The sequence below is a fragment of the Mesoplodon bidens genome (assembly GCF_964165515.1).
Source record: "Mesoplodon bidens genome assembly, chromosome: 1".
In the NCBI taxonomy this organism is placed as follows: domain Eukaryota; kingdom Metazoa; phylum Chordata; class Mammalia; order Artiodactyla; family Ziphiidae; genus Mesoplodon; species Mesoplodon bidens.
The window spans coordinates 178,070,612-178,647,327 of NC_138176.1; the positions used below are offsets into that span (position 1 = coordinate 178,070,612).

The 576,716-nt window shown below is 49.3% G+C and overlaps 1 long non-coding RNA gene across 1 annotated transcript; it reads right to left on the reverse strand.

The window, feature by feature from the left end:
* Positions 1 to 108,812: 108,812 nt before the first annotated feature.
* Positions 108,813 to 421,562, reverse strand: LOC308625262. The gene is made up of 3 exons (XR_014017072.1): positions 421,513 to 421,562; positions 301,390 to 301,433; positions 108,813 to 108,977 (listed from the first exon to the last, which is right to left on the reverse strand). It is a non-coding gene; the product is annotated as an uncharacterized lncRNA (long non-coding RNA).
* Between the last annotated feature and the right edge of the window lie 155,154 nt (positions 421,563 to 576,716).

Below are 576,716 nucleotides of genomic sequence, written 5' to 3' on the forward strand. Positions count from 1 at the left end.
AGGGGTGCACCAGTTTCCAGGAAGGCTTAGTCAATGGACGGCTTTAGCTTTAGTGTGCCTCACAGCGCTCAAGCCTCTCACGGGGGCATTTCTTTCCAAGGAAGTGCACCGTGTACCAGAAGCCTTCTGAGCACAATCAAGGGATACACGGCTCTGGGACCATCCCTCACTATGCAGGTGAAAGGGCCGGCAACTAATCTGTTCTCTATGGCTAGCGTTCCACAGCTTTGAAACAGCACCAGGAGCACGGTTCTTGGGCCGGCTTTCTTTCCATGCGGGTCTGCCACGTTGAGGACACCTAAGCTGCCCTGAAAGAAACCACCGGGGCTCCAATCCACTTTGGGGTCTCCTGCTCGACGTCTCTCTAAGTGAGGCAGAAAGTAGACTTTAGGTCCAGCCCGAAATAAAGTAGAGATTGACCGTGAGCCTTGCTAGGCATTTGGAACATGCAAAGTCACCTAGGCCTCCTGAGGGCATTTAGAGGATTATGCCATTCAGCACACGCAGAATACACTGCATCCCAAAGGTTCATCAAAGAAGGCCGAATTGTGTTCCAAGGGCCTCCTCTGTCTTGTCAGAGAAGAGAGGTATATGTGCTGGGTGATCCGGTGTATAATTGAGAAGCCTGGAAAAAGGCAGTATTTTCCCGCATTTGAAAGGTACATAGTGGCAGCCTCAAGGCTGACTGAAAGATAGTGCTGTTACCCGTCTTCTAGTCACTGCTAGGAATGCCTCAGGGAAGAAAGTGAGTTTTCTCCTACGAATCCAGGTGGTCGCCAGTGCCTTGCTAGGAGCTCATCCCACGGCTTGCCCTAGCTAAAGTGCGAAGTAAACGTGACCCCCAGGCCTCAAGGTAAGCACGAGCGTTTCCTATCAGCAAAGTTTGCTGTGCGGCCATCTCCATGAACCCTGACTCGATAGAGTGCTTTAACTCCTCTACGGCTCTCCAGAGGCCTCAGAGAGTCGCGTATGAATTCCCTTCTGAGGGTGAGCGTGGGTGCCGTGAGTCCACTTTTGTTTTCCGAGCTACACAGCGCAGAACAGGCTGTTGGGGTCAACCCTTTCTTTGCAGAGGGAAGGGCAATGAACTGATCCTCGCTTGCATAGCTTGATTTCTACCGCTGTAAAGCAGCCCCAGGACAACGTTTTTGCCAGTATTACATTCAACGTGGCTCTCCCTCTGTGGAGGCCATCTGAACTGCACTGAAAGAATCCCTGAGCCTACAGAGCCCCCTGGCAACTCTTACCTGTCATCTCTCTAGTGTGACGCAAGGTCCACTGTAGGTCCAGCCTGACAGAAAGAACAGAAAAACCGGTCAACTTGTGAGACTTTTGGACGATCCAAAGTCACCTAGGCCTGACTAAGTCATTAAGCAGGTAACGCTATGCACGGCATGCAAAAGTCCCCGCCTGCAACGAAGTCTGATCATAGAAAGGCCCCGTGTGGACCAAAGTCTCCAGTAGACAGTCAGTGAGTGCTGGTAAAGGCGCTGTGGGGTCAAGTTGGAAACTGGAGCATGTGAGAGAAGCCCGACTCTCCCCCTTTGGAAAGCAACTTCGATGCAGCTTCCAAGCTGCCTGAACACCACACCACCAGGACACTGTTCACTCCACAGATGCCTCTGAGGAGCAGTGAGCTTTTGCCAAAGAAACCAAACGCTTGCCCTTCCTTCCTGGGAGCTCAGCCCAGAGCATACTGTAGCTAAAGTGCCAACTAAATGGGACCTCTAGTCTCGAGGTAAGGTGCACATTTTCCCTTTACCAGAGGCAGGGGTGCACCAGTTTCCAGGAAGGCTTAGTCAATGGACGGCTTTAGCTTTAGTGTGCCTCACAGCGCTCAAGCCTCTCACGGGGGCATTTCTTTCCAAGGAAGTGCACCGTGTACCAGAAGCCTTCTGAGCACAATCAAGGGATACACGGCTCTGGGACCATCCCTCACTATGCAGGTGAAAGGGCCGGCAACTAATCTGTTCTCTATGGCTAGCGTTCCACAGCTTTGAAACAGCCCCAGGAGCACGGTTCTTGGGCCGGCTTTCTTTCCATGCGGGTCTGCCACGTTGAGGACACCTAAGCTGCCCTGAAAGAAACCACCGGGGCTCCAATCCACTTTGGGGTCTCCTGCTCGACGTCTCTCTAAGTGAGGCAGAAAGTAGACTTTAGGTCCAGCCCGAAATAAAGTAGAGATTGACCGTGAGCCTTGCTAGGCATTTGGAACATGCAAAGTCACCTAGGCCTCCTGAGGGCATTTAGAGGATTATGCCATTCAGCACACGCAGAATACACTGCATTCCAAAGTTTCCTCGCAGAAGGCCGAATTGTGTTCCAAGGGCCTCCTTTGGCTTGTCAGAGAACAGAGGTATATGTGCTGGGTGATCCGGTGTGTAATTGAGAAGCCTGGAAAACGGCAGTATTTTCCCCCATTTGAGAGGTACATAGTGGAGCCTCAAGGCTGACTGAAAGATAGTGCTGTTACCCGTCTTCTAGTCACTGCTAGGAATGCCTCAGGGAAGAAAGTGAGTTTTCTCCTATGAATCCAGGTGGTCGCCTGTGCTTTGCTAGGAGTTCACCCCACCGCTTGCCCTAGCTAAACTGCGAAGTAAACGTGACCCCCAGGCCTCAAGGTAAGCACGAGCGTTTCCTATCAGCAAAGTTTGCTGTGCAGCCATCTCCATGAACCCTGACTCGATAGAGTGCTTTAACTCCTCTACGGCTCTCCAGAGGCCTCAGAGAGTCGCGTATGAATTCCCTTCTGAGGGTGAGCGTGGGTGCCGTGAGTCCCCTTTTGTTTTCCGAGCAACACAGCGCAGAACAGGCTGTTGGGGTCAACCCTTTCTTTGCAGAGGGAAGGGCAATGAACTGATCCTCGCTTGCATAGCTTGATTTCTACCGCTGTAAAGCAGCCCCAGGACAACGTTTTTGCCAGTATTACATTCAACGTGGCTCTCCCTCTGTGGAGGCCCTCTGAACTGCACTGAAAGAATCCCTGAGCCTACAGAGCCGCCTGGCAACTCTTACCTGTCATCTCTCTAGTGTGACGCAAGGTCCATGTAGGTCCAGCCTGACAGAAAGAAGAGAAAAACCGGTCAACTTGTGAGACTTTTGGACGATCCAAAGTCACCTAGGCCTGACTAAGTCATTAAGCAGGTAATGCTATGCACGGCATGCAAAAGTCCCCGCCTGCAACGAAGTGTGATCATAGAAAGGCCCCGTGTGGCCGAAAGTCTCCATTAGACAGTCAGAGATTGCTGATAAAGGCGCTGTGGGGTCAAGTTGGAAAGCAACTTCGATGCAGCTTCCAAGCTGCCTGAACACCACACCACCAGGACACTGTTCACTCCACAGATGCCTCTGAGGAGCAGTGAGCTTTTGCCAAAGAAACCAAACGCTTGCCCTTCCTTCCTGGGAGCTCAGCCCAGAGCATACTGTAGCTAAAGTGCCAACTAAATGGGACCTCTAGTCTCGAGGTAAGGTGCACATTTTCCCTTTACCAGAGGCAGGGGTGCACCAGTTTCCAGGAAGGCTTAGTCAATGGACGGCTTTAGCTTTAGTGTGCCTCACAGCGCTCAAGCCTCTCACGGGGGCATTTCTTTCCAAGGAAGTGCACCGTGTACCAGAAGCCTTCTGAGCACAATCAAGGGATACACGGCTCTGGGACCATCCCTCACTATGCAGGTGAAAGGGCCGGCAACTAATCTGTTCTCTATGGCTAGCGTTCCACAGCTTTGAAACAGCCCCAGGAGCACGGTTCTTGGGCCGGCTTTCTTTCCATGCGGGTCTGCCACGTTGAGGACACCTAAACTACCCTGAAAGAAACCACCGGGGCTCCAATCCACTTTGGGGTCTCCTGCTCGACGTCTCTCTAAGTGAGGCAGAAAGTAGACTTTAGGTCCAGCCCGAAATAAAGTAGAGATTGACCGTGAGCCTTGCTAGGCATTTGGAACATGCAAAGTCACCTAGGCCTCCTGAGGGCATTTAGAGGATTATGCCATTCAGCACATGCAGAACACACTGCATCCCAAAGTTTCCTCGCAGAAGGCCGAATTGTGTTCCAAGGGCCTCCTTTGGCTTGTCAGAGAAGCGATGTATATGTGCTGGGTGATCCGGTGTATAATTGAGAAGCCTGGAAAAAGGCAGTATTTTCCCCCATTTGAAAGGTAGATAGTGGCGGACTCAAGGCTGACTGAAAGACAGTGCTGTTACCCGTCTTCTAGTCACTGCTAGGAATGCCTCAGGGAAGAAAGTGAGTTTTCTCCTACGAATCCAGGTGGTCGCCAGTGCCTTGCTAGGAGCTCATCCCACGGCTTGCCCTAGCTAAAGTGCGAAGTAAACGTGACCCCCAGGCCTCAAGGTAAGCACGAGCGTTTCCTATCAGCAAAGTTTGCTGTGCAGCCATCTCCATGAACCCTGACTCGATAGAGTGCTTTAAATCCTCTACGGCTCTCCAGAGGCCTCAGAGAGTCGCGTATGAATTCCCTTCTGAGGGTGAGCGTGGGTGCCGTGAGTCCCCTTTTGTTTTCCGAGCAACACAGCGCAGAACAGGCTGTTGGGGTCAACCCTTTCTTTGCAGAGGGAAGGGCAATGAAGTGATCCTCGCTTGCATAGCTTGATTTCTACCGCTGTAAAGCAGCCCCAGGACAACGTTTTTGCCAGTATTACATTCAACGTGGCTCTCCCTCTGTGGAGGCCCTCTGAACTGCACTGAAAGAATCCCTGAGCCTACAGTGACCCCTGGCAACTCTTACCTGTCATCTCTCTAGTGTGACGCAAGGTCCACTGTAGGTCCAGCCTGACAGAAAGAACAGAAAAACCGGTCAACTTGTGAGACTTTTGGACGATCCAAAGTCACCTAGGCCTGACTAAGTCATTAAGCAGGTAATGCTATGCACGGCATGCAAAAGTCCCCGCCTGCAACGAAGTGTGATCATAGAAAGGCCCCGTGTGGCCCAAAGTCTCCAGTAGACAGTCAGTGAGTGCTGGTAAAGGCGCTGTGGGGTCAAGTTGGAAACTGGAGCATGTGAGAGAAGCCCGACTCTCCCCCTTTGGAAAGCAACTTCGATGCAGCTTCCAAGCTGCCTGAACACCACACCACCAGGACACTGTTCACTCCACAGATGCCTCTGAGGAGCAGTGAGCTTTTGCCAAAGAAACCAAACGCTTGCCCTTCCTTCCTGGGAGCTCAGCCCAGAGCATACTGTAGCTAAAGTGCCAACTAAATGGGACCTCTAGTCTCGAGGTAAGGTGCACATTTTCCCTTTACCAGAGGCAGGGGTGCACCAGTTTCCAGGAAGGCTTAGTCAATGGACGGCTTTAGCTTTAGTGTGCCTCACAGCGCTCAAGCCTCTCACGGGGGCATTTCTTTCCAAGGAAGTGCACCGTGTACCAGAAGCCTTCTGAGCACAATCAAGGGATACACGGCTCTGGGACCATCCCTCACTATGCAGGTGAAAGGGCCGGCAACTAATCTGTTCTCTATGGCTAGCGTTCCACAGCTTTGAAACAGCCCCAGGAGCACGGTTCTTGGGCCGGCTTTCTTTCCATGCGGGTCTGCCACGTTGAGGACACCTAAGCTGCCCTGAAAGAAACCACCGGGGCTCCAATCCACTTTGGGGTCTCCTGCTCGACGTCTCTCTAAGTGAGGCAGAAAGTAGACTTTAGGTCCAGCCCGAAATAAAGTAGAGATTGACTGTGAGCCTTGCTAGGCATTTGGAACATGCAAAGTCACCTAGGCCTCCTGAGGGCATTTAGAGGATTATGCCATTCAGCACACGCAGAATACACTGCATCCCAAAGGTTCATCGCAGAAGGCCGAATTGTGTTCCAAGGGCCTCCTCTGTCTTGTCAGAGAAGAGAGGTATATGTGCTGGGTGATCCGGTGTATAATTGAGAAGCCTGGAAAAAGGCAGTATTTTCCCGCATTTGAAAGGTACATAGTGGCAGCCTCAAGGCTGACTGAAAGATAGTGCTGTTACCCGTCTTCTAGTCACTGCTAGGAATGCCTCAGGGAAGAAAGTGAGTTTTCTCCTACGAATCCAGGTGGTCGCCAGTGCCTTGCTAGGAGCTCATCCCACGGCTTGCCCTAGCTAAAGTGGGAAGTAAACGTGACCCCCAGGCCTCAAGGTAAGCACGAGCGTTTCCTATCAGCAAAGTTTGCTGTGCAGCCATCTCCATGAACCCTGACTCGATAGAGTGCTTTAACTCCTCTACGGCTCTCCAGAGGCCTCAGAGAGTCGCGTATGAATTCCCTTCTGAGGGTGCGCGTGGGTGCCGGGAGTCCCCTTTTGTTTTCCGAGCAACACAGCGCAGAACAGGCTGTTGGGGTCAACCCTTTCTTTGCAGAGGGAAGGGCAATGAACTGATCCTCGCTTGCATAGCTTGATTTCTACCGCTGTAAAGCAGCCCCAGGACAACGTTTTTGCCAGTATTACATTCAACGTGGCTCTCCCTCTGTGGAGGCCCTCTGAACTGCACTGAAAGAATCCCTGAGCCTACAGAGCCCCCTGGCAACTCTTACCTGTCATCTCTCTAGTGTGACGCAAGGTCCACTGTAGGTCCAGCCTGACAGAAAGAACAGAAAAACCGGTCAACTTGTGAGACTTTTGGACGATCCAAAGTCACCTAGGCCTCACTAAGTCATTAAGCAGCTAATGCTATGCACGGCATGCAAAAGTCCCCGCCTGCAACGAAGTCTGATCATAGAAAGGCCCCGTGTGGCCGAAAGTCTCCATTAGACAGTCAGAGAGTGCTGGTAAAGGCGCTGTGGGGTCAAGTTGGAAACTGGAGCATGTGGGAGAAGCCCGACTCTCCCCCTTTGGAAAGCAACTTCGATGCAGCTTCCAAGCTGCCTGAACACCACACCACCAGGACACTGTTCACTCCACAGATGCCTCTGAGGAGCAGTGAGCTTTTGCCAAAGAAACCAAACGCTTGCCCTTCCTTCCTGGGAGCTCAGCCCAGAGCATACTGTAGCTAAAGTGCCAACTAAATGTGACCTCTAGTCTCGAGGTAAGGTGCACATTTTCCCTTTACCAGAGGCAGGGGTGCACCAGTTTCCAGGAAGGCTTAGTCAATGGACGGCTTTAGCTTTAGTGTGCCTCACAGCGCTCAAGCCTCTCACGGGGGCATTTCTTTCCAAGGAAGTGCACCGTGTACCAGAAGCCTTCTGAGCACAATCAAGGGATACACGGCTCTGGGACCATCCCTCACTATGCAGGTGAAAGGGCCGGCAACTAATCTGTTCTCTATGGCTAGCGTTCCACAGCTTTGAAACAGCCCCAGGAGCACGGTTCTTGGGCCGGCTTTCTTTCCATGCGGGTCTGCCACGTTGAGGACACCTAAGCTGCCCTGAAAGAAACCACCGGGGCTCCAATCCACTTTGGGGTCTCCTGCTCGACGTCTCTCTAAGTGAGGCAGAAAGTAGACTTTAGGTCCAGCCCGAAATAAAGTAGAGATTGACTGTGAGCCTTGCTAGGCATTTGGAACATGCAAAGTCACCTAGGCCTCCTGAGGGCATTTAGAGGATTATGCCATTCAGCACACGCAGAATACACTGCATCCCAAAGGTTCATCGCAGAAGGCCGAATTGTGTTCCAAGGGCCTCCTCTGTCTTGTCAGAGAAGAGAGGTATATGTGCTGGGTGATCCGGTGTATAATTGAGAAGCCTGGAAAAAGGCAGTATTTTCCCCCATTTGAAAGGTACATAGTGGCAGCCTCAAGGCTGACTGAAAGATAGTGCTGTTACCCGTCTTCTAGTCACTGCTAGGAATGCCTCAGGGAAGAAAGTGAGTTTTCTCCTACGAATCCAGGTGGTCGCCAGTGCCTTGCTAGGAGCTCATCCCACGGCTTGCCCTAGCTAAAGTGCGAAGTAAACGTGACCCCCAGGCCTCAAGGTAAGCACGAGCGTTTCCTATCAGCAAAGTTTGCTGTGCAGCCATCTCCATGAACCCTGACACGATAGAGTGCTTTAGCTCCTCTACGGCTCTCCAGAGGCCTCAGAGAGTCGCGTATGAATTCCCTTCTGAGGGTGAGCGTGGGTGCCGTGAGTCCCCTTTTGTTTTCCGAGCAACACAGCGCAGAACAGGCTGTTGGGGTCAACCCTTTCTTTGCAGAGGGAAGGGCAATGAAGTGATCCTCGCTTGCATAGCTTGATTTCTCCCGCTGTAAAGCAGCCCCAGGACAACGTTTTTGCCAGTATTACATTCAACGTGGCTCTCCCTCTGTGGAGGCCCTCTGAACTGCACTGAAAGAATCCCTGAGCCTACAGAGCCCCCTGGCAACTCTTACCTGTCATCTCTCTAGTGTGACGCAAGGTCCACTGTAGGTCCAGCCTGACAGAAAGAACAGAAAAACCGGTCAACTTGTGAGACTTTTGGACGATCCAAAGTCACCTAGGCCTGACTAAGTCATTAAGCAGGTAATGCTATGCACGGCATGCAAAAGTCCCCGCCTGCAACGAAGTGTGATCATAGAAAGGCCCCGTGTGGCCCAAAGTCTCCAGTAGACAGTCAGTGAGTGCTGGTAAAGGCGCTGTGGGGTCAAGTTGGAAACTGGAGCATGTGAGAGAAGCCCGACTCTCCCCCTTTGGAAAGCAACTTCGATGCAGCTTCCAAGCTGCCTGAACACCACACCACCAGGACACTGTTCACTCCACAGATGCCTCTGAGGAGCAGTGAGCTTTTGCCAAAGAAACCAAACGCTTGTGCTTCCTTCCTGGGAGCTCAGCCCAGAGCATACTGTAGCTAAAGTGCCAACTAAATGGGACCTCTAGTCTCGAGGTAAGGTGCACATTTTCCCTTTACCAGAGGCAGGGGTGCACCAGTTTCCAGGAAGGCTTAGTCAATGGACGGCTTTAGCTTTAGTGTGCCTCACAGCGCTCAAGCCTCTCACGGGGGCATTTCTTTCCAAGGAAGTGCACCGTGTACCAGAAGCCTTCTGAGCACAATCAAGGGATACACGGCTCTGGGACCATCCCTCACTATGCAGGTGAAAGGGCCGGCAACTAATCTGTTCTCTATGGCTAGCGTTCCACAGCTTTGAAACAGCCCCAGGAGCACGGTTCTTGGGCCGGCTTTCTTTCCATGCGGGTCTGCCACGTTGAGGACACCTAAGCTGCCCTGAAAGAATCCACCGGGGCTCCAATCCACTTTGGGGTCTCCTGCTCGACATCTCTCTAAGTGAGGCAGAAAGTAGACTTTAGGTCCAGCCCGAAATAAAGTAGAGATTGACCGTGAGCCTTGCTAGGCATTTGGAACATGCTAAGTCACCTAGGCCTCCTGAGGGCATTTAGAGGATTATGCCATTCAGCACATGCAGAACACCCTGCATCCCAAAGTTTCCTCGCAGAAGGCCGAATTGTGTTCCAAGGGCCTCCTTTGGCTTGTCAGAGAAGAGATGTATATGTGCTGGGTGATCCGGTGTATAATTGAGAAGCCTGGAAAAAGGCAGTATTTTCCCCCATTTGAAAGGTAGATAGTGGCGGACTCAAGGCTGACTGAAAGATAGTGCTGTTACCCGTCTTCTAGTCACTGCTAGGAATGCCTCAGGGAAGAAAGTGAGTTTTCTCCTATGAATCCAGGTGGTCGCCTGTGCTTTGCTAGGAGTTCACCCCACGGCTTGCCCTAGCTAAACTGCGAAGTAAACGTGACCCCCTGGCCTCAAGGTAAGCACGAGCATTTCCTATCAGCAAAGTTTGCTGTGCAGCCATCTCCATGAACCCTGACTCGATAGAGTGCTTTAAATCCTCTACGGCTCTCCGGAGGCCTCAGAGAGACGCGTATGAATTCCCTTCTGAGGGAGAGCGTGGGTGCCGTGAGTCCCCTTTTTGTTTTCCGAGCAACACAGCGCAGAACAGGCTGTTGGGGTCAACCCTTTCTATGCAGAGGGAAGGGCAATGAACTGATCCTCGCTTGCATAGCTTGATTTCTAACGCTGTAAAGCAGCCCCAGGACAACGTTTTTGCCAGTATTACATTCAACGTGGCTCTCCCTCTGTGGAGGCCCTCTGAACTGCACTGAAAGAATCCCTGAGCCTACAGTGCCCCCTGGCAACTCTTACCTGTCATCTCTCTATTGTGACGCAAGGTCCACTGTAGGTCCAGCCTGACAGAAAGAACAGAAAAACCGGTCAACTTGTGAGACTTTTGGACGATCCAAAGTCACCTAGGCCTGACTAAGTCATTAAGCAGGTAATGCTATGCACGGCATGCAAAAGTCCCCGCCTGCAACGAAGTGTGATCATAGAAAGGCCCCGTGTGGCCGAAAGTCTCCATTAGACAGTCAGAGAGTGCTGGTAAAGGCGCTGTGGGGTCAAGTTGGAAACTGGAGCATGTGGGAGAAGCCCGACTCTCCCCCTTTGGAAAGCAACTTCGATGCAGCTTCCAAGCTGCCTGAACACCACACCACCAGGACACTGTTCACTCCACAGATGCCTCTGAGGAGCAGTGAGCTTTTGCAAAAGAAACCGAACGCTTGCGCTTCCTTCCTGGGAGCTCAGCCCAGAGCATACTGTAGCTAAAGTGCCAACTAAATGTGACCTCTAGTCTCGAGGTAAGGTGCACATTTTCCCTTTACCCGAGGCAGGGGTGCACCAGTTTCCAGGAAGGCTTAGTCAATGGACGGCTTTAGCTTTAGTGTGCCTCCCAGCGCTCAAGCCTCTCACGGGGGCATTTCTTTCCAAGGAAGTGCACCGTGTACCAGAAGCCTTCTGAGCACAATCAAGGGATACACGGCTCTGGGACCATCCCTCACTATGCAGGTGAAAGGGCCGGCAACTAATCTGTTCTCTATGGCTAGCGTTCCACAGCTTTGAAACAGCCCCAGGAGCACGGTTCTTGGGCCGGCTTTCTTTCCATGCGGGTCTGCCACGTTGAGGACACCTAAGCTGCCCTGAAAGAAACCACCGGGGCTCCAATCCACTTTGGAGTCTCCTGCTCGACGTCTCTCTAAGTGAGGCAGAAAGTAGACTTTAGGTCCAGCCCGAAATAAAGTAGAGATTGACCGTGAGCCTTGCTAGGCATTTGGAACATGCAAAGTCACCTAGGCCTCCTGAGGGCATTTAGAGGATTATGCCATTCAGCACACGCAGAATACACTGCATCCCAAAGGTTCATCGCAGAAGGCCGAATTGTGTTCCAAGGGCCTCCTCTGTCTTGTCAGAGAAGAGAGGTATATGTGCTGGGTGATCCGGTGTATAATTGAGAAGCCTGGAAAAAGGCAGTATTTTCCCGCATTTGAAAGGTACATAGTGGCAGCCTCAAGGCTGACTGAAAGATAGTGCTGTTACCCGTCTTGTAGTCACTGCTAGGAATGCCTCAGGGAAGAAAGTGAGTTTTCTCCTACGAATCCAGGTGGTCGCCAGTGCCTTGCTAGGAGCTCATCCCACGGCTTGCCCTAGCTAAAGTGCGAAGTAAACGTGACCCCCAGGCCTCAAGGTAAGCACGAGCGTTTCCTATCAGCAAAGTTTGCTGTGCAACCATCTCCATGAACCCTGACTCGATAGAGTGCTTTAACTCCTCTACGGCTCTCCAGAGGCCTCAGAGAGTCGCGTATGAATTCTCTTCTGAGGGTGAGCGTGGGTGCCGTGAGTCCCCTTTTGTTTTCCGAGCAACACAGCGCAGAACCGGCTGTTGGGGTCAACCCTGTCTATGCAAAGCGAAGGGCAATAAACTGATCCTCGCTTGCATAGCTTGATTTCTACTGCTGTAAAGCAGCCCCAGGACAACGTTTTTGCCAGTATTACATTCAACGTGGCTCTCCCTCTGTGGAGGCCCTCTGAACTGCACTGAAAGAATCCCTGAGCCTACAGTGCCCCCTGGCAACTCTTACCTGTCATCTCTCTATTGTGACGCAAGGTCCACTGTAGGTCCAGCCTGACAGAAAGAACAGAAAAACCGGTCAACTTGTGAGACTTTTGGACGATCCAAAGTCACCTAGGCCTGACTAAGTCATTAAGCATGTAATGCTATGCACGGCATGCAAAAGTCCCCGCCTGCAACGAAGTCTGATCATAGAAAGGCCCCGTGTGGCCCAATGTCTCCAGTAGAGAGTCAGTGAGTGATGGTAAAGGCGCTGTGGGGTCAAGTTGGAAACCGGAGCATGTGAGAGAAGCCCGACTCTCCCCCTTTGGAAAGCAACTTCGATGCAGCTTCCAAGCTGCCTGAACACCACACCACCAGGACACTGTTCACTCCACAGATGCCTCTGAGGAGCAGTGAGCTTTTGCAAAAGAAACCGAACGCTTGTGCTTCCTTCCTGGGAGCTCAGCCCAGAGCATACTGTAGCTAAAGTGCCAACTAAATGTGACCTCTAGTCTCGAGGTAAGGTGCACATTTTCCCTTTACCAGAGGCAGGGGTGCACCAGTTTCCAGGAAGGCTTAGTCAATGGACGGCTTTAGCTTTAGTGTGCCTCACAGCGCTCAAGCCTCTCACGGGGGCATTTCTTTCCAAGGAAGTGCACCGTGTACCAGAAGCCTTCTGAGCACAATCAAGGGATACACGGCTCTGGGACCATCCCTCACTATGCAGGTGAAAGGGCCGGCAACTAATCTGTTCTCTATGGCTAGCGTTCCACAGCTTTGAAACAGCCCCAGGAGCACGGTTCTTGGGCCGGCTTTCTTTCCATGCGGGTCTGCCACGTTGAGGACACCTAAGCTGCCATGAAATAAACCACCGGGGCTCCAATCCACTTTGGGGTCTCCTGCTCGACGTCTCTCTAAGTGAGGCAGAAAGTAGACTTTAGGTCCAGCCCGAAATAAAGTAGAGATTGACCGTGAGCCTTGCTAGGCATTTGGAACATGCAAAGTCACCTAGGCCTCCTGAGGGCATTTAGAGGATTATGCCATTCAGCACACGCAGAATACACTGCATCCCAAAGGTTCATCGCAGAAGGCCGAATTGTGTTCCAAGGGCCTCCTCTGTCTTGTCAGAGAAGAGAGGTATATGTGCTGGGTGATCCGGTGTATAATTGAGAAGCCTGGAAAAAGGCAGTATTTTCCCGCATTTGAAAGGTACATAGTGGCAGCCTCAAGGCTGACTGAAAGATAGTGCTTTTACCCGTCTTCTAGTCACTGCTAGGAATGCCTCAGGGAAGAAAGTGAGTTTTCTCCTACGAATCCAGGTGGTCGCCAGTGCCTTGCTAGGAGCTCATCCCACGGCTTGCCCTAGCTAAAGTGCAAAGTAAAGGTGACCCCCAGGCCTCAAGGTAAGCACGAGCGTTTCCTATCAGCAAAGTTTGCTGTGCAGCCATCTCCATGAACCCTGACTCGATAGAGTGCTTTAACTCCTCTACGGCTCTCCAGAGGCCTCAGAGAGTCGCGTATGAATTCCCTTCTGAGGGTGAGCGTGGGTGCCGTGAGTCCCCTTTTGTTTTCCGAGCTACACAGCGCAGAACAGGCTGTTGGGGTCAACCCTTTCTTTGCAGAGGGAAGGGCAATGAACTGATCCTCGCTTGCATAGCTTGATTTCTACCGCTGTAAAGCAGCCCCAGGACAACGTTTTTGCCAGTATTACATTCAACTTGGCTCTCCCTCTGTGGAGGCCCTCTGAACTGCACTGAAAGAATCCCTGAGCCTACAGAGCCCCCTGGCAACTCTTACCTGTCATCTCTCTATTGTGACGCAAGGTCCACTGTAGGTCCAGCCTGACAGAAAGAACAGAAAAACCGTCAACTTGTGAGACTTTTGGACGATCCAAAGTCACCTAGGCCTGACTAAGTCATTAAGCAGGTAATGCTATGCACGGTATGCAAAAGTCCCCGCCTGCAATGAAGTGTGATCATAGAAAGGCCCCGTGTGGCCCAAAGTCTCCAGTAGACAGTCAGTGAGTGCTGGTAAAGGCGCTGTGGGGTCAAGTTGGAAACTGGAGCATGTGAGAGAAGCCCGACTCTCCCCCTTTGGAAAGCAACTTCGATGCAGCTTCCAAGCTGCCTGAACACCACACCACCAGGACACTGTTCACTCCACAGATGCCTCTGAGGAGCAGTGAGCTTTTGCCAAAGAAACCAAACGCTTGTGCTTCCTTCCTGGGAGCTCAGCCCAGAGCATACTGTAGCTAAAGTGCCAACTAAATGTGACCTCTAGTCTCGAGGTAAGGTGCACATTTTCCCTTTACCAGAGGCAGGGGTGCACCAGTTTCCAGGAAGGCTTAGTCAATGGACGGCTTTAGCTTTAGTGTGCCTCACAGCGCTCAAGCCTCTCACGGGGGCATTTCTTTCCAAGGAAGTGCACCGTGTACCAGAAGCCTTCTGAGCACAATCAAGGGATACACGGCTCTGGGACCATCCCTCACTATGCAGGTGAAAGGGCCGGCAACTAATCTGTTCTCTATGGCTAGCGTTCCACAGCTTTGAAACAGCCCCAGGAGCACGGTTCTTGGGCCGGCTTTCTTTCCATGCGGGTCTGCCACGTTGAGGACACCTAAGCTGCCCTGAAAGAAACCACCGGGGCTCCAATCCAGTTTGGAGTCTCCTGCTCGACGTCTCTCTAAGTGAGGCAGAAAGTAGACTTTAGGTCCAGCCCGAAATAAAGTAGAGATTGACCGTGAGCCTTGCTAGGCATTTGGAACATGCAAAGTCACCTAGGCCTCCTGAGGGCATTTAGAGGATTATGCCATTCAGCACACGCAGAATACACTGCATCCCAAAGGTTCATCGCAGAAGGCTGAATTGTGTTCCAAGGGCCTCCTCTGTCTTGTCAGAGAAGAGAGGTATATGTGCTGGGTGATCCGGTGTATAATTGAGAAGCCTGGAAAAAGGCAGTATTTTCCCCCATTTGAAAGGTACATAGTGGCAGCCTCAAGGCTGACTGAAAGATAGTGCTGTTAGCCGTCTTCTAGTCACTGCCAGGAATGCCTCAGGGAAGAAAGTGAGTTTTCTCCTACGAATCCAGGTGGTCGTCAGTGCCTTGCTAGGAGCTCATCCCACGGCTTGCCCTAAATAAAGTGCGAAGTAAACGTGACCCCCAGGCCTCAAGGTAAGCACGAGCGTTTCCTATCAGCAAAGTTTGCTGTGCAGCCATCTCCATGAACCCTGACTCGATAGAGTGCTTTAAATCCTCTACGGCTCTCCAGAGGCCTCAGAGAGTCGCGTATGAATTCCCTTCTGAGGGAGAGCGTGGGTGCCGTGAGTCCCCTTTTGTTTTCCGAGCAACACAGCGCAGAACAGGCTGTTGGGGTCAACCCTTTCTTTGCAGAGGGAAGGGCAATGAACTGATCCTCGCTTGCATAGCTTGATTTCTACCGCTGTAAAGCAGCCCCAGGACAACGTTTTTGCCAGTATTACATTCAACGTGGATCTCCCTCTGTGGAGGCCCTCTGAACTGCACTGAAAGAATCCCTGAGCCTACAGAGCCCCCTGGCAACTCTTACCTGTCATCTCTCTAGTGTGACGCAAGGTCCACTGTAGGTCCAGCCTGACAGAAAGAACAGAAAAACCGGTCAACTTGTGAGACTTTTGGACGATCCAAAGTCACCTAGGCCTGACTAAGTCATTAAGCAGGTAATGCTATGCACGGCATGCAAAAGTCCCCGCCTGCAACGAAGTGTGATCATAGAAAGGCCCCGTGTGGCCAAAGTCTCCAGTAGACAGTCAGTGAGTGCTGGTAAAGGCGCTGTGGGGTCAAGTTGGAAACTGGAGCATGTGAGAGAAGCCCGACTCTCCCCCTTTGGAAAGCAACTTCGATGCAGCTTCCAAGCTGCCTGAACAACACTCCACCAGGACACTGTTCACTCCACAGATGCCTCTGAGGAGCAGTGAGCTTTTGCCAAAGAAACCAAACGCTTGCCCTTCCTTCCTGGGAGCTCAGCCCAGAGCATACTGTAGCTAAAGTGCCAACTAAATGTGACCTCTAGTCTCGAGGTAAGGTGCACATTTTCCCTTTACCAGAGGCAGGGGTGCACCAGTTTCCAGGAAGGCTTAGTCAATGGACGGCTTTAGCTTTAGTGTGCCTCACAGCGCTCAAGCCTCTCACGGGGGCATTTCTTTCCAAGGAAGTGCACCGTGTACCAGAAGCCTTCTGAGCACAATCAAGGGATACACGGCTCTGGGACCATCCCTCACTATGCAGGTGAAAGGGCCGGCAACTAATCTGTTCTCTATGGCTAGCGTTCCACAGCTTTGAAACAGCCCCAGGAGCACGGTTCTTGGGCCGGCTTTCTTTCCATGCGGGTCTGCCACGTTGAGGACACCTAAGCTGCCCTGAAAGAAACCACCGGGGCTCCAATCCACTTTGGAGTCTCCTGCTCGACGTCTCTCTAAGTGAGGCAGAAAGTAGACTTTAGGTCCAGCCCGAAATAAAGTAGAGATTGACCGTGAGCCTTGCTAGGCATTTGGAACATGCAAAGTCACCTAGGCCTCCTGAGGGCATTTAGAGGATTATGCCATTCAGCACACGCAGAATACACTGCATTCCAAAGTTTCCTCGCAGAAGGCCGAATTGTGTTCCAAGGGCCTCCTTTGGCTTGTCAGAGAACAGAGGTATATGTGCTGGGTGATCCGGTGTGTAATTGAGAAGCCTGGAAAACGGCAGTATTTTCCCGCATTTGAAAGGTACATAGTGGAGCCTCAAGGCTGACTGAAAGATAGTGCTGTTACCCGTCTTCTAGTCACTGCTAGGAATGCCTCAGGGAAGAAAGTGAGTTTTCTCCTATGAATCCAGGTGGTCGCCTGTGCTTTGCTAGGAGTTCACCCCACCGCTTGCCCTAGCTAAACTGCGAAGTAAACGTGACCCCCAGGCCTCAAGGTAAGCACGAGCGTTTCCTATCAGCAAAGTTTGCTGTGCAGCCATCTCCATGAACCCTGACTCGATAGAGTGCTTTAACTCCTCTACGGCTCTCCAGAGGCCTCAGAGAGTCGCGTATGAATTCCCTTCTGAGGGTGAGCGTGGGTGCCGTGAGTCCCCTTTTGTTTTCCGAGCAACACAGCGCAGAACAGGCTGTTGGGGTCAACCCTTTCTTTGCAGAGGGAAGGGCAATGAACTGATCCTCGCTTGCATAGCTTGATTTCTACCGCTGTAAAGCAGCCCCAGGACAACGTTTTTGCCAGTATTACATTCAACGTGGCTCTCCCTCTGTGGAGGCCCTCTGAACTGCACTGAAAGAATCCCTGAGCCTACAGAGCCCCCTGGCAACTCTTACCTGTCATCTCTCTAGTGTGACGCAAGGTCCATGTAGGTCCAGCCTGACAGAAAGAACAGAAAAACCGGTCAACTTGTGAGACTTTTGGACGATCCAAAGTCACCTAGGCCTGACTAAGTCATTAAGCAGGTAATGCTATGCACGGCATGCAAAAGTCCCCGCCTGCAACGAAGTGTGATCATAGAAAGGCCCCGTGTGGCCGAAAGTCTCCATTAGACAGTCAGAGATTGCTGATAAAGGCGCTGTGGGGTCAAGTTGGAAAGCAACTTCGATGCAGCTTCCAAGCTGCCTGAACACCACACCACCAGGACACTGTTCACTCCACAGATGCCTCTGAGGAGCAGTGAGCTTTTGCCAAAGAAACCAAACGCTTGCCCTTCCTTCCTGGGAGCTCAGCCCAGTGCATACTGTAGCTAAAGTGCCAACTAAATGTGACCTCTAGTCTCGAGGTAAGGTGCACATTTTCCCTTTACCAGAGGCAGGGGTGCACCAGTTTCCAGGAAGGCTTAGTCAATGGACGGCTTTAGCTTTAGTGTGCCTCACAGCGCTCAAGCCTCTCACGGGGGCATTTCTTTCCAAGGAAGTGCACCGTGTACCAGAAGCCTTCTGAGCACAATCAAGGGATACACGGCTCTGGGACCATCCCTCACTATGCAGGTGAAAGGGCCGGCAACTAATCTGTTCTCTATGGCTAGCGTTCCACAGCTTTGAAACAGCCCCAGGAGCACGGTTCTTGGGCCGGCTTTCTTTCCATGCGGGTCTGCCACGTTGAGGACACCTAAGCTGCCCTGAAAGAAACCACCGGGGCTCCAATCCACTTTGGAGTCTCCTGCTCGACGTCTCTCTAAGTGAGGCAGAAAGTAGACTTTAGGTCCAGCCCGAAATAAAGTAGAGATTGACCGTGAGCCTTGCTAGGCATTTGGAACATGCAAAGTCACCTAGGCCTCCTGAGGGCATTTAGAGGATTATGCCATTCAGCACACACAGAATACACTGCATCCCAAAGGTTCATCGCAGAAGGCCGAATTGTGTTCCAAGGGCCTCCTCTGTCTTGTCAGAGAAGAGAGGTATATGTGCTGGGTGATCCGGTGTATAATTGAGAAGCCTGGAAAAAGGCAGTATTTTCCCGCATTTGAAAGGTACATAGTGGCAGCCTCAAGGCTGACTGAAAGATAGTGCTGTTACCCGTCTTCTAGTCACTGCTAGGAATGCCTCAGGGAAGAAAGTGAGTTTTCTCCTACGAATCCAGGTGGTCGCCAGTGCCTTGCTAGGAGCTCATCCCACGGCTTGCCCTAGCTAAAGTGCGAAGTAAACGTGACCCCCAGGCCTCAAGGTAAGCACGAGCGTTTCCTATCAGCAAAGTTTGCTGTGCAGCCATCTCCATGAACCCTGACTCGATAGAGTGCTTTAACTCCTCTACGGCTCTCCAGAGGCCTCAGAGAGTCGCGTATGAATTCCCTTCTGAGGGTGAGCGTGGGTGCCGTGAGTCCACTTTTGTTTTCCGAGCTACACAGCGCAGAACAGGCTGTTGGGGTCAACCCTTTCTTTGCAGAGGGAAGGGCAATGAACTGATCCTCGCTTGCATAGCTTGATTTCTACCGCTGTAAAGCAGCCCCAGGACAACGTTTTTGCCAGTATTACATTCAACGTGGCTCTCCCTCTGTGGAGGCCATCTGAACTGCACTGAAAGAATCCCTGAGCCTACAGAGCCCCCTGGCAACTCTTACCTGTCATCTCTCTAGTGTGACGCAAGGTCCACTGTAGGTCCAGCCTGACAGAAAGAACAGAAAAACCGGTCAACTTGTGAGACTTTTGGACGATCCAAAGTCACCTAGGCCTGACTAAGTCATTAAGCAGGTAATGCTATGCACGGCATGCAAAAGTCCCCGCCTGCAACGAAGTGTGATCATAGAAAGGCCCCGTGTGGCCCAAAGTCTCCTGTAGACAGTCAGTGAGTGCTGGTAAAGGCGCTGTGGGGTCAAGTTGGAAACTGGAGCATGTGAGAGAAGCCCGACTCTCCCCCTTTGGAAAGCAACTTCGATGCAGCTTCCAAGCTGCCTGAACACCACACCACCAGGACACTGTTCACTCCACAGATGCCTCTGAGGAGCAGTGAGCTTTTGCCAAAGAAACCAAACGCTTGCCCTTCCTTCCTGGGAGCTCAGCCCAGAGCATACTGTAGCTAAAGTGCCAACTAAATGGGACCTCTAGTCTCGAGGTAAGGTGCACATTTTCCCTTTACCAGAGGCAGGGGTGCACCAGTTTCCAGGAAGGCTTAGTCAATGGACGGCTTTAGCTTTAGTGTGCCTCACAGCGCTCAAGCCTCTCACGGGGGCATTTCTTTCCAAGGAAGTGCACCGTGTACCAGAAGCCTTCTGAGCACAATCAAGGGATACACGGCTCTGGGACCATCCCTCACTATGCAGGTGAAAGGGCCGGCAACTAATCTGTTCTCTATGGCTAGCGTTCCACAGCTTTGAAACAGCCCCAGGAGCACGGTTCTTGGGCCGGCTTTCTTTCCATGCGGGTCTGCCACGTTGAGGACACCTAAGCTGCCCTGAAAGAAACCACCGGGGCTCCAATCCAATTTGGGGTCTCCTGCTCGACGTCTCTCTAAGTGAGGCAGAAAGTAGACTTTAGGTCCAGCCCGAAATAAAGTAGAGATTGACCGTGAGCCTTGCTAGGCATTTGGAACATGAAAAGTCACCTAGGCCTCCTGAGGGCATTTAGAGGATTATGCCATTCAGCACACGCAGAATACACTGCATTCCAAAGTTTCCTCGCAGAAGGCCGAATTGTGTTCCAAGGGCCTCCTTTGGCTTGTCAGAGAACAGAGTTATATGTGCTGGGTGATCCGGTGTGTAATTGAGAAGCCTGGAAAACGGCAGTATTTTCCCCCATTTGAGAGGTACATAGTGGAGCCTCAAGGCTGACTGAAAGATAGTGCTGTTACCCGTCTTCTAGTCACTGCTAGGAATGCCTCAGGGAAGAAAGTGAGTTTTCTCCTATGAATCCAGGTGGTCGCCTGTGCTTTGCTAGGAGTTCACCCCACCGCTTGCCCTAGCTAAACTGCGAAGTAAACGTGACCCCCAGGCCTCAAGGTAAGCACGAGCGTTTCCTATCAGCAAAGTTTGCTGTGCAGCCATCTCCATGAACCCTGACTCGATAGAGTGCTTTAACTCCTCTACGGCTCTCCAGAGGCCTCAGAGAGTCGCGTATGAATTCCCTTCTGAGGGTGAGCGTGGGTGCCGTGAGTCCCCTTTTGTTTTCCGAGCAACACAGCGCAGAACAGGCTGTTGGGGTCAACCCTTTCTTTGCAGAGGGAAGGGCAATGAACTGATCCTCGCTTGCATAGCTTGATTTCTACCGCTGTAAAGCAGCCCCAGGACAACGTTTTTGCCAGTATTACATTCAACGTGGCTCTCCCTCTGTGGAGGCCCTCTGAACTGCACTGAAAGAATCCCTGAGCCTACAGAGCCCCCTGGCAACTCTTACCTGTCATCTCTCTAGTGTGACGCAAGGTCCATGTAGGTCCAGCCTGACAGAAAGAACAGAAAAACCGGTCAACTTGTGAGACTTTTGGACGATCCAAAGTCACCTAGGCCTGACTAAGTCATTAAGCAGGTAATGCTATGCACGGCATGCAAAAGTCCCCGCCTGCAACGAAGTGTGATCATAGAAAGGCCCCGTGTGGCCGAAAGTCTCCATTAGACAGTCAGAGATTGCTGATAAAGGCGCTGTGGGGTCAAGTTGGAAAGCAACTTCGATGCAGCTTCCAAGCTGCCTGAACACCACACCACCAGGACACTGTTCACTCCACAGATGCCTCTGAGGAGCAGTGAGCTTTTGCCAAAGAAACCAAACGCTTGCCCTTCCTTCCTGGGAGCTCAGCCCAGAGCATACTGTAGCTAAAGTGCCAACTAAATGTGACCTCTAGTCTCGAGGTAAGGTGCACATTTTCCCTTTACCAGAGGCAGGGGTGCACCAGTTTCCAGGAAGGCTTAGTCAATGGACGGCTTTAGCTTTAGTGTGCCTCACAGCGCTCAAGCCTCTCACGGGGGCATTTCTTTCCAAGGAAGTGCACCGTGTACCAGAAGCCTTCTGAACACAATCAAGGGATACACGGCTCTGGGACCATCCCTCACTATGCAGGTGAAAGGGCCGGCAACTAATCTGTTCTCTATGGCTAGCGTTCCACAGCTTTGAAACAGCCCCAGGAGCACGGTTCTTGGGCCGGCTTTCTTTCCATGCGGGTCTGCCACGTTGAGGACACCTAAGCTGCCCTGAAAGAAACCACCGGGGCTCCAATCCACTTTGGGGTCTCCTGCTCGACGTCTCTCTAAGTGAGGCAGAAAGTAGACTTTAGGTCCAGCCCGAAATAAAGTAGAGATTGACCGTGAGCCTTGCTAGGCATTTGGAACATGCAAAGTCACCTAGGCCTCCTGAGGGCATTTAGAGGATTATGCCATTCAGCACACGCAGAATACACTGCATCCCAAAGGTTCATCGCAGAAGGCCGAATTGTGTTCCAAGGGCCTCCTCTGTCTTGTCAGAGAAGAGAGGTATATGTGCTGGGTGATCCGGTGTATAATTGAGAAGCCTGGAAAAAGGCAGTATTTTCCCCCATTTGAAAGGTACATAGTGGCAGCCTCAAGGCTGACTGAAAGATAGTGCTGTTACCCGTCTTCTAGTCACTGCTAGGAATGCCTCAGGGAAGAAAGTGAGTTTTCTCCTACGAATCCAGGTGGTCGCCAGTGCCTTGCTAGGAGCTCATCCCACGGCTTGCCCTAGCTAAAGTGCGAAGTAAACGTGACCCCCAGGCCTCAAGGTAAGCACGAGCGTTTCCTATCAGCAAAGTTTGCTGTGCAGCCATCTCCATGAACCCTGACTCGATAGAGTGCTTTAACTCCTCTACGGCTCTCCAGAGGCCTCAGAGAGTCGCGTATGAATTCCCTTCTGAGGGTGAGCGTGGGTGCCGTGAGTCCCCTTTTGTTTTCCGAGCAACACAGCGCAGAACAGGCTGTTGGGGTCAACCCTTTCTTTGCAGAGGGAAGGGCAATGAACTGATCCTCGCTTGCATAGCTTGATTTCTACCGCTGTAAAGCAGCCCCAGGACAATGTTTTTGCCAGTATTACATTCAACGTGGCTCTCCCTCTGTGGAGGCCCTCTGAACTGCACTGAAAGAATCCCTGAGCCTACAGAGCCCCGTGGCAACTCTTACCTGTCATCTCTCTAGTGTGACGCAAGGTCCACTGTAGGTCCAGCCTGACAGAAAGAACAGAAAAACCGGTCAACTTGTGAGACTCTTGGACGATTCAAAGTCACCTAGGCCTGACTAAGTCATTAAGCAGGTAATGCTATGCACGGCATGCAAAAGTCCCCGCCTGCAACGAAGTCTGATCATAGAAAGGCCCCGTGTGGCCCAAAGTCTCCAGTAGACAGTCAGTGAGTGCTGGTAAAGGCGCTGTGGGGTCAAGTTGGAAACTGGAGCATGTGAGAGAAGCCCGACTCTCCCCCTTTGGAAAGCAACTTCGATGCAGCTTCCAAGCTTCCTGAACACCACACCACCAGGACACTGTTCACTCCACAGATGCCTCTGAGGAGCAGTGAGCTTTTGCCAAAGAAACCAAACGCTTGCCCTTCCTTCCTGGGAGCTCAGCCCAGAGCATACTGTAGCTAAAGTGCCAACTAAATGTGACCTCTAGTCTCGAGGTAAGGTGCACATTTTCCCTTTACCAGAGGCAGGGGTGCACCAGTTTCCAGGAAGGCTTAGTCAATGGACGGCTTTAGCTTTAGTGTGCCTCACAGCGCTCAAGCCTCTCACGGGGGCATTTCTTTCCAAGGAAGTGCACCGTGTACCAGAAACCTTCTGAACACAATCAAGGGATACACGGCTCTGGGACCATCCCTCACTATGCAGGTGAAAGGGCCGGCAACTAATCTGTTCTCTATGGCTAGCGTTCCACAGCTTTGAAACAGCCCCAGGAGCACGGTTCTTGGGCCGGCTTTCTTTCCATGCGGGTCTGCCACGTTGAGGACACCTAAGCTGCCCTGAAAGAAACCACCGGGGCTCCAATCCACTTTGGGGTCTCCTGCTCGACGTCTCTCTAAGTGAGGCAGAAAGTAGACTTTAGGTCCAGCCCGAAATAAAGTAGAGATTGACCGTGAGCCTTGCTAGGCATTTGGAACATGCAAAGTCACCTAGGCCTCCTGAGGGCATTTAGAGGATTATGCCATTCAGCACACGCAGAATACACTGCATCCCAAAGGTTCATCGCAGAAGGCCGAATTGTGTTCCAAGGGCCTCCTCTGTCTTGTCAGAGAAGAGAGGTATATGTGCTGGGTGATCCGGTGTATAATTGAGAAGCCTGGAAAAAGGCAGTATTTTCCCGCATTTGAAAGGTACATAGTGGCAGCCTCAAGGCTGACTGAAAGATAGTGCTGTTACCCGTCTTCTAGTCACTGCTAGGAATGCCTCAGGGAAGAAAGTGAGTTTTCTCCTACGAATCCAGGTGGTCGCCAGTGCCTTGCTAGGAGCTCATCCCACGGCTTGCCCTAGCTAAAGTGCGAAGTAAACGTGACCCCCAGGCCTCAAGGTAAGCACGAGCGTTTCCTATCAGCAAAGTTTGCTGTGCAGCCATCTCCATGAACCCTGACTCGATAGAGTGCTTTAACTCCTCTACGGCTCTCCAGAGGCCTCAGAGAGTCGCGTATGAATTCCCTTCTGAGGGTGAGCGTGGGTGCCGTGAGTCCACTTTTGTTTTCCGAGCTACACAGCGCAGAACAGGCTGTTGGGGTCAACCCTTTCTTTGCAGAGGGAAGGGCAATGAACTGATCCTCGCTTGCATAGCTTGATTTCTACCGCTGTAAAGCAGCCCCAGGACAACGTTTTTGCCAGTATTACATTCAACGTGGCTCTCCCTCTGTGGAGGCCATCTGAACTGCACTGAAAGAATCCCTGAGCCTACAGAGGCCCCTGGCAACTCTTACCTGTCATCTCTCTAGTGTGACGCAAGGTCCACTGTAGGTCCAGCCTGACAGAAAGAACAGAAAAACCGGTCAACTTGTGAGACTTTTGGACGATCCAAAGTCACCTAGGCCTGACTAAGTCATTAAGCAGGTAATGCTATGCACGGCATGCAAAAGTCCCCGCCTGCAACGAAGTGTGATCATAGAAAGGCCCCGTGTGGCCCAAAGTCTCCAGTAGACAGTCAGTGAGTGCTGGTAAAGGCGCTGTGGGGTCAAGTTGGAAACTGGAGCATGTGAGAGAAGCCCGACTCTCCCCCTTTGGAAAGCAACTTCGATGCAGCTTCCAAGCTGCCTGAACACCACACCACCAGGACACTGTTCACTCCACAGATGCCTCTGAGGAGCAGTGAGCTTTTGCCAAAGAAACCAAACGCTTGCCCTTCCTTCCTGGGAGCTCAGCCCAGAGCATACTGTAGCTAAAGAGCCAACTAAATGGGACCTCTAGTCTCGAGGTAAGGTGCACATTTTCCCTTTACCAGAGGCAGGGGTGCACCAGTTTCCAGGAAGGCTTAGTCAATGGACGGCTTTAGCTTTAGTGTGCCTCACAGCGCTCAAGCCTCTCACGGGGGCATTTCTTTCCAAGGAAGTGCACCGTGTACCAGAAGCCTTCTGAGCACAATCAAGGGATACACGGCTCTGGGACCATCCCTCACTATGCAGGTGAAAGGGCCGGCAACTAATCTGTTCTCTATGGCTAGCGTTCCACAGCTTTGAAACAGCCCCAGGAGCACGGTTCTTGGGCCGGCTTTCTTTCCATGCGGGTCTGCCACGTTGAGGACACATAAGCTGCCCTGAAAGAAACCACCGGGACTCCAATCCACTTTGGGGTCTCCTGCTCGACGTCTCTCTAAGTGAGGCAGAAAGTAGACTTTAGGTCCAGCCCGAAATAAAGTAGAGATTGACCGTGAGCCTTGCTAGGCATTTGGAACATGCAAAGTCACCTAGGCCTCCTGAGGGCATTTAGAGGATTATGCCATTCAGCACATGCAGAACACACTGCATCCCAAAGTTTCCTCGCAGAAGGCCGAATTGTGTTCCAAGGGCCTCCTTTGGCTTGTCAGAGAAGCGATGTATATGTGCTGGGTGATCCGGTGTATAATTGAGAAGCCTGGAAAAAGGCAGTATTTTCCCCCATTTGAAAGGTAGATAGTGGCGGACTCAAGGCTGACTGAAAGACAGTGCTGTTACCCGTCTTCTAGTCACTGCTAGGAATGCCTCAGGGAAGAAAGTGAGTTTTCTCCTACGAATCCAGGTGGTCGCCAGTGCCTTGCTAGGAGCTCATCCCACGGCTTGCCCTAGCTAAAGTGCGAAGTAAACGTGACCCCCAGGCCTCAAGGTAAGCACGAGCGTTTCCTATCAGCAAAGTTTGCTGTGCAGCCATCTCCATGAACCCTGACTCGATAGAGTGCTTTAACTCCTCTACGGCTCTCCAGAGGCCTCAGAGAGTCGCGTATGAATTCCCTTCTGAGGGTGAGCGTGGGTGCCGGGAGTCCCCTTTTGTTTTCCGAGCAACACAGCGCAGAACAGGCTGTTGGGGTCAACCCTTTCTTTGCAGAGGGAAGGGCAATGAACTGATCCTCGCTTGCATAGCTTGATTTCTACCGCTGTAAAGCAGCCCCAGGACAACGTTTTTGCCAGTATTACATTCAACGTGGCTCTCCCTCTGTGGAGGCCCTCTGAACTGCACTGAAAGAATCCCTGAGCCTACAGAGCCCCCTGGCAACTCTTACCTGTCATCTCTCTAGTGTGACGCAAGGTCCACTGTAGGTCCAGCCTGACAGAAAGAACAGAAAAACCGGTCAACTTGTGAGACTTTTGGACGATCCAAAGTCACCTAGGCCTGACTAAGTCATTAACTAGCTAATGCTATGCACGGCATGCAAAAGTCCCCGCCTGCAACGAAGTCTGATCATAGAAAGGCCCCGTGTGGCCCAAAGTCTCCAGTAGACAGTCAGAGAGTGCTGGTAAAGGCGCTGTGGGGTCAAGTTGGAAACTGGAGCATGTGGGAGAAGCCCGACTCTCCCCCTTTGGAAAGCAACTTCGATGCAGCTTCCAAGCTGCCTGAACACCACACCACCAGGACACTGTTCACTCCACAGATGCCTCTGAGGAGCAGTGAGCTTTTGCCAAAGAAACCAAACGCTTGCCCTTCCTTCCTGGGAGCTCAGCCCAGAGCATACTGTAGCTAAAGTGCCAACTAAATGTGACCTCTAGTCTCGAGGTAAGGTGCACATTTTCCCTTTACCAGAGGCAGGGGTGCACCAGTTTCCAGGAAGGCTTAGTCAATGGACGGCTTTAGCTTTAGTGTGCCTCACAGCGCTCAAGCCTCTCACGGGGGCATTTCTTTCCAAGGAAGTGCACCGTGTACCAGAAGCCTTCTGAGCACAATCAAGGGATACACGGCTCTGGGACCATCCCTCACTATGCAGGTGAAAGGGCCGGCAACTAATCTGTTCTCTATGGCTAGCGTTCCACAGCTTTGAAACAGCCCCAGGAGCACGGTTCTTGGGCCGGCTTTCTTTCCATGCGGGTCTGCCACGTTGAGGACACCTAAGCTGCCCTGAAAGAAACCACCGGGGCTCCAATCCACTTTGGAGTCTCCTGCTCGACGTCTCTCTAAGTGAGGCAGAAAGTAGACTTTAGGTCCAGCCCGAAATAAAGTAGAGATTGACCGTGAGCCTTGCTAGGCATTTGGAACATGCAAAGTCACCTAGGCCTCCTGAGGGCATTTAGAGGATTATGCCATTCAGCACACGCAGAATACACTGCATCCCAAAGGTTCATCGCAGAAGGCTGAATTGTGTTCCAAGGGCCTCCTCTGTCTTGTCAGAGAAGAGAGGTATATGTGCTGGGTGATCCGGTGTATAATTGAGAAGCCTGGAAAAAGGCAGTATTTTCCCGCATTTGAAAGGTACATAGTGGCAGCCTCAAGGCTGACTGAAAGATAGTGCTGTTACTCGTCTTCTAGTCACTGCTAGGAATGCCTCAGGGAAGAAAGTGAGTTTTCTCCTACGAATCCAGGTGGTCGCCAGTGCCTTGCTAGGAGCTCATCCCACGGCTTGCCCTAGCTAAAGTGCGAAGTAAACGTGACCCCCAGGCCTCAAGGTAAGCACGAGCGTTTCCTATCAGCAAAGTTTGCTGTGCAGCCATCTCCATGAACCCTGACACGATAGAGTGCTTTAGCTCCTCTACGGCTCTCCAGAGGCCTCAGAGAGTCGCGTATGAATTCCCTTCTGAGGGTGAGCGTGGGTGCCGTGAGTCCCCTTTTGTTTTCCGAGCAACACAGCGCAGAACAGGCTGTTGGGGTCAACCCTTTCTTTGCAGAGGGAAGGGCAATGAAGTGATCCTCGCTTGCATAGCTTGATTTCTCCCGCTGTAAAGCAGCCCCAGGACAACGTTTTTGCCAGTATTACATTCAACGTGGCTCTCCCTCTGTGGAGGCCCTCTGAACTGCACTGAAAGAATCCCTGAGCCTACAGAGCCCCCTGGCAACTCTTACCTGTCATCTCTCTATTGTGACGCAAGGTCCACTGTAGGTCCAGCCTGACAGAAAGAACAGAAAAACCGGTCAACTTGTGAGACTTTTGTTCGATCCAAAGTCACCTAGGCCTGACTAAGTCATTAAGCAGGTAATGCTATGCACGGCATGCAAAAGTCCCCGCCTGCAACGAAGTGTGATCATAGAAAGGCCCCGTGTGGCCCAAAGTCTCCAGTAGACAGTCAGTGAGTGCTGGTAAAGGCGCTGTGGGGTCAAGTTGGAAACTGGAGCATGTGAGAGAAGCCCGACTCTCCCCCTTTGGAAAGCAACTTCGATGCAGCTTCCAAGCTGCCTGAACACCACACCACCAGGACACTGTTCACTCCACAGATGCCTCTGAGGAGCAGTGAGCTTTTGCCAAAGAAACCAAACGCTTGCCCTTCCTTCCTGGGAGCTCAGCCCAGAGCATACTGTAGCTAAAGTGCCAACTAAATGGGACCTCTAGTCTCGAGGTAAGGTGCACATTTTCCCTTTACCAGAGGCAGGGGTGCACCAGTTTCCAGGAAGGCTTAGTCAATGGACGGCTTTAGCTTTAGTGTGCCTCACAGCGCTCAAGCCTCTCACGGGGGCATTTCTTTCCAAGGAAGTGCACCGTGTACCAGAAGCCTTCTGAGCACAATCAAGGGATACACGGCTCTGGGACCATCCCTCACTATGCAGGTGAAAGGGCCGGCAACTAATCTGTTCTCTATGGCTAGCGTTCCACAGCTTTGAAACAGCCCCAGGAGCACGGTTCTTGGGCCGGCTTTCTTTCCATGCGGGTCTGCCACGTTGAGGACACCTAAGCTGCCCTGAAAGAATCCACCGGGGCTCCAATCCACTTTGGGGTCTCCTGCACGACATCTCTCTAAGTGAGGCAGAAAGTAGACTTTAGGTCCAGCCCGAAATAAAGTAGAGATTGACCGTGAGCCTTGCTAGGCATTTGGAACATGCTAAGTCACCTAGGCCTCCTGAGGGCATTTAGAGGATTATGCCATTCAGCACATGCAGAACACACTGCATCCCAAAGTTTCCTCGCAGAAGGCCGAATTGTGTTCCAAGGGCCTCCTTTGGCTTGTCAGAGAAGAGATGTATATGTGCTGGGTGATCCGGTGTATAATTGAGAAGCCTGGAAAAAGGCAGTATTTTCCCCCATTTGAAAGGTAGATAGTGGCGGACTCAAGGCTGACTGAAAGACAGTGCTGTTACCCGTCTTCTAGTCACTGCTAGGAATGCCTCAGGGAAGAAAGTGAGTTTTCTCCTATGAATCCAGGTGGTCGCCTGTGCTTTGCTAGGAGTTCACCCCACGGCTTGCCCTAGCTAAACTGCGAAGTAAACGTGACCCCCTGGCCTCAAGGTAAGCACGAGCATTTCCTATCAGCAAAGTTTGCTGTGCAGCCATCTCCATGAACCCTGACTCGATAGAGTGCTTTAAATCCTCTACGGCTCTCCGGAGGCCTCAGAGAGACGCGTATGAATTCCCATCTGAGGGAGAGCGTGGGTGCCGTGAGTCCCCTTTTTGTTTTCCGAGCAACACAGCGCAGAACAGGCTGTTGGGGTCAACCCTTTCTATGCAGAGGGAAGGGCAATGAACTGATCCTCGCTTGCATAGCTTGATTTCTACCGCTGTAAAGCAGCCCCAGGACAACGTTTTTGCCAGTATTACATTCAACGTGGCTCTCCCTCTGTGGAGGCCCTCTGAACTGCACTGAAAGAATCCCTGAGCCTACAGTGACCCCTGGCAACTCTTACCTGTCATCTCTCTAGTGTGACGCAAGGTCCACTGTAGGTCCAGCCTGACAGAAAGAACAGAAAAACCGGTCAACTTGTGAGACTTTTGGACGATCCAAAGTCACCTAGGCCTGACTAAGTCATTAAGCAGGTAATGCTATGCACGGCATGCAAAAGTCCCCGCCTGCAGCGAAGTGTGATCATAGAAAGGCCCCGTGTGGCCGAAAGTCTCCATTAGACAGTCAGAGAGTGCTGGTAAAGGCGCTGTGGGGTCAAGTTGGAAACTGGAGCATGTGGGAGAAGCCCGACTCTCCCCCTTTGGAAAGCAACTTCGATGCAGCTTCCAAGCTGCCTGAACACCACACCACCAGGACACTGTTCACTCCACAGATGCCTCTGAGGAGCAGTGAGCTTTTGCAAAAGAAACCGAACGCTTGCGCTTCCTTCCTGGGAGCTCAGCCCAGAGCATACTGTAGCTAAAGTGCCAACTAAATGTGACCTCTAGTCTCGAGGTAAGGTGCACATTTTCCCTTTACCCGAGGCAGGGGTGCACCAGTTTCCAGGAAGGCTTAGTCAATGGACGGCTTTAGCTTTAGTGTGCCTCCCAGCGCTCAAGCCTCTCACGGGGGCATTTCTTTCCAAGGAAGTGCACCGTGTACCAGAAGCCTTCTGAGCACAATCAAGGGATACACGGCTCTGGGACCATCCCTCACTATGCAGGTGAAAGGGCCGGCAACTAATCTGTTCTCTATGGCTAGCGTTCCACAGCTTTGAAACAGCCCCAGGAGCACGGTTCTTGGGCCGGCTTTCTTTCCATGCGGGTCTGCCACGTTGAGGACACCTAAGCTGCCCTGAAAGAAACCACCGGGGCTCCAATCCACTTTGGAGTCTCCTGCTCGACGTCTCTATAAGTGAGGCAGAAAGTAGACTTTAGGTCCAGCCCGAAATAAAGTAGAGATTGACCGTGAGCCTTGCTAGGCATTTGGAACATGCAAAGTCACCTAGGCCTCCTGAGGGTATTTAGAGGATTATGCCATTCAGCACACGCAGAATACACTGCATCCCAAAGGTTCATCGCAGAAGGCTGAATTGTGTTCCAAGGGCCTCCTCTGTCTTGTCAGAGAAGAGAGGTATATGTGCTGGGTGATCCGGTGTATAATTGAGAAGCCTGGAAAAAGGCAGTATTTTCCCCCATTTGAAAGGTACATAGTGGCAGCCTCAAGGCTGACTGAAAGATAGTGCTGTTACCCGTCTTCTAGTCACTGCTAGGAATGCCTCAGGGAAGAAAGTGAGTTTTCTCCTACGAATCCAGGTGGTCGCCAGTGCCTTGCTAGGAGCTCATCCCACGGCTTGCCCTAGCTAAAGTGCGAAGTAAACGTGACCCCCAGGCCTCAAGGTAAGCACGAGCGTTTCCTATCAGCAAAGTTTGCTGTGCAGCCATCTCCATGAACCCTGACTCGATAGAGTGCTTTAACTCCTCTACGGCTCTCCAGAGGCCTCAGAGAGTCGCGTATGAATTCCCTTCTGAGGGTGAGCGTGGGTGCCGTGAGTCCCCTTTTGTTTTCCGAGCAACACAGCGCAGAACAGGCTGTTGGGGTCAACCCTTTCTTTGCAGAGGGAAGGGCAATGAACTGATCCTCGCTTGCATAGCTTGATTTCTACCGCTGTAAAGCAGCCCCAGGACAACGTTTTTGCCAGTATTACATTCAACGTGGCTCTCCCTCTGTGGAGGCCATCTGAACTGCACTGAAAGAATCCCTGAGCCTACAGAGCCCCCTGGCAACTCTTACCTGTCATCTCTCTAGTGTGACGCAAGGTCCACTGTAGGTCCAGCCTGACAGAAAGAACAGAAAAACCGGTCAACTTGTGAGACTTTTGGACGATCCAAAGTCACCTAGGCCTGACTAAGTCATTAAGCAGGTAATGCTATGCACGGCATGCAAAAGTCCCCGCCTGCAACGAAGTGTGATCATAGAAAGGCCCCGTGTGGCCCAAAGTCTCCAGTAGACAGTCAGTGAGTGCTGGTAAAGGCGCTGTGGGGTCAAGTTGGAAACTGGAGCATGTGAGAGAAGCCCGACTCTCCCCCTTTGGAAAGCAACTTCGATGCAGCTTCCAAGCTGCCTGAACACCACACCACCAGGACACTGTTCACTCCACAGATGCCTCTGAGGAGGAGTGAGCTTTTGCCAAAGAAACCAAACGCTTGCCCTTCCTTCCTGGGAGCTCAGCTCAGAGCATACTGTAGCTAAAGTGCCAACTAAATGTGACCTCTAGTCTCGAGGTAAGGTGCACATTTTCCCTTTACCAGAGGCAGGGGTGCACCAGTTTCCAGGAAGGCTTAGTCAATGGACGGCTTTAGCTTTAGTGTGCCGCACAGCGCTCAAGCCTCTCACGGGGGCATTTCTTTCCAAGGAAGTGCACCGTGTACCAGAAGCCTTCTGAGCACAATCAAGGGATACAGGGCTCTGGGACCATCCCTCACTATGCAGGTGAAAGGGCCGGCAACTAATCTGTTCTCTATGGCTAGCGTTCCACAGCTTTGAAACAGCCCCAGGAGCACGGTTCTTGGGCCGGCTTTCTTTCCATGCGGGTCTGCCACGTTGAGGACACCTAAGCTGCCCTGAAAGAAACCACCGGGGCTCCAATCCACTTTGGGGTCTCCTGCTCGACGTCTCTCTAAGTGAGGCAGAAAGTAGACTTTAGGTCCAGCCCGAAATAAAGTAGAGATTGACTGTGAGCCTTGCTAGGCATTTGGAACATGCAAAGTCACCTAGGCCTCCTGAGGGCATTTAGAGGATTATGCCATTCAGCACACGCAGAATACACTGCATCCCAAAGGTTCATCGCAGAAGGCCGAATTGTGTTCCAAGGGCCTCCTCTTTCTTGTCAGAGAAGAGAGGTATATGTGCTGGGTGATCCGGTGTATAATTGAGAAGCCTGGAAAAAGGCAGTATTTTCCCGCATTTGAAAGGTACATAGTGGCAGCCTCAAGGCTGACTGAAAGATAGTGCTGTTACCCGTCTTCTAGTCACTGCTAGGAATGCCTCAGGGAAGAAAGTGAGTTTTCTCCTACGAATCCAGGTGGTCGCCAGTGCCTTGCTAGGAGCTCATCCCACGGCTTGCCCTAGCTAAAGTGCGAAGTAAACGTGACCCCCAGGCCTCAAGGTAAGCACGAGCGTTTCCTATCAGCAAAGTTTGCTGTGCGGCCATCTCCATGAACCCTGACTCGATAGAGTGCTTTAACTCCTCTACGGCTCTCCAGAGGCCTCAGAGAGTCGCGTATGAATTCCCTTCTGAGGGTGAGCGTGGGTGCCGGGAGTCCCCTTTTGTTTTCCGAGCAACACAGCGCAGAACAGGCTGTTGGGGTCAACCCTTTCTTTGCAGAGGGAAGGGCAATGAACTGATCCTCGCTTGCATAGCTTGATTTCTACCGCTGTAAAGCAGCCCCAGGACAACGTTTTTGCCAGTATTACATTCAACGTGGCTCTCCCTCTGTGGAGGCCCTCTGAACTGCACTGAAAGAATCCCTGAGCCTACAGAGCCCCCTGGCAACTCTTACCTGTCATCTCTCTAGTGTGACGCAAGGTCCACTGTAGGTCCAGCCTGACAGAAAGAACAGAAAAACCGGTCAACTGGTGAGACTTTTGGACGATCCAAAGTCACCTAGGCCTGACTAAGTCATTAAGCAGCTAATGCTATGCACGGCATGCAAAAGTCCCCGCCTGCAACGAAGTCTGATCATAGAAAGGCCCCGTGTGGCCGAAAGTCTCCATTAGACAGTCAGAGAGTGCTGGTAAAGGCGCTGTGGGGTCAAGTTGGAAACTGGAGCATGTGGGAGAAGCCCGACTCTCCCCCTTTGGAAAGCAACTTCGATGCAGCTTCCAAGCTGCCTGAACACCACACCACCAGGACACTGTTCACTCCACAGATGCCTCTGAGGAGCAGTGAGCTTTTGCCAAAGAAACCAAACGCTTGCCCTTCCTTCCTGCGAGCTCAGCCCAGAGCATACTGTAGCTAAAGTGCCAACTAAATGTGACCTCTAGTCTCGAGGTAAGGTGCACATTTTCCCTTTACCAGAGGCAGGGGTGCACCAGTTTCCAGGAAGGCTTAGTCAATGGACGGCTTTAGCTTTAGTGTGCCTCACAGCGCTCAAGCCTCTCACGGGGGCATTTCTTTCCAAGGAAGTGCACCGTGTACCAGAAGCCTTCTGAGCACAATCAAGGGATACACGGCTCTGGGACCATCCCTCACTATGCAGGTGAAAGGGCCGGCAACTAATCTGTTCTCTATGGCTAGCGTTCCACAGCTTTGAAACAGCCCCAGGAGCACGGTTCTTGGGCCGGCTTTCTTTCCATGCGGGTCTGCCACGTTGAGGACACCTAAGCTGCCCTGAAAGAAACCACCGGGGCTCCAATCCACTTTGGGGTCTCCTGCTCGACGTCTCTCTAAGTGAGGCAGAAAGTAGACTTTAGGTCCAGCCCGAAATAAAGTAGAGATTGACCGTGAGCCTTGCTAGGCATTTGGAACATGCAAAGTCACCTAGGCCTCCTGAGGGCATTTAGAGGATTATGCCATTCAGCACACGCAGAATACACTGCATCCCAAAGGTTCATCGCAGAAGGCCGAATTGTGTTCCAAGGGCCTCCTCTGTCTTGTCAGAGAAGAGAGGTATATGTGCTGGGTGATCCGGTGTATAATTGAGAAGCCTGGAAAAAGGCAGTATTTTCCCGCATTTGAAAGGTACATAGTGGCAGCCTCAAGGCTGACTGAAAGATAGTGCTGTTACCCGTCTTCTAGTCACTGCTAGGAATGCCTCAGGGAAGAAAGTGAGTTTTCTCCTACGAATCCAGGTGGTCGCCAGTGCCTTGCTAGGAGCTCATCCCACGGCTTGCCCTAGCTAAAGTGCGAAGTAAACGTGACCCCCAGGCCTCAAGGTAAGCACGAGCGTTTCCTATCAGCAAAGTTTGCTGTGCAGCCATCTCCATGAACCCTGACTCGATAGAGTGCTTTAACTCCTCTACGGCTCTCCAGAGGCCTCAGAGAGTCGCGTATGAATTCCCTTCTGAGGGTGAGCGTGGGTGCCGGGAGTCCCCTTTTGTTTTCCGAGCAACACAGCGCAGAACAGGCTGTTGGGGTCAACCCTTTCTTTGCAGAGGGAAGGGCAATGAACTGATCCTCGCTTGCATAGCTTGATTTCTACCGCTGTAAAGCAGCCCCAGGACAACGTTTTTGCCAGTATTACATTCAACGTGGCTCTCCCTCTGTGGAGGCCCTCTGAACTGCACTGAAAGAATCCCTGAGCCTACAGAGCCCCCTGGCAACTCTTACCTGTCATCTCTCTAGTGTGACGCAAGGTCCACTGTAGGTCCAGCCTGACAGAAAGAACAGAAAAACCGGTCAACTTGTGAGACTTTTGGACGATCCAAAGTCACCTAGGCCTGACTAAGTCATTAAGCAGGTAATGCTATGCACGGCATGCAAAAGTCCCCGCCTGCAACGAAGTGTGATCATAGAAAGGCCCCGTGTGGCCCAAAGTCTCCAGTAGACAGTCAGTGAGTGCTGGTAAAGGCGCTGTGGGGTCAAGTTGGAAACTGGAGCATGTGAGAGAAGCCCGACTCTCCCCCTTTGGAAAGCAACTTCGATGCAGCTTCCAAGCTGCCTGAACACCACACCACCAGGACACTGTTCACTCCACAGATGCCTCTGAGGAGCAGTGAGCTTTTGCCAAAGAAACCAAACGCTTGCCCTTCCTTCCTGGGAGCTCAGCCCAGAGCATACTGTAGCTAAAGTGCCAACTAAATGGGACCTCTAGTCTCGAGGTAAGGTGCACATTTTCCCTTTACCAGAGGCAGGGGTGCACCAGTTTCCAGGAAGGCTTAGTCAATGGACGGCTTTAGCTTTAGTGTGCCTCACAGCGCTCAAGCCTCTCACGGGGGCATTTCTTTCCAAGGAAGTGCACCGTGTACCAGAAGCCTTCTGAGCACAATCAAGGGATACACGGCTCTGGGACCATCCCTCACTATGCAGGTGAAAGGGCCGGCAACTAATCTGTTCTCTATGGCTAGCGTTCCACAGCTTTGAAACAGCCCCAGGAGCACGGTTCTTGGGCCGGCTTTCTTTCCATGCGGGTCTGCCACGTTGAGGACACCTAAGCTGCCCTGAAAGAAACCACCGGGGCTCCAATCCACTTTGGGGTCTCCTGCTCGACGTCTCTCTAAGTGAGGCAGAAAGTAGACTTTAGGTCCAGCCCGAAATAAAGTAGAGATTGACCGTGAGCCTTGCTAGGCATTTGGAACATGCAAAGTCACCTAGGCCTCCTGAGGGCATTTAGAGGATTATGCCATTCAGCACACGCAGAATACACTGCATTCCAAAGTTTCCTCGCAGAAGGCCGAATTGTGTTCCAAGGGCCTCCTTTGGCTTGTCAGAGAACAGAGTTATATGTGCTGGGTGATCCGGTGTGTAATTGAGAAGCCTGGAAAACGGCAGTATTTTCCCCCATTTGAGAGGTACATAGTGGAGCCTCAAGGCTGACTGAAAGATAGTGCTGTTACCCGTCTTCTAGTCACTGCTAGGAATGCCTCAGGGAAGAAAGTGAGTTTTCTCCTATGAATCCAGGTGGTCGCCTGTGCTTTGCTAGGAGTTCACCCCACCGCTTGCCCTAGCTAAACTGCGAAGTAAACGTGACCCCCAGGCCTCAAGGTAAGCACGAGCGTTTCCTATCAGCAAAGTTTGCTGTGCAGCCATCTCCATGAACCCTGACTCGATAGAGTGCTTTAACTCCTCTACGGCTCTCCAGAGGCCTCAGAGAGTCGCGTATGAATTCCCTTCTGAGGGTGAGCGTGGGTGCCGTGAGTCCCCTTTTGTTTTCCGAGCAACACAGCGCAGAACAGGCTGTTGGGGTCAACCCTTTCTTTGCAGAGGGAAGGGCAATGAACTGATCCTCGCTTGCATAGCTTGATTTCTACCGCTGTAAAGCAGCCCCAGGACAACGTTTTTGCCAGTATTACATTCAACGTGGCTCTCCCTCTGTGGAGGCCCTCTGAACTGCACTGAAAGAATCCCTGAGCCTACAGAGCCGCCTGGCAACTCTTACCTGTCATCTCTCTAGTGTGACGCAAGGTCCATGTAGGTCCAGCCTGACAGAAAGAAGAGAAAAACCGGTCAACTTATGAGACTTTTGGACGATCCAAAGTCACCTAGGCCTGACTAAGTCATTAAGCAGGTAATGCTATGCACGGCATGCAAAAGTCCCCGCCTGCAACGAAGTGTGATCATAGAAAGGCCCCGTGTGGCCCAAAGTCTCCATTAGACAGTCAGAGATTGCTGATAAAGGCGCTGTGGGGTCAAGTTGGAAAGCAACTTCGATGCAGCTTCCAAGCTGCCTGAACACCACACCACCAGGACACTGTTCACTCCACAGATGCCTCTGAGGAGCAGTGAGCTTTTGCCAAAGAAACCAAACGCTTGCCCTTCCTTCCTGGGAGCTCAGCCCAGAGCATACTGTAGCTAAAGTGCCAACTAAATGGGACCTCTAGTCTCGAGGTAAGGTGCACATTTTCCCTTTACCAGAGGCAGGGGTGCACCAGTTTCCAGGAAGGCTTAGTCAATGGACGGCTTTAGCTTTAGTGTGCCTCACAGCGCTCAAGCCTCTCACGGGGGCATTTCTTTCCAAGGAAGTGCACCGTGTACCAGAAGCCTTCTGAACACAATCAAGGGATACACGGCTCTGGGACCATCCCTCACTATGCAGGTGAAAGGGCCGGCAACTAATCTGTTCTCTATGGCTAGCGTTCCACAGCTTTGAAACAGCCCCAGGAGCACGGTTCTTGGGCCGGCTTTCTTTCCATGCGGGTCTGCCACGTTGAGGACACCTAAGCTGCCCTGAAAGAAACCACCGGGGCTCCAATCCACTTTGGGGTCTCCTGCTCGACGTCTCTCTAAGTGAGGCAGAAAGTAGACTTTAGGTCCAGCCCGAAATAAAGTAGAGATTGACCGTGAGCCTTGCTAGGCATTTGGAACATGCAAAGTCACCTAGGCCTCCTGAGGGCATTTAGAGGATTATGCCATTCAGCACACGCAGAATACACTGCATTCCAAAGTTTCCTCGCAGAAGGCCGAATTGTGTTCCAAGGGCCTCCTTTGGCTTGTCAGAGAACAGAGGTATATGTGCTGGGTGATCCGGTGTGTAATTGAGAAGCCTGGAAAACGGCAGTATTTTCCCCCATTTGAGAGGTACATAGTGGAGCCTCAAGGCTGACTGAAAGATAGTGCTGTTACCCGTCTTCTAGTCACTGCTAGGAATGCCTCAGGGAAGAAAGTGAGTTTTCTCCTATGAATCCAGGTGGTCGCCTGTGCTTTGCTAGGAGTTCACCCCACCGCTTGCCCTAGCTAAACTGCGAAGTAAACGTGACCCCCAGGCCTCAAGGTAAGCACGAGCGTTTCCTATCAGCAAAGTTTGCTGTGCAGCCATCTCCATGAACCCTGACTCGATAGAGTGCTTTAACTCCTCTACGGCTCTCCAGAGGCCTCAGAGAGTCGCGTATGAATTCCCTTCTGAGGGTGAGCGTGGGTGCCGTGAGTCCCCTTTTGTTTTCCGAGCAACACAGCGCAGAACAGGCTGTTGGGGTCAACCCTTTCTTTGCAGAGGGAAGGGCAATGAACTGATCCTCGCTTGCATAGCTTGATTTCTACCGCTGTAAAGCAGCCCCAGGACAACGTTTTTGCCAGTATTACATTCAACGTGGCTCTCCCTCTGTGGAGGCCCTCTGAACTGCACTGAAAGAATCCCTGAGCCTACAGAGCCGCCTGGCAACTCTTACCTGTCATCTCTCTAGTGTGACGCAAGGTCCATGTAGGTCCAGCCTGACAGAAAGAAGAGAAAAACCGGTCAACTTGTGAGACTTTTGGACGATCCAAAGTCACCTAGGCCTGACTAAGTCATTAAGCAGGTAATGCTATGCACGGCATGCAAAAGTCCCCGCCTGCAACGAAGTGTGATCATAGAAAGGCCCCGTGTGGCCGAAAGTCTCCATTAGACAGTCAGAGATTGCTGATAAAGGCGCTGTGGGGTCAAGTTGGAAAGCAACTTCGATGCAGCTTCCAAGCTGCCTGAACACCACACCACCAGGACACTGTTCACTCCACAGATGCCTCTGAGGAGCAGTGAGCTTTTGCCAAAGAAACCAAACGCTTGCCCTTCCTTCCTGGGAGCTCAGCCCAGAGCATACTGTAGCTAAAGTGCCAACTAAATGTGACCTCTAGTCTCGAGGTAAGGTGCACATTTTCCCTTTACCAGAGGCAGGGGTGCACCAGTTTCCAGGAAGGCTTAGTCAATGGACGGCTTTAGCTTTAGTGTGCCTCACAGCGCTCAAGCCTCTCACGGGGGCATTTCTTTCCAAGGAAGTGCACCGTGTACCAGAAGCCTTCTGAACACAATCAAGGGATACACGGCTCTGGGACCATCCCTCACTATGCAGGTGAAAGGGCCGGCAACTAATCTGTTCTCTATGGCTAGCGTTCCACAGCTTTGAAACAGCCCCAGGAGCACGGTTCTTGGGCCGGCTTTCTTTCCATGCGGGTCTGCCACGTTGAGGACACCTAAGCTGCCCTGAAAGAAACCACCGGGGCTCCAATCCACTTTGGGGTCTCCTGCTCGACGTCTCTCTAAGTGAGGCAGAAAGTAGACTTTAGGTCCAGCCCGAAATAAAGTAGAGATTGACCGTGAGCCTTGCTAGGCATTTGGAACATGCAAAGTCACCTAGGCCTCCTGAGGGCATTTAGAGGATTATGCCATTCAGCACACGCAGAATACACTGCATCCCAAAGGTTCATCGCAGAAGGCCGAATTGTGTTCCAAGGGCCTCCTCTGTCTTGTCAGAGAAGAGAGGTATATGTGCTGGGTGATCCGGTGTATAATTGAGAAGCCTGGAAAAAGGCAGTATTTTCCCGCATTTGAAAGGTACATAGTGGCAGCCTCAAGGCTGACTGAAAGATAGTGCTGTTACCCGTCTTCTAGTCACTGCTAGGAATGCCTCAGGGAAGAAAGTGAGTTTTCTCCTACGAATCCAGGTGGTCGCCAGTGCCTTGCTAGGAGCTCATCCCACGGCTTGCCCTAGCTAAAGTGCGAAGTAAACGTGACCCCCAGGCCTCAAGGTAAGCACGAGCGTTTCCTATCAGCAAAGTTTGCTGTGCAGCCATCTCCATGAACCCTGACTCGATAGAGTGCTTTAACTCCTCTACGGCTCTCCAGAGGCCTCAGAGAGTCGCGTATGAATTCCCTTCTGAGGGTGAGCGTGGGTGCCGTGAGTCCCCTTTTGTTTTCCGAGCTACACAGCGCAGAACAGGCTGTTGGGGTCAACCCTTTCTTTGCAGAGGGAAGGGCAATGAACTGATCCTCGCTTGCATAGCTTGATTTCTACCGCTGTAAAGCAGCCCCAGGACAACGTTTTTGCCAGTATTACATTCAACGTGGCTCTCCCTCTGTGGAGGCCATCTGAACTGCACTGAAAGAATCCCTGAGCCTACAGAGCCCCCTGGCAACTCTTACCTGTCATCTCTCTAGTGTGACGCAAGGTCCACTGTAGGTCCAGCCTGACAGAAAGAACAGAAAAACCGGTCAACTTGTGAGACTTTTGGACGATCCAAAGTCACCTAGGCCTGACTAAGTCATTAAGCAGGTAATGCTATGCACGGCATGCAAAAGTCCCCGCCTGCAACGAAGTCTGATCATAGAAAGGCCCCGTGTGGCCCAAAGTCTCCAGTAGACAGTCAGTGAGTGCTGGTAAAGGCGCTGTGGGGTCAAGTTGGAAACTGGAGCATGTGAGAGAAGCCCGACTCTCCCCCTTTGGAAAGCAACTTCGATGCAGCTTCCAAGCTGCCTGAACACCACACCACCAGGACACTGTTCACTCCACAGATGCCTCTGAGGAGCAGTGAGCTTTTGCCAAAGAAACCAAACGCTTGCCCTTCCTTCCTGGGAGCTCAGCCCAGAGCATACTGTAGCTAAAGTGCCAACTAAATGGGACCTCTAGTCTCGAGGTAAGGTGCACATTTTCCCTTTACCAGAGGCAGGGGTGCACCAGTTTCCAGGAAGGCTTAGTCAATGGACGGCTTTAGCTTTAGTGTGCCTCACAGCGCTCAAGCCTCTCACGGGGGCATTTCTTTCCAAGGAAGTGCACCGTGTACCAGAAGCCTTCTGAGCACAATCAAGGGATACACAGCTCTGGGACCATCCCTCACTATGCAGGTGAAAGGGCCGGCAACTAATCTGTTCTCTATGGCTAGCGTTCCACAGCTTTGAAACAGCCCCAGGAGCACGGTTCTTGGGCCGGCTTTCTTTCCATGCGGGTCTGCCACGTTGAGGACACATAAGCTGCCCTGAAAGAAACCACCGGGGCTCCAATCCACTTTGGGGTCTCCTGCTCGACGTCTCTCTAAGTGAGGCAGAAAGTAGACTTTAGGTCCAGCCCGAAATAAAGTAGAGATTGACCGTGAGCCTTGCTAGGCATTTGGAACATGCAAAGTCACCTAGGCCTCCTGAGGGCATTTAGAGGATTATGCCATTCAGCACATGCAGAACACACTGCATCCCAAAGTTTCCTCGCAGAAGGCCGAATTGTGTTCCAAGGGCCTCCTTTGGCTTGTCAGAGAAGCGATGTATATGTGCTGGGTGATCCGGTGTATAATTGAGAAGCCTGGAAAAAGGCAGTATTTTCCCCCATTTGAAAGGTAGATAGTGGCGGACTCAAGGCTGACTGAAAGACAGTGCTGTTACCCGTCTTCTAGTCACTGCTAGGAATGCCTCAGGGAAGAAAGTGAGTTTTCTCCTACGAATCCAGGTGGTCGCCAGTGCCTTGCTAGGAGCTCATCCCACGGCTTGCCCTAGCTAAAGTGCGAAGTAAACGTGACCCCCAGGCCTCAAGGTAAGCACGAGCGTTTCCTATCAGCAAAGTTTGCTGTGCAGCCATCTCCATGAACCCTGACTCGATAGAGTGCTTTAACTCCTCTACGGCTCTCCAGAGGCCTCAGAGAGTCGCGTATGAATTCCCTTCTGAGGGTGAGCGTGGGTGCCGGGAGTCCCCTTTTGTTTTCCGAGCAACACAGCGCAGAACAGGCTGTTGGGGTCAACCCTTTCTTTGCAGAGGGAAGGGCAATGAACTGATCCTCGCTTGCATAGCTTGATTTCTACCGCTGTAAAGCAGCCCCAGGACAACGTTTTTGCCAGTATTACATTCAACGTGGCTCTCCCTCTGTGGAGGCCCTCTGAACTGCACTGAAAGAATCCCTGAGCCTACAGAGCCCCCTGGCAACTCTTACCTGTCATCTCTCTAGTGTGACGCAAGGTCCACTGTAGGTCCAGCCTGACAGAAAGAACAGAAAAACCGGTCAACTTGTGAGACTTTTGGACGATCCAAAGTCACCTAGGCCTGACTAAGTCATTAACTAGCTAATGCTATGCACGGCATGCAAAAGTCCCCGCCTGCAACGAAGTCTGATCATAGAAAGGCCCCGTGTGGCCCAAAGTCTCCAGTAGACAGTCAGAGAGTGCTGGTAAAGGCGCTGTGGGGTCAAGTTGGAAACTGGAGCATGTGAGAGAAGCCCGACTCTCCCCCTTTGGAAAGCAACTTCGATGCAGCTTCCAAGCTGCCTGAACACCACACCACCAGGACACTGTTCACTCCACAGATGCCTCTGAGGAGCAGTGAGCTTTTGCCAAAGAAACCAAACGCTTGCCCTTCCTTCCTGGGAGCTCAGCCCAGAGCATACTGTAGCTAAATTGCCAACTAAATGTGACCTCTAGTCTCGAGGTAAGGTGCACATTTTCCCTTTACCAGAGGCAGGGGTGCACCAGTTTCCAGGAAGGCTTAGTCAATGGACGGCTTTAGCTTTAGTGTGCCTCACAGCGCTCAAGCCTCTCACGGGGGCATTTCTTTCCAAGGAAGTGCACCGTGTACCAGAAGCCTTCTGAGCACAATCAAGGGATACACGGCTCTGGGACCATCCCTCACTATGCAGGTGAAAGGGCCGGCAACTAATCTGTTCTCTATGGCTAGCGTTCCACAGCTTTGAAACAGCCCCAGGAGCACGGTTCTTGGGCCGGCTTTCTTTCCATGCGGGTCTGCCACGTTGAGGACACCTAAGCTGCCCTGAAAGAAACCACCGGGGCTCCAATCCACTTTGGAGTCTCCTGCTCGACGTCTCTCTAAGTGAGGCAGAAAGTAGACTTTAGGTCCAGCCCGAAATAAAGTAGAGATTGACCGTGAGCCTTGCTAGGCATTTGGAACATGCAAAGTCACCTAGGCCTCCTGAGGGCATTTAGAGGATTATGCCATTCAGCACACGCAGAATACACTGCATCCCAAAGGTTCATCGCAGAAGGCCGAATTGTGTTCCAAGGGCCTCCTCTGTCTTGTCAGAGAAGAGAGGTATATGTGCTGGGTGATCCGGTGTATAATTGAGAAGCCTGGAAAAAGGCAGTATTTTCCCGCATTTGAAAGGTACATAGTGGCAGCCTCAAGGCTGACTGAAAGATAGTGCTGTTACTCGTCTTCTAGTCACTGCTAGGAATGCCTCAGGGAAGAAAGTGAGTTTTCTCCTACGAATCCAGGTGGTCGACAGTGCCTTGCTAGGAGCTCATCCCACGGCTTGCCCTAGCTAAAGTGCGAAGTAAACGTGACCCCCAGGCCTCAAGGTAAGCACGAGCGTTTCCTATCAGCAAAGTTTGCTGTGCAGCCATCTCCATGAACCCTGACTCGATAGAGTGCTTTAACTCCTCTACGGCTCTCCAGAGGCCTCAGAGAGTCGCGTATGAATTCCCTTCTGAGGGTGAGCGTGGGTGCCGTGAGTCCCCTTTTGTTTTCCGAGCAACACAGCGCAGAACAGGCTGTTGGGGTCAACCCTTTCTTTGCAGAGGGAAGGGCAATGAAGTGATCCTCCCTTGCATAGCTTGATTTCTCCCGCTGTAAAGCAGCCCCAGGACAACGTTTTTGCCAGTATTACATTCAACGTGGCTCTCCCTCTGCGGAGGCCCTCTGAACTGCACTGAAAGAATCCCTGAGCCTACAGAGCCCCCTGGCAACTCTTACCTGTCATCTCTCTAGTGTGACGCAAGGTCCACTGTAGGTCCAGCCTGACAGAAAGAACAGAAAAACCGGTCAACTTGTGAGACTTTTGGACGATCCAAAGTCACCTAGGCCTGACTAAGTCATTAAGCAGGTAATGCTATGCACGGCATGCAAAAGTCCCCGCCTGCAACGAAGTGTGATCATAGAAAGGCCCCGTGTGGCCCAAAGTCTCCAGTAGACAGTCAGTGAGTGCTGGTAAAGGCGCTGTGGGGTCAAGTTGGAAACTGGAGCATGTGAGAGAAGCCCGACTCTCCCCCTTTGGAAAGCAACTTCGATGCAGCTTCCAAGCTGCCTGAACACCACACCACCAGGACACTGTTCACTCCACAGATGCCTCTGAGGAGCAGTGAGCTTTTGCCAAAGAAACCAAACGCTTGCCCTTCCTTCCTGGGAGCTCAGCCCAGAGCATACTGTAGCTAAAGTGCCAACTAAATGGGACCTCTAGTCTCGAGGTAAGGTGCACATTTTCCTTTTACCAGAGGCAGGGGTGCACCAGTTTCCAGGAAGGCTTAGTCAATGGACGGCTTTAGCTTTAGTGTGCCTCACAGCGCTCAAGCCTCTCACGGGGGCATTTCTTTCCAAGGAAGTGCACCGTGTACCAGAAGCCTTCTGAGCACAATCAAGGGATACACGGCTCTGGGACCATCCCTCACTATGCAGGTGAAAGGGCCGGCAACTAATCTGTTCTCTATGGCTAGCGTTCCACAGCTTTGAAACAGCCCCAGGAGCACGGTTCTTGGGCCGGCTTTCTTTCCATGCGGGTCTGCCACGTTGAGGACACCTAAGCTGCCCTGAAAGAATCCACCGGGGCTCCAATCCACTTTGGGGTCTCCTGCACGACATCTCTCTAAGTGAGGCAGAAAGTAGACTTTAGGTCCAGCCCGAAATAAAGTAGAGATTGACCGTGAGCCTTGCTAGGCATTTGGAACATGCTAAGTCACCTAGGCCTCCTGAGGGCATTTAGAGGATTATGCCATTCAGCACATGCAGAACACACTGCATCCCAAAGTTTCCTCGCAGAAGGCCGAATTGTGTTCCAAGGGCCTCCTTTGGCTTGTCAGAGAAGCGATGTATATGTGCTGGGTGATCCGGTGTATAATTGAGAAGCCTGGAAAAAGGCAGTATTTTCCCCCATTTGAAAGGTAGATAGTGGCGGACTCAAGGCTGACTGAAAGACAGTGCTGTTACCCGTCTTCTAGTCACTGCTAGGAATGCCTCAGGGAAGAAAGTGAGTTTTCTCCTATGAATCCAGGTGGTCGCCTGTGCTTTGCTAGGAGTTCACCCCACGGCTTGCCCTAGCTAAACTGCGAAGTAAACGTGACCCCCTGGCCTCAAGGTAAGCACGAGCATTTCCTATCAGCAAAGTTTGCTGTGCAGCCATCTCCATGAACCCTGACTCGATAGAGTGCTTTAAATCCTCTACGGCTCTCCGGAGGCCTCAGAGAGACGCGTATGAATTCCCATCTGAGGGAGAGCGTGGGTGCCGTGAGTCCCCTTTTTGTTTTCCGAGCAACACAGCGCAGAACAGGCTGTTGGGGTCAACCCTTTCTATGCAGAGGGAAGGGCAATGAACTGATCCTCGCTTGCATAGCTTGATTTCTACCGCTGTAAAGCAGCCCCAGGACAACGTTTTTGCCAGTATTACATTCAACGTGGCTCTCCCTCTGTGGAGGCCCTCTGAACTGCACTGAAAGAATCCCTGAGCCTACAGTGACCCCTGGCAACTCTTACCTGTCATCTCTCTAGTGTGACGCAAGGTCCACTGTAGGTCCAGCCTGACAGAAAGAACAGAAAAACCGGTCAACTTGTGAGACTTTTGGACGATCCAAAGTCACCTAGGCCTGACTAAGTCATTAAGCAGGTAATGCTATGCACGGCATGCAAAAGTCCCCGCCTGCAACGAAGTGTGATCATAGAAAGGCCCCGTGTGGCCGAAAGTCTCCATTAGACAGTCAGAGAGTGCTGGTAAAGGCGCTGTGGGGTCAAGTTGGAAACTGGAGCATGTGGGAGAAGCCCGACTCTCCCCCTTTGGAAAGCAACTTCGATGCAGCTTCCAAGCTGCCTGAACACCACACCACCAGGACACTGTTCACTCCACAGATGCCTCTGAGGAGCAGTGAGCTTTTGCAAAAGAAACCGAACGCTTGCGCTTCCTTCCTGGGAGCTCAGCCCAGAGCATACTGTAGCTAAAGTGCCAACTAAATGTGACCTCTAGTCTCGAGGTAAGGTGCACATTTTCCCTTTACCCGAGGCAGGGGTGCACCAGTTTCCAGGAAGGCTTAGTCAATGGACGGCTTTAGCTTTAGTGTGCCTCCCAGCGCTCAAGCCTCTCACGGGGGCATTTCTTTCCAAGGAAGTGCACCGTGTACCAGAAGCCTTCTGAGCACAATCAAGGAATACACGGCTCTGGGACCATCCCTCACTATGCAGGTGAAAGGGCCGGCAACTAATCTGTTCTCTATGGCTAGCGTTCCACAGCTTTGAAACAGCCCCAGGAGCACGGTTCTTGGGCCGGCTTTCTTTCCATGCGGGTCTGCCACGTTGAGGACACCTAAGCTGCCCTGAAAGAAACCACCGGGGCTCCAATCCACTTTGGAGTCTCCTGCTCGACGTCTCTCTAAGTGAGGCAGAAAGTAGACTTTAGGTCCAGCCCGAAATAAAGTAGAGATTGACCGTGAGCCTTGCTAGGCATTTGGAACATGCAAAGTCACCTAGGCCTCCTGAGGGTATTTAGAGGATTATGCCATTCAGCACACGCAGAATACACTGCATCCCAAAGGTTCATCGCAGAAGGCTGAATTGTGTTCCAAGGGCCTCCTCTGTCTTGTCAGAGAAGAGAGGTATATGTGCTGGGTGATCCGGTGTATAATTGAGAAGCCTGGAAAAAGGCAGTATTTTCCCGCATTTGAAAGGTACATAGTGGCAGCCTCAAGGCTGACTGAAAGATAGTGCTGTTACCCGTCTTCTAGTCACTGCTAGGAATGCCTCAGGGAAGAAAGTGAGTTTTCTCCTACGAATCCAGGTGGTCGCCAGTGCCTTGCTAGGAGCTCATCCCACGGCTTGCCCTAGCTAAAGTGCGAAGTAAACGTGACCCCCAGGCCTCAAGGTAAGCACGAGCGTTTCCTATCAGCAAAGTTTGCTGTGCAGCCATCTCCATGAACCCTGACTCGATAGAGTGCTTTAACTCCTCTACGGCTCTCCAGAGGCCTCAGAGAGTCGCGTATGAATTCCCTTCTGAGGGTGAGCGTGGGTGCCGTGAGTCCCCTTTTGTTTTCCGAGCAACACAGCGCAGAACAGGCTGTTGGGGTCAACCCTTTCTTTGCAGAGGGAAGGGCAATGAACTGATCCTCGCTTGCATAGCTTGATTTCTACCGCTGTAAAGCAGCCCCAGGACAACGTTTTTGCCAGTATTACATTCAACGTGGCTCTCCCTCTGTGGAGGCCATCTGAACTGCACTGAAAGAATCCCTGAGCCTACAGAGCCCCCTGGCAACTCTTACCTGTCATCTCTCTAGTGTGACGCAAGGTCCACTGTAGGTCCAGCCTGACAGAAAGAACAGAAAAACCGGTCAACTTGTGAGACTTTTGGACGATCCAAAGTCACCTAGGCCTGACTAAGTCATTAAGCAGGTAATGCTATGCACGGCATGCAAAAGTCCCCGCCTGCAACGAAGTGTGATCATAGAAAGGCCCCGTGTGGCCCAAAGTCTCCAGTAGACAGTCAGTGAGTGCTGGTAAAGGCGCTGTGGGGTCAAGTTGGAAACTGGAGCATGTGAGAGAAGCCCGACTCTCCCCCTTTGGAAAGCAACTTCGATGCAGCTTCCAAGCTGCCTGAACACCACACCACCAGGACACTGTTCACTCCACAGATGCCTCTGAGGAGGAGTGAGCTTTTGCCAAAGAAACCAAACGCTTGCCCTTCCTTCCTGGGAGCTCAGCCCAGAGCATACTGTAGCTAAAGTGCCAACTAAATGGGACCTCTAGTCTCGAGGTAAGGTGCACATTTTCCCTTTACCAGAGGCAGGGGTGCACCAGTTTCCAGGAAGGCTTAGTCAATGGACGGCTTTAGCTTTAGTGTGCCTCACAGCGCTCAAGCCTCTCACGGGGGCATTTCTTTCCAAGGAAGTGCACCGTGTACCAGAAGCCTTCTGAGCACAATCAAGGGATACACGGCTCTGGGACCATCCCTCACTATGCAGGTGAAAGGGCCGGCAACTAATCTGTTCTCTATGGCTAGCGTTCCACAGCTTTGAAACAGCCCCAGGAGCACGGTTCTTGGGCCGGCTTTCTTTCCATGCGGGTCTGCCACGTTGAGGACACCTAAGCTGCCCTGAAAGAAACCACCGGGCCTCCAATCCACTTTGGGGTCTCCTGCTCGACGTCTCTCTAAGTGAGGCAGAAAGTAGACTTTAGGTCCAGCCCGAAATAAAGTAGAGATTGACTGTGAGCCTTGCTAGGCATTTGGAACATGCAAAGTCACCTAGGCCTCCTGAGGGCATTTAGAGGATTATGCCATTCAGCACACGCAGAATACACTGCATCCCAAAGGTTCATCGCAGAAGGCCGAATTGTGTTCCAAGGGCCTCCTCTTTCTTGTCAGAGAAGAGAGGTATATGTGCTGGGTGATCCGGTGTATAATTGAGAAGCCTGGAAAAAGGCAGTATTTTCCCGCATTTGAAAGGTACATAGTGGCAGCCTCAAGGCTGACTGAAAGATAGTGCTGTTACCCGTCTTCTAGTCACTGCTAGGAATGCCTCAGGGAAGAAAGTGAGTTTTCTCCTACGAATCCAGGTGGTCGCCAGTGCCTTGCTAGGAGCTCATCCCACGGCTTGCCCTAGCTAAAGTGCGAAGTAAACGTGACCCCCAGGCCTCAAGGTAAGCACGAGCGTTTCCTATCAGCAAAGTTTGCTGTGCAGCCATCTCCATGAACCCTGACTCGATAGAGTGCTTTAACTCCTCTACGGCTCTCCAGAGGCCTCAGAGAGTCGCGTATGAATTCCCTTCTGAGGGTGAGCGTGGGTGCCGGGAGTCCCCTTTTGTTTTCCGAGCAACACAGCGCAGAACAGGCTGTTGGGGTCAACCCTTTCTTTGCAGAGGGAAGGGCAATGAACTGATCCTCGCTTGCATAGCTTGATTTCTACCGCTGTAAAGCAGCCCCAGGACAACGTTTTTGCCAGTATTACATTCAACGTGGCTCTCCCTCTGTGGAGGCCCTCTGAACTGCACTGAAAGAATCCCTGAGCCTACAGAGCCCCCTGGCAACTCTTACTTGTCATCTCTCTAGTGTGACGCAAGGTCCACTGTAGGTCCAGCCTGACAGAAAGAACAGAAAAACCGGTCAACTTGTGAGACTTTTGGACGATCCAAAGTCACCTAGGCCTGACTAAGTCATTAAGCAGCTAATGCTATGCACGGCATGCAAAAGTCCCCGCCTGCAACGAAGTCTGATCATAGAAAGGCCCCGTGTGGCCGAAAGTCTCCATTAGACAGTCAGAGAGTGCTGGTAAAGGCGCTGTGGGGTCAAGTTGGAAACTGGAGCATGTGGGAGAAGCCCGACTCTCCCCCTTTGGAAAGCAACTTCGATGCAGCTTCCAAGCTGCCTGAACACCACACCACCAGGACACTGTTCACTCCACAGATGCCTCTGAGGAGCAGTGAGCTTTTGCCAAAGAAACCAAACGCTTGCCCTTCCTTCCTGGGAGCTCAGCCCAGAGCATACTGTAGCTAAAGTGCCAACTAAATGTGACCTCTAGTCTCGAGGTAAGGTGCACATTTTCCCTTTACCAGAGGCAGGGGTGCACCAGTTTCCAGGAAGGCTTAGTCAATGGACGGCTTTAGCTTTAGTGTGCCTCACAGCGCTCAAGCCTCTCACGGGGGCATTTCTTTCCAAGGAAGTGCACCGTGTACCAGAAGCCTTCTGAACACAATCAAGGGATACACGGCTCTGGGACCATCCCTCACTATGCAGGTGAAAGGGCCGGCAACTAATCTGTTCTCTATGGCTAGCGTTCCACAGCTTTGAAACAGCCCCAGGAGCACGGTTCTTGGGCCGGCTTTCTTTCCATGCGGGTCTGCCACGTTGAGGACACCTAAGCTGCCCTGAAAGAAACCACCGGGGCTCCAATCCACTTTGGGGTCTCCTGCTCGACGTCTCTCTAAGTGAGGCAGAAAGTAGACTTTAGGTCCAGCCCGAAATAAAGTAGAGATTGACCGTGAGCCTTGCTAGGCATTTGGAACATGCAAAGTCACCTAGGCCTCCTGAGGGCATTTAGAGGATTATGCCATTCAGCACACGCAGAATACACTGCATCCCAAAGGTTCATCGCAGAAGGCCGAATTGTGTTCCAAGGGCCTCCTCTGTCTTGTCAGAGAAGAGAGGTATATGTGCTGGGTGATCCGGTGTATAATTGAGAAGCCTGGAAAAAGGCAGTATTTTCCCGCATTTGAAAGGTACATAGTGGCAGCCTCAAGGCTGACTGAAAGATAGTGCTGTTACCCGTCTTCTAGTCACTGCTAGGAATGCCTCAGGGAAGAAAGTGAGTTTTCTCCTACGAATCCAGGTGGTCGCCAGTGCCTTGCTAGGAGCTCATCCCACGGCTTGCCCTAGCTAAAGTGCGAAGTAAACGTGACCCCCAGGCCTCAAGGTAAGCACGAGCGTTTCCTATCAGCAAAGTTTGCTGTGCAGCCATCTCCATGAACCCTGACTCGATAGAGTGCTTTAACTCCTCTACGGCTCTCCAGAGGCCTCAGAGAGTCGCGTATGAATTCCCTTCTGAGGGTGAGCGTGGGTGCCGGGAGTCCCCTTTTGTTTTCCGAGCAACACAGCGCAGAACAGGCTGTTGGGGTCAACCCTTTCTTTGCAGAGGGAAGGGCAATGAACTGATCCTCGCTTGCATAGCTTGATTTCTACCGCTGTAAAGCAGCCCCAGGACAACGTTTTTGCCAGTATTACATTCAACGTGGCTCTCCCTCTGTGGAGGCCCTCTGAACTGCACTGAAAGAATCCCTGAGCCTACAGAGCCCCGTGGCAACTCTTACCTGTCATCTCTCTAGTGTGACGCAAGGTCCACTGTAGGTCCAGCCTGACAGAAAGAACAGAAAAACCGGTCAACTTGTGAGACTCTTGGACGATTCAAAGTCACCTAGGCCTGACTAAGTCATTAAGCAGGTAATGCTATGCACGGCATGCAAAAGTCCCCGCCTGCAACGAAGTGTGATCATAGAAAGGCCCCGTGTGGCCCAAAGTCTCCAGTAGACAGTCAGTGAGTGCTGGTAAAGGCGCTGTGGGGTCAAGTTGGAAACTGGAGCATGTGAGAGAAGCCCGACTCTCCCCCTTTGGAAAGCAACTTCGATGCAGCTTCCAAGCTGCCTGAACACCACACCACCAGGACACTGTTCACTCCACAGATGCCTCTGAGGAGCAGTGAGCTTTTGCCAAAGAAACCAAACGCTTGCCCTTCCTTCCTGGGAGCTCAGCCCAGAGCATACTGTAGCTAAAGTGCCAACTAAATGTGACCTCTAGTCTCGAGGTAAGGTGCACATTTTCCCTTTACCAGAGGCAGGGGTGCACCAGTTTCCAGGAAGGCTTAGTCAATGGACGGCTTTAGCTTTAGTGTGCCTCACAGCGCTCAAGCCTCTCATGGGGGCATTTCTTTCCAAGGAAGTGCACCGTGTACCAGAAGCCTTCTGAACACAATCAAGGGATACACGGCTCTGGGACCATCCCTCACTATGCAGGTGAAAGGGCCGGCAACTAATCTGTTCTCTATGGCTAGCGTTCCACAGCTTTGAAACAGCCCCAGGAGCACGGTTCTTGGGCCGGCTTTCTTTCCATGCGGGTCTGCCACGTTGAGGACACCTAAGCTGCCCTGAAAGAAACCACCGGGGCTCCAATCCACTTTGGGGTCTCCTGCTCGACGTCTCTCTAAGTGAGGCAGAAAGTAGACTTTAGGTCCAGCCCGAAATAAAGTAGAGATTGACCGTGAGCCTTGCTAGGCATTTGGAACATGCAAAGTCACCTAGGCCTCCTGAGGGCATTTAGAGGATTATGCCATTCAGCACACGCAGAATACACTGCATCCCAAAGGTTCATCGCAGAAGGCCGAATTGTGTTCCAAGGGCCTCCTCTGTCTTGTCAGAGAAAAGAGGTATATGTGCTGGGTGATCCGGTGTATAATTGAGAAGCCTGGAAAAAGGCAGTATTTTCCCGCATTTGAAAGGTACATAGTGGCAGCCTCAAGGCTGACTGAAAGATAGTGCTGTTACCCGTCTTCTAGTCACTGCTAGGAATGCCTCAGGGAAGAAAGTGAGTTTTCTCCTACGAATCCAGGTGGTCGCCAGTGCCTTGCTAGGAGCTCATCCCACGGCTTGCCCTAGCTAAAGTGCGAAGTAAACGTGACCCCCAGGCCTCAAGGTAAGCACGAGCGTTTCCTAACAGCAAAGTTTGCTGTGCAGCCATCTCCATGAACCCTGACTCGATAGAGTGCTTTAACTCCTCTACGGCTCTCCAGAGGCCTCAGAGAGTCGCGTATGAATTCCCTTCTGAGGGTGAGCGTGGGTGCCGTGAGTCCACTTTTGTTTTCCGAGCTACACAGCGCAGAACAGGCTGTTGGGGTCAACCCTTTCTTTGCAGAGGGAAGGGCAATGAACTGATCCTCGCTTGCATAGCTTGATTTCTACCGCTGTAAAGCAGCCCCAGGACAACGTTTTTGCCAGTATTACATTCAACGTGGCTCTCCCTCTGTGGAGGCCATCTGAACTGCACTGAAAGAATCCCTGAGCCTACAGAGCCCCCTGGCAACTCTTACCTGTCATCTCTCTAGTGTGACGCAAGGTCCACTGTAGGTCCAGCCTGACAGAAAGAACAGAAAAACCGGTCAACTTGTGAGACTTTTGGACGATCCAAAGTCACCTAGGCCTGACTAAGTCATTAAGCAGGTAATGCTATGCACGGCATGCAAAAGTCCCCGCCTGCAACGAAGTGTGATCATAGAAAGGCCCCGTGTGGCCCAAAGTCTCCAGTAGACAGTCAGTGAGTGCTGGTAAAGGCGCTGTGGGGTCAAGTTGGAAACTGGAGCATGTGAGAGAAGCCCGACTCTCCCCCTTTGGAAAGCAACTTCGATGCAGCTTCCAAGCTGCCTGAACACCACACCACCAGGACACTGTTCACTCCACAGATGCCTCTGAGGAGCAGTGAGCTTTTGCCAAAGAAACCAAACGCTTGCCCTTCCTTCCTGGGAGCTCAGCCCAGAGCATACTGTAGCTAAAGTGCCAACTAAATGGGACCTCTAGTCTCGAGGTAAGGTGCACATTTTCCCTTTACCAGAGGCAGGGGTGCACCAGTTTCCAGGAAGGCTTAGTCAATGGACGGCTTTAGCTTTAGTGTGCCTCACAGCGCTCAAGCCTCTCACGGGGGCATTTCTTTCCAAGGAAGTGCACCGTGTACCAGAAGCCTTCTGAGCACAATCAAGGGATACACGGCTCTGGGACCATCCCTCACTATGCAGGTGAAAGGGCCGGCAACTAATCTGTTCTCTATGGCTAGCGTTCCACAGCTTTGAAACAGCCCCAGGAGCACGGTTCTTGGGCCGGCTTTCTTTCCATGCGGGTCTGCCACGTTGAGGACACCTAAGCTGCCCTGAAAGAAACCACCGGGGCTCCAATCCACTTTGGGGTCTCCTGCTCGACGTCTCTCTAAGTGAGGCAGAAAGTAGACTTTAGGTCCAGCCCGAAATAAAGTAGAGATTGACCGTGAGCCTTGCTAGGCATTTGGAACATGCAAAGTCACCTAGGCCTCCTGAGGGCATTTAGAGGATTATGCCATTCAGCACATGCAGAACACACTGCATCCCAAAGTTTCCTCGCAGAAGGCCGAATTGTGTTCCAAGGGCCTCCTTTGGCTTGTCAGAGAAGCGATGTATATGTGCTGGGTGATCCGGTGTATAATTGAGAAGCCTGGAAAAAGGCAGTATTTTCCCCCATTTGAAAGGTAGATAGTGGCGGACTCAAGGCTGACTGAAAGACAGTGCTGTTACCCGTCTTCTAGTCACTGCTAGGAATGCCTCAGGGAAGAAAGTGAGTTTTCTCCTACGAATCCAGGTGGTCGCCAGTGCCTTGCTAGGAGCTCATCCCACGGCTTGCCCTAGCTAAAGTGCGAAGTAAACGTGACCCCCAGGCCTCAAGGTAAGCACGAGCGTTTCCTATCAGCAAAGTTTGCTGTGCAGCCATCTCCATGAACCCTGACTCGATAGAGTGCTTTAACTCCTCTACGGCTCTCCAGAGGCCTCAGAGAGTCGCGTATGAATTCCCTTCTGAGGGTGAGCGTGGGTGCCGTGAGTCCCCTTTTGTTTTCCGAGCTACACAGCGCAGAACAGGCTGTTGGGGTCAACCCTTTCTTTGCAGAGGGAAGGGCAATGAAGTGATCCTCGCTTGGATAGCTTGATTTCTACCGCTGTAAAGCAGCCCCAGGACAACGTTTTTGCCAGTATTACATTCAACGTGGCTCTCCCTCTGTGGAGGCCCTCTGAACTGCACTGAAAGAATCCCTGAGCCTACAGAGCCCCCTGGCAACTCTTACCTGTCATCTCTCTAGTGTGACGCAAGGTCCACTGTAGGTCCAGCCTGACAGAAAGAACAGAAAAACCGGTCAACTTGTGAGACTTTTGGACGATCCAAAGTCACCTAGGCCTGACTAAGTCATTAAGCAGGTAATGCTATGCACGGCATGCAAAAGTCCCCGCCTGCAACGAAGTGTGATCATAGAAAGGCCCCGTGTGGCCCAAAGTCTCCAGTAGACAGTCAGTGAGTGCTGGTAAAGGCGCTGTGGGGTCAAGTTGGAAACTGGAGCATGTGAGAGAAGCCCGACTCTCCCCCTTTGGAAAGCAACTTCGATGCAGCTTCCAAGCTGCCTGAACACCACACCACCAGGACACTGTTCACTCCACAGATGCCTCTGAGGAGGAGTGAGCTTTTGCCAAAGAAACCAAACGCTTGCCCTTCCTTCCTGGGAGCTCAGCCCAGAGCATACTGTAGCTAAAGTGCCAACTAAATGGGACCTCTAGTCTCGAGGTAAGGTGCACATTTTCCCTTTACCAGAGGCAGGGGTGCACCAGTTTCCAGGAAGGCTTAGTCAATGGACGGCTTTAGCTTTAGTGTGCCTCACAGCGCTCAAGCCTCTCACGGGGGCATTTCTTTCCAAGGAAGTGCACCGTGTACCAGAAGCCTTCTGAGCACAATCAAGGGATACACGGCTCTGGGACCATCCCTCACTATGCAGGTGAAAGGGCCGGCAACTAATCTGTTCTCTATGGCTAGCGTTCCACAGCTTTGAAACAGCCCCAGGAGCACGGTTCTTGGGCCGGCTTTCTTTCCATGCGGGTCTGCCACGTTGAGGACACCTAAGCTGCCCTGAAAGAAACCACCGGGGCTCCAATCCACTTTGGGGTCTCCTGCTCGACGTCTCTCTAAGTGAGGCAGAAAGTAGACTTTAGGTCCAGCCCGAAATAAAGTAGAGATTGACCGTGAGCCTTGCTAGGCATTTGGAACATGCAAAGTCACCTAGGCCTCCTGAGGGCATTTAGAGGATTATGCCATTCAGCACACGCAGAATACACTGCATCCCAAAGGTTCATCGCAGAAGGCCGAATTGTGTTCCAAGGGCCTCCTCTTTCTTGTCAGAGAAGAGAGGTATATGTGCTGGGTGATCCGGTGTATAATTGAGAAGCCTGGAAAAAGGCAGTATTTTCCCGCATTTGAAAGGTACATAGTGGCAGCCTCAAGGCTGACTGAAAGATAGTGCTGTTACCCGTCTTCTAGTCACTGCTAGGAATGCCTCAGGGAAGAAAGTGAGTTTTCTCCTACGAATCCAGGTGGTCGCCAGTGCCTTGCTAGGAGCTCATCCCACGGCTTGCCCTAGCTAAAGTGCGAAGTAAACGTGACCCCCAGGCCTGAAGGTAAGCACGAGCGTTTCCTATCAGCAAAGTTTGCTGTGCAGCCATCTCCATGAACCCTGACTCGATAGAGTGCTTTAACTCCTCTACGGCTCTCCAGAGGCCTCAGAGAGTCGCGTATGAATTCCCTTCTGAGGGTGAGCGTGGGTGCCGTGAGTCCCCTTTTGTTTTCCGAGCAACACAGCGCAGAACAGGCTGTTGGGGTCAACCCTTTCTTTGCAGAGGGAAGGGCAATGAACTGATCCTCGCTTGCATAGCTTGATTTCTACCGCTGTAAAGCAGCCCCAGGACAACGTTTTTGCCAGTATTACATTCAACGTGGCTCTCCCTCTGTGGAGGCCCTCTGAACTGCACTGAAAGAATCCCTGAGCCTACAGAGCCCCCTGGCAACTCTTACCTGTCATCTCTCTAGTGTGACGCAAGGTCCACTGTAGGTCCAGCCTGACAGAAAGAACAGAAAAACCGGTCAACTTGTGAGACTTTTGGACGATCCAAAGTCACCTAGGCCTGACTAAGTCATTAAGCAGCTAATGCTATGCACGGCATGCAAAAGTCCCCGCCTGCAACGAAGTCTGATCATAGAAAGGCCCCGTGTGGCCGAAAGTCTCCATTAGACAGTCAGAGAGTGCTGGTAAAGGCGCTGTGGGGTCAAGTTGGAAACTGGAGCATGTGGGAGAAGCCCGACTCTCCCCCTTTGGAAAGCAACTTCGATGCAGCTTCCAAGCTGCCTGAACACCACACCACCAGGACACTGTTCACTCCACAGATGCCTCTGAGGAGCAGTGAGCTTTTGCCAAAGAAACCAAACGCTTGCCCTTCCTTCCTGCGAGCTCAGCCCAGAGCATACTGTAGCTAAAGTGCCAACTAAATGTGACCTCTAGTCTCGAGGTAAGGTGCACATTTTCCCTTTACCAGAGGCAGGGGTGCACCAGTTTCCAGGAAGGCTTAGTCAATGGACGGCTTTAGCTTTAGTGTGCCTCACAGCGCTCAAGCCTCTCACGGGGGCATTTCTTTCCAAGGAAGTGCACCGTGTACCAGAAGCCTTCTGAGCACAATCAAGGGATACACGGCTCTGGGACCATCCCTCACTATGCAGGTGAAAGGGCCGGCAACTAATCTGTTCTCTATGGCTAGTGTTCCACAGCTTTGAAACAGCCCCAGGAGCACGGTTCTTGGGCCGGCTTTCTTTCCATGCGGGTCTGCCACGTTGAGGACACCTAAGCTGCCCTGAAAGAAACCACCGGGGCTCCAATCCACTTTGGGGTCTCCTGCTCGACGTCTCTCTAAGTGAGGCAGAAAGTAGACTTTAGGTCCAGCCCGAAATAAAGTAGAGATTGACTGTGAGCCTTGCTAGGCATTTGGAACATGCAAAGTCACCTAGGCCTCCTGAGGGCATTTAGAGGATTATGCCATTCAGCACACGCAGAATACACTGCATCCCAAAGGTTCATCGCAGAAGGCCGAATTGTGTTCCAAGGGCCTCCTCTGTCTTGTCAGAGAAGAGAGGTATATGTGCTGGGTGATCCGGTGTATAATTGAGAAGCCTGGAAAAAGGCAGTATTTTCCCGCATTTGAAAGGTACATAGTGGCAGCCTCAAGGCTGACTGAAAGATAGTGCTGTTACCCGTCTTCTAGTCACTGCTAGGAATGCCTCAGGGAAGAAAGTGAGTTTTCTCCTACGAATCCAGGTGGTCGCCAGTGCCTTGCTAGGAGCTCATCCCACGGCTTGCCCTAGCTAAAGTGCGAAGTAAACGTGACCCCCAGGCCTGAAGGTAAGCACGAGCGTTTCCTATCAGCAAAGTTTGCTGTGCAGCCATCTCCATGAACCCTGACTCGATAGAGTGCTTTAACTCCTCTACGGCTCTCCAGAGGCCTCAGAGAGTCGCGTATGAATTCCCTTCTGAGGGTGAGCGTGGGTGCCGGGAGTCCCCTTTTGTTTTCCGAGCAACACAGCGCAGAACAGGCTGTTGGGGTCAACCCTTTCTTTGCAGAGGGAAGGGCAATGAACTGATCCTCGCTTGCATAGCTTGATTTCTACCGCTGTAAAGCAGCCCCAGGACAACGTTTTTGCCAGTATTACATTCAACGTGGCTCTCCCTCTGTGGAGGCCCTCTGAACTGCACTGAAAGAATCCCTGAGCCTACAGAGCCCCCTGGCAACTCTTACCTGTCATCTCTCTTGTGTGACGCAAGGTCCACTGTAGGTCCAGCCTGACAGAAAGAACAGAAAAACCGGTCAACTTGTGAGACTTTTGGACGATCCAAAGTCACCTAGGCCTGACTAAGTCATTAACTAGCTAATGCTATGCACGGCATGCAAAAGTCCCCGCCTGCAACGAAGTCTGATCATAGAAAGGCCCCGTGTGGCCCAAAGTCTCCAGTAGACAGTCAGAGAGTGCTGGTAAAGGCGCTGTGGGGTCAAGTTGGAAACTGGAGCATGTGGGAGAAGCCCGACTCTCCCCCTTTGGAAAGCAACTTCGATGCAGCTTCCAAGCTGCCTGAACACCACACCACCAGGACACTGTTCACTCCACAGATGCCTCTGAGGAGCAGTGAGCTTTTGCCAAAGAAACCAAACGCTTGCCCTTCCTTCCTGGGAGCTCAGCCCAGAGCATACTGTAGCTAAAGTGCCAACTAAATGTGACCTCTAGTCTCGAGGTAAGGTGCACATTTTCCCTTTACCAGAGGCAGGGGTGCACCAGTTTCCAGGAAGGCTTAGTCAATGGACGGCTTTAGCTTTAGTGTGCCTCACAGCGCTCAAGCCTCTCACGGGGGCATTTCTTTCCAAGGAAGTGCACCGTGTACCAGAAGCCTTCTGAGCACAATCAAGGGATACACGGCTCTGAGACCATCCCTCACTATGCAGGTGAAAGGGCCGGCAACTAATCTGTTCTCTATGGCTAGCGTTCCACAGCTTTGAAACAGCCCCAGGAGCACGGTTCTTGGGCCGGCTTTCTTTCCATGCGGGTCTGCCACGTTGAGGACACCTAAGCTGCCCTGAAAGAAACCACCGGGGCTCCAATCCACTTTGGAGTCTCCTGCTCGACGTCTCTCTAAGTGAGGCAGAAAGTAGACTTTAGGTCCAGCCCGAAATAAAGTAGAGATTGACCGTGAGCCTTGCTAGGCATTTGGAACATGCAAAGTCACCTAGGCCTCCTGAGGGCATTTAGAGGATTATGCCATTCAGCACACGCAGAATACACTGCATCCCAAAGGTTCATCGCAGAAGGCCGAATTGTGTTCCAAGGGCCTCCTCTGTCTTGTCAGAGAAGAGAGGTATATGTGCTGGGTGATCCGGTGTATAATTGAGAAGCCTGGAAAAAGGCAGTATTTTCCCGCATTTGAAAGGTACATAGTGGCAGCCTCAAGGCTGACTGAAAGATAGTGCTGTTACTCGTCTTCTAGTCACTGCTAGGAATGCCTCAGGGAAGAAAGTGAGTTTTCTCCTACGAATCCAGGTGGTCGCCAGTGCCTTGCTAGGAGCTCATCCCACGGCTTGCCCTAGCTAAAGTGCGAAGTAAACGTGACCCCCAGGCCTCAAGGTAAGCACGAGCGTTTCCTATCAGCAAAGTTTGCTGTGCAGCCATCTCCATGAACCCTGACACGATAGAGTGCTTTAGCTCCTCTACGGCTCTCCAGAGGCCTCAGAGAGTCGCGTATGAATTCCCTTCTGAGGGTGAGCGTGGGTGCCGTGAGTCCCCTTTTGTTTTCCGAGCAACACAGCGCAGAACAGGCTGTTGGGGTCAACCCTTTCTTTGCAGAGGGAAGGGCAATGAAGTGATCCTCCCTTGCATAGCTTGATTTCTCCCGCTGTAAATCAGCCCCAGGACAACGTTTTTGCCAGTATTACATTCAACGTGGCTCTCCCTCTTCGGAGGCCCTCTGAACTGCACTGAAAGAATCCCTGAGCCTACAGAGCCCCCTGGCAACTCTTACCTGTCATCTCTCTAGTGTGACGCAAGGTCCACTGTAGGTCCAGCCTGACAGAAAGAACAGAAAAACCGGTCAACTTGTGAGACTTTTGGACGATCCAAAGTCACCTAGGCCTGACTAAGTCATTAAGCAGGTAATGCTATGCACGGCATGCAAAAGTCCCCGCCTGCAACGAAGTGTGATCATAGAAAGGCCCCGTGTGGCCCAAAGTCTCCAGTAGACAGTCAGTGAGTGCTGGTAAAGGCGCTGTGGGGTCAAGTTGGAAACTGGAGCATGTGAGAGAAGCCCGACTCTCCCCCTTTGGAAAGCAACTTCGATGCAGCTTCCAAGCTGCCTGAACACCACACCACCAGGACACTGTTCACTCCACAGATGCCTCTGAGGAGCAGTGAGCTTTTGCCAAAGAAACCAAACGCTTGCCCTTCCTTCCTGGGAGCTCAGCCCAGAGCATACTGTAGCTAAAGTGCCAACTAAATGGGACCTCTAGTCTCGAGGTAAGGTGCACATTTTCCCTTTACCAGAGGCAGGGGTGCACCAGTTTCCAGGAAGGCTTAGTCAATGGACGGCTTTAGCTTTAGTGTGCCTCACAGCGCTCAAGCCTCTCACGGGGGCATTTCTTTCCAAGGAAGTGCACCGTGTACCAGAAGCCTTCTGAGCACAATCAAGGGATACACGGCTCTGGGACCATCCCTCACTATGCAGGTGAAAGGGCCGGCAACTAATCTGTTCTCTATGGCTAGCGTTCCACAGCTTTGAAACAGCCCCAGGAGCACGGTTCTTGGGACGGCTTTCTTTCCATGGGGGTCTGCCACGTTGAGGACACCTAAGCTGCCCTGAAAGAATCCACCGGGGCTCCAATCCACTTTGGGGTCTCCTGCTCGACATCTCTCTAAGTGAGGCAGAAAGTAGACTTTAGGTCCAGCCCGAAATAAAGTAGAGATTGACCGTGAGCCTTGCTAGGCATTTGGAACATGCTAAGTCACCTAGGCCTCCTGAGGGCATTTAGAGGATTATGCCATTCAGCACATGCAGAACACACTGCATCCCAAAGTTTCCTCGCAGAAGGCCGAATTGTGTTCCAAGGGCCTCCTTTGGCTTGTCAGAGAAGAGATGTATATGTGCTGGGTGATCCGGTGTATAATTGAGAAGCCTGGAAAAAGGCAGTATTTTCCCCCATTTGAAAGGTAGATAGTGGCGGACTCAAGGCTGACTGAAAGACAGTGCTGTTACCCGTCTTCTAGTCACTGCTAGGAATGCCTCAGGGAAGAAAGTGAGTTTTCTCCTATGAATCCAGGTGGTCGCCTGTGCTTTGCTAGGAGTTCACCCCACGGCTTGCCCTAGCTAAACTGCGAAGTAAACGTGACCCCCTGGCCTCAAGGTAAGCACGAGCATTTCCTATCAGCAAAGTTTGCTGTGCAGCCATCTCCATGAACCCTGACTCGATAGAGTGCTTTAAATCCTCTACGGCTCTCCGGAGGCCTCAGAGAGACGCGTATGAATTCCCTTCTGAGGGAGAGCGTGGGTGCCGTGAGTCCCCTTTTTGTTTTCCGAGCAACACAGCGCAGAACAGGCTGTTGGGGTCAACCCTTTCTATGCAGAGGGAAGGGCAATGAACTGATCCTCGCTTGCATAGCTTGATTTCTACCGCTGTAAAGCAGCCCCAGGACAACGTTTTTGCCAGTATTACATTCAACGTGGCTCTCCCTCTGTGGAGGCCCTCTGAACTGCACTGAAAGAATCCCTGAGCCTACAGTGACCCCTGGCAACTCTTACCTGTCATCTCTCTAGTGTGACGCAAGGTCCACTGTAGGTCCAGCCTGACAGAAAGAACAGAAAAACCGGTCAACTTGTGAGACTTTTGGACGATCCAAAGTCACCTAGGCCTGACTAAGTCATTAAGCAGGTAATGCTATGCACGGCATGCAAAAGTCCCCGCCTGCAAAGAAGTGTGATCATAGAAAGGCCCCGTGTGGCCGAAAGTCTCCATTAGACAGTCAGAGAGTGCTGGTAAAGGCGCTGTGGGGTCAAGTTGGAAACTGGAGCATGTGGGAGAAGCCCGACTCTCCCCCTTTGGAAAGCAACTTCGATGCAGCTTCCAAGCTGCCTGAACACCACACCACCAGGACACTGTTCACTCCACAGATGCCTCTGAGGAGCAGTGAGCTTTTGCAAAAGAAACCGAACGCTTGCGCTTCCTTCCTGGGAGCTCAGCCCAGAGCATACTGTAGCTAAAGTGCCAACTAAATGTGACCTCTAGTCTCGAGGTAAGGTGCACATTTTCCCTTTACCCGAGGCAGGGGTGCACCAGTTTCCAGGAAGGCTTAGTCAATGGACGGCTTTAGCTTTAGTGTGCCTCCCAGCGCTCAAGCCTCTCACGGGGGCATTTCTTTCCAAGGAAGTGCACCGTGTACCAGAAGCCTTCTGAGCACAATCAAGGGATACACGGCTCTGGGACCATCCCTCACTATGCAGGTGAAAGGGCCGGCAACTAATCTGTTCTCTATGGCTAGCGTTCCACAGCTTTGAAACAGCCCCAGGAGCACGGTTCTTGGGCCGGCTTTCTTTCCATGCGGGTCTGCCACGTTGAGGACACCTAAGCTGCCCTGAAAGAAACCACCGGGGCTCCAATCCACTTTGGAGTCTCCTGCTCGACGTCTCTCTAAGTGAGGCAGAAAGTAGACTTTAGGTCCAGCCCGAAATAAAGTAGAGATTGACCGTGAGCCTTGCTAGGCATTTGGAACATGCAAAGTCACCTAGGCCTCCTGAGGGTATTTAGAGGATTATGCCATTCAGCACACGCAGAATACACTGCATCCCAAAGGTTCATCGCAGAAGGCTGAATTGTGTTCCAAGGGCCTCCTCTGTCTTGTTAGAGAAGAGAGGTATATGTGCTGGGTGATCCGGTGTATAATTGAGAAGCCTGGAAAAAGGCAGTATTTTCCCGCATTTGAAAGGTACATAGTGGCAGCCTCAAGGCTGACTGAAAGATAGTGCTGTTACCCGTCTTCTAGTCACTGCTAGGAATGCCTCAGGGAAGAAAGTGAGTTTTCTCCTACGAATCCAGGTGGTCGCCAGTGCCTTGCTAGGAGCTCATCCCACGGCTTGCCCTAGCTAAAGTGCGAAGTAAACGTGACCCCCAGGCCTCAAGGTAAGCACGAGCGTTTCCTATCAGCAAAGTTTGCTGTGCAGCCATCTCCATGAACCCTGACTCGATAGAGTGCTTTAACTCCTCTACGGCTCTCCAGAGGCCTCAGAGAGTCGCGTATGAATTCCCTTCTGAGGGTGAGCGTGGGTGCCGTGAGTCCCCTTTTGTTTTCCGAGCAACACAGCGCAGAACAGGCTGTTGGGGTCAACCCTTTCTTTGCAGAGGGAAGGGCAATGAACTGATCCTCGCTTGCATAGCTTGATTTCTACCGCTGTAAAGCAGCCCCAGGACAACGTTTTTGCCAGTATTACATTCAACGTGGCTCTCCCTCTGTGGAGGCCATCTGAACTGCACTGAAAGAATCCCTGAGCCTACAGAGCCCCCTGGCAACTCTTACCTGTCATCTCTCTAGTGTGACGCAAGGTCCACTGTAGGTCCAGCCTGACAGAAAGAACAGAAAAACCGGTCAACTTGTGAGACTTTTGGACGATCCAAAGTCACCTAGGCCTGACTAAGTCATTAAGCAGGTAATGCTATGCACGGCATGCAAAAGTCCCCGCCTGCAACGAAGTGTGATCATAGAAAGGCCCCGTGTGGCCCAAAGTCTCCAGTAGACAGTCAGTGAGTGCTGGTAAAGGCGCTGTGGGGTCAAGTTGGAAACTGGAGCATGTGAGAGAAGCCCGACTCTCCCCCTTTGGAAAGCAACTTCGATGCAGCTTCCAAGCTGCCTGAACACCACACCACCAGGACACTGTTCACTCCACAGATGCCTCTGAGGAGCAGTGAGCTTTTGCCAAAGAAACCAAACGCTTGCCCTTCCTTCCTGGGAGCTCAGCCCAGAGCATACTGTAGCTAAAGTGCCAACTAAATGTGACCTCTAGTCTCGAGGTAAGGTGCACATTTTCCCTTTACCAGAGGCAGGGGTGCACCAGTTTCCAGGAAGGCTTAGTCAATGGACGGCTTTAGCTTTAGTGTGCCTCACAGCGCTCAAGCCTCTCACGGGGGCATTTCTTTCCAAGGAAGTGCACCGTGTACCAGAAGCCTTCTGAGCACAATCAAGGTATACACGGCTCTGGGACCATCCCTCACTATGCAGGTGAAAGGGCCGGCAACTAATCTGTTCTCTATGGCTAGCGTTCCACAGCTTTGAAACAGCCCCAGGAGCACGGTTCTTGGGCCGGCTTTCTTTCCATGTGGGTCTGCCACGTTGAGGACACCTAAGCTGCCCTGAAAGAAACCACCGGGGCTCCAATCCACTTTGGGGTCTCCTGCTCGACGTCTCTCTAAGTGAGGCAGAAAGTAGACTTTAGGTCCAGCCCGAAATAAAGTAGAGATTGACCGTGAGCCTTGCTAGGCATTTGGAACATGCAAAGTCACCTAGGCCTCCTGAGGGCATTTAGAGGATTATGCCATTCAGCACACGCAGAATACACTGCATCCCAAAGGTTCATCGCAGAAGGCCGAATTGTGTTCCAAGGGCCTCCTCTGTCTTGTCAGAGAAGAGAGGTATATGTGCTGGGTGATCCGGTGTATAATTGAGAAGCCTGGAAAAAGGCAGTATTTTCCCGCATTTGAAAGGTACATAGTGGCAGCCTCAAGGCTGACTGAAAGATAGTGCTGTTACCCGTCTTCTAGTCACTGCTAGGAATGCCTCAGGGAAGAAAGTGAGTTTTCTCCTACGAATCCAGGTGGTCGCCAGTGCCTTGCTAGGAGCTCATCCCACGGCTTGCCCTAGCTAAAGTGCGAAGTAAACGTGACCCCCAGGCCTCAAGGTAAGCACGAGCGTTTCCTATCAGCAAAGTTTGCTGTGCAGCCATCTCCATGAACCCTGACTCGATAGAGTGCTTTAACTCCTCTACGGCTCTCCAGAGGCCTCAGAGAGTCGCGTATGAATTCCCTTCTGAGGGTGAGCGTGGGTGCCAGGAGTCCCCTTTTGTTTTCCGAGCAACACAGCGCAGAACAGGCTGTTGGGGTCAATCCTTTCTTTGCAGAGGGAAGGGCAATGAACTGATCCTCGCTTGCATAGCTTGATTTCTACCGCTGTAAAGCAGCCCCAGGACAACGTTTTTGCCAGTATTACATTCAACGTGGCTCTCCCTCTGTGGAGGCCCTCTGAACTGCACTGAAAGAATCCCTGAGCCTACAGAGCCCCCTGGCAACTCTTACCTGTCATCTCTCTAGTGTGACGCAAGGTCCACTGTAGGTCCAGCCTGACAGAAAGAACAGAAAAACCGGTCAACTTGTGAGACTTTTGGACGATCCAAAGTCACCTAGGCCTGACTAAGTCATTAAGCAGCTAATGCTATGCACGGCATGCAAAAGTCCCCGCCTGCAACGAAGTCTGATCATAGAAAGGCCCCGTGTGGCCGAAAGTCTCCATTAGACAGTCAGAGAGTGCTGGTAAAGGCGCTGTGGGGTCAAGTTGGAAACTGGAGCATGTGGGAGAAGCCCGACTCTCCCCCTTTGGAAAGCAACTTCGATGCAGCTTCCAAGCTGCCTGAACACCACACCACCAGGACACTATTCACTCCACAGATGCCTCTGAGGAGCAGTGAGCTTTTGCCAAAGAAACCAAACGCTTGCCCTTCCTTCCTGGGAGCTCAGCCCAGAGCATACTGTAGCTAAAGTGCCAACTAAATGTGACCTCTAGTCTCGAGGTAAGGTGCACATTTTCCCTTTACCAGAGGCAGGGGTGCACCAGTTTCCAGGAAGGCTTAGTCAATGGACGGCTTTAGCTTTAGTGTGCCTCACAGCGCTCAAGCCTCTCACGGGGGCATTTCTTTCCAAGGAAGTGCACCGTGTACCAGAAGCCTTCTGAGCACAATCAAGGGATACACGGCTCTGGGACCATCCCTCACTATGCAGGTGAAAGGGCCGGCAACTAATCTGTTCTCTATGGCTAGCGTTCCACAGCTTTGAAACAGCCCCAGGAGCACGGTTCTTGGGCCGGCTTTCTTTCCATGCGGGTCTGCCACGTTGAGGACACCTAAGCTGCCCTGAAAGAAACCACCGGGGCTCCAATCCACTTTGGGGTCTCCTGCTCGACGTCTCTCTAAGTGAGGCAGAAAGTAGACTTTAGGTCCAGCCCGAAATAAAGTAGAGATTGACCGTGAGCCTTGCTAGGCATTTGGAACATGCAAAGTCACCTAGGCCTCCTGAGGGCATTTAGAGGATTATGCCATTCAGCACACGCAGAATACACTGCATCCCAAAGGTTCATCGCAGAAGGCCGAATTGTGTTCCAAGGGCCTCCTCTGTCTTGTCAGAGAAGAGAGGTATATGTGCTGGGTGATCCGGTGTATAATTGAGAAGCCTGGAAAAAGGCAGTATTTTCCCGCATTTGAAAGGTACATAGTGGCAGCCTCAAGGCTGACTGAAAGATAGTGCTGTTACCCGTCTTCTAGTCACTGCTAGGAATGCCTCAGGGAAGAAAGTGAGTTTTCTCCTACGAATCCAGGTGGTCGCCAGTGCCTTGCTAGGAGCTCATCCCACGGCTTGCCCTAGCTAAAGTGCGAAGTAAACGTGACCCCCAGGCCTCAAGGTAAGCACGAGCGTTTCCTATCAGCAAAGTTTGCTGTGCAGCCATCTCCATGAACCCTGACACGATAGAGTGCTTTAGCTCCTCTACGGCTCTCCAGAGGCCTCAGAGAGTCGCGTATGAATTCCCTTCTGAGGGTGAGCGTGGGTGCCGTGAGTCCCCTTTTGTTTTCCGAGCAACACAGCGCAGAACAGGCTGTTGGAGTCAACCCTTTCTTTGCAGAGGGAAGGGCAATGAAGTGATCCTCGCTTGCATAGCTTGATTTCTCCCGCTTTAAAGCAGCCCCAGGACAACGTTTTTGCCAGTATTACATTCAACGTGGCTCTCCCTCTGTGGAGGCCCTCTGAACTGCACTGAAAGAATCCCTGAGCCTACAGAGCCCCCTGGCAACTCTTACCTGTCATCTCTCTAGTGTGACGCAAGGTCCACTGTAGGTCCAGCCTGACAGAAAGAACAGAAAAACCGGTCAACTTGTGAGACTTTTGGACGATCCAAAGTCACCTAGGCCTGACTAAGTCATTAAGCAGGTAATGCTATGCACGGCATGCAAAAGTCCCCGCCTGCAACGAAGTGTGATCATAGAAAGGCCCCGTGTGGCCCAAAGTCTCCAGTAGACAGTCAGTGAGTGCTGGTAAAGGCGCTGTGGGGTCAAGTTGGAAACTGGAGCATGTGAGAGAAGCCCGACTCTCCCCCTTTGGAAAGCAACTTCGATGCAGCTTCCAAGCTGCCTGAACACCACACCACCAGGACACTGTTCACTCCACAGATGCCTCTGAGGAGGAGTGAGCTTTTGCCAAAGAAACCAAACGCTTGCCCTTCCTTCCTGGGAGCTCAGCACAGAGCATACTGTAGCTAAAGTGCCAACTAAATGTGACCTCTAGTCTCGAGGTAAGGTGCACATTTTCCCTTTACCAGAGGCAGGGGTGCACCAGTTTCCAGGAAGGCTTAGTCAATGGACGGCTTTAGCTTTAGTGTGCCTCACAGCGCTCAAGCCTCTCACGGGGGCATTTCTTTCCAAGGAAGTGCACCGTGTACCAGAAGCCTTCTGAGCACAATCAAGGGATACACGGCTCTGGGACCATCCCTCACTATGCAGGTGAAAGGGCCGGCAACTAATCTGTTCTCTATGGCTAGCGTTCCACAGCTTTGAAACAGCCCCAGGAGCACGGTTCTTGGGCCGGCTTTCTTTCCATGCGGGTCTGCCACGTTGAGGACACCTAAGCTGCCCTGAAAGAATCCACCGGGGCTCCAATCCACTTTGGGGTCTCCTGCTCGACATCTCTCTAAGTGAGGCAGAAAGTAGACTTTAGGTCCAGCCCGAAATAAAGTAGAGATTGACCGTGAGCCTTGCTAGGCATTTGGAACATGCTAAGTCACCTAGGCCTCCTGAGGGCATTTAGAGGATTATGCCATTCAGCACATGCAGAACACACTGCATCCCAAAGTTTCCTCGCAGAAGGCCGAATTGTGTTCCAAGGGCCTCCTTTGGCTTGTCAGAGAAGAGATGTATATGTGCTGGGTGATCCGGTGTATAATTGAGAAGCCTGGAAAAAGGCAGTATTTTCCCCCATTTGAAAGGTAGATAGTGGCGGACTCAAGGCTGACTGAAAGACAGTGCTGTTACCCGTCTTCTAGTCACTGCTAGGAATGCCTCAGGGAAGAAAGTGAGTTTTCTCCTATGAATCCAGGTGGTCGCCTGTGCTTTGCTAGGAGTTCACCCCACGGCTTGCCCTAGCTAAACTGCGAAGTAAACGTGACCCCCAGGCCTCAAGGTAAGCACGAGCGTTTCCTATCAGCAAAGTTTGCTGTGCAGCCATCTCCATGAACCCTGACTCGATAGAGTGCTTTAAATCCTCTACGGCTCTCCGGAGGCCTCAGAGAGACGCGTATGAATTCCCTTCTGAGGGAGAGCGTGGGTGCCGTGAGTCCCCTTTTTGTTTTCCGAGCAACACAGCGCAGAACAGGCTGCTGGGGTCAACTCTTTCTATGCAGAGGGAAGGGCAATGAACTGATCCTCGCTTGCATAGCTTGATTTCTACCGCTGTAAAGCAGCCCCAGGACAACGTTTTTGCCAGTATTACATTCAACGTGGCTCTCCCTCTGTGGAGGCCCTCTGAACTGCACTGAAAGAATCCCTGAGCCTACAGTGCCCCCTGGCAACTCTTACCTGTCATCTCTCTATTGTGACGCAAGGTCCACTGTAGGTCCAGCCTGACAGAAAGAACAGAAAAACCGGTCAACTTGTGAGACTTTTGGACGATCCAAAGTCACCTAGGCCTGACTAAGTCATTAAGCAGGTAATGCTATGCACGGCATGCAAAAGTCCCCGCCTGCAACGAAGTGTGATCATAGAAAGGCCCCGTGTGGCCGAAAGTCTCCATTAGACAGTCAGAGAGTGCTGGTAAAGGCGCTGTGGGGTCAAGTTGGAAACTGGAGCATGTGGGAGAAGCCCGACTCTCCCCCTTTGGAAAGCAACTTCGATGCAGCTTCCAAGCTGCCTGAACACCACACCACCAGGACACTGTTCACTCCACAGATGCCTCTGAGGAGCAGTGAGCTTTTGCAAAAGAAACCGAACGCTTGCGCTTCCTTCCTGGGAGCTCAGCCCAGAGCATACTGTAGCTAAAGTGCCAACTAAATGTGACCTCTAGTCTCGAGGTAAGGTGCACATTTTCCCTTTACCCGAGGCAGGGGTGCACCAGTTTCCAGGAAGGCTTAGTCAATGGACGGCTTTAGCTTTAGTGTGCCTCCCAGCGCTCAAGCCTCTCACGGGGGCATTTCTTTCCAAGGAAGTGCACCGTGTACCAGAAGCCTTCTGAGCACAATCAAGGGATACACGGCTCTGGGACCATCCCTCACTATGCAGGTGAAAGGGCCGGCAACTAATCTGTTCTCTATGGCTAGCGTTCCACAGCTTTGAAACAGCCCCAGGAGCACGGTTCTTGGGCCGGCTTTCTTTCCATGCGGGTCTGCCACGTTGAGGACACCTAAGCTGCCCTGAAAGAAACCACCGGGGCTCCAATCCACTTTGGAGTCTCCTGCTCGACGTCTCTCTAAGTGAGGCAGAAAGTAGACTTTAGGTCCAGCCCGAAATAAAGTAGAGATTGACCGTGAGCCTTGCTAGGCATTTGGAACATGCAAAGTCACCTAGGCCTCCTGAGGGCATTTAGAGGATTATGCCATTCAGCACACGCAGAATACACTGCATCCCAAAGGTTCATCGCAGAAGGCCGAATTGTGTTCCAAGGGCCTCCTCTGTCTTGTCAGAGAAGAGAGGTATATGTGCTGGGTGATCCGGTGTATAATTGAGAAGCCTGGAAAAAGGCAGTATTTTCCCGCATTTGAAAGGTACATAGTGGCAGCCTCAAGGCTGACTGAAAGATAGTGCTGTTACCCGTCTTCTAGTCACTGCTAGGAATGCCTCAGGGAAGAAAGTGAGTTTTCTCCTACGAATCCAGGTGGTCGCCAGTGCCTTGCTAGGAGCTCATCCCACGGCTTGCCCTAGCTAAAGTGCGAAGTAAACGTTACCCCCAGGCCTCAAGGTAAGCACGAGCGTTTCCTATCAGCAAAGTTTGCTGTGCAGCCATCTCCATGAACCCTGACTCGATAGAGTGCTTTAACTCCTCTACGGCTCTCCAGAGGCCTCAGAGAGTCGCGTATGAATTCCCTTCTGAGGGTGAGCGTGGGTGCCGTGAGTCCACTTTTGTTTTCCGAGCAACACAGCGCAGAACAGGCTGTTGGGGTCAACCCTTTCTTTGCAGAGGGAAGGGCAATGAACTGATCCTCGCTTGCATAGCTTGATTTCTACCGCTGTAAAGCAGCCCCAGGACAATGTTTTTGCCAGTATTACATTCAACGTGGCTCTCCCTCTGTGGAGGCCCTCTGAACTGCACTGAAAGAATCCCTGAGCCTACAGAGCCCCGTGGCAACTCTTACCTGTCATCTCTCTAGTGTGACGCAAGGTCCACTGTAGGTCCAGCCTGACAGAAAGAACAGAAAAACCGGTCAACTTGTGAGACTCTTGGACGATTCAAAGTCACCTAGGCCTGACTAAGTCATTAAGCAGGTAATGCTATGCACGGCATGCAAAAGTCCCCGCCTGCAACGAAGTGTGATCATAGAAAGGCCCCGTGTGGCCCAAAGTCTCCAGTAGACAGTCAGTGAGTGCTGGTAAAGGCGCTGTGGGGTCAAGTTGGAAACTGGAGCATGTGAGAGAAGCCCGACTCTCCCCCTTTGGAAAGCAACTTCGATGCAGCTTCCAAGCTGCCTGAACACCACACCACCAGGACACTGTTCACTCCACAGATGCCTCTGAGGAGCAGTGAGCTTTTGCCAAAGAAACCAAACGCTTGCCCTTCCTTCCTGGGAGCTCAGCCCAGAGCATACTGTAGCTAAAGTGCCAACTAAATGGGACCTCTAGTCTCGAGGTAAGGTGCACATTTTCCCTTTACCAGAGGCAGGGGTGCACCAGTTTCCAGGAAGGCTTAGTCAATGGACGGCTTTAGCTTTAGTGTGCCTCACAGCGCTCAAGCCTCTCACGGGGGCATTTCTTTCCAAGAAAGTGCACCGTGTACCAGAAGCCTTCTGAGCACAATCAAGGGATACACGGCTCTGGGACCATCCCTCACTATGCAGGTGAAAGGGCCGGCAACTAATCTGTTCTCTATGGCTAGCATTCCACAGCTTTGAAACAGCCCCAGGAGCACGGTTCTTGGGCCGGCTTTCTTTCCATGCGGGTCTGCCACGTTGAGGACACCTAAGCTGCCCTGAAAGAATCCACCGGGGCTCCAATCCACTTTGGGGTCTCCTGCTCGACATCTCTCTAAGTGAGGCAGAAAGTAGACTTTAGGTCCAGCCCGAAATAAAGTAGAGATTGACCGTGAGCCTTGCTAGGCATTTGGAACATGCTAAGTCACCTAGGCCTCCTGAGGGCATTTAGAGGATTATGCCATTCAGATCATGCAGAACACACTGCATCCCAAAGTTTCCTCGCAGAAGGCCGAATTGTGTTCCAAGGGCCTCCTTTGGCTTGTCAGAGAAGAGATGTATATGTGCTGGGTGATCCGGTGTATAATTGAGAAGCCTGGAAAAAGGCAGTATTTTCCCCCATTTGAAAGGTAGATAGTGGCGGACTCAAGGCTGACTGAAAGACAGTGCTGTTACCCGTCTTCTAGTCACTGCTAGGAATGCCTCAGGGAAGAAAGTGAGTTTTCTCCTATGAATCCAGGTGGTCGCCTGTGCTTTGCTAGGAGTTCACCCCACGGCTTGCCCTAGCTAAACTGCGAAGTAAACGTGACCCCCTGGCCTCAAGGTAAGCACGAGCGTTTCCTATCAGCAAAGTTTGCTGTGCAGCCATCTCCATGAACCCTGACTCGATAGAGTGCTTTAAATCCTCTACGGCTCTCCGGAGGCCTCAGAGAGACGCGTATGAATTCCCTTCTGAGGGAGAGCGTGGGTGCCGTGAGTCCCCTTTTTGTTTTCCGAGCAACACAGCGCAGAACAGGCTGTTGGGGTCAACCCTTTCTATGCAGAGGGAAGGGCAATGAACTGATCCTCGCTTGCATAGCTTGATTTCTACCACTGTAAAGCAGCCCCAGGACAACGTTTTTGCCAGTATTACATTCAACGTGGCTCTCCCTCTGTGGAGGCCCTCTGAACTGCACTGAAAGAATCCCTGAGCCTACAGTGCCCCCTGGCAACTCTTACCTGTCATCTCTCTATTGTGACGCAAGGTCCACTGTAGGTCCAGCCTGACAGAAAGAACAGAAAAACCGGTCAACTTGTGAGACTTTTGGACGATCCAAAGTCACCTAGGCCTGACTAAGTCATTAAGCAGCTAATGCTATGCACGGCATGCAAAAGTCCCCGCCTGCAACGAAGTGTGATCATAGAAAGGCCCCGTGTGGCCGAAAGCCTCCATTAGACAGTCAGAGAGTGCTGGTAAAGGCGCTGTGGGGTCAAGTTGGAAACTGGAGCATGTGGGAGAAGCCCGACTCTCCCCCTTTGGAAAGCAACTTCGATGCAGCTTCCAAGCTGCCTGAACACCACACCACCAGGACACTGTTCACTCCACAGATGCCTCTGAGGAGCAGTGAGCTTTTGCAAAAGAAACCGAACGCTTGCGCTTCCTTCCTGGGAGCTCAGCCCAGAGCATACTGTAGCTAAAGTGCCAACTAAATGGGACCTCTAGTCTCGAGGTAAGGTGCACATTTTCCCTTTACCAGAGGCAGGGGTGCACCAGTTTCCAGAAGGCTTAGTCAATGGACGGCTTTAGCTTTTGTATGCCTCACAGCGCTCAAGCCTCTCACGGGGGCATTTCTTTCCAGGGAATTGCACCGTGTACCAGAAGCCTTCTGAGCACAATAAAGGGATACACGGCTCTGGGACCAACACTCACTATACAGGTGAAAGGGCCGGCAACTAATCTGTTCTCTATGGCTAGCGTTCCACAGCTTTGAAACAGCCCCAGGAGCACGGTTCTTGGGCCGGCTTTCTTTCCATGCGGGTCTGCCACGTTGAGGACACCTAAGCTGCCCTGAAAGAAACCACCGGGGCTCCAATCCACTTTGGAGTCTCCTGCTCGACGTCTCTCTAAGTGAGGCAGAAAGTAGACTTTAGGTCCTGCCCGAAATAAAGTAGAGATTGACCGTGAGCCTTGCTAGGCATTTGGAACATGCAAAGTCACCTAGGCCTCCTGAGGGCATTTAGAGGATTATGCCATTCAGCACACGCAGAATACACTGCATCCCAAAGGTTCATCGCAGAAGGCCGAATTGTGTTCCAAGGGCCTCCTCTGTCTTGTCAGAGAAGAGAGGTATATGTGCTGGGTGATCCGGTGTATAATTGAGAAGCCTGGAAAAAGGCAGTATTTTCCCGCATTTGAAAGGTACATAGTGGCAGCCTCAAGGCTGACTGAAAGATAGTGCTGTTACCCGTCTTCTAGTCACTGCTAGGAATGCCTCAGGGAAGAAAGTGAGTTTTCTCCTACGAATCCAGGTGGTCGCCAGTGCCTTGCTAGGAGCTCATCCCACGGCTTGCCCTAGCTAAAGTGCGAAGTAAACGTGACCCCCAGGCCTCAAGGTAAGCACGAGCGTTTCCTATCAGCAAAGTTTGCTGTGCAGCCATCTCCATGAACCCTGACTCGATAGAGTGCTTTAACTCCTCTACGGCTCTCCAGAGGCCTCAGAGAGTCGCGTAGAATTCCCTTCTGAGGGTGAGCGTGGGTGCCGTGAGTCCCCTTTTGTTTTCCGAGCAACACAGCGCAGAACAGGCTGTTGGGGTCAACCCTTTCTTTGCAGAGGGAAGGGCAATGAACTGATCCTCGCTTGCATAGCTTGATTTCTACCGCTGTAAAGCAGCCCCAGGACAACGTTTTTGCCAGTATTACATTCAACGTGGCTCTCCCTCTGTGGAGGCCCTCTGAACTGCACTGAAAGAATCCCTGAGCCTACAGAGCCCCCTGGCAACTCTTACCTGTCATCTCTCTAGTGTGACGCAAGGTCCACTGTAGGTCCAGCCTGACAGAAAGAACAGAAAAACCGGTCAACTTGTGAGACTTTTGGACGATCCAAAGTCACCTAGGCCTGACTAAGTCATTAAGCAGGTAATGCTATGCACGGCATGCAAAAGTCCCCGCCTGCAACGAAGTGTGATCATAGAAAGGCCCCGTGTGGCCCAAAGTCTCCAGTAGACAGTCAGTGAGTGCTGGTAAAGGTGCTGTGGGGTCAAGTTGGAAACTGGAGCATGTGAGAGAAGCCCGACTCTCCCCCTTTGGAAAGCAACTTCGATGCAGCTTCCAAGCTGCCTGAACACCACACCACCAGGACACTGTTCACTCCACAGATGCCTCTGAGGAGCAGTGAGCTTTTGCCAAAGAAACCAAACGCTTGCCCTTCCTTCCTGGGAGCTCAGCCCAGAGCATACTGTAGCTAAAGTGCCAACTAAATGTGACCTCTAGTCTCGAGGTAAGGTGCACATTTTCCCTTTACCAGAGGCAGGGGTGCACCAGTTTCCAGGAAGGCTTAGTCAATGGACGGCTTTAGCTTTAGTGTGCCTCACAGCGCTCAAGCCTCTCACGGGGGCATTTCTTTCCAAGGAAGTGCACCGTGTACCAGAAGCCTTCTGAGCACAATCAAGGGATACACGGCTCTGGGACCATCCCTCACTATGCAGGTGAAAGGGCCGGCAACTAATCTGTTCTCTATGGCTAGCGTTCCACAGCTTTGAAACAGCCCCAGGAGCACGGTTCTTGGGCCGGCTTTCTTTCCATGCGGGTCTGCCACGTTGAGGACACCTAAGCTGCCCTGAAAGAAACCACCGGGGCTCCAATCCACTTTGGGGTCTCCTGCTCGACGTCTCTCTAAGTGAGGCAGAAAGTAGACTTTAGGTCCAGCCCGAAATAAAGTAGAGATTGACCGTGAGCCTTGCTAGGCATTTGGAACATGCAAAGTCACCTAGGCCTCCTGAGGGCATTTAGAGGATTATGCCATTCAGCACACGCAGAATACACTGCATCCCAAAGGTTCATCGCAGAAGGCCGAATTGTGTTCCAAGGGCCTCCTCTGTCTTGTCAGAGAAGAGAGGTATATGTGCTGGGTGATCCGGTGTATAATTGAGAAGCCTGGAAAAAGGCAGTATTTTCCCGCATTTGAAAGGTACATAGTGGCAGCCTCAAGGCTGACTGAAAGATTGTGCTGTTACCCGTCTTCTAGTCACTGCTAGGAATGCCTCAGGGAAGAAAGTGAGTTTTCTCCTACGAATCCAGGTGGTCGCCAGTGCCTTGCTAGGAGCTCATCCCACGGCTTGCCCTAGCTAAAGTGCGAAGTAAACGTGACCCCCAGGCCTCAAGGTACGCACGAGCGTTTCCTATCAGCAAAGTTTGCTGTGCAGCCATCTCCATGAACCCTGACTCGATAGAGTGCTTTAACTCCTCTACGGCTCTCCAGAGGCCTCAGAGAGTCGCGTATGAATTCCCTTCTGAGGGTGAGCGTGGGTGCCGTGAGTCCCCTTTTGTTTTCCGAGCAACACAGCGCAGAACAGGCTGTTGGGGTCAACCCTTTCTTTGCAGAGGGAAGGGCAATGAACTGATCCTCGCTTGCATAGCTTGATTTCTACCGCTGTAAAGCAGCCCCAGGACAACGTTTTTGCCAGTATTACATTCAACGTGGCTCTCCCTCTGTGGAGGCCCTCTGAACTGCACTGAAAGAATCCCTGAGCCTACAGAGCCCCCTGGCAACTCTTACCTGTCATCTCTCTAGTGTGACGCAAGGTCCACTGTAGGTCCAGCCTGACAGAAAGAACAGAAAAACCGGTCAACTTGTGAGACTTTTGGACGATCCAAAGTCACCTAGGCCTGACTAAGTCATTAAGCAGCTAATGCTATGCACGGCATGCAAAAGTCCCCGCCTGCAACGAAGTGTGATCATAGAAAGGCCCCGTGTGGCCCAAAGTCTCCAGTAGACAGTCAGTGAGTGCTGGTAAAGGCGCTGTGGGGTCAAGTTGGAAACTGGAGCATGTGAGAGAAGCCCGACTCTCCCCCTTTGGAAAGCAACTTCGATGCAGCTTCCAAGCTGCCTGAACACCACACCACCAGGACACTGTTCACTCCACAGATGCCTCTGAGGAGCAGTGACCTTTTGCCAAAGAAACCAAACGCTTGCCCTTCCTTCCTGGGAGCTCAGCCCAGAGCATACTGTAGCTAAAGTGCCAACTAAATGGGACCTCTAGTCTCGAGGTAAGGTGCACATTTTCCCTTTACCAGAGGCAGGGGTGCACCAGTTTCCAGGAAGGCTTAGTCAATGGACGGCTTTAGCTTTAGTGTGCCTCACAGCACTCAAGCCTCTCACGGGGCATTTCTTTCCAAGGAAGTGCACCGTGTACCAGAAGCCTTCTGAGCACAATCAAGGGATACACGGCTCTGGGACCATCCCTCACTATGCAGGTGAAAGGGCCGGCAACTAATCTGTTCTCTATGGCTAGCGTTCCACAGCTTTGAAACAGCCCCAGGAGCACGGTTCTTGGGCCGGCTTTCTTTCCATGCGGGTCTGCCACGTTGAGGACACCTAAGCTGCCCTGAAAGAAACCACCGGGGCTCCAATCCACTTTGGGGTCTCCTGCTCGACGTCTCTCTAAGTGAGGCAGAAAGTAGACTTTAGGTCCAGCCCGAAATAAAGTAGAGATTGACCGTGAGCCTTGCTAGGCATTTGGAACATGCAAAGTCACCTAGGCCTCCTGAGGGCATTTAGAGGATTATGCCATTCAGCACACGCAGAATACACTGCATCCCAAAGGTTCATCGCAGAAGGCCGAATTGTGTTCCAAGGGCCTCCTTTGGCTTGTCAGAGAAAAGAGGTATATGTGCTGGGTGATCCGGTGTGTAATTGAGAAGCCTGGAAAACGGCAGTATTTTCCCCCATTTGAGAGGTACATAGTGGCAGCCTCAAGGCTGACTGAAAGATAGTGCTGTTACCCGTCTTCTAGTCACTGCTAGGAATGCCTCAGGGAAGAAAGTGAGTTTTCTCCTATGAATCCAGGTGGTCGACTGTGCTTTGCTAGGAGTTCACCCCACGGCTTGCCCTAGCTAAACTGCGAAGTTAACGTGACCCCCTGGCCTCAAGGTAAGCACGAGCGTTTCCTATCAGCAAAGTTTGCTGTGCAGCCATCTCCATGAACCCTGACTCGATAGAGTGCTTTAAATCCTCTACGGCTCTCCGGAGGCCTCAGAGAGACGCGTATGAATTCCCTTCTGAGGGAGAGCGTGGGTGCCGTGAGTCCCCTTTTTGTTTTCCGAGCAACACAGCGCAGAACAGGCTGTTGGGGTCAACCCTTTCTATGCAGAGGGAAGGGCAATGAACTGATCCTCGCTTGCATAGCTTGATTTCTACCGCTGTAAAGCAGCCCCAGGACAACGTTTTTGCCAGTATTACATTCAACGTGGCTCTCCCTCTGTGGAGGCCCTCTGAACTGCACTGAAAGAATCCCTGAGCCTACAGTGCCCCCTGGCAACTCTTACCTGTCATCTCTCTATTGTGACGCAAGGTCCACTGTAGGTCCAGCCTGACAGAAAGAACAGAAAAACCGGTCAACTTGTGAGACTTTTGGACGATCCAAAGTCACCTAGGCCTGACTAAGTCATTAAGCAGGTAATGCTATGCACGGCATGCAAAAGTCCCCGCCTGCAACGAAGTGTGATCATAGAAAGGCCCCGTGTGGCCCAAAGTCTCCAGTAGACAGTCAGTGAGTGCTGGTAAAGGTGCTGTGGGGTCAAGTTGGAAACTGGAGCATGTGAGAGAAGCCCGACTCTCCCCCTTTGGAAAGCAACTTCGATGCAGCTTCCAAGCTGCCTGAACACCACACCACCAGGACACTGTTCACTCCACAGATGCCTCTGAGGAGCAGTGAGCTTTTGCCAAAGAAACCAAACGCTTGCCCTTCCTTCCTGGGAGCTCAGCCCAGAGCATACTGTAGCTAAAGTGCCAACTAAATGTGACCTCTAGTCTCGAGGTAAGGTGCACATTTTCCCTTTACCAGAGGCAGGGGTGCACCAGTTTCCAGGAAGGCTTAGTCAATGGACGGCTTTAGCTTTAGTGTGCCTCACAGCGCTCAAGCCTCTCACGGGGGCATTTCTTTCCAAGGAAGTGCACCGTGTACCAGAAGCCTTCTGAGCACAATCAAGGGATACACGGCTCTGGGACCATCCCTCACTATGCAGGTGAAAGGGCCGGCAACTAATCTGTTCTCTATGGCTAGCGTTCCACAGCTTTGAAACAGCCCCAGGAGCACGGTTCTTGGGCCGGCTTTCTTTCCATGCGGGTCTGCCACGTTGAGGACACCTAAGCTGCCCTGAAAGAAACCACCGGGGCTCCAATCCACTTTGGGGTCTCCTGCTCGACGTCTCTCTAAGTGAGGCAGAAAGTAGACTTTAGGTCCAGCCCGAAATAAAGTAGAGATTGACCGTGAGCCTTGCTAGGCATTTGGAACATGCAAAGTCACCTAGGCCTCCTGAGGGCATTTAGAGGATTATGCCATTCAGCACACGCAGAATACACTGCATCCCAAAGGTTCATCGCAGAAGGCCGAATTGTGTTCCAAGGGCCTCCTTTGGCTTGTCAGAGAAAAGAGGTATATGTGCTGGGTGATCCGGTGTGTAATTGAGAAGCCTGGAAAACGGCAGTATTTTCCCCCATTTGAGAGGTACATAGTGGCAGCCTCAAGGCTGACTGAAAGATAGTGCTGTTACCCGTCTTCTAGTCACTGCTAGGAATGCCTCAGGGAAGAAAGTGAGTTTTCTCCTATGAATCCAGGTGGTCGCCTGTGCTTTGCTAGGAGTTCACCCCACGGCTTGCCCTAGCTAAACTGCGAAGTTAACGTGACCCCCTGGCCTCAAGGTAAGCACGAGCGTTTCCTATCAGCAAAGTTTGCTGTGCAGCCATCTCCATGAACCCTGACTCGATAGAGTGCTTTAAATCCTCTACGGCTCTCCGGAGGCCTCAGAGAGACGCGTATGAATTCCCTTCTGAGGGAGAGCGTGGGTGCCGTGAGTCCCCTTTTTGTTTTCCGAGCAACACAGCGCAGAACAGGCTGTTGGGGTCAACCCTTTCTATGCAGAGGGAAGGGCAATGAACTGATCCTCGCTTGCATAGCTTGATTTCTACCGCTGTAAAGCAGCCCCAGGACAACGTTTTTGCCAGTATTACATTCAACGTGGCTCTCCCTCTGTGGAGGCCCTCTGAACTGCACTGAAAGAATCCCTGAGCCTACAGTGCCCCCTGGCAACTCTTACCTGTCATCTCTCTATTGTGACGCAAGGTCCACTGTAGGTCCAGCCTGACAGAAAGAACAGAAAAACCGGTCAACTTGTGAGACTTTTGGACGATCCAAAGTCACCTAGGCCTGACTAAGTCATTAAGCAGGTAATGCTATGCACGGCATGCAAAAGTCCCCGCCTGCAACGAAGTCTGATCATAGAAAGGCCCCGTGTGGCCCAAAGTCTCCAGTAGACAGTCAGTGAGTGCTGGTAAAGGTGCTGTGGGGTCAAGTTGGAAACTGGAGCATGTGAGAGAAGCCCGACTCTCCCCCTTTGGAAAGCAACTTCGATGCAGCTTCCAAGCTGCCTGAACACCACACCACCAGGACACTGTTCACTCCACAGATGCCTCTGAGGAGCAGTGACCTTTTGCCAAAGAAACCAAACGCTTGTGCTTCCTTCCTGGGAGCTCAGCCCAGAGCATACTGTAGCTAAAGTGCCAACTAAATGTGACCTCTAGTCTCGAGGTAAGGTGCACATTTTCCCTTTACCAGAGGCAGGGGTGCACCAGTTTCCAGGAAGGCTTAGTCAATGGACGGCTTTAGCTTTAGTGTGCCTCACAGCGCTCAAGCCTCTCACGGGGGCATTTCTTTCCAAGGAAGTGCACCGTGTACCAGAAGCCTTCTGAGCACAATCAAGGGATACACGGCTCTGGGACCATCCCTCACTATGCAGGTGAAAGGGCCGGCAACTAATCTGTTCTCTATGGCTAGCGTTCCACAGCTTTGAAACAGCCCCGGGAGCACGGTTCTTGGGCCGGCTTTCTTTCCATGCGGGTCTGCCACGTTGAGGACACCTAAGCTGCCCTGAAAGAAACCACCGGGGCTCCAATCCACTTTGGGGTCTCCTGCTCGACGTCTCTCTAAGTGAGGCAGAAAGTAGACTTTAGGTCCAGCCCGAAATAAAGTAGAGATTGACCGTGAGCCTTGCTAGGCATTTGGAACATGCAAAGTCACCTAGGCCTCCTGAGGGCATTTAGAGGATTATGCCATTCAGCACACGCAGAATACACTGCATCCCAAAGGTTCATCGCAGAAGGCCGAATTGTGTTCCAAGGGCCTCCTCTGTCTTGTCAGAGAAGAGAGGTATATGTGCTGGGTGATCCGGTGTATAATTGAGAAGCCTGGAAAAAGGCAGTATTTTCCCGCATTTGAAAGGTACATAGTGGCAGCCTCAAGGCTGACTGAAAGATAGTGCTGTTACCCGTCTTCTAGTCACTGCTAGGAATGCCTCAGGGAAGAAAGTGAGTTTTCTCCTACGAATCCAGGTGGTCGCCAGTGCCTTGCTAGGAGCTCATCCCACGGCTTGCCCTAGCTAAAGTGCGAAGTAAACGTGACCCCCAGGCCTCAAGGTAAGCACGAGCGTTTCCTATCAGCAAAGTTTGCTGTGCAGCCATCTCCATGAACCCTGACTCGATAGAGTGCTTTAACTCCTCTACGGCTCTCCAGAGGCCTCAGAGAGTCGCGTATGAATTCCCTTCTGAGGGTGAGCGTGGGTGCCGTGAGTCCCCTTTTCTTTTCCGAGCAACACAGCGCAGAACAGGCTGTTGGGGTCAACCCTTTCTTTGCAGAGGGAAGGGCAATGAAGTGATCCTCGCTTGCATAGCTTGATTTCTACCGCTGTAAAGCAGCCCCAGGACAACGTTTTTGCCAGTATTACATTCAACGTGGCTCTCCCTCTGTGGAGGCCCTCTGAACTGCACTGAAAGAATCCCTGAGCCTACAGAGCCCCCTGGCAACTCTTACCTGTCATCTCTCTAGTGTGACGCAAGGTCCACTGTAGGTCCAGCCTGACAGAAAGAACAGAAAAACCGGTCAACTTGTGAGACTTTTGGACGATCCAAAGTCACCTAGGCCTGACTAAGTCATTAAGCAGGTAATGCTATGCACGGCATGCAAAAGTCCCCGCCTGCAACGAAGTGTGATCATAGAAAGGCCCCGTGTGGCCCAAAGTCTCCAGTAGACAGTCAGTGAGTGCTGCTAAAGGCGCTGTGGGGTCAAGTTGGAAACTGGAGCATGTGAGAGAAGCCCGACTCTCCCCCTTTGGAAAGCAACTTCGATGCAGCTTCCAAGCTGCCTGAACACCACACCACCAGGACACTGTTCACTCCACAGATGCCTCTGAGGAGCAGTGAGCTTTTGCCAAAGAAACCAAACGCTTGCCCTTCCTTCCTGGGAGCTCAGCCCAGAGCATACTGTAGCTAAAGTGCCAACTAAATGGGACCTCTAGTCTCGAGGTAAGGTGCACATTTTCCCTTTACCAGAGGCAGGGGTGCACCAGTTTCCAGGAAGGCTTAGTCAATGGTTGGCTTTAGCTTTAGTGTGCCTCACAGCGCTCAAGCCTCTCACGGGGGCATTTCTTTCCAAGGAAGTGCACCGTGTACCAGAAGCCTTCTGAGCACAATCAAGGGATACACGGCTCTGGGACCATCCCTCACTATGCAGGTGAAAGGGCCGGCAACTAATCTGTTCTCTATGGCTAGCGTTCCACAGCTTTGAAACAGCCCCAGGAGCACGGTTCTTGGGCCGGCTTTCTTTCCATGCGGGTCTGCCACGTTGAGGACACCTAAGCTGCCCTGAAAGAAACCACCGGGGCTCCAATCCACTTTGGGGTCTCCTGCTCGACGTCTCTCTAAGTGAGGCAGAAAGTAGACTTTAGGTCCAGCCCGAAATAAAGTAGAGATTGACCGTGAGCCTTGCTAGGCATTTGGAACATGCAAAGTCACCTAGGCCTCCTGAGGGCATTTAGAGGATTATGCCATTCAGCACACGCAGAATACACTGCATCCCAAAGGTTCATCGCAGAAGGCCGAATTGTGTTCCAAGGGCCTCCTTTGGCTTGTCAGAGAAAAGAGGTATATGTGCTGGGTGATCCGGTGTGTAATTGAGAAGCCTGGAAAACGGCAGTATTTTCCCCCATTTGATAGGTACATAGTGGCAGCCTCAAGGCTGACTGAAAGATAGTGCTGTTACCCGTCTTCTAGTCACTGCTAGGAATGCCTCAGGGAAGAAAGTGAGTTTTCTCCTATGAATCCAGGTGGTCACCTGTGCTTTGCTAGGAGTTCACCCCACGGCTTGCCCTAGCTAAACTGCGAAGTTAACGTGACCCCCTGGCCTCAAGGTAAGCACGAGCGTTTCCTATCAGCAAAGTTTGCTGTGCAGCCATCTCCATGAACCCTGACTCGATAGAGTGCTTTAAATCCTCTACGGCTCTCCGGAGGCCTCAGAGAGACGCGTATGAATTCCCTTCTGAGGGAGAGCGTGGGTGCCGTGAGTCCCCTTTTTGTTTTCCGAGCAACACAGCGCAGAACAGGCTGTTGGGGTCAAACCTTTCTATGCAGAGGGAAGGGCAATGAACTGATCCTCGCTTGCATAGCTTGATTTCTACCGCTGTAAAGCAGCCCCAGGACAACGTTTTTGCCAGTATTACATTCAACGTGGCTCTCCCTCTGTGGAGGCCCTCTGAACTGCACTGAAAGAATCCCTGAGCCTACAGTGCCCCCTGGCAACTCTTACCTGTCATCTCTCTATTGTGACGCAAGGTCCACTGTAGGTCCAGCCTGACAGAAAGAACAGAAAAACCGGTCAACTTGTGAGACTTTTGGACGATCCAAAGTCACCTAGGCCTGACTAAGTCATTAAGCAGCTAATGCTATGCACGGCATGCAAAAGTCCCCGCCTGCAACGAAGTCTGATCATAGAAAGGCCCCGTGTGGCCGAAAGTCTCCATTAGACAGTCAGAGAGTGCTGGTAAAGGCGCTGTGGGGTCAAGTTGGAAACTGGAGCATGTGGGAGAAGCCCGACTCTCCCCCTTTGGAAAGCAACTTCGATGCAGCTTCCAAGCTGCCTGAACACCACACCACCAGGACACTGTTCACACCACAGATGCCTCTGAGGAGCAGTGAGCTTTTGCCAAAGAAACCAAACGCTTGTGCTTCCTTCCTGGGAGCTCAGCCCAGAGCATACTGTAGCTAAAGTGCCAACTAAATGTGACCTCTAGTCTCGAGGTAAGGTGCACATTTTCCCTTTACCAGAGGCAGGGGTGCACCAGTTTCCAGGAAGGCTTAGTCAATGGACGGCTTTAGCTTTAGTGTGCCTCACAGCGCTCAAGCCTCTCACGGGGGCGTTTCATTCCAAGGAAGTGCACCGTGTACCAGAAGCCTTCTGAGCACAATCAAGGGATACACGGCTCTGGGACCATCCCTCACTATGCAGGTGAAAGGGCCGGCAACTAATCTGTTCTCTATGGCTAGCGTTCCACAGCTTTGAAACAGCCCCAGGAGCACGGTTCTTGGGCCGGCTTTCTTTCCATGCGGGTCTGCCACGTTGAGGACACCTAAGCTGCCCTGAAAGAAACCACCGGGGCTCCAATCCACTTTGGAGTCTCCTGCTCGACGTCTCTCTAAGTGAGGCAGAAAGTAGACTTTAGCTCCAGCCCGAAATAAAGTAGAGATTGACCGTGAGCCTTGCTAGGCATTTGGAACATGCAAAGTCACCTAGGCCTCCTGAGGGCATTTAGAGGATTATGCCATTCAGCACACGCAGAATACACTGCATCCCAAAGGTTCATCGCAGAAGGCCGAATTGTGTTCCAAGGGCCTCCTCTGTCTTGTCAGAGAAGAGAGGTATATGTGCTGGGTGATCCGGTGTATAATTGAGAAGCCTGGAAAAAGGCAGTATTTTCCCCCATTTGAAAGGTACATAGTGGCAGCCTCAAGGCTGACTGAAAGATAGTGCTGTTACCCGTCTTCTAGTCACTGCTAGGAATGCCTCAGGGAAGAAAGTGAGTTTTCTCCTACGAATCCAGGTGTTCGCCAGTGCCTTGCTAGGAGCTCATCCCACGGCTTGCCCTAGCTAAAGTGCGAAGTAAACGTGACCCCCAGGCCTGAAGGTAAGCACGAGCGTTTCCTATCAGCAAAGTTTGCTGTGCAGCCATCTCCATGAACCCTGACTCGATAGAGTGCTTTAACTCCTCTACGGCTCTCCAGAGGCCTCAGAGAGTCGCGTATGAATTCCCTTCTGAGGGTGAGCGTGGGTGCCGTGAGTCCCCTTTTGTTTTCCGAGCAACACAGCGCAGAACAGGCTGTTGGGGTCAACCCTTTCTTTGCAGAGGGAAGGGCAATGAACTGATCCTCGCTTGCATAGCTTGATTTCTACCGCTGTAAAGCAGCCCCAGGACAACGTTTTTGCCAGTATTACATTCAACGTGGCTCTCCCTCTGTGGAGGCCCTCTGAACTGCACTGAAAGAATCCCTGAGCCTACAGAGCCCCCTGGCAACTCTTACCTGTCATCTCTCTAGTGTGACGCAAGGTCCACTGTAGGTCCAGCCTGACAGAAAGAACAGAAAAACCGGTCAACTTGTGAGACTTTTGGACGATCCAAAGTCACCTAGGCCTGACTAAGTCATTAAGCAGCTAATGCTATGCACGGCATGCAAAAGTCCCCGCCTGCAACGAAGTGTGATCATAGAAAGGCCCCGTGTGGCCCAAAGTCTCCAGTAGACAGTCAGTGAGTGCTGGTAAAGGCGCTCTGGTGTCAAGTTGGAAACTGGAGCATGTGAGAGAAGCCCGACTGTCCCCCTTTGGAAAGCAACTTCGATGCAGCTTCCAAGCTGCCTGAACACCACACCACCAGGACACTGTTCACTCCACAGATGCCTCTGAGGAGCAGTGAGCTTTTGCCAAAGAAACCAAACGCTTGCCCTTCCTTCCTGGGAGCTCAGCCCAGAGCATACTGTAGCTAAAGTGCCAACTAAATGGGACCTCTAGTCTCGAGGTAAGGTGCACATTTTCCCTTTACCAGAGGCAGGGGTGCACCAGTTTCCAGGAAGGCTTAGTCAATGGACGGCTTTAGCTTTAGTGTGCCTCACAGCGCTCAAGCCTCTCACGGGGGCATTTCATTCCAAGGAAGTGCACCGTGTACCAGAAGCCTTCTGAGCACAATCAAGGGATACACGGCTCTGGGACCATCCCTCACTATGCAGGTGAAAGGGCCGGCAACTAATCTGTTCTCTATGGCTAGCGTTCCACAGCTTTGAAACAGCCCCAGGAGCACGGTTCTTGGGCCGGCTTTCTTTCCATGCGGGTCTGCCACGTTGAGGACACCTAAGCTGCCCTGAAAGAAACCACCGGGGCTCCAATCCACTTTGGAGTCTCCTGCTCGACGTCTCTCTAAGTGAGGCAGAAAGTAGACTTTAGCTCCAGCCCGAAATAAAGTAGAGATTGACCGTGAGCCTTGCTAGGCATTTGGAACATGCAAAGTCACCTAGGCCTCCTGAGGGCATTTAGAGGATTATGCCATTCAGCACACGCAGAATACACTGCATCCCAAAGGTTCATCGCAGAAGGCCGAATTGTGTTCCAAGGGCCTCCTCTGTCTTGTCAGAGAAGAGAGGTATATGTGCTGGGTGATCCGGTGTATAATTGAGAAGCCTGGAAAAAGGCAGTATTTTCCCCCATTTGAAAGGTACATAGTGGCAGCCTCAAGGCTGACTGAAAGATAGTGCTGTTACCCGTCTTCTAGTCACTGCTAGGAATGCCTCAGGGAAGAAAGTGAGTTTTCTCCTACGAATCCAGGTGGTCGCCAGTGCCTTGCTAGGAGCTCATCCCACGGCTTGCCCTAGCTAAAGTGCGAAGTAAACGTGACCCCCAGGCCTGAAGGTAAGCACGAGCGTTTCCTATCAGCAAAGTTTGCTGTGCAGCCATCTCCATGAACCCTGACTCGATAGAGTGCTTTAACTCCTCTACGGCTCTCCAGAGGCCTCAGAGAGTCGCGTATGAATTCCCTTCTGAGGGTGAGCGTGGGTGCCGTGAGTCCCCTTTTGTTTTCCGAGCAACACAGCACAGAACAGGCTGTTGGGGTCAACCCTTTCTTTGCAGAGGGAAGGGCAATGAACTGATCCTCGCTTGCATAGCTTGATTTCTACCGCTGTAAAGCAGCCCCAGGACAACGTTTTTGCCAGTATTACATTCAACGTGGCTCTCCCTCTGTGGAGGCCCTCTGAACTGCACTGAAAGAATCCCTGAGCCTACAGAGCCCCCTGGCAACTCTTACCTGTCATCTCTCTAGTGTGACGCAAGGTCCACTGTAGGTCCAGCCTGACAGAAAGAACAGAAAAACCGGTCAACTTGTGAGACTTTTGGACGATCCAAAGTCACCTAGGCCTGACTAAGTCATTAAGCAGGTAATGCTATGCACGGCATGCAAAAGTCCCCGCCTGCAACGAAGTGTGATCATAGAAAGGCCCCGTGTGGCCCAAAGTCTCCAGTAGACAGTCAGTGAGTGCTGGTAAAGGCGCTGTGGGGTCAAGTTGGAAACTGGAGCATGTGAGAGAAGCCCGACTGTCCCCCTTTGGAAAGCAACTTCGATGCAGCTTCCAAGCTGCCTGAACACCACACCACCAGGACACTGTTCACTCCACAGATGCCTCTGAGGAGCAGTGAGCTTTTGCCAAAGAAACCAAACGCTTGCCCTTCCTTCCTGGGAGCTCAGCCCAGAGCATACTGTAGCTAAAGTGCCAACTAAATGGGACCTCTAGTCTCGAGGTAAGGTGCACATTTTCCCTTTACCAGAGGCAGGGGTGCACCAGTTTCCAGGAAGGCTTAGTCAATGGACGGCTTTAGCTTTAGTGTGCCTCACAGCGCTCAAGCCTCTCACGGGGGCATTTCTTTCCAAGGAAGTGCACCGTGTACCAGAAGCCTTCTGAGCACAATCAAGGGATACACGGCTCTGGGACCATCCCTCACTATGCAGGTGAAAGGGCCGGCAACTAATCTGTTCTCTATGGCTAGCGTTCCACAGCTTTGAAACAGCCCCAGGAGCACGGTTCTTGGGCCGGCTTTCTTTCCATGCGGGTCTGCCACGTTGAGGACACCTAAGCTGCCCTGAAAGAAACCACCGGGGCTCCAATCCACTTTGGAGTCTCCTGCTCGACGTCTCTCTAAGTGAGGCAGAAAGTAGACTTTAGGTCCAGCCCGAAATAAAGTAGAGATTGACCGTGAGCCTTGCTAGGCATTTGGAACATGCAAAGTCACCTAGGCCTCCTGAGGGCATTTAGAGGATTATGCCATTCAGCACACGCAGAATACACTGCATCCCAAAGGTTCATCGCAGAAGGCTGAATTGTGTTCCAAGGGCCTCCTCTGTCTTGTCAGAGAAGAGAGGTATATGTGCTGGGTGATCCGGTGTATAATTGAGAAGCCTGGAAAAAGGCAGTATTTTCCCGCATTTGAAAGGTACATAGTGGCAGCCTCAAGGCTGACTGAAAGATAGTGCTGTTACCCGTCTTCTAGTCACTGCCAGGAATGCCTCAGGGAAGAAAGTGAGTTTTCTCCTACGAATCCAGGTGGTCGCCAGTGCCTTGCTAGGAGCTCATCCCACGGCTTGCCCTAGCTAAAGTGCGAAGTAAACGTGACCCCCAGTCCTCAAGGTAAGCACGAGCGTTTCCTATCAGCAAAGTTTGCTGTGCAGCCATCTCCATGAACCCTGACTCGATAGAGTGCTTTAACTCCTCTACGGCTCTCCAGAGGCCTCAGAGAGTCGCGTATGAATTCCCTTCTGAGGGTGAGCGTGGGTGCCGTGAGTCCCCTTTTGTTTTCCGAGCAACACAGCGCAGAACAGGCTGTTGGGGTCAACCCTTTCTTTGCAGAGGGAAGGGCAATGAACTGATCCTCGCTTGCATAGCTTGATTTCTACCGCTGTAAAGCAGCCCCAGGACAACGTTTTTGCCAGTATTACATTCAACGTGGCTCTCCCTCTGTGGAGGCCCTCTGAACTGCACTGAAAGAATCCCTGAGCCTACAGAGCCCCGTGGCAACTCTTACCTGTCATCTCTCTAGTGTGACGCAAGGTCCACTGTAGGTCCAGCCTGACAGAAAGAACAGAAAAACCGGTCAACTTGTGAGACTTTTGGACGATCCAAAGTCACCTAGGCCTGACTAAGTCATTAAGCAGGTAATGCTATGCACGGCATGCAAAAGTCCCCGCCTGCAACGAAGTGTGATCATAGAAAGGCCCCGTGTGGCCCAAAGTCTCCAGTAGACAGTCAGTGAGTGCTGGTAAAGGCGCTGTGGGGTCAAGTTGGAAACTGGAGCATGTGAGAGAAGCCCGACTCTCCCCCTTTGGAAAGCAACTTCGATGCAGCTTCCAAGCTGCCTGAACACCACACCACCAGGACACTGTTCACTCCACAGATGCCTCTGAGGAGCAGTGAGCTTTTGCCAAAGAAACCAAACGCTTGCCCTTCCTTCCTGGGAGCTCAGCCCAGAGCATACTGTAGCTAAAGAGCCAACTAAATGGGACCTCTAGTCTCGAGGTAAGGTGCACATTTTCCCTTTACCAGAGGCAGGGGTGCACCAGTTTCCAGGAAGGCTTAGTCAATGGACGGCTTTAGCTTTAGTGTGCCTCACAGCGCTCAAGCCTCTCACGGGGGCATTTCTTTCCAAGGAAGTGCACCGTGTACCAGAAGCCTTCTGAGCACAATCAAGGGATACACGGCTCTGGGACCATCCCTCACTATGCAGGTGAAAGGGCCGGCAACTAATCTGTTCTCTATGGCTAGCGTTCCACAGCTTTGAAACAGCCCCAGGAGCACGGTTCTTGGGCCGGCTTTCTTTCCATGCGGGTCTGCCACGTTGAGGACACCTAAGCTGCCCTGAAAGAAACCACCGGGGCTCCAATCCACTTTGGGGTCTCCTGCTCGACGTCTCTCTAAGTGAGGCAGAAAGTAGACTTTAGGTCCAGCCCGAAATAAAGTAGAGATTGACCGTGAGCCTTGCTAGGCATTTGGAACATGCAAAGTCACCTAGGCCTCCTGAGGGCATTTAGAGGATTATGCCATTCAGCACACGCAGAATACACTGCATCCCAAAGGTTCATCGCAGAAGGCCGAATTGTGTTCCAAGGGCCTCCTCTGTCTTGTCAGAGAAGAGAGGTATATGTGCTGGGTGATCCGGTGTATAATTGAGAAGCCTGGAAAAAGGCAGTATTTTCCCCCATTTGAAAGGTACATAGTGGCAGCCTCAAGGCTGACTGAAAGATAGTGCTGTTACCCGTCTTCTAGTCACTGCTAGGAATGCCTCAGGGAAGAAAGTGAGTTTTCTCCTACGAATCCAGGTGGTCGCCAGTGCCTTGCTAGGAGCTCATCCCACGGCTTGCCCTAGCTAAAGTGCGAAGTAAACGTGACCCCCAGGCCTCAAGGTAAGCACGAGCGTTTCCTATCAGCAAAGTTTGCTGTGCAGCCATCTCCATGAACCCTGACTCGATAGAGTGCTTTAACTCCTCTACGGCTCTCCAGAGGCCTCAGAGAGTCGCGTATGAATTCCCTTCTGAGGGTGAGCGTGGGTGCCGTGAGTCCCCTTTTGTTTTCCGAGCAACACAGCGCAGAACAGGCTGTTGGGGTCAACCCTTTCTTTGCAGAGGGAAGGGCAATGAAGTAATCCTCGCTTGCATAGCTTGATTTCTACCGCTGTAAAGCAGCCCCAGGACAACGTTTTTGCCAGTATTACATTCAACGTGGCTCTCCCTCTGTGGAGGCCCTCTGAACTGCACTGAAAGAATCCCTGAGCCTACAGAGCCCCCTGGCAACTCTTACCTGTCATCTCTCTAGTGTGACGCAAGGTCCACTGTAGGTCCAGCCTGACAGAAAGAACAGAAAAACCGGTCAACTTGTGAGACTTTTGGACGATCCAAAGTCACCTAGGCCTGACTAAGTCATTAAGCAGGTAATGCTATGCACGGCATGCAAAAGTCCCCGCCTGCAACGAAGTGTGATCATAGAAAGGCCCCGTGTGGCCCAAAGTCTCCAGTAGACAGTCAGTGAGTGCTGGTAAAGGCGCTGTGGGGTCAAGTTGGAAACTGGAGCATGTGAGAGAAGCCCGACTCTCCCCCTTTGGAAAGCAACTTCGATGCAGCTTCCAAGCTGCCTGAACACCACACCACCAGGACACTGTTCACTCCACAGATGCCTCTGAGGAGCAGTGAGCTTTTGCCAAAGAAACCAAACGCTTGCCCTTCCTTCCTGGGAGCTCAGCCCAGAGCATACTGTAGCTAAAAAGCCAACTAAATGGGACCTCTAGTCTCGAGGTAAGGTGCACATTTTCCCTTTACCCGAGGCAGGGGTGCACCAGTTTCCAGGAAGGCTTAGTCAATGGACGGCTTTAGCTTTAGTGTGCCTCACAGCGCTCAAGCCTCTCACGGGGGCATTTCTTTCCAAGGAAGTGCACCGTGTACCAGAAGCCTTCTGAGCACAATCAAGGGATACACGGCTCTGGGACCATCCCTCACTATGCAGGTGAAAGGGCCGGCAACTAATCTGTACTCTATGGCTAGCGTTCCACAGCTTTGAAACAGCCCCAGGAGCACGGTTCTTGGGCCGGCTTTCTTTCCATGCGGGTCTGCCACGTTGAGGACACCTAAGCTGCCCTGAAAGAAACCACCGGGGCTCCAATCCACTTTGGGGTCTCCTGCTCGACGTCTCTCTAAGTGAGGCAGAAAGTAGACTTTAGGTCCAGCCCGAAATAAAGTAGAGATTGACCGTGAGCCTTGCTAGGCATTTGGAACATGCAAAGTCACCTAGGCCTCCTGAGGGCATTTAGAGGATTATGCCATTCAGCACACGCAGAATACACTGCATCCCAAAGGTTCATCGCAGAAGGCCGAATTGTGTTCCAAGGGCCTCCTTTGGCTTGTCAGAGAAAAGAGGTATATGTGCTGGGTGATCCGGTGTGTAATTGAGAAGCCTGGAAAACGGCAGTATTTTCCCCCATTTGAGAGGTACATAGTGGCAGCCTCAAGGCTGACTGAAAGATAGTGCTGTTACCCGTCTTCTAGTCACTGCTAGGAATGCCTCAGGGAAGAAAGTGAGTTTTCTCCTATGAATCCAGGTGGTCGCCTGTGCTTTGCTAGGAGTTCACCCCACGGCTTGCCCTAGCTAAACTGCGAAGTTAACGTGACCCCCTGGCCTCAAGGTAAGCACGAGCGTTTCCTATCAGCAAAGTTTGCTGTGCAGCCATCTCCATGAACCCTGACTCGATAGAGTGCTTTAAATCCTCTACGGCTCTCCGGAGGCCTCAGAGAGACGCGTATGAATTCCCTTGTGAGGGAGAGCGTGGGTGCCGTGTGTCCCCTTTTTGTTTTCCGAGCAACACAGCGCAGAACAGGCTGTTGGGGTCAACCCTTTCTATGCAGAGGGAAGGGCAATGAACTGATCCTCGCTTGCATAGCTTGATTTCTACCGCTGTAAAGCAGCCCCAGGACAACGTTTTTGCCAGTATTACATTCAACGTGGCTCTCCCTCTGTGGAGGCCCTCTGAACTGCACTGAAAGAATCCCTGAGCCTACAGTGCCCCTTGGCAACTCTTACCTGTCATCTGTCTATTGTGACGCAAGGTCCACTGTAGGTCCAGCCTGACAGAAAGAACAGAAAAACCGGTCAACTTGTGAGACTTTTGGACGATCCAAAGTCACCTAGGCCTGACTAAGTCATTAAGCAGCTAATGCTATGCACGGCATGCAAAAGTCCCCGCCTGCAACGAAGTCTGATCATAGAAAGGCCCCGTGTGGCCCAAAGTCTCCATTAGACAGTCAGAGAGTGCTGGTAAAGGCGCTGTGGGGTCAAGTTGGAAACTGGAGCATGTGGGAGAAGCCCGACTCTCCCCCTTTGGAAAGCAACTTCGATGCAGCTTCCAAGCTGCCTGAACACCACACCACCAGGACACTGTTCACTCCACAGATGCCTCTGAGGAGCAGTGAGCTTTTGCCAAAGAAACCAAACGCTTGCCCTTCCTTCCTGGGAGCTCAGCCCAGAGCATACTGTAGCTAAAGAGCCAACTAAATGGGACCTCTAGTCTCGAGGTAAGGTGCACATTTTCCCTTTACCAGAGGCAGGGGTGCACCAGTTTCCAGGAAGGCTTAGTCAATGGACGGCTTTAGCTTTAGTGTGCCTCACAGCGCTCAAGCCTCTCACGGGGGCATTTCTTTCCAAGGAAGTGCACCGTGTACCAGAAGCCTTCTGAGCACAATCAAGGGATACACGGCTCTGGGACCATCCCTCACTATGCAGGTGAAAGGGCCGGCAACTAATCTGTTCTCTATGGCTAGCGTTCCACAGCTTTGAAACAGCCCCAGGAGCACGGTTCTTGGGCCGGCTTTCTTTCCATGCGGGTCTGCCACGTTGAGGACACCTAAGCTGCCCTGAAAGAAACCACCGGGGATCCAATCCACTTTGGAGTCTCCTGCTCGACGTCTCTCTAAGTGAGGCAGAAAGTAGACTTTAGGTCCAGCCCGAAATAAAGTAGAGATTGACCGTGAGCCTTGCTAGGCATTTGGAACATGCAAAGTCACCTAGGCCTCCTGAGGGCATTTAGAGGATTATGCCATTCAGCACATGCAGAACACACTGCATCCAAAAGGTTCATCGCAGAAGGCCGAATTGTGTTCAAAAGGCCTCCTCTGTCTTGTCAGAGAAGAGAGGTATATGTGCTGGGTGATCCGGTGTGTAATTGAGAAGCCTGGAAAACAGCAGTATTTTCCCCCATTTGAGAGGTACATAGTGGCAGCCTCAAGGCTGACTGAAAGATAGTGCTGTTACCCGTCTTCTAGTCACTGCTAGGAATGCCTCAGGGAAGAAAGTGAGTTTTCTCCTATGAATCCAGGTGGTCGCCTGTGCTTTGCTAGGAGTTCACCCCACGGCTTGCCCTAGCTAAACTGCGAAGTTAACGTGACCCCCTGGCCTCAAGGTAAGCACGAGCGTTTCCTATCAGCAAAGTTTGCTGTGCAGCCATCTCCATGAACCCTGACTCGATAGAGTGCTTTAAATCCTCTACGGCTCTCCGGAGGCCTCAGAGAGACGCGTATGAATTCCCTTGTGAGGGAGAGCGTGGGTGCCGTGTGTCCCCTTTTTGTTTTCCGAGCAACACAGCGCAGAACAGGCTGTTGGGGTCAACCCTTTCTATGCAGAGGGAAGGGCAATGAACTGATCCTCGCTTGCATAGCTTGATTTCTACCGCTGTAAAGCAGCCCCAGGACAACGTTTTTGCCAGTATTACATTCAACGTGGCTCTCCCTCTGTGGAGGCCCTCTGAACTGCACTGAAAGAATCCCTGAGCCTACAGTGCCCCCTGGCAACTCTTACCTGTCATCTGTCTATTGTGACGCAAGGTCCACTGTAGGTCCAGCCTGACAGAAAGAACAGAAAAACCGGTCAACTTGTGAGACTTTTGGACGATCCAAAGTCACCTAGGCCTGACTAAGTCATTAAGCAGCTAATGCTATGCACGGCATGCAAAAGTCCCCGCCTGCAACGAAGTCTGATCATAGAAAGGCCCCGTGTGGCCGAAAGTCTCCATTAGACAGTCAGAGAGTGCTGGTAAAGGCGCTGTGGGGTCAAGTTGGAAACTGGAGCATGTGGGAGAAGCCCGACTCTCCCCCTTTGGAAAGCAACTTCGATGCAGCTTCCAAGCTGCCTGAACACCACACCACCAGGACACTGTTCACTCCACAGATGCCTCTGAGGAGCAGTGAGCTTTTGCCAAAGAAACCAAACGCTTGCCCTTCCTTCCTGGGAGCTCAGCCCAGAGCATACTGTAGCTAAAGTGCCAACTAAATTGGACCTCTAGTCTCGAGGTAAGGTGCACATTTTCCCTTTACCAGAGGCAGGGGTGCACCAGTTTCCAGGAAGGCTTAGTCAATGGACGGCTTTAGCTTTAGTGTGCCTCACAGCGCTCAAGCCTCTCACGGGGGCATTTCTTTCCAAGGAAGTGCACCGTGTACCAGAAGCCTTCTGAGCACAATCAAGGGATACACGGCTCTGGGACCATCCCTCACTATGCAGGTGAAAGGGCCGGCAACTAATCTGTTCTCTATGGCTAGCGTTCCACAGCTTTGAAACAGCCCCAGGAGCACGGTTCTTGGGCCGGCTTTCTTTCCATGCGGGTCTGCCACGTTGAGGACACCTAAGCTGCCCTGAAAGAAACCACCGGGGCTCCAATCCACTTTGGAGTCTCCTGCTCGACGTCTCTCTAAGTGAGGCAGAAAGTAGACTTTAGGTCCAGCCCGAAATAAAGTAGAGATTGACCGTGAGCCTTGCTAGGCATTTGGAACATGCAAAGTCACCTAGGCCTCCTGAGGGCATTTAGAGGATTATGCCATTCAGCACACGCAGAATACACTGCATCCCAAAGGTTCATCGCAGAAGGCCGAATTGTGTTCCAAGGGCCTCCTCTGTCTTGTCAGAGAAGAGAGGTATATGTGCTGGGTGATCCGGTGTATAATTGAGAAGCCTGGAAAAAGGCAGTATTTTCCCGCATTTGAAAGGTACATAGTAGCAGCCTCAAGGCTGACTGAAAGATAGTGCTGTTACCCGTCTTCTAGTCACTGCTAGGAATGCCTCAGGGAAAAAAGTGAGTTTTCTCCTACGAATCCAGGTGGTCGCCAGTGCCTTGCTAGGAGCTCATCCCACGGCTTGCCCTAGCTAAAGTGCGAAGTAAACGTGAACCCCAGGCCTCAAGGTAAGCACGAGCGTTTCCTATCAGCAAAGTCTGCTGTGCAGCCATCTCCATGAACCCTGACTCGATAGAGTGCTTTAACTCCTCTACGGCTCTCCAGAGGCCTCAGAGAGTCGCGTATGAATTCCCTTCTGAGGGTGAGCGTGGGTGCCGTGAGTCCCCTTTTGTTTTCCGAGCAACACAGCACAGAACAGGCTGTTGGGGTCAACCCTTTCTTTGCAGAGGGAAGGGCAATGAACTGATCCTCGCTTGCATAGCTTGATTTCTACCGCTGTAAAGCAGCCCCAGGACAACGTTTTTGCCAGTATTACATTCAACGTGGCTCTCCCTCTCTGGAGGCCCTCTGAACTGCACTGAAAGAATCCCTGAGCCTACAGAGCCCCCTGGCAACTCTTACCTGTCATCTCTCTAGTGTGACGCAAGGTCCACTGTAGGTCCAGCCTGACAGAAAGAACAGAATAACCGGCCAACTTGTGAGACTTTTGGACGATCCAAAGTCACCTAGGCCTGACTAAGTCATTAAGCAGGTAATGCTATGCACGGCATGCAAAAGTCCCCGCCTGCAACGAAGTGTGATCATAGAAAGGCCCCGTGTGGCCCAAAGTCTCCAGTAGACAGTCAGTGAGTGCTGGTAAAGGCGCTGTGGGGTCAAGTTGGAAACTGGAGCATGTGAGAGAAGCCCGACTCTCCCCCTTTGGAAAGCAACTTCGATGCAGCTTCCAAGCTGCCTGAACACCACACCACCAGGACACTGTTCACTCCACAGATGCCTCTGAGGAGCAGTGAGCTTTTGCCAAAGAAACCAAACGCTTGCCCTTCCTTCCTGGGAGCTCAGCCCAGAGCATACTGTAGCTAAAGTGCCAACTAAATGGGACCTCTAGTCTCGAGGTAAGGTGCACATTTTCCCTTTACCAGAGGCAGGGGTGCACCAGTTTCCAGGAAGGCTTAGTCAATGGACGGCTTTAGCTTTAGTGTGCCTCACAGCGCTCAAGCCTCTCACGGGGGCATTTCTTTCCAAGGAAGTGCACCGTGTACCAGAAGCCTTCTGAACACAATCAAGGGATACACGGCTCTGGGACCATCCCTCACTATGCAGGTGAAAGGGCCGGCAACTAATCTGTTCTCTATGGCTAGCGTTCCACAGCTTTGAAACAGCCCCAGGAGCACGGTTCTTGGGCCGGCTTTCTTTCCATGCGGGTCTGCCACGTTGAGGACACCTAAGCTGCCCTGAAAGAAACCACCGGGGCTCCAATTCACTTTGGAGTCTCCTGCTCGACGTCTCTCTAAGTGAGGCAGAAAGTAGACTTTAGGTCCAGCCCGAAATAAGGTAGAGATTGACCGTGAGCCTTGCTAGGCATTTGGAACATGCAAAGTCACCTACGCCTCCTGAGGGCATTTAGAGGATTATGCCATTCAGCACACGCAGAATACACTGCATCCCAAAGGTTCATCGCAGAAGGCTGAATTGTGTTCCAAGGGCCTCCTCTGTCTTGTCAGAGAAGAGAGGTATATGTGCTGGGTGATCCGGTGTATAATTGAGAAGCCTGGAAAAAGGCAGTATTTTCCCCCATTTGAAAGGTACATAGTGGCAGCCTCAAGGCTGACTGAAAGATAGTGCTGTTACCCGTCTTCTAGTCACTGCCAGGAATGCCTCAGGGAAGAAAGTGAGTTTTTTCCTACGAATCCAGGTGGTCGCCAGTGCCTTGCTAGGAACTCATCCCACGGCTTGCCCTAGCTAAAGTGCGAAGTAAACGTGACCCCCAGGCCTCAAGGTAAGCACGAGCGTTTCCTATCAGCAAAGTTTGCTGTGCAGCCATCTCCATGAACCCTGACTCGATAGAGTGCTTTAACTCCTTTACGGCTCTCCAGAGGCCTCAGAGAGTCGCGTATGAATTCCCTTCTGAGGGTGAGCGTGGGTGCCGTGAGTCCCCTTTTGTTTTCCGAGCAACACAGCGCAGAACAGGCTGTTGGGGTCAACCCTTTCTTTGCAGAGGGAAGGGCAATGAACTGATCCTCGCTTGCATAGCTTGATTTCTACCGCTGTAAAGCAGCCCCAGGACAACGTTTTTGCCAGTATTACATTCAACGTGGCTCTCCCTCTGTGGAGGCCCTCTGAACTGCACTGAAAGAATCCCTGAGCCTACAGAGCCCCGTGGCAACTCTTACCTGTCATCTCTCTAGTGTGACGCAAGGTCCACTGTAGGTCCAGCCTGACAGAAAGAACAGAAAAACCGGTCAACTTGTGAGACTTTTGGACGATCCAAAGTCACCTAGGCCTGACTAAGTCATTAAGCAGGTAATGCTATGCACGGCATGCAAAAGTCCCCGCCTGCAACGAAGTCTGATCATAGAAAGGCCCCGTGTGGCCCAAAGTCTCCAGTAGACAGTCAGTGAGTGCTGGTAAAGGCGCTGTGGGGTCAAGTTGGAAACTGGAGCATGTGAGAGAAGCCCGACTCTCCCCCTTTGGAAAGCAACTTCGATGCAGCTTCCAAGCTGCCTGAACACCACACCACCAGGACACTGTTCACTCCACAGATGCCTCTGAGGAGCAGTGAGCTTTTGCCAAAGAAACCAAACGCTTGCCCTTCCTTCCTGGGAGCTCAGCCCAGAGCATACTGTAGCTAAAGAGCCAACTAAATGGGACCTCTAGTCTCGAGGTAAGGTGCACATTTTCCCTTTACCAGAGGCAGGGGTGCACCAGTTTCCAGGAAGGCTTAGTCAATGGACGGCTTTAGCTTTAGTGTGCCTCACAGCGCTCAAGCCTCTCACGGGGGCATTTCTTTCCAAGGAAGTGCACCGTGTACCAGAAGCCTTCTGAGCACAATCAAGGGATACACGGCTCTGGGACCATCCCTCACTATGCAGGTGAAAGGGCCGGCAACTAATCTGTTCTCTATGGCTAGCGTTCCACAGCTTTGAAACAGCCCCAGGAGCACGGTTCTTGGGCCGGCTTTCTTTCCATGCGGGTTTGCCACGTTGAGGACCCCTAAGCTGCCCTGAAAGAAACCACCGGGGCTCCAATCCACTTTGGAGTCTCCTGCTCGACGTCTCTCTAAGTGAGGCAGAAAGTAGACTTTAGGTCCAGCCCGAAATAAAGTAGAGATTGACCGTGAGCCTTGCTAGGCATTTGGAACATGCAAAGTCACCTAGGCCTCCTGAGGGCATTTAGAGGATTATGCCATTCAGCACACGCAGAATACACTGCATCCCAAAGGTTCATCGCAGAAGGCCGAATTGTGTTCCAAGGGCCTCCTCTGTCTTGTCAGAGAAGAGAGGTATATGTGCTGGGTGATCCGGTGTATAATTGAGAAGCCTGGAAAAAGGCAGTATTTTCCCCCATTTGAAAGGTACATAGTGGCAGCCTCAAGGCTGACTGAAAGATAGTGCTGTTACCCGTCTTCTAGTCACTGCTAGGAATGCCTCAGGGAAGAAAGTGAGTTTTCTCCTACGAATCCAGGTGGTCGCCAGTGCCTTGCTAGGAGCTCATCCCACGGCTTGCCCTAGCTAAAGTGCGAAGTAAACGTGACCCCCAGGCCTGAAGGTAAGCACGAGCGTTTCCTATCAGCAAAGTTTGCTGTGCAGCCATCTCCATGAACCCTGACTCGATAGAGTGCTTTAACTCCTCTACGGCTCTCCAGAGGCCTCAGAGAGTCGCGTATGAATTCCCTTCTGAGGGTGAGCGTGGGTGCCGTGAGTCCCCTTTTGTTTTCCGAGCAACACAGCACAGAACAGGCTGTTGGGGTCAACCCTTTCTTTGCAGAGGGAAGGGCAATGAACTGATCCTCGCTTGCATAGCTTGATTTCTACCGCTGTAAAGCAGCCCCAGGAAAACGTTTTTGCCAGTATTACATTCAACGTGGCTCTCCCTCTGTGGAGGCCCTCTGAACTGCACTGAAAGAATCCCTGAGCCTACAGTGCCCCCTGGCAACACTTACCTGTCATCTCTCTAGTGTGACGCAAGGTCCACTGTAGGTCCAGCCTGACAGAAAGAACAGAAAAACCGGTCAACTTGTGAGACTTTTGGACGATCCAAAGTCACCTAGGCCTGACTAAGTCATTAAGCAGCTAATGCTATGCACGGCATGCAAAAGTCCCCGCCTGCAACGAAGTGTGATCATAGAAAGGCCCCGTGTGGCCCAAAGTCTCCAGTAGACAGTCAGTGAGTGCTGGTAAAGGCGCTGTGGGGTCAAGTTGGAAACTGGAGCATGTGAGAGAAGCCCGACTCTCCCCCTTTGGAAAGCAACTTCGATGCAGCTTCCAAGCTGCCTGAACACCACACCACCAGGACACTGTTCACTCCACAGATGCCTCTGAGGAGCAGTGAGCTTTTGCCAAAGAAACCAAACGCTTGCCCTTCCTTCCTGGGAGCTCAGCCCAGAGCATACTGTAGCTAAAGTGCCAACTAAATGGGACCTCTAGTCTCGAGGTAAGGTGCACATTTTCCCTTTACCAGAGGCAGCGGTGCACCAGTTTCCAGGAAGGCTTAGTCAATGGACGGCTTTAGCTTTAGTGTGCCTCACAGCGCTCTAGCCTCTCACGGGGGCATTTCTTTCCAAGGAAGTGCACCGTGTACCAGAAGCCTTCTGAGCACAATCAAGGGATACACGGCTCTGGGACCATCCCTCACTATGCAGGTGAAAGGGCCGACAACTAATCTATTCTCTATGGCTAGCGTTCCACAGCTTTGAAACAGCCCCAGGAGCACGGTTCTTGGGCCGGCTTTCTTTCCATGCGGGTCTGCCACGTTGAGGACACCTAAGCTGCCCTGAAAGAAACCACCGGGGCTCCAATCCACTTTGGGGTCTCCTGCTCGACGTCTCTCTAAGTGAGGCAGAAAGTAGACTTTAGGTCCAGCCCGAAATAAAGTAGAGATTGACCGTGAGCCTTGCTGGGCATTTGGAACATGCAAAGTCACCTAGGCCTCCTGAGGGCATTTAGAGGATTATGCCATTCAGCACATGCAGAACACACTGCATCCCAACGTTTCATCGCAGAAGGCCGAATTGTGTTCCAAGGGCCTCCTTTGGCTTGTCAGAGAAGAGAAGTATATGTGCTGGGTGATCCGGTGTATAATTGAGAAGCCTGGAAAAAGGCAGTATTTTCCCCCATTTGAAAGGTACATAGTGGCAGCCTCAAGGTTGACTGAAAGACAGTGCTGTTACCCGTCTTCTAGTCACTGCCAGGAATGCCTCAGGGAAGAAAGTGAGTTTTCTCCTACGAATCCAGGTGGTCGCCAGTGCCTTGCTAGGAGCTCCTCCACGGCTTGCCCTACCTAAAGTGCGAAGTAAACGTGACCCCCAGGCCTCAAGGTAAGCACGAGCGTTTCCTATCAGCAAAGTTTGCTGTGCAGCCATCTCCATGAACCCTGACTCGATAGAGTGCTTTAACTCCTCTACGGCTCTCCAGAGGCCTCAGAGAGTCGTGTATGAATTCCCTTCTGAGGGTGAGCGTGGGTGCCGTGAGTCCCCTTTTGTTTTCCGAGCAACACAGCGCAGAACAGGCTGTTGGGGTCAACCCTTTCTTTGCAGAGGGAAGGGCAATGAACTGATCCTCGCTTGCATAGCTTGATTTCTACCGCTGTAAAGCAGCCCCAGGACAACGTTTTTGCCAGTATTACATTCAACGTGGCTCTCCCTCTGTGGAGGCCCTCTGAACTGCACTGAAAGAATCCCTGAGCCTAGAGAGCCCCCTGGCAACTCTTACCTGTCATCTCTCTATTGTGACGCAAGGTCCACTGTAGGTCCAGCCTGACAGAAAGAACAGAAAAACCGGTCAACTTGAGAGACTTTTGGACGATCCAAAGTCACCTAGGCCTGACTAAGTCATTAAGCAGGTAATGCTATGCACGGCATGCAAAAGTCCCCGCCTGCAACGAAGTGTGATCATAGAAAGGCCCCGTGTGGCCCTAAGTCTCCAGTAGACAGTCAGTGAGTGCTGGTAAAGGCGCTGTAGGGTCAAGTTGGAAACTGGAGCATGTGAGAGAAGCCCGACTCTCCCCCTTTGGAAAGCAACTTCGATTCAGCTTCCAAGCTGCCTGAACACCACACCACCAGGACACTGTTCACTCCACAGATGCCTCTGAGGAGCAGTGAGCTTTTGCAAAAGAAACCAGGCGCTTGCACTTCCTTCCTGGGAGCTCAGCCAAGAGCATACTGTAGCTTAAGTGCCAAATAAATGTGACCTCTAGTCACCAAGTAAGGGGCACATTTGCCCATTACCAGAGGCAAGGTTGCACCAGTTTCTAGGAAGTCTTAGTCAATGGACGGCTTTAGCTTTAGCATGCCTCACAGTGCTCAAGCCTCTCACGGGGGCACTTCTTCCCAAGGAAGTGCACCGTGTGCCAGAAGCCTTCTGAGCACAATCAAGGGATACACGGTTCTAGGACCATCTCTCGCTATGCAGGTGCAAGGGCCGGCAACTAATCTGTTCTCTATGGCTAGCGTTCCACAGCTTTGAAACAGTCCCAGGAGCACGGTTCTTGGGCAGGCTTCCTTTCCATGCGGGTCTGCCATGTTGAGGACCACTAAGCTGCCCTGAAAGGAACCACCGGGGCTCCAATCCACTTTGGGGTCTCCAGCTCGACGTCTGTCTATGTGATGCAGAAAGTAGACTTTAGGTCCAGCCCGAAATAAGGTAGAGATTGACCCTGAGCCTTGCTAGGCATTTGGAACATGCAAAGTCACCTAGGCCTCCTGAGGGCATTTAGAGGATTATGGCATTCAGCACATGCAGAACACACTGCATCCCAACGTTTCATCGCAGAAGGCCCAATTGTGTTCCAAGGGCCTCCTTTTTCTTGTCAGAAAGAGAGGTATATGTGCTGGGTGATCCGGTGTGTAATTGAGAAGCCTGGAAAAAGGCAGTATTTTCCCCCATTTGAAAGGTAGATAGTGGCGGCCTCAAGGCTGACTGAAAGACAGTGCCGTTACCCGTCTTCTACTCACTGCCAGGAATGCCTCAGGGAAGAAAGTGAGTTTTCTCCTACGAATCCAGGTGGTCGCCAGTGCCTTGCTAGGAGCTCATCCCACGGCTTGCCCTAGCTAAAGTGCGAAGTAAACGTGACCCCCAGGCCTCAAGGTAAGCACGAGCGTTTCCTATCAGCAAAGATTGCTGTGCAGCCATCTCCATGAACCCTGACTCGATAGAGTGCTTTAACTCCTCTACGGCTCTCCAGAGGCCTCAGAGAGTCGCGTAAGAATTCTCTTCTGATGGAGAGCGTGGGTGCCGTGAGTCCCTTTTTGTTTTCCGAGCCACACCGCGCAGAACCGGCTGTTGGGGTCCACCCTGTCTATGCAGAGCGAAGGGCAAAGAACTGATCCTCGCTTGCATAGCTTGATTTCTACTGCTGTAAAGCATCCGCAGGACAACGTTTTTGCCAGTATTACATTCAACGTGACTCTCCCTCTGCGGAGGCCCTCTGAACTGCACTGAAAGAATCACTGAGCCTACAGAGTCCCGTGGCAACTCTTACCTGTCATCTCTCTAGTGTGACGCAAGGTACACTGTAGGTCCAGCCTGACAGGAAGAACAGAAAAACCGGTCAACTTGTGAGACATTTGGACGATCCAAAGTCACCTAGGCCTGACTAAGTCATTAAGCGGGTAATGCTATGCACGGCATGCAAAAGACCCCGCCTGCAACGAAGTGTGATCATAGAAAGGCCCCGTGTGGCCGAAAGTCTCCAGTAGACAGTCAGAGAGTGCTGGTAAATGCGCTGTGGGGTCAAGTTGGAAACTGGTGCACATTGGAGAAGCCCGACTCTCCCCCTTTGGAAAGCAACTTCGGTGCAGCTTCCAAGCTGCCTGAACACCACACCAGCAGGATACTGTTCACTCCACAGATGCCTCTGAGGAGCAGTGAGCTTTTGCAAAAGAAACGGGGCACTTGCACTTCCTTCCTGGGAGCACAGCCCAGAGCATACTGTAGCTAAAGTGCCAACTAAATGTGACCTATAGTCACCAAGTAAGGGGCACATTTGCCCATTACCAGAGGCAAGGGTGCACCAGATTCCAGGAAGTATTAGTCAATGGACGGCTTTAGCTTTAGTATGCCTCACAGCGCTCAAGCCTCTCACGGGGGCACTTCTTCCCAAGGAAGTGCACCGTGTGCCAGAAGCCTTCTGAGCACAAACAAGGGATACACGGTTCTGGGACCATCCCTCGCTATGCAGGTGCAAGGGCCGGCAACTTATCTGTTCTCTATGGCTAGTGTTCCACAGCTTTGAAACAGCCCCAGGAGCACGGTTCTTGGGCAGACTTTCTTTCCATGCTGGTCTGCCACGTTGAGGACGCCTAAGCTGCCCTGAAAGAAACCACCAGGGCTCCAATCCACTTTGGGGTCTCCGGCTCGACCGCTCTCTAAGTGAGGCAGAAAGTAGACTTTAGGTCCAGCCCGAAAATGTAGAGATTGACGCTGAGCCTTGCTAGGCATTTGGAACATGCAAAGTCACCTAGGCCTCCAGAGGGCATTTAGAGGATTATGCCATTCAGCACATGCAGAACACACTGCATCCCAACGTTTCATCGCAGAAGGCTGAATTGTGATCCAAGGGCCTCCTTTGGCTTGTCAGAGAAGAGAGGTATATGTGCTGGGTGATCCGGTGTGTAATTGAGAAGCCTGGAAAAAGGCAGTATTTTCCCCCATTTTAAAGGTAGATAGTGGCGGCCTCAAGTCTGACTGAAAGACAGTGCCGTTTTCCGTCTTCTACTCACTGCCAGGAATGCCTCAGGGAAAAAAGTGAGTTTTCTCCTACGAATCCAGGTGGTCCCCAGTGCCTTGCTAGGAGCTCATCCCACGGCTTGCCCTAGCTAAAGTGCGAAGTAAACGTGACCCCAGGCCTCAAGGTAAGCACGAGCATTTCCTATCAGCAACGTGTGCTGTGCAGCCATCTCCATGAACCCTGACTCGATAGAGTGCTTTAACTCCTCTACGGCTCTCCAGAGGCCTCAGAGAGTCACGTATGAATTCTCTTCTGAGGGTGAGCGTGGGTGCCGTGAGTCCCCTTTTTGTTTTCCGAGCCACACCGCGCAGAACCGGCTGTTGGGGTCCACCCTGTCTAAGCAGAACGAAGGGCAATGAACTGATCCTCGCTTGCATAGCTTCATTTCTACCGCTGTAAAGCAGCCCCAGGACAATGTTTTTGCCAGTATTACATTCAACGTGGCTCTCCCTCTGTGGAGGCCCTCTGAACTGCACTGAAAGAATCCCTGAGCCTACAGAGCCCCGTGGCAACTCTTACCTGTCATCTCTCTATTGTGACGCAAGGTACACGGTAGGTCCAGTCTGATTGAAAGAACAGAAAAACCGGTCAACTTGTGAGACATTTGGACGATCCAAAGTCACCTAGGCCTGATTAAGTCATTAAGCGGGTAATGCTATGCACGGCATGCAAAAGACCCCACCTGCAACGAAGTGTGATCATAGAAAGGCCCTGTGTGGCCGAAAGACTCCAGTAGACAATCAGAGAGTGCTGGTAAATGCGCTGTGGGGTCAAGTTGGAAACTGGTGCACGTTGGAGAAGCCCGACTCTCCCCCTTTGGAAAGCAACTTCGGTGCAGCTTCCAAGCTGCCTGAACACCACACCAGCAGGACACTGTTCACTCCACAGATGCCTCTGAGGAGCAGTGAGCTTTTGCAAAAGAAACCGGGCGCTTGCACTTCCTTCTTGGGAGCTCAGCCCAGAGCATACTGTAGCTAAAGTGCCAACTAAACGTGACCTCTAGTCACGAAGTAAGGGGCACATTTGCCCATTACCAGAGGCAAGGGTGCACCAGATTCCAGGAAGTCTTAGTCAATGGACGGCTTTAGCTTTAGCATGCCTCACAGCGCTCAAGCCTCCCACGGGGGCACTTCTTCCCAAGGAAGTGCACCGTGTGCCAGAAGCCTTCTGAGCACAATCAAGGGATACACGGTTCTGGGACCATCCCTCGCTATGCAGGTGCAAGGGCCGGCAACTAATCTGTTCTCTATGGCTAGCGTTCCACAGCTTTGAAACAGCCCCAGGAGCACGGTTCTTGGGCAGGCTTTCTTTCCATGCGGGTCTGCCACGTTGAGGACGCCTAAGCTGCCCTGAAAGAAACCACCGGGGCTCTAATCCACTTTGGGGTCTCCTGCTCGACGTCTCTCTAAGTGAGGCGGAATGTAGACTTTAGGTCCAGCCCGAAATAAAGTAGAGATTGACCCTGAGCCTTGCTAGGCATTTGGAACATGCAAAGTCACCTAGGCCACCTTATGGCATTAAGAGGATTATGCCATTCAGCACATGCAGAACACACTGCATCCCAACGTTTCATCGCAGAAGGCCCAATTGTGTTCCAAGGGCCTCCTTTGGCTTGTCAGAGAAGAGAGGTGCTGGGTGATCCGGTGTGTAACTGAGAAGCCTGGAAAAAGGCAGTATTTTCCCCCATTTGAAAGGTAGATAGTGGCGGCCTCAAGGCTGACTGAAAGACAGTGCCGTTACCCGTCTTCTACTCACTGCCAGGAATGCCTCAGGGAAGAAAGTGAGTTTTCTCCTACGAATCCAGGTGGTCGCCAGTGCCTTGCTAGGAGCGCATCCCACGGCTTGCCCTAGCTTAAGTGCGAAGTAAACGTGACCCCAGGCCTCAAGGTAAGCACGAGCGTTTCTATCAGCAAAGTTTGCTGTGCAGCCATCTCCATGAACCCTGACTCGATAGAGTGCTTTAACTCCTCTACGGCTCTCCAGAGGCCTCAGAGACTCGCGTATGAATTCTCTTCTGAGGAAGAGCGTGGGTGCCGTGTGTCCCCTTTTTGTTTTCCGAGACACACTGCGCAGAACCGGCTGTTGGGGTCAACCCTGTCTACGCAGAGCGAAGGGCAATGAACTGATCCTCGCTTGCATAGCTTGATTTCTACCGCTGTAAAGCAGCCCCAAGACAACGTTTTTGCCAGTAGTACATTCAACATGGCTCTCCCTCTGTGGAGGCCCTCTGAACTGCACTGAAAGAATCCCTGAGCCTACAGAGCCCCGTGGCAACTCTTACCTGTCATCTCTCTATTGTGACGCAAGGTACACTGTAGATCCAGCCTGACAGGAAGAACAGAAAAACCGGTCAACTTGTGAAACATTTGGACGATCCAAAGTCACCTAGGCCTGACTAAGTCATTAAGCGGGTAATGCTATGCACGGCATGCAAAAGACCCCGCCTGAAACGAAGTGTGATCATAGAAAGGCCCCGTGTGGCCGAAAGTCTTAAGTAGACAGTCAGAGAGTTCTGGTAAATGCGCTGTGGGGTCAAGTTGGAAACTGGTGCACGTTGGAGAACCCCGACTCTCCCCCTTTGGAAAGCAACTTCGGTGCAGCTTCCAAGCTGCCTGAACACCACACCAGCAGGACACTGTTCACTCCACAGATGCCTCTGAGGAGCAGTGAGCTTTTGCAAAAGAAACGGGGCACTTGCACTTCCTTCCTGGGAGCTCAGCCCAGAGCATACTGTAGCTAAAGTGCCAACTAAATGTGACCTATAGTCAAGAAGTAAGGGGCACATTTGCCCATTACCAGAGGCAAGAGTGCACCAGATTCCAGGAAGTCTTAGTCAATGGACGGCTTTAGCTGTAGCATGCCTCACAGCGCTCAAGCCTCTCACGGGGGCACTTCTTCCCAAGGAAGTGTACCGTGGGCCAGAAGCCTTCTGAGCACAATCAAGGGATACACGGTTCTGGGACCATCCCTCGCTATGCAGGTGCAAGGGCCGGCAACTTATCTGTTCTCTATGGCTAGTGTTCCACAGCTTTGAAACAGCCGCAGGAGCACGGTTCTTGGGCAGACTTTCTTTCCATGCGGGTCTGCCACGTTGAGGACGCCTAAGCTGCCCTGAAAGAAACCACCGGGGCTCCAATCCACTTTGGGGTCTCCGGCTCGACGTCTCTTTAATTGAGGCAGAAAGTAGACTTTAGGTCCAGCCCGAAAAAAAGTAGAGATTGACCCTGAGCCTTGCTAGGCATTTGGAACATGCAAAGTCACCTAGGCCTCCTGAGGGCATTTGGAGGATTATGCCATTCAGCACATGCAGAACACACTGCATCCCAACGTTTCATCGCAGAAGGCTGAATTGTGTTCCAAGGGCCTCCTTTGGCTTGTCAGAGAAGAGTGGTATATGTGCTGGGTGATCCGGTGTGTAATTGAGAAGCCTGGAAAAAGGCAGTATTTTCCCCCATTTGAAAGGTAGATAGTGGCGGCCTCAAGGCTGACTGAAAGACAGTGCCGTTACCCGTCTTCTACTCACTGCCAGGAATGCCTCAGGGAAGAAAGTGAGTTTTCTCCTACGAATCCAGGTGGTCGCCAGTGCCTTGCTAGGAGCTCATCCCACGGCTTGCCCTAGCTAAAGTGCGAAGTAAACGTGACCCCAGGCCTCAAGGTAAGCACGAGCGTTTCCTATCAGCAAAGTTTGCTGGGCAGCCATCTCCATGAACCCTGACTCGATAGAGTGCTTTAACTCCTCTACGGCTCTCCAGAGGCCTAAGAGAGTCGCGTATGAATTCTCTTCTGAGGGAGAGCGTGGGTGCCGTGAGTCCCCTTTTTGTTTTCCGAGCCACACTGCGCAGAACCGGCTGTTGGGGTCAACCGTGTCTATGCAGAGCGAAGGGCAATGAAGTGATCCTCGCTTGCATAGTTTGATTTCTACCGCTGTAAAACAGCACCAGGACAACGTTTTTGCCAGTATTACATTCAACGTGGCTCTCCCTCTGTGGAGGCACTCTGAACTGCTCTGAAAGAATCCCTGAGCCTACAGAGCCCCGTGGCAACTCTTACCTGTCATCTCTCTATTGTGCCGCAAGGTACACTGTAGGTCCAGTCTGATTGAAAGAACAGAAAAACCGGTCAACTTGTGAGACATTTGGACGATCCAAAGTCACCTAGGCCTGACTAAGTCATTAAGCGGGTAATGCTATGCACGGCATGCAAAAGACCCCGCCTGCAACGAAGTGTGATCATAGAAAGGCCCCGTGTGGCCGAAAGTCTCAAGTAGACAGTCAGAGAGTTCTGGTAAATGCGCTGTGGGGTCAAGTTGGAAACTGGTGCACGTTGGAGAAGCCCGACTCTCCCCCTTTGGAAAGCAACTTTGGTGCAGCTTCCAAGCTGCCTGAACACCACCCAAGCAGGACACTGTTCACTCCACAGATGCCTCTGAGGAGCAGTGAGCTTTTGCAAAAGAAACGGGGCACTTGCACTTCCTTCCTGGGAGCTCAGCCCAGAGCATACTGTAGCTAAAGTGCCAACTCAATGTGACCTATAGTCAAGAAGTAAGGGGCACATTTGCCCATTACCAGAGGCAAGGGTGCACCAGATTCCAGGAAGTCTTAGTCAATGGACGGCTTTAGTTTTAGCATGCCTCACAGCGCTCAAGCCTCTCACGGGGGCACTTCTTCCCAAGGAAGTGCACCGTGCGCCAGAAGCCTTCTGAGCACAATCAAGGGATACACGGTTCTGGGACCATCTCTCGCTATGCAGGTGCAAGGGCCGGCAACTAATCTGTTCTCTATGGCTAGCGTTCCACAGCTTTGAAACAGTCCCAGGAGCACGGTTCTTGGGCAGGCTTCCTTTCCATGCGGGTCTGCCATGTTGAGGACGACTAAGCTGCCCTGAAAGGAACCACCGGGGCTCCAATCCACTTTGGGGTCTCCAGCTCGACGTCTCTCTATGTGAGGCAGAAAGAAGACTTTAGGTCCAGCCCGAAAATGTAGAGATTGACGCTGAGCCTTGCTAGGCATTTGGAACATGCAAAGTCACCTAGGCCTCCTGAGGGCATTTAGAGGATTATGGCATTCAGCACATGCAGAACACACTGCATCCCAACGTTTCATCGCAGAAGGCCCAATTGTGTTCCAAGGGCCTCCTTTGGCTTGTCAGAAAGAGAGGTATATGTGCTGGGTGATCCGGTGTGTAATTGAGAAGCCTGGAAAAAGGCAGTATTTTCCCCCATTTGAAAGGTAGATAGTGGCGGCCTCAAGGCTGACTGAAAGACAGTGCCGTTACCCGTCTTCTACTCACTGCCAGGAATGCCTCAGGGAAGAAAGTGAGTTTTCTCCTACGAATCCAGGTGGTCGCCAGTGCCTTGCTAGGAGCTCATCCCAAGGCTTGCCCTAGCTAAAGTGCGAAGTAAACGTGACCCCCAGGCCTCAAGGTAAGCACGAGCGTTTCCTATCAGCAAAGATTGCTGTGCAGCCATCTCCATGAACCCTGACTCGATAGAGTGCTTTAACTCCTCTACGGCTCTCCAGAGGCCTCAGAGAGTCGCGTAAGAATTCTCTTCTGATGGAGAGCGTGGGTGCTGTGAGTCCCTTTTTGTTTTCCGAGCCACACCGCGCAGAACCGGCTGTTGCGGTCCACCCTGTCTATGCAGAGCGAAGGGCAAAGAACTGATCCTCGCTTGCATAGCTTGATTTCTACTGCTGTAAAGCATCCGCAGGACAACGTTTTTGCCAGTATTACATTCAACGTGGCTCTCCCTCTGTGGAGGCCCTCTGAACTGCACTGAAAGAATCCCTGAGCCTACAGAGTCCCGAGGCAACTCTTACCTGTCATCTCTCTATTGTGACACAAGGTACACTGTAGGTCCAGCCTGACAGGAAGAACAGAAAAACCGGTCAACTTGTGAGAGATTTGGACGATCCAAAGTCACCTAGGCCTGACTAAGTCATTAAGCGGGTAATGCTATGCACGGCATGCAAAAGACCCCGCCTGCAATGAAGTGTGATCATAGAAAGGCCCCGTGTGGCCGAAAGTCTCCAGTAGACAGTCAGAGAGAGCTGGTAAATGCGCTGTGGGGTCAAGTTGGAAACTGGTGCACATTGGAGAAGCCCGACTCTCCCCCTTTGGAAAGCAACTTCGGTGCAGCTTCCAAGCTGCCTGAACACCACACCAGCAGGATACTGTTCACTCCACAGATGCCTCTGAGGAGCAGTGAGCCTTTGCAAAAGAAACGGGGCACTTGCACTTCCTTCCTGGGAGCACAGCCCAGAGCATACTGTAGCTAAAGTGCCAACTAAATGTGACCTATAGTCACCACGTAAGGGGCACATTTGCCCATTACCAGAGGCAAGGGTGCACCAGATTCCAGGAAGTATTAGTCAATGGACGGCTTTAGCTTTAGTATGCCTCACAGCGCTCAAGCCTCTCACGGGGGCACTTCTTCCCAAGGAAGTGCACCGTGTGCCAGAAGCCTTCTGAGCACAATCAAGGGATACACGGTTCTGGGACCATCCCTCGCTATGCAGGTGCAAGGGCCGGCAACTTATCTGTTCTCTATGGCTAGTGTTCCACAGCTTTGAAACAGCCGCAGGAGCACGGTACTTGGGCAGACTTTCTTTCCATGCGGGTCTGCCACGTTGAGGACGCCTAAGCTGCCCTGAAAGAAACCACCGGGGCTCCAATCCACTTTGGGGTCTCCGGCTCGACGTCTCTCTAAGTGAGGCAGAAAGTAGACTTTAGGTCCAGCCCGAAAAAAAGTAGAGATTGACCCTGAGCCTTGCTAGGCATTTGGAACATGCAAAGTCACCTAGGCCTCCTGAGGGCATTTAGAGGATTATGCCATTCAGCACATGCAGAACACACTGCATCCCAACGTTTCATCGCAGAAGGCTGAATTGTGTTCCAAGGGCCTCCTTTGGCTTGTCAGAGAAGAGTGGTATATGTGCTGGGTGATCCGGTGTGTAATTGAGAAGCCTGGAAAAAGGCAGTATTTTCCCCCATTTGAAAGGTAGATAGTGGCGGCCTCAAGGCTGACTGAAAGACAGTGCCGTTACCCGTCTTCTACTCACTGCCAGGAATGCCTCAGGAAAGAAAGTGAGTTTTCTCCTACGAATCCAGGTGGTCGCCAGTGCCTTGCTAGGAGCTCATCCCACGGCTTGCCCTAGCTAAAGTGCGAAGTAAACGTGACCCCAGGCCTCAAGGTAAGCACGAGCGTTTCCTATCAGCAAAGTTTGCTGGGCACCCATCTCCATGAACCCTGACTCGATAGAGTGCTTTAACTCCTCTACGGCTCTCCAGAGGCCTCAGAGAGTCGCGTATGAATTCTCTTCTGAGGGAGAGCGTGGGTGCCGTGAGTCCCCTTTTTGTTTTCCGAGCCACACTGCGCAGAACCGGCTGTTGGGGTCAACCCTGTCTATGCAGAGCGAAGGGCAATGAAGTGATCCTCGCTTGCATAGTTTGATTTCTACCGCTGTAAAGCAGCCCCAGGACAACGTTTTTGCCAGTATTACATTCAACGTGGCTCTCCCTCTGTGGAGGCACTCTGAACTGCTCTGAAAGAATCCCTGAGCCTACAGAGCCCCGTGGCAACTCTTACCTGTCATCTCTCTATTGTGACGCAAGGTACACTGCAGGTCCAGTCTGATTGAAAGAACAGAAAAACCGGTCAACTTGTGAGACATTTGGACGATCCAAAGTCACCTAGGCCTGACTAAGTCATTAAGCGGGTAATGCTATGCACGGCATGCAAAAGACCCCGCCTGCAACGAAGTGTGATCATAGAAAGGCCCCGTGTGGCCGAAAGTCTCAAGTAGACAGTCAGAGAGTTCTGGTAAATGCGCTGTGGGGTCAAGTTGGAAACTGGTGCACGTTGGAGAAGCCCGACTCTCCCCCTTTGGAAAGCAACTTTGGTGCAGCTTCCAAGCTGCCTGAACACCACCCAAGCAGGACACTGTTCACTACACAGATGCCTCTGAGGAGCAGTGAGCTTTTGCAAAAGAAACGGGGCACTTGCACTTCCTTCCTGGGAGCTCAGCCCAGAGCATACTGTAGCTAAAGTGCCAACTAAATGTGACCTATAGTCAAGAAGTAAGGGGCACATTTGCCCATTACCAGAGGCAAGGGTGCACCAGATTCCAGGAAGTCTTAGTCAATGGACGGCTTTAGCTTTAGCATGCCTCACAGCGCTCAAGCCTCTCACGGGGGCACTTCTTCCCAAGGAAGTGCACCGTGCGCCAGAAGCCTTCTGAGCACAATCAAGGGATACACGGTTCTGGGACCATCCCTCGCTATGCAGGTGCAAGGGCCGGCAACTAATCTATTCTCTATGGCTAGCGTTCCACAGCTTTGAAACAGTCCCAGGAGCACGGTTCTTGGGCAGGCTTCCTTTCCATGCGGGTCTGCCATGTTGAGGACGACTAAGCTGCCCTGAAAGGAACCACCGGGGCTCCAATCCACTTTGGGGTCTCCAGCTCGACGTCTCTCTATGTGAGGCAGAAAGTAGACTTTAGGTCCAGCCCGAAATAAGGTAGAGATTGACCCTGAGCCTTGCTAGGCATTTGGAACATGCAAAGTCACCTAGGCCTCCTGAGGGCATTTATAGGATTATGCCATTCAGCACATGCAGAACACACTGCATCCCAACGTTTCATCGCAGAAGGCTGAATTGCGATCCAAGGGCCTCCTTTGGCTTGTCAGAGAAGAGAGGTATATGTGCTGGGTGATCCGGTGTGTAATTGACAAGCCTGGAAAAAGGCAGTATTTTCCCCCATTTGAAAGGTAGATAGTGGCGGCCTCAAGTCTGACTGAAAGACAGTGCCGTTTCCCGTCTTCTACTCACTGCCAGGAATGCCTCAGGGAAGAAAGTGAGTTTTCTCCTACGAATCCAGGTTGTCGCCAGTGCCTTGCTAGGAGCTCATCCCACGGCTTGCCCTAGCTAAAGTGCGAAGTAAACGTGACCCCAGGCCTCAAGGTAAGCACGAGCATTTCCTATCAGCAACGTTTCCTGTGCAGCCATCTCCATGAACCCTCACTCGATAGAGTGCTTTAAATCCTCTACGGCTCTCCAGAGGCCTCAGAGAGACACGTATGAAATCTCTTCTGAGGGAGAGCGTGGGTGCCGTGAGTCCCCTTTTTGTTTTCCGAGCCAAACCGCGCAAAACCGGCTGTTGGGGTCCACCCTGTCTAAGCAGAACGAAGGGCAATGAACTGATCCTCGCTTGCATAGCTTGATTTCTACCGCTGTAAAGCAGCCCCAGGACAACGTTTTTGCCAGTATTACATTCAACGTGGCTCTCCCTCTGTGGAGGCCCTCTGAACTGCACTGAAAGAATCCCTGAGGCTACAGAGCCCCGTGGCAACTCTTACCTGTCATCTCTCTATTGTGACGCAAGGTACACTGTAGGTCCAGCCTGATTGAAAGAACAGAAAAACCGGTCAACTTGTGAGACATTTGGACGATCCAAAGTCACCTAGGCCTGATTAAGTCATTAAGCGGGTAATGCTATGCACGGCATGCAAAAGACCCCACCTGCAACGAAGTGTCATCATAGAAAGGCCCTGTGTGGCCGAAAGCCTCCAGTAGACAGTCAGAGAGTGCTGGTAAATGCGCTGTGGGGTCAAGTTGGAAAGTGGTGCACGTTGGAGAAGCCCGACTCTCCCCCTTTGGAAAGCAACTTCGGTGCAGCTTCCAAGCTGCCTGAACACCACACCAGCAGGACACTGTTCACTCCACAGATGCCTCTGAGGAGCAGTGAGCTTTTGCAAAAGAAACCGGGCGCTTGTACTTCCTTCCTGGGAGCTCAGCCCAGAGCATACTGTAGCTAAAGTGCCAACTAAATGTGACCTCTAGTCACGAAGTAAGGGGCACATTTGCCCATTACCAGAGGCAAGGGTGCACCAGATTCCAGGAAGTCTTAGTCAATGGACGGCTTTAGCTTTAGCATGCCTCACAGCGCTCAAGCCTCTCACGGGGGCACTTCTTCCCAAGGAAGTGCACCGTGTGCCAGAAGCCTTCTGAGCACAATCAAGGGATACACGGTTCTGGGACCATCCCTCGCTATGCAGGTGCAAGGGCCTGCAACTAATCTGTTCTCTATGGCTAGCGTTCCACAGCTTTGAAACAGCCCCAGGAGCACGGTTCTTGGGCAGGCTTTCTTTCCATGCGGGTCTGCCACGTTGAGGACGCCTAAGCTGCCCTGAAAGAAACCACCGGGGCTCCAATCCACTTTGGGTTCTCCTGCTCGACGTCTCTCTAAGTGAGGCGGAATGTAGACTTTAGGTCCAGCCCGAAATAAAGTAGAGATTGACCCTGAGCCTTGCTAGGCATTTGGAACTTGCAAAGTCACCTAGGCCACCTTATGGCATTTAGAGGATTATGCCATTCAGCACATGCAGAACACACTGCATCCCAACGTTTCATCGCAGAAGGCCCAATTGTGTTCCAAGGGCCTCCTTTGGCTTGTCAGAGAAGAGAGGTGCTGGGTGATCCGGTGTGTATCTGAGAAGCCTGGAAAAAGGCATTATTTTCCCCCATTTGAAAGGTAGATAGTGGCGGCCTCAAGGCTGACTGAAAGACAGTGCCGTTACCCGTCTTCTACTCACTGCCAGGAATGCCTCAGGGAAGAAAGTGAGTTTTCTCCTACGAATCCAGGTGGTCGCCAGTGCCTTGCTAGGAGCTCATCCCATGGCTTGCCCTAGCTAAAATGCGAAGTAAACGTGACCCCAGGCCTCAAGGTAAGCACGAGCGTTTCCTATCAGCAAAGTTTGCTGTGCAGCCATCTCCATGAACCCTGACTCGATAGAGTGCTTTAACTCCTCTACGGCTCTCCAGAGGCCTCAGAGAGTCGCGTATGAATTCTCTTCTGAGGAAGAGCGTGGGTGCCGTGTGTCCCCTTTTTGTTTTCCGAGCCACACTGCGCAGAACCGGCTGTTGGGGTCAACACTGTCTACGCAGAGCGAAGGGCAATGAACTGATCCTCGCTTGCATAGCTTGATTTCTACCGCTGTAAAGCAGCCCCAAGACAACATTTTTGCCAGTAGTACATTCAACGTGGCTCTCCCTCTGTGGAGGCCCTCTGAACTGCACTGAAAGAATCCCTGAGCCTACAGAGCCCCGTGGCAACTCTTACCTGTCATCTCTCTATTGTGACGCAAGGTACACTGTAGATCCAGCCTGACAGGAAGAACAGAAAAACCGGTCAACTTGTGAAACATTTGGACGATCCAAAGTCACCTAGGCCTGACTAAGTCATTAAGCGGGTAATGCTATGCACGGCATGCAAAAGTCCCCGCCTGCAACGAAGTGTGATCATAGAAAGGCCCCGTGTGGCCGAAAGTCTCAAGTAGACAGTCAGAGAGTTCTGGTAAATGCGCTGTGGGGTCAAGTTGGAAACTGGTGCACGTTGGAGAAGCCCGACTCTCCCCCTTTGGAAAGCAACTTCGGTGCAGCTTCCAAGCTGCCTGAACACCACACCAGCAGGACACTGTTCACTCCACAGATGCCTCTGAGGAGCAGTGAGCTTTTGCAAAAGAAACGGGGCACTTGCACTTCCTTCCTGGGAGCTCAGCCCAGAGCATACTGTAGCTAAAGTGCCAACTAAATGTGACCTATAGTCAAGAAGTAAGGGGCACATTTGCCCATTACCAGAGGCAAGGGTGCACCAGATTCCAGGAAGTCTTAGTCAATGGACGGCTTTAGCTGTAGCATGCCTCACAGCGCTCAAGCCTCTCACGGGGGCACTTCTTCCCAAGGAAGTGCACCGTGTGCCAGAAGCCTTCTGAGCACAATCAAGGGATACACGGTTCTGGGACCATCCCTCGCTATGCAGGTGCAAGGGCCGGCAACTTATCTGTTCTCTATGGCTAGTGTTCCACAGCTTTGAAACAGCCGCAGGAGCACGGTTCTTGGGCAGACTTTCTTTCCATGCGAGTCTGCCACGTTGAGGATGCCTAAGCTGCCCTGAAAGAAACCACGGGGGCTCCAATCCACTTTGGGGTCTCCGGCTCGACGTCTCTCTATTTGAGGCAGAAAGTAGACTTTAGGTCCAGCCCGAAAAAAAGTAGAGATTGACCCTGAGCCTTGCTAGGCATTTGGAACATGCAAAGTCACCTAGGCCTCCTGAGGGCATTTAGAGGATTATGCCATTCAGCACATGCAGAACACACTGCATCCCAACGTTTCATCGCAGAAGGCCGAATTGTGTTCCAAGGGCCTCCTTTGGCTTGTCAGAGAAGAGAGGTATATGTGCTGGGTGATCCGGTGTATAATTGAGAAGCCTGGAAAAAGGCAGTATTTTCCCCCATTTGAAAGGTAGATAGTGGCGGACTCAAGGCTGACTGAAAGACAGTGCCGTTACCCGTCTTCTACTCACTGCCAGGAATGCCTCAGGAAAGAAAGTGAGTTTTCTCCTACGAATCCAGGTGGTCGCCAGTGCCTTGCTAGGAGCTCATCCCACGGCTTGCCCTAGCTAAAGTGCGAAGTAAACGTGACCCCAGGCCTCAAGGTAAGCACGAGCGTTTCCTATCAGCAAAGTTTGCTGTGCAGCCATCTCCATGAACCCTGACTCGATAGAGTGCTTTAACTCCTCTACGGCTCTCCAGAGGCCTCAGAGAGTCGCGTATGAATTCTCTTCTGAGGAAGAGCGTGGGTGCCGTGTGTCCCCTTTTTGTTTTCCGAGACACACTGCGCAGAACCGGCTGTTGGGGTCAACCCTGTCTACGCAGAGCGAAGGGTAAAGAACTGATCCTCGCTTGCATAGCTTGATTTCTACCGCTGTAAAGCAGCCCCAGGACAACTTTTTTGCCAGTATTACATTCAACGTGGCTCTCCCTCAGTGGAGGCCCTCTGAACTGCACTGAAAGAATCCCTGAGCCTACAGAGCCCCGTGGCAACTCTTACCTGTCATCTCTCTATTGTGCCGCAAGGTACACTGTAGGTCCAGTCTGATTGAAAGAACAGAAAAACCGGTCAACTTGTGAGACATTTGGACGATCCAATGTCACCTAGGCCTGACTAAGTCATTAAGCGGGTAATGCTATGCACGGCAAGCAAAAGGCCCCGCCTGCAACGAAGTGTGATCCTAGAAAGGCCCCGTGTGGCCGAAAGTCTCAAGTAGACAGTCAGAGAGTTCTGGTAAATGCGCTGTGGGGTCAAGTTGGAAACTGGTGCACGTTGGAGAAGCCCGACTCTCCCCCTTTGGAAAGCAACTTTGGTGCAGCTTCCAAGCTGCCTGAACACCACCCAAGCAGGACACTGTTCACTCCACAGATGCCTCTGAGGAGCACTGAGCTTTTGCAAAAGAAACGGGGCACTTGTACTTCCTTCCTGGGAGCTCAGCCCAGAGCATACTCTACCTAAAGTGCCAACTAAATGTGACCTCTAGTCACCAAGTAAGGGGCACATTTGCCCATTACCAGAGGCAAGGTTGCACCAGCTTCCAGGAAGTCTTAGTCAATGGACGGCTTTAGCTTTAGCATGCCTCACAGCGCTCAAGCCTCTCACGGGGGCACTTCTTCCCAAGGAAGTGCACCGTGTGCCAGAAGCCTTCTGAGCACAAACAAGGGATACACGGTTCTGGGACCATCCCTCGTTATGCAGGTGCAAGGGCCGGCAACTTATCTGTTCTCTATGGCTAGTGTTCCACAGCTTTGAAACAGCCGCAGGAGCACGGTTCTTGGGCAGACTTTCTTTCCATGCGGGTCTGCCACGTTGAGGACGCCTAAGCTGCCCTGAAAGAAACCACCGGGGCTCCAATACACTTTGGGGTCTCTGGCTCGACATCTCTCTAATTGAGGCAGAAAGTAGACTTTAGGTCCAGCCCGAAAAAAAGGAGAGATTGACCCTGAGCCTTACTAGGCATTTGGAACATGCAAAGTCACCTAGGCGTCCTGAGGGCATTTACAGGATTATGCCATTCAGCACATGCAGAACACACTGCATCCCAACGTTTCATCGCAGAAGGCTAAATTGTGTTCCAAGGGCCTCCTTTGGCTTGTCAGAGAAGAGAGGTATATGTGCTGGGTGATCCGGTGTGTAATTGAGAATCCTGAAAAAGGCAGTATTTTCCCCCATTTGAAAGGTAGATAGTGGCGGCCTCAAGACTGACTGAAAGACAGTGCCGTTACCCGTCTTCTACTCACTGCCAGGAATGCCTCAGGAAAGAAAGTGAGTTTTCTCCTACGAATCCAGGTGGTCGCCAGTGCCTTGCTAGGAGCTCATCCCACGGCTTGCCCTAGCTAAAGTGCGAAGTAAACGTGACCCCAGGCCTCAAGGTAACACGAGCATTTCCTATCAGCAAAGTTTGCTGTGCAGCCATCTCCATGAACCCTGACTCGATAGAGTGCATTAACTCCTCTACGGCTCTCCAGAGGCCTCAGGGAGTCGCGTATGAATTCTCTTCTGAGGGAGAGCGTGGGTGCCGTGAGTCCCCTTTTTGTTTTCCGAGCCATACCGCGCAGAACCGGCTGTTGGGGTCCACCCTGTCTATGCAGAGCGAAGGGCAATGAACTGATCCTCGCTTGCATACCTTGATTTCTACCACTGTAAAGCAGCCCCAGGACAACGTTTTTGCCAGTATTACATTCAACGTGGCTCTCCCTCTGTGGAGGCCCTCTGAACTGCACTAAAAGAATCCCTGAGCCTACAGAGCCCCATGGCAACTCTTACCTGTCATCTCTCTATTGTGACGCAAGGTACACTGTAGGTCCAGCCTGACAGGAAGAACAGAAAAACCGGTCAACTTGTGAGACATTTGGACGATCCAAAGTCACCTAGGCCTGACTAAATCATTAAGCGGGTAATGCTATGCACGGCATGCAAAAGACCCTGCCTGCAGCGAAGTGTGATCATAGAAAGGCCCCGTGTGGCCGAAAGTCTCCAGTAGACAGTCAGAGAGTGCTGGTAAATGCGCTGTGGGGTCAAGTTGGAAACTGGTGCACGTTGGAGAAGCCCGACTCTCCCCCTTTGGAAAGCAACTTCGGTGCAGCTTCCAAGCTGCCTGAACACCACACCAGCAGGACACTCTTCACTCCACAGATGCCTCTGAGGAGCAGTGAGCTTTTGCAAAAGAAACCGGGCGCTTGCACTTCCTTGCTGGGAGCTCAGCCCAGAGCATACTGTAGCTAAAGTGCCAACTAAATGTGACCTCTAGTCACCAAGTAAGGGGCACATTTGCCCATTACCAGAGGCAAGGGTGCACCAGTTTCCAGGAAGTCTTTGTCAATGGACGGCTTTAGCTTTAGTATGCCTCACACCGCTCAAGCAACTCACGGGGGCACTTCTTCCCAAGGAAGTGCACCGTGTGCCAGAAGCCTTCTGAGCACAATCAAGGGATACACTGTCTGGGACCATCCCTCGCTATGCAGGTGCAAGGGCCGGCAACTAATCTGTTCTCTATGGCTAGCATTCCACAGCTTTGAAACAGTCCCAGGAGCACGGTTCTTGTGCAGGCTTTCTTTCCATGCGGGTCTGTCATGTTGAGGAGGCCTAAGCTGCCCTGAAGGAAACCACCGGTGCTCCAATCCACTTTGGTGTCTCCTGCTCGACGTCTCTCTAAGTGAGGCAGAAAGTAGACTTTAGGTCCAGCCCGAAATAAAGTAGAGACTGACCCTGAGCCTTGCTAGGCTTTTGGAACATGCAAAGTCACCTAGGCCTCCTGAGGGCATTTAGAGGATTATGCCATTCAGCACATGCAGAACACACTGCATTCCAACGTTTCATCGCAGAAGGCCCAATTGTGTTCCAAGGGCCTCCTTTGGCTTGTCAGAGAAGAGAGGTATATGTGCTGGGTGATCCGGTGTGTAATTGAGAAGCCTGGAAAAAGGCAGTATTTTCCCCCATTTGAAAGGTAGATAGTGGCGGCCTCAAGGCTGACTGAAAGACAGTGCCGTTACCCGTCTTCTACTCACTGCCAGGAATGCCTCAGGGAAGAAAGTGAGTTTTCTCCTACGAATCCAGGTGGTCGCCAGTGCCTTGCTAGGAGCTCATCCCACGGCTTGCCCTAGCTAAAGTGCGAAGTAAACGTGACCCCAGGCCTCAAGGTAAGCACGAGCGTTTCCTATCAGCAAAGTTTGCTGTGCAGCCATCTCCATGAACCCTGACTCGATAGAGTGCTTTAACTCCTCTACGGCTCTCCAGAGGCCTCAGAGAGTCGCCTATGAATTCTCTTCTGAGGGAGAGCGTGGGTGCCGTGAGTCCCCTTTTTGTTTTCCGAGCCACACCGCGCAGAACCGGCTGTTGGGGTCCACCATGTCTATGCAGAGCGAAGGGCAATGAACTGATCCTCGCTTGCATAGCTTGATTTCTACCGCTGTAAAGCAGCCCCAGGACAACGTTTTTGCCAATATTACATTCAATGTGGCTCTCCCTCTGTGGAGGCCCTCTGAACTGCACTGAAAGAATCCCTGAGCCTACAGAGCCCCGTGGCAACTCTTACCTGTCATCTCTCTATTGTGACGCAAGGTACACTGTAGGTCCCGCCTGATTGAAAGAACAGAAAAACCGGTCAACTTGTGAGACATTTGGACGATCCAAAGTCACCTAGGCCTGACTAAGTCATTAAGCGGGTAATGCTATGCACGGCATGCAAAAGACCCCGCCTGCAACGAAGTGTGATCATAGAAAGGCCCCGTGTGGCCGAAAGTCTCAAGTAGACAGTCAGAGAGTTCTGGTAAATGCGCTGTGGGGTCAAGTTGGAAACTGGTGCACGTTGGAGAAGCCCGACTCTCCCCCTTTGGAAAGCAACTTTGGTGCAGCTTCCAAGCTGCCTGAACACCACCCAAGCAGGACACTGTTCACTCCACAGATGCCTCTGAGGAGCAGTGAGCTTTTGCAAAAGAAACGGGGCACTTGCACTTCCTTCCTGGGAGCTCAGCCCAGAATATACTCTAGCTAAAGTGCCAACTAAATGTGACCTCTAGTCACCAAGTAAGGCGCACATTTGCCCATTACCAGAGGCAAGGTTGCACCAGTTTCCAGGAAGTCTTAGTCAATGGACGGCTTTAGCTTTAGCATGCCTCACAGCGCTCAAGCCTCTCACGGGTGCACTTCTTCCCAAGGAAGTGCACCGTGTGCCAGAAGCCTTCTGAGCACAATCAAGGGATACACGGTTCTGGGACCATCCCTCGCTATGCAGGTGCAAGGGCCGGCAACTTATCTGTTCTCTATGGCTAGTGTTCCACAGCTTTGAAACAGCCGCAGGAGCACGGTTCTTGGGCAGACTTTCTTTCCATGCGGGTCTGCCACGTTGAGGACGCCTAAGCTGCCCTGAAAGAAACCACGGGGGCTCCAATCCACTTTGGGGTCTCCGGCTCGACATATCTCTAAGTGAGGCAGAAAGTAGAATTTAGGTCCAGCCCGAAAAAAAGTAGAGATTGACCCTGAGCCTTGCTAGGCTTTTGGAACATGCAAAGTCACCTAGGCGTCCTGAGGGCATTTACAGGATTATGCCATTCAGCACATGCAGAACACACTGCATCCCAACGTTTCATCGCAGAAGGCTAAATTGTGTTCCAAGGGCCTCCTTTGGCTTGTCAGAGAGGAGAGGTATATGTGCTGGGTGATCCGGTGTGTAATTGAGAATCCTGAAAAAGGCAGTATTTTCCCCCATTTGAAAGGTAGATAGTGGCGGCCTCAAGGCTGACTGAAAGACAGTGCCGTTACCCGTCTTCTACTCACTGCCAGGAATGCCTCAGGAAAGAAAGTGAGTTTTCTCCTACGAATCCAGGTGGTCGCCAGTGCCTTGCTAGGAGCTCATCCCACGGCTTGCCCTAGCTAAAGTGCGAAGTAAACGTGACCCCAGGCCTCAAGGTAACACGAGCATTTCCTATCAGCAAAGTTTGCTGTGCAGCCATCTCCATGAACTCTGACTCGATAGAGTGCATTAACTCCTCTACGGCTCTCCAGAGGCCTCAGGGAGTCGCGTATGAATTCTCTTCTGAGGGAGAGCGTGGGTGCCGTGAGTCCCCTTTTTGTTTTCCGAGCCACACCGCGCAGAACCGGCTGTTGGGGTCCACCCTGTCTATGCAGAGCGAAGGGCAATGAACTGATCCTCGCTTGCATACCTTGATTTCTACCACTGTAAAGCAGCCCCAGGACAACGTTTTTGCCAGTATTACATTCAACGTGGCTCTCCCTCTGTGGAGGCCCTCTGAACTGCACTAAAAGAATCCCTGATCCTACAGGCCCCATGGCAACTCTTACCTGTCATCTCTCTATTGTGACGCAAGGTACACTGTAGGTCCAGCCTGACAGGAAGAACAGAAAAACCGGTCAACTTGTGAGACATTTGGACGATCCAAAGTCACCTAGGCCTGACTAAGTCATTAAGCGGGTAATGCTATGCACGGCATGCAAAAGACCCTGCCTGCAACGAAGTGTGATCATAGAAAGGCCCCGTGTGGCTGAAAGTCTCCAGTAGACAGTCAGAGAGTGCTGGTAAATGCGCTGTGGGGTCAAGTTGGAAACTGGTGCACGTTGGAGAACCCCGACTCTCCCCCTTTGGAAAGCAACTTCGGTGCAGCTTCCAAGCTGCCTGAACACCACACCAGCAGGACACTGTTCACTCCACAGATGCCTCTGAGGAGCAGTGAGCTTTTGCAAAAGAAACCGGGCGCTTGCACTTCCTTCCTGGGAGCTCAGCCCAGAGCATACTGTAGCTAAAGTGCCAACTAAATGTGACCTCTAGTCACCAAGTAAGGGGCACATTTGCCCATTACCAGAGGCAAGGGTGCACCAGTTTCCAGGAAGTCTTTGTCAATGGACGGCTTTAGCTTTAGTATGCCTCACAGCGCTCAAGCAACTCACGGGGGCACTTCTTCCCAAGGAAGTGCACCGTGTGCCAGAAGCCTTCTGAGCACAATCAAGGGATACACTGTCTGGGACCATCCCTCGCTATGCAGGTGCAAGGGCCGGCAACTAATCTGCTCTCTATGGCTAGCATTCCACAGCTTTGAAACAGTCCCAGGAGCACGGTTCTTGTGCAGGCTTTCTTTCCATGCGGGTCTGTCATGTTGAGGAGGCCTAAGCTGCCCTGAAGGAAACCACCGGTGCTCCAATCCACTTTGGTGTCTCCTGCTCGACGTCTCTCTAAGTGAGGCAGAAAGTAGACTTTAGGTCCAGCCCGAAATAAAGTAGAGACTGACCCTGAGCCTTGCTAGGCTTTTGGAACATGCAAAGTCACCTAGGCCTCCTGAGGGCATTTAGAGGATTATGCCATTCAGCACATGCAGAACACATTGCATCCCAACGTTTCATCGCTGAAGGCCCAATTGTGTTCCAAGGGCCTCCTTTGGCTTGTCAGAGAAGAGAGGTATATGTGCTGGGTGATCCGGTGTGTAATTGAGAAGCCTGGAAAAAGGCAGTATTTTCCCCCATTTGAAAGGTAGATAGTGGCGGCCTCAAGGCTGACTGAAAGACAGTGCCGTTACCCGTCTTCTACTCACTGCCAGGAATGCCTCAGGGAAGAAAGTGAGTTTTCTCCTACGAATCCAGGTGGTCGCCAGTGCCTTGCTAGGAGCTCATCCCACGGCTTGCCCTAGCTAAATTGCGAAGTAAACGTGACCCCAGGCCTCAAGGTAAGCACGAGCGTTTCCTATCAGCAAAGTTTGCTGTGCAGCCATCTCCATGAACCCTGACTCGATAGAGTGCTTTAACTCCTCCACGGCTCTCCAGAGGCCTCAGAGAGTCGCGTATGAATTCTCTTCTGAGGGAGAGCGTGGGTGCCGTGAGTCCCCTTTTTGTTTTCCGAGCCACACCGCGCAGAACCGGCTGTTGGGGTCCACCCTGTCTATGCAGAGCGAAGGGCAATGAACTGATCCTCGCTTGCATAGCTTGATTTCTACCGCTGTAAAGTAGCCCCAGGACAACGTTTTTGCCAGTATTACATTCAACGTGGCTCTGCCTCTGTGGAGGCCCTCTGAACTGCACTAAAAGAATGCCTGAGCCTACAGAGCCCCGTGGCAACTCTTACCTGTCATCTCTCTATTGTGACGCCAGGTACACTGTAGGTCCAGTCAGATTGAAAGAACAGAAAAACCGGTCAACTTGTGAGACATTTGGACGATCCAAAGTCACCTAGGCCTGACTAAGTCATTAAGCGGGTAATGCTATGCACGGCATGCAAAAGACCCCGCCTGCAACGAAGTGTGCTCATAGAAAGGCCCCGTGTGGCCGAAAGTCTCCAGTAGACAGTCAGAGAGTGCTGGTAAATGCGCTGTGGGGTCAAGTTGGAAACTGGTGCACGTTGGAGAAGCCCGACTCTCCTCGTTTGGAAAGCAACTTCGGTGCAGCTTCCAAGCTGCCTGAAAACCACACCAGCAGGACACTGTTCACTCCACAGATGCCTCTGAGGAGCAGTGAGCTTTTGCAAAAGAAACCGGGCGCTTGCACTTCCTTCCTGGGAGCTCAGCCCAGAGCATACTGTAGCTAAAGTGCCAACTAAATGTGACCTCTAGTCACCAAGTAAGGGGCACATTTGCCCATTACCAGAGGCAAGGGTGCACCAGTTTCCAGGAAGTCTTAGTCAATGGACGGCTTTAGCTTTAGTATGCCTCACAGCGCTCAAGCCTCTCACGGGTGCACTTCTTCCCAAGGAAGTGCACCGTGTGCCAGAAGCCTTCTGAGCACAATCAAGGGATACACGGTTCAGGGACCATCCCTCGTTATGCAGGTGCAAGGGCCGGCAACTAATCTGTTCTCTATGGCTATCGTTCCACAGCTTTGAAACAGTCCCAGGAGCACGGTTCTTGGGCAGGCTTTGTTTCCATGCGGGTCTGCCACGTTGAGGACGCCTAAGCTGCCCTGAAAGAAACCACCCGGGCTCCAATCCACTTTGGGGTCTCCTGCTCGACGTCTCTCTAAGTGAGGCAGAAAGTAGACTTTAGGTCCAGCCCGAAATAAAGTAGAGATTGACCCTGAGCCTTGCTAGGCATTTGGAACATGCAAAGTCACCTAGGCCTCCTGAGGGCATTTAGAGGATTATGCCATTCAACACATGCAGAACACACTGCATCCCAACGTTTCATCGCAGAAGGCCCAATTGTGTTCCAAGGGCCTCCTTTGGCTTGTCAGAGAACAGAGGTATATGTGCTGGGTGATCCGGTGTGTAATTGAGAAGCCTGGAAAAAGGCAGTATTTTCCCCCATTTGAAAGGTAGATAGTGGCGGCCTCAAGGCTGACTGAAAGACAGTGCCGTTACCCGTCTTCTACTCACTGCCAGGAATGCCTCAGGGAAGAAAGTGAGTTTTCTCCTACGAATCCAGGTGGTCGCCAGTGCCTTGCTAGGAGCTCATCCCACGGCTTGCCCTAGCTAAAGTGCGAAGTAAACGTGACCCCAGGCCTCAAGGTAAGCACGTGCGTTTCCTATCAGCAAAGTTTGCTGTGCAGTCATCTCCATGAACCCTGACTCGATAGAGTGCTTTAACTCCTCTACGGCTCTCCAGAGGCCTCAGAGAGTCGCGTATGAATTCTCTTCTGAGGGAGAGCGTGGGTGCCGTGAGTCCCCTTTTTGTTTTCCGAGCCACACCGCGCAGAACTGGCTGTTGGGGTCAACCCTGTCTATGCAAAGCGAAGGGCAATGAACTGATCCTCGCTTGCATAGCTTGATTTCTACCGCTGTAAAGCAGCCCCAGGACAACGTTTTTGCCAGTATTACATTCAACGTGGCTCTGCCTCTGTGGAGGCCCTCTGAACTCCACTGAAAGAATCCTTGAGCCTACAGAGCCCCGTGGCAACTCTTACCTGTCATCTCTCTATTGTGACGCAAGGTACACTGTAGGTCCAGCCTGATTGAAAGAACAGAAAAACCGGTCAACTTGTGAGACATTTGGACGATCCAAAGTCACCTAGGCCTGACTAAGTCATTAAGCGGGTAATGCTATGCACGGCATGCAACAGACCCCGCCTGCAACGAAGTGTGATCATAGAAAGGCCCCGTGTGGCCGAAAGTCTCCAGTAGACACTCAGAGAGTGCTGGTAAATGCGCTGTGGGGTCAAGTTGGAAACTGGTGCACGTTGGAGAACCCCGACTCTCCCCCTTTGGAAAGCAACTTCGGTGCAGCTTCCAAGCTGCCTGAACACCACACCAGCAGGACACTCTTCACTCCACAGATGCCACTGAGGAGCAGTGAGCTTTTGCAAAAGAAACCGGGCGCTTGCACTTCCTTCCTGGGAGCTCAGCCCAGAGCATACTGTAGCTAAATTGCCAACTAAATGTGACCTCTAGTCACGAAGTAAGGGGCACATTTGCCCATTACCAGAGGCAAGGATGCACCAGTTTGCAGGAAGTCTTTGTCAATGGACGGCTTTAGCTTTACTATGCCTCACAGCGCACAAGCAACTAACGGGAGCACTTCTTCCAAAGGAAGTGCACCGTGTGCCAGAAGCCTTCTGAGCACAATCAAGGGATACACTGTTCTGGGACCATCCCTCGCTATGCAGGTGCAAGGGCCGGCAACTAATCTGTTCTCTATGGCTAGCGTTCCACAGCTTTGAAACAGTCCCAGTAGCACGGTTCTTGTGCAGGCTTTCTTTCCATGCAGGTCTGCCATGTTGAGGAGGCCTAAGCTGCCATGAAAGAAACCACCGGGGCTCCAATACACTTTGGGGCCTCCTGCTCGACGTCTCTCTAAGTGAGGCAGAAAGTAGACTTTAGGTCCAGCCCGAAATAAAGTAGAGATTGACCCTGAGCCTTGCTAGGCATTTGGAACATGCAAAGTCACCTAGGCCTCCTGGGGCATTTAGAGGATTATGCCATTCAGCACATGCACAACACACTGCATCCCAACGTTTCATCGCAGAAGGCCCAATTGTTTTCCTAGGGCCTCCTTTGGCTTGTCAGAGCAGAGAGGTATATGTGCTGGGTGATCCGGTGTGTAATTGAGAAGCCTGGAAAAAGGCAGTATTTTCCCCCATTTGAAAGGTAGATAGTGGCGGCCTCAAGGCTGACTGAAAGACAGTGCCGTTACCCGTCTTCTACTCACTGCCAGGAATGCCTCAGGGAAGAAAGTGAGTTTTCTCCTACGAATCCAGGTGGTCGCCAGTGCCTTGCTAGGAGCTCATCCCACGGCTTGCCCTAGCTAAAGTGCGAAGTAAACGTGTCCCCAGGCCTCAAGGTAAGCACGAGCGTTTCCTATCAGCAAAGTTTGCTGGGCAGCCATCTCCATGAACCCTGACTCGATAGAGTGCTTTAACTCCTCTACGGCTCTCCAGAGGCCTCAGAGAGTCGCGTATGAATTCTCTTCTGAGGGAGAGCGTGGGTGCCGTGAGTCCCCTTTTTGTTTTCCGAGCCACACCGCACTGAACCGGCTTTTGGGGTCCACCCATTCTATGCAGTGCGAAGGGCAATGAACTGATCCTCGCTTGCATAGCTTGATTTCTACCGCTGTAAAGCAGCCCCAGGACAACGTTTTTGCCAGTATTACATTCAACGTGGCTCTCCCTCTGTGGAGGCCCTCTGAACTGCACTGAAAGAATCCCTGAGCCTACAGAGGCCCGTGACAACGCTTACCTGTCATCTCTCTATTGTGACGCAAGGTACACTGTAGGTCCAGCCTGACAGGAAGAACAGAAAAACCGGTCAACTTGTGAGACATTTGGACGATCCAAAGTCACCTAGGCCTGACTAAGTCATTAAGCGGGTAATGCTATGCACGGCATGCAAAAGACCCCACCTGCAATGAAGTGTGATCATAGAAAGGCCCCGTCTGGCCGAAAGTCTCCAGTAGACAGTCAGAGAGTGCTGGTAAATGCGCTGTGGGGTCAAGTTGGAAACTGGTGCACGTTGGAGAAACCCTACTCTCCCCCTTTGGAAAGCAACTTCGGTGCAGCTTCCAAGCTGCCTGAACACCACACCAGCAGGACACTCTTCACTCCACAGATGCCTCTGAGGAGCAGTGAGCTTTTGCAAAAGAAACCGGGCGCTCGCACTTCCTTCCTGGGAGCTCATCCCAGAGCATACTGTAGCTAAAGTGCCAACTAAATGTGACCTCTAGTCACGAAGTAAGGGGCACATTTGCCCATTACCAGAGGCAAGGTTGCACCAGATTCCAGAAAGTCTTAGTCAATGGACGGCTTTAGCTTTAGTATGCCTCACAGCGCTCAAGCCTCTCACGGTGGCACTTCTTCCCAAGGAAGTGCACCGTGTGCCAGAAGCCTTCTGAGCCCAATCAAGGGATACACGGTTCTGGGACCATCCCACGCTATGCAGGTGCAAGGCCCGGCAACTAATCTGTTCTCTATGGCTAGCGTTCCACAGCTTTGAAACAACCCCAGGAGCACGGTTCTTGGGCAGGCTTTCTTTCCATGCGGGTCTGCCACGTTGAGGACACCTAAGCTGCCCTGAAAGAAAACAACGGGGCTCCAATCCACTTTGGGGTCTCCTGCTCGACGTCTCTCTAAGTGAGGCAGAAAGTAGACTTTAGGTCTAGCCCGAAATAAAGTAGAGATTGACCCTGAGCCTTGCTAGGCATTTGGAACATGCAAAGTCACCTAGGCCTCCTGAGGGCATTTAGAGGGTTATGCCATTCACCACATGCAGAACACACTGCATCCCAACGTTTCATCGCAAAAGGCCCAATTGTGTTCCAAGGGCCTCCTTTGGCTTGTCAGAGAAGAGAGGTATATGTGCTGGGTGATCCGGTGTGTAATTGAGAAGCCTGGAAAAAGGCAGTATTTTCCCCCATTTGAAAGGTAGATAGTGGCGGCCTCAAGGCTGACTGAAAGACAGTGCCGTTACCCGTCTAATACTCACTGCCAGGAATGCCTCAGGGAAGAAAGTGAGTTTTCTCCTACGAATCCAGGTGGTCGCCAGTGCCTTGCTAGGAGCTCATCCCACGGCTTGCCCTAGCTAAAGTGCGAAGTAAACGTGACCCCAGGCCTCAAGGTAAGCACGAGCGTTTCCTATCAGCAAAGTTTGCTGTGCAGCCATCTCCATGAACCCTGACTCGATAGAGTGCTTTAACTCCTCTACGGCTCTCCAGAGGCCTCAGAGAGTCGCGTATGAATTCTCTTCTGAGGGAGAGCGTGGGTGCCGTGAGTCCCCTTTTTGTTTTCCGAGGCACACCGCACAGAACCGGCTGTTGGGGTCCACCCTGTCTATGCAGAGCGAAGGGCAATGAACTGATCCTCGCTTGCATAGCTTGATTTCTACCGCTGTAAAGCAGCCCCAGGACAACGTTTTTGCCAGTATTACATTCAACGTGGCTCTCCCTCTGTGGAGGCCCTCTGAACTGCACTGAAAGAATCCCTGAGCCTACAGCGCCCCGTGGCAACTCTTACCTGTCATCTCTCTATTGTGACGCAAGGTACACTGTAGGTCCAGCCTGATTGAAAGAACAGAAAAACCGGTCAACTTGTGAGACATTTGGACGATCCAAAGTCACCTAGGCCTGACTAAGTCATTAAGCGGGTAATGCTATGCACGGCATGCAAAAGACCCCACCTGCAACGAAGTGTGATCATAGAAAGGCCCCGTGTGGCCGAAAGTCTCCAGTAGATAGTCAGAGAGTGCTGGTAAATGCGCTGTGGGGTCAAGTTGGAAACTGGTGCACGTTGGAGAAACCCTACTCTCCCCCTTTGGAAAGCAACTTCGGTGCAGCTTCCAAGCTGCCTGAACACCACACCAGCAGGACACTCTTCACTCCACAGATGCCTCTGAGGAGCAGTGAGCTTTTGCAAAAGAAACCGGGCGCTCGCACTTCCTTCCTGGGAGCTCAGCCCAGAGCATACTGTAGCTAAAGTGCCAACTAAATGTGACCTCTAGTCATGAAGTAAGCGGCACATTTGCCCATTACCAGAGGCAAGGTTGCACCAGATTCCAGAAAGTCTTAGTCAATGGACGGCTTTAGCTTTAGTATGCCTCACAGCGCTCAAGCCTCTCACGGGTGCACTTCTTCCCAAGGAAGTGCACCGTGTGCCAGAAGCCTTCTGAGCCGAATCAAGGGATACACGGTTCTGGGACCATCCAACACTATGCAGGTGCAAGGCCCGGCAACTAATCTGTTCTCTATGGCTAGCGTTCCACAGCTTTGAAACAGCCCCAGGAGCACGGTTCTTGGGCAGGCTTTCTTTCCATGCGGGTCTGCCACGTTGAGGACACCTAAGCTGCCCTGAAAGCAACCACCGGGGCTCCAATCCACTTTGGGGTCTCCTGCTCGACGTCTCTCTAAGTGAGGCAGAAAGTAGACTTTAGGTCCAGCCCGAAATAAAGTAGAGATTGACCCTGAGCCTTGCTAGGCATTTGGAACATGCAAAGTCACCTAGGCCTCCTGAGGGCATTTAGAGGATTATGCCATTCACCACATGCAGAACACAATGCATCCCAACGTTTCATCGCAGAAGGCCCAATTGTGTTCCAAGGGCCTCCTTTGGCTTGTCAGAGAAGAGAGGTATATGTGCTGGGTGATCCGGTGTGTAATTGAGAAGCCTGGAAAAAGGCAGTATTTTCCCCCATTTGAAAGGTAGATAGTGGCGGCCTCAAGGCTGACTGAAAGACAGTGCCGTTACCCGTCTTCTACTCACTGCCAGGAATGCCTCAGGGAAGAAAGTGAGTTTTCTCCTACGAATCCAGGTGGTCGCCAGTGCCTTGCTAGGAGCTCATCCCACGGCTTGCCCTAGCTAAAGTCCGAAGTAAACGTGACCCCAGGCCTCAAGGTAAGCACGAGCGTTTCCTATCAGCAAAGTTTGCTGTGCAGCCATCTCCATGAACCCTGACTCGATAGAGTGCTTTAACTCCTCTACGGCTCTCCAGAGGCCTCAGAGACTCGCGTATGAATTCTCTTCTGAGGGAGAGCGTGGGTGCCGTGAGTCCGCTTTTTGTTTTCCGAGCCACACCGCAGAGAACCGGCTTTTGGGGTCAACCCATTCTATGCAGAGCGAAGGGCAATGAACTGATCCTCGCTTGCATAGCTTGATTTCTACCGCTGTAAAGCAGCCCCAGGACAACGTTTTTGCCAGTATTACATTCAACGTGGCTCTCCCTCTGTGGAGGCCCTCTGAACTGCACTGAAAGAATCCCTGAGCCTACAGAGCCCCGTGGCAACTCTTACCTGTCATCTCTCTATTGTGACGCAAGGTACACTGTAGGTCCGCCTAACAGGAAGAACAGAAAAACCGGTCAAATTGTGAGATATTTTGACGATCCAAAGTCACCTAGGCCTGACTAAGTCATTAAGCGGGTAATGCTATGCACGGCATGCAAAAGACCCCGCCTGCAATGAAGTGTGATCATAGAAAGGCCCCGTCTGGCCGAAAGTCTCCAGTAGACAGTCAGAGAGTGCTGGAAAATGCGCTGTGGGGTCAAGTTGGAAACTGGTGCACGTTGAAGAACCCCGACTCTCCCCCTTTGGAAAGCAACTTCGGTGCAGCTTCCAAGCTGCCTGAACACCACAACAGCAGGACACTCTTCACTCCACAGATGCCTCTGAGGAGCAGTGAGCTTTTGCAAAAGAAACCGGGCGCTTGCACTTCCTTCCTGGGAGCTCAGCCCAGAGCATACTGTAGCTAAAGTGCCAACTAAATGTGACCTCTAGTCAAGAAGTAAGGGGCACATTTGCTCATTACCAGAGGCAGGGGTGCACCAGTTTCCAGGAAGTCTTAGTCAATGATCGGCTTTAGCTTTAGTATGCCTCACAGCACTCAAGCCTCTCACGGGGCACTTCTTCCCAAGGAAGTGCACCGTGTGCCAGAAGCCTTCTGAGCACAATCAAGGGATACACGGTTCTGGGACCATCCCTCGCTATGCAGGTGCAAGGGCCGGCAACTATTCTGCTCTCTATGGCTAGCGTTCCACAGCTTTGAAACAGCCCCAGGAGCACGGTTCTTGGGCAGGCTTTCTTTCCATGCGGGTCTGCCACGTTGAGGACGCCTAAGCTGCCCTGAAAGAAACCACCGGGGCTCCAATCCACTTTGGGGTCTCCTGCTCGACGTCTCTCTAAGTGAGGCAGAAAGTAGACTTTAGGTCCAGCCCGAAATAAAGTAGAGATTGACACTGAGCCTTGCTAGGCATTTGGAACATGCAAAGTCACCTAGGCCTCCTGAGGGCATTTAGAGGATTATGCCATTCAACACATGCAGAACACACTGCATCCCAACGTTTCATCGCAGAAGGCCCAATTGTGTTCCAAGGGCCTCCTTTGGCTTGTCAGAGAAGAGAGGTATATGTGCTGGGTGATCCGGTGTGTAATTGAGAAGCCTGGAAAAAGGCAGTATTTTCCCCCATTTGAAAGGTAGATAGTGGCGGCCTCAAGGCTGACTGAAAGACAGTGCCGTTACCCGTCTTCTACTCACTGCCAGGAATGCCTCAGGGAAGAAAGTGAGTTTTCTCCTACGAATCCAGGTGGTCGCCAGTGCCTTGCTAGGAGCTCATCCCACGGCTTGCCCTAGCTAAAGTCCGAAGTAAACGTGACCCCAGGCCTCAAGGTAAGCACGAGCGTTTCCTATCAGCAAAGTTTGCTGTGCAGCCATCTCCATGAACCCTGACTCGATAGAGTGCTTTAACTCCTCTACGGCTCTCCAGAGGCCTCAGAGAGTCGCGTATGAATTCTCTTCTGAGGGAGAGCGTTGGTGCCGTGATTCCCCTTTTTGTTTTCCGAGCCACACCGCACAGAACCGGCTGTTGGGGTCCACCCTGTCTATGCAGAGCGAAGGGCAATGAACTGATCCTCGCTTGCATAGCTTGATTTCTACCGCTGTAAAGCAGCCCCAAGACAACGTATTTGCCAGTATTTAATTCAACGTGGCTCTCCCTCTGTGGAGGCCCTCTGAACTGCACTGAAAGAATCCCTGAGCCTACAGAGCCCCGTGGCAACTCTTACCTGTCATCTCTCTATTGTGACGCAAGGTACACTGTAGGTCCAGCCTGACAGGAAGAACAGAAAAACCGGTCAACTTGTGAGACATTTGTACGATCCAAAGTCACCTAGGACTGACTAAGTCATTAAGCGGGTAATGCTATGCACGGCATGCAAAAGACCCCGCCTGCAACGAAGTGTGATCATAGAAAGGCCGCGTGTGGCCGAAAGTCTCCAGTAGACAGTCCGAGAGTGCTGGTAAAAGTGCTGTGGGGTCAAGTTGGAAACTGGTGCACGTTGGAGAAGCCTGACTCTCCCCCTTTGGAAAGCAACTTCGGTGCAGCTTCCAAGCTGCCTGAACACCACACCAGCAGGACACTATTCACTCCACAGATGCCTCTGAGGAGCAGTGAGCTTTTTCAAAAGAAACCAGGCGCTTGCACTTCCTTCCAGGGAGCTCAGCCCAGAGCATACTGTAGCTAAAGTGCCAACTAAATGTGACCTCTAGTCACGAAGTAAGGGGCACATTTGCTCATTACCAGAGGCAGGGGTGCACCAGTTTCTGGAAGTCTTAGTCAATGATCGGCTTTGCTTTAGTATGCCTCACAGCGCTCAAGCCTCTCACGGGGGCACTTCTTCCCAAGGAAGTGCACCGTGTGCCAGAAGCCTTCTGAGCACAATCAAGGGATACACGGTTCAGGGACCATCCCTCGCTATGCAGGTGCAAGGGCCGGCAACTAATCTGTTCTCTATGGCTAGCGTTCCACAGCTTTGAAACAGTCCCAGGAGCACGGTTCTTGGGCAGGCTTTGTTTCCATGCGGGTCTGCCACATTGAGGACGCCTAAGCTGCCCTGAAAGAAACCACCCGGGCTCCAATCCACTTTGGGGTCTCCTGCTCGACGTCTCTCTAAGTGAGGCAGAAAGTAGACTTTACGTCCAGCCCGAAATTAACTAGAGATTGACCCTGAGCCTTGCTAGGCATTTGGAACTTGCAAAGTCACCTAGGCCTTTGAGGGCATTTAGAGGATTATGCCATTCAGCACATGCAGAACACACTGCATCCCAACGTTTCATCGCAAAAGGCCCAATTGTGTTCCAAGGGCCTCCTTTGGCTTGTCAGAGAAGAGAGGTATATGTGCTGGGTGATCCGGTGTGTAATTGAGAAGCCTGGAAAAAGGCAGTATTTTCCCCGATTTGAAATGTAGTTAGTGGCGGCCTCAAGGCTGACTGAAAGACAGTGCCATTACCCGTTTTCTACTCACTGCCAGGAATGCCTCAGGGAAGAAAGTGAGTTTTCTCCTACGAATCCAGGTGGTCGCCAGTGCCTTGCTAGGAGCTCATCCCACGGCTTGCCCTAGCTAAAGTGCGAAGTAAACGTGACCCCAGGCCTCAAGGTAAGCACGAGCGTTTCCTATCAGCAAAGTTTGCTGTGCAGCCATCTCCATGAACCCTGACTCGATAGAGTGCTTTAACTCCTCTACGGCTCTCCAGAGGCCTCAGAGAATCACGGATGAATTCTCTTCTGAGGGAGAGCGTCGGTGCCGTGAGTCCACATTTTGTTTTCCGAGCCACACCGCGCAGAACCGGCTGTTGGGGTCAACCATGTCTATGCAATGCGAAGGGCAATGAACTGATCCTCGCTTGCATAGCTTGATTTCTACCGCTGTAAAGCAGCCCCAGGACAACGTTTTTGCCAGTATTACATTCAACGTGGCTCTCCCTCTGTGGAGGCCCTCTGAACTGCACTGAAAGAATCCCTGAGCCTACAGAGCCCCGTGGCAACTCTTACCTGTCATCTCTCTATTGTGACGCAAGGTACACTGTAGGTCCAGCCTGACAGGAAGAACAGAAAAAGCGGTCAACTTCTGAGACATTTGGACGATCCAAAGTCACCTAGGCCTGACTAAGTCATTAAGCAGGTAAGGCTATGCACGGCATGCAAAAGACCCTGCCTGCAACGAAGTGTGATCATATAAAGGCCCCGTGTGGCTGAAAGTCTCCAGTAGACAGTCAGAGAGTGCTGGTAAATGCGCTGTGGGGTCAAGTTGGAAACTGGTGCACGTTGGAGAAGCCCGACTCTCCCCCTATGGAAAGCAACTTCGGTGCAGCTTCCAAGCTGCCTGAACACCACACCAGCAGGACACTGTTCACTCCACAGATGCCTCTGAGGAGCAGTGAGCTTTTGCAAAAGAAACCGGGCGCTTGCACTTCCTTCCTGGGAGCTCAGCCCAGAGCATACTGTAGCTAAAGTGCCAACTAAATGTGACCGCTAGTCACGAAGTAAGGGGCACATTTTCTCATTACCAGAGGCAGGGGTGCACCAGTTTCCAGGAATTCTTGGTCAATGGACGGCTTTAGCTTTAGTATGCCTCACAGCGCTCAAGCCTCTCACGGGGGCACTTCTTCCCAAGGAAGTGCACTGTGTGCCAGAAGCCTTCTGAGCACAATCAAGGGATACACGGTTCAGGGACCATCCCTCGCTATGCAGGTGCAAGGGCCGGCATATAATCTGTTCTCTATGGCTAGCGTTCCACAGCTTTGAAACAGTCCCAGGAGCCCGGTTCTTGGGCAGGCTTTCTTTCCATGAGGGTCTGCCACGTTGAGGACGCCTAAGCTGCCCTGAAAGAAACCACCCGGGCTCCAATCCACTTTGGGGTCTCCTGCTCGACGTCTCTCTAAGTGAGGCACAAAGTAGATTTTAGGTCCAGCCCGAAATTAAATAGAGATTGACACTGAGCCTTGCTAGGCATTTGGAACATGCAAAGTCACCTAGGCCTCCTGAGGGCATTTAGAGGATTATGCCATTCAGCACATGCAGAACACACTGCATCCCAACGTTTCATCGCAGAAGGCCCAATTGTGTTCCAAGGGCCTCATTTGGCTTGTCAGAGAAGAGAGGTATATGTGCTGGGTGATCCGGTGTGTAATTGAGAAGCCTTGAAAAAGGCAGTATTTTCCCCAATTTGAAAGGTAGATAGAGGCGGCCTCAAGGCTGACTGAAAGACAGTGCCGTTACCCGTCTTCTACTCACTGCCAGGAATGCCTCAGGGAAGAAAGTGAGTTTTCTCCTACGAATCCAGGTGGTCGCCAGTGCCTTGCTAGGAGCTCATCCCACGGCTTGCCCTAGCTAAAGTGCGAAGTAAACGTGACCCCAGGCCTCAAGGTAAGCACGAGCGTTTCCTATCAGCAAAGTTTGCTGTGCAGCCATCTCCAAGAACCCTGACTCGATAGAGTGCTTTAACTCCTCTACGGCTCTCCAGAGGCCTCAGAGAGTCGCGTATGAATTCTCTTCTGAGGGAGAGCGTGGGTGCCGTGAGTCCCCTTTTTGTTTTCCGAGCCACACCGGGCAGAACCGGCTATAGGGGTCCACCCTGTCTAAGCAGTGCGAAGGGCAATGAACTGATCCTCGCTTGCATAGCTTGATTTCTACCGCTGTAAAGCAGCCCCAGGACAACGTTTTTGCCAGTATTACATTCAACGTGCCTCTGCCTCAGTGGAGGCCCTCTGAACTACACTGAAAGGATCCCTGAGCCTACAGAGCCCCGTGGCAACTCTTACCTGTCATCTCTCTATTGTGACGCAAGGTACACTGTAGGTCCAGCCTGACAGAAAGAACAGAAAAACCGGTCAACTTGTGAGACATTTGGACGATCCAAAGTCACCTAGGCCTGACTAAGTCATTAAGCGGGTAATGCCAAGCACGGCATGCAAAACACCCCACCTGCAACGAAGTGTGATCATAGAAAGGTCCCGTGTGGCCGAAAGTCTCCAGTAGACAGTCAGAGAGTGCTGGTAAATGCGCTGTGGGGTCAAGTTGGAAACTGGTGCACGTTGGAGAAGCCCGACTCTCCCCCTTTGGAAAGCAACTTCGGTGCAGCTTCCAAGCTGCCTGAACACCACACCAGCAGGACACTGTTCACTCCACAGATGCCTCTGAGGAGCAGTGAGCTTTTGCAAAAGAAACCGGGCGCTTGCACTTCCTTCCAGGGAGCTCAGCCCAGAGCATACTGTAGCTAAAGTGCCAACTAAATGTGACCTCTAGTCACGAAGTAAGGGGCACATTTGCCCATTACCAGAGGCAAGGGTGCACCAGATTCCACGAAGTCTTAGTCAATGGACGGCTTTAGCTTTAGCATGCCTCACAGCGCTCAAGCCTCTCACGGGGGCACTTCTTCCCAAGGAAGTGCACCGTGTGCCAGAAGACTTCTGAGCACAATCAAGGGATACACGGTTCTGGGACCATCCCTCGCTATGCAGGTGCAAGGGCCGGCAACTAATCTGTTCTCTATGGCTAGCGTTCCACAGCTTTGAAACAGCCCCAGGAGCACGGTTCTTGGGCAGGCTTTCTTTCCATGCGGGTCTGCCACGTTGAGGACGCCTAAGCTGCCCTGAAAGAAACCACCGGGGCTCCAATCCACTTTGGGGTCTCCTGCTCGACGTCTCTCTAAGTGAGGCAGAAAGTAGACTTTAGGTCCAGCCCGAAATAAAGTAGAGATTGACCCTGAGCCTTGCTAGGCATTTGGAACATGCAAAGTCACCTAGGCCTCCTGAGGGCATTTAGAGGATTATGCCATTCAGCACATGCAGAACACACTGCATGCCAACGTTTCATCGCAGAAGGCTGAATTGTGTTCCAAGGGCCTCCGTTGGCTTGTCAGAGAAGAGAGGTGCTGGGTGATCCGGTGTGTAATTGAGAAGCCTGGAAAAAGGCAGTATTTTCCCCCATTTGAAAGGTAGATAGTGGCGGCCTCAAGGCTGACTGAAAGACAGTGCCGTTACCCGTCTTTTACTCACTGCCAGGAATGCCTCAGGGAAGAAAGTGAGTTTTCTCCTACGAATCCAGGTGGTCGCCAGTGCCTTGCTAGGAGCTCATCCCACGGCTTGCCCTAGCTAAAGTGCGAAGTAAACGTGACCCCAGGCCTCAAGGTAAGCACGAGCGTTTCCTATCAGCAAAGTTTGCTGTGCAGTCATCTCCATGAACCCTGACTCGATAGAGTGCTTTAACTCCTCTACGGCTCTCCAGAGGCCTCAGAGAGTCGCGTATGAATTCTCTTCTGAGGGAGAGCGTGGGTGCCGTGAGTCCCCTTTTTGTTTTCCGAGCCACACCGCGCAGAACTGGCTGTTGGGGTCAACCCTGTCTATGCAAAGCGAAGGGCAATGAACTGATCCTCGCTTGCATAGCTTGATTTCTACCGCTGTAAAGCAGCCCCAGGACAACGTTTTTGCCAGTATTACATTCAACGTGGCTCTCCCTCTGTGGAGGCCCTCTGAACTGCACTGAAAGAATCCCTGAGCCTACAGAGCCCCGTGGCAACTCTTACCTGTCATCTCTCTATTGTGACGCAAGGTACACTGTAGGTCCAGCCTGATTGAAAGAACAGAAAAACCGGTCAACTTGTGAGACATTTGGACGATCCAAAGTCACCTAGGCCTGACTAAGTCATTAAGCGGGTAATGCTATGCACGGCATGCAAAAGACCCCGCCTGCAACGAACTGTGATCATAGAAAGGCCCCGTGTGGCCGAAAGTCTCCAGTAGACAGTCAGAGAGTGCTGGTAAATGCGCTGTGGGGTCAAGTTGGAAACTGGTGCACGTTGGAGAAGCCCGACTCTCCCCCTTTGGAAAGCAACTTCGGTGCAGCTTCCAAGCTGCCTGAACACCACACCAGCAGGACACTCTTCACTCCACAGATGCCTCTGAGGAGCAGTGAGCTTTTGCAAAAGAAACCGGGCGCTTGCACTTCCTTCCTGGGAGCTCAGCCCAGAGCATACTGTAGCTAAATTGCCAACTAAATGTGACCTCTAGTCACGAAGTAAGGGGCACATTTGCCCATTACCAGAGGCAAGGATGCACCAGTTTGCAGGAAGTCTTGGTCAATGGACGGCTTTAGCTTTAGTATGCCTCACAGCGCTCAAGCAACTATCGGGGGCACTTCTTCCAAAGGAAGTGCACCGTGTGCCAGAAGCCTTCTGAGCACAATCAAGGGATACACGGTTCTGGGACCATCCCTCGCTATGCAGGTGCAAGGGCCGGCAACTAATCTGTTCTCTATGGCTAGCGTTCCACATCTTTGAAACAGCCCCAGGAGCACGGTTCTTGGGCAGGCTTTCTTTCCATGCGGGTCTGCCACGTTGAGGACGCCTAAGCTGCCCTGAAAGAAACCACCGGGGCTCCAATCCACTTTGGGGTCTCCTGCTCGACGTCTCTCTAAGTGAGGCAGAAAGTAGACTTTAGGTCCAGCCCGAAATAAAGTAGAGATTGACCCTGAGCCTTGCTAGGCATTTGGAACATGCAAAGTCACCTAGGCTTCCTGAGGGCATTTAGAGGATTATGCCATTCAGCACATGCAGAACAAACTGCATCCCAACTTTGCATCGCAGAAGGCCCAATTGTGTTCCAAGGGCCTCCTTTGGCTTGTCAGAGAAGAGAGGTGCTGGGTGACCGGTGTGTAACTGAGAAGCCTGGAAAAAGGCAGTATTTTCCCCCATTTGAAAGGTAGATAGTGGCGGCCTCAAGGCTGACTGAAAGACAGTGCCGTTACCCGTCTTCTACTCACTGCCAGGAATGCCTCAGGGAAGAAAGTGAGTTTTCTCCTACGAATCCAGGTGGTCGCCAGTGCCTTGCTAGGAGCTCATCCCACGGCTTGCCCTAGCTAAAGTGCGAAGTAAACGTGACCCCAGGCCTCAAGGTAAGCACGAGCGTTTCCTATCAGCAAAGTTTGCTGTGCAGCCATCTCCATGAACCCTGACTCGATAGAGTGCTTTAACTCCTCTACGGCTCTCCAGAGGCCTCAGAGAGTCGCGTATGAATTCTCTTCTTAGGGAGAGCGTGGGTGCCGTGAGTCCCCTTTTTGTTTTCCGAGCCACACCGCGCAGAACCGGCTGTTGGGGTCAACCCTGTCTATGCAAAGCGAAGGGCAATAAACTGATCCTCGCTTGCATAGCTTGATTTCTACCGCTGTAAAGCAGCCCCAGGACAACGTTTTTGCCAGTATTACATTCAACGTGGCTCTGCCTCTGTGGAGGCCCTCTGAACTGCACTGAAAGAATCCCTGAGCCTACAGAGCCCCGTGGCAACTCTTACCTGTCATCTCTCTATTGTGACGCAAGGTACACTGTAGGTCCAGCCTGATTGAAAGAACAGAAAAACCGGTCAACTTGTGAGACATTTGGACGATCCAAAGTCACCTAGGCCTGACGAAGTCATTAAGCGGGTAATGCTATGCACGGCATGCAAAAGACCCCGCCTGCAACGAAGTGTGATCATAGAAAGGCCCCGTGTGGCCGAAAGTCTCCAGTAGACAGTCAGAGAGTGCTGGTAAATGCGCTGTGGGGTCAAGTTGGAAACTGGTGCACGTTGGAGAAGCCCGACTCTCCCCCTTTGGAAAGCAACTTCGGTGCAGCTTCCAAGCTGCCTGAACACCACACCAGCAGGACACTGTTCACTCCACAGAGGCCTCTGAGGAGCAGTGAGCTTTTGCAAAAGAAACCGGGCGCTTGCACTTCCTTCCTGGGAGCTCAGCCCAGAGCATACTGTAGCTAAAGTGCCAACTAAATGTGACCTCTAGTCACGCAGTAAGGGGCACATTTGCTCATTACCAGAGGCAGGGGTGCACCAGTTTCCAGGAAGTCTTAGTCAATGATCGGCTTTAGCTTTAGTATGCCTCACAGCGCTCAAGCCTTTCACGGGGGCACTTCTTCCCAAGGAAGTGCACCGTGTGCCAGAAGCCTTCTGAGCACAATCAAGGGATACACGGTTCTGGGACCATCCCTCGCTATGCAGGTGCAAGGGCCGGCAACTAATCTGTTCTCTATGGCTAGCGTTCCACAGCTTTGAAACAGTCCCAGGAGCACGGTTCTTGGGCAGGCTTTCTTTCCATGCAGGTCTGCCACGTTGAGGACGCCTAAGCTGCCCTGAAAGAAACCACCGGGGCTCCAATCCACTTTGGGGTCTCCTGCTCGACGTCTCTCTAAGTGAGGCAGAAAATCGACTTTAGGTCCAGCCCGAAATAAAGTAGAGATTGACCCTGAGCCTTGCTAGGCATTTGGAACATGCAAAGTCACCTAGGCCTCCTGAGGGCATTTAGAAGATTATGCCATTCAGCACATGCAGAACACACTGCATCCCAACGTTTCATCGCAGAAGGCCGAATTGGGTTCCTAGGGCCTCCTTTGGCTTGTCAGAGAAGAGAGGTATATGTGCTGGGTGATCCGGTGTGTAATTGAGAAGCCTGGAAAAAGGCAGTATTTTCCCCCATTTGAAAGGTAGATAGTGGCGGCCTCAAGGCTGACTGAAAGACAGTGCCGTTACCAGTCTTCTACTCACTGCCAGGAATGCCTCAGGGAAGAAAGTGAGTTTTCTCCTACGAATCCAGGTGGTCGCCAGTGCCTTACTAGGAGCTCATCCCACGGCTTGCCCAAGCTAAAGTGCGAAGTAAACGTGACCCCAGGCCTCAAGGTAGCACGAGCGTTTCCTATCAGCAAAGTTTGCTGTGCAGCCATCTCCATGAACCCTGACTCGATAGAGTGCTTTAACTCCTCTACGGCTCTCCAGAGGCCTCAGAGTGTCGCGTATGAATTCTCTTCTGACGGAGAGCGTGGGTGCCGTGAGTCCCTCTTTTTGTTTTCCGAGGCACACCGCGCAGAACCGGCTGTTGGGGTCCACCCTGTCTATGCAGAGCGAAGGGCAATGAACTGATCCTCGCTTGCATAGCTTGATTTCTACCGCTGTAAAGCAGCCCCAGGACAACGTTTTTGCCAGTATTACATTCAACGTGGCTCTCCCTCTGTGGAGGCCCTCTGAACTGCACTGAAAGAATCCCTGAGCCTACAGAGCCCCGTGGCAACTCTTACCTGTCATCTCTCTATTGTGACGCAAGGTACACTGTAGGTCCAGCCTGACAGGAAGAACAGAAAAACCGGTCAACTTGTGAGATATTTGGACGATCCAGAGTCACCTAGGCCTGACTAAGTCATTAAGCGGGTAATGCTATGCACGGCATGCAAAAGACCCCGCCTGCAATGAAGTGTGATCATAGAAAGGCCCCGTCTGGCCGAAAGTCTCCAGTAGACAGTCAGAGAGTGCTGGAAAATGCGCTGTGGGGTCAAGATGGAAACTGGTGCACGTTGAAGAACCCCGACTCTCCCCCTTTGGAAAGCAACTTCGGTGCAGCTTCCAAGCTGCCTGAACACCACACCAGCAGGACACTCTTCACTCCACAGATGCCTCTGAGGAGCAGTGAGCTTTTGCAAAAGAAACCGGGCGCTTGCACTTCCTTCCTGGGAGCTCAGCCCAGAGCATACTGTAGCTAAAGTGCCAACTAAATGTGACCTCTAGTCAAGAAGTAAGGGGCACATTTGCTCATTACCAGAGGCAGGGGTGCACCAGTTTCCAGGAAGTCTTAGTCAATGATCGGCTTTAGCTTTAGTATGCCTCACAGCACTCAAGCCTCTCACGGGGCACTTCTTCCCAAGGAAGTGCACCGTGTGCCAGAAGCCTTCTGAGCACAATCAAGGGATACACGGTTCTGGGACCATCCCTCGCTATGCAGGTGCAAGGGCCGGCAACTATTCTGCTCTCTATGGCTAGCGTTCCACAACTTTGAAACAGCCCCAGGAGCACGGTTCTTGGGCAGGCTTTCTTTCCATGCGGGTCTGCCACGTTGAGGACGCCTAAGCTGCCCTGAAAGAAACCACCGGGGCTCCAATCCACTTTGGGGTCTCCTGCTCGACGTCTCTCTAAGTGAGGCAGAAAGTAGACTTTAGGTCCAGCCCGAAATAAAGTAGAGATTGACCCTGAGCCTTGCTAGGCATTTGGAACATGCAAAGTCACCTAGGCCTCCTGAGGGCATTTAGAGGATTATGCCATTCAACACATGCAGAACACACTGCATCCCAACGTTTCATCGCAGAAGGCCCAATTGTGTTCCAAGGGCCTCCTTTGGCTTGTCAGAGAAGAGAGGTATATGTGCTGGGTGATCCGGTGTGTAATTGAGAAGCCTGGAAAAAGGCAGTATTTTCCCCCATTTGAAAGGTAGATAGTGGCGGCCTCAAGGCTGACTGAAAGACAGTGCCGTTACCCGTCTTCTACTCACTGCCAGGAATGCCTCAGGGAAGAAAGTGAGTTTTCTCCTACGAATCCAGGTGGTCACCAGTGCCTTGCTAGGAGCTCATCCCACGGCTTGCCCTAGCTAAAGTGCGAAGTAAACGTGACCCCAGGCCTCAAGGTAAGCACGAGCGTTTCCTATCAGCAAAGTTTGCTGTGCAGCCATCTCCATGAACCCTGACTCGATAGAGTGCTTTAACTCCTCTACGGCTCTCCAGAGGCCTCAGAGAGTCGCGTATGAATTCTCTTCTGAGGGAGAGCGTTGGTGCCGTGATTCCCCTTTTTGTTTTCCGAGCCACACCGCACAGAACCGGCTGTTGGGGTCCACCCTGTCTATGCAGAGCGAAGGGCAATGAACTGATCCTCGCTTGCATAGCTTGATTTCTACCGCTGTAAAGCAGCCCCAAGACAACGTATTTGCCAGTATTTAATTCAACGTGGCTCTCCCTCTGTGGAGGCCCTCTGAACTGCACTGAAAGAATCCCTGAGCCTACAGAGCCCCGTGGCAACTCTTACCTGTCATCTCTCTATTGTGACGCAAGGTACACTGTAGGTCCAGCCTGACAGGAAGAACAGAAAAACCGTTCAACTTGTGAGACATTTGGACGATCCAAAGTCACCTAGGACTGACTAAGTCATTAAGCGGGTAATGCTATGCACGGCATGCAAAAGACCCCGCCTGCAACGAAGTGTGATCATAGAAAGGCCCCGTGTGGCCGAAAGTCTCCAGTAGACAGTCCGAGAGTGCTGGTAAAAGTGCTGTGGGGTCAAGTTGGAAACTGGTGCACGTTGGAGAAGCCCGACTCTCCCCCTTTGGAAAGCAACTTCGGTGCAGCTTCCAAGCTGCCTGAACACCACACCAGCAGGACACTATTCACTCCACAGATGCCTCTGAGGAGCAGTGAGCTTTTTCAAAAGAAACCAGGCGCTTGCACTTCCTTCCAGGGAGCTCAGCCCAGAGCATACTGTAGCTAAAGTGCCAACTAAATGTGACCTCTAGTCACGAAGTAAGGGGCACATTTGCTCATTACCAGAGGCAGGGGTGCACCAGTTTCCAGGAAGTCTTAGTCAATGATCGGCTTTGCTTTAGTATGCCTCACAGCGCTCAAGCCTCTCACGGGGGCACTTCTTCCCAAGGAAGTGCACCGTGTGCCAGAAGCCTTCTGAGCACAATCAAGGGATACACGGTTCAGGGACCATCCCTCGCTATGCAGGTGCAAGGGCCGGCAACTAATCTGTTCTCTATGGCTAGCGTTCCACAGCTTTGAAACAGTCCCAGGAGCACGGTTCTTGGGCAGGCTTTGTTTCCATGCGGGTCTGCCACGTTGAGGACGCCTAAGCTGCCCTGAAAGAAACCACCCGGGCTCCAATCCACTTTGGGGTCTCCTGCTCGACGTCTCTCTAAGTGAGGCAGAAAGTAGACTTTACGTCCAGCCCGAAATTAAGTAGAGATTGACCCTGAGCCTTGCTAGGCATTTGGAACATGCAAAGTCACCTAGGCCTCCTGAGGGCATTTAGAGGATTATGCCATTCAGCACATGCAGAACACACTGCATCCCAACGTTTCATCGCAAAAGGCCCAATTGTGTTCCAAGGGCCTCCTTTGGCTTGTCAGAGAAGAGAGGTATATGTGCTGGGTGATCCGGTGTGTAATTGAGAAGCCTGGAAAAAGGCAGTATTTTCCCCGATTTGAAATGTAGATAGTGGCGGCCTCAAGGCTGACTGAAAGACAGTGCCATAACCCGTTTTCTACTCACTGCCAGGAATGCCTCAGGGAAGAAAGTGAGTTTTCTCCTACGAATCCAGGTGGTCGCCAGTGCCTTGCTAGGAGCTCATCCCACGGCTTGCCCTAGCTAAAGTGCGAAGTAAACGTGACCCCAGGCCTCAAGGTAAGCACGAGCGTTTCCTATCAGCAAAGTTTGCTGTGCAGCCATCTCCATGAACCCTGACTCGATAGAGTGCTTTAACTCCTCTACGGCTCTCCAGAGGCCTCAGAGAATCACGGATGAATTCTCTTCTGAGGGAGAGCGTCGGTGCCGTGAGTCCACATTTTGTTTTCCGAGCCACACCGCGCAGAACCGGCTGTTGGGGTCAACCATGTCTATGCAATGCGAAGGGCAATGAACTGATCCTCGCTTGCATAGCTTGATTTCTACCGCTGTAAAGCAGCCCCAGGACAACGTTTTTGCCAGTATTACATTCAACGTGGCTCTCCCTCTGTGGAGGCCCTCTGAACTGCACTGAAAGAATCACTGAGCCTACAGAGCCCCGTGGCAACTCTTACCTGTCATCTCTCTATTGTGACGCAAGGTACACTGTAGATCCAGCCTGACAGGAAGAACAGAAAAACCGGTCAACTTGTGAGACATTTGGACGATCCGAAGTCACCTAGGCCTGACTAAGTCATTAAGCGGGTAATACTATGCACGGCATGCCAAAGACCCTGCCTGCAACGAAGTGTGATCATAGAAAGGCCCCGTGTGGCCGAAAGTCTCCAGTAGACAGTCAGAGAGTGCTGGTAAATGCGCTGTGGGGTCAAGTTGGAAACTGGTGCACGTTGGAGAAGCCCGACTCTTCCCCTTTGGAAAGCAACTTCGGTGCAGCTTCCAAGCTGCCTGAACACCACACCAGCAAGACACTGTTCACTGCACAGATGCCCCTGAGGAGCACTGAGCTTTTGCAAAAGAAACCGGGCGCTTGCACTTCCTTCCTGGGAGCTCAGCCCAGAGCACACTGTAACTAAAGTGCCAACTAAATGTGACATCTAGTCACGAAGTAAGGTGCACATTTGCGCATTACCAGAGGCAGGGGTGCACCAGTTTCCAGGAAGTCTTAGTCAATGATCGGCTTTAGCTTTAGTATGCCTCACAGCGCTCAAGCCTCTCACGGGGGCACTTCTTCCCAAGGAAGTGCACCGTGTGCCAGAAGCCTTCTGAGCACAATCAAGGGATACACGGTTCTGGGACCATCCATCGCTATGCAGGTGCAAGGGCCGGCAACTAATCTGTTCTCTATGGCTAGCGTTCCACAGCTTTGAAGCAGTCCCAGAAGCACGGTTCCTGGGCAGGCTTTCTTTCCATGCGGGTGCCACGTTGAGGACGCCTAAGCTGCCCTGAAAGAAACCACCGGGGCTCCAATCCACTTTGGGGTCTCCTGCTCGACGTCTCTCTAAGTGAGGCAGAAAGTAGACTTTAGGTCCAGCCCGAAATAAAGTAGAGATTGACCCTGAGCCTTGCTAGGCATTTGGAACATGCAAAGTCACCTAGGCCTCCTGAGGGCATTTAGAGGATTATGCCATTCAGCACATGCAGAACACACTGCATCCCAACGTTTCATCGCAGAAGGCCGAATTGTGTTCCTAGGGCCTCCTTTGGCTTGTCAGAGAAGAGAGGAATATGTGCTGGGTGATCCGGTGTGTAATTGAGCAGCCTGGAAAAAGGCAGTATTTTCCCCCATTTGAAAGGTAGATAGTGGCGGCCTCAAGGCTGACTGAAAGACAGTGCCCTTACCCGTCTTCTACTCACTGCCAGGAATGCCTCAGGAAAGAAAGTGAGTTTTCTCCTACGAATCCAGGTGGTCGCCAGTGCCTTGCTAGGAGCTCATCCCACGGCTTGCCCTAGCTAAAGTGCGAAGTAAACGTGACCCCAGGCCTCAAGGTAACACGAGCATTTCCTATCAGCAAAGTTTGCTGTGCAGCCATCTCCATGAACTCTGACTCGATAGAGTGCATTAACTCCTCTACGGCTCTCCAGAGGCCTCAGGGAGTCGCGTATGAATTCTCTTCTGAGGGAGAGCGTGGGTGCCGTGAGTCCCCTTTTTGTTTTCCGAGCCACACCGCGCAGAACCGGCTGTTGGGGTCCACCCTGTCTATGCAGAGCGAAGGGCAATGAACTGATCCTCGCTTGCATACCTTGATTTCTACCACTGTAAAGCAGCCCCAGGACAACGTTTTTGCCAGTATTACATTCAACGTGGCTCTCCCTCTGTGGAGGCCCTCTGAACTGCACTAAAAGAATCCCTGATCCTACAGGCCCCATGGCAACTCTTACCTGTCATCTGTCTATTGTGACGCAAGGTACACTGTAGGTCCAGCCTGACAGGAAGAACAGAAAAACCGGTCAACTTGTGAGACATTTGGACGATCCAAAGTCACCTAGGCCTGACTAAGTCATTAAGCGGGTAATGCTATGCACGGCATGCAAAAGACCCTGCCTGCAACGAAGTGTGATCATAGAAAGGCCCCGTGTGGCTGAAAGTCTCCAGTAGACAGTCAGAGAGTGCTGGTAAATGCGCTGTGGGGTCAAGTTGGAAACTGGTGCACGTTGGAGAAGCCCGACTCTCCCCCTTTGGAAAGCAACTTCGGTGCAGCTTCCAAGCTGCCTGAACACCACACCAGCAGGACACTCTTCACTCCACAGATGCCTCTGAGGAGCAGTGAGCTTTTGCAAAAGAAACCGGGCGCTTGCACTTCCTTCCTGGGAGCTCAGCCCAGAGCATACTGTAGCTAAAGTGCCAACTAAATGTGACCTCTAGTCACCAAGTAAGGGGCACATTTGCCCATTACCAGAGGCAAGGGTGCACCAGTTTCCAGGAAGTCTTTGTCAATGGACGGCTTTAGCTTTAGTATGCCTCACAGCGCTCAAGCAACTCACGGGGGCACTTCTTCCCAAGGAAGTGCACCGTGTGCCAGAAGCCTTCTGAGCACAATCAAGGGATACACTGTCTGGGACCATCCCTCGCTATGCAGGTGCAAGGGCCGGCAACTAATCTGCTCTCTATGGCTAGCATTCCACAGCTTTGAAACAGTCCCAGGAGCACGGTTCTTGTGCAGGCTTTCTTTCCATGCGGGTCTGTCATGTTGAGGAGGCCTAAGCTGCCCTGAAGGAAACCACCGGTGCTCCAATCCACTTTGGTGTCTCCTGCTCGACGTCTCTCTAAGTGAGGCAGAAAGTAGACTTTAGGTCCAGCCCGAAATAAAGTAGAGACTGACCCTGAGCCTTGCTAGGCTTTTGGAACATGCAAAGTCACCTAGGCCTCCTGAGGGCATTTAGAGGATTATGCCATTCAGCACATGCAGAACACACTGCATCCCAACGTTTCATCGCAGAAGGCCCAATTGTGTTCCAAGGGCCTCCTTTGGCTTGTCAGAGAAGAGAGGTATATGTGCTGGGTGATCCGGTGTGTAATTGAGAAGCCTGGAAAAAGGCAGTATTTTCCCCCATTTGAAAGGTAGATAGTGGCGGACTCAAGGCTGACTGAAAGACAGTGCCGTTACCCGTCTTCTACTCACTGCCAGGAATGCCTCAGGGAAGAAAGTGAGTTTTCTCCTACGAATCCAGGTGGTCGCCAGTGCCTTGCTAGGAGCTCATCCCACGGCTTGCCCTAGCTAAAGTGCGAAGTAAACGTGACCCCAGGCCTCAAGGTAGCACGAGCGTTTCCTATCAGCAAAGTTTGCTGTGCAGCCATCTCCATGAACCCTGACTCGATAGAGTGCTTTAACTCCTCCACGGCTCTCCAGAGGCCTCAGAGAGTCGCGTATGAATTCTCTTCTGAGGGAGAGCGTGGGTGCCGTGAGTCCCCTTTTTGTTTTCCGAGCCACACCGCCAAGAACCGGCTGTTGGGGTCCACCCTGTCTATGCAGAGCGAAGGGCAATGAACTGATCCTCGCTTGCATAGCTTGATTTCTACCGCTGTAAAGTAGCCCCAGGACAACGTTTTTGCCAGTATTACATTCAACGTGGCTCTGCCTCTGTGGAGGCCCTCTGAACTGCACTAAAAGAATGCCTGAGCCTACAGAGCCCCGTGGCAACTCTTACCTGTCATCTCTCTATTGTGACGCCAGGTACACTGTAGGTCCAGTCAGATTGAAAGAACAGAAAAACCGGTCAACTTGTGAGACATTTGGACGATCCAAAGTCACCTAGGCCTGACTAAGTCATTAAGCGGGTAATGCTATGCACGGCATGCAAAAGACCCCGCCTGCAACGAAGTGTGCTCATAGAAAGGCCCCGTGTGGCTGAAAGTCTCCAGTAGACAGTCAGAGAGTGCTGGTAAATGCGCTGTGGGGTCAAGTTGGAAACTGGTGCACGTTGGAGAAGCCCGACTCTCCTCGTTTGGAAAGCAACTTCGGTGCAGCTTCCAAGCTGCCTGAAAACCACACCAGCAGGACACTGTTCACTCCACAGATGCCTCTGAGGAGCAGTGAGCTTTTGCAAAAGAAACCGGGTGCTTGCACTTCCTTCCTGGGAGCTCAGCCCAGAGCATACTGTAGCTAAAGTGCCAACTAAATGTGACCTCTAGTCACCAAGTAAGGGGCACATTTGCCCATTACCAGAGGCAAGGGTGCACCAGTTTCCAGGAAGTCTTAGTCAATGGACGGCTTTAGCTTTAGTATGCCTCACAGCGCTCAAGCCTCTCATGGGGGCACTTCTTCCCAAGGAAGTGCACCGTGTGCCAGAAGCCTTCTGAGCACAATCAAGGGATACACGGTTCAGGGACCATCCCTCGCTATGCAGGTGCAAGGGCCGGCATATAATCTGTTCTCTATGGCTAGCGTTCCACAGCTTTGAAACAGTCCCAGGAGCCCGGTTCTTGGGCAGGCTTTCTTTCCATGAGGGTCTGCCACGTTGAGGATGCCTAAGCTGCCCTGAAAGAAACCACCCGGGCTCCAATCCACTTTGGGGTCTCCTGCTCGACGTCTCTCTAAGTGAGGCAGAAAGTAGATTTTAGGTCCAGCCCGAAATTAAATAGAGATTGACACTGAGCCTTGCTAGGCATTTGGAACATGCAAAGTCACCTAGGCCTCCTGAGGGCATTTAGAGGATTATGCCATTCAGCACATGCAGAACACACTGCATGCCAACGTTTCATCGCAGAAGGCTGAATTGTGTTCCAATGGCCTCCGTTGGCTTGTCAGAGAAGAGAGGTGCTGGGTGATCCGGTGTGTAATTGAGAAGCCTGGAAAAAGGCAGTATTTTCCCCCATTTGAAAGGTAGATAGTGGCGGCCTCAAGGCTGACTGAAAGACAGTGCCGTTACCCGTCTTCTACTCACTGCCAGGAATGCCTCAGGGAAGAAAGTGAGTTTTCTCCTACGAATCCAGGTGGTCGCCAGTGCCTTGCTAGGAGCTCATCCCACGGCTTGCCCTAGCTAAAGTGCGAAGTAAACATGACCCCAGGCCTCAAGGTAAGCACGAGCGTTTCCTATCAGCAAAGTTTGCTGTGCAGCCATCTCCATGAACCCTGACTCGATAGAGTGCTTTAACTCCTCTACGGCTCTCCAGAGGCCTCATAGAGTCACGTATGAATTCTCTTCTGAGGGAGAGCGTGGGTGCCGTGAGTCCCCTTTTTGTTTTCCGAGCCACACCGGGCAGAACCGGCTATTGGGGTCCACCCTGTCTAAGCAGTGCGAAGGGCAATGAACTGATCCTCGCTTGCATAGCTTGATTTCTACCGCTGTAAAGCAGCCTCAGGACAACGTTTTAGCCAGTATTACATTCAACGTGGCTCTGCCTCAGTGGAGGCCCTCTGAACTACACTGAAAGAATCCCTGAGCCTACAGAGCCCCGTGGCAACTCTTAACCTGTCATCTCTCTATTGTGACGCAAGGTACACTGTAGGTCCAGCCTGACAGAAAGAACAGAAAAACCGGTCAACTTGTGAGACATTTGGACGATCCAAAGTCACCTAGGCCTGACTAAGTCATTAAGCGGGTAATGCTATGCAGGGCATGCAAAAGACCCCGCCTGCAAAGAAGTGTGATCATAGAAAAACCCGTGTGGCCGAAAGTCTCCAGTAGACAGTCAGAGAGTTCTGGTAAATGCGCTGTGGGGTCAAGTTGGAAACTGGTGCACGTTGACGAAGCCCGACTCTCCCTCTTTGGAAAGCAACTTCGGTGCAGCTTCCAAGCTGCCTGAACACCACACCAGCAGGACACTGTTCACTCCACAGATGCCTCTGAGGAGCAGTGAGCTTTTGCAAAAGAAACCGGGCGCTTGCACTTCCTTCCTGGGAGCTCAGCCCAGAGCATACTGTAGCTAAAGTGCCAACTAAATGTGACCTCTAGTCACGAAGTAAGGGGCACATTTGCCCATTACCAGAGGCTAGGGTGCACCTGTTTCCAGGAAGTCTTAGTCAATGGACGGCTTTAGCTTTAGTATGCCTCACAGCGCTCAAGCCTCTCACAGGTGCACTTCTTCCCAAGGAAGTGCACCGTGTGCCAGAAGCCTTCTGAGCACAATCAAGGGATACACGGTTCTGGGAACATCCCTCGCTATGCAGGTGCAAGGGCCGGCAACTATTCTGCTCTCTATGGCTAGCGTTCCACAGCTTTGAAACAGCCCCAGGAGCACGGTTCTTGGGCAGGCTTTCTTTCCATGCAGGTCTGCCATGTTGAGGACGCCTAAGCTGCCCTGAAAGAAACCACCGGGGCTCCAATCCACTTTGGGGTCTCCTGCTCGACGTCTCTCTAAGTGAGGCAGAAAGTAGACTTTAGGTCCAGCCCGAAATAAAGTAGAGATTGACCCTGAGCCTTGCTAGGCATTTGGAACATGCAAAGTCACCTAGGCCTCCTGAGGGCATTTAGAGGATTATGCCATTCAGCACATGCAGAACACACTGCATCCCAACGTTTCATCGCAGAAGGCCCAATTGTGTTCCAAGGGCCTCCTTTGGATTGTCAGAGAAGAGAGGTGCTGGGTGATCCGGTGAGTAACTGAGAAGCCTGGAAAAAGGCAGTATTTTCCCCCATTTGAAAGGTAGATAGTGGCGGCCTCAAGGCTGACTGAAAGACAGTGCCGTTACCCGTCTTCTACTCACTGCCAGGAATGCCTCAGGGAAGAAAGTGAGTTTTCTCCTACGAATCCAGGTGGTCGCCAGTGCCTTGCTAGGAGCTCATCCCACGGCTTGCCCTAGCTAAAGTGCGAAGTAAACGTGTCCCCAGGCCTCAAGGTAAGCACGAGCGTTTCCTATCAGCAAAGTTTGCTGGGCAGCCATCTCCATGAACCCTGACTCGATAGAGTGCTTTAACTCCTCTACGGCTCTCCAGAGGCCTCAGAGAGTCGCGTATGAATTCTCTTCTGAGGGAGAGCGTGGGTGCCGTGAGTCCCCTTTTTGTTTTCCGAGCCACACCGCACTGAACCGGCTTTTGGGGTCCACCCATTCTATGCAGTGCGAAGGGCAATGAACTGATCCTCGCTTGCATAGCTTGATTTCTACCGCTGTAAAGCAGCCCCAGGACAACGTTTTTGCCAGTATTACATTCAACGTGGCTCTCCCTCTGTGGAGGCCCTCTGAACTGCACTGAAAGAATCCCTGAGCCTACAGAGGCCCGTGACAACGCTTACCTGTCATCTCTCTATTGTGACGCAAGGTACACTGTAGGTCCAGCCTGACAGGAAGAACAGAAAAACCGGTCAACTTGTGAGACATTTGGACGATCCAAAGTCACCTAGGCCTGACTAAGTCATTAAGCGGGTAATGCTATGCACGGCATGCAAAAGACCCCACCTGCAATGAAGTGTGATCATAGAAAGGCCCCGTCTGGCCGAAAGACTCCAGTAGACAGTCAGAGAGTGCTGGTAAATGCGCTGTGGGGTCAAGTTGGAAACTGGTGCACGTTGGAGAAACCCTACTCTCCCCCTTTGGAAAGCAACTTCGGTGCAGCTTCCAAGCTGCCTGAACACCACACCAGCAGGACACTCTTCACTCCACAGATGCCTCTGAGGAGCAGTGAGCTTTTGCAAAAGAAACCGGGCGCTCGCACTTCCTTCCTGGGAGCTCAGCCCAGAGCATACTGTAGCTAAAGTGCCAACTAAATGTGACCTCTAGTCACGAAGTAAGGGGCACATTTGCCCATTACCAGAGGCAAGGTTGCACCAGATTCCAGAAAGTCTTAGTCAATGGACGGCTTTAGCTTTAGTATGCCTCACAGCGCTCAAGCCTCTCACGGTGGCACTTCTTCCCAAGGAAATGCACCGTGTGCCAGAAGCCTTCTGAGCCCAATCAAGGGATACACGGTTCTGGGACCATCCCACGCTATGCAGGTGCAAGGCCCGGCAACTAATCTGTTCTCTATGGCTAGCGTTCCACAGCTTTGAAACAACCCCAGGAGCACGGTTCTTGGGCAGGCTTTCTTTCCATGCGGGTCTGCCACGTTGAGGACACCTAAGCTGCCCTGAAAGAAAACAACGGGGCTCCAATCCACTTTGGGGTCTCCTGCTCGACGTCTCTCTAAGTGAGGCAGAAAGTAGACTTTAGGTCTAGCCCGAAATAAAGTAGAGATTGACCCTGAGCCTTGCTAGGCATTTGGAACATGCAAAGTCACCTAGGCCTCCTGAGGGCATTTAGAGGATTATGCCATTCACCACATGCAGAACACACTGCATCCCAACGTTTCATCGCAAAAGGCCCAATTGTGTTCCAAGGGCCTCCTTTGGCTTGTCAGAGAAGAGAGGTATATGTGCTGGGTGATCCGGTGTGTAATTGAGAAGCCTGGAAAAAGGCAGTATTTTCCCCCATTTGAAAGGTAGATAGTGGCGGCCTCAAGGCTGACTGAAAGACAGTGCCGTTACCCGTCTTCTACTCACTGCCAGGAATGCCTCAGGGAAGAAAGTGAGTTTTCTCCTACGAATCCAGGTGGTCGCCAGTGCCTTGCTAGGAGCTCATCCCACGGCTTGCCCTAGCTAAAGTGCGAAGTAAACGTGACCCCAGGCCTCAAGGTAAGCACGAGCGTTTCCTATCAGCAAAGTTTGCTGTGCAGCCATCTCCATGAACCCTGACTCGATAGAGTGCTTTAACTCCTCTACGGCTCTCCAGAGGCCTCAGAGAGTCGCGTATGAATTCTCTTCTGACGGAGAGCGTGGGTGCCGTGAGTCCCCTTTTTGTTTTCCGAGGCACACCGCACAGAACCGGCTGTTGGGGTCAACCCTGTCTATGCAGAGCGAAGGGCAATGAACTGATCCTCGCTTGCATAGCTTGATTTCTACCGCTGTAAAGCAGCCCCAGGACAACGTTTTTGCCAGTATTACATTCAACGTGGCTCTCCCTCTGTGGAGGCCCTCTGAACTGCACTGAAAGAATCCCTGAGCCTACAGAGCCCCGTGGCAACTCTTACCTGTCATCTCTCTATTGTGACGCAAGGTACACTGTAGGTCCAGCCTGATTGAAAGAACAGAAAAACCGGTCAACTTGTGAGACATTTGGACGATCCAAAGTCACCTAGGCCTGACTAAGTCATTAAGCGGGTAATGCTATGCACGGCATGCAAAAGACCCCACCTGCAACGAAGTGTGATCATAGAAAGGCCCCGTGTGGCCGAAAGTCTCCAGTAGATAGTCAGAGAGTGCTGGTAAATGCGCTGTGGGGTCAAGTTGGAAACTGGTGCACGTTGGAGAAACCCTACTCTCCCCCTTTGGAAAGCAACTTCGGTGCAGCTTCCAAGCTGCCTGAACACCACACCAGCAGGACACTCTTCACTCCACAGATGCCTCTGAGGAGCAGTGAGCTTTTGCAAAAGAAACCGGGCGCTCGCACTTCCTTCCTGGGAGCTCAGCCCAGAGCATACTGTAGCTAAAGTGCCAACTAAATGTGACCTCTAGTCATGAAGTAAGGGGCACATTTGCCCATTACCAGAGGCAAGGTTGCACCAGATTCCAGAAAGTCTTAGTCAATGGACGGCTTTAGCTTTAGTATGCCTCACAGCGCTCAAGCCTCTCACGGGTGCACTTCTTCCCAAGGAAGTGCACCGTGTGCCAGAAGCCTTCTGAGCCCAATCAAGGGATACACGGTTCTGGGACCATCCAACACTATGCAGGTGCAAGGCCCGGCAACTAATCTGTTCTCTATGGCTAGCGTTCCACAGCTTTGAAACAGCCCCAGGAGCACGGTTCTTGGGCAGGCTTTCTTTCCATGCGGGTCTGCCACGTTGAGGACACCTAAGCTGCCCTGAAAGCAACCACCGGGGCTCCAATCCACTTTGGGGTCTCCTGCTCGACGTCTCTCTAAGTGAGGCAGAAAGTAGACTTTAGGTCCAGCCCGAAATAAAGTAGAGATTGACCCTGAGCCTTGCTAGGCATTTGGAACATGCAAAGTCACCTAGGCCTCCTGAGGGCATTTAGAGGATTATGCCATTCACCACATGCAGAACACACTGCATCCCAACGTTTCATCGCAGAAGGCCCAATTGTGTTCCAAGGGCCTCCTTTGGCTTGTCAGAGAAGAGAGGTATATGTGCTGGGTGATCCGGTGTGTAATTGAGAAGGCTGGAAAAAGGCAGTATTTTCCCCCATTTGAAAGGTAGATAGTGGCGGCCTCAAGGCTGACTGAAAGACAGTGCCGTTACCCGTCTTCTACTCACTGCCAGGAATGCCTCAGGGAAGAAAGTGAGTTTTCTCCTACGAATCCAGGTGGTCGCCAGTGCCTTGCTAGGAGCTCATCCCACGGCTTGCCCTAGCTAAAGTCCGAAGTAAACGTGACCCCAGGCCTCAAGGTAAGCACGAGCGTTTCCTATCAGCAAAGTTTGCTGTGCAGCCATCTCCATGAACCCTGACTCGATAGAGTGCTTTAACTCCTCTACGGCTCTCCAGAGGCCTCAGAGAGTCGCGTATGAATTCTCTTCTGAGGGAGAGCGTGGGTGCCGTGAGTCCCCTTTTTGTTTTCCGAGCCACACCGCAGAGAACCGGCTTTTGGGGTCAACCCATTCTATGCAGAGCGAAGGGCAATGAACTGATCCTCGCTTGCATAGCTTGATTTCTACCGCTGTAAAGCAGCCCCAGGACAACGTTTTTGCCAGTATTACATTCAACGTGGCTCTCCCTCTGTGGAGGCCCTCTGAACTGCACTGAAAGAATCCCTGAGCCTACAGAGCCCCGTGGCAACTCTTACCTGTCATCTCTCTATTGTGACGCAAGGTACACTGTAGGTCCAGCCTGACAGGAAGAACAGAAAAACCGGTAAACTTGTGAGATATTTTGACGATCCAGAGTCACCTAGGCCTGACTAAGTCATTAAGCGGGTAATGCTATGCACGGCATGCAAAAGACCCCGCCTGCAATGAAGTGTGATCATAGAAAGGCCCCGTCTGGCCGAAAGTCTCCAGTAGACAGTCAGAGAGTGCTGGAAAATGCGCTGTGGGGTCAAGTTGGAAACTGGTGCACGTTGAAGAACCCCGACTCTCCCCCTTTGGAAAGCAACTTCGGTGCAGCTTCCAAGCTGCCTGAACACCACAACAGCAGGACACTCTTCACTCCACAGATGCCTCTGAGGAGCAGTGAGCTTTTGCAAAAGAAACCGGGCGCTTGCACTTCCTTCCTGGGAGCTCAGCCCAGAGCATACTGTAGCTAAAGTGCCAACTAAATGTGACCTCTAGTCAAGAAGTAAGGGGTACATTTGCTCATTACCAGAGGCAGGGGTGCACCAGTTTCCAGGAAGTCTTAGTCAATGATCGGCTTTAGCTTTAGTATGCCTCACAGCACTCAAGCCTCTCACGGGGCACTTCTTCCCAAGGAAGTGCACCGTGTGCCAGAAGCCTTCTGAGCACAATCAAGGGATACACGGTTCTGGGACCATCCCTCGCTATGCAGGTGCAAGGGCCGGCAACTATTCTGCTCTCTATGGCTAGCGTTCCACAACTTTGAAACAGCCCCAGGAGCACGGTTCTTGGGCAGGCTTTCTTTCCATGCGGGTCTGCCACGTTGAGGACGCCTAAGCTGCCCTGAAAGAAACCACCGGGGCTCCAATCCACTTTGGGGTCTCCTGCTCGACGTCTCTCTAAGTGAGGCAGAAAGTAGACTTTAGGTCCAGCCCGAAATAAAGTAGAGATTGACCCTGAGCCTTGCTAGGCATTTGGAACATGCAAAGTCACCTAGGCCTCCTGAGGGCATTTAGAGGATTATGCCATTCAACACATGCAGAACACACTGCATCCCAACGTTTCATCGCAGAAGGCCCAATTGTGTTCCAAGGGCCTCCTTTGGCTTGTCAGAGAAGAGAGGTATATGTGCTGGGTGATCCGGTGTGTAATTGAGAAGCCTGGAAAAAGGCAGTATTTTCCCCCATTTGAAAGGTAGATAGTGGCGGCCTCAAGGCTGACTGAAAGACAGTGCCGTTACCCGTCTTCTACTCACTGCCAGGAATGCCTCAGGGAAGAAAGTGAGTTTTCTCCTACGAATCCAGGTGGTCGCCAGTGCCTTGCTAGGAGCTCATCCCACGGCTTGCCCTAGCTAAAGTGCGAAGTAAACGTGACCCCAGGCCTCAAGGTAAGCACGAGCGTTTCCTATCAGCAAAGTTTGCTGTGCAGCCATCTCCATGAACCCTGACTCGATAGAGTGCTTTAACTCCTCTACGGCTCTCCAGAGGCCTCAGAGAGTCGCGTATGAATTCTCTTCTGAGGGAGAGCGTTGGCGCCGTGATTCCCCTTTTTGTTTTCCGAGCCACACCGCACAGAACCGGCTGTTGGGGTCCACCCTGTCTATGCAGAGCGAAGGGCAATGAACTGATCCTCGCTTGCATAGCTTGATTTCTACCGCTGTAAAGCAGCCCCAAGACAACGTATTTGCCAGTATTTAATTCAACGTGGCTCTCCCTCTGTGGAGGCCCTCTGAACTGCACTGAAAGAATCCCTGAGCCTACAGAGCCCCGTGGCAACTCTTAACCTGTCATCTCTCTATTGTGACGCAAGGTACACTGTAGGTCCAGCCTGACAGGAAGAACAGAAAAACCGGTCAACTTGTGAGACATTTGGACGATCCAAAGTCACCTAGGACTGACTAAGTCATTAAGCGGGTAATGCTATGCACGGCATGCAAAAGACCCCGCCTGCAACGAAGTGTGATCATAGAAAGGCCGCGTGTGGCCGAAAGTCTCCAGTAGACAGTCCGAGAGTGCTGGTAAAAGTGCTGTGGGGTCAAGTTGGAAACTGGTGCACGTTGGAGAAGCCTGACTCTCCCCCTTTGGAAAGCAACTTCGGTGCAGCTTCCAAGCTGCCTGAACACCACACCAGCAGGACACTATTCACTCCACAGATGCCTCTGAGGAGCAGTGAGCTTTTTCAAAAGAAACCAGGCGCTTGCACTTCCTTCCAGGGAGCTCAGCCCAGAGCATACTGTAGCTAAAGTGCCAACTAAATGTGACCTCTAGTCACGAAGTAAGGGGCACATTTGCTCATTACCAGAGGCAGGGGTGCACCAGTTTCTGGAAGTCTTAGTCAATGATCGGCTTTGCTTTAGTATGCCTCACAGCGCTCAAGCCTCTCACGGGGGCACTTCTTCCCAAGGAAGTGCACCGTGTGCCAGAAGCCTTCTGAGCACAATCAAGGGATACACGGTTCAGGGACCATCCCTCGCTATGCAGGTGCAAGGGCCGGCAACTAATCTGTTCTCTATGGCTAGCGTTCCACAGCTTTGAAACAGTCCCAGGAGCACGGTTCTTGGGCAGGCTTTGTTTCCATGCGGGTCTGCCACGTTGAGGACGCCTAAGCTGCCCTTAAAGAAACCACCCGGGCTCCAATCCACTTTGGGGTCTCCTGCTCGACGTCTCTCTAAGTGAGGCAGAAAGTAGACTTTACGTCCAGCCCGAAATTAAGTAGAGATTGACCCTGAGCCTCGCTAGGCATTTGGAACTTGCAAAGTCACCTAGGCCTTTGAGGGCATTTAGAGGATTATGCCATTCAGCACATGCAGAACACACTGCATCCCAACGTTTCATCGCAAAAGGCCCAATTGTGTTCCAAGGGCCTCCTTTGGCTTGTCAGAGAAGAGAGGTATATGTGCTGGGTGATCCGGTGTGTAATTGAGAAGCCTGGAAAAAGGCAGTATTTTCCCCGATTTGAAATGTAGTTAGTGGCGGCCTCAAGGCTGACTGAAAGACAGTGCCATTACCCGTTTTCTACTCACTGCCAGGAATGCCTCAGGGAAGAAAGTGAGTTTTCTCCTACGAATCCAGGTGGTCGCCAGTGCCTTGCTAGGAGCTCATCCCACGGCTTGCCCTAGCTAAAGTGCGAAGTAAACGTGACCCCAGGCCTCAAGGTAAGCACGAGCGTTTCCTATCAGCAAAGTTTGCTGTGCAGCCATCTCCATGAACCCTGACTCGATAGAGTGCTTTAACTCCTCTACGGCTCTCCAGAGGCCTCAGAGAATCACGGATGAATTCTCTTCTGAGGGAGAGCGTCGGTGCCGTGAGTCCACATTTTGTTTTCCGAGCCACACCGCGCAGAACCGGCTGTTGGGGTCAACCATGTCTATGCAATGCGAAGGGCAATGAACTGATCCTCGCTTGCATAGCTTGATTTCTACCGCTGTAAAGCAGCCCCAGGACAACGTTTTTGCCAGTATTACATTCAACGTGGCTCTCCCTCTGTGGAGGCCCTCTGAACTGCACTGAAAGAATCCCTGAGCCTACAGAGCCCCGTGGCAACTCTTACCTGTCATCTCTCTATTGTGACGCAAGGTACACTGTAGGTCCAGCCTGACAGGAAGAACAGAAAAAGCGGTCAACTTCTGAGACATTTGGACGATCCAAAGTCACCTAGGCCTGACTAAGTCATTAAGCAGGTAAGGCTATGCACGGCATGCAAAAGACCCTGCCTGCAACGAAGTGTGATCATATAAAGGCCCCGTGTGGCTGAAAGTCTCCAGTAGACAGTCAGAGAGTGCTGGTAAATGCGCTGTGGGGTCAAGTTGGAAACTGGTGCACGTTGGAGAAGCCCGACTCTCCCCCTATGGAAAGCAACTTCGGTGCAGCTTCCAAGCTGCCTGAACACCACACCAGCAGGACACTGTTCACTCCACAAATGCCTCTGAGGAGCAGTGAGCTTTTGCAAAAGAAACCGGGCGCTTGCACTTCCTTCCTGGGAGCTCAGCCCAGAGCATACTGTAGCTAAAGTGCCAACTAAATGTGACCTCTAGTCAAGAAGTAAGGGGTACATTTGCTCATTACCAGAGGCAGGGGTGCACCAGTTTCCAGGAAGTCTTAGTCAATGATCGGCTTTAGCTTTAGTATGCCTCACAGCACTCAAGCCTCTCACGGGGCACTTCTTCCCAAGGAAGTGCACCGTGTGCCAGAAGCCTTCTGAGCACAATCAAGGGATACACGGTTCTGGGACCATCCCTCGCTATGCAGGTGCAAGGGCCGGCAACTATTCTGCTCTCTATGGCTAGCGTTCCACAACTTTGAAACAGCCCCAGGAGCACGGTTCTTGGGCAGGCTTTCTTTCCATGCGGGTCTGCCACGTTGAGGACGCCTAAGCTGCCCTGAAAGAAACCACCGGGGCTCCAATCCACTTTGGGGTCTCCTGCTCGACGTCTCTCTAAGTGAGGCAGAAAGTAGACTTTAGGTCCAGCCCGAAATAAAGTAGAGATTGACCCTGAGCCTTGCTAGGCATTTGGAACATGCAAAGTCACCTAGGCCTCCTGAGGGCATTTAGAGGATTATGCCATTCAACACATGCAGAACACACTGCATCCCAACGTTTCATCGCAGAAGGCCCAATTGTGTTCCAAGGGCCTCCTTTGGCTTGTCAGAGAAGAGAGGTATATGTGCTGGGTGATCCGGTGTGTAATTGAGAAGCCTGGAAAAAGGCAGTATTTTCCCCCATTTGAAAGGTAGATAGTGGCGGCCTCAAGGCTGACTGAAAGACAGTGCCGTTACCCGTCTTCTACTCACTGCCAGGAATGCCTCAGGGAAGAAAGTGAGTTTTCTCCTACGAATCCAGGTGGTCGCCAGTGCCTTGCTAGGAGCTCATCCCACGGCTTGCCCTAGCTAAAGTGCGAAGTAAACGTGACCCCAGGCCTCAAGGTAAGCACGAGCGTTTCCTATCAGCAAAGTTTGCTGTGCAGCCATCTCCATGAACCCTGACTCGATAGAGTGCTTTAACTCCTCTACGGCTCTCCAGAGGCCTCAGAGAGTCGCGTATGAATTCTCTTCTGAGGGAGAGCGTTGGTGCCGTGATTCCCCTTTTTGTTTTCCGAGCCACACCGCACAGAACCGGCTGTTGGGGTCCACCCTGTCTATGCAGAGCGAAGGGCAATGAACTGATCCTCGCTTGCATAGCTTGATTTCTACCGCTGTAAAGCAGCCCCAAGACAACGTATTTGCCAGTATTTAATTCAACGTGGCTCTCCCTCTGTGGAGGCCCTCTGAACTGCACTGAAAGAATCCCTGAGCCTACAGAGCCCCGTGGCAACTCTTAACCTGTCATCTCTCTATTGTGACGCAAGGTACACTGTAGGTCCAGCCTGACAGGAAGAACAGAAAAACCGGTCAACTTGTGAGACATTTGGACGATCCAAAGTCACCTAGGACTGACTAAGTCATTAAGCGGGTAATGCTATGCACGGCATGCAAAAGACCCCGCCTGCAACGAAGTGTGATCATAGAAAGGCCGCGTGTGGCCGAAAGTCTCCAGTAGACAGTCCGAGAGTGCTGGTAAAAGTGCTGTGGGGTCAAGTTGGAAACTGGTGCACGTTGGAGAAGCCTGACTCTCCCCCTTTGGAAAGCAACTTCGGTGCAGCTTCCAAGCTGCCTGAACACCACACCAGCAGGACACTATTCACTCCACAGATGCCTCTGAGGAGCAGTGAGCTTTTTCAAAAGAAACCAGGCGCTTGCACTTCCTTCCAGGGAGCTCAGCCCAGAGCATACTGTAGCTAAAGTGCCAACTAAATGTGACCTCTAGTCACGAAGTAAGGGGCACATTTGCTCATTACCAGAGGCAGGGGTGCACCAGTTTCTGGAAGTCTTAGTCAATGATCGGCTTTGCTTTAGTATGCCTCACAGCGCTCAAGCCTCTCACGGGGGCACTTCTTCCCAAGGAAGTGCACCGTGTGCCAGAAGCCTTCTGAGCACAATCAAGGGATACACGGTTCAGGGACCATCCCTCGCTATGCAGGTGCAAGGGCCGGCAACTAATCTGTTCTCTATGGCTAGCGTTCCACAGCTTTGAAACAGTCCCAGGAGCACGGTTCTTGGGCAGGCTTTGTTTCCATGCGGGTCTGCCACGTTGAGGACGCCTAAGCTGCCCTTAAAGAAACCACCCGGGCTCCAATCCACTTTGGGGTCTCCTGCTCGACGTCTCTCTAAGTGAGGCAGAAAGTAGACTTTACGTCCAGCCCGAAATTAAGTAGAGATTGACCCTGAGCCTCGCTAGGCATTTGGAACTTGCAAAGTCACCTAGGCCTTTGAGGGCATTTAGAGGATTATGCCATTCAGCACATGCAGAACACACTGCATCCCAACGTTTCATCGCAAAAGGCCCAATTGTGTTCCAAGGGCCTCCTTTGGCTTGTCAGAGAAGAGAGGTATATGTGCTGGGTGATCCGGTGTGTAATTGAGAAGCCTGGAAAAAGGCAGTATTTTCCCCGATTTGAAATGTAGTTAGTGGCGGCCTCAAGGCTGACTGAAAGACAGTGCCATTACCCGTTTTCTACTCACTGCCAGGAATGCCTCAGGGAAGAAAGTGAGTTTTCTCCTACGAATCCAGGTGGTCGCCAGTGCCTTGCTAGGAGCTCATCCCACGGCTTGCCCTAGCTAAAGTGCGAAGTAAACGTGACCCCAGGCCTCAAGGTAAGCACGAGCGTTTCCTATCAGCAAAGTTTGCTGTGCAGCCATCTCCATGAACCCTGACTCGATAGAGTGCTTTAACTCCTCTACGGCTCTCCAGAGGCCTCAGAGAATCACGGATGAATTCTCTTCTGAGGGAGAGCGTCGGTGCCGTGAGTCCACATTTTGTTTTCCGAGCCACACCGCGCAGAACCGGCTGTTGGGGTCAACCATGTCTATGCAATGCGAAGGGCAATGAACTGATCCTCGCTTGCATAGCTTGATTTCTACCGCTGTAAAGCAGCCCCAGGACAACGTTTTTGCCAGTATTACATTCAACGTGGCTCTCCCTCTGTGGAGGCCCTCTGAACTGCACTGAAAGAATCCCTGAGCCTACAGAGCCCCGTGGCAACTCTTACCTGTCATCTCTCTATTGTGACGCAAGGTACACTGTAGGTCCAGCCTGACAGGAAGAACAGAAAAAGCGGTCAACTTCTGAGACATTTGGACGATCCAAAGTCACCTAGGCCTGACTAAGTCATTAAGCAGGTAAGGCTATGCACGGCATGCAAAAGACCCTGCCTGCAACGAAGTGTGATCATATAAAGGCCCCGTGTGGCTGAAAGTCTCCAGTAGACAGTCAGAGAGTGCTGGTAAATGCGCTGTGGGGTCAAGTTGGAAACTGGTGCACGTTGGAGAAGCCCGACTCTCCCCCTATGGAAAGCAACTTCGGTGCAGCTTCCAAGCTGCCTGAACACCACACCAGCAGGACACTGTTCACTCCACAAATGCCTCTGAGGAGCAGTGAGCTTTTGCAAAAGAAACCGGGCGCTTGCACTTCCTTCCTGGGAGCTCAGCCCAGAGCATACTGTAGCTAAAGTGCCAACTAAATGTGACCGCTAGTCACGAAGTAAGGGGCACATTTTCTCATTACCAGAGGCAGGGGTGCACCAGTTTCCAGGAATTCTTGGTCAATGGACGGCTTTAGCTTTAGTATGCCTCACAGCGCTCAAGCCTCTCACGGGGGCACTTCTTCCCAAGGAAGTGCACCGTGTGCCAGAAGCCTTCTGAGCACAATCAAGGGATACACGGTTCAGGGACCATCCCTCGCTATGCAAGTGCAAGGGCCGGCATATAATCTGTTCTCTATGGCTAGCGTTCCACAGCTTTGAAACAGTCCCAGGAGCCCGGTTCTTGGGCAGGCTTTCTTTCCATGAGGGTCTGCCACGTTGAGGACGCCTAAGCTGCCCTGAAAGAAACCACCCGGGCTCCAATCCACTTTGGGGTCTCCTGCTCGACGTCTCTCTAAGTGAGGCACAAAGTAGATTTTAGGTCCAGCCCGAAATTAAATAGAGATTGACACTGAGCCTTGCTAGGCATTTGGAACATGCAAAGTCACCTAGGCCTCCTGAGGGCATTTAGAGGATTATGCCATTCAGCACATGCAGAACACACTGCATCCCAACGTTTCATCGCAGAAGGCCCAATTGTGTTCCAAGGGCCTCCTTTGGCTTGTCAGAGAAGAGAGGTATATGTGCTGGGTGATCCGGTGTGTAATTGAGAAGCCTTGAAAAAGGCAGTATTTTCCCCCATTTGAAAGGTAGATAGAGGCGGCCTCAAGGCTGACTGAAAGACAGTGCCGTTACCCGTCTTCTACTCACTGCCAGGAATGCCTCAGGGAAGAAAGTGAGTTTTCTACTACGAATCCAGGTGGTCGCCAGTGCCTTGCTAGGAGCTCATCCCACGGCTTGCCCTAGCTAAAGTGCGAAGTAAACGTGACCCCAGGCCTCAAGGTAAGCACGAGCGTTTCCTATCAGCAAAGTTTGCTGTGCAGCCATCTCCAAGAACCCTGACTCGATAGAGTGCTTTAACTCCTCTACGGCTCTCCAGAGGCCTCAGAGAGTCGCGTATGAATTCTCTTCTGAGGGAGAGCGTGGGTGCCGTGAGTCCCCTTTTTGTTTTCCGAGCCACACCGGGCAGAACCGGCTATTGGGGTCCACCCTGTCTAAGCAGTGCGAAGGGCAATGAACTGATCCTCGCTTGCATAGCTTGATTTCTACCGCTGTAAAGCAGCCCCAGGACAACGTTTTTGCCAGTATTACATTCAACGTGCCTCTGCCTCAGTGGAGGCCCTCTGAACTACACTGAAAGGATCCCTGAGCCTACAGAGCCCCGTGGCAACTCTTAACCTGTCATCTCTCTATTGTGACGCAAGGTACACTGTAGGTCCAGCCTGACAGAAAGAACAGAAAAACCGGTCAACTTGTGAGACATTTGGACGATCCAAAGTCACCTAGGCCTGACTAAGTCATTAAGCGGGTAATGCCAAGCACGGCATGCAAAACACCCCACCTGCAACGAAGTGTGATCATAGAAAGGTCCCGTGTGGCCGAAAGTCTCCAGTAGACAGTCAGAGAGTGCTGGTAAATGCGCTGTGGGGTCAAGTTGGAAACTGGTGCACGTTGGAGAAGCCCGACTCTCCCCCTTTGGAAAGCAACTTCGGTGCAGCTTCCAAGCTGCCTGAACACCACACCAGCAGGACACTCTTCACTCCACAGATGCCTCTGAGGAGCAGTGAGCTTTTGCAAAAGAAACCGGGCGCTTGCACTTCCTTCCTGGGAGCTCAGCCCAGAGCATACTGTAGCTATAGTGCCAACTAAATGTGACCTCTAGTCACGAAGTAAGGGGCACATTTGCCCATTACCAGAGGCAAGGGTGCACCAGATTCCACGAAGTCTTAGTCAATGGACGGCTTTAGCTTTAGCATGCCTCACAGCGCTCAAGCCTCTCACGGGGGCACTTCTTCCCAAGGAAGTGCACCGTGTGCCAGAAGACTTCTGAGCACAATCAAGGGATACACGGTTCTGGGACCATCCCTCGCTATGCAGGTGCAAGGGCCGGCAACTAATCTGTTCTCTATGGCTAGCGTTCCACAGCTTTGAAACAGCCCCAGGAGCACGGTTCTTGGGCAGGCTTTCTTTCCATGCGGGTCTGCCACGTTGAGGACGCCTAAGCTGCCCTGAAAGAAACCACCGGGGCTCCAATCCACTTTGGGGTCTCCTGCTCGACGTCTCTCTAAGTGAGGCAGAAAGTAGACTTTAGGTCCAGCCCGAAATAAAGTAGAGATTGACCCTGAGCCTTGCTAGGCATTTGGAACATGCAAAGTCACCTAGGCCTCCTGAGGGCATTTAGAGGATTATGCCATTCAGCACATGCAGAACACACTGCATGCCAACGTTTCATCGCAGAAGGCTGAATTATGTTCCAAGGGCCTCCGTTGGCTTGTCAGAGAAGAGAGGTGCTGGGTGATCCGGTGTGTAATTGAGAAGCCTGGAAAAAGGCAGTATTTTCCCCCATTTGAAAGGTAGATAGTGGCGGCCTCAAGGCTGACTGAAAGACAGTGCCGTTACCCGTCTTTTACTCACTGCCAGGAATGCCTCAGGGAAGAAAGTGAGTTTTCTCCTACGAATCCAGGTGGTCGCCAGTGCCTTGCTAGGAGCTCATCCCACGGCTTGCCCTAGCTAAAGTGCGAAGTAAACGTGACCCCAGGCCTCAAGGTAAGCACGAGCGTTTCCTATCAGCAAAGTTTGCTGTGCAGTCATCTCCATGAACCCTGACTCGATAGAGTGCTTTAACTCCTCTACGGCTCTCCAGAGGCCTCAGAGAGTCGCGTATGAATTCTCTGCTGAGGGAGAGCGTGGGTGCCGTGAGTCCCCTTTTTGTTTTCCGAGCCACACCGCGCAGAACTGGCTGTTGGGGTCAACCCTGTCTATGCAAAGCGAAGGGCAATGAACTGATCCTCGCTTGCATAGCTTGATTTCTACCGCTGTAAAGCAGCCCCAGGACAACGTTTTTGCCAGTATTACATTCAACGTGGCTCTCCCTCTGTGGAGGCCCTCTGAACTGCACTGAAAGAATCCCTGAGCCTACAGAGCCCCGTGGCAACTCTTACCTGTCATCTCTCTATTGTGACGCAAGGTACACTGTAGGTCCAGCCTGATTGAAAGAACAGAAAAACCGGTCAACTTGTGAGACATTTGGACGATCCAAAGTCACCTAGGCCTGACTAAGTCATTAAGCGGGTAATGCTATGCACGGCATGCAAAAGACCCCGCCTGCAACGAAGTGTGATCATAGAAAGGCCCCGTGTGGCCGAAAGTCTCCAGTAGACAGTCAGAGAGTGCTGGTAAATGCGCTGTGGGGTCAAGTTGGAAACTGGTGCACGTTGGAGAAGCCCGACTCTCCCCCTTTGGAAAGCAACTTCGGTGCAGCTTCCAAGCTGCCTGAACACCACACCAGCAGGACACTCTTCACTCCACAGATGCCTCTGAGGAGCAGTGAGCTTTTGCAAAAGAAACCGGGCGCTTGCACTTCCTTCCTGGGAGCTCAGCCCAGAGCATACTGTAGCTAAATTGCCAACTAAATGTGACCTCTAGTCACGAAGTAAGGGGCACATTTGCCCATTACCAGAGGCAAGGATGCACCAGTTTGCAGGAAGTCTTGGTCAATGGACGGCTTTAGCTTTAGTATGCCTCACAGCGCTCAAGCAACTATCGGGGGCACTTCTTCCAAAGGAAGTGCACCGTGTGCCAGAAGCCTTCTGAGCACAATCAAGGGATACACGGTTCTGGGACCATCCCTCGCTATGCAGGTGCAAGGGCCGGCAACTAATCTGTTCTCTATGGCTAGCGTTCCACATCTTTGAAACAGCCCCAGGAGCACGGTTCTTGGGCAGGCTTTCTTTCCATGCTGGTCTGCCACGTTGAGGACGCCTAAGCTGCCCTGAAAGAAACCACCGGGGCTCCAATCCACTTTGGGGTCTCCTGCTCGACGTCTCTCTAAGTGAGGCAGAAAGTAGACTTTAGGTCCAGCCCGAAATAAAGTAGAGATTGACCCTGAGCCTTGCTAGGCATTTGGAACATGCAAAGTCACCTAGGCTTCCTGAGGGCATTTAGAGGATTATGCCATTCAGCACATGCAGAACAAACTGCATCCCAACTTTGCATCGCAGAAGGCCCAATTGTGTTCCAAGGGCCTCCTTTGGCTTGTCAGAGAAGAGAGGTGCTGGGTGACCGGTGTGTAACTGAGAAGCCTGGAAAAAGGCAGTATTTTCCCCCATTTGAAAGGTAGATAGTGGCCGCCTCAAGGCTGACTGAAAGACAGTGCCGTTACCCGTCTTCTACTCACTGCCAGGAATGCCTCAGGGAAGAAAGTGAGTTTTCTCCTACGAATCCAGGTGGTCGCCAGTGCCTTGCTAGGAGCTCATCCCACGGCTTGCCCTAGCTAAAGTGCGAAGTAAACGTGACCCCAGGCCTCAAGGTAAGCACGAGCGTTTCCTATCAGCAAAGTTTGCTGTGCAGCCATCTCCATGAACCCTGACTCGATAGAGTGCTTTAACTCCTCTACGGCTCTCCAGAGGCCTCAGAGAGTCGCGTATGAATTCTCTTCTTAGGGAGAGCGTGGGTGCCGTGAGTCCCCTTTTTGTTTTCCGAGCCACACCGCGCAGAACCGGTTGTTGGGGTCAACCCTGTCTATGCAAAGCGAAGGGCAATAAACTGATCCTCGCTTGCATAGCTTGATTTCTACCGCTGTAAAGCAGCCCCAGGACAACGTTTTTGCCAGTATTACATTCAACGTGGCTCTGCCTCTGTGGAGGCCCTCTGAACTGCACTGAAAGAATCCCTGAGCCTACAGAGCCCCGTGGCAACTCTTACCTGTCATCTCTCTATTGTGACGCAAGGTACACTGTAGGTCCAGCCTGATTGAAAGAACAGAAAAACCGGTCAACTTGTGAGACATTTGGACGATCCAAAGTCACCTAGGCCTGACGAAGTCATTAAGCGGGTAATGCTATGCACGGCATGCAAAAGACCCCGCCTGCAACGAAGTGTGATCATAGAAAGGCCCCGTGTGGCCGAAAGTCTCCAGTAGACAGTCAGAGAGTGCTGGTAAATGCGCTGTGGGGTCAAGTTGGAAACTGGTGCACGTTGGAGAAGCCCGACTCTCCCCCTTTGGAAAGCAACTTCGGTGCAGCTTCCAAGCTGCCTGAACACCACACCAGCAGGACACTGTTCACTCCACAGAGGCCTCTGAGGAGCAGTGAGCTTTTGCCAAAGAAACCGGGCGCTTGCACTTCCTTCCTGGGAGCTCAGCCCAGAGCATACTGTAGCTAAAGTGCCAACTAAATGTGACCTCTAGTCACGAAGTAAGGGGCACATTTGCTCATTACCAGAGGCAGGGGTGCACCAGTTTCCAGGAAGTCTTAGTCAATGATCGGCTTTAGCTTTAGTATGCCTCACAGCGCTCAAGCCTTTCACGGGGGCACTTCTTCCCAAGGAAGTGCACCGTGTGCCAGAAGCCTTCTGAGCACAATCAAGGGATACACGGTTCTGGGACCATCCCTCGCTATGCAGGTGCAAGGGCCGGCAACTAATCTGTTCTCTATGGCTAGCGTTCCACAGCTTTGAAACAGTCCCAGGAGCACGGTTCTTGGGCAGGCTTTCTTTCCATGCAGGTCTGCCACGTTGAGGACGCCTAAGCTGTCCTGAAAGAAACCACCGGGGCTCCAATCCACTTTGGGGTCTCCTGCTCGACGTCTCTCTAAGTGAGGCAGAAAATCGACTTTAGGTCCAGCCCGAAATAAAGTAGAGATTGACCCTGAGCCTTGCTAGGCATTTGGAACATGCAAAGTCACCTAGGCCTCCTGAGGGCATTTAGAAGATTATGCCATTCAGCACATGCAGAACACACTGCATCCCAACGTTTCATCGCAGAAGGCCGAATTGGGTTCCTAGGGCCTCCTTTGGCTTGTCAGAGAAGAGAGGTATATGTGCTGGGTGATCCGGTGTGTAATTGAGAAGCCTGGAAAAAGGCAGTATTTTCCCCCATTTGAAAGGTAGATAGTGGCGGCCTCAAGGCTGACTGAAAGACAGTGCCGTTACCAGTCTTCTACTCACTGCCAGGAATGCCTCAGGGAAGAAAGTGAGTTTTCTCCTACGAATCCAGGTGGTCGCCAGTGCCTTACTAGGAGCTCATCCCACGGCTTGCCCAAGCTAAAGTGCGAAGTAAACGTGACCCCAGGCCTCAAGGTAGCACGAGCGTTTCCTATCAGCAAAGTTTGCTGTGCAGCCATTACCATGAACCCTGACTCGATAGAGTGCTTTAACTCCTCTACGGCTCTCCAGAGGCCTCAGAGTGTCGCGTATGAATTCTCTTCTGACGGAGAGCGTGGGTGCCGTGAGTCCCTCTTTTTGTTTTCCGAGGCACACCGCGCAGAACCGGCTGTTGGGGTCCACCCTGTCTATGCAGAGCGAAGGGCAATGAACTGATCCTCGCTTGCATAGCTTGATTTCTACCGCTGTAAAGCAGCCCCAGGACAACGTTTTTGCCAGTATTACATTCAACGTGGCTCTCCCTCTGTGGAGGCCCTCTGAACTGCACTGGAAGAATCCCTGAGCCTACAGAGCCCCGTGGCAACTCTTACCTGTCATCTCTCTATTGTGACGCAAGGTACACTGTAGGTCCAGCCTGACAGGAAGAACAGAAAAACCGGTCAACTTGTGAGATATTTGGACGATCCAGAGTCACCTAGGCCTGACTAAGTCATTAAGCGGGTAATGCTATGCACGGCATGCAAAAGACCCCGCCTGCAATGAAGTGTGATCATAGAAAGGCCCCGTCTGGCCGAAAGTCTCCAGTAGACAGTCAGAGAGTGCTGGAAAATGCGCTGTGGGGTCAAGATGGAAACTGGTGCACGTTGAAGAACCCCGACTCTCCCCCTTTGGAAAGCAACTTCGGTGCAGCTTCCAAGCTGCCTGAACACCACACCAGCAGGACACTCTTCACTCCACAGATGCCTCTGAGGAGCAGTGAGCTTTTGCAAAAGAAACCGGGCGCTTGCACTTCCTTCCTGGGAGCTCAGCCCAGAGCATACTGTAGCTAAAGTGCCAACTAAATGTGACCTCTAGTCAAGAAGTAAGGGGCACATTTGCTCATTACCAGAGGCAGGGGTGCACCAGTTTCCAGGAAGTCTTAGTCAATGATCGGCTTTAGCTTTAGTATGCCTCACAGCACTCAAGCCTCTCACGGGGCACTTCTTCCCAAGGAAGTGCACCGTGTGCCAGAAGCCTTCTGAGCACAATCAAGGGATACACGGTTCTGGGACCATCCCTCGCTATGCAGGTGCAAGGGCCGGCAACTATTCTGCTCTCTATGGCTAGCGTTCCACAACTTTGAAACAGCCCCAGGAGCACGGTTCTTGGGCAGGCTTTCTTTCCATGCGGGTCTGCCACGTTGAGGACGCCTAAGCTGCCCTGAAAGAAACCACCGGGGCTCCAATCCACTTTGGGGTCTCCTGCTCGACGTCTCTCTAAGTGAGGCAGAAAGTAGACTTTAGGTCCAGCCCGAAATAAAGTAGAGATTGACCCTGAGCCTTGCTAGGCATTTGGAACATGCAAAGTCACCTAGGCCTCCTGAGGGCATTTAGAGGATTATGCCATTCAACACATGCAGAACACACTGCATCCCAACGTTTCATCGCAGAAGGCCCAATTGAGTTCCAAGGGCCTCCTTTGGCTTGTCAGAGAAGAGAGGTATATGTGCTGGGTGATCCGGTGAGTAACTGAGAAGCCTGGAAAAAGGCAGTATTTTCCCCCATTTGAAAGGTAGATAGTGGCGGCCTCAAGGCTGACTGAAAGACAGTGCCGTTACCCGTCTTCTACTCACTGCCAGGAATGCCTCAGGGAAGAAAGTGAGTTTTCTCCTACGAATCCAGGTGGTCGCCAGTGCCTTGCTAGGAGCTCATCCCACGGCTTGCCCTAGCTAAAGTGCGAAGTAAACGTGACCCCAGGCCTCAAGGTAAGCACGAGCGTTTCCTATCAGCAAAGTTTGCTGTGCAGCCATCTCCATGAACCCTGACTCGATAGAGTGCTTTAACTCCTCTACGGCTCTCCAGAGGCCTCAGAGTGTCGCGTATGAATTCTCTTCTGACGGAGAGCGTGGGTGCCGTGAGTCCCTCTTTTTGTTTTCCGAGGCACACCGCGCAGAACCGGCTGTTGGGGTCCACCCTGTCTATGCAGAGCGAAGGGCAATGAACTGATCCTCGCTTGCATAGCTTGATTTCTACCGCTGTAAAGCAGCCCCAGGACAACGTTTTTGCCAGTATTACATTCAACGTGGCTCTCCCTCTGTGGAGGCCCTCTGAACTGCACTGAAAGAATCCCTGAGCCTACAGAGCCCCGTGGCAACTCTTACCTGTCATCTCTCTATTGTGACGCAAGGTACACTGTAGGTCCAGCCTGACAGGAAGAACAGAAAAACCGGTCAACTTGTGAGATATTTGGACGATCCAGAGTCACCTAGGCCTGACTAAGTCATTAAGCGGGTAATGCTATGCACGGCATGCAAAAGACCCCGCCTGCAATGAAGTGTGATCATAGAAAGGCCCCGTCTGGCCGAAAGTCTCCAGTAGACAGTCAGAGAGTGCTGGAAAATGCGCTGTGGGGTCAAGATGGAAACTGGTGCACGTTGAAGAACCCCGACTCTCCCCCTTTGGAAAGCAACTTCGGTGCAGCTTCCAAGCTGCCTGAACACCACACCAGCAGGACACTCTTCACTCCACAGATGCCTCTGAGGAGCAGTGAGCTTTTGCAAAAGAAACCGGGCGCTTGCACTTCCTTCCTGGGAGCTCAGCCCAGAGCATACTGTAGCTAAAGTGCCAACTAAATGTGACCTCTAGTCAAGAAGTAAGGGGCACATTTGCTCATTACCAGAGGCAGGGGTGCACCAGTTTCCAGGAAGTCTTAGTCAATGATCGGCTTTAGCTTTAGTATGCCTCACAGCACTCAAGCCTCTCACGGGGCACTTCTTCCCAAGGAAGTGCACCGTGTGCCAGAAGCCTTCTGAGCACAATCAAGGGATACACGGTTCTGGGACCATCCCTCGCTATGCAGGTGCAAGGGCCGGCAACTATTCTGCTCTCTATGGCTAGCGTTCCACAACTTTGAAACAGCCCCAGGAGCACGGTTCTTGGGCAGGCTTTCTTTCCATGCGGGTCTGCCACGTTGAGGACGCCTAAGCTGCCCTGAAAGAAACCACCGGGGCTCCAATCCACTTTGGGGTCTCCTGCTCGACGTCTCTCTAAGTGAGGCAGAAAGTAGACTTTAGGTCCAGCCCGAAATAAAGTAGAGATTGACCCTGAGCCTTGCTAGGCATTTGGAACATGCAAAGTCACCTAGGCCTCCTGAGGGCATTTAGAGGATTATGCCATTCAACACATGCAGAACACACTGCATCCCAACGTTTCATCGCAGAAGGCCCAATTGAGTTCCAAGGGCCTCCTTTGGCTTGTCAGAGAAGAGAGGTATATGTGCTGGGTGATCCGGTGTGTAATTGAGAAGCCTGGAAAAAGGCAGTATTTTCCCCCATTTGAAAGGTAGATAGTGGCGGCCTCAAGGCTGACTGAAAGACAGTGCCGTTACCCGTCTTCTACTCACTGCCAGGAATGCCTCAGGGAAGAAAGTGAGTTTTCTCCTACGAATCCAGGTGGTCGCCAGTGCCTTGCTAGGAGCTCATCCCACGGCTTGCCCTAGCTAAAGTGCGAAGTAAACGTGACCCCAGGCCTCAAGGTAAGCACGAGCGTTTCCTATCAGCAAAGTTTGCTGTGCAGCCATCTCCATGAACCCTGACTCGATAGAGTGCTTTAACTCCTCTACGGCTCTCCAGAGGCCTCAGAGAGTCGCGTATGAATTCTCTTCTGAGGGAGAGCGTTGGTGCCGTGATTCCCCTTTTTGTTTTCCGAGCCACACCGCACAGAACCGGCTGTTGGGGTCCACCCTGTCTATGCAGAGCGAAGGGCAATGAACTGATCCTCGCTTGCATAGCTTGATTTCTACCGCTGTAAAGCAGCCCCAAGACAACGTATTTGCCAGTATTTAATTCAACGTGGCTCTCCCTCTGTGGAGGCCCTCTGAACTGCACTGAAAGAATCCCTGAGCCTACAGAGCCCCGTGGCAACTCTTACCTGTCATCTCTCTATTGTGACGCAAGGTACACTGTAGGTCCAGCCTGACAGGAAGAACAGAAAAACCGTTCAACTTGTGAGACATTTGGACGATCCAAAGTCACCTAGGACTGACTAAGTCATTAAGCGGGTAATGCTATGCACGGCATGCAAAAGACCCCGCCTGCAACGAAGTGTGATCATAGAAAGGCCCCGTGTGGCCGAAAGTCTCCAGTAGACAGTCCGAGAGTGCTGGTAAAAGTGCTGTGGGGTCAAGTTGGAAACTGGTGCACGTTGGAGAAGCCCGACTCTCCCCCTTTGGAAAGCAACTTCGGTGCAGCTTCCAAGCTGCCTGAACACCACACCAGCAGGACACTATTCACTCCACAGATGCCTCTGAGGAGCAGTGAGCTTTTTCAAAAGAAACCAGGCGCTTGCACTTCCTTCCAGGGAGCTCAGCCCAGAGCATACTGTAGCTAAAGTGCCAACTAAATGTGACCTCTAGTCACGAAGTAAGGGGCACATTTGCTCATTACCAGAGGCAGGGGTGCACCAGTTTCCAGGAAGTCTTAGTCAATGATCGGCTTTGCTTTAGTATGCCTCACAGCGCTCAAGCCTCTCACGGGGGCACTTCTTCCCAAGGAAGTGCACCGTGTGCCAGAAGCCTTCTGAGCACAATCAAGGGATACACGGTTCAGGGACCATCCCTCGCTATGCAGGTGCAAGGGCCGGCAACTAATCTGTTCTCTATGGCTAGCGTTCCACAGCTTTGAAACAGTCCCAGGAGCACGGTTCTTGGGCAGGCTTTGTTTCCATGCGGGTCTGCCACGTTGAGGACGCCTAAGCTGCCCTGAAAGAAACCACCCGGGCTCCAATCCACTTTGGGGTCTCCTGCTCGACGTCTCTCAAAGTGAGGCAGAAAGTAGACTTTACGTCCAGCCCGAAATTAAGTAGAGATTGACCCTGAGCCTTGCTAGGCATTTGGAACATGCAAAGTCACCTAGGCCTCCTGAGGGCATTTAGAGGATTATGCCATTCAGCACATGCAGAACACACTGCATCCCAACGTTTCATCGCAAAAGGCCCAATTGTGTTCCAAGGGCCTCCTTTGGCTTGTCAGAGAAGAGAGGTATATGTGCTGGGTGATCCGGTGTGTAATTGAGAAGCCTGGAAAAAGGCAGTATTTTCCCCGATTTGAAATGTAGATAGTGGCGGCCTCAAGGCTGACTGAAAGACAGTGCCATAACCCGTTTTCTACTCACTGCCAGGAATGCCTCAGGGAAGAAAGTGAGTTTTCTCCTACGAATCCAGGTGGTCGCCAGTGCCTTGCTAGGAGCTCATCCCACGGCTTGCCCTAGCTAAAGTGCGAAGTAAACGTGACCCCAGGCCTCAAGGTAAGCACGAGCGTTTCCTATCAGCAAAGTTTGCTGTGCAGCCATCTCCATGAACCCTGACTCGATAGAGTGCTTTAACTCCTCTACGGCTCTCCAGAGGCCTCAGAGAATCACGGATGAATTCTCTTCTGAGGGAGAGCGTCGGTGCCGTGAGTCCACATTTTGTTTTCCGAGCCACACCGCGCAGAACCGGCTGTTGGGGTCAACCATGTCTATGCAATGCGAAGGGCAATGAACTGATCCTCGCTTGCATAGCTTGATTTCTACCGCTGTAAAGCAGCCCCAGGACAACGTTTTTGCCAGTATTACATTCAACGTGGCTCTCCCTCTGTGGAGGCCCTCTGAACTGCACTGAAAGAATCCCTGAGCCTACAGAGCCCCGTGGCAACTCTTACCTGTCATCTCTCTATTGTGACGCAAGGTACACTGTAGATCCAGCCTGACAGGAAGAACAGAAAAACCGGTCAACTTGTGAGACATTTGGACGATCCGAAGTCACCTAGGCCTGACTAAGTCATTAAGCGGGTAATGCTATGCACGGCATGCAAAAGACCCCGCCTGCAATGAAGTGTGATCATAGAAAGGCCCCGTGTGGCCGAAAGTCTCCAGTAGACAGTCAGAGAGAGCTGGTAAATGCGCTGTGGGGTCAAGTTGGAAACTGGTGCACATTGGAGAAGCCCGACTCTCCCCCTTTGGAAAGCAACTTCGGTGCAGCTTCCAAGCTGCCTGAACACCACACCAGCAAGACACTGTTCACTGCACAGATGCCCCTGAGGAGCACTGAGCTTTTGCAAAAGAAACCGGGCGCTTGCACTTCCTTCCTGGGAGCTCAGCCCAGAGCACACTGTAACTAAAGTGCCAACTAAATGTGACATCTAGTCACGAAGTAAGGTGCACATTTGCGCATTACCAGAGGCAGGGGTGCACCAGTTTCCAGGAAGTCTTAGTCAATGATCGGCTTTAGCTTTAGTATGCCTCACAGCGCTCAAGCCTCTCACGGGGGCACTTCTTCCCAAGGAAGTGCACCGTGTGCCAGAAGCCTTCTGAGCACAATCAAGGGATACACGGTTCTGGGACCATCCATCGCTATGCAGGTGCAAGGGCCGGCAACTAATCTGTTCTCTATGGCTAGCGTTCCACAGCTTTGAAGCAGTCCCAGAAGCACGGTTCCTGGGCAGGCTTTCTTTCCATGCGGGTGCCACGTTGAGGACGCCTAAGCTGCCCTGAAAGAAACCACCGGGGCTCCAATCCACTTTGGGGTCTCCTGCTCGACGTCTCTCTAAGTGAGGCAGAAAGTAGACTTTAGGTCCAGCCCGAAATAAAGTAGAGATTGACCCTGAGCCTTGCTAGGCATTTGGAACATGCAAAGTCACCTAGGCCTCCTGAGGGCATTTAGAGGATTATGCCATTCAGCACATGCAGAACACACTGCATCCCAACGTTTCATCGCAGAAGGCCCAATTGTGTTCCTAGGGCCTCCTTTGGCTTGTCAGAGAAGAGAGGAATATGTGCTGGGTGATCCGGTGTGTAATTGAGCAGCCTGGAAAAAGGCAGTATTTTCCCCCATTTGAAAGGTAGATAGTGGCGGCCTCAAGGCTGACTGAAAGACAGTGCCGTTACCCGTCTTCTACTCACTGCCAGGAATGCCTCAGGGAAGAAAGTGAGTTTTCTCCTACGAATCCAGGTGGTCGCCAGTGCCTTGCTAGGAGCTCATCCCACGGCTTGCCCTAGCTAAAGTGCGAAGTAAACGTGACCCCCAGGCCTCAAGGTAAGCACGAGCGTTTCCTATCAGCAAAGTTTGCTGTGCAGCCATCTCCATGAACCCTGACTCGATAGAGTGCTTTAACTCCTCTACGGCTCTCCAGAGGCCTCAGAGAGTCGCGTATGAATTCTCTTCTGAGGGAGAGCGTGGGTGCCGTGAGTCCCCTTTTTGTTTTCCGAGCCACACCGCGCAGAACCGGCTGTTGGGGTCCACCCTGTCTATGCAGAGCGAAGGGCAATGAACTGATCCTCGCTTGCATAGCTTGATTTCTACCGCTGTAAAGCAGCCCCAGGACAACGTTTTTGCCAGTATTACATTCAACGTGGCTCTCCCTCTGTGGAGGCCCTCTGAACTGCACTGAAAGAATCCCTGAGCCTACAGAGCCCCGTGGCAACTCTTACCTGTCATCTCTCTATTGTGACGCAAGGTACACTGTAGGTCCAGCCTGACAGGAAGAACAGAAAAAGCGGTCAACTTCTGAGACATTTGGACGATCCAAAGTCACCTAGGCCTGACTAAGTCATTAAGCAGGTAAGGCTATGCACGGCATGCAAAAGACCCTGCCTGCAACGAAGTGTGATCATATAAAGGCCCCGTGTGGCTGAAAGTCTCCAGTAGACAGTCAGAGAGTGCTGGTAAATGCGCTGTGGGGTCAAGTTGGAAACTGGTGCACGTTGGAGAAGCCCGACTCTCCCCCTATGGAAAGCAACTTCGGTGCAGCTTCCAAGCTGCCTGAACACCACACCAGCAGGACACTGTTCACTCCACAGATGCCTCTGAGGAGCAGTGAGCTTTTGCAAAAGAAACCGGGCGCTTGCACTTCCTTCCTGGGAGCTCAGCCCAGAGCATACTGTAGCTAAAGTGCCAACTAAATGTGACCGCTAGTCACGAAGTAAGGGGCACATTTTCTCATTACCAGAGGCAGGGGTGCACCAGTTTCCAGGAATTCTTGGTCAATGGACGGCTTTAGCTTTAGTATGCCTCACAGCGCTCAAGCCTCTCACGGGGGCACTTCTTCCCAAGGAAGTGCACCGTGTGCCAGAAGCCTTCTGAGCACAATCAAGGGATACACGGTTCAGGGACCATCCGTCGCTATGCAAGTGCAAGGGCCGGCATATAATCTGTTCTCTATGGCTAGCGTTCCACAGCTTTGAAACAGTCCCAGGAGCCCGGTTCTTGGGCAGGCTTTCTTTCCATGAGGGTCTGCCACGTTGAGGACGCCTAAGCTGCCCTGAAAGAAACCACCCGGGCTCCAATCCACTTTGGGGTCTCCTGCACGACGTCTCTCTAAGTGAGGCAGAAAGTAGATTTTAGGTCCAGCCCGAAATTAAATAGAGATTGACACTGAGCCTTGCTAGGCATTTGGAACATGCAAAGTCACCTAGGCCTCCTGAGGGCATTTAGAGGATTATGCCATTCAGCACATGCAGAACACACTGCATCCCAACGTTTCATCGCAGAAGGCCCAATTGTGTTCCAAGGGCCTCCTTTGGCTTGTCAGAGAAGAGAGGTATATGTGCTGGGTGATCCGGTGTGTAATTGAGAAGCCTTGAAAAAGGCAGTATTTTCCCCCATTTGAAAGGTAGATAGAGGCGGCCTCAAGGCTGACTGAAAGACAGTGCCGTTACTCGTCTTCTACTCACTGCCAGGAATGCCTCAGGGAAGAAAGTGAGTTTTCTACTACGAATCCAGGTGGTCGCCAGTGCCTTGCTAGGAGCTCATCCCACAACTTGCCCTAGCTAAAGTGCGAAGTAAACGTGACCCCAGGCCTCAAGGTAAGCACGAGCGTTTCCTATCAGCAAAGTTTGCTGTGCAGCCATCTCCAAGAACCCTGACTCGATAGAGTGCTTTAACTCCTCTACGGCTCTCCAGAGGCCTCAGAGAGTCGCGTATGAATTCTCTTCTGAGGGAGAGCGTGGGTGCCGTGAGTCCCCTTTTTGTTTTCCGAGCCACACCGGGCAGAACCGGCTATTGGGGTCCACCCTGTCTAAGCAGTGCGAAGGGCAATGAACTGATCCTCGCTTGCATAGCTTGATTTCTACCGCTGTAAAGCAGCCCCAGGACAACGTTTTTGCCATTATTACATTCAACGTGCCTCTGCCTCAGTGGAGGCCCTCTGAACTACACTGAAAGGATCCCTGAGCCTACAGAGCCCCGTGGCAACTCTTAACCTGTCATCTCTCTATTGTGACGCAAGGTACACTGTAGGTCCAGCCTGACAGAAAGAACAGAAAAACCGGTCAACTTGTGAGACATTTGGACGATCCAAAGTCACCTAGGCCTGACTAAGTCATTAAGCGGGTAATGCCAAGCACGGCATGCAAAACACCCCACCTGCAACGAAGTGTGATCATAGAAAGGTCCCGTGTGGCCGAAAGTCTCCAGTAGACAGTCAGAGAGTGCTGGTAAATGCGCTGTGGGGTCAAGTTGGAAACTGGTGCACGTTGGAGAAGCCCGACTCTCCCCCTTTGGAAAGCAACTTCGGTGCAGCTTCCAAGCTGCCTGAACACCACACCAGCAGGACACTGTTCACTCCACAGATGCCTCTGAGGAGCAGTGAGCTTTTGCAAAAGAAACCGGGCGCTTGCACTTCCTTCCTGGGAGCTCAGCCCAGAGCATACTGTAGCTAAAGTGCCAACTAAATGTGACCTCTAGTCACGAAGTAAGGGGCACATTTGCCCATTACCAGAGGCAAGGGTGCACCAGAATCCAGGAAGTCTTAGTCAATGGACGGCTTTAGCTTTAGCATGCCTCACAGCGCTCAAGCCTCTCACGGGGGCACTTCTTCCCAAGGAAGTGCACCGTGTGCCAGAAGACTTCTGAGCACAATCAAGGGATACACGGTTCTGGGACCATCCCTCGCTATGCAGGTGCAAGGGCCGGCAACTAATCTGTTCTCTATGGCTAGCGTTCCACAGCTTTGAAACAGCCCCAGGAGCACGGTTCTTGGGCAGGCTTTCTTTCCATGCGGGTCTGCCACGTTGAGGACGCCTAAGCTGCCCTGAAAGAAACCACCGGGGCTCCAATCCACTTTGGGGTCTCCTGCTCGACGTCTCTCTAAGTGAGGCAGAAAGTAGACTTTAGGTCCAGCCCGAAATAAAGTAGAGATTGACCCTGAGCCTTGCTAGGCATTTGGAACATGCAAAGTCACCTAGGCCTCCTGAGGGCATTTAGAGGATTATGCCATTCAGCACATGCAGAACACACTGCATGCCAACGTTTCATCGCAGAAGGCTGAATTGTGTTCCAAGGGCCTCCGTTGGCTTGTCAGAGAAGAGAGGTGCTGGGTGATCCGGTGTGTAATTGAGAAGCCTGGAAAAAGGCAGTATTTTCCCCCATTTGAAAGGTAGATAGTGGCGGCCTCAAGGCTGACTGAAACACAGTGCCGTTACCCGTCTTCTACTCACTGCCAGGAATGCCTCAGGGAAGAAAGTGAGTTTTCTCCTACGAATCCAGGTGGTCGCCAGTGCCTTGCTAGGAGCTCATCCCACGGCTTGCCCTAGCTAAAGTGCGAAGTAAACGTGACCCCAGGCCTCAAGGTAAGCACGAGCGTTTCCTATCAGCAAAGTTTGCTGTGCAGTCATCTCCATGAACCCTGACTCGATAGAGTGCTTTAACTCCTCTACGGCTCTCCAGAGGCCTCAGAGAGTTGCGTATGAATTCTCTTCTGAGGGAGAGCGTGGGTGCCGTGAGTCCCCTTTTTGTTTTCCGAGCCACACCGCGCAGAACTGGCTGTTGGGGTCAACCCTGTCTATGCAAAGCGAAGGGCAATGAACTGATCCTCGCTTGCATAGCTTGATTTCTACCGCTGTAAAGCAGCCCCAGGACAACGTTTTTGCCAGTATTACATTCAACGTGGCTCTCCCTCTGCGGAGGCCCTCTGAACTCCACTGAAAGAATCCCTGAGCCTACAGAGCCCCGTGGCAACTCTTACCTGTCATCTCTCTATTGTGACGCAAGGTACACTGTAGGTCCAGCCTGATTGAAAGAACAGAAAAACCGGTCAACTTGTGAGACATTTGGACGATCCAAAGTCACCTAGGCCTGACTAAGTCATTAAGCGGGTAATGCTATGCACGGCATGCAAAAGACCCCGCCTGCAACGAAGTGTGATCATAGAAAGGCCCCGTGTGGCCGAAAGTCTCCAGGAGACAGTCAGAGAGTGCTGGTAAATGCGCTGTGGGGTCAAGTTGGAAACTGGTGCACGTTGGAGAAGCCCGACTCTCCCCCTTTGGAAAGCAACTTCGGTGCAGATTCCAAGCTGCCTGAACACCACACCAGCAGGACACTCTTCACTCCACAGATGCCTCTGAGGAGCAGTGAGCTTTTGCAAAAGAAACCGGGCGCTTGCACTTCCTTCCTGGGAGCTCAGCCCAGAGCATACTGTAGCTAAATTGCCAACTAAATGTGACCTCTAGTCACGAAGTAAGGGGCACATTTGCCCATTACCAGAGGCAAGGATGCACCAGTTTGCAGGAAGTCTTGGTCAATGGACGGCTTTAGCTTTAGTATGCCTCACAGCGCTCAAGCAACTAACGGGGGCACTTCTTCCAAAGGAAGTGCACCGTGTGCCAGAAGCCTTCTGAGCACAATCAAGGGATACACTGTTCTGGGACCATCCCTCGCTATGCAGGTGCAAGGGCCGGCAACTAATCTGTTCTCTATGGCTAGCGTTCCACATCTTTGAAACAGCCCCAGGAGCACGGTTCTTGGGCAGGCTTTCTTTCCATGCTGGTCTGCCACGTTGAGGACGCCTAAGCTGCCCTGAAAGAAACCACCGGGGCTCCAATCCACTTTGGGGTCTCCTGCTCGACGTCTCTCTAAGTGAGGCAGAAAGTAGACTTTAGGTCCAGCCCGAAATAAAGTAGAGATTGACCCTGAGCCTTGCTAGGCATTTGGAACATGCAAAGTCACCTAGGCTTCCTGAGGGCATTTAGAGGATTATGCCATTCAGCACATGCAGAACAAACTGCATCCCAACGTTGCATCGCAGAAGGCCCAATTGTGTTCCAAGGGCCTCCTTTGGCTTGTCAGAGAAGAGAGGTGCTGGGTGACCGGTGTGTAACTGAGAAGCCTGGAAAAAGGCAGTATTTTCCCCCATTTGAAAGGTAGATAGTGGCGGCCTCAAGGCTGACTGAAAGACAGTGCCGTTACCCGTCTTCTACTCACTGCCAGGAATGCCTCAGGGAAGAAAGTGAGTTTTCTCCTACGAATCCAGGTGGTCGCCAGTGCCTTGCTAGGAGCTCATCCCACGGCTTGCCCTAGCTAAAGTGCGAAGTAAACGTGACCCCAGGCCTCAAGGTAAGCACGAGCGTTTCCTATCAGCAAAGTTTGCTGTGCAGCCATCTCCATGAACCCTGACTCGATAGAGTGCTTTAACTCCTCTACGGCTCTCCAGAGGCCTCAGAGAGTCGCGTATGAATTCTCTTCTTAGGGAGAGCGTGGGTGCCGTGAGTCCCCTTTTTGTTTTCCGAGCCACACCGCGCAGAACCGGCTGTTGGGGTCAACCCTGTCTATGCAAAGCGAAGGGCAATAAACTGATCCTCGCTTGCATAGCTTGATTTCTACCGCTGTAAAGCAGCCCCAGGACAACGTTTTTGCCAGTATTACATTCAACGTGGCTCTGCCTCTGTGGAGGCCCTCTGAACTGCACTGAAAGAATCCCTGAGCCTACAGAGCCCCGTGGCAACTCTTACCTGTCATCTCTCTATTGTGACGCAAGGTACACTGTAGGTCCAGCCTGATTGAAAGAACAGAAAAACCGGTCAAATTGTGAGACATTTGGACGATCCAAAGTCACCTAGGCCTGACGAAGTCATTAAGCGGGTAATGCTATGCACGGCATGCAAAAGACCCCGCCTGCAACGAAGTGTGATCATAGAAAGGCCCCGTGTGGCCGAAAGTCTCCAGTAGACAGTCAGAGAGTGCTGGAAAATGCGCTGTGGGGTCAAGTTGGAAACTGGTGCACGTTGGAGAAGCCCGACTCTCCCCCTTTGGAAAGCAACTTCGGTGCAGCTTCCAAGCTGCCTGAACACCACACCAGCAGGACACTGTTCACTCCACAGAGGCCTCTGAGGAGCAGTGAGCTTTTGCAAAAGAAACCAGGCGCTTGCACTTCCTTCCTGGGAGCTCAGCCCAGAGCATACTGTAGCTAAAGTGCCAACTAAATGTGACCTCTAGTCACGAAGTAAGGGGCACATTTGCTCATTACCAGAGGCAGGGGTGCACCAGTTTCCAGGAAGTCTTAGTCAATGATCGGCTTTAGCTTTAGTATGCCTCACAGCGCTCAAGCCTTTCACGGGGGCACTTCTTCCCAAGGAAGTGCACCGTGTGCCAGAAGCCTTCTGAGCACAATCAAGGGATACACGGTTCTGGGACCATCCCTCGCTATGCAGGTGCAAGGGCCGGCAACTAATCTGTTCTCTATGGCTAGCGTTCCACAGCTTTGAAACAGTCCCAGGAGCACGGTTCTTGGGCAGGCTTTCTTTCCATGCGGGTCTGCCACGTTGAGGACGCCTAAGCTGCCCTGAAAGAAACCACCGGGGCTCTAATCCACTTTGGGGTCTCCTGCTCGACGTCTCTCTAAGTGAGGCAGAAAGTAGACTTTAGGTCCAGCCCGAAATAAAATAGAGATTGACCCTGAGCCTTGCTAGGCATTTGGAACATGCAAAGTCACCTAGGCCTCCTGAGGGCATTTAGAGGATTATGCCATTCAGCACATGCAGAACACACTGCATCCCAACGTTTCATCGCAGAAGGCCCAATTGTGTTCCAAGGGCCTCCTTTGGCTTGTCAGAGAAGAGAGGTATATGTGCTGGGTGATCCGGTGTGTAATTGAGAAGCCTGGAAAAAGGCAGTATTTTCCCCCATTTGAAAGGTAGATAGTGGCGGCCTCAAGGCTGACTGAAAGACAGTGCCGTTACCCGTCTTCTACTCACTGCCAGGAATGCCTCAGGGAAGAAAGTGAGTTTTCTCCTACGAATCCAGGTGGTCGCCAGTGCCTTGCTAGGAGCTCATCCCACGGCTTGCCCTAGCTAAAGTGCGAAGTAAACGTGACCCCAGGCCTCAAGGTAAGCACGAGCGTTTCCTATCAGCAAAGTTTGCTGTGCAGCCATCACCATAAACCCTGACTCGATAGAGTGCTTTAACTCCTCTACGGCTCTCCAGAGGCCTCAGAGAGTCGCGTATGAATTCTCTTCTGAGGGAGCGCGTGGGTGCCGTGAGTCACCTTTTTGTTTTCCGAGCCACACCGCGCAGAACCGGCTGTTGGGGTCAACCCTGTCTATGCAGAGCGAAGGACAATGAACTGATCCTCGCTTGCATAGCTTGATTTCTACCGCTGTAAAGCAGCCCCAGGACAACGTTTTTGCCAGTATTACATTCAACGTGGCTCTCCCTCTGTGGAGGCCCTCTGAACTGCACTGAAAGAATCCCTGAGCCTACAGAGCCCCGTGGCAACGCTTACCTGTCATCTCTCTATTGTGACGCAAGGTACACTGTAGGTCCCGCCTGATTGAAAGAACAGAAAAACCGGTCAACTTGTGAGACATTTGGAGGATCCAAAGTCACCTAGGCCTGACTAAGTCATTAAGCGGGTAATGCTATGCACGGCATGCAAAAGACCCCGCCTGCAACGAAGTGTGATCATAGAAAGGCCCCGTGTGGCCGAAAGTCTCCAGTAGACAGTCAGAGAGTGCTGGTAAATGCGCTGTGGGGTCAAGTTGGAAACTGGTGCACGTTGGAGAAGCCCGACTCTCCCCCTTTGGAAAGCAACTTCGGTGCAGCTTCCAAGCTGCCTGAACACCACACCAGCAGGACACTCTTCACTCCACAGATGCCTCTGAGGAGCAGTGAGCTTTTCCAAAAGAAACCGGGCGCTTGCACTTCCTTCCTGGGAGCTCAGCCCAGAGCATACTGTAGCTAAAGTGCCAACTAAATGTGACCTCTAGTCACGAAGTAAGGGGCACATTTGCTCATTACCAGAGGCAGGGGTGCACCAGTTTCCAGGAAGTCTTAGTCAATGATCGGCTTTAGCTTTAGTATGCCTCACAGCGCTCAAGCCTCTCATAGGTGCACTTCTTCCCAAGGAAGTGCACCGTGTGCCAGAAGCCTTCTGAGCACAATCAAGGGATACACGGTTCTGGGAACATCCCTCGCTATGCAGGTGCAAGGGCCGGCAACTATTCTGCTCTCTATGGCTAGCGTTCCACAGCTTTGAAACAGCCCCAGGAGCACGGTTCTTGGGCAGGCTTTCTTTCCATGCAGGTCTGCCATGTTGAGGACGCCTAAGCTGCCCTGAAAGAAACCACCGGGGCTCCAATCCACTTGGGGTCTCCTGCTCGACGTCTCTCTAAGTGAGGCAGAAAGTAGACTTTAGGTCCAGCCTGAAATAAAGTAGAGATTGACCCTGAGCCTTGCTAGGCATTTGGAACATGCAAAGTCACCTAGGCCTCCTGAGGGCATTTAGAGGATTATGCCATTCAGCACATGCAGAACACACTGCATCCCAACGTTTCATCGCAGAAGGCCCAATTGTGTTCCAAGGGCCTCCTTTGGATTGTCAGAGAAGAGAGGTGCTGGGTGATCCGGTGAGTAACTGAGAAGCCTGGAAAAAGGCAGTATTTTCCCCCATTTGAAAGGTAGATAGTGGCGGCCTCAAGGCTGACTGAAAGACAGTGCCGTTACCCGTCTTCTACTCACTGCCAGGAATGCCTCAGGGAAGAAAGTGAGTTTTCTCCTACGAATCCAGGTGGTCGCCAGTGCCTTGCTAGGAGCTCATCCCACGGCTTGCCCTAGCTAAAGTGCGAAGTAAACGTGACCCCAGGCCTCAAGGTAAGCACGAGCGTTTCCTATCAGCAAATTTTGCTGGGCAGACATCTCCATGAACCCTGACTCGATAGAGTGCTTTAACTCCTCTACGGATCTCCAGAGGCCTCAGAGAGTCGCGTATGAATTCTCTTCTGAGGGAGAGCGTGGGTGCCGTGAGTCCCCTTTTTGTTATCCGAGCCACACCGCACTGAACCGGCTTTTGGGGTCCACCCATTCTATGCAGTGCGAAGGGCCATGAACTGATCCTCGCTTGCATAGCTTGATTTCTACCGCTGTAAAGCAGCCCCAGGACAACGTTTTTGCCAGTATTACATTCAACGAGGCTCTCGCTCTGTGGAGGCCCTCTGAGCTGCACTGAAAGAATCCCTGAGCCTACAGAGCCCCGTGGCAACGCTTACCTGTCATCTCTCTATTGTGACGCAAGGTACACTGTAGGTCCAGCCTGACAGGAAGAACAGAAAAACCGGTCAACTTGTGAGACATTTGGACGATCCAAAGTCACCTAGGCCTGACTAAGTCATTAAGCGGGTAATGCTATGCACGGCATGCAAAAGACCCCGCCTGCAACGAAGTGTGATCATAGAAAGGCCCCGTGTGGCCGAAAGTCTCCAGTAGACAGTCAGAGAGTGCTGGTAAATGCGCTGTGGGGTCAAGTTGGAAACTGGTGCACGTTGGAGAAGCCCGACGCTCCCCCTTTGGAAAGCAACTTCGGTGCAGCTTCCAAGCTGCCTGAACACCACACCAGCAGGACACTCTTCACTCCACAGATGCCTCTGAGGAGCAGTGAGCTTTTGCAAAAGAAACCGGGCGCTCGCACTGCCTTCCTGGGAGCTCAGCCCAGAGCATACTGTAGCTAAAGTGCCAACTAAATGTGACCTCTAGTCACGAAGTAAGGGGCACATTTGCCCATTACCAGAGGCAAGGATGCAGCAGATTCCAGGAAGTCTTAGTCAATGGACGGCATTAGCTTTAGTATGCCTCACAGCGCTCAAGCCTCTCACGGGGGCACTTCTTCCCAAGGAAGTGCACCGTGTGCCAGAAGCCTTCTGAGCACAGTCAAGGGATACACGTTTCTGGGACCATCCCTCGCTATGCAGGTGCAAGGCCCGGCAACTAATCTGTTCTCTATGGCTAGCGTTCCACAGCTTTGAAACAGCCCCAGGAGCACGGTTCTTGTGCAGGCTTTCTTTCCATGCGGGTCTGCCACGTTGAGGACGCCTAAGCTGCCCTGAAAGAAACCACCGGGGCTCCAATCCACTTTGGGGTCTCCTGCTCGACGTCTCTCTAAGTGAGGCAGAAAGTAGACTTTAGGTCCAGCCCGAAATAAAGTAGAGATTGACCCTGAGCCTTGCTAGGCATTTGGAACATGCAAAGTCACCTAGGCCTCCTGAGGGCATTTAGAGGATTATGCCATTCAGCACATGCAGAACACACTGCATCCCAACGTTTCATTGCAGAAGGCCCAATTGTGTTCCAAGGGCCTCCTTTGGCTTGTCAGAGAAGAGAGGTATATGTGCTGGGTGATCCGGTGTGTAATTGAGAAGCCTGGAAAAAGGCAGTATTTTCCCCCATTTGAAAGGTAGATAGTGGCGGCCTCAAGGCTGACTGAAAGACAGTGCCGTTACCCGTCTTCTACTCACTGCCAGGAATGCCTCAGGGAAGAAAGTGAGTTTTCTCCTACGAATCCAGGTGGTCGCCAGTGCCTTGCTAGGAGCTCATCCCACGGCTTGCCCTAGCTAAAGTGCGAAGTAAACGTGACCCCAGGCCTCAAGGTAAGCACGAGCGTTTCCTATCAGCAAAGTTTGCTGTGCAGCCATCTCCATGAACCCTGACTCGATAGAGTGCTTTAACTCCTCTACGGCTCTCCAGAGGCCTCAGAGAGTCGCGTATGAATTCTCTTCTGACGGAGAGCGTGGATGCCGTGAGTCCCCTTTTTGTTTTCCGAGGCACACCGCGCAGAACCGGCTGTTGGGGTCAACCCTGTCTATGCAGAGCGAAGGGCAATGAACTTGTCCTCGCTTGCATAGCTTGATTTCTACCGCTGTAAAGCAGCCCCAAGACAACGTATTTGCCAGTATTTAATTCAACGTGGCTCTCCCTCTGTGGAGGCCCTCTGAACTGCACTGAAAGAATCCCTGAGCCTACAGAGCCCCGTGGCAACTCTTACCTGTCATCTCTCTATTGTGACGCAAGGTACACTGTAGATCCAGCCTGACAGGAAGAACAGAAAAACCGGTCAACTTGTGAGACATTTGGACGATCCAAAGTCACCTAGGACTGACTAAGTCATTAAGCGGGTAATGCTATGCACGGCATGCAAAAGACCCCGCCTGCAACGAAGTGTGATCATAGAAAGGCCCCGTGTGGCCGAAAGTCTCCAGTAGACAGTCAGTGAGTGCTGGTAAATGCGCTGTGGGGTCAAGTTGGAAACTGGTGCACGTTGGAGAAGCCCGACTCTCCCCCTATGGAAAGCAACTTCGGTGCAGCTTCCAAGCTGCCTGAACACCACACCAGCAGGACACTGTTCACTCCACAGATGCCTCTGAGGAGCAGTGAGCTTTTGCAAAAGAAACCGGGCGCTTGCACTTCCTTCCTGGGAGCTCAGCCCAGAGCATACTGTAGCTAAAGTGCCAACTAAATGTGACCGCTAGTCACGAAGTAAGGGGCACATTTTCTCATCACCAGAGGCAGGGGTGCACCAGTTTCCAGGAATTCTTGGTCAATGGACGGCTTTAGCTTTAGTATGCCTCACAGCGCTCAAGCCTCTCACGGGGGCACTTCTTCCCAAGGAAGTGCACCGTGTGCCAGAAGCCTTCTGAGCACAATCAAGGGATACACGGTTCAGGGACCATCCCTCGCTATGCAGGTGCAAGGGCCGGCATATAATCTGTTCTCTATGGCTAGCGTTCCACAGCTTTGAAACAGTCCCAGGAGCCCGGTTCTTGGGCAGGCTTTCTTTCCATGAGGGTCTGCCACGTTGAGGACGCCTAAGCTGCCCTGAAAGAAACCACCCGGGCTCCAATCCACTTTGGGGTCTTCTGCTCGACGTCTCTCTAAGTGAGGCAGAAAGTAGATTTTAGGTCCAGCCCGAAATTAAATAGAGATTGACACTGAGCCTTGCTAGGCATTTGGAACATGCAAAGTCACCTAGGCCTCCTGAGGGCATTTAGAGGATTATGCCATTCAGCACATGCAGAACACACTGCATCCCAACGTTTCATCGCAGAAGGCCCAATTGTGTTCCAAGGGCCTCCTTTGGCTTGTCAGAGAAGAGAGGTATATGTGCTGGGTGATCCGGTGTGTAATTGAGAAGCCTTGAAAAAGGCAGTATTTTCCCCAATTTGAAAGGTAGATAGAGGCGGCCTCAAGGCTGACTGAAAGACAGTGCCGTTACCCGTCTTCTACTCACTGCCAGGAATGCCTCAGGGAAGAAAGTGAGTTTTCTCCTACGAATCCAGGTGGTCGCCAGTGCCTTGCTAGGAGCTCATCCCACGGCTTGCCCTAGCTAAAGTGCGAAGTAAACGTGACCCCAGGCCTCAAGGTAAGCACGAGCGTTTCCTATCAGCAAAGTTTGCTGTGCAGCCATCTCCAAGAACCCTGACTCGATAGAGTGCTTTAACTCATCTACGGCTCTCCAGAGGCCTCAGAGAGTCGCGTATGAATTCTCTTCTGAGGGAGAGCGTGGGTGCCGTGAGTCCCCTTTTTGTTTTCCGAGCCACACCGGGCAGAACCGGCTATTGGGGTCCACCCTGTCTAAGCAGTGCGAAGGGCAATGAACTGATCCTCGCTTGCATAGCTTGATTTCTACCGCTGTAAAGCAGCCCCAGGACAACGTTTTTGCCAGTATTACATTCAACGTGCCTCTGCCTCAGTGGAGGCCCTCTGAACTACACTGAAAGGATCCCTGAGCCTACAGAGCCCCGTGGCAACTCTTAACCTGTCATCTCTCTATTGTGACGCAAGGTACACTGTAGGTCCAGCCTGACAGAAAGAACAGAAAAACCGGTCAACTTGTGAGACATTTGGACGATCCAAAGTCACCTAGGCCTGACTAAGTCATTAAGCGGGTAATGCCAAGCACGGCATGCAAAACACCCCACCTGCAACGAAGTGTGATCATAGAAAGGTCCCGTGTGGCCGAAAGTCTCCAGTAGACAGTCAGAGAGTGCTGGTAAATGCGCTGTGGGGTCAAGTTGGAAACTGGTGCACGTTGGAGAAGCCCGACTCTCCCCCTTTGGAAAGCAACTTCGGTGCAGCTTCCAAGCTGCCTGAACACCACACCAGCAGGACACTGTTCACTCCACAGATGCCTCTGAGGAGCAGTGAGCTTTTGCAAAAGAAACCGGGCGCTTGCACTTCCTTCCTGGGAGCTCAGCCCAGAGCATACTGTAGCTAAAGTGCCAACTAAATGTGACCTCTAGTCACGAAGTAAGGGGCACATTTGCCCATTACCAGAGGCAAGGGTGCACCAGATTCCACGAAGTCTTAGTCAATGGACGGCTTTAGCTTTAGCATGCCTCACAGCGCTCAAGCCTCTCACGGGGGCACTTCTTCCCAAGGAAGTGCACCGTGTGCCAGAAGCCTTCTGAGCACAATCAAGGGATACACGGTTCTGGGACCATCCCTCGCTATGCAGGTGCAAGGGCCGGCAACTAATCTGTTCTCTATGGCTAGCGTTCCACAGCTTTGAAACAGCCCCAGGAGCACGGTTCTTGGGCAGGCTTTCTTTCCATGCGGGTCTGCCACGTTGAGGACGCCTAAGCTGCCCTGAAAGAAACCACCGGGGCTCCAATCCACTTTGGGGTCTCCTGCTCGACGTCTCTCTAAGTGAGGCAGAAAGTAGACTTTAGGTCCAGCCCGAAATAAAGTAGAGATTGACCCTGAGCCTTGCTAGGCATTTGGAACATGCAAAGTCACCTAGGCCTCCTGAGGGCATTTAGAGGATTATGCCATTCAGCACATGCAGAACACACTGCATGCCAACGTTTCATCGCAGAAGGCTGAATTGTGTTCCAAGGGCCTCCGTTGGCTTGTCAGAGAAGAGAGGTGCTGGGTGATCCGGTGTGTAATTGAGAAGCCTGGAAAAAGGCAGTATTTTCCCCCATTTGAAAGGTAGATAGTGGCGGCCTCAAGGCTGACTGAAAGACAGTGCCGTTACCCGTCTTCTACTCACTGCCAGGAATGCCTCAGGGAAGAAAGTGAGTTTTCTCCTACGAATCCAGGTGGTCGCCAGTGCCTTGCTAGGAGCTCATCCCACGGCTTGCCCTAGCTAAAGTGTGAAGTAAACGTGACCCCAGGCCTCAAGGTAAGCACGAGCGTTTCCTATCAGCAAAGTTTGCTGTGCAGTCATCTCCATGAACCCTGACTCGATAGAGTGCTTTAACTCCTCTACGGCTCTCCAGAGGCCTCAGAGAGTCGCGTATGAATTCTCTTCTGAGGGAGAGCGTGGGTGCCGTGAGTCCCCTTTTTGTTTTCCGAGCCACACCGCGCAGAACTGGCTGTTGGGGTCAACCCTGTCTATGCAAAGCGAAGGGCAATGAACTGATCCTCGCTTGCATAGCTTGATTTCTACCGCTGTAAAGCAGCCCCAGGACAACGTTTTTGCCAGTATTACATTCAACGTGGCTCTGCCTCTGTGGAGGCCCTCTGAACTCCACTGAAGAATCCCTGAGCCTACAGAGCCCCGTGGCAACGCTTACCTGTCATCTCTCTATTGTGACGCAAGGTACACTGTAGGTCCAGCCTGATTGAAAGAACAGAAAAACCGGTCAACTTGTGAGACATTTGGACGATCCAAAGTCACCTAGGCCTGACTAAGTCATTAAGCGGGTAATGCTATGCACGGCATGCAAAAGACCACGCCTGCAACGAAGTGTGATCATAGAAAGGCCCCGTGTGGCCGAAAGTCTCCAGTAGACAGTCAGAGAGTGCTGGTAAATGCGCTGTGGGGTCAAGTTGGAAACTGGTGCACGTTGGAGAAGCCCGACTCTCCCCCTTTGGAAAGCAACTTCGGTGCAGCTTCCAAGCTGCCTGAACACCACACCAGCAGGACACTCTTCACTCCACAGATGCCTCTGAGGAGCAGTGAGCTTTTGCAAAAGAAACCGGGCGCTTGCACTTCCTTCCTGGGAGCTCAGCCCAGAGCATACTGTAGCTAAATTGCCAACTAAATGTGACCTCTAGTCACGAAGTAAGGGGCACATTTGCCCATTACCAGAGGCAAGGATGCACCAGTTTGCAGGAAGTCTTGGTCAATGGACGGCTTTAGCTTTAGTATGCCTCACAGCGCTCAAGCAACTATCGGGGGCACTTCTTCCAAAGGAAGTGCACCGTGTGCCAGAAGCCTTCTGAGCACAATCAAGGGATACACGGTTCTGGGACCATCCCTCGCTATGCAGGTGCAAGGGCCGGCAACTAATCTGTTCTCTATGGCTAGCGTTCCACATCTTTGAAACAGCCCCAGGAGCACGGTTCTTGGGCAGGCTTTCTTTCCATGCGGGTCTGCCACGTTGAGGACGCCTAAGCTGCCCTGAAAGAAACCACCGGGGCTCCAATCCACTTTGGGGTCTCCTGCTCGACGTCTCTCTAAGTGAGGCAGAAAGTAGACTTTAGGTCCAGCCCGAAATAAAGTAGAGATTGACCCTGAGCCTTGCTAGGCATTTGGAACATGCAAAGTCACCTAGGCTTCCTGAGGGCATTTAGAGGATTATGCCATTCAGCACATGCAGAACAAACTGCATCCCAACTTTGCATCGCAGAAGGCCCAATTGTGTTCCAAGGGCCTCCTTTGGCTTGTCAGAGAAGAGAGGTGCTGGGTGACCGGTGTGTAACTGAGAAGCCTGGAAAAAGGCAGTATTTTCCCCCATTTGAAAGGTAGATAGTGGCGGCCTCAAGGCTGACTGAAAGACAGTGCCGTTACCCGTCTTCTACTCACTGCCAGGAATGCCTCAGGGAAGAAAGTGAGTTTTCTCCTACGAATCCAGGTGGTCGCCAGTGCCTTGCTAGGAGCTCATCCCACGGCTTGCCCTAGCTAAAGTGCGAAGTAAACGTGACCCCAGGCCTCAAGGTAAGCACGAGCGTTTCCTATCAGCAAAGTTTGCTGTGCAGCCATCTCCATGAACCCTGACTCGATAGAGTGCTTTAACTCCTCTACGGCTCTCCAGAGGCCTCAGAGAGTCGCGTATGAATTCTCTTCTTAGGGAGAGCGTGGGTGCCGTGAGTCCCCTTTTTGTTTCCGAGCCACACCGCGCAGAACCGGCTTTTGGGGTCAACCCTGTCTATGCAAAGCGAAGGGCAATAAACTGATCCTCGCTTGCATAGCTTGATTTCTACCGCTGTAAAGCAGCCCCAGGACAACGTTTTTGCCAGTATTACATTCAACGTGGCTCTGCCTCTGTGGAGGCCCTCTGAACTGCACTGAAAGAATCCCTGAGCCTACAGAGCCCCGTGGCAACTCTTACCTGTCATCTCTCTATTGTGACGCAAGGTACACTGTAGGTCCAGCCTGATTGAAAGAACAGAAAAACCGGTCAAATTGTGAGACATTTGGACGATCCAAAGTCACCTAGGCCTGACGAAGTCATTAAGCGGGTAATGCTATGCACGGCATGCAAAAGACCCCGCCTGCAACGAAGTGTGATCATAGAAAGGCCCCGTGTGGCCGAAAGTCTCCAGTAGACAGTCAGAGAGTGCTGGTAAATGCGCTGTGGGGTCAAGTTGGAAACTGGTGCACGTTGGAGAAGCCCGACTCTCCCCCTTTGGAAAGCAACTTCGGTGCAGCTTCCAAGCTGCCTGAACACCACACCAGCAGGACACTGTTCACTCCACAGATGCCTCTGAGGAGCAGTGAGCTTTTGCAAAAGAAACCGGGCGCTTGCACTTCCTTCCTGGGAGCTCAGCCCAGAGCATACTGTAGCTAAAGTGCCAACTAAATGTGACCTCTAGTCACGAAGTAAGGGGCACATTTGCTCATTACCAGAGGCAGGGGTGCACCAGTTTCCAGGAAGTCTTAGTCAATGATCGGCTTTAGCTTTAGTATGCCTCACAGCGCTCAAGCCTTTCACGGGGGCACTTCTTCCCAAGGAACTGCACCGTGTGCCAGAAGCCTTCTGAGCACAATCAAGGGATACACGGTTCTGGGACCATCCCTCGCTATGCAGGTGCAAGGGCCGGCATATAATCTGTTCTCTATGGCTAGCGTTCCACAGCTTTGAAACAGTCCCAGGAGCACGGTTCTTGGGCAGGCTTTCTTTCCATGCAGGTCTGCCACGTTGAGGACGCCTAAGCTGCCCTGAAAGAAACCACCGGGGCTCCAATCCACTTTGGGGTCTCCTGCTCGACGTCTCTCTAAGTGAGGCAGAAAATAGACTTTAGGTCCAGCCCGAAATAAAGTAGAGATTGACCCTGAGCCTTGCTAGGCATTTGGAACATGCAAAGTCACCTAGGCCTCCTGAGGGCATTTAGAAGATTATGCCATTCAGCACATGCAGAACACACTGCATCCCAACGTTTCATCGCAGAAGGCCGAATTGGGTTCCTAGGGCCTCCTTTGGCTTGTCAGAGAAGAGAGGTATATGTGCTGGGTGATCCGGTGTGTAATTGAGAAGCCTGGAAAAAGGCAGTATTTTCCCCCATTTGAAAGGTAGATAGTGGCGGCCTCAAGGCTGACTGAAAGACAGTGCCGTTACCCGTCTTCTACTCACTGCCAGGAATGCCTCAGGGAAGAAAGTGAGTTTTCTCCTACGAATCCAGGTGGTCGCCAGTGCCTTACTAGGAGCTCATCCCACGGCTTGCCCAAGCTAAAGTGCGAAGTAAACGTGACCCCAGGCCTCAAGGTAGCACGAGCGTTTCCTATCAGCAAAGTTTGCTGTGCAGCCATCTCCATGAACCCTGACTCGATAGAGTGCTTTAACTCCTCTACGGCTCTCCAGAGGCCTCAGAGTGTCGCGTATGAATTCTCTTCTGACGGAGAGCGTGGGTGCCGTGAGTCCCTCTTTTTGTTTTCCGAGGCACACCGCGCAGAACCGGCTGTTGGGGTCCACCCTGTCTATGCAGAGCGAAGGGCAATGAACTGATCCTCGCTTGCATAGCTTGATTTCTACCGCTGTAAAGCAGCCCCAGGACAACGTTTTTGCCAGTATTACATTCAACGTGGCTCTCCCTCTGTGGAGGCCCTCTGAACTGCACTGAAAGAATCCCTGAGCCTACAGAGCCCCGTGGCAACTCTTACCTGTCATCTCTCTATTGTGACGCAAGGTACACTGTAGGTCCAGCCTGACAGGAAGAACAGAAAAACCGGTCAACTTGTGAGATATTTGGACGATCCAGAGTCACCTAGGCCTGACTAAGTCATTAAGCGGGTAATGCTATGCACGGCATGCAAAAGACCCCGCCTGCAATGAAGTGTGATCATAGAAAGGCCCCGTCTGGCCGAAAGTCTCCAGTAGACAGTCAGAGAGTGCTGGAAAATGCGCTGTGGGGTCAAGATGGAAGCTGGTGCACGTTGAAGAAGCCCGACTCTCCCCCTTTGGAAAGCAACTTCGGTGCAGCTTCCAAGCTGCCTGAACACCACACCAGCAGGACACTCTTCACTCCACAGATGCCTCTGAGGAGCAGTGAGCTTTTGCAAAAGAAACCGGGCGCTTGCACTTCCTTCCTGGGAGCTCAGCCCAGAGCATACTGTAGCTAAAGTGCCAACTCAATGTGACCTCTAGTCAAGAAGTAAGGGGCACATTTGCTCATTACCAGAGGCAGGGGTGCACCAGTTTCCAGGAAGTCTTAGTCAATGATCGGCTTTAGCTTTAGTATGCCTCACAGCACTCAAGCCTCTCACGGGGCACTTCTTCCCAAGGAAGTGCACCGTGTGCCAGAAGCCTTCTGAGCACAATCAAGGGATACACGGTTCTGGGACCATCCCTCGCTATGCAGGTGCAAGGGCCGGCAACTATTCTGCTCTCTATGGCTAGCGTTCCACAACTTTGAAACAGCCCCAGGAGCACGGTTCTTGGGCAGGCTTTCTTTCCATGCGGGTCTGCCACGTTGAGGACGCCTAAGCTGCCCTGAAAGAAACCACCGGGGCTCCAATCCACTTTGGGGTCTCCTGCTCGACGTCTCTCTAAGTGAGGCAGAAAGTAGACTTTAGGTCCAGCCCGAAATAAAGTAGAGATTGACCCTGAGCCTTGCTAGGCATTTGGAACATGCAAAGTCACCTAGGCCTCCTGAGGGCATTTAGAGGATTATGCCATTCAACACATGCAGAACACACTGCATCCCAACGTTTCATCGCAGAAGGCCCAATTGTGTTCCAAGGGCCTCCTTTGGCTTGTCAGAGAAGAGAGGTATATGTGCTGGGTGATCCGGTGTGTAATTGAGAAGCCTGGAAAAAGGCAGTATTTTCCCCCATTTGAAAGGTAGATAGTGGCGGCCTCAAGGCTGACTGAAAGACAGTGCCGTTACCCGTCTTCTACTCACTGCCAGGAATGCCTCAGGGAAGAAAGTGAGTTTTCTCCTACGAATCCAGGTGGTCGCCAGTGCCTTGCTAGGAGCTCATCCCACGGCTTGCCCTAGCTAAAGTGCGAAGTAAACGTGACCCCAGGCCTCAAGGTAAGCACGAGCGTTTCCTATCAGCAAAGTTTGCTGTGCAGCCATCTCCATGAACCCTGACTCGATAGAGTGCTTTAACTCCTCTACGGCTCTCCAGAGGCCTCAGAGAGTCGCGTATGAATTCTCTTCTGAGGGAGAGCGTTGGTGCCGTGATTCCCCTTTTTGTTTTCCGAGCCACACCGCACAGAACCGGCTGTTGGGGTCCACCCTGTCTATGCAGAGCGAAGGGCAATGAACTGATCCTCGCTTGCATAGCTTGATTTCTACCGCTGTAAAGCAGCCCCAAGACAACGTATTTGCCAGTATTTTATTCAACGTGGCTCTCCCTCTGTGGAGGCCCTCTGAACTGCACTGAAAGAATCCCTGAGCCTACAGAGCCCCGTGGCAACTCTTACCTGTCATCTCTCTATTGTGACGCAAGGTACACTGTAGGTCCAGCCTGACAGGAAGAACAGAAAAACCGTTCAACTTGTGAGACATTTGGACGATCCAAAGTCACCTAGGACTGACTAAGTCATTAAGCGGGTAATGCTATGCACGGCATGCAAAAGACCCCGCCTGCAACGAAGTGTGATCATAGAAAGGCCCCGTGTGGCCGAAAGTCTCCAGTAGACAGTCCGAGAGTGCTGGTAAAAGTGCTGTGGGGTCAAGTTGGAAACTGGTGCACGTTGGAGAAGCCCGACTCTCCCCCTTTGGAAAGCAACTTCGGTGCAGCTTCCAAGCTGCCTGAACACCACACCAGCAGGACACTATTCACTCCACAGATGCCTCTGAGGAGCAGTGAGCTTTTTCAAAAGAAACCAGGCGCTTGCACTTCCTTCCAGGGAGCTCAGCCCAGAGCATACTGTAGCTAAAGTGCCAACTAAATGTGACCTCTAGTCACGAAGTAAGGGGCACATTTGCTCATTACCAGAGGCAGGGGTGCACCAGGTTCCAGGAAGTCTTAGTCAATGATCGGCTTTGCTTTAGTATGCCTCACAGCGCTCAAGCCTCTCACGGGGGCACTTCTTCCCAAGGAAGTGCACCGTGTGCCAGAAGCCTTCTGAGCACAATCAAGGGATACACGGTTCAGGGACCATCCCTCGCTATGCAGGTGCAAGGGCCGGCAACTAATCTGTTCTCTATGGCTAGCGTTCCACAGCTTTGAAACAGTCCCAGGAGCACGGTTCTTGGGCAGGCTTTGTTTCCATGCGGGTCTGCCACGTTGAGGACGCCTAAGCTGCCCTGAAAGAAACCACCCGGGCTCCAATCCACTTTGGGGTCTCCTGCTCGACGTCTCTCAAAGTGAGGCAGAAAGTAGACTTTACGTCCAGCCCGAAATTAAGTAGAGATTGACCCTGAGCCTTGCTAGGCATTTGGAACATGCAAAGTCACCTAGGCCTCCTGAGGGCATTTAGAGGATTATGCCATTCAGCACATGCAGAACACACTGCATCCCAACGTTTCATCGCAAAAGGCCCAATTGTGTTCCAAGGGCCTCCTTTGGCTTGTCAGAGAAGAGAGGTATATGTGCTGGGTGATCCGGTGTGTAATTGAGAAGCCTGGAAAAAGGCAGTATTTTCCCCGATTTGAAATGTAGATAGTGGCGGCCTCAAGGCTGACTGAAAGACAGTGCCATAACCCGTTTTCTACTCACTGCCAGGAATGCCTCAGGGAAGAAAGTGAGTTTTCTCCTACGAATCCAGGTGGTCGCCAGTGCCTTGCTAGGAGCTCATCCCACGGCTTGCCCTAGCTAAAGTGCGAAGTAAACGTGACCCCAGGCCTCAAGGTAAGCACGAGCGTTTCCTATCAGCAAAGTTTGCTGTGCAGCCATCTCCATGAACCCTGACTCGATAGAGTGCTTTAACTCCTCTACGGCTCTCCAGAGGCCTCAGAGAGTCGCGTATGAATTCTCTTCTGAGGGAGAGCGTTGGTGCCGTGATTCCCCTTTTTGTTTTCCGAGCCACACCGCACAGAACCGGCTGTTGGGGTCCACCCTGTCTATGCAGAGCGAAGGGCAATGAACTGATCCTCGCTTGCATAGCTTGATTTCTACCGCTGTAAAGCAGCCCCAAGACAACGTATTTGCCAGTATTTTATTCAACGTGGCTCTCCCTCTGTGGAGGCCCTCTGAACTGCACTGAAAGAATCCCTGAGCCTACAGAGCCCCGTGGCAACTCTTACCTGTCATCTCTCTATTGTGACGCAAGGTACACTGTAGGTCCAGCCTGACAGGAAGAACAGAAAAACCGTTCAACTTGTGAGACATTTGGACGATCCAAAGTCACCTAGGACTGACTAAGTCATTAAGCGGGTAATGCTATGCACGGCATGCAAAAGACCCCGCCTGCAACGAAGTGTGATCATAGAAAGGCCCCGTGTGGCCGAAAGTCTCCAGTAGACAGTCCGAGAGTGCTGGTAAAAGTGCTGTGGGGTCAAGTTGGAAACTGGTGCACGTTGGAGAAGCCCGACTCTCCCCCTTTGGAAAGCAACTTCGGTGCAGCTTCCAAGCTGCCTGAACACCACACCAGCAGGACACTATTCACTCCACAGATGCCTCTGAGGAGCAGTGAGCTTTTTCAAAAGAAACCAGGCGCTTGCACTTCCTTCCAGGGAGCTCAGTCCAGAGCATACTGTAGCTAAAGTGCCAACTAAATGTGACCTCTAGTCACGAAGTAAGGGGCACATTTGCTCATTACCAGAGGCAGGGGTGCACCAGTTTCCAGGAAGTCTTAGTCAATGATCGGCTTTGCTTTAGTATGCCTCACAGCGCTCAAGCCTCTCACGGGGGCACTTCTTCCCAAGGAAGTGCACCGTGTGCCAGAAGCCTTCTGAGCACAATCAAGGGATACACGGTTCAGGGACCATCCCTCGCTATGCAGGTGCAAGGGCCGGCAACTAATCTGTTCTCTATGGCTAGCGTTCCACAGCTTTGAAACAGTCCCAGGAGCACGGTTCTTGGGCAGGCTTTGTTTCCATGCGGGTCTGCCACGTTGAGGACGCCTAAGCTGCCCTGAAAGAAACCACCCGGGCTCCAATCCACTTTGGGGTCTCCTGCTCGACGTCTCTCTAAGTGAGGCAGAAAGTAGACTTTACGTCCAGCCCGAAATTAAGTAGAGATTGACCCTGAGCCTTGCTAGGCATTTGGAACATGCAAAGTCACCTAGGCCTCCTGAGGGCATTTAGAGGATTATGCCATTCAGCACATGCAGAACACACTGCATCCCAACGTTTCATCGCAAAAGGCCCAATTGTGTTCCAAGGGCCTCCTTTGGCTTGTCAGAGAAGAGAGGTATATGTGCTGGGTGATCCGGTGTGTAATTGAGAAGCCTGGAAAAAGGCAGTATTTTCCCCGATTTGAAATGTAGATAGTGGCGGCCTCAAGGCTGACTGAAAGACAGTGCCATAACCCGTTTTCTACTCACTGCCAGGAATGCCTCAGGGAAGAAAGTGAGTTTTCTCCTACGAATCCAGGTGGTCGCCAGTGCCTTGCTAGGAGCTCATCCCACGGCTTGCCCTAGCTAAAGTGCGAAGTAAACGTGACCCCAGGCCTCAAGGTAAGCACGAGCGTTTCCTATCAGCAAAGTTTGCTGTGCAGCCATCTCCATGAACCCTGACTCGATAGAGTGCTTTAACTCCTCTACGGCTCTCCAGAGGCCTCAGAGAATCACGGATGAATTCTCTTCTGAGGGAGAGCGTCGGTGCCGTGAGTCCACATTTTGTTTTCCGAGCCACACCGCGCAGAACCGGCTGTTGGGGTCAACCATGTCTATGCAATGCGAAGGGCAATGAACTGATCCTCGCTTGCATAGCTTGATTTCTACCGCTGTAAAGCAGCCCCAGGACAACGTTTTTGCCAGTATTACATTCAACGTGGCTCTCCCTCTGTGGAGGCCCTCTGAACTGCACTGAAAGAATCCCTGAGCCTACAGAGCCCCGTGGCAACTCTTACCTGTCATCTCTCTATTGTGACGCAAGGTACAATGTAGATCCAGCCTGACAGGAAGAACAGAAAAACCGGTCAACTTGTGAGACATTTGGACGATCCGAAGTCACCTAGGCCTGACTAAGTCATTAAGCGGGTAATGCTATGCACGGCATGCCAAAGACCCTGCCTGCAACGAAGTGTGATCATAGAAAGGCCCCGTGTGGCCGAAAGTCTCCAGTAGACAGTCAGAGAGTGCTGGTAAATGCGCTGTGGGGTCAAGTTGGAAACTGGTGCACGTTGGAGAAGCCCGACTCTTCCCCTTTGGAAAGCAACTTCGGTGCAGCTTCCAAGCTGCCTGAACACCACACCAGCAAGACACTGTTCACTGCACAGATGCCCCTGAGGAGCACTGAGCTTTTGCAAAAGAAACCGGGCGCTTGCACTTCCTTCCTGGGAGCTCAGCCCAGAGCACACTGTAACTAAAGTGCCAACTAAATGTGACATCTAGTCACGAAGTAAGGTGCACATTTGCGCATTACCAGAGGCAGGGGTGCACCAGTTTCCAGGAAGTCTTAGTCAATGATCGGCTTTAGATTTAGTATGCCTCACAGCGCTCAAGCCTCTCACGGGGGCACTTCTTCCCAAGGAAGTGCACCGTGTGCCAGAAGCCTTCTGAGCACAATCAAGGGATACACGGTTCTGGGACCATCCATCGCTATGCAGGTGCAAGGGCCGGCAACTAATCTGTTCTCTATGGCTAGCGTTCCACAGCTTTGAAGCAGTCCCAGAAGCACGGTTCCTGGGCAGGCTTTCTTTCCATGCGGGTGCCACGTTGAGGACGCCTAAGCTGCCCTGAAAGAAACCACAGGGGCTCCAATCCACTTTGGGGTCTCCTGCTCGACGTCTCTCTAAGTGAGGCAGAAAGTAGACTTTAGGTCCAGCCCGAAATAAAGTAGAGATTGACCCTGAGCCTTGCTAGGCATTTGGAACATGCAAAGTCACCTAGGCCTCCTGAGGGCATTTAGAGGATTATGCCATTCAGCACATGCAGAACACACTGCATCCCAACGTTTCATCGCAGAAGGCCGAATTGTGTTCCTAGGGCCTCCTTTGGCTTGTCAGAGAAGAGAGGAATATGTGCTGGGTGATCCGGTGTGTAATTGAGCAGCCTGGAAAAAGGCAGTATTTTCCCCCATTTGAAAGGTAGATAGTGGCGGCCTCAAGGCTGACTGAAAGACAGTGCCGTTACCCGTCTTCTACTCACTGCCAGGAATGCCTCAGGGAAGAAAGTGAGTTTTCTCCTACGAATCCAGGTGGTCGCCAGTGCCTTGCTAGGAGCTCATCCCACGGCTTGCCCTAGCTAAAGTGCGAAGTAAACGTGACCCCAGGCCTCAAGGTAAGCACGAGCGTTTCCTATCAGCAAAGTTTGCTGTGCAGCCATCTCCATGAACCCTGACTCGATAGAGTGCTTTAACTCCTCTACGGCTCTCCAGAGGCCTCAGAGAGTCGCGTATGAATTCTCTTCTGAGGGAGAGCGTGGGTGCCGTGAGTCCCCTTTTTGTTTTCCGAGCCACACCGCGCAGAACCGGCTGTTGGGGTCCACCCTGTCTATGCAGAGCGAAGGGCAATGAACTGATCCTCGCTTGCATAGCTTGATTTCTACCGCTGTAAAGCAGCCCCAGGACAACGTTTTTGCCAGTATTACATTCAACGTGGCTCTCCCTCTGTGGAGGCCCTCTGAACTGCACTGAAAGAATCCCTGAGCCTACAGAGCCCCGTGGCAACTCTTACCAGTCATCTCTCTATTGTGACGCAAGGTACACTGTAGGTCCAGCCTGACAGGAAGAACAGAAAAAGCGGTCAACTTCTGAGACATTTGGACGATCCAAAGTCACCTAGGCCTGACTAAGTCATTAAGCAGGTAAGGCTATGCACGGCATGCAAAAGACCCTGCCTGCAACGAAGTGTGATCATATAAAGGCCCCGTGTGGCTGAAAGTCTCCAGTAGACAGTCAGAGAGTGCTGGTAAATGCGCTGTGGGGTCAAGTTGGAAACTGGTGCACGTTGGAGAAGCCCGACTCTCCCCCTATGGAAAGCAACTTCGGTGCAGCTTCCAAGCTGCCTGAACACCACACCAGCAAGACACTGTTCACTCCACAGATGCCTCTGAGGAGCAGTGAGCTTTTGCAAAAGAAACCGGGCGCTTGCACTTCCTTCCTGGGAGCTCAGCCCAGAGCATACTGTAGCTAAAGTGCCAACTAAATGTGACCGCTAGTCACGAAGTAAGGGGCACATTTTCTCATTACCAGAGGCAGGGGTGCACCAGTTTCCAGGAATTCTTGGTCAATGGACGGCTTTAGCTTTAGTATGCCTCACAGCGCTCAAGCCTCTCACGGGGGCACTTCTTCCCAAGGAAGTGCACCGTGTGCCAGAAGCCTTCTGAGCACAATCAAGGGATACACGGTTCAGGGACCATCCCTCGCTATGCAGGTGCAAGGGCCGGCATATAATCTGTTCTCTATGGCTAGCGTTCCACAGCTTTGAAACAGTCCCAGGAGCCCGGTTCTTGGGCAGGCTTTCTTTCCATGAGGGTCTGCCACGTTGAGGACGCCTAAGCTGCCCTGAAAGAAACCACCCGGGCTCCAATCCACTTTGGGGTCTCCTGCACGACGTCTCTCTAAGTGAGGCAGAAAGTAGATTTTAGGTCCAGCCCGAAATTAAATAGAGATTGACACTGAGCCTTGCTAGGCATTTGGAACATGCAAAGTCACCTAGGCCTCCTGAGGGCATTTAGAGGATTATGCCATTCAGCACATGCAGAACACACTGCATCCCAACGTTTCATCGCAGAAGGCCCAATTGTGTTCCAAGGGCCTCCTTTGGCTTGTCAGAGAAGAGAGGTATATGTGCTGGGTGGTCCGGTGTGTAATTGAGAAGCCTTGAAAAAGGCAGTATTTTCCCCCATTTGAAAGGTAGATAGAGGCGGCCTCAAGGCTGACTGAAAGACAGTGCCGTTACTCGTCTTCTACTCACTGCCAGGAATGCCTCAGGGAAGAAAGTGAGTTTTCTACTACGAATCCAGGTGGTCGCCAGTGCCTTGCTAGGAGCTCATCCCACAACTTGCCCTAGCTAAAGTGCGAAGTAAACGTGACCCCAGGCCTCAAGGTAAGCACGAGCGTTTCCTATCAGCAAAGTTTGCTGTGCAGCCATCTCCAAGAACCCTGACTCGATAGAGTGCTTTAACTCCTCTACGGCTCTCCAGAGGCCTCAGAGAGTCGCGTATGAATTCTCTTCTGAGGGAGAGCGTGGGTGCCGTGAGTCCCCTTTTTGTTTTCCGAGCCACACCGGGCAGAACCGGCTATTGGGGTCCACCCTGTCTAAGCAGTGCGAAGGGCAATGAACTGATCCTCGCTTGCATAGCTTGATTTCTACCGCTGTAAAGCAGCCCCAGGACAACGTTTTTGCCAGTATTACATTCAACGTGCCTCTGCCTCAGTGGAGGCCCTCTGAACTACACTGAAAGGATCCCTGAGCCTACAGAGCCCCGTGGCAACTCTTAACCTGTCATCTCTCTAATGTGACGCAAGGTACACTTTAGGTCCAGCCTGACAGAAAGAACAGAAAAACCGGTCAACTTGTGAGACATTTGGACGATCCAAAGTCACCTAGGCCTGACTAAGTCATTAAGCGGGTAATGCCAAGCACGGCATGCAAAACAGCCCACCTGCAACGAAGTGTGATCATAGAAAGGTCCCGTGTGGCCGAAAGTCTCCAGTAGACAGTCAGAGAGTGCTGGTAAATGCGCTGTGGGGTCAAGTTGGAAACTGGTGCACGTTGGAGAAGCCCGACTCTCCCCCTTTGGAAAGCAACTTCGGTGCAGCTTCCAAGCTGCCTGAACACCACACCAGCAGGACACTCTTCACTCCACAGATGCCTCTGAGGAGCAGTGAGCTTTTGCAAAAGAAACCGGGCGCTTGCACTTCCTTCCTGGGAGCTCAGCCCAGAGCATACTGTAGCTAAAGTGCCAACTAAATGTGACCTCTAGTCACGAAGTAAGGGGCACATTTGCCCTTTACCAGAGGCAAGGGTGCACCAGATTCCAGGAAGTCTTAGTCAATGGACGGCTTTAGCTTTAGCATGCCTCACAGCGCTCAAGCCTCTCACGGGGGCACTTCTTCCCAAGGAAGTGCACCGTGTGCCAGAAGCCTTCTGAGCACAATCAAGGGATACACGGTTCTGGGACCATCCCTCGCTATGCAGGTGCAAGGGCCGGCAACTAATCTGTTCTCTATGGCTAGCGTTCCACAGCTTTGAAACAGCCCCAGGAGCACGGTTCTTGGGCAGGCTTTCTTTCCATGCGGGTCTGCCACGTTGAGGACGCCTAAGGTGCCCTGAAAGAAACCAGCGGGGCTCCAATCCACTTTGGGGTCTCCTGCTCGACGTCTCTCTAAGTGAGGCAGAAAGTAGACTTTAGGTCCAGCCCGAAAAAAAGTAGAGATTGACCCTGAGCCTTGCTAGGCATTTGGAACATGCAAAGTCACCTAGGCCTCCTGAGGGCATTTAGAGGATTATGCCATTCAGCACATGCAGAACACACTGCATCCCAACGTTTCATCGCAGAAGGCTGAATTGTGTTCCAAGCGCCTCCGTTGGCTTGTCAGAGAAGAGAGGTGCTGGGTGATCCGGTGTGTAATTGAGAAGCCTGGAAAAAGGCAGTATTTTCCCCCATTTGAAAGGTAGATAGTGGCGGCCTCAAGGCTGACTGAAAGACAGTGCCGTTACCCGTCTTCTACTCACTGCCAGGAATGCCTCAGGGAAGAAAGTGAGTTTTCTCCTACGAATCCAGGTGGTCGCCAGTGCCTTGCTAGGAGCTCATCCCACGGCTTGCCCTAGCTAAAGTGCGAAGTAAACGTGACCCCAGGCCTCCAGGTAAGCACGAGCGTTTCCTATCAGCAAAGTTTGCTGTGCAGCCATCTCCATGAACCCTGACTCGATAGAGTGCTTTAACTCCTCTACGGCTCTCCAGAGGCCTCAGAGTGTCGCGTATGAATTCTCTTCTGAGGGAGAGCGTGGGTGCCGTGAGTCCCCTTTTTGTTTTCCGAGCCACACCGCGCAGAACTGGCTGTTGGGGTCAACCCTGTCTATGCAAAGCGAAGGGCAATGAACTGATCCTCGCTTGCATAGCTTGATTTCTACCGCTGTAAAGCAGCCCCAGGACAACGTTTATGCCAGTATTACATTCAACGTGGCTCTCCCTCTGTGGAGGCCCTCTGAACTCCACTGAAAGAATCCCTGAGCCTACAGAGCCCCGTGGCAACTCTTACCTTCATCTCTCTATTGTGACGCAAGGTACACTGTAGGTCCAGCCTGATTGAAAGAACAGAAAAACCGGTCAACTTGTGAGACATTTGGACGATCCAGAGTCACCTAGGCCTGACTAAGTCATTAAGCGGGTAATGCTATGCACGGCATGCAAAAGACCCCGCCTGCAACGAAGTGTGATAATAGAAATGCCCCGTGTGGCCGAAAGTCTCCAGGAGACAGTCAGAGAGTGCTGGTAAATGCGCTCTGGGGTCAAGTTGGAAACTGGTGCACGTTGGAGAAGCCCGACTCTCCCCCTTTGGAAAGCAACTTCGGTGCAGCTTCCAAGCTGCCTGAACACCACACCAGCAGGACACTCTTCACTCCACAGATGCCTCTGAGGAGCAGTGAGCTTTTGCAAAAGAAACCGGGCGCTTGCACTTCCTTCCTGGGAGCTCAGCCCAGAGCATACTGTAGCTAAATTGCCAACTAAATGTGACCTCTAGTCACGAAGTAAGGGGCACATTTGCCCATTACCAGAGGCAAGGATGCACCAGTTTGCAGGAAGTCTTGGTCAATGGACGGCTTTAGCTTTAGTATGCCTCACAGCGCTCAAGCAACTAACGGGGGCACTTCTTCCAAAGGAAGTGCACCGTGTGCCAGAAGCCTTCTGAGCACAATCAAGGGATACACTGTTCTGGGACCATCCCTCGCTATGCAGGTGCAAGGGCCGGCAACTAATCTGTTCTCTATGGCTAGCGTTCCACATCTTTGAAACAGCCCCAGGAGCACGGTCCTTGGGCAGGCTTTCTTTCCATGCTGGTCTGCCACGTTGAAGACGCCTAAGCTGCCCTGAAAGAAACCACCGGGGCTCCAATCCACTTTGGGGTCTCCTGCTCGACGTCTCTCTAAGTGAGGCAGAAAGTAGACTTTAGGTCCAGCCCGAAATAAAGTAGAGATTGACCCTGAGCCTTGCTAGGCATTTGGAACATGCAAAGTCACCTAGGCCTCCTGAGGGCATTTAGAGGATTATGCCATTCAGCACATGCAGAACAAACTGCATCCCAACGTTGCATCGCAGAAGGCCCAATTGTGTTCCAAGGGCCTCCTTTGGCTTGTCAGAGAAGAGAGGTGCTGGGTGACCGGTGTGTAACTGGGAAGCCTGGAAAAAGGCAGTATTTTCCCCCATTTGAAAGGTAGATAGTGGCGGCCTCAAGGCTGACTGAAAGACAGTGCCGTTACCCGTCTTCTACTCACTGCCAGGAATGCCTCAGGGAAGAAAGTGAGTTTTCTCCTACGAATCCAGGTGGTCGCCAGTGCCTTGCTAGGAGCTCATCCCACGGCTTGCCCTAGCTAAAGTGCGAAGTAAACGTGACCCCAGGCCTCAAGGTAAGCACGAGCGTTTCCTATCAGCAAAGTTTGCTGTGCAGCCATCTCCATGAACCCTGACTCGATAGAGTGCTTTAACTCCTCTACGGCTCTCCAGAGGCCTCAGAGAGTCGCGTATGAATTCTCTTCTTAGGGAGAGCGTGGGTGCCGTGAGTCCCCTTTTTGTTTTCCGAGCCACACCGCGCAGAACCGGCTGTTGGGGTCAACCCTGTCTATGCAAAGCGAAGGGCAATAAACTGATCCTCGCTTGCATAGCTTGATTTCTACCGCTGTAAAGCAGCCCCAGGACAACGTTTTTGCCAGTATTACATTCAACGTGGCTCTCCCTCTGTGGAGGCCCTCTGAACTGCACTGAAAGAATCCCTGAGCCTACAGAGCCCCGTGGCAACTCTTACCTGTCATCTCTCTATTGTGACGCAAGGTACACTGTAGGTCCAGCCTGATTGAAAGAACAGAAAAACCGGTCAACTTGTGAGACATTTGGACGATCCAAAGTCACCTAGGCCTGACGAAGTCATTAAGCGGGTAATGCTATGCACGGCATGCAAAAGACCCCGCCTGCAACGAAGTGTGATCATAGAAAGGCCCCGTGTGGCCGAAAGTCTCCAGGAGACAGTCAGAGAGTGCTGGTAAATGCGCTGTGGGGTCAAGTTGGAAACTGGTGCACGTTGGAGAAGCCCGACTCTCCCCCTTTGGAAAGCAACTTCGGTGCAGCTTCCAAGCTGCCTGAACACCACACCAGCAGGACACTGTTCACTCCACAGAGGCCTCTGAGGAGCAGTGAGCTTTTGCAAAAGAAACCGGGCGCTTGCACTTCCTTCCTGGGAGCTCAGCCCAGAGCATACTGTAGCTAAAGTGCCAACTAAATGTGACCTCTAGTCACGAAGTAAGGGGCACATTTGCTCATTACCAGAGGCAGGGGTGCACCAGTTTCCAGGAAGTCTTAGTCAATGATCGGCTTTAGCTTTAGTATGCCTCACAGCGCTCAAGCCTTTCACGGGGGCACTTCTTCCCAAGGAAGTGCACCGTGTGCCAGAAGCCTTCTGAGCACAATCAAGGGATACACGGTTCTGGGACCATCCCTCGCTATGCAGGTGCAAGGGCCGGCAACTAATCTGTTCTCTATGGCTAGCGTTCCACAGCTTTGAAACAGTCCCAGGAGCACGGTTCTTGGGCAGGCTTTCTTTCCATGCAGGTCTGCCACGTTGAGGAGGCCTAAGCTGCCCTGAAAGAAACCACCGGGGCTCCAATCCACTTTGGGGTCTCCTGCTCGACGTCTCTCTAAGTGAGGCAGAAAGTAGACTTTAGGTCCAGCCCGAAATAAAGTAGAGATTGACCCTGAGCCTTGCTAGGCATTTGGAACATGCAAAGTCACCTAGGCCTCCTGAGGGCATTTAGAAGATTATGCCATTCAGCACATGCAGAACACACTGCATCCCAACGTTTCATCGCAGAAGGCCGAATTGGGTTCCTAGGGCCTCCTTTGGCTTGTCAGAGAAGAGAGGTATATGTGCTGGGTGATCCGGTGTGTAATTGAGAAGCCTGGAAAAAGGCAGTATTTTCCCCCATTTGAAAGGTAGATAGTGGTGGCCTCAAGGCTGACTGAAAGACAGTGCCGTTACCCGTCTTCTACTCACTGCCAGGAATGCCTCAGGGAAGAAAGTGAGTTTTCTCCTACGAATCCGGGTGGTCGCCAGTGCCTTACTAGGAGCTCATCCCACGGCTTGCCCAAGCTAAAGTGCGAAGTAAACGTGACCCCAGGCCTCAAGGTAGCACGAGCGTTTCCTATCAGCAAAGTTTGCTGTGCAGCCATCTCCATGAACCCTGACTCGATAGAGTGCTTTAACTCCTCTACGGCTCTCCAGAGGCCTCAGAGTGTCGCGTATGAATTCTCTTCTGACGGAGAGCGTGGGTGCCGTGAGTCCCTCTTTTTGTTTTCCGAGGCACACCGCGCAGAACCGGCTGTTGGGGTCCACCCTGTCTATGCAGAGCGAAGGGCAATGAACTGATCCTCGCTTGCATAGCTTGATTTCTACCGCTGTAAAGCAGCCCCAGGACAACGTTTTTGCCAGTATTACATTCAACGTGGCTCTCCCTCTGTGGAGGCCCTCTGAACTGCACTGAAAGAATCCCTGAGCCTACAGAGCCCCGTGGCAACTCTTACCTGTCATCTCTCTATTGTGACGCAAGGTACACTGTAGGTCCAGCCTGACAGGAAGAACAGAAAAACCGGTCAACTTGTGAGATATTTGGACGATCCAGAGTCACCTAGGCCTGACTAAGTCATTAAGCGGGTAATGCTATGCACGGCATGCAAAAGACCCCGCCTGCAATGAAGTGTGATCATAGAAAGGCCCCGTCTGGCCGAAAGTCTCCAGTAGACAGTCAGAGAGTGCTGGAAAATGCGCTGTGGGGTCAAGATGGAAACTGGTGCACGTTGAAGAACCCCGACTCTCCCCCTTTGGAAAGCAACTTCGGTGCAGCTTCCAAGCTGCCTGAACACCACACCAGCAGGACACTCTTCACTCCACAGATGCCTCTGAGGAGCAGTGAGCTTTTGCAAAAGAAACCGGGCGCTTGCACTTCCTTCCTGGGAGCTCAGCCCAGAGCATACTGTAGCTAAAGTGCCAACTAAATGTGACCTCTAGTCAAGAAGTAAGGGGCACATTTGCTCATTACCAGAGGCAGGGGTGCACCAGTTTCCAGGAAGTCTTAGTCAATGATCGGCTTTAGCTTTAGTATGCCTCACAGCACTCAAGCCTCTCACGGGGCACTTCTTCCCAAGGAAGTGCACCGTGTGCCAGAAGCCGTCTGAGCACAATCAAGGGATACACGGTTCTGGGACCATCCCTCGCTATGCAGGTGCAAGGGCCGGCAACTATTCTGCTCTCTATGGCTAGCGTTCCACAACTTTGAAACAGCCCCAGGAGCACGGTTCTTGGGCAGGCTTTCTTTCCATGCGGGTCTGCCACGTTGAGGACGCCTAAGCTGCCCTGAAAAAACCACCGGGGCTCCAATCCACTTTGGGGTCTCCTGCTCGACGTCTCTCTAAGTGAGGCAGAAAGTAGACTTTAGGTCCAGCCCGAAATAAAGTAGAGATTGACCCTGAGCCTTGCTAGGCATTTGGAACATGCAAAGTCACCTAGGCCTCCTGAGGGCATTTAGAGGATTATGCCATTCAACACATGCAGAACACACTGCATCCCAACGTTTCATCGCAGAAGGCCCAATTGTGTTCCAAGGGCCTCCTTTGGCTTGTCAGAGAACAGAGGTATATGTGCTGGGTGATCCGGTGTGTAATTGAGAAGCCTGGAAAAAGGCAGTATTTTCCCCCATTTGAAAGGTAGATAGTGGCGGCCTCAAGGCTGACTGAAAGACAGTGCCGTTACCCGTCTTCTACTCACTGCCAGGAATGCCTCAGGGAAGAAAGTGAGTTTTCTCCTACGAATCCAGGTGGTCGCCAGTGCCTTGCTAGGAGCTCATCCCACGGCTTGCCCTAGCTAAAGTGCGAAGTAAACGTGACCCCAGGCCTCAAGGTAAGCACGAGCGTTTCCTATCAGCAAAGTTTGCTGTGCAGCCATCTCCATGAACCCTGACTCGATAGAGTGCTTTAACTCCTCTACGGCTCTCCAGAGGCCTCAGAGAGTCGCGTATGAATTCTCTTCTTAGGGAGAGCGTGGGTGCCGTGAGTCCCCTTTTTGTTTTCCGAGCCACACCGCGCAGAACCGGCTGTTGGGGTCAACCCTGTCTATGCAAAGCGAAGGGCAATAAACTGATCCTCGCTTGCATAGCTTGATTTCTACCGCTGTAAAGCAGCCCCAGGACAACGTTTTTGCCAGTATTACATTCAACGTGGCTCTCCCTCTGTGGAGGCCCTCTGAACTGCACTGAAAGAATCCCTGAGCCTACAGAGCCCCGTGGCAACTCTTACCTGTCATCTCTCTATTGTGACGCAAGGTACACTGTAGGTCCAGCCTGATTGAAAGAACAGAAAAACCGGTCAACTTGTGAGACATTTGGACGATCCAAAGTCACCTAGGCCTGACGAAGTCATTAAGCGGGTAATGCTATGCACGGCATGCAAAAGACCCCGCCTGCAACGAAGTGTGATCATAGAAAGGCCCCGTGTGGCCGAAAGTCTCCAGGAGACAGTCAGAGAGTGCTGGTAAATGCGCTGTGGGGTCAAGTTGGAAACTGGTGCACGTTGGAGAAGCCCGACTCTCCCCCTTTGGAAAGCAACTTCGGTGCAGCTTCCAAGCTGCCTGAACACCACACCAGCAGGACACTGTTCACTCCACAGAGGCCTCTGAGGAGCAGTGAGCTTTTGCAAAAGAAACCGGGCGCTTGCACTTCCTTCCTGGGAGCTCAGCCCAGAGCATACTGTAGCTAAAGTGCCAACTAAATGTGACCTCTAGTCACGAAGTAAGGGGCACATTTGCTCATTACCAGAGGCAGGGGTGCACCAGTTTCCAGGAAGTCTTAGTCAATGATCGGCTTTAGCTTTAGTATGCCTCACAGCGCTCAAGCCTTTCACGGGGGCACTTCTTCCCAAGGAAGTGCACCGTGTGCCAGAAGCCTTCTGAGCACAATCAAGGGATACACGGTTCTGGGACCATCCCTCGCTATGCAGGTGCAAGGGCCGGCAACTAATCTGTTCTCTATGGCTAGCGTTCCACAGCTTTGAAACAGTCCCAGGAGCACGGTTCTTGGGCAGGCTTTCTTTCCATGCAGGTCTGCCACGTTGAGGAGGCCTAAGCTGCCCTGAAAGAAACCACCGGGGCTCCAATCCACTTTGGGGTCTCCTGCTCGACGTCTCTCTAAGTGAGGCAGAAAGTAGACTTTAGGTCCAGCCCGAAATAAAGTAGAGATTGACCCTGAGCCTTGCTAGGCATTTGGAACATGCAAAGTCACCTAGGCCTCCTGAGGGCATTTAGAAGATTATGCCATTCAGCACATGCAGAACACACTGCATCCCAACGTTTCATCGCAGAAGGCCGAATTGGGTTCCTAGGGCCTCCTTTGGCTTGTCAGAGAAGAGAGGTATATGTGCTGGGTGATCCGGTGTGTAATTGAGAAGCCTGGAAAAAGGCAGTATTTTCCCCCATTTGAAAGGTAGATAGTGGTGGCCTCAAGGCTGACTGAAAGACAGTGCCGTTACCCGTCTTCTACTCACTGCCAGGAATGCCTCAGGGAAGAAAGTGAGTTTTCTCCTACGAATCCGGGTGGTCGCCAGTGCCTTACTAGGAGCTCATCCCACGGCTTGCCCAAGCTAAAGTGCGAAGTAAACGTGACCCCAGGCCTCAAGGTAGCACGAGCGTTTCCTATCAGCAAAGTTTGCTGTGCAGCCATCTCCATGAACCCTGACTCGATAGAGTGCTTTAACTCCTCTACGGCTCTCCAGAGGCCTCAGAGTGTCGCGTATGAATTCTCTTCTGACGGAGAGCGTGGGTGCCGTGAGTCCCTCTTTTTGTTTTCCGAGGCACACCGCGCAGAACCGGCTGTTGGGGTCCACCCTGTCTATCCAGAGCGAAGGGCAATGAACTGATCCTCGCTTGCATAGCTTGATTTCTACCGCTGTAAAGCAGCCCCAGGACAACGTTTTTGCCAGTATTACATTCAACGTGGCTCTCCCTCTGTGGAGGCCCTCTGAACTGCACTGAAAGAATCCCTGAGCCTACAGAGCCCCGTGGCAACTCTTACCTGTCATCTCTCTATTGTGACGCAAGGTACACTGTAGGTCCAGCCTGACAGGAAGAACAGAAAAACCGGTCAACTTGTGAGATATTTGGACGATCCAGAGTCACCTAGGCCTGACTAAGTCATTAAGCGGGTAATGCTATGCACGGCATGCAAAAGACCCCGCCTGCAATGAAGTGTGATCATAGAAAGGCCCCGTCTGGCCGAAAGTCTCCAGTAGACAGTCAGAGAGTGCTGGAAAATGCGCTGTGGGGTCAAGATGGAAACTGGTGCACGTTGAAGAACCCCGACTCTCCCCCTTTGGAAAGCAACTTCGGTGCAGCTTCCAAGCTGCCTGAACACCACACCAGCAGGACACTCTTCACTCCACAGATGCCTCTGAGGAGCAGTGAGCTTTTGCAAAAGAAACCGGGCGCTTGCACTTCCTTCCTGGGAGCTCAGCCCAGAGCATACTGTAGCTAAAGTGCCAACTAAATGTGACCTCTAGTCAAGAAGTAAGGGGCACATTTGCTCATTACCAGAGGCAGGGGTGCACCAGTTTCCAGGAAGTCTTAGTCAATGATCGGCTTTAGCTTTAGTATGCCTCACAGCACTCAAGCCTCTCACGGGGCACTTCTTCCCAAGGAAGTGCACCGTGTGCCAGAAGCCGTCTGAGCACAATCAAGGGATACACGGTTCTGGGACCATCCCTCGCTATGCAGGTGCAAGGGCCGGCAACTATTCTGCTCTCTATGGCTAGCGTTCCACAACTTTGAAACAGCCCCAGGAGCACGGTTCTTGGGCAGGCTTTCTTTCCATGCGGGTCTGCCACGTTGAGGACGCCTAAGCTGCCCTGAAAAAACCACCGGGGCTCCAATCCACTTTGGGGTCTCCTGCTCGACGTCTCTCTAAGTGAGGCAGAAAGTAGACTTTAGGTCCAGCCCGAAATAAAGTAGAGATTGACCCTGAGCCTTGCTAGGCATTTGGAACATGCAAAGTCACCTAGGCCTCCTGAGGGCATTTAGAGGATTATGCCATTCAACACATGCAGAACACACTGCATCCCAACGTTTCATCGCAGAAGGCCCAATTGTGTTCCAAGGGCCTCCTTTGGCTTGTCAGAGAACAGAGGTATATGTGCTGGGTGATCCGGTGTGTAATTGAGAAGCCTGGAAAAAGGCAGTATTTTCCCCCATTTGAAAGGTAGATAGTGGCGGCCTCAAGGCTGACTGAAAGACAGTGCCGTTACCCGTCTTCTACTCACTGCCAGGAATGCCTCAGGGAAGAAAGTGAGTTTTCTCCTACGAATCCAGGTGGTCGCCAGTGCCTTGCTAGGAGCTCATCCCACGGCTTGCCCTAGCTAAAGTGCGAAGTAAACGTGACCCCAGGCCTCAAGGTAAGCACGAGCGTTTCCTATCAGCAAAGTTTGCTGTGCAGCTATCTCCATGAACCCTGACTCGATAGAGTGCTTTAACTCCTCTACGGCTCTCCAGAGGCCTCAGAGAGTCGCGTATGAATTCTCTTCTGAGGGAGAGCGTTGGTGCCGTGATTCCCCTTTTTGTTTTCCGAGCCACACCGCACAGAACCGGCTGTTGGGGTCCACCCTGTCTATGCAGAGCGAAGGGCAATGAACTGATCCTCGCTTGCATAGCTTGATTTCTACCGCTGTAAAGCAGCCCCAAGACAACGTATTTGCCAGTATTTAATTCAACGTGGCTCTCCCTCTGTGGAGGCCCTCTGAACTGCACTGAAAGAATCCCTGAGCCTACAGAGCCCCGTGGCAACTCTTACCTGTCATCTCTCTATTGTGACGCAAGGTACACTGTAGGTCCAGCCTGACAGGAAGAACAGGAAAAGCGGTCAACTTCTGAGACATTTGGACGATCCAAAGTCACCTAGGCCTGACTAAGTCATTAAGCAGGTAAGGCTATGCACGGCATGCAAAAGACCCTGCCTGCAACGAAGTGTGATCATATAAAGGCCCCGTGTGGCTGAAAGTCTCCAGTAGACAGTCAGAGAGTGCTGGTAAATGCGCTGTGGGGTCAAGTTGGAAACTGGTGCACGTTGGAGAAGCCCGACTCTCCCCCTATGGAAAGCAACTTCGGTGCAGCTTCCAAGCGGCCTGAACACCACACCAGCAGGACACTGTTCACTCCACAGAGGCCTCTGAGGAGCAGTGAGCTTTTGCAAAAGAAACCGGGCGCTTGCACTTCCTTCCTGGGAGCTCAGCCCAGAGCATACTGTAGCTAAAGTGCCAACTAAATGTGACCGCTAGTCACGAAGTAAGGGGCACATTTTCTCATTACCAGAGGCAGGGGTGCACCAGTTTCCAGGAATTCTTGGTCAATGGACGGCTTTAGCTTTAGTATGCCTCACAGCGCTCAAGCCTCTCACGGGGGCACTTCTTCCCAAGGAAGTGCACCGTGTGCCAGAAGCCTTCTGAGCACAATCAAGGGATACACGGTTCAGGGACCATCCGTCGCTATGCAGGTGCAAGGGCCGGCATATAATCTGTTCTCTATGGCTAGCGTTCCACAGCTTTGAAACAGTCCCAGGAGCCCGGTTCTTGGGCAGGCTTTCTTTCCATGAGGGTCTGCCACGTTGAGGACGCCTAAGCTGCCCTGAAAGAAACCACCCGGGCTCCAATCCACTTTGGGGTCTCCTGCTCGACGTCTCTCTAAGTGAGGCAGAAAGTAGATTTTAGGTCCAGCCCGAAATTAAATAGAGATTGACACTGAGCCTTGCTAGGCATTTGGAACATGCAAAGTCACCTAGGCCTCCTGAGGGCATTTAGAGGATTATGCCATTCAGCACATGCAGAACACACTGCATCCCAACGTTTCATCGCAGAAGGCACAATTGTGTTCCAAGGGCCTCCTTTGGCTTGTCAGAGAAGAGAGGTATATGTGCTGGGTGATCCGGTGTGTAATTGAGAAGCCTTGAAAAAGGCAGTATTTTCCCCCATTTGAAAGGTAGATAGAGGCGGCCTCAAGGCTGACTGAAAGACAGTGCCGTTACCCGTCTTCTACTCACTGCCAGGAATGCCTCAGGGAAGAAAGTGAGTTTTCTACTACGAATCCAGGTGGTCGCCAGTGCCTTGCTAGGAGCTCATCCCACGGCTTGCCCTAGCTAAAGTGCGAAGTAAACGTGACCCCAGGCCTCAAGGTAAGCACGAGCGTTTCCTATCAGCAAAGTTTGCTGTGCAGCCATCTCCAAGAACCCTGACTCGATAGAGTGCTTTAACTCCTCTACGGCTCTCCAGAGGCCTCAGAGAGTCGCGTATGAATTCTCTTCTGAGGGAGAGCGTGGGTGCCGTGAGTCCCCTTTTTGTTTTCCGAGCCTCACCGGGCAGAACCGGCTATTGGGGTCCACCCTGTCTAAGCAGTGCGAAGGGCAATGAACTGATCCTCGCTTGCATAGCTTGATTTCTACCGCTGTAAAGCAGCCCCAGGACAACGTTTTTGCCAGTATTACATTCAACGTGCCTCTGCCTCAGTGGAGGCCCTCTGAACTACACTGAAAGGATCCCTGAACCTACAGAGCCCCGTGGCAACTCTTAACCTGTCATCTCTCTACTGTGACGCAAGGTACACTGTAGGTCCAGCCTGACAGAAAGAACAGAAAAACCGGTCAACTTGTGAGACATTTGGACGATCCAAAGTCACCTAGGCCTGACTAAGTCATTAAGCGGGTAATGCCAAGCACGGCATGCAAAACACCCCACCTGCAACGAAGTGTGATCATAGAAAGGTCCCGTGTGGCCGAAAGTCTCCAGTAGACAGTCAGAGAGTGCTGGTAAATGCGCTGTGGGGTCAAGTTGGAAACTGGTGCACGTTGGAGAAGCCCGACTCTCCCCCTTTGGAAAGCAACTTCGGTGCAGCTTCCAAGCTGCCTGAACACCACACCAGCAGGACACTGTTCACTCCACAGATGCCTCTGAGGAGCAGTGAGCTTTTGCAAAAGAAACCGGGCGCTTGCACTTCCTTCCTGGGAGCTCAGCCCAGAGCATACTGTAGCTAAAGTGCCAACTAAATGTGACCTCTAGTCACGAAGTAAGGGGCACATTTGCCCATTACCAGAGGCAAGGGTGCACCAGAATCCAGGAAGTCTTAGTCAATGGACGGCTTTAGCTTTAGCATGCCTCACAGCGCTCAAGCCTCTCACGGGGGCACTTCTTCCCATGGAAGTGCACCATGTGCCAGAAGACTTCTGAGCACAATCAAGGGATACACGGTTCTGGGACCATCCCTCGCTATGCAGGTGCAAGGGCCGGCAACTAATCTGTTCTCTATGGCTAGCGTTCCACATCTTTGAAACAGCCCCAGGAGCACGGTTCTTGGGCAGGCTTTCTTTCCATGCGGGTCTGCCACGTTGAGGACGCCTAAGCTGCCCTGAAAGAAACCAGCGGGGCTCCAATCCACTTTGGGGTCTCCTGCTCGACGTCTCTCTAAGTGAGGCAGAAAGTAGACTTTAGGTCCAGCCCGAAAAAAAGTAGAGATTGACCCTGAGCCTTGCTAGGCATTTGGAACATGCAAAGTCACCTAGGCCTCCTGAGGGCATTTAGAGGATTATGCCATTCAGCACATGCAGAACACACTGCATGCCAACGTTTCATCGCAGAAGGCTGAATTGTGTTCCAAGGGCCTCCGTTGGCTTGTCAGAGAAGAGAGGTGCTGGGTGATCCGGTGTGTAATTGAGAAGCCTGGAAAAAGGCAGTATTTTCCCCCATTTGAAAGGTAGATAGTGGCGGCCTCAAGGCTGACTGAAAGACAGTGCCGTTACCCGTCTTCTACTCACTGCCAGGAATGCCTCAGGGAAGAAAGTGAGTTTTCTCCTACGAATCCAGGTGGTCGCCAGTGCCTTGCTAGGAGCTCATCCCACGGCTTGCCCTAGCTAAAGTGCGAAGTAAACGTGACCCCAGGCCTCAAGGTAAGCACGAGCGTTTCCTATCAGCAAAGTTTGCTGTGCAGTCATCTCCATGAACCCTGACTCGATAGAGTGCTTTAACTCCTCTACGGCTCTCCAGAGGCCTCAGAGAGTCGCGTATGAATTCTCTTCTGAGGGAGAGCGTGGGTGCCGTGAGTCCCCTTTTTGTTTTCCGAGCCACACCGCGCAGAACTGGCTGTTGGGGTGAACCCTGTCTATGCAAAGCGAAGGGCAATGAACTGATCCTCGCTTGCATAGCTTGATTTCTACCGCTGTAATGCAGCCCCAGGACAACGTTTTTGCCAGTATTACATTCAACGTGGCTCTCCCTCTGTGGAGGCCCTCTGAACTCCACTGAAAGAATCCCTGAGCCTACAGAGCCCCGTGGCAACTCTTACCTGTCATCTCTCTATTGTGACGCAAGGTACACTGTAGGTCCAGCCTGATTGAAAGAACAGAAAAACCGGTCAACTTGTGAGACATTTGGACGATCCAAAGTCACCTAGGCCTGACTAAGTCATTAAGCGGGTAATGCTATGCACGGCATGCAAAAGACCCCGCCTGCAACGAAGTGTGATCATAGAAAGGCCCCGTGTGGCCGAAAGTCTCCAGGAGACAGTCAGAGAGTGCTGGTAAATGCGCTGTGGGGTCAAGTTGGAAACTGGTGCACGTTGGAGAAGCCCGACTCTCCCCCTTTGGAAAGCAACTTCGGTGCAGCTTCCAAGCTGCCTGAACACCACACCAGCAGGACACTCTTCACTCCACAGATGCCTCTGAGGAGCAGTGAGCTTTTGCAAAAGAAACCGGGCGCTTGCACTTCCTTCCTGGGAGCTCAGCCCAGAGCATACTGTAGCTAAATTGCCAACTAAATGTGACCTCTAGTCACGAAGTAAGGGGCACATTTGCCCATTACCAGAGGCAAGGATGCACCAGTTTACAGGAAGTCTTGGTCAATGGACGGCTTTAGCTTTAGTATGCCTCACAGCGCTCAAGCAACTAACGGGGGCACTTCTTCCAAAGGAAGTGCACCGTGTGCCAGAAGCCTTCTGAGCACAATCAAGGGATACACTGTTCTGGGACCATCCCTCGCTATGCAGGTGCAAGGGCCGGCAACTAATCTGTTCTCTATGGCTAGCGTTCCACATCTTTGAAACAGCCCCAGGAGCACGGTTCTTGGGCAGGCTTTCTTTCCATGCTGGTCTGCCACGTTGAGGACGCCTAAGCTGCCCTGAAAGAAACCACCGGGGCTCCAATCCACTTTGGGGTCTCCTGCTCGACGTCTCTCTAAGTGAGGCAGAAAGTAGACTTTAGGTCCAGCCCGAAATAAAGTAGAGATTGACCCTGAGCCTTGCTAGGCATTTGGAACATGCAAAGTCACCTAGGCTTCCTGAGGGCATTTAGAGGATTATGCCATTCAGCACATGCAGAACAAACTGCATCCCAACGTTGCATCGCAGAAGGCCCAATTGTGTTCCAAGGGCCTCCTTTGGCTTGTCAGAGAAGAGAGGTGCTGGGTGACCGGTGTGTAACTGAGAAGCCTGGAAAAAGGCAGTATTTTCCCCCATTTGAAAGGTAGATAGTGGCGGCCTCAAGGCTGACTGAAAGACAGTGCCGTTACCCGTCTTCTACTCACTGCCAGGAATGCCTCAGGGAAGAAAGTGAGTTTTCTCCTACGAATCCAGGTGGTCGCCAGTGCCTTGCTAGGAGCTCATCCCACGGCTTGCCCTAGCTAAAGTGCGAAGTAAACGTGACCCCAGGCCTCAAGGTAAGCACGAGCGTTTCCTATCAGCAAAGTTTGCTGTGCAGCCATCTCCATGAACCCTGACTCGATAGAGTGCTTTAACTCCTCTACGGCTCTCCAGAGGCCTCAGAGAGTCGCGTATGAATTCTCTTCTTAGGGAGAGCGTGGGTGCCGTGAGTCCCCTTTTTGTTTTCCGAGCCACACCGCGCAGAACCGGCTGTTGGGGTCAACCCTGTCTATGCAAAGCGAAGGGCAATAAACTGATCCTCGCTTGCATAGCTTGATTTCTACCGCTGTAAAGCAGCCCCAGGACAACGTTTTTGCCAGTATTACATTCAACGTGGCTCTCCCTCTGTGGAGGCCCTCTGAACTGCACTGAAAGAATCCCTGAGCCTACAGAGCCCCGTGGCAACTCTTACCTGTCATCTCTCTATTGTGACGCAAGGTACACTGTAGGTCCAGCCTGATTGAAAGAACAGAAAAACCGGTCAAATTGTGAGACATTTGGACGATCCAAAGTCACCTAGGCCTGACGAAGTCATTAAGCGGGTAATGCTATGCACGGCATGCAAAAGACCCCGCCTGCAACGAAGTGTGATCATAGAAAGGCCCCGTGTGGCCGAAAGTCTCCAGTAGACAGTCAGAGAGTGCTGGTAAATGCGCTGTGGGGTCAAGTTGGAAACTGGTGCACGTTGCAGAAGCCCGACTCTCCCCCTTTGGAAAGCAACTTCGGTGCAGCTTCCAAGCTGCCTGAACACCACACCAGCAGGACACTGTTCACTCCACAGAGGCCTCTGAGGAGCAGTGAGCTTTTGCAAAAGAAACCGGGCGCTTGCACTTCCTTCCTGGGAGCTCAGCCCAGAGCATACTGTAGCTAAAGTGCCAACTAAATGTGACCTCTAGTCACGAAGTAAGGGGCACATTTGCTCATTACCAGAGGCAGGGGTGCACCAGTTTCCAGGAAGTCTTAGTCAATGATCGGCTTTAGCTTTAGTATGCCTCACAGCGCTCAAGCCTTTCACGGGGGCACTTCTTCCCAAGGAAGTGCACCGTGTGCCAGAAGCCTTCTGAGCACAATCAAGGGATACACGGTTCTGGGACCATCCCTCGCTATGCAGGTGCAAGGGCCGGCAACTAATCTGTTCTCTATGGCTAGCGTTCCACAGCTTTGAAACAGTCCCAGGAGCACGGTTCTTGGGCAGGCTTTCTTTCCATGCGGGTCTGCCACGTTGAGGACGCCTAAGCTGCCCTGAAAGAAACCACCGGGGCTCTAATCCACTTTGGGGTCTCTTGCTCGACGTCTCTCTAAGTGAGGCAGAAAGTAGACTTTAGGTCCAGCCCGAAATAAAATAGAGATTGACCCTGAGCCTTGCTAGGCATTTGGAACATGCAAAGTCACCTAGGCCTCCTGAGGGCATTTAGAGGATTATGCCATTCAGCACATGCAGAACACACTGCATCCCAACGTTTCATCGCAGAAGGCCCAATTGTGTTCCAAGGGCCTCCTTTGGCTTGTCAGAGAAGAGAGGTATATGTGCTGGGTGATCCGGTGTGTAATTGAGAAGCCTGGAAAAAGGCAGTATTTTCCCCCATTTGAAAGGTAGATAGTGGCGGCCTCAAGGCTGACTGAAAGACAGTGCCGTTACCCGTCTTCTACTCACTGCCAGGAATGCCTCAGGGAAGAAAGTGAGTTTTCTCCTACGAATCCAGGTGGTCGCCAGTGCCTTGCTAGGAGCTCATCCCACGGCTTGCCCTAGCTAAAGTGCGAAGTAAACGTGACCCCAGGCCTCAAGGTAAGCACGAGCGTTTCCTATCAGCAAAGTTTGCTGTGCAGCCATCTCCATAAACCCTGACTCGATAGAGTGCTTTAACTCCTCTACGGCTCGCCAGAGGCCTCAGAGAGTCGCGTATGAATTCTCTTCTGAGGGAGAGCGTGGGTGCCGTGAGTCACCTTTTTGTTTTCCGAGCCACACCGCGCAGAACCGGCTGTTGGGGTCAACCCTCTCTATGCAGAGCGAAGGACAATGAACTGATCCTCGCTTGCATAGCTTGATTTCTACCGCTGTAAAGCAGCCCCAGGACAACGTTTTTGCCAGTATTACATTCAACGTGGCTCTCCCTCTGTGGAGGCCCTCTGAACTGCACTGAAAGAATCCCTGAGCCTACAGAGCCCCGTGGCAACGCTTACCTGTCATCTCTCTATTGTGACGCAAGGTACACTGTAGGTCCCGCCTGATTGAAAGAACAGAAAAACCGGTCAACTTGTGAGACATTTGGACGATCCAAAGTCACCTAGGCCTGACTAAGTCATTAAGCGGGTAATGCTATGCACGGCATGCAAAAGACCCCGCCTGCAACGAAGTGTGATCATAGAAAGGCCCCGTGTGGCCGAAAGTCTCCAGTAGACAGTCAGAGAGTGCTGGTAAATGCGCTGTGGGGTCAAGTTGGAAACTGGTGCACGTTGGAGAAGCCCGACTCTCCCCCTTTGGAAAGCAACTTCGGTGCAGCTTCCAAGCTGCCTGAACACCACACCAGCAGGACACTCTTCACTCCACAGATGCCTCTGAGGAGCAGTGAGCTTTTGCAAAAGAAACCGGGCGCTTGCACTTCCTTCCTGGGAGCTCAGCCCAGAGCATACTGTAGCTAAAGTGCCAACTAAATGTGACCTCTAGTCACGAAGTAAGGGGCACATTTGCTCATTACCAGAGGCAGGGGTGCACCAGTTTCCAGGAAGTCTTAGTCAATGATCGGCTTTAGCTTTAGTATGCCTCACAGCGCTCAAGCCTCTCATAGGTGCACTTCTTCCCAAGGAAGTGCACCGTGTGCCAGAAGCCTTCTGAGAACAATCAAGGGATACACGGTTCTGGGAACATCCCTCGCTATGCAGGTGCAAGGGCCGGCAACTATTCTGCTCTCTATGGCTAGCGTTCCACAGCTTTGAAACAGCCCCAGGAGCACGGTTCTTGGGCAGGCTTTCTTTCCATGCAGGTCTGCCATGTTGAGGACGCCTAAGCTGCCCTGAAAGAAACCACCGGGGCTCCAATCCACTTGGGGTCTCCTGCTCGACGTCTCTCTAAGTGAGGCAGAAAGTAGACTTTAGGTCCAGCCTGAAATAAAGTAGAGATTGACCCTGAGCCTTGCTAGGCATTTGGAACATGCAAAGTCACCTAGGCCTCCTGAGGGCATTTAGAGGATTATGCCATTCAGCACATGCAGAACACACTGCATCCCAACGTTTCATCGCAGAAGGCCCAATTGTGTTCCAAGGGCCTCCTTTGGATTGTCAGAGAAGAGAGGTGCTGGGTGATCCGGTGAGTAACTGAGAAGCCTGGAAAAAGGCAGTATTTTCCCCCATTTGAAAGGTAGATAGTGGCGGCCTCAAGGCTGACTGAAAGACAGTGCCGTTACCCGTCTTCTACTCACTGCCAGGAATGCCTCAGGGAAGAAAGTGAGTTTTCTCCTACGAATCCAGGTGGTCGCCAGTGCCTTGCTAGGAGCTCATCCCACGGCTTGCCCTAGCTAAAGTGCGAAGTAAACGTGACCCCAGGCCTCAAGGTAAGCACGAGCGTTTCCTATCAGCAAAGTTTGCTGGGCAGACATCTCCATGAACCCTGACTCGATAGAGTGCTTTAACTCCTCTACGGATCTCCAGAGGCCTCAGAGAGTCGCGTATGAATTCTCTTCTGAGGGAGTGCGTGGGTGCCGTGAGTCCCCTTTTTGTTATCCGAGCCACACCGCACTGAACCGGCTTTTGGGGTCCACCCATTCTATGCAGTGCGAAGGGCAATGAACTGATCCTCGCTTGCATAGCTTGATTTCTACCGCTGTAAAGCAGCCCCAGGACAACGTTTTTGCCAGTATTACATTCAACGTGGCTCTCGCTCTGTGGAGGCCCTCTGAGCTGCACTGAAAGAATCCCTGAGCCTACAGAGCCCCGTGGCAACGCTTACCTGTCATCTCTCTATTGTGACGCAAGGTACACTGTAGGTCCAGCCTGACAGGAAGAACAGAAAAACCGGTCAACTTGTGAGACATTTGGACGATCCAAAGTCACCTAGGCCTGACTAAGTCATTAAGCGGGTAATGCTATGCACGGCATGCAAAAGACCCCGCCTGCAACGAAGTGTGATCATAGAAAGGACCCGTGTGGCCGAAAGTCTCCAGTAGACAGTCAGAGAGTGCTGGTAAATGCGCTGTGGGGTCAAGTTGGAAACTGGTGCACGTTGGAGAAGCCCGACGCTCCCCCTTTGGAAAGCAACTTCGGTGCAGCTTCCAAGCTGCCTGAACACCACACCAGCAGGACACTCTTCACTCCACAGATGCCTCTGAGGAGCAGTGAGCTTTTGCAAAAGAAACCGGGCGCTCGCACTGCCTTCCTGGGAGCTCAGCCCAGAGCATACTGTAGCTAAAGTGCCAACTAAATGTGACCTCTAGTCACGAAGTAAGGGGCACATTTGCCCATTACCAGAGGCAAGGATGCACCAGATTCCAGGAAGTCTTAGTCAATGGACGGCATTAGCTTTAGTATGCCTCACAGCGCTCAAGACTCTCACGGGGGCACTTCTTCCCAAGGAAGTGCACCGTGTGCCAGAAGCCTTCTGAGCACAGTCAAGGGATACACGTTTCTGGGACCATCCCTCGCTATGCAGGTGCAAGGCCCGGCAACTAATCTGTTCTCTATGGCTAGCGTTCCACAGCTTTGAAACAGCCCCAGGAGCACGGTTCTTGGGCAGGCTTTCTTTCCATGCGGGTCTGCCACGTTGAGGACGCCTAAGCTGCCCTGAAAGAAACCACCGGGGCTCCAATCCACTTTGGGGTCTCCTGCTCGACGTCTCTCTAAGTGAGGCAGAAAGTAGACTTTAGGTCCAGCCCGAAATAAAGTAGAGATTGACCCTGAGCCTTGCTAGGCATTTGGAACATGCAAAGTCACCTAGGCCTCCTGAGGGCATTTAGAGGATTATGCCATTCAGCACATGCAGAACACACTGCATCCCAACGTTTCATTGCAGAAGGCCCAATTGTGTTCCAAGGGCCTCCTTTGGATTGTCAGAGAAGAGAGGTGCTGGGTGATCCGGTGAGTAACTGAGAAGCCTGGAAAAAGGCAGTATTTTCCCCCATTTGAAAGGTAGATAGTGGCGGCCTCAAGGCTGACTGAAAGACAGTGCCGTTACCCGTCTTCTACTCACTGCCAGGAATGCCTCAGGGAAGAAAGTGAGTTTTCTCCTACGAATCCAGGTGGTCGCCAGTGCCTTGCTAGGAGCTCATCCCACGGCTTGCCCTAGCTAAAGTGCGAAGTAAACGTGACCCCAGGCCTCAAGGTAAGCACGAGCGTTTCCTATCAGCAAAGTTTGCTGGGCAGCCATCTCCATGAACCCTGACTCGATAGAGTGCTTTAACTCCTCTACGGCTCTCCAGAGGCCTCAGAGAGTCGCGTATGAATTCTCTTCTGAGGGAGAGCGTGGGTGCCGTGAGTCCCCTTTTTGTTTTCCGAGCCACACCGCACTGAACCGGCTTTTGGGGTCCACCCATTCTATGCAGTGCGAAGGGCAATGAACTGATCCTCGCTTGCATAGCTTGATTTCTACCGCTGTAAAGCAGCCCCAGGACAACGTTTTTGCCAGTATTACATTCAACGTGGCTCTGCCTCTGTGGAGGCCCTCTGAACTGCACTGAAAGAATCCCTGAGCCTACAGAGCACCGTGGCAACGCTTACCTGTCATCTCTCTATTGTGACGCAAGGTACACTGTAGGTCCAGCCTGACAGGAAGAACAGAAAAATCGGTCAACTTGTGAGACATTTGGACGATCCAAAGTCACCTAGGCCTGACTAAGTCATTAAGCGGGTAATGCTATGCACGGCATGCAAAAGACCCCACCTGCAACGAAGTGTGATCATAGAAAGGCCCCGTGTGGCCGAAAGTCTCCAGTAGACAGTCAGAGAGTGCTGGTAAATGCGCTGTGGGGTCAAGTTGGAAACTGGTGCACGTTGGAGAAACCCTACTCTCCCCCTTTGGAAAGCAACTTCGGTGCAGCTTCCAAGCTGCCTGAACACCACACCAGCAGGACACTCTTCACTCCACAGATGCCTCTTAGGAGCAGTGAGCTTTTGCAAAAGAAACCGGGCGCTCGCACTTCCTTCCTGGGAGCTCAGCCCAGAGCATACTGTAGCTAAAGTGCCAACTAAATGTGACCTCTAGTCACGAAGTAAGGGGCACATTTGCCCATTACCAGAGGCAGGGCTGCACCAGTTTCCAGGAAGTCTTAGTCAATGGACGGCTTTAGCTTTAGTATGCCTCACAGCGCTCAAGCCTCTCACGGGGGCACTTCTTCCCAAGGAAGTGCACCGTGTGCCAGAAGCCTTCTGAGCACAATCAAGGGATACACGGTTCTGGGAACATCCCTCGCTATGCAGGTGCAAGGGCCGGCAACTATTCTGCTCTCTATGGCTAGCGTTCCACAGCTTTGAAACAGCCCCAGGAGCACGGTTCTTGGGCAGGCTTTCTTTCCATGCGGGTCTGCCACGTTGAGGACGCCTAAGCTGCCCTGAAAGAAACCACCGGGGCTCCAATCCACTTTGGGGTCTCCTGCTCGACGTTTCTCTATGTGAGGCAGAAAGTAGACTTTAGGTCCAGCCCGAAATAAAGTAGAGATTGACCCTGAGCCTTGCTAGGCATTTGGAACATGCAAAGTCACCTAGGCCTCCTGAGGGCATTTAGAGGATTATGCCATTCAGCACATGCAGAACACACTGCATCCCAACGTTTCATCGCAGAAGGCCCAATTGTGTTCCAAGGGCCTCCTTTGGATTGTCAGAGAAGAGAGGTGCTGGGTGATCCGGTGAGTAACTGAGAAGCCTGGAAAAAGGCAGTATTTTCCCCCATTTGAAAGGTAGATAGTGGCGGCCTCAAGGCTGACTGAAAGACAGTGCCGTTACCCGTCTTCTACTCACTGCCAGGAATGCCTCAGGGAAGAAAGTGAGTTTTCTCCTACGAATCCAGGTGGTCGCCAGTGCCTTGCTAGGAGCTCATCCCACGGCTTGCCCTAGCTAAAGTGCGAAGTAAACGTGACCCCAGGCCTCAAGGTAAGCACGAGCGTTTCCTATCAGCAAAGTTTGCTGGGCAGCCATCTCCATGAACCCTGACTCGATAGAGTGCTTTAACTCCTCTACGGCTCTCCAGAGGCCTCAGAGAGTCGCGTATGAATTCTCTTCTGAGGGAGAGCGTGGGTGCCGTGAGTCCCCTTTTTGTTTTCCGAGCCACACCGGGCAGAACCGGCTATTGGGGTCCACCCTGTCTAAGCAGTGCGAAGGGCAATGAACTGATCCTCGCTTGCATAGCTTGATTTCTACCGCTGTAAAGCAGCCCCAGGACAACGTTTTTGCCAGTATTACATTCAACGTGCCTCTGCCTCAGTGGAGGCCCTCTGAACTACACTGAAAGGATCCCTGAGCCTACAGAGCCCCGTGGCAACTCTTAACCTGTCATCTCTCTAATGTGACGCAAGGTACACTTTAGGTCCAGCCTGACAGAAAGAACAGAAAAACCGGTCAACTTGTGAGACATTTGGACGATCCAAAGTCACCTAGGCCTGACTAAGTCATTAAGCGGGTAATGCCAAGCACGGCATGCAAAACAGCCCACCTGCAACGAAGTGTGATCATAGAAAGGTCCCGTGTGGCCGAAAGTCTCCAGTAGACAGTCAGAGAGTGCTGGTAAATGCGCTGTGGGGTCAAGTTGGAAACTGGTGCACGTTGGAGAAGCCCGACTCTCCCCCTTTGGAAAGCAACTTCGGTGCAGCTTCCAAGCTGCCTGAACACCACACCAGCAGGACACTCTTCACTCCACAGATGCCTCTGAGGAGCAGTGAGCTTTTGCAAAAGAAACCGGGCGCTTGCACTTCCTTCCTGGGAGCTCAGCCCAGAGCATACTGTAGCTAAAGTGCCAACTAAATGTGACCTCTAGTCACGAAGTAAGGGGCACATTTGCCCATTACCAGAGGCAGGGGTGCACCAGTTTCCAGGAAGTCTTAGTCAATGGACGGCTTTAGCTTTAGTATGCCTCACAGCGCTCAAGCCTCTCACGGGGGCACTTCTTCCCAAGGAAGTGCACCGTGTGCCAGAAGCCTTCTGAGAACAATCAAGGGATACACGGTTCTGGGAACATCCCTCGCTATGCAGGTGCAAGGGCCGGCAACTATTCTGCTCTCTATGGCTAGCGTTCCACAGCTTTGAAACAGCCCCAGGAGCACGGTTCTTGGGCAGGCTTTCTTTCCATGCGGGTCTGCCACGTTGAGGACGCCTAAGCTGCCCTGAAAGAAACCACCGGGGCTCCAATCCACTTTGGGGTCTCCTGCTCGACGTTTCTCTATGTGAGGCAGAAAGTAGACTTTAGGTCCAGCCCGAAATAAAGTAGAGATTGACCCTGAGCCTTGCTAGGCATTTGGAACATGCAAAGTCACCTAGGCCTCCTGAGGGCATTTAGAGGATTATGCCATTCAGCACATGCAGAACACACTGCATCCCAACGTTTCATCGCAGAAGGCCCAATTGTGTTCCAAGGGCCTCCTTTGGCTTGTCAGAGAAGAGAGGTGCTGGGTGATCCGGTGAGTAACTGAGAAGCCTGGAAAGAGGCAGTATTTTCCCCCATTTGAAAGGTAGATAGTGGCGGCCTCAAGGCTGACTGAAAGACAGTGCCGTTACCCGTCTTCTACTCACTGCCAGGAATGCCTCAGGGAAGAAAGTGAGTTTTCTCCTACGAATCCAGGTGGTCGCCAGTGCCTTGCTAGGAGCTCATCCCACGGCTTGCCCTAGCTAAAGTGCGAAGTAAGCGTGACCCCAGGCCTCAAGGTAAGCACGAGCGTTTCCTATCAGCAAAGTTTGCTGTGCAGCCATCTCCATGAACCCTGACTCGATAGAGTGCTTTAACTCCTCTACGGCTCTCCAGAGGCCTCAGAGAGTCGCGTATGAATTCTCTTCTGACGGAGAGCGTGGGTGCCGTGAGTCCCCTTTTTGTTTTCCGAGGCACACCGCGCAGAACCGGCTGTTGGGGTCCATCCTGTCTATGCAGAGCGAAGGGCAATGCACTGATCCTCGCTTGCATAGCTTGATTTCTACCGCTGTAAAGCTGCCCCAGGACAACGTTTTTGCCAGTATTACATTCAACGTGGCTCTCCCTCTGTGGAGGCCCTCTGAACTGCACTGAAAGAATCCCTGAGCCTACAGAGCCCCGTGGCAACTCTTACCTGTCATCTCTCTATTGTGACGCAAGGTCCACTGTAGGTCCAGCCTGACAGAAAGAACAGAAAAACCGGTCAACTTGTGAGACATTTGGACGATCCAAAGTCACCTAGGACTGACTAAGTCATTAAGCGGGTAATGCTATGCACGGCATGCAAAAGACCCCGCCTGCAACGAAGTGTGATCATAGAAAGGCCCCGTGTGGCCGAAAGTCTCCAGTAGACAGTCAGAGAGTGCTGGTAAATGCGCTGAGGGTTCAAGTTTGAAACTGGTGCACGTTGGAGAACCCCGACTCTCCCCCTTTGGAAAGCAACTTCGGTGCAGCTTCCAAGCTGCCTGAACACCACACCAGCAGGACACTCTTCACTCCACAGATGCCTCTGAGGAGCAGTGAGCTTTTGCAAAAGAAACCGGGCGCTTGCACTTCCTTCCAGGGAGCTCAGCCCAGAGCATACTGTAGCTAAAGTGCCAACTAAATGTGACCTCTAGTCACGAAGTAAGGGGCACATTTGCCCATTACCAGAGGCAAGGGTGCACCAGTTTCCAGGAAGTCTTAGTCAATGGACGGCTTTAGCTTTAGTATGCCTCACAGTGCTCAAGCCTCTCACGTGGGCACTTCTTCCCAAGGAAGTGCACCGTGTGCCAGAAGCCTTCTGAGCACAATCAAGGGATACACGGTTCTGGGAACATCCCTCGCTATGCAGGTGCAAGGTCCGGCAACTAATCTGTTCTCTATGGCTAGCGTTCCACAGCTTTGAAACAGCCCCAGGAGCACGGTTCTTGGGCAGGCTTTCTTTCCATGCGGGTCTGCCACGTTGAGGACGCCTAAGCTGCCCTGAAAGAAACCACCGGGGCTCCAATCCACTTTGGGGTCTCCTGCTCGACGTCTCTCTAAGTGAGGCAGAAAGTAGACTTTAGGTCCAGCCCGAAATAAAGTAGAGATTGACCCTGAGCCTTGCTAGGCATTTGGAACATGCAAAGTCACCTAGGCCTCCTGAGGGCATTTAGAGGATTATGCCATTCAGCACATGCAGAACACACTGCATCCCAACGTTTCATCGCAGAAGGCCCAATTGTGTTCCAAGGCCCTCCTTTGGCTTGTCAGGGAACAGAGGTGCTGGGTGATCCGGTGTGTAACTGAGAAGCCTGGGAAAAGGCAGTATTTTCCCCCATTTGAAAGGTAGATAGTGGCGGCCTCAAGGCTGACTGAAAGACAGTGCCGTTACCCGTCTTCTACTCACTGCCAGGAATGCCTCAGGGCAGAAAGTGAGTTTTCTCCTACGAATCCAGGTGGTCGCCAGTGCCTTGCTAGGAGCTCATCCCACGGCTTGCCCTAGCTAAAGTGCGAAGTAAACGTGACCCCAGGCCTCAAGGTAAGCACGAGCGTTTCCTATCAGCAAAATTTGCTGGGCAGCCATCTCCATGAACCCTGACTCGATAGAGTGCTTTAACTCCTCTACGGCTCTCCAGAGGCCTCAGAGAGTCGCGTATGAATTCTCTTTTAGGGAGAGCGTGGGTGCCGTGAGTCCCCTTTTTGTTTTCCGAGCCACACCGCGCAGAACCGGCTGTTGTGGTCAACCCTGTCTATGCAGAGCGAAGGGCAATGAACTGATCCTCGCTTGCATAGCTTGATTTCTACTGCTGTAAAGCAGCCCCAGGACAACGTTTTTGCCAGTATTACATTCAACGTGGCTCTCCCTCTGTGGAGGCCCTCTGAACTGCACTGAAAGAATCCCTGAGCCTACAGAGCCCCGTGGCAACTCTTACCTGTCATCTCTCTATTGTGACGCAAGGTACACTGTAGGTCCAGCCTGATTGAAAGAACAGAAAAACCGGTCAACTTGTGAGACATTTGGACGATCCAAAGTCACCTAGGCCTGACTAAGTCATTAAGCGGGTAATGCTATGCACGGCATGCAAAAGACCCCGCCTGCAACGAAGTGTGATCATAGAAATGCCCCGTGTGGCCGAAAGTCTCCAGTAGACAGTCAGAGAGTGCTGGTAAATGCGCTGTGGGGTCAAGTTGGAAACTGGTGCACGTTGGAGAAGCCCGACTCTCCCCGTTTGGAAAGCAACTTCGGTGCAGCTTCCAAGCTGCCTGAACACCACACCAGTAGGACACTTTTCAGTCCACAGATGCCTCTGAGGAGCAGTGAGCTTTTGCAAAAGAAACCGGGCGCTTGCACTTCCTTCCTGGGAGCTCAGCCCAGAGCATACTGTAGCTAAAGTGCCAACTAAATGTGACCTCTAGTCACGAAGTAAGGGGCACATTTGCCCATTACCAGAGGCAAGGATGCACCAGTTTGCAGGAAGTCTTGGTCAATGGACGGCTTTAGCTTTAGTATGCCTCACAGCGCTCAAGCAACTCACGGGGGCACTTCTTCCCAAGGAAGTGCACCGTGTGCCAGAAGCCTTCTGAGCACAATCAAGGGATACACGGTTCTGGGACCATCCCTCGCTATGCAGGTGCAAGGGCCGGCAACTAATCTGTTCTCTATGGCTATCGTTCCACAGCTTTGAAACAGTCCCAGGAGCACGGTTCTTGGGCAGGATTTCTTTCCATGCGGGTCTGCCATGTTGAGGAGTCCTAAGCTGCCCTGAAAGAAACCACCGGGGCTCCAATCCACTTTGGGGTCTCCTGCTCGACGTCTCTCTAAGTGAGGCAGAAAGTAGACTTTAGGTCCAGCCCGAAATAAAGTAGAGATTGACCCTGAGCCTTGCTAGGCTTTTGGAACATGCAAAGTCACCTAGGCCTCCTGAGGGCTTTTAGAGGATTATGCCATTCACCACAGGCAGAACACACTGCATCCCAACGTTTCATCGCAGAAGGCCCAATTGTGTTCCAAGGGCCTCCTTTGGCTTGTCAGAGAAGAGAGTTATATGTGCTGGGTAATCCGGTGTGTAATTGAGAAGCCTGGAAAAAGGCAGTATTTTCCCCCATTTGAAAGGTAGATAGTGGCGGCCTCAAGGCTGACTGAAAGACAGTGCCGTTACCCGTCTTCTACTCACTGCCAGGAATGCCTCAGGGAAGAAAGTGAGTTTTCTCCTACGAATCCAGGTGGTCGCCAGTGCCTTGCTAGGAGCTCATCCCACGGCTTGCCCTAGCTAAAGTGCGAAGTAAACGTGACCCCAGGCCTCAAGGTAAGCACGAGCGTTTCCTATCAGCAAAGTTTGCTGTGCAGCCATCTCCATGAACCCTGACTCGATAGAGTGCTTTAACTCCTCTACGGCTCTCCAGAGGCCTCAGAGAGTCGCGTATGAATTCTCTTCTGAGGCAGAGCGTGGGTGCCGTGAGTCCCCTTTTTGTTTTCCGAGCCACACCGCGCAGAACCGGCTGTTGGGGTCCACCCTGTCTATGCAGAGCGAAGGGTAAAGAACTGATCCTCGCTTGCATAGCTTGATTTCTAATGCTGTAAAGCAACCCCAGGACAACGTTTTTGCCAGTATTACATTCAACGTGGCTCTCCCTCTGTGGAGGCCCTCTGAACTGCAGTGAAAGAATCCCTGAGCCTACAGAGCCCCGTGGCAACTCTTACCTGTCATCTCTCTATTGTGACGCAAGGTACACTGTAGGTCCACCCTGACAGGAAGAACAGAAAAACCGGTCAACTTGTGAGACATTTGGACGATCCAAAGTCACCTAGGCTTGACTAAGTCATTAAGCGGGTAATGCTATGCACGGCATGCAAAAGACCCCGCCTGCAACGAAGTGTGATCATAGAAAGGCCCCGTGTGGCCGAAAGTCTCCAGTAGACAGTCAGAGAGTGCTGGTAAATGCGCTGTGGGGTCAAGTTGGAAACTGGTGCACGTTGGAGAAGCCCGAATCTTCCCCTTTGGAAAGCAACTTCGGTGCAGCTTCCAAGCTGCCTGAACACCACACCAGCAAGACACTGTTCACTGCTAAGATGCCCCTGAGGAGCACTGAGCTTTTGCAAAAGAAACCGGGCGCTTGCACTTCCTTCCTGGGAGCTCAGCCCAGAGCACACTGTAACTAAAGTGCCAACTAAATGTGACATCTAGTCACGAAGTAATGTGCACATTTGCGCATTACCAGAGGCAGGGGTGCACCAGTTTCCAGGAAGTCTTAGTCAATGATCGGCTTTAGCTTTAGTATGCCTCACAGCGCTCAAGCCTCTCACGGGGGCACTTCTTCCCAAGGAAGTGCACCGTGTGCCAGAAGCCTTCTGAGCACAATCAAGGGATACACGGTTCTGGGACCATCCATCGCTATGCAGGTGCAAGGGCCGGCAACTAATCTGTTCTCTATGGCTAGCGTTCCACAGCTTTGAAGCAGTCCCAGAAGCACGGTTCCTGGGCAGGCTTTCTTTCCATGCGGGTGCCACGTTGAGGACGCCTAAGCTGCCCTGAAAGAAACCACCGGGGCTCCAATCCACTTTGGGGTCTCCTGCTCGACGTCTCTCTAAGTGAGGCAGAAAGTAGACTTTAGCTCCAGCCCGAAATGTAGTAGAGATTGACCCTGAGCCTTGCTAGGCATTTGGAACATGCAAAGTCACCTAGGCCTCCTGAGGGCATTTAGAGGATTATGCCATTCAGCACATGCAGAACACACTGCATCCCAACGTTTCATCGCAGAAGGCCGAATTGTGTTCCTAGGGCCTCCTTTGGCTTGTCAGAGAAGAGAGGTATATGTGCTGGGTGATCCGGTGTGTAATTGAGCAGCCTGGAAAAAGGCAGTATTTTCCCCCATTTGAAAGGTAGATAGTCGCGGCCTCAAGGCTGACTGAAAGACAGTGCCATTACCCGTCTTCTACTCACTGCCAGGAATGCCTCAGGGAAGAAAGTGAGTTTTCTCCTACGAATCCAGGTGGTCGCCAGTGCCTTGCTAGGAGCTCATCCCACGGCTTGCCCTAGCTAAAGTGCGAAGTAAACGTGACCCCAGGCCTCAAGGTAAGCACGAGCGTTTCCTATCAGCAAAGTTTGCTGTGCAGCCATCTCCAAGAACCCTGACTCGATAGAGTGCTTTAACTCCTCTACGGCTCTCCAGAGGCCTCAGAGAGTCGCGTATGAATTCTCTTCTGAGGGAGAGCGTGGGTGCCGTGAGTCCCCTTTTTGTTTTCCGAGCCACACCGGGCAGAACCGGCTATTGGGGTCCACCCTGTCTAAGCAGTGCGAAGGGCAATGAACTGATCCTCGCTTGCATAGCTTGATTTCTACCGGTGTAAAGCAGCCCCAGGACAACGTTTTTGCCAGTATTACATTCAACGTGCCTCTGCCTCAGTGGAGGCCCTCTGAACTGCACTGAAAGAATCCCTGAGCCTACAGAGCCCAGTGGCAACTCTTAACCTGTCATCTCTCTATTATGACGCAAGGTACACTGTAGGTCCAGCCTGACAGAAAGAACAGAAAAACCGGTCAACTTGTGAGACATTTGGACGATCCAAAGTCACCTAGACCTCACTAAGTCATTAAGCGGGTAATGCCAAGCACGGCATGCAAAACACCACACCTGCAACGATGTGTGATCATAGAAAGGCCCCGTGTGGCCGAAAGTCTCCAGTAGACAGTCAGAGAGTGCTGGTAAATGCGCTGTGGGGTCAAGTTGGAAACTGGTGCACGTTGGAGAAGCCCGACTCTCCCCCTTTGGAAAGCAACTTCGGTGCAGCTTCCAAGCTGCCTGAACACCACACCAGCAGGACACTGTTCACTCCACAGATGCCTCTGAGGAGCAGTGAGCTTTTGCAAAAGAAACCGGGCGCTTGCACTTCATTCCTGGGAGCTCAGCCCAGAGCATACTGTAGCTAAAGTGCAACTAAATGTGACCTCTAGTCACGAAGTAAGGGGCACATTTGCCCATTACCAGAGGCAAGGGTGCACCAGATTCCAAGAAGTCTTAATCAATGGACGGCTTTAGCTTTAGCATGCCTCACAGCGCTCAAGCCTCTCACGGGGGCACTTCTTCCCAAGGAAGTGCACCGTGTGCCAGAAGCCTTCTGAGCACAATCAAGGGATACACGGTTCTGGGACCATCCCTCGCTATGCAGGTGCAAGGGCCGGCAACTAATCTGTTCTCTATGGCTAGCGTTCCACAGCTTTGAAACAGCCCCAGGAGCACGGTTCTTGGGCAGGCTTTCTTTCCATGCGGGTCTGCCACGTTGAGGACGCCTAAGCTGCCCTGAAAGAAACCAGCGGGGCTCCAATCCACTTTGGGGTCTCCTGCTCGACATCTCTCTAAGTGAGGCAGAAAGTAGACTTTAGGTCCAGCCCGAAAAAAAGTAGAGATTGACCCTGAGCCTTGCTAGGCATTTGGAACATGCAAAGTCACCTAGGCCTCCTGAGGGCATTTAGAGGATTATGCCATTCAGCACATGCAGAACACACTGCATGCCAACGTTTCATCGCAGAAGGCTGAATTGTGTTCCAAGGGCCTCCGTTGGCTTGTCAGAGAAGAGAGGTGCTGGGTGATCCGGTGTGTAATTGAGAAGCCTGGAAAAAGGCAGTATTTTCCCCCATTTGAAAGGTAGATAGTGGCGGCCTCAAGGCTGACTGAAAGACAGTGCCGTTACCCGTCTTCTACTCACTGCCAGGAATGCCTCAGGGAAGAAAGTGAGTTTTCTCCTACGAATCCAGGTGGTCGCCAGTGCCTTGCTAGGAGCTCATCCCACGGCTTGCCCTAGCTAAAGTGCGAAGTAAACGTGACCCCAGGCCTCAAGGTAAGCACGTGCGTTTCCTATCAGCAAAGTTTGCTGTGCAGTCATCTCCATGAACCCTGACTCGATAGAGTGCTTTAACTCCTCTACGGCTCTCCAGAGGCCTCAGAGAGTCGCGTATGAATTCTCTTCTGAGGGAGAGCGTGGGTGCCGTGAGTCCCCTTTTTGTTTTCCGAGCCACACCGGGCAGAACCGGCTATTGGGGTCCACCCTGTCTAAGCAGTGCGAAGGGCAATGAACTGATCCTCGCTTGCATAGCTTGATTTCTACCGCTGTAAAGCAGCCCCAGGACAACGTTTTAGCCAGTATTACATTCAACGTGGCTCTGCCTCAGTGGAGGCCCTCTGAACTGCACTGAAAGAATCCCTGAGCCTACAGAGCCCCGTGGCAACTCTTAACCTGTCATCTCTCTATTGTGACGCAAGGTACACTGTAGGTCCAGCCTGACAGAAAGAACAGAAAAACCGGTCAACTTGTGATACATTTGGACGATCCAAAGTGAGCTAGGCCTGGCTAAGTCATTAAGCGGGTAATGCTATGCACGGCATGCAAAAGACCCCGCCTGCAAAGAAGTGTGATCATAGAAAAACCCGTGTGGCCGAAAGTCTCCAGTAGACAGTCAGAGAGTTCTGGTAAATGCGCTGTGGGGTCAAGTTGGAAACTGGTGCACGTTGACGAAGCCCGACTCTCCCTCTTTGGAAAGCAACTTCGGTGCAGCTTCCAAGCTGCCTGAACACCACACCACCAGGACACTGTTCACTCCACAGATGCCTCTGAGGAGCAGTGAGCTTTTGCAAAAGAAACCGGGCGCTTGCACTTCCTTCCTGGGAGCTCAGCCCAGAGTATACTGTAGCTAAAGTGCCAACTAAATGTGACCTCTAGTCACGAAGTAAGGGGCACATTTGCCCATTACCAGAGGCAGGGGTGCACCAGTTTCCAGGAAGTCTTAGTCAATGGACGGCTTTAGCTTTAGTATGCCTCACAGCGCTCAAGCCTCTCACGGGGGCACTTCTTCCCAAGGAAGTGCACCGTGTGCCAGAAGCCTTCTGAGCACAATCAAGGGATACACGGTTCTGGGAACATCCCTCGCTATGCAGGTGCAAGGGCCGGCAACTATTCTGCTCTCTATGGCTAGCGTTCCACAGCTTTGAAACAGCCCCAGGAGCACGGTTCTTGGGCAGGCTTTCTTTCCATGCGGGTCTGCCACGTTGAGGACGCCTAAGCTGCCCTGAAAGAAACCACCGTGGCTCCAATCCACTTTGGGGTCTCCTGCTCGACGTTTCTCTATGTGAGGCAGAAAGTAGACTTTAGGTCCAGCCCGAAATAAAGTAGAGATTGACCCTGAGCCTTGCTAGGCATTTGGAACATGCAAAGTCACCTAGGCCTCCTGAGGGCATTTAGAGGATTATGCCATTCAGCACATGCAGAACACACTGCATCCCAACGTTTCATCGCAGAAGGCCCAATTGTGTTCCAAGGGCCTCCTTTGGATTGTCAGAGAAGAGAGGTGCTGGGTGATCCGGTGAGTAACTGAGAAGCCTGGAAAAAGGCAGTATTTTCCCCCATTTGAAAGGTAGATAGTGGCGGCCTCAAGGCTGACTGAAAGACAGTGCCGTTACCCGTCTTCTACTCACTGCCAGGAATGCCTCAGGGAAGAAAGTGAGTTTTCTCCTACGAATCCAGGTGGTCGCCAGTGCCTTGCTAGGAGCTCATCCCACGGCTTGCCCTAGCTAAAGTGCGAAGTAAACGTGACCCCAGGCCTCAAGGTAAGCACGAGCGTTTCCTATCAGCAAAGTTTGCTGGGCAGCCATCTCCATGAACCCTGACTCGATAGAGTGCTTTAACTCCTCTACGGCTCTCCAGAGGCCTCAGAGAGTCGCGTATGAATTCTCTTCTGAGGGAGAGCGTGGGTGCCGTGAGTCCCCTTTTTGTTTTCCGAGCCACACCGGGCAGAACCGGCTATTGGGGTCCACCCTGTCTAAGCAGTGCGAAGGGCAATGAACTGATCCTCGCTTGCATAGCTTGATTTCTACCGCTGTAAAGCAGCCCCAGGACAACGTTTTTGCCAGTATTACATTCAACGTGCCTCTGCCTCAGTGGAGGCCCTCTGAACTACACTGAAAGGATCCCTGAGCCTACAGAGCCCCGTGGCAACTCTTAACCTGTCATCTCTCTAATGTGACGCAAGGTACACTTTAGGTCCAGCCTGACAGAAAGAACAGAAAAACCGGTCAACTTGTGAGACATTTGGACGATCCAAAGTCACCTAGGCCTGACTAAGTCATTAAGCGGGTAATGCCAAGCACGGCATGCAAAACAGCCCACCTGCAACGAAGTGTGATCATAGAAAGGTCCCGTGTGGCCGAAAGTCTCCAGTAGACAGTCAGAGAGTGCTGGTAAATGCGCTGTGGGGTCAAGTTGGAAACTGGTGCACGTTGGAGAAGCCCGACTCTCCCCCTTTGGAAAGCAACTTCGGTGCAGCTTCCAAGCTGCCTGAACACCACACCAGCAGGACACTCTTCACTCCACAGATGCCTCTGAGGAGCAGTGAGCTTTTGCAAAAGAAACCGGGCGCTTGCACTTCCTTCCTGGGAGCTCAGCCCAGAGCATACTGTAGCTAAAGTGCCAACTAAATGTGACCTCTAGTCACGAAGTAAGGGGCACATTTGCCCATTACCAGAGGCAGGGGTGCACCAGTTTCCAGGAAGTCTTAGTCAATGGACGGCTTTAGCTTTAGTATGCCTCACAGCGCTCAAGCCTCTCACGGGGGCACTTCTTCCCAAGGAAGTGCACCGTGTGCCAGAAGCCTTCTGAGCACAATCAAGGGATACACGGTTCTGGGAACATCCCTCGCTATGCAGGTGCAAGGGCCGGCAACTATTCTGCTCTCTATGGCTAGCGTTCCACAGCTTTGAAACAGCCCCAGGAGCACGGTTCTTGGGCAGGCTTTCTTTCCATGCGGGTCTGCCACGTTGAGGACGCCTAAGCTGCCCTGAAAGAAACCACCGGGGCTCCAATCCACTTTGGGGTCTCCTGCTCGACGTTTCTCTATGTGAGGCAGAAAGTAGACTTTAGGTCCAGCCCGAAATAAAGTAGAGATTGACCCTGAGCCTTGCTAGGCATTTGGAACATGCAAAGTCACCTAGGCCTCCTGAGGGCATTTAGAGGATTATGCCATTCAGCACATGCAGAACACACTGCATCCCAACGTTTCATCGCAGAAGGCCCAATTGTGTTCCAAGGGCCTCCTTTGGCTTGTCAGAGAAGAGAGGTGCTGGGTGATCCGGTGAGTAACTGAGAAGCCTGGAAAAAGGCAGTATTTTCCCCCATTTGAAAGGTAGATAGTGGCGGCCTCAAGGCTGACTGAAAGACAGTGCCGTTACCCGTCTTCTACTCACTGCCAGGAATGCCTCAGGGAAGAAAGTGAGTTTTCTCCTACGAATCCAGGTGGTCGCCAGTGCCTTGCTAGGAGCTCATCCCACGGCTTGCCCTAGCTAAAGTGCGAAGTAAGCGTGACCCCAGGCCTCAAGGTAAGCACGAGCGTTTCCTATCAGCAAAGTTTGCTGTGCAGCCATCTCCATGAACCCTGACTCGATAGAGTGCTTTAACTCCTCTACGGCTCTCCAGAGGCCTCAGAGAGTCGCGTATGAATTCTCTTCTGACGGAGAGCGTGGGTGCCGTGAGTCCCCTTTTTGTTTTCCGAGGCACACCGCGCAGAACCGGCTGTTGGGGTCCATCCTGTCTATGCAGAGCGAAGGGCAATGCACTGATCCTCGCTTGCATAGCTTGATTTCTACCGCTGTAAAGCTGCCCCAGGACAACGTTTTTGCCAGTATTACATTCAACGTGGCTCTCCCTCTGTGGAGGCCCTCTGAACTGCACTGAAAGAATCCCTGAGCCTACAGAGCCCCGTGGCAACTCTTACCTGTCATCTCTCTATTGTGACGCAAGGTCCACTGTAGGTCCAGCCTGACAGAAAGAACAGAAAAACCGGTCAACTTGTGAGACATTTGGACGATCCAAAGTCACCTAGGACTGACTAAGTCATTAAGCGGGTAATGCTATGCACGGCATGCAAAAGACCCCGCCTGCAACGAAGTGTGATCATAGAAAGGCCCCGTGTGGCCGAAAGTCTCCAGTAGACAGTCAGAGAGTGCTGGTAAATGCGCTGAGGGTTCAAGTTTGAAACTGGTGCACGTTGGAGAACCCCGACTCTCCCCCTTTGGAAAGCAACTTCGGTGCAGCTTCCAAGCTGCCTGAACACCACACCAGCAGGACACTCTTCACTCCACAGATGCCTCTGAGGAGCAGTGAGCTTTTGCAAAAGAAACCGGGCGCTTGCACTTCCTTCCAGGGAGCTCAGCCCAGAGCATACTGTAGCTAAAGTGCCAACTAAATGTGACCTCTAGTCACGAAGTAAGGGGCACATTTGCCCATTACCAGAGGCAAGGGTGCACCAGTTTCCAGGAAGTCTTAGTCAATGGACGGCTTTAGCTTTAGTATGCCTCACAGTGCTCAAGCCTCTCACGTGGGCACTTCTTCCCAAGGAAGTGCACCGTGTGCCAGAAGCCTTCTGAGCACAATCAAGGGATACACGGTTCTGGGAACATCCCTCGCTATGCAGGTGCAAGGTCCGGCAACTAATCTGTTCTCTATGGCTAGCGTTCCACAGCTTTGAAACAGCCCCAGGAGCACGGTTCTTGGGCAGGCTTTCTTTCCATGCGGGTCTGCCACGTTGAGGACGCCTAAGCTGCCCTGAAAGAAACCACCGGGGCTCCAATCCACTTTGGGGTCTCCTGCTCGACGTCTCTCTAAGTGAGGCAGAAAGTAGACTTTAGGTCCAGCCCGAAATAAAGTAGAGATTGACCCTGAGCCTTGCTAGGCATTTGGAACATGCAAAGTCACCTAGGCCTCCTGAGGGCATTTAGAGGATTATGCCATTCAGCACATGCAGAACACACTGCATCCCAACGTTTCATCGCAGAAGGCCCAATTGTGTTCCAAGGCCCTCCTTTGGCTTGTCAGGGAACAGAGGTGCTGGGTGATCCGGTGTGTAACTGAGAAGCCTGGGAAAAGGCAGTATTTTCCCCCATTTGAAAGGTAGATAGTGGCGGCCTCAAGGCTGACTGAAAGACAGTGCCGTTACCCGTCTTCTACTCACTGCCAGGAATGCCTCAGGGCAGAAAGTGAGTTTTCTCCTACGAATCCAGGTGGTCGCCAGTGCCTTGCTAGGAGCTCATCCCACGGCTTGCCCTAGCTAAAGTGCGAAGTAAACGTGACCCCAGGCCTCAAGGTAAGCACGAGCGTTTCCTATCAGCAAAATTTGCTGGGCAGCCATCTCCATGAACCCTGACTCGATAGAGTGCTTTAACTCCTCTACGGCTCTCCAGAGGCCTCAGAGAGTCGCGTATGAATTCTCTTTTAGGGAGAGCGTGGGTGCCGTGAGTCCCCTTTTTGTTTTCCGAGCCACACCGCGCAGAACCGGCTGTTGTGGTCAACCCTGTCTATGCAGAGCGAAGGGCAATGAACTGATCCTCGCTTGCATAGCTTGATTTCTACTGCTGTAAAGCAGCCCCAGGACAACGTTTTTGCCAGTATTACATTCAACGTGGCTCTCCCTCTGTGGAGGCCCTCTGAACTGCACTGAAAGAATCCCTGAGCCTACAGAGCCCCGTGGCAACTCTTACCTGTCATCTCTCTATTGTGACGCAAGGTACACTGTAGGTCCAGCCTGATTGAAAGAACAGAAAAACCGGTCAACTTGTGAGACATTTGGACGATCCAAAGTCACCTAGGCCTGACTAAGTCATTAAGCGGGTAATGCTATGCACGGCATGCAAAAGACCCCGCCTGCAACGAAGTGTGATCATAGAAATGCCCCGTGTGGCCGAAAGTCTCCAGTAGACAGTCAGAGAGTGCTGGTAAATGCGCTGTGGGGTCAAGTTGGAAACTGGTGCACGTTGGAGAAGCCCGACTCTCCCCGTTTGGAAAGCAACTTCGGTGCAGCTTCCAAGCTGCCTGAACACCACACCAGTAGGACACTTTTCAGTCCACAGATGCCTCTGAGGAGCAGTGAGCTTTTGCAAAAGAAACCGGGCGCTTGCACTTCCTTCCTGGGAGCTCAGCCCAGAGCATACTGTAGCTAAAGTGCCAACTAAATGTGACCTCTAGTCACGAAGTAAGGGGCACATTTGCCCATTACCAGAGGCAAGGATGCACCAGTTTGCAGGAAGTCTTGGTCAATGGACGGCTTTAGCTTTAGTATGCCTCACAGCGCTCAAGCAACTCACGGGGGCACTTCTTCCCAAGGAAGTGCACCGTGTGCCAGAAGCCTTCTGAGCACAATCAAGGGATACACGGTTCTGGGACCATCCCTCGCTATGCAGGTGCAAGGGCCGGCAACTAATCTGTTCTCTATGGCTATCGTTCCACAGCTTTGAAACAGTCCCAGGAGCACGGTTCTTGGGCAGGATTTCTTTCCATGCGGGTCTGCCATGTTGAGGAGTCCTAAGCTGCCCTGAAAGAAACCACCGGGGCTCCAATCCACTTTGGGGTCTCCTGCTCGACGTCTCTCTAAGTGAGGCAGAAAGTAGACTTTAGGTCCAGCCCGAAATAAAGTAGAGATTGACCCTGAGCCTTGCTAGGCTTTTGGAACATGCAAAGTCACCTAGGCCTCCTGAGGGCTTTTAGAGGATTATGCCATTCACCACAGGCAGAACACACTGCATCCCAACGTTTCATCGCAGAAGGCCCAATTGTGTTCCAAGGGCCTCCTTTGGCTTGTCAGAGAAGAGAGTTATATGTGCTGGGTAATCCGGTGTGTAATTGAGAAGCCTGGAAAAAGGCAGTATTTTCCCCCATTTGAAAGGTAGATAGTGGCGGCCTCAAGGCTGACTGAAAGACAGTGCCGTTACCCGTCTTCTACTCACTGCCAGGAATGCCTCAGGGAAGAAAGTGAGTTTTCTCCTACGAATCCAGGTGGTCGCCAGTGCCTTGCTAGGAGCTCATCCCACGGCTTGCCCTAGCTAAAGTGCGAAGTAAACGTGACCCCAGGCCTCAAGGTAAGCACGAGCGTTTCCTATCAGCAAAGTTTGCTGTGCAGCCATCTCCATGAACCCTGACTCGATAGAGTGCTTTAACTCCTCTACGGCTCTCCAGAGGCCTCAGAGAGTCGCGTATGAATTCTCTTCTGAGGCAGAGCGTGGGTGCCGTGAGTCCCCTTTTTGTTTTCCGAGCCACACCGCGCAGAACCGGCTGTTGGGGTCCACCCTGTCTATGCAGAGCGAAGGGTAAAGAACTGATCCTCGCTTGCATAGCTTGATTTCTAATGCTGTAAAGCAACCCCAGGACAACGTTTTTGCCAGTATTACATTCAACGTGGCTCTCCCTCTGTGGAGGCCCTCTGAACTGCAGTGAAAGAATCCCTGAGCCTACAGAGCCCCGTGGCAACTCTTACCTGTCATCTCTCTATTGTGACGCAAGGTACACTGTAGGTCCACCCTGACAGGAAGAACAGAAAAACCGGTCAACTTGTGAGACATTTGGACGATCCAAAGTCACCTAGGCTTGACTAAGTCATTAAGCGGGTAATGCTATGCACGGCATGCAAAAGACCCCGCCTGCAACGAAGTGTGATCATAGAAAGGCCCCGTGTGGCCGAAAGTCTCCAGTAGACAGTCAGAGAGTGCTGGTAAATGCGCTGTGGGGTCAAGTTGGAAACTGGTGCACGTTGGAGAAGCCCGAATCTTCCCCTTTGGAAAGCAACTTCGGTGCAGCTTCCAAGCTGCCTGAACACCACACCAGCAAGACACTGTTCACTGCTAAGATGCCCCTGAGGAGCACTGAGCTTTTGCAAAAGAAACCGGGCGCTTGCACTTCCTTCCTGGGAGCTCAGCCCAGAGCACACTGTAACTAAAGTGCCAACTAAATGTGACATCTAGTCACGAAGTAATGTGCACATTTGCGCATTACCAGAGGCAGGGGTGCACCAGTTTCCAGGAAGTCTTAGTCAATGATCGGCTTTAGCTTTAGTATGCCTCACAGCGCTCAAGCCTCTCACGGGGGCACTTCTTCCCAAGGAAGTGCACCGTGTGCCAGAAGCCTTCTGAGCACAATCAAGGGATACACGGTTCTGGGACCATCCATCGCTATGCAGGTGCAAGGGCCGGCAACTAATCTGTTCTCTATGGCTAGCGTTCCACAGCTTTGAAGCAGTCCCAGAAGCACGGTTCCTGGGCAGGCTTTCTTTCCATGCGGGTGCCACGTTGAGGACGCCTAAGCTGCCCTGAAAGAAACCACCGGGGCTCCAATCCACTTTGGGGTCTCCTGCTCGACGTCTCTCTAAGTGAGGCAGAAAGTAGACTTTAGCTCCAGCCCGAAATGTAGTAGAGATTGACCCTGAGCCTTGCTAGGCATTTGGAACATGCAAAGTCACCTAGGCCTCCTGAGGGCATTTAGAGGATTATGCCATTCAGCACATGCAGAACACACTGCATCCCAACGTTTCATCGCAGAAGGCCGAATTGTGTTCCTAGGGCCTCCTTTGGCTTGTCAGAGAAGAGAGGTATATGTGCTGGGTGATCCGGTGTGTAATTGAGCAGCCTGGAAAAAGGCAGTATTTTCCCCCATTTGAAAGGTAGATAGTCGCGGCCTCAAGGCTGACTGAAAGACAGTGCCATTACCCGTCTTCTACTCACTGCCAGGAATGCCTCAGGGAAGAAAGTGAGTTTTCTCCTACGAATCCAGGTGGTCGCCAGTGCCTTGCTAGGAGCTCATCCCACGGCTTGCCCTAGCTAAAGTGCGAAGTAAACGTGACCCCAGGCCTCAAGGTAAGCACGAGCGTTTCCTATCAGCAAAGTTTGCTGTGCAGCCATCTCCAAGAACCCTGACTCGATAGAGTGCTTTAACTCCTCTACGGCTCTCCAGAGGCCTCAGAGAGTCGCGTATGAATTCTCTTCTGAGGGAGAGCGTGGGTGCCGTGAGTCCCCTTTTTGTTTTCCGAGCCACACCGGGCAGAACCGGCTATTGGGGTCCACCCTGTCTAAGCAGTGCGAAGGGCAATGAACTGATCCTCGCTTGCATAGCTTGATTTCTACCGGTGTAAAGCAGCCCCAGGACAACGTTTTTGCCAGTATTACATTCAACGTGCCTCTGCCTCAGTGGAGGCCCTCTGAACTGCACTGAAAGAATCCCTGAGCCTACAGAGCCCAGTGGCAACTCTTAACCTGTCATCTCTCTATTATGACGCAAGGTACACTGTAGGTCCAGCCTGACAGAAAGAACAGAAAAACCGGTCAACTTGTGAGACATTTGGACGATCCAAAGTCACCTAGACCTCACTAAGTCATTAAGCGGGTAATGCCAAGCACGGCATGCAAAACACCACACCTGCAACGATGTGTGATCATAGAAAGGCCCCGTGTGGCCGAAAGTCTCCAGTAGACAGTCAGAGAGTGCTGGTAAATGCGCTGTGGGGTCAAGTTGGAAACTGGTGCACGTTGGAGAAGCCCGACTCTCCCCCTTTGGAAAGCAACTTCGGTGCAGCTTCCAAGCTGCCTGAACACCACACCAGCAGGACACTGTTCACTCCACAGATGCCTCTGAGGAGCAGTGAGCTTTTGCAAAAGAAACCGGGCGCTTGCACTTCATTCCTGGGAGCTCAGCCCAGAGCATACTGTAGCTAAAGTGCAACTAAATGTGACCTCTAGTCACGAAGTAAGGGGCACATTTGCCCATTACCAGAGGCAAGGGTGCACCAGATTCCAAGAAGTCTTAATCAATGGACGGCTTTAGCTTTAGCATGCCTCACAGCGCTCAAGCCTCTCACGGGGGCACTTCTTCCCAAGGAAGTGCACCGTGTGCCAGAAGCCTTCTGAGCACAATCAAGGGATACACGGTTCTGGGACCATCCCTCGCTATGCAGGTGCAAGGGCCGGCAACTAATCTGTTCTCTATGGCTAGCGTTCCACAGCTTTGAAACAGCCCCAGGAGCACGGTTCTTGGGCAGGCTTTCTTTCCATGCGGGTCTGCCACGTTGAGGACGCCTAAGCTGCCCTGAAAGAAACCAGCGGGGCTCCAATCCACTTTGGGGTCTCCTGCTCGACATCTCTCTAAGTGAGGCAGAAAGTAGACTTTAGGTCCAGCCCGAAAAAAAGTAGAGATTGACCCTGAGCCTTGCTAGGCATTTGGAACATGCAAAGTCACCTAGGCCTCCTGAGGGCATTTAGAGGATTATGCCATTCAGCACATGCAGAACACACTGCATGCCAACGTTTCATCGCAGAAGGCTGAATTGTGTTCCAAGGGCCTCCGTTGGCTTGTCAGAGAAGAGAGGTGCTGGGTGATCCGGTGTGTAATTGAGAAGCCTGGAAAAAGGCAGTATTTTCCCCCATTTGAAAGGTAGATAGTGGCGGCCTCAAGGCTGACTGAAAGACAGTGCCGTTACCCGTCTTCTACTCACTGCCAGGAATGCCTCAGGGAAGAAAGTGAGTTTTCTCCTACGAATCCAGGTGGTCGCCAGTGCCTTGCTAGGAGCTCATCCCACGGCTTGCCCTAGCTAAAGTGCGAAGTAAACGTGACCCCAGGCCTCAAGGTAAGCACGTGCGTTTCCTATCAGCAAAGTTTGCTGTGCAGTCATCTCCATGAACCCTGACTCGATAGAGTGCTTTAACTCCTCTACGGCTCTCCAGAGGCCTCAGAGAGTCGCGTATGAATTCTCTTCTGAGGGAGAGCGTGGGTGCCGTGAGTCCCCTTTTTGTTTTCCGAGCCACACCGGGCAGAACCGGCTATTGGGGTCCACCCTGTCTAAGCAGTGCGAAGGGCAATGAACTGATCCTCGCTTGCATAGCTTGATTTCTACCGCTGTAAAGCAGCCCCAGGACAACGTTTTAGCCAGTATTACATTCAACGTGGCTCTGCCTCAGTGGAGGCCCTCTGAACTGCACTGAAAGAATCCCTGAGCCTACAGAGCCCCGTGGCAACTCTTAACCTGTCATCTCTCTATTGTGACGCAAGGTACACTGTAGGTCCAGCCTGACAGAAAGAACAGAAAAACCGGTCAACTTGTGATACATTTGGACGATCCAAAGTGAGCTAGGCCTGGCTAAGTCATTAAGCGGGTAATGCTATGCACGGCATGCAAAAGACCCCGCCTGCAAAGAAGTGTGATCATAGAAAAACCCGTGTGGCCGAAAGTCTCCAGTAGACAGTCAGAGAGTTCTGGTAAATGCGCTGTGGGGTCAAGTTGGAAACTGGTGCACGTTGACGAAGCCCGACTCTCCCTCTTTGGAAAGCAACTTCGGTGCAGCTTCCAAGCTGCCTGAACACCACACCACCAGGACACTGTTCACTCCACAGATGCCTCTGAGGAGCAGTGAGCTTTTGCAAAAGAAACCGGGCGCTTGCACTTCCTTCCTGGGAGCTCAGCCCAGAGTATACTGTAGCTAAAGTGCCAACTAAATGTGACCTCTAGTCACGAAGTAAGGGGCACATTTGCCCATTACCAGAGGCTAGGGTGCACCTGTTTCCAGGAAGTCTTAGTCAATGGACGGCTTTAGCTTTAGTATGCCTCACAGCGCTCAAGCCCCTCATGGGGGCACTTCTTCCCAAGGAAGTGCACCGTGTGCCAGAAGCCTTCTGAGCACAATCTAGGGATACACGGTTCTGGGACCATCCCTCGCTATGCAGGTGCAAGGGCCGAAAACTAATCTGTTCTCTATGGCTAGCGTTCCACAGCTTTGAAACAGCCCCAGGAGCACGGTTCTTGGGCAGGCTTTCTTTCCATGCGGGTCTGCCACGTTGAGGACGCCTAAGCTGCCCTGAAAGAAACCACCCGGGCTCCAATCCACTTTGGGGTCTCCTGCCCGACGTCTCTCTAAGTGAGGCAGAAAGTAGATTTTAGGTCCAGCCCGAAATTAAATAGAGATTGACCCTGAGCCTTGCTAGGCATTTGGAACATGCAAAGTCACCTAGGCCTCCTGAGGGCATTTAGAGGATTATGCCATTCAGCACATGCAGAACACACTGCATCCCAACGTTTCATCGCAGAAGGCCCAATTGTGTTCCAAGGGCCTCCTTTGGCTTGTCAGAGAAGAGAGGTATATGTGCTGGGTGATCCGGTGTGTAATTGAGAAGCCTGGAAAAAGGCAGTATTTTCCCCCATTTGAAAGGTAGATAGTGGCGGCCTCAAGGCTGACTGAAAGACAGTGCCGTTACCCGTCTTCTACTCACTGCCAGGAATGCCTCAGGGAAGAAAGTGAGTTTTCTCCTACGAATCCAGGTGGTCGCCAGTGCCTTGCTAGGAGCTCATCCCACGGCTTGCCCTAGCTAAAGTGCAAAGTAAACGTGACCCCAGGCCTCAAGGTAAGCACGAGCGTTTCCTATCAGCAAAGTTTGCTGTGCAGCCATCTCCATGAACCCTGACTCGATAGAGTGCTTCAACTCCTGTACGGCTCTCCAGAGGCCTCAGAGAGTCGCGTATGAATTCTCTTCTGACGGAGAGCGTGGGTGCCGGGAGTCCCCTTTTTGTTTTCCGAGCCACGCCGCGCAGAACCGGCTGTTGGGGTCCACCCTGTCTATGCAGAGCGAAGGGCAATGAACTGATCCTCGCTTGCATAGCTTGATTTCTACCGCTGTAAAGCAGCCGCAGGACAACGTTTTTGCCAGTATTACATTCAACGTGGCTCTCCCTCTGTGGAGGCCCTCTGAACTGCACTGAAAGAATCCCTGAGCCTACAGAGCCCCGTGGCAACTCTTTCCTGTCATCTCCCTATTGTGACGCAAGGTACACTGTAGGTCCAGCCTGACAGGAAGAACAGAAAAACCGGTCAACTTGTGAGGCATTTGGACGATCCAAAGTCACCTAGGACTGACTAAGTCTTTAAGCGGGTAATGCTATGCACGGCATGCAAAAGACCCCGCCTGCAACGAAGTGTGATCATAGAAAGGCCCCGTGTGGCCGAAAGTCTCCAGTAGACAGTCAGAGAGTGCTGGTAAATGCGCTGTGGGGTCAAGTTGGAAACTGGTGCACGTTGGAGAAGCCCGACTCTCCCCCTTTGGAAAGCAACTTCGGTGCAGCTTCCAAGCTGCCTGAACACCACACCACCAGGACACTGTTCACTCCACAGATGCCTCTGAGGAGCAGTGAGCTTTTGCAAAAGAAACCGGGCGCTTGCACTTCCTTCCAGGGAGCTCAGCCCAGAGAATACTTTAACTGAAATGCCAACTAAATGTGACCTCTAGTCACGAAGTAAGGGGCACATTTGCTCATTACCAGAGGCAGGGGTCCACCAGTTTCCAGGAAGTCTTAGTCAATGATCGGCTTTAGCTTTAGTATGCCTCTCAGCACTCAAGCCTCTCACGGGGACACTTCTTCCCAAGGAAGTGCACCGTGTGCCAGAAGCCTTCAGAGCACAATCAAGGGATACACGGTTCTGGGACCATCCCTCGCTATGCAGGTGCAAGGGCCGGCAACTAATCTGTTCTCTATGGCTAGCGTTCCACAGCTTTGAAACAGCCCCAGGAGCACGGTTCTTGGGCAGGCTTTCTTTCCATGCGGGTCTGCCACGTTGAGGACACCTAAGCTGCCCTGAAAGAAACCACCGGGGCTCCAATCCACTTTGGGGTCTCCTGCTCGACGTCTCTCTAAGTGAGGCAGAAAGTAGACTTTAGCTCCAGCCCGAAATAAAGTAGAGATTGACCCTGAGCCTTGCTAGGCATTTGCAACATGCAAAGTCACCTGGGCCTCCTGAGGACATTTAGAGGATTATGCCATTCAGCACATGCAGAACACACTGCATCCCAACGTTTCATCGCAGAAGGCCCAATTGTGTTCCAAGGGCCTCCTTTGGCTTGTCAGGGAAGAGAGGTGCTGGGTGATCCGGTGTGTAACTGAGAAGCCTGGGAAAAGGCAGTATTTTCCCCCATTTGAAAGGTAGATAGTGGCGGCCTCAAGGCTGACTGAAAGACAGTGCCATTACCCGTCTTCTACTCACTGCCAGGAATGCCTCAGGGAAGAAAGTGAGTTTTCTCCTACGAATCCAGGTGGTCGCCAGTGCCTTGCTAGGAGCTCATCCCACGGCTTGCCCAAGCTAAAGTGCGAAGTAAACGTGACCCCAGGCCTCAAGGTAGCACGAGCGTTTCCTATCAGCAAAGTTTGCTGTGCAGCCATCTCCATGAACCCTGACTCGATAGAGTGCTTTAACTCCTCTACGGCTCTCCAGAGGCCTCAGAGTGTCACGTATGAATTCTCTTCTGACGGAGAGCGTGGGTGCCGTGAGTCCCTCTTTTTGTTTTCCGAGGCACACCGCGCAGAACCGGCTGTTGGGGTCCACCCTGTCTATGCAGAGCGAAGGGCAATGAACTGATCCTCGCTTGCATAGCTTGATTTCTACCGCTGTAAAGCAGCCCCAGGACAACGTTTTTGCCAGTATTACATTCAACGTGGCTCTCCCTCTGTGGAGGCCCTCTGAACTGCACTGAAAGAATCCCTGAGCCTACAGAGCCCCGTGGCAACTCTTACCTGTCATCTCTCTATTGTGACGCAAGGTACACTGTAGGTCCAGCCTGACAGGAAGAACAGAAAAACCGGTCAACTTGTGAGATATTTGGACGATCCAGAGTCACCTAGGCCTGACTAAGTCATTAAGCGGGTAATGCTATGCACGGCATGCAAAAGACCCCGCCTGCAATGAAGTGTGATCATAGAAAGGCCCCGTCTGGCCGAAAGTCTCCAGTAGACAGTCAGAGAGTGCTGGAAAATGCGCTGTGGGGTCAAGATGGAAACTGGTGCACATTGAAGAACCCCGACTCTCCCCCTTTGGAAAGCAACTTCGGTGCAGCTTCCAAGCTGCCTGAACACCACACCAGCAGGACACTCTTCACTCCACAGATGCCTCTGAGGAGCAGTGAGCTTTTGCAAAAGAAACCGGGCACTTGCACTTCCTTCCTGGGAGCTCAGCCCAGAGCATACTGTAGCTAAAGTGCCAACTAAATGTGACCTCTAGTCAAGAAGTAAGGGGCACATTTGCTCATTACCAGAGGCAGGGGTGCACCAGTTTCCAGGAAGTCTTAGTCAATGATCGGCTTTAGCTTTCGTATGCCTCACAGCACTCAAGCCTCTCACGGGGCACTTCTTCCCAAGGAAGTGCACCGTGTGCCAGAAGCCTTCTGAGCACAATCAAGGGATACACGGTTCTGGGACCATCCCTCGCTATGCAGGTGCAAGGGCCTGCAACTATTCTGCTCTCTATGGCTAGCGTTCCACAACTTTGAAACAGCCCCAGGAGCACGGTTCTTGGGCAGGCTTTCTTTCCATGCGGGTCTGCCACGTTGAGGACGCCTAAGCTGCCCTGAAAGAAACCACCGGGGCTCCAATCTTCTTTGGGGTCTCCTGCTCGACGTCTCTCTAAGTGAGGCAGAAAGTAGACTTTAGGTCCAGCCCGAAATAAAGTAGAGATTGACCCTGAGCCTTGCTAGGCATTTGGAACATGCAAAGTCACCTAGGCCTCCTGAGGGCATTTAGAGGATTATGCCATTCAACACATGCAGAACACACTGCATCCCAACGTTTCATCGCAGAAGGCCCAATTGTGTTCCAAGGGCCTCCTTTGGCTTGTCAGAGAAGAGAGGTATATGTGCTGGGTGATCCGGTGTGTAATTGAGAAGCCTGGAAAAAGGCAGTATTTTCCCCCATTTGAAAGGTAGATAGTGGCGGCCTCAAGGCTGACTGAAAGACAGTGCCGTTACCCGTCTTCTACTCACTGCCAGGAATGCCTCAGGGAAGAAAGTGAGTTTTCTCCTACGAATCCAGGTGGTCGCCAGTGCCTTGCTAGGAGCTCATCCCACGGCTTGCCCTAGCTAAAGTGCGAAGTAAACGTGACCCCAGGCCTCAAGGTAAGCACGAGCGTTTCCTATCAGCAAAGTTTGCTGTGCAGCCATCTCCATGAACCCTGACTCGATAGAGTGCTTTAACTCCTCTACGGCTCTCAAGAGGCCTCAGAGAGTCGCGTATGAATTCTCTTCTGAGGGAGAGCGTTGGTGCCGTGAGTCCCATTTTTGTTTTACGAGCCACACCGCACAGAACCGGCTGTTGGTGTCCACCCTGTCTATGCAGAGCGAAGGGCAATGAACTGATCCTCGCTTGCATAGCTTGATTTCTACCGCTGTAAAGCAGCCCCAAGACAACGTATTTGCCAGTATTTAATTCAACGTGGCTCTCCCTCTGTGGAGGCCATCTGAACTGCACTGAAAGAATCCCTGAGCCTACAGAGCCCCGTGGCAACTCTTACCTGTCATCTCTCTATTGTGACGCAAGGTACACTGTAGGTCCAGCCTGACAGGAAGAACAGAAAAACCGGTCAACTTGTGAGACATTTGGACGATCCAAAGTCACCTAGGACTGACTAAGTCATTAAGCGGGTAATGCTATGCACGGCATGCAAAAGACCCCGCCTGCAACGAAGTGTGATCATAGAAAGGCCCCGTGTGGCCGAAAGTCTCCAGTAGACAGTCCGAGAGTGCTGGTAAAAGTGCTGTGGGGTCAAGTTGGAAACTGGTGCACGTTGGAGAAGCCCGACTCTCCCCCTTTGGAAAGCAACTTCGGTGCAGCTTCCAAGCTGCCTGAACACCACACCAGCAGGACACTATTCACTCCACAGATGCCTCTGAGGAGCAGTGAGCTTTTGCAAAAGAAACCGGGCGCTCGCACTTCCTTCCTGGGAGCTCAGCCCAGAGCATACTGTAGCTAAAGTGCCAACTAAATGTGACCTCTAGTCATGAAGTAAGGGGCACATTTGCCCATTACCAGAGGCAAGGTTGCACCAGATTCCAGAAAGTCTTAGTCAATGGACGGCTTTAGCTTTAGTATGCCTCACAGCGCTCAAGCCTCTCACGGGGGCACTTCTTCCCAAGGAAGTGCACCGTGTGCCAGAAGCCTTCTGAGCACAATCAAGGGATACACGGTTCTGGGAACATCCCTCGCTATGCAGGTGCAAGGGCCGGCAACTATTCTGCTCTCTATGGCTAGCGTTCCACAGCTTTGAAACAGCCCCAGGAGCACGGTTCTTGGGCAGGCTTTCTTTCCATGCGGGTCTGCCACGTTGAGGACGCCTAAGCTGCCCTGAAAGAAACCACCGGGACTCCAATCCACTTTGGGGTCTCCTGCTCGACGTTTCTCTATGTGAGGCAGAAAGTAGACTTTAGGTCCAGCCCGAAATAAAGTAGAGATTGACCCTGAGCCTTGCTAGGCATTTGGAACATGCAAAGTCACCTAGGCTTCCTGAGGGCATTTAGAGGATTATGCCATTCAGCACATGCAGAACACACTGCATCCCAACGTTTCATCGCAGAAGGCCCAATTGTGTTCCAAGGGCCTCCTTTGGCTTGTCAGAGAAGAGAGGTGCTGGGTGATCCGGTGAGTAACTGAGAAGCCTGGAAAAAGGCAGTATTTTCCCCCATTTGAAAGGTAGATAGTGGCGGCCTCAAGGCTGACTGAAAGACAGTGCCGTTACCCGTCTTCTACTCACTGCCAGGAATGCCTCAGGGAAGAAAGTGAGTTTTCTCCTACGAATCCAGGTGGTCGCCAGTGCCTTGCTAGGAGCTCATCCCACGGCTTGCCCTAGCTAAAGTGCGAAGTAAACGTGACCCCAGGCCTCAAGGTAAGCACGAGCGTTTCCTATCAGCAAAGTTTGCTGTGCAGCCATCTCCATGAACCCTGACTCGATAGAGTGCTTTAACTCCTCTACGGCTCTCCAGAGGCCTCAGAGAATCACGGATGAATTCTCTTCTGAGGGAGAGCGTCGGTGCCGTGAGTCCACATTTTGTTTTCCGAGCCACACCGCGCAGAACCGGCTGTTGGGGTCAACCATGTCTATGCAATGCGAAGGGCAATGAACTGATCCTCGCTTGCATAGCTTGATTTCTACCGCTGTAAAGCAGCCCCAGGACAACGTTTTTGCCAGTATTACATTCAACGTGGCTCTCCCTCTGTGGAGGCCCTCTGAACTGCACTGAAAGAATCCCTGAGCCTACAGAGCCCCGTGGCAACTCTTACCTGTCATCTCTCTATTGTGACGCAAGGTACACTGTAGGTCCAACCTGACAGGAAGAACAGAAAAAGCGGTCAACTTCTGAGACATTTGGACGATCCAAAGTCACCTAGGCCTGACTAAGTCATTAAGCAGGTAAGGCTATGCACGGCATGCAAAAGACCCTGCCTGCAACGAAGTGTGATCATATAAAGGCCCCGTGTGGCTGAAAGTCTCCAGTAGACAGTCAGAGAGTGCTGGTAAATGCGCTGTGGGGTCAAGTTGGAAACTGGTGCACGTTGGAGTAGCCCGACTCTCCCCCTTTGGAAAGCAACTTCGGTGCAGTTTCCAAGCTGCCTGAACACCACACCAGCAGGACACTGTTCACTCCACAGATGCCTCTGAGGAGCAGTGAGCTTTTGCAAAAGAAACCGGGCGCTTGCACTTCCTTCCTGGGAGCTCAGCCCAGAGCATACTGTAGCTAAAGTGCCAACTAAATGTGACCGCTAGTCACGAAGTAAGGGGCACATTTTCTCATTACCAGAGGCAGGGGTGCACCAGTTTCCAGGAATTCTTGGTCAATGGACGGCTTTAGCTTTAGTATGCCTCACAGCGCTCAAGCCTCTCACGGGGGCACTTCTTCCCAAGGAAGTGCACCGTGTGCCAGAAGCCTTCTGAGCACAATCAAGGGATACACGGTTCTGGGACCATCCCTCGCTATGCAGGTGCAAGGGCCGGCAACTAATCTGTTCTCTATGGCTAGCGTTCCACAGCTTTGAAACAGCCCCAGGAGCACGGTTCTTGGGCAGGCTTTCTTTCCATGCGGGTCTGCCACGTTGAGGACGCCTAAGCTGCCCTGAAAGAAACCAGCGGGGCTCCAATCCACTTTGGGGTCTCCTGCTCGACGTCTCTCTAAGTGAGGCAGAAAGTAGACTTTAGGTCCAGCCCGAAAAAAAGTAGAGATTGACCCTAAGCCTTGCTAGGCATTTGGAACATGCAAAGTCACCTAGGCCTCCTGAGGGCATTTAGAGGATTATGCCTTTCAGCACATGCAGAACACACTGCATGCCAACGTTTCATCGCAGAAGGCTGAATTGTGTTCCAAGGGCCTCCGTTGGCTTGTCAGAGAAGAGAGGTGCTGGGTGATCCGGTGTGTAATTGAGAAGCCTGGAAAAAGGCAGTATTTTCCCCCATTTGAAAGGTAGATAGTGGCGGCCTCAAGGCTGACTGAAAGACAGTGCCGTTACCCGTCTTCTACTCACTGCCAGGAATGCCTCAGGGAAGAAAGTGAGTTTTCTCCTACGAATCCAGGTGGTCGCCAGTGCCTTGCTAGGAGCTCATCCCACGGCTTGCCCTAGCTAAAGTGCGAAGTAAACGTGACCCCAGGCCTCAAGGTAAGCACGAGCGTTTCCTATCAGCAAAGTTTGCTGTGCAGTCATCTCCATGAACCCTGACTCGATAGAGTGCTTTAACTCCTCTACGGCTCTCCAGAGGCCTCAGAGAGTCGCGTATGAATTCTCTTCTGAGGGAGAGCGTGGGTGCCGTGAGTCCCCTTTTTGTTTTCCGAGCCACACCACGCAGAACTGGCTGTTGGGGTCAACCCTGTCTATGCAAAGCGAAGGGCAATAAACTGATCCTCGCTTGCATAGCTTGATTTCTACCGCTGTAAAGCAGCCCCAGGACAACGTTTTACCAGTATTACATTCAACGTGGCTCTGCCTCTGTGGAGGCCCTCTGAACTCCACTGAAAGAATCCCTGAGCCTACAGAGCCCCGTGGCAACTCTTACCTGTCATCTCTCTATTGTGACGCAAGGTACACTGTAGGTCCAGCCTGATTGAAAGAACAGAAAAACCGGTCAACTTGTGAGACATTTGGACGATCCAAAGTCACCTAGGCCTGACTAAGTCATTAAGCGGGTAATGCTATGCACGGCATGCAAAAGACCACGCCTGCAACGAAGTGTGATCATAGAAAGGCCCCGTGTGGCCGAAAGTCTCCAGTAGACAGTCAGAGAGTGCTGGTAAATGCGCTCTGGGGTCAAGTTGGAAACTGGTGCACGTTGGAGAAGCCCGACTCTCCCCCTTTGGAAAGCAACTTCGGTGCAGCTTCCAAGCTGCCTGAACACCACACCAGCAGGACACTCTTCACTCCACAGATGCCTCTGAGGAGCAGTGAGCTTTTGCAAAAGAAACCGGGCGCTTGCACTTCCTTCCTGGGAGCTCAGCCCAGAGCATACTCTAGCTAAATTGCCAACTAAATGTGACCTCTAGTCACGAAGTAAGGGGCACATTTGCCCATTACCAGAGGCAAGGATGCACCAGTTTGCAGGAAGTCTTGGTCAATGGACGGCTTTAGCTTTAGTATGCCTCACAGCGCTCAAGCAACTAACGGGGGCACTTCTTCCAAAGGAAGTGCACCGTGTGCAGAAGCCTTCTGAGCACAATCAAGGGATACACTGTTCTGGGACCATCCCTCGCTATGCAGGTGCAAGGGCCGGCAACTAATCTGTTCTCTATGGCTAGCGTTCCACAGCTTTGAAACAGCCCCAGGAGCACGGTTCTTGGGCAGGCTTTCTTTCCATGCTGGTCTGCCACGTTGAGGACGCCTAAGCTGCCCTGAAAGAAACCACCGGGGCTCCAATCCACTTTGGGGTCTCCTGCTCGACGTCTCTCTAAGTGAGGCAGAAAGTAGACTTTAGGTCCAGCCCGAAATAAAGTAGAGATTGACCCTGAGCCTTGCTAGGCATTTGGAACATGCAAAGTCACCTAGGCTTCCTGAGGGCATTTAGAGGATTATGCCATTCAGCACATGCAGAACAAACTGCATCCCAACGTTGCATCGCAGAAGGCCCAATTGTGTTCCAAGGGCCTCCTTTGGCTTGTCAGAGAAGAGAGGTGCTGGGTGACCGGTGTGTAACTGAGAATCCTGGAAAAAGGCAGTATTTTCCCCCATTTGAAAGGTAGATAGTGGCGGCCTCAAGGCTGACTGAAAGACAGTGCCGTTACCCGTCTTCTACTCACTGCCAGGAATGCCTCAGGGAAGAAAGTGAGTTTTCTCCTACGAATCCAGGTGGTCGCCAGTGCCTTGCTAGGAGCTCATCCCACGGCTTGCCCTAGCTAAAGTGCGAAGTAAACGTGACCCCAGGCCTCAAGGTAAGCACGAGCGTTTCCTATCAGCAAAGTTTGCTGTGCAGCCATCTCCATGAACCCTGACTCGATAGAGTGCTTTAACTCCTCTACGGCTCTCCAGAGGCCTCAGAGAGTCGCGTATGAATTCTCTTCTTAGGGAGAGCGTGGGTGCCGTGAGTCCCCTTTTTGTTTTCCGAGCCACACCGCGCAGAACCGGCTGTTGGGGTCAACCCTGTCTATGCAAAGCGAAGGGCAATAAACTGATCCTCGCTTGCATAGCTTGATTTCTACCGCTGTAAAGCAGCCCCAGGACAACGTTTTTGCCAGTATTACATTCAACGTGGCTCTCCCTCTGTGGAGGCCCTCTGAACTGCACTGAAAGAATCCCTGAGCCTACAGAGCCCCGTGGCAACTCTTACCTGTCATCTCTCTATTGTGACGCAAGGTACACTGTAGGTCCAGCCTGATTGAAAGAACAGAAAAACCGGTCAAATTGTGAGACATTTGGACGATCCAAAGTCACCTAGGCCTGACGAAGTCATTAAGCGGGTAATGCTATGCACGGAATGCAAAAGACCCCGCCTGCAACGAAGTGTGATCATAGAAAGGCCCCGTGTGGCCGAAAGTCTCCAGTAGACAGTCAGAGAGTGCTGGTAAATGCGCTGTGGGGTCAAGTTGGAAACTGGTGCACGTTGGAGAAGCCCGACTCTCCCCCTTTGGAAAGCAACTTCGGTGCAGCTTCCAAGCTGCCTGAACACCACACCAGCAGGACACTGTTCACTCCACAGAGGCCTCTGAGGAGCAGTGAGCTTTTGCAAAAGAAACCGGGCGCTTGCACTTCCTTCCTGGGAGCTCAGCCCAGAGCATACTGTAGCTAAAGTGCCAACTAAATGTGACCTCTAGTCACGAAGTAAGGGGCACATTTGCTCATTACCAGAGGCAGGGGTGCACCAGTTTCCAGGAAGTCTTAGTCAATGATCGGCTTTAGCTTTAGTATGCCTCACAGCGCTCAAGCCTTTCACGGGGGCACTTCTTCCCAAGGAAGTGCACCGTGTGCCAGAAGCCTTCTGAGCACAATCAAGGGATACACGGTTCTGGGACCATCCCTCGCTATGCAGGTGCAAGGGCCGGCAACTAATCTGTTCTCTATGGCTAGCGTTCCACAGCTTTGAAACAGTCCCAGGAGCACGGTTCTTGGGCAGGCTTTCTTTCCATGCGGGTCTGCCACGTTGAGGACGCCTAAGCTGCCCTGAAAGAAACCACCGGGGCTCTAATCCACTTTGGGGTCTCCTGCTCGACGTCTCTCTAAGTGAGGCAGAAAGTAGACTTTAGGTCCAGCCCGAAATAAAATAGAGATTGACCCTGAGCCTTGCTAGGCATTTGGAACATGCAAAGTCACCTAGGCCTCCTGAGGGCATTTAGAGGATTATGCCATTCAGCACATGCAGAACACACTGCATCCCAACGTTTCATCGCAGAAGGCCCAATTGTGTTCCAAGGGCCTCCTTTGGCTTGTCAGAGAAGAGAGGTATATGTGCTGGGTGATCCGGTGTGTAATTGAGAAGCCTGGAAAAAGGCAGTATTTTCCCCCATTTGAAAGGTAGATAGTGGCGGCCTCAAGGCTGACTGAAAGACAGTGCCGTTACCCGTCTTCTACTCACTGCCAGGAATACCTCAGGGAAGAAAGTGAGTTTTCTCCTACGAATCCAGGTGGTCGCCAGTGCCTTGCTAGGAGCTCATCCCACGGCTTGCCCTAGCTAAAGTGCGAAGTAAACGTGACCCCAGGCCTCAAGGTAAGCACGAGCGTTTCCTATCAGCAAAGTTTGCTGTGCAGCCATCTCCATAAACCCTGACTCGATAGAGTGCTTTAACTCCTCTACGGCTCTCCAGAGGCCTCAGAGAGTCGCGTATGAATTCTCTTCTGAGGGAGAGCGTGGGTGCCGTGAGTCACCTTTTTGTTTTCCGAGCCACACCGCGCAGAACCGGCTGTTGGGGTCAACCCTCTCTATGCAGAGCGAAGGACAATGAACTGATCCTCGCTTGCATAGCTTGATTTCTACCGCTGTAAAGCAGCCCCAGGACAACGTTTTTGCCAGTATTACATTCAACGTGGCTCTCCCTCTGTGGAGGCCCTCTGAACTGCACTGAAAGAATCCCTGAGCCTACAGAGCCCCGTGGCAACGCTTACCTGTCATCTCTCTATTGTGACGCAAGGTACACTGTAGGTCCCGCCTGATTGAAAGAACAGAAAAACCGGTCAACTTGTGAGACATTTGGACGATCCAAAGTCACCTAGGCCTGACTAAGTCATTAAGCGGGTAATGCTATGCACGGCATGCAAAAGACCCCGCCTGCAACGAAGTGTGATCATAGAAAGGCCCCGTGTGGCCGAAAGTCTCCAGTAGACAGTCAGAGAGTGCTGGTAAATGCGCTGTGGGGTCAAGTTGGAAACTGGTGCACGTTGGAGAAGCCCGACTCTCCCCCTTTGGAAAGCAACTTCGGTGCAGCTTCCAAGCTGCCTGAACACCACACCAGCAGGACACTCTTCACTCCACAGATGCCTCTGAGGAGCAGTGAGCTTTTGCAAAAGAAACCGGGCGCTTGCACTTCCTTCCTGGGAGCTCAGCCCAGAGCATACTGTAGCTAAAGTGCCAACTAAATGTGACCTCTAGTCACGAAGTAAGGGGCACATTTGCTCATTACCAGAGGCAGGGGTGCACCAGTTTCCAGGAAGTCTTAGTCAATGATCGGTTTTAGCTTTAGTATGCCTCACAGCGCTCAAGCCTCTCATAGGTGCACTTCTTCCCAAGGAAGTGCACCGTGTGCCAGAAGCCTTCTGAGCACAATCAAGGGATACACGGTTCTGGGAACATCCCTCGCTATGCAGGTGCAAGGGCCGGCAACTATTCTGCTCTCTATGGCTAGCGTTCCACAGCTTTGAAACAGCCCCAGGAGCACGGTTCTTGGGCAGGCTTTCTTTCCATGCAGGTCTGCCATGTTGAGGACGCCTAAGCTGCCCTGAAAGAAACCACCGGGGCTCCAATCCACTTGGGGTCTCCTGCTCGACGTCTCTCTAAGTGAGGCAGAAAGTAGACTTTAGGTCCAGCCTGAAATAAAGTAGAGATTGACCGTGAGCCTTGCTAGGCATTTGGAACATGCAAAGTCACCTAGGCCTCCTGAGGGCATTTAGAGGATTATGCCATTCAGCACATGCAGAACACACTGCATCCCAACGTTTCATCGCAGAAGGCCCAATTGTGTTCCAAGGGCCTCCTTTGGATTGTCAGAGAAGAGAGGTGCTGGGTGATCCGGTGAGTAACTGAGAAGCCTGGAAAAAGGCAGTATTTTCCCCCATTTGAAAGGTAGATAGTGGCGGCCTCAAGGCTGACTGAAAGACAGTGCCGTTACCCGTCTTCTACTCACTGCCAGGAATGCCTCAGGGAAGAAAGTGAGTTTTCTCCTACGAATCCAGGTGGTCGCCAGTGCCTTGCTAGGAGCTCATCCCACGGCTTGCCCTAGCTAAAGTGCGAAGTAAACGTGACCCCAGGCCTCAAGGTAAGCACGAGCGTTTCCTATCAGCAAAGTTTGCTGGGCAGACATCTCCATGAACCCTGACTCGATAGAGTGCTTTAACTCCTCTACGGATCTCCAGAGGCCTCAGAGAGTCGCGTATGAATTCTCTTCTGAGGGAGAGCGTGGGTGCCGTGAGTCCCCTTTTTGTTATCCGAGCCACACCTCACTGAACCGGCTTTTGGGGTCCACCCATTCTATGCAGTGCGAAGGGCAATGAACTGATCCTCGCTTGCATAGCTTGATTTCTACCGCTGTAAAGCAGCCCCAGGACAACGTTTTTGCCAGTATTACATTCAACGTGGCTCTCGCTCTGTGGAGGCCCTCTGAGCTGCACTGAAAGAATCCCTGAGCCTACAGAGCCCCGTGGCAACGCTTACCTGTCATCTCTCTATTGTGACGCAAGGTACACTGTAGGTCCAGCCTGACAGGAAGAACAGAAAAACCGGTCAACTTGTGAGACATTTGGACGATCCAAAGTCACCTAGGCCTGACGAAGTCATTAAGCGGGTAATGCTATGCACGGCATGCAAAAGACCCCGCCTGCAACGAAGTGTGATCATAGAAAGGCCCCGTGTGGCCGAAAGTCTCCAGTAGACAGTCAGAGAGTGCTGGTAAATGCGCTGTGGGGTCAAGTTGGAAACTGGTGCACGTTGGAGAAACCCTACTCTCCCCCTTTGGAAAGCAACTTCGGTGCAGCTTCCAAGCTGCCTGAACACCACACCAGCAGGACACTCTTCACTCCACAGATGCCTCTTAGGAGCAGTGAGCTTTTGCAAAAGAAACCGGGCGCTCGCACTTCCTTCCTGGGAGCTCAGCCCAGAGCATACTGTAGCTAAAGTGCCAACTAAATGTGACCTCTAGTCACGAAGTAAGGGGCACATTTGCCCATTACCAGAGGCAGGGGTGCACCAGTTTCCAGGAAGTCTTAGTCAATGGACGGCTTTAGCTTTAGTATGCCTCACAGCGCTCAAGCCTCTCACGGGGGCACTTCTTCCCAAGGAAGTGCACCGTGTGCCAGAAGCCTTCTGAGCACAATCAAGGGATACACGGTTCTGGGAACATCCCTCGCTATGCAGGTGCAAGGGCCGGCAACTATTCTGCTCTCTATGGCTAGCGTTCCACAGCTTTGAAACAGCCCCAGGAGCACGGTTCTTGGGCAGGCTTTCTTTCCATGCGGGTCTGCCACGTTGAGGACGCCTAAGCTGCCCTGAAAGAAACCACCGGGACTCCAATCCACTTTGGGGTCTCCTGCTCGACGTTTCTCTATGTGAGGCAGAAAGTAGACTTTAGGTCCAGCCCGAAATAAAGTAGAGATTGACCCTGAGCCTTGCTAGGCATTTGGAACATGCAAAGTCACCTAGGCTTCCTGAGGGCATTTAGAGGATTATGCCATTCAGCACATGCAGAACACACTGCATCCCAACGTTTCATCGCAGAAGGCCCAATTGTGTTCCAAGGGCCTCCTTTGGCTTGTCAGAGAAGAGAGGTGCTGGGTGATCCGGTGAGTAACTGAGAAGCCTGGAAAAAGGCAGTATTTTCCCCCATTTGAAAGGTAGATAGTGGCGGCCTCAAGGCTGACTGAAAGACAGTGCCGTTACCCGTCTTCTACTCACTGCCAGGAATGCCTCAGGGAAGAAAGTGAGTTTTCTCCTACGAATCCAGGTGGTCGCCAGTGCCTTGCTAGGAGCTCATCCCACGGCTTGCCCTAGCTAAAGTGCGAAGTAAACGTGACCCCAGGCCTCAAGGTAAGCACGAGCGTTTCCTATCAGCAAAGTTTGCTGTGCAGCCATCTCCATGAACCCTGACTCGATAGAGTGCTTTAACTCCTCTACGGCTCTCCAGAGGCCTCAGAGAATCACGGATGAATTCTCTTCTGAGGGAGAGCGTCGGTGCCGTGAGTCCACATTTTGTTTTCCGAGCCACACCGCGCAGAACCGGCTGTTGGGGTCAACCATGTCTATGCAATGCGAAGGGCAATGAACTGATCCTCGCTTGCATAGCTTGATTTCTACCGCTGTAAAGCAGCCCCAGGACAACGTTTTTGCCAGTATTACATTCAACGTGGCTCTCCCTCTGTGGAGGCCCTCTGAACTGCACTGAAAGAATCCCTGAGCCTACAGAGCCCCGTGGCAACTCTTACCTGTCATCTCTCTATTGTGACGCAAGGTACACTGTAGGTCCAGCCTGACAGGAAGAACAGAAAAAGCGGTCAACTTCTGAGACATTTGGACGATCCAAAGTCACCTAGGCCTGACTAAGTCATTAAGCAGGTAAGGCTATGCACGGCATGCAAAAGACCCTGCCTGCAACGAAGTGTGATCATATAAAGGCCCCGTGTGGCTGAAAGTCTCCAGTAGACAGTCAGAGAGTGCTGGTAAATGCGCTGTGGGGTCAAGTTGGAAACTGGTGCACGTTGGAGTAGCCCGACTCTCCCCCTTTGGAAAGCAACTTCGGTGCAGTTTCCAAGCTGCCTGAACACCACACCAGCAGGACACTGTTCACTCCACAGATGCCTCTGAGGAGCAGTGAGCTTTTGCAAAAGAAACCGGGCGCTTGCACTTCCTTCCTGGGAGCTCAGCCCAGAGCATACTGTAGCTAAAGTGCCAACTAAATGTGACCGCTAGTCACGAAGTAAGGGGCACATTTTCTCATTACCAGAGGCAGGGGTGCACCAGTTTCCAGGAATTCTTGGTCAATGGACGGCTTTAGCTTTAGTATGCCTCACAGCGCTCAAGCCTCTCACGGGGGCACTTCTTCCCAAGGAAGTGCACCGTGTGCCAGAAGCCTTCTGAGCACAATCAAGGGATACACGGTTCTGGGACCATCCCTCGCTATGCAGGTGCAAGGGCCGGCAACTAATCTGTTCTCTATGGCTAGCGTTCCACAGCTTTGAAACAGCCCCAGGAGCACGGTTCTTGGGCAGGCTTTCTTTCCATGCGGGTCTGCCACGTTGAGGACGCCTAAGCTGCCCTGAAAGAAACCAGCGGGGCTCCAATCCACTTTGGGGTCTCCTGCTCGACGTCTCTCTAAGTGAGGCAGAAAGTAGACTTTAGGTCCAGCCCGAAAAAAAGTAGAGATTGACCCTGAGCCTTGCTAGGCATTTGGAACATGCAAAGTCACCTAGGCCTCCTGAGGGCATTTAGAGGATTATGCCTTTCAGCACATGCAGAACACACTGCATGCCAACGTTTCATCGCAGAAGGCTGAATTGTGTTCCAAGGGCCTCCGTTGGCTTGTCAGAGAAGAGAGGTGCTGGGTGATCCGGTGTGTAATTGAGAAGCCTGGAAAAAGGCAGTATTTTCCCCCATTTGAAAGGTAGATAGTGGCGGCCTCAAGGCTGACTGAAAGACAGTGCCGTTACCCGTCTTCTACTCACTGCCAGGAATGCCTCAGGGAAGAAAGTGAGTTTTCTCCTACGAATCCAGGTGGTCGCCAGTGCCTTGCTAGGAGCTCATCCCACGGCTTGCCCTAGCTAAAGTGCGAAGTAAACGTGACCCCAGGCCTCAAGGTAAGCACGAGCGTTTCCTATCAGCAAAGTTTGCTGTGCAGTCATCTCCATGAACCCTGACTCGATAGAGTGCTTTAACTCCTCTACGGCTCTCCAGAGGCCTCAGAGAGTCGCGTATGAATTCTCTTCTGAGGGAGAGCGTGGGTGCCGTGAGTCCCCTTTTTGTTTTCCGAGCCACACCACGCAGAACTGGCTGTTGGGGTCAACCCTGTCTATGCAAAGCGAAGGGCAATAAACTGATCCTCGCTTGCATAGCTTGATTTCTACCGCTGTAAAGCAGCCCCAGGACAACGTTTTACCAGTATTACATTCAACGTGGCTCTGCCTCTGTGGAGGCCCTCTGAACTGCACTGAAAGAATCCCTGAGCCTACAGAGCCCCGTGGCAACTCTTACCTGTCATCTCTCTATTGTGACGCAAGGTACACTGTAGGTCCAGCCTGATTGAAAGAACAGAAAAACCGGTCAACTTGTGAGACATTTGGACGATCCAAAGTCACCTAGGCCTGACTAAGTCATTAAGCGGGTAATGCTATGCACGGCATGCAAAAGACCACGCCTGCAACGAAGTGTGATCATAGAAAGGCCCCGTGTGGCCGAAAGTCTCCAGTAGACAGTCAGAGAGTGCTGGTAAATGAGCTCTGGGGTCAAGTTGGAAACTGGTGCACGTTGGAGAAGCCCGACTCTCCCCCTTTGGAAAGCAACTTCGGTGCAGCTTCCAAGCTGCCTGAACACCACACCAGCAGGACACTCTTCATTCCACAGATGCCTCTGAGGAGCAGTGAGCTTTTGCAAAAGAAACCGGGCGCTTGCACTTCCTTCCTGGGAGCTCAGCCCAGAGCATACTCTAGCTAAATTGCCAACTAAATGTGACCTCTAGTCACGAAGTAAGGGGCACATTTGCCCATTACCAGAGGCAAGGATGCACCAGTTTGCAGGAAGTCTTGGTCAATGGACGGCTTTAGCTTTAGTATGCCTCACAGCGCTCAAGCAACTAACGGGGGCACTTCTTCCAAAGGAAGTGCACCGTGTGCAGAAGCCTTCTGAGCACAATCAAGGGATACACTGTTCTGGGACCATCCCTCGCTATGCAGGTGCAAGGGCCGGCAACTAATCTGTTCTCTATGGCTAGCGTTCCACAGCTTTGAAACAGCCCCAGGAGCACGGTTCTTGGGCAGGCTTTCTTTCCATGCTGGTCTGCCACGTTGAGGACGCCTAAGCTGCCCTGAAAGAAACCACCGGGGCTCCAATCCACTTTGGGGTCTCCTGCTCGACGTCTCTCTAAGTGAGGCAGAAAGTAGACTTTAGGTCCAGCCCGAAATAAAGTAGAGATTGACCCTGAGCCTTGCTAGGCATTTGGAACATGCAAAGTCACCTAGGCTTCCTGAGGGCATTTAGAGGATTATGCCATTCAGCACATGCAGAACAAACTGCATCCCAACGTTGCATCGCAGAAGGCCCAATTGTGTTCCAAGGGCCTCCTTTGGCTTGTCAGAGAAGAGAGGTGCTGGGTGACCGGTGTGTAACTGAGAAGCCTGGAAAAAGGCAGTATTTTCCCCCATTTGAAAGGTAGATAGTGGCGGCCTCAAGGCTGACTGAAAGACAGTGCCGTTACCCGTCTTCTACTCACTGCCAGGAATGCCTCAGGGAAGAAAGTGAGTTTTCTCCTACGAATCCAGGTGGTCGCCAGTGCCTTGCTAGGAGCTCATCCCACGGCTTGCCCTAGCTAAAGTGCGAAGTAAACGTGACCCCAGGCCTCAAGGTAAGCACGAGCGTTTCCTATCAGCAAAGTTTGCTGTGCAGCCATCTCCATGAACCCTGACTCGATAGAGTGCTTTAACTCCTCTACGGCTCTCCAGAGGCCTCAGAGAGTCGCGTATGAATTCTCTTCTTAGGGAGAGCGTGGGTGCCGTGAGTCCCCTTTTTGTTTTCCGAGCCACACCGCGCAGAACCGGCTGTTGGGGTCAACCCTGTCTATGCAAAGCGAAGGGCAATAAACTGATCCTCGCTTGCATAGCTTGATTTCTACCGCTGTAAAGCAGCCCCAGGACAACGTTTTTGCCAGTATTACATTCAACGTGGCTCTCCCTCTGTGGAGGCCCTCTGAACTGCACTGAAAGAATCCCTGAGCCTACAGAGCCCCGTGGCAACTCTTACCTGTCATCTCTCTATTGTGACGCAAGGTACACTGTAGGTCCAGCCTGATTGAAAGAACAGAAAAACCGGTCAAATTGTGAGACATTTGGACGATCCAAAGTCACCTAGGCCTGACGAAGTCATTAAGCGGGTAATGCTATGCACGGCATGCAAAAGACCCCGCCTGCAACGAAGTGTGATCATAGAAAGGCCCCGTGTGGCTGAAAGTCTCCAGTAGACAGTCAGAGAGTGCTGGTAAATGCGCTGTGGGGTCAAGTTGGAAACTGGTGCACGTTGGAGAAGCCCGACTCTCCCCCTTTGGAAAGCAACTTCGGTGCAGCTTCCAAGCTGCCTGAACACCACACCAGCAGGACACTGTTCACTCCACAGAGGCCTCTGAGGAGCAGTGAGCTTTTGCAAAAGAAACCGGGCGCTTGCACTTCCTTCCTGGGAGCTCAGCCCAGAGCATACTGTAGCTAAAGTGCCAACTAAATGTGACCTCTAGTCACGAAGTAAGGGGCACATTTGCTCATTACCAGAGGCAGGGGTGCACCAGTTTCCAGGAAGTCTTAGTCAATGATCGGCTTTAGCTTTAGTATGCCTCACAGCGCTCAAGCCTTTCACGGGGGCACTTCTTCCCAAGGAAGTGCACCGTGTGCCAGAAGCCTTCTGAGCACAATCAAGGGATACACGGTTCTGGGACCATCCCTCGCTATGCAGGTGCAAGGGCCGGCAACTAATCTGTTCTCTATGGCTAGCGTTCCACAGCTTTGAAACAGTCCCAGGAGCACGGTTCTTGGGCAGGCTTTCTTTCCATGCGGGTCTGCCACGTTGAGGACGCCTAAGCTGCCCTGAAAGAAACCACCGGGGCTCTAATCCACTTTGGGGTCTCCTGCTCGACGTCTCTCTAAGTGAGGCAGAAAGTAGACTTTAGGTCCAGCCCGAAATAAAATAGAGATTGACCCTGAGCCTTGCTAGGCATTTGGAACATGCAAAGTCACCTAGGCCTCCTGAGGGCATTTAGAGGATTATGCCATTCAGCACATGCAGAACACACTGCATCCCAACGTTTCATCGCAGAAGGCCCAATTGTGTTCCAAGGGCCTCCTTTGGCTTGTCAGAGAAGAGAGGTATATGTGCTGGGTGATCCGGTGTGTAATTGAGAAGCCTGGAAAAAGGCAGTATTTTCCCCCATTTGAAAGGTAGATAGTGGCGGCCTCAAGGCTGACTGAAAGACAGTGCCGTTACCCGTCTTCTACTCACTGCCAGGAATGCCTCAGGGAAGAAAGTGAGTTTTCTCCTACGAATCCAGGTGGTCGCCAGTGCCTTGCTAGGAGCTCATCCCACGGCTTGCCCTAGCTAAAGTGCGAAGTAAACGTGACCCCAGGCCTCAAGGTAAGCACGAGCGTTTCCTATCAGCAAAGTTTGCTGTGCAGCCATCTCCATAAACCCTGACTCGATAGAGTGCTTTAACTCCTCTACGGCTCTCCAGAGGCCTCAGAGAGTCGCGTATGAATTCTCTTCTGAGGGAGAGCGTGGGTGCCGTGAGTCACCTTTTTGTTTTCCGAGCCACACCGCGCAGAACCGGCTGTTGGGGTCAACCCTCTCTATGCAGAGCGAAGGACAATGAACTGATCCTCGCTTGCATAGCTTGATTTCTACCGCTGTAAAGCAGCCCCAGGACAACGTTTTTGCCAGTATTACATTCAACGTGGCTCTCCCTCTGTGGAGGCCCTCTGAACTGCACTGAAAGAATCCCTGAGCCTACAGAGCCCCGTGGCAACGCTTACCTGTCATCTCTCTATTGTGACGCAAGGTACACTGTAGGTCCCGCCTGATTGAAAGAACAGAAAAACCGGTCAACTTGTGAGACATTTGGACGATCCAAAGTCACCTAGGCCTGACTAAGTCATTAAGCGGGTAATGCTATGCACGGCATGCAAAAGACCCCGCCTGCAACGAAGTGTGATCATAGAAAGGCCCCGTGTGGCCGAAAGTCTCCAGTAGACAGTCAGAGAGTGCTGGTAAATGCGCTGTGGGGTCAAGTTGGAAACTGGTGCACGTTGGAGAAGCCCGACTCTCCCCCTTTGGAAAGCAACTTCGGTGCAGCTTCCAAGCTGCCTGAACACCACACCAGCAGGACACTCTTCACTCCACAGATGCCTCTGAGGAGCAGTGAGCTTTTGCAAAAGAAACCGGGCGCTTGCACTTCCTTCCTGGGAGCTCAGCCCAGAGCATACTGTAGCTAAAGTGCCAACTAAATGTGACCTCTAGTCACGAAGTAAGGGGCACATTTGCTCATTACCAGAGGCAGGGGTGCACCAGTTTCCAGGAAGTCTTAGTCAATGATCGGTTTTAGCTTTAGTATGCCTCACAGCGCTCAAGCCTCTCATAGGTGCACTTCTTCCCAAGGAAGTGCACCGTGTGCCAGAAGCCTTCTGAGCACAATCAAGGGATACACGGTTCTGGGAACATCCCTCGCTATGCAGGTGCAAGGGCCGGCAACTATTCTGCTCTCTATGGCTAGCGTTCCACAGCTTTGAAACAGCCCCAGGAGCACGGTTCTTGGGCAGGCTTTCTTTCCATGCAGGTCTGCCATGTTGAGGACGCCTAAGCTGCCCTGAAAGAAACCACCGGGGCTCCAATCCACTTGGGGTCTCCTGCTCGACGTCTCTCTAAGTGAGGCAGAAAGTAGACTTTAGGTCCAGCCTGAAATAAAGTAGAGATTGACCCTGAGCCATGCTAGGCATTTGGAACATGCAAAGTCACCTAGGCCTCCTGAGGGCATTTAGAGGATTATGCCATTCAGCACATGCAGAACACACTGCATCCCAACGTTTCATCGCAGAAGGCCCAATTGTGTTCCAAGGGCCTCCTTTGGATTGTCAGAGAAGAGAGGTGCTGGGTGATCCGGTGAGTAACTGAGAAGCCTGGAAAAAGGCAGTATTTTCCCCCATTTGAAAGGTAGATAGTGGCGGCCTCAAGGCTGACTGAAAGACAGTGCCGTTACCCGTCTTCTACTCACTGCCAGGAATGCCTCAGGGAAGAAAGTGAGTTTTCTCCTACGAATCCAGGTGGTCGCCAGTGCCTTGCTAGGAGCTCATCCCACGGCTTGCCCTAGCTAAAGTGCGAAGTAAACGTGACCCCAGGCCTCAAGGTAAGCACGAGCGTTTCCTATCAGCAAAGTTTGCTGGGCAGACATCTCCATGAACCCTGACTCGATAGAGTGCTTTAACTCCTCTACGGATCTCCAGAGGCCTCAGAGAGTCGCGTATGAATTCTCTTCTGAGGGAGAGCGTGGGTGCCGTGAGTCCCCTTTTTGTTATCCGAGCCACACCGCACTGAACCGGCTTTTGGGGTCCACCCATTCTATGCAGTGCGAAGGGCAATGAACTGATCCTCGCTTGCATAGCTTGATTTCTACCGCTGTAAAGCAGCCCCAGGACAACGTTTTTGCCAGTATTACATTCAACGTGGCTCTCGCTCTGTGGAGGCCCTCTGAGCTGCACTGAAAGAATCCCTGAGCCTACAGAGCCCCGTGGCAACGCTTACCTGTCATCTCTCTATTGTGACGCAAGGTACACTGTAGGTCCAGCCTGACAGGAAGAACAGAAAAACCGGTCAACTTGTGAGACATTTGGACGATCCAAAGTCACCTAGGCCTGACTAAGTCATTAAGCGGGTAATGCTATGCACGGCATGCAAAAGACCCCGCCTGCAACGAAGTGTGATCATAGAAAGGCCCCGTGTGGCCGAAAGTCTCCAGTAGACAGTCAGAGAGTGCTGGTAAATGCGCTGTGGGGTCAAGTTGGAAACTGGTGCACGTTGGAGAAGCCCGACGCTCCCCCTTTGGAAAGCAACTTCGGTGCAGCTTCCAAGCTGCCTGAACACCACACCAGCAGGACACTCTTCACTCCACAGATGCCTCTGAGGAGCAGTGAGCTTTTGCAAAAGAAACCGGGCGCTCGCACTGCCTTCCTGGGAGCTCAGCCCAGAGCATACTGTAGCTAAAGTGCCAACTAAATGTGACCTCTAGTCACGAAGTAAGGGGCACATTTGCCCATTACCAGAGGCAAGGATGCACCAGATTCCAGGAAGTCTTAGTCAATGGACGGCATTAGCTTTAGTATGCCTCACAGCGCTCAAGACTCTCACGGGGGCACTTCTTCCCAAGGAAGTGCACCGTGTGCCAGAAGCCTTCTGAGCACAGTCAAGGGATACACGTTTCTGGGACCATCCCTCGCTATGCAGGTGCAAGGCCCGGCAACTAATCTGTTCTCTATGGCTAGCGTTCCACAGCTTTGAAACAGCCCCAGGAGCACGGTTCTTGGGCAGGCTTTCTTTCCATGCGGGTCTGCCACGTTGAGGACGCCTAAGCTGCCCTGAAAGAAACCACCGGGGCTCCAATCCACTTTGGGGTCTCCTGCTCGACGTCTCTCTAAGTGAGGCAGAAAGTAGACTTTAGGTCCAGCCCGAAATAAAGTAGAGATTGACCCTGAGCCTTGCTAGGCATTTGGAACATGCAAAGTCACCTAGGCCTCCTGAGGGCATTTAGAGGATTATGCCATTCAGCACATGCAGAACACACTGCATCCCAACGTTTCATTGCAGAAGGCCCAATTGTGTTCCAAGGGCCTCCTTTGGCTTGTCAGAGAAGAGAGGTATATGTGCTGGGTGATCCGGTGTGTAATTGAGAAGCCTGGAAAAAGGCAGTATTTTCCCCCATTTGAAAGGTAGATAGTGGCGGCCTCAAGGCTGACTGAAAGACAGTGCCGTTACCCGTCTTCTACTCACTGCCAGGAATGCCTCAGGGAAGAAAGTGAGTTTTCTCCTACGAATCCAGGTGGTCGCCAGTGCCTTGCTAGGAGCTCATCCCACGGCTTGCCCTAGCTAAAGTGCGAAGTAAACGTGACCCCAGGCCTCAAGGTAAGCACGAGCGTTTCCTATCAGCAAAGTTTGCTGTGCAGCCATCTCCATGAACCCTGACTCGATAGAGTGCTTTAACTCCTCTACGGCTCTCCAGAGGCCTCAGAGAGTCGCGTATGAATTCTCTTCTGACGGAGAGCGTGGATGCCGTGAGTCCCCTTTTTGTTTTCCGAGGCACACCGCGCAGAACCGGCTGTTGGGGTCCACCCTGTCTATGCAGAGCGAAGGGCAATGAACTGATCCTCGCTTGCATAGCTTGATTTCTACCGCTGTAAAGCAGCCCCAGGACAACGTTTTTGCCAGTATTACATTCAACGTGGCTCTCCCTCTGTGGAGGCCCTCTGAACTGCACTGAAAGAATCCCTGAGCCTACAGAGCCCCGTGGCAACTCTTACCTGTCATCTCTCTATTGTGACGCAAGGTACACTGTAGGTCCAGCCTGATTGAAAGAACAGAAAAACCGGTCAACTTGTGAGACATTTGGACGATCCAAAGTCACCTAGGCCTGACGAAGTCATTAAGCGGGTAATGCTATGCACGGCATGCAAAAGACCCCGCCTGCAACGAAGTGTGATCATAGAAAGGCCCCGTGTGGCCGAAAGTCTCCAGTAGACAGTCAGAGAGTGCTGGTAAATGCGCAGTGGGGTCAAGTTGGAAACTGGTGCACGTTGGAGAAGCCCGACTCTCCCCCTTTGGAAAGCAACTTCGGTGCAGCTTCCAAGCTGCCTGAACACCACACCAGCAGGACACTGTTCACTCCACAGATGCCTCTGAGGAGCAGTGAGCTTTTGCAAAAGAAACCGGGCGCTTGCACTTCCTTCCTGGAAGCTCAGCCCAGAGCATACTGTAGCTAAAGTGCCAACTAAATGTGACCTCTAGTCACGAATTAAGGGGCACATTTGCTCATTACCAGAGGCAGGGGTGCACCAGTTTCCAGGAAGTCTTAGTCAATGATCGGCTTTAGCTTTAGTATGCCTCACAGCGCTCAAGCCTCTCACGGGTGCACTTCTTCCCAAGGAAGTGCACCGTGTGCCAGAAGCCTTCTGAGCACAATCAAGGGATACACGGTTCTGGGAACATCCCTCGCTATGCAGGTGCAAGGGCCGGCAACTATTCTGCTCTCTATGGCTAGCGTTCCACAGCTTTGAAACAGCCCCAGGAGCACGGTTCTTGGGCAGGCTTTCTTTCCATGCAGGTCTGCCATGTTGAGGACGCCTAAGCTGCCCTGAAAGAAACCACCGGGGCTCCAATCCACTTGGGGTCTCCTGCACGACGTCTCTCTAAGTGAGGCAGAAAGTAGACTTTAGGTCCAGCCCGAAATAAAGTAGAGATTGACCCTGAGCCTTGCTAGGCATTTGGAACATGCAAAGTCACCTAGGCCTCCTGAGGGCATTTAGAGGATTATGCCATTCAGCACATGCAGAACACACTGCATCCCAACGTTTCATCGCAGAAGGCCCAATTGTGTTCCAAGGGCCTCCTTTGGATTGTCAGAGAAGAGAGGTGCTGGGTGATCCGGTGAGTAACTGAGAAGCCTGGAAAAAGGCAGTATTTTCCCCCATTTGAAAGGTAGATAGTGGTGGCCTCAAGGCTGACTGAAAGACAGTGCCGTTACCCGTCTTCTACTCACTGCCAGGAATGCCTCAGGGAAGAAAGTGAGTTTTCTCCTACGAATCCAGGTGGTCGCCAGTGCCTTGCTAGGAGCTCATCCCACGGCTTGCCCTAGCTAAAGTGCGAAGTAAACGTGACCCCAGGCCTCAAGGTAAGCACGAGCGTTTCCTATCAGCAAAGTTTGCTGGGCAGCCATCTCCATGAACCCTGACTCGATAGAGTGCTTTAACTCCTCTACGGCTCTCCAGAGGCCTCAGAGAGTCGCGTATGAATTCTCTTCTGAGGGAGAGCGTGGGTGCCGTGAGTCCCCTTTTTGTTTTCCGAGCCACACCGCACTGAACCGGCTTTTGGGGTCCACCCATTCTATGCAGTGCGAAGGGCAATGAACTGATCCTCGCTTGCATAGCTTGATTTCTACCGCTGTAAAGCAGCCCCAGGACAACGTTTTTGCCAGTATTACATTCAACGTGGCTCTCCCTCTGTGGAGGCCCTCTGAACTGCACTTTAAGAATCCCTGAGCCTACAGAGCACCGTGGCAACGCTTACCTGTCATCTCTCTATTGTGACGCAAGGTACACTGTAGGTCCAGCCTGACAGGAAGAACAGAAAAATCGGTCAACTTGTGAGACATTTGGACGATCCAAAGTCACCTAGGCCTGACTAAGTCATTAAGCGGGTAATGCTATGCACGGCATGCAAAAGACCCCACCTGCAACGAAGTGTGATCATAGAAAGGCCCCGGGTGGCCGAAAGTCTCCAGTAGACAGTCAGAGAGTGCTGGTAAATGCGCTGTGGGGTCAAGTTGGAAACTGGTGCACGTTGGAGAAACCCTACTCTCCCCCTTTGGAAAGCAACTTCGGTGCAGCTTCCAAGCTGCCTGAACACCACACCAGCAGGACACTCTTCACTCCACAGATGCCTCTTAGGAGCAGTGAGCTTTTGCAAAAGAAACCGGGCGCTCGCACTTCCTTCCTGGGAGCTCAGCCCAGAGCATACTGTAGCTAAAGTGCCAACTAAATGTGACCTCTAGTCACGAAGTAAGGGGCACATTTGCCCATTACCAGAGGCAGTGGTGCACCAGTTTCCAGGAAGTCTTAGTCAATGGACGGCTTTAGCTTTAGTATGCCTCACAGCGCTCAAGCCTCTCACGGGGGCACTTCTTCCCAAGGAAGTGCACCGTGTGCCAGAAGCCTTCTGAGCACAATCAAGGGATACACGGTTCTGGGAACATCCCTCGCTATGCAGGTGCAAGGGCCGGCAACTATTCTGCTCTCTATGGCTAGCGTTCCACAGCTTTGAAACAGCCCCAGGAGCACGGTTCTTGGGCAGGCTTTCTTTCCATGCGGGTCTGCCACGTTGAGGACGCCTAAGCTGCCCTGAAAGAAACCACCGGGACTCCAATCCACTTTGGGGTCTCCTGCTCGACGTTTCTCTATGTGAGGCAGAAAGTAGACTTTAGGTCCAGCCCGAAATAAAGTAGAGATTGACCCTGAGCCTTGCTAGGCATTTGGAACATGCAAAGTCACCTAGGCCTCCTGAGGGCATTTAGAGGATTATGCCATTCAGCACATGCAGAACACACTGCATCCCAACGTTTCATCGCAGAAGGCCCAATTGTGTTCCAAGGGCCTCCTTTGGCTTGTCAGAGAAGAGAGGTGCTGGGTGATCCGGTGAGTAACTGAGAAGCCTGGAAAAAGGCAGTATTTTCCCCCATTTGAAAGGTAGATAGTGGCGGCCTCAAGGCTGACTGAAAGACAGTGCCGTTACCCGTCTTCTACTCACTGCCAGGAATGCCTCAGGGAAGAAAGTGAGTTTTCTCCTACGAATCCAGGTGGTCGCCAGTGCCTTGCTAGGAGCTCATCCCACGGCTTGCCCTAGCTAAAGTGCGAAGTAAACGTGACCCCAGGCCTCAAGGTAAGCACGAGCGTTTCCTATCAGCAAAGTTTGCTGTGCAGCCATCTCCATGAACCCTGACTCGATAGAGTGCTTTAACTCCTCTACGGCTCTCCAGAGGCCTCAGAGAATCACGGATGAATTCTCTTCTGAGGGAGAGCGTCGGTGCCGTGAGTCCACATTTTGTTTTCCGAGCCACACCGCGCAGAACCGGCTGTTGGGGTCAACCATGTCTATGCAATGCGAAGGGCAATGAACTGATCCTCGCTTGCATAGCTTGATTTCTACCGCTGTAAAGCAGCCCCAGGACAACGTTTTTGCCAGTATTACATTCAACGTGGCTCTCCCTCTGTGGAGGCCCTCTGAACTGCACTGAAAGAATCCCTGAGCCTACAGAGCCCCGTGGCAACTCTTACCTGTCATCTCTCTATTGTGACGCAAGGTACACTGTAGGTCCAGCCTGACAGGAAGAACAGAAAAAGCGGTCAACTCCTGAGACATTTGGACGATCCAAAGTCACCTAGGCCTGACTAAGTCATTAAGCAGGTAAGGCTATGCACGGCATGCAAAAGACCCTGCCTGCAACGAAGTGTGATCATATAAAGGCCCCGTGTGGCTGAAAGTCTCCAGTAGACAGTCAGAGAGTGCTGGTAAATGCGCTGTGGGGTCAAGTTGGAAACTGGTGCACGTTGGAGTAGCCCGACTCTCCCCCTTTGGAAAGCAACTTCGGTGCAGTTTCCAAGCTGCCTGAACACCACACCAGCAGGACACTGTTCACTCCACAGATGCCTCTGAGGAGCAGTGAGCTTTTGCAAAAGAAACCGGGCGCTTGCACTTCCTTCCTGGGAGCTCAGCCCAGAGCATACTGTAGCTAAAGTGCCAACTAAATGTGACCGCTAGTCACGAAGTAAGGGGCACATTTTCTCATTACCAGAGGCAGGGGTGCACCAGTTTCCAGGAATTCTTGGTCAATGGACGGCTTTAGCTTTAGTATGCCTCACAGCGCTCAAGCCTCTCACGGGGGCACTTCTTCCCAAGGAAGTGCACCGTGTGCCAGAAGCCTTCTGAGCACAATCAAGGGATACACGGTTCTGGGACCATCCCTCGCTATGCAGGTGCAAGGGCCGGCAACTAATCTGTTCTCTATGGCTAGCGTTCCACAGCTTTGAAACAGCCCCAGGAGCACGGTTCTTGGGCAGGCTTTCTTTCCATGCGGGTCTGCCACGTTGAGGACGCCTAAGCTGCCCTGAAAGAAACCAGCGGGGCTCCAATCCACTTTGGGGTCTCCTGCTCGACGTCTCTCTAAGTGAGGCAGAAAGTAGACTTTAGGTCCAGCCCGAAAAAAAGTAGAGATTGACCCTGAGCCTTGCTAGGCATTTGGAACATGCAAAGTCACCTAGGCCTCCTGAGGGCATTTAGAGGATTATGCCTTTCAGCACATGCAGAACACACTGCATGCCAACGTTTCATCGCAGAAGGCTGAATTGTGTTCCAAGGGCCTCCGTTGGCTTGTCAGAGAAGAGAGGTGCTGGGTGATCCGGTGTGTAATTGAGAAGCCTGGAAAAAGGCAGTATTTTCCCCCATTTGAAAGGTAGATAGTGGCGGCCTCAAGGCTGACTGAAAGACAGTGCCGTTACCCGTCTTCTACTCACTGCCAGGAATGCCTCAGGGAAGAAAGTGAGTTTTCTCCTACGAATCCAGGTGGTCGCCAGTGCCTTGCTAGGAGCTCATCCCACGGCTTGCCCTAGCTAAAGTGCGAAGTAAACGTGACCCCAGGCCTCAAGGTAAGCACGAGCGTTTCCTATCAGCAAAGTTTGCTGTGCAGTCATCTCCATGAACCCTGACTCGATAGAGTGCTTTAACTCCTCTACGGCTCTCCAGAGGCCTCAGAGAGTCGCGTATGAATTCTCTTCTGAGGGAGAGCGTGGGTGCCGTGAGTCCCCTTTTTGTTTTCCGAGCCACACCGCGCAGAACTGGCTGTTGGGGTCAACCCTGTCTATGCAAAGCGAAGGGCAATGAACTGATCCTCGCTTGCATAGCTTGATTTCTACCGCTGTAAAGCAGCCCCAGGACAACGTTTTTGCCAGTATTACATTGAACGTGGCTCTGCCTCTGTGGAGGCCCTCTGAACTCCACTGAAAGAATCCCTGAGCCTACAGAGCCCCGTGGCAACTCTTACCTGTCATCTCTCTATTGTGACGCAAGGTACACTGTAGGTCCAGCCTGATTGAAAGAACAGAAAAACCGGTCAACTTGTGAGACATTTGGACGATCCAAAGTCACCTAGGCCTGACTAAGTCATTAAGCGGGTAATGCTATGCACGGCATGCAAAAGACCCCGCCTGCAACGAAGTGTGATCATAGAAAGGCCCCGTGTGGCCGAAAGTCTCCAGTAGACAGTCAGAGAGTGCTGGTAAATGCGCTGTGGGGTCAAGTTGGAAACTGGTGCACGTTGGAGAAGCCCGACTCTCCCCCTTTGGAAAGCAACTTCGGTGCAGCTTCCAAGCTGCCTGAACACCACACCAGCAGGACACTCTTCACTCCACAGATGCCTCTGAGGAGCAGTGAGCTTTTGCAAAAGAAACCGGGCGCTTGCACTTCCTTCCTGGGAGCTCAGCCCAGAGCATACTCTAGCTAAATTGCCAACTAAATGTGACCTCTAGTCACGAAGTAAGGGGCACATTTGCCCATTACCAGAGGCAAGGATGCACCAGTTTGCAGGAAGTCTTGGTCAATGGACGGCTTTAGCTTTAGTATGCCTCACAGCGCTCAAGCAACTAACGGGGGCACTTCTTCCAAAGGAAGTGCACCGTGTGCCAGAAGCCTTCTGAGCACAATCAAGGGATACACTGTTCTGGGACCATCCCTCGCTATGCAGGTGCAAGGGCCGGCAACTAATCTGTTCTCTATGGCTAGCGTTCCACAGCTTTGAAACAGCCCCAGGAGCACGGTTCTTGGGCAGGCTTTCTTTCCATGCTGGTCTGCCACGTTGAGGACGCCTAAGCTGCCCTGAAAGAAACCACCGGGGCTCCAATCCACTTGGGGTCTCCTGCTCGACGTCTCTCTAAGTGAGGCAGAAAGTAGACTTTAGGTCCAGCCTGAAATAAAGTAGAGATTGACCCTGAGCCTTGCTAGGCATTTGGAACATGCAAAGTCACCTAGGCCTCCTGAGGGCATTTAGAGGATTATGCCATTCAGCACATGCAGAACACACTGCATCCCAACGTTTCATCGCAGAAGGCCCAATTGTGTTCCAAGGGCCTCCTTTGGATTGTCAGAGAAGAGAGGTGCTGGGTGATCCGGTGAGTAACTGAGAAGCCTGGAAAAAGGCAGTATTTTCCCCCATTTGAAAGGTAGATAGTGGCGGCCTCAAGGCTGACTGAAAGACAGTGCCGTTACCCGTCTTCTACTCACTGCCAGGAATGCCTCAGGGAAGAAAGTGAGTTTTCTCCTACGAATCCAGGTGGTCGCCAGTGCCTTGCTAGGAGCTCATCCCACGGCTTGCCCTAGCTAAAGTGCGAAGTAAACGTGACCCCAGGCCTCAAGGTAAGCACGAGCGTTTCCTATCAGCAAAGTTTGCTGGGCAGACATCTCCATGAACCCTGACTCGATAGAGTGCTTTAACTCCTCTACGGATCTCCAGAGGCCTCAGAGAGTCGCGTATGAATTCTCTTCTGAGGGAGAGCGTGGGTGCCGTGAGTCCCCTTTTTGTTATCCGAGCCACACCGCACTGAACCGGCTTTTGGGGTCCACCCATTCTATGCAGTGCGAAGGGCAATGAACTGATCCTCGCTTGCATAGCTTGATTTCTACCGCTGTAAAGCAGCCCCAGGACAACGTTTTTGCCAGTATTACATTCAACGTGGCTCTCGCTCTGTGGAGGCCCTCTGAGCTGCACTGAAAGAATCCCTGAGCCTACAGAGCCCCGTGGCAACGCTTACCTGTCATCTCTCTATTGTGACGCAAGGTACACTGTAGGTCCAGCCTGACAGGAAGAACAGAAAAACCGGTCAACTTGTGAGACATTTGGACGATCCAAAGTCACCTAGGCCTGACTAAGTCATTAAGCGGGTAATGCTATGCACGGCATGCAAAAGACCCCGCCTGCAACGAAGTGTGATCATAGAAAGGCCCCGTGTGGCCGAAAGTCTCCAGTAGACAGTCAGAGAGTGCTGGTAAATGCGCTGTGGGGTCAAGTTGGAAACTGGTGCACGTTGGAGAAGCCCGACGCTCCCCCTTTGGAAAGCAACTTCGGTGCAGCTTCCAAGCTGCCTGAACACCACACCAGCAGGACACTCTTCACTCCACAGATGCCTCTGAGGAGCAGTGAGCTTTTGCAAAAGAAACCGGGCGCTCGCACTGCCTTCCTGGGAGCTCAGCCCAGAGCATACTTTAGCTAAAGTGCCAACTAAATGTGACCTCTAGTCACGAAGTAAGGGGCACATTTGCCCATTACCAGAGGCAAGGATGCACCAGATTCCAGGAAGTCTTAGTCAATGGACGGCATTAGCTTTAGTATGCCTCACAGCGCTCAAGACTCTCACGGGGGCACTTCTTCCCAAGGAAGTGCACCGTGTGCCAGAAGCCTTCTGAGCACAGTCAAGGGATACACGTTTCTGGGACCATCCCTCGCTATGCAGGTGCAAGGCCCGGCAACTAATCTGTTCTCTATGGCTAGCGTTCCACAGCTTTGAAACAGCCCCAGGAGCACGGTTCTTGGGCAGGCTTTCTTTCCATGCGGGTCTGCCACGTTGAGGACGCCTAAGCTGCCCTGAAAGAAACCACCGGGGCTCCAATCCACTTTGGGGTCTCCTGCTCGACGTCTCTCTAAGTGAGGCAGAAAGTAGACTTTAGGTCCAGCCCGAAATAAAGTAGAGATTGACCCTGAGCCTTGCTAGGCATTTGGAACATGCAAAGTCACCTAGGCCTCCTGAGGGCATTTAGAGGATTATGCCATTCAGCACATGCAGAACACACTGCATCCCAACGTTTCATTGCAGAAGGCCCAATTGTGTTCCAAGGGCCTCCTTTGGCTTGTCAGAGAAGAGAGGTATATGTGCTGGGTGATCCGGTGTGTAATTGAGAAGCCTGGAAAAAGGCAGTATTTTCCCCCATTTGAAAGGTAGATAGTGGCGGCCTCAAGGCTGACTGAAAGACAGTGCCGTTACCCGTCTTCTACTCACTGCCAGGAATGCCTCAGGGAAGAAAGTGAGTTTTCTCCTACGAATCCAGGTGGTCGCCAGTGCCTTGCTAGGAGCTCATCCCACGGCTTGCCCTAGCTAAAGTGCGAAGTAAACGTGACCCCAGGCCTCAAGGTAAGCACGAGCGTTTCCTATCAGCAAAGTTTGCTGTGCAGCCATCTCCATGAACCCTGACTCGATAGAGTGCTTTAACTCCTCTACGGCTCTCCAGAGGCCTCAGAGAGTCGCGTATGAATTCTCTTCTGACGGAGAGCGTGGATGCCGTGAGTCCCCTTTTTGTTTTCCGAGGCACACCGCGCAGAACCGGCTGTTGGGGTCCACCGTGTCTATGCAGAGCGAAGGGCAATGAACTGATCCTCGCTTGCATAGCTTGATTTCTACCGCTGTAAAGCAGCCCCAGGACAACGTTTTTGCCAGTATTACATTCAACGTGGCTCTCCCTCTGTGGAGGCCCTCTGAACTGCACTGAAAGAATCCCTGAGCCTACAGAGCCCCGTGGCAACTCTTACCTGTCATCTCTCTATTGTGACGCAAGGTACACTGTAGGTCCAGCCTGATTGAAAGAACAGAAAAACCGGTCAACTTGTGAGACATTTGGACGATCCAAAGTCACCTAGGCCTGACGAAGTCATTAAGCGGGTAATGCTATGCACGGCATGCAAAAGACCCCGCCTGCAACGAAGTGTGATCATAGAAAGGCCCCGTGTGGCCGAAAGTCTCCAGTAGACAGTCAGAGAGTGCTGGTAAATGCGCAGTGGGGTCAAGTTGGAAACTGGTGCACGTTGGAGAAGCCCGACTCTCCCCCTTTGGAAAGCAACTTCGGTGCAGCTTCCAAGCTGCCTGAACACCACACCAGCAGGACACTGTTCACTCCACAGATGCCTCTGAGGAGCAGTGAGCTTTTGCAAAAGAAACCGGGCGCTTGCACTTCCTTCCTGGAAGCTCAGCCCAGAGCATACTGTAGCTAAAGTGCCAACTAAATGTGACCTCTAGTCACGAATTAAGGGGCACATTTGCTCATTACCAGAGGCAGGGGTGCACCAGTTTCCAGGAAGTCTTAGTCAATGATCGGCTTTAGCTTTAGTATGCCTCACAGCGCTCAAGCCTCTCACGGGTGCACTTCTTCCCAAGGAAGTGCACCGTGTGCCAGAAGCCTTCTGAGCACAATCAAGGGATACACGGTTCTGGGAACATCCCTCGCTATGCAGGTGCAAGGGCCGGCAACTATTCTGCTCTCTATGGCTAGCGTTCCACAGCTTTGAAACAGCCCCAGGAGCACGGTTCTTGGGCAGGCTTTCTTTCCATGCAGGTCTGCCATGTTGAGGACGCCTAAGCTGCCCTGAAAGAAACCACCGGGGCTCCAATCCACTTGGGGTCTCCTGCACGACGTCTCTCTAAGTGAGGCAGAAAGTAGACTTTAGGTCCAGCCCGAAATAAAGTAGAGATTGACCCTGAGCCTTGCTAGGCATTTGGAACATGCAAAGTCACCTAGGCCTCCTGAGGGCATTTAGAGGATTATGCCATTCAGCACATGCAGAACACACTGCATCCCAACGTTTCATCGCAGAAGGCCCAATTGTGTTCCAAGGGCCTCCTTTGGATTGTCAGAGAAGAGAGGTGCTGGGTGATCCGGTGAGTAACTGAGAAGCCTGGAAAAAGGCAGTATTTTCCCCCATTTGAAAGGTAGATAGTGGCGGCCTCAAGGCTGACTGAAAGACAGTGCCGTTACCCGTCTTCTACTCACTGCCAGGAATGCCTCAGGGAAGAAAGTGAGTTTTCTCCTACGAATCCAGGTGGTCGCCAGTGCCTTGCTAGGAGCTCATCCCACGGCTTGCCCTAGCTAAAGTGCGAAGTAAACGTGACCCCAGGCCTCAAGGTAAGCACGAGCGTTTCCTATCAGCAAAGTTTGCTGGGCAGCCATCTCCATGAACCCTGACTCGATAGAGTGCTTTAACTCCTCTACGGCTCTCCAGAGGCCTCAGAGAGTCGCGTATGAATTCTCTTCTGAGGGAGAGCGTGGGTGCCGTGAGTCCCCTTTTTGTTTTCCGAGCCACACCGCACTGAACCGGCTTTTGGGGTCCACCCATTCTATGCAGTGCGAAGGGCAATGAACTGATCCTCGCTTGCATAGCTTGATTTCTACCGCTGTAAAGCAGCCCCAGGACAACGTTTTTGCCAGTATTACATTCAACGTGGCTCTCCCTCTGTGGAGGCCCTCTGAACTGCACTGAAAGAATCCCTGAGCCTACAGAGCCCCGTGGCAACGCTTACCTGTCATCTCTCTATTGTGACGCAAGGTACACTGTAGGTCCAGCCTGACAGGAAGAACAGAAAAACCGGTCAACTTGTGAGACATTTGGACGATCCAAAGTCACCTAGGCCTGACTAAGTCATTAAGCGGGTAATGCTATGCACGGCATGCAAAAGACCCCGCCTGCAACGAAGTGTGATCATAGAAAGGCCCCGTGTGGCCGAAAGTCTCCAGTAGACAGTCAGAGAGTGCTGGTAAATGCGCAGTGGGGTCAAGTTGGAAACTGGTGCACGTTGGAGAAGCCCGACTCTCCCCCTTTGGAAAGCAACTTCGGTGCAGCTTCCAAGCTGCCTGAACACCACACCAGCAGGACACTGTTCACTCCACAGATGCCTCTGAGGAGCAGTGAGCTTTTGCAAAAGAAACCGGGCGCTTGCACTTCCTTCCTGGAAGCTCAGCCCAGAGCATACTGTAGCTAAAGTGCCAACTAAATGTGACCTCTAGTCACGAATTAAGGGGCACATTTGCTCATTACCAGAGGCAGGGGTGCACCAGTTTCCAGGAAGTCTTAGTCAATGATCGGCTTTAGCTTTAGTATGCCTCACAGCGCTCAAGCCTCTCACGGGTGCACTTCTTCCCAAGGAAGTGCACCGTGTGCCAGAAGCCTTCTGAGCACAATCAAGGGATACACGGTTCTGGGAACATCCCTCGCTATGCAGGTGCAAGGGCCGGCAACTATTCTGCTCTCTATGGCTAGCGTTCCACAGCTTTGAAACAGCCCCAGGAGCACGGTTCTTGGGCAGGCTTTCTTTCCATGCAGGTCTGCCATGTTGAGGACGCCTAAGCTGCCCTGAAAGAAACCACCGGGGCTCCAATCCACTTGGGGTCTCCTGCACGACGTCTCTCTAAGTGAGGCAGAAAGTAGACTTTAGGTCCAGCCCGAAATAAAGTAGAGATTGACCCTGAGCCTTGCTAGGCATTTGGAACATGCAAAGTCACCTAGGCCTCCTGAGGGCATTTAGAGGATTATGCCATTCAGCACATGCAGAACACACTGCATCCCAACGTTTCATCGCAGAAGGCCCAATTGTGTTCCAAGGGCCTCCTTTGGATTGTCAGAGAAGAGAGGTGCTGGGTGATCCGGTGAGTAACTGAGAAGCCTGGAAAAAGGCAGTATTTTCCCCCATTTGAAAGGTAGATAGTGGCGGCCTCAAGGCTGACTGAAAGACAGTGCCGTTACCCGTCTTCTACTCACTGCCAGGAATGCCTCAGGGAAGAAAGTGAGTTTTCTCCTACGAATCCAGGTGGTCGCCAGTGCCTTGCTAGGAGCTCATCCCACGGCTTGCCCTAGCTAAAGTGCGAAGTAAACGTGACCCCAGGCCTCAAGGTAAGCACGAGCGTTTCCTATCAGCAAAGTTTGCTGGGCAGCCATCTCCATGAACCCTGACTCGATAGAGTGCTTTAACTCCTCTACGGCTCTCCAGAGGCCTCAGAGAGTCGCGTATGAATTCTCTTCTGAGGGAGAGCGTGGGTGCCGTGAGTCCCCTTTTTGTTTTCCGAGCCACACCGCACTGAACCGGCTTTTGGGGTCCACCCATTCTATGCAGTGCGAAGGGCAATGAACTGATCCTCGCTTGCATAGCTTGATTTCTACCGCTGTAAAGCAGCCCCAGGACAACGTTTTTGCCAGTATTACATTCAACGTGGCTCTCCCTCTGTGGAGGCCCTCTGAACTGCACTGAAAGAATCCCTGAGCCTACAGAGCACCGTGGCAACGCTTACCTGTCATCTCTCTATTGTGACGCAAGGTACACTGTAGGTCCAGCCTGACAGGAAGAACAGAAAAATCGGTCAACTTGTGAGACATTTGGACGATCCAAAGTCACCTAGGCCTGACTAAGTCATTAAGCGGGTAATGCTATGCACGGCATGCAAAAGACCCCACCTGCAACGAAGTGTGATCATAGAAAGGCCCCGGGTGGCCGAAAGTCTCCAGTAGACAGTCAGAGAGTGCTGGTAAATGCGCTGTGGGGTCAAGTTGGAAACTGGTGCACGTTGGAGAAACCCTACTCTCCCCCTTTGGAAAGCAACTTCGGTGCAGCTTCCAAGCTGCCTGAACACCACACCAGCAGGACACTCTTCACTCCACAGATGCCTCTTAGGAGCAGAGAGCTTTTGCAAAAGAAACCGGGCGCTCGCACTTCCTTCCTGGGAGCTCAGCCCAGAGCATACTGTAGCTAAAGTGCCAACTAAATGTGACCTCTAGTCACGAAGTAAGGGGCACATTTGCCCATTACCAGAGGCAGGGGTGCACCAGTTTCCAGGAAGTCTTAGTCAACGGACGGCTTTAGCTTTAGTATGCCTCACAGCGCTCAAGCCTCTCACGGGGGCACTTCTTCCCAAGGAAGTGCACCGTGTGCCAGAAGCCTTCTGAGCACAATCAAGGGATACACGGTTCTGGGAACATCCCTCGCTATGCAGGTGCAAGGGCCGGCAACTATTCTGCTCTCTATGGCTAGCGTTCCACAGCTTTGAAACAGCCCCAGGAGCACGGTTCTTGGGCAGGCTTTCTTTCCATGCGGGTCTGCCACGTTGAGGACGCCTAAGCTGCCCTGAAAGAAACCACCGGGACTCCAATCCACTTTGGGGTCTCCTGCTCGACGTTTCTCTATGTGAGGCAGAAAGTAGACTTTAGGTCCAGCCCGAAATAAAGTAGAGATTGACCCTGAGCCTTGCTAGGCATTTGGAACATGCAAAGTCACCTAGGCTTCCTGAGGGCATTTAGAGGATTATGCCATTCAGCACATGCAGAACACACTGCATCCCAACGTTTCATCGCAGAAGGCCCAATTGTGTTCCAAGGGCCTCCTTTGGCTTGTCAGAGAAGAGAGGTGCTGGGTGATCCGGTGAGTAACTGAGAAGCCTGGAAAAAGGCAGTATTTTCCCCCATTTGAAAGGTAGATAGTGGCGGCCTCAAGGCTGACTGAAAGACAGTGCCGTTACCCGTCTTCTACTCACTGCCAGGAATGCCTCAGGGAAGAAAGTGAGTTTTCTCCTACGAATCCAGGTGGTCGCCAGTGCCTTGCTAGGAGCTCATCCCACGGCTTGCCCTAGCTAAAGTGCGAAGTAAACGTGACCCCAGGCCTCAAGGTAAGCACGAGCGTTTCCTATCAGCAAAGTTTGCTGTGCAGCCATCTCCATGAACCCTGACTCGATAGAGTGCTTTAACTCCTCTACGGCTCTCCAGAGGCCTCAGAGAATCACGGATGAATTCTCTTCTGAGGGAGAGCGTCGGTGCCGTGAGTCCACATTTTGTTTTCCGAGCCACACCGCGCAGAACCGGCTGTTGGGGTCAACCATGTCTATGCAATGCGAAGGGCAATGAACTGATCCTCGCTTGCATAGCTTGATTTCTACCGCTGTAAAGCAGCCCCAGGACAACGTTTTTGCCAGTATTACATTCAACGTGGCTCTCCCTCTGTGGAGGCCCTCTGAACTGCACTGAAAGAATCCCTGAGCCTACAGAGCCCCGTGGCAACTCTTACCTGTCATCTCTCTATTGTGACGCAAGGTACACTGTAGGTCCAGCCTGACAGGAAGAACAGAAAAAGCGGTCAACTTCTGAGACATTTGGACGATCCAAAGTCACCTAGGCCTGACTAAGTCATTAAGCAGGTAAGGCTATGCACGGCATGCAAAAGACCCTGCCTGCAACGAAGTGTGATCATATAAAGGCCCCGTGTGGCTGAAAGTCTCCAGTAGACAGTCAGAGAGTGCTGGTAAATGCGCTGTGGGGTCAAGTTGGAAACTGGTGCACGTTGGAGTAGCCCGACTCTCCCCCTTTGGAAAGCAACTTCGGTGCAGTTTCCAAGCTGCCTGAACACCACACCAGCAGGACACTGTTCACTCCACAGATGCCTCTGAGGAGCAGTGAGCTTTTGCAAAAGAAACCGGGCGCTTGCACTTCCTTCCTGGGAGCTCAGCCCAGAGCATACTGTAGCTAAAGTGCCAACTAAATGTGACCGCTAGTCACGAAGTAAGGGGCACATTTTCTCATTACCAGAGGCAGGGGTGCACCAGTTTCCAGGAATTCTTGGTCAATGGACGGCTTTAGCTTTAGTATGCCTCACAGCGCTCAAGCCTCTCACGGGGGCACTTCTTCCCAAGGAAGTGCACCGTGTGCCAGAAGCCTTCTGAGCACAATCAAGGGATACACGGTTCTGGGACCATCCCTCGCTATGCAGGTGCAAGGGCCGGCAACTAATCTGTTCTCTATGGCTAGCGTTCCACAGCTTTGAAACAGCCCCAGGAGCACGGTTCTTGGGCAGGCTTTCTTTCCATGCGGGTCTGCCACGTTGAGGACGCCTAAGCTGCCCTGAAAGAAACCAGCGGGGCTCCAATCCACTTTGGGGTCTCCTGCTCGACGTCTCTCTAAGTGAGGCAGAAAGTAGACTTTAGGTCCAGCCCGAAAAAAAGTAGAGATTGACCCTGAGCCTTGCTAGGCATTTGGAACATGCAAAGTCACCTAGGCCTCCTGAGGGCATTTATAGGATTATGCCATTCAGCACATGCAGAACACACTGCATGCCAACGTTTCATCGCAGAAGGCTGAATTGTGTTCCAAGGGCCTCCGTTGGCTTGTCAGAGAAGAGAGGTGCTGGGTGATCCGGTGTGTAATTGAGAAGCCTGGAAAAAGGCAGTATTTTCCCCCATTTGAAAGGTAGATAGTGGCGGCCTCAAGGCTGACTGAAAGACAGTGCCGTTACCCGTCTTCTACTCACTGCCAGGAATGCCTCAGGGAAGAAAGTGAGTTTTCTCCTACGAATCCAGGTGGTCGCCAGTGCCTTGCTAGGAGCTCATCCCACGGCTTGCCCTAGCTAAAGTGCGAAGTAAACGTGACCCCAGGCCTCAAGGTAAGCACGAGCGTTTCCTATCAGCAAAGTTTGCTGGGCAGCCATCTCCATGAACCCTGACTCGATAGAGTGCTTTAACTCCTCTACGGCTCTCCAGAGGCCTCAGAGAGTCGCGTATGAATTCTCTTCTGAGGGAGAGCGTGGGTGCCGTGAGTCCCCTTTTTGTTTTCCGAGCCACACCGCACTGAACCGGCTTTTGGGGTCCACCCATTCTATGCAGTGCGAAGGGCAATGAACTGATCCTCGCTTGCATAGCTTGATTTCTACCGCTGTAAAGCAGCCCCAGGACAACGTTTTTGCCAGTATTACATTCAACGTGGCTCTCCCTCTGTGGAGGCCCTCTGAACTGCACTGAAAGAATCCCTGAGCCTACAGAGCACCGTGGCAACGCTTACCTGTCATCTCTCTATTGTGACGCAAGGTACACTGTAGGTCCAGCCTGACAGGAAGAACAGAAAAATCGGTCAACTTGTGAGACATTTGGACGATCCAAAGTCACCTAGGCCTGACTAAGTCATTAAGCGGGTAATGCTATGCACGGCATGCAAAAGACCCCACCTGCAACGAAGTGTGATCATAGAAAGGCCCCGGGTGGCCGAAAGTCTCCAGTAGACAGTCAGAGAGTGCTGGTAAATGCGCTGTGGGGTCAAGTTGGAAACTGGTGCACGTTGGAGAAACCCTACTCTCCCCCTTTGGAAAGCAACTTCGGTGCAGCTTCCAAGCTGCCTGAACACCACACCAGCAGGACACTCTTCACTCCACAGATGCCTCTTAGGAGCAGTGAGCTTTTGCAAAAGAAACCGGGCGCTCGCACTTCCTTCCTGGGAGCTCAGCCCAGAGCATACTGTAGCTAAAGTGCCAACTAAATGTGACCTCTAGTCACGAAGTAAGGGGCACATTTGCCCATTACCAGAGGCAGGGGTGCACCAGTTTCCAGGAAGTCTTAGTCAACGGACGGCTTTAGCTTTAGTATGCCTCACAGCGCTCAAGCCTCTCACGGGGGCACTTCTTCCCAAGGAAGTGCACCGTGTGCCAGAAGCCTTCTGAGCACAATCAAGGGATACACGGTTCTGGGAACATCCCTCGCTATGCAGGTGCAAGGGCCGGCAACTATTCTGCTCTCTATGGCTAGCGTTCCACAGCTTTGAAACAGCCCCAGGAGCACGGTTCTTGGGCAGGCTTTCTTTCCATGCGGGTCTGCCACGTTGAGGACGCCTAAGCTGCCCTGAAAGAAACCACCGGGACTCCAATCCACTTTGGGGTCTCCTGCTCGACGTTTCTCTATGTGAGGCAGAAAGTAGACTTTAGGTCCAGCCCGAAATAAAGTAGAGATTGACCCTGAGCCTTGCTAGGCATTTGGAACATGCAAAGTCACCTAGGCTTCCTGAGGGCATTTAGAGGATTATGCCATTCAGCACATGCAGAACACACTGCATCCCAACGTTTCATCGCAGAAGGCCCAATTGTGTTCCAAGGGCCTCCTTTGGCTTGTCAGAGAAGAGAGGTGCTGGGTGATCCGGTGAGTAACTGAGAAGCCTGGAAAAAGGCAGTATTTTCCCCCATTTGAAAGGTAGATAGTGGCGGCCTCAAGGCTGACTGAAAGACAGTGCCGTTACCCGTCTTCTACTCACTGCCAGGAATGCCTCAGGGAAGAAAGTGAGTTTTCTCCTACGAATCCAGGTGGTCGCCAGTGCCTTGCTAGGAGCTCATCCCACGGCTTGCCCTAGCTAAAGTGCGAAGTAAACGTGACCCCAGGCCTCAAGGTAAGCACGAGCGTTTCCTATCAGCAAAGTTTGCTGTGCAGCCATCTCCATGAACCCTGACTCGATAGAGTGCTTTAACTCCTCTACGGCTCTCCAGAGGCCTCAGAGAATCACGGATGAATTCTCTTCTGAGGGAGAGCGTCGGTGCCGTGAGTCCACATTTTGTTTTCCGAGCCACACCGCGCAGAACCGGCTGTTGGGGTCAACCATGTCTATGCAATGCGAAGGGCAATGAACTGATCCTCGCTTGCATAGCTTGATTTCTACCGCTGTAAAGCAGCCCCAGGACAACGTTTTTGCCAGTATTACATTCAACGTGGCTCTCCCTCTGTGGAGGCCCTCTGAACTGCACTGAAAGAATCCCTGAGCCTACAGAGCCCCGTGGCAACTCTTACCTGTCATCTCTCTATTGTGACGCAAGGTACACTGTAGGTCCAGCCTGACAGGAAGAACAGAAAAAGCGGTCAACTTCTGAGACATTTGGACGATCCAAAGTCACCTAGGCCTGACTAAGTCATTAAGCAGGTAAGGCTATGCACGGCATGCAAAAGACCCTGCCTGCAACGAAGTGTGATCATATAAAGGCCCCGTGTGGCTGAAAGTCTCCAGTAGACAGTCAGAGAGTGCTGGTAAATGCGCTGTGGGGTCAAGTTGGAAACTGGTGCACGTTGGAGTAGCCCGACTCTCCCCCTTTGGAAAGCAACTTCGGTGCAGTTTCCAAGCTGCCTGAACACCACACCAGCAGGACACTGTTCACTCCACAGATGCCTCTGAGGAGCAGTGAGCTTTTGCAAAAGAAACCGGGCGCTTGCACTTCCTTCCTGGGAGCTCAGCCCAGAGCATACTGTAGCTAAAGTGCCAACTAAATGTGACCGCTAGTCACGAAGTAAGGGGCACATTTTCTCATTACCAGAGGCAGGGGTGCACCAGTTTCCAGGAATTCTTGGTCAATGGACGGCTTTAGCTTTAGTATGCCTCACAGCGCTCAAGCCTCTCACGGGGGCACTTCTTCCCAAGGAAGTGCACCGTGTGCCAGAAGCCTTCTGAGCACAATCAAGGGATACACGGTTCTGGGACCATCCCTCGCTATGCAGGTGCAAGGGCCGGCAACTAATCTGTTCTCTATGGCTAGCGTTCCACAGCTTTGAAACAGCCCCAGGAGCACGGTTCTTGGGCAGGCTTTCTTTCCATGCGGGTCTGCCACGTTGAGGACGCCTAAGCTGCCCTGAAAGAAACCAGCGGGGCTCCAATCCACTTTGGGGTCTCCTGCTCGACGTCTCTCTAAGTGAGGCAGAAAGTAGACTTTAGGTCCAGCCCGAAAAAAAGTAGAGATTGACCCTGAGCCTTGCTAGGCATTTGGAACATGCAAAGTCACCTAGGCCTCCTGAGGGCATTTAGAGGATTATGCCATTCAGCACATGCAGAACACACTGCATCCCAACGTTTCATCGCAGAAGGCTGAATTGTGTTCCAAGGGCCTCCGTTGGCTTGTCAGAGAAGAGAGGTGCTGGGTGATCCGGTGTGTAATTGAGAAGCCTGGAAAAAGGCAGTATTTTCCCCCATTTGAAAGGTAGATAGTGGCGGCCTCAAGGCTGACTGAAAGACAGTGCCGTTACCCGTCTTCTACTCACTGCCAGGAATGCCTCAGGGAAGAAAGTGAGTTTTCTCCTACGAATCCAGGTGGTCGCCAGTGCCTTGCTAGGAGCTCATCCCACGGCTTGCCCTAGCTAAAGTGCGAAGTAAACGTGACCCCAGGCCTCAAGGTAAGCACGAGCGTTTCCTATCAGCAAAGTTTGCTGGGCAGCCATCTCCATGAACCCTGACTCGATAGAGTGCTTTAACTCCTCTACGGCTCTCCAGAGGCCTCAGAGAGTCGCGTATGAATTCTCTTCTGAGGGAGAGCGTGGGTGCCGTGAGTCCCCTTTTTGTTTTCCGAGCCACACCGCACTGAACCGGCTTTTGGGGTCCACCCATTCTATGCAGTGCGAAGGGCAATGAACTGATCCTCGCTTGCATAGCTTGATTTCTACCGCTGTAAAGCAGCCCCAGGACAACGTTTTTGCCAGTATTACATTCAACGTGGCTCTCCCTCTGTGGAGGCCCTCTGAACTGCACTGAAAGAATCCCTGAGCCTACAGAGCACCGTGGCAACGCTTACCTGTCATCTCTCTATTGTGACGCAAGGTACACTGTAGGTCCAGCCTGACAGGAAGAACAGAAAAATCGGTCAACTTGTGAGACATTTGGACGATCCAAAGTCACCTAGGCCTGACTAAGTCATTAAGCGGGTAATGCTATGCACGGCATGCAAAAGACCCCACCTGCAACGAAGTGTGATCATAGAAAGGCCCCGGGTGGCCGAAAGTCTCCAGTAGACAGTCAGAGAGTGCTGGTAAATGCGCTGTGGGGTCAAGTTGGAAACTGGTGCACGTTGGAGAAACCCTACTCTCCCCCTTTGGAAAGCAACTTCGGTGCAGCTTCCAAGCTGCCTGAACACCACACCAGCAGGACACTCTTCACTCCACAGATGCCTCTTAGGAGCAGTGAGCTTTTGCAAAAGAAACCGGGCGCTCGCACTTCCTTCCTGGGAGCTCAGCCCAGAGCATACTGTAGCTAAAGTGCCAACTAAATGTGACCTCTAGTCACGAAGTAAGGGGCACATTTGCCCATTACCAGAGGCAGGGGTGCACCAGTTTCCAGGAAGTCTTAGTCAACGGACGGCTTTAGCTTTAGTATGCCTCACAGCGCTCAAGCCTCTCACGGGGGCACTTCTTCCCAAGGAAGTGCACCGTGTGCCAGAAGCCTTCTGAGCACAATCAAGGGATACACGGTTCTGGGAACATCCCTCGCTATGCAGGTGCAAGGGCCGGCAACTAATCTGTTCTCTATGGCTAGCGTTCCACAGCTTTGAAACAGCCCCAGGAGCACGGTTCTTGGGCAGGCTTTCTTTCCATGCGGGTCTGCCACGTTGAGGACGCCTAAGCTGCCCTGAAAGAAACCAGCGGGGCTCCAATCCACTTTGGGGTCTCCTGCTCGACGTCTCTCTAAGTGAGGCAGAAAGTAGACTTTAGGTCCAGCCCGAAAAAAAGTAGAGATTGACCCTGAGCCTTGCTAGGCATTTGGAACATGCAAAGTCACCTAGGCCTCCTGAGGGCATTTATAGGATTATGCCATTCAGCACATGCAGAACACACTGCATGCCAACGTTTCATCGCAGAAGGCTGAATTGTGTTCCAAGGGCCTCCGTTGGTTTGTCAGAGAAGAGAGGTGCTGGGTGATCCGGTGTGTAATTGAGAAGCCTGGAAAAAGGCAGTATTTTCCCCCATTTGAAAGGTAGATAGTGGCGGCCTCAAGGCTGACTGAAAGACAGTGCCGTTACCCGTCTTCTACTCACTGCCAGGAATGCCTCAGGGAAGAAAGTGAGTTTTCTCCTACGAATCCAGGTGGTCGCCAGTGCCTTGCTAGGAGCTCATCCCACGGCTTGCCCTAGCTAAAGTGCGAAGTAAACGTGACCCCAGGCCTCAAGGTAAGCACGAGCGTTTCCTATCAGCAAAGTTTGCTGTGCAGTCATCTCCATGAACCCTGACTCGATAGAGTGCTTTAACTCCTCTACGGCTCTCCAGAGGCCTCAGAGAGTCGCGTATGAATTCTCTTCTGAGGGAGAGCGTGGGTGCCGTGAGTCCCCTTTTTGTTTTCCGAGCCACACCGCGCAGAACTGGCTGTTGGGGTCAACCCTGTCTATGCAAAGCGAAGGGCAATGAACTGATCCTCGCTTGCATAGCTTGATTTCTACCGCTGTAAAGCAGCCCCAGGACAACGTTTTTGCCAGTATTACATTCAACGTGGCTCTGCCTCTGTGGAGGCCCTCTGAACTCCACTGAAAGAATCCCTGAGCCTACAGAGCCCCGTGGCAACTCTTACCTGTCATCTCTCTATTGTGACGCAAGGTACACTGTAGGTCCAGCCTGATTGAAAGAACAGAAAAACCGGTCAACTTGTGAGACATTTGGACGATCCAAAGTCACCTAGGCCTGACTAAGTCATTAAGCGGGTAATGCTATGCACGGCATGCAAAAGACCCCGCCTGCAACGAAGTGTGATCATAGAAAGGCCCCGTGTGGCCGAAAGTCTCCAGTAGACAGTCAGAGAGTGCTGGTAAATGCGCTGTGGGGTCAAGTTGGAAACTGGTGCACGTTGGAGAAGCCCGACTCTCCCCCTTTGGAAAGCAACTTCGGTGCAGCTTCCAAGCTGCCTGAACACCACACCAGCAGGACACTCTTCACTCCACAGATGCCTCTGAGGAGCAGTGAGCTTTTGCAAAAGAAACCGGGCGCTTGCACTTCCTTCCTGGGAGCTCAGCCCAGAGCATACTCTAGCTAAATTGCCAACTAAATGTGACCTCTAGTCACGAAGTAAGGGGCACATTTGCCCATTACCAGAGGCAAGGATGCACCAGTTTGCAGGAAGTCTTGGTCAATGGACGGCTTTAGCTTTAGTATGCCTCACAGCGCTCAAGCAACTAACGGGGGCACTTCTTCCAAAGGAAGTGCACCGTGTGCCAGAAGCCTTCTGAGCACAATCAAGGGATACACTGTTCTGGGACCATCCCTCGCTATGCAGGTGCAAGGGCCGGCAACTAATCTGTTCTCTATGGCTAGCGTTCCACATCTTTGAAACAGCCCCAGGAGCACGGTTCTTGGGCAGGCTATCTTTCCATGCTGGTCTGCCACGTTGAGGACGCCTAAGCTGCACTGAAAGAAACCACCGGGGCTCCAATCCACTTTGGGGTCTCCTGCTCGACGTCTCTCTAAGTGAGGCAGAAAGTAGACTTTAGGTCCAGCCCGAAATAAAGTAGAGATTGACCCTGAGCCTTGCTAGGCATTTGGAACATGCAAAGTCACCTAGGCTTCCTGAGGGCATTTAGAGGATTATGCCATTCAGGACATGCAGAACAAACTGCATCCCAACGTTGCATCGCAGAAGGCCCAATTGTGTTCCAAGGGCCTCCTTTGGCTTGTCAGAGAAGAGAGGTGCTGGGTGACCGGTGTGTAACTGAGAAGCCTGGAAAAAGGCAGTATTTTCCCCCATTTGAAAGGTAGATAGTGGCGGCCTCAAGGCTGACTGAAAGACAGTGCCGTTACCCGTCTTCTACTCACTGCCAGGAATGCCTCAGGGAAGAAAGTGAGTTTTCTCCTACGAATCCAGGTGGTCGCCAGTGCCTTGCTAGGAGCTCATCCCACGGCTTGCCCTAGCTAAAGTGCGAAGTAAACGTGACCCCAGGCCTCAAGGTAAGCACGAGCGTTTCCTATCAGCAAAGTTTGCTGGGCAGCCATCTCCATGAACCCTGACTCGATAGAGTGCTTTAACTCCTCTACGGCTCTCCAGAGGCCTCAGAGAGTCGCGTATGAATTCTCTTCTGACGGAGAGCGTGGGTGCCGTGAGTCCCCTTTTTGTTTTCCGAGCCACACCGCGCAGAACCGGCTGTTGGGGTCAACCCTGTCTATGCAAAGCGAAGGGCAATAAACTGATCCTCGCTTGCATAGCTTGATTTCTACCGCTGTAAAGCAGCCCCAGGACAACGTTTTTGCCAGTATTACATTCAACGTGGCTCTCCCTCTGTGGAGGCCCTCTGAACTGCACTGAAAGAATCCCTGAGCCTACAGAGCCCCGTGGCAACTCTTACCTGTCATCTCTCTATTGTGACGCAAGGTACACTGTAGGTCCAGCCTGATAGAAAGAACAGAAAAACCGGTCAAATTGTGAGACATTTGGACGATCCAAAGTCACCTAGGCCTGACGAAGTCATTAAGCGGGTAATGCTATGCACGGCATGCAAAAGACCCCGCCTGCAACGAAGTGTGATCATAGAAAGGCCCCGTGTGGCCGAAAGTCTCCAGTGGACAGTGAGAGAGTGATGGTAAATGCGCTGTGGGGTCAAGTTGGAAACTGGTGCACGTTGGAGAAGCCCGACTCTCCCCCTTTGGAAAGCAACTTCGGTGCAGCTTCCAAGCTGCCTGAACACCACACCAGCAGGACACTGTTCACTCCACAGAGGCCTCTGAGGAGCAGTGAGCTTTTGCAAAAGAAACCGGGCGCTTGCACTTCCTTCCTGGGAGCTCAGCCCAGAGCATACTGTAGCTAAAGTGCCAACTAAATGTGACCTCTAGTCAGGAAGTAAGGGGCACATTTGCTCATTACCAGAGGCAGGGGTGCACCAGTTTCCAGGAAGTCTTAGTCAATGATCGGCTTTAGCTTTAGTATGCCTCACAGCGCTCAAGCCTTTCACGGGGGCACTTCTTCCCAAGGAAGTGCACCGTGTGCCAGAAGCCTTCTGAGCACAATCAAGGGATACACGGTTCTGGGACCATCCCTCGCTATGCAGGTGCAAGGGCCGGCAACTAATCTGTTCTCTATGGCTAGCGTTCCACAGCTTTGAAACAGTCCCAGGAGCACGGTTCTTGGGCAGGCTTTCTTTCCATGCGGGTCTGCCACGTTGAGGACGCCTAAGCTGCCCTGAAAGAAACCACCGGGGCTCTAATCCACTTTGGGGTCTCCTGCTCGACGTCTCTCTAAGTGAGGCAGAAAGTAGACTTTAGGTCCAGCCCGAAATAAAATAGAGATTGACCCTGAGCCTTGCTAGGCATTTGGAACATGCAAAGTCACCTAGGCCTCCTGAGGGCATTTAGAGGATTATGCCATTCAGCACATGCAGAACACACTGCATCCCAACGTTTCATCGCAGAAGGCCCAATTGTGTTCCAAGGGCCTCCTTTGGCTTGTCAGAGAAGAGAGGTATATGTGCTGGGTGATCCGGTGTGTAATTGAGAAGCCTGGAAAAAGGCAGTATTTTCCCCCATTTGAAAGGTAGATAGTGGCGGCCTCAAGGCTGACTGAAAGACAGTGCCGTTACCCGTCTTCTACTCACTGCCAGGAATGCCTCAGGGAAGAAAGTGAGTTTTCTCCTACGAATCCAGGTGGTCGCCAGTGCCTTGCTAGGAGCTCATCCCACGGCTTGCCCTCGCTAAAGTGCGAAGTAAACGTGACCCCAGGCCTCAAGGTAAGCACGAGCGTTTCCTATCAGCAAAGTTTGCTGTGCAGCCATCTCCATAAACCCTGACTCGATAGAGTGCTTTAACTCCTCTACGGCTCTCAAGAGGCCTCAGAGAGTCGCGTATGAATTCTCTTCTGAGGGAGAGCGTGGGTGCCGTGAGTCCCCTTTTTGTTTTCCGAGCCACACCGCGCAGAACGGGCTGTTGGGGTCAACCCTGTCTATGCAGAGCGAAGGACAATGAACTGATCCTCGCTTGCATAGCTTGATTTCTACCGCTGTAAAGCAGCCCCAGGACAACGTTTTTGCCAGTATTACATTCAACGTGGCTCTCCCTCTGTGGAGGCCCTCTGAACTGCACTGAAAGAATCCCTGAGCCTACAGAGCCCCGTGGCAACGCTTACCTGTCATCTCTCTATTGTGACGCAAGGTACACTGTAGGTCCAGCCTGATTGAAAGAACAGAAAAACCGGTCAACTTGTGAGACATTTGGACGATCCAAAGTCACCTAGGCCTGACTAAGTCATTAAGCGGGTAATGCTATGCACGGCATGCAAAAGACCCCGCCTGCAACGAAGTGTGATCATAGAAAGGCCCCGTGTGGCCGAAAGTCTCCAGTAGACAGTCAGAGACTGCTGGTAAATGCGCTGTGGGGTCAAGTTGGAAACTGGTGCACGTTGGAGAAGCCCGACTCTCCCCCTTTGGAAAGCAACTTCGGTGCAGCTTCCAAGCTGCCTGAACACCACACCAGCAGGACACTCTTCACTCCACAGATGCCTCTGAGGAGCAGTGAGCTTTTGCAAAAGAAACCGGGCGCTTGCACTTCCTTCCTGGGAGCTCAGCCCAGAGCATACTGTAGCTAAAGTGCCAACTAAATGTGACCTCTAGTCACGAAGTAAGGGGCACATTTGCTCATTACCAGAGGCAGGGGTGCACCAGTTTGCAGGAAGTCTTGGTCAATGATCGGCTTTAGCTTTAGTATGCCTCACAGCGCTCAAGCCTCTCATAGGTGCACTTCTTCCCAAGGAAGTGCACCGTGTGCCAGAAGCCTTCTGAGCACAATCAAGGGATACACGGTTCTGGGAACATCCCTCGCTATGCAGGTGCAAGGGCCGGCAACTATTCTGCTCTCTATGGCTAGCGTTCCACAGCTTTGAAACAGCCCCAGGAGCACGGTTCTTGGGCAGGCTTTCTTTCCATGCAGGTCTGCCATGTTGAGGACGCCTAAGCTGCCCTGAAAGAAACCACCGGGGCTCCAATCCACTTGGGGTCTCCTGCTCGACGTCTCTCTAAGTGAGGCAGAAAGTAGACTTTAGGTCCAGCCCGAAATAAAGTAGAGATTGACCCTGAGCCTTGCTAGGCATTTGGAACATGCAAAGTCACCTAGGCCTCCTGAGGGCATTTAGAGGATTATGCCATTCAGCACATGCAGAACACACTGCATCCCAACGTTTCATCGCAGAAGGCCCAATTGTGTTCCAAGGGCCTCCTTTGGATTGTCAGAGAAGAGAGGTGCTGGGTGATCCGGTGAGTAACTGAGAAGCCTGGAAAAAGGCAGTATTTTCCCCCATTTGAAAGGTAGATAGTGGCGGCCTCAAGGCTGACTGAAAGACAGTGCCGTTACCCGTCTTCTACTCACTGCCAGGAATGCCTCAGGGAAGAAAGTGAGTTTTCTCCTACGAATCCAGGTGGTCGCCAGTGCCTTGCTAGGAGCTCATCCCACGGCTTGCCCTAGCTAAAGTGCGAAGTAAACGTGACCCCAGGCCTCAAGGTAAGCACGAGCGTTTCCTATCAGCAAAGTTTGCTGGGCAGACATCTCCATGAACCCTGACTCGATAGAGTGCTTTAACTCCTCTACGGATCTCCAGAGGCCTCAGAGAGTCGCGTATGAATTCTCTTCTGAGGGAGAGCGTGGGTGCCGTGAGTCCCCTTTTTGTTATCCGAGCCACACCGCACTGAACCGGCTTTTGGGGTCCACCCATTCTATGCAGTGCGAAGGGGAATGAACTGATCCTCGCTTGCATAGCTTGATTTCTACCGCTGTAAAGCAGCCCCAGGACAACGTTTTTGCCAGTATTACATTCAACGTGGCTCTCGCTCTGTGGAGGCCCTCTGAACTGCACTGAAAGAATCCCTGAGCCTACAGAGCCCCGTGGCAACGCTTACCTGTCATCTCTCTATTGTGACGCAAGGTACACTGTAGGTCCAGCCTGACAGGAAGAACAGAAAAACCGGTCAACTTGTGAGACATTTGGACGATCCAAAGTCACCTAGGCCTGACTAAGTCATTAAGCGGGTAATGCTATGCACGGCATGCAAAAGACCCCGCCTGCAACGAAGTGTGATCATAGAAAGGCCCCGTGTGGCCGAAAGTCTCCAGTAGACAGTCAGAGAGTGCTGGTAAATGCACTGTGGGGTCAAGTTGGAAACTGGTGCACGTTGGAGAAGCCCGACGCTCCCCCTTTGGAAAGCAACTTCGGTGCAGCTTCCAAGCTGCCTGAACACCACACCAGCAGGACACTCTTCACTCCACAGATGCCTCTGAGGAGCAGTGAGCTTTTGCAAAAGAAACCGGGCGCTCGCACTGCCTTCCTGGGAGCTCAGCCCAGAGCATACTGTAGCTAAAGTGCCAACTAAATGTGACCTCTAGTCACGAAGTAAGGGGCACATTTGCCCATTACCAGAGGCAAGGATGCACCAGATTCCAGGAAGTCTTAGTCAATGGACGGCATTAGCTTTAGTATGCCTCACAGCGCTCAAGCCTCTCACGGGGGCACTTCTTCCCAAGGAAGTGCACCGTGTGCCAGAAGCCTTCTGAGCACAGTCAAGGGATACACGTTTCTGGGACCATCCCTCGCTATGCAGGTGCAAGGCCCGGCAACTAATCTGTTCTCTATGGCTAGCGTTCCACAGCTTTGAAACAGCCCCAGGAGCACGGTTCTTGGGCAGGCTTTCTTTCCATGCGGGTCTGCCACGTTGAGGACGCCTAAGCTGCCCTGAAAGAAACCACCGGGGCTCCAATCCACTTTGGGGTCTCCTGCTCGACGTCTCTCTAAGTGAGGCAGAAAGTAGACTTTAGGTCCAGCCCGAAATAAAGTAGAGATTGACCCTGAGCCTTGCTAGGCATTTGGAACATGCAAAGTCACCTAGGCCTCCTGAGGGCATTTAGAGGATTATGCCATTCAGCACATGCAGAACACACTGCATCCCAACGTTTCATCGCAGAAGGCCCAATTGTGTTCCAAGGGCCTCCTTTGGATTGTCAGAGAAGAGAGGTGCTGGGTGATCCGGTGAGTAACTGAGAAGCCTGGAAAAAGGCAGTATTTTCCCCCATTTGAAAGGTAGATAGTGGCGGCCTCAAGGCTGACTGAAAGACAGTGCCGTTACCCGTCTTCTACTCACTGCCAGGAATGCCTCAGGGAAGAAAGTGAGTTTTCTCCTACGAATCCAGGTGGTCGCCAGTGCCTTGCTAGGAGCTCATCCCACGGCTTGCCCTAGCTAAAGTGCGAAGTAAACGTGACCCCAGGCCTCAAGGTAAGCACGAGCGTTTCCTATCAGCAAAGTTTGCTGGGCAGCCATCTCCATGAACCCTGACTCGATAGAGTGCTTTAACTCCTCTACGGCTCTCCAGAGGCCTCAGAGAGTCGCGTATGAATTCTCTTCTGAGGGAGAGCGTGGGTGCCGTGAGTCCCCTTTTTGTTTTCCGAGCCACACCGCACTGAACCGGCTTTTGGGGTCCACCCATTCTATGCAGTGCGAAGGGCAATGAACTGATCCTCGCTTGCATAGCTTGATTTCTACCGCTGTAAAGCAGCCCCAGGACAACGTTTTTGCCAGTATTACATTCAACGTGGCTCTGCCTCTGTGGAGGCCCTCTGAACTGCACTGAAAGAATCCCTGAGCCTACAGAGCACCGTGGCAACGCTTACCTGTCATCTCTCTATTGTGACGCAAGGTACACTGTAGGTCCAGCCTGACAGGAAGAACAGAAAAATCGGTCAACTTGTGAGACATTTGGACGATCCAAAGTCACCTAGGCCTGACTAAGTCATTAAGCGGGTAATGCTATGCACGGCATGCAAAAGACCCCACCTGCAACGAAGTGTGATCATAGAAAGGCCCCGTGTGGCCGAAAGTCTCCAGTAGACAGTCAGAGAGTGCTGGTAAATGCGCTGTGGGGTCAAGTTGGAAACTGGTGCACGTTGGAGAAACCCTACTCTCCCCCTTTGGAAAGCAACTTCGGTGCAGCTTCCAAGCTGCCTGAACACCACACCAGCAGGACACTCTTCACTCCACAGATGCCTCTTAGGAGCAGTGAGCTTTTGCAAAAGAAACCGGGCGCTCGCACTTCCTTCCTGGGAGCTCAGCCCAGAGCATACTGTAGCTAAAGTGCCAACTAAATGTGACCTCTAGTCACGAAGTAAGGGGCACATTTGCCCATTACCAGAGGCAGGGGTGCACCAGTTTCCAGGAAGTCTTAGTCAATGGACGGCTTTAGCTTTAGTATGCCTCACAGCGCTCAAGCCTCTCACGGGGGCACTTCTTCCCAAGGAAGTGCACCGTGTGCCAGAAGCCTTCTGAGCACAATCAAGGGATACACGGTTCTGGGAACATCCCTCGCTATGCAGGTGCAAGGGCCGGCAACTATTCTGCTCTCTATGGCTAGCGTTCCACAGCTTTGAAACAGCCCCAGGAGCACGGTTCTTGGGCAGGCTTTCTTTCCATGCGGGTCTGCCACGTTGAGGACGCCTAAGCTGCCCTGAAATAAACCACCGGGGCTCCAATCCACTTTGGGGTCTCCTGCTCGACGTTTCTCTATGTGAGGCAGAAAGTAGACTTTAGGTCCAGCCCGAAATAAAGTAGAGATTGACCCTGAGCCTTGCTAGGCATTTGGAACATGCAAAGTCACCTAGGCTTCCTGAGGGCATTTAGAGGATTATGCCATTCAGCACATGCAGAACACACTGCATCCCAACGTTTCATCGCAGAAGGCCCAATTGTGTTCCAAGGGCCTCCTTTGGCTTGTCAGAGAAGAGAGGTGCTGGGTGATCCGGTGAGTAACTGAGAAGCCTGGAAAAAGGCAGTATTTTCCCCCATTTGAAAGGTAGATAGTGGCGGCCTCAAGGCTGACTGAAAGACAGTGCCGTTACCCGTCTTCTACTCACTGCCAGGAATGCCTCAGGGAAGAAAGTGAGTTTTCTCCTACGAATCCAGGTGGTCGCCAGTGCCTTGCTAGGAGCTCATCCCACGGCTTGCCCTAGCTAAAGTGCGAAGTAAGCGTGACCCCAGGCCTCAAGGTAAGCACGAGCGTTTCCTATCAGCAAAGTTTGCTGTGCAGCCATCTCCATGAACCCTGACTCGATAGAGTGCTTTAACTCCTCTACGGCTCTCCAGAGGCCTCAGAGAGTCGCGTATGAATTCTCTTCTGACGGAGAGCGTGGGTGCCGTGAGTCCCCTTTTTGTTTTCCGAGGCACACCGCGCAGAACCGGCTGTTGGGGTCCACCCTGTCTATGCAGAGCGAAGGGCAATGCACTGATCCTCGCTTGCATAGCTTGATTTCTACCGCTGTAAAGCAGCCCCAGGACAACGTTTTTGCCAGTATTACATTCAACGTGGCTCTCCCTCTGTGGAGGCCCTCTGAACTGCACTGAAAGAATCCCTGAGCCTACAGAGCCCCGTGGCAACTCTTACCTGTCATCTCTCTATTGTGACGCAAGGTACACTGTAGGTCCAGCCTGACAGGAAGAACAGAAAAACCGTTCAACTTGTGAGACATTTGGACGATCCAAAGTCACCTAGGCCTGACTAAGTCATTAAGCGGGTAATGCTATGCACGGCATGCAAAAGACCCCGCCTGCAACGAAGTGTGATCATAGAAAGGCCCCGTGTGGCCGAAAGTCTCCAGTAGACAGTCAGAGAGTGCTGGTAAATGCGCTGTGGGGTCAAGTTTGAAACTGGTGCACGTTGGAGAACCCCGACTCTCCCCCTTTGGAAAGCAACTTCGGTGCAGCTTCCAAGCTGCCTGAACACCACACCAGCAGGACACTCTTCACTCCACAGATGCCTCTGAGGAGCAGTGAGCTTTTGCAAAAGAAACCGGGCGCTTGCACTTCCTTCCAGGGAGCTCAGCCCAGAGAATACTTTAACTGAAATGCCAACTAAATGTGACCTCTAGTCACGAAGTAAGGGGCACATTTGCTCATTACCAGAGGCAGGGGTCCACCAGTTTCCAGGAAGTCTTAGTCAATGATCGGCTTTAGCTTTAGTATGCCTCTCAGCACTCAAGCCTCTCACGGGGACACTTCTTCCCAAGGAAGTGCACCGTGTGCCAGAAGCCTTCAGAGCACAATCAAGGGATACACGGTTCTGGGACCATCCCTCGCTATGCAGGTGCAAGGGCCGGCAACTAATCTGTTCTCTATGGCTAGCGTTCCACAGCTTTGAAACAGCCCAGGAGCACGGTTCTTGGGCAGGCTTTCTTTCCATGCGGGTCTGCCACGTTGAGGACACCTAAGCTGCCCTGAAAGAAACCACCGGGGCTCCAATCCACTTTGGGGTCTCCTGCTCGACGTCTCTCTAAGTGAGGCAGAAAGTAGACTTTAGCTCCAGCCCGAAATAAAGTAGAGATTGACCCTGAGCCTTGCTAGGCATTTGCAACATGCAAAGTCACCTGGGCCTCCTGAGGGCATTTAGAGGATTATGCCATTCAGCACATGCAGAACACACTGCATCCCAACGTTTCATCGCAGAAGGCCCAATTGTGTTCCAAAGGCCTCCTTTGGCTTGTCAGAGAAGAGAGGTATATGTGCTGGGTGATCCGGTGTGTAATTGAGAAGCCTGGAAAAAGGCAGTATTTTCCCCCATTTGAAAGGTAGATAGTGGCGGCCTCAAGGCTGACTGAAAGACAGTGCCGTTACCCGTCTTCTACTCACTGCCAGGAATGCCTCAGGGAAGAAAGTGAGTTTTCTCCTACGAATCCAGGTGGTCGCCAGTGCCTTGCTAGGAGCTCATCCCACGGCTTGCCCTAGCTAAAGTGCGAAGTAAACGTGACCCCAGGCCTCAAGGTAAGCACGAGCGTTTCCTATCAGCAAAGTTTGCTGTGCAGCCATCTCCATGAACCCTGACTCGATAGAGTGCTTTAACTCCTCTACGGCTCTCCAGAGGCCTCAGAGAGTCGCGTATGAATTCTCTTCTGACAGAGAGCGTGGGTGCCGTGAGTCCCCTTTTTGTTTTCCGAGGCACACCGCGCAGAACCGGCTGTTGGGGTCCACCCTGTCTATGCAGAGCGAAGGGCAATGAACTGATCCTCGCTTGCATAGCTTGATTCCTACCGCTGTAAAGCAGCCCCAGGACAACGTTTTTGCCAGTATTACATTCAACGTGGCTCTCCCTCTGTGGAGGCCCTCTGAACTGCACTGAAAGAATCCCTGAGCCTACAGAGCCCCGTGGCAACTCTTACCTGTCATCTCTCTATTGTGACGCAAGGTACACTGTAGGTCCAGCCTGTTTGAAAGAACAGAAAAACCGGTCAACTTGTGAGACATTTGGACGATCCAAAGTCACCTAGGCCTGACTAAGTCATTAAGCGGGTAATGCTATGCACGGCATGCAAAAGACCCCGCGTGCAACGAAGTGTGATCATAGAAAGGCCCCGTGTGGCCGAAAGTCTCCAGTAGACAGTCAGAGAGTGCTGGTAAATGCGCTGTGGGGTCAAGTTGGAGACTGGTGCACGTTGGAGAAGCCCGACTCTCCCCCTTTGGAAAGCAACTTCGGTGCAGCTTCCAAGCTGCCTGAACACCACACCAGCAGGACACTGTTCACTCCACAGATGCCTCTGAGGAGCAGTGAGCTTTTGCAAAAGAAACCGGGCGCTTGCACTTCCTTCCTGGGAGCTCAGCCCAGAGCATACTGTAGCTAAAGTGCCAACTAAATGTGACCTCTAGTCACGAAGTAAGGGGCACATTTGCCCATTACCAGAGGCAAGGGTGCACCAGTTTCCAGGAAGTCTTAGTCAATGGACGGCTTTAGCTTTAGTATGCCTCACAGCGCTCAAGCCTCTCACGGGGGCACTTCTTCCCAAGGAAGTGCACCGTGTGCCAGAAGCCTTCTGAGCACAATCAAGGGATACACGGTTCTGGGAACTTCCCTCGCTATGCAGGTGCAAGGGCCGGCAACTATTCTGCTCTCTATGGCTAGCGTTCCACAGCTTTGAAACAGCCCCAGGAGCACGGTTCTTGGGCAGGCTTTCTTTCCATGCGGGTCTGCCACGTTGAGGACGCCTAAGCTGCCCTGAAAGAAACCACCGGGGCTCCAATCCACTTTGGGGTCTCCTGCTCGACGTCTCTCTAAGTGAGGCAGAAAGTAGACTTTAGGTCCAGCCCGAAATAAAGTAGAGATTGACCCTGAGCCTTGCTAGGCATTTGGAACATGCAAAGTCACCTAGGCTTCCTGAGGGCATTTAGAGTATTATGCCATTCAGCACATGCAGAACACACTGCATCCCAACGTTTCATCGCAGAAGGCCCAATTGTGTTCCAAGGGCCTCCTTTGGCTTGTCAGGGAAGAGAGGTGCTGGGTGATCCGGTGTGTAACTGAGAAGCCTGGGAAAAGGCAGTATTTTCCCCCATTTGAAAGGTAGATAGTGGCGGCCTCAAGGCTGACTGAAAGACAGTGCCGTTACCCGTCTTCTACTCACTGCCAGGAATGCCTCAGGGAAGAAAGTGAGTTTTCTCCTACGAATCCAGGTGGTCGCCAGTGCCTTGCTAGGAGCTCATCCCACGGCTTGCCCAAGCTAAAGTGCGAAGTAAACGTGACCCCAGGCCTCAAGGTAGCACGTGCGTTTCCTATAAGCAAAGTTTGCTGTGCAGCCATCTCCATGAACCCTGACTCGATAGAGTGCTTTAACTCCTCTACGGCTCTTCAGAGGCCTCAGAGTGTCGCGTATGAATTCTCTTCTGACGGAGAGCGTGGGTGCCGTGAGTCCCTCTTTTTGTTTTCCGAGCCACACCGCGCAGAACCGGCTGTTGGGGTCCACCCTGTCTATGCAGAGCGAAGGGCAATGAACTGATCCTCGCTTGCATAGCTTGATTCCTACCGCTGTAAAGCAGCCCCAGGACAACGTTTTTGCCAGTATTACATTCAACGTGGCTCTCCCTCTGTGGAGGCCCTCTGAACTGCACTGAAAGAATCCCTGAGCCTACAGAGCCCCGTGGCAACTCTTACCTGTCATCTCTCTATTGTGACGCAAGGTACACTGTAGGTCCAGCCTGACAGGAAGAACAGAAAAACCGGTCAACTTGTGAGACATTTGGACGATCCAAAGTCACCTAGGCCTGACTAAGTCATTAAGCGGGTAATGCTATGCACGGCATGCAAAAGACCCCGCCTGCAAAGAAGTGTGATCATAGAAAAACCCGTGTGGCCGAAAGTCTCCAGTAGACAGTCAGAGAGTTCTGGAAAATGCGCTGTGGGGTCAAGTTGGAAACTGGTGCACGTTGGAGAAGCCCGACTCTCCCCCTTTGGAAAGCAACTTCGGTGCAGCTTCCAAGCTGCGTGAACACCACACCAGCAGGACACTGTTCACTCCACAGATGCCTCTGAGGAGCAGTGAGCTTTTGCAAAAGAAACCGGGCGCTTGCACTTCCTTCCTGGGAGCTCAGCCCAGAGCATACTGTAGCTAAAGTGCCAACTAAATGTGACCTCTAGTCACGAAGTAAGGGGCACATTTGCCCATTACCAGAGGCTAGGGTGCACCTGTTTCCAGGAAGTCTTAGTCAATGGACGGCTTTAGCTTTAGTATGCCTAACAGCGCTCAAGCCCCTCATGGGGGCACTTATTCCCAAGGAAGTGCACCGTGTGCCAGAAGCCTTCTGAGCACAATCAAGGGATACACGGTTCTGGGACCATCCCTCGCTATGCAGGTGCAAGGGCCGGCAACTAATCTGTTCTCTATGGCTAGCGTTCCACAGCTTTGAAACAGTCCCAGGAGCACGGTTCTTGGGCAGTCTTTCTTTCAATGCGGGTCTGCCACGTTGAGGACGCCTAAGCTGCCCTGAAAGAAACCACCGGGGCTCTAATCCACTTTGGGGTCTCCTGCTCGACGTCTCTCTAAGTGAGGCAGAAAGTAGACTTTAGGTCCAGCCCGAAATAAAGTAGAGATTGACCCTGAGCCTTGCTAGGCATTTGGAACATGCAAAGTCACCTAGGCCTCCTGAGGGCATTTAGAGGATTATGCCATTCAGCACATGCAGAACACACTGCATCCCAACGTTTCATCGCAGAAGGCCCAATTGTGTTCCAAGGGCCTCCTTTGGCTTGTCAGAGAAGAGAGGTATATGTGCTGGGTGATCCGGTGTGTAATTGAGAAGCCTGGAAAAAGGCAGTATTTTCCCCCATTTGAAAGGTAGATAGTGGCGGCCTCAAGGCTGACTGAAAGACAGTGCCGTTACCCGTCTTCTACTCACTGCCAGGAATGCCTCAGGGAAGAAAGTGAGTTTTCTCCTACGAATCCAGGTGGTCGCCAGTGCCTTGCTAGGAGCTCATCCCACGGCTTGCCCTAGCTAAAGTGCAAGGTAAACGTGACCCCAGGCCTCAAGGTAAGCAAGAGCGTTTCCTATCAGCAAAGTTTGCTGTGCAGCCATCTCCATGAACCCTGACTCGATAGAGTGCTTCAACTCCTGTACGGCTCTCCAGAGGCCTCAGAGAGTCGCGTATGAATTCTCTTCTGACGGAGAGCGTGGGTGCCGTGAGTCCCCTTTTTGTTTTCCGAGCCACACCGCGCAGAACCGGCTGTTGGGGTCCACCCTGTCTATGCAGAGCGAAGGGCAATGAACTGATCCTCGCTTGCATAGCTTGATTTCTACCGCTGTAAAGCAGCCCCAGGACAACGTTTTTGCCAGTATTACATTCAACGTGGCTCTCCCTCTGTGGAGGCCCTCTGAACTGCACTGAAAGAATCCCTGAGCCTACAGAGCCCCGTGGCAACTCTTTCCTGTCATCTCCCTATTGTGACGCAAGGTACACTGTAGGTCCAGCCTGACAGGAAGAACAGAAAAACCGGTCAACTTGTGAGGCATTTGGACGATCCAAAGTCACCTAGGACTGACTAAGTCTTTAAGCGGGTAATGCTATGCACGGCATGCAAAAGACCCCGCCTGCAACGAAGTGTGATCATAGAAAGGCCCCGTGTGGCCGAAAGTCTCCAGTAGACAGTCAGAGAGTGCTGGTAAATGCGCTGTGGGGTCAAGTTGGAAACTGGTGCACGTTGGAGAAGCCCGACTCTCCCCCTTTGGAAAGCAACTTCGGTGCAGCTTCCAAGCTGCCTGAACACCACACCACCAGGACACTGTTCACTCCACAGATGCCTCTGAGGAGCAGTGAGCTTTTGCAAAAGAAACCGGGCGCTTGCACTTCCTTCCAGGGAGCTCAGCCCAGAGATTACTTTAACTGAAATGCCAACTAAATGTGACATCTAGTCACGAAGTAAGGGGCACATTTGCTCATTACCAGAGGCAGGGGTCCACCAGTTTCCAGGAAGTCTTAGTCAATGATCGGCTTTAGCTTTAGTATGCCTCTCAGCACTCAAGCCTCTCACGGGGACACTTCTTCCCAAGGAAGTGCACCGTGTGCCAGAAGCCTTCAGAGCACAATCAAGGGATACACGGTTCTGGGACCATCCCTCGCTATGCAGGTGCAAGGGCCGGCAACTAATCTGTTCTCTATGGCTAGCGTTCCACAGCTTTGAAACAGCCCCAGGAGCACGGTTCTTGGGCAGGCTTTCTTTCCATGCGGGTCTGCCACGTTGAGGACACCTAAGCTGCCCTGAAAGAAACCACCGGGGCTCCAATCCACTTTGGGGTCTCCTGCTCGACGTCTCTCTAAGTGAGGCAGAAAGTAGACTTTAGCTCCAGCCCGAAATAAAGTAGAGATTGACCCTGAGCCTTGCTAGGCATTTGCAACATGCAAAGTCACCTGGGCCTCCTGAGGGCATTTAGAGGATTATGCCATTCAGCACATGCAGAACACACTGCATCCCAACGTTTCATCGCAGAAGGCCCAATTGTGTTCCAAGGGCCTCCTTTGGCTTGTCAGAGAAGAGAGGTATATGTGCTGGGTGATCCGGTGTGTAATTGAGAAGCCTGGAAAAAGGCAGTATTTTCCCCCATTTGAAAGGTAGATAGTGGCGGCCTCAAGGCTGACTGAAAGACAGTGCCGTTACCCGTCTTCTACTCACTGCCAGGAATGCCTCAGGGAAGAAAGTGAGTTTTCTCCTACGAATCCAGGTGGTCGCCAGTGCCTTGCTAGGAGCTCATCCCACGGCTTGCCCTAGCTAAAGTGCGAAGTAAACGTGACCCCAGGCCTCAAGGTAAGCACGAGCGTTTCCTATCAGCAAAGTTTGCTGTGCAGCCATCTCCATGAACCCTGACTCGATAGAGTGCTTTAACTCCTCTACGGCTCTCCAGAGGCCTCAGAGAGTCGCGTATGAATTCTCTTCTGACGGAGAGCGTGGGTGCCGTGAGTCCCCTTTTTGTTTTCCGAGGCACACCGTGCAGAACCGGCTGTTGGGGTCCACCCTGTCTATGCAGAGCGAAGGGCAATGAACTGATCCTCGCTTGCATAGCTTGATTTCTACCGCTGTAAAGCAGCCCCAGGACAACGTTTTTGCCAGTATTACATTCAACGTGGCTCTCCCTCTGTGGAGGCCCTCTGAACTGCACTGAAAGAATCCCTGAGCCTACAGAGCCCCGTGGCAACTCTTACCTGTCATCTCTCTATTGTGACGCAAGGTACACTGTAGGTCCCGCCTGATTGAAAGAACAGAAAAACCGGTCAACTTGTGAGACATTTGGACGATCCAAAGTCACCTAGGCCTGACTAAGTCATTAAGCGGGTAATGCTATGCACGGCATGCAAAAGACCCCGCCTGCAAAGAAGTGTGATCATAGAAAAACCCGTGTGGCCGAAAGTCTCCAGTAGACAGTCAGAGAGTTCTGGAAAATGCGCTGTGGGGTCAAGTTGGAAACTGGTGCACGTTGGAGAAGCCCGACTCTCCCCCTTTGGAAAGCAACTTCGGTGCAGCTTCCAAGCTGCGTGAACACCACACCAGCAGGACACTGTTCACTCCACAGATGCCTCTGAGGAGCAGTGAGCTTTTGCAAAAGAAACCGGGCGCTTGCACTTCCTTCCTGGGAGCTCAGCCCAGAGCATACTGTAGCTAAAGTGCCAACTAAATGTGACCTCTAGTCACGAAGTAAGGGGCACATTTGCCCATTACCAGAGGCTAGGGTGCACCTGTTTCCAGGAAGTCTTAGTCAATGGACGGCTTTAGCTTTAGTATGCCTAACAGCGCTCAAGCCCCTCATGGGGGCACTTATTCCCAAGGAAGTGCACCGTGTGCCAGAAGCCTTCTGAGCACAATCAAGGGATACACGGTTCTGGGACCATCCCTCGCTATGCAGGTGCAAGGGCCGGCAACTAATCTGTTCTCTATGGCTAGCGTTCCACAGCTTTGAAACAGTCCCAGGAGCACGGTTCTTGGGCAGTCTTTCTTTCAATGCGGGTCTGCCACGTTGAGGACGCCTAAGCTGCCCTGAAAGAAACCACCGGGGCTCTAATCCACTTTGGGGTCTCCTGCTCGACGTCTCTCTAAGTGAGGCAGAAAGTAGACTTTAGGTCCAGCCCGAAATAAAGTAGAGATTGACCCTGAGCCTTGCTAGGCATTTGGAACATGCAAAGTCACCTAGGCCTCCTGAGGGCATTTAGAGGATTATGCCATTCAGCACATGCAGAACACACTGCATCCCAACGTTTCATCGCAGAAGGCCCAATTGTGTTCCAAGGGCCTCCTTTGGCTTGTCAGAGAAGAGAGGTATATGTGCTGGGTGATCCGGTGTGTAATTGAGAAGCCTGGAAAAAGGCAGTATTTTCCCCCATTTGAAAGGTAGATAGTGGCGGCCTCAAGGCTGACTGAAAGACAGTGCCGTTACCCGTCTTCTACTCACTGCCAGGAATGCCTCAGGGAAGAAAGTGAGTTTTCTCCTACGAATCCAGGTGGTCGCCAGTGCCTTGCTAGGAGCTCATCCCACGGCTTGCCCTAGCTAAAGTGCAAGGTAAACGTGACCCCAGGCCTCAAGGTAAGCAAGAGCGTTTCCTATCAGCAAAGTTTGCTGTGCAGCCATCTCCATGAACCCTGACTCGATAGAGTGCTTCAACTCCTGTACGGCTCTCCAGAGGCCTCAGAGAGTCGCGTATGAATTCTCTTCTGACGGAGAGCGTGGGTGCCGTGAGTCCCCTTTTTGTTTTCCGAGCCACACCGCGCAGAACCGGCTGTTGGGGTCCACCCTGTCTATGCAGAGCGAAGGGCAATGAACTGATCCTCGCTTGCATAGCTTGATTTCTACCGCTGTAAAGCAGCCCCAGGACAACGTTTTTGCCAGTATTACATTCAACGTGGCTCTCCCTCTGTGGAGGCCCTCTGAACTGCACTGAAAGAATCCCTGAGCCTACAGAGCCCCGTGGCAACTCTTTCCTGTCATCTCCCTATTGTGACGCAAGGTACACTGTAGGTCCAGCCTGACAGGAAGAACAGAAAAACCGGTCAACTTGTGAGGCATTTGGACGATCCAAAGTCACCTAGGACTGACTAAGTCTTTAAGCGGGTAATGCTATGCACGGCATGCAAAAGACCCCGCCTGCAACGAAGTGTGATCATAGAAAGGCCCCGTGTGGCCGAAAGTCTCCAGTAGACAGTCAGAGAGTGCTGGTAAATGCGCTGTGGGGTCAAGTTGGAAACTGGTGCACGTTGGAGAAGCCCGACTCTCCCCCTTTGGAAAGCAACTTCGGTGCAGCTTCCAAGCTGCCTGAACACCACACCACCAGGACACTGTTCACTCCACAGATGCCTCTGAGGAGCAGTGAGCTTTTGCAAAAGAAACCGGGCGCTTGCACTTCCTTCCAGGGAGCTCAGCCCAGAGATTACTTTAACTGAAATGCCAACTAAATGTGACATCTAGTCACGAAGTAAGGGGCACATTTGCTCATTACCAGAGGCAGGGGTCCACCAGTTTCCAGGAAGTCTTAGTCAATGATCGGCTTTAGCTTTAGTATGCCTCTCAGCACTCAAGCCTCTCACGGGGACACTTCTTCCCAAGGAAGTGCACCGTGTGCCAGAAGCCTTCAGAGCACAATCAAGGGATACACGGTTCTGGGACCATCCCTCGCTATGCAGGTGCAAGGGCCGGCAACTAATCTGTTCTCTATGGCTAGCGTTCCACAGCTTTGAAACAGCCCCAGGAGCACGGTTCTTGGGCAGGCTTTCTTTCCATGCGGGTCTGCCACGTTGAGGACACCTAAGCTGCCCTGAAAGAAACCACCGGGGCTCCAATCCACTTTGGGGTCTCCTGCTCGACGTCTCTCTAAGTGAGGCAGAAAGTAGACTTTAGCTCCAGCCCGAAATAAAGTAGAGATTGACCCTGAGCCTTGCTAGGCATTTGCAACATGCAAAGTCACCTGGGCCTCCTGAGGGCATTTAGAGGATTATGCCATTCAGCACATGCAGAACACACTGCATCCCAACGTTTCATCGCAGAAGGCCCAATTGTGTTCCAAGGGCCTCCTTTGGCTTGTCAGAGAAGAGAGGTATATGTGCTGGGTGATCCGGTGTGTAATTGAGAAGCCTGGAAAAAGGCAGTATTTTCCCCCATTTGAAAGGTAGATAGTGGCGGCCTCAAGGCTGACTGAAAGACAGTGCCGTTACCCGTCTTCTACTCACTGCCAGGAATGCCTCAGGGAAGAAAGTGAGTTTTCTCCTACGAATCCAGGTGGTCGCCAGTGCCTTGCTAGGAGCTCATCCCACGGCTTGCCCTAGCTAAAGTGCGAAGTAAACGTGACCCCAGGCCTCAAGGTAAGCACGAGCGTTTCCTATCAGCAAAGTTTGCTGTGCAGCCATCTCCATGAACCCTGACTCGATAGAGTGCTTTAACTCCTCTACGGCTCTCCAGAGGCCTCAGAGAGTCGCGTATGAATTCTCTTCTGACGGAGAGCGTGGGTGCCGTGAGTCCCCTTTTTGTTTTCCGAGGCACACCGCGCAGAACCGGCTGTTGGGGTCCACCCTGTCTATGCAGAGCGAAGGGCAATGAACTGATCCTCGCTTGCATAGCTTGATTTCTACCGCTGTAAAGCAGCCCCAGGACAACGTTTTTGCCAGTATTACATTCAACGTGGCTCTCCCTCTGTGGAGGCCCTCTGAACTGCACTGAAAGAATCCCTGAGCCTACAGAGCCCCGTGGCAACTCTTACCTGTCATCTCTCTATTGTGACGCAAGGTACACTGTAGGTCCCGCCTGATTGAAAGAACAGAAAAACCGGTCAACTTGTGAGACATTTGGACGATCCAAAGTCACCTAGGCCTGACTAAGTCATTAAGCGGGTAATGCTATGCACGGCATGCAAAAGACCCCGCCTGCAAAGAAGTGTGATCATAGAAAAACCCGTGTGGCCGAAAGTCTCCAGTAGACAGTCAGAGAGTTCTGGTAAATGCGCTGTGGGGTCAAGTTGGAAACTGGTGCACGTTGACGAAGCCCGACTCTCCCTCTTTGGAAAGCAACTTCGGTGCAGCTTCCAAGCTGCCTGAACACCACACCAGCAGGACACTGTTCACTCCACAGATGCCTATGAGGAGCAGTGAGCTTTTGCAAAAGAAACCGGGCGCTTGCACTTCCTTCCCGGGAGCTCACCCCAGAGCATACTGTAGCTAAAGTGCCAACTAAATGTGACCTCTAGTCACGAAGTAAGGGGCACATTTGCCCATTACCAGAGGCTAGGGTGCACCTGTTTCCAGGAAGTCTTAGTCAATGGACGGCTTTAGCTTTAGTATGCCTAACAGCGCTCAAGCCCCTCATGGGGGCACTTCTTCCCAAGGAAGTGCACCGTGTGCCAGAAGCCTTCTGAGCACAATCTAGGGATACACGGTTCACGGACCATCCCTCGCTATGCAGGTGCAAGGGCCGGCAACTAATCTGTTCTCTATGGCTAGCGTTCCACAGCTTTGAAACAGCCCCAGGAGCACGGTTCTTGGGCAGGCTTTCTTTCCATGCGGGTCTGCCACGTTGAGGACGCCTAAGCTGCCCTGAAAGAAACCACCCGGGCTCCAATCCACTTTGGGGTCTCCTGCACGACGTCTCTCTAAGTGAGGCAGAAAGTAGATTTTAGGTCCAGCCCGAAATTAAATAGAGATTGACCCTGAGCCTTGCTAGGCATTTGGAACATGCAAAGTCACCTAGGGCTCCTGAGGGCCTTTAGAGGATTATGCCATTCAGCACATGCAGAACACACTGCATCCCAACGTTTCATCGCAGAAGGCCCAATTGTGTTCCAAGGGCCTCCTTTGGCTTGTCAGAGAAGAGAGGTATATGTGCTGGGTGATCCGGTGTGTAATTGAGAAGCCTGGAAAAAGGCAGTATTTTCCCCCATTTGAAAGGTAGATAGTGGCGGCCTCAAGGCTGACTGAAAGACAGTGCCGTTACCCGTCTTCTACTCACTGCCAGGAATGCCTCAGGGAAGAAAGTGAGTTTTCTCCTACGAATCCAGGTGGTCGCCAGTGCCTTGCTAGGAGCTCATCCCACGGCTTGCCCTAGCTAAAGTGCAAGGTAAACGTGACCCCAGGCCTCAAGGTAAGCAAGAGCGTTTCCTATCAGCAAAGTTTGCTGTGCAGCCATCTCCATGAACCCTGACTCGATAGAGTGCTTCAACTCCTGTACGGCTCTCCAGAGGCCTCAGAGAGTCGCGTATGAATTCTCTTCTGACGGAGAGCGTGGGTGCCGTGAGTCCCCTTTTTGTTTTCCGAGCCACACCGCGCAGAACCGGCTGTTGGGGTCCACCCTGTCTATGCAGAGCGAAGGGCAATGAACTGATCCTCGCTTGCATAGCTTGATTTCTACCGCTGTAAAGCAGCCCCAGGACAACGTTTTTGCCAGTATTACATTCAACGTGGCTCTCCCTCTGTGGAGGCCCTCTGAACTGCACTGAAAGAATCCCTGAGCCTACAGAGCCCCGTGGCAACTCTTTCCTGTCATCTCCCTATTGTGACGCAAGGTACCTTGTAGGTCCAGCCTGACAGGAAGAACAGAAAAACCGGTCAACTTGTGAGGCATTTGGACGATCCAAAGTCACCTAGGACTGACTAAGTCTTTAAGCGGGTAATGCTATGCACGGCATGCAAAAGACCCCGCCTGCAACGAAGTGTGATCATAGAAAGGCCCCGTGTGGCCGAAAGTCTCCAGTAGACAGTCAGAGAGTGCTGGTAAATGCGCTGTGGGGTCAAGTTGGAAACTGGTGCACGTTGGAGAAGCCCGACTCTCCCCCTTTGGAAAGCAACTTCGGTGCAGCTTCCAAGCTGCCTGAACACCACACCACCAGGACACTGTTCACTCCACAGATGCCTCTGAGGAGCAGTGAGCTTTTGCAAAAGAAACCGGGCGCTTGCACTTCCTTCCAGGGAGCTCAGCCCAGAGATTACTTTAACTGAAATGCCAACTAAATGTGACATCTAGTCACGAAGTAAGGGGCACATTTGCTCATTACCAGAGGCAGGGGTCCACCAGTTTCCAGGAAGTCTTAGTCAATGATCGGCTTTAGCTTTAGTATGCCTCTCAGCACTCAAGCCTCTCACGGGGACACTTCTTCCCAAGGAAGTGCACCGTGTGCCAGAAGCCTTCAGAGCACAATCAAGGGATACACGGTTCTGGGACCATCCCTCGCTATGCAGGTGCAAGGGCCGGCAACTAATCTGTTCTCTATGGCTAGCGTTCCACAGCTTTGAAACAGCCCCAGGAGCACGGTTCTTGGGCAGGCTTTCTTTCCATGCGGGTCTGCCACGTTGAGGACACCTAAGCTGCCCTGAAAGAAACCACCGGGGCTCCAATCCACTTTGGGGTCTCCTGCTCGACGTCTCTCTAAGTGAGGCAGAAAGTAGACTTTAGCTCCAGCCCGAAATAAAGTAGAGATTGACCCTGAGCCTTGCTAGGCATTTGCAACATGCAAAGTCACCTGGGCCTCCTGAGGGCATTTAGAGGATTATGCCATTCAGCACATGCAGAACACACTGCATCCCAACGTTTCATCGCAGAAGGCCCAATTGTGTTCCAAGGGCCTCCTTTGGCTTGTCAGAGAAGAGAGGTATATGTGCTGGGTGATCCGGTGTGTAATTGAGAAGCCTGGAAAAAGGCAGTATTTTCCCCCATTTGAAAGGTAGATAGTGGCGGCCTCAAGGCTGACTGAAAGACAGTGCCGTTACCCGTCTTCTACTCACTGCCAGGAATGCCTCAGGGAAGAAAGTGAGTTTTCTCCTACGAATCCAGGTGGTCGCCAGTGCCTTGCTAGGAGCTCATCCCACGGCTTGCCCTAGCTAAAGTGCGAAGTAAACGTGACCCCAGGCCTCAAGGTAAGCACGAGCGTTTCCTATCAGCAAAGTTTGCTGTGCAGCCATCTCCATGAACCCTGACTCGATAGAGTGCTTTAACTCCTCTACGGCTCTCCAGAGGCCTCAGAGAGTCGCGTATGAATTCTCTTCTGACGGAGAGCGTGGGTGCCGTGAGTCCCCTTTTTGTTTTCCGAGGCACACCGCGCAGAACCGGCTGTTGGGGTCCACCCTGTCTATGCAGAGCGAAGGGCAATGAACTGATCCTCGCTTGCATAGCTTGATTTCTACCGCTGTAAAGCAGCCCCAGGACAACGTTTTTGCCAGTATTACATTCAACGTGGCTCTCCCTCTGTGGAGGCCCTCTGAACTGCACTGAAAGAATCCCTGAGCCTACAGAGCCCCGTGGCAACTCTTACCTGTCATCTCTCTATTGTGACGCAAGGTACACTGTAGGTCCCGCCTGATTGAAAGAACAGAAAAACCGGTCAACTTGTGAGACATTTGGACGATCCAAAGTCACCTAGGCCTGACTAAGTCATTAAGCGGGTAATGCTATGCACGGCATGCAAAAGACCCCGCCTGCAAAGAAGTGTGATCATAGAAAAACCCGTGTGGCCGAAAGTCTCCAGTAGACAGTCAGAGAGTTCTGGTAAATGCGCTGTGGGGTCAAGTTGGAAACTGGTGCACGTTGACGAAGCCCGACTCTCCCTCTTTGGAAAGCAACTTCGGTGCAGCTTCCAAGCTGCCTGAACACCACACCAGCAGGACACTGTTCACTCCACAGATGCCTATGAGGAGCAGTGAGCTTTTGCAAAAGAAACCGGGCGCTTGCACTTCCTTCCCGGGAGCTCACCCCAGAGCATACTGTAGCTAAAGTGCCAACTAAATGTGACCTCTAGTCACGAAGTAAGGGGCACATTTGCCCATTACCAGAGGCTAGGGTGCACCTGTTTCCAGGAAGTCTTAGTCAATGGACGGCTTTAGCTTTAGTATGCCTAACAGCGCTCAAGCCCCTCATGGGGGCACTTCTTCCCAAGGAAGTGCACCGTGTGCCAGAAGCCTTCTGAGCACAATCTAGGGATACACGGTTCACGGACCATCCCTCGCTATGCAGGTGCAAGGGCCGGCAACTAATCTGTTCTCTATGGCTAGCGTTCCACAGCTTTGAAACAGCCCCAGGAGCACGGTTCTTGGGCAGGCTTTCTTTCCATGCGGGTCTGCCACGTTGAGGACGCCTAAGCTGCCCTGAAAGAAACCACCCGGGCTCCAATCCACTTTGGGGTCTCCTGCACGACGTCTCTCTAAGTGAGGCAGAAAGTAGATTTTAGGTCCAGCCCGAAATTAAATAGAGATTGACCCTGAGCCTTGCTAGGCATTTGGAACATGCAAAGTCACCTAGGGCTCCTGAGGGCCTTTAGAGGATTATGCCATTCAGCACATGCAGAACACACTGCATCCCAACGTTTCATCGCAGAAGGCCCAATTGTGTTCCAAGGGCCTCCTTGGCTGGTCAGAGAAGAGAGGTGCTGGGTGATCCGGTGTTTAACTGAGAAGCCTGGAAAAAGGCAGTATTTTCCCCCATTTGAAAGGTAGATAGTGGCGGCCTCAAGGCTGACTGAAAGACAGTGCCGTTACCCGTCTTCTACTCACTGCCAGGAATGCCTCAGGGAAGAAAGTGAGTTTTCTCCTACGAATCCAGGTCGTCGCCAGTGCCTTGCTAGGAGCTCATCCCACGGCTTGCCCTAGCTAAAGTGCGATGAAAACGTGACCCCAGGCCTCAAGGTAAGCACGAGCGTTTCCTATCAGCAAAGTTTGCTGTGCAGTCATCTCCATGAACCCTGACTCGATAGAGTGCTTTAACTCCTCTACGGCTCTCCAGAGGCCTCAGAGAGTCACGTATGAATTCTCTTCTGACGGAGAGCGTGGGTGCCGTGAGTCCCCTTTTTGTTTTCCGAGCCACACCGCGCAGAACCGGCTGTTGGGGTCAACCCTGTCTATGCAGAGCGAAGGGCAATGAACTGATCCTCGCTTGCATAGCTTGATTTCTACCGCTGTAAAGCAGCCCCAGGACAACGTTTTTGCCAGTATTACATTCAACGTGGCTCTCCCTCTGTGGAGGCCCTCTGAACTGCACTGAAAGAATCCCTGAGCCTACAGAGCCCCGTGGCAACTCTTACCTGTCATCCCTCTATTGTGACGCAAGGTACACTGTAGGTCCAGCCTGACAGGAAGAACAGAAAAACCGGTCAACTTGTGAGACATTTGGACGATCCAAAGTCACCTAGGCCTGACTAAGTCATTAAGCGGGTAATGCTATGCACGGCATGCAAAACACCCCGCCTGCAACGAAGTGTGATCATAGAAAGGCCCCGTGTGGCCGAAAGTAACCAGTAGACAGTCCGAGAGTGCTGGTAAAAGTGCTGTGGGGTCAAGTTGGAAACTGGTGCACGTTGGAGAAGCCCGACTCTCCCCCTTTGGAAAGCAACTTCGGTGCAGCTTCCAAGCTGCCTGAACACCACACTAGCAGGACACTCTTCACTCCACAGATGCCTCTGAGGAGCAGTGAGCTTTTCCAAAAGAAACCGGGCGCTTGCACTTCCTTCCAGGGAGCTCAGCCCAGAGCATACTGTAGCTAAAGTGCCAACTAAATGTGACCTCTAGTCACGAAGTAAGGGGCACATTTGCTCATTACCAGAGGCAGGGGTGCACCAGTTTCCAGGAAGTCTTAGTCAATGATCGGCTTTAGCTTTAGTATGCCTCACAGCGCTCAAGCCTCTCACGGGGACACTTCTTCCAAAGGAAGTGCACCGTGTGCCAGAAGCCTTCTGAGCACAATCAAGGGATACACGGTTCTGGGAACATCCCTCGCTATGCAGGTGCAAGGGCCGGCAACTATTCTGCTCTCTATGGCTAGCGTTCCACAGCTTTGAAACAGCCCCAGGAGCACGGTTCTTGGGCAGGCTTTCTTTCCATGAGGGTCTGCCACGTTGAGGACGCCTAAGCTGCCCTGAAAGAAACCACCGGGGCTCCAATCCACTTTGGGGTCTCCTGCTCGACGTTTCTCTATGTGAGGCAGAAAGTAGACTTTAGGTCCAGCCCGAAATAAAGTAGAGATTGACCCTGAGCCTTGCTAGGCATTTGGAACATGCAAAGTCACCTAGGCTTCCTGAGGGCATTTAGAGGATTATGCCATTCAGCACATGCAGAACACACTGCATCCCAACGTTTCATCGCAGAAGGCCCAATTGTGTTCCAAGGGCCTCCTTTGGCTTGTCAGAGAAGAGAGGTGCTGGGTGATCCGGTGAGTAACTGAGAAGCCTGGAAAAAGGCAGTATTTTCCCCCATTTGAAAGGTAGATAGTGGCGGCCTCAAGGCTGACTGAAAGACAGTGCCGTTACCCGTCTTCTACTCACTGCCAGGAATGCCTCAGGGAAGAAAGTGAGTTTTCTCCTACGAATCCAGGTGGTCGCCAGTGCCTTGCTAGGAGCTCATCCCACGGCTTGCCCTAGCTAAAGTGCGAAGTAAACGTGACCCCAGGCCTCAAGGTAAGCACGAGCGTTTCCTATCAGCAAAGTTTGCTGGGCAGCCATCGCCATGAACCCTGACTCGATAGAGTGCTTTAACTCCTCTACGGCTCTCCAGAGGCCTCAGAGAGTCGCGTATGAATTCTCTTCTGAGGGAGAGCGTGGGTGCCGTGAGTCCCCTTTTTGTTTTCCGAGCCACACCGCACTGAACCGGCTTTTGGGGTCCACCCATTCTATGCAGTGCGAAGGGCAATGAACTGATCCTCGCTTGCATAGCTTGATTTCTACCGCTGTAAAGCAGCCCCAGGACAACGTTTTTGCCAGTATTACATTCAACGTGGCTCTCCCTCTGTGGAGGCCCTCTGAACTGCACTGAAAGAATCCCTGAGCCTACAGAGCCCCGTGGCAACGCTTACCTGTCATCTCTCTATTGTGACGCAAGGTACACTGTAGGTCCCGCCTGACAGGAAGAACAGAAAAACCGGTCAACTTGTGAGACATTTGGACGATCCAAAGTCACCTAGGCCTGACTAAGTCTTTAAGCGGGTAATGCTATGCACGGCATGCAAAAGACCCCACCTGCAACGAAGTGTGATCATAGAAAGGCCCCGTGTGGCCGAAAGTCTCCAGTAGACAGTCAGAGAGTGCTGGTAAATGCGCTGTGGGGTCAAGTTGGAAACTGGTGCACGTTGGAGAAACCCTACTCTCCCCCTTTGGAAAGCAACTTCGGTGCAGCTTCCAAGCTGCCTGAACACCACACCAGCAGGACACTGTTCACTCCACAGATGCCTCTTAGGAGCAGTGAGCTTTTGCAAAAGAAACCGGGCGCTCGCACTTCCTTCCTGGGAGCTCAGCCCAGAGCATACTGTAGCTAAAGTGCCAACTAAATGTGACCTCTAGTCACGAAGTAAGGGGCACATTTGCCCATTACCAGAGGCAAGGTTGCACCAGATTCCAGAAAGTCTTAGTCAATGGACGGCTTTAGCTTTAGTATGCCTCACAGCACTCAAGCCTCTCACGGGGGCACTTCTTCCCAAGGAAGTGCACCGTGTGCCAGAAGCCTTCTGAGCCCAATCAAGGGATACACGGTTCTGGGACCATCCCACGCTATGCAGGTGCAAGACCCGGCAACTAATCTGTTCTCTATGGCTAGCGTTCCACAGCTTTGAAACAGCCCCAGGAGCACGGTTCTTGGGCAGGCTGTCTTTCCATGCGGGTCTGCCACGTTGAGGACGCCTAAGCTGCCCTGAAAGAAACCACCAGGGCTCCAATCCACTTTGGGGTCTCCTGCTCGACGTCTCTCTAAGTGAGGCAGAAAGTAGACTTTAGGTCCAGCCCGAAATAAAGTAGAGTTTGACCCTGAGCCTTGCTAGGCATTTGGAACATGCAAAGTCACCTAGGCCTCCTGAGGGCATTTAGAGGATTATGCCATTCAGCACATGCAGAACACACTGCATCCCAACGTTTCATCGCAGAAGGCCCAATTGTGTTCCAAGGGCCTCCTTTGGCTTGTCAGAGAAGAGAGGTATATGTGCTGGGTGATCCGGTGTGTAATTGAGAAGCCTGGAAAAAGGCAGTATTTTCCCCCATTTGAAAGGTAGATAGTGGCGGCCTCAAGGCTGACTGAAAGACAGTGCCGTTACCCGTCTTCTACTCACTGCCAGGAATGCCTCAGGGAAGAAAGTGAGTTTTCTCCTACGAATCCAGGTGGTCGCCAGTGCCTTGCTAGGAGCTCATCCCACGGCTTGCCCTAGCTAAAGTGCGAAGTAAACGTGACCCCAGGCCTCAAGGTAAGCACGAGCGTTTCCTATCAGCAAAGTTTGCTGTGCAGCCATCTCCATGAACCCTGACTCGATAGAGTGCTTTAACTCCTCTACGGCTCTCCAGAGGCCTCAGAGAGTCGCGTATGAATTCTCTTGTGAGGGAGAGCGTGGGTGCCGTGAGTCCCCTTTTTGTTTTCCGAGCCACACCGCACAGAATCGGCTTTTGGGGTCAACCCATTCTATGCAGAGCGAAGGGCAAGGAACTGATCCTCGCTTGCATAGCTTGATTTCTACCGCTGTAAAGCAGCCCCAGGACAACGTTTTTGCCAGTATTACATTCAACGTGGCTCTCCCTCTGTGGAGGCCCTCTGAACTGCACTGAAAGAATCCCTGAGCATACAGAGCCCCGTGGCAGCTCTTACCTGTCATCTCTCTATTGTGACGCAAGGTACACTGTAGGTCCGCCTGACAGGAAGAACAGAAAAACCGGTCAACTTGTGAGACATTTGGACGATCCAAAGTCACCTAGGCCTGACTAAGTCATTAAGCGGGTAATGCTATGCACGGCATGCAAAAGACCCCGCCTGCAACGAAGTGTGATCATAGAAAGGCCCCGTGTGGCCGAAAGTCTCCAGTAGACAGTCAGAGAGTGCTGGAAAATGCGCTGTGGGGTCAAGTTGGAAACTGGTGCACGTTGGAGAAGCCCGACTCTCCCCCTTTGGAAAGCAACTTCGGTGCAGCTTCCAAGCTGCCTGAACACCACACCAGCAGGACACTCTTCACTCCACAGATGCCTCTGAGGAGCAGTGAGCTTTTGCAAAAGAAACCTGGCGCTCGCACTTCCTTCCTGGGAGCTCAGCCCAGAGCATACTGTAGCTAAAGTGCCAACTAAATGTGACCTCTAGTCACGAAGTAAGGGGCACATTTGCTCATTACCAGAGGCAGGGGTGCACCAGTTTCCAGGAAGTCTTAGTCAATGATCGGCTTTAGCTTTAGTATGCCTCACAGCGCTCAAGCCTCTCACAGGTGCACTTCTTCCCAAGGAAGTGCACCGTGTGCCAGAAGCCTTCTGAGCACAATCAAGGGATACACGGTTCTGGGAACATCCCTCGCTATGCAGGTGCAAGGGCCGGCAACTATTCTGCTCTCTATGGCTAGCGTTCCACAGCTTTGAAACAGCCCCAGGAGCACGGTTCTTGGGCAGGCTTTCTTTCCATGCAGGTCTGCCATGTTGAGGACGCCTAAGCTGCCCTGAAAGAAACCACCGGGGCTCCAATCCACTTTGGGGTCTCCTGCTCGACGTCTCTCTAAGTGAGGCAGAAAGTAGACTTTAGGTCCAGCCCGAAATAAAGTAGAGATTGACCCTGAGCCTTGCTAGGCATTTGGAACATGCAATGTCACCTAGGCCTCCTGAGGGCATTTAGAAGATTATGCCATTCAGCACATGCAGAACACACTGCATCTCAACGTTTCATTGCAGAAGGCCGAATTGGGTTCGTAGGGCCTCCTTTGGCTTGTCAGAGAAGAGAGGTATATGTGCTGGGTGATCCGGTGTGTAATTGAGAAGCCTAGAAAAAGGCAGTATTTTCCCCCATTTGAAAGGTAGATAGTGGCGGCCTCAAGGCTGACTGAAAGACAGTGCCGTTACCCGTCTTCTACTCACAGCCAGGAATGCCTCAGGGAAGAAAGTGAGTTTTCTCCTACGAATCCAGGTGGTCGCCAGTGCCTTACTAGGAGCTCATCCCACGGCTTGCCCAAGCTAAAGTGCGAAGTAAACGTGACCCCAGGCCTCAAGGTAGCACGAGCGTTTCCTATCAGCAAAGTTTGCTGTGCAGCCATCTCCATGAACCCTGACTCGATAGAGTGCTTTAACTCCTCTACGGCTCTCCAGAGGCCTCAGAGTGTCGCGTATGAATTCTCTTCTGACGGAGAGCGTGGGTGCCGTGAGTCCCTCTTTTTGTTTTCCGAGCCACACCGCGCAGAACCGGCTGTTGGGGTCCACCATGTCTATGCAGAGCGAAGGGCAATGAACTGATCCTCGCTTGCATAGCTTGATTTCTACCGCTGTAAAGCAGCCCCAGGACAACGTTTTTGCCAGTATTACATTCAACGTGGCTCTCCCTCTGTGGAGGCCCTCTGAACTGCACTGAAAGAATCCCTGAGCCTACAGAGCCCCGTGGCAACTCTTACCTGTCATCTCTCTATTGTGACGCAAGGTACACTGTAGGTCCAGCCTGACAGGAAGAACAGAAAAACCGGTCAACTTGTGAGACATTTGGACGATCCAAAGTCACCTAGGCCTGACTAAGTCATTAAGCGGGTAATGCTATGCACGGCATGCAAAAGACGCCGCCTGCAACCAAGTGTGATCATAGAAAGGCCCCGTGTGGCCGAAAGTCTCCAGTAGACAGTCAGAGAGTGCTGGTAAATGCGCTGTGGGGTCAAGTTGGAAACTGGTGCACGTTGGAGAAGCCCGACTCTCCCCCTTTGGAAAGCAACTTCGGTGCAGCTTCCAAGCTGCCTGAACACCACACCAGCAGGACACTGTTCACTCCACAGATGCCTCTGAGGAGCAGTGACCTTTTGCAAAAGAAACCGGGCGCTTGCACTTCCTTCCTGGGAGCTCAGCCCAGAGCATACTGTAGCTAAAATGCCAACTAAATGTGACCTCTAGTCACGAAGTAAGGGGCACATTTGCCCATTACCAGAGGCAGGGGTGCACCAGTTTCCAGGAAGTCTTAGTCAATGGACGGCTTTAGCTTTAGTATGCCTCACAGCGCTCAAGCCTCTCACGGGGGCACTTCTTCCCAAGGAAGTGCACCGTGTGCCAGAAGCCTTCTGAGCACAATCAAGGGATACACGGTTCTGGGACCATCCCTCGCTATGCAGGTGCAAGGGCCGGCAACTAATCTGTTCTCTATGGCTAGCGTTCCACAGCTTTGAAACAGCCCCAGGAGCACGGTTCTTGGGCAGGCTTTCTTTCCATGCGGGTCTGCCACGTTGAGGACGCCTAAGCTGCCCTGAAAGAAACCACCGGGGCTCCAATCCACTTTGGGGTCTCCTGCTCGACGTCTCTCTAAGTGAGGCAGAAAGTAGACTTTAGGTCCAGCCCGAAAAAAAGTAGAGATTGACCCTGAGCCTTGCTAGGCATTTGGAACATGCAAAGTCACCTAGGCCTCCTGAGGGCATTTAGAGGATTATGCCATTCAGCACATGCAGAACACACTGCATCCCAACGTTTCATCGCAAAAGGCCCCATTGTGTTCCAAGGGCCTCCTTTGGCTTGTCAGAGAAGAGAGGTATATGTGCTGGGTGATCCGGTGTGTAATTGAGAAGCCTGGAAAAAGGCAGTATTTTCCCCCATTTGAAAGGTCAATAGTGGCGGCCTCAAGGCTGACTGAAAGACAGTGCCATTACCCGTTTTCTACTCACTGCCAGGAATGCCTCAGGGAAGAAAGTGAGTTTTCTCCTACGAATCCAGGTGGTCGCCAGTGCCTTGCTAGGAGCTCATCCCACGGCTTGCCCTAGCTAAAGTGCGAAGTAAACGTGACCCCAGGCCTCAAGGTAAGCACGAGCGTTTCCTATCAGCAAAGTTTGCTGTGCAGCCATCTCCATGAACCCTGACTCGATAGAGTGCTTTAACTCCTCTACGGCTCTCCAGAAGCCTCAGAGAATCACGGATGAATTCTCTTCTGAGGGAGAGCGTCGGTGCCGTGAGTCCACATTTTGTTTTCCGAGCCACACCGCGCAGAACCGGCTGTTGGGGTCCACCCTGTCTATGCAATGCGAAGCGCAATGAACTGATCCTCGCTTGCATAGCTTGATTTCTACCGCTGTAAAGCAGCCCCAGGACAACGTTTTTGCCAGTATTACATTCAACGTGGCTCTCCCTCTGTGGAGGCCCTCTGAACTGCACTGAAAGAATCCCTGAGCCTACAGAGCCCCGTGGCAACTCTTACCTGTCATCTCTCTATTGTGACGCAAGGTACACTGTAGATCCAGCCTGACAGGAAGAACAGAAAAACCGGTCAACTTGTGAGACATTTGGACGATCCGAAGTCACCTAGGCCTGACTAAGTCATTAAGCGGGTAATGCCAAGCACGGCATGCAAAAGACCCTGCCTGCAACGAAGTGTGATCATAGAAAGGCCCCGTGTGGCCGAAAGTCTCCAGTAGACAGTCAGAGAGTGCTGGTAAATGCGCTGTGGGGTCAAGTTGGAAACTGGTGCACGTTGGAGAAGCCCGACTCTTCCCCTTTGGAAAGCAACTTCGGTGCAGCTTCCAAGCTGCCTGAACACCACACCAGCAAGACACTGTTCACTGCACAGATGCCCCTGAGGAGCACTGAGCTTTTGCAAAAGAAACCGGGCGCTTGCACTTCCTTCCTGGGAGCTCAGCCCAGAGCACACTGTAACTAAAGTGCCAACTAAATGTGACCTCTAGTCACGAAGTAAGGTGCACATTTGCTCATTACCAGAGGCAGGGGTGCACCAGTTTCCAGGAAGTCTTAGTCAATGATCGGCTTTAGCTTTAGTATGCCTCACAGCGCTCAAGCCTCTCACGGTGGCACTTCTTCCCAAGGAAGTGCACCGTGTGCCAGAAGCCTTCTGAGCACAATCAAGGGTTACACGGTTCTGGGACCATCCATCGCTATGCAGGTGCAAGGGCCGGCAACTAATCTGTTCTCTATGGCTAGCGTTCCACAGCTTTGAAGCAGTCCCAGAAGCACGGTTCCTGGGCAGGCTTTCTTTCCATGCGGGTGCCACGTTGAGGACGCCTAAGCTGCCCTGAAAGAAACCACCGGGGCTCCAATCCACTTTGGGGTCTCCTGCTCGACGTCTCTCTAAGTGAGGCAGAAAGTAGACTTTAGGTCCAGCCCGAAATAAAGTAGAGATTGACCCTGAGCCTTGCTAGGCATTTGGAACATGCAAACTCACCTAGGCCTCCTGAGGGCATTTAGAGGATTATGCCATTCAGCACATGCAGAACACACTGCATCCCAACGTTTCATCGCAGAAGGCTGAATTGTGTTCCAAGGGCCTCCTTTGGCTTGTCAGAGAAGAGAGGTATATGTGCTGGGTGATCCGGTGTGTAATTGAGAAGCCTGGAAAAAGGCAGTATTTTCCCTCATTTGAAAGGTAGATAGAGGCGGCCTCAAGGCTGACTGAAAGACAGTGCCGTTACCCGTCTTCTACTCACTGCCAGGAATGCCTCAGGGAAGAAAGTGAGTTTTCTCCTACGAATCCAGGTGGTCGCCAGTGCCTTGCTAGGAGCTCATCCCACGGCTTGCCCTAGCTAAAGTGCGAAGTAAACGTGACCCCAGGCCTCAAGGTAAGCACGAGCGTTTCCTATCAGCAAAGTTTGCTGTGCAGCCATCTCCAAGAACCCTGACTCGATAGAGTGCCTTAACTCCTCTACGGCTCTCCAGAGGCCTCAGAGAGTCGCGTATGAATTCTCTTCTGAGGGAGAGCGTGGGTGCCGTGAGTCCCCTTTTTGTTTTCCGAGCCACACCGGGCAGAACCGGCTATTGGGGTCCACCCTGTCTAAGCAGGGCGAAGGGCAATGAACTGATCCTCGCTTGCATAGCTTGATTTCTACCGCTGTAAAGCAGCCCCAGGACAACGTTTTTGCCAGTATTACATTCAACGTGGCTCTGCCTCAGTGGAGGCCCTCTGAACTGCACTGAAAGAATCCCTGAGCCTACAGAGCCCCGTGGCAACTCTTAACCTGTCATCTCTCTATTGTGACGCAAGGTACACTGTAGGTCCAGCCTGACAGAAAGAACAGAAAAACCGGTCAACTTGTGAGACATTTGGACGATCCAAAGTCACCTAGGCCTGACTAAGTCATTAAGCGGGTAATGCCAAGCACGGCATGCAAAACACCCCACCTGCAACGAAGTGTGATCATAGAAAGGTCCCGTGTGGCTGAAAGTCTCCAGTAGACAGTCAGAGAGTGCTGGTAAATGCGCTGTGGGGTCAAGTTGGAAACTGGTGCACGTTGGAGAAGCCCGACTCTCCCCCTTTGGAAAGCAACTTCGGTGCAGCTTCCAAGCTGCCTGAACACCACACCAGCAGGACACTGTTCACTCCACAGATGCCTCTGAGGAGCAGTGAGCTTTTGCAAAAGAAACCGGGCGCTTGCACTTCCTTCCTGGGAGCTCAGCCCAGAGCATACTGTAGCTAAAGTGCCAACTAACTGTGACCTCTAGTCACGAAGTAAGGGGCACATTTGCCCATTACCAGAGGCAAGGGTGCACCAGATTCCAGGAAGTCTTAATCAATGGACGGCTTTAGCTTCAGCATGCCTCACAGCGCTCAAGCCTCTCACGGGGGCACTTCTTCCCAAGGAAGTGCACCGTGTGCCAGAAGCCTTCTGAGCACAATCAAGGGATACACGGTTCTGGGACCATCCCTCGCTATGCAGGTGCAAGGGCCGGCAACTAATCTGTTCTCTATGGCTAGCGTTCCACAGCTTTGAAACAGCCCCAGGAGCACGGTTCTTGGGCAGGCTTTCTTTCTATGCGGGTCTGCCACGTTGAGGACGCCTAAGCTGCCCTGAAAGAAACCACCGGGGCTCCAATCCACTTTGGGGTCTCCTGCTCGACGTCTCTCTAAGTGAGGCAGAAAGTAGACTTTAGGTCCAGCGCGAAAAAAAGTAGAGATTGACCCTGAGCCTTGCTAGGCATTTGGAACATGCAAAGTCACCTAGGCCTCCTGAGGGCATTTAGAGGATTATGCCATTCAGCACATGCAGAACACACTGCATGCCAACGTTTCATCGCAGAAGGCTGAATTGTGTTGCAAGGGCCTCCGTTGGCTTGTCAGAGTAGAGAGGTGCTGGGTGATCCGGTGTGTAATTGAGAAGCCTGGAAAAAGGCAGTATTTTCCCCCATTTGAAAGGTAGATAGTGGCGGCCTCAAGGCTGACTGAAAGACAGTGCCGTTACCCGTCTTCTACTCACTGCCAGGAATGCCTCAGGGAAGAAAGTGAGTTTTCTCCTACGAATCCAGGTGGCCGCCAGTGCCTTGCTAGGAGCTCATCCCACGGCTTGCCCTAGCTAAAGTGCGAAGTAAACGTGACCCCAGGCCTCAAGGTAAGCACGAGCGTTTCCTATCAGCAAAGTTTGCTGTGCAGTCATCTCCATGAACCCTGACTCGATAGAGTGCTTTAACTCCTCTACGGCTCTCCAGAGGCCTCAGAGAGTCGCGTATGAATTCTCTTCTGAGGGAGAGCGTGGGTGCCGTGAGTCCCCTTTTTGTTTTCCGAGCCACACCGCGCAGAACTGGCTGTTGGGGTCAACCCTGTCTATGCAAAGCGAAGGGCAATGAACTGATCCTCGCTTGCATAGCTTGATTTCTACCGCTGTAAAGCAGCCCCAGGACAACGTTTTTGCCAGTATTACATTCAACGTGGCTCTGCCTCTGTGGAGGCCCTCTGAACTCCACTGAAAGAATCCCTGAGCCTACAGAGCCCCGTGGCAACTCTTACCTGTCATCTCTCAATTGTGACGCAAGGTACACTGTAGGTCCAGCCTGATTGAAAGAACAGAAAAACCGGTCAACTTGTGAGACATTTGGACGATCCAAAGTCACCTAGGCCTGACTAAGTCATTAAGCGGGTAATGCTATGCACGGCATGCAAAAGACCCCGCCTGCAACCAAGTGTGATCATAGAAAGGCCCCGTGTGGCCGAAAGTCTCCAGTAGACAGTCAGAGAGTGCTGGTAAATGCGCTGTGGGGTCAAGTTGGAAACTGCTGCACGTTGGAGAAGCCCGACTCTCCCCCTTTGGAAAGCAACTTCGGTGCAGCTTCCAAGCTGCCTGAACACCACACCAGCAGGACACTCTTCACTCCACAGATGCCTCTGAGGAGCAGTGAGCTTTTGCAAAAGAAACCGGGCGCTTGCACTTCCTTCCTGGGAGCTCAGCCCAGAGCATACTGTAGCTAAATTGCCAACTAAATGTGACCTCTAGTCACGAAGTAAGGGGCACATTTGCCCATTACCAGAGGCAAGGATGCACCAGTTTGCAGGAAGTCTTGGTCAATGGACGGCTTTAGCTTTAGTATGCCTCACAGCGCTCAAGCAACTAACGGGGGCACTTCTTCCAAAGGAAGTGCACCGTGTGCCAGAAGCCTTCTGAGCACAATCAAGGGATACACTGTTCTGGGACCATCCCTCGCTATGCAGGTGCAAGGGCCGGCAACTAATCTGTTCTCTATGGCTAGCGTTCCACAGCTTTGAAACAGTCCCAGTAGCACGGTTCTTGTGCAGGCTTTCTTTCCATGCGGGTCTGCCATGTTCAGGAGGCCTAAGCTGCCATGAAAGAAACCACCGGGGCTCCAAGACACTTTGGGGCCTCCTGCTCGACGTCTCTCTAAGTGAGGCAGAAAGTAGACTTTAGGTCCAGCCCGAAATAAAGTAGAGATTGACCCTGAGCCTTGCTAGGCATTTGGAACATGCAAAGTCACCTAGGCCTCCTGGGGCATTTAGAGGATTATGCCATTCAGCACATGCAGAACACACTGCATCCCAACGTTTCATCGCAGAAGGCCCAATTGTGTTCCTAGGGCCTCCTTTGGCTTGTCAGAGCAGAGAGGTATATGTGCTGGGTGATCCGGTGTGTAATTGAGAAGCATGGAAAAAGGCAGTATTTTCCCCCATTTGAAAGGTAGATAGTGGCGGCCTCAAGGCTGACTGAAAGACAGTGCCGTTACCCGTCTTCTACTCACTGCCAGGAATGCCTCAGGGAAGAAAGTGAGTTTTCTCCTACGAATCCAGGTGGTCGCCAGTGCCTTACTAGGAGCTCATCCCACGGCTTGCCCTAGCTAAAGTGCGAAGTAAACGTGACCCCAGGCCTCAAGGTAAGCACGAGCGTTTCCTATCAGCAAAGTTTGCTGTGCAGCCATCTCCATGAACCCTGACTCGATAGAGTGCTTTAACTCCTCTACGGCTCTCCAGAGGCCTCAGAGAGTCACGTATGAATTCTCTTCTGAGGGAGAGCGTGGGTGCCGTGAGTCCCCTTTTTGTTTTCCGAGCCACACCGGGCAGAACCGGCTATTGGGGTCCACCCTGTCTAAGCAGTGCGAAGGGCAATGAACTGATCCTCGCTTGCATAGCTTGATTTCTACCGCTGTAAAGCAGCCCCAGGACAACGTTTTAGCCAGTATTACATTCAACGTGGCTCTGCCTCAGTGGAGGCCCTCTGAACTGCACTGAAAGAATCCCTGAGCCTACAGAGCCCCGTGGCAACTCTTAACCTGTCATCTCTCTATTGTGACGCAAGGTACACTGTAGGTCCAGCCTGACAGAAAGAACAGAAAAACCGGTCAACTTGTGATACATTTGGACGATCCAAAGTCAGCTAGGCCTGACTAAGTCATTAAGCGGGTAATGCTATGCAGGGCATGCAAAAGACCCCGCCTGCAAAGAAGTGTGATCATAGAAAAACCCGTGTGGCCGAAAGTCTCCAGTAGACAGTCAGAGAGTTCTGGTAAATGCGCTGTGGGGTCAAGTTGGAAACTGGTGCACGTTGACGAAGCCCGACTCTCCCTCTTTGGAAAGCAACTTCGGTGCAGCTTCCAAGCTGCCTGAACACCACACCAGCAGGACACTGTTCACTCCACAGATGCCTCTGAGGAGCAGTGAGCTTTTGCAAAAGAAACCGGGCGCTTGCACTTCCTTCCTGGGAACTCAGCCCAGAGCATACTGTAGCTAAAGTGCCAACTAAATGTGACCTCTAGTCACGAAGTAAGGGGCACATTTGCTCATTACCAGAGGCAGGGGTGCACCAGTTTCCAGGAAGTCTTAGTCAATGATCGGCTTTAGCTTTAGTATGCCTCACAGCGCTCAAGCCTCTCACGGGGGCACTTCTTCCCAAGGAAGTGCACCGTGTGCCAGAAGCCTTCTGAGCACAATCAAGGGATACACGGTTCTGGGACCATCCCTCGCTATGCAGGTGCAAGGGCCGGCAACTAATCTGTTCTCTATGGCTAGCGTTCCACAGCTTTGAAACAGTCCCAGGAGCACGGTTCTTGGGCAGGCTTTCTTTCCATGCGGGTCTGCCACGTTGAGGACGCCTAAGCTGCCCTGAAAGAAACCACCGGGGCTCCAATCCACTTTGGGGTCTCCTGCTCGACGTCTCTCTAAGTGAGGCAGAAAGTAGACTTTAGGTCCAGCCCGAAATAAAGTAGAGATTGACCCTGAGCCTTGCTAGGCATTTGGAACATGCAAAGTCACCTAGGCCTCCTGAGGGCATTTAGAGGATTATGCCATTCAGCACATGCAGAACACACTGCATCCCAACGTTTCATCGCAGAAGGCCCAATTGTGTTCCAAGGGCCTCCTTTGGCTTGTCAGAGAAGAGAGGTATATGTGCTGGGTGATCCGGTGTGTAATTGAGAAGCCTGGAAAAAGGCAGTATTTTCCCCCATTTGAAAGGTAGATAGTGGCGGCCTCAAGGCTGACTGAAAGACAGTGCCGTTACCCGTCTTCTACTCACTGCCAGGAATGCCTCAGGGAAGAAAGTGAGTTTTCTCCTACGAATCCAGGTGGTCGCCAGTGCCTTGCTAGGAGCTCATCCCACGGCTTGCCCTAGCTAAAGTGCAAAGTAAACGTGACCCCAGGCTTCAAGGTAAGCACGAGCGTTTCCTATCAGCAAAGTTTGCTGTGCAGCCATCTCCATGAACCCTGACTCGATAGAGTGCTTTAACTCCTCTACGGCTCTCCAGAGGCCTCAGAGAGTCGCGTATGAATTCTCTTCTGACGGAGAGCGTGGGTGCCGTGAGTCCCCTTTTTGTTTTCCGAGCCACACCGCGCAGAACCGGCTGTTGGGGTCCACCCTGTCTATGCAGAGCGAAGGGCAATGAACTGATCCTCGCTTGCATAGCTTGATTTCTACCGCTGTAAAGCAGCCCCAGGACAACGTTTTTGCCAGTATTACATTCAACGTGGCTCTCCCTCTGTGGAGGCCCTCTGAACTGCACTGAAAGAATCCCTGAGCCTACAGAGCCCCGTGGCAACTCTTTCCTGTCATCTCTCTATTGTGACGCAAGGTAAACTGTAGGTCCAGCCTGACAGGAAGAACAGAAAAACCGGTCAACTTGTGAGGCATTTGGACGATCCAAAGTCACCTAGGAATGACTAAGTCATTAAGCGGGTAATGCTATGCACGGCATGCAAAAGACCCCGCCTGCAACGAAGTGTGATCATAGAAAGGCCCCGTGTGGCCGAAAGTCTCCAGTAGACAGTCAGAGAGTGCTGGTAAATGCGCTGTGGGGTCAAGTTGGAAACTGGTGCACGTTGGAGAAGCCCGACTCTCCCCCTTTGGAAAGCAACTTCGGTGCAGCTTCCAAGCTGCCTGAACACCACACCAGCAGGACACTGTTCACTCCACAGATGCCTCTGAGGAGCAGTGAGCTTTTGCAAAAGAAACCGGGCGCTTGCACTTCCTTCCTGGGAGCTCAGCCCAGAGCATACTGTAGCTAAAGTGCCAACTAAATGTGACCTCTAGTCACGAAGTATGGGGCACATTTGCCCATTACCAGAGGCAGGGGTGCACCAGTTTCCAGGAAGTCTTAGTCAATGGACGGCTTTAGCTTTAGTATGCCTCACAGCGCTCAAGCCTCTCACGGGGGCACTTCTTCCCCAGGAAGTGCACCGTGTGCCAGAAGCCTTCTGAGCAAAATCAAGGGATACACGGTTCTGGGAACTTCCCTCGCTATGCAGGTGCAAGGGCCGGCAACTATTCTGCTCTCTATGGCTAGCGTTCCACAGCTTTGAAACAGCCCCAGGAGCACGGTTCTTGGGCAGGCTTTCTTTCCATGCGGGTCTGCCACGTTGAGGACACCTAAGCTGCCCTGAAAGAAACCACCGGGGCTCCAATCCACTTTGGGGTCTCCTGCTCGACGTCTCTCTAAGTGAGGCAGAAAGTAGACTTTAGGTCCAGCCCGAAATAAAGTAGAGATTGACCCTGAGCCTTGCTAGGCATTTGGAACATGCAAAGTCACCTAGGCCTCCTGAGGGCATTTAGAGGATTATGCCATTCACCACATGCAGAACACACTGCATCCCAACGTTTCATCGCAGAAGGCCCAATTGTGTTCCAAGGGCCTCCTTTGGCTTGTCAGAGAAGAGAGGTGCTGGGTGATCCGGTGAGTAACTGAGAAGCCTGGAAAAAGGCAGTATTTTCCCCCATTTGAAAGGTAGATAGTGGCGGCCTCAAGGCTGACTGAAAGACAGTGCCGCTACCCGTCTTCTACTCACTGCCAGGAATGCCTCAGGGAAGAAAGTGAGTTTTCTCCTACGAATCCAGGTGGTCGCCAGTGCCTTGCTAGGAGCTCATCACACGGCTTGCCCTAGCTAAAGTGCGAAGTAAACGTGACCCCAGGCCTCAAGGTAAGCACGAGCGTTTCCTATCAGCAAAGTTTGCTGTGCAGCCATCTCCATGAACCCTGACTCGATAGAGTGCTTTAACTCCTCTACGGCTCTCCAGAGGCCTCAGAGAGTCGCGTATGAATTCTCTTCTGAGTGAGAGCGTGGGTTCCGTGAGTCCCCTTTTTGTTTTCCGAGCCAAACCGCGCAGAACCGGCTGTTGTGGTCAACCCTGTCTATGCAGAGCGTAGGGCAATGAACTGATCCTCGCTTGCATAGCTTGATTTCTACCGCTGTAAAGCAGCCCCAGGACAACGTTTTTGCCAGTATTACATTCAACGTGGCTCTCCCTCTGTGGAGGCCCTCTGAACTGCACTGAAAGAATCCCTGAGCCTACAGAGCCCCGTGGCAACTCTTACCTGTCATCTCTCTATTGTGACGCAAGGTACACTGTAGGTCCAGCCTGATTGAAAGAACAGAAAAACCGGTCAACTTGTGAGACATTTGGACGATCCAAAGTCACCTAGGCCTGACTAAGTCATTAAGCGGGTAATGCTATGCACGGCATGCAAAAGACCCCGCCTGCAACGAAGTGTGATCATAGAAAGGCCCCGTGTGGCCGAAAGTCTCCAGTAGACAGTCCGAGAGTGCTGGTAAAAGTGCTGTGGGGTCAAGTTGGAAAGTGGTGCACGTTGGAGAAGCCCGACTCTCCCCCTTTGGAAAGCAACTTCGGTGCAGCTTCCAAGCTGCCTGAACACCACACCAGCAGGACACTCTTCACTCCACAGATGCCTCTGAGGAGCAGTGAGCTTTTGCAAAAGAAACCGGGCGCTTGCACTTCCTTCCAGGGAGCTCAGGCCAGAGCATACTGTAGCTAAAATGCCAACTAAATGTGACCTCTAGTCACGAAGTAAGGGGCACATTTGCTCATTACCAGAGGCAGGGGTGCACCAGTTTCCAGGAAGTCTTAGTCAATGATCGGCTTTAGCTTTAGTATGCCTCTCACCGCTCAAGCCTCTCACGGGGGCACTTCTTCCCAAGGAAGTGCACCGTGTGCCAGAAGCCTTCTGAGCACAATCAAGGGATACACGGTTCTGGGACCATCCCTCGCTATGCAGGTGCAAGGGCCGGCAACTATTCTGCTCTCTATGGCTAGCGTTCCACAACTTTGAAACAGACCCAGGAGCACGGTTCTTGGGCAGGCTTTCTTTCCATGCGGGTCTGCCACGTTGAGGACACCTAAGCTGCCCTGAAAGAAACCACCGGGGCTCCAATCCACTTTGGGGTCTCCTGCTCGACGTCTCTCTAAGTGAGGCAGAAAGTAGACTTTATGTCCAGCCCGAAATAAAGTAGAGATTGACCCTGAGCCTAGCTAGGCGTTTGGAACATGCAAAGTCACCTAGGCCTCCTGAGGGCATTTACAGGATTATGCCATTCAACACATGCAGAACACACTGCATCCCAACGTTTCATCGCAGAAGGCCCAATTGTGTTCCAAGGGCCTCCTTTGGCTTGTCAGAGAAGAGAGGTATATGTGCTGGGTGATCCGGTGTGTAATTGAGAAGCCTGGAAAAAGGCAGTATTTTCCCCCATTTGAAAGGTACATAGTGGCGGCCTCAAGGCTGACTGAAAGACAGTGCCGTTACCCGTCTTCTACTCACTGCCAGGAATGCCTCAGGGAAGAAAGTGAGTTTTCTCCTACGAATCCAGGTGGTCGCCAGTGCCTTGCTAGGAGCTCATCCCACGGCTTGCCCTAGCTAAAGTGCGAAGTAAACGTGACCCCAGGCCTCAAGGTAGGCACGAGCGTTTCCTATCAGCAAAGTTTGCTGTGCAGCCATCTCCATGAACCCTGACTCGATAGAGTGCTTTAACTCCTCTACGGCTCTCCAGAGGCCTCAGAGAGTCGCGTATGAATTCTCTTCTGAGGGAGAGCGTGGGTTCCGTGAGTCCCCTTTTTGTTTTCCGAGCCACACCGCACAGAACCGGCTGTTGGGGTCCACCCTGTCTATGCAGAGCGAAGGGCAAAGAACTGATCCTCGCTTGCATAGCTTGATTTCTACCACTGTAAAGCAGCCCCAAGACAACGTATTTGCCAGTATTTAATTCAACGTGGCTCTCCCTCTGTGGAGGCCCTCTGAACTGCACTGAAAGAATCCCTGAGCCTACAGAGCCCCGTGGCAACTCTTACCTGTCATCTCTCTATTGTGACGCAAGGTACACTGTAGGTCCAGCCTGACAGGAAGAACAGAAAAACCGGTCAACTTGTGAGACATTTGGACGATCCAAAGTCACCTAGGACTGACTAAGTCATTAAGCGGGTAATGCTATGCACGGCATGAAAAGGACCCCGCCTGCAACGAAGTGTGATCATAGAAAGGCCCCGTGTGGCCGAAAGTCTCCAGTAGACAGTCCGAGAGTGCTGGTAAAAGTGCTGTGGGGTCAAGTTGGAAACTGGTGCACGTTGGAGAAGCCCGACTCTCCCCCTTTGGAAAGCAACTTCGGTGCAGCTTCCAAGCTGCCTGAACACCACACCAGCAGGACACTATTCACTCCACAGATGCCTCTGAGGAGCAGTGAGCTTTTTCAAAAGAAACCAGGCGCTTGCACTTCCTTCCAGAGAGCTAAGCCCAGAGCATACTGTAGCTAAAGTGCCAAATAAATGTGACCTCTAGTCACGAAGTAAGGGGCACATTTGCTCATTACCAGAGGCAGGGGTGCACCAGTTTCCAGGAAGTCTTAGTCAATGATCGGCTTTAGCTTTAGTATGCCTCACAGCGCTCAGGCCTCTCACGGGGGCACTTCTTCCCAAGGAAGTGCACCGTGTGCCAGAAGCCTTCTGAGCACAATCAAGGGATACACGGTTCTGGGACCATCCCTCGCTATGCAGGTGCAAGGGCCGGCAACTAATCTGTTCTCTATGGCTAGCGTTCCACAGCTTTGAAACAGCCCCAGGAGCACGGTTCTTGGGCAGGCTTTCTTTCCATGCGGGTCTGCCACGTTGAGGACGCCTAAGCTGCCCTGAAAGAAACCACCGGGGCTCCAATCCACTTTGGGGTCTCCTGCTCGACGTCTCTCTAAGTGAGGCAGAAAGGAGACTTTAGGTCCAGCCCGAAATAAAGTAGAGATTGACCCTGAGCCTTGCTAGGCATTTGGAACATGCAAAGTCACCTAGGCCTCCTGAGGGCATTTAGAGGATTATGCCATTCAGCACATGCAGAACACACTGCATCCCAACGTTTCATCGCAGAAGGCCCAATTGTGTTCCAAGGGCCTCCTTTGGCTTGTCAGAGAAGAGAGGTATATGTGCTGGGTGATCCGGTGTGTAATTGAGAAGCCTAGAAAAAGGCAGTATTTTCCGCCATTTGAAAGGTAGATAGTGGCGGCCTCAAGGCTGACTGAAAGACAGTGCCGTTACCCGTCTTCTATTCACTGCCAGGAATGCCTCAGGGAAGAAAGTGAGTTTTCTCCTACGAATCCAGGTGGTCGCCAGTGCCTTGCTAGGAGCTCATCCCACGGCTTGCCCTAGCTAAAGTGCGAAGTAAACGTGACCCCAGGCCTCAAGGTAAGCACGAGCGTTTCCTATCAGCAAAGTTTGCTGGGCAGCCATCTCCATGAACCCTGACTCGATAGAGTGCTTTAACTCCTCTACGGCTCTCCAGAGGCCTCAGAGAGTCGCGTATGAATTCTCTTCTGACAGAGAGCATGGGTGCCGTGAGTCCCCTTTTTGTTTTCCGAGCCACACCGCGCAGAACCGGCTGTTCGGGTCCACCCTGTCTATGCAGAGCGAAGGGCAATGAACTGATCCTCGCTTGCATAGCTTGATTTCTACTGCTGTAAAGCAGCCCCAGGACAACGTTTTTGCCAGTATTACATTCAACGTGGCTCTCCCTCTGTGGAGGCCCTCTGAACTGCACTGAAAGAATCCCTGAGCCTACCGAGCCCCGTGGCAACTCTTACCTGTCATCTCTCTATTGTGACTCAAGGTACACTGTAGGTCCAGCCTGACAGGAAGAACAGAAAAACCGGTCAACTTGTGAGACATTTGGACGATCCAGAGTCACCTAGGCCTGACTAAGTCATTAAGCGGGTAATGCTATGCACGGCATGCAAAAGACCCCACCTGCAACGAAGTGTGATCATAGAAAGGCCCCGTGTGGCCGAAAGTCTCCAGTAGACAGTCAGAGAGTGCTGGTAAATGCGCTGTGGGGTCAAGTTGGAAACTGGTGCACGTTGGAGAAGCCCGACTCTCCCCCTTTGGAAAGCAACTTCGGTGCAGCTTCCAAGCTGCCTGAACACCACACCAGCAGGACACTGTTCACTCCACAGATGCCTCTGAGGAGCAGTGAGCTTTTGCAAAAGAAACCGGGCGCTTGCACTTCCTTCCTGGGAGCTCAGCCCAGAGCATACTGTAGCTAAAGTGCCAACTAAATGTGACCTCTAGTCACGAAGTAAGGGGCACATTTGCTCATTACCAGAGGCAGGGGTGCACCAGTTTCCAGGAAGTCTTAGTCAATGATCGGCTTTAGCTTTAGTATGCCTCACACCGCTCAAGCCTCTCACGGGGGCACTTCTTCCCAAGGAAGTGCACCGTGTGCCAGAAGCCTTCTGAGCACAATCAAGGGATACACGGTTCTGGGAACATCCCTCGCTATGCAGGTGCAAGGGCCGGCAACTAATCTGTTCTCTATGGCTAGCGTTCCACAGATTTGGAACAGCCCCAGGAGCACGGTTCTTGGGCAGGCTTTCTTTCCATGCGGGTCTGCCACGTTGAGGACGCATAAGCTGCCCTGAAAGAAACCACCGGGGCTCCAATCCACTTTGGGGTCTCCTGCTCGACGTCTCTCTAAGTGAGGCAGAAAGTAGACTTTACGTCCAGCCCGAAATAAAGTAGAGATTGACCCTGAGCCTTGCTAGGCATTTGGAACATGCAAAGTCACCTAGGCCTCCTGAGAGCATTTAGAGGATTATGCCATTCAGCACATGCAGAACACACTGCATCCCAACGTTTCATCGCAGAAGGCCCAATTGTGTTCCAAGGGCCTCCTTTGGCTTGTCAGAGAAGAGAGGTATATGTGCTGGGTGATCCGGCGTGTAATTGAGAAGCCTAGAAAAAGGCAGTATTTTCCCCCATTTGAAAGGTAGATAGTGGCGGCCTCAAGGCTGACTGAAAGACAGTGCCGTTACCCGTCTTCTACTCACTGCCAGGAATGCCTCAGGGAAGAAAGTGAGTTTTCTCCTACGAATCCAGGTGGTCGCCAGTGCCTTGCTAGGAGCTCATCCCACGGCTTGCCCTAGCTAAAGTGCGAAGTAAACGTGACCCCAGGCCTCAAGGTAAGCACGAGCATTTCCTATCAGCAAAGTTTGCTGGGCAGCCATCTCCATGAACCCTGACTCGATAGAGTGCTTTAACTCCTCTACGGCTCTCCAGAGGCCTCAGAGAGTCGCGTATGAATTCTCTTCTGACGGAGAGCGTGGGTGCCGTGAGTCCCCTTTTTGTTTTCCGAGCCACACCGCGCAGAACCGGCTGTTGGGGTCCACCCTGTCTATGCAGAGCGAAGGGCAATGAACTGATCCTCGCTTGCATAGCTTGATTTCTACCGCTGTAAAGCAGCCCCAGGACAACGTTTTTGCCAGTATTACATTCAACGTGGCTCTCCCTCTGTGGAGGCCCTCTGAACTGAACTGAAAGAATCCCTGAGCCTACCGAGCCCCGTGGCAACTCTTACCTGTCATCTCTCTATTGTGACGCAAGGTACACTGTAGGTCCAGCCTGACAGGAAGAACAGAAAAACCGGTCAACTTGTGAGACATTTGGACGATCCAAAGTCACCTAGGCCTGACTAAGTCATTAAGCGGGTAATGCTATGCACGGCATGCAAAAGACCCCACCTGCAACGAAGTGTGATCATAGAAAGGCCCCGTGTGGCCGAAAGTCTCCAGTAGACAGTCAGAGAGTGCTGGTAAATGCGCTGTGGGGTCAAGTTGGAAACTGGTGCACGTTGGAGAAACCCTACTCTCCCCCTTTGGAAAGCAACTTCGGTGCAGCTTCCAAGCTGCCTGAACACCACACCAGCAGGACACTCTTCACTCCACAGATGCCTCTTAGGAGCAGTGAGCTTTTGCAAAAGAAACCGGGCGCTCGCACTTCCTTCCTGGGAGCTCAGCCCAGAGCATACTGTAGCTAAAGTGCCAACTAAATGTGACCTCTAGTCACGAAGTAAGGGGCACATTTGCCCATTACCAGAGGCAAGGTTGCACCAGATTCCAGAAAGTCTTAGTCAATGGACGGCTTTAGCTTTAGTATGCCTCACAGCGCACAAGCCTCTCACGGGTGCACTTCTTCCCAAGGAAGTGCACCGTGTGCCAGAAGCCTTCTGAGCCCAATCAAGGGATACACGGTTCTGGGACCATCCCTCGCTATGCAGGTGCAAGGGCCGGCAACTATTCTGCTCTCTATGGCTAGCGTTCCACAGCTTTGAAACAGCCCCAGGAGCACGGTTCTTGGGCAGGCTTTCTTTCCATGCGGGTCTGCCACGTTGAGGACACCTTAGCTGCCCTGAAAGAAACCACCGGGGCTCCAATCCACTTTGGGGTCTCCTGCTCGACGTCTCTCTAAGTGAGGCAGAAAGTAGACTTTAGGTCCAGCCCGAAATAAAGTAGAGATTGACCCTGAGCCTTGCTAGGCATTTGGAACATGCAAAGTCACCTAGGCCTCCTGAGGGCATTTAGAGGATTATGCCATTCAGCACATGCAGAACACACTGCATCCCAACGTTTCATCGCAGAAGGCCCAATTGTGTTCCAAGGGCCTCCTTTGGCTTGTCAGAGAAGAGAGGTATATGTGCTGGGTGATCCGGTGTGTAATTGAGAAGCCTGGAAAAAGGCAGTATTTTCCCCCATTTGAAAGGTAGATAGTGGCGGCCTCAAGGCTGACTGAAAGACAGTGCCGTTACCCGTCTTCTACTCACTGCCAGGAATGCCTCAGGGAAGAAAGTGAGTTTTCTCCTACGAATCCAGGTGGTCGCCAGTGCCTTGCTAGGAGCTCATCCCACGGCTTGCCCTAGCTAAAGTGCGAAGTAAACGTGACCCCAGGCCTCAAGGTAAGCACGAGCGTTTCCTATCAGCAAAGTTTGCTGTGCAGCCATCTCCATGAACCCTGACTCGATAGAGTGCTTTAACTCCTCTACGGCTCTCCAGAGGCCTCAGAGAGTCGCGTATGAATTCTCTTCTGAGGGAGAGCGTGGGTGCCGTGAGTCCCCTTTTTGTTTTCCGAGCCACACCGCGCAGAACCGGCTTTTGGGGTCAACCCATTCTATGCAGAGCGAAGGGCAATGAACTGATCCTCGCTTGCATAGCTTGATTTCTACCGCTGTAAAGCAGCCCCAGGACAACGTTTTTGCCAGTATTACATTCAACGTGGCTCTCCCTCTGTGGAGGCCCTCTGAACTGCACTGAAAGAATCCCTGAGCCTACAGAGCCCCGTGGCAACTCTTACCTGTCATCTCTCTATTGTGACGCAAGGTACACTGTAGGTCCAGCCTGACAGGAAGAACAGAAAAACCTGTCAACTTGTGAGACATTTGGACGATCCAAAGTCACCTAGGACTGACTAAGTCATTAAGCGGGTAATGCTATGCACGGCATGCAAAAGACCCCGCCTGCAACGAAGTGTGATCATAGAAAGGCCCCGTGTGGCCGAAAGTCTCCAGTAGACAGTAAGAGAGTGCTGGAAAATGCGCTGTTGGGTCAAGTTGGAAACTGGTGCACGTTGGAGAAGCCCGACTCTCCCCCTTTGGAAAGCAACTTCGGTGCAGCTTCCAAGCTGCCTGAACACCACACCAGCAGGACACTGTTCACTCCACAGATGCCTCTGAGGAGCAGTGAGCTTTTGCAAAAGAAACTGGGCGCTTGCACTTCCTCCCTGGGAGCTCAGCCCAGAGCATACTGTAGCTAAAGTGCCAACTAAATGTGACCTCTAGTCACGAAGTAAGGGGCACATTTGCCCATTACCAGAGGCAAGGGTGCACCAGTTTCCAGGAAGTCTTAGACAATGATCGGCTTTAGCTTTAGTATGCCTCACACCGCTCAAGCCTCTCACGGGGGCACTTCTTCCCAAGGAAGTGCACCGTGTGCCAGAAGCCTTCTGGGCACAATCAAGGGATACACGGTTCTGGGACCATCCCTCGCTATGCAGGTGCAAGGGCCGGCAACTAATCTGTTCTCTATGGCTAGCGTTCCACAGCTTTGAAACACTCCCAGTAGCACGGTTCTTGGGCAGGCTTTCTTTCCATGCAGGTCTGCCACGTTGAGGACGCCTAAGCTGCCCTGAAAGAAACCACCGGGGCTCCAATCCATTTTGGGGTCTCCTGCTCGACGTCTCTCTAAGTGAGGCAGAACGTAGACTTTAGGTCCTGCGCGAAATAAAGTAGAGATTGACCCTGAGCCTTGCTAGGCATTTGGAACATGCAAAGTCACCTAGGCCTCCTGAGGGCATTTAGAAGATTATGCCATTCAGCACATGCAGAACACACTGCATCCCAACGTTTCATCGCAGAAGGCCGAATTGGGTTCCTAGGTCCTCCTTTGGCTTGTCAGAGAAGAGAGGTATATGTGCTGGGTGATCCGGTGTGTAATTGAGAAGCCTGGAAAAAGGCAGTATTTTCCCCCATTTGAAAGGTAGATAGTGGCGGCCTCAAGGCTGACTGAAAGACAGTGCCGTTACCCGTCTTCTACTAACTGCCAGGAATGCCTCAGGGAAGAAAGTGAGTTTTCTCCTACGAATCCAGGTGGTCGCCAGTGCCTTACTAGGAGCTCATCCCACGGCTTGCCCAAGCTAAAGTGCGAAGTAAACGTGACCCCAGGCCTCAAGGTAGCACGAGCGTTTCCTATCAGCAAAGTTTGCTGTGCAGCCATCTCCATGAACCCTGACTCGATAGAGTGCTTTAACTCCTCTACGGCTCTCCAGAGGCCTCAGAGAGTCGCGTATGAATTCTCTTCTGACGGAGAGCGTGGGTGCCGTGAGTCCCCTTTTTGTTTTCCGAGGCACACCGCGCAGAACCGGCTGTTGGGGTCCACCCTGTCTATGCAGAGCGAAGGGCAATGAACTGATCCTCGCTTGCATAGCTTGATTTCTACCACTGTAAAGCAGCCCCAGGACAACGTTTTTGCCCGTATTACATTCAACGTGGCTCTCCCTCTGTGGAGGCCCTCTGAACTGCACTGAAAGAATCCCTGAGCCTACAGAGCCCCGTGGCAACTCTTACCTGTCATCTCTCTATTGTGACGCAAGGTACACTGTAGGTCCAGCCTGACAGGAAGAACAGAAAAACCGGTCAACTTGTGAGACATTAGGACGATCCAGAGTCACCTAGGCCTGACTAAGTCATTAAGCGGGTAATGCTATGCACGGCATGCAAAAGACCCCGCCTGCAATGAAGTGTGATCATAGAAAGGGCCCGTGTGGCCGAAACTCTCCAGTAGACAGTCAGAGAGTGCTGGTAAATGCGCTGTGGGGTCAAGTTGGAAACTGGTGCACGTTGGAGAACCCCGACTCTCCCCCTTTGGAAAGCAACTTCGGTGCAGCTTCCAAGCTGCCTGAACACCACACCAGCAGGACACTCTTCACTCCACAGATGCCTCTGAGGAGCAGTGAGCTTTTGCAAAAGAAACCGGGCGCTCGCACTTCCTTCCTGGGAGCTCAGCCCAGAGCATACTGTAGCTAAAGTGCCAACTAAATGTGACCTCTAGTCAAGAAATAAGGGGCACATTTGCTCATTACCAGAGGCAGGGGTGCACCAGTTTCCAGGAAGTCTTAGTCAATGATCGGCTTTAGCTTTAGTATGCCTCACAGCACTCAAGCCTCTCACGGGGCACTTCTTCCCAAGGAAGTGCACCGTGTGCCAGAAGCCTTCTGAGCACAATCAAGGGATACACGGTTCTGGGACCATCCCTCGCTATGCAGGTGCAAGGGCCGGCAACTAATCTGTTCTCTATGGCTAGCGTTCCACAGCTTTGAAACAGTCCCAGGAGCACGGTTCCTGGGCAGGCTTTCTTTCCATGCGGGTCTGCCACGTTGAGGACGCCTAAGCTGCCCTGAAAGAAACCACCGGGGCTCCAATCCACTTTGGGGTCTCCTGCTCGACGTCTCTCTAAGTGAGGCAGAAAGTAGACTTTACGTCCAGCCCGAAATAAAGTAGAGATTGACCCTGAGCCTTGCTAGGCATTTGGAACATGCAAAGTCACCTAGGCCTCCTGAGGGCATTTAGAGGATTATGCCATTCAGCACATGCAGAACACACTGCATCCCAACGTTTCATCGCAGAAGGCCGAATTGGGTTCCTAGGGCTTCCTTTGGCTTGTCAGAGAAGAGAGGTATATGTGCTGGGTGATCCGGTGTGTAATTGAGAAGCCTGGAAAAAGGCAGTATTTTCCCCCATTTGAAAGGTAGATAGTGGCGGCCTCAAGGCTGACTGAAAGACAGTGCCGTTACCCGTCTTCTACTCACTGCCAGGAATGCCTCAGGGAAGAAAGTGAGTTTTCTCCTACGAATCCAGGTGGTCGCCAGTGCCTTGCTAGGAGCTCATCCCACGGCTTGCCCTAGCTAAAGTGCGAAGTAAACGTGACCCCAGGCCTCAAGGTAAGCACGAGCGTTTCCTATCAGCAAAGTTTGCTGTGCAGCCATCTCCATGAACCCTGACTCGATAGAGTGCTTTAACTCCTCTACGGCTCTCCAGAGGCCTCAGAGAGTCGCGTATGAATTCTCTTCTGACGGAGAGCGTGGGTGCCGTGAGTCCCCTTTTTGTTTTCCGAGGCACACCGCGCAGAACCGGCTGTTGGGGTCCACCCTGTCTATGCAGAGCGAAGGGCAATGAACTGATCCTCGCTTGCATAGCTTGATTTCTACCGCTGTAAAGCAGCCCCAGGACAACGTTTTTGCCAGTATTACATTCAACGTGGCTCTCCCTCTGTGGAGGCCCTCTGAACTGCACTGAAAGAATCCCTGAGCCTACAGAGCCCCGTGGCAACTCTTACCTGTCATCTCTCTATTGTGACGCAAGGTACACTGTAGGTCCAGCCTGATTGAAAGAACAGAAAAACCGGTCAACTTGTGAGACATTTGGACGATCCAAAGTCACCTAGGCCTGACTAAGACATTAAGCGGGTAATGCTATGCACGGCATGCAAAAGACCCCGTCTGCAACGAAGTGTGATCATAGAAAGGCCCCGTGTGGCCGAAAGTCTCCAGTAGACAGTCAGAGAGTGCTGGTAAATGCGCTGTGGGGTCAAGTTGGAAACTGGTGCACGTTGGAGAAGCCCGACTCTCCCCCTTTGGAAAGCAACTTCGGTGCAGCTTCCAAGCTGCCTGAACACCACACCAGCAGGACACTCTTCACTCCACAGATGCCTCTGAGGAGCAGTGAGCTTTTGCAAAAGAAACCGGGCGCTTGCACTTCCTTCCTGGGAGCTCAGCCCAGAGCATACTGTAGCTAAAGTGCCAACTAAATGTGACCTCTAGTCACGAAGTAAGGGGCACATTTGCTCATTACCAGAGGCAGTGGTGCACCAGTTTCCAGGAAGTCTTAGTCAATGATTGGCTTTAGCTTTAGTATGCCTCACAGCGCTCAAGCCTCTCACAGGTGCACTTCTTCCCAAGGAAGTGCACCGTGTGCCAGAAGCCTTCTGAGCACAATCAAGGGATACACGGTTCTGGGAACATCCCTCGCTATGCAGGTGCAAGGGCCGGCAACTATTCTGCTCTCTATGGCGAGCGTTCCACAGCTTTGAAACAGCCCCAGGAGCACGGTTCTTGGGCAGGCTTTCTTTCCATGCAGGTCTGCCATGTTGAGGACGCCTAAGCTGCCCTGAAAGAAACCACTGGGGCTCCAATCCACTTTGGGGTCTCCTGCTCGACGTCTCTCTAAGTGAGGCAGAAAGGAGACTTTAGGTCCAGCCCGAAATAAAGTAGAGATTGACCCTGAGCCTTGCTAGGCATTTGGAACATGCAAAGTCACCTAGGCTTCCTGAGGGCATTTAGAGGATTATGCCATTCAGCACATGCAGAACACACTGCATCCCAACGTTTCATCGCAGAAGGCCCAATTGTGTTCCAAGGGCCTCCTTTGGCTTGTCAGAGAAGAGAGGTGCTGGGTGATCCGGTGAGTAACTGAGAAGCCTGGAAAAAGGCAGTATTTTCCCCCATTTGAAAGGTAGATAGTGGCGGCCTCAAGGCTGACTGAAAGACAGTGCCGTTACCCGTCTTCTACTCACTGCCAGGAATGCCTCAGGGAAGAAAGTGAGTTTTCTCCTACGAATCCAGGTGGTCGCCAGTGCCTTGCTAGGAGCTCATCCCACGGCTTGCCCTAGCTAAAGTGCGAAGTAAACGTGACCCCAGGCCTCAAGGTAAGCACGAGCGTTTCCTATCAGCAAAGTTTGCTGTGCAGCCATCTCCATGAACCCTGACTCGATAGAGTGCTTTAACTCCTCTACGGCTCTCCAGAGGCCTCAGAGAGTCGCGTATGAATTCTCTTCTGACGGAGAGCGTGGGTGCCGTGAGTCCCCTTTTTGTTTTCCGAGGCACACCGTGCAGAACCGGCTGTTGGGGTCCACCCTGTCTATGCAGAGCGAAGGGCAATGAACTGATCCTCGCTTGCATAGCTTGATTTCTACCGCTGTAAAGCAGCCCCAGGACAACGTTTTTGCCAGTATTACATTCAACGTGGCTCTCCCTCTGTGGAGGCCCTCTGAACTGCACTGAAAGAATCCCTGAGCCTACAGAGCCCCGTGGCAACTCTTACCTGTCATCTCTCTATTGTGACGCAAGGTACACTGTAGGTCCAGCCTGACAGGAAGAACAGAAAAACCGGTCAACTTGTGAGACATTAGGATGATCCAGAGTCACCTAGGCCTGACTAAGTCATTAAGCGGGTAATGCTATGCACGGCATGCAAAAGACCCCGCCTGCAATGAAGTGTGATCATAGAAAGGGCCCGTGTGGCCGAAAGTCTCCAGTAGACAGTCAGAGAGTGCTGGTAAATGCGCTGTGGGGTCAAGTTGGAAACTGGTGCACGTTGGAGAACCCCGACTCTCCCCCTTTGGAAAGCAACTTCGGTGCAGCTTCCAAGCTGCCTGAACACCACACCAGCAGGACACTCTTCACTCCACAGATGCCTCTGAGGAGCAGTGAGCTTTTGCAAAAGAAACCGGGCGCTTGCACTTCCTTCCTGGGAGCTCAGCCCAGAGCATACTGTAGCTAAAGTGCCAACTAAATGTGACCTCTAGTCAAGAAATAAGGGGCACATTTGCTCATTACCAGAGGCAGGGGTGCACCAGTTTCCAGGAAGTCTTAGTCAATGATCGGCTTTAGCTTTAGTATGCCTCACAGCACTCAAGCCTCTCACGGGGCACTTCTTCCCAAGGAAGTGCACCGTGTGCCAGAAGCCTTCTGAGCACAATCAAGGGATACACGGTTCTGGGACCATCCCTCGCTATGCAGGTGCAAGGGCCGGCAACTAATCTGTTCTCTATGGCTAGCGTTCCACAGCTTTGAAACAGTCCCAGGAGCACGGTTCCTGGGCAGGCTTTCTTTCCATGCGGGTCTGCCACGTTGAGGACGCCTAAGCTGCCCTGAAAGAAACCACCGGGGCTCCAATCCACTTTGGGGTCTCCTGCTCGACGTCTCTCTAAGTGAGGCAGAAAGTAGACTTTAGGTCCAGCCCGAAATAAAGTAGAGATTGACCCTGAGCCTTGCTAGGCATTTGGAACATGCAAAGTCACCTAGGCCTCCTGAGGGCATTTAGAGGATTATGCCATTCAGCACATGCAGAACACACTGCATCCCAACGTTTCATCGCAGAAGGCCGAATTGGGTTCCTAGGGCCTCTTTGGCTTGTCAGAGAAGAGAGTTATATGTGCTGCGTGATCCGGTGTGTAATTGTGAAGCCTGGAAAAAGGCAGTATTTTCCCCCATTTGAAAGGTAGATAGTGGCGGCCTCAAGGCTGACTGAAAGACAGTGCCGTTACCCGTCTTCTACTCACTGCCAGGAATGCCTCAGGGAAGAAAGTGAGTTTTCTCCTACGAATCCAGGTGGTCGCCAGTGCCTTGCTAGAAGCTCATCCCACGGCTTGCCCTAGCTAAAGTGCGAAGTAAACGTGACCCCAGGCCTCAAGGTAAGCACGAGCGTTTCCTATCAGCAAAGTTTGCTGTGCAGCCATCTCCATGAACCCTGACTCGATAGAGTGCTTTAACTCCTCTACGGCTCTCCAGAGGCCTAAGAGAGTCGCGTATGAATTCTCTTCTGAGGGAGAGCGTGGGTGCCGTGAGTCCCCTTTTTGTTTTCTGAGCCACACCGCGCAGAACCGGCTGTTGGGGTCAACCCTGTCTATGCAGAGCGAAGGGCAAAGAACTGATCCTCGCTTGCATAGCTTGATTTCTACCGCTGTAAAGCAGCCCCAGGACAACGTTTTTGCCAGTATTACATTCAACGTGGCTCTCCCTCTGTGGAGGCCCTCTGAACTGCACTGAAAGAATCCCTGAGCCTACAGAGCCCCGTGGCAACTCTTACCTGTCATCTCTCTATTGTGACGCAAGGTACACTGTAGGTCCAGCCTGACAGGAAGAACAGAAATACCGGTCAACTTGTGAGACATTTGGACGATCCAAAGTCACCTAGGACTGACTAAGTCATTAAGCGGGTAATGCTATGCACGGCATGCAAAAGTCCCCGCCTGCAACGAAGTGTGATCATAGAAAGGCCCCGTGTGGCCGAAAGTCTCCAGTAGACAGTCAGAGAGTGCTGGTAAATGCGCTGTGGGGTCAAGTTGGAAACTGGTGCACGTTGGAGAAGCCCGACACTCCCCCTTTGGAAAGCAACTTCGGTGCAGCTTCCAAGCTGCCTGAACACCACACCAGCAGGACACTGTTCACTCCACAGATGCCTCTGAGGAGCAGTGAGCTTTTGCAAAAGAAACTGGGCGCTTGCACTTCCTTCCTGGGAGCTCAGCCCAGAGCATACTGTAGCTAAAGTGCCAACTAAATGTGACCTCTAGTCACGAAGTAAGGGGCACATTTGCTCATTACCAGAGGCAGGTGTGCACCAGTTTTCAGGAAGTCTTAGTCAATGATCGGCTTTAGCTTTAGTATGCCTCACAGCACTCAAGCCTCTCACGGGGCACTTCTTCCCAAGGAAGTGCACCGTGTGCCAGAAGCCTTCTGAGCACAATCAAGGGATACACGGTTCTGGGACCATCCCTCGCTATGCAGGTGCAAGGGCCGGCAACTAATCTGTTCTCTATGGCTAGCGTTCCACAGCTTTGAAACAGTCCCAGGAGCACGGTTCCTGGGCAGGCTTTCTTTCCATGCGGGTCTGCCACGTTGAGGACGCCTAAGCTGCCCTGAAAGAAACCACCGGGGCTCCAATCCACTTTGGGGTCTCCTGCTCGACGTCTCTCTAAGTGAGGCAGAAAGTAGACTTTAGGTCCAGCCCGAAATAAAGTAGAGATTGACCCTGAGCCTTGCTAGGCATTTGGAACATGCAAAGTCACCTAGGCCTCCTGAGGGCATTTAGAGGATTATGCCATTCAGCACATGCAGAACACACTGCATCCCAACGTTTCATCGCAGAAGGCCGAATTGGGTTCCTAGGGCCTCCTTTGGCTTGTCAGAGAAGAGAGGTATATGTGCTGGGTGATCCGGTGTGTAATTGAGAAGCCTGGAAAAAGGCAGTATTTTCCCCCATTTGAAAGGTAGATAGTGGCGGCCTCAAGGCTGACTGAAAGACAGTGCCGTTACCCGTCTTCTACTCACTGCCAGGAATGCCTCAGGGAAGAAAGTGAGTTTTCTCCTACGAATCCAGGTGGTCGCCAGTGCCTTGCTAGGAGCTCATCCCACGGCTTGCCCTAGCTAAAGTGCGAAGTAAACGTGACCCCAGGCCTCAAGGTAAGCACGAGCGTTTCCTATCAGCAAAGTTTGCTGTGCAGCCATCTCCATGAACCCTGACTCGATAGAGTGCTTTAACTCCTCTACGGCTCTCCAGAGGCCTCAGAGAGTCGCGTATGAATTCTCTTCTGACGGAGAGCGTGGGTGCCGTGAGTCCCCTTTTTGTTTTCCGAGGCACACCGCGCAGAACCGGCTGTTGGGGTCCACCCTGTCTATGCAGAGCGAAGGGCAATGAACTGATCCTCGCTTGCATAGCTTGATTTCTACCGCTGTAAAGCAGCCCCAGGACAACGTTTTTGCCAGTATTACATTCAACGTGGCTCTCCCTCTGTGGAGGCCCTCTGAACTGCACTGAAAGAATCCCTGAGCCTACAGAGCCCCGTGGCAACTCTTACCTGTCATCTCTCTATTGTGACGCAAGGTACACTGTAGGTCCCGCCTGATTGAAAGAACAGAAAAACCGGTCAACTTGTGAGACATTTGGACGATCCAAAGTCACCTAGGCCTGACTAAGTCATTAAGCGGGTAATGCTATGCACGGCATGCAAAAGACCCCGCCTGCAACGAAGTGTGATCATAGAAAGGCCCCGTGTGGCCGAAAGTCTCCAGTAGACAGTCAGAGAGTGCTGGTAAATGCGCTGTGGGGTCAAGTTGGAAACTGGTGCACGTTGGAGAAGCCCGACTCTCCCCCTTTGGAAAGCAACTTCGATGCAGCTTCCAAGCTGCCTGAACACCACACCAGCAGGACACTCTTCACTCCACAGATGCCTCTGAGGAGCAGTGAGCTTTTGCAAAAGAAACCGGGCGCTTGCACTTCCTTCCTGGGAGCTCAGCCCAGAGCATACTGTAGCTAAAGTGCCAACTAAATGTGACCTCTAGTCACGAAGTAAGGGGCACATTTGCTCATTACCAGAGGCAGGTGTGCACCAGTTTCCAGGAAGTCTTAGTCAATGATCGGCTTTAGCTTTAGTATGCCTCACAGCGCTCAAGCCTCTCACAGGTGCACTTCTTCCCAAGGAAGTGCACCGTGTGCCAGAAGCCTTCTGAGCACAATCAAGGGATACACGGTTCTGGGAACATCCCTCGCTATGCAGGTGCAAGGGCCGGCAACTATTCTGCTCTCTATGGCGAGCGTTCCACAGCTTTGAAACAGCCCCAGGAGCACGGTTCTTGGGCAGGCTTTCTTTCCATGCAGGTCTGCCATGTTGAGGACGCCTAAGCTGCCCTGAAAGAAACCACCGGGGCTCCAATCCACTTTGGGGTCTCCTGCTCGACGTCTCTCTAAGTGAGGCAGAAAGGAGACTTTAGGTCCAGCCCGAAATAAAGTAGAGATTGACCCTGAGCCTTGCTAGGCATTTGGAACATGCAAAGTCACCTAGGCTTCCTGAGGGCATTTAGAGGATTATGCCATTCAGCACATGCGGAACACACTGCATCCCAACGTTTCATCGCAGAAGGCCCAATTGTGTTCCAAGGGCCTCCTTTGGCTTGTCAGAGAAGAGAGGTGCTGGGTGATCCGGTGAGTAACTGAGAAGCCTGGAAAAAGGCAGTATTTTCCCCCATTTGAAAGGTAGATAGTGGCGGCCTCAAGGCTGACTGAAAGACAGTGCCGTTACCCGTCTTCTACTCACTGCCAGGAATGCCTCAGGGAAGAAAGTGAGTTTTCTCCTACGAATCCAGGTGGTCGCCAGTGCCTTGCTAGGAGCTCATCCCACGGCTTGCCCTCGCTAAAGTTCGAAGTAAACGTGACCCCAGGCCTCAAGGTAAGCACGAGCGTTTCCTATCAGCAAAGTTTGCTGTGCAGCCATCTCCATGAACCCTGACTCGATAGAGTGCTTTAACTCCTCTACGGCTCTCCAGAGGCCTCAGAGAGTCGCGTATGAATTCTCTTCTGACGGAGAGCGTGGGTGCCGTGAGTCCCCTTTTTGTTTTCCGAGGCACACCGCGCAGAACCGGCTGTTGGGGTCCACCCTGTCTATGCAGAGCGAAGGGCAATGAACTGATCCTCGCTTGCATAGCTTGATTTCTACCGCTGTAAAGCAGCCCCAGGACAACGTTTTTGCCAGTATTACATTCAACGTGGCTCTCCCTCTGTGGAGGCCCTCTGAACTGCACTGAAAGAATCCCTGAGCCTACAGAGCCCCGTGGCAACTCTTACCTGTCATCTCTCTATTGTGACGCAAGGTACACTGTAGGTCCAGCCTGACAGGAAGAACAGAAAAACCGGTCAACTTGTGAGACATTAGGACGATCCAGAGTCACCTAGGCCTGACTAAGTCATTAAGCGGGTAATGCTATGCACGGCATGCAAAAGACCCCGCCTGCAATGAAGTGTGATCATAGAAAGGGCCCGTGTGGCCGAAAGTCTCCAGTAGACAGTCAGAGAGTGCTGGTAAATGCGCTGTGGGGTCAAGTTGGAAACTGGTGCACGTTGGAGAAGCCCGACTCTCCCCCTTTGGAAAGCAACTTCGGTGCAGCTTCCAAGCTGCCTGAACACCACACCAGCAGGACACTCTTCACTCCACAGATGCCTCTGAGGAGCAGTGAGCTTTTGCAAAAGAAACCGGGCGCTCGCACTTCCTTCCTGGGAGCTCAGCCCAGAGCATACTGTAGCTAAAGTGCCAACTAAATGTGACCTCTAGTCAAGAAATAAGGGGCACATTTGCTCATTACCAGAGGCAGGGGTGCACCAGTTTCCAGGAAGTCTTAGTCAATGATCGGCTTTAGCTTTAGTATGCCTCACAGCACTCAAGCCTCTCACGGGGCACTTCTTCCCAAGGAAGTGCACCGTGTGCCAGAAGCCTTCTGAGCACAATCAAGGGATACACGGTTCTGGGACCATCCCTCGCTATGCAGGTGCAAGGGCCGGCAACTAATCTGTTCTCTATGGCTAGCGTTCCACAGCTTTGAAACAGTCCCAGGAGCACGGTTCCTGGGCAGGCTTTCTTTCCATGCGGGTCTGCCACGTTGAGGACGCCTAAGCTGCCCTGAAAGAAACCACCGGGGCTCCAATCCACTTTGGGGTCTCCTGCTCGACGTCTCTCTAAGTGAGGCAGAAAGTAGACTTTACGTCCAGCCCGAAATAAAGTAGAGATTGACCCTGAGCCTTGCTAGGCATTTGGAACATGCAAAGTCACCTAGGCCTCCTGAGGGCATTTAGAGGATTATGCCATTCAGCACATGCAGAACACACTGCATCCCAACGTTTCATCGCAGAAGGCCGAATTGGGTTCCTAGGGCCTCTTTGGCTTGTCAGAGAAGAGAGTTATATGTGCTGCGTGATCCGGTGTGTAATTGTGAAGCCTGGAAAAAGGCAGTATTTTCCCCCATTTGAAAGGTAGATAGTGGCGGCCTCAAGGCTGACTGAAAGACAGTGCCGTTACCCGTCTTCTACTCACTGCCAGGAATGCCTCAGGGAAGAAAGTGAGTTTTCTCCTACGAATCCAGGTGGTCGCCAGTGCCTTGCTAGGAGCTCATCCCACGGCTTGCCCTAGCTAAAGTGCGAAGTAAACGTGACCCCAGGCCTCAAGGTAAGCACGAGCGTTTCCTATCAGCAAAGTTTGCTGTGCAGCCATCTCCATGAACCCTGACTCGATAGAGTGCTTTAACTCCTCTACGGCTCTACAGAGGCCTAAGAGAGTCGCGTATGAATTCTCTTCTGAGGGAGAGCGTGGGTGCCGTGAGTCCCCTTTTTGTTTTCTGAGCCACACCGCGCAGAACCGGCTGTTGGGGTCAACCCTGTCTATGCAGAGCGAAGGGCAAAGAACTGATCCTCGCTTGCATAGCTTGATTTCTACCGCTGTAAAGCAGCCCCAGGACAACGTTTTTGCCAGTATTACATTCAACGTGGCTCTCCCTCTGTGGAGGCCCTCTGAACTGCACTGAAAGAATCCCTGAGCCTACAGAGCCCCGTGGCAACTCTTACCTGTCATCTCTCTATTGTGACGCAAGGTACACTGTAGGTCCAGCCTGACAGGAAGAACAGAAAAACCGGTCAACTTGTGAGACATTTGGACGATCCAAAGTCACCTAGGACTGACTAAGTCATTAAGCGGGTAATGCTATGCACGGCATGCAAAAGTCCCCGCCTGCAACGAAGTGTGATCATAGAAAGGCCCCGTGTGGCCGAAAGTCTCCAGTAGACAGTCAGAGAGTGCTGGTAAATGCGCTGTGGGGTCAAGTTGGAAACTGGTGCACGTTGGAGAAGCCCGACACTCCCCCTTTGGAAAGCAACTTCGGTGCAGCTTCCAAGCTGCCTGAACACCACACCAGCAGGACACTGTTCACTCCACAGATGCCTCTGAGGAGCAGTGAGCTTTTGCAAAAGAAACTGGGCGCTTGCACTTCCTTCCTGGGAGCTCAGCCCAGAGCATACTGTAGCTAAAGTGCCAACTAAATGTGACCTCTAGTCACGAAGTAAGGGGCACATTTGCTCATTACCAGAGGCAGGTGTGCACCAGTTTTCAGGAAGTCTTAGTCAATGATCGGCTTTAGCTTTAGTATGCCTCACAGCACTCAAGCCTCTCACGGGGCACTTCTTCCCAAGGAAGTGCACCGTGTGCCAGAAGCCTTCTGAGCACAATCAAGGGATACACGGTTCTGGGACCATCCCTCGCTATGCAGGTGCAAGGGCCGGCAACTAATCTGTTCTCTATGGCTAGCGTTCCACAGCTTTGAAACAGTCCCAGGAGCACGGTTCCTGGGCAGGCTTTCTTTCCATGCGGGTCTGCCACGTTGAGGACGCCTAAGCTGCCCTGAAAGAAACCACCGGGGCTCCAATCCACTTTGGGGTCTCCTGCTCGACGTCTCTCTAAGTGAGGCAGAAAGTAGACTTTAGGTCCAGCCCGAAATAAAGTAGAGATTGACCCTGAGCCTTGCTAGGCATTTGGAACATGCAAAGTCACCTAGGCCTCCTGAGGGCATTTAGAGGATTATGCCATTCAGCATATGCAGAACACACTGCATCCCAACGTTTCATCGCAGAAGGCCGAATTGGGTTCCTAGGGCCTCCTTTGGCTTGTCAGAGAAGAGAGGTATATGTGCTGGGTGATCCGGTGTGTAATTGAGAAGCCTGGAAAAAGGCAGTATTTTCCCCCATTTGAAAGGTAGATAGTGGCGGCCTCAAGGCTGACTGAAAGACAGTGCCGTTACCCGTCTTCTACTCACTGCCAGGAATGCCTCAGGGAAGAAAGTGAGTTTTCTCCTACGAATCCAGGTGGTCGCCAGTGCCTTGCTAGGAGCTCATCCCACGGCTTGCCCTAGCTAAAGTGCGAAGTAAACGTGACCCCAGGCCTCAAGGTAAGCACGAGCGTTTCCTATCAGCAAAGTTTGCTGTGCAGCCATCTCCATGAACCCTGACTCGATAGAGTGCTTTAACTCCTCTACGGCTCTCCAGAGGCCTCAGAGAGTCGCGTATGAATTCTCTTCTGACGGAGAGCGTGGGTGCCGTGAGTCCCCTTTTTGTTTTCCGAGGCACACCGTGCAGAACCGGCTGTTGGGGTCCACCCTGTCTATGCAGAGCGAAGGGCAATGAACTGATCCTCGCTTGCATAGCTTGATTTCTACCGCTGTAAAGCAGCCCCAGGACAACGTTTTTGCCAGTATTACATTCAACGTGGCTCTCCCTCTGTGGAGGCCCTCTGAACTGCACTGAAAGAATCCCTGAGCCTACAGAGCCCCGTGGCAACTCTTACCTGTCATCTCTCTATTGTGACGCAAGGTACACTGTAGGTCCAGCCTGATTGAAAGAACAGAAAAACCGGTCAACTTGTGAGACATTTGGACGATCCAAAGTCACCTAGGCCTGACTAAGTCATTAAGCGGGTAATGCTATGCACGGCATGCAAAAGACCCCGCCTGCAACGAAGTGTGATCATAGAAAGGCCCCGTGTGGCCGAAAGTCTCCAGTAGACAGTCAGAGAGTGCTGGTAAATGCGCTGTGGGGTCAAGTTGGAAACTGGTGCACGTTGGAGAAGCCCGACTCTCCCCCTTTGGAAAGCAACTTCGGTGCAGCTTCCAAGCTGCCTGAACACCACACCAGCAGGACACTCTTCACTCCACAGATGCCTCTGAGGAGCAGTGAGCTTTTGCAAAAGAAACCGGGCGCTTGCACTTCCTTCCTGGGAGCTCAGCCCAGAGCATACTGTAGCTAAAGTGCCAACTAAATGTGACCTCTAGTCACGAAGTAAGGGGCACATTTGCTCATTACCAGAGGCAGGGGTGCACCAGTTTCCAGGAAGTCTTAGTCAATGATCGGCTTTAGCTTTAGTATGCCTCACAGCGCTCAAGCCTCTCACAGGTGCACTTCTTCCCAAGGAAGTGCACCGTGTGCCAGAAGCCTTCTGAGCACAATCAAGGGATACACGGTTCTGGGAACATCCCTCGCTATGCAGGTGCAAGGGCCGGCAACTATTCTGCTCTCTATGGCGAGCGTTCCACAGCTTTGAAACAGCCCCAGGAGCACGGTTCTTGGGCAGGCTTTCTTTCCATGCAGGTCTGCCATGTTGAGGACGCCTAAGCTGCCCTGAAAGAAACCACCGGGGCTCCAATCCACTTTGGGGTCTCCTGCTCGACGTCTCTCTAAGTGAGGCAGAAAGGAGACTTTAGGTCCAGCCCGAAATAAAGTAGAGATTGACCCTGAGCCTTGCTAGGCATTTGGAACATGCAAAGTCACCTAGGCTTCCTGAGGGCATTTAGAGGATTATGCCATTCAGCACATGCAGAACACACTGCATCCCAACGTTTCATCGCAGAAGGCCCAATTGTGTTCCAAGGGCCTCCTTTGGCTTGTCAGAGAAGAGAGGTGCTGGGTGATCCGGTGAGTAACTGAGAAGCCTGGAAAAAGGCAGTATTTTCCCCCATTTGAAAGGTAGATAGTGGCGGCCTCAAGGCTGACTGAAAGACAGTGCCGTTACCCGTCTTCTACTCACTGCCAGGAATGCCTCAGGGAAGAAAGTGAGTTTTCTCCTACGAATCCAGGTGGTCGCCAGTGCCTTGCTAGGAGCTCATCCCACGGCTTGCCCTCGCTAAAGTGCGAAGTAAACGTGACCCCAGGCCTCAAGGTAAGCACGAGCGTTTCCTATCAGCAAAGTTTGCTGTGCAGCCATCTCCATGAACCCTGACTCGATAGAGTGCTTTAACTCCTCTACGGCTCTCCAGAGGCCTCAGAGAGTCGCGTATGAATTCTCTTCTGACGGAGAGCGTGGGTGCCGTGAGTCCCCTTTTTGTTTTCCGAGGCACACCGTGCAGAACCGGCTGTTGGGGTCCACCCTGTCTATGCAGAGCGAAGGGCAATGAACTGATCCTCGCTTGCATAGCTTGATTTCTACCGCTGTAAAGCAGCCCCAGGACAACGTTTTTGCCAGTATTACATTCAACGTGGCTCTCCCTCTGTGGAGGCCCTCTGAACTGCACTGAAAGAATCCCTGAGCCTACAGAGCCCCGTGGCAACTCTTACCTGTCATCTCTCTATTGTGACGCAAGGTACACTGTAGGTCCAGCCTGACAGGAAGAACAGAAAAACCGGTCAACTTGTGAGACATTAGGACGATCCAGAGTCACCTAGGCCTGACTAAGTCATTAAGCGGGTAATGCTATGCACGGCATGCAAAAGACCCCGCCTGCAATGAAGTGTGATCATAGAAAGGGCCCGTGTGGCCGAAAGTCTCCAGTAGACAGTCAGAGAGTGCTGGTAAATGCGCTGTGGGGTCAAGTTGGAAACTGGTGCACGTTGGAGAACCCCGACTCTCCCCCTTTCGAAAGCAACTTCGGTGCAGCTTCCAAGCTGCCTGAACACCACACCAGCAGGACACTCTTCACTCCACAGATGCCTCTGAGGAGCAGTGAGCTTTTGCAAAAGAAACCGGGCGCTTGCACTTCCTTCCTGGGAGCTCAGCCCAGAGCATACTGTAGCTAAAGTGCCAACTAAATGTGACCTCTAGTCAAGAAATAAGGGGCACATTTGCTCATTACCAGAGGCAGGGGTGCACCAGTTTCCAGGAAGTCTTAGTCAATGATCGGCTTTAGCTTTAGTATGCCTCACAGCACTCAAGCCTCTCACGGGGCACTTCTTCCCAAGGAAGTGCACCGTGTGCCAGAAGCCTTCTGAGCACAATCAAGGGATACACGGTTCTGGGACCATCCCTCGCTATGCAGGTGCAAGGGCCGGCAACTAATCTGTTCTCTATGGCTAGCGTTCCACAGCTTTGAAACAGTCCCAGGAGCACGGTTCCTGGGCAGGCTTTCTTTCCATGCGGGTCTGCCACGTTGAGGACGCCTAAGCTGCCCTGAAAGAAACCACCGGGGCTCCAATCCACTTTGGGGTCTCCTGCTCGACGTCTCTCTAAGTGAGGCAGAAAGTAGACTTTACGTCCAGCCCGAAATAAAGTAGAGATTGACCCTGAGCCTTGCTAGGCATTTGGAACATGCAAAGTCACCTAGGCCTCCTGAGGGCATTTAGAGGATTATGCCATTCAGCACATGCAGAACACACTGCATCCCAACGTTTCATCGCAGAAGGCCGAATTGGGTTCCTAGGGCCTCTTTGGCTTGTCAGAGAAGAGAGTTATATGTGCTGCGTGATCCGGTGTGTAATTGTGAAGCCTGGAAAAAGGCAGTATTTTCCCCCATTTGAAAGGTAGATAGTGGCGGCCTCAAGGCTGACTGAAAGACAGTGCCGTTACCCGTCTTCTACTCACTGCCAGGAATGCCTCAGGGAAGAAAGTGAGTTTTCTCCTACGAATCCAGGTGGTCGCCAGTGCCTTGCTAGGAGCTCATCCCACGGCTTGCCCTAGCTAAAGTGCGAAGTAAACGTGACCCCAGGCCTCAAGGTAAGCACGAGCGTTTCCTATCAGCAAAGTTTGCTGTGCAGCCATCTCCATGAACCCTGACTCGATAGAGTGCTTTAACTCCTCTACGGCTCTACAGAGGCCTAAGAGAGTCGCGTATGAATTCTCTTCTGAGGGAGAGCGTGGGTGCCGTGAGTCCCCTTTTTGTTTTCTGAGCCACACCGCGCAGAACCGGCTGTTGGGGTCAACCCTGTCTATGCAGAGCGAAGGGCAAAGAACTGATCCTCGCTTGCATAGCTTGATTTCTACCGCTGTAAAGCAGCCCCAGGACAACGTTTTTGCCAGTATTACATTCAACGTGGCTCTCCCTCTGTGGAGGCCCTCTGAACTGCACTGAAAGAATCCCTGAGCCTACAGAGCCCCGTGGCAACTCTTACCTGTCATCTCTCTATTGTGACGCAAGGTACACTGTAGGTCCAGCCTGACAGGAAGAACAGAAAAACCGGTCAACTTGTGAGACATTTGGACGATCCAAAGTCACCTAGGACTGACTAAGTCATTAAGCGGGTAATGCTATGCACGGCATGCAAAAGTCCCCGCCTGCAACGAAGTGTGATCATAGAAAGGCCCCGTGTGGCCGAAAGTCTCCAGTAGACAGTCAGAGAGTGCTGGTAAATGCGCTGTGGGGTCAAGTTGGAAACTGGTGCACGTTGGAGAAGCCCGACACTCCCCCTTTGGAAAGCAACTTCGGTGCAGCTTCCAAGCTGCCTGAACACCACACCAGCAGGACACTGTTCACTCCACAGATGCCTCTGAGGAGCAGTGAGCTTTTGCAAAAGAAACTGGGCGCTTGCACTTCCTTCCTGGGAGCTCAGCCCAGAGCATACTGTAGCTAAAGTGCCAACTAAATGTGGCCTCTAGTCACGAAGTAAGGGGCACATTTGCTCATTACCAGAGGCAGGTGTGCACCAGTTTTCAGGAAGTCTTAGTCAATGATCGGCTTTAGCTTTAGTATGCCTCACAGCACTCAAGTCTCTCACGGGGCACTTCTTCCCAAGGAAGTGCACCGTGTGCCAGAAGCCTTCTGAGCACAATCAAGGGATACACGGTTCTGGGACCATCCCTCGCTATGCAGGTGCAAGGGCCGGCAACTAATCTGTTCTCTATGGCTAGCGTTCCACAGCTTTGAAACAGTCCCAGGAGCACGGTTCCTGGGCAGGCTTTCTTTCCATGCGGGTCTGCCACGTTGAGGATGCCTAAGCTGCCCTGAAAGAAACCACCGGGGCTCCAATCCACTTTGGGGTCTCCTGCTCGACGTCTCTCTAAGTGAGGCAGAAAGTAGACTTTACGTCCAGCCCGAAATAAAGTAGAGATTGACCCTGAGCCTTGCTAGGCATTTGGAACATGCAAAGTCACCTAGGCCTCCTGAGGGCATTTAGAGGATTATGCCATTCAGCACATGCAGAACACACTGCATCCCAACGTTTCATCGCAGAAGGCCGAATTGGGTTCCTAGGGCCTCCTTTGGCTTGTCAGAGAAGAGAGGTATATGTGCTGGGTGATCCGGTGTGTAATTGAGAAGCCTGGAAAAAGGCAGTATTTTCCCCCATTTGAAAGGTAGATAGTGGCGGCCTCAAGGCTGACTGAAAGACAGTGCCGTTACCCGTATTCTACTCACTGCCAGGAATGCCTCAGGGAAGAAAGTGAGTTTTCTCCTACGAATCCAGGTGGTCGCCAGTGCCTTGCTAGGAGCTCATCCCACGGCTTGCCCTAGCTAAAGTGCGAAGTAAACGTGACCCCAGGCCTCAAGGTAAGCACGAGCGTTTCCTATCAGCAAAGTTTGCTGTGCAGCCATCTCCATGAACCCTGACTCGATAGAGTGCTTTAACTCCTCTACGGCTCTCCAGAGGCCTCAGAGAGTCGCGTATGAATTCTCTTCTGACAGAGAGCGTGGGTGCCGTGAGTCCCCTTTTTGTTTTCCGAGGCACACCGTGCAGAACCGGCTGTTGGGGTCCACCCTGTCTATGCAGAGCGAAGGGCAATGAACTGATCCTCGCTTGCATAGCTTGATTTCTACCGCTGTAAAGCAGCCCCAGGACAACGTTTTTGCCAGTATTACATTCAACGTGGCTCTCCCTCTGTGGAGGCCCTCTGAACTGCACTGAAAGAATCCCTGAGCCTACAGAGCCCCGTGGCAACTCTTACCTGTCATCTCTCTATTGTGACGCAAGTTACACTGTAGGTCCAGCCTGATTGAAAGAACAGAAAAACCGGTCAACTTGTGAGACATTTGGACGATCCAAAGTCACCTAGGCCTGACTAAGACATTAAGCGGGTAATGCTATGCACGGCATGCAAAAGACCCCGTCTGCAACGAAGTGTGATCATAGAAAGGCCCCGTGTGGCCGAAAGTCTCCAGTAGACAGTCAGAGAGTGCTGGTAAATGCGCTGTGGGGTCAAGTTGGAAACTGGTGCACGTTGGAGAAGCCCGACTCTCCCCCTTTGGAAAGCAACTTCGGTGCAGCTTCCAAGCTGCCTGAACACCACACCAGCAGGACACTCTTCACTCCACAGATGCCTCTGAGGAGCAGTGAGCTTTTGCAAAAGAAACCGGGCGCTTGCACTTCCTTCCTGGGAGCTCAGCCCAGAGCATACTGTAGCTAAAGTGCCAACTAAATGTGACCTCTAGTCACGAAGTAAGGGGCACATTTGCTCATTACCAGAGGCAGGGGTGCACCAGTTTCCAGGAAGTCTTAGTCAATGATCGGCTTTAGCTTTAGTATGCCTCACAGCGCTCAAGCCTCTCACAGGTGCACTTCTTCCCAAGGAAGTGCACCGTGTGCCAGAAGCCTTCTGAGCACAATCAAGGGATACACGGTTCTGGGAACATCCCTCGCTATGCAGGTGCAAGGGCCGGCAACTATTCTGCTCTCTATGGCGAGCGTTCCACAGCTTTGAAACAGCCCCAGGAGCACGGTTCTTGGGCAGGCTTTCTTTCCATGCAGGTCTGCCATGTTGAGGACGCCTAAGCTGCCCTGAAAGAAACCACTGGGGCTCCAATCCACTTTGGGGTCTCCTGCTCGACGTCTCTCTAAGTGAGGCAGAAAGGAGACTTTAGGTCCAGCCCGAAATAAAGTAGAGATTGACCCTGAGCCTTGCTAGGCATTTGGAACATGCAAAGTCACCTAGGCTTCCTGAGGGCATTTAGAGGATTATGCCATTCAGCACATGCAGAACACACTGCATCCCAACGTTTCATCGCAGAAGGCCCAATTGTGTTCCAAGGGCCTCCTTTGGCTTGTCAGAGAAGAGAGGTGCTGGGTGATCCGGTGAGTAACTGAGAAGCCTGGAAAAAGGCAGTATTTTCCCCCATTTGAAAGGTAGATAGTGGCGGCCTCAAGGCTGACTGAAAGACAGTGCCGTTACCCGTCTTCTACTCACTGCCAGGAATGCCTCAGGGAAGAAAGTGAGTTTTCTCCTACGAATCCAGGTGGTCGCCAGTGCCTTGCTAGGAGCTCATCCCACGGCTTGCCCTAGCTAAAGTGCGAAGTAAACGTGACCCCAGGCCTCAAGGTAAGCACGAGCGTTTCCTATCAGCAAAGTTTGCTGTGCAGCCATCTCCATGAACCCTGACTCGATAGAGTGCTTTAACTCCTCTACGGCTCTCCAGAGGCCTCAGAGAGTCGCGTATGAATTCTCTTCTGACGGAGAGCGTGGGTGCCGTGAGTCCCCTTTTTGTTTTCCGAGGCACACCGTGCAGAACCGGCTGTTGGGGTCCACCCTGTCTATGCAGAGCGAAGGGCAATGAACTGATCCTCGCTTGCATAGCTTGATTTCTACCGCTGTAAAGCAGCCCCAGGACAACGTTTTTGCCAGTATTACATTCAACGTGGCTCTCCCTCTGTGGAGGCCCTCTGAACTGCACTGAAAGAATCCCTGAGCCTACAGAGCCCCGTGGCAACTCTTACCTGTCATCTCTCTATTGTGACGCAAGGTACACTGTAGGTCCAGCCTGACAGGAAGAACAGAAAAACCGGTCAACTTGTGAGACATTAGGATGATCCAGAGTCACCTAGGCCTGACTAAGTCATTAAGCGGGTAATGCTATGCACGGCATGCAAAAGACCCCGCCTGCAATGAAGTGTGATCATAGAAAGGGCCCGTGTGGCCGAAAGTCTCCAGTAGACAGTCAGAGAGTGCTGGTAAATGCGCTGTGGGGTCAAGTTGGAAACTGGTGCACGTTGGAGAACCCCGACTCTCCCCCTTTGGAAAGCAACTTCGGTGCAGCTTCCAAGCTGCCTGAACACCACACCAGCAGGACACTCTTCACTCCACAGATGCCTCTGAGGAGCAGTGAGCTTTTGCAAAAGAAACCGGGCGCTTGCACTTCCTTCCTGGGAGCTCAGCCCAGAGCATACTGTAGCTAAAGTGCCAACTAAATGTGACCTCTAGTCAAGAAATAAGGGGCACATTTGCTCATTACCAGAGGCAGGGGTGCACCAGTTTCCAGGAAGTCTTAGTCAATGATCGGCTTTAGCTTTAGTATGCCTCACAGCACTCAAGCCTCTCACGGGGCACTTCTTCCCAAGGAAGTGCACCGTGTGCCAGAAGCCTTCTGAGCACAATCAAGGGATACACGGTTCTGGGACCATCCCTCGCTATGCAGGTGCAAGGGCCGGCAACTAATCTGTTCTCTATGGCTAGCGTTCCACAGCTTTGAAACAGTCCCAGGAGCACGGTTCCTGGGCAGGCTTTCTTTCCATGCGGGTCTGCCACGTTGAGGACGCCTAAGCTGCCCTGAAAGAAACCACCGGGGCTCCAATCCACTTTGGGGTCTCCTGCTCGACGTCTCTCTAAGTGAGGCAGAAAGTAGACTTTAGGTCCAGCCCGAAATAAAGTAGAGATTGACCCTGAGCCTTGCTAGGCATTTGGAACATGCAAAGTCACCTAGGCCTCCTGAGGGCATTTAGAGGATTATGCCATTCAGCACATGCAGAACACACTGCATCCCAACGTTTCATCGCAGAAGGCCGAATTGGGTTCCTAGGGCCTCTTTGGCTTGTCAGAGAAGAGAGTTATATGTGCTGCGTGATCCGGTGTGTAATTGTGAAGCCTGGAAAAAGGCAGTATTTTCCCCCATTTGAAAGGTAGATAGTGGCGGCCTCAAGGCTGACTGAAAGACAGTGCCGTTACCCGTCTTCTACTCACTGCCAGGAATGCCTCAGGGAAGAAAGTGAGTTTTCTCCTACGAATCCAGGTGGTCGCCAGTGCCTTGCTAGAAGCTCATCCCACGGCTTGCCCTAGCTAAAGTGCGAAGTAAACGTGACCCCAGGCCTCAAGGTAAGCACGAGCGTTTCCTATCAGCAAAGTTTGCTGTGCAGCCATCTCCATGAACCCTGACTCGATAGAGTGCTTTAACTCCTCTACGGCTCTCCAGAGGCCTAAGAGAGTCGCGTATGAATTCTCTCCTGAGGGAGAGCGTGGGTGCCGTGAGTCCCCTTTTTGTTTTCTGAGCCACACCGCGCAGAACCGGCTGTTGGGGTCAACCCTGTCTATGCAGAGCGAAGGGCAAAGAACTGATCCTCGCTTGCATAGCTTGATTTCTACCGCTGTAAAGCAGCCCCAGGACAACGTTTTTGCCAGTATTACATTCAACGTGGCTCTCCCTCTGTGGAGGCCCTCTGAACTGCACTGAAAGAATCCCTGAGCCTACAGAGCCCCGTGGCAACTCTTACCTGTCATCTCTCTATTGTGACGCAAGGTACACTGTAGGTCCAGCCTGACAGGAAGAACAGAAATACCGGTCAACTTGTGAGACATTTGGACGATCCAAAGTCACCTAGGACTGACTAAGTCATTAAGCGGGTAATGCTATGCACGGCATGCAAAAGTCCCCGCCTGCAACGAAGTGTGATCATAGAAAGGCCCCGTGTGGCCGAAAGTCTCCAGTAGACAGTCAGAGAGTGCTGGTAAATGCGCTGTGGGGTCAAGTTGGAAACTGGTGCACGTTGGAGAAGCCCGACACTCCCCCTTTGGAAAGCAACTTCGGTGCAGCTTCCAAGCTGCCTGAACACCACACCAGCAGGACACTGTTCACTCCACAGATGCCTTTGAGGAGCAGTGAGCTTTTGCAAAAGAAACTGGGCGCTTGCACTTCCTTCCTGGGAGCTCAGCCCAGAGCATACTGTAGCTAAAGTGCCAACTAAATGTGACCTCTAGTCACGAAGTAAGGGGCACATTTGCTCATTACCAGAGGCAGGTGTGCACCAGTTTTCAGGAAGTCTTAGTCAATGATCGGCTTTAGCTTTAGTATGCCTCACAGCACTCAAGCCTCTCACGGGGCACTTCTTCCCAAGGAAGTGCACCGTGTGCCAGAAGCCTTCTGAGCACAATCAAGGGATACACGGTTCTGGGACCATCCCTCGCTATGCAGGTGCAAGGGCCGGCAACTAATCTGTTCTCTATGGCTAGCGTTCCACAGCTTTGAAACAGTCCCAGGAGCACGGTTCCTGGGCAGGCTTTCTTTCCATGCGGGTCTGCCACGTTGAGGACGCCTAAGCTGCCCTGAAAGAAACCACCGGGGCTCCAATCCACTTTGGGGTCTCCTGCTCGACGTCTCTCTAAGTGAGGCAGAAAGTAGACTTTAGGTCCAGCCCGAAATAAAGTAGAGATTGACCCTGAGCCTTGCTAGGCATTTGGAACATGCAAAGTCACCTAGGCCTCCTGAGGGCATTTAGAGGATTATGCCATTCAGCACATGCAGAACACACTGCATCCCAACGTTTCATCGCAGAAGGCCGAATTGGGTTCCTAGGGCCTCCTTTGGCTTGTCAGAGAAGAGAGGTATATGTGCTGGGTGATCCGGTGTGTAATTGAGAAGCCTGGAAAAAGGCAGTATTTTCCCCCATTTGAAAGGTAGATAGTGGCGGCCTCAAGGCTGACTGAAAGACAGTGCCGTTACCCGTCTTCTACTCACTGCCAGGAATGCCTCAGGGAAGAAAGTGAGTTTTCTCCTACGAATCCAGGTGGTCGCCAGTGCCTTGCTAGGAGCTCATCCCACGGCTTGCCCTAGCTAAAGTGCGAAGTAAACGTGACCCCAGGCCTCAAGGTAAGCACGAGCGTTTCCTATCAGCAAAGTTTGCTGTGCAGCCATCTCCATGAACCCTGACTCGATAGAGTGCTTTAACTCCTCTACGGCTCTCCAGAGGCCTCAGAGAGTCGCGTATGAATTCTCTTCTGACGGAGAGCGTGGGTGCCGTGAGTCCCCTTTTTGTTTTCCGAGGCACACCGCGCAGAACCGGCTGTTGGGGTCCACCCTGTCTATGCAGAGCGAAGGGCAATGAACTGATCCTCGCTTGCATAGCTTGATTTCTACCGCTGTAAAGCAGCCCCAGGACAACGTTTTTGCCAGTATTACATTCAACGTGGCTCTCCCTCTGTGGAGGCCCTCTGAACTGCACTGAAAGAATCCCTGAGCCTACAGAGCCCCGTGGCAACTCTTACCTGTCATCTCTCTATTGTGACGCAAGGTACACTGTAGGTCCCGCCTGATTGAAAGAACAGAAAAACCGGTCAACTTGTGAGACATTTGGACGATCCAAAGTCACCTAGGCCTGACTAAGTCATTAAGCGGGTAATGCTATGCACGGCATGCAAAAGACCCCGCCTGCAACGAAGTGTGATCATAGAAAGGCCCCGTGTGGCCGAAAGTCTCCAGTAGACAGTCAGAGAGTGCTGGTAAATGCGCTGTGGGGTCAAGTTGGAAACTGGTGCACGTTGGAGAAGCCCGACTCTCCCCCTTTGGAAAGCAACTTCGATGCAGCTTCCAAGCTGCCTGAACACCACACCAGCAGGACACTCTTCACTCCACAGATGCCTCTGAGGAGCAGTGAGCTTTTGCAAAAGAAACCGGGCGCTTGCACTTCCTTCCTGGGAGCTCAGCCCAGAGCATACTGTAGCTAAAGTGCCAACTAAATGTGACCTCTAGTCACGAAGTAAGGGGCACATTTGCTCATTACCAGAGGCAGGTGTGCACCAGTTTCCAGGAAGTCTTAGTCAATGATCGGCTTTAGCTTTAGTATGCCTCACAGCGCTCAAGCCTCTCACAGGTGCACTTCTTCCCAAGGAAGTGCACCGTGTGCCAGAAGCCTTCTGAGCACAATCAAGGGATACACGGTTCTGGGAACATCCCTCGCTATGCAGGTGCAAGGGCCGGCAACTATTCTGCTCTCTATGGCGAGCGTTCCACAGCTTTGAAACAGCCCCAGGAGCACGGTTCTTGGGCAGGCTTTCTTTCCATGCAGGTCTGCCATGTTGAGGACGCCTAAGCTGCCCTGAAAGAAACCACCGGGGCTCCAATCCACTTTGGGGTCTCCTGCTCGACGTCTCTCTAAGTGAGGCAGAAAGGAGACTTTAGGTCCAGCCCGAAATAAAGTAGAGATTGACCCTGAGCCTTGCTAGGCATTTGGAACATGCAAAGTCACCTAGGCTTCCTGAGGGCATTTAGAGGATTATGCCATTCAGCACATGCGGAACACACTGCATCCCAACGTTTCATCGCAGAAGGCCCAATTGTGTTCCAAGGGCCTCCTTTGGCTTGTCAGAGAAGAGAGGTGCTGGGTGATCCGGTGAGTAACTGAGAAGCCTGGAAAAAGGCAGTATTTTCCCCCATTGGAAAGGTAGATAGTGGCGGCCTCAAGGCTGACTGAAAGACAGTGCCGTTACCCGTCTTCTACTCACTGCCAGGAATGCCTCAGGGAAGAAAGTGAGTTTTCTCCTACGAATCCAGGTGGTCGCCAGTGCCTTGCTAGGAGCTCATCCCACGGCTTGCCCTCGCTAAAGTGCGAAGTAAACGTGACCCCAGGCCTCAAGGTAAGCACGAGCGTTTCCCATCAGCAAAGTTTGCTGTGCAGCCATCTCCATGAACCCTGACTCGATAGAGTGCTTTAACTCCTCTACGGCTCTCCAGAGGCCTCAGAGAGTCGCGTATGAATTCTCTTCTGACGGAGAGCGTGGGTGCCGTGAGTCCCCTTTTTGTTTTCCGAGGCACACCGTGCAGAACCGGCTGTTGGGGTCCACCCTGTCTATGCAGAGCGAAGGGCAATGAACTGATCCTCGCTTGCATAGCTTGATTTCTACCGCTGTAAAGCAGCCCCAGGACAACGTTTTTGCCAGTATTACATTCAACGTGGCTCTCCCTCTGTGGAGGCCCTCTGAACTGCACTGAAAGAATCCCTGAGCCTACAGAGCCCCGTGGCAACTCTTACCTGTCATCTCTCTATTGTGACGCAAGGTACACTGTAGGTCCAGCCTGATTGAAAGAACAGAAAAACCGGTCAACTTGTGAGACATTTGGACGATCCAAAGTCACCTAGGCCTGACTAAGTCATTAAGCGGGTAATGCTATGCACGGCATGCAAAAGACCCCGCCTGCAACGAAGTGTGATCATAGAAAGGCCCCGTGTGGCCGAAAGTCTCCAGTAGACAGTCAGAGAGTGCTGGTAAATGCGCTGTGGGGTCAAGTTGGAAACTGGTGCACGTTGGAGAAGCCCGACTCTCCCCCTTTGGAAAGCAACTTCGGTGCAGCTTCCAAGCTGCCTGAACACCACACCAGCAGGACACTCTTCACTCCACAGATGCCTCTGAGGAGCAGTGAGCTTTTGCAAAAGAAACCGGGCGCTTGCACTTCCTTCCTGGGAGCTCAGCCCAGAGCATACTGTAGCTAAAGTGCCAACTAAATGTGACCTCTAGTCACGAAGTAAGGGGCACATTTGCTCATTACCAGAGGCAGGGGTGCACCAGTTTCCAGGAAGTCTTAGTCAATGATCGGCTTTAGCTTTAGTATGCCTCACAGCGCTCAAGCCTCTCACAGGTGCACTTCTTCCCAAGGAAGTGCACCGTGTGCCAGAAGCCTTCTGAGCACAATCAAGGGATACACGGTTCTGGGAACATCCCTCGCTATGCAGGTGCAAGGGCCGGCAACTATTCTGCTCTCTATGGCGAGCGTTCCACAGCTTTGAAACAGCCCCAGGAGCACGGTTCTTGGGCAGGCTTTCTTTCCATGCAGGTCTGCCATGTTGAGGACGCCTAAGCTGCCCTGAAAGAAACCACCGGGGCTCCAATCCACTTTGGGGTCTCCTGCTCGACGTCTCTCTAAGTGAGGCAGAAAGGAGACTTTAGGTCCAGCCCGAAATAAAGTAGAGATTGACCCTGAGCCTTGCTAGGCATTTGGAACATGCAAAGTCACCTAGGCTTCCTGAGGGCATTTAGAGGATTATGCCATTCAGCACATGCAGAACACACTGCATCCCAACGTTTCATCGCAGAAGGCCCAATTGTGTTCCAAGGGCCTCCTTTGGCTTGTCAGAGAAGAGAGGTGCTGGGTGATCCGGTGAGTAACTGAGAAGCCTGGAAAAAGGCAGTATTTTCCCCCATTTGAAAGGTAGATAGTGGCGGCCTCAAGGCTGACTGAAAGACAGTGCCGTTACCCGTCTTCTACTCACTGCCAGGAATGCCTCAGGGAAGAAAGTGAGTTTTCTCCTACGAATCCAGGTGGTCGCCAGTGCCTTGCTAGGAGCTCATCCCACGGCTTGCCCTCGCTAAAGTGCGAAGTAAACGTGACCCCAGGCCTCAAGGTAAGCACGAGCGTTTCCTATCAGCAAAGTTTGCTGTGCAGCCATCTCCATGAACCCTGACTCGATAGAGTGCTTTAACTCCTCTACGGCTCTCCAGAGGCCTCAGAGAGTCGCGTATGAATTCTCTTCTGACGGAGAGCGTGGGTGCCGTGAGTCCCCTTTTTGTTTTCCGAGGCACACCGTGCAGAACCGGCTGTTGGGGTCCACCCTGTCTATGCAGAGCGAAGGGCAATGAACTGATCCTCGCTTGCATAGCTTGATTTCTACCGCTGTAAAGCAGCCCCAGGACAACGTTTTTGCCAGTATTACATTCAACGTGGCTCTCCCTCTGTGGAGGCCCTCTGAACTGCACTGAAAGAATCCCTGAGCCTACAGAGCCCCGTGGCAACTCTTACCTGTCATCTCTCTATTGTGACGCAAGGTACACTGTAGGTCCAGCCTGACAGGAAGAACAGAAAAACCGGTCAACTTGTGAGACATTAGGACGATCCAGAGTCACCTAGGCCTGACTAAGTCATTAAGCGGGTAATGCTATGCACGGCATGCAAAAGACCCCGCCTGCAATGAAGTGTGATCATAGAAAGGGCCCGTGTGGCCGAAAGTCTCCAGTAGACAGTCAGAGAGTGCTGGTAAATGCGCTGTGGGGTCAAGTTGGAAACTGGTGCACGTTGGAGAACCCCGACTCTCCCCCTTTCGAAAGCAACTTCGGTGCAGCTTCCAAGCTGCCTGAACACCACACCAGCAGGACACTCTTCACTCCACAGATGCCTCTGAGGAGCAGTGAGCTTTTGCAAAAGAAACCGGGCGCTTGCACTTCCTTCCTGGGAGCTCAGCCCAGAGCATACTGTAGCTAAAGTGCCAACTAAATGTGACCTCTAGTCAAGAAATAAGGGGCACATTTGCTCATTACCAGAGGCAGGGGTGCACCAGTTTCCAGGAAGTCTTAGTCAATGATCGGCTTTAGCTTTAGTATGCCTCACAGCACTCAAGCCTCTCACGGGGCACTTCTTCCCAAGGAAGTGCACCGTGTGCCAGAAGCCTTCTGAGCACAATCAAGGGATACACGGTTCTGGGACCATCCCTCGCTATGCAGGTGCAAGGGCCGGCAACTAATCTGTTCTCTATGGCTAGCGTTCCACAGCTTTGAAACAGTCCCAGGAGCACGGTTCCTGGGCAGGCTTTCTTTCCATGCGGGTCTGCCACGTTGAGGACGCCTAAGCTGCCCTGAAAGAAACCACCGGGGCTCCAATCCACTTTGGGGTCTCCTGCTCGACGTCTCTCTAAGTGAGGCAGAAAGTAGACTTTACGTCCAGCCCGAAATAAAGTAGAGATTGACCCTGAGCCTTGCTAGGCATTTGGAACATGCAAAGTCACCTAGGCCTCCTGAGGGCATTTAGAGGATTATGCCATTCAGCACATGCAGAACACACTGCATCCCAACGTTTCATCGCAGAAGGCCGAATTGGGTTCCTAGGGCCTCTTTGGCTTGTCAGAGAAGAGAGTTATATGTGCTGCGTGATCCGGTGTGTAATTGTGAAGCCTGGAAAAAGGCAGTATTTTCCCCCATTTGAAAGGTAGATAGTGGCGGCCTCAAGGCTGACTGAAAGACAGTGCCGTTACCCGTCTTCTACTCACTGCCAGGAATGCCTCAGGGAAGAAAGTGAGTTTTCTCCTACGAATCCAGGTGGTCGCCAGTGCCTTGCTAGGAGCTCATCCCACGGCTTGCCCTAGCTAAAGTGCGAAGTAAACGTGACCCCAGGCCTCAAGGTAAGCACGAGCGTTTCCTATCAGCAAAGTTTGCTGTGCAGCCATCTCCATGAACCCTGACTCGATAGAGTGCTTTAACTCCTCTACGGCTCTACAGAGGCCTAAGAGAGTCGCGTATGAATTCTCTTCTGAGGGAGAGCGTGGGTGCCGTGAGTCCCCTTTTTGTTTTCTGAGCCACACCGCGCAGAACCGGCTGTTGGGGTCAACCCTGTCTATGCAGAGCGAAGGGCAAAGAACTGATCCTCGCTTGCATAGCTTGATTTCTACCGCTGTAAAGCAGCCCCAGGACAACGTTTTTGCCAGTATTACATTCAACGTGGCTCTCCCTCTGTGGAGGCCCTCTGAACTGCACTGAAAGAATCCCTGAGCCTACAGAGCCCCGTGGCAACTCTTACCTGTCATCTCTCTATTGTGACGCAAGGTACACTGTAGGTCCAGCCTGACAGGAAGAACAGAAAAACCGGTCAACTTGTGAGACATTTGGACGATCCAAAGTCACCTAGGACTGACTAAGTCATTAAGCGGGTAATGCTATGCACGGCATGCAAAAGTCCCCGCCTGCAACGAAGTGTGATCATAGAAAGGCCCCGTGTGGCCGAAAGTCTCCAGTAGACAGTCAGAGAGTGCTGGTAAATGCGCTGTGGGGTCAAGTTGGAAACTGGTGCACGTTGGAGAAGCCCGACACTCCCCCTTTGGAAAGCAACTTCGGTGCAGCTTCCAAGCTGCCTGAACACCACACCAGCAGGACACTGTTCACTCCACAGATGCCTCTGAGGAGCAGTGAGCTTTTGCAAAAGAAACTGGGCGCTTGCACTTCCTTCCTGGGAGCTCAGCCCAGAGCATACTGTAGCTAAAGTGCCAACTAAATGTGGCCTCTAGTCACGAAGTAAGGGGCACATTTGCTCATTACCAGAGGCAGGTGTGCACCAGTTTTCAGGAAGTCTTAGTCAATGATCGGCTTTAGCTTTAGTATGCCTCACAGCACTCAAGTCTCTCACGGGGCACTTCTTCCCAAGGAAGTGCACCGTGTGCCAGAAGCCTTCTGAGCACAATCAAGGGATACACGGTTCTGGGACCATCCCTCGCTATGCAGGTGCAAGGGCCGGCAACTAATCTGTTCTCTATGGCTAGCGTTCCACAGCTTTGAAACAGTCCCAGGAGCACGGTTCCTGGGCAGGCTTTCTTTCCATGCGGGTCTGCCACGTTGAGGATGCCTAAGCTGCCCTGAAAGAAACCACCGGGGCTCCAATCCACTTTGGGGTCTCCTGCTCGACGTCTCTCTAAGTGAGGCAGAAAGTAGACTTTACGTCCAGCCCGAAATAAAGTAGAGATTGACCCTGAGCCTTGCTAGGCATTTGGAACATGCAAAGTCACCTAGGCCTCCTGAGGGCATTTAGAGGATTATGCCATTCAGCACATGCAGAACACACTGCATCCCAACGTTTCATCGCAGAAGGCCGAATTGGGTTCCTAGGGCCTCCTTTGGCTTGTCAGAGAAGAGAGGTATATGTGCTGGGTGATCCGGTGTGTAATTGAGAAGCCTGGAAAAAGGCAGTATTTTCCCCCATTTGAAAGGTAGATAGTGGCGGCCTCAAGGCTGACTGAAAGACAGTGCCGTTACCCGTATTCTACTCACTGCCAGGAATGCCTCAGGGAAGAAAGTGAGTTTTCTCCTACGAATCCAGGTGGTCGCCAGTGCCTTGCTAGGAGCTCATCCCACGGCTTGCCCTAGCTAAAGTGCGAAGTAAACGTGACCCCAGGCCTCAAGGTAAGCACGAGCGTTTCCTATCAGCAAAGTTTGCTGTGCAGCCATCTCCATGAACCCTGACTCGATAGAGTGCTTTAACTCCTCTACGGCTCTCCAGAGGCCTCAGAGAGTCGCGTATGAATTCTCTTCTGACAGAGAGCGTGGGTGCCGTGAGTCCCCTTTTTGTTTTCCGAGGCACACCGTGCAGAACCGGCTGTTGGGGTCCACCCTGTCTATGCAGAGCGAAGGGCAATGAACTGATCCTCGCTTGCATAGCTTGATTTCTACCGCTGTAAAGCAGCCCCAGGACAACGTTTTTGCCAGTATTACATTCAACGTGGCTCTCCCTCTGTGGAGGCCCTCTGAACTGCACTGAAAGAATCCCTGAGCCTACAGAGCCCCGTGGCAACTCTTACCTGTCATCTCTCTATTGTGACGCAAGTTACACTGTAGGTCCAGCCTGATTGAAAGAACAGAAAAACCGGTCAACTTGTGAGACATTTGGACGATCCAAAGTCACCTAGGCCTGACTAAGACATTAAGCGGGTAATGCTATGCACGGCATGCAAAAGACCCCGTCTGCAACGAAGTGTGATCATAGAAAGGCCCCGTGTGGCCGAAAGTCTCCAGTAGACAGTCAGAGAGTGCTGGTAAATGCGCTGTGGGGTCAAGTTGGAAACTGGTGCACGTTGGAGAAGCCCGACTCTCCCCCTTTGGAAAGCAACTTCGGTGCAGCTTCCAAGCTGCCTGAACACCACACCAGCAGGACACTCTTCACTCCACAGATGCCTCTGAGGAGCAGTGAGCTTTTGCAAAAGAAACCGGGCGCTTGCACTTCCTTCCTGGGAGCTCAGCCCAGAGCATACTGTAGCTAAAGTGCCAACTAAATGTGACCTCTAGTCACGAAGTAAGGGGCACATTTGCTCATTACCAGAGGCAGGGGTGCACCAGTTTCCAGGAAGTCTTAGTCAATGATCGGCTTTAGCTTTAGTATGCCTCACAGCGCTCAAGCCTCTCACAGGTGCACTTCTTCCCAAGGAAGTGCACCGTGTGCCAGAAGCCTTCTGAGCACAATCAAGGGATACACGGTTCTGGGAACATCCCTCGCTATGCAGGTGCAAGGGCCGGCAACTATTCTGCTCTCTATGGCGAGCGTTCCACAGCTTTGAAACAGCCCCAGGAGCACGGTTCTTGGGCAGGCTTTCTTTCCATGCAGGTCTGCCATGTTGAGGACGCCTAAGCTGCCCTGAAAGAAACCACTGGGGCTCCAATCCACTTTGGGGTCTCCTGCTCGACGTCTCTCTAAGTGAGGCAGAAAGGAGACTTTAGGTCCAGCCCGAAATAAAGTAGAGATTGACCCTGAGCCTTGCTAGGCATTTGGAACATGCAAAGTCACCTAGGCTTCCTGAGGGCATTTAGAGGATTATGCCATTCAGCACATGCAGAACACACTGCATCCCAACGTTTCATCGCAGAAGGCCCAATTGTGTTCCAAGGGCCTCCTTTGGCTTGTCAGAGAAGAGAGGTGCTGGGTGATCCGGTGAGTAACTGAGAAGCCTGGAAAAAGGCAGTATTTTCCCCCATTTGAAAGGTAGATAGTGGCGGCCTCAAGGCTGACTGAAAGACAGTGCCGTTACCCGTCTTCTACTCACTGCCAGGAATGCCTCAGGGAAGAAAGTGAGTTTTCTCCTACGAATCCAGGTGGTCGCCAGTGCCTTGCTAGGAGCTCATCCCACGGCTTGCCCTAGCTAAAGTGCGAAGTAAACGTGACCCCAGGCCTCAAGGTAAGCACGAGCGTTTCCTATCAGCAAAGTTTGCTGTGCAGCCATCTCCATGAACCCTGACTCGATAGAGTGCTTTAACTCCTCTACGGCTCTCCAGAGGCCTCAGAGAGTCGCGTATGAATTCTCTTCTGACGGAGAGCGTGGGTGCCGTGAGTCCCCTTTTTGTTTTCCGAGGCACACCGTGCAGAACCGGCTGTTGGGGTCCACCCTGTCTATGCAGAGCGAAGGGCAATGAACTGATCCTCGCTTGCATAGCTTGATTTCTACCGCTGTAAAGCAGCCCCAGGACAACGTTTTTGCCAGTATTACATTCAACGTGGCTCTCCCTCTGTGGAGGCCCTCTGAACTGCACTGAAAGAATCCCTGAGCCTACAGAGCCCCGTGGCAACTCTTACCTGTCATCTCTCTATTGTGACGCAAGGTACACTGTAGGTCCAGCCTGACAGGAAGAACAGAAAAACCGGTCAACTTGTGAGACATTAGGATGATCCAGAGTCACCTAGGCCTGACTAAGTCATTAAGCGGGTAATGCTATGCACGGCATGCAAAAGACCCCGCCTGCAATGAAGTGTGATCATAGAAAGGGCCCGTGTGGCCGAAAGTCTCCAGTAGACAGTCAGAGAGTGCTGGTAAATGCGCTGTGGGGTCAAGTTGGAAACTGGTGCACGTTGGAGAACCCCGACTCTCCCCCTTTGGAAAGCAACTTCGGTGCAGCTTCCAAGCTGCCTGAACACCACACCAGCAGGACACTCTTCACTCCACAGATGCCTCTGAGGAGCAGTGAGCTTTTGCAAAAGAAACCGGGCGCTTGCACTTCCTTCCTGGGAGCTCAGCCCAGAGCATACTGTAGCTAAAGTGCCAACTAAATGTGACCTCTAGTCAAGAAATAAGGGGCACATTTGCTCATTACCAGAGGCAGGGGTGCACCAGTTTCCAGGAAGTCTTAGTCAATGATCGGCTTTAGCTTTAGTATGCCTCACAGCACTCAAGCCTCTCACGGGGCACTTCTTCCCAAGGAAGTGCACCGTGTGCCAGAAGCCTTCTGAGCACAATCAAGGGATACACGGTTCTGGGACCATCCCTCGCTATGCAGGTGCAAGGGCCGGCAACTAATCTGTTCTCTATGGCTAGCGTTCCACAGCTTTGAAACAGTCCCAGGAGCACGGTTCCTGGGCAGGCTTTCTTTCCATGCGGGTCTGCCACGTTGAGGACGCCTAAGCTGCCCTGAAAGAAACCACCGGGGCTCCAATCCACTTTGGGGTCTCCTGCTCGACGTCTCTCTAAGTGAGGCAGAAAGTAGACTTTAGGTCCAGCCCGAAATAAAGTAGAGATTGACCCTGAGCCTTGCTAGGCATTTGGAACATGCAAAGTCACCTAGGCCTCCTGAGGGCATTTAGAGGATTATGCCATTCAGCACATGCAGAACACACTGCATCCCAACGTTTCATCGCAGAAGGCCGAATTGGGTTCCTAGGGCCTCTTTGGCTTGTCAGAGAAGAGAGTTATATGTGCTGCGTGATCCGGTGTGTAATTGTGAAGCCTGGAAAAAGGCAGTATTTTCCCCCATTTGAAAGGTAGATAGTGGCGGCCTCAAGGCTGACTGAAAGACAGTGCCGTTACCCGTCTTCTACTCACTGCCAGGAATGCCTCAGGGAAGAAAGTGAGTTTTCTCCTACGAATCCAGGTGGTCGCCAGTGCCTTGCTAGAAGCTCATCCCACGGCTTGCCCTAGCTAAAGTGCGAAGTAAACGTGACCCCAGGCCTCAAGGTAAGCACGAGCGTTTCCTATCAGCAAAGTTTGCTGTGCAGCCATCTCCATGAACCCTGACTCGATAGAGTGCTTTAACTCCTCTACGGCTCTCCAGAGGCCTAAGAGAGTCGCGTATGAATTCTCTCCTGAGGGAGAGCGTGGGTGCCGTGAGTCCCCTTTTTGTTTTCTGAGCCACACCGCGCAGAACCGGCTGTTGGGGTCAACCCTGTCTATGCAGAGCGAAGGGCAAAGAACTGATCCTCGCTTGCATAGCTTGATTTCTACCGCTGTAAAGCAGCCCCAGGACAACGTTTTTGCCAGTATTACATTCAACGTGGCTCTCCCTCTGTGGAGGCCCTCTGAACTGCACTGAAAGAATCCCTGAGCCTACAGAGCCCCGTGGCAACTCTTACCTGTCATCTCTCTATTGTGACGCAAGGTACACTGTAGGTCCAGCCTGACAGGAAGAACAGAAATACCGGTCAACTTGTGAGACATTTGGACGATCCAAAGTCACCTAGGACTGACTAAGTCATTAAGCGGGTAATGCTATGCACGGCATGCAAAAGTCCCCGCCTGCAACGAAGTGTGATCATAGAAAGGCCCCGTGTGGCCGAAAGTCTCCAGTAGACAGTCAGAGAGTGCTGGTAAATGCGCTGTGGGGTCAAGTTGGAAACTGGTGCACGTTGGAGAAGCCCGACACTCCCCCTTTGGAAAGCAACTTCGGTGCAGCTTCCAAGCTGCCTGAACACCACACCAGCAGGACACTGTTCACTCCACAGATGCCTTTGAGGAGCAGTGAGCTTTTGCAAAAGAAACTGGGCGCTTGCACTTCCTTCCTGGGAGCTCAGCCCAGAGCATACTGTAGCTAAAGTGCCAACTAAATGTGACCTCTAGTCACGAAGTAAGGGGCACATTTGCTCATTACCAGAGGCAGGTGTGCACCAGTTTTCAGGAAGTCTTAGTCAATGATCGGCTTTAGCTTTAGTATGCCTCACAGCACTCAAGCCTCTCACGGGGCACTTCTTCCCAAGGAAGTGCACCGTGTGCCAGAAGCCTTCTGAGCACAATCAAGGGATACACGGTTCTGGGACCATCCCTCGCTATGCAGGTGCAAGGGCCGGCAACTAATCTGTTCTCTATGGCTAGCGTTCCACAGCTTTGAAACAGTCCCAGGAGCACGGTTCCTGGGCAGGCTTTCTTTCCATGCGGGTCTGCCACGTTGAGGACGCCTAAGCTGCCCTGAAAGAAACCACCGGGGCTCCAATCCACTTTGGGGTCTCCTGCTCGACGTCTCTCTAAGTGAGGCAGAAAGTAGACTTTAGGTCCAGCCCGAAATAAAGTAGAGATTGACCCTGAGCCTTGCTAGGCATTTGGAACATGCAAAGTCACCTAGGCCTCCTGAGGGCATTTAGAGGATTATGCCATTCAGCACATGCAGAACACACTGCATCCCAACGTTTCATCGCAGAAGGCCGAATTGGGTTCCTAGGGCCTCCTTTGGCTTGTCAGAGAAGAGAGGTATATGTGCTGGGTGATCCGGTGTGTAATTGAGAAGCCTGGAAAAAGGCAGTATTTTCCCCCATTTGAAAGGTAGATAGTGGCGGCCTCAAGGCTGACTGAAAGACAGTGCCGTTACCCGTCTTCTACTCACTGCCAGGAATGCCTCAGGGAAGAAAGTGAGTTTTCTCCTACGAATCCAGGTGGTCGCCAGTGCCTTGCTAGGAGCTCATCCCACGGCTTGCCCTAGCTAAAGTGCGAAGTAAACGTGACCCCAGGCCTCAAGGTAAGCACGAGCGTTTCCTATCAGCAAAGTTTGCTGTGCAGCCATCTCCATGAACCCTGACTCGATAGAGTGCTTTAACTCCTCTACGGCTCTCCAGAGGCCTCAGAGAGTCGCGTATGAATTCTCTTCTGACGGAGAGCGTGGGTGCCGTGAGTCCCCTTTTTGTTTTCCGAGGCACACCGCGCAGAACCGGCTGTTGGGGTCCACCCTGTCTATGCAGAGCGAAGGGCAATGAACTGATCCTCGCTTGCATAGCTTGATTTCTACCGCTGTAAAGCAGCCCCAGGACAACGTTTTTGCCAGTATTACATTCAACGTGGCTCTCCCTCTGTGGAGGCCCTCTGAACTGCACTGAAAGAATCCCTGAGCCTACAGAGCCCCGTGGCAACTCTTACCTGTCATCTCTCTATTGTGACGCAAGGTACACTGTAGGTCCCGCCTGATTGAAAGAACAGAAAAACCGGTCAACTTGTGAGACATTTGGACGATCCAAAGTCACCTAGGCCTGACTAAGTCATTAAGCGGGTAATGCTATGCACGGCATGCAAAAGACCCCGCCTGCAACGAAGTGTGATCATAGAAAGGCCCCGTGTGGCCGAAAGTCTCCAGTAGACAGTCAGAGAGTGCTGGTAAATGCGCTGTGGGGTCAAGTTGGAAACTGGTGCACGTTGGAGAAGCCCGACTCTCCCCCTTTGGAAAGCAACTTCGATGCAGCTTCCAAGCTGCCTGAACACCACACCAGCAGGACACTCTTCACTCCACAGATGCCTCTGAGGAGCAGTGAGCTTTTGCAAAAGAAACCGGGCGCTTGCACTTCCTTCCTGGGAGCTCAGCCCAGAGCATACTGTAGCTAAAGTGCCAACTAAATGTGACCTCTAGTCACGAAGTAAGGGGCACATTTGCTCATTACCAGAGGCAGGTGTGCACCAGTTTCCAGGAAGTCTTAGTCAATGATCGGCTTTAGCTTTAGTATGCCTCACAGCGCTCAAGCCTCTCACAGGTGCACTTCTTCCCAAGGAAGTGCACCGTGTGCCAGAAGCCTTCTGAGCACAATCAAGGGATACACGGTTCTGGGAACATCCCTCGCTATGCAGGTGCAAGGGCCGGCAACTATTCTGCTCTCTATGGCGAGCGTTCCACAGCTTTGAAACAGCCCCAGGAGCACGGTTCTTGGGCAGGCTTTCTTTCCATGCAGGTCTGCCATGTTGAGGACGCCTAAGCTGCCCTGAAAGAAACCACCGGGGCTCCAATCCACTTTGGGGTCTCCTGCTCGACGTCTCTCTAAGTGAGGCAGAAAGGAGACTTTAGGTCCAGCCCGAAATAAAGTAGAGATTGACCCTGAGCCTTGCTAGGCATTTGGAACATGCAAAGTCACCTAGGCTTCCTGAGGGCATTTAGAGGATTATGCCATTCAGCACATGCGGAACACACTGCATCCCAACGTTTCATCGCAGAAGGCCCAATTGTGTTCCAAGGGCCTCCTTTGGCTTGTCAGAGAAGAGAGGTGCTGGGTGATCCGGTGAGTAACTGAGAAGCCTGGAAAAAGGCAGTATTTTCCCCCATTGGAAAGGTAGATAGTGGCGGCCTCAAGGCTGACTGAAAGACAGTGCCGTTACCCGTCTTCTACTCACTGCCAGGAATGCCTCAGGGAAGAAAGTGAGTTTTCTCCTACGAATCCAGGTGGTCGCCAGTGCCTTGCTAGGAGCTCATCCCACGGCTTGCCCTCGCTAAAGTGCGAAGTAAACGTGACCCCAGGCCTCAAGGTAAGCACGAGCGTTTCCCATCAGCAAAGTTTGCTGTGCAGCCATCTCCATGAACCCTGACTCGATAGAGTGCTTTAACTCCTCTACGGCTCTCCAGAGGCCTCAGAGAGTCGCGTATGAATTCTCTTCTGACGGAGAGCGTGGGTGCCGTGAGTCCCCTTTTTGTTTTCCGAGGCACACCGTGCAGAACCGGCTGTTGGGGTCCACCCTGTCTATGCAGAGCGAAGGGCAATGAACTGATCCTCGCTTGCATAGCTTGATTTCTACCGCTGTAAAGCAGGCCCAGGACAACGTTTTTGCCAGTATTACATTCAACGTGGCTCTCCCTCTGTGGAGGCCCTCTGAACTGCACTGAAAGAATCCCTGAGCCTACAGAGCCCCGTGGCAACTCTTACCTGTCATCTCTCTATTGTGACGCAAGGTACACTGTAGGTCCAGCCTGACAGGAAGAACAGAAAAACCGGTCAACTTGTGAGACATTAGGACGATCCAGAGTCACCTAGGCCTGACTAAGTCATTAAGCGGGTAATGCTATGCACGGCATGCAAAAGACACCGCCTGCAATGAAGTGTGATCATAGAAAGGGCCCGTGTGGCCGAAAGTCTCCAGTAGACAGTCAGAGAGTGCTGGTAAATGCGCTGTGGGGTCAAGTTGGAAACTGGTGCACGTTGGAGAACCCCGACTCTCCCCCTTTGGAAAGCAACTTCGGTGCAGCTTCCAAGCTGCCTGAACACCACACCAGCAGGACACTCTTCACTCCACAGATGCCTCTGAGGAGCAGTGAGCTTTTGCAAAAGAAACCGGGCGCTCGCACTTCCTTCCTGGGAGCTCAGCCCAGAGCATACTGTAGCTAAAGTGCCAACTAAATGTGACCTCTAGTCAAGAAATAAGGGGCACATTTGCTCATTACCAGAGGCAGGGGTGCACCAGTTTCCAGGAAGTCTTAGTCAATGATCGGCTTTAGCTTTAGTATGCCTCACAGCACTCAAGCCTCTCACGGGGCACTTCTTCCCAAGGAAGTGCACCGTGTGCCAGAAGCCTTCTGAGCACAATCAAGGGATACACGGTTCTGGGACCATCCCTCGCTATGCAGGTGCAAGGGCCGGCAACTAATCTGTTCTCTATGGCTAGCGTTCCACAGCTTTGAAACAGTCCCAGGAGCACGGTTCCTGGGCAGGCTTTCTTTCCATGCGGGTCTGCCACGTTGAGGACGCCTAAGCTGCCCTGAAAGAAACCACCGGGGCTCCAATCCACTTTGGGGTCTCCTGCTCGACGTCTCTCTAAGTGAGGCAGAAAGTAGACTTTACGTCCAGCCCGAAATAAAGTAGAGATTGACCCTGAGCCTTGCTAGGCATTTGGAACATGCAAAGTCACCTAGGCCTCCTGAGGGCATTTAGAGGATTATGCCATTCAGCACATGCAGAACACACTGCATCCCAACGTTTCATCGCAGAAGGCCGAATTGGGTTCCTAGGGCCTCCTTTGGCTTGTCAGAGAAGAGAGGTATATGTGCTGGGTGATCCGGTGTGTAATTGAGAAGCCTGGAAAAAGGCAGTATTTTCCCCCATTTGAAAGGTAGATGGTGGCGGCCTCAAGGCTGACTGAAAGACAGTGCCGTTACCCGTCTTCTACTCACTGCCAGGAATGCCTCAGGGAAGAAAGTGAGTTTTCTCCTACGAATCCAGGTGGTCGCCAGTGCCTTGCTAGGAGCTCATCCCACGGCTTGCCCTCGCTAAAGTGCGAAGTAAACGTGACCCCAGGCCTCAAGGTAAGCACGAGCGTTTCCTATCAGCAAAGTTTGCTGTGCAGCCATCTCCATGAACCCTGACTCGATAGAGTGCTTTAACTCCTCTACGGCTCTCCAGAGGCCTCAGAGAGTCGCGTATGAATTCTCTTCTGACGGAGAGCGTGGGTGCCGTGAGTCCCCTTTTTGTTTTCCGAGGCACACCGTGCAGAACCGGCTGTTGGGGTCCACCCTGTCTATGCAGAGCGAAGGGCAATGAACTGATCCTCGCTTGCATAGCTTGATTTCTACCGCTGTAAAGCAGCCCCAGGACAACGTTTTTGCCAGTATTACATTCAACGTGGCTCTCCCTCTGTGGAGGCCCTCTGAACTGCACTGAAAGAATCCCTGAGCCTACAGAGCCCCGTGGCAACTCTTACCTGTCATCTCTCTATTGTGACGCAAGGTACACTGTAGGTCCAGCCTGACAGGAAGAACAGAAAAACCGGTCAACTTGTGAGACATTAGGACGATCCAGAGTCACCTAGGCCTGACTAAGTCATTAAGCGGGTAATGCTATGCACGGCATGCAAAAGACCCCGCCTGCAATGAAGTGTGATCATAGAAAGGGCCCGTGTGGCCGAAACTCTCCAGTAGACAGTCAGAGAGTGCTGGTAAATGCGCTGTGGGGTCAAGTTGGAAACTGGTGCACGTTGGAGAACCCCGACTCTCCCCCTTTGGAAAGCAACTTCGGTGCAGCTTCCAAGCTGCCTGAACACCACACCAGCAGGACACTCTTCACTCCACAGATGCCTCTGAGGAGCAGTGAGCTTTTGCAAAAGAAACCGGGTGCTTGCACTTCCTTCCTGGGAGCTCAGCCCAGAGCATACTGTAGCTAAAGTGCCAACTAAATGTGACCTCTAGTCAAGAAATAAGGGGCACATTTGCTCATTACCAGAGGCAGGGGTGCACCAGTTTCCAGGAAGTCTTAGTCAATGATCGGCTTTAGCTTTAGTATGCCTCACAGCACTCAAGCCTCTCACGGGGCACTTCTTCCCAAGGAAGTGCACCGTGTGCCAGAAGCCTTCTGAGCACAATCAAGGGATACACGGTTCTGGGACCATCCCTCGCTATGCAGGTGCAAGGGCCGGCAACTAATCTGTTCTCTATGGCTAGCGTTCCACAGCTTTGAAACAGTCCCAGGAGCACGGTTCCTGGGCAGGCTTTCTTTCCATGCGGGTCTGCCACGTTGAGGACGCCTAAGCTGCCCTGAAAGAAACCACCGGGGCTCCAATCCACTTTGGGGTCTCCTGCTCGACGTCTCTCTAAGTGAGGCAGAAAGTAGACTTTACGTCCAGCCCGAAATAAAGTAGAGATTGACCCTGAGCCTTGCTAGGCATTTGGAACATGCAAAGTCACCTAGGCCTCCTGAGGGCATTTAGAGGATTATGCCATTCAGCACATGCAGAACACACTGCATCCCAACGTTTCATCGCAGAAGGCCGAATTGGGTTCCTAGGGCCTCTTTGGCTTGTCAGAGAAGAGAGTTATATGTGCTGCGTGATCCGGTGTGTAATTGTGAAGCCTGGAAAAAGGCAGTATTTTCCCCCATTTGAAAGGTAGATAGTGGCGGCCTCAAGGCTGACTGAAAGACAGTGCCGTTACCCGTCTTCTACTCACTGCCAGGAATGCCTCAGGGAAGAAAGTGAGTTTTCTCCTACGAATCCAGGTGGTCGCCAGTGCCTTGCTAGGAGCTCATCCCACGGCTTGCCCTAGCTAAAGTGCGAAGTAAACGTGACCCCAGGCCTCAAGGTAAGCACGAGCGTTTCCTATCAGCAAAGTTTGCTGTGCAGCCATCTCCATGAACCCTGACTCGATAGAGTGCTTTAACTCCTCTACGGCTCTACAGAGGCCTAAGAGAGTCGCGTATGAATTCTCTTCTGAGGGAGAGCGTGGGTGCCGTGAGTCCCCTTTTTGTTTTCTGAGCCACACCGCGCAGAACCGGCTGTTGGGGTCAACCCTGTCTATGCAGAGCGAAGGGCAAAGAACTGATCCTCGCTTGCATAGCTTGATTTCTACCGCTGTAAAGCAGCCCCAGGACAACGTTTTTGCCAGTATTACATTCAACGTGGCTCTCCCTCTGTGGAGGCCCTCTGAACTGCACTGAAAGAATCCCTGAGCCTACAGAGCCCCGTGGCAACTCTTACCTGTCATCTCTCTATTGTGACGCAAGGTACACTGTAGGTCCAGCCTGACAGGAAGAACAGAAAAACCGGTCAACTTGTGAGACATTTGGACGATCCAAAGTCACCTAGGACTGACTAAGTCATTAAGCGGGTAATGCTATGCACGGCATGCAAAAGTCCCCGCCTGCAACGAAGTGTGATCATAGAAAGGCCCCGTGTGGCCGAAAGTCTCCAGTAGACAGTCAGAGAGTGCTGGTAAATGCGCTGTGGGGTCAAGTTGGAAACTGGTGCACGTTGGAGAAGCCCGACACTCCCCCTTTGGAAAGCAACTTCGGTGCAGCTTCCAAGCTGCCTGAACACCACACCAGCAGGACACTGTTCACTCCACAGATGCCTCTGAGGAGCAGTGAGCTTTTGCAAAAGAAACTGGGCGCTTGCACTTCCTTCCTGGGAGCTCAGCCCAGAGCATACTGTAGCTAAAGTGCCAACTAAATGTGACCTCTAGTCACGAAGTAAGGGGCACATTTGCTCATTACCAGAGGCAGGTGTGCACCAGTTTTCAGGAAGTCTTAGTCAATGATCGGCTTTAGCTTTAGTATGCCTCACAGCACTCAAGCCTCTCACGGGGCACTTCTTCCCAAGGAAGTGCACCGTGTGCCAGAAGCCTTCTGAGCACAATCAAGGGATACACGGTTCTGGGACCATCCCTCGCTATGCAGGTGCAAGGGCCGGCAACTAATCTGTTCTCTATGGCTAGCGTTCCACAGCTTTGAAACAGTCCCAGGAGCACGGTTCCTGGGCAGGCTTTCTTTCCATGCGGGTCTGCCACGTTGAGGACGCCTAAGCTGCCCTGAAAGAAACCACCGGGGCTCCAATCCACTTTGGGGTCTCCTGCTCGACGTCTCTCTAAGTGAGGCAGAAAGTAGACTTTAGGTCCAGCCCGAAATAAAGTAGAGATTGACCCTGAGCCTTGCTAGGCATTTGGAACATGCAAAGTCACCTAGGCCTCCTGAGGGCATTTAGAGGATTATGCCATTCAGCACATGCAGAACACACTGCATCCCAACGTTTCATCGCAGAAGGCCGAATTGGGTTCCTAGGGCCTCCTTTGGCTTGTCAGAGAAGAGAGGTATATGTGCTGGGTGATCCGGTGTGTAATTGAGAAGCCTGGAAAAAGGCAGTATTTTCCCCCATTTGAAAGGTAGATAGTGGCGGCCTCAAGGCTGACTGAAAGACAGTGCCGTTACCCGTCTTCTACTCACTGCCAGGAATGCCTCAGGGAAGAAAGTGAGTTTTCTCCTACGAATCCAGGTGGTCGCCAGTGCCTTGCTAGGAGCTCATCCCACGGCTTGCCCTAGCTAAAGTGCGAAGTAAACGTGACCCCAGGCCTCAAGGTAAGCACGAGCGTTTCCTATCAGCAAAGTTTGCTGTGCAGCCATCTCCATGAACCCTGACTCGATAGAGTGCTTTAACTCCTCTACGGCTCTCCAGAGGCCTCAGAGAGTCGCGTATGAATTCTCTTCTGACGGAGAGCGTGGGTGCCGTGAGTCCCCTTTTTGTTTTCCGAGGCACACCGCGCAGAACCGGCTGTTGGGGTCCACCCTGTCTATGCAGAGCGAAGGGCAATGAACTGATCCTCGCTTGCATAGCTTGATTTCTACCGCTGTAAAGCAGCCCCAGGACAACGTTTTTGCCAGTATTACATTCAACGTGGCTCTCCCTCTGTGGAGGCCCTCTGAACTGCACTGAAAGAATCCCTGAGCCTACAGAGCCCCGTGGCAACTCTTACCTGTCATCTCTCTATTGTGACGCAAGGTACACTGTAGGTCCAGCCTGATTGAAAGAACAGAAAAACCGGTCAACTTGTGAGACATTTGGACGATCCAAAGTCACCTAGGCCTGACTAAGTCATTAAGCGGGTAATGCTATGCACGGCATGCAAAAGACCCCGCCTGCAACGAAGTGTGATCATAGAAAGGCCCCGTGTGGCCGAAAGTCTCCAGTAGACAGTCAGAGAGTGCTGGTAAATGCGCTGTGGGGTCAAGTTGGAAACTGGTGCACGTTGGAGAAGCCCGACTCTCCCCCTTTGGAAAGCAACTTCGGTGCAGCTTCCAAGCTGCCTGAACACCACACCAGCAGGACACTCTTCACTCCACAGATGCCTCTGAGGAGCAGTGAGCTTTTGCAAAAGAAACCGGGCGCTTGCACTTCCTTCCTGGGAGCTCAGCCCAGAGCATACTGTAGCTAAAGTGCCAACTAAATGTGACCTCTAGTCACGAAGTAAGGGGCACATTTGCTCATTACCAGAGGCAGGGGTGCACCAGTTTCCAGGAAGTCTTAGTCAATGATCGGCTTTAGCTTTAGTATGCCTCACAGCGCTCAAGCCTCTCACAGGTGCACTTCTTCCCAAGGAAGTGCACCGTGTGCCAGAAGCCTTCTGAGCACAATCAAGGGATACACGGTTCTGGGAACATCCCTCGCTATGCAGGTGCAAGGGCCGGCAACTATTCTGCTCTCTATGGCGAGCGTTCCACAGCTTTGAAACAGCCCCAGGAGCACGGTTCTTGGGCAGGCTTTCTTTCCATGCAGGTCTGCCATGTTGAGGACGCCTAAGCTGCCCTGAAAGAAACCACCGGGGCTCCAATCCACTTTGGGGTCTCCTGCTCGACGTCTCTCTAAGTGAGGCAGAAAGGAGACTTTAGGTCCAGCCCGAAATAAAGTAGAGATTGACCCTGAGCCTTGCTAGGCATTTGGAACATGCAAAGTCACCTAGGCTTCCTGAGGGCATTTAGAGGATTATGCCATTCAGCACATGCAGAACACACTGCATCCCAACGTTTCATCGCAGAAGGCCCAATTGTGTTCCAAGGGCCTCCTTTGGCTTGTCAGAGAAGAGAGGTGCTGGGTGATCCGGTGAGTAACTGAGAAGCCTGGAAAAAGGCAGTATTTTCCCCCATTTGAAAGGTAGATAGTGGCGGCCTCAAGGCTGACTGAAAGACAGTGCCGTTACCCGTCTTCTACTCACTGCCAGGAATGCCTCAGGGAAGAAAGTGAGTTTTCTCCTACGAATCCAGGTGGTCGCCAGTGCCTTGCTAGGAGCTCATCCCACGGCTTGCCCTCGCTAAAGTGCGAAGTAAACGTGACCCCAGGCCTCAAGGTAAGCACGAGCGTTTCCTATCAGCAAAGTTTGCTGTGCAGCCATCTCCATGAACCCTGACTCGATAGAGTGCTTTAACTCCTCTACGGCTCTCCAGAGGCCTCAGAGAGTCGCGTATGAATTCTCTTCTGACGGAGAGCGTGGGTGCCGTGAGTCCCCTTTTTGTTTTCCGAGGCACACCGTGCAGAACCGGCTGTTGGGGTCCACCCTGTCTATGCAGAGCGAAGGGCAATGAACTGATCCTCGCTTGCATAGCTTGATTTCTACCGCTGTAAAGCAGCCCCAGGACAACGTTTTTGCCAGTATTACATTCAACGTGGCTCTCCCTCTGTGGAGGCCCTCTGAACTGCACTGAAAGAATCCCTGAGCCTACAGAGCCCCGTGGCAACTCTTACCTGTCATCTCTCTATTGTGACGCAAGGTACACTGTAGGTCCAGCCTGACAGGAAGAACAGAAAAACCGGTCAACTTGTGAGACATTAGGACGATCCAGAGTCACCTAGGCCTGACTAAGTCATTAAGCGGGTAATGCTATGCACGGCATGCAAAAGACCCCGCCTGCAATGAAGTGTGATCATAGAAAGGGCCCGTGTGGCCGAAAGTCTCCAGTAGACAGTCAGAGAGTGCTGGTAAATGCGCTGTGGGGTCAAGTTGGAAACTGGTGCACGTTGGAGAACCCCGACTCTCCCCCTTTGGAAAGCAACTTCGGTGCAGCTTCCAAGCTGCCTGAACACCACACCAGCAGGACACTCTTCACTCCACAGATGCCTCTGAGGAGCAGTGAGCTTTTGCAAAAGAAACCGGGCGCTTGCACTTCCTTCCTGGGAGCTCAGCCCAGAGCATACTGTAGCTAAAGTGCCAACTAAATGTGACCTCTAGTCAAGAAATAAGGGGCACATTTGCTCATTACCAGAGGCAGGGGTGCACCAGTTTCCAGGAAGTCTTAGTCAATGATCGGCTTTAGCTTTAGTATGCCTCACAGCACTCAAGCCTCTCACGGGGCACTTCTTCCCAAGGAAGTGCACCGTGTGCCAGAAGCCTTCTGAGCACAATCAAGGGATACACGGTTCTGGGACCATCCCTCGCTATGCAGGTGCAAGGGCCGGCAACTAATCTGTTCTCTATGGCTAGCGTTCCACAGCTTTGAAACAGTCCCAGGAGCACGGTTCCTGGGCAGGCTTTCTTTCCATGCGGGTCTGCCACGTTGAGGACGCCTAAGCTGCCCTGAAAGAAACCACCGGGGCTCCAATCCACTTTGGGGTCTCCTGCTCGACGTCTCTCTAAGTGAGGCAGAAAGTAGACTTTACGTCCAGCCCGAAATAAAGTAGAGATTGACCCTGAGCCTTGCTAGGCATTTGGAACATGCAAAGTCACCTAGGCCTCCTGAGGGCATTTAGAGGATTATGCCATTCAGCACATGCAGAACACACTGCATCCCAACGTTTCATCGCAGAAGGCCGAATTGGGTTCCTAGGGCCTCCTTTGGCTTGTCAGAGAAGAGAGGTATATGTGCTGGGTGATCCGGTGTGTAATTGAGAAGCCTGGAAAAAGGCAGTATTTTCCCCCATTTGAAAGGTAGATGGTGGCGGCCTCAAGGCTGACTGAAAGACAGTGCCGTTACCCGTCTTCTACTCACTGCCAGGAATGCCTCAGGGAAGAAAGTGAGTTTTCTCCTACGAATCCAGGTGGTCGCCAGTGCCTTGCTAGGAGCTCATCCCACGGCTTGCCCTCGCTAAAGTGCGAAGTAAACGTGACCCCAGGCCTCAAGGTAAGCACGAGCGTTTCCTATCAGCAAAGTTTGCTGTGCAGCCATCTCCATGAACCCTGACTCGATAGAGTGCTTTAACTCCTCTACGGCTCTCCAGAGGCCTCAGAGAGTCGCGTATGAATTCTCTTCTGACGGAGAGCGTGGGTGCCGTGAGTCCCCTTTTTGTTTTCCGAGGCACACCGTGCAGAACCGGCTGTTGGGGTCCACCCTGTCTATGCAGAGCGAAGGGCAATGAACTGATCCTCGCTTGCATAGCTTGATTTCTACCGCTGTAAAGCAGCCCCAGGACAACGTTTTTGCCAGTATTACATTCAACGTGGCTCTCCCTCTGTGGAGGCCCTCTGAACTGCACTGAAAGAATCCCTGAGCCTACAGAGCCCCGTGGCAACTCTTACCTGTCATCTCTCTATTGTGACGCAAGGTACACTGTAGGTCCAGCCTGACAGGAAGAACAGAAAAACCGGTCAACTTGTGAGACATTAGGACGATCCAGAGTCACCTAGGCCTGACTAAGTCATTAAGCGGGTAATGCTATGCACGGCATGCAAAAGACCCCGCCTGCAATGAAGTGTGATCATAGAAAGGGCCCGTGTGGCCGAAACTCTCCAGTAGACAGTCAGAGAGTGCTGGTAAATGCGCTGTGGGGTCAAGTTGGAAACTGGTGCACGTTGGAGAACCCCGACTCTCCCCCTTTGGAAAGCAACTTCGGTGCAGCTTCCAAGCTGCCTGAACACCACACCAGCAGGACACTCTTCACTCCACAGATGCCTCTGAGGAGCAGTGAGCTTTTGCAAAAGAAACCGGGTGCTTGCACTTCCTTCCTGGGAGCTCAGCCCAGAGCATACTGTAGCTAAAGTGCCAACTAAATGTGACCTCTAGTCAAGAAATAAGGGGCACATTTGCTCATTACCAGAGGCAGGGGTGCACCAGTTTCCAGGAAGTCTTAGTCAATGATCGGCTTTAGCTTTAGTATGCCTCACAGCACTCAAGCCTCTCACGGGGCACTTCTTCCCAAGGAAGTGCACCGTGTGCCAGAAGCCTTCTGAGCACAATCAAGGGATACACGGTTCTGGGACCATCCCTCGCTATGCAGGTGCAAGGGCCGGCAACTAATCTGTTCTCTATGGCTAGCGTTCCACAGCTTTGAAACAGTCCCAGGAGCACGGTTCCTGGGCAGGCTTTCTTTCCATGCGGGTCTGCCACGTTGAGGACGCCTAAGCTGCCCTGAAAGAAACCACCGGGGCTCCAATCCACTTTGGGGTCTCCTGCTCGACGTCTCTCTAAGTGAGGCAGAAAGTAGACTTTACGTCCAGCCCGAAATAAAGTAGAGATTGACCCTGAGCCTTGCTAGGCATTTGGAACATGCAAAGTCACCTAGGCCTCCTGAGGGCATTTAGAGGATTATGCCATTCAGCACATGCAGAACACACTGCATCCCAACGTTTCATCGCAGAAGGCCGAATTGGGTTCCTAGGGCCTCTTTGGCTTGTCAGAGAAGAGAGTTATATGTGCTGCGTGATCCGGTGTGTAATTGTGAAGCCTGGAAAAAGGCAGTATTTTCCCCCATTTGAAAGGTAGATAGTGGCGGCCTCAAGGCTGACTGAAAGACAGTGCCGTTACCCGTCTTCTACTCACTGCCAGGAATGCCTCAGGGAAGAAAGTGAGTTTTCTCCTACGAATCCAGGTGGTCGCCAGTGCCTTGCTAGGAGCTCATCCCACGGCTTGCCCTAGCTAAAGTGCGAAGTAAACGTGACCCCAGGCCTCAAGGTAAGCACGAGCGTTTCCTATCAGCAAAGTTTGCTGTGCAGCCATCTCCATGAACCCTGACTCGATAGAGTGCTTTAACTCCTCTACGGCTCTCCAGAGGCCTCAGAGAGTCGCGTATGAATTCTCTTCTGACGGAGAGCGTGGGTGCCGTGAGTCCCCTTTTTGTTTTCCGAGGCACACCGCGCAGAACCGGCTGTTGGGGTCCACCCTGTCTATGCAGAGCGAAGGGCAATGAACTGATCCTCGCTTGCATAGCTTGATTTCTACCGCTGTAAAGCAGCCCCAGGACAACGTTTTTGCCAGTATTACATTCAACGTGGCTCTCCCTCTGTGGAGGCCCTCTGAACTGCACTGAAAGAATCCCTGAGCCTACAGAGCCCCGTGGCAACTCTTACCTGTCATCTCTCTATTGTGACGCAAGGTACACTGTAGGTCCCGCCTGATTGAAAGAACAGAAAAACCGGTCAACTTGTGAGACATTTGGACGATCCAAAGTCACCTAGGCCTGACTAAGTCATTAAGCGGGTAATGCTATGCACGGCATGCAAAAGACCCCGCCTGCAACGAAGTGTGATCATAGAAAGGCCCCGTGTGGCCGAAAGTCTCCAGTAGACAGTCAGAGAGTGCTGGTAAATGCGCTGTGGGGTCAAGTTGGAAACTGGTGCACGTTGGAGAAGCCCGACTCTCCCCCTTTGGAAAGCAACTTCGATGCAGCTTCCAAGCTGCCTGAACACCACACCAGCAGGACACTCTTCACTCCACAGATGCCTCTGAGGAGCAGTGAGCTTTTGCAAAAGAAACCGGGCGCTTGCACTTCCTTCCTGGGAGCTCAGCCCAGAGCATACTGTAGCTAAAGTGCCAACTAAATGTGACCTCTAGTCACGAAGTAAGGGGCACATTTGCTCATTACCAGAGGCAGGTGTGCACCAGTTTCCAGGAAGTCTTAGTCAATGATCGGCTTTAGCTTTAGTATGCCTCACAGCGCTCAAGCCTCTCACAGGTGCACTTCTTCCCAAGGAAGTGCACCGTGTGCCAGAAGCCTTCTGAGCACAATCAAGGGATACACGGTTCTGGGAACATCCCTCGCTATGCAGGTGCAAGGGCCGGCAACTATTCTGCTCTCTATGGCGAGCGTTCCACAGCTTTGAAACAGCCCCAGGAGCACGGTTCTTGGGCAGGCTTTCTTTCCATGCAGGTCTGCCATGTTGAGGACGCCTAAGCTGCCCTGAAAGAAACCACCGGGGCTCCAATCCACTTTGGGGTCTCCTGCTCGACGTCTCTCTAAGTGAGGCAGAAAGGAGACTTTAGGTCCAGCCCGAAATAAAGTAGAGATTGACCCTGAGCCTTGCTAGGCATTTGGAACATGCAAAGTCACCTAGGCTTCCTGAGGGCATTTAGAGGATTATGCCATTCAGCACATGCGGAACACACTGCATCCCAACGTTTCATCGCAGAAGGCCCAATTGTGTTCCAAGGGCCTCCTTTGGCTTGTCAGAGAAGAGAGGTGCTGGGTGATCCGGTGAGTAACTGAGAAGCCTGGAAAAAGGCAGTATTTTCCCCCATTGGAAAGGTAGATAGTGGCGGCCTCAAGGCTGACTGAAAGACAGTGCCGTTACCCGTCTTCTACTCACTGCCAGGAATGCCTCAGGGAAGAAAGTGAGTTTTCTCCTACGAATCCAGGTGGTCGCCAGTGCCTTGCTAGGAGCTCATCCCACGGCTTGCCCTCGCTAAAGTGCGAAGTAAACGTGACCCCAGGCCTCAAGGTAAGCACGAGCGTTTCCCATCAGCAAAGTTTGCTGTGCAGCCATCTCCATGAACCCTGACTCGATAGAGTGCTTTAACTCCTCTACGGCTCTCCAGAGGCCTCAGAGAGTCGCGTATGAATTCTCTTCTGACGGAGAGCGTGGGTGCCGTGAGTCCCCTTTTTGTTTTCCGAGGCACACCGTGCAGAACCGGCTGTTGGGGTCCACCCTGTCTATGCAGAGCGAAGGGCAATGAACTGATCCTCGCTTGCATAGCTTGATTTCTACCGCTGTAAAGCAGCCCCAGGACAACGTTTTTGCCAGTATTACATTCAACGTGGCTCTCCCTCTGTGGAGGCCCTCTGAACTGCACTGAAAGAATCCCTGAGCCTACAGAGCCCCGTGGCAACTCTTACCTGTCATCTCTCTATTGTGACGCAAGGTACACTGTAGGTCCAGCCTGACAGGAAGAACAGAAAAACCGGTCAACTTGTGAGACATTAGGACGATCCAGAGTCACCTAGGCCTGACTAAGTCATTAAGCGGGTAATGCTATGCACGGCATGCAAAAGACCCCGCCTGCAATGAAGTGTGATCATAGAAAGGGCCCGTGTGGCCGAAACTCTCCAGTAGACAGTCAGAGAGTGCTGGTAAATGCGCTGTGGGGTCAAGTTGGAAACTGGTGCACGTTGGAGAACCCCGACTCTCCCCCTTTGGAAAGCAACTTCGGTGCAGCTTCCAAGCTGCCTGAACACCACACCAGCAGGACACTCTTCACTCCACAGATGCCTCTGAGGAGCAGTGAGCTTTTGCAAAAGAAACCGGGCGCTTGCACTTCCTTCCTGGGAGCTCAGCCCAGAGCATACTGTAGCTAAAGTGCCAACTAAATGTGACCTCTAGTCAAGAAATAAGGGGCACATTTGCTCATTACCAGAGGCAGGGGTGCACCAGTTTCCAGGAAGTCTTAGTCAATGATCGGCTTTAGCTTTAGTATGCCTCACAGCACTCAAGCCTCTCACGGGGCACTTCTTCCCAAGGAAGTGCACCGTGTGCCAGAAGCCTTCTGAGCACAATCAAGGGATACACGGTTCTGGGACCATCCCTCGCTATGCAGGTGCAAGGGCCGGCAACTAATCTGTTCTCTATGGCTAGCGTTCCACAGCTTTGAAACAGTCCCAGGAGCACGGTTCCTGGGCAGGCTTTCTTTCCATGCGGGTCTGCCACGTTGAGGACGCCTAAGCTGCCCTGAAAGAAACCACCGGGGCTCCAATCCACTTTGGGGTCTCCTGCTCGACGTCTCTCTAAGTGAGGCAGAAAGTAGACTTTACGTCCAGCCCGAAATAAAGTAGAGATTGACCCTGAGCCTTGCTAGGCATTTGGAACATGCAAAGTCACCTAGGCCTCCTGAGGGCATTTAGAGGATTATGCCATTCAGCACATGCAGAACACACTGCATCCCAACGTTTCATCGCAGAAGGCCGAATTGGGTTCCTAGGGCCTCTTTGGCTTGTCAGAGAAGAGAGTTATATGTGCTGCGTGATCCGGTGTGTAATTGTGAAGCCTGGAAAAAGGCAGTATTTTCCCCCATTTGAAAGGTAGATAGTGGCGGCCTCAAGGCTGACTGAAAGACAGTGCCATTACCCGTCTTCTACTCACTGCCAGGAATGCCTCAGGGAAGAAAGTGAGTTTTCTCCTACGAATCCAGGTGGTCGCCAGTGCCTTGCTAGGAGCTCATCCCACGGCTTGCCCTAGCTAAAGTGCGAAGTAAACGTGACCCCAGGCCTCAAGGTAAGCACGAGCGTTTCCTATCAGCAAAGTTTGCTGTGCAGCCATCTCCATGAACCCTGACTCGATAGAGTGCTTTAACTCCTCTACGGCTCTCCAGAGGCCTAAGAGAGTCGCGTATGAATTCTCTTCTGAGGGAGAGCGTGGGTGCCGTGAGTCCCCTTTTTGTTTTCTGAGCCACACCGCGCAGAACCGGCTGTTGGGGTCAACCCTGTCTATGCAGAGCGAAGGGCAAAGAACTGATCCTCGCTTGCATAGCTTGATTTCTACCGCTGTAAAGCAGCCCCAGGACAACGTTTTTGCCAGTATTACATTCAACGTGGCTCTCCCTCTGTGGAGGCCCTCTGAACTGCACTGAAAGAATCCCTGAGCCTACAGAGCCCCGTGGCAACTCTTACCTGTCATCTCTCTATTGTGACGCAAGGTACACTGTAGGTCCAGCCTGACAGGAAGAACAGAAAAACCGGTCAACTTGTGAGACATTTGGACGATCCAAAGTCACCTAGGACTGACTAAGTCATTAAGCGGGTAATGCTATGCACGGCATGCAAAAGACCCCGCCTGCAACGAAGTGTGATCATAGAAAGGCCCCGTGTGGCCGAAAGTCTCCAGTAGACAGTCAGAGAGTGCTGGTAAATGCGCTGTGGGGTCAAGTTTTAAACTGGTGCACGTTGGAGAAGCCCGACACTCCCCCTTTGGAAAGCAACTTCGGTGCAGCTTCCAAGCTGCCTGAACACCACACCAGCAGGACACTGTTCACTCCACAGATGCCTCTGAGGAGCAGTGAGCTTTTGCAAAAGAAACTGGGCGCTTGCACTTCCTTCCTGGGAGCTCAGCCCAGAGCATACTGTAGCTAAAGTGCCAACTAAATGTGGCCTCTAGTCACGAAGTAAGGGGCACATTTGCTCATTACCAGAGGCAGGTGTGCACCAGTTTTCAGGAAGTCTTAGTCAATGATCGGCTTTAGCTTTAGTATGCCTCACAGCACTCAAGCCTCTCACGGGGCACTTCTTCCCAAGGAAGTGCACCGTGTGCCAGAAGCCTTCTGAGCACAATCAAGGGATACACGGTTCTGGGACCATCCCTCGCTATGCAGGTGCAAGGGCCGGCAACTAATCTGTTCTCTATGGCTAGCGTTCCACAGCTTTGAAACAGTCCCAGGAGCACGGTTCCTGGGCAGGCTTTCTTTCCATGCGGGTCTGCCACGTTGAGGACGCCTAAGCTGCCCTGAAAGAAACCACCGGGGCTCCAATCCACTTTGGGGTCTCCTGCTCGACGTCTCTCTAAGTGAGGCAGAAAGTAGACTTTAGGTCCAGCCCGAAATAAAGTAGAGATTGACCCTGAGCCTTGCTAGGCATTTGGAACATGCAAAGTCACCTAGGCCTCCTGAGGGCATTTAGAGGATTATGCCATTCAGCACATGCAGAACACACTGCATCCCAACGTTTCATCGCAGAAGGCCGAATTGGGTTCCTAGGGCCTCCTTTGGCTTGTCAGAGAAGAGAGGTATATGTGCTGGGTGATCCGGTGTGTAATTGAGAAGCCTGGAAAAAGGCAGTATTTTCCCCCATTTGAAAGGTAGATAGTGGCGGCCTCAAGGCTGACTGAAAGACAGTGCCGTTACCCGTCTTCTACTCACTGCCAGGAATGCCTCAGGGAAGAAAGTGAGTTTTCTCCTACGAATCCAGGTGGTCGCCAGTGCCTTGCTAGGAGCTCATCCCACGGCTTGCCCTAGCTAAAGTGCGAAGTAAACGTGACCCCAGGCCTCAAGGTAAGCACGAGCGTTTCCTATCAGCAAAGTTTGCTGTGCAGCCATCTCCATGAACCCTGACTCGATAGAGTGCTTTAACTCCTCTACGGCTCTCCAGAGGCCTCAGAGAGTCGCGTATGAATTCTCTTCTGACGGAGAGCGTGGGTGCCGTGAGTCCCCTTTTTGTTTTCCGAGGCACACCGCGCAGAACCGGCTGTTGGGGTCCACCCTGTCTATGCAGAGCGAAGGGCAATGAACTGATCCTCGCTTGCATAGCTTGATTTCTACCGCTGTAAAGCAGCCCCAGGACAACGTTTTTGCCAGTATTACATTCAACGTGGCTCTCCCTCTGTGGAGGCCCTCTGAACTGCACTGAAAGAATCCCTGAGCCTACAGAGCCCCGTGGCAACTCTTACCTGTCATCTCTCTATTGTGACGCAAGGTACACTGTAGGTCCAGCCTGATTGAAAGAACAGAAAAACCGGTCAACTTGTGAGACATTTGGACGATCCAAAGTCACCTAGGCCTGACTAAGTCATTAAGCGGGTAATGCTATGCACGGCATGCAAAAGACCCCGCCTGCAACGAAGTGTGATCATAGAAAGGCCCCGTGTGGCCGAAAGTCTCCAGTAGACAGTCAGAGAGTGCTGGTAAATGCGCTGTGGGGTCAAGTTGGAAACTGGTGCACGTTGGAGAAGCCCGACTCTCCCCCTTTGGAAAGCAACTTCGGTGCAGCTTCCAAGCTGCCTGAACACCACACCAGCAGGACACTCTTCACTCCACAGATGCCTCTGAGGAGCAGTGAGCTTTTGCAAAAGAAACCGGGCGCTTGCACTTCCTTCCTGGGAGCTCAGCCCAGAGCATACTGTAGCTAAAGTGCCAACTAAATGTGACCTCTAGTCACGAAGTAAGGGGCACATTTGCTCATTACCAGAGGCAGGGGTGCACCAGTTTCCAGGAAGTCTTAGTCAATGATCGGCTTTAGCTTTAGTATGCCTCACAGCGCTCAAGCCTCTCACAGGTGCACTTCTTCCCAAGGAAGTGCACCGTGTGCCAGAAGCCTTCTGAGCACAATCAAGGGATACACGGTTCTGGGAACATCCCTCGCTATGCAGGTGCAAGGGCCGGCAACTATTCTGCTCTCTATGGCGAGCGTTCCACAGCTTTGAAACAGCCCCAGGAGCACGGTTCTTGGGCAGGCTTTCTTTCCATGCAGGTCTGCCATGTTGAGGACGCCTAAGCTGCCCTGAAAGAAACCACCGGGGCTCCAATCCACTTTGGGGTCTCCTGCTCGACGTCTCTCTAAGTGAGGCAGAAAGGAGACTTTAGGTCCAGCCCGAAATAAAGTAGAGATTGACCCTGAGCCTTGCTAGGCATTTGGAACATGCAAAGTCACCTAGGCTTCCTGAGGGCATTTAGAGGATTATGCCATTCAGCACATGCAGAACACACTGCATCCCAACGTTTCATCGCAGAAGGCCCAATTGTGTTCCAAGGGCCTCCTTTGGCTTGTCAGAGAAGAGAGGTGCTGGGTGATCCGGTGAGTAACTGAGAAGCCTGGAAAAAGGCAGTATTTTCCCCCATTTGAAAGGTAGATAGTGGCGGCCTCAAGGCTGACTGAAAGACAGTGCCGTTACCCGTCTTCTACTCACTGCCAGGAATGCCTCAGGGAAGAAAGTGAGTTTTCTCCTACGAATCCAGGTGGTCGCCAGTGCCTTGCTAGGAGCTCATCCCACGGCTTGCCCTCGCTAAAGTGCGAAGTAAACGTGACCCCAGGCCTCAAGGTAAGCACGAGCGTTTCCTATCAGCAAAGTTTGCTGTGCAGCCATCTCCATGAACCCTGACTCGATAGAGTGCTTTAACTCCTCTACGGCTCTCCAGAGGCCTCAGAGAGTCGCGTATGAATTCTCTTCTGACGGAGAGCGTGGGTGCCGTGAGTCCCCTTTTTGTTTTCCGAGGCACACCGTGCAGAACCGGCTGTTGGGGTCCACCCTGTCTATGCAGAGCGAAGGGCAATGAACTGATCCTCGCTTGCATAGCTTGATTTCTACCGCTGTAAAGCAGCCCCAGGACAACGTTTTTGCCAGTATTACATTCAACGTGGCTCTCCCTCTGTGGAGGCCCTCTGAACTGCACTGAAAGAATCCCTGAGCCTACAGAGCCCCGTGGCAACTCTTACCTGTCATCTCTCTATTGTGACGCAAGGTACACTGTAGGTCCAGCCTGACAGGAAGAACAGAAAAACCGGTCAACTTGTGAGACATTAGGACGATCCAGAGTCACCTAGGCCTGACTAAGTCATTAAGCGGGTAATGCTATGCACGGCATGCAAAAGACCCCGCCTGCAATGAAGTGTGATCATAGAAAGGGCCCGTGTGGCCGAAAGTCTCCAGTAGACAGTCAGAGAGTGCTGGTAAATGCGCTGTGGGGTCAAGTTGGAAACTGGTGCACGTTGGAGAACCCCGACTCTCCCCCTTTGGAAAGCAACTTCGGTGCAGCTTCCAAGCTGCCTGAACACCACACCAGCAGGACACTCTTCACTCCACAGATGCCTCTGAGGAGCAGTGAGCTTTTGCAAAAGAAACCGGGCGCTTGCACTTCCTTCCTGGGAGCTCAGCCCAGAGCATACTGTAGCTAAAGTGCCAACTAAATGTGACCTCTAGTCAAGAAATAAGGGGCACATTTGCTCATTACCAGAGGCAGGGGTGCACCAGTTTCCAGGAAGTCTTAGTCAATGATCGGCTTTAGCTTTAGTATGCCTCACAGCACTAAAGCCTCTCACGGGGCACTTCTTCCCAAGGAAGTGCACCGTGTGCCAGAAGCCTTCTGAGCACAATCAAGGGATACACGGTTCTGGGACCATCCCTCGCTATGCAGGTGCAAGGGCCGGCAACTAATCTGTTCTCTATGGCTAGCGTTCCACAGCTTTGAAACAGTCCCAGGAGCACGGTTCCTGGGCAGGCTTTCTTTCCATGCGGGTCTGCCACGTTGAGGACGCCTAAGCTGCCCTGAAAGAAACCACCGGGGCTCCAATCCACTTTGGGGTCTCCTGCTCGACGTCTCTCTAAGTGAGGCAGAAAGTAGACTTTAGGTCCAGCCCGAAATAAAGTAGAGATTGACCCTGAGCCTTGCTAGGCATTTGGAACATGCAAAGTCACCTAGGCCTCCTGAGGGCATTTAGAGGATTATGCCATTCAGCACATGCAGAACACACTGCATCCCAACGTTTCATCGCAGAAGGCCGAATTGGGTTCCTAGGGCCTCTTTGGCTTGTCAGAGAAGAGAGTTATATGTGCTGCGTGATCCGGTGTGTAATTGTGAAGCCTGGAAAAAGGCAGTATTTTCCCCCATTTGAAAGGTAGATAGTGGCGGCCTCAAGGCTGACTGAAAGACAGTGCCGTTACCCGTCTTCTACTCACTGCCAGGAATGCCTCAGGGAAGAAAGTGAGTTTTCTCCTACGAATCCAGGTGGTCGCCAGTGCCTTGCTAGGAGCTCATCCCACGGCTTGCCCTAGCTAAAGTGCGAAGTAAACGTGACCCCAGGCCTCAAGGTAAGCACGAGCGTTTCCTATCAGCAAAGTTTGCTGTGCAGCCATCTCCATGAACCCTGACTCGATAGAGTGCTTTAACTCCTCTACGGCTCTCCAGAGGCCTCAGAGAGTCGCGTATGAATTCTCTTCTGACGAGAGCGTGGGTGCCGTGAGTCCCCTTTTTGTTTTCTGAGCCACACCGCGCAGAACCGGCTGTTGGGGTCAACCCTGTCTATGCAGAGCGAAGGGCAAAGAACTGATCCTCGCTTGCATAGCTTGATTTCTACCGCTGTAAAGCAGCCCCAGGACAACGTTTTTGCCAGTATTACATTCAACGTGGCTCTCCCTCTGTGGAGGCCCTCTGAACTGCACTGAAAGAATCCCTGAGCCTACAGAGCCCCGTGGCAACTCTTACCTGTCATCTCTCTATTGTGACGCAAGGTACACTGTAGGTCCAGCCTGACAGGAAGAACAGAAAAACCGGTCAACTTGTGAGACATTTGGACGATCCAAAGTCACCTAGGACTGACTAAGTCATTAAGCGGGTAATGCTATGCACGGCATGCAAAAGTCCCCGCCTGCAACGAAGTGTGATCATAGAAAGGCCCCGTGTGGCCGAAAGTCTCCAGTAGACAGTCAGAGAGTGCTGGTAAATGCGCTGTGGGGTCAAGTTGGAAACTGGTGCACGTTGGAGAAGCCCGACACTCCCCCTTTGGAAAGCAACTTCGGTGCAGCTTCCAAGCTGCCTGAACACCACACCAGCAGGACACTGTTCACTCCACAGATGCCTCTGAGGAGCAGTGAGCTTTTGCAAAAGAAACTGGGCGCTTGCACTTCCTTCCTGGGAGCTCAGCCCAGAGCATACTGTAGCTAAAGTGCCAACTAAATGTGACCTCTAGTCACGAAGTAAGGGGCACATTTGCTCATTACCAGAGGCAGGTGTGCACCAGTTTTCAGGAAGTCTTAGTCAATGATCGGCTTTAGCTTTAGTATGCCTCACAGCACTCAAGCCTCTCACGGGGCACTTCTTCCCAAGGAAGTGCACCGTGTGCCAGAAGCCTTCTGAGCACAATCAAGGGATACACGGTTCTGGGACCATCCCTCGCTATGCAGGTGCAAGGGCCGGCAACTAATCTGTTCTCTATGGCTAGCGTTCCACAGCTTTGAAACAGTCCCAGGAGCACGGTTCCTGGGCAGGCTTTCTTTCCATGCGGGTCTGCCACGTTGAGGACGCCTAAGCTGCCCTGAAAGAAACCACCGGGGCTCCAATCCACTTTGGGGTCTCCTGCTCGACGTCTCTCTAAGTGAGGCAGAAAGTAGACTTTAGGTCCAGCCCGAAATAAAGTAGAGATTGACCCTGAGCCTTGCTAGGCATTTGGAACATGCAAAGTCACCTAGGCCTCCTGAGGGCATTTAGAGGATTATGCCATTCAGCACATGCAGAACACACTGCATCCCAACGTTTCATCGCAGAAGGCCGAATTGGGTTCCTAGGGCCTCCTTTGGCTTGTCAGAGAAGAGAGGTATATGTGCTGGGTGATCCGGTGTGTAATTGAGAAGCCTGGAAAAAGGCAGTATTTTCCCCCATTTGAAAGGTAGATAGTGGCGGCCTCAAGGCTGACTGAAAGACAGTGCCGTTACCCGTCTTCTACTCACTGCCAGGAATGCCTCAGGGAAGAAAGTGAGTTTTCTCCTACGAATCCAGGTGGTCGCCAGTGCCTTGCTAGGAGCTCATCCCACGGCTTGCCCTAGCTAAAGTGCGAAGTAAACGTGACCCCAGGCCTCAAGGTAAGCACGAGCGTTTCCTATCAGCAAAGTTTGCTGTGCAGCCATCTCCATGAACCCTGACTCGATAGAGTGCTTTAACTCCTCTACGGCTCTCCAGAGGCCTCAGAGAGTCGCGTATGAATTCTCTTCTGACGGAGAGCGTGGGTGCCGTGAGTCCCCTTTTTGTTTTCCGAGGCACACCGCGCAGAACCGGCTGTTGGGGTCCACCCTGTCTATGCAGAGCGAAGGGCAATGAACTGATCCTCGCTTGCATAGCTTGATTTCTACCGCTGTAAAGCAGCCCCAGGACAACGTTTTTGCCAGTATTACATTCAACGTGGCTCTCCCTCTGTGGAGGCCCTCTGAACTGCACTGAAAGAATCCCTGAGCCTACAGAGCCCCGTGGCAACTCTTACCTGTCATCTCTCTATTGTGACGCAAGGTACACTGTAGGTCCAGCCTGATTGAAAGAACAGAAAAACCGGTCAACTTGTGAGACATTTGGACGATCCAAAGTCACCTAGGCCTGACTAAGTCATTAAGCGGGTAATGCTATGCACGGCATGCAAAAGACCCCGCCTGCAACGAAGTGTGATCATAGAAAGGCCCCGTGTGGCCGAAAGTCTCCAGTAGACAGTCAGAGAGTGCTGGTAAATGCGCTGTGGGGTCAAGTTGGAAACTGGTGCACGTTGGAGAAGCCCGACTCTCCCCCTTTGGAAAGCAACTTCGATGCAGCTTCCAAGCTGCCTGAACACCACACCAGCAGGACACTCTTCACTCCACAGATGCCTCTGAGGAGCAGTGAGCTTTTGCAAAAGAAACCGGGCGCTTGCACTTCCTTCCTGGGAGCTCAGCCCAGAGCATACTGTAGCTAAAGTGCCAACTAAATGTGACCTCTAGTCACGAAGTAAGGGGCACATTTGCTCATTACCAGAGGCAGGGGTGCACCAGTTTCCAGGAAGTCTTAGTCAATGATCGGCTTTAGCTTTAGTATGCCTCACAGCGCTCAAGCCTCTCACAGGTGCACTTCTTCCCAAGGAAGTGCACCGTGTGCCAGAAGCCTTCTGAGCACAATCAAGGGATACACGGTTCTGGGAACATCCCTCGCTATGCAGGTGCAAGGGCCGGCAACTATTCTGCTCTCTATGGCGAGCGTTCCACAGCTTTGAAACAGTCCCAGGAGCACGGTTCTTGGGCAGGCTTTCTTTCCATGCAGGTCTGCCATGTTGAGGACGCCTAAGCTGCCCTGAAAGAAACCACTGGGGCTCCAATCCACTTTGGGGTCTCCTGCTCGACGTCTCTCTAAGTGAGGCAGAAAGGAGACTTTAGGTCCAGCCCGAAATAAAGTAGAGATTGACCCTGAGCCTTGCTAGGCATTTGGAACATGCAAAGTCACCTAGGCTTCCTGAGGGCATTTAGAGGATTATGCCATTCAGCACATGCAGAACACACTGCATCCCAACGTTTCATCGCAGAAGGCCCAATTGTGTTCCAAGGGCCTCCTTTGGCTTGTCAGAGAAGAGAGGTGCTGGGTGATCCGGTGAGTAACTGAGAAGCCTGGAAAAAGGCAGTATTTTCCCCCATTTGAAAGGTAGATAGTGGCGGCCTCAAGGCTGACTGAAAGACAGTGCCGTTACCCGTCTTCTACTCACTGCCAGGAATGCCTCAGGGAAGAAAGTGAGTTTTCTCCTACGAATCCAGGTGGTCGCCAGTGCCTTGCTAGGAGCTCATCCCACGGCTTGCCCTCGCTAAAGTGCGAAGTAAACGTGACCCCAGGCCTCAAGGTAAGCACGAGCGTTTCCTATCAGCAAAGTTTGCTGTGCAGCCATCTCCATGAACCCTGACTCGATAGAGTGCTTTAACTCCTCTACGGCTCTCCAGAGGCCTCAGAGAGTCGCGTATGAATTCTCTTCTGACGGAGAGCGTGGGTGCCGTGAGTCCCCTTTTTGTTTTCCGAGGCACACCGTGCAGAACCGGCTGTTGGGGTCCACCCTGTCTATGCAGAGCGAAGGGCAATGAACTGATCCTCGCTTGCATAGCTTGATTTCTACCGCTGTAAAGCAGCCCCAGGACAACGTTTTTGCCAGTATTACATTCAACGTGGCTCTCCCTCTGTGGAGGCCCTCTGAACTGCACTGAAAGAATCCCTGAGCCTACAGAGCCCCGTGGCAACTCTTACCTGTCATCTCTCTATTGTGACGCAAGGTACACTGTAGGTCCAGCCTGACAGGAAGAACAGAGAAACCGGTCAACTTGTGAGACATTAGGACGATCCAGAGTCACCTAGGCCTGACTAAGTCATTAAGCGGGTAATGCTATGCACGGCATGCAAAAGACCCCGCCTGCAATGAAGTGTGATCATAGAAAGGCCCCGTGTGGCCGAAAGTCTCCAGTAGACAGTCAGAGAGTGCTGGTAAATGCGCTGTGGGGTCAAGTTGGAAACTGGTGCACGTTGGAGAAGCCCGACACTCCCCCTTTGGAAAGCAACTTCGGAGCAGCTTCCAAGCTGCCTGAACACGACACCAGCAGGACACTCTTCACTCCACAGATGCCTCTGAGGAGCAGTGAGCTTTTGCAAAAGAACCCGGGCGCTTGCACTTCCTTCCTGGGAGCTCAGCCCAGAGCATACTGTAGCTAAAGTGCCAACTAAATGTGACCTCTAGTCACGAAGTAAGGGGCACATTTGCTCCTTACCAGAGGCAGGTGTGCACCAGTTTTCAGGAAGTCTTAGTCAATGATCGGCTTTAGCTTTAGTATGCCTCACAGCACTCAAGCCTCTCACGGGGCACTTCTTCCCAAGGAAGTGCACCGTGTGCCAGAAGCCTTCTGAGCACAATCAAGGGATACACGGTTCTGGGACCATCCCTCGCTATGCAGGTGCAAGGGCCGGCAACTAATCTGTTCTCTATGGCTAGCGTTCCACAGCTTTGAAACAGTCCCAGGAGCACGGTTCCTGGGCAGGCTTTCTTTCCATGCGGGTCTGCCACGTTGAGGACGCCTAAGCTGCCCTGAAAGAAACCACCGGGGCTCCAATCCACTTTGGGGTCTCCTGCTCGACGTCTCTCTAAGTGAGGCAGAAAGTAGACTTTAGGTCCAGCCCGAAATAAAGTAGAGATTGACCCTGAGCCTTGCTAGGCATTTGGAACATGCAAAGTCACCTAGGCCTCCTGAGGGCATTTAGAGGATTATGCCATTCAGCACATGCAGAACACACTGCATCCCAACGTTTCATCGCAGAAGGCCGAATTGGGTTCCTAGGGCCTCCTTTGGCTTGTCAGAGAAGAGAGGTATATGTGCTGGGTGATCCGGTGTGTAATTGAGAAGCCTGGAAAAAGGCAGTATTTTCCCCCATTTGAAAGGTAGATAGTGGCGGCCTCAAGGCTGACTGAAAGACAGTGCCGTTACCCGTCTTCTACTCACTGCCAGGAATGCCTCAGGGAAGAAAGTGAGTTTTCTCCTACGAATCCAGGTGGTCGCCAGTGCCTTGCTAGGAGCTCATCCCACGGCTTGCCCTAGCTAAAGTGCGAAGTAAACGTGACCCCAGGCCTCAAGGTAAGCACGAGCGTTTCCTATCAGCAAAGTTTGCTGTGCAGCCATCTCCATGAACCCTGACTCGATAGAGTGCTTTAACTCCTCTACGGCTCTCCAGAGGCCTCAGAGAGTCGCGTATGAATTCTCTTCTGACGGAGAGCGTGGGTGCCGTGAGTCCCCTTTTTGTTTTCCGAGGCACACCGCGCAGAACCGGCTGTTGGGGTCCACCCTGTCTATGCAGAGCGAAGGGCAATGAACTGATCCTCGCTTGCATAGCTTGATTTCTACCGCTGTAAAGCAGCCCCAGGACAACGTTTTTGCCAGTATTACATTCAACGTGGCTCTCCCTCTGTGGAGGCCCTCTGAACTGCACTGAAAGAATCCCTGAGCCTACAGAGCCCCGTGGCAACTCTTACCTGTCATCTCTCTATTGTGACGCAAGGTACACTGTAGGTCCCGCCTGATTGAAAGAACAGAAAAACCGGTCAACTTGTGAGACATTTGGACGATCCAAAGTCACCTAGGCCTGACTAAGTCATTAAGCGGGTAATGCTATGCACGGCATGCAAAAGACCCCGCCTGCAACGAAGTGTGATCATAGAAAGGCCCCGTGTGGCCGAAAGTCTCCAGTAGACAGTCAGAGAGTGCTGGTAAATGCGCTGTGGGGTCAAGTTGGAAACTGGTGCACGTTGGAGAAGCCCGACTCTCCCCCTTTGGAAAGCAACTTCGGTGCAGCTTCCAAGCTGCCTGAACACCACACCAGCAGGACACTCTTCACTCCACAGATGCCTCTGAGGAGCAGTGAGCTTTTGCAAAAGAAACCGGGCGCTTGCACTTCCTTCCTGGGAGCTCAGCCCAGAGCATACTGTAGCTAAAGTGCCAACTAAATGTGACCTCTAGTCACGAAGTAAGGGGCACATTTGCTCATTACCAGAGGCAGGGGTGCACCAGTTTCCAGGAAGTCTTAGTCAATGATCGGCTTTAGCTTTAGTATGCCTCACAGCACTCAAGCCTCTCACGGGGCACTTCTTCCCAAGGAAGTGCACCGTGTGCCAGAAGCCTTCTGAGCACAATCAAGGGATACACGGTTCTGGGACCATCCCTCGCTATGCAGGTGCAAGGGCCGGCAACTAATCTGTTCTCTATGGCTAGCGTTCCACAGCTTTGAAACAGTCCCAGGAGCACGGTTCCTGGGCAGGCTTTCTTTCCATGCGGGTCTGCCACGTTGAGGACGCCTAAGCTGCCCTGAAAGAAACCACCGGGGCTCCAATCCACTTTGGGGTCTCCTGCTCGACGTCTCTCTAAGTGAGGCAGAAAGTAGACTTTAGGTCCAGCCCGAAATAAAGTAGAGATTGACCCTGAGCCTTGCTAGGCATTTGGAACATGCAAAGTCACCTAGGCCTCCTGAGGGCATTTAGAGGATTATGCCATTCAGCACATGCAGAACACACTGCATCCCAACGTTTCATCGCAGAAGGCCGAATTGGGTTCCTAGGGCCTCCTTTGGCTTGTCAGAGAAGAGAGGTATATGTGCTGGGTGATCCGGTGTGTAATTGAGAAGCCTGGAAAAAGGCAGTATTTTCCCCCATTTGAAAGGTAGATAGTGGCGGCCTCAAGGCTGACTGAAAGACAGTGCCGTTACCCGTCTTCTACTCACTGCCAGGAATGCCTCAGGGAAGAAAGTGAGTTTTCTCCTACGAATCCAGGTGGTCGCCAGTGCCTTGCTAGGAGCTCATCCCACGGCTTGCCCTAGCTAAAGTGCGAAGTAAACGTGACCCCAGGCCTCAAGGTAAGCACGAGCGTTTCCTATCAGCAAAGTTTGCTGTGCAGCCATCTCCATGAACCCTGACTCGATAGAGTGCTTTAACTCCTCTACGGCTCTCCAGAGGCCTCAGAGAGTCGCGTATGAATTCTCTTCTGACGGAGAGCGTGGGTGCCGTGAGTCCCCTTTTTGTTTTCCGAGGCACACCGCGCAGAACCGGCTGTTGGGGTCCACCCTGTCTATGCAGAGCGAAGGGCAATGAACTGATCCTCGCTTGCATAGCTTGATTTCTACCGCTGTAAAGCAGCCCCAGGACAACGTTTTTGCCAGTATTACATTCAACGTGGCTCTCCCTCTGTGGAGGCCCTCTGAACTGCACTGAAAGAATCCCTGAGCCTACAGAGCCCCGTGGCAACTCTTACCTGTCATCTCTCTATTGTGACGCAAGGTACACTGTAGGTCCAGCCTGATTGAAAGAACAGAAAAACCGGTCAACTTGTGAGACATTTGGACGATCCAAAGTCACCTAGGCCTGACTAAGTCATTAAGCGGGTAATGCTATGCACGGCATGCAAAAGACCCCGCCTGCAACGAAGTGTGATCATAGAAAGGCCCCGTGTGGCCGAAAGTCTCCAGTAGACAGTCAGAGAGTGCTGGTAAATGCGCTGTGGGGTCAAGTTGGAAACTGGTGCACGTTGGAGAAGCCCGACTCTCCCCCTTTGGAAAGCAACTTCGATGCAGCTTCCAAGCTGCCTGAACACCACACCAGCAGGACACTCTTCACTCCACAGATGCCTCTGAGGAGCAGTGAGCTTTTGCAAAAGAAACCGGGCGCTTGCACTTCCTTCCTGGGAGCTCAGCCCAGAGCATACTGTAGCTAAAGTGCCAACTATATGTGACCTCTAGTCACGAAGTAAGGGGCACATTTGCTCATTACCAGAGGCAGGGGTGCACCAGTTTCCAGGAAGTCTTAGTCAATGATCGGCTTTAGCTTTAGTATGCCTCACAGCGCTCAAGCCTCTCACAGGTGCACTTCTTCCCAAGGAAGTGCATCGTGTGCCAGAAGCCTTCTGAGCACAATCAAGGGATACACGGTTCTGGGAACATCCCTCGCTATGCAGGTGCAAGGGTCGGCAACTATTCTGCTCTCTATGGCGAGCGTTCCACAGCTTTGAAACAGCCCCAGGAGCACGGTTCTTGGGCAGGCTTTCTTTCCATGCAGGTCTGCCATGTTGAGGACGCCTAAGCTGCCCTGAAAGAAACCACTGGGGCTCCAATCCACTTTGGGGTCTCCTGCTCGACGTCTCTCTAAGTGAGGCAGAAAGGAGACTTTAGGTCCAGCCCGAAATAAAGTAGAGATTGACCCTGAGCCTTGCTAGGCATTTGGAACATGCAAAGTCACCTAGGCTTCCTGAGGGCATTTAGAGGATTATGCCATTCAGCACATGCAGAACACACTGCATCCCAACGTTTCATCGCAGAAGGCCCAATTGTGTTCCAAGGGCCTCCTTTGGCTTGTCAGAGAAGAGAGGTGCTGGGTGATCCGGTGAGTAACTGAGAAGCCTGGAAAAAGGCAGTATTTTCCCCCATTTGAAAGGTAGATAGTGGCGGCCTCAAGGCTGACTGAAAGACAGTGCCGTTACCCGTCTTCTACTCACTGCCAGGAATGCCTCAGGGAAGAAAGTGAGTTTTCTCCTACGAATCCAGGTGGTCGCCAGTGCCTTGCTAGGAGCTCATCCCACGGCTTGCCCTCGCTAAAGTGCGAAGTAAACGTGACCCCAGGCCTCAAGGTAAGCACGAGCGTTTCCTATCAGCAAAGTTTGCTGTGCAGCCATCTCCATGAACCCTGACTCGATAGAGTGCTTTAACTCCTCTACGGCTCTCCAGAGGCCTCAGAGAGTCGCGTATGAATTCTCTTCTGACGGAGAGCGTGGGTGCCGTGAGTCCCCTTTTTGTTTTCCGAGGCACACCGTGCAGAACCGGCTGTTGGGGTCCACCCTGTCTATGCAGAGCGAAGGGCAATGAACTGATCCTCGCTTGCATAGCTTGATTTCTACCGCTGTAAAGCAGCCCCAGGACAACGTTTTTGCCAGTATTACATTCAACGTGGCTCTCCCTCTGTGGAGGCCCTCTGAACTGCACTGAAAGAATCCCTGAGCCTACAGAGCCCCGTGGCAACTCTTACCTGTCATCTCTCTATTGTGACGCAAGGTACACTGTAGGTCCAGCCTGACAGGAAGAACAGAAAAACCGGTCAACTTGTGAGACATTTGGACGATCCAAAGTCACCTAGGCCTGACTAAGTCATTAAGCGGGTAATGCTATGCACGGCATGCAAAAGACCCCGCCTGCAACGAAGTGTGATCATAGAAAGGCCCCGTGTGGCCGAAAGTCTCCAGTAGACAGTCAGAGAGTGCTGGTAAATGCGCTGTGGGGTCAAGTTGGAAACTGGTGCACGTTGGAGAAGCCCGACACTCCCCCTTTGGAAAGCAACTTCGGTGCAGCTTCCAAGCTGCCTGAACACCACACCAGCAGGACACTGTTCACTCCACAGATGCCTCTGAGGAGCAGTGAGCTTTTGCAAAAGAAACTGGGCGCTTGCACTTCCTTCCTGGGAGCTCAGCCCAGAGCATACTGTAGCTAAATTGTGAACTAAATGTGACCTCTAGTCACGAAGTAAGGGGCACATTTGCTCATTACCAGAGGCAGGTGTGCACCAGTTTTCAGGAAGTCTTAGTCAATGATCGGCTTTAGCTTTAGTATGCCTCACAGCACTCAAGCCTCTCACGGGGCACTTCTTCCCAAGGAAGTGCACCGTGTGCCAGAAGCCTTCTGAGCACAATCAAGGGATACACGGTTCTGGGACCATCCCTCGCTATGCAGGTGCAAGGGCCGGCAACTTATCTGTTCTCTATGGCTAGCGTTCCACAGCTTTGAAACAGTCCCAGGAGCACGGTTCCTGGGCAGGCTTTCTTTCCATGCGGGTCTGCCACGTTGAGGACGCCTAAGCTGCCATGAAAGAAACCACCGGGGCTCCAATCCACTTTGGGGTCTCCTGCTCGACGTCTCTCTAAGTGAGGCAGAAAGTAGACTTTAGGTCCAGCCCGAAATAAAGTAGAGATTGACCCTGAGCCTTGCTAGGCATTTGGAACATGCAAAGTCACTTAGGCCTCCTGAGGGCATTTAGAGGATTATGCCATTCAGCACATGCAGAACACACTGCATCCCAACGTTTCATCGCAGAAGGCCGAATTGGGTTCCTAGGGCCTCCTTTGGCTTGTCAGAGAAGAGAGGTATATGTGCTGGGTGATCCGGTGTGTAATTGAGAAGCCTGGAAAAAGGCAGTATTTTCCCCCATTTGAAAGGTAGATAGTGGCGGCCTCAAGGCTGACTGAAAGACAGTGCCGTTACCCGTCTTCTACTCACTGCCAGGAATGCCTCAGGGAAGAAAGTGAGTTTTCTCCTACGAATCCAGGTGGTCGCCAGTGCCTTGCTAGGAGCTCATCCCACGGCTTGCCCTAGCTAAAGTGCGAAGTAAACGTGACCCCAGGCCTCAAGGTAAGCACGAGCGTTTCCTATCACCAAAGTTTGCTGTGCAGCCATCTCCATGAACCCTGACTCGATAGAGTGCTTTAACTCCTCTACGGCTCTCCAGAGGCCTCAGAGAGTCGCGTATGAATTCTCTTCTGACGGAGAGCGTGGGTGCCGTGAGTCCCTCTTTTTGTTTTCCGAGCCACACCGCGCAGAACCGGCTGTTGGGGTCAACCCATTCTATGCAGAGCGAAGGGCAATGAACTGATCCTCGCTTGCATAGCTTGATTTCTACCGCTGTAAAGCAGCCCCAGGACAACGTTTTTGCCAGTATTACATTCAACGTGGCTCTCCCTCTGTGGAGGCCCTCTGAACTGCACTGAAAGAATCCCTGAGCCTACAGAGCCCCGTGGCAACTCTTACCTGTCATCTCTCTATTGTGACGCAAGGTACACTGTAGGTCCAGCCTGACAGGAAGAACAGAAAAACCGGTCAACTTGTGAGACATTTGGACGATCCAAAGTCACCTAGGCCTGACTAAGTCATTAAGCGGGTAATGCTATGCACGGCATGCAAAAGACCCCGCCTGCAACGAAGTGTGATCATAGAAAGGCCCCGTGTGGCCGAAAGTCTCCAGTAGACAGTCAGAGAGTGCTGGTAAATGCGCTGTGGGGTCAAGTTGGAAACTGGTGCACGTTGGAGAACCCCGACTCTCCCCCTTTGGAAAGCAACTTCGGTGCAGCTTCCAAGCTGCCTGAACACCACACCAGCAGCACACTGTTCACTCCACAGATGCCTCTTAGGAGCAGTGAGCTTTTGCAAAAGAAACCGGGCGCTTGCACTTCCTTCCAGGGAGCTCAGCCCAGAGCATACTGTAGCTAAAGTGCCAACTAAATGTGACCTCTAGTCACGAAGTAAGAGGCACATTTGCCCATTACCAGAGGCAAGGGTGCACCAGTTTCCAGGAAGTCTTAGTCAATGGACGGCTTTAGCTTTAGTATGCCTCACAGCGCTCAAGCCTCTCACGGGGGCACTTCTTCCCAAGGAAGTGCACCGTGTGCCAGAAGCCTTCTGAGCACAATCAAGGGATACACGGTTCTGGGAACATCCCTCGCTATGCAGGTGCAAGGGCCGGCAACTAATCTGTTCCCTATGGCTAGCGTTCCACAGCTTTGAAACAGCCCCAGGAGCACGGTTCTTGGGCAGGCTTTCTTTCCATGCGGGTCTGCCACGTTGAGGACGCCTAAGCTGCCCTGAAAGAAACCACCGGGGCTCCAATCCACTTTGGGTTCTCCTGCTCGACAACTCTCTAAGTGAGGCAGAAAGTAGACTTTAGGTCCAGCCCGAAATAAAGTAGAGATTGACCCTGAGCCTTGCTAGGCATTTGGAACATGCAAAGTCACCTAGGCCTCCTGAGGGCATTTAGAGGATTATGCCATTCAGCACATGCAGAACACACTGCATCCCAACGTTTCATCGCAGAAGGCCCAATTGTGTTCCAAGGGCCTCCTTTGGCTTGTCAGGGAAGAGAGGTGCTGGGTGATCCGGTGTGTAACTGAGAAGCCTGGGAAAAGGCAGTATTTTCCCCCATTTGAAAGGTCAATAGTGGCGGCCTCAAGGCTGACTGAAAGACAGTGCCGTTACTCGTCTTCTACTCACTGCCAGGAATGCCTCAGGAAAGAAAGTGAGTTTTCTCCTACGAATCCAGGTGGTCGCCAGTGCCTTGCTAGGAGCTCATCCCACGGCTTGCCCTAGCTAAAGTGCGAAGTTAACGTGACCCCAGTCCTCAAGGTAAGCACGAGCGTTTCCTATCAGCAAAGTTTGCTGTGCAGCCATCTCCATGAACCCTGACTCGATAGAGTGCTTTAACTCCTCTACGGCTCTCCAGAGGCCTCAGAGAGTCGCGTATGAATTCTCTTCTGACGGAGAGCGTGGGTGCCGTGAGTCCCCTTTTTGTTTTCCGAGGCACACCGCGCAGAACCGGCTGTTGGGTTCCACCCTGTCTATGCAGAGAAGGGCAATGAACTGATCCTCGCTTGCATAGCTTGATTTCTACCACTGTAAAGCAGCCCCAGGACAACGTTTTTGCCAGTATTACATTCAACGTGGCTCTCCCTCTGTGGAGGCCCTCTGAACTGCACTGAAAGAATCCCTGAGCCTACAGAGCCCCGTGGCAACTCTTACCTGTCATCTCTCTATTGTGACGCAAGGTACACTGTAGGTCCAGCCTGATTGAAAGAACAGAAAAACCGGTCAACTTGTGAGACATTTGGACGATCCAAAGTCACCTAGGCCTGACTAATTCATTAAGCGGGTAATGCTATGCACGGCATGCAAAAGACCCCACCTGCAACGAAGTGTGATCATAGAAAGGCCCCGTGTGGCCCAAAGTCTCCAGTAGACAGTCAGAGAGTGCTGGTAAATGCGCTGTGGGGTCAAGTTGGAAACTGGTGCACGTTGGAGAAACCCAACTCTCCCCCTTTGGAAAGCAACTTCGGTGCAGCTTCCAAGCTGCCTGAACACCACACCAGCAGGACACTCTTCACTCCACAGATGCCTCTTAGGAGCAGTGAGCTTTTGCAAAAGAAACCGGGCGCTCGCACTTCCTTCCTGGGAGCTCAGCCCAGAGCATACTGTAGCTAAAGTGCCAACTAAATGTGACCTCTAGTCACGAAGTAAGGGGCGCATTTGCCCATTACCAGAGGCAAGGTTGCACCAGATTCCAGAAAGTCTTAGTCAATGGACGGCTTTAGCTTTAGTATGCCTCACAGCGCTCAAGCCTCTCACGGGCGCACTTCTTCCCAAGGAAGTGCACCGTGTGCCAGAAGCCTTCTGAGCCCATTCAAGGGATACACGGTTCTGGGACCATCCCACGCTATGCAGGTGCAAGGCCCGGCAACTAATCTGTTCTCTATGGCTAGCGTTCCACAGCTTTGAAACAGCCCCAGGAGCACGGTTCTTGGGCAGGCTTTCTTTCCATGCGGGTCTGCCACGTTGAAGACACCTAAGCTGCCCTGAAAGAAATCACCGGGGCTCCAATCCACTTTGGGGTCTCCTGCTCGACGTCTCTCTAAGTGAGGCAGAAAGTAGACTTTAGGTCCAGCCCGAAATAAAGTAGAGATTGACCCTGAGCCTTGCTAGGCATTTGGAACATGCAAAGTCACCTAGGCCTCCTGAGGGCATTTAGAGGATTATGCCATTCACCACATGCAGAACAGACTGCATCCCAACGTTTCATCGCAAAAGGCCCAATTGTGTTCCAAGGGCCTCCTTTGGCTTGTCAGAGAAGGGAGGTATATGTGCTGGGTGATCCGGTGTGTAATTGAGAAGCCTGGAAAAAGGCAGTATTTTCCCCCATTTGAAAGGTAGATAGTGGCGGCCTCAAGGCTGACTGAAAGACAGTGCCGTTACCCGTCTTCTACTCACTGCCAGGAATGCCTCAGGGAAGAAAGTGAGTTTTCTCCTACGAATCCAGGTGGTCGCCAGTGCCTTGCTAGGAGCTCATCCCACGGCTTGCCCTAGCTAAAGTGCGAAGTAAACGTGACCCCAGGCCTCAAGGTAAGCACGAGCGTTTCCTATCAGCAAAGTTTGCTGTGCAGCCATCTCCATGAACCCTGACTCGATAGAGTGCTTTAACTCATCTACGGCTCTCCAGAGGCCTCAGAGAGTCGCGTATGAATTCTCTTCTGAGGGAGAGCGTGGGTGCCGTGAGTCCCCTTTTTGTTTTCCGAGCCACACCGCACAGAACCGGCTTTTGGGGTCAACCCATTCTATGCAGAGCGAAGGGCAATGAACTGATCCTCGCTTGCATAGCTTGATTTCTACCGCTGTAAAGCAGCCCCAGGACAACGTTTTTGCCAGTATTACATTCAACGTGGCTCTCCCTCTGTGGAGGCCCTCTGAACTGCACTGAAAGAATCCCTGAGCCTACAGAGCCCCGTGGCAACTCTTACCTGTCATCTCTCTATTGTGACGCAAGGTACACTGTAGGTCCGCCTGACAGGAAGAACAGAACAACCGGTCAACTTGTGAGACATTTGGACGATCCAAAGTCACCTAGGCCTGACTAAGTCATTAAGCGGGTAATGCTATGCACGGCATGCAAAAGACCCCGCCTGCAACGAAGTGTGATCATAGAAAGGCCCCGTGTGGCCGAAAGTCTCCAGTAGACAGTCCGAGAGTGCTGGTAAAAGTGTTGTGGGGTCAAGTTGGAAACTGGTGCACGTTGGAGAACCCCAACTCTCCCCCTTTGGAAAGCAACTTCGGTGCAGCTTCCAAGCTGCCTGAACACCACACCAGCAGGACACTCTTCACTCCACAGATGCCTCTGAGGAGCAGTGAGCTTTTGCAAAAGAAACCTGGCGCTCGCACTTCCTTCCTGGGAGCTCAGCCAAGAGCATACTGTAGCTAAAGTGCCAACTAAATGTGACCTCTAGTCACGAAGTAAGGGGCACATTTGCTCATTACCAGAGGCAGGGGTGCACCAGTTTCCAGGAAGTCTTAGTCAATGATCGGCTTTAGCTTTAGTATGCCTCACAGCGCACAAGCCTCTCACGGGGGCACTTCTTCCCAAGGAAGTGCACCGTGTGCCAGAAGCCTTCTGAGCCCAATCAAGGGATACACGGTTCTGGGACCATCCCTCGCTATGCAGGTGCAAGGGCCGGCAACTAATCTGTTCTCTATGGCTAGCGTTCCACAGCTTTGAAACAGTCCCAGTAGCACGGTTCTTGGGCAGGCTTTCTTTCCATTCAGGTCTGCCACGTTGAGGACGCCTAAGCTGCCCTGAAAGAAACCACCCGGGCTCCAATCCACTTTGGGGTCTCCTGCTCGACGTCTCTCTAAGTGAGGCAGAAAGTAGACTTTAGGTCCAGCCCGAAATAAAGTAGAGATTGACCCTGAGCCTTGCTAGGCATTTGGAACATGCAAAGTCACCTAGGCCTCCTGAGGGCATTTAGAAGATTATGCCATTCAGCACATGCAGAACACACTGCATCCCAACGTTTCATCGCAGAAGGCCGAATTGGGTTCCTAGGGCCTCCTTTGGCTTGTCAGACAAGAGAGGTATATGTGCTGGGTGATCCGGTGTGTAATTGAGAAGCCTGGAAAAAGGCAGTATTTTCCCCCATTTGAAAGGTAGATAGTGGCGGCCTCAAGGCTGACTGAAAGACAGTGCCGTTACCCGTCTTCTACTCACTGCCAGGAATGCCTCAGGGAAGAAAGTGAGTTTTCTCCTACGAATCCAGGTGGTCGCCAGTGCCTTACTAGGAGCTCATCCCACGGCTTGCCCAAGCTAAAGTGCGAAGTAAACGTGACCCCAGGCCTCAAGGTAGCACGAGCGTTTCCTATCAGCAAAGTTTGCTGTGCAGCCATCTCCATGAACCCTGACTCGATAGAGTGCTTTAACTCCTCTACGGCTCTCCAGAGGCCTCAGAGTGTCGCGTATGAATTCTCTTCTGACGGAGAGCGTGGGTGCCGTGAGTCCCTCTTTTTGTTTTCCGAGGCACACCGCGCAGAACCGGCTGTTGGGGTCCACCCTGTCTATGCAGAGCGAAGGGCAATGAACTGATCCTCGCTTGCATAGCTTGATTTCTACCGCTGTAAAGCAGCCCCAGGACAACATTTTTGCCAGTATTACATTCAACGTGGCTCTCCCTCTGTGGAGGCCCTCTGAACTGCACTGAAAGAATCCCTGAGCCTACAGAGCCCCGTGGCAACTCTTACCTGTCATCTCTCTATTGTGACGCAAGGTACACTGTAGGTCCAGCCTGACAGGAAGAACAGAAAAACCGGTCAACTTGTGAGACATTTGGACGATCCAGAGTCACCTAGGCCTGACTAAGTCATTAAGCGGGTAATGCTATGCACGGCATGCAAAAGACTCCGCCTGCAATGAAGTGTGATCATAGAAAGGCCCCGTGTGGCCGAAAGTCTCCAGTAGACAGTCAGAGAGTGCTGGTAAATGCGCTGTGGGGTCAAGTTGGAAACTGGTGCACGTTGGAGAAGCCCGACTCTCCCCCTTTGGAAAGCAACTTCGGTGCAGCTTCCAAGCTGCCTGAACACCACACCAGCAGGACACTGTTCACTCCACAGAGGCCTCTGAGGAGCAGTGAGCTTTTGCAAAAGAAACCGGGCGCTTGCACTTCCTTCCTGCGAGCTCAGCCCAGAGCATACTGTAGCTAAAGTGCCAACTAAATGTGACCTCTAGTCACGAAGTAAGGGGCACATTTGCTCATTACCAGAGGCAGGGGTGCACCAGTTTCCAGGAAGTCTTAGTCAATGATCGGCTTTAGCTTTAGTATGCCTCACAGCACTCAAGCCTCTCACGGGGCACTTCTTCCCAAGGAAGTGCACCGTGTGCCAGAAGCCTTCTGAGCACAATCAAGGGATACACGGTTCTGGGACCATCCCTCGCTATGCAGGTGCAAGGGCCGGCAACTATTCTGCTCTCTATGGCTAGCGTTCCACAACTTTGAAACAGCCCCAGGAGCACGGTTCTTGGGCAGGCTTTCTTTCCATGCGGGTCTGCCACGTTGAGGACGCCTAAGCTGCCCTGAAAGAAACCACCGGGGCTCCAATCCACTTTGGGGTCTCCTGCTCGACGTCTCTCTAAGTGAGGCAGAAAGTAGACTTTAGGTCCAGCCCGAAATAAAGTAGAGATTGACCCTGAGCCTTGCTAGGCATTTGGAACATGCAAAGTCACCTAGGCCTCCTGAGGGCATTTAGAGGATTATGCCATTCAACACATGCAGAACACACTGCATCCCAACGTTTCATCGCAGAAGGCCCAATTGTGTTCCAAGGGCCTCCTTTGGCTTGTCAGAGAAGAGAGGTATATGTGCTGGGTGATCCGGTGTGTAATTGAGAAGCCTGGAAAAAGGCAGTATTTTCCCCCATTTGAAAGGTAGATAGTGGCGGCCTCAAGGCTGACTGAAAGACAGTGCCGTTACCCGTCTTCTACTCACTGCCAGGAATGCCTCAGGGAAGAAAGTGAGTTTTCTCCTACGAATCCAGGTGGTCGCCAGTGCCTTGCTAGGAGCTCATCCCACGGCTTGCCCTAGCTAAAGTGCGAAGTAAACGTGACCCCAGGCCTCAAGGTAAGCACGAGCGTTTCCTATCAGCAAAGTTTGCTGGGCAGCCATCTCCATGAACCCTGACTCGATAGAGTGCTTTAACTCCTCTACGGCTCTAAAGAGGCCTCAGAGAGTCGCGTATGAATTCTCTTCTGAGGGAGAGCATGGGTGCCGTGAGTCCCCTTTTTGTTTTCCGAGCCACACCGCACAGAACCAGCTGTTGGGGTCCACCCTGTCTATGCAGAGCGAAGGGCAATGAACTGATCCTCGCTTGCATAGCTTGATTTCTACCGCTGTAAAGCAGCCCCAGGACAACGTTTTTGCCAGTATTACATTCAACGTGGCTCTCCCTCTGTGGAGGCCCTCTGAACTGCACTGAAAGAATCCCTGAGCCTACAGAGCCCCGTGGCAACTCTTACCTGTCATCTCTCTATTGTGACGCAAGGTACACTGTAGGTCCAGCCTGACAGGAAGAACAGAAAAACCGGTCAACTTGTGAGACATTTGGACGATCCAAAGTCACCTAGGCCTGACTAAGTCATTAAGCGGGTAATGCTATGCACGGCATGCAAAAGACCCCGCCTGCAACGAAGTGTGATCATAGAAAGGCCCCGTGTGGCCGAAAGTCTCCAGTAGACAGTCAGAGAGTGCTGGTAAATGCGCTGTGGTGTCAAGTTGGAAACTGGTGCACGTTGGAGAAGCCCGACTCTCCCCCTTTGGAAAGCAACTTCGGTGCAGCTTCCAAGCTGCCTGAACACCACACCAGCAGGACACTGTTCACTCCACAGATGCCTCTGAGGAGCAGTGAGCTTTTGCAAAAGAAACCGGGCGCTTGCACTTCCTTCCTGGGAGCTCAGCCCAGAGCATACTGTAGCTAAAGTGCCAACTAAATGTGACCTCTAGTCACGAAGTAAGGGGCACATTTGCCCATTACCAGAGGCAAGGGTGCACCAGTTTCCAGGAAGTCTTAGTCAATGGACGGCTTTAGCTTTAGTATGCCTCACAGCGCTCAAGCCTCTCACGGGGGCACTTCTTCCCAAGGAAGTGCACCGTGTGCCAGAAGCCTTCTGAGCACAATCAAGGGATACACGGTTCTGGGAACATCCCTCGCTATGCAGGTGCAAGGGCCGGCAACTATTCTGCTCTCTATGGCTAGCGTTCCACAGCTTTGAAACAGCCCCAGGAGCACGGTTCTTGGGCAGGCTTTCTTTCCATGCGGGTCTGCCACGTTGAGGACGCCTAAGCTGCCCTGAAAGAAACCACCGGGGCTCCAATCCACTTTGGGGTCTCCTGCTCGACGTCTCTCTAAGTGAGGCAGAAAGTAGACTTAGGTCCAGCCCGAAATAAAGTAGAGATTGACCCTGAGCCTTGCTAGGCATTTGGAACATGCAAAGTCACCTAGGCTTCCTGAGGGCATTTAGAGGATTATGCCATTCAGCACATGCAGAACACACTGCATCCCAACGTTTCATCGCAGAAGGCCCAATTGTGTTCCAAGGGCCTCCTTTGGCTTGTCAGGGAAGAGAGGTGCTGGGTGATCCGGTGTGTAACTGAGAAGCCTGGGAAAAGGCAGTATTTTCCCCCATTTGAAAGGTAGATAGTGGCGGCCTCAAGGCTGACTGAAAGACAGTGCCGTCGTTACCCGTCTTCTACTCACTGCCAGGAATGCCTCAGGGAAGAAAGTGAGTTTTCTCCTACGAATCCAGGTGGTCGCCAGTGCCTTGCTAGGAGCTCATCCCATGGCTTGCCCTAGCTAAAGTGTGAAGTAAACGTGACCCCAGGCCTCAAGGTAAGCACGAGCGTTTCCTATCAGCAAAGTTTGCTGTGCAGCCATCTCCATGAACCCTGACTCGATAGAGTGCTTTAACTCCTCTACGGCTCTCCAGAGGCCTCAGAGAGTCACGTATGAATTCTCTTCTGACGGAGAGCGTGGGTGCCGTGAGTCCCCTTTTTGTTTTCCGAGCCACACCGCGCAGAACCGGATGTTGGGGTCCACCCATTCTATGCAGAGCGAAGGGCAATGAACTGATCCTCGCTTGCATAGCTTGATTTCTACCGCTGTAAAGCAGCCCCAGGACAACGTTTTTGCCAGTATTACATTCAACGTGGCTCTCCCTCTGTGGAGGCCCTCTGAACTGCACTGAAAGAATCCCTGAGCCTACAGAGCCCCGTGGCAACTCTTACCTGTCATCTCTCTATTGTGACGCAAGGTCCACTGTAGGTCCAGCCTGACAGGAAGAACAGAAAAACCGGTCAACTTGTGAGACATTTGGACGATCCAGAGTCACCTAGGCCTGACTAAGTCATTAAGCGGGTAATGCTATGCACGGCATGCAAAAGACCCCGCCTGCAACGAAGTGTGATCATAGAAAAACCCCGTGTGGCCGAAAGTCTCCAGTAGACAGTCCGAGAGTGCTGGTAAAAGTGCTGTGGGGTCAAGTTGGAAACTGGTGCACGTTGGAGAAACCCGACTCTCCCCCTTTGGAAAGCAACTTCGGTGCAGCTTCCAAGCTGCCTGAACACCACACCAGCAGGACAATCTTCACTCCACAGATGCCTCTCAGGAGCAGTGAGCTTTTGCAAAAGAAACCTGGCGCTCGCACTTCCTTCCTGGGAGCTCAGCCCAGAGCATACTGTAGCTAAAGTGCCAACTAAATGTGACCTCTAGTCACGAAATAAGGGGCACATTTGCTCATTACCAGAGGCAGGGGTGCACCAGTTTCCAGGAAGTCTTAGTCAATGATCGGCTTTAGCTTTAGTATGCCTCACAGCGCTCAAGCCTCTCACGGGGGCACTTCTTCCCAAGGAAGTGCACCGTGTGCCAGAAGCCTTCTGAGCACAATCAAGGGATACACGGTTCTGGGACCATCCCTCGCTATGCAGGTGCAAGGGCCGGCAACTAATCTGTTCTCTATGGCTAGCGTTCCACAGCTTTGAAACAGTCCCAGGAGCACGGTTCTTGGGCAGGCTTTCTTTCCATGCAGGTCTGCCACGTTGAGGACGCCTAAGCTGTCCTGAAAGAAACCACCGGGGCTCCAATCCATTTTGGGATCTCCTGCTCGACGTCTCTCTAAGTGAGGCAGAAAGTAGACTTTAGGTCCAGCCCGAAATAAAGTAGAGATTGACCCTGAGCCTTGCTAGGCATTTGGAACATGCAAAGTCACCTAGGCCTCCTGAGGGCATTTAGAAGATTATGCCATTCAGCACATGCAGAACACACTGCATCCCAACGTTTCATCGCAGAAGGCCGAATTGGGTTCCTAGGGCCTCCTTTGGCTTGTCAGAGAAGAGAGGTATATGTGCTCGGTGATCCGGTGTGTAATTGAGAAGCCTGGAAAAAGGCAGTATTTTCCCCCATTTGAAAGGTAGATAGTGGCGGCCTCAAGGCTGACTGAAAGACAGTGCCGTTACCCGTCTTCTACTCACTGCCAGGAATGCCTCAGGGAAGAAAGTGAGTTTTCTCCTACGAATCCAGGTGGTCGCCAGTGCCTTACTAGGAGCTCATCACACGGCTTGCCCAAGCTAAAGTGCGAAGTAAACGTGACCCCAGGCCTCAAGGTAGCACGAGCGTTTCCTATCAGCAAAGTTTGCTGTGCAGCCATCTCCATGAACCCTGACTCGATAGAGTGCTTTAACTCCTCTACGGCTCTCCAGAGGCCTCAGAGTGTCGCGTATGAATTCTCTTCTGACGGAGAGCGTGGGTGCCGTGAGTCCCTCTTTTTGTTTTCCGAGGCACACCGCGCAGAACCGGCTGTTGGGGTCCACCCTGTCTATGCAGAGCGAAGGGCAATGAACTGATCCTCGCTTGCATAGCTTGATTTCTACCGCTGTAAAGCAGCCCCAGGACAACGTTTTTGCCAGTATTACATTCAACGTGGCTCTCCCTCTGTGGAGGCCCTCTGAACTGCACTGAAAGAATCCCTGAGCCTACAGAGCCCCGTGGCAACTCTTACCTGTCATCTCTCTATTGTGACGCAAGGTACACTGTAGGTCCAGCCTGACAGGAAGAACAGAAAAACCGGTCAACTTGTGAGACATTTGGACGATCCAAAGTCACCTAGGACTGACTAAGTCATTAAGCGGGTAATGCTATGCACGGCATGCAAAAGACCCCGCCTGCAACGAAGTGTGATCATAGAAAGGCCCCGTGTGGCCGAAAGTCTCCAGTAGACAGTCAGAGAGTGCTGGTAAATGCGCTGTGGGGTCAAGTTGGAAACTGGTGCACGTTGGAGAAGCCCGACACTCCCCCTTTGGAAAGCAACTTCGGTGCAGCTTCCAAGCTGCCTGAACACCACACCAGCAGGACACTCTTCACTCCACAGATGCCTCTGAGGAGCAGTGAGCTTTTGCAAAGAAACTGGGCGCTTGCACTTCCTTCCTGGGAGCTCAGCCCAGAGCATACTGTAGCTAAATTGTGAACTAAATGTGACCTCTAGTCACGAAGTAAGGGGCACATTTGCTCATTACCAGAGGCAGGTGTGCACCAGTTTCCAGGAAGTCTTAGTCAATGATCGGCTTTTGCTTTAGTATGCCTCACAGCGCTCAAGCCTCTCACGGAGGCACTTCTTCCCAAGGAAGTGCACCGTGTGCCAGAAGCCTTCTGAGCACAATCAAGGGATACACGGTTCTGGGACCATCCCTCGCTATGCAGGTGCAAGGGCCGGCAACTATTCTGCTCTCTATGGCTAGCGTTCCACAACTTTGAAACAGCCCCAGGAGCACGGTTCTTGGGCAGGCTTTCTTTCCATGCGGGTCTGCCACGTTGAGGACGCCTAAGCTGCCCTGAAAGAAACCACCGGGGCTCCAATCCACTTTGGGGTCTCCTGCTCGACGTCTCTCTAAGTGAGGCAGAAAGTAGACTTTAGGTCCAGCCCGAAATAAAGTAGAGATTGACCCTGAGCCTTGCTAGGCATTTGGAACATGCAAAGTCACCTAGGCCTCCTGAGGGCATTTAGAGGATTATGCCATTCAGCACATGCAGAACACACTGCATCCCAACATTTCATTGCAGAAGGCCCAATTGTGTTCCAATTGCCTCCTTTGGCTTGTCAGAGAAGAGAGTTATATGTGCTGGGTGATCCAGTGTGTAATTGAGAAGCCTGGAAAAAGGCAGTATTTTCCCCCATTTGAAAGGTAGATAGTGGCGGCCTCAAGGCTGACTGAAAGACAGTGCCGTTACCCGTCTTCTACTCACTGCCAGGAATGCCTCAGGGAAGAAAGTGAGTTTTCTCCTACGAATCCAGGTGGTCGCCAGTGCGTTGCTAGGAGCTCATCCCACGGCTTGCCCTAGCTAAAGTGCGAAGTAAACGTGACCCCAGGCCTCAAGGTAAGCACAAGCGTTTCCTATCAGCAAACTTTGCTGTGCAGCCATCTCTATGAACCCTGAATTGGTAGAGTGCTTTAACTCCTCTATGGCTCTCCAGAGGCCTCAGAGAGTCGCGTATGAATTCTCTTCTGAAGGAGAGCGTGGGTGCCGTGAGTCCCCTTTTTGTTTTCCGAGCCACACCACGCAGAACCGGCTTTTGGGGTCAACCCTGTCTATGCAAAGCGAAGGGCAATGAACTGATCCTCGCTTGCATAGCTTGATTTCTACCGCTGTAAAGCAGCCCCAGGACAACGTTTTTGCCAGTATTACATTCAACATGGCTCTCCCTCTGTGGAGGCCCTCTGAACTGCACTGAAAGAATCCCTGAGCCTACAGAGCCCCCTGGCAACTCTTACCTGTCATCTCTCTATTGTGACGCAAGGTACACTGTAGGTCCAGCCTGATTGAAAGAACAGAAAAACCGGTCAACTTGTGAGACATTTGGACGATCCAAAGTCACCTAGGCCTGACTAAGTCATTAAGCGGGTAATGCTATGCACGGCATGCAAAAGACCCCGCCTGCAACGAAGTGTGATCATAGAAAGGCCCCGTGTGGCCGAAAGTCTCCAGTAGACAGTCAGAGAGTGCTGGTAAATGCGCTGTGGGGTCAAGTTGGAAACTGGTGCACGTTGGAGAAGCCCGACTCTCCCCCTTTGGAAAGCAACTTCGGTGCAGCTTCCAAGCTGCCTGAACACCACACCAGCAGGACACTGTTCACTCCACAGATGCCTCTGAGGAGCAGTGAGCTTTTGCAAAAGAAACCGGGCGCTTGCACTTCCTTCCTGGGAGCTCAGCCCAGAGCATACTCTGGCTAAAGTGCCAACTAAATGTGACCTCTAGTCACGAAGTAAGGGGCATATTTGCCCATTACCAGAGGCAGGGTTGCACCAGTTTCCAGGAAGTCTTAGTCAATGGACGGCTTTAGCTTTAGTATGCCTCACAGCGCTTAAGCCTCTTACGGGGTCACTTCTTCCCAAGGAAGTGCACCGTGTACCAGAAGCCTTCTGAGCACAATCAAGGGATACACGGCTCTGGGACCATCCCTCACTATGCAGGTGAAAGGCCCGGCAACTAATATGTTCTCTATGGCTAGCGTTCCACAGCTTTGAAAGAGCCCCAGTAGCACGTTTCTTGGGCAGGCTTTCTTTCCATGCGGGTCTGCCACGTTTTGGACACCTAAGCTGCCCTGAAAGAAACCACCGGGGCTCCAATCCACTTTGGGGTCTCCTGCTCGACGTCTCTCTAAGTGAGGCAGAAAGTAGACTTTAGGTCCAGCCCGAAATAAAGTAGAGATTGACCCTGAGCCTTGCTAGGCATTTGGAACATGCAAAGTCACCTAAGCCTACTGAGGGCATTTAGAGGATTATGCCGTTCACCACATGCAGCACACACTGCATTCAAAAGTTTCGTCGAAGAAGGCCGAATTGTGTTCCAAGGGTCTCCCTTGGATTGTCAGAGAAGATAGGTGTATGTGCTGGGTGATCCAGTTTGTGATTGAGAAGCCTGGGAAAAGGCAGTATTTTCCCCATTTGAAAGGTAGATAGTGGCGGCCTCAAGGCTGACTGAAAGACAGTGTCGTTACCCGTCTTCTAGTCACCTCTGTCAATGCCTCAGTGAAGAAAGTGAGTTTTCTCCTACGAATCCAGGTGGTCGGCTGGGCCTTGCTAGGAGCTCATCCCTCGCTTGCCCTAGCTAAAGTGCAAAGTAAATGTGACCCCTAGCCTCAAGGTAAGCACGAGTGTTTCCTATCAGCAAAGTTTTGTGTGCAGCCGTCTTCATGAACCCTGACTCGATAGAGCGCTTTAACCCCTCTACATCTTTCCGTAGGCCGAAGAGAGTCACGTATGAATTCTCTTCTGAGGGAGAGTGTGTGCGCTGTGAGTCCCCTTTTTGTTTTCCGAGCAACACAACACAGAACAGACTGTTGGTGTCAACTCTGTCTACACCGAGGGAAGGGCAATGAATTGCTTCTCGCTTGCAGAGCTTGATTTCTACAGCTGTAAGGCAGGCCCGGGACAACATTTTTGCCAGTAGTACATTCAACGTGGCTCTCCCTCTCTGGAGGCCCTCTGAACGGTACTGAATGAATCCCTGAGCCTAAAGTGCATCCTGGCAACTCTTACCTGTCATCTCTCTATTGTGACACAAGGTACACTGTAGGTGCAGCCTGACACAAAGTACAGAGAAACCAGTAAAATTGTGAACCATTTGGACGATCCAAAGTCACCTAGACCTGACTATGTCATTAAGAGGGTAATGCTATTCATGGCACACAGAACATCCCGCGTCCAACGATGTGTGATCCTAGAAAGGCCCAGAGTGGCTGAAAGTCTCCAGTAGTCAGTCAGAGAGTGCTGGTAAATGTGCTGTGGTGTCAACATGGCAATTGGAGCACGTGGGAGAAGCCCGACTTTCCTTGCAGCTTCCAATCCACCTGAAAACCCCACCAACAGGATACTATTCACTCCACAGATGCCTCTGTGGAGCCGTGAGTTTTTCCCAAAGAAACCAGGTGCTTGAGATTCCTTCCTGGGAGCTCACCTGACGAGCATACTGTAGCTAAAGTGCCAACTAAATGTGACCTCTAGTCTCCACGTAAGGGGCACATATTCCCATTACCAGAGAGAGGGGTGCACCAGTTTCCAGGAGGTCTTAGTCAGTGGACGGCTTTAGCTTTAGTGTGCCTCACAGAGCTCAAGACTCTCACGTGGGCACTTCTTTCCAAGGAAGTACACTGTGTACCTAAAGCCTTCTGAGCACAATCAAGGGATACACAGCTCTGGGAACATCCCTCACTATGCAGTTGGAAGGGCCGGGAACTAATGTGTTCTCTATGGCTAGCGTTCCACAGCTTTGAAACAGCCTCAGGAACGCAGTTCTTGGCAGGCTTTCATTCCAGGCGTGTCTTCCACGTTGAGGAACCCTGAGCGGCCCTGAAAGAAACCACCGTGTCTCCAATTCAGTTTGGGGACTCCTGCTCGACGTCTGTTTAAGAGATTTGGAAAGTGGACTTTAGGTCCAGCCCGAAATAAATTAGAGAGTTACCCTGAGCATTGCTTGGCATTTGGAACATCCAAAGTCATCTAGGCCTACTGAGGGCATTTAGAGGTTTATGCCGTTTACCATATGCAGCACACATGGCATTCAAAAGTTTCATGGCAGAAGGCCGAATTGTGTTCCAAATGTCTCCCTTGGATTGTCAGAGAAGATAGGTGTATGTGCTGGGTGATCCAGTGTGTAACTTTGAACCCTGGAAAAAGGCAGTATTTTCCCCATTTGAAAGGTAGATAGTGGCGGTCTCAATGCTGACTGAAAGACATTGCTGTTAACCGTCTTCTAGTCACCTCTTGGAATGCCTAAGTGAAGAAAGTGAGTTTTCTCCTACGAATCCAGGTGGTCTCCGGGGCCTTGCTAGGAGCTCATCCCATGCTTGCCCTAGCTAAAGTGCGAAGTAAACGTGACCCTTAGCTTCAAGGTAAGCACGAGTGTTTCCTATCAGCAAAGTTTTGTGTGCAGCCATCTCCATGAACCCTGAGTCGATAGAGAGCTTTAGCTCTTCTACGGCCTTCCGTAGGCCGAAGAGAGTCGTGTATGAATTCCCTTCTGAGGGAGAGCGTGTGCGCTGTGAGTCCACTTTTTATTTTCAGAGCAACACAACACAGAACAGACTGTTGTGGTCAACTCTGTCTATGCCAAGGGAAGGGCAATGAACTGCTTCTCAGTGGCAGAGCTTGATTTCTACAGCTGAAAGGCAGCCCCAGGACAACGTTTTTGCCAGTATTACATTCAACATGTTTCTGCCTCTGTAGAGGCCCTCTGAACGGCACTGAAAGAATCTCTGAGCCTAAAATGCATCCTGGCAACTCTTACCTGTCATCTCTTTATTGTGACGCCAGGTACACCGTAGGTGCAGCCTGACAGAAATTACAGAGACACCGGTACAATTGTGAGGCATTTGGACGATCCAAAGTCACCTAGGCCTGACTAAGTCATTAAGCAGGTAATGCTATTCATGGCACACAAAACACCCCGCGTCCAACGATGTGTGATGATAGAAAGGCCCAGTGTGGCTGAAAGTCTCCAGTAGTCAGTCAGAGTGTGCTGGTCAATGTGCTGTGGGTCAAGTTGGTAATTGGAGCATGTGGGAGAAGCCCGACTTTTCCCCTTTGGAAAGCAACATCGTTGCAGCTTCCAAGCCGCCTGAAAACCCCACCACCAGGATACTATTCACTCCACAGATGCCTCTGAGGAGCAGTGAGTTTTTCCTAAAGAAACCAGGTGCTTGCGATTCCTTCCTGATCGGTCACCTCACGAGCATACTGTAGCTAAAGTTCCAAATAAATATAACCTCTATTTTCGAGGTAAGGGCTGAGGTCCAAATTCTAAAATATATGTGAGTTTTCAAACCAAAAATAGGATTGTTGAGAAGACACCGACCTCTGTGTAGATGGACTATCCTGCTTGGATCACACTAGGAGAGCTGTAGGCATAGGGCTTTGGTCACTGCTGCTTCTAGGGCCTAACCTGAACAACCTCCTCCCGGTGGTATTTAACTGAGAAGGGTAGGGAAAATAATTTCAAACTGCCACAAAGAAGTACCTTCCTTTCTGATGCAGAAACACTTTCTTCAATGCTATATGAAGGGCCTTCACTTCCAGATGGCTGGGAAAAAGACAATATTTCAAAAGGAGAAATCCGCACTGTTCGTGGAATCCTGGGGATGCTCAGAGGAGTTTTGCCAATGGTAGCTTTCATTGTGAACGTAGAACGTTTGGTGGAACCATTTGCAAGGCCAAGTTTAATGTTTCCTGGTTAGACCCATCTCTCGTACACGGGGAGTAGGACTTGCTTACTGGATACTGCAGGGAAAGTCTAGGGGCAGAGCCATCGCCTTAGGTGGAGGATCAAATGTAAGTCAAGTGCATGGGGAGCACTGTTAAAGAGACAGCTTGGCAAGATAAGAAGAAGCACTCATCTCAGCGTAAAAGGTAGAAGAGTCTAGAGGGAAGACTGTGTGAAATGAGTATCCAAAAAGCTGCATTCCAGAGGCCATGGGTGAATCTGATGCAGGCAAGATTACAGGAATTTCACAAATTGTATCACTTTGGCTTTTAAAACTCTTCGGTCAATTTGGAGTAAACCTACAATTCGTGCTTGCATATACTCTGTTGCAGAAAAAGTCTAGAAGCAGCATTCTATCTTTTAAGGGAACACAATGTGGAGGTCAAGAACCTGGGGATCTCCATTAAATCAAAGTCCAAGAAAGATGTGAAGAGCCATTTGAAAAATTCACTCACCTCCGCGTATCCGGTAGAAGAAACCACTCTGCGAAATTTGTATCCTGCGAGCTGCTCTCCTTAGGTCAGGGGTGATTCAGAGGCATGCTCGAATTGAGAAACTTCACACACTGTAAAGATTCGGCATGTGAGACTCCTCAGTCATAACGGAAAAGGCGACTATTCACCCGGCAAGCCTGAACTACAACGGTCTCCACTCGTTAGTTTATAGCTGCCTTCAGGTAGGAGGTGCAAGCCTGAGTTGGCTAGACACGGCATCCTCGACGTAAAAAGGCCCGTTTCCAGAGCAGTAAATATTTTTTCCTGTCACATGATGATGGATGGGGTTTCGCTCATGGTGTACTATCTCTGTCATTGAGTCCCGACCAGAGGAAGCAGTGTGGCTGGGGGAAATGTTCCAGAGCTCTGAAATACGCCTGTGTTCAGCTGAAAATTGAGCGGTGCTCACTTTACTTTCCTAGGGTGAGTAGAGGTGAATTCCTCTAGTTTGCCTGAAAGCCTGATATCCAACTGGTAAAATATATGTGAGATCTCCTAACCAGAAGGAGGATGGTTGAGAAGACAATGACCTCAGTGGAGAGAGTCTTCGTGCTTGCCTCAAGAAAGGAGAGCTTCAGGTATAGGGCTTTGGTCGCTGCTGGTTTTATAGCTTAAACTGAACACCCTCCTCCCTGTGGAATTTACCTGAGAATGACAGGAAAATGCTTTCCAGCTGCCAAGGAGAAAGAGTTTCCTTCCTGAGGCAGAAAGACTTTTTGCAATGACATGGGAAGGGCCTTGGTTCTTGGCTTGTGAGAGAGAGGTAACATTACAAAAGTAGAGATTCCCACTCTGTGTGGAGCCCTGGCGATGCTCAGAAGAGTTTTGCCGAGGGCAGCTTTCATTGGGAACGGTGACCACTGGTGGACTCATTTAAAAGGCCAAGTGTTTACTGTTACCTTGGGAGACCTTTCTCTCTTACACAGAGAGCAGGGCTTGGTTTCTGGGAACTGCAGGGAATTCTACGTGCCGAGCCCTCTCCTTAGGTGGATGGTCTAATGGAAGTCAAGTGCGCGGGGCGCCCTTAAGGGCACCACCAGGCATATTAACAAGAAGCATTTGAAACCTGCACTCACCTCAATGAGCACGGTGGCATCGCCGACAGTGAAGGATGTGTAAAATGTTTGTCCTACGAGCTGCTCTCTGATGGCCGTGGGGGGGGCCTGATGCATGCGATGTCTCAGAATCTTCACACATTGGGTGGAATCGGCTTTGGAAACTCTTCAGGCACCTTTGGAAAAGGCTACAATTCCACTGGCAATGCTACATTAAACCGGTTTCCTCACGTTACTTTATACCTGCCTTCAAGAAGGAGAGGCTAGGGTGAGTGGGCTAGAAAGCACTTCCACTGCATTAAACGATCTGTAAGCCGACCAGAAAATATTTCTGTCATTTCAAATTGAGACGAAAGGAACTTCGGGCACGCTGTGCTGTCTCTGTCAAGCAGTCATCCGCAAGGGAGGCAGGGTTTCAGAATGGTGGCAGAGGTCTTCCATACTCTTCGTCGACAGCCGAATGACGAGAAGTGTTCAGCTCACATTCCTGGATGTCTAGAGGAGAATGCTTTTACGTTTGTCTGAATGGCTTGTGTCCTACTGATAACACACATGTGAGTTTTCCTAGCCCAAGGGCGGTTGAGAAAACATCGACCTCCATGGAGACAGTATTTTGCGGTAGGAAAACGAGAGGAGAGCGTTAGGCATAAGACTTTGTCGCTGCTGCTTCTAGGGGCTCAACTGAACCAACACCTCCTCCTGTGGTAGGTAACTGAGAATGATTGGAAGAGCACTGAACGTGCCAAAGGGAAGTAGCTTCCTTTCTGAAACAGAAAGCCTTCCAGCAATGCCAGGGGAATGGCCTGGTGTTCCAGGGGTGTGAGAAAATGGTAGTGTTGCAGAAGGAAAAATTTGCACTTTGCGTGGAAGCCTGGCAGTGCTCAGGGGAGTTTTTACTAGGGTGGCTTTCAGGGTGAACGTTGACCGTTTACTGGAAGCATTTGGAAGGCGGAGTCTTTACTGTTACCTTCTTAGACCAGGTCCTCTTCCATGAGAAGTAGCGCTTGCTTCCTGGGTACTACAGGGAAGGTCTAGTGGAAGAGCCCTTTCTTTAGGTTGCAGGATCAAATGGAAGCCACGTGCATGGTGAGCCCTGTTAAAGGAACTGCCATGCAAATTAAGAAGAGGCACCTTTTTTTATTAGTTTCTGCTTTATAACAAAGTGAATCAGTCATACATATACATCTGTTCCCCCATCCCTTCCCTCATGCATCTCCCTCCCTCCCACCCTCCCCATCCCACCCCTCCAGGTGGTCACAAAGCACCGAGCTGATCTCCCTGTGCTCTGCAGCTGCTTCCCACTATCTATCTACCTTACGTTTGGTAGTGTATATATGTCCATGCCTCTCTTTCGCTTTGTCACAGCTTACCCTTCCCCCTCTCCATATCCTCAAGTCCATTCTCAAGTAGGTCAGTGTCTTTATTCCCGTTTTACCCCTAGGTTCTTCAGGACATTTTTTTTTAATTCCATATATATGTGTTAGCATACGGTATTTGTCTTTCTCTTTCTGACTTACTTCACTCGGTATGACAGACTCTAGGTCTATCCACCTCATGACAAATAGCTCAGTTTCGTTTCTTTTTATGGCTCAGTAATATTCCATTGTATATATGTGCCACATCTTCTTTATCCATTCATCCGATGATGGACACTTAGGTTGTTTCCTTCTCCAGGCTATTGTGAATAGAGCTGCAATGAACATTTTGGTACATGTCTCTTTTTGAATTATGGTTTTCTCAGGGTATATGCCTAGTAGTGGGATTGCTGGGTCATATGGTAGTTCTATTTTTCGTTTTTTAAGGAACGTCCATACTGTTCTCCATAGTGGCTGTACCAATTCACATTCCCACCAGCAGTGCAAGAAGAGGCACTTGAATCATGCCCTTGTGTCAGTGTACACGGTGGATCCGTCTACTATGAAAGCTGTGTGAAATGTGTGTCGTCCAAGCTTCCCTCTGAAGACCATGGGTGAGTCTCAAGCATGCCCGACCTCAGAGATGTCACCCATTGTATTGATTCAGCTTTTCAAACACTGTGGTCTCTTTGGAGTAAGGCTACAATCCTTCTTGAAGGCCTACACTACAATGGTTTACAGCTGCCTTCAGGTAAGGTAACCAATGGTGAGATGCCTCGAAATCGTCTCCACTGCCTAAAATGATCCATATTCTGGCCGAAACTACTTTGGTCTTGTCAAATTGAGTCAAAAGTAATTAAGCTTATGTTGTACTCACTGTCCAAGAGTACACACCGGAGGGCGCAGTGTGTGAGAATGGTTGCAGAGCTCTGCATTAACACTCTTCCTCTTCAGCCAAATGATGAGAAGCACTCAGCTCAGTTTCCCAGGGTGGTTACAGGTAAATGCCTTCAAGTTGGGACGAAAGCTTCATGTCCTCCCGATCGGAGATACTTTGTTCTTGTCAAATGGAGGCAAAAGGAATTCCGCTTACCTTGTACTCTCTGTCCAACAGTACACACCAGAGGGCGCAGTGTGTTAGAATGGATACACAACTCTGCAAACCTCTTCCTCTTCACCCGAATGATAAGACGTGCACAGCTTAGTATCCCAGTGTGAATAGAGTCCACGGCCTTTAAGTTTCTTTGAGAGGCTGGTGTCCTACTTCTAAAACATACATGCGTTTCCCCAGGCACAAGGAGGATGTTTTAGAGGACATCAACTTCAATGGAGATCACGCGAAGATCACTTGGATCAGTCGAGGAGTGTTTGCAGCATAGGGCCTTGGTCGCTGCTGCTTCTAGGACCTACACTGAACACCCTCCTCCCTGTGGTATTGAACTGAGAAGGAGAGGGAAAAGCATACAACCAGCCAAAGAGAAGTAGCTTCCTTTCTGAAGCAGAAAGCCTATCTGCAATGCTCTGTGAAGGGCCTTGTGTTCCAGGTGGGTGAGAAAAAAGTAATGTTACAGAAGGAGAAATTTGCAGTGTGCATGGAGACCGGGCAGTGCCCAGGGCATTTTTACCAAGAGCAGCTTTCATTGCGAACGTTGACAGTTTAGTGGAAGTATTTGAAAGGCCGAATCCTTAGTGTTACTTGGTTAGACCTGTCTCTCTTACACGGAGAGAAGGGCTTGCTTACTGGGTACTGCAGGGAAAGACTAGGTCCAGATACCTCTCCTTAGGTGGATGATGAAATGAAAGTCAAGTGTATGGGGAGCCCTGTTAAAGGGACAACCTGGCAAATTAAGAAGAGGCATTTTAAAAATGCCCTCATCTCATCGTACACGATAGAAACGTCTAGAGTGAAGGCTATGTGAAATGTGTATGCTATGAGCTGTTCTCCAAAGACCATGGGCGAGTCTGATGAATGCTAGATCACAGAAACTTCACACATTGTATTCATTCACCTTTTGACACTCTTCGCTCACTTTGGAATAAGGCTACAATTCCACTGGCAGGCCTAAACAATGACGGTTTCCTCACGTTAGTTTATATCTGTAAGAGGGACCAGGGAGCGTTGGATACAAAGCGTTCTCACTGCCTTAAAATATCTGTATTCCGACCAGGAAATATTTTTGTCTTTTCAAATTGAGAAGATGGGAAATATGGGCGCTGTGTACTGTCTCTGTCAGAGAGTCTGTGTCAAAGACTCATCCACAGAGGAAGCAGTGTGTGAGAATGTTTGTAGAGTTCTGCAATACTCTTCATTTCAGCCGGATGACAATAAGTGCTCCACTTAGTTTCCTAGGGTAACTACAGGCAAATGCATTTTACTTTGTTTGAAAGCCTGGGGTCCTACTGGTAAAATATATGAGAGTTTTCAAGACAAAATAAGGATGGTTGAGAAGACACCGACCTCTGTGTAGATGGACTATCCTGCTTGGATCACACTAGGAGAGCTGTAGGCATAGGGCTTTGGTTGCTGCTGCTTCTAGGGCCTAACCTGAACAACCTCCTCCCGGTGGTATTTAACTGAGAAGGGTAGGGAAAACAATTTCAAACTGCCACAAAGAAGTACCTTCCTTTCTGATGCAGAAACACTTTCTTCAATGCTATATGAAGGGCCTTCACTTCCAGATGGCTGGGAAAAAGACAATATTTCAAAAGGAGAAATCCGCACTGTTCGTGGAATCCTGGGGATGCTCAGAGGAGTTTTGCCAATGGTAGCTTTCATTGTGAACGTAGAACGCTTGGTGGAACCATTTGCAAGGCCAAGTTTAATGTTTCCTGGTTAGACCCGTCTCTCGTACACGGAGAGTAGGACTTGCTTACTGGATACTGCAGGGAAAGTCTAGGCGCAGAGCCATCGCCTTAGGTGGAGGATCAAATGTAAGTCAAGTACATGGGGAGCACTGTTAAAGAGACAGCTTGGCAAGATAAGAAGAAGCACTCATCTCAGCGTAAAAGGTAGAAGAGTCTAGAGGGAAGACTGTGTGAAATGAGTATCCAAAAAGCTGCATTCCAGAGGCCATGGGTGAATCTGATGCAGGCGAGATTACAGGAATTTCACAAATTGTATCACTTTGGCTTTTAAAACTCTTCAGTCAATTTGGAATAAACCTACAATTCGTGCTTGCATACACTCTATTGCAGAAAAAGTCTAGAAGCAGCATTCTATCCTTTAAGGGAACACAATGTGGAGGTCAAGAACCTGGGGATCTCCATTAAATCAAAGTCCAAGAAAGATGTGAAGAGCCATTTGAAAAATTCACTCACCTCCACGTATCCGGTAGAAGAAACCACTCTGTGAAATTTGTATCCTGCGAGCTGCTCTCCTTAGGTCAGGGGTGATTCAGAGGCATGCTCGAATTGAGAAATTTCACACACTGTAAAGATTCGGCATGTGAGACTCCTCAGTCATAACGGAACAGGTCTACTATTCACCCGGCAAGCCTGAACTACAACGGTCTCCACTCGTTAGTTTATAGCTGCCTTCAGGTAGGAGGTGCAAGCCTGAGTTGGCTAGACACGGCATCCTCGACGTAAAAAGGCCCGTTTCCAGAGCAGTAAATATTTTTTCCTGTCACATGGAGACGGATGGGGTTTCGCTCATGGTGTACTATCTCTGTCATGGAGTCCCGACCAGAGGAAGCAGTGTGGCTGGGTGAAATGTTCCAGAGCTCTGAAATACACCTCTGTTCAGCTGAAAATTGAGAGGTGCTCACTTTACTTTCCTAGGGTGAGTAGAGGTGAATTCCTCTAGTTTGCCTGAAAGCCTGGTATGCAACTGGTAAAATATATGTGAGATCTCCTAACCAGAAGGAGGATGGTTGAGAAGACAACGACCTCAGTGGAGAGAGTCTTCGTGCTTGCCTCAAGAAAGGAGAGCTTCAGGTATAGGGCTTTGGTCGCTGCTGGTTTTATAGCTTAAGCTGAACACCCTCCTCCCTGAGGAATTTACCTGAGAATGACAGGAAAATGCTTTCCAGCTGCCAAGGAGAAAGAGTTTCCTTCCTGAGGCAGAAAGACTTTTTGCAATGACATGGGAAGGGCCTTGGTTCTTGGCTTGTGAGAGAGAGGTAACATTACAAAAGTAGAGATTCCCACTCTGTGTGGAGCCCTGGCGATGCTCAGAGGAGTTTTGCTGAGGGCAGCTTTCATTGGGAACGGTGACCACTGGTGGACTCATTTAAAAGGCCAAGTGTTTACTGTTACCTTGGGAGACCTTTCTCTCTTACACAGAGAGCAGGGCTTGGTTTCTGGGAACTGCAGGGAATTCTACGTGCCGAGCCCTCTCCTTAGGTGGATGGTCTAATGGAAGTCAAGTGCGCGGGGCGCCCTTAAGGGCACCACCAGGCATATTAACAAGAAGCATTTGAAACCTGCACTCACCTCAATGAGCACGGTGGCATCGCCGACAGTGAAGGATGTGTAAAATGTTTGTCCTACGAGCTGCTCTCCGATGGCTGTGGGGGGTCTGATGCATGCGATGTCTCAGAATCTTCACACATTGGGTGGAATCGGCTTTGGAAACTCTTCAGGCACCTTTGGAAAAGGCTACAATTCCACTGGCAATGCTACATTAAACCGGTTTCCTCACGTTACTTTATACCTGCCTTCAGGAAGGAGAGGCAAGGGTGAGTGGGCTAGAAAGCACTTCCACTGCCTTAAACGATCTGTAAGCCGACCAGAAAATATTTCTGTCATTTCAAATTGAGACGAAAGGAACTTCGGGCACGCTGTGCTGTCTCTGTCAAGCAGTCACCCGCAAGGGAGGCAGGGTTTCAGAATGGTGGCAGAGGTCTTCCATACTCTTCGTCGACAGCCGAATGACGAGACGTGTTCAGCTTACATTCCTGAATGTCTAGAGGAGAATGCTTTTACGTTTGTCTGAAAGGCTTGTGTCCTACTGATCACACACATGTGAGTTTTCCTAGCCCAAGGGCGGTTGAGAAAACATCGACCTCCATGGAGACAGTATTTTGCGGTAGGAAAACGAGAGGAGAGCGTTAGGCATAAGACTTTGTCGCTGCTGCTTCTAGGGGCTCAACTGAACCAACACCTCCTCCTGTGGTAGGTAACTGAGAATGATTGGAAGAGCACTCTTCGTGCCAAAGGGAAGTAGCTTCCTTTCTGAAGCAGAAAGCCTTCCTCCAATGCCAGGGGAATGGCCTGGTGTTCCAGGGGTGTGAGAAAATGGTAGTGTTGCAGAAGGAATTAGTTCCACTTTGCATGGAAGCCTGGCAGTGCTCAGGGGGGGTTTTACTAGGGTGGCTTTCAGGGCGAATGTTGACCATTTACTGGAAGCATTTGGAGGGCGGAGTCTTTACTGTTACCTTTTTAGACCAGTTCCTCTTCCACGAGAAGTAGCGCTTGCTTCCTGGGTACTGCAGGGAAGGTCTAGTGGAAGAGCCCTTTCTTTAGGTTGCAGGATCAAATGGAAGCCACGTGCATGGTGAGCCCTGTTAAAGGGAGTGCCATGCAAATTAAGAAAAGTCACTTGTATCATGCCCTTGTGTCAGCGTACATGGTGGTCTCATCTAACGTGAGGGTTGTGTGAAATGTGTGTCGTTCTAGCTTCTCTGTGTAGACCGTGGGTGAGTCTCATGCATGCCGGACCTCAGAAACGTCATCCATTGTATCGATTTGGCTTTTGAAACTCTTTGGTCTCTTTGGAATAAGTTTTCAGTCCCTGTGGAAGGCCTACACTACAACGGTTTCGTCACGTTACTTTATAGCTGCCTTCAGGTAAGAGGTGCAAGCCTGAGTGAGATGCAAAGCGTTTCCACCACCTAAAATGTCCTGTATGTTGGACAGCTAATATTTTGGTGTTGTCCAATTGAGATGAACGGACTTTCGCTCATGGTGTACTGTCTGTGTCATAGAGTCCCCACCAGAGGAAGCAGGGTGTGAAAATGGTTGCAGAGGTCTGCAAACACTTTGTGGTCCACCGAATGACAAGAAATGCTCAGCTTAGTTTCTGAGGTAGACTATAGGTGAATTCCTTTATTTTGTATGAAAGGATGCTGTTCTACTGGTATAACATATGTGTTTTCCTAGCCACAGTGAAAGTCTTTAAGACAACGGCCTCCACGGGAATGGACTTTTGCACTTCGATATCGTGAGGACAGCTTTAGGTATAGGACTTCTGTCACTGCTGCTTCTATGGCTTAAACTGAATATCCTCCCTCTTGTGGAATAACCTGAGTATGTGAAGAGAGAGCATTCAACCAGGCAGAGAGAAGTAGCTTTCTTTCTGAGGCAGAAAGCGTTGCACAATGCCGTGTGAAGGGCCTAGTGCTTCTGGCATGTGAGACAAAATTAATGTTATAGCAGGAAAGATTTGCTATGTGCGTGGAGACTCTGTAGTGCTCAGTGGAATTTTACAGAGAACTGTTTTCACTGCGAACATTGACCATTTAGGGGAAGCATTTGTAATGCCGAGTCTGTAGTGTTACCTGCTTAGAGCTGTCTCTCTTACATGGAGAGTAGTCTTTGTTACTGGGTACTTCAGGGAAAGTCTAGTGGCAGAGCCCTTTCCTTAGGTGGAAATACAAAAGGAAGTCAAGTGCATGGTGAGCCCTGTTACAGGGACAGCCATGCAAATTAAGAAGGGGCCCTTGAAACATGCTCTTGTGTCAGTGTACACAGTGGATTCATCTAAAGTGAGGGTTGTGTGAAATGTGTGTCATCCTAGCTTCTCTGTGTAGACCACGGGTGAGTCTCATGCATGCTGGACCTCAGAAACGTCATCCATTGTATCGATTTGGCTTTTGAAACTCTTTGGTCTCTTTGGAATAAGGTTACAGTCCCTCTGGAAGGCCTACACTACAACGGTTTCATCATGTTAGTTTATAGCTGCCTTCAGGTAAGAGGTGCAAGCCTGAGTGAGATACAAAGCGTTTCCACCACCTAAAAAGTCCCGTATGCCGGACAGCTAATATTTTGGTGTTGTCCAATTGAGATGAATGGACTTTCGCTCATGGTGTACTGTCTCTGTCATAGAGTCCCCACCAGAGGAAGCAGGGCGTGAGAATGGTTGCAGAGCTCTGCAAACTCTTTGTGCTCCGCTGAATGACAAGAAGTGCTCAGCTTACTTTCTGAGGGAGGCTAGAGGTGAATGCCTTTATTTTTGTATGAAAAGATGCTGTCCTACTGGTATAACATATGTGTTTTCCTAGCCACAGGGAGAATCATTGAGAAGACCTTGACCTCCACGGGGTTGGACTTTGCGCTTCGATATCGCGAGGAGAGCTGTAGGTATAGGACTTCTGTCGCTGCTGCCTCTATGGCCTAAACTGAACAACCTTCTTTTTGTGGTATTACCTGAGGATGTTAGGAGAGAGCGTTCAACCTGCCACAGAGAAGTAGCTTCCTTTCTGAGGCAGAAAGCCTTCCTGCAATGCCATGAGAATGAAGGGCCTTGTGCTCCTGGCGTTTGAGACAAAGGTAGTGTTATAGCCAGAAAGATTTACCATGTGTGTGGAGACTCTGCAGTGCTCAGTGGAATTTTATAGAGGGCCATTTTCATTGTGAACGTTGACCGTTTAGGGGAAACATTTGAAAGGCCGAGTCTGTAGTGTTACCTGCTTAGAGCTGTCTCTCTTACACGGAGAGTAGGCTTTGTTACTGGTTGCTGCAGGGAAGGTCTAGTGGCAGAGCCCTTTCCTTACCTGGAGGAGCAAATGGAAGTCAAGTGCATGGTGAGCCCTGTTAAAAGGACAGCCATGCAAATTAAGAAGAGGCCCTTGAAACATGCCCTTGTGTCAGCATACACGGTGGATTCATCTAAAGTAAGGGTTGTGTGAAATGTGTGTCATCCTAGCTTCTCTGTGTAGCCCACGGGTGAATCTGATGCATGCCGGACCTCAGAAACATCATCCATTGTATCGATTTGGCTTTTGAAACTCTTTGGTCTCTTTGGAATAAGGTTACAGTCCCTCTGGAAGGCCTACACTACAACGGTTTCCTCGCATTAGTTTATAGCTGCCTTAATGTAAGAGGTGCAAGCCTGAGTGGGCTTCAAAGCGTTTCCACTACCTAAAAAGTCCCATATGCCAAGCAGCTAATATTTTGTTGTTGTCCACTTCAGATGAACTAACTTTAGCTCATGGTGTACTGTCTCTGTCATAGAGTCCACACCAGAGGATGTAGGATGTGAGAATTGTTTCAGAGGTCTGGAAAATCTTTGTCGTCAGCCGAATGACAAGAAATGATCAGCTTAGTTTCTGTGGGTGACTAGAAGTGAATGCCTTTATTTTTGTATGAAAGGATGCTGTCCTACTGGTATAACATATGTTTTTTTGAGCACAGATGTTCAAAATGGGCCACACAATCTCACACACAGTCTACATTTGTTTTATACTCCATCGAAGTCGATAGGAATTAAGTTACTCTCTCCCCATCTAGAACAAAAATAGATATAGTGCTGAGTTTTAAACCTAAACTTTAAGAAACTCAAACCCTTATAAAAGAGATATGTTGAAATCTATTAAAATTTAATTTTATTAGTAACAATTGCAATAACAATAGCAATCATGATATTGGGTTAGACTTTCCTTATTCACTTGAGGGATCTTATAAACTTCAGATCCAACAAGGGAAAGCTAGAACTGAATTTCATTCGACTCTTTGAAAGTCAAAATAATACATAGGTCTTCCATTTGCAAAATCATTTTTCCTTATCAGTCTCTTGGTCTACAGTCACTCTTTGCATATGAAATGGGTCAAGAGGCTTACATTTTGGAAAATGGTCCAATGTTAAAGAAGTGTTGTTACCACAATATTAATAATAGGCAAAATTGTGTAAGCAAAGCAGATATTCTTTTCTTTTCACTCTTACTCACTATGTATCATTTATTAGTATTATTATTATTGGAGCCCAACTGCTTTACAATATTATGTTAGTTTCTTGTGTACACCAAAGTGAATCACCTATATGTATATATTTATCCTCTCCCTCTTGAACCTCCCTCACAGCTACTCTATCTCACTGATCTAGGCCATCACAGAGCACCGCGCTGAGCTCCCTGTGCTATCAGCAGGTTCTCATTAGCTATCTATTATACACAATAGTGTATATATGTCAATCATAATCTCCCAATTCATCCCACCCTCCCATTCCGGCCCTGTGTCCACATGTCCATTTTCTATGTCTGCATCTCTATTCCTGTTTGTTCATCTGTACCATTTTTTAATATTCACATATATGAATTAATATACAATATTTGTTTTTCTCTTTCTGGCTTACTTCACTCTGTATGACAGTCTCTAGGTCCATCCATGCCTGTACAAATGATCCAATTTTGTTCCTTTTTATGGCTGAGTAATAGTCCATTGTATAAATGCACCACATCTCCTTTCTCCATTCATATGTCGATGGACATTTGGGTTGCTTCCATGTACTGGTATTTGTAATGAACATTGGGGTCATGTGTATTTTTTTTTCCGATACGCAGGCCTCTCACTGTTGTGGCCTCTCCCTTTGCAGAGCACAGGCTCTGGATGCACAGGCTCAGCAGCCATGGCTCACGGGCCCAGCCGCTCCACGGCATATGGGATCTTCCCGGACCGGGGCACGAACCTTCGTCCCCTGCATCGGCAGGCAGACTCTCAACCACTGCACCACCAGGGAAGCCCGATGTGTATTTTTGAAATATGTTTTTCTCAGGGTATTTGCCCAAGAGTGGGATTGCTGGGTCATATGGTAGCTCTATTTAAAAAAAATTTTAAGGAACCTCCATAATATTCTCCATAGTGGCTGTATCAATTTACATTCCCACCAACAGTGCAAGAAGATTCCGTTTTCTCCACACCCTCTCTTGCATTTATTGTTTGTAGATTTTTTGATAATGACCATTCTGACCAGTGTGAGGTGATACATCATTGTAGTTTTGATCTGCATTTCTCTAATAATTAGTGATGCTGAGCATCTTTTCATGTGCCATTCGGCCATTGGTATGTCTTCTTTGGAGAAATGTCTATTTAGTTCTGCCCAGTTTTTGATTGGCCTGTTTTTTTTATATTGAGCTGAATGAGCTGTTTGTATATTTTGAGGATTAATCCCTTGTCAGTTGCTTCATTGTCAATGAAGGTTTCTCCCATTCTGAGCGTTGTCTTTTCATCTTGTTATGGTTTCCTTTGCTGTGCAAACCCTCTTAAGTTTAATTAGGTTCCATTTGTTTATTTTTGTTTTTATTTTCACTACTCTAAGAGGTGAGTCAAAAAAATCTAGCTGCAGTTTATGTCAAAGTGTGTTCTTCCTATGTTTTCCTCTAAGAGTTTTATAGTGTCTGGTCTTACATTTAGGTCTTTAATCCATTTTGAGTTTATTTTTGTGTACGGTGTTAGGGAGTGTTCTAATTTCATTCTTTTACATGTAGCTGTCCAGGTTTCCTAGCACCAATTATTGTATATTCTTGCCTCCTTTGTCATAGATTAGTTGACCATAGGTGCATAGGTATATGTCTGTGTTTTCTATCCTGTACCATTGATCAATATTTCTGTTTTTGTTCCAGTACTAGACTGTCTTTTTTTAAGTTTCTGCTTTATAACAAAGTGAATGTCATACATATATATCTGTTCCCATATCCCTTCCCTCTTGCGTCCTCCTTCCTCCCACTATACTGTCTTGATTACTGTTTTGTAGTATAGTCTGGAGTTAGGGAGCCTGATTCCACCAGCTCCGTTTTTCTTTCTCAATATTGCTTTGGCTGTTTGAGGTGCTTCCATACAAATTGTAATTTTTTTGTTCTAGCTCTGTGAAAAATGCCATTGGTAATTTGAAAGGGATAGCACTGAATCTGTAAATTGCTTTGAGTAATATAGCCATTTTCACAGTATTGATTCTTCCAATCCAAGAACATCGTATGTCTCTCTATCTGTTTGTGTCGTCTATGATTTCTTGCATTAGTGTTTTTTAGTTTTCTGAGTACAGGTCTTTTGCCTCCTTAGGAAGGTTTATTTCTAGGTATTTTATTCTTTTTGCTACAATGGTAAATGGGAGTGTTTCCTTAATTTTCTGAACTTCTGTTGTTAGTGTATAGGGATGCAAAATATTTCTGTGCATTAATTTTGTATCCTGCAACTTTACCAAATTCATTGATTAGCTCTATTATTTTTTTGGTGGCATCTTTAAGATTTTCTGTGTATAGTATCATGTCATCTACAAACAATGACCATTTTACTTCTTCTTTTCCAATTTGTACTCCTTTTATTTATTTTCTTCTCTGATTCCTGTGGCTAGGACTTCCAAAACTATGTTGAATAATAGTGGTGAGACTGGACATCCTTGTCTTGTTCCTGATCTTAGAGGAGGTACTTTCAGTTTTTCACCATTGAGAATGATGTTTGCTGTGGGTTTGTTGTATATAAACTTAATTTTGTTGAGGAAGGTTCCCTCTATGCCCACTTTCTAGAGAGTTTTTATCATAAATGGGTGTTCAGTTTTGTCAAAAGATTTTCTGCATCTATTGAGATAATCATATGGTTTTAATTCTTTAATTTGTTAGTATTGTGTATCACATTGATTTGTGTATTTTGAAGAATCCTTGCATCCCTGGGATAAATCCCACTTGATCATGGTGTGTGATCCTTTTAATGTGCTGTTGGATTCTGTTTGCTAGTAGTTTAAGGAATTTTGCATGTATGTTCATCAGGTCTGTAAATTTATTTTTTTGTGATATCTTTGTCTGGTTTTGCTGTCAAGGTGATGGTGGCCTTTTAGAATGAGTTTGGGAGTGTTGCTCCCTTTTGCATATTTTTGTAAGAGTTTGAGAAGGATAGGTGTTAACTCTTCACTAAATGTTTGGTAGAATTCGCCTGTGACACCATCTGGTCTTGGACTTTTGTTTGTTGGAAGATTTTTAATTACAGTTTCAATTTGATTACTTGTGATTGGTCTGTTTATATTTTCTATTTCTTCCTGGTTCTGTCTTGGAAGATTGTATATTTCTATGAATTTGTCCATTTCTTCCAGGTTGTCCATTTTATTGGCATACAGTTGCTTGTAGTAATCTAATGTTCCCATGTACTTCTGTGGTGACAGTTGTTATTTCTCTTTTTTCTTTTCTAACTTTATAGATTGTAATCCTCTCCCTTTTTTATTGATGAGTCTGGCTAAAGGTTTATGAATTTTGTTTACCTTCTCAAAGAACCAACTTTTAGTTTTTTAATATTTGCTATTGTTTTCTTTGTTTCTGTTTCATTTTGTTAATTAAATACTTTTTAAAATTTTTCCAATAAATATTTTACGTTATGTCCAATATGGGATTGCCATAATTTTTGCCCTAACATCTTTACACTTTTAAAAAAAACATCTTTATTGGAGTATAATTACTTTCCAGTGATGTGTTAGTTTCTGCTTTATAACAAAGTGAATCAGCTGTACATATACATATCTCCCCATATCTCTTCCCTCTTGCATCTCCCTTCCTCCCACCTTCCCTATCCCACCCCTCTAGGTGGTCACAAAGCACCGAGCTGATCTCCCTGTGCCATGTGGCTGCTTCCCACTAGCTACTGGGTTTACATTTGGTAGTGTATATATGTCCATGCCACTCTCTCACTTTGTTCCAGCTTACCTTTCCGCCTCCCCATGTCCTCAAGTCCATTCTCTACTAGGTCTGCATCTTTATTCCCTTCCTGCCCCTAGGTTCTTCAAGACCATTTTTTTACATTCCATATATATGTGTTAGCATATGGTATGTGTTTCTCTCTTTCTGACCTTCTTCACTTTGTTTTTTTTTCATTTTTTATTAGTTTCTGCTTTATAACAAAGTGAATCAGTCATACATATACATCTGATCCCACATCCCTTCACTCTTGTGTCTCCCTCCCTCCCACCCTCCCTATCCCACCCTTCCAGGTGGTCACAAAGCACCGAGCTGATCTCCCTGTGCTATGCGGCTGCTTCCCACTATCTATCTACCTTACGTTTGGTAGTGTACATATGCCCATGCCTCTCTTTCGCTTTGTCACAGCTTACCCTTCCCCCTCCCCATATCCTCAAGTCCACTCTCAAGTAGGTCTGTGTCTTTATTCCTGTTTTACCCCTAGGTTCTTCAGGACATCTTTTTTCTTAAATTCCATATATTTGTGTTAGCATACGGTATTTGTCTTTCTCTTTCTGACTTACTTCACTCGGTATGACAGACTCTAGGTCTATCCACCTCATTACAAATAGCTCAGTTTCGTTTCTTTTTATGGCTGAGTAATATTCCATTGTATATATGTGCCACATCTTCTTTATCCATTCATCCGATGATGGACACTTAGGTTGTTTCCATCTCCGGGCTATTGTGAATAGAGCTGCAATGAACATTTTGGTACATGTCTCTTTTTGAATTATGGTTTTCTCAGGGTATATGCCTAGTAGTGGGATTGCTGGGTCATATGGTAGTTCTAGTTGTAGTTTTTTAAGGAACCTCCATACTGTTCTCCATAGCGGCTGTACCAATTCACATTCCCACCAGCGGTGCAAGAGTGTTCCCTTTTCTCCACACCCTCTCCAGCATTTATTGTTTCTAGATTTCTTGATGATGGCCATTCTGACTGGTGTGAGATGATATCTCACTGTAGTTTTGATTTGCATTTCTCTAATGATTAATGATGTTGAGCATTCTTTCATGTGTTTGTTGGCAGTCTGTATATCTTCTTTGGAGAAATGCCTATTTAAGTCTTCTGCCCATTTTTGGATTGGGTTGTTTGTTTTTTTGCTATTGAGCTGCATGAGCTGCTTATAAATTTTGGAGATTAATCCTTTGCTGACCTACTTCACTTTGTATGACAGACTCCAGGTCCATCCACCTCACTACAAATAACTCAATTTCATTTCCTTTTATGGCTGAGTAATATTCAATTGTATATATGTGCCACATCTTCTTTATCTATTCATCTGTCTGTTTCATTTATTTCTGCTCTGATTTTTATGATTTCTTTCCTTCTACTAACTTTGTGTTTTTTCTTTGTTCTTCTTTCTCTAGTTGCTTTATTGTAAGTTTCAATTGTTTATTTGAGATTTTTCTTGTTTCTTGAGGTGAGAATGAATTGTTATAAACTTCCCTTTTAGAACTGCTTTTGCTGCGTCCCATAAGTTTTGAGTCACCATGTTTTCATTCTCATTTTTTCTATGTGTTTTTTTATTTTCTCTTTGCTTTCTTCTGTTGTCTCTTGGCTATTTAGTAATGTATTGCTTAGCTTCCACGTGTTTTTGTTTTTTACAGTTTTTTTTCCTGTAGTTGATTTGTAATGTTAGAGCATTGTGGTCAGAAAATATGCTTAATATGATTTCAATTTTTCAAATTTATTGAGGCTTGATTTGTGACCCAAGATGTGATCTATCCTGGAGAATGTTCAGTGTGCACTTGAGAAAGAAGTCTATTCTGCCACTTTTGGGTGAATGTCCTATGAATATCAATTAAGTCTATTTGGTCTATTGTGTCATTTAATACTGTGTTTCCTTATTTATTTTCTCTCTGGATGATCTGTCCATTGGTGTAAGTGGGGTGCTAAAGTTCCCCAGTATTATTGCATTACTGTCAATTTCTTCTTTTACGGCTGTTAGCATTTGCCTTATGTATCGGGGTCTTCCTGTTTTGGGTGCATAAATATTTACAATTATTATATCTTCCTCTTTGGAATGATCCCTTGATCATTCTGCAGTGTCCTTACTTGTCTCTTGTAACAGTCTTTACTTAAGTCTATTTTGCCTGATATGAGAATTTCTACTCCAGATTTCTTTTTATTTCCATTTGCATGGAATATCTGTTTTCCATCCCCGCACTTTCAGCCTGTATGTGTCCCTAAGTCTGAGTGGATCTCTTGTAGACAGCATATATCCATTCAGCCAGTCTGTGTCTTTTGGTTGGAGCATTTAATCCATTTACATTTAAGGTGATTATTGATATGTATGTTCCTACTACCATTTTCTTATTCGTTTAAGGTTTGTTTTGGTAGGCCTTTTTCCTCTCTTATGTTTCCCACCTAGAGAAGTTCCTTTAGTATTTGTTGTAAAGCTGGTTTCATGGTGCTGAATTCTCTTAGCCTTTGCTTGTCTGTAAAGCTTTTGATTTCTCCATCAAATCTGAATACGATCCTTGCTTGGTAGATTAATCCTTGTAGGTTTTTCCCTTTCATCACTTTAAATATATCCTTCCACTCCCTTCTGGCCTGCAGAGTTTGTGCTGAAAAATCAGCTGATAACCTTATGGGGATACCCTTGTATGTTATCTGTTGCTTTTCCCTTTCTGCTTTTAATATTTTTTCTTTGAATTTAATTTTTGTTAGTTTGATTAATATGTGTCTTCGCATGTTTTTCTTTGGGTTTATCTTGCCTTGGACTCTCTGCATTTCCTGGCCTTGGGTTACTATTTCCTTTCCCATGTTAGGGAAGTTTTCATCTATAATCTCTTCAAATACTTTCTCAGACCCTTTCTCTTTCACTTCTTCTCCTGGGATCTCTATAATTTGAATGTTGGAGAATTTAATATTGCTGCAGAAGTCTCTGTACTTGTTGCTCCACCACAGGAGCTCAGACCCAACCCCCTGTCTGGGAAGGAAGACCCTGCAAGCCACGAGACCCTGCCAAAAAAAATGGCAGAAAATTCCTTGGTGTGGGTGGTGAATCTCAGGCCTGGGACCATCATGGCTGGAAGAGGCCCTGGGGGCTGCCTCAGGCCCAGGATCTGCATGGCTGGAGGGTGGCTGGGATGGCTGAGGATCAGACCCATGACCTCAACTGGTTTTCTGGCCCTGAGTGGGTGGGGGAGATGCTTGCCTGTTTCCCCTCCAATCCCCTGATGCCCTGCAGGTCGCTTCCTGTTCCCACCAATCCCCACAATATGGGTGGGCCACTCTGAGTGTGGAAAGACCTCCTCTCCCACTGCTGCCCCTTAGGGACACCAGTCCCAACTCCCCTCCACTTTTCCTCTCCCTCTCCTCCCCACCCCCACAGGTTATACAGTAGCATAGGGATTCCTTCCATTCCCTTAGGTGTCTGAGGTCCCTCACTTGCACCTGGTTGGTGACCTAATTGTGGGGAGATGCAAACTCTACATCCTCGTACTCTACCATCTTGACTCTGTCCCTCCTCACTATGCATCTTAAGTGAATGGTAAAGAAATGTAGACACAGAATTGAGGCAGTTTCCAGGATATTGATTGTGTAAACAAGGCCTTAATAATAGGTTCTGAAACTTGGCAGAATGTTCAAAAGACTTCAAATGAGCCATGGATTTTTTTTTATTCAGAAGATATATAATTATGGTATACACACACAAACACTAATGAGAAAGTGAGAAGCTGATGTTTATAGAATTGAAAGCCCTTTATGTTTCAATATTGACAGGAAATACTCAAATAGAAGAATCTTATTTGAAATATTTTGAAATGATTGAAATACTATATGCTACAATACCTTAATATTTCAGAAAGCCAATAAAGCCAAAAACTAAAATAGCAGAGTGGGAAGAACCCTAAATTAAGAGCTATGGGACCTTGGGCTAGTCACTTAGAAACATAAATTGTCTCTTCTGTTCTCTAAAACCAAGTGACTGAACTGAGTTATCTGTGAGGTGCCATCAATCTCTAAAATAACATAATTTTAAGAAGAAATACAATTCTGAAAAAAAGTTCAGAAAATATAAGCACCTTAGCAGCAAAAGGCTTTATTTTATAAATTCTGAGAGGAGACAGACAGGAACAATAATAGGAAAATGAAGCTTTGAATAGGGGAAATAGTTAATTAAATATAAGGAATGTAGTAAAGAGAAATAATCAAAATAAAAGCTGATTTGTTGAAAGATTTAGTGATAAATCTTATCAGTTTTGGAATGATCACCTCTTAATAAGAAGAATCGTACTGTTAAGAGTCAAGTACCTAAAACACCATTCAGTCAACAAATACTGATTGAACACCTACTTTGTTCTAAGATAGGTTCTAGGCCACTGCTGGAGGTGTTATGAAGATAGCAGTTAGAAGATAAAAATCCCTGGCCTCATGAATCTCATATTCTAACTTTACACAGACACATACATACTTACTTTTAGAAAACAATGTTGCTAAGTTTCAGTGAGATACTGCATCCATGAAAGAACAATAACAAAATACTACTGGTATGTACTTTTGGATTTCCCCACATCCTTCATAAAATCTTCCTTTTTCCTCTTTTCCAGTCCTCTCAAACATCAATGCTCTTCTAATCTTTCATTCTATAAACACTTCACACTTGGCCCTGTATTCCAACTTATTGCATTTCGCATCACAAGTAAATGTTTTCTTTCTTCCCCTCTAGAGCAACCAGACTAGAGTCTTCTAGCTCTTCTTTTAGAATAAGGAATGTATTGCTTTTATAAAGAATGATATGATACCACATCTTCTTCATTACTAAGCTTCTTATTTTGATTCTTCTGTTACTTGACTGATTTTTCTCAAGAATATTTACTAAGGGATATATTGTATTTCCTGAGTCATTTCATATTTCAGAATGTGCTTTTATATTTGACTGATAGTTGACTAACTATAATAAGATTCAATAACCACCCTGTTTTCCTCAGAAATTTATATTCATTTATTCAACTAGTATTTATTGAGCACATACTATGTACCATGAACTGCTACAAGTGCTGTGGATATAGCAGTGAATAAGTCAGATCAGGCTCCTGCTCTCATGGATCTTTATCTAGATGATCTATGCAGACACATCTCTATTCTCTTTTGGCATTGATGGTTATTGTGAAGATGTCTGAGGACAACTTAATTTTTTATTTTTCAAGTTTCTTGCTTGATTCATGTTGAATGTTTGAATAATTACATTTTCATTCTTATGATATTTCATAGCTTTAGTGTGTGTCCTTTTAATTTGAAGATTTGACCATTTCTTCATTTCAAGGAAATTTTTGTGTGCTATATCATTTAATAATTTCCCTTTTATATGGGTTATCTATGTCAAAGACAGCAATTATTTTATGTTGGATTATTTTATCTGCATTTCCTATTATGGTCTCTTCTTGCTTTAATCTTTTTGTGACTATCTCAAGATTTTCTTTTATTTCAGGAATTTAATGTTCAGCTATTCTCCTCTGTGAGATTTCATGTTTACAGAGTGATAATTTGGTAGTATGGTATTTTGCCAGATCATTTCTTGTTATATTGCTCATGCTTGCCTTGAGAAACTCTGTCCAATTATTCTCACAGAGTGTGCCAGAATTTTAAAATTTATGTGACTCCATTTCCAGATATCAGAGAACTGTTGGTCTTCTCTGGCTATAATAGTTTGAGGGTTAAGTATTATGTTATATTCATTGGGAGAAAAGAGAGAGAGCTGAATTGGAGCTCTTTGATTTTTGTTGGTGGAATGGGGCTCTGCTCCATATTCTGATATTCACCCATTCTCTTCTAAGATTCACTCCACCCAGTGAAAAATGTGTCATATTTCCAGGATGGGGAATATCTTTGCAGTTTGTGGGTCCTCTCTTCTGGATCTCTGAAGCTAATGCTTCTATATAAGAAGCCAGTCCGGGCTTCCCTGGTGGTGCAGTGGTTGAGAGTCCACCTGCTGATGCAGGGGACACGGGTTCATGCCCAGTGCGGGAGGATCCCATATGCCACAGAGCGGCTGGGCTTGTGAGCCGTGGATGCTGAGCCTGCATGTCCAGAGCCTGTGCTCCGCAACAGGAAAGGCAACAACAGTGAGAGGCCTGCGTACCACAAAAAAAGCCACTAATCTCTACAAAATTAACATTTCTGTGAAGAAGTAGGAGAGGAATTAGATAAGTGAACTTCAAGCCTACTTCTTTCCAAATTTGGAAACATTGTTGAAAAATCTTATATCAAATCATCACAGCTGTCTGGGACAAGAATAGAAATGAGGTGAGGAAACACTCAAGTTTCCTATAACTATCTCTACACATAAATACCATAGATCATAGATTAACACCTCTCTCCAGGTTGAGACTTTGAGCAATGAAAACATGAAATCCTAAGCTAAAAAATAAGAGTCAAAGATAATCTTAAATTTGTGACTTTACAATATATTGTAACTTCAATGAGGATGAGATTGACCTGTAAGTCAGTGTACCTAGAATCAACAGTAAAACACTCTTAAAGAGATAGAAACAGCATGTCCCTTTAGTTTTACATAGGCTCTTGTATGAATGCCACTGGGAAGCCAACCCAGTTTTTGTTTTTGCTTCTTTACCATGTCCTGTGAGCTATATAGGGAGAGTGAACTAGAGAATGCATTAGTAGCCTAGAAACTGTTAGAGACTATGAACTACAAGGAAGATAAATTTAATGGAAACTGGTTACTGGGAGCTGTCACACCTGACAGTAAGGAAAACTTCTGAGAGCTACTTCAGGATTCAGTGGTTGCTGGAAGTGAGGGAAAAGCAACAGCCGATATTTGAAAGAGTTGTTAAAAGATGTTCTTCCAACTAGAACTCTCAAAGATGTTAGGCACTAGGGTTAACTGTCTCAATATTATCCACTAATGAATGAAGACATGACATCTGGAGAGAAAGAGTATAAATTATTGATTTTTTTGAAGTTCCACTTATTCTGGAGGAAGAATAAGATGTTTCCTCCAGGAAATTTGATGGATTTCAAGGCTTTGTAACTCTGGACAAGGTGTTAACCCAGTTACAGAGATTTTGATTTTGAACCCATCCATAATTTCCTAATGACAACAGAGCCTAGGAAAATAAAATGTCACTTGAAAATAAAGAATTCCATTACAAAAACCTGCAAACTGTCATGGAGTCAATATCTGTGTCAATGTGAGATGGATTTTGAAAGGTAATACAGTAAGTCTCCAAAGTTTTCAAAACAGAATGTCAAGATTGCCTCCTGTGCATCTAGAATTTAAATAACATGGATACATTTATAATCAACTAGGGATAATAGCTGCATTTCATGCACTTGTCAGAGGATTCCACTGTAAATAGGCTGTGAGGCAACACTTGCCCAAGGCTTACTTGAGAGAGCTGATAGAGGACAGGCATAGTCTAAGAGCATGTTAAATCTTTATTCTTGGAATTTTCCCAAACTCCTTGTCTGTGTTAAACAAAAAGTTCGGGTTTAGTTGGGAAAAGATCTGGAACACATTATCTTAATTCCTTGTAGAAAGAGGTTTAATGAGTTAAGATTTCAATGTTATATTCTCCATCTTACTCAGATTCATAGTTTAAGGAATTTCAATATGAAAAAGAATTACTTTCCATTTTATAAGGCTGAATTGAAGACAATTATAACTTTAATTAAAATATTCACAAACCATTTTTCTTAGGACTCAAGAACAATAAAATATTTGTTTCTCTAGATCAGGTTCTATAATGTTGCATGTAAAGACGTGCTCAGAAACCAGATAGACCTGGTTCGAATTCCAGCTCTTTCACTTAATTGTGTGTGGTATTTAAGCAGATTACCTCATAAATTAAATCAGAATAATCATAGTACTGGTCTTATAGAATAAGAAGGGAAGAGTAAGAACCTATCTTTCTTCTTCTTTTTTTCCCCGTGTATACTCCAGTGTCTGTGTCACAGTGCACAGGACTGGGCCACACCAGCACTTTATTTGCACAAATAAATACCACCCAGTGCCTCACAGGGGCAGGGAGAGTCCGGCAGCATGGCTGCTCAGGTGACAGCTGAGGAAGCCCAGGCACATGATCAACATCTCAGAGAATCCCCAATGGGACAAGGCACCAGCCTCCACGCAGCCTCACATGTACTCAGTGAAGTCTTCCACAGAGGAGATGAGGCTCTTCCACTGACCTGTCTCGTAGGTGGGCATGGGCTCAGCTGGGGCCTGCGCAAGGACCTTGGCATGGCCAAGAGGGTGAGTCTGCATCAGGGGCAGGCTGGCGTTCCAGTAGTGGGCTTCCTCATGGATCCAGTGGCAACGCCGCTTGATGTGGTGAAGCCTGGAAATCCACTTGGAGGGGTAGGTGTCGGTGGGGTTGGAGCAGCTGTGGTGTACCTGTGAGCCCACATTTTCATGCAGGGCCATCTGATGGGCCGCAAAGGGCAGGTTTCTGTTGGACATGATCTTGGCCACGCTGGTGTCCACGAGGTCCTCCATGTCTTTTCTGCACTGCCTCAACACCAGGTTGCACTCATAGCCCAGGGGTGTGATGATCACGTGGACAAAGTTGAACTGGCCTTTGATGGTGCTGAGTTTGAAGACCTTGCCAGAGTCGTTGTAGACAATGGACATTCAGTGCTTGCCTGGGTGGCACTTCTTGTCACAGCGCTGCTTGTCCACATCCTTGGACAGGAATAAGTTAATATATGTAAAGAGCTTAGGTGACTGGCATATAGTGAGTTATGACAAAAGGACGGGAAAACATGAAAATAATTTGTACTAGATTAGTCATAAAGAAATAAAGAGAAGCAGAGAGATTTACGAGGTAATATGGACAAGGTTTGGTACTGAATTGGACATGAAAATAAAAGTAGAAAAATTTATAATATTATACCTAGGTTTAGGGCTCACATAGCTAGAGGAGAAATTATATAATTCATGAAAACAGAGAACATTGCATCTTGACTTCAATTTGGGCCTACTGAGTGTAAGGTGTTTTTTTTTTTTTTTTTTTTTTTTTTTCTTTTTGCGGTATGCGGGCCTCTCACTGTTGTGGCCTCTCCCGTCGTGGAGCACAGGCTCCGGATGCGCAGGCCCAGCGGCCATGGCTCACAGGCCCAGCCGCTCCGCGGCATATGGGATCCTCCCAGACCGGGGCACGAACCCGTATCCCCTGCATCGGCAGGCGGACTCTCAACCACTGCACCACCAGGGAGGCCCTGTAAGGTGTTTTTGAAATAGCTAGCTGGCAGTTTAATATTCATATTGTGAACATAACAAAGCAGTCTGAACTGGCTATATAAATGTGGAAGTTATCAGCTTCATATGAGGATGGGAGGCTAGAGAAATAGTTTCAAATGAAAATAGACCTAGGACTGAGACCTGAGGAACACCCAAGGGCATTAAAATGTCATTACACTAATACACTAATTTATATACTAATGCAAACTAATACATCCACCTCATATTTGTTTGAATCAACTCTTAAAAATTCACACTATTAGGAAGTGGGGATTGTAGACATAGATAATCCCAACTGAAAGAAGCAAGGCAAAATGTTTTAAAACATGTTATAAAATAAGTTTTTAATTAATTTTATTAAAAGTGTATTTTTAATAATTCTAGTAATTAAGTGCACTTGATGATTAACTGTGACAATATTAAGGAGCACATAACTGACATTCTCTTTTATACCAAGTGACCTCATAAGGTGAAAGAAGAATTATTTGACTATTGACAATTGGACTTGGTTTATTATTCTCAAAGACAAAAATTTAAAATACATTCTGACTTCCTTAACACCTCTCTCAAGATTATTCGCACATATCTTAAACACTAACACACTAGCAACCACAAGATTATTGTACCTATGGATACTCAGTGTAAGTAGTTCTTCAGGAAAAAAAGAAAATGGTACTAAGTTTAATGAATATTCTCAGCAAATTAGGCAAATTATCTGAAAAATCATGGAAGATTGAGAATGAATGAGGTGGTTAGTACTTTTTACTTTAAATGTGAAACCATTTTTCCATTTGTAAAACTTGATAATATGATAGTATTTACCTTGTAGGATTATTCTGACAATTAAAGAAATTAATATGATTAAAGATCTTAAATTAGTGCTTGGCAAATGGAAAGAGTTTAGTAAATGTTAGTATAAAAATTATACGATGGAGGAATATGGCATAAAATTCTTACCTAGAAATTAACTTAGAAAGAAAAATAATAAAATGTTTGATTCCAATTAAACAGTAGTTGGAGACAACACTGAACTTTTTCTGAAAATAAAATATTAGGTGAAAAGTAAATTATGAGGAATTTACATAAAATTTAAAATATGTTTGGACAAATAAATGCAATGAATGATCATTAATGCATACTTAAGTGAGGAAGAAAACTACTATAAAATGTTTTAATTGGGATAACTCAGGATGCCTAACATATATGTAGATAGACAGATGATAGATGATGATAGGTAGATGATAGATATTGATATAGATATAGGTATAGATACTTCCCTAGACATAATCATCTATTTTCATAAGGATAGTTCAAAATTTGAACACTGACTCTATAATTAAGAGCACTGTGTCAATATTAAATATTCTGAATGATATAATTTTGCTCTGATAATTATAGGAGAATGCCTTTGTTCCAAATACACATACATGTATACACATACACAAAGAAAGAGGAGGCTAAGAGAAATTCAGCTAAATACATTAGATCATATGTTAATGTGATTTCTTCTCAATATAAATATTTAATATTTCATGGTGATGTGCATATGTATTTCTTTTTTCCACATTTTAAAAATATTTTTTGATTGAGCTAGTTGACTTACAATATTATATAAGTTTCAGGTGTACAACATAGTGATTCACAATTTTTAAAAGTTATGCTCCATTTATAGTTATTATTAAATATTGGCTATTTTCCCTGTGCTGTCCAATATATCTTCATAGCTTATTTATTTTATACATAATAGTTCATAATTCCTACCCATATCTTGTCCCTTCCATCTTCCATTTCCCCAAATCACTAATTTGTTTTCTGTATCTGTCAGTCTGTTTGCTGGTGGTGATCCTTCCAGCCACCACTTAAATTAGCTACTATTGTTATGCTCATTGTAAAAATCAGGAAACAAAGGGATAGAAGTAGCTGATAAATGAGTGAAGCAGTCACCTAAAGAAAATCATTTTAGCACTTAAAGAATCAGTTCACTGAGTTCAGTGTTACAACCATTAGTTCATGTACACTTCAACTTTAGCAAGTGCTATTGAGCAATTGCTGAGGATTTATCTATTATATCATATATTTTATTTATTAGTAAGTGATTCATTATTCTTTTATTGAAGTGTAGTTGACTTAAATATTGTGTTAGTTTCAAGTATGATTCAGATTTATATATATATATATATCAGATTTTAACCCTAGTATGTGATCTATCTTGAACGCCCCATGTGCACTTGAAATGTGCATTCTGCTGTTTTTGGATGGCATGTCCTGTAGATATCTATTTAGTCCAACTGGTTTTTCATGTCATTTAAGACCTCTGTTGCCTTATTGATTTTCTGCCTGGATCATCTGTCCATTCATGTAACTGTAGTGTTAAAGTCCCCTGCTATTATTATATTACTGTCATTTTCTCCCTTTATATCTATTAGTATTTGTTTTATTTATTTAGGTGCTCCTAGGTTGGGTGCATATATGTTGTTGAGTGTAATATTCTTTTCTCATATTGATCTTTTTATCACCTATACTGTTCTTCTTTATTTTTATTTATGGCCTTTATTGTCTATTTTGCCTGATATGAGTATTGATACGCCTGATTTCTTGTTGTTTCCATTTACATGAAATATCTTTTTACATCCCCTCACTTTCAGGCTGTGTGTATCTTTCACCCTGAAGTTGTCTTTTGTAGGCAGGATATTGTAGGTTCTTGTTTTCTCATTCAATCTGCAACTCTATGCCTTTTGATTGGAGCACTTATTCCGTTGATATTTAAAGTAATTATTGATAGGTATGTACTTATTGTCATTTCACAACTTGGTTTCCATTTGATTTTGTAGTTATTCTTTGTTCATATTTTTTTTTGTTTTTATTTTTGTAGTTTGATGATTTAGGCTTGAGTTCCATTCTTTTTGGTTTTTGTGACTCTATTGTATATTTCTGATTTGTGGTTCCCCTGGTTTTCAAGTATGCTGACCCATAATGTTATCTATCTGCTTTAGACTGTTAGTCTTATAAGTTCAAACATGTTCTAAAAGATCTACATTTTACCCCTCCCCCATATTTTGTTTCTGATATCCTATTTTACATCTTCATGTTTATCCTCTTACTGTTAATTATAGTTAGAATCACTTTTACAAATTTTTGTGTTTTTTAATTTATATACTTGTCTTATTTAAATGATATTCAATCCTTTTATATATTTGCCTTTCCAATTGTGTTTTTCTCTTCCCTATAGATTCTTTCATATATTTCATTTAAAGAGGACCTTTAAATATTTCTTTTAGGGTAAGTTTAGTATTCCTTTAATTTTCTGCTTGTCTGAGAAATTCTTTACCTCTCCCTCTATTTTAAATGATAATCTTGCTGAGTAGAGCATCCTAGGTTGCAGGTTTTTTCCGTTTCAGGACTTTGCATATATTCTTACACTTACTCTGGACTGCAAAATTTCTGCAGAGAAATCAGCTGATAGCCTTATGGGTGTTCCCTTGTAACTGAATATTTTTTTTTCTCCTACAGCTTTTAGATTTCTCTCTTTACCTTTAATTTTTCCCATTTTGATTATGATATATCTTGGTGTGCATCTGTTTCTGTTCATATTGTTTGGGACCCTCTGTGCTTCCTATGCCTGGATATCTGTTTCCTTCGTTAGGTTTGGGAAGTTTTCAGCCATGATTTCTACATATGCATTTTTTAATATTTATTTTTTTATTGAGGTATAGTTGCTTTACAATGTTGTGGTAGCTCCTGCTGCACAGCAAAGTGAATCAGCTATACATATATACATAACCTCTCCCTTTGGAATTTCACTCCCATCCAGGTCACCACAGAGCACCAAGTAGAATTCCCCATGCTATACAGCAGGTCCTCACTGAATACCTATTTCATAGCTAGTGGCATATAAACGTCAACCCCAATCTCTCAATTCATTCCACCCCTCCCTCACCCCTGGGTGTCCACAAGTATTTTCTCTATATCAATATCTCTATTTCTGTTATGAAAATAGGCCCATCTGTATGATATTTCTAGATATCACATACATGCATTAATAAACAATATTTGTTTTTCTCTTTCTGGCTTCACTCTGTATGACAGTCTCTAGGTCCATCAACGTCTCTACAAATGACCCAATTTCATTTCTTTATATGGCTGAGTAATATTTCATTGTATAAATATACCTCAACTTCTTTATCCATTCATTTGTTGATGGACAGGTTGCTTCCATGTCCTGGTGTTTGTAAATAGTGCTGCAATAAATTTGGAGTCATGTGTATTTTTGAATTATGTTTTTCTCAAGGTATATGCCCAGTAGTGGGATTGCTGGGTCATATGGTAGTTCTATTTTTAATTTTAAAGGAACCTCCATACTGTTCTCCACAGTGGCTGTATCAATTTACATTCCCACCAACAGTGCAAGAGGGTTCCCTTTTCTCCTCACCCTCTCAAGTATTTATTGGTTGTAGATTTTTTGATGATGGCCATTCTGACCAGTGTGAGGTGATACCTCATTGTAGTTTTGATCTGAATTTCTCTAATAATTAGTGATGTTGAGCATCTTTTCACGTGCCATTTGGCCATTGGTATGCCTTCTTTGGAGAAATGTCTATTTAGATCTGCTGAGTTTTTAATTGGCTTGTCTGTCTTTTGATATTGAACTGCATGAGCTGTTTTCATATTTTGAAGATTAATGCTTTGCCAGTTGCTTCACTGAGGCTCAGGCCTTTCTAAGGGTTATCTTTTCATCTTGTTATGGTTTCCTTTGCTGTGCAAATACTTTTAAGTTTAATTAGCTTCCATTTGTTTATATTTGTTTTTATTTTCACTACTCTAAGAGGTGGGTCAAAAAGATCTTGCTGCAATTTATGTCAAAGTGTGTTCTTCCTATATTTTTCTCTAAGAGTTTTATAGTGTCTGGTCTTACATTTAGGTCTTTAATCCATTTTGAGTTTATTTTTGTGTATGGTGTTAGGGAGTGTTCTAATTTCATTCTTTTACATGTAGCTGTCCAATTTTCCCAGTACCATTTATTGAAGTAACTGTCTTTTCTCCATTTTATATTCTTGCCTCCTTTGTAATAGATTAGGTAACCATAGGTGCATGGGTTTATCTGTGGGCTTTCAATCCTGTTCCACTGATTTATAGTTTTGTTTTTGTGCCAGTACCATACTGCCTTGATTACTGTAGCTCTGAAGTATAGTTTGAAGTCAGGGAGCCTGATTCTTCCAGCTTGGTTTTTCTTTCTCAAGATTGCTTGGCCTATTTGGGGTCTTTTGTGTTTCCATACAAATTGTAAAATTTTTTGCTCTAATTCTGTGAAAACGTGTAATTCGTAATTTTATAGGGATTGCAATCAATCTGTATATTGCTTTGGGTAGTATAGTCATTTTCACGATATTGAGTCTTCCAATCCAAGAACATGGTATATCTCTCCATCTCTTTGCATCATCTTTGATTTCTTTCATCAGCATCATATGGTTTTCTGACTAGAGCTGTCTTTTGCCCCCTTAGGTATGTTTATTCTTTTTTGGGATTGTTTTCTTAATTTCTCTTCCTGATCTTTCATTGTTGATGTATAGGAATGCAAGAGATTTCTCTGCCTTAATTTTCTATCCTTCAGCTTTACCAAACTCATTGATGAGCTCTAGGAGTTTTCTGATGGCTTCTTTAGGATTTTCTATGTATAAGATCATGTCATCTGCAAACAGTGACAGTTTCACTTTTCCAATTTGCATTGCTTTTATTTATTTTTCTTCTCTGATTGCTGGTGCTAGGACCTCCAAATCTATGTTGAATAATAGTGGTGAGAGTGGACAACCTTGTCTTGTTGCTGATCTTAGAGGAAATACTCTCAGTTCTTTACCATTGAGAATAATGTTTGCTGTGGTTATGTCATATAGGGCCTTTATTATATTAAGGTAGGTTCCCTCTATGCCCACTTTCTGGAGAGTTTTATCATGAGTGGGAGTTGAATTTTGTCAAAAGCTTGTTCTGCAACTATTGAGATGATCATTTAGGTCATTTAGATGATCAATTAGTTAACATGGCATATCACATTGATTGATTTGTGTATATTGAAGAATCCTTGCATCCCTCAGATAAATCCCAGTTGATTGTGGTGTATGATCCTTTTAATGTGTTGTTGGATTCTGCTTGTTAGTATTTTGTTGAGGATTTTTGTGTTTGTGTTCATCAGAGATATAGGTCTGTAATTTTCCTTTTTTAATGATATCTTTGTCTGGTTTTGGTATCAAGGTGATGGTGGCCTCATAGAATGAGCTTGGGTGTGTTACACCCTCTGCAAATTTTTGCAGGAGTTTTGGAAGGATAGGTGTTAGCTCTTCTCTAAATGTTTAATAGAATTGCCTGTGAAACCGTCTAGTCCTGTGCTTTTGTTTATTGGAAGATTTTTAATCACAGTTTCAATTTCATTCCTTGTGATTGCTCTGTACATATTTTCTATTTCTTCCCAGTTCAGTCTGGTAGGTTGTGCATATCTAAGAATTTTTCCATTTCTTCCAGGTTGTCCATTTTATTGGCATATCGTTGCTTGTGGTAGTCTCTTATGACCCTTTGTATTTCTGTGGTTTCAGTTGTAACTTCTTTTTCATTTCTAATTTTATTGTTTTGTGTCCTCTCCATTTTTTTCTTCATGAATCTGGCTAAAATTTTATCAATTTTATTTATCTTCTCAAAGAACCAACTTTTAGTTTTATTGATCTTTGCTATGGTTTTCTTTATTTCTAGTTCTTTTATTTCTGCTCTGATTTTACGATTTCTTTCCTTCTACTAACTTTGGGTTTTGTTTGGTCTTCTTTCTCTATTTGCTTTATGTGTAAGGTTAAGTTGTTGTTTGAGATTTTTCTTATTTCTTGAGGTGGGATTGTATTGCTATAAACTTCCCTCTTAGAACTGCTTTTGCTGCATCCCATAGGTTTTGGGTCTTCATGTTTTCGATGTCATTTTTTTTCTATGCATTTTTTAATTTCCTCTTTGATTTATTCAGTTATCTCTTGGTTATTTAGTAGTGTATTGTTTAGACTCCATGAGTTTATTTTATAGTTTTTTTTCCCCTGTAATTGGTTTCTAATCTCATAGCATTGTGGTTGGAAAAGATGCTTGATACAATTTCAAGTTTCTAAAATTTAATGAGGCTTGATTTTTGACCCAAGATGTGATCTATCCTGGAGAATGTTTGTGTGCACTTGGGAAGAAAGTGTATTCTGCTGCTTTCAGATGGAATGTCCTATAAATATCAATTAAGTCTATCAGGTTAGACTTAAAAGTATGTCTAAGTATCATTTTAGATATCATTAAAATGATATCTAAAAGTACAATTTTACTTGTGTTTCCTTATTTATATTCTGTCTGGATGATCTGTCCATTGGTGTAAGTGAGGTGTTAAAGTCCTCCAGTATTATTGTGTTACTGCCCATTTCTTCTTCGGCTGTTAGCATCTGCCTTATGTATTACTGTGAATTCTTTTTCAGGTAGGTTGCCTATTTCCTCTTCATTTATTTGGTCTTGTGGGTTTTTACTTTGCCTCTTCTTCTACACCATATTTCTCTGTCATCTCATTTTTTTAACTTACTGTGTTTGAGGTCTTCTTTCTGCTGGCTGCAGTTTTGTAGTTCCTCTTGCTTCTGGTGTCTGCCCTCTGGTGGGTAAGGTTGGTACCGGGGCTTGTGTAGGCTTCCTAGTTAGATGGAATGGTTCCTGCTCTGTAGTTGGTTGAGTTGAGTCTTATTCCTCTGAAGGGCTGTGTTGCATCAGGTGGTGTGTTTTGGGGTGTCTGTGAGCTTAGTAGACAGCCAGTCTGTGGACTTTGGGGGCAAGTACACACGTGAGTTGACTCAGGTCAGAGTGTGAACTGCTCCCACAGCGCACAAGAGAGCCAGTCTGTTGATGGGTGGGGTTGCATTCCTGTCTTGCTAGTTTGGAGTGAGGTGTCCAGCATTGGAGCCTGCAGGCATTTGAGTGGGGCCCAGTCTTTTTGTCAAGATGGGGACCTCCAGGAGAGCTCTCACCAATTAATATTCCATGGAGTTGGGGATTCTCTGTTGGTCCTACATCCTGGACTTGGTGATCCCACACCTGAGGCTCAGGCCTGACCCCTAGCAGGTGAACCAAGACCCCACAAGCCACCTGGCATGGAGAAAAAGAAAAAAAGGGGTGGGGAAGAAAACAAAGAAACAAAATCCAAGACAAATAGCAAAGACTCAAACAAACAAACTGCAGCAACAACAATAAAAACAAAGGAAAAGAAAACAAACAGAGAAAGAAAACCTAAGACAAATGTTAAAAGCAAAACCAAACAAACCAAAACCAAAACAAATACACACAGAAAAAAAAGCAAAAAAGGAAAGAAACAAAAACAAAGAAAACAAAAAAACAAGAGAACTACCAAACCAACAAAAGAACCCAAAACCAAAACAAACAATAAAAACAAAAGTAATAAAAACAAAATGACAGCAGAAAGCAAAATTTAAAATGGAAAGAAAATATAAAACAAATGCACGAAAATTATCAAAAGAAGGAAAAAGAGAAAAAGGTAAAAACAAAACAAAACAGAGAAAAAACAAGGGAAAAGCCTTAATCAGTGAAAAAGTAAAATAAAAATGAAAAATAGAGAATATATGAAAAATTTAAGAAAAGAAAAAATAAATAATAGAAAACAACCACAGAACAAAACAAAACAAAAATAAATTAGTAATAATAATATTTTTCTGTGGCCTCAGCCTTCAGTGTCCTTGCCCCCACAGTGAACCTCAGCCAACCCCAGCCTCCCCAGCAGGCCCTCCAATACCTCTAGTTAGGGCTCTGGACCTGCTTGTGCCCTGCGGGAGCAGTTCACACTCTGACCTGAGTCAACTCACGTGTGTACTTGCCCCCAAAGTCCACAGCTGTTAAGGTTAGACAGGTGTCAGTTATGGGAATGCTTACTGTCCATTCAGATTTTCCACAGATGCAGATTTTACCAGGCTGATCACGGGGATTTTATCTTCAGCTTTAGCAGCTGCAAGAAGAGATTTCCATTCCTCTCCCTCAGTCGCACCTCCCCTGGGGCTCAGGTTTGGTTTTGGTCCCACTTCTCCCTGAGAAACATTTCAGGTGTCTGTTCCCCACCCAGATGAGAGGGGGCTAAGGCAGCAGCTGATGTCCACAATTGGGATGTGCGTGATGTGCCTGTGGCTGCAGAGGCTGGTATGAAGTTGTAACAGCCTGGGGTGCATCGTGCACTCTCTTGGAGAAGTTGGCCCTGGATTGAGGGACCCTTGGCAGTGTCAGGCAGTGCAGGCTTCCAGGAAGGTGTGGGCAGTGACCTGCACTCGCTCACCAGAACCTTGGTGGCAGTGGCAGGAGCAGTAGCAGTCTGTGACCACCTCTGGGGTTTGAGATAGCAGCCATGGCCTGCGCCTGCCTCTGGAGCTTGTGTAGGTGGTGCCCTGCCACCTGTGAGATCACAAAGAAGCGCCTATGGCAGGCTACCCCTCTCCTCATGCACCCCCCAACAATGGTCCCTTGTCTCTCTGGCAAGCCCAGGCTTCTTCCCAGACTCCGCAGCTGTAGTGCACAAATCCTGGTCTCCTCTGGCTGTCTTCATGCAGCCAAGCCCAGTCCTCTCCATGGGTTCTGACCTCAGAAGCCTGAACCTCAGCATCCAGCCCCTACCTGAAGTGGCAGGTGAGCAGGCAAGCGTCTCAGGCTGGTGAGTGCTGGTCAGCACCAATCCTCTGTGTAGATCTCTCTCTGCTTTGCCCTCTGCACACCTGTCACTGTGTTCTCTGATGCTCCGAAGTTCACCCCCGGCAGTAAGGGGATTTCCAAGTGTATGGAAACATTTCCTCCTTCACAGCTCCCCCCAAGAGACGCAGGTCCCATCCTGATTTCGTTCTCTCACTCTCTCTCTTTTTTTTTCTTTTTCCCTACCCAGTTACGTGGAGATTTTCTTGGTCTTTTGGAAATCTGATGTCTTCTGCCAGCATTCAATAAATGTTCTGTGAGAGTCATTCCACATGTAGATGTATTTTTGAAGTATCTGTGGGGAGAAAGTGAGCTCCACTTCCTACTCCTCTGCCATCTTGATCCTGCATCTTCATATGCATTTTTAATCCCCTTCTCTCTCTCTTCTCCTTCTGGAACCCCTATTTTGCATAAGTTTACACCATTTATATTTTCCCATAGATCTTGTATGTTGCTTTCATTTTTTAAAATTTGTCTTTCTGCCTGCTGTTCTGATTGGATGATTTCCATTAATCTATTTTCCAGATCACTTGTTTGTTCTTCATTATTTAGTCAGCTATTCATTGCTTCTAGATTGATTTTTATCATGGCAATTGAGTTGTTTAATTCCGAAAGCTTCCTCTTTATAATTTCTAGTTACTTGTTACAGTTATTCACATTTCTATTGACCTTTTTTTCTTAATTCTTTTAGCATTTTTATCATCTCCTTTTAAACTCAAGGTCTAGTAGACTGGAAGTCTGTCTCATTATTTGTTCTTTCAGTGGATTTTCTTATTCTTTTAATTAGGAGTATTTCCTCTGCCATTTCATTTTACTTAATTTTCTCTGTCTCTATGAATTTAGGACAAACATTTATCAATTGTGGTTTTGAAGGGGTGTTTTGATGTGGGAGTGTCCTTATGTTCACTGTATGAATCCAGTATTTTTGGTGAGAGAGCTGTTTTTGTATGGATACAAGCCATGTTTTTCCTCAGAGTGTGCTGGCTGTTATCCCCCTGATAGGGGGTGTGATTGGTGTTGTGGTGTCCAGAACTTGCACTGGATGCTGGATGGGCAGGGCCTCCTCTTTCCTCTGTGACTCTCACAGCCCTATTGGTGGTGGGATCTGCTCTCTGGTTTTTCAGTAGAAGCTCTGAGTCATGTTTGATAAGGCTCCATTGCCCTTGAGTGCATGCTCTGTCCCAAAGGAAGTTCACTGAAGCAAGTAAGGCCTGTGTAGTCACAGTAAACCTGTACATTAACCATGCAGGTTTCTGCAGTTCTGCCCAGAAGCAGCCCAAAGTCCTGTCCTTTTCCTTGTTGTGTTCACCCCAGATTTAGTTCTAGGCTGGTCCTGGGGTGGGTTTTTTTTGCTGCAGAAATTGAAGTGGTTGTGTTGCCACCTGAGACTGGCCTGCCTCTGTGGCTAACCTCTCCCAGGACCTGTCTGCCCAGATTAGGCTCCAAGTTACAGTGTAGGGTGGGCAGAACTGGAACACTCCCACTGGGAAGTGAACCTCTGTGTACTTCTCCTTAGGGGATGTCCACCCAAGATCTGCATTTCTGTGGTGCCACCCAATATGTGTGCCAACAAAGTCCAATGTGGCCTCCCCTATACCTGTCCTATGAACACAACAATGAGCTCCAATGCCAGAGTTGTACCCTCTTGTGCATGTCTGACAATTGACTCTGAAACTGGAACTAAACCCACGGTGTGTGGGCTGACAATGGCTCTGAGATTCAGCCCAGACCACACCCTAGGCTTTTGGGGGTGTCTCCATGCAGCTAGACTGAGCTCTTTCCCAGGGCCCATCTTCCTGAGATTCAGCAGCTAGCTGCTGTGTGTACCAGCAGCCACCCCCCCATGCCAAACAAGCATTTTGCATTGGGAAGTGTGGTGAGGTGGCAGCTGTTGGTGCTGGTCTGTCTCTGTCCTGATTGTTAGCAAACCAGCTCACACACTCTCCCTGTAAGCAGAGTCCAGGACCATCCAGCCCCTCTATCTGCCCCAGCAGAACTCCCAGTAGGTGAGGGCGCTCCCCAGGGCAAGAGCCTGCCCCTGTGGACATTCCCTCCTTCACAGATCCCTTCCAGGGATGCTGAACTCATCATGATGCCTTTCGTTGCTGTTGTACCTGGTTATGTGGAGATCTTTCTTGTAGTTTTTGTTATATAAAAGATCTTCTGCCAGTTTCCAGTTGGTTTTCTGTGAAAATGTTCCACATATAGATGTATTTTTGATGTGGTTGTGGGGGAAGGTGAGCTCCACATCCTGCTCTTGTTCCTCTCTTTGTATTTTTAATATTAAATGACTCATTATTGAAGAGCTTTGTCATGAATGAGAAAATCATTTTTGGAAACATACTGTCTATACCATTAATGTTTTTGAATAATGCTTAACATGATAAAAATAGCAAATTAAAAATGAGAAGATAATAATTTAATTTTTGTTGTTTCCAATGAAAATAATAAAATGACATGAAAAATAGGTGAAGAATTCAATCACATGAATCAAGGACATAAGATGCTGTTGATAGCATTTAAGGTAGCTTCCAATTATTCCTACCTGTGTGATCTCTTCCTCTTTACTGTGAGCTGGACCTAGTGACTAACATTTAATAATGAAGTATAGCAAAACTGATGGAATTTCACTTCTGGGATTAGGTTATAAAAAGACTATAATTTATGTCTTGATTGTGTTCTCTCCCTCCCTTTCTCAGTCTCAGAGAAGTCAGCCCACATGTTGTCCAGATACTTGTGGCTAAGAGCTGAGTGAGGGAGACCCAGGCCAACTCCAGTGAGTAACTGAATCCTACCAACAACCACATGAAAGTGGATTCTTCCCCAGTCAAGCTTTCAGATGAGACCACAGGCCCAGGTGACACAATGATTGTAGTCTTGTTAGAGACCTTGAGGCAGAGGCACCCAGATAACCTCACCTGATTCCTGACCCATTATGAATAATAAATATTTATGGTTTAAGCCATCTCATTTTATGTTACTTTGTTACACAGCAATAGGTAACTAATACAGATACTAGCTGCAAATATATTAGATGTGTTCGTAGGTGTTTTGCATCTATTCCCATAGTTTTTCATAAATTACTAAACTATCAGGATATAAACTTTAAAACTATATTTATTGTTTCATTGCAAGCTTGGGTTTTGAATTTAATTGATTTGCTAATTAGAAACAATTGAGTAAATTTTGAAAGGCAAAAATGAGGTGGAAGCTATCTTTCTGTTACTGTTTTGAGCTCAGCAGCTTGGTCATGGCTGTTTGATGATTTTCTGCCGTACTTTTCTAGGGTCTAGTCTCCACTTTCAAAGGGGTCAAGAGGTACTAGTGGCCATGGATGTCCCATCAGTAATGACCACATTCTCTTGAATTCAAAAGCTCAACAGGCTGTTTCCTACCCTCTGTATCACAGTACAAATAGAAGTTCCCTTGGTAGGTCAGTTTTGTGATATTCAGGGAGGTGATAATACTGGCAGCCCAGACAGGAGCCCATACCCCAACTCCTCACAATTACATATGTTACTTCTTTTTCTGCTTAAAATACCTAACACAGTTTTCACTTCCTGCAGTAAACCCAGACTCATGTTTGACCATATACTTATAAAAAGCAGGTATTATATCAGTTGTAGTTTTTTGTACAAAATCTATTTAATTTTATGATAGACTTGTACATGGTCATCTTTATGTGATACCTTAATGCAGAGTTCATTCAGTTAATTTAACAAGACTTTCTTGCTCTCAGAAGTTGTATTGATTTCTTCCCTTTTATCATTAAGAATTTTTTCCTGTCATAGTTCTCCACCTCCAGATACTATTTCAATTCTTAGTCCTTTCTCTTCATTTTGAGCTCCCTCCATTGAGAACTCATTCAATACAATTCAATACAAATGAATAAATGTAATTCATAAATTTTATAACTACGCCTATACATTTGTATTGAATTGAATTGTATTGAATTTCTATTGAATTGTATTGAATTTGTTTAGAACAAACTAGTTTCAGGTTTGCTGAAGGTTAAGTTATAATAGGAATGGATTATCTATTCAGTTCAAACTTCCTACCTATTCAAATTTTCAAGATTCTAATCCATTCTTGCCAGCAATGTTAAAAAAAGAAATATATCTTGTTTTGGGGAAAAAGTTAAGTGGAGGTAAAATATCAATATTTAAAAATTGGGCTTCCCTGGTGGTGCAGTGGTTGAGAGTCTGCCTGCTGATGCAGGGGACACGGGTTTGTGCCCCGGTATGGGAGGATCCCACGTGCCACAGAGCGGCTGGGCCGGTGAGCCATGGCTGCTGAGCCTGTGCATCCGGAGCCTGTGGTCCGCAACGGGAGAGTCCAAAACAGTGAAAGGCCTGCATACTGCAAAAAAAAAAAATACCTTCTTTATTAAACAAATCCTTTTTCATTCACTGATTAAATAGTGATTGACAATCTAGCCCTTTTTAAATGATAAAAAACATATCCTTTCAGTCACATAGATTAATGGCAGTTAAGAAAAATGTTTACTTAAAGATGGAAATGTAAATTTTCCTAATTATTATTAAAAATGAAATGTATTCACAATGTTATAAAGTGTCATCCTAAATTTACTCTTTTATGGCCTAAAAAATGAGACAAATAAAAAAAGCAAAGGTCTTTTATTTTACAAAATTATTTTACAGTTTTGTATTGTAACTCAACATATTTATCAAGATAAAAGGATAACATATTCCATGTTCATTATTAGAAGTGGCAAGTCCATTCCTGTATTAGTTATGCTACTTACTAATTTCATATCAGTGTTACTTATAAAATGTCCTGGATCTTAAACTATCAAATACTTTCTGAAAATATAATTTTTAGTTTATCATGTAGTTAAACACAATTTAATACAGTCCCATTTCAAGTCAATAAAATTCAACCAATAAATATTGGAGGCATTTACTCTGAAGTTTTGTAGGTGCAGAAAAAAACCAATAATGAATAATATCAACATCCTGCTTTTAAGAATCACAAAACTTTGCACAGGAAAAATGTCATTATAAGAATAAATGCAATCAGCATGACAAATAATTCTGTGACACACAGAGAAGTGCACTCAGTATAATTTTTAAAGCCCCCCAGTCCATGAACATGAGACATCTTTTGATTTATGTCTTCTTCAATTTATTTAATCAATGTATTGTACAGGTTTTTATATATTGGTCTTCATCTCCCTGCTTAAACTTATTCCTTAGTATTTTATTCCTTTTGATGTTATTGTAAATAGGATTCTTTTCTTAATTTCTCTTTCTGATAACTCATTATTGGTGTATAGAAATGCAACTTTTTAAAAAATGTTGAGTTGGTATCCTGAAAATTTTCTGAAATTGTTTATTAGTTGTAAGATCTTTTGATGGAATCTTTAGAGTTCTCTGTACATATCATGTTATCTGCAAATAAAGACAATTTATTTCTTTTCCATTTAGATGCTTTATATTTCTTTTTCTTCTCTGATTGTTCTCAAGAGGACACTCTTGAAAAAAGTGACAAGTGTAGTCATCCTTGTCCTGTTCCTAATCTTAGAGTAAAAGCTTTCAGAATTTCACTGTTAGTGTGATATTAGCTATGAGCTTGCCATAGATGATCTTTATTATGTTGAGGTACATCCCCCTTACACTTACTTTGTTGTGAGTTTCCATCATAAATGGATGTTGAATTTTATCAAATGATTTTCTGCATCTGTTGAGGTGATCATATGATTTTCATCCTTCAATTTTCTAAGTTGGTGTATCACATTGATTGAATTGCAGATGTTGAACTATCTTTGTATCTCTGAAATAAATTCCATCTGAACAAGGTGTATGTTCCTTTTAAAGCATCATTTAATTTTGTTTGCCAATACTTTGCTGAGAATTTCTGCACCTAAATTCATTGGGATTAATGACCTTTTCTTTTCTTGTAGTGTTCTTGTATGGCTTTGGTATCAGGCTAATGCTGGCCTTGTAAAATGAGTTTGAAAATGTTCTTTTCTTTTCTATTTTTGGAAAAGTTTGAGAGGAATTGGTATAAATTCTTTTTTAAATGTTTGGTAGAATTCACTCATGAAGCCATCTGGTCCTGATACTGGTTCAAATTCCTTACTAGTAATTGGTCTGTTCATTTTTTCCATTTTTTCATGATTCAGTCTTCATGATTCAGTAAGTTATATGTTCTAAAAATGTATCCACTTCTTCTAGGTTGTCCAATTTATTTTGTTATATAATTACTTATAGAAGTCTCTTATCCTTTGTGTGTGTGTAGCATCTGTTGTAATAACTGCTCTTACACTTAAAATTTTATTATTTAAGTCCTCTCTTTTTTTCTTGGCAAGTCTAGCTAAAACTTTGTCAATTTTTTTTACAGAGAAACAGCCCTTAGTTTCATTGATCTTTTCTGATGTCTTTTTAGTCTCTATTTCATTTATTTCCATTCTAATCACTCTTATTTTCTTCATTATGCTAACTTTTGGCTTATTTTGTTTTTTGTTTTTTAGTTCCTTAAAGTTTAAGTTAGATTGTTAGATTGTTTATTTGACATCTCTTTCTTCTTAATGTGTAAGAAAACATTTCTTATAGTTTTCTGCATACAAGTCTCTTGCCTCCTTAGGAAGGTATATTCCTAGGTATTTTATTCTTTTTGTTGCAGTGGTAAAGTGGAGTGTTTCCTTAATTTCTCTTTCAGATTTTTTTGTCATTAGTTTATAAGAATGCAAGATATTTCTGTGCATTAATTTTATATCTTTCTACTTTACCAAATTCATTCATTAGCTCTAAGGGTTTGCTGGTGGCATCTTTAGGATTCTCTACGTATAGTATCATGTCATCTGCAAACAGTGACAGTTTTACTTCTTTTCCAATTTGGATTCTTTTATTTCTTTTCCTTCTCTGATTGCTGTGGCTATAACTTCCAAAACTATGTTGAATAATAGTGGTGAGAGTGGGCAACCTTGTCTTGTTCCTGATCTTAGAGGAAATTGTTTCAGTTTTTCACCATTGAGAATGATGTTGAGTGTGGATTTGTCATATATGGCCTTTATTATGTTGAGGTAGGTTCCCTCTATGCCCACTTTCTGGAGAGCTTTTATGATAAATCAGTGTTGAATTTTGTCAAAAGCTTTTTCTGCATCTATTGAGCTTATCATATGGTTTTTATTCTTCAGTTTGTTAATATGGTGTATCACATTGATTGATTTGTGTATATTAAAGAATCCTTGCATTCCTGGGATAAAACCCCACTTGATCATGGTGTATGATCATTTAAATGTGCTGTTGGATTCTGTTTGCTAGTATTTTGTTGAGGATTTTTGCATCTATATTCATCAGTGCTATTGGTCTGTAGTTGTCTTTCTCTGTGACACCTTTGTCTGGTTTTGGTGTCAGGGTGATGGTGGCCTCGTACTTTGTCTGGTTTTGGTGTCAGCGTGATGGTGGCCTCGAAGAATGAGTTTGGGAGTGCTCCTCCCTCTGCTAGGAAGATTTTGAGCAGGATATGTGTTAACTCTGCTCTAAATGTGTGGTAGAATTCACCTGTGAAGCCATCTCATCCTTGAGCTTTTGTACAACCTTTCAAGACTGAACCAGGAAGAAATAGAAAATATGAACAGACCAATCACAAGCTCTGAAATTTTCTGTTGTTAATTGATGATTTTCTATAGAGGTATGCCTTGATTTCTTTCCCTTTACCTTTTGTATATTTACTATAGCCTTTTGCTTTGTGGTTAGCATAAGGTTTCCATAAAGTATCTTACATTTAAAACAGTATTTAAACTAATAATAATTTTCTTCAGATGAATGTTATCACTTACATGTGGAAACTAAAAACTGTCTAACTCTTAGAAGCAGAGAGTAGATAGCAGTTGTCAGGCGCTGGGGGTAGGCAAATAGGGAGAGATTGGTAAAAGTGTACAAACTTTCAATTATGACATTAATAAGGTCTGAGGAGGCAATATATAACATTATGACTATAGTTATATCACTGTAGGATATAACTGAAAATTTCTAACAGAGATATTATCACCAAAAAAAGTAAATATGTGAGGTGATGAATATGGGGGTATTTCTTTCATAATTTATACATATATCAAAACACCACATTGTACATTATATATCTTACAATTTTCTTTGTCAGTTATACTTAAATAAACCTGAAATAATGTCACCTTAATTTTCCCATTTGTTCTTGACGGAGTATATTTGTTTGCAGCAATCTTCTCCATCATAACTCAAAATAAAAGTCAATACAATTTAATCAAGCTATATAAAATTATTTTCTTAATGGGAAAGTCAGTGACTTTTCTGTTTTTAAGGGTAACTTAGTTTCAAGTATATTAGTACTCAAAAATACAATATAATGAGCAAAACAGTGGTCTGAATCATGATTACTTTCTCTGTGTGTGTTTATGTGTGTACACACTTAGTTTTATTGTGAAAAAGCAACTTGTACACTTTTAACCTTTAAAACTTGACATTATCTTTCTTTTCCAGTGAAATAAAAAATAAATAAATAAAAATAAACAGAAACAAAATTAAAATAAAGAATGTCAATTTCAAAAAAATCCTATTGGGGCTTCCCTGGTGGCGCAGTGGTTGAGAGTCTGCCTGCCGATGCAGGGGACACCCGTTCGTGCCTCGGTCCGGGAAGATCCCACATGCCGCAGAGCACCTGGGCCCGTGAGCCATGGCCGCTGAGCCTGTGCATGCGGAGCCTGTGCTCCACAACGGGAGAGGCCACAACAGTGAGAGGACCGCATACGGCAAAAAAAAAAAAAAAAAAAAATCCTATTGATTCTGCTGATTCTCCCATTGAGTGGCACGGTTCAATCATCTTTAGGAGAGAATTTTATTTTAAAAGCATTATCTTTGGGGGGGGTGAGGAAGATGGCGGAAGAGTAAGACACCACAGATACATCAGAAATACAAGGACATGTGGAACTGCTCCTATAGAACACTCACTGAATGCTGGAAGAAGACCTCAGGCTTCCAAAAAGGCAAGAAACACCTCACGTACCTGGGTAGGGCAAAAGAAAAAAGAAAAAACAGAGACAAAAGAATAGGGATGGGACCTGCACCACTGGGTGGGAGCTGTGAAGGAGGAAAGGTTTCCACACACTAGGAAGCCCCTTCACAGGCAGAGACTGTGGGTGGAAGAGGGGAGAAGCTTTGGGGCAATCGAGGAGAGCACAGCAACAGGGGTGCAGAGCGAAAGGTGGAGAGATTCCCACACAGATGATTGGTGCCGACCAGCACTCACCAGCCCGAGAGGCTTGTCTGCTCACCCGCTGGGGTGGGCGGGGGCTGGGAGCTGAGGCTCGGGCTTCAGAGATCATAGCCCATGGAGAGGATTGGGGTTGGCAGTGTGAACACAGCCTGAAGGGGGCTGGTGCACCACGGTTAGCCTGGAGGGAGTCCGGGAAAAAGTCTGGACCTGCTGAAGAGGCAAGATAATTTTTCTTTCCTCTGTTTCCTGGTGCGTGAGGAAAGAGGATTAAGAGTGCTACTTAAAGGAGATCCAGAGACGGGCACAAGCCATGGCTAATAGCACAGACCCCAGAGACGGGCATGAGACGCTAAGGCTGCTTGTGCCACTACCAAGAAGCCTGTGTGCAAGAAGAGGTCACTATCCACACCTCCACTTCGGGGAGCCTGTGCAGCCTGCCACTGCGAGGGTCCCATGATCCAGGGACAACTTCCCCAGAAGAACACATGGCATGCATCAGGCTGCTGGCATAACACACCAGCCTCTGCCGCCTCAGGATCGACCCGCATCCATAACCCTCCCTCACCCCGGCCTGAGTGAGCCAGAGTCCCTGAATCAGCTGCTCCTTTAAAGCCGTCCTGTCTGAGCAAAGAACAGACACCCTCAGGCGACCTACACATAGAAGCAGGGCCAAATCTAAAGCTGAACATGGGGAGCTGTGCGAACAAAGAAAAGAAAGGGAAATCTCTCCCAGCAGCCTCAGGAGCAGCAGATTAAATCTCCACAATCAACTTGATGTACCCTGCATCTGTGGAATACCTGAATAGACAACGAATCATCCCAATTTGAGTAGGTGAACTCTGGGAGCAAGATATATTATTTTCCCCCCTTTTCCTCTTTCTGTGAGTTTGTATGTGTATGCTTCTGTGTGAGATATTTTCTGTATAGCTTTGTTTCACCATCTGTGCTAGGGTTCTGTATGTCCGTTATTTATTTATTTATTTTCTTAAAAATTTTTTTTCTTAATAATTATTTTTTATTTTAACAACATTATTTTATTTAACCTTTATTTTATTTTATCTTCTGTATTTCCTTCTTTTTTCTTTCTTTCTTCTTTCTTTCTTTTCCCCCTTTTATTCTGAGCCATGTGGATGAAAGGCTCTTTGTGTCCAGCCAGGTGTCAGGGCAGTGTCACTGAAGTAGGAGAGCTAATTTCAGGACACTGGTCCCCAAGAGACCTCCCAGCTCCATGTAATATCAAATAGCGAAAATCTCCCAGAGATCTCCATCTCAACACCAAGACCCAGCTCCACTCAACGACCAGCAAGATACTGTGATGGACACCCTATGCCAAACAACTAGCAAGACAGGAACACAACCCCACCCATTGGCAGAGAGGCTGCCTAATATCATAATAAGGCCACAGATACACCAAAACACACCACCAGATATGGACCTGCTCACCAGGAAGAGAAGATCGAGCCTCATCCACCAGAACACAGGCACTAGTCCCCTCCACCAGGAAGCCTACACAATACACTGAAGAAACCTTAGACACTGGGGACAGACAAGCAAAACAATGGGAACAATGAACCTGCAGCCTGCAAAAAGGAGACACCAAAACAGTAAGATAAGCAAAATGAGAAGGCAGAAAAGCACACAGCAGATGAAAGAGCAAGGCAAAAACCACCAAACTTAACAAATGAAGAAGAAATAGGCAGTCTATCTGAAAAAGAATTCTGATTAATAATAGAAAAGATGATCCAAAATCTTGGAAATAGAACAGAGAAAATGCAAGAAACATTTAACAAGGACCTAAAAGAATTAAGAGGAAACAAGCAATGATGAACAACACAATAAATGAAATTAAAAATACTCTAGAAGGGATCAATAGCAGAATAACTGAGGCAGAATAACAGATAAGTGACCTGGAAGATAAAATAGTGGAAATAACTACTGCAGAGTAGAATAAAGAAGAAAGAATGAAAAGAACTGAGGAGGGTCTCAGAGACCTCTGGGACAATATTAAATGCAAGAACATTTGATTTATAGGGGTCCCAGAAGAAGAAGAGAAAAAGAAAGAGACTGAGAAAATATTTGAAGAGATTAGAGTTGAAAACTTCTTCCCTAATATGTGAAAAGAAATAGTTAATCAACTCCAGGAAACACAGAGAATCCCATAGAGAATAAATCCAAGGAGAAACATGGCACAATACATATTAACCAAACTACCAAAAATTAAATATAAAGAAAACATATTAAAAGCAGGAAGAGAAAAAATACAAATAACACACAAGGGGATACCCATAAGCTTAACAGCTGATTTGCAGCAGAAATTGCAAGCCAGAAGGGAGTGGCAGGGCATATTTAAAGTGATGATGGAGAAAAAACTACAACCAAGATTACTCTACCCAGCAAGGATCTCATTCAGATTTGATGGAGAAATTAAAACCTTCACAGATAAGCAAAAGCTGAGAGAGTTCAGCACCATCAAACCAGCTTTACAACAAATGCTAAAGGAACTTCTCTAGGCAAGAAACACAAGAAAAGGAAAAGACCTACAATAACAAACTGAAAACAATTAAGAAAATGGGAATAGGAACATACATATCAATAATTACCATAACTGTAAATGGATTAAATGCTCCCACCAAAAGACACAGACTGGATGGGTGGATACAAAAACAAGACCCATATATATGCTGTCTACAAGAGACCCACTTCTGACCTAGAGACATATACATAGTGAAAGTGAGGGGATGGAAAAAGATATGCCATGAAAAAGGAAATCAAAAGAAAGCTGGAGTAGCCATTCTTATATAAGACAAAATAGACTTTAAAATAAAGACTATTACAAGAGACAAAGAAGGACACTACATAATGATCAAGGGATCGATCCAAGAAGATATAACAATTGTAAATATTTATGCACCCAACATAGGAGCACCTCAATACATAAGGAAAATACTAACAGCCATAAAAGGGAAATTGACAGTAACTCAATCATAGTAGGGGACTTTAACATCCCACATTCACCAATGGACAGATTATCCAAAATGAAAATAAATAAGGAAACACAAGCTTTAAATGATACATTAAACAAGATGGACTTGATCTTTATAGGACATTCCACCCAAAAACAACAGAATACACATTTTCTCAAGTGCTCATGGAAGAGTATCCTGGATAGATCATATCTTGGGTCACAAATCAAGCCTTGGTAAATTTAAGAAAATTGAAATCATATCAAGTATCTTTTCCTACCACAACGCTATGAGACTAGATATCAATTACAGGAAAAGATCAGTAAAAAATAAAAACACATGGAGCCTAAACAATACACTACAAGTAATCACTGAAGAAATCAAAGAGGAAATAAATAAATACCTAGAAACAAATGACAATGGAGGCACGATGACCCAACATCTATGGGATGCAGCAAAAGCAATTCTAAGAGGGAAGTATATAGCAAACAATCCTACCTGAAGAAACAGGAAACATCTCAAATAAACAACCTAACCTTGCACCTACAGCAATTAGAGAAAGAACAAAAACCCCCAAAGTTAGCAAAAGGAAAGAAATCATAAAGATCAGATCAGAAATAAATGAAGGAAATGATAGCAAAGATCAATAAAACTAAAAGCTGTTTTTTTGAGAAGATAAAGAAAATTGATAAACCATTAGCCAGAGTCATCAAGAAAAAAGCGAGAAGACTCAAAGGAATAAAATTAGACATGGAAAATGAGAAGTAACAACTGACACTGCAGAAATACAAAAGATCATGACAGACTACTACAAGCAACTCTATGATAATAAAATGGCAACCTGGAAGAAATGGAGAAATTCTTAGAAATGCACAACCTGCCAAGACTGAATCAGGAAGAAATAGAAAATATGAACAGACCAATCACAAGCACTGAAATTGAAAGTGTTATTAAAACTCTTCCAACAAAGAAAAGCCCAGGACCAGATGGCTTCACAGGTGAATTCTATCAAGCATTTAGAGAAGAGCTAACACCTATCCTTCTCAAACTCTTCCAAAATATAGCAGAGGGAGAAACACTCCCAAACTCATTCTATGAGGCTACCATCACCCTGATACCAATACGAGACAAAGACGTCAGAAAGAAAGAAAACTACAGGCCAATATCACTGATGAACATAGATGCAAAACTCCTCAACAAAATACTTGCAAACAGAAACGAACAGCACATTAAAAGGATCATACAACATAATCGAGTGGGGTTTATCCCAGGAATGCAAGGATTCTTCAATATATGCAAATCAATCAACATGATGCACCATATTAACAAACGGAAGGAGAAAAACCATATGATTTTCTCAATAGATGCAGTGAAATCTTTTGACAAAATTCAATACCGATTTATGATAAAAAACCTGAAGGAAGTAGGCATAGAGGGAAATTTACTCAACATAATAAAAGCCATATATGACAAACCCACAGCCAATATCATCCTCAATGGTAAAAAATTGAAACCATTTCCACTAAGGTCAGGAACAAGACAAGGTTGCCCACTCTCAACACTCTTATTCAACATAGTTTTGGAAGTTTTAGCCACAGCACTCAGAGAAGAAAAAGAAATAAAAGGAATCCAAATCAGAAAAGAAGAAATAAAGCTGTCACTGTTTGCAGATGACATGATACTATACATAGAGAATCCTAAGGATGCTACCAGAAAATTACTAGAGCTAATCAATGAAATTGGTAAAGTACAGGATACAAAATTAAGGCACAGAAATCTCTTGCATTCCTATACACTAATGATGAAAAATCTGAAAGTGAAATTAAGAAAACACTCCCATTTACCATTGCAACAAAAAGAATAAAATATCTAGGAAAGGGCTTCCCTGGTGGCGCAGTGGGTGTGAGTCCGCCTGCTGATGCAGGGGACATGGGTTCGTGCCCCGGTCTGGGAGGATCCCACATGCCGTGGAGTGGCTGGGCCCGTGAGCCATGGCTGCTGAGCCTGTGCATCTGGAGCCTGTGCTCCACAGGGGGAGAGGCCACAACGGTGAGAGGCCCACGTACCACACAAAAAAAATATCTAGGAATAAACCTACCTATGGAGACAAAAGACCTGTATGCAGAAAATTATAAGACACTGATGAAAGAAATTAAATAGGATACAAATAGATGGAGAGATATACCATGTTCTTGGATTGGAAGAATCAATATTGTGAAAATGACTCTAGTACCCAAAGCAATCTACAGATTGAAAGCAATCCCTATGAAACTACCACTGGCATTTTTCACAGAACTAGAACAAAAAATTTCATAATTTGTATGGAAACACAAAAGACCCCAGAGAGCCAAAGAAATCTTGAGAATGAAAAATGGAGCAGGAGGAATCAGGCTCCCTGACTTCAGACTATACTAACAAAGCTACAGTAATCAAGACAGTATGATACTGGCACAAAAACAGAAATATAGATCAATGGAACAGGATAGATAGCCCAGAGATAAACCGACACACATATGGTCACCTTATCTTTGATAAAGGAGGCAAGAATATACAGTGCAGAAAAGACAGCCTATTCAATAAATGGTGCTGGGAAAACTGGACAGGTACATGTAAAAGCATGAGACTAGAACACTCCCTAACACCATACACAAAAATAAGCTCAAAATGGATTAAAGACCTAAATGTATGCCAGAAACTATCAAACTCTTAGAGGAAAACATAGGCAGAACACTCTATGACATAAATCACAGCAAGATCCTTTTGGACCCACCTCCTAGAGAAATGGAAATAAAAACAAAAATAAACAAATGGGACCTAATGAAACCTAAAAGCTTTTGTATAGCAAAGGAAACCATAAACAAGACCAAAAGACAACCCTCAGAATGGGAGAAAATATTTGCAAATGAAGCAGCTGACAAATGATTAACCTCCAAAATTTATAAGCAGCTCATGCAGCTCAATAACAAAAAAACAAAAAACCCAATCCAAAAATGGGCAAAAGACCTAAATAGACATTTCTCTAAAGAAGATATACAGATTTCCAACAAACACATGAAAGAATGGTCAACATCATTAATCATTAGAGAAATGCATATCAAAACTACAATGAGGTATCATCTCACACCAGTCAGAATGGCCATTATCAAAAAATCTAGAAACAATAAATTCTGGAGAGGGTGTGGAGAAAAGCGAACACTCTTGCACTTCTGGTGGGTATGTAAATTGATATAGCCACTATGGAGTATAGTATGGAGATTCCTTAAAATACTACAAATAGAACTACCATATGACCCAGTAATCCCACTACTGGGCATATACCCTGAGAAAACCATAATTCAAAAAGTGTCATGTACCACAATGTTCATTGCAGCTCTATTTACAATAGCCAGGAGATGGCAGCAACTTAATTGTCCATCATCGGATGAATGGATAAAGAAGATGTGGCACATATATACAATGGAATATTACTCTGGCATAAAAAGAAACGAAATGAGTTATTTGTAGTGAGGTGGATGGACCTAGAGTCTGTCATACAGAGTGAAGTAAGTCGGAAAGAGAAAGACAAATACTGTGTGCTAACACATATATATAGAATCTAAGAAAAAAATGTCATGAAGAACCTAGGGGTAAGACAGGAAGAAAGACACAGACCTACTAGAGAATGGACTTGAGGATATGGGGAGGGGGGAGGGGGAGCTGTGACAAAGTGAGAGAGTGGCATAGACATATATACACTACCAAACATAAAGTACAGAGCTAGTGGGAAGCAGCAGCATAGCATAGGGAGGTCAGCTAGGTGCTTTGCAACCATCTAGAGGGCTGGGATAGGGAGGGTAGGAGTGAGGGAGACACAAGAGGGAAGAGATATGGGAACATATGTATATGTATAACTGATTCACTTTGTCATAAAGCAGAAACTAACACTCCATTGTAAAGCAATTATACTCCAAAAAAGATGTCAAATAAATAAATAAATAAATAAAAATTTCAACAAAAATAATAAATAAATAAATTAGAAATAAAAGCATTATCTTCAAGGATGTCAAATTACAATTTAAAATTTAATGTATATATCAACTCTTTGTCAGATATATTTTATTAGAGACATCATATCATCTTGTAAAATTTTAAATTTATTATATATTCACGATCCCCATCTGCAAAATTGGAATAACATACTTATTGTGCTCTCTGTAAGTACTGACTCTGAATTAATAAACTATATAAATGTATATCAGTTATGATATTTTATTTAAGAATCCATTGAAAACTTGTTTTTAATGTTTTTACTAAATATTTTTATTGGAGTATAATTGAGTTACAATATTATATTAGTTTTAGGTGTACAAGATAGTGATTTAATATTTTATACATTACAAAATGAAGACGAGGATAAGTCTAGTTACCACCTGTCACTATGCAAGTTTGTTACAATATTGTTGACTATATTCCCATGCTGAACATTACATCTCCATGGCTTATTTATTTTATAACTGGAAACTTGTACCTCTTAATCTCCCTCACCTATTTCACTCATCCCCATACCCACCTCCCCTCTGGCAACCACCAGTTTATTCTCTGTATCTGTGAGTCAGTTTATGTTTTGTTTTTTTTTTTGTTTTTTTTTTTTGCAGTATGCGGGCCTCTCACTGTTGTGGCCTCTCCCGTTGCGGAGCACAGGCTCCGGATGCGCAGGCTCAGCGGCCATGGCTCACGGGCCCAGCCGCTCCGCGGCATATGGGATCCTCCCGGACCGGGGCACGAACCCGTATCCCCTGCATCGGCAGGCGGACTCTCAACCACTGCGCCACCAGGGAGGCCCCAGTTTATGTTTTGTTTTGTTTTTTTTATATATTTTATTTGTTTTTAGATTCCACATATAAGTAAAATTATATGACATTTGTTATTCTCTGTCTGGCTACTTTTTTCTTGCCCTCTAGGTTCATCATGATTTTGCAAATAACAAGGTTTCATTCATTTTTATGAGTGAATAGTATTCCATCTTATATATATGCATCACACTTTTCTTAACCCATTTATGTGTTGATGAACCCTTAGGTTGCTTCCATATCTTGCTATTATAATTAATGCTGCAATGAACATAGGGGTGCATATATCATTTTGAGTTAGTGTTTTTGTTTTATTTGGATAAATACCCAAAAGTGGGATTGATGAATTGTATGGTAGTTTTATTTTTAATTTCTTGAGGAAGCTCCATACTGTTTTCCAGAGTGGCTGGATCAATTTACCCTCACACCCACGGTGCAGTTTCCCTTTTCTCCACATCCTTGCCAACATTTGTTATTTATAGACTTACTGATAATAGACAATCTGACAGGTGTGAAGTGATATCTCATTATGGTTTTGATTTGCATTGCCCTGATGATGAGTGATATTGAGCATCTTTTCATGTGCCTTTTGGCCATCTGTATGTCTTCTTTGGAAAAATGTCTATTCAGGCCCTCTGCCCACTTTTTAATTTGGGTTGATTTTTTTTGATGTTGGGTTGTATGAGTTCTTTGTATATTTGTGGTTATAACCCCTTATCATATATATTGCTTTCAAATATCTTCTCTTATTCAGTAGGTGGTCTTTTCGTTTTGTTGATAGTTTCTGTCACTGTGCAAAAACTTTTTAGTTTGATGTATCTTATTTGTTTATTTTGCTTTCTTTCCCTTGCCTGAGGAGACATATCAAAAAAAATACTGCTAAGACTGATGTCAAAGAGCATACTGCCTATGATTTCTCTTAACAATTTTATGGTTTCAGGTCTTACATGTAAGTCTTTAATCCATTTTAAGTTTATTTAGTATATGGAGTGAGAAAATTTTCTAGTCTCATTCTTTTACATGTAGCTGTTCAGTTTTCCCAGCACCATTTATTGAAGAATCTGTCTATTCCCCATTGTATATTTCTCCCTCCTTTGTCATAGATTATTTGACCATATAAGTTTGGGTTTCTTTCAGGGCATCTATTCCACTGATCGATGTGACTGTTTCTGTGCTAACCCCATACGATTTTGAATACTATAGTTTTGAGTATGGTTTGAAATCAGGGTGTGTGATACCTCCAGCTTTGCTCTCCTTTCTCAAGGTTCCATTGTCTATATGGAGTCTTCTGTTTCCCTACAAATTTTAGAATTCTTTGTCCTAGTTGTGTGAAAAAAGTCTTTGGTATTGTCTTAGGGATTGCATTAAATCTATAGATTGTCTTGGGGATTATGGTCATTTTAACAGTATTATTTCAATCAATAGCACAGTATATTCTTCACTTTGTGTCATCTTCAATTTTTTTCTCAGTGTCTCATAATTTTTCAAGTACAAGTCTTTTATCTTCTTGGTTAAAGTCATTCCTAAGTATTTTATTCTTTTTGATGCAAATGTAAATGACATTGTTCTCTTAATTCCTCTTTCTGATAATTTGTTGTCAGTGTATACAGATTTCTATATATTAATTTGTATCCTGCAACTTTACTGAATTCATGAGTTCTAAAACGTTTTTGGTATCCTCTTTAGGATTTTCTGTATATAGTATGCCATTTCTAAACAGTGACAGTTTAACTTCTTTTCCTATTTAGATTCCTTTTCTTTCTTTTTGTCTCATTGCTGTGGCTAGGACTTCCAATACTATCTTGAATAACAGTGGTGAGAGTGGGCATCCTTGTCCCTGATCTTAGAGAAAACTATTTCCATTTTTCACCACTGAGTATGAATTCAGCTTGGTTTTGTCATATATTGCCCTTATTATGTTGAGGTACGTTCTCTCTATGTCCACTTTCTGGAAAATTTTTATCATAAATGGATTTTGAGTTTTATCAAAAGATTTTCCTACATCTATTGATATGATCATATGGTTTTTTGAAAGCATATTTATTTATTTACTTATTTGGTCATGCTGGGTCTTAGTTGTGGCATGCAGGATCTTCATTGCAGCATGCAGAATCTTTTGTTGAGGATGTGGGATCTTTTTGTTGTGGCATGCAGGCTCTTATTTGCAGCACATGGGATTTAGTTCCCTGACCAGGGATCGAACCCAGGCCCTCTGCATTGGGAGTGCAGAGTGTTAATCACTGGACCACCAAAGAAGTCCTGACCATATGGTTTTTATTCTTCATTTTGTTAATGTGGTGTATCACATTGATTGATTTGTGGATATTGAGCCATTCTTGCATTCCTGGTAGAAATCCCACTTAATCATGGTGTTTAATATATTGTTCAACTTGGATGTTGATATTTGTTAAGGATTTTTGCACCTATATTCTTCACTGATATTGGCTTATAATTTTTTGTGTGTGTGATGTTTTTGTCGGGTTTTGGTATCAGGCTGATGTTGGCCTTGTAGAATTAATTCAGAAGTATTCCTTCCTCTCCAATATTTTGGACTAGTTTGAGAAAGTTAGGTGTTACCTCTTCTTTAAATGTTTGGTAGACTTCATCTGTAAATCTTTCTAGTCCTGGACTTCTGCTTATTGGGAGATTTTAAATTACTGGTTCAATTTCATTAGTGGTAATTGGTCTATTCATATTTTCTATTTCTTCCGGATTCAGTATTGGGAATATGTATGATTTTTCTAGTTTGTCTGATTGTTGGCATAAAATTGTATTAATCTCTTATGATAATTTGTATGTTTGTGGTGTTGTTTGTAATTTATCATCTTTCATTTCTGATTTTATTTATTTTGTCCCTCTCTCTTTCTTCCTTGATGAGTCTAGCTAAAAGTTTTCACATTTCAAAAACTTTTCAGAGAACAAGCTCTTACTTTCATTGATCTTTTCTAATTTTTTGGTCTCCATTTCATTTATTTCTTCTGTGAAATTTATGATTTATTACCTTCTACTAACTTTAGATTTTGCTTGTTGTTTTTCTAGTTCCTTTACGTGTAAGGTTAGCTTCAGATTATTTGAGATGTTTCTTGTTTCCTGAAGTAAGATTGTATTATTATAAACATCACTTTCATAACTGCTTGTGTTACATACAATAGATTAGGTTTGCAATGTTGCCATTTTAATTTATTTCTAGGTATTTTTTATTTCTTCATTGTCCCATTTGTTGTTAGTAGCATATTGTTTAGCCTCAAAGTGTTTCCATTTTTTTTCACTTTTTCCCTAGTAATTTATTTCTAGTCTCATATTGTTGTATTTGGAAAAGATACTTGAGAAGATTTCAATCTTCTTAAAATTACTGAGATTTTTTTGGGAGGCCTAGCATGTGATCTATCCTGAAGAATGTTCCATGAGCACTTTAAAATAATGTGTATTCTGCTGCTTTTAGTAAGAAAGTTCTGTGTATGTTTGTTAATTCCATCTGAACTAATGTCTCATTTACGGTCAGTATTACCTTATTTTTTGTCTGAATTATCTGTCCATTGATGATGGAGCAGTGTTTATATTGACCTCCACTCAGGCACAACAGGGGAGGGCTGGCCGGCAGGGTCAGGCTGCCCAGGTCAGCCAATCGTCACCAGTCAGGGGCTCACATGGCAGAAAATGGACATCGCTGAACAGGCCAGGTCCAAGGAACAGGTGTGGGCTCCTGAGAGTAAGGATAGACAAGGGGCTGCAGCTCTGGCTTGTTTTCTAATCATTTTATCTGGCCCATGAGTGGGAGACAACTTCAAGAAGACCCTCTCCTAATGAGAGGAACCCAGGAGGCAGGGAGAGGAAGGGTGATGGAGGAGACGGAGGCTTGATGCCCCAGCTGCAGTGGAAGTCTCAGGAAGAACAGGCAGAAGGAGGCTGCACAGAGTGATGCCCAGGGTCACAGACCTTTCGGCGCTGCTGTTTGTTAGATCAAGTCCTGCTCTGAGGTGCTCTGTGTCAGCTCTGAGTGACAGGCGATCTGGGGTGCTCTGCAATGAGGGCTATGTGCACGGTTCCTGTGTGCCAAGCCCTGCCGAGGTATCTGGTCAGGGGAGCTCCGTATGCTGGGAGGGGCCTGAACATGAGAGCCCCATGGGCTGCTGGGTAGTTGCAGAGGTGAGCTCCATAACCTGTGAGTGGCCAGACCATGAGAGCCCCGTGGGCTGCTGGGGAACTGCCCAGCTGAGCTCCATATCTTGGGAGGGGCCTGAACATGAGAGCCCCATGGGATGCGGGGGAGGAGGCTGCCTGCCCAGGTGAGCTCAATATCCTGGGATTGCCCAGACCACGAGAGCCACGTGGGCTGCTGGGGACCTGCTAAAGGATGTCAGGACACTCAGTGAAGCCACCAAGGATATACATCCAGTAGTTCCTAATTCCTACACCCTGCTGGTCATTCTACCATCCACCAGGACATGGTATTCTGTATTAGACTTCAACGATGCCTTCTCCTGTATTCGATTGGACCCAGAAAGGCTCTGCTGCCCTAGTAACCAGATTTAGGAATGGAGGAATGCTGCAGCCTTGTGGTCATTTCCCACAACAGCAGATTTAAACCGAGTGCTAAAGAGCACTAAATATTCGCACTCATTGCAGGCCTGTGAATGACACCTGCCCTCAAAAACAATCCTGGGGTCGAAAATTGACCAAAAAATTCAAAAGAGGGCAACCATCCAAGAAGACAATTTCAAGAGGTTAATTGTACTGTCCGGTTTTCATCTGTTTTCTGTACCAGAAATTTTAAAAGGCATGGAGAAATGCTGAACATTAGGAATAATTAAAGATATGTAAATCCAAATTACAAAAACTTATCAGCTCACACCAGTCAGAATGGTCATCAACAAAAATTCTGCAAACAATAAATGCTGAAGGGGTTTTGGAGGAATGCCTACACTTGGTACAATGTGGGCCATGGTAAGAGCAAGTAATGAAAACAAAAATGGGGTGTCTTGTAAAGGAAAACACTGAGCTACCATTCAATAAAGCACACACACTGCAGGGCCTATCACCTGAGGGGATGTGAATCAAAAAGACACAGGCTGGGCTTCACTGGTGGTGCAGTGGTTGAGAGTCCACCTGCCGATGCAGGGGACACGGGTTCATGCCCCGGTTCAGGAAGATCCCACATGCCGTGGAGCGGCTGGTCCCGTGTGCTATGGCTGCTGGGCCTGCATGCTCAGAGCCTGTGTTCTACAATGGGAGGGTCCACGGCAGTGAGACGCAATGTACTGCAAAAAACAAAAACAGACACAGGCTGACAATCCTGCACTCCAGCAATATTTACCATAGCCAACACTTGGAAGCTACGAAAATGTCCATCAACAGAGGAATGCACAAAGAAGAAGTGGTCCATGTACACAATGGAATATGACTCCAATTAAAAAATATACAAATTCAATTTATAAAACAAACATAAGTAAGGAGACGTCAGCTTTTGGGGGCACATTCCACTCTAATATATCACCGAGGAACACCACTGCCAGGATGGTCTGTTTCCCTAGTTACCAGATTGGGAAAAGGAGAAATGCTGCCGCCCTCTGGCCGTTACTTGCAACAGCAGCTTTAAAACCTGTGCTAAGGGTCACTTCACATGCACCAGTACTGGAGGGCTGTGAATGAAACCTGCCCTCAAAATGTCTTGAGGGAGGTAATGGCCAAAATATTTCTAAATGTCAAACATACTTCACGAAAACTATTTGAAGAGGTAAGCTGTACTCACAGTTTGAAGAAAAAAAAGGACATGCCAGAAAGTTCAATTTCAAGGAATTATGAGACGCATGCAAATCCAACCACAAAGTGGTATCAGCTCACACTAGTCAGAAAAAACATCAGCAAAAATACTACAGACAATAAACGCTGAAGTTGTTGGGGAGAAGAGCATAACCTCAACTTTAAGTGGGACGTAACCTGGTAAGAGCCACTACTGAGAACAGAATGGAGGTGCCTCTACAAGGTAAACATTTTGCTACCATATGATCCAGCAGGCCCACTCCTGGGCCTATAACCTAAGAAGACAGAATTGGAAAGACACAGGCAGGCAAATGTGCATTGCCGCGGCATTACAATAGCCATGACATGGAAGCAGCCAAAAAGTCCATCAACAGATGAGTGGACAAAGAAGAACTGGTACATGTACAGACAGAATATCAGCCAAGGAAAAAAAGGACACAACGCCATCTGCTGCACCGTAGATGAGTCTAGAGGTAATCACGTGACTTGTAGTAAGTCAGAAAGAGAAAGACACATATCTATTGATATCACTCATAGGTGTTACCGAAAAATTGATACCAGTGAAGATATTTCCACGGAGAAGGGCAATCACAGATTCATTAAACAAACTTATGGATCACCAATGGAAAAGTGTGAGCATTGGATACATTAGGATATTGGGGTTAACAGACATATACAAACACAGGTGAAATATATAATCACCAAACACCCACGGAATACCAAGACAAGACTACTCAACATTCTGTCATAACGTACATGGGGAAAGGACCCCAGGAAGAACAGACATATGTATATGTGTAAAAGAACCACACCTTGCACACCTACAACAAGCCAAACATTGTAATCAAACTTGCTGTGATAAAAAAATAAAAATTAAATTAAGAAAGCGAACAAGAAGTAGTGAGACAAACTGAAGGGGCTTTTTCCTGGCACATTCCATTCTAAATTACAACCTAGAACACGACTTCCATTGAGGCTCTGTTGCCCTAGTAACCAGGTTTGGTAAAGGAGAACTGCTGCCACCTTGTGGCCGTTTCACACAACAGCAGCTTTCATCCCAGGGCTAATGGTCAGTGGATATTCAAAATAATTGCAGGCCTGTAAATGACACCTGCCCTGAAAACAAATCCTGGGGTCGTATATCGACCAAAATATTCAACAGACTTCCATATTTCAAAACGACAGTTTCAAGAGGCATATTTTACACACATTTGTGTTCTGCTTCTTTTTCTTTCTTTCTTTATTTTGTGAAAAAACGGGAATGGAAAAAGGAAACCCTCAGAATGCGAGGAACTATTTGCAAACGAATCAATGGACAAACGTTTAATCTCCAGTATATATAAACAGCTCATGCAGCTTAATAGTAAAAAAAAAAACAACAACAAACCAATATAAAAATGGGTAGAAGATCTAAATAGATATTTCTTCAAAGAACACACAGACATGGCCAAGATGCACATGAAAAGCTGCTCAACATCACTAATTATTAAAGTAATGCAAATCAAAACTACAATGAGGTATCACCTCACACCTGTTAGAATGGGCATCATCAGAAATTCTACAAACAACAAATGCTGGGGAGGGTGTGGACAAAAGGAACCCTCTTCCACTGTTGGTGGGAATGTAAATTGATACAGTCACTATGGAGAACAGTATGGAGGTTCCTTAAAAAAGTAAAAATAGAATTACCGTATGATCCAGCAATCCCACTTCTGGGCATATACCAAGAGAAAACCATAAATCAAAAAGGCACATTCACCACAATGTTCATTGCAGCACTATTCACAATAGCCAGGTAACGGAAGCAACCTAAATGCCCACAGATAGTCGAATGGATAAACATGTGGTACATATATAAAATGGAATATTACTCAGCCATACAAAGGAATGAAACTGGGTCATTTGTAGAGACGTCGATGGATCTAGAGACTGTCATACAGAGTGAAGTAAGTCAGAAAGAGAAAAACAACTATTGTATATTAATGCATATATGTGGAACCTAGAAAAATGGTACAGATGAACCGGTTTGCAGGGCAGAAATAGAGACACAGAGGCAGAGAACAAACGTATGGACACCAAGGGGGGAAGCCATGTGGTGGTGGTGGTGGGATGAGTTGGGAGATTGGGATTGACCTGTATACATGTATATGTATGAAATAGATAACTAATAATAACCTGCTGTATAAATAAATAAATAAATAAATAAAATTTCAAAATTTTTAAAAATAAATAAATTTTAAAAATAAAACAGAAAAAGTTCTTCCCTTCACACAGATGTATTTATATGAATGAATTATTTCCATGCTTATATCTATATATACATAAAAGAGGAATAAAATCTACCTTGAACCAAAAGAAAAAAAAAAAAAAAACCACAGAACCCACCAGTTATAGAGAGGAAAAACCCTATCAGGGCACTTGCTCCAGCGGTAAACAATTCTGAAGTTGGTCACAGGTGGGGAATCATCTCCCATGCAGCCAGCAGCCCCCACGCAAGGAGCGTCCTCATTGCAAAGCTGGGGGACCGTGCCGAGGCGTCTGTGAGTAAACGTGAGCTGAGCCCCAGGCCAGCTGCTGCTGAACTGTTCCCACCCTTCCCAGGTAAAACACCTGAATATGTACAAGGACCTGAAAGCCTAGAGGAAGGGCCGTTGGGCCACACCAGCGACAGCACGCAGGCTGACTTGGTGCCTGGAGGCCAGCCAGGTTGGTCCCAGCCAGGGCGCTCTTCTGGACGCTTTCCATTTCCCTGCCCGAGATACACCTCCTGTCCCGGCCCCCGCTGCTTTTTTCCTTCCTCACCTCTGCCCGGGGAGAAATTCCAGTGTAAGGTATGGGTGACACATCCTCTTCTTTAGCAGTTGGCAGCCTGGCAATTCCTGCAGAAAGTCCAGCAGAGCCCCACTCACACCGGGCCACCCACAAAGCCGTGGCCCCTCACTCCCTCCCTCCCACCAGCACAGCCCCGAGACTGCTGACGGGACAGAGAATATGGCATCAGGCACAGCTGCAGGGGCTCTTGCTGCCTGGAGTGGTGTTCATATTGACCTCAACACAGGAACACCTGGGGAGGGCTGGCCGGCATGGTCAGGCTGCCCAGGTCAGCCAATCCTCACCCCTCAGGGGCTCACATTGCAGAAAATGGACCTCGCTGAACCGGCCAGGTCCAAGGAACAGGTGTGGGCTCCTGAGAGTCAGGATAGATAAGGGGCTGCAGCTCTGGCTTGTTTTCTAATCATTTTATCTGGCCCATGAGTGGGAGACCACTTCAGGAAGACCCTCTCCTAATGAGAGGAACCTAGGAGTCAGGGAGAGGAGGGGTGATGGTTGGAGATAGAGGCCTGGTGTCCCGGCTGCAGTGGAAGTCTCTGGAAGACCAGGCAGAGGGAGGCCGCACAGAGTGATGCCCAGGGTCACAGACCTTTCGGCGCTGCTGTTTGTTAGATCAAGTCCTGCTCTGAGGTGCTCTGTGTCAGCTCTGAGTGACAGGCGATCTGGGGTGCTCTGCAATGAGGGCTATGTGCACGGTTCCTGTGTGCCCAGCCCTGCCGTGGTATCTGCTCAGGGGAGCTCCATATCCTGGGAGGGGCCTGATCACGAGACCCCATGGGCTGCTGGGTAGTTGCACAGGTGAGCTCCATAACCTGGGAGTGGCGTGACCATGAGAGCCCCGTGGGCTGATGGGAAGTTGCACAGGGCAGCTCCATAACCTGGCATTGCCCTGACCACGAGAGCCCCGTGGGCTGCTGGGGACCTGCTAAAGGATGTCAGGACACTCAGTGAAGCCACCGAGGATATACATCCAGTAGTTCCTAATTCCTACACCCTGCTGGTCATTCTACCATCCACCAGGACACGGTATTCTGTATTAGACTTCAACGATGCCTTCTCCTGTATTCCATTGGCCCCAGAAAGGCTCTGCTGCCCTAGTAACCAGGTTTGGGAATGGAGAAATGCTGCCGCCTCGTGGCCATTTCCCACAACAGCAGCTTTAAACCCAGTGCTAATGGTCACTAAGTATTCGCGCTCATTGCAGGCCTGTGAATGACACCTGCCCTCAAAAACAATCCTGGGGTCGAAAATTGACCAAAAAATTCAAAAGAGGGCAACCATCCAAGAAGACAATTTCAAGAGGTTAATTGTACTCTCCGTTTTTTTCTGTTTTTCTGTACCAGAAATTTTAAAAGGCATGGGAAAATGCTGAACATTAGGGATAATTAAAGATATGCAAATCCAAATTACAAAAACCTATCAGCTCACACCAGTCAGAATGGTCATCAACAAAAATTCTGCAAACAATAAATGCTGAAGGGGTTTTGGAGAAATGCCTACCCTTGGTTCAACGTGGGACATGGTAAGAGCCAGCAATGAAAACAAAAAAAATCAGGTGCCTTGTAAAGGCAAATACTGAGCTACCATTCAATCAAACATACCCGCTGCTGGGCCTATCACCTGAGGGCATGAGAATCCAAAAGACACAGGCTGGGCTTCACTGGTGGCGCAGTGTTTGAGAGTCCACCTGCCAATGCAGGGGACACGGGTTCATGCCCCGCCCGGTTCAGGAAGATCCCACAGGCCGCGGAGCGGCTGGTCCCGTGAGCTATGGCTGCTGGGCCTGCGCGTCCAGAGCATGTGCTCTGCAATGGGAGGTTCCACGGCAGTGAGAGGCTCACATACCGCCAAAAAAAAAAAAAAGAAAAAGACACAGGCTGGCAATCCTGCACTCCAGCAATATTTACCATAGCCAACACTTGGAAGCTACGAAAATGTCCATCAACAGAGGAATGCACAAAGAAGAAGTGGTCCATGTACACAATGGAATATGACTCCAATTAAAAAATATACAAATTCAATTTATAAAACAAACATAAGTAAGCAGACGTCAGCTTTTGGGGGCACATTCCACTCTAATATATCACCGAGGAACACCACTGCCAGGATGGTCTGTTTCCCTAGTTACCAGATTGGGAAAAGGAGAAATGCTGCCGCCCTCTGGCCGTTACTTGCAACAGCAGCTTTAAAACCTGTGCTAAGGGTCACTTCACATGCACCAGTACTGGAGGGCTGTGAATGAAACCTGCCCTCAAAATGTCTTGAGGGAGGTAATGGCCAAAATATTTCTAAATGTCAAACATACTTCACGAAAACTATTTGAAGAGGTAAGCTGTACTCACAGTTTGAAGAAAAAAAAGGACATGCCAGAAAGTTCAATTTCAAGGAATTATGAGACGCATGCAAATCCAACCACAAAGTGGTATCAGCTCACACTAGTCAGAAAAAACATCAGCAAAAATACTACAGACAATAAACGCTGAAGTTGTTGGGGAGAAGAGCATAACCTCAACTTTAAGTGGGACGTAACCTGGTAAGAGCCACTACTGAGAACAGAATGGAGGTGCCTCTACAAGGTAAACATTTTGCTACCATATGATCCAGCAGGCCCACTCCTGGGCCTATAACCTAAGAAGACAGAATTGGAAAGACACAGGCAGGCAAATGTGCATTGCCGCGGCATTACAATAGCCATGACATGGAAGCAGCCAAAAAGTCCATCAACAGATGAGTGGACAAAGAAGAACTGGTACATGTACAGACAGAATATCAGCCAAGGAAAAAAAGGACACAACGCCATCTGCTGCACCGTAGATGAGTCTAGAGGTAATCACGTGACTTGTAGTAAGTCAGAAAGAGAAAGACACATATCTATTGATATCACTCATAGGTGTTACCGAAAAATTGATACCAGTGAAGATATTTCCACGGAGAAGGGCAATCACAGATTCATTAAACAAACTTATGGATCACCAATGGAAAAGTGTGAGCATTGGATACATTAGGATATTGGGGTTAACAGACATATACAAACACAGGTGAAATATATAATCACCAAACACCCACGGAATACCAAGACAAGACTACTCAACATTCTGTCATAACGTACATGGGGAAAGGACCCCAGGAAGAACAGACATATGTATATGTGTAAAAGAACCACACCTTGCACACCTACAACAAGCCAAACATTGTAATCAAACTTGCTGTGATAAAAAAATAAAAATTAAATTAAGAAAGCGAACAAGAAGTAGTGAGACAAACTGAAGGGGCTTTTTCCTGGCACATTCCATTCTAAATTACAACCTAGAACACGACTTCCATTGAGGCTCTGTTGCCCTAGTAACCAGGTTTGGTAAAGGAGAACTGCTGCCACCTTGTGGCCGTTTCACACAACAGCAGCTTTCATCCCAGGGCTAATGGTCAGTGGATATTCAAAATAATTGCAGGCCTGTAAATGACACCTGCCCTGAAAACAAATCCTGGGGTCGTATATCGACCAAAATATTCAACAGACTTCCATATTTCAAAACGACAGTTTCAAGAGGCATATTTTACACACATTTGTGTTCTGCTTCTTTTTCTTTCTTTCTTTATTTTGTAAAAAAACGGGAATGGAAAAAGGCAACCCTCAGAATGGGAGGAACTATTTGCAAACGAATCAATGGACAAACGTTTAATCTCCAGTATATATAAACAGCTCATGCAGCTTAATAGTAAAAAAAAAAAAACAACAACAAACCAATATAAAAATGGGTAGAAGATCTAAATAGATATTTCTTCAAAGAACACACAGACATGGCCAAGATGCACATGAAAAGCTGCTCAACATCACTAATTATTAAAGTAATGCAAATCAAAACTACAATGAGGTATCACCTCACACCTGTTAGAATGGGCATCATCAGAAATTCTACAAACAACAAATGCTGGGGAGGGTGTGGACAAAAGGAACCCTCTTCCACTGTTGGTGGGAATGTAAATTGATACAGTCACTATGGAGAACAGTATGGAGGTTCCTTAAAAAAGTAAAAATAGAATTACCGTATGATCCAGCAATCCCACTTCTGGGCATATACCAAGAGAAAACCATAAATCAAAAAGGCACATTCACCACAATGTTCATTGCAGCACTATTCACAATAGCCAGGTAACGGAAGCAACCTAAATGCCCACAGATAGTCGAATGGATAAACATGTGGTACATATATAAAATGGAATATTACTCAGCCATACAAAGGAATGAAACTGGGTCATTTGTAGAGACGTCGATGGATCTAGAGACTGTCATACAGAGTGAAGTAAGTCAGAAAGAGAAAAACAACTATTGTATATTAATGCATATATGTGGAACCTAGAAAAATGGTACAGATGAACCGGTTTGCAGGGCAGAAATAGAGACACAGAGGCAGAGAACAAACGTATGGACACCAAGGGGGGAAGCCATGTGGTGGTGGTGGTGGGATGAGTTGGGAGATTGGGATTGACCTGTATACATGTATATGTATGAAATAGATAACTAATAATAACCTGCTGTATAAATAAATAAATAAATAAATAAAATTTCAAAATTTTTAAAAATAAATAAATTTTAAAAATAAAACAGAAAAAGTTCTTCCCTTCACACAGATGTATTTATATGAATGAATTATTTCCATGCTTATATCTATAAATACATAAAAGAGGAATAAAATCTACCTTGAACCAAAAGAAAAAAAAAAAAAAACCACAGAACCCACCAGTTATAGAGAGGAAAAACCCTATCAGGGCACTTGCTCCAGCGGTAAACAATTCTGAAGTTGGTCACAGGTGGGGAATCATCTCCCATGCAGCCAGCAGCCCCCACGCAAGGAGCGTCCTCATTGCAAAGCTGGGGGACCGTGCCGAGGCGTCTGTGAGTAAACGTGAGCTGAGCCCCAGGCCAGCTGCTGCTGAACTGTTCCCACCCTTCCCAGGTAAAACACCTGAATATGTACAAGGACCTGAAAGCCTAGAGGAAGGGCCGTTGGGCCACACCAGCGACAGCACGCAGGCTGACTTGGTGCCTGGAGGCCAGCCAGGTTGGTCCCAGCCAGGGCGCTCTTCTGGACGCTTTCCATTTCCCTGCCTGAGATACACCTCCTGTCCCGGCCCCCGCTGCTTTTTTCCTTCCTCACCTCTGCCCGGGGAGAAATTCCAGTGTAAGGTATGGGTGACACATCCTCTTCTTTAGCAGTTGGCAGCCTGGCAATTCCTGCAGAAAGTCCAGCAGAGCCCCACTCACACCGGGCCACCCACAAAGCCGTGGCCCCTCACTCCCTCCCTCCCACCAGCACAGCCCCGAGACTGCTGACGGGGCAGAGAATATGGCATCAGGCACAGCTGCAGGGGCTCTTGCTGCCTGGAGTGGTGTTCATATTGACCTCAACACAGGAACACCTGGGGAGGGCTGGCCGGCATGGTCAGGCTGCCCAGGTCAGCCAATCCTCACCCCTCAGGGGCTCACATTGCAGAAAATGGACCTCGCTGAACCGGCCAGGTCCAAGGAACAGGTGTGGGCTCCTGAGAGTCAGGATAGATAAGGGGCTGCAGCTCTGGCTTGTTTTCTAATCATTTTATCTGGCCCATGAGTGGGAGACCACTTCAGGAAGACCCTCTCCTAATGAGAGGAACCTAGGAGTCAGGGAGAGGAGGGGTGATGGTTGGAGATAGAGGCCTGGTGTCCCGGCTGCAGTGGAAGTCTCTGGAAGACCAGGCAGAGGGAGGCCGCACAGAGTGATGCCCAGGGTCACAGACCTTTCGGCGCTGCTGTTTGTTAGATCAAGTCCTGCTCTGAGGTGCTCTGTGTCAGCTCTGAGTGACAGGCGATCTGGGGTGCTCTGCAATGAGGGCTATGTGCACGGTTCCTGTGTGCCCAGCCCTGCCGTGGTATCTGCTCAGGGGAGCTCCATATCCTGGGAGGGGCCTGATCACGAGACCCCATGGGCTGCTGGGTAGTTGCACAGGTGAGCTCCATAACCTGGGAGTGGCGTGACCATGAGAGCCCCGTGGGCTGATGGGAAGTTGCACAGGGCAGCTCCATAACCTGGCATTGCCCTGACCACGAGAGCCCCGTGGGCTGCTGGGGACCTGCTAAAGGATGTCAGGACACTCAGTGAAGCCACCGAGGATATACATCCAGTAGTTCCTAATTCCTACACCCTGCTGGTCATTCTACCATCCACCAGGACACGGTATTCTGTATTAGACTTCAACGATGCCTTCTCCTGTATTCCATTGGCCCCAGAAAGGCTCTGCTGCCCTAGTAACCAGGTTTGGGAATGGAGAAATGCTGCCGCCTCGTGGCCATTTCCCACAACAGCAGCTTTAAACCCAGTGCTAATGGTCACTAAGTATTCGCGCTCATTGCAGGCCTGTGAATGACACCTGCCCTCAAAAACAATCCTGGGGTCGAAAATTGACCAAAAAATTCAAAAGAGGGCAACCATCCAAGAAGACAATTTCAAGAGGTTAATTGTACTCTCCGTTTTTTTCTGTTTTTCTGTACCAGAAATTTTAAAAGGCATGGGAAAATGCTGAACATTAGGGATAATTAAAGATATGCAAATCCAAATTACAAAAACCTATCAGCTCACACCAGTCAGAATGGTCATCAACAAAAATTCTGCAAACAATAAATGCTGAAGGGGTTTTGGAGAAATGCCTACCCTTGGTTCAACGTGGGACATGGTAAGAGCCAGCAATGAAAACAAAAAAAATCAGGTGCCTTGTAAAGGCAAATACTGAGCTACCATTCAATCAAACATACCCGCTGCTGGGCCTATCACCTGAGGGCATGAGAATCCAAAAGACACAGGCTGGGCTTCACTGGTGGCGCAGTGTTTGAGAGTCCACCTGCCAATGCAGGGGACACGGGTTCATGCCCCGCCCGGTTCAGGAAGATCCCACAGGCCGCGGAGCGGCTGGTCCCGTGAGCTATGGCTGCTGGGCCTGCGCGTCCAGAGCATGTGCTCTGCAATGGGAGGTTCCACGGCAGTGAGAGGCTCACATACCGCCAAAAAAAAAAAAAAGAAAAAGACACAGGCTGGCAATCCTGCACTCCAGCAATATTTACCATAGCCAACACTTGGAAGCTACGAAAATGTCCATCAACAGAGGAATGCACAAAGAAGAAGTGGTCCATGTACACAATGGAATATGACTCCAATTAAAAAATATACAAATTCAATTTATAAAACAAACATAAGTAAGCAGACGTCAGCTTTTGGGGGCACATTCCACTCTAATATATCACCGAGGAACACCACTGCCAGGATGGTCTGTTTCCCTAGTTACCAGATTGGGAAAAGGAGAAATGCTGCCGCCCTCTGGCCGTTACTTGCAACAGCAGCTTTAAAACCTGTGCTAAGGGTCACTTCACATGCACCAGTACTGGAGGGCTGTGAATGAAACCTGCCCTCAAAATGTCTTGAGGGAGGTAATGGCCAAAATATTTCTAAATGTCAAACATACTTCACGAAAACTATTTGAAGAGGTAAGCTGTACTCACAGTTTGAAGAAAAAAAAGGACATGCCAGAAAGTTCAATTTCAAGGAATTATGAGACGCATGCAAATCCAACCACAAAGTGGTATCAGCTCACACTAGTCAGAAAAAACATCAGCAAAAATACTACAGACAATAAACGCTGAAGTTGTTGGGGAGAAGAGCATAACCTCAACTTTAAGTGGGACGTAACCTGGTAAGAGCCACTACTGAGAACAGAATGGAGGTGCCTCTACAAGGTAAACATTTTGCTACCATATGATCCAGCAGGCCCACTCCTGGGCCTATAACCTAAGAAGACAGAATTGGAAAGACACAGGCAGGCAAATGTGCATTGCCGCGGCATTACAATAGCCATGACATGGAAGCAGCCAAAAAGTCCATCAACAGATGAGTGGACAAAGAAGAACTGGTACATGTACAGACAGAATATCAGCCAAGGAAAAAAAGGACACAACGCCATCTGCTGCACCGTAGATGAGTCTAGAGGTAATCACGTGACTTGTAGTAAGTCAGAAAGAGAAAGACACATATCTATTGATATCACTCATAGGTGTTACCGAAAAATTGATACCAGTGAAGATATTTCCACGGAGAAGGGCAATCACAGATTCATTAAACAAACTTATGGATCACCAATGGAAAAGTGTGAGCATTGGATACATTAGGATATTGGGGTTAACAGACATATACAAACACAGGTGAAATATATAATCACCAAACACCCACGGAATACCAAGACAAGACTACTCAACATTCTGTCATAACGTACATGGGGAAAGGACCCCAGGAAGAACAGACATATGTATATGTGTAAAAGAACCACACCTTGCACACCTACAACAAGCCAAACATTGTAATCAAACTTGCTGTGATAAAAAAATAAAAATTAAATTAAGAAAGCGAACAAGAAGTAGTGAGACAAACTGAAGGGGCTTTTTCCTGGCACATTCCATTCTAAATTACAACCTAGAACACGACTTCCATTGAGGCTCTGTTGCCCTAGTAACCAGGTTTGGTAAAGGAGAACTGCTGCCACCTTGTGGCCGTTTCACACAACAGCAGCTTTCATCCCAGGGCTAATGGTCAGTGGATATTCAAAATAATTGCAGGCCTGTAAATGACACCTGCCCTGAAAACAAATCCTGGGGTCGTATATCGACCAAAATATTCAACAGACTTCCATATTTCAAAACGACAGTTTCAAGAGGCATATTTTACACACATTTGTGTTCTGCTTCTTTTTCTTTCTTTCTTTATTTTGTGAAAAAACGGGAATGGAAAAAGGCAACCCTCAGAATGGGAGGAACTATTTGCAAACGAATCAATGGACAAACGTTTAATCTCCAGTATATATAAACAGCTCATGCAGCTTAATAGTAAAAAAAAAAACAACAACAAACCAATATAAAAATGGGTAGAAGATCTAAATAGATATTTCTTCAAAGAACACACAGACATGGCCAAGATGCACATGAAAAGCTGCTCAACATCACTAATTATTAAAGTAATGCAAATCAAAACTACAATGAGGTATCACCTCACACCTGTTAGAATGGGCATCATCAGAAATTCTACAAACAACAAATGCTGGGGAGGGTGTGGACAAAAGGAACCCTCTTCCACTGTTGGTGGGAATGTAAATTGATACAGTCACTATGGAGAACAGTATGGAGGTTCCTTAAAAAAGTAAAAATAGAATTACCGTATGATCCAGCAATCCCACTTCTGGGCATATACCAAGAGAAAACCATAAATCAAAAAGGCACATTCACCACAATGTTCATTGCAGCACTATTCACAATAGCCAGGTAACGGAAGCAACCTAAATGCCCACAGATAGTCGAATGGATAAACATGTGGTACATATATAAAATGGAATATTACTCAGCCATACAAAGGAATGAAACTGGGTCATTTGTAGAGACGTCGATGGATCTAGAGACTGTCATACAGAGTGAAGTAAGTCAGAAAGAGAAAAACAACTATTGTATATTAATGCATATATGTGGAACCTAGAAAAATGGTACAGATGAACCGGTTTGCAGGGCAGAAATAGAGACACAGAGGCAGAGAACAAACGTATGGACACCAAGGGGGGAAGCCATGTGGTGGTGGTGGTGGGATGAGTTGGGAGATTGGGATTGACCTGTATACATGTATATGTATGAAATAGATAACTAATAATAACCTGCTGTATAAATAAATAAATAAATAAATAAAATTTCAAAATTTTTAAAAATAAATAAATTTTAAAAATAAAACAGAAAAAGTTCTTCCCTTCACACAGATGTATTTATATGAATGAATTATTTCCATGCTTATATCTATAAATACATAAAAGAGGAATAAAATCTACCTTGAACCAAAAGAAAAAAAAAAAAAAACCACGGAACCCACCAGTTATAGAGAGGAAAAACCCTATCAGGGCACTTGCTCCAGCGGTAAACAATTCTGAAGTTGGTCACAGGTGGGGAATCATCTCCCATGCAGCCAGCAGCCCCCACGCAAGGAGCGTCCTCATTGCAAAGCTGGGGGACCGTGCCGAGGCGTCTGTGAGTAAACGTGAGCTGAGCCCCAGGCCAGCTGCTGCTGAACTGTTCCCACCCTTCCCAGGTAAAACACCTGAATATGTACAAGGACCTGAAAGCCTAGAGGAAGGGCCGTTGGGCCACACCAGCGACAGCACGCAGGCTGACTTGGTGCCTGGAGGCCAGCCAGGTTGGTCCCAGCCAGGGCGCTCTTCTGGACGCTTTCCATTTCCCTGCCCGAGATACACCTCCTGTCCCGGCCCCCGCTGCTTTTTTCCTTCCTCACCTCTGCCCGGGGAGAAATTCCAGTGTAAGGTATGGGTGACACATCCTCTTCTTTAGCAGTTGGCAGCCTGGCAATTCCTGCAGAAAGTCCAGCAGAGCCCCACTCACACCGGGCCACCCACAAAGCCGTGGCCCCTCACTCCCTCCCTCCCACCAGCACAGCCCCGAGACTGCTGACGGGGCAGAGAATATGGCATCAGGCACAGCTGCAGGGGCTCTTGCTGCCTGGAGTGGTGTTCATATTGACCTCAACACAGGAACACCTGGGGAGGGCTGGCCGGCATGGTCAGGCTGCCCAGGTCAGCCAATCCTCACCCCTCAGGGGCTCACATTGCAGAAAATGGACCTCGCTGAACCGGCCAGGTCCAAGGAACAGGTGTGGGCTCCTGAGAGTCAGGATAGATAAGGGGCTGCAGCTCTGGCTTGTTTTCTAATCATTTTATCTGGCCCATGAGTGGGAGACCACTTCAGGAAGACCCTCTCCTAATGAGAGGAACCTAGGAGTCAGGGAGAGGAGGGGTGATGGTTGGAGATAGAGGCCTGGTGTCCCGGCTGCAGTGGAAGTCTCTGGAAGACCAGGCAGAGGGAGGCCGCACAGAGTGATGCCCAGGGTCACAGACCTTTCGGCGCTGCTGTTTGTTAGATCAAGTCCTGCTCTGAGGTGCTCTGTGTCAGCTCTGAGTGACAGGCGATCTGGGGTGCTCTGCAATGAGGGCTATGTGCACGGTTCCTGTGTGCCCAGCCCTGCCGTGGTATCTGCTCAGGGGAGCTCCATATCCTGGGAGGGGCCTGATCACGAGACCCCATGGGCTGCTGGGTAGTTGCACAGGTGAGCTCCATAACCTGGGAGTGGCGTGACCATGAGAGCCCCGTGGGCTGATGGGAAGTTGCACAGGGCAGCTCCATAACCTGGCATTGCCCTGACCACGAGAGCCCCGTGGGCTGCTGGGGACCTGCTAAAGGATGTCAGGACACTCAGTGAAGCCACCGAGGATATACATCCAGTAGTTCCTAATTCCTACACCCTGCTGGTCATTCTACCATCCACCAGGACACGGTATTCTGTATTAGACTTCAACGATGCCTTCTCCTGTATTCCATTGGCCCCAGAAAGGCTCTGCTGCCCTAGTAACCAGGTTTGGGAATGGAGAAATGCTGCCGCCTCGTGGCCATTTCCCACAACAGCAGCTTTAAACCCAGTGCTAATGGTCACTAAGTATTCGCACTCATTGCAGGCCTGTGAATGACACCTGCCCTCAAAAACAATCCTGGGGTCGAAAATTGACCAAAAAATTCAAAAGAGGGCAACCATCCAAGAAGACAATTTCAAGAGGTTAATTGTACTCTCCGTTTTTTTCTGTTTTTCTGTACCAGAAATTTTAAAAGGCATGGGAAAATGCTGAACATTAGGGATAATTAAAGATATGCAAATCCAAATTACAAAAACCTATCAGCTCACACCAGTCAGAATGGTCATCAACAAAAATTCTGCAAACAATAAATGCTGAAGGGGTTTTGGAGAAATGCCTACCCTTGGTTCAACGTGGGACATGGTAAGAGCCAGCAATGAAAACAAAAAAAATCAGGTGCCTTGTAAAGGCAAATACTGAGCTACCATTCAATCAAACATACCCGCTGCTGGGCCTATCACCTGAGGGCATGAGAATCCAAAAGACACAGGCTGGGCTTCACTGGTGGCGCAGTGTTTGAGAGTCCACCTGCCAATGCAGGGGACACGGGTTCATGCCCCGCCCGGTTCAGGAAGATCCCACAGGCCGCGGAGCGGCTGGTCCCGTGAGCTATGGCTGCTGGGCCTGCGCGTCCAGAGCATGTGCTCTGCAATGGGAGGTTCCACGGCAGTGAGAGGCTCACATACCGCCAAAAAAAAAAAAAAGAAAAAGACACAGGCTGGCAATCCTGCACTCCAGCAATATTTACCATAGCCAACACTTGGAAGCTACGAAAATGTCCATCAACAGAGGAATGCACAAAGAAGAAGTGGTCCATGTACACAATGGAATATGACTCCAATTAAAAAATATACAAATTCAATTTATAAAACAAACATAAGTAAGCAGACGTCAGCTTTTGGGGGCACATTCCACTCTAATATATCACCGAGGAACACCACTGCCAGGATGGTCTGTTTCCCTAGTTACCAGATTGGGAAAAGGAGAAATGCTGCCGCCCTCTGGCCGTTACTTGCAACAGCAGCTTTAAAACCTGTGCTAAGGGTCACTTCACATGCACCAGTACTGGAGGGCTGTGAATGAAACCTGCCCTCAAAATGTCTTGAGGGAGGTAATGGCCAAAATATTTCTAAATGTCAAACATACTTCACGAAAACTATTTGAAGAGGTAAGCTGTACTCACAGTTTGAAGAAAAAAAAGGACATGCCAGAAAGTTCAATTTCAAGGAATTATGAGACGCATGCAAATCCAACCACAAAGTGGTATCAGCTCACACTAGTCAGAAAAAACATCAGCAAAAATACTACAGACAATAAACGCTGAAGTTGTTGGGGAGAAGAGCATAACCTCAACTTTAAGTGGGACGTAACCTGGTAAGAGCCACTACTGAGAACAGAATGGAGGTGCCTCTACAAGGTAAACATTTTGCTACCATATGATCCAGCAGGCCCACTCCTGGGCCTATAACCTAAGAAGACAGAATTGGAAAGACACAGGCAGGCAAATGTGCATTGCCGCGGCATTACAATAGCCATGACATGGAAGCAGCCAAAAAGTCCATCAACAGATGAGTGGACAAAGAAGAACTGGTACATGTACAGACAGAATATCAGCCAAGGAAAAAAAGGACACAACGCCATCTGCTGCACCGTAGATGAGTCTAGAGGTAATCACGTGACTTGTAGTAAGTCAGAAAGAGAAAGACACATATCTATTGATATCACTCATAGGTGTTACCGAAAAATTGATACCAGTGAAGATATTTCCACGGAGAAGGGCAATCACAGATTCATTAAACAAACTTATGGATCACCAATGGAAAAGTGTGAGCATTGGATACATTAGGATATTGGGGTTAACAGACATATACAAACACAGGTGAAATATATAATCACCAAACACCCACGGAATACCAAGACAAGACTACTCAACATTCTGTCATAACGTACATGGGGAAAGGACCCCAGGAAGAACAGACATATGTATATGTGTAAAAGAACCACACCTTGCACACCTACAACAAGCCAAACATTGTAATCAAACTTGCTGTGATAAAAAAATAAAAATTAAATTAAGAAAGCGAACAAGAAGTAGTGAGACAAACTGAAGGGGCTTTTTCCTGGCACATTCCATTCTAAATTACAACCTAGAACACGACTTCCATTGAGGCTCTGTTGCCCTAGTAACCAGGTTTGGTAAAGGAGAACTGCTGCCACCTTGTGGCCGTTTCACACAACAGCAGCTTTCATCCCAGGGCTAATGGTCAGTGGATATTCAAAATAATTGCAGGCCTGTAAATGACACCTGCCCTGAAAACAAATCCTGGGGTCGTATATCGACCAAAATATTCAACAGACTTCCATATTTCAAAACGACAGTTTCAAGAGGCATATTTTACACACATTTGTGTTCTGCTTCTTTTTCTTTCTTTCTTTATTTTGTGAAAAAACGGGAATGGAAAAAGGCAACCCTCAGAATGGGAGGAACTATTTGCAAACGAATCAATGGACAAACGTTTAATCTCCAGTATATATAAACAGCTCATGCAGCTTAATAGTAAAAAAAAAAACAACAACAAACCAATATAAAAATGGGTAGAAGATCTAAATAGATATTTCTTCAAAGAACACACAGACATGGCCAAGATGCACATGAAAAGCTGCTCAACATCACTAATTATTAAAGTAATGCAAATCAAAACTACAATGAGGTATCACCTCACACCTGTTAGAATGGGCATCATCAGAAATTCTACAAACAACAAATGCTGGGGAGGGTGTGGACAAAAGGAACCCTCTTCCACTGTTGGTGGGAATGTAAATTGATACAGTCACTATGGAGAACAGTATGGAGGTTCCTTAAAAAAGTAAAAATAGAATTACCGTATGATCCAGCAATCCCACTTCTGGGCATATACCAAGAGAAAACCATAAATCAAAAAGGCACATTCACCACAATGTTCATTGCAGCACTATTCACAATAGCCAGGTAACGGAAGCAACCTAAATGCCCACAGATAGTCGAATGGATAAACATGTGGTACATATATAAAATGGAATATTACTCAGCCATACAAAGGAATGAAACTGGGTCATTTGTAGAGACGTCGATGGATCTAGAGACTGTCATACAGAGTGAAGTAAGTCAGAAAGAGAAAAACAACTATTGTATATTAATGCATATATGTGGAACCTAGAAAAATGGTACAGATGAACCGGTTTGCAGGGCAGAAATAGAGACACAGAGGCAGAGAACAAACGTATGGACACCAAGGGGGGAAGCCATGTGGTGGTGGTGGTGGGATGAGTTGGGAGATTGGGATTGACCTGTATACATGTATATGTATGAAATAGATAACTAATAATAACCTGCTGTATAAATAAATAAATAAATAAATAAAATTTCAAAATTTTTAAAAATAAATAAATTTTAAAAATAAAACAGAAAAAGTTCTTCCCTTCACACAGATGTATTTATATGAATGAATTATTTCCATGCTTATATCTATAAATACATAAAAGAGGAATAAAATCTACCTTGAACCAAAAGAAAAAAAAAAAAAAACCACGGAACCCACCAGTTATAGAGAGGAAAAACCCTATCAGGGCACTTGCTCCAGCGGTAAACAATTCTGAAGTTGGTCACAGGTGGGGAATCATCTCCCATGCAGCCAGCAGCCCCCACGCAAGGAGCGTCCTCATTGCAAAGCTGGGGGACCGTGCCGAGGCGTCTGTGAGTAAACGTGAGCTGAGCCCCAGGCCAGCTGCTGCTGAACTGTTCCCACCCTTCCCAGGTAAAACACCTGAATATGTACAAGGACCTGAAAGCCTAGAGGAAGGGCCGTTGGGCCACACCAGCGACAGCACGCAGGCTGACTTGGTGCCTGGAGGCCAGCCAGGTTGGTCCCAGCCAGGGCGCTCTTCTGGACGCTTTCCATTTCCCTGCCCGAGATACACCTCCTGTCCCGGCCCCCGCTGCTTTTTTCCTTCCTCACCTCTGCCCGGGGAGAAATTCCAGTGTAAGGTATGGGTGACACATCCTCTTCTTTAGCAGTTGGCAGCCTGGCAATTCCTGCAGAAAGTCCAGCAGAGCCCCACTCACACCGGGCCACCCACAAAGCCGTGGCCCCTCACTCCCTCCCTCCCACCAGCACAGCCCCGAGACTGCTGACGGGGCAGAGAATATGGCATCAGGCACAGCTGCAGGGGCTCTTGCTGCCTGGAGTGGTGTTCATATTGACCTCAACACAGGAACACCTGGGGAGGGCTGGCCGGCATGGTCAGGCTGCCCAGGTCAGCCAATCCTCACCCCTCAGGGGCTCACATTGCAGAAAATGGACCTCGCTGAACCGGCCAGGTCCAAGGAACAGGTGTGGGCTCCTGAGAGTCAGGATAGATAAGGGGCTGCAGCTCTGGCTTGTTTTCTAATCATTTTATCTGGCCCATGAGTGGGAGACCACTTCAGGAAGACCCTCTCCTAATGAGAGGAACCTAGGAGTCAGGGAGAGGAGGGGTGATGGTTGGAGATAGAGGCCTGGTGTCCCGGCTGCAGTGGAAGTCTCTGGAAGACCAGGCAGAGGGAGGCCGCACAGAGTGATGCCCAGGGTCACAGACCTTTCGGCGCTGCTGTTTGTTAGATCAAGTCCTGCTCTGAGGTGCTCTGTGTCAGCTCTGAGTGACAGGCGATCTGGGGTGCTCTGCAATGAGGGCTATGTGCACGGTTCCTGTGTGCCCAGCCCTGCCGTGGTATCTGCTCAGGGGAGCTCCATATCCTGGGAGGGGCCTGATCACGAGACCCCATGGGCTGCTGGGTAGTTGCACAGGTGAGCTCCATAACCTGGGAGTGGCGTGACCATGAGAGCCCCGTGGGCTGATGGGAAGTTGCACAGGGCAGCTCCATAACCTGGCATTGCCCTGACCACGAGAGCCCCGTGGGCTGCTGGGGACCTGCTAAAGGATGTCAGGACACTCAGTGAAGCCACCGAGGATATACATCCAGTAGTTCCTAATTCCTACACCCTGCTGGTCATTCTACCATCCACCAGGACACGGTATTCTGTATTAGACTTCAACGATGCCTTCTCCTGTATTCCATTGGCCCCAGAAAGGCTCTGCTGCCCTAGTAACCAGGTTTGGGAATGGAGAAATGCTGCCGCCTCGTGGCCATTTCCCACAACAGCAGCTTTAAACCCAGTGCTAATGGTCACTAAGTATTCGCACTCATTGCAGGCCTGTGAATGACACCTGCCCTCAAAAACAATCCTGGGGTCGAAAATTGACCAAAAAATTCAAAAGAGGGCAACCATCCAAGAAGACAATTTCAAGAGGTTAATTGTACTCTCCGTTTTTTTCTGTTTTTCTGTACCAGAAATTTTAAAAGGCATGGGAAAATGCTGAACATTAGGGATAATTAAAGATATGCAAATCCAAATTACAAAAACCTATCAGCTCACACCAGTCAGAATGGTCATCAACAAAAATTCTGCAAACAATAAATGCTGAAGGGGTTTTGGAGAAATGCCTACCCTTGGTTCAACGTGGGACATGGTAAGAGCCAGCAATGAAAACAAAAAAAATCAGGTGCCTTGTAAAGGCAAATACTGAGCTACCATTCAATCAAACATACCCGCTGCTGGGCCTATCACCTGAGGGCATGAGAATCCAAAAGACACAGGCTGGGCTTCACTGGTGGCGCAGTGTTTGAGAGTCCACCTGCCAATGCAGGGGACACGGGTTCATGCCCCACCCGGTTCAGGAAGATCCCACAGGCCGCGGAGCGGCTGGTCCCGTGAGCTATGGCTGCTGGGCCTGCGCGTCCAGAGCATGTGCTCTGCAATGGGAGGTTCCACGGCAGTGAGAGGCTCACATACCGCCAAAAAAAAAAAAAAGAAAAAGACACAGGCTGGCAATCCTGCACTCCAGCAATATTTACCATAGCCAACACTTGGAAGCTACGAAAATGTCCATCAACAGAGGAATGCACAAAGAAGAAGTGGTCCATGTACACAATGGAATATGACTCCAATTAAAAAATATACAAATTCAATTTATAAAACAAACATAAGTAAGCAGACGTCAGCTTTTGGGGGCACATTCCACTCTAATATATCACCGAGGAACACCACTGCCAGGATGGTCTGTTTCCCTAGTTACCAGATTGGGAAAAGGAGAAATGCTGCCGCCCTCTGGCCGTTACTTGCAACAGCAGCTTTAAAACCTGTGCTAAGGGTCACTTCACATGCACCAGTACTGGAGGGCTGTGAATGAAACCTGCCCTCAAAATGTCTTGAGGGAGGTAATGGCCAAAATATTTCTAAATGTCAAACATACTTCACGAAAACTATTTGAAGAGGTAAGCTGTACTCACAGTTTGAAGAAAAAAAAGGACATGCCAGAAAGTTCAATTTCAAGGAATTATGAGACGCATGCAAATCCAACCACAAAGTGGTATCAGCTCACACTAGTCAGAAAAAACATCAGCAAAAATACTACAGACAATAAACGCTGAAGTTGTTGGGGAGAAGAGCATAACCTCAACTTTAAGTGGGACGTAACCTGGTAAGAGCCACTACTGAGAACAGAATGGAGGTGCCTCTACAAGGTAAACATTTTGCTACCATATGATCCAGCAGGCCCACTCCTGGGCCTATAACCTAAGAAGACAGAATTGGAAAGACACAGGCAGGCAAATGTGCATTGCCGCGGCATTACAATAGCCATGACATGGAAGCAGCCAAAAAGTCCATCAACAGATGAGTGGACAAAGAAGAACTGGTACATGTACAGACAGAATATCAGCCAAGGAAAAAAAGGACACAACGCCATCTGCTGCACCATAGATGAGTCTAGAGGTAATCACGTGACTTGTAGTAAGTCAGAAAGAGAAAGACACATATCTATTGATATCACTCATAGGTGTTACCGAAAAATTGATACCAGTGAAGATATTTCCACGGAGAAGGGCAATCACAGATTCATTAAACAAACTTATGGATCACCAATGGAAAAGTGTGAGCATTGGATACATTAGGATATTGGGGTTAACAGACATATACAAACACAGGTGAAATATATAATCACCAAACACCCACGGAATACCAAGACAAGACTACTCAACATTCTGTCATAACGTACATGGGGAAAGGACCCCAGGAAGAACAGACATATGTATATGTGTAAAAGAACCACACCTTGCACACCTACAACAAGCCAAACATTGTAATCAAACTTGCTGTGATAAAAAAATAAAAATTAAATTAAGAAAGCGAACAAGAAGTAGTGAGACAAACTGAAGGGGCTTTTTCCTGGCACATTCCATTCTAAATTACAACCTAGAACACGACTTCCATTGAGGCTCTGTTGCCCTAGTAACCAGGTTTGGTAAAGGAGAACTGCTGCCACCTTGTGGCCGTTTCACACAACAGCAGCTTTCATCCCAGGGCTAATGGTCAGTGGATATTCAAAATAATTGCAGGCCTGTAAATGACACCTGCCCTGAAAACAAATCCTGGGGTCGTATATCGACCAAAATATTCAACAGACTTCCATATTTCAAAACGACAGTTTCAAGAGGCATATTTTACACACATTTGTGTTCTGCTTCTTTTTCTTTCTTTCTTTATTTTGTGAAAAAACGGGAATGGAAAAAGGCAACCCTCAGAATGGGAGGAACTATTTGCAAACGAATCAATGGACAAACGTTTAATCTCCAGTATATATAAACAGCTCATGCAGCTTAATAGTAAAAAAAAAAACAACAACAAACCAATATAAAAATGGGTAGAAGATCTAAATAGATATTTCTTCAAAGAACACACAGACATGGCCAAGATGCACATGAAAAGCTGCTCAACATCACTAATTATTAAAGTAATGCAAATCAAAACTACAATGAGGTATCACCTCACACCTGTTAGAATGGGCATCATCAGAAATTCTACAAACAACAAATGCTGGGGAGGGTGTGGACAAAAGGAACCCTCTTCCACTGTTGGTGGGAATGTAAATTGATACAGTCACTATGGAGAACAGTATGGAGGTTCCTTAAAAAAGTAAAAATAGAATTACCGTATGATCCAGCAATCCCACTTCTGGGCATATACCAAGAGAAAACCATAAATCAAAAAGGCACATTCACCACAATGTTCATTGCAGCACTATTCACAATAGCCAGGTAACGGAAGCAACCTAAATGCCCACAGATAGTCGAATGGATAAACATGTGGTACATATATAAAATGGAATATTACTCAGCCATACAAAGGAATGAAACTGGGTCATTTGTAGAGACGTCGATGGATCTAGAGACTGTCATACAGAGTGAAGTAAGTCAGAAAGAGAAAAACAACTATTGTATATTAATGCATATATGTGGAACCTAGAAAAATGGTACAGATGAACCGGTTTGCAGGGCAGAAATAGAGACACAGAGGCAGAGAACAAACGTATGGACACCAAGGGGGGAAGCCATGTGGTGGTGGTGGTGGGATGAGTTGGGAGATTGGGATTGACCTGTATACATGTATATGTATGAAATAGATAACTAATAATAACCTGCTGTATAAATAAATAAATAAATAAATAAAATTTCAAAATTTTTAAAAATAAATAAATTTTAAAAATAAAACAGAAAAAGTTCTTCCCTTCACACAGATGTATTTATATGAATGAATTATTTCCATGCTTATATCTATAAATACATAAAAGAGGAATAAAATCTACCTTGAACCAAAAAACAAAAAACAAAACCACAGAACCCACCAGTTATAGAGAGGAAAAACCCTATCAGGGCACTTGCTCCAGCGGTAAACAATTCTGAAGTTGGTCACAGGTGGGGAATCATCTCCCATGCAGCCAGCAGCCCCCACGCAAGGAGCGTCCTCATTGCAAAGCTGGGGGACCGTGCCGAGGCGTCTGTGAGTAAACGTGAGCTGAGCCCCAGGCCAGCTGCTGCTGAACTGTTCCCACCCTTCCCAGGTAAAACACCTGAATATGTACAAGGACCTGAAAGCCTAGAGGAAGGGCCGTTGGGCCACACCAGCGACAGCACGCAGGCTGACTTGGTGCCTGGAGGCCAGCCAGGTTGGTCCCAGCCAGGGCGCTCTTCTGGACGCTTTCCATTTCCCTGCCTGAGATACACCTCCTGTCCCGGCCCCCACTGCTTTTTTCCTTCCTCACCTCTGCCCGGGGAGAAATTCCAGTGTAAGGTATGGGTGACACATTCTCTTCTTTAGCAGTTGACAGCAGTTGACCAAAAAAGGCATATGCGTTTTTTCTGGAATATATTCAGGAAAAAACGCATACGCACTTTTGGACCAACCAAGCAAGCGGGCAATGGAAATCCACACTACAAAGAAGTCTCATGTCCCACCGTTCAAAGGGACATTCAAAAAAATTGTAAAAACAAGAAATGCAGGACAGGCCTAGGGAAAGAGGGAGCCTTATTATGCTGATGGGCGGGATGTAAATTACCAAGAGCTACTCTGCAGAAGTGCATGGTGTTTACTAAAACATCTAAAAAACAGAGCTACAGAGCCTAGGGCACTTCCACTCATGGGCGTATACCTTGAAAAAACTGAAAATCAACAAGATGCAGCCACCCCAAAGTTTGGGGCTGCTCTGTTTAAAAGAACCTCGACTTCGGTACACCTTAAATATCCCAGGAAACAGAAAAATGGATACTGAAGTTTTGGTAATTACGTACGATGGAATACCCCTCAGCTATGAAATCAGTGTCATAAGGCCAGTAGCAGCATAATGAGTGGATTTAGGTACAATGATTCTAAGTGAAATAAGTCACACAGAAAAAGAAACTTAACCTAAGATATCACTTATAAAGGGAATGTAAACATGGCTACATATGAACTGAATTAGAAAACAGAATAGAGTCTCACATTTAGAAAACTCTCTTCAGCCTGCTTAAGGGGAAAGGTGAGGTGGGGTGATGCATAAAACCAGAGTTTGATGTTAGCACAGGTACCGTTCCATAAACAAAACATGTAATAGACAAGACCTGCTCCTTGCTCAGTGAACTGGACTCAACACCCCCTATTTACCGCAGAGGAATATATCTGATTAGTAAGAATCTCAAAACCTATGTATCAGTATGTCTCCGTACGGGAATCAAGTGTGTCTAGACCAGCGTAAACACAGCAGTGTAAATCAGCTCAACCCCATTTTAAAAATAAATTTCAAAAATAAAACACAAAAACGTCGAAATTCTTACAAAATTGGTTCAGGGGCTCTGATGCAACCTGGATTGACCCCATCTATACCCACAGCTGGATGAGACATAAGGCTGGACACTTGGGGCTGAGAGGATTGGTGAGGTTGGGTGAGCAAATGCAGACCCTTTAAAGCAATAATCGTGCCACCTATTCCATGGGTCCCAACTCTCCAGGTTTAAGGGAATCTTACTACAGCTAAAACATGCATGGAAAACCTACAGGATGGGACACCGTGTGATCGGGAAAGGTTTCTAAAACGCACCTCATTTTTCCTCTCCTGGTGCTCCGATTCGTCATTCCAGCCTCTTTACTATCAATCTCCCCACTTGGAGGGTCAGCGCCTTTAACCTCCTGTTTCGCACAGTTTGCAGTTTGTGCAGAGGATGAAAGGGAACGGGGGAACCAATGAGAGACAAGTTGTAGGCATGTGGACAGGAACATGACACTCTAATTTCCCGTCAGGAAGAAGAATTAATCAAAGAATCAGCCTGCCGCCCCAGAACCAAAATAGGGCCTGAAGCAATCCTGTGGTTTTGAGGCCAGCTCACAAAAAAAGCGTGTTGAAAAATGGAGCTCAGGAACAGAGCAATTCACAAACTTGCAGATTTTTAGAGGACAACCATCGTCCAAAAATCTGCTGAGGGAAGGCAACGAGGAGGAATTGAAAGCGAAGCAGAATTGAAGGAAACAGATTTCACGAGGTAGATTGGAATCGCCTTTAAAGCACATGAAAAGCGGCAAAAGTCTGAGAATGATGCACTTGGCCAAAAAGGGCGTATGCATTGTTTCCTGAATATATTCAGGAAACAATGCATACGCCCTTTTTGGCAAACCAAGCAAGCGGGCCATACAAATTCACACTACAAAGAAGTCTCAGTTCCCACCGGTCAAAAGGGAATTCCGAAAAAAGTGTAAAAACCACAAAGGCAGGACAGGCCTTGGGGAACAGCGGGCTGTGTTATGCTAATGGAAGGGATGTAAATTGCCAAGAGCCACTCTGGAGAAGTGCATGGTGTTTCCTAAAACATCTAAAAAACAGAGCTACAGAGCCTAGGGCACTGCCACTCATGGGCATATACCTTGGGAAAACTGAAAACCCACAAGACACAGTCACCCCAAAATTTAGGGCTGCTGTGTTTACAAGAACCTCGACTTTGGTACACGTTAAATATCCCAGGAAATTGAAACATGCATAAAGAAGTTGTCATACTTACATGTGATGGGATATCTGTTCAGCCATGAAATCCATGTCATAAGGCCAGTGGCAGTATAATGAGTTGATATAGGTACGATGATTCTAAGTGAAATAAGTCACACAGAAAAAGAAACTTATCATAAGATATCACTTATAAAGGGAATGTAAACATGGCTACATATGAACTGAATTAGAAAACAGAACACAGTCTCACATTTAGAAAACACTCTTATGCCTGCTTAAGGGGAAAGGTGAGGTGGGCTGATGCATAAAACCAGAGTTTGATGTTAGCACAGGTACTGTTCCATAAACCAAATATGTAATAGACAAGACCTGCTCTTTGCTCAGTGAACTGGACTCAACAACCCCTATTCACAGCAGAGGAATATATCTGACTACAAAGAACCTTAAAACCTATATATTGATATGTCTCCGTAAGGGAATCAAGTGTGTCTAGAGTGGCATAAACACGGTAGTGTAAATCACCTCAACCCTATTTAAAAAATAAATTTCGAAAATAAAACACAAAAACATCGAAATCCTTACAAAATTCATACAAGGGCTCTGATGCAACCTGGATTGACCCCATCTACACCCACAGCTGGATCAGACATAAGGCTGGACACTTGGGGCTGAGAGGATTGGTGAGGTTGGGTGAGCAAATGCAGACCCTTTAAAGCAATAATCGTGCCACCCATTCCATGGGTCCCAACTCTCCAGGTTTAAGGGAATCTTACTACAGCTAAAACATGCATGGGGGGGGCTTCCCTGGTGGCGCAGTGGTTGAGAGTCCGCCTGCCGATGCAGGGGACACGGGTTCGTGCCCCGGTCTGGGAGGATCCCGCGTGCCGTGGAGTGGCTGGGCCCTTGAGCCATGGCTGCTGGGCCTGTGCGTCCGGAGCCTGTGCTCCGCAGCAGGAAGGGCCGCAACAGTGAGAGGCCCACGTACCGCAAAAAAAAAAAAAAAACATGCATGGGAAACCCAGAGGATGGGACACCGTGTGATCGGGAAAGGTTTCTAAAACGCACCTCATTTTTCCTCTCCTGGTGCTCGGGTTCGCCATTCCAGCCGCTTTACTATCAATCTCCCCACTTGGACACTCAGCGCCTTTAACCTCCTGTTTCGCACAGTTTGCAATTTGTGCAGAGGATGAAAGGGAAGAGGGGGAACCAATGAGAGACTAGCTGTAGGCACTTGGACGGGCACATGTCACTCTAAATTCCCATCAGGAAGAAGAATTAATCAAAGCCTCAGCCTGCTGCCCTGGAACCAGAATAGGGCCTGAAGCAAACCTGCGGTTTTGCGGCCAGCTCACAAAAAAGCGAGTTGAAAAATGGAGCTCAGTGCCACAGCAATTCACAAACCTGCACAGTTTTACAGGACAACTATCGTCCAAATATTTGTTGAGGGAAGGCAATGAGGAGGAATTGAAAGCAAAGCAGAATTGAAGGAAACAGATTTCACGAGGTAGATTGGAATCGCCTTTAAAGCACATGAAAAGCGGTAGAAGTTTGACAATGATGCACTTGGCCAAAAAGGGTGTATGCGATTTTTCCTGAATATACTCTGGAAAAAATGCACACTCCCTTTTTGGCCAACCAAGCAAGCAGGCAAAGCAAATCCACGCTACAAAGAAGTCTCACTACCCACCGGTCAAAAGGGAATTCCGAAAAAATTGTAAAACACAGGAAGGCAGCACAGGCAGTGGGGAACAGGGAGCCTTGTTATGCTAATGGAAGGGATGTAAATTGCCAAGAGCCACTCTGGAGAAGTGCATGGTGTTTCCTAAAACATCTAAAAAACAGAGCTACAGAGCCTAGGGCACTGCCACTCATGGGCATATACCTTGGGAAAACTGAAAATCCACAAGACACAGCCACCCCAAAGTTTAGGGCTGCTGTGTTTACAAGAACCTCGACTTCTTACACGTTAAATATCCCAGGAAATTGAAACATGCATAAAGAAGTTGTCATACTTACGTGTTTTGGGATATCTGTTCAGCCATGAAATCCATGTCATAAGGCCAGTGGCAGTATAATGAGTTGATATAGGTACGATGATTCTAAGTGAAATAAGTCACACACAAAAAGAAACTCATCTTAAGATATCACTTATAAAGGGAATGTAAACATGGCTACACATGAACTGAATTAGAAAACAGAACAGTGTCTCACATTTAGAAAAAAACCTTATGACTGCTTAAGGGGAAAGGTGAGGTGGGGTGATGCATAAAACCAGAGTTTGATATTAGTACACGTACCGTTCCATAAACCAAGTATGTAATAGACAAGACCTACTCCTTGCTGCTTGAACTAGACTCAACACCCCATTTAACGCAGAGGAATATATCTGATTAGTAACAATCTCAAAACCTATGTATTCATATGTCTCCGTATAGGAATCAAGTGTGTCTACACCAGCGTAAATACAGCAGTGTATATCAGCTCAATTCCATTTAAAAAATAAATTTCAAAAACAAAACAGAAAAACGCGAAATTCTTACAAAATTCGTTCAGGGGCTCTGATGCAACCTGGATTGACCCCATCTACACCCACAGCTGGATGAGACATACAGCTGGACACTTGGGGCTGAGAGGATTGGTGAGGTTGGGTGAGCAAATGCAGACCCTTTAAAGCAATAATGCGTGCCACCCATTCCTTGGGTCTCAACACCCCAGGTTTAAGGAAATCTTACTACAGCTAAAACATGCATGGGAAACCCAGAGGATGGGACACCGTGTGATCAGGAAAGGTTTCTAAAACGCACCTCATTTTTCCTCTCCTGGTACTCAGGTTCGCCATTCCAGTCGCTTTACTATCAATCTCCCCACTTGGAGACTCAGCGCCTTTAACCTCCTGTTTCGCACAGTTTGCAATTTGTGCAGAGAATGAAAGGGAAGAGGGGGAACCAATGAGAGACTACCTGTAGGCACTTGGACGGGCACATGTCACTCTAATTTCCCGTCAGGAAGAAGAATTAATCAAAGCCTCAGCCTGCTGCCCTGGAACCAGAATAGGGCCTGAAGCAAACCTGCGGTTTTGCGGCCAGCTCACAAAAAAGCGAGTTGAAAAATGCAGCTCAGCGCCACAGCAATTGACAAACCTGCAGAGTTTTACAGGACAACTATCATCCAACTATTTGTTGAGGGAAGGGAATGAGGAGGACTTGAAAACGAGGCAGATACGCAGGAAACAGATTTCACGAGGTAGATTGGAATCGCCTTTAAAGCACATGAAAAGCAGCAGAAGTTCGACAATGATGCACTTGGCCAAAAAGGCAGTATGCGTTTTTTCCTGACTTTACTCTGGAAAACATGCATACGCCCTTTTTGGCCAACCAAGCAAGCGGGCAAAGCAAATCCGCGCTACAAAGAAGTCTCACTTGCCACCGGTCAAAAGGGAATTCCGAAAAAAGTGTAAAAACCAGGAAGGCAGCACAGGCGGTGGGGAACAGGGAGCCTTGTTATGCTAGTGGGAGGGATGTAAATTTCCAAGAGCCACTCTGGAGAAGTGCATGGTGTTTCCTAAAACATCTAAAAAACAGAGCTACAGAGCCTAGGGCACTTCCACTCAAGGGCGTATACCTTGGGAAAATTGAAAATCCACAAGACAAAGCCACTCCAAAGTTTAGGGCTGCTGTGTTTACAAGAACCTCGACTTTGGTACACGTTAAATATCCCAGGAATTTGAAACATGCATAAAGAAGCTGTGGTACTTACGTAAGATGGGATACCTGTTCAGCCATGAAATCCATGTCATAAGGCCAGTAGCAGCATAATGAAAGGATTTAGGTATGATGATTCTAAGTGAAATAAGTCACACACAAAAAGAAACTCATCTTAAGATATCACTTATAAAGGAATTGTAAACATGGCTACACATGAACTGAATTAGAAAATGGAACAGACTCTCACATTTAGAAAACACCCTTATGCCTGCTTAAGGGGAAAGGTGAGGTGGGGTAATGCATAAAACCAGAGTTTGATGTTAGCACAGGTACCGTTCCATAAACCAAATATGTAATAGACAAGACCTGCTCCTTGCTCAGTGAACTGAACTCAAAACCCCCTATTCACCGCAGAGGAATATATCTGACTACAAAGAATCTTAAAACCTATGTATTGATATATCTCGGTAAAGGAATCAAGTGTGCCTAGAGCGGCATAAACACGGTAGTGTATATCAGCTCAAACCCATTTAAAAAATAAATTTCAAAAATAAAACACAAAAACATCGAAATCCTTACAAAATTCGTGCACGGGCTCTGATGCAACCTGGATTGACCCCATCTACACCCACAGCTGGATGAGACATAAGGCTGAACACTTGGGGCTGAGAGGATTGGTGAGGTTGGGTGAACAAATGCAGACCCTTTAAAGCAATAATCGTGCCACCCATTCCATGGGTCCCAACTCTCCAAGATTAAGGGAATCTGACTACAGCTAAAACATGCATGGAAACCCAGAGGATGGGACACCATGTGATCGGGAAAGGTTTCTAAAACGCACCTCATTTTTCCTCTCCTGGTGCTCGGGTTCGCCATTCCAGCCGCTTTACTATCAATCTCCCCACTTGGACACTCAGCGCCTTTAACCTCCTGTTTCTCACAGTTTGAAAATTGTGCAAATGATGAAAGGGAAGAGGGGGAACCAATGAGAGACTAGCTGTAGGAACGTGGACAGGCACATGTCACTCTAATTTCCTGTCAGGAAGAAGAATTCATCAAAGGCTCTGCCTGCTGCCCTGGCACCAGAATAGAGCCTGAAGCAATCCTGTGGTTTTGTGGCCAGCTCACAAAAAAAAACGAGTTGAAAAATGGAGCTCAGCGCCACAGCAATTCAAAAACCTGAACGGTTTTACAGGACAACTATCGTCCAAATATTTGTTGAGGGAAGGCAATGTGGAGGACTTGAAAGCGAGGCAGAAATGCAGGAAACAGATTTCACGAGGTAGATTGGAATCACCTTTAAAGCGCATGAAAAGCGGCAGAAGTTTGACAGTGATGCACTTGGCCAAAAAGGGTGTATGCGTTTTTTCCTGAATATATTCAGGAAATAATGCATACGCCCTTTTTGGCCAGCCAAGCAAGCAGGGAATGCAAATCCACACTACAAAGAAGTCTCACTTCCCACTGGTCAAAAGGGAATTCAGGAAAAAGCGTAAAAACCAGGAAGGCAGGACAGGCCCTGGGGAAGAGGGGGCCGTGTTATGCTAGTGAGAGGGATGTAAATTGCCAAGAGCTACTCTGGAGAAGTGCATGGTGTTTCCTAAAACATCTAAAAAACAGAGCTACAGAGCCTAGGGCACTTCCACTCATGGCCATATACCTTGGGAAAACTGAAAATCAACAAGACACAGCCACCCCAAAGTTTAGGGCTGCTGTGTTTACAAGAACTTCGACTTTGGTATACGTTAAATATCCCAGGAAATTGAAACATGCATAAAGAAGTTGTGGTATGTAGGGACGATGGGTTATCTGTTCAGCCATGAAATCCACGTCATAAGGCCAGTAGCAGCATAATGAGTTGATATAGGTACGATGATTCTAAGTGAAGTAAGTCACACAGAAAAAGAAACTCATCTTAACATATCACTTATAAAGGGAATGTAAACATGGCTACACATGAACTGAAGTAGAAAACAGAACAGGGTCTCACATTTAGAAAACACCCTTATGCCTGCTTAAGGGGAAAGGTGAGTTGAGGTGATGCATAAAACTAGAGTTTGATATTAGCACAGGTACCGTTCCATAAACCATATATGTAATAGACAAGACCTGCTCCTTGCTCAGTGAACTAGACTCAACACCCCCTATTTACCGCAGAGGAATATATCTGATTAGTAAGAATCTCAAAACCTATGTATCAGTATGTCTCCGTACGGGAATCAAGTGTGTCTAGACCAGCGTAAACACAGCAGTGTAAATCAGCTCAACCCCATTTAAAAAATAAATTTCAAAAGCAAAACACAAAAACAGCGAAATTCTTTCAAAATTCGTTCAGGGGCTCTGATGCAACCTGGATTGACCCCATCTACACCCCCAGCTGGATGAGACATAAGCCTGGATACTTGGGGCTGAGAGGATTGGTGAGGTTGGGTGAGCAAATGCAGACCCTTTAAAGCAATAATGCGTGCCACCCATCCATGGGTCCCAACTCTCCAGGTTTAAGGGAATCTTACTACAGCTAAAACATGCATGGGAAACCCAGAGGATGGGACACCGTGTGATCGGGAAAGGTTTCTAAAATGCACCTCATTTTTCCTCTCCTGGTGCTCGGGTTCGCCATTCCAGCCACTTTACTATCAATCTCCCCACTTGGACACTCAGCGCCTTTAACCTCCTGTTTCACACAGTTTGCAATTTGTGCAGAGGATGAAAGGGAAGAGGGGGAACCAATGAGAGACTAGCTGTAGGAACGTGGACAGGCACATGTCACTCTAATTTCCCGTCAGGAAGAAGAATTAATCAAAGGCTCAGCCTGCCGCCCCGGAACCAGAATAGGGCCTCAAGCAATCCTGCGGTTTTGCGGCCAGCTCACAAAAAAGTGAGTTGAAAAATGGAGCTCAGCGCCACAGCAATTCACACACCTGCAGAGTTTTACAGGACAACTATCCTCCAAAAATCTGTTGAGGGAAGACAACGAGGAGGACTTGAAAGCGAGGCAGAATTGAAAGAAACAGATTTCAAGCGGTAGATTAGAACCGCCTTGAAAGCACATGAAAAGCGGCAGAAATTCGACAATGATGCACTTGCCCAAAAAGGGCGTATGCGTTTTTTCCTGAATATATTCAGGAAAAAACGCATACGCCCTTTTTGGCCAAGCAAGCAAGCGGGCAATGCAATTCCGCACTACAAAAATTCTCCCTTCCCACTGGTCAAAAGGGAATTCCGAAAAATGTGTAAGAACCAGAAAGGCAGGACAGGCCATGGGGAACAGGGAGCCTTGTTATGCTAATTAGAGGGATGTAAATTGCCAAGAGCCATGTTGGAGAAGTGCATGGTGTTTTCTAAAACATCTAAAAAACAGGGCTACAGAGCCTAGGGCACTTCCACTCTTGGGCATACAACTTGGGAAATCTAAACATCAACAAGACACTGCCACTGCAAAGTTTAGGGCTGCTCTGTTTACGAGAACCTCGACATTGCTACATCTTAAATATCCCAGGAAACAGAAAAATGGATAAAGAAGTTGTAGTACTTAAGTACAATGGAATATCTATCACTCAGCAATGAAATCAATGTCATAACACCAGTAGAACCATAATGAGTGGATTTTGGTACAATGATTCTAAATGAAGCAAGTCACACAGCAAAAGAAACTTACCATAAGATATCACTCATAGGGCCTCCCTGGTGGCGCAGTGGTTGAGAGTCCGCCTGCCGATGCAGGGGATACGGGTTCGTGCCCCGGTCCGGGAGGATCCCATATGCCGCGGAGCGGCTGGGCCCGTGAGCCATGGCCGCTGAGCCTGCGCATCCGGAGCCTGCGCATCCGGAGCCTGTGCTCCGCAACGGGAGAGGCCACAACAGTGAGAGGCCCGCATACCGCAAAAAAAAAAAAAAAAAAGATATCACTCATAGAGTTAATGTAAATATGGCTACACATGAGCTGAATTACAAAACAGATCAGACTCACACATTTAGAAAAGCCACTTATGCCTGCTTAAGGGGAAAGTTGAGGTGGGGTGATGCATAAAACCAGAGTTTGAAATTAGCACGGATACCATTCCATAAACCAAATATGTAATAGTGAAGACCTACTCATTGCTCAATGAACTGGACTTAACACACCCTATTCACAGCAAAAGAATATATGTGACTATTAAGAATCTTAAACAGTATTTATTGATATCTCTCTGTAAGTGAAAAAATTGGGTGTAAATCCGCATAAACACAGTAGTGGAAATCAGCTAAACCCCATCATAAAAATATATGTATTCAGGAAAAAGGCATACGCTCTTTTTGGCCATCCAAACAAGCGCCAGTTGCAAATCAGCACTCCAAAGAAGTCTCACTTGGCATTTGTCAAAAGGGCCATCCTGGAAAAGTGGAAAACCAGAAATGCAGCACATGCCATGGAGAAAAGGGAGCCTTGTTACGCTGATGGAGGCGATGTTAGTAGCCAAGGCCACTCTGGAGAAGTGTATGTTGTTTCCTAAACCATCTAAAATACAGAGCTACAGAGCATACGCCACTTCCACTCTTGGGCGTATATCTTGGGAAAACCAAAAATCGACAGGACACAGGCTCCCCTACATTTAGTGCTGCTCTGTTTAGAAATGCCTCGACTTCGGTACAACTTACGTGTCCTTGGAAGTAAAAAATGCATAAAGAAGATGTGGTACTTATGTACAATGGAATATTACTGAGCAATTATTCAGTGAAATAATGCCAGTTGCAGCCACTCGTGGAGTCTGAGGTACGATCATTCTAAGTGACCTAAGTCAGACATAAAAAGAGACTTATCATAAGGTATCGCTTAGAGATGGTATCTAAAAATGGTTACACATGAACTCAATTAGAAAACAGAAACAGAGTCACACATTTAGAAAACACACTTATGGCTGCTAAAGGAGAATTTTGGGGTGGGGTGATGCATAAACCAGGAGGTTGGAATTAGCATAGATACGGTTCCATAACCAAAATAGGTAATAGACAGGACCTACTCTATAGCTCAAACAGCTGGACTCAGCACACTGTTGTCACCAGAAAAGGATATATGACTAGTAAGAATCTGTAAAATAATTTATTGATGTCTCTCTTTAAGTGAATCAAGTGGATAGATGTAGAGCAGGAAGAAAGACAGTATTGAAAATCAGCTATACCCCATTATAAAATTAAATAACAAGAACAAAAAAAAGACAGTGAGAGAGAGAGAAATTCTTACAAAATTTGTTCAAGGGCTGTGATGCAACCTGGACTGAACACATCTAGACACACAGCTAGATGAGACCTAAGGCTCTACACTTGTGGGTCTGAGAGGCTTGGTGAGGATGGGACAGCAAATGCAGCAATTTTTGAGTAATACTGCCTGGCCCCCATTCCATGGGTCCCATATCTCCAGGTGCAGGGGACCCTTCCTACAGCGAAAACATGAATGGGACATCCAGAGGATGGTACATTGTCTGTTCGGGAAGAGTTTGGGAAAGTTACCTCATCTCCACTTCTCCTGGTATTTGGGTTCCCAAGCTCCTTTCCTTAGAGTCTCCCCACTTTGGGAAGGCAGCACACTCAACAGCCAGTTTTTAACAGCTTGGAATTTTCCGTGTGAAGAAGGGGAATGGGGGGATGGAATGAGACACAAGCCCTAGATGTTTGGACAGGCATATGCCACCCTAGTTTCCTAATCTGTAAGAAGAATTTCCCTATCCTTCAGGTGCCCCAGTAACCGGAATGGTCTGTAGAAATCCTGCCCCTTTTTGGCTGCTTCCCTAAACAAGTTGAAAACTGGTGCTCAGGGGCACTGCAATTCACAAACACGCAGGGTTGTAATTGACACCTCTAATGGAGTCATTTATTGAGCCAAGTATTCGTAAAGGCCTTGTAAGCAAGGCAGAATTGCAGGAAAGGGATTTCAAGGGGTAGTTTGCACTCACCATTCAAGCACATGCAAAGCTGCTGAACATCGCCAACGATGCAGTTTGCCAAAAAGGCCGTATGCGTTATTCCTTAATATATTCAGGAGAAACCCTTACTCCATTTTTGGCCAACAAAACAGGCAGGCAATGTAAATTAATACTACAAAGAGGTATCACTCCGCACCAGTCAGAATGGCCAAGCTCACAAAGTGTAAAACCTGAAATGCAGGACAGGGCGTGGAGAAAAGGGAACCCTGACAAGCTGATGGTGGGAATGTAAATTGCTAACAGCCACTGTGGAGAAGTGGGTGGTGATTCCTTAAAAATCTAAAAAACAGAGCTTCAGAGCATATGGCGCTTCCACTCCTGGGCCTATATCTTGGAAAAAATGTAAATGGACAGGTCCCAGGCACTCCAAAATTTATGCAGCCCTGTTTACAAGAGCCTCTACTTGGAAGCTACATAAACGTCCTTGGAAGGAAGACTGGATAAAGAAATTATGGTAGATATGTACAATGGAATATTACTCAGCCATGAAATGAATGGCATAAGGCCACTTGCAGCCACTCGGAAGGACACAGACACATTCATACTAACTGTCATAAATCAGACAATGATAAATATCATATGATATTACTTACTGGTGGAATCTAACAATTGATACAAAGGTACTATCTTACAACACAGAAACAGAGTCCCAGACTTAGAACACAAACTTATGGTTACCAAACTGGAAAGGTGTGTTGGAGGCATAAATCATGATGTTGGAGTTAGTATATACATATTTACAGAGAGAAAACTTGTAATCAACATGGACCTGCTGTAGAGCACTTGGAACTCTTCTCAACACCCTTTAGTAACCTCAACGGGAAAATAATTCCAAAAAGTCATCTCTGTGTAAATGAATCATGTTGGTGTATATCAAAAATGAACACAACATGGTAAATCAACTATACTCCATTATAAATTTAAAATTAAATTATAGGAAAGAAAAATGATCACTAAGTTCGTTTAGTCGTGGTGAACGTGCTAGTGTCACATCCCTCGACACAGACCCAATTTGGTCCCAAGGCTGGACTGTTGTGGGCCTGAGGACCTCGGGAGGATATGCCAGCTAATTCGACCCCTTGACCATATAGTACCTGGTCCCCTCTGCATGGGATCACAATCTCCAGATCTAAGTGTACCCTCATACTACTAACCAACCCTCTGACACCCAAAGGATAGTGGACTCTCTGGGCTGGATGACATTTGGAAAATCACCTGGTCTCAACATATCCTGGTGTTTGGGTTCCAACCTCCCGACTCCTTCGTTAGGGTCATCCCACTCTACAAGACAGCACCCTCAACAGGTGATTTTGCAGGGGTTTATACTTGTTTGGGGGATGAAGGGTAAGGGGGAAGAAGGAATGGGACAGAAGCCCTTACATGTTTGGTCAGGCACATTCCACTCTAATTTAAAACCCAGGAACAGGACTTTCCCTACATCTAAGGTTGTGTCAGTAACCAGAGAGGGACAGTAGAAATCCTGCCGCCTTCTGTTTCCCATAACAATTCTAAAACTGGACCTTATAGGCACTTCATATTCACAATGCCTGGGGAGCTGTAAATGACGACAGCCCTCAAAAAATGTCTTGAGGTAGGTAATCGAAATAGACTTTAAAACAAGGCAACCTTTCAATAACCCTTTTTCAAGGGGGAAATTTTACTAACATTGTTCAAAAAAAAGCACATATGAAGATGCTCACCATTGCTTTATGTCAGACAAATGCAAAGCAGATGTACAAAGAAGTATCACCTGGAACCACTCAGAATAGCTATGCTCACAATGTCTAGAAACAAGAAATGCTTCAGAGGGTGTGGAAAAAAAAGAAACCTACTACTTATTATTATTATTATTTTAATCTGTGTTGCTTCCTCATTGCTGCGTGCATCTTTTCTATAGTTGCAGAAAGGGGGGGCTACTCATCGTTGTGGTATGCAGCCTTCTGTTTGTGGTGGCTTCTCTTGTTGTGGAGCACAGGCTCTAGGCACACAGGCTTCAGTAGTTGTGCCATGTGAGCTCAGTAGTTGTGGCTCATGGGCTCTAGAGCATAGACTCAGTAGTTGTGGTGCACGGGCTTAGTTGTTCTGTGGCATGTGGGATCTTCCTGGGCCAGGGCTCGAACCTGTGTCCCCTGAACTGGCAGGCAGATTCTTACCCACTGTGCCACCAATACTACGTTACTGGTGGCAATGCCAATTGGTAACAGCCACTATGGAGCACAGAATGGAGGTTACCAGGGTAAGGAGAGGTGGGAGGGATAAACTGGAAATTGGGATTGACATATACACACCACTATATATAAAAGAGATAACAAATAAGGGCCTACTGTATAGCATAGGGAACTCTACTCAATACTCTGTAATGACCTGTATGGGAAAGGAATCCAAAAAGGATTGGATATATGTATAACTGCTTCACTCTGCTGTGCAGCAGAAAGTAACACAACATTGTAAATCAACTATACTCCAAAAAAATTGAAATTGAAATGAAATGAAATGAAATGAAATAAAATAAAATAGAGCTACCAGATGATCCAGCAAGTTCACTCCTGTGTGCATATCTGGAGGAAAGCACAAATCGAAAAGACACATCTTCCCCAATGTTCACCACAACACTCTTTACAATAGCAAAGACATGGAAGCAACCAAAATGTCCATCAACATATGAATATAGGTAAAGAATATGATAAATATATATAATGAATATGACTCAGCCATAAAATAGAAGAAAATAATGCCAATTGCAGTAACATGGATGGACCTAGAGATGATTGTACTAAGTGAAGTAAGTCAGACACAGTAAGACAAATATTGTATGATATCACTTCTAGGTGGAACCTAAAAACTGATACAAATGAACTAACTTACAAAACAGAGGCAGACTCACAGACTTAGAAAACAAACTTATGGTTACCAAAGGGGAAAGGTGGGGGGGTAGGGATAAATCAGGAACTTGGGGTAAACATACGAATACTACTATATATAATACAGATAAGCAACAAGGACCTACTGTATAGCACAGGGAACTCTACTCAATATTCTGGGAATACCTTTATCAGAAAAGAATCTGAAAAAGAATGAATATATGCATATATGTAACTGAATCACTTGCTGTGCAGCTGAAATGAACACAACATTGTAAATCAACTATACTCCAAGAAAATTTAAATAAAGAAAATCACCTATATTTCAAAAGAAAAAAAGAATTCTCATATATTTTTATGGCTTGATAGCTTACTTTTTTAGTGCTCAATATTATCCCATTCCCAGAATATATTAATACTGTATCATTTCATTCACCTATTGGAGGACACCTTAGTTTCATTCACACTTTGGCAATATTGAATTAGGTGCTATAAATATCCATATGCAAGTTTTCGTCTGGAAGTATGTTTCAGTAAATATCCATGAGGACACTTGCCGGATTGTACAGTAAGGGAATGTTCAATATTATAGCAAGTGTCAATCAGACTACCAAAGTAGCTGTATTATTTTTCATTTCCACCAATAACAAATGACATTTCCTATTGTTCCACATCCCCTACAGAATTTGTTCTTGTCACTGTTCACATTTCAGCCATTCTAAGAGCTAAAATTGTATGTAATTGTATTGTTAGTTTGCTTTTTGATGGCAGCATGTAATCTGAATTATTCTTCTGTATACTTATATGCACAGTGTCTATTTTCTTTGGTGAGGTGTCCGTAAAGTATATTGGTCCACATTTTATTTAGGCTGTTTTCATTTTTTTCTACCCAATTTGTATTTGTTTTATTTATTTTCGTGCCTTATTGGATTAGCAAGGACTTGGAGTAAAATATGGAAAAGGAGTCATGAAAGGGGACATCCTTGCTTTTACCTGAACTTAGTGGAAAAGCTTCATGTTTTTGACCATTAAGCATGATGTAAGATAAAAGTTTCCTGTAGATCTTTGTTATCAACTTGAGAAACCTCCAGTCTATTTCTTTAACTGAGAGTTGTTATGAAGAATGGGTGTTTGATTTTTTCAAAGGTCTTCTGAATCTTTTGATATGCTAATGATTGTCTTTAGGGTGTTGATATGATGGATATAATTATTTGATTTTAGAATGTTGAACCAGCCTTGCATACCTGGGATTATTCCCTCTCATTCATTATATAAAATTCTCTCAAAATGTTGTTGGATTCGATCTGTTAATATTTTGTTGAGGATTTTTGCATTGATGTTCCTGAGAGATATTAGTCAGTTTTCTTTACTATTCATATGTTCCTCTAATCTTGGATGCTGTGGATTTAGTGTCAGACATTCATTTGGGGAGATTCTCAGTCATTTAAAAAAATATATTTTCTGTTCTTTGTTATCTTTATTCTCCTCCTGCTATACCCATTATGTATAGGTCACAGCATTTTCATTGTTCCACAATTATTGATTACTCTGTTCTGCTGATTTCTTTCCTGCCCATTTTCTCTTTTCTTTTGAGATTTAAAGAATTCTCTTGATATGTCTTCAAGTTCACAGATATTTCTCCTCAGCCAGCTCTTTGACTGCTAAAACAAAGTACAAGAGACTTGGTATTTTACAAACAACAGAATATTTTTGTTTTCTCATAATTGCTGAGGCTGAAAAGTTCAAGAACAAGTTACCAGGGGCTTCCCTGGTGGCACAGTGGTTAAGAATCTGCCTACCAATAAAGCGGACACGGGTTCAAGCCCTGGTCCGGAAAGATCCCACATGCCATGGAACAACTAAGCCCGTGCACAACAAATACTGAGCCTGTACTCTAGAGCCCACAGGCCACAACTACTGAGCCAGTGTGCCACAACTACTGAAACCCGCAAGCCTAGAGCCCGTGCTCCGCAACAAGAGAAGTCACCCAATGAGAAGCCCGCACACTGCAACAAAGACCCAATGCAGCCAAAAAATTAATTAATTAATTAATTAATTAATTAATTTTTAAAAAAGAACAAGTTGCCAGCTGTATCTGTATCTTGTGAGGGAACAATATCTGGTTCATAATGTGGGTCTTCTCGCTCGGCAATGATATCATGTGATGGGCATGAGATCTTCTGTGTGCTACATTTATTAGGTCACTAATCCCATGTTTGAGGTCTCTGGCCTCATGACCTAATCACCTCCCAAAAGCTCCACCTCCTAATACCATCAACATGGGAGCTGGGTTTCAAAATTTTAAAATGAGAGGTACAAAATATTTACACCGGGCTTCCCTGGTGGTGCAGTGGTTGAGAGTCCGCCTGCCGATGCAGGGGACACGGGTTTGTGCCCCTATCCCGGAAGATCCCACATGCCGCGCAGCGGCTGGGCCCGCGAGCCATGGCCGCGGAGCCTGTGTGTCCGGAGCCTGTGCTCCGCAACGGGAGAGGCCACAGCAGTGAGAGGCCCGCGTACAGCAAAAAAAAAAAAAAAAAAAAAATATTTACACCATAACAGGGACCACAGAGTTAACTGATTTTTCCTTTCATGTTGAAGGTTTGCACATTTATATTTATTATATAATCACAAAACTCTTGTTGTTTTTTTAAAGATTTTTTTCTCGTATATGCCAGTACACACCATTGAGTAGAGTTCCCTGTGCTATAAAGCAGGTCCTTATCAATACTTATCTATTTTATATATACTAGTGTGTATAGGTCAGTCCCAATCTCCCAATTTATCCCTTCCCCACTTATCCTCTGGTAACCATAAGTTTGTTTTCTATATCCATGACTCTATTTCTGTTGTGTAAATTAGTTCATTTGTACCTTTTTTTCCTTTTTTAGATTCCTCATATAAGCAATATCAAATGATATCTGTCTTTCTGTGTCTGACTTGTTTCACTCAGTATAACAATCTCTAGGTCCATCCATGTTGCTACAAAACCCTTAACTGTTAAGGATAACTCTCAATTTTTTTCCAGTATCATCAGCAATTCTTTCTGGCAGACATGTGACAACACTTTTTAAACAGGGATATTGAGACCAAGGCTCCTGACCTGCAAACAAACAAAACATCATTTATATAGTAAAAACTTAGCACATCAAAGGATGAAAGCACTTGGTCTAAATCCCTTTGCACCCACTGCTGACAGAGGGCAGAGGAGTTTGACTCACTAACCTTCCTTATGTGCACTTCTTCCTAATGGGGTATTCTACCTAAAACTTATAAGAAGAGGGACTGCATCATGGAACACACCAATCTCTACTACAGATTCTGAAGCAGTGAAAAAACAAAAACAAAAACATGATGAATCCATCCAAAGGTTTCTGCCCACGTTGTTACAATAGTTTGCCTCGCACTGTGAACCCTTTTCAAACCCTATCACTTGAACCTACTTTTATTTTTTTCAACAAAAATAATGTTAATCTGCAGTCACATGCTCCAGTAATATTCCACTATCCCTTGTGTAAGTATGTAGGGATTCGAGGAGATATGGGAGGCTATCATGAGAGGTTCCCTAGAATAATTAGGACATTTAATTTAATGTTGGCTCTTCTCCCTAAGATGTCTGCTGTCCTCTTCTTTTTGTAGCTACTAGCATTGAGAAAGTGACCAAGATTAAGTCCCTCCTCTTTTCCTGCCCATGAATGCAGCTGTGATTATCCCCACAGACCTTGGTGCTTCCAGAATCCCCTGAAGCTACTGACCCTCCATGCATGGCATGACATAGATAAGGATGGTGATGTGTATATTTGTATAGAGCATGCTGTAAAATTTTCGAGTCTTCCCTTCCTCATAATTCCAAAGAATAGATTTCTTTGGATTTCTGCTTAATGCTGCTGGAGTTGGTACATAAGTTGAGGGAGGTATCAGGGCACACCAAAAGAGAGGGTAACTGCACAGAAAATACAAGCAGGTATATTTCTGTGTAGTTTCAAGCAGCTTATATGCTATATCAACCATGGTGACATGTTGAGCCTTCCTTTTTCTACTAGTAGTACAACAAACATAAAGGATATTTAGGCTGCTTGTTTTATCCCCACCTCTCCCAATTGATCTGCATTCACATATAGGACAATGAAGGACCCTTTCTACCATCTTAACCAATACTTGAGAACTAGAAAATGTCCAGATTTTTCCAGGGATTATTTTCATATTCCCCAATCAGGCCTATGAAGGAATCTTACCTATTGTGTTTAATGAAGTCATATCTCTGACAGCATCCCATCATCAATAAAACTGGAAAGAAATTTGAAGGGTCTTAGGTTTTACCATATTTGAAATTCTAATATTTTAGCCTGACACGTTTTTGGATTTTAGAAAAAAATATTTTAAATGAGACAAAAATCATTTTTATGACACAAAAAGACAGCAAGAGTTTTATATTTTTATCTGTTCCACTTGCACACGAAAGTCTCATGGGGTTATGTAAAGCACTCCTGTTGGGTGCTGTCCATGTAAAGCTTAGGAATCTTAAGCTTCAGTCATCTGAAACTTTTAAATTAGGATGCAAGCAATCCTGTCCAACATTTGAACAGAGCAAGACACTGTCTTTATTTTATTTGTCAGGTAATTAATCTGTCTTTTGCCCCAAGGAGAGAAACAACTGGCATCTTCCATCAATGTGTTGTACAAAAATCTTTGAACACAGAGTGCAAGCAGAGGCTGATACAAGATGTGAAAAAAAATATGAGAGACCCTTGTGGCATTTTCTCCTAACTTATTGCAATCTCGCATTTAAAATGTGGGAATAATCAATCTTCTGAGAAAAAAGGCCCAAGGAAAGTTTTTGCTTCTGTGGAATAATGGGATTGCTAAAGATTTCAGGAGGCAAGATGAATTAGTGAGAATGACCATGAGAAATCAGAGAAAAGTCAGATCCATGGATGAAGTGATGTTTACCTCTGTGAATCAATGAGAAGTAGGATCAAATGAAAAGAAAGCTGAATACAACATTTTCTGAATAAATGTAACCTTTCAGCTGTCATAGAAAAATTAATACTCACTATGATACAACATATTTAGTTTAGAAAGTTAACTTAAATTTAAAGCTTAATAATTAGATTTATTGAAGAAACAAAAAACATATCTGTGGTTTAGAATAAATAATGTGTTCTGCTACAGATAAGAAGACTATATAAATAAATAGAAATAAGACTAAATAAATAAATAAATAGGAAAATAACAAATTAGATGTTATTAACATTAAAAACTGACACTCATCTAAAGAAAGAGAAGGAGAGAAAGAAAGAGAGAAGAACTCATAGCAAGCATATATTAAAAACTCCTAAATAAGAAGTCTTCAGATAGTAAAAAAAAATAATAATAAAAGTCTTCAATAAGAAGATAATGTAATAGCAAAAATGGGGAAAATATACCAAAAGATATTTCAAAAAAGAGAGTACAGAATGTTAAGTAAACATATCAAAAGAACTTGGCTTCTTAGTAGTCAATTAAATGAAAAAAAGTGATACCTGGAATTATCACTCGCCAACCAGAAAGTTCAAATGAAAGTGACAGGTATTATCAAGTTTGACAAGACTGTGTATAATCCTTGAATCTCATTCACTGCTGCTGAGGATGAAAAATCATACAAATGAGTGAAGTAAGTCAGAAAGAGAAAGACAAATACCGTATGCTAACACATATATATGGAATTTAAGAAAAAAATGTCATGAAGAACCTAGGGGTAAGACAGGAATAAAGACACAGACCTACTAGAGAATGGACTTGAGGATATGGGGAAGGGGAAGGGTAAGCTGTGACAAAGCGAGAGAGTGACATGGACATATATACACTACCAAATGTAAAATAGATAGCTAGTGGGAAGCAGCCGCATAGCACAGGGAGATCAGCTCAGTGCTTTGTGACCACCTAGAGGGGTGGGATGGGGGGGGTGGGAGAGAGGGAGACACAAGAGGGAAGAAATATGGGAACATATGTATATGTATAACTGATTCACTTTGTTATAAAGCAGAAACTAACACACCATTGTGAAACAATTATACTCCAATAAAGAAGTAAGAAAAAAAGAAAAATCATACAAATGTTTTGAAAATATTTAGAAATATCTAAAAACATAAACACATGAAAGCTATGACTCGAAAATTTTACTACTACATGTATACTGAACAATAATTTATACACACACCACCAAAGCTCAAGTTCTAGAATTTATATACCAGTGCTATTCTCAATAGACACAAACTGAAAATCACTCGTATTGTAATACACATTGGAATAAATTAATTAATAGTTAAATATTTACACTATGGAATCCTATGCAACAGTGGCAATGCATGATCACAACAACAGGCAACCATATAGGCATATTCACAAGCAACATAAACTAAAAAAGCCCAATCCAAAAGTGATTTTACTGTGCCATAACATTTATATAAAATACAAAATACAGGTAACATGATCTTTTTGTTAGATAGAACAACAATATTAAACCTTAAAGGGAGTCACTAGAATGGGACCAGGGGTCCTCTGAGTATCTGGCAATTTTCTGTGTCTTTATCTAGAAGCTATGTATAGAGTGTATTCAGATTCTGAACTTTCTGAAATTTGTCATTTCCTTACAAACTAAGCATGTTTTTAGTTCTTTTTTATACATAACAAAAAGTAAAAATGATAGACTAGGGAAGTCAATTATATTAGCACTTTAATATCCATGCTTTTCAAGGTGGAAGTGAAAGGTATTAAATACTTGACATTGTGATTACTTCTTAAAAGTAAGGTGAAAATTTGAGATTAATAAATAAGACATACTTCTTCATATATAATCCTCAAACAGGAGGGGTAGAAAGGAGTATTATTTTTTTATTTAATACAGAATCGATAAGATAGAAAACAATGAAAACAGACTAGGTTTAAAAAAAGAGCACACTGGACTTCCCTGGTGGCACAGTGGGTAAGAATTTGCCTGCCAATGCAGGGGACAGGGGTTCAATCCCTGGTCTGGGAAGATCCCACATGCCGCAGAGCAGCTAAGCCCGTGTGCCACAACTACTGAGCCTGCGCTCTAGAGCCAGCAAGGAACAGCTACTGAGCCTGCATGACACAACTACTGAAGCCTGTGCACCTAGAGCCCATACTCCACAACAAGAGAAACGACCACAAGGAGAAGCCCGTGTACCACAACGATGAGTAACCCCAATTGAAAAAACTAGAGAAAACTTGTGCAGCAACGAAAACCCAACACAACCAAAATAAATAAAATTAAATCTTTTGACTTCTGAGATGACTCACTCACATGGCTGTAGGTAAGAGGCCTCAGTTCCTTGCCACATGGATCTCTCCTTAGGGCTGCTTGAGTGTCCTCATGACATGGGAGCTGTCTTACCTCAGGATGAGTGATCTAGCAGAAACCAAAGCAGAAGCTGCAATGTCTTTTATAACTTTGGAAGCTGCACTTTGGCATTTCTGCAATTTCTTATTAGTTAAACAGTCAGCCCTTTTCAAGTGTGAGGAGCCACACAGGTACATGAAGACTGGGAGATAACTAGGGGATAATTAGGGCCATCTTGGAGGCTGTCTTCCAAAGTGGCTGACTAGCCGAAGACTGAATTTTGTTTTCTTCACTTCTGGAAAGAAAATGGTCAGTGAATCTCATTGGTGGTCTTTGAGATGTACCAAAGCTACCTCTTGCTCTCACCCCCAGCCGTGTAGCCAACAGGGTCTTGGTGCTCCGGCCAGGTGTCAGGCCTGTGCCTCTGAGTTGGGAGAGCCGAGTTCAGGATATTGGTCTACCAGAGACCTCCAGCACCGTGTAATATCAAACGGCGATAGCCTCCCAGAAATATGCATCTCAATGCTAAGACCCAGCTCCACTCAGAGACCATCAAGATCCAGTGCTGGACATCCCATGCCAAACAACTAGCAAGACAGGAATGCAGGCCCACCCATTAGCAGAGAGGCTGCCTAAAATCATAATAAGGCCACAGACACCCCAAAACACACCACCGGATGAGGACCTGTCAACCAGAAAGACAAGATCCAGACACACACAGCAGAACACAGGCACCAGTCCCCTCCACCAGAAAGCCTACACAACCCACTGAACCAACCTTAGCCACTGGGGACAGACACCAAAGACAACGGGAACTACGAATCTGCAGCCTGCGAGAAGGAGAACCCAAACACAGTCCCCAAAGACAAATGAGAAGACAGAGAAACACACAGCAGATGAAGGAGCAAGGTAAAATCCCACCAGAACAAACAAATGTAGAGGAAATAGGCAGTCTACCAGAAAAAGAATTCAGAGTAATGATAACAATGATGATCCTAAATCTTGGAACTGGAATGGAGAATGTACAAAAAACGTTTAACAAGGACCTAGAAGAACTAAACAGCAAATAAACAATGATGAACAACACAATAAATGGAATTAAAAATGCTCTAGAAGGAAACGATAGCAGAATAACTGAGGCAGAAGAATGGATAAATGACCTGGAAGACAAAATAGTAGAAAAAACTACCACAGAGCAGAATAAAGAAAAAAGAATGAAAAGAATGGAGGACAATCTGAGATACCTCTGGGACAACATTAAACACACCAACATTCGAATATAGGGGTCCCAGAAGTAGAAGAAAAGAGACTGAGAAAGAGACTGAAAAGAAAGAGACTGAGAAAATATTTGAAGGGATAATAGTTGAAAACTTCCCTAATATGGGAAAGGAAATCATTAATCAAGTCCAGGAAGTGCCGAGAGTCCCATACAAGATACACCCAAGGAGAAACATGCCAAAACATATATTAATCAAACTATCAAAAATTAAATACAAAGAAAAAATATTAAAAGAAGCAAGGGGAAAACAACAAATAACATACAAGGGAATCCCCATAAGGTTAACAGCTAATCTTTCAGCAGAAACTCTGCAAGTCAGAAGGGACTGGCAGGACATATTTAAAGTGATGAAAGGGGAAAAACTACAACCAAGATTACTCGACCCAGCAAGGATCTCATTCAGATTTGACAGAGAAATTAAAACCTTTACAGACAAGCAAAAGATAAGAGAATTCAGCACCACCAAACCAGCTTTACAAATACTAAAGGAACTTCTCTAGGCAGGAAGCACAAGAGAAGGAAAAGACCTACAATAACAAACCCAAAACAATTAAGAAAATGGTAATAAGAACATACATATCAATAATTACCTTAAATGTAAATGGATTAAATGCTCCAACCAAAAGACATAGACTGGCTGAATGGATCCAAAAACATGACCAGTAAATATGCAGTCTACAAGAGACCCACTTCAGACCTAGATACACATACAGACTGAAAGATAGGGGATGGAATAAGATATTCCATGCAAATGGAAATCAAAAGAAAGCTAGAGTAGCAATTCTCATATCAGACAAAAAAGACTTTAAAATAAAGACTATTACAGGAGACAAAGAAGGGCACTACATAATGATCAATGGATTAATCCAAGAAGATATAACAATTGTAAATATTTATGCACCCAACATAGGAGCACCTCAATACATAAGGCAAATGCTAACAGCCATAAAAGGGGAAATCGACAGTAACACAATCATAGTAGGGGACTTTAGCACCCCTCTTTCACCAATGAACAGATCATCCAAAATGAAAATAAATAAGGAAACACAAGCTTCAAATGATACATTAAACAAGATGGACTTAATTGATATTTATAGGACATTCCATCCAAAAACAACAGAATACACTTTTTCTCAAGTGCTTGTGGAACATTCTCCAGGATAGATCATATCTTGGGTCACAAAAAAAGCCTTGGTAAATTTAAGAAAATTGAAATTGTATCAAGTATCTTTTCCGACCACAATGCTATCAGATTAGACATCAATTACAGGAAAAGAACTGTAAAAAATACAAACACATGGACGCTAAACAATACACTACTTAATAACCAAGAGATCACTGAAGAAATCAAAGAGGAAATCAAAAAATACCTAGAAACAAATGACAATGAAAGCATGAAGACCCAAAACCTATGGGATGCAGCAAAAGCAGTTCTAAGAGGGAGGTTTATAGCAATACACTCCTACCTCAAGAAACAAGAAACATCTTAAATAAACAAGCTAACCTTACACCTAAAGCAATTAGAGAAAGAAAGAAAAAAAACCCAACGTCAGCAGAGGAAAGAAATCATAAAGTTCATATCAGAAATAAATGAAAAAGAAATGAAGGCAACAACAGCAAAGATCAAAAAAACTAAAAGCTGGTTCTCTGAGAAGATAAACAAAATTGATAAACCATTAGCCAGAGTCATCAAGCAAAAAAGGGAGAAGACTCAAATCAATAGAATTAGAAATGAAAAAGGAGAAGTAACAACTGACACTGCAGAAATACAAAGGATCGTGAGTGATTACTGCAAGCAGCTATATGCCAATAAAATGGACAACCTGGAAGAAATGGACAAATTCTTAGAAAAGCACTCACTTCCAAGACTGAACCAGGAAGAAATAGAAACTATAAACAAACCAATCCCAAGCACTGAAATTGAGACTGTGATTAAAAATCTTCCAACAAACAAAAGCCCAGGACCAGATGGCTTCACAGGCAAATTCTATGAAACATTTAGAGAAGAGTTAACACCTATCCTTCTCAAACTCTTCCAAAATATAGCAGAGAGAGGAACTCTCCCAAACTTATTCTATGAGACCACCATCTCCCTGATACCAAAACCAGACAAAGATGTCACAAAGAAAGAAAACTACAGGCCAATATCACTGATGAACATAGATGCAAAAATCCACAGCAAGATACTAGCAAACAGAACCCAACAGTGCATTAAAAGGATCGTACACCAAGATCAAATGGGGTTTATCCCAGGGATGCAAGGATTCTTCAATACATGCAAATCAATGTGATACACCATATTAAAAAACTGAAGGATAAAAACGATATGGTCATCTCAATAGACATAGAAAAGGCTTTCAACAATATTAAACACCCATTTATGATAAAAAAAACCTCCAGAAAGTAGGCATAGAGGAAACTTTCCTCAACATAATAAAGTCCATATATGACAAACCCACAGCCAACATCGTTCTCAATGGTGAAAAAGTGAAAGTATTTCCACCAAGATTAGGAACAAGACAAGGTTGCCCACTCTCACCACTATCATTCAACACACTTTTGGAATTTTTAGCTACAGCAACCAGAGAAGAAAAAGAAATAAAAGGAATCCGAATTGGAAAAGAAGAAGATAAGCTCTCACTGTTTGCAGATGACATGATACTATACATAGAGAATCCTAAAGATGCTACCAGAAACCGACTAGAGTTAATCAATGAATCTGGTAAGGTTGCAGCATACAAAATTAATGTACAGTTATCTCTTTCATTCCTATACACTAAAGATGAAAAATCTGAAAGAGAAATTGAGGAAAAACTCCCATTTACCACTGCAACAAAAAGAATAAAATACCTAGGAATAAACCTACCTAAGGAGAAAAAAGTCATTTACTCAACAAACTATAAGACACTGATGAAAGAAATTAAAGATTACACAGATAGAGACATATACCATGTTCTTGGATTAGAAGAATCAACATTGTGAAAATGACTATACTACCCAAAGCAATCCACAGATTCAATGCAATCCCTATCAAACTACCAATGGCATTCTTCAGAGAACTGGAACAAAAAAATTCACAATTTGTATGGAAACACAAAAGACCCCGAACAGCCAAAGCAATCTTGAGAAGAAAAACAGAGCTGGAGGAATCAGGTTCCCAGACTACAGACAATACTACAAAGCTACAGTAGTCAAGACAGTATGGTACTGGCACAAAAACAGAAATATAGATCAATGGAACAGGAGGGAAAGCCCAGAGATAAACCCATACACATATGGTCACCTTATTTATGAAAAAGGAGGCAAGAATATACAATGGAGAAATCACAGCCTCTTCAATAAGTGGTGTGGGGAAAACTGGGCAGCTACAGGTAAAAGAATGAAATTAGAAGATTCCCTAACACCATACACAAAAATAAGCTCAAAATGGATTAAAGACCTAAATGTAAGGCCAGACACTGTAAAACTCTTAGAGGAAAACATAGGCAGAACACTCTATGACATAAATCACAGCAAGATACGGTTTGACCCACCTCCTAGAGAAATAGACATAAAAACAAAAATAAACAAATGAGACCTAATGAGACTTGAAAGCTTTTGCACAGCAAAGGAAAACATAAACAAGACGAAAAGACAACCCTCAGAATGGGAGAAAATATTTGCCAACGAAGCAACTGACAAAGGATTAATCTCCAAACTTTACAAGCAGCCCATGCAGATCAATATCAAAAAAACAAACAACCCAATCCATAAATGGGCAGAAGACCTAAATAGCCATTTCTCCAAAGAAGATATACAGACTGCCAACAAACACATGAAAGAATGCTCAACATCACTGATCATTAAAGAAATGCAAATCAAAATTACAATGAGGTATCACCGCACACAGGTAAGAATGGCCATCATCAAAAAAATCTACAAACAATAAATGCTGGAGAGGGTGTGGAGAAAAGGGAACACTCTTGCACCGTTGGTGGGAGTGTAAATTGACACAGCCACTATTGAGAACAGTATGGAGGTTCCTTAAAAACCTAAAAATAGAACTACCACTACCATATGACACAGAAAGCCCACTACTGGGCATATACCTGGAGAAAACCATAATTCAAAAAGAGTCACGGGGCTTCCCTGGTGGCGCAGTGGTTGAGAGTCCGCCTGCCGATGCAGGGGACATGGGTTCGTGCCCTGGTCTGGGAAGATCCCATATGCCATGGAGCGACTAGGCCCGTGAGCCATGGCCGCTGAGCCTGCACGTCTGGAGCCTGTGCTCCGCAACAGGAGAGGCCACAACAGTGAGAGGCCCGCGTACCGCAAAAAAAAAAAAAAAAAAAGAGTCACTTTCCACAATGTTCACTGCAGCTCTATCTGCAATAGCCAGGACATGGAAGCAATCTAAGGGTCCATCAACTGATGAATGGATAAAGAATAGTTGCACATCTTCAATATAAAATGGAATATTACTCAGCCATAAAAAGAAATGAAATTGAGTTATTTGTAGTGAGGTGGATGGACCTATAGTCTGTCATACAGAGTGAAGTAAGTCAGAAAAAGAAAAACAAATACTGTATGCTAGCACATATATATGGAATCTAAACAAAAAGAAAAAATATGGTTCGGAAGAACCTAGGGGCAGGACAGGAATAAAGACACAGCCATAGAGAATGGACTTGAGGACATGGGGAGGGAGAAGGGTAAGTTGGGATGAAGTGAGAGAGTGGCATGGACTTATATATACTACCAAATGTAAAATAGATAGCTAGTAAGAAACAGCTGCATAGCACAGGGAGATCAGCTCAGTGCTTTGTGACCACTTAGAGGGGTGGGATAGGGAGGGTGGGAGGGAGACACAAGAGGGAGGAGATATGGGGATATATGTATATGTATAGGTTGTTCACTTTGTTATAAAGCAGAAACTAACACACTATTGTAAAGCAATTATAGTCCAATAGATGATATAAATAAATAAATAAATAAATAATTTATGCCCGCCCAAATTAAATCTTTTTAAAAAATAAATAAATAAAAAAGAGCACTCAATAACATGGTAACTTTAAACCTAAGTATTTTCAGTACTATAGTAAATGTAACTGGATTAATATCTCCTATTAAAGTGTAATTTTTTATATTATGTGCAACTAAATTTTTTTCACAATATACAGGTAAAATAAAAGAATTACGTTAGAAAGGAGCAAACATTCCAGGTATTTTAAAACAATAAAATAATAAGCATATAATATCATGCTTATAATAAGCATATAATAAGCATATATAATATATAAACATATATAAGCATATAATATCATGCTTATAATAAGCATCTTAGATAAAGTAATCTTTAAGTTCAGAACAATTTGTCATTATTGTAATTAGTATTATTATCCCAATTTCTTAAAAATATTTCAATAATTTTTCTATTTGAAAAAATATTTTAATATTTTTTTCTTCATTCTTTTGTGGTCTAATATACATGGTAAGTATTTAGGTGCTAACATAATCTAAAAATATATGTTGTTTTTTTACAGCTGAACAAAACTGAATCAAGAAGAAATAGATAACTTGAACATACTGATCACTAAAAGCAAAATAGAATCTGTAATTTAAAAAAACTCCCTACCAACAAAAGTCCAGTATCCGATGGTTTCACAGGCAAATTCTACCAAATATACAAGAAAAACTTACACAGATTCTTCTCAAACTCTTTGAAAAGATTGAAGAGTAAGGAATACTTCCCAAAGACATTCTATGAAGCCACCATCACCGTGATATCAAAAACAGATGGCGGGGGGACTTCCCTGGTGGCACAGTGGTTAAGAATCCATCTGACAGGGCTTCCCTGGTGGCGCAGTGGTTGAGAGTCCACCTGCCGATGCAGGGAACATGGGTTCGTGCCCTAGTCCAGGAGGATCCCACAAGCCGCGGAGCGGCTCGGCCTGTGAGCCATGGCCGCTGAGCCTGTGCATCCGGAGCCTGTGCTCCGCAACGGGAGAGGCCACAACAGTGAGAGGCCCGCGAACCGCAAAAAAAAAAAAAAAAAAGAATCCATCTGACAATGCAGGGGACATAGGTTCGAGCCCTGGTCTGGGAAGATCCCGCATGCCGCGGAGCAACTAAACCTGTGTGCCACAACTACTGAGCCTGATAGCCACAACTGCTGAAGCCCACGCACCTAGAGTCCATGCTCTGCAACAAAAGAAGCCACTGCAATGAACAGCCTGTACACCACAATGAAGAGAAGCCCCCGCTTGCCACAACTAGAGAGAGCCCGTGCACAACAATGGACACCCAATGCATCCAAAAAGAAAGAAAGAGAGAAATTTACTAAAAAAAAAAACAAACAAACAGATGGGGACTTTTCTGGTTGTCCAGCAGTTAAGATTTCGCTTTCCAGTGCATGGGGGGAAGGTTCAATCCCTCATGGTGGAGCTAAGATCCTACATGCCTAACAAACAAGTAACCAAAACATAAAACAGAAGCAATATTGGAACAAATTCAATAAAGACCTAAAAAGAAAACACACAGAGAAAGACACTACCAAAAAAAGAAAATTGCAGGCCAGTATCTTTGATAAATATAGATGCAAAAATTCTCAACTGAATATTAGAAAACCAAATCCGACAACACATAAGAGGATCATACACCATGACCAAATTTGATTCTCCCCAGTCACAAAGTTGTTTCAACATATGCAAATCAATCAATATGATACACCCCATCAACAAAGGAAAAACACAAAACAAATAATCATTTCAATAGATGCTGAAAAAGCATTTGAAAAACTTCAACATCCATTCATGATAAAAACACTTACCAGGTCTTCCCTGGTGGCGCAGTGGTTGAGAGTCCACCTGCCGATGCAGGGGACACGGGTTCGTGCCCCAGTCCGGGAAGATCCCACATGCCACAGAGCAGCTGTGTAAATGTACATTCATAGTAGGACTGTTCCCTAAACCAAAAAACAAAACACAAAAACTGGAAAGACTAGAGTTCACTTTGTCAACACACATACAGATGCAGTGATGGTTAATGGTCCTAAAACAGAAGGTGAGCATGGGTGCAAGAGGTTAATCCCCAGGCTGGGGTGGGGTGCAGAGTTTGAGGGTAACACAGGTAGAAAAGGCTTTTTGTCCTATCCTTGATTTTTGAGGTATGGAAATTCACAGGTCACTATCTTCATTTCAAAATGAATGAATGCACTATTCAATTTTTTAAAGCAGGCAAAGTAAACATGAGTGATAATAAATTTCAAATTGTCGCTAATCAAATAAGGTACTAAGAAAAATTAAATAATATGACTTAAGAATGAAGTGGAGAGATTTTCCAAGATGGTAGCATTCAAAGACCCAGAGCTTGATGCCTCTCATGGGCACACCAAAGTCACAACTGTTTACAGAAAAGCAGTTGATGAAAAAGGCCGGGACCTACCATAAAAGATGTTTTACAGCTAAAGATATAAGGAAGGCACCTCGGCAAGACAGGAAGGAAGGGCAAAATCTCAATAGAGTCAAGACCTATACGACCAGGTGGGTGGCCCACAAATGGGAGAATAATTACAATTTCTGAGGTGCTCCCAGGTAACAAGGGGTATGAACCCAACATCAGGCTCCCAAGCCCAGGGACCCTGTGCTGGAAAGAAGAGTTCCTAGAAAGTTGGGCTTTGAAGACCAGTGGTGCTTATTTTCCAGAGAGCCAGAGGGTTGTGGTAAATACAGATTCCACTCTTAAAAGATGCTCACAAAATCTGAGAATCAGAGAATATAGAATCTGAGAATCTGATCTGAGAATCAGAACAGAAGCAGTCATTTGAAAGGATCCTGGGTCACACCTACCTCCTGATCTTGGAGAGTCTCCCAGAGATGCAGAGGCAACTACAGCACAGCCTCAGGGACATAGACACTGGAAGCAGCCATTTGGGGGAGCTCCTTCTACCTCATGGCCACGGGTACCAGCAAGCATAATTTCAGAATCCTCCCTCTATCTTTTTAGCCTCAGGACCTAGCCCTACCCATTTCCACCAGACTATAGACACAAGTACTAGGATGCTTCAGGCCAAGCAACTAACTGAGCAGGGGCATAGCCCCATCCACCAGCAGACAGGCTGCTTTCAGACTCTGCCTCACATCTGTGATGTGAGAACTATCTTTAATATTATGTTTGGATTTCTTGTTTGGCAGAGTCTGGCAAACAAGCACTCTGGGGGCAGCCAAACCTACCAGAGCACCCACAGTAGTCAGCCCACCACAACAGAAGAGCCCAAGCAGCCCACATAGGGGGTACACCTAGGACATATAGTTCTATGACCGGGGGACAGTGGGCTGCTGTGACACATAGGACCTCTCCTACAAAAGGCCACTTCTCCAAGGTCAGGAAATGTAATGAACCTACTACATACATAGCAATAAAAACAGCAAGTTAAGAAAAATGACGTGCCACAGAAACACGATCCAAATGAAGGAACAAGATAAGAACTCAGAAGAAGATCTAAGTGAAGTGGAGATAGCCAATCTCCTCAACAAAGAGTTCAAGGTAATGACTGTTAAGATGATCAAAGAACTCAGGAGAAGAATGGACAACCAGGGCAAGAAGTTAGAATTTTTTTAAAAAGAGTTAGACCATTAAAGAACAACAAAACAGAGATGAGGAATACAATAACTGAAATGAAAAATACACTAAAAGGAAACTACTGTACACTAAATGATACAGAGGAATGAATCAGAAAACTGAAGGACAGAGTACTGGCAATCACTGAAGATGAACGGTAAAACAATAGATTAAAATGAAATGAGGAAAGTTGAACAGACTTGTGAAACAACATCAAGTGTACTAATATTTGCCTTATACTGGTCCCAGAAGCAAAAAGGAAAGAGAAAGCAGTGTAGAACATACCTGAAGACATAAGAGCTGAATACTTCCATAACCTGGGAAAGAAAACAGACATCCAAGTCCAGTAAACACAGTAAGGCCAAAACAGGATCAACCCAAAGAGGACCATACCAAGACTCATTGTAATTAAAACAGCAAAAAAATAAAGATAAAAAGACACTATTAAAAGGAGCAAAGGAAAAGCAACAAGTTACAAACATGGGAACTTGCATAAAGTTATCAGCTGACTTTTCAGGATAACTTCTGCATGCCAGAAGGGAGTGGCATGGTATATTTAAAGTCATGAAAGGGAAAAGCCTATAACCAAAAATACTGTAGCCAGCAAGGCTCTCCTTCAGATTTGATGGTGAGATCTAAAGTTTTACAGAGAAGCAAAACTAAAAGAGCTCAGCATCGCCAAACCAGCTTTATGAGAAATCTTAAAGGGGCTTTTCTAAGTGAAAAAGAAAAGGCCACGACTGAAACATAAAAATTAGGAAAGGAAACTTACTAAAGGAAAAATCTCATTGGATAAGGCAAATATTCAACAAAGGTAGTAAATCAACCATGTACACAGCTAATAGGGAAGATGAAAGAAAACTAATAAAATCATCTATATTCACAATAGGAAGTTAAGGGACACAAAAAACAAGTAGATGTAAAATATAAGGTCAAATTCAGTAACTGTGGGGGGGCAGAGTAACAATGCAGGGTTGTTAGTGTCTATGTGAAATTAAGAGCTCAGCAACTTAAATAATCACACACACACACACACAAAAACACTGAAAGAAATCCAAACATAATATTAAAGATAGTCCTCACATCACAGATGATGGGAATAAAAGGGGAAGAAAGGAACACTGAAGAAATTAAAGAGGGATTCTAAAAATACCCAAGACAAATGAAAATGAACACACAATGATTGAAAATCTATGGGACACAGCCAACGCAGTTCACAGGGGGAAGTTATAGTGATACAAGCTTATTCTTAAGAAACAAGAAAAATATCAAATAAACAACCTAACATTACACCTGCAGGAATTAGAAAAAGAAGAAAAAACAAAACTTAAAGCTGTCAGAAAGAAAAAAATTAAGAAAACAATACCATATGCAATCACACCAAAAAGATTAAGATACCTAGGAAAAAACACACCTTAAGCAGGTAAAAGACATGTACTCAGAAATCTATCAGCCATTGGTGAAAGAAGTTGAAGGCAACAGAAAAAGATGGAAAATATAGCAGGTGCATGGACTGGAAGAATTAATACTGTTAAAATAACCATATTACCAAAGACAATCTACAGATTTAATGCAATCCCTATCAGAATACCAAAGCATTTTCACAGAATTTGAAAAAGTAATTTTAAAATTTGTAGAGAAACACGAAGACCCCAAATAGCCAAACAATCTTGAGAAAGAACAGAGCTGGAGGCATCACACATCTTGACCTCAGATTATACTGCAAAGCGACAGTAATCAAAGAGAATCGTACTGGAGCAAAAACAGACACAAAGACCACTGGAATAGAACGGAGATCCCAGAAATAAGCCCACACATTTATATTTAATTGATTTATGACAAAGAAGGCAATATGTAGAAAAAACTGTCTCTTCAATAAGTGGTACTGGGAAAACTGGTCAGCTACATGGAAAAGAATAAAACTAGAGTATTTTAGCACACCATATATAAAATAAATGCAAAACTGAATAAAGACCTAAATATAGGACCATAAAATCCCTAGAGGAAAATACACAACATTCTTCAACATAAATGATAGCAACAATTTTAGGTTCAGTCTACTAAGGCAAATGAAACAAAAGCAAAAATAAACAAATGGGACTTCACTAAACTTAAAAGATTTTGCTCAGCAAAGGAAACCAAGGACAAAATGAAGACAGCCTGCTGAAGGAGAGACAATATTTGTACATAAGAGGTTAACACCAAAAAGATGACCAAGCAAGGCCTCATATCTCAACCACAGAAACAGCACATACAACTCAATATCAGAACAACACCCAAAATCTTTTTTAAAAAATTGAGAAAACCTAAATAGACATTTTTCCAAGGAAAAAATACAGATAGACAGCCAGAACTCACAAAGATGCTAAACATAGCGAATCGGCAGTAAAATGCAAATTAAAACTATGAAATATATCACCTCAGTCTTGTCAGAATGGCTGTCATCAGAAAGATCACAAATAACAAAGGTTAGTGAGGATGTGGAGAAAGGGAAACTCTTGTACACTCTTGATGTGAATGTGAAGTAGTGCAGCTACTGTGGAAAGCAGAATGGAGGTTCCACCAAAAAACTAAAAATAGAACTACCATAATATCCAGCAATTTCACTCTTGGGTATATCAGAAGAAAACAAAAACACTATTTCAAAAAAATAACTGCACACCAATGTTCCTAACAGTGTTAATTGCCATAGCCAAGACATAGAGTCAAACTAAGTGTTCACCAATAGGTTAGTGGATAAAAAAGATTTTTTATGATGACTTCAGCAAAAAAAGAAATTTTGCCATTTGCAAGAACATGGATGGACTTGGAGGTTATGATGCTTATTAAAATAAGCTGCAGAGAAAACAAGCATGGTAGGTTATCACTTACACGTAGCATCTAAAAAATTGAATACAACAACAACCAAAAAAAAAAAAACAGACTCACAGATTAAAGAACAGACTAGTGGTTACCAGCAGGGAGAGACAGGGTGGAGGAGCAAAATAGTGGTAGGAGATTCTGAGGAATAATCCACTATGTATAAAATCAATAATCTACAGTGATGTACTGTATAGCATGGGGAATAGAGCCACTCTTTTATAATAAGTATAAATGGAGAAGAACCTAAACATTTATGAATCACTATGTTGTATGTCTGAAACTAATATAATAATGTAAATTAACTATAGATCAATAAAATATAAAGTAAGAAACAATAAAGGGGAGACACAGATTATTAGATAGAAATCAATTAAATAAACACAAGTTTTGTAAATCAAGGAATTAAAAAACAACATGTAAGACACAACATTGGCGTTTAAAGTGTACAATCTATTCATTTAAAAGAAATCATTTAAGTGGTGAAAAATGGTACCCATTCTCACAATTTTGTATATCTAGGATAAATTATTATCTACAAAAATACATTACAAATATTCACTCAAAAAGAAAAAGAAAATTTGGATTAACCCATTTTAGTATACAAATTTAATATCAAAGTCTCTGTGTAACATTGATTTGAATAAGTTCTGTTAGCCACTTCTAGTCTCTTTGTGATGTAAAATCTTTTAAAGCATAAAAATCAGCCTTTCTACATTATTCCATTAGACATACATGGAAGTTAAAAGAAATGAGAAGACAGAACAATCAACCAGGAAGGTGAATTTACTGAGAAACAGTCATTCGTTCTCCCTCCTCCTTTTCTTTTCCTCTTTTCCAGGTCTCTTTCGGTTCCAATCAAGAGAAGTCTTGAGAGTTCTGAGAATATTTCTTTGAGGGCTTCAAATCACCATACCTACATCCTCTGCCACATCTACACACACGGGAACAAAAATAAACTTCTGCTATCTACTCATGTAGGAGGGATTCATGCAAAATAAACTGCTAGATGGAGACCAACAGGTGAGTTTTCTACCTGTTCTATATAATGTCCTTCCATTATAGCAAATCCCACACATTATGAGGCAGAAGTGGTTATGTGAGCTTTTCCTTGAAGTCAAAAAACTTGCAGTCATTTCAGGTACCTGGTGACCATAGGGTACAGCCAGGGAAGGTGCCATCCCCTTTGGGGGGGGGCGGTGAATGGGCTCCCGCAACCATGCACCTCCTGATGTACAGATTCTGGAGAAACAAAGGGCAGTCACACCGCAGTCAGCCTGTCAGACTGTCGGGCCACTGGGCAACCCCATCAGCCTGGAAGTGCCCCATCAGTTGCTGAAAGCAAAACTCTGTCCCCCCTGTGAAGCCAGGCAATTTGGGTCAGAGAGTCAGAGGAGACCGGTAATCAACTCCTCCTCTCTGCTCACCTCCTTGGGGTTACAGCAACCCCATCTCCAAACCCAAATCTGACCCTACAGTGCCAAGCTGGGAGTGGCAGGTGGGCTCTGCTGGTGCTTCAGCGCCCTCTGGAGGTTGTTTGCTCTAATGGCAACTCTCAGCCCTTCCTCCTCCTCCTTCCCTAGTCCTGGGGGCTGCCTTGCCTCCTGCAGCTGCTGGCCTGATTTCATTCTTCCTTTTTCTCCAATTACAATGAAGTGTCTTACAGAGGTTTGGAATCTCTTGAAGAAGGAAGATCTTTTAGTCAATACACCTTAACCGTGAGAAGTTGGTTTCAAGAATGAACCTGAAATACTGTATTTTTCTCCTGATGATTCCAAGGAGACACAGCTCAAGTTTTCTAAATCATAAGAAAAACCAAGGTAAATATGATATTCTAAGCCAGAGATGAAAAAGCAGTTTTTAGCACACTCTCCTCATGTCATATGACCAGGATTTAAATCGATCAACTGCCACTGGTTTTTAAATCACATGACCCAACTTTAAATCACATGACCCAACTTTAAATCAATCAGCTGCTTACCTGTAACTCACATGACTTGGCTTTGGATAGTAAGAAATGCAGAGGTATAAAAATGATGTTCTGAACAATAAATGGAAAAACAACATTTTAGAAAGTTTTTTTCTTTTCGAATGGACCATTCATTGCATACAGAATAAAGGATTCTCTTGTGGATTTTTTGAACTGTAAACACATACAATGTCTCCATTGGCTTGATTGACTTAGTTTTTTGGGGTTTTTTTCATTGTTGTTAACATCTTTATTGGAGTATAGTTGCTTTACCATGTTGTGTTAGCTTCTGCTGTATAACAAAGTGAATCAGCTATTCGTATATGTATATCCCCATATCCCCTCCTTTTTACGCCTCCCTCCCACCCTCCCTATCCCACCCCTCTAGGTGGTCACAAAGCACTGAGCTGATCTCCCTGTGCTATATGCAGCTGCTTCCCACTAGCTACCTATTTCACCTATGGTAGTGTATATATGTCCATGCCATTCTCTCACTTCAACCCAGCTTACCCTTCCCCCTCTCTGTGTCCTCAAGCCCGTTCTCTACATCTGCATCTTTATTCCTCTGCAGGGACTCCTGCTAGGGATGGACACTTCCTTTTATGCTCAGGGAAATCCCCTAGTTTGAATATGATTTGAGTTTGATCCTGTGAAACCATCAGAACTTCCCACCAGAGATAAATGAGGAGATTCTGGCCTTTATTAGTACGCACAGTGAACACGGTTGTCCTGGCTGTACTTGCCAACCCTCCTGTTTTACCCATCTACTTTGATCCACCTTCCTCCCTGTGAGTACCTTTGACCAACCCTGAGCTCAGACTCCTGACCTACTACAGAGACTTTGTCAGTCTTTCTTTAAAAATGCACAGGTAATAAAATGAATTTAACCTAGAAGCAGCAGCTCGGTAAGGGAAATAAAATCATCAGAAGTTATCTAGTCACAGCCACAGCCATCCAGGACTCTGTCTTATCTGCTGGGTCATAAGAATGGGACCTTCCTAAACTTGAAGGGCATCCAATCCAATAAGTGAAGGTGTTGCTCACCTCTGGCTCTTGGAGGGATTGCTAGGCAGTCTACCCAGTGTATACCAACTGCAAAACACGGTCATGGTTTTGAAACACCTATGTTCCACGAAAGCTTTTTGGGGTGCATGGGGAAGGTTTCTTTTTGACATCAAGCAAAAACTAAATCACCAAGCTCTTTGAGCACAGGGCTTCTTAAGAGGGCAGTAGAAGGAATGAATGGGCAGAAAAGATGATCTCCTCTGAAGTGAAGGTCATTTTTCCAAGAGAGTAGGATTTAGTCTCAGTTTAAGGAAAACACTTTTAAATAGCTGGGACAGCTCCAAACTGCAGTTTAGGGAATGAGTGCTTCAAAAGAACAGTGCTTTAAAAGTCCTGGCAAGGCAGCAAGAGGATGAAGAGTTGGTTTTGCATAGTTTTGAACACAGGAATAAAGAAGCAGAGGCATCTCCGACTAAAAGGGCCTGAGATCCTATGGCATCAATGGGTCAGTTGCAGGGGGCAGGGGGTGTGAGGGGCGATATTTCTCTCTTAACATCGCCCAGGGCAGCCACCCCTCCCTACCCCACCCCCTACTCCCTTCACCCTTCCTCCCTCCATGGTTGGCTCCCCACGGACAGCACTTCTTAAGCTGGAGTGCTCAGGCACCATCTCTGCAGTCTGGATTCTTCCTGGAGCCTGGCAAGTTCTGGGACAGGAAGACAGGTCTGCAAGGCCACTGGGGTGTAGTCGGACCTGGAGGCCTGGAGGGGAACTGGAGCCCTGAAGCCCACCCACGTCCTTGAAGCCGAGGGAGGAACACATCCTCCTAACAGTACTTCTCAGGGCTCAGCGTGCTCCCCACCCAACGGTGATCCATAATCACTTGAGGCAGCAAGGACTGCCTCTAACTGGCCCCCTCGATTCCGCCTTAAGGGTCCTCGCACATGTGTGATAGTGCAGGCCCCGGATCTCTTTAGTCATCTGAGGCCAGTGCTGCTGGGGTCCCTCCAGTCCCATCCCCCAGCCCCTCCATCTGGGACTGTATCTAATAGAAGAAAGAGCACAGAGGAATTGGCTGAATCAAGGGACCTGGGAGCCTGGGTATGAGTTTGAAGACTGAGGACCTAAGGCGTAATTACATATTATTGGAAACTATTGTGGGGTGTGTGGGGGGAGGTTAGGAGGCTGAGACGTTGAGTCGACCTGGTGAGTCCAGCCCCAGGACACCACACAGCCCCGCCCCACTTCCCTGCCATCAGACAAGGGGTGCCTCAACTCCAGCCGGGTCTCTGCAATTCCCACTCCCTTATTCTCCTCCAGAAGAGCAGGTGGCCCCCCACTGAGGGCAGCGGCAGGACAACGCACCAAGTCTCCCTGCACTAAGGTGCTACTGGAAGCTCTTCCTGAACAGCAGTCCTGGCTTGGAGCAAACCCGTGCACCGCTAAAGTTGGTCTCGTCCTGCAGCTGAGGGACACAGGGTTTAAGTCAGCTGCCCTGGCTTTAAATCAATCAGCCCCCCCTTTAAGTCAGGTGACCCAACTTTAAATCACTGTGTGCCCCTCTAGCCTGCAACTTCAAAAGTTGGGAACTTCACTTTGATCCCAGCACCTCACATAGCTGAATGCACACTGTATTCACCCCCAAGCCTGGCTTAGAGGCAGGATATAAGGTAAGGGGATGGGTGTGCACTCATGGTGATGAGAGTGTACTTCATGTACCAGAAGGGTCTAGGCACTCTGGGGTACAGCAAGCAGTGCACGATACAGCAGTTCCCTGGCAAAGCTGGTGAGGCACAGGGAGAGCAGGCAAACGCAGGCATGCAGAGTTTCCAGGGCGGGAGCTGGGGCACAGCCAGCTGGGAGGGTGCGAAAGTGGAGGATCTGAGCCTCCTTGAGAAAAGCAGACACAGAGGTTGGATGAGAAACAAAGACCAGATGAAATATGAATTTGAAAAACACACACTGCTCTTGAAATTGGCGTGGGGGGCACCCCAGATTTGAGTCTTCTTACTCCCCAGTACCTAGTGCTTTGGCATTTGCCCAATTACTTATAAAATGTGACTGATAATATCTAACCCATAGAATACTGCATTTGTGGTGGGTTTGTGTGTTTATGTTTCTATAGTGGAATAATCTTTTCTACAAGAAAAATGTACACTATCTGAAATAAATTAAAACCCCTCTTTAAAAAGTACTATATCGGACTTCCCTGGTGGCGCAGTGGTTAAGAATCTGCCTGCCAAGGCAGGGGACATGGGCTCGAGCCCTGGTCAGGGAATATCCCACATGCAGCGGAGCAGCTAAGTCCATGTGCCACAACTACTGAGCCTGCAGGCCACAACTACTGAAGCCCGCGCGCCTAGAGCTGGTGCTCCACAACAAGCGCAGCAAGAGAAGCCACCGCAATGAGAAGCCCGCACACGGCAACAAAGAGTAGCCCCAGCTCGCCGCAACTAGAGAAAGCCCGCGCATAGCAACGAAGACCCAATGCAGCCAAAAATTAATTAATTTTAAAAAGTACTATATCCTTCTGTACAAGTTCTCTGGGAAGAACAGAGAGATGGTGTGGGAGAGTGAGAAAGACCAATATTTAGTGCACATCTCTCATGCAGGTGCTCTGCTGGCTCAGATACATTTATCCCCACTTTACAAAGGAGGAAATAATCCCAGAGAGGTTTAGTAATGTTCCCAAAGCCAAACAGCTATTGAGTGGCAGAACCAAGATCTGAACCAAGTCTGTTACCTTCAAAGCCTAAGTCCTCATCACAACAAAACTCAATTAATATTTACATTTATCAAATTACATTGCAACTGGGGAGTTCTTGGCACAATCCTGAATAAGAGTGAGAAAGAAAGAAATAGCATTGTTCCTATAGTCAACCCAAATTTTTGGAGCAGCTGCTAGATACCTGGCCCTTTTTGGGGTTCAGCAGTGATCAACACAGGAAGAGTCCTGCTTTCATGAACCATGTAGTGGGGAGGAGAGACGGGTGCAACTTGGGTGAGGGATTTCACCTTTCTGGGCCTCTGTTTTCTCATCTGGAAAATGGGATGGGTGTTCCTCATTTTCTGGGCTTGTCCAGCCCTCACGTTCTCTGATTCCATAAGAAGCATTTGTTTTCCTGTTTCTTTAAAATTCATTCAGGCCATGAGCTGTAATGAATGTTGTTAGCTGCTCCCCAAATCACTCTATTCTCACCCTTTCCCTGTGATCAGGTCTTCCCCAAAACATGACTCACAATCAATCAAGTCACAGAACCTAAGGGGCACCCAGCAGAAAAATTCCAGCCCTTGCTTCCCAGGAGCTCTGCGGTCTACCTGGCCAGATAAACTTAACTCACCTGGGACAAGGTGGCCATCCCTGGTTTCACATCAACATGATCTCAGGCACAAACCTCCTTGTTTTTCCATTTTGTCTTTAAGTTACTTGTTGAAACAACTGCACAAATATGACAAAGATATAAAATCAAGCATCTTCTGCCCCCAGTGCCTACTAATAAATGATTTTCTGCCACTTTAATGATAAAGATAGAACATTTCAACATTCTGCTGCCCTTATTATTTGTCATTTTTGTTGATATTTCTATTGAATACATCTTTCAATATTTTAACAATGGAACATTTATTTAGGTTGTTCCAGACCCAGCCTTTAGTGGTAAAGGTTTTTTTGTTATATTTCTATTATGTTTCCTTTAAAAATCATTATCCTATTTAAATGGATTAAGTCAATTCTACAGGCATTTATCTTGTGATACTGATGAAATTAATACATAGAGTGCAGTAGTACAAGTTGATTGGACTTGAGAACCTCTACTAGCAGAGTTAAGTATAAATATTATCTATATGTAAACCAAAGTACATGCTGAGTGAGATTCTCCGACTCTTTTTCACTGTCTGCCCCTCAAGCCTGTGAGAAATGGAATATTTCTTGCCATTTCAGTAAACAAAGGATGTCACAGTCATCAGCCCTTGCAGCCCTCCAGTGTGAGGCGCGGGCCCTGAGGAACACAGGATATGCAAATACAGAATCTGCAGGCCCCAGGGCGCTGAGGTGCATAACAAAAGAAGGAATTCAGTGAGCCCAGACTCTGGCATCTTCCCATAGGAAGAATAGCGCTACATTCCTCACGTTGGGAGAGCTGGTTTTCCTTAGTTAACAATCAGCTGTTGATGGTCCCCATTACCTGCGCCAGCCCCCTGCCCTGTCCCCTCTCCCCAGTACTTTTAGCTCAGGGAGAAGAAGCACAGAGGGACTCGGCTGAATAAGGGGACTGCGAGCCTCGGGAGGAGTTTTCGGCCGCTTGCCCCGCAGTCGGGAGGAGGGGCGCTGATGCTGCAGCAGGACCCTGCGCCTCCCTTGCCCCGTTTCCCCTCACGACGCTCAGGCCGACCCCCTCCCCACGCCCTCCAGGCCCCGCGAGCCAGGGCGAGGGCAGGAGCGAGAGGAGGGACCGAAGTTCTCCGGGACCAGAAGCTGAGGACCGCTCTTTCTACACAGCAGTGGCGGGTGGCAGCGAACCCCTGCCCCTCAGAAGCTGGTCTTGGGCTGCCGCCCGGGCACCGGACCAGGCGGAGAGTCAGCGCCCACTTACCCAGCCCGTGGTCCCCAGGACTGTCGCAGCTTCGGCCGCCGGAGCCCCTCCAGAGCCGGCAGCCTCAGTGAGACCGCCCTCCCCTCGGGCTCCGGGGCAGTTCAGTGACGGCGGAGTGAAGAGACCCCGAGCTGGGAGTTCCAGCTCTGCAGAAACGCGGGCTCCGTTCTTGGCGCAGTGGGTGGGACCGCTCTGCCCCGAGGCCTTCCGGGAGGGAGGGGGCGCCAGGGGAGGGAGCCGCCAGGAGCGCAGGGCCCCAGCGGGTGTCCTGGAGGGACGGCCCGGGCTGGGGGCCCCGCCCACTGTGACTGCAGCCCAGGCCTTTTTCCTGGAATCCTACACAAAAATGTTAGAAAGATACACGGTCTACAGTAAATCTTCAAAATGATTGTTGCTGCTGTGCAGCAGCACAGCACAGCACAGTGTATCCTATTAAAGGTGTAAAATCCATAAAACACATTAAGTTCAAAATTAAATATGAATTTTTACCTTTCTGATTATGTCTCTGCTATTCACAATTGTGGTTAATGAATCAGAGACTGTGGCATCACTAGTTAAAAATGAGCTTGTTAAAAAAATAGAACTCAGGGCCACCAGACCTACTGAATCACAATCTTCACTTTTACAATCTCCCCAGTGTACTTGTGTAGCCATGAATAGTTGAAAGGTACATTTCTACCTCGACATGTCTTATCTCTCTGAGAAATACACACATTTTATCCAATTTGATATAAATAAAACACTCAAAAATGCATATGACTGTGTTGAAACCATCATTTTATCATTTCTTTTCCAGATAAGTATAGTCTCTATACTGGTTTTGTGGATCACATGTCATGCCATACTCTTTTCTTGTAGTTAGAAATAAGGTAGAGAAAGTTACTTTGTAAAAAATATATATATATAATATATATATATATATATATATATTACTGGATAATTGAAGACACTCTTCTAAATTAAAACCAGTTCTCTTAACTTGCTGTTTTCTTCTTGGGTCATATTATGAACTCTTCCCGTGGCCACACAGCATGTGTACTTTTAATTTCAGGGACTGCTGACAATCCAGGATGTGGCCATAGATTTCTCTCAAGAGTGAGAATGCCTGGACCAATATCAGTGGGAATTGTACAGGAATGTGATGTTAGAGAAGTATAGGAACCTGCTCTCCTTGGGTGAGGATACCTTCCTTCCAGAATTCCTTATCCAACCACAGGGTTTAGAGTCCTTCATTTGTACAATGTCTCCTGGAATCTTCTGCTTCCTACAATAGGGTTTCAGATTGCCATGTTTCAGGAAAGATTGGGAGTTTGTGGGTATAATTTATCTTATTCTTTTAAAATTGCAGCCTCCCTCTTAATATACTTTGTAACTGCTTGGGATGTGTCTATATGAACTGTGTACTATATGCTTCTGTTATAGTCCTTACAATATTTTATTGTCTTATTTTCTGTAACAATTTTCTATGGATTCTTTGGGCTTAAGGTATACTAAAAGGGAGACTGCGATTCTGGGACTTCCCCGGTGATGCAGTGGTTAAGAATTTGCCTGCCAATGCAGGGGACATGGGTTCGATCCCCGGTCCGGGAAGATCCCACCTGCCACGGAGCAACTAAGCCAGTCGGCTACAACTACTGAGCCTGTGTGCCACAACTACTGAAGTCGGTGTGCCTTGAGCCCGTGCGCCATTTATTTTTTGGAGAATCAAACCACCTCTGAGTGAATAAAATTTAGATCAACCAGTCAAAATGCTTTATCACCTGTTCTTCTAAAACATTGATCAATGGAACACATTTTACTAGGGATAACAGTGTAAATGTATTCTGGAGTTCATATCGGCAATATGGTTTATGACCTTGATGCTAGATCATGACATTTCAATGGTATAACTGCTATTAATTGTCTGTTTGTTCAACGATTAAAGTCTCACATGATCTGAGTTCAGACTGGAGTCATCCTGCTTGGTTTCTGTCTGTTGCAGCTTGCTTCCAGTATGAAAGGACAAGAGCAATACGGCTTACTTTACAAAATGTCTTCAAACTAAATGATGATATAATCTACATTCAATAAATTTATACATACCCTACTGTAGAGCAGGGTTTGTTACGGTGGCAGGGCCCGGTATTTATGTAAAACTGAAACCTTTATCTGCACTGGTTCAAGTCCTCTTCCTAAGAATATGTTTATAATCAACATTCTTTCTCAAATTACCCAATTTAATTCACCACAGCATTCCTCATATTAACTAAATGGAAAATCCTAGGCTATATACAAATCCAGAAAGGGCCAACAATCATCAGCCCCCATGGATGATTACAACCCATTGCTGAGGCATTCAAATTACTTATTAAAGAACCACTATGTCCATCAACATCATCAACTTATATATTATTGCCCCAATGCTAGCCTTCTTAACCCTGGCTCTCACAACATGAATTCCTCTTCCCATATCTTATCCACTAATTAATATAAATGTAGGCATATTATTTATATTAACCATATCACACCTAGCCATTTATTCCATCCTCAGATCTGGATGAGCTTTACATTCAAAATACTCACTCACTGGAGCTCTAGGGACAGTAGCACAGACAATCTCATATGAAGTAATGTAGCAGTTATTCTATTCTCAGTCTTAGTGATAAATGGATCATTTACACTTTCAACAGTAATTATTACACAAGAACACCTGTGACTAATGTTTTCCTGACCCCTACCCAGAATTGGATTATGTCCGCAGTAGCAGAAATCCAATGAAGCCCCACTTGATTTAACAGAAGTAGAATCAAAACCTGTAATTGTCTTCAATGTAGAAAATGTAGCAGGCCCATTCACCCCGTCCTTCCTAGAGAATATGTCAATTTCCTTATAATAAACATTTCCACAACAATCTATTTTTAGGAGCATTTGGCAATCCCTAGCTGCCAGAATTATAAACAGCCCAAGTCATCATTAAAACACATCTAACAATCTTCTATGAATTTGAGCATCCTACCCACAATTTTGATATGATCAATGTATACATCTCTTATAAAAAGTTTTTTTACTACTAACGTTAGCCCTATGTATATGAGAGTTTTCACTACCTGTCATCATACCAGGCAACCCACCACAAACTTAAGAAATATGTCTGACAAAAGAGTTACTTTGATGAGTAAATCATAGAGGTTTCAATGCTCTTATTCCTGTAATTTAATTCTTCCTAAGAATTTTATATTCTCCATGCTACCACATTACACCACATGCTATATAGTAAGGTTCTCTAAGTAAGCTTCAGACCCATACCGCCAAAATGTTGTTGTATATCCTTCCTGTACTAATAAACTCTCATTGTTTTTACTATCATTCCAACCATTTTACTATCTGATACTGACCATTATCTCAGGAAATATAATTGTATAACAAGCTCACACTGGTTAATGGTATCCCCATTCTAATAAAAAACATGAACCATAAGCTACAGAAGCATCCAACAAATATTTCCTAAAGCAATCCACCACATCAATACTACTTATAATGGCTATTATCATTAATCTAACATACTCTGGTCAAAGAACACAAAGAATAACAAAAATCTTTAGTCCAGCAGCATCCACCCTCATGACAATAGCCCTTGTCACAAAAATAGGACTTTCCCCATTTCACCTCTGAGTGCCTGAAGTCACACAAGACATTCCATGAACAGCAGGTCTGATGCTATCAACATGACAAAATTACACCCCTATCAGTTTTATACCACATGTCACCATCCATCAAGCTAAATATACTATTAATCATAGTGATACTATAAATCATGGCTGGAGGCTGAGGCAGACTTAGCCATACTCACCTGGAAAAAATTACACCCTCCTCATCAATTGTCCATATAGGATGAATAACAGCTATTATAATGTATATTCAGATTATAACAATCCTAAACATACTAATTTATAGCATAACAACACTATCTTCTTCTTACTTATGCCCAGATCATGTACTACAAGAGTATCATTATCACACACATGAGATAAAACACCTCCCATCACAATCCTTTTCCTCACCATTACAGTATCATTAGGACATCATCCATCACTATCAGGGTTTTTACACAAATGAATAATTATCCAAGAGATAACAAAAATGACAACATCATTCTACCAACACTAATAGCCATCATAGCAGTCCTCAACATATATTTCTACTTGCAGCTAACATACTCCACATCACTAACTATATTCTCTTCAAGAAACAACACAAAAACAAAACAAGTTGAACATACAAAGAAATAACCTTCTTATCATTACCAATCATAGTACCCACATGATTACTACACATAACACCCATTCTTTCAGTGCTGGACTAGGAATTTAGGTTAGTTCAGACCAAGAGCTTTCAAAACCCTAAACAAGTAAAATTTACTTAATTCCTAAAAATAAGGATTGCAAGACTTTATCCTACATCAATTGAATGTAAAGCAAACATTGTAATTAAGCCAAATCTTTACGAGATTGATGAGTTTTAACCCCAGGAAACTTTAGTTAACAGGCAAATCCTCTAGTCAACTGGCTTCAGTCTACTTCTCCTTCATTTGAGAAAGAAAAAAAGGCAGGAAAATCACCAGCAGAATTGAAGCTGCTTCTCTGAAGTTACAAGTCAATTTGTTGATTCACCACAGGGTTTGCCAGAAAGAGGTCTCAATCTCTATCTTTAGATTTACAGTCTAATGCTAACTCAGTCATTTTACCTGTGTTCATAGACTGCTGATTATTTTCAACAAATCACAAAGATATCGGCATTTTATATTTACTATTTGGTGCTTGAGCTGGAGTAGCATGCAGCACCTTAAGTATATTAATCCAGGCTGAGCTATGCTAACCTGGAACGCCACTTGGAGATGCCCAAATCTGTAAGGTAGTCATAACAGTCCCTGCACTTGTAATAATTTTCTTTATAGTTGTACCCATTATGATTGCAGGGTTTGCAAACTGACTTGGGCCACTAATAACTCGGACACCTGAGGTAACATTTCCCCAAATAAATCATATACACTTTTGGCTACTTCCCCCATCATTCTTACTCCTACTCATATCACCAGTAGTAGAAGCTGGTTCTGGTACCAGTGGAACCGTGTATTCAGCTCTAGCCTGCAATCTGGCCCATGCAGGAGCCTCTGTCAACCTAACCATTTTCTTCTTACATTTAGCAGGTGTCTCTTCAATTCTTGGTATTATTACTTTTATTACTATAGTCTTTAATACAAAACCAGCAGTCATATCCCAATACCAAACACCATTATTTGTTTAATCTCCCCCAACTATAGCCATATTACTATAATTACCAATCTCAGTCTGAGCAGCCAGAATTGCCATACTGTTAAGAGATAGAAATCTCAACACTACTTTCTTTGACCCTGCAGGAGGAGACCGAATCCTATAACAACACCTATTTTGATTCTTTGGTCACCCTGAAGTCTGTATTCATGGCCTACCAGGGTTTGTTATAAACTCACATATCATTACATACTATTTAGGACAAAAAATGCCTTTCAACTATTTAGGAATAGTATGAGTCATGTCTACTGGTTTTTTAGGACTTCTCTTGTGGGCCCATCATATGTTTACCATAGGGATAGCTGTCGACTCAGGAGCATACTTTGCATCAGCTATCGTAATTACTTCTATCCCTACAGGAGTAAAAGTATCTAGCTGATTAACAACTCTTTATTTAATTTTTCTTTTTCTTTTCTTTTTTTTTTGGCTGTGTTGGGTCTTGGTTGCTGCACGTGGGCTTTCTCTGCTTGCGATGAGCGGCAACTACTCTTCGTTGCAATGTGAAGGCTTTTCATTGCAGTGGCTTCTCTTGTTGCAGAGCACGGCCTCTAGGCGCGTGGGCTTCAGTAGTTGTGGCTTGCGGGCTCTAGAGGGCAGGCTCAGTAGTTGTGGCGCACGGGCTTTTTGCCCCGCAGCATGTGGAATCTTCCCAGATGAGGGCTCGAACCTGTGTCCCCTGCATTGGTGGGCAAATTCTTAACCACTGCGTCACCAGGGAAGTCCCTGGTTAGCAACTGTTCATGGAGGTAATATTATATGACCTCCCACTATATTATGAGTTTTAGGCTTTAGTTTTTCTTTTTACAGTAGGTGGTTTGACAGGAATCATCTTAGCCAACTCATCCCCAGACATTGTCCTCCAGGATACATACTATGTAGTAACACACTTCCATGATGTAGTGTCCATGGGAGCAGTCTTCACTATTATAGGAGCTTCCTACACTGATTCCCACTATTCTCAGGTTATACTGTTAACTCAGCATGAGCAAAAATTCACTTCACAAGTATATTTGTAGTAGTAAATATGATTTCCTGCAGCACTTTCTTGGCCTCTCAGGGATGTCACTACGTTAGTCTGAGTACCCTGAGGCACTCAGAACATGAAATATGTTGTCTTTAGTCTCATTCATCTCAGTAGCAGCAGTAATGCTAATAATCTTCATACTTTGAAAAGGATTTGCATCTAAACAAGAAGTCTTAGCAGTGGGAACTGCTACTCCTAACCTAGAATGGTTACACGAATGCCCTCCACCATATCCTATGTTTCAAGATCCTACCTATGTAAATGTAAAATAAGGAAGGACTCAAGTCCTTTTCAACCAGTTTCAAGCCAACACCATAACAATTATGTCTTTCTCAATAAATGAGATAAAAGTAAAAAGTGATGTAGCTTTGTCAAAGTTAAATCATAGGCTAAAATCCTGTATATCACTAAGGCATATCAATTTCATCTAGGCTCTCAAGACACAACATCACCGATTGTGGAAGAACTTTTACATTTTCATCATCACACATTAACAGTGATTTTTAAAATAAGTTGTCTAGTCCTCTATATTATTTCACTAATATTGACATCTAAACTAAATCATATGCATACAATAGATGCACAGGTAGAGAAAATGTGAACAATTTACTAGCCATTATTGTAATCTTAATTGCCCTATCATCATTGTGAATCCTTTACATGATACATGAAATCAATAACCCTTCCCAAACCATAAAAAACTATGGGTCAGTAATGATACTGAAGCTACAAATACACAGATTATGAAGATTTAAATGTTGACTCCTCTGTAATCCCCACATCAGAGCTAAAACCAGGAGAATAATGACTAATAGAAGTCAACAACCGAGTAGCTAGAGATAGTCACTGAATATTAATTTCATCTGAAATTGTTGTACACTCCTGAGCTGTTCCTTCTCAGGCCTAAAAAGAACTGTTATCCCAGGATGCCTAACTTAAAGAATCCTAATACCAACAGGACCAGGCCTATGTTGTGGACAAGAGAGCTCGTTTTCCTGAGATCAAAGACAGGACAGAGGGATATGGCTGAGATGTGGGGTGAATCTGGAGCCCATGCGGATGCACTCTCCAAGCTCCAGGATAGGAATGGGGCCTCTAGGGTCCCAGGCCACCCACCCCTCCCTCCAGAGCAGCATCTTGGCAACATTCCCTGTCAGTGATGAGGCAGCCCTAGCACTTGTCATGCCCCGATGTTGTGTCCTGTGTGGGCCGCATGCTCTTGGGTCCACACCCAAACTCTGCAGGTCCACGCTGCAGGGTCCTTCGTGCCTCAGGAGTAGAGACCACACAGCAAGCAGGTCCCTCCCCAACCAGCAGGAGGAGGGAAGGAGAGCAGGAGCACCAGGGGAATCTCACTCAGGCACCCAACAACACCCCAGGGGTACCAGCGAGGACAGTGATGATGCACATGAGGCACAGACCAAGAGATGGGACCAGAGGACCCAAAAGGCAGCTGGTCAGGTCCTGGCTCATGTGCACCCCAGACACCTTTGTCCCTTATACATCCCCTTCCTCATACACCCTCTGCTTAAATGCAGGTTCCTCAGATGCAAACAGGCAGAGCTTCAGACTGAAAGTCAGCTCTTCCAAAGTGACCCGTCAGCAAACACTGCAGGATTCCACTCCAGTGGGTGCCCTGGAGTCCACAACTCAGGGACTGAAGTGGATATCAGTGCCAGGGGCAGTGGGAGGGAATGGGGAGTGAGACGTTCATGGTTGTGGAATTTTGGTTTTGCAAGATGAAAAGTTCTAGGGATGGTGGTGATGGCTCCACGAGAAAGTGAATAGATCTGGGGCTTCCCTGGTGGTGCAGTGGTTGAGAGTCCGCCTGCTGATGCTGGGGACACGGGTTTGTGCCCCTGTCCGGGAGGATCCCACATGCCGTGGAGTGGCTGGGCCTGTGAGCCGTGGCCGCTGGGCCTGCGTGTCCGGAGCCTGTGCTCCACAGCGGGAGAGGCCGCAACAGTGGGAGGCCCACGTACCGCAAAAAAAAAAAAAAAAAAAAAAAGAAAGTGAATAGATCTGATGCCTCAGAAAAGTGCACTTAAAATGGTGATGATGGTAAAGGGTAGTTGACGTGTGTTTTATTTCACTTAAAATAAATTCTTAAAATAATTTCTTGTTAATTGAGATTCCATTTCGACTCCCCTTCATCACAAATGTCAGAGGCCCAGACACAGTCCCCTACTGTAGGGGCCATCACATTACCCTCACAGAGCACGTGGGAGACCATTCTTACGGGGAGGCTAGTCTGTGCTCACCTGACCTCTGTCCAGGGGGATCCAGGCAGTGGTGACCCCCATAGATTAGACATATGATATGATATGTTATTAATATGATACCACCAAGTGTTGTCACTCACCAGAACACAGAGCAGCAACCCACTCAAACATGCCTGACCTCATATGAATGTGACAAGATTAACAGAAGGAAAGGAACCACAGGTTAATCAGGGCAACACCCTTAATGCAGAGGTTGGAAATCTCAAAGAGGACAAGACACACTGCAGACAAAGAGCACATATGTGGTCTCCCCGTACATGTGATCCTGACCCATGCAGATTTGGTGAGACCCACACAGTCCCCACACCCTATACCTGGGGTCACACATCCACACTCACCAGGGTGACCCACCTCCCCAGACCCTGCACCTAAAGTCACATGTTCTCTCTCACCAGGTGACCCCTCCTACACAGACACCTCCACCTGGGTCACATGTCCACAGTCCCAGGGTGACCTCACCTCCCCAGACCTTGCACCTGGCATCACACATCCCCTTGGTCAGGACACCATGGCTCTGCTGGTGGCTCTCCTAATGTGGAAACAAGCTGGGTCCCTTGGACCTCCTGGGATGGGAAAAAGTGTAACATGGGTCTCCTCTCCCCACACTTGTCCCAGAGGAGTCCTCCTCTTCTCACTTTGGTTCTGTGTGATTTTAACTGTTTTTAAAGCTTTCATGCTAGAGTTGAACACATGACCTTGGTGCTGGCAGGCTCTGTCCTTTCTCGTCTCACTGACATGTTGAGAAAACTCACAGGACAGCAGGGCTGAAAGCCGAGGGGCAGCTCTGGATGCTTCTGAGTAGGGACGGTAGCCTGGAAGGAGAGCTCAGCAGCAGCCTCAGCTGTTACCCATTGGCCTTTTGCCCGATCTGCATGCCCTACAATCAATTCACCAGCTAAACCTGCCTCCCTATGCACCATGCATGTGCTGGTAAATTGTAATTATTGCCAGGTAGCCATCCTGCGGATTCTCCATGAGCCCCAGGGAAGGTGAACCTTGCAGGGATTAAGACTAAGGCCCCGACCATAGCACTGACCCTTCCGAGGACCAGGTAACCATGCTCAGAAGAGCAGCTGTTACCTAGACAAGCCCACCTCAGCTCCAGACCCCAGACATCTAAACACTGACCTTCAGATGCAGGCACGGAGCTTCCCAGTACTGAGGCCAGGCTGGGTTTCTACCCAGGTTCCCATAGTCCTAGCGTACACAGAACATGGTCAGGTCTAAATCTTCTTAGTATAGACAACACATGGTCAGCTCTAAACATAATCAGTAGACAGGACATGCAGAGGTCTAAATCTACCGTGTAGACAGAACTTGATCATGTTTAAACTAGCTTAGGGCTTATCTCATAGGAGGTACAGGTCACACACATGGGTCTCTCATCTTTGGACACCCACATCAGGAAACTGAACAAAATCTTTGTCATTAAACATTTCAACAGGCAAAACAGAAATGTTACCAATTTCTCTGGCCACCTGATGGTCAGCATCCACGGGTGAGCCACGAACTTCTTAGAGTGCAGCCCAGTCTGCTGCCAGGACAGACAAGAAGTGGCCTCATTCCAGCCTCTCAGGCTTCCAGAAGGAGGCGGCCACACTGGAAGCCCAGGCAGGACAGTCCTGCATGGTCCGGGTTGGGAGATCCGGTCTGTCCATTCCACTGGCCGATTCCGGGCGGGGTGCTCAGGGCCGCTGAGAGCCCTGCACTCAGTTTCTGCTTCCCTGAAGCATGTGCGTGTGCGTGTGCATGTGCATGTGTGTGTAGAGGGGGCAGTGGCTGACGGCTCCCATGGCTCCGGTCCCGGGCACCGCACTGTCTTTGAGGGGAGGCACTGGGAGAGGTAGGGGCACAGAAGCCATTGGAGAGGAGAACCCACCACGGAACTCCTTGCATACTGGCTCTCCCCTCCCAGGGGACCCGCCTGCCCATCGTGGGCCGCATGTCACCCCGCAGCCCCCCAACCCCGAGGGCAGGGCGCCTGCTCTTTCAAAACCACAAGGTCTCACATGAAGGAGACCCACTGGGGACTGTCACGTGCCCACTCCTGATGCTGAGTTTGGGAGAATGAACCCCCTTGACTGGGTGACGGGACCCTGTGAGGAAAGAGGTGGCGGCCCCATCCAAGTCGGGGCCTGGCTGAGAGATGGGAACACAGGAGCCAAGTGCAGAGCCTGGACGCCAGCCCAACAGGAGGGGCACCCCCAGCCTTGGCCGGGCTCTCCAACTGTGACATTGTAGCTTTAGGGGACCTGGGGCAGGTGACTGAATGTAGTGGAGGTCTAAACTGGACCCTGAATGGGGCTTAAAGAAGGTGTGAAGGATGTTACTGAGACAGTGACAGTCATTGGAAGACAGACTCTGTGTCAGGACATCCTGCTCCATCCATTTAAATCCCTGAGATCTGTGACCTTTACGTGGCTATGCAGGATTGTGAGAGCAGCTGCGTGTGGATATATCTGGGGCACAATTCAGTCTGCAACCAACTTGCAAGTGGTTCCAGAAAACACACAGTGTGCACACAGGCAAACACAGCACATACACAAACATATGCAGGAGCACAGCACAAATATATTCACACACTAGCATATGAACACACATGCACGCATATGCCCATTCACACACTAACGTGTGCAAGTACACATACCTGTGCACATGCACAGCATATATATGCAAACAGACACATGCACATGCATAGCACACACACAGGGAATAAAGTGAATCCGTAAAATATTAATTCCTGAACACAAGTGAAGCTGACATGTATTTTTCCCTTTTCTTAGCTTTGATGTTTTTCACAATAAAAAGTTTAAGAAAAAAGTTAATGGCAAATGACTTTTGATTCATAGGGACTTTCTGACGTTATTCCACAAATATTATGACAGGAGAAATGAATGTAGATATTACATGTGTCCACTAATGGATGAAGAGAGAAGAAAAACAAGGTCCATCAATACAAGGGAATGTTATTCAGCCTAAAAGGGAAGGCAATTCTGACACAGGCTGCAGCAGGGATGAACGTTGAGGGCATTATGCTCAGTGATGTAAGCTAGACACAAAAAACAAGCAGTGCTTGATCCACTCATACAAGGCCCCTAGAGAAATTGGAAACAGAGACAGAAAGTAGGTTGTTGAGTGCCAGGGGCTGAGGGAGGGACAATGGGGAGTGAGTGTTTAATGGGGACTGTTTAAATTTTGAAAGATGAAAAAGTTCTGGAGGACGATGGCGGTCAGGTTTGCACAACAGTGTGAATTACTTCTGGACCCTGAAATGTGCACTTAAAAATGGTTAAGATAGTAAATTTTATGTTATGTGTATTTGACCACAATTTTTTAAACTTTTTTAAAAACAACAGGAAATAGTCCATGAATACCACAAGATGAAAGAGGGATTAAAACCATAAGAAAAATACTGTGCATACACCTACCAGAATGGCAGACATGAAGACACAGTATCAAATATCAGCAGGACGTGGAGCAGTGGAAAGCCTGGCATGCAGTGGGGGGTGCAACCACTTCTGAAACAATTGGGCCTCAGAGGGCAAAGTCCGTGCACACAGACCAACAGTGCTCCTCCCAGCTGAACACAAACCCCCAGCACTGCACCAGGACACACGGACATGGACTCTGCAGCCACAGGAGCCAAACCTGAAAGAAACTGAAGGCCATCACAAGCGGATGCAGAAATGAACCATGCACACTCCTATGAAGGAATATTCCACAGCAATGGAGTACATTTTGTTTAAAGGTAGTAAAACTATAAAAATTATTTTTTAAAAAAATTATATTTACAAGATGAAAGAATCCATAATTCTGGCACCTAGGGATTGTCGAATGCTCCAAAAAATAGATTTCTGTGGAAATGTTTATTATAAAGAAATTGACATATTCTCTAGGAAGGACGGGGTGAATGGGCCTGCTACATTTTCTACATTGAAGACAATTACAGGTTTTGATTCTACTTCTGTTAAATCAAGTGGGGCTTCATTGGATTTCTGCTACTGCGGACATAATCCAATTCTGGGTAGGGGTCAGGAGAACATTAGTCACGGGTGTTCTCGTGTAATAATTACTGTTGAAAATGTAAATGATCCATTTGTCAGTAAGAATGAGAATAGAATAACTGCTACATTACTTCATATGAGATTGTCTGTGCTACTGTCCCTAGAGCTCCAGTGAGTGAGTATTTTGAATGTAAAGCTCATCCAGATCTGAGGATGGAATAAATGGCTAGGTGTGATATGGTTAATATAAATAATATGCCTACATTTATATTAATTAGTGGATAAGATATGGGAAGAGGAATTCATGTTGTGAGAGCCAGGGTTAAGAAGGCTAGCATTGGGGCAATAATATATAAGTTGATGATGTTGATGGACATAGTGGTTCTTTAATAAGTAATTTGAATGCCTCAGCAATGGGTTGTAATCATCCATGGGGGCTGATGATTGTTGGCCCTTTCTGGATTTGTATATAGCCTAGGATTTTCCATTTAGTTAATATGAGGAATGCTGTGGTGAATTAAATTGGGTAATTTGAGAAAGAATGTTGATTATAAACATATTCTTAGGAAGAGGACTTGAACCAGTGCAGATAAAGGTTTCAGTTTTACATAAATACCGGGCCCTGCCACCGTAACAAACCCTGCTCTACAGTAGGGTATGTATAAATTTATTGAATGTAGATTATATCATCATTTAGTTTGAAGACATTTTGTAAAGTAAGCCGTATTGCTCTTGTCCTTTCATACTGGAAGCAAGCTGCAACAGACAGAAACCAAGCAGGATGACTCCAGTCTGAACTCAGATCATGTGAGACTTTAATCGTTGAACAAACAGACAATTAATAGCAGTTATACCATTGAAATGTCATGATCTAGCATCAAGGTCATAAACCATATTGCCGATATGAACTCCAGAATACATTTACACTGTTATCCCTAGTAAAATGTGTTCCATTGATCAATGTTTTAGAAGAACAGGTGATAAAGCATTTTGACTGGTTGATCTAAATTTTATTCACTCAGAGGTGGTTTGATTCTCCAAAAAATAAATGGCGCACGGGCTCAAGGCACACCGACTTCAGTAGTTGTGGCACACAGGCTCAGTAGTTGTAGCCGACTGGCTTAGTTGCTCCGTGGCAGGTGGGATCTTCCCGGACCGGGGATCGAACCCATGTCCCCTGCATTGGCAGGCAAATTCTTAACCACTGCATCACCGGGGAAGTCCCAGAATCGCAGTCTCCCTTTTAGTATACCTTAAGCCCAAAGAATCCATAGAAAATTGTTACAGAAAATAAGACAATAAAATATTGTAAGGACTATAACAGAAGCATATAGTACACAGTTCATATAGACACATCCCAAGCAGTTACAAAGTATATTAAGAGGGAGGCTGAAATTTTAAAAGAATAAGATAAATTATACCCACAAACTCCCAATCTTTCCTGAAACATGGCAATCTGAAACCCTATTGTAGGAAGCAGAAGATTCCAGGAGACATTGTACAAATGAAGGACTCTAAACCCTGTGGTTGGATAAGGAATTCTGGAAGGAAGGTATCCTCACCCAAGGAGAGCAGGTTCCTATACTTCTCTAACATCACATTCCTGTACAATTCCCACTGATATTGGTCCAGGCATTCTCACTCTTGAGAGAAATCTATGGCCACATCCTGGAATGTCAGCAGTCCCTGAAATTAAAAGTACACATGCCGTGTGGCCACGGGAAGAGTTCATAATGTGAACCAAGAAGAAAACAGTAAGTTAAGAGAACTGGTTTTAATTTAGAAGAGTGTCTTCAATTATCCACTAATATATATATATATGTGTGTGTATATATGTGTGTATATATATATATTTATCTTCTTCTATATATATATGTGTGTGTATATATATATATATATATATATATATATATATATATATTATATCTTCTTTATCTATTCATCTGTTGATGTACATTTAGGTTGCTCCCAAGTCCTGGCTAATTTAAATAGTGCTGATATGAATGTTGGGGTGCGTGTATCCTTTCAAATTAGAGTTTTCCTCTTTTCTGGATTTATGGCCAGGAGTGGGATTTCTGGATCATTTTTGGTAACTCTATTTTTAATTTTTTAAGGAACCTCCATTCTGTTCTTCATAGTGGCTGCATCAATTTACATTCCCACCAATGGTGTAGGAAGGTTCCCTTTTCTCCACACCCTCTCCACATTTATTATTTGTAGAGTTTTTGACAATGGCCATCCTGACCAGTGGGAGGTGATACCTCACTGTAGTTTTGATGTGCATTTCTCTAATAATTAGCTATGTTGAGCTTCTTTTCATGTGCCTATTGGTCATCTGTATGTCTTCTTTAGAGAAATGTCTATTTAGGCCCTCTACCCATTTTTTGATTGGGTTGTTTGCTTGAAGTAACTTAGAATTTTTGAGTCATCACTAATCTGTGTAAAAGCGATTCAGTTGTGTTTTGGGAATAGAAACCAGGATAAACAGGAAATAGATATTAAGAAGTAGGAACAGAAAATCTAGTCTAGCCTTCCCCAACATCTGGCTAGGAATGGAACAGTATAGGCTTGTGATGATAACTACAGAGGTATACCAGGTTGAGAATGGGATTCTTTAATAAATGAGATGTAAATTGATATTATAGACTGAGAGAATACAGCCAGGGATTAAAAAGAGGTTGAAGTGAAAAGTGAAAGGTGATAATTGAAAGAGAAAAGGCCCTGGAGAGGAAGAGAAGATAGGTACAGAATGCAGGTAAAGAGGTTGGTTATAAACAGGAAAAGAAAACAGCTGGATACAGGTCATTTCTATAGGTATGTGGGCAGGAAAGCAAACTTCTCCATGTGAAAGCCTCAGTTTTGTGAAACAGGAAGCAAGATCATCTTCTCTTGGGGGTGGGAGTGAAGAGGGGTAGAAAAGAGGTTTAGATGCTGAGAAGACAGCCTTTTTGGGAAAATGGGGGAGAATGGATTAGCATTGCTGGTGTGCCAGATGAGGGTGGATGCTATAAATCTCTAATATTTGGGAATTTGTGGCATTCTCTAGCAATGTTCACCACACTGGCAGTAGAAATAGAGAAGATAGTTTGTATAGAGTTGATCCAGAAGTTTGATGTTTCCTAGGGCAATATGGCAAAAAGACACAGAAGCAAGTAATTGAAAGTTACAAGAGAGTGAGCAGTGTCTTGCATCTTCCTGAAACTTCTGTTTCAGACAAACTGGTCTTCTGACTGTCCCTAAACCAGGACTTCTATTTTCTGACCCTGTTCATTTGCTTACAACATTCTTTTAATTTGAATTTCTCTTCCTCATTTCAACCCTATTATTTAAGCTTCACTTTAAATGTTATCTTTTCTACAAGGCAATCCTTAATTCTCTCTTTCACCAAAATTAAACTTTGCCTCAAAATTGTTATCACATCAGAATTTTTTGCATTATTTATCATTTATTTCTTGACCTGCTATCAGATCCACAAGCCAGTATGCTTGGTATTCATAGAGTACAAAATAGCTCACATTAATATTCGGTCCTCACTATACTTCATCACATCTAAGCACTTTCCATAGATTATATATAATCATATCTACCACTGTATAGGACAGGAACTATTTCTAGAACCATTTTAGAAATGAAGAAGCAGAAGCAGAGACACTATAAGCACCTCAGCTAGCATGCAACAAAAGGAATATCTCTAGCAATCACACTCCAGTGTCTTTGTCTTAACCAACACACTATACAACTTCCCACATACTTTTTACTGTATTGTCTTGTGTTGTAGTTTGGAAGGTTATAGTTCCTACTAGATTTCAGACTCCTGTAAGGAAGGGTTCAGGTCTTAAATTTGTTTGCTTTAGCCCCAAAAAATGTGTGTTGCCTATAAAAAGATCTCAATAAATAGTTACACAATTAATTAATGGCTCAGAGTCTGGAATCTCATTGATTCCTTGGAATGTGGAGTAATAAAGATTTTTCCAGGTAGTTCCACTGGAGTATTTCCCTACATTTGAAGCTATTTCCAAAGATAGTCTCTTTTATTAGGCAATCAAGGTGATCTGGCCTCCTCTGAAACCTGTAGGTCAGAGGGTAAAGTTTTTGTTTGTTCGTTTCTGTTTTGTTGTTTGCATTTATCGCTATTCTAGGTTTCCTCAAGTGCCCAGACTTCGAGAAGAGAAGAGAAATTCTCTATTCCTTCTTTTACCTAACTTATTTTCTCAGTGAAATATATGATTGTATGATTTTTTAAAGTACATATATTAATGTTTGAACTTTAAATGCTAAAATTTAGAAATCTTTTTGCTTTTTGTTTGGTTTTTATCTCCACAGCCCAGTGAGAGTCAAAGCGTTCCCAGGGGACCTTATCTACCCTGACAGCTACAACCATCTGTTGTACCCTACAAGCCAAGAAGATTTTTACCACCACTTCCTCCTGCCAATGGCCCAAGACTTATTCCACCACCTCTTTATCTTGATTCATGAGGGTGCGTGTTACATCCTCCTCCTTTTGGTAGAAAACAGCAAGTTGCACCACCTCCTCCTCATAGGAAATGTCGCCTGCCTCCACATCCTCCTCCTGTCAGTAAAGGGAACCTTCCACCTCTTTCTCCTCCTGGCACAAAAGGGCACCTTCCACGTCCTTTTGTGGAAGGGTGCATTCTACCCCCTCCTCCTCCTGACACAAAAGGGCGCATTCTGCCCACTCCTTCTCCTGACACAAAAGGGCGCCATCCATCCCCTACTGCTCCTGGCACAAAAGGGCACCTTCTTCACCCTTTTCTTCCTGGAACAAAAGGGCGCCTTCCACCCCTTCCTCTTCCTGACATAAAAGGGTGCATTCCGCCCCCTCCACCTCCTGGCACAAAAGGGTGCTATCCATCCCCTCCTGCTCCAAGCACAAAAGGGTGCCTTCCACCTTCTACTAAAACAACCACAACTACACCTACCATTACTAACATTACAAAACCCTCCACCATCACAGGAGAACCCACCACTTCCACAGAACCCACCACCACAATAGCCACCATCACTTCTACAGAGCCCACCACTATGGCAATCACCATCGCTTCCACTGAACCCATAAGAACAGCAACTACCACCACTTCCACAGAACCTACCACCATAGAAATGATCATTTATACAGAATCTGCCACCACAGCAACTATCACCACTTTTACTGAACCTACTACCACAACACCAACCATAACCACTGCCACAGAACCCTACAGCACCTCTACAGAATCCATGACAGAAGCTATCATTACATCCACAGAACCCATCACAATAGAAACCACCACTATTTCCACCAAGTCCAACACCACAGCAAGAACCACTACTTCCACAGAATCCTCCACCACAACAACCATCACTCCTACAGAACCTACCACAACAGCAACCAACACTGCTTCCACTGAACCCACCACCACAGCAACCACTACCACTTCAAATGAACCTACCACCACAACAGGAAACAACACAACTTCCATAGAATCCACCACAGCCGTGATAATTATTTCCACAGAACCTAACAAAATAGCAACCACCACTACTCCCACTGACCCCACTACCACAGCAACCACCACCACTTCTACAGAACACACTATTACATCTACCACCACAACATCCACAGAATTCCGCACCACAGCAACCATAACCACTACTACAGAACACACAAACACTACCACTACTACAGAACATACCATCACAACAACCACCAACACATCTACAGAATCTACCACCAAAACAGCCACCACAAGTTCAACTGAACTTACCACAACAATAGCAACCACAATTACTTCCTCAGAACAATATACCTCTTTCACAGAATCCTCTACAGCAAGCATCATTACTTCCACAGAGCCCACTACAATAGAAACTGCCACCACTTCCACAGAACCCACCACCACAACAGTAAACATCACTTCCACAGAACCTACCACCATAGCAAATCCCACCACTTCAACTGAAACTACTGCCACAACAGGAAACACCACAACTTCCAAGGAACCTGCCACCACAGCAATAATCATCACTTCTTCAGAACCCACCACCACAGCAACCACTGCTACTTCTGCAGAACTGAGCACCACAGCAACCACCACAGCTTCAACTAAACCTACACCAACAGCAACCATCACTTCCACAAAGCCCACCACCAAAGCAACCACCGCTGCTTCCACTGAACCTACCACCACAACAGCAACCATCACCACTTCCACTGAACCCTATACAACTTCCACAGAATCCACCATAGCCACCATTATTATTTCCACAGAACCCACCACAATAACAACCACCACTACTTTCACAGAGCCCACTGCCACAGTAACCACCACTACTTTCACAAAATTGCCCACCACAGCAACCATCATCACTACTACAGAACCTAGCACATTATCAACAACCAGAACTTCCACAGGGCCCACAACCAAAGCAACAATCAACACCTCTGCAGAATCTACCACCAAAGCAACCACCAAAACTTCTGTAGAACCCACAACCAAAGCAACAATCAACAACTCTGCAGAACCCACCACCACATCTTTTGTAGAACCCACAACCAAAACAACAATCAACACCTCTGCAGAACCCACCATCATAACAGCAATCATCACTTCCATAGAGCCCACAAGCAACCACTGCTACAGCAGCAACCACTACTTCTTCAGAACCCCCAACACAGCGACCATCATCACAATTACAAAACCCACCACAAGAGCAACCATCACAGCTTCTACTGAAACCCTCAACACAGCAACCCCCACCACTTCCATAGAATCAACCACCAGAACAGCAACCATTATCACTTCCACAGAACCCTATACCACTTCCACAGAATCTACCACAGCAACCACCATTACTTGCACAGAGCCCATCATTACAGGAACCACCACTACTTCTGAAGAATCCCACACCAGAGGAACAATCATCACTACTACAAAACCCACCACCAAAGCAATCACCACCACTTCAACTGAACCTACCACCACAACAGCAGCCACTACAACTTTGACAGAACCCACAATCACATCAGCACCCATCAGTTCCACAGCACCCACTGCTACAGCAACCATCACTATTTTCAGAATTACCCACCATAGCAACCAGCATCACTATTAAAGAACCAACCACAGGAGCAATCACCACTCCTTTCACAGAACCCACTACCACAGTAACCACCACCACCAGAATAGCAGCCATTACTCTTTCTGCAGAACCCTATACCACTTCCATAGAATCTATCACAGCAACCACCATTACTTCCACAGATTCCACAACTACAGCAACCATCACAACTTCTAATGAATTCTCCACCACTATAGCAACCACCACCAATTCCACTGAACCCACCACCACAACAGCAACCATCACCACTTCCACAGAACACACCACCACAACAGCAACCACCACTACTTCCACAGAGATCCCCATCACAGCAAAAATCATCACTTCTACTGAACCAGCCACAATCACAACTACCAGTATTTCCACAGAACCCATCACCACAACAGCAACCATCACTTCCACAGAGCCCACCCCTACTTTAACCATCACCTCTTCCACAGTATTCCCCAACACAGCAACCATTATCACTACTACAGAACCCACAACAACAGCAACCACCCCTGCTCCCACTGAACACATCACCACAGCAACCATCACCACTTCAAATGAACTTCCTACCACAACAGCAACCATCACCACTTCCACAGAACCTTATACCACTTCCAGAGAGTTCACTACAAAAAACATCATTACTTCCACAGAACCCACCACAATAGCAACCAACATTTCCACAGAACCCACCACCACAGCATCAACCATCACTTCCACAGAGTCCACCATTATAGCAACCACTACTACTTCCACAGAATTCCCAACCACAGCAATTATCAACACTAGTACAGAACCCACCACAGCAGCAGTCACCACTGCTTCCACTGTACCGACCACAGAGCAACCACCACCACTTCCACAGAACCCATCACCACAATGGTAACCATTAACACTTCCAGAGAACCCTATAGGACATCCACAGAATCCACCACAGTAACCATATTTACTTCCACAGAGCCCACCACTAGAGCAATTACCACCACTTCATCTGAACCTACCACCACAACAGGAACCATCAGCACTTCCACTGAACCTTATACCACTTCCACAGGATCCACTACAATAGCAACCACCACCACTTCCGCTGATCCCACCACCACAACAGTAACCATCACTCCACAGAGTCCACCACCATATAACCACCAGTACATCCACAAAATCCCCCACCACATCAACCATCATTACTACTGTAGAACCCACCACAGCAGCAACCACCACAGATTTCACCAATCTCACCTCCACGGCAATCATCACTACTTCAGCTGAACCTCCCACCACAACAGGAACCACCAAAACTTCCACAGAACAAACCACAAGAGCAACAATCATCACTTCCAACACCACAGCAACCACCTTTATTTCAGATGAACTTACCACGACCACAGGAACCATTACTACTTTCACAGAACCCATGATCACATCTGCACCCATCAGTTCCACGGCACCCACTGCTACAGCAACCATCACTACTACAGAACCCACCAGAACAGCAATCACCACCCCTTCCACTGAATCCACCAACACAGCAACCACAACCACTTCTATAAAATCCACCACCAGAACAGCAACCACCACCACTTCCACAGAGCCCTATACCACCTCCACAGATTATATCACAGCAACCACCATTACTTCCACAGAGCCCACCACTACAGCAACTACCACCACTTCATCTGAACCTACCACAACAGGAACCATCAGCACTTCCACAGAACCCTATACCACTTCCCCAGAATCCACCACAACAGCAACCACCACTACTTCCACAGAAATTCCCACCACAGCTACAATCATCACTTCTACCGAACCAGCCTCAATCACAACCACCACTATTTCCACAGAACCCATCACCTCAACAGAAACCATCACAGAAACCACCCCTAAGCAACCACCACTACTTCCACAGAATTCCCCACCACAGCAATTATCATCACTTCCACAGAGCCCACCACCACAGCAGCAATCATCACTTCTACAGAATCCATCTCCACAGCAACTGCCACTGCTTCCACAGAATTCCCCACCACAGCAATTATCAACACTAGTACAGAACCCATCACAACAGCAATCACCACCAGTATTTTCACAGAATCCACTACCACAACAACCACTCCCAGCATTTTCACAGAATCCACTATCACAACAGAAGCCACCACCTCTTCAAGAGTACCTACCTTTTCAGCAAAAGAGCCCACCACCACAACAGCAGCAGCAGCTACATCCACAATTCCTACCACAGCTACTAGTCAAATTATAACCAGCCCTCCCTCCACCATATTGCCCAGTACAACTATCCATGTTACGACTCGCAAACTACATCCACCTGTATAAATTTTAAGAGTTTGGGGGATAAATTCCTTTCCTTTTTTGTTTGAAGATGTGAGAAATGATTTTTCAAACAGCTCTGAGCTCTTCAGTGAAAGGAACTACAATTATTTCAATGGAACCAACTTTTCTAACCAGATCACCAAACAAATAAAGTATTTGAGCAATGATATGCACCTAATGCTGTCATGATGACTGTCACCTTTCCTATTTTTATCACCTACCAACAGCTGATAAAATCAGTTTCCCACAAGGAAACAGACACTCTTTATGAGAAAAAAGGCATTTAATAAAAGATCTACTTAAAGAGAACAGACAAGATTAAATGAACCAGCAAGGAGTGGTTGAGGCATACAAAGTTTAGCCACAGTGGAGCTTGTAGTGTGCCTCAGCTTGATGGGGAAAAGGAGCAAATAATAATACCAGAGCCTGAATGAGAGTTGGGACTGTGCATGAAAGGCCAGCCAATGGAATCTGTTGCTGTGAAGGGATGTAACTACAGCCCACAGAAGGAAGAGAGCAGTATAGTACCCCTAACTCTTTCCTTCTCTGATTTCTTTCATCAGTGGACTCCAACCAAAATCTGACAGACAAGGGATTTCAGGTGACAGAGTTTGTGTGGTTGTCATCCCAGCATAGAGAGCTAAGCAGAAAAGGGTGAACTGCTCATTAGGAACTATCAGCACATAGTAGCCTCATTCAGCACCTTGAAGCCAAATAAGTAGGTAAGGTAAAATATGAGTTCCTGGCTTCCTGCATAGAATGGGGAAGAGATAGCAGTAAGATAAATTATAAAATTATGTCAACTTTTTATTGCCTTTCTCCTGGAAATGCACCTATCTATAGGGACAACTAGGTAGTAAAAATATAAGCAAGTTACAATATAAAATTTTAAAAATAAATATAAAATAATAAAATTTAAAAAGAAATAATCCATACATAAATATATCAATATTTTAAAAATTTTAATATGCTCTCTTGAGCACAGCAGCACAAGCAATGAATATAAAACATGAAATAATATTCTAATAAACTGATCATTTTACTTCCCCTCAAAATATCTCTCAAATTATGTAATCATTTTTTATAATGGTAGTATCATTGATTTTTGGTGTGAAAGTCCATTCTATCTATTCTAGCAAATCTAAATGTCTAAATGGAGACATGTGGCAGAATTTTATTTATTTTAATAAGATAAAATTAAAATGAAATTTGATTATAGCAGGAAATTACTTTCAGAGGTATATCAGGTATATTGCTGTCATTTAAAACTTGCATGTTTTTCTGAAAAATAAATTAAAAATTGTCCTAAACAAAAGATTACACCAACTCTTTATGGAATGTATAAAAAGTCTGGGAGTATATGTATTTGTATCTATGTGTATTTGGCCTTTTAAGAATAGCTCTGAACTCCTACTTTATGGCACTACTACTACCGGATTTCCCCAAGCTCCTCATCAGTTGTCCTTACCATAATCTGGCTTCTAAACTTATATGCTGCTTAAGCATTACACGAATTTTCCAGCATGAGGGGTATCAGGGTCTCTGCAATGTCAGCTCTCTGCTGCCTCACCTGCTCCTGCTATTAAGAACTGGACAGATTCATGCCAACTCCAGTTTAATCCTCAATTTGACCTTTGTTTGGTAAATAAATACTATTAGGCACTTTACTGTGCAAGCATAGTCAAAAACATTTCCTCGGAGGTTCCTTAAAAACTAAAAATAGAATTACCATATGACCCAGCAATCCCACTACTGGGCATATAGCCAGAGAAAACCATAATCCAAAAACACACATGCTTCCCAATGTTCATTGCCGCACTATTTACAATAGTCATGTCATGGAAGCAACCTAAATGTCTATTGACAGATTAATGGATAAAGAAGATGTGGTACATATATACAATGGAATATTACTCAGCCATAAAAAGGAAAGAAATTGGGTCATTTGTAGAGACATGGATGGACCTAGAGACTTTCATACAGAGTGAAGTAAGTCAGAAAGAGAGAAACACATCATGTATTAATGCATATATGTGGAATCTAGAAAAATGGCACAGATGAACCAGTTTGCAAGGCAGAAATAGAGACAGAGATGTAGAGAACAAATGTATGGACACCAAGGGGGGAACATGGGGGGGATGAATTTGGAAAATTGGGATTGACATATATAAACTGATATGTATAAAATAGATAACTAATAAGAACCTGTTGTATTAAAAATAAATAAATAAAATAAAATTCAAAAAACATAAAATGTTTCCTACCATCAAGGAGCTTTTTATCCATTTGCATTTCACCATCCATTATCTCATCTCTCCACAAAGTTTTTAATGGGGGCAATCTGTAATCTCTGCCATGAGCCCTATTTCAGTTGCCAGGCTAGGCTGGCCACCTGGAGGCTAAGTTTTAATAAGGAAGAATAATCTCCTCTCTCCCATGAGCCCTTGGTAAAATAAATTTGCTGGTCACATAACACTGAGACTCCAATGGAATATAAGAGCTCATTGGTTTTGAAAGTCTGCCATTAACTTCATTTCACATTCAGCATACTCTTTCTCCCAATCTTCTGTTTCCCATATCCCTGTTAGGAACAACTTCCAGCCAAGACTTAGAGCACTCCCCACACTTGTTCCCTGTCACTCATGCTTCCTGAGCTACCCCTCATATTCTGCAAGTTGCACACTATACAGTTTTAGGAGAAGGGCTGTTGCCCACCAGCTGCACCATAGCCACTAGGCCTGCTCACTTCCCCACAGACAGTTGATCTTCTATTTAGTATACCAGACACTTTCACCATGCCATCTGAAATACCTGTTCTATTAGAAGAAAATTTCCCAAGATCCTGGGATTTCCCTTATAATACTGGAATGAATGAACCAGGTTTCTCCCTATAGACAGAACTCCCTTCTCAAACCATGACTATTTATGCCTTCTAAAAATGACTAAATTATAAGCCTCCCAGAAGTCTTGAAATGTTGCATACATCTTTATCTCTATTTAAAAGAAAAGAAAAAGTCATTCTTACTTTCCAAATTTCACTTTAAGCACAAGGGAGAATACATACCCATCAGACCACTGCCATTGTAACTGAGCCCACAGCTTCTGGGGAAAAGGCCATACCATAATCATGAAAGGTGACTGAGAAAGGCTTATCAATTTTTTCAGAATTTCCAACCACTTCAGGGCATCATCAGATGTCATATGTGTGCGTGTGTCATGCATCATATGCACTTGGCTGGATAAGGGATAGGGTGAGATAGGGATAGCCTTGGTTCCTGGGACAGAAATATCTGTCAAATGAAATAGCTGAGCTGCATTTGCTGTGCTACAGTGGCCTGACACAGTGGGCTTGATACACACAACTCAACAGTCACCATGATACAAAGTTGTGGTTGGAAAGCAAAAAATACTTCACATAAGATGCTTCATGTAATTCAATGTCCTTCACCTCAGCAAATGTCTACCATGTGCCAGGCACTGTGCTTGGTGTTTGAGTTTCAGCAAAGTACAGGGTTGCTGTTTTCACAGAACTTGCTATTTGGCTGAGAAAACAAATATTAAACAAATTATTGCAAATGTTTTATGAAAGCAGAGAGTTGAGTGATCAAATACGAAGGGAACAACCCCTTTTAGGTGAAATTCCCTAAGCTACCGATGGCCCAGAACAGGTAATAACAAATTACTTAAGCAATTTTTAATATCAAGTTCCAAAGTACCAAACATTACAGGTCACCCAGAAAACTCTGTTCAAAAATCCAAAATAGGGCTCCCTGGGCTAAAATCAAGGTGTCAGAGGGCTGTGTTCTTCTTGGAAGTTCTAGGGGAGCATCCATTCCTTGCCTTTTCCAGCTTCAAAGGGCAGCCTCAGTTCTAAGGCTTGTGGTCTCTTCCTCCATCTTCAAAGTGCATCAGTCCAACCTCTGTTTCCACTTCACATCTCCTTCTCTGTCTCTGCCTCGCTCTGCCACACTTAATACTTGTGATTACATTGGGTCCATCTGAAAAATTCAAGCTAATCTGCTTATAGTAAGGTCAGATGATTAGCAAGCTTAATTTCATCTTCCATCTTAATTCCCCCTCACCACATAACACAGATGTTCACAGGTTTCAGGCATTAGGATGTGGACAATTGGGGGTGTATTATTCTGCTTCAACAAATGGTTAGATGACAGGGATGATGCTAAACATGTACAGTGCACAAGATAGTTCCCACAAACATCAGTAGTGCTGGAGTTGAAAAACCCTGATCTGATAAGAAGCAAGAAGAACTACAATCCTGCAGCCTGTGGAACAAAAACCACATTCACAGGAACATAGACAAGATGAAAAGGCAGAGGGCTATGTACCAGATGAAGGAACAAGATAAAACCACAGAAAACCAACTAAATGAAATGGAGATAGGCAATCTTCCACAAAAAGAATTCAGAATAATGATAGTGAAGATGATCCAGGACCTCGGAAAAAGAATGGAGGCAAAGATCGAAAAGATGCAAGAAATGTTTAACAAAGACCTAGAAGAATTAAAGAACAAACAAACAGGGATGAACAATACAATAACTGAAATGAAAAATACACTAGAAGGAATCAATAGCAGAATAACTGAGGCAGAAGAACAGATAAGTCACCTGGAAGACAGAATGGTGGAATTCACTGCTGCAGAACAGAAAAAAGAATGAAAAGAAATGAAGACAGCTTAAGAGACCTCTGGGACAACATTAAATGCAACAACATTTGCATTATAGGGGTCCCAGAAGGAGAAGAGAGACAGAAAGGACCAGAGAAAATATTTGAAGAGATTATAATCAAAAACTTCCCTAACATGGGAAAGGAAATAGCCAGCCAAGTCCAGGAAACACAGAGAGTCCCATACAGGATGAACCCAAGGAGAAACACACCGAGACACATAGTAATCAAATTCGCAAAAATTAAAGACAAAGAACAATTATTGAAAGCGGCAAGGGAAAAATGACAAATAACATACAAGGGAACTCCCATAAGGTTAACAGCTGATTTCTCAGCAGAAACTCTGCAAGCCAGAAGGGAGTGACATGATACACTTAAAGTGATGAAATGGAAGAACCTACAACCAAGATTATTCTACCCAGCAAGGATCTCATTCAGACGCAATGGAGAAATCAAAACTTTACAGACAAGCAAAAGCTAAGAGAATTCAGCACCACCAAACCAGCTCTACAACAAATGCTAAAGGAACTTCTCTACGTGGGAAACACAAGAGGAGAAAAGGACCTACAAAAACAGTTAAGACAATGGTAATAGGAACATGCATATCGATAATTACCTTAAAAGTGAATGGATTAAATGCTCCAAACAAAAGACACAGGCTCACTGAATGGATACAAAAACAAGACCCATATATATGTTGTCTACAAGACACCCACTTCAGACCTAGGGATACATACAGACTGAAAGTGAGGGGATGGAAAAAGATATTCCATGCAAATGGAAATCAAAAGAAAGCTGGAGTAGCAATACTCATATCAGATAAAATAGACTTTAAAATAAAGAATGTTACAAGAGACAAGGAAGGACACTACATAATGATTAAGGGATCAATCCAAGAAGAAGATATAACAATTATAAATATATATGCACCCAACATAGGAGCACCTCAATACATAAGGCAACTGCTAACAGCTCTAAAAGAGGAAATCGACAGTAACACAATAATAGTGGGGGACTTTAACACTTCACTTACACCAATGGACAGATCATCCAAACAGAAAATTAATAAGGAAACACAAGCTTTACATGACACAATAGAGCAGATAGATTTAATTGATATTTATAGGATATTCTATCCAAAAACAGCAGATTACACTTTATTCTCAAGTGCACACAGAACATCCTCCAGGTTAGATCACATCTTGGGTCACAAATCAAGCCTCAGTAAATTTAAGAAAACTGAAATCATATCAAGCATCTTTTCTGACCACAATGCTATGAGATTAGAAATCAATTACAGTGGAAAAAAATGTAAAAGACGCAAACACATGGAGATAACCAAGAGATCACTGAAGAAATCAAAGAGGAAATCAAAAAATACTTAGAGACAAATGACAATGAAAACACCACAATCCAAAACCTATGGGATGTAGCAAAAGCAGTTCTAAGAGGGAAGTTTATAGCTATACAAGCCTACCTCAAGAAACAAGAAAAATATCAAATAAACAATCTAACGTTACACCTAAAGGAACTAGAGAAAGAAGAACAAACAAAACCCAAAGTTAGCAGAAGGAAAGAAATCATAAAGATCAGAGCAGAAACAACTGAAATAGAAACAAAGAAAACAATTGCAAAGATCAATAAAACTAAAAGCTGGCTCTTTGAGAAGATAAACAAAATTAATAAGCCCTTAGCCAGACTCATCAAGGAAAAGAGGGAGAGGACTCAAATCAATAAAAATAAAAATGAAAAAGGAGAAGTTACAACAGACACTGCAGAAATACAAAGCATCCTAAGAGACTATTACAAGCAACTTTATGCCAATAAAATGGACAACCTGGAAGAAATGGAAAAATTCTTAGAAAGATATAACCTTCCAAGATTGAACCAGGAAGAAATAGAAAATATTAACAGTCCAATCACAAGTAACGAAATTGAAACTGTGATTAAAAATCTTCCAACAAACAAAAGTCCAGGACCAGATGGATTTACAGGTGAATTGTATCAAACATTTAGAGAAGAGTTAACACCCATCCTTCTCAAACTCTTCCAAAAACTTGCAGAGGAAGAAAGACTCCCAAACTCATTCTACAAGGCCACCATCACCCTGATACCAAAACCAGACAAAGATACCACAGAAAGAGAAAATTAGGGACCAATATCTCTGATGAATATAGATGCAAAAGTCCTCAGGAAAATACTAGCAAACAGAATCCAACAACACATTAAAAGGATCATACACCATTATCAAGTGGGGTTTATCCCAGGAATGCATGGATTCTTCAATATACGCAAATCAATCAATGTGATAAACCATATTAACAAATTGAAGAAGAAAAACCGTATGATCATCTCAATATATGCTGAAAAAGCTTTCCACAAAATTCAACACCAATTTATGATAAAAACTCTCCAGAAAGTGGGCATAGAGGGAACCTACTTCAACATAATAAAGGCCATATATGACAAACCCACAGCAAACATCATTCTCAATGGTGAAAAACTGCAAGCATTTCCTCTAAGATCAGAAACAAGACAAGGATGGCCACTCTCACCACTATTAT